Below are 576,716 nucleotides of genomic sequence, written 5' to 3' on the forward strand. Positions count from 1 at the left end.
AATTGTGTTCTTTCTTGTAAAATTTGTATATGTTTTTCTTGTGAACAGTGCTGCTGCAGGTATGTTTTTCATTGCACCTGTGCGTGCATGTACTTGTGCAGATGACAATAAACTTGACTTTGACTTTGCAATTCAATGGATGGAAAATGCAACACAGTCATTTATTTCTCCTCTCTGAATCTAACTCAGCCATATAGAAAGAATCTCTTTTGTGATTCACTGAGGGCTGCTGATGGGGCTCCTGGTGGTTCAGCTAATTCCTATTTGTCAATGTACGGACACTCTGGTTTAGAGCAAATGAGTTATATTGAAAGAAGAATTGAAGACTTTGGCCAAGATCTTTTAAAAGGTTAAATAGAGTCATGGGAGGTCACTACCAGTGCTTGGCCTCATGATGAACTGACTTCTGAATTTCTCATAGCAATTTTCGAAAGCAACATATGGGAATACAGAATGGACAATCTCTGGAGACACAAGCTCAACCCTGCCACCTTCTCTCCAGCTATTTACATGCAAGATGCTCAGAAAGAGAGGCAGATGTTAACCCCCTTGGACAAAGGACTGGGGAACACAGTGAGGTGGAGATAGACAACTTCAGGTTTTCAGTTCTGACAGAGTGGTGAAGGAGAGCCCTGTACTAAAGCTGACATTACCAGGCAATGTTTGTCAAAATTAGCCCTTTTTAAATTGCTTTGCTGCACAGCTTTATTATGAGAGTGAAGAGAGCACAGTTGCTCCCTGGTTCCTTTCTAAATCTCTCTTGATAATTCAGGTTCATTAATTCTATGCTTGTGACGCATCTATTTTTGAACACTGCTTAAAGCAGTCTGTTTACCAGTGTCACATTCCAAATGCTGTTGTTTGGCTGATGCACCTCATTTTGTAAGTTCTTTGTTATACTTGTTGTCTCTGCTGCTCTCTGTTTGAATCTGGTCAGTTTTAATTTGGTTTCAATAATCCTAAAAGGTGTATTATAACTTACAAAGAAAATCCTATTGTCAGCTCACAAGTATGAGCATAAGATTCTGCATTGATTGTACGATAAGCTTTAATGTTGTACACACTCATCAGAGGCAATTTTTAAAATGATTCTCTATACTTGCGTCCCGAGACTGTAGCCCAGAGATCTCTTTGAGAACAACTGTTGGGTGCCTGTGGTGAACATCAGGAAAGGCAATTGGAAGCAGTACTAAGTGCCTCTAAGTGCCATTATTTAGAGAACTGTCCCAAGATCAAAGACACGTTGCTAAGGAATCAGAATGTTTCCAACCGAGTCTGTATTCCAGGAACTGATTTGCATCACCATCGGTCAGAAAGTGATTTGGATGTGACAATCTGTAATTGATGTGAACAGTGGGCAATTCATTTCCTGTTCGGAAATATTGCATCTAGGTGTGAAAGCATATTGTGTAGTTTGGGAAAGGGGAATTGTGAGAAGGGAGAATGTTGGGAAATTATCCAGAATCAAAACAATTATTGGAACTGGTCTTTCCCTTTCTTTTCCAAAAGGTGGTTTTAGAGTCTTAGAGTACTTTAGGGTAACAAACCCAAGTGGTCTACCTCCATCTTAATGCCCATCTAAGCTGGACGCATATACCCGCAAATGGCCCATATCCAAACTTTCCTATCCAGGTACCTGTCCAAATGTCTTCCGTATATCTTTGGTCTGATCATCTACTTTCTTACATGTTTTATATTCAACACACTTCAGTGTCAGTTGGGTCTCATTTGATAGCACTCTCATCTGAATCTTGAGACTCATTTTCAAATCCATGTCCACAAACTTCACAGCAGATACCTAGAATGACACTGCTGTGAGGTACTGCGGGAATATTACACTGACAGAATTGTGGCCCTTTTTATCACACTGACTTAGATTTATCCCTCACTAAAATTCATATTAGTAAATCGAATCAATTTATTATCAATAAGAGAAATCTGCGTGCCGATTGACACAATATTTCTTGCATTATGATAAAAATACTTAATTGACTGCAAAGTGTTTTTGGAATGTCCTGATTGGCCCGTGAGAACAACAATATAAATGCAAATTTTTCTTTGTTTCATTCTTACAGCTGAAATTGGTAAATAAAAATTGCAACTTACAGTAATTTTTATATCTTGCACTGTACTCCTGCCACAAAACAACACATTTCATGACATTGTATATAATAAACTTGATGCTGATCTGGAAGTAATCTAAAATAAACTTACTTTATTTCCTTCAATACTTGAACTCCAACATAAAAACTAAATGAATGATCATAGAAGGATCAGAAGTGGAGAGAGTGAGCAGCTTCAAGTTCCTGGGTGTCAAGATCTCTGAGGATCTAACCTGGTCACAACATATCTATGTAGTTATAAAGAAGGCAAGACAGGAGCTATACTTCATTAGGAGAAAAGAGTAGCCAACGTTGGCTACTCTTTTCTCACGAATGCTGCCTGTCCTGCTGAGTTCTTCCAGCGTTGTGTATGTATTCTTTGATCAACAGCATCTGCAATTGTATTTTTGTGTTTTTATACTTCATTAGGAGTTTGAAGAGATTTGGTATGTCAACAAATGCACACAAAAACTTCTATAGTTATACCGTGGAGAGCATTCTGATAGGCTGCATCACTCTCTGGTACGGAAGGGCTACTACACAGGACCAAAAGAAGCTGCAGAAGGTTATAAATCTAGTCAGCTCCACCTTGGGCACTAGCCTACAAAGTACCTAGGACATCTTCAGGGAGCGGTGTCTCAGAAAGGCAGCGTCCATTATTAAGGACCTCCAGCACCCAGAACATGCCCTTTTCTCACTGTTACCATCAGGTAAAAGGTACAGAAGCCTGAAGGCACACACTCAGTGATTCAGGAACAGCTTCTTCCCCTCTGCCATACAACTTCTAAATGGACATTGAACCTTTGAACACCACCTCACATTTTTTTAAAAATATACAGTATTTTGGTTTTTGCACATTTTTTAAAATCTAGGATGTTGTTCACTCTTTCCATCTTCCAAGTGTGGCTTCTGTCCGTTCTTCTCACAGATTTTCAAGGTGATCAGGTACTCATGAGCTAGTGTTTCCCATGAATGGATGAAGGAACTTTTGAGGAAAATTTGCAAGCAATTTCTGTCCTCCTTTGAAAGTGAAATCTTCAAACTCGTATTTCATGAACAAATGTTTAGCAATAGACACAACTGGAGCTAGGTGACCATTACCAAAGCCTTGACATTGGATATGTTGTTCAGAGAGAGAACACTAATACTGGATTCATTTATCCTGCCAATAGATTTGGAGGATGTAACAAAAATGGCACTGGTGATATACCTACTGAAACATGAGATGAGCTTATTAGATGGCCTGTGAATATGCTAGGAATCGATCCTGTGAATGCAGAAGGGATTAGTTTAATGTGGCATTAGGCCTAGAACAGACATCATGAGCTGAAGAGCCCGTTCCTCTAGCATACCACTCTATGTTCTATGTTCAGCATAGCGGATGGTTGGAATCATTGCTGCCTAGTGGATCGTGAAACTAGAGTCAGCTTGGAAGTGCTGGTTTTTGAAATTTAATTCGCTCAAACTATCAGAACTTGCAATGCTGCACTGGGAGTGATGGTAAATTTTACCACCAATGCCAGTTTTTACTAAGTGGTGGCTTCTCAAGACACAGACCATGGCCCACATTTTACAGGATCTTATAGATTTCAGAGGAAGTTTGTAAGCAGTTCTTTGCCTTCCAGACTTCAGTCTGAGCCCTTTTCTCAATGCTTTCATTGAGGTGTCAAAGATGATTTGAAACTTGACCTCCTAATGTGCACACATGCAGACACTATATTCATTTTGTAAACTGATGCCTGAGGCTGCAGTGGTGATGATCGAGGTTAAGCAGTTGCCCATTCATGCTGCAGTTTAGCTCCTCTCTGGGAGGAAGCTTATTGGAGGTGAGATGCAGGATCAGAGTGAGAAAAATTGAGAAGATAAGTTGCAATAAGACAGAACTGCTTGATGCCAGTCTGAAATGGGATTGAGTATGTGATGGACCATTGATTGGAATCCAGTTTAATTTTAAGATGGACTTCACATCATCTTAGAAGTTTTTCTCCCTCAAGCAGTCAAGTTCGACCCCCCCCCTCCCCATTCCCTCCTATCAATTCCTTCAGTCACTGCACTGTAAGAACTTTAAACCACTCTTTGGAATGTTGTTTACATTGTAAAACATACTAGCATTTATGTACATTTTATGTATATTTTAAAATCCAACTTATCTTTAATCTAAATCTTTATTATTTATAATTTTTGAATATTGTTGAATTTGTTGCTGGTCGTGCCAGGACACCACAGATGTAGATGGGAATAAAGTTGATCCTTGATGCTTGATTAAATGGCAGGTGTAGAATGGAGACATTTTTCAGTACTTGGACAGAGTTATATTGTCATGCGGCATGGAAACTGATCCCTCTGCCACCTATCAAGCAGCTGTTTGCATTATCCCTACACCACTCACCTACGTACTAGATGCAATTAACAGCGATCTATTCAGCTACCAGCACATGTGCCTTTAGGGAGTGAGGAGAAACTGAAGAATTTGAGGGAAATCAATGTGTTCACTGGGAAAGAATGTGGGAACTCTATTTTGACAGCACCAAAAATCAGCATTGAACTTGAAGTAACACACACAAAATGCTGGTGGAACACAGCAGGCCAGGCAGCATCTATAGGAAGAAGCACTGTCGATGTTTCGGGCCGAGACCCTTCATCAGGACTAACTGAAAGAAAATGGTGAAAGTGCCCAGTCATAAGTTAAAAGTATCAGTTTCTTCTGCCTGATTTTATTTTTCTATCAACAGTCGAATTGTATCTACTCTCAGACCTCTGATGTCAATAGCCTTCAGAACATTGTTCAGCGAGAGGCAGTGATTGGATGTTGCTCCTTGACTTCATCCTGAGATCTCCACCATCAGAGAAGTCAGTCTCCAGCTAATATGATGCACTCGGTGTGATATCAAAGAATCTGTGAGAAAACTGGATATAACAAAGGCTTGCAAGATCAGAAAATACTGCAGCGTTAGTATAGAAAACCTCTACTCCAGAAAAAACTGCACCTCTAGCCAAGTTGTCTCAGAATAGTTATAACACTGGCATCTACCCAACAATATGGAAAATTGCTCAGTATGTCCCACTGTCCAATCAAAATAATTATTATCCCATCTGTCTACTCTCAAATCATTAGCAAAGTGATGGAAACAATGATCAAAATTTCTCTCAAGTGGCAAAAAAGCACTGAAAACCCATTAAACAATGCCTCTTTTTGGTTTTGCTGGGACCAATTGGCTCTGGACCTTACCACAGACTTGGTGCCAACATGGGTCAAAGTGATGAATTTCAGAGTTGAGATGAGAATGACCTGACCTTGACACGAAGGCACTATTTGTCTGAATGCTGCATGGGGATGTCCTGGTACAAATGGAGTGAAGTGAATGGCATCAAAGGGGAACAGCTCTAATGGCTGGAATCATGACTCTTACAAAGGCAGATGATAGCATTTGTTGGAAGTCAGTCATCTCAGCCTCAGGACGGTCCTGTAAAAGATTTTTCGGACAGTTCCCGTGGCCTAACTGCCATCTGCTTCACTATGCCCTTCTTTCCATCGTAAAGTCAAAAGTGGAGATATTTGTTGATGATTGCACAATGTTCATTTTAATTCATGAAAGAAATAATCCATGTCTACACACCTAGACTACATTGTGGCATGGGATGATAAGTTGCAGTTAACACTTGCCCTAAAAAAAAAATGTCATTCAGTGTCTGTCCAACAATCCTCAAGATAGCCAAAGCCATCCAGGCCAAAGTAGCTTCATTGACTGACATCCCATTTATTGCCTCTACTGCCAGAACACTGTGACTGTGCTCTGTACCATCTACAAAGTGTATGGCAGTTACCTGCACCCTCTACCACCAAAATGGACCAGGGGAATCGGACACTTGGGAATGCTACCACTTGCAGATTTCCCTCCAAATCACACCCATGATGAGATACATCATTGGTCCAATATAGGTGCCGTGTTTAAATCTTGGAACTCCCTATCCAACTGTACAGCAGAAGCTCACCCTAACTTTGTCAAGGTTATTATATGTGGACAATAAAATCTGTCCCTATTGGTGATAGCCAGATCTTGAAAATGTACATTAAAAGTGCTCAGTTTGAGAGTGTGGCAAGCAACTCAATGATAAAGGGCCCGGTACTCTTTTTTTGTAGAAGTATTTCACTGCCTTAAATACATTTTAGACATTCAAGTTCCTGTATCAGCAAAAACCTTCCATTCCACACTCTGGCTGTTTATCCCTTCCTACTTTTAATGCTTTTGCCTATAACAATCGTTCTTCCCCACTACTACCCCTCTATCTGTAATCAGACTTTGTGAATAGCTTCTCACTTCCTAAGTGTGCCAATCATTGCCATGTTCCTAAACTTTGCTAAAAATCCTCGGTGTAAAAGGATCTGAAGCATTGCTAACAGCCAAGGAGGAGAAATACTGCAACATAATTCTGCACAGTAAGCTTCTTAGCATAGCTCGATGCTCTGTGAAGCAGATTTATATGGCTGCATTGCTTCTGAAATCAATACCAGAAGGATTCCATTGGTGCCAGTTCTATGATGACAACAATTTGTTTTCATGCAGCACATTTTCTGTTCCACTGTTAGTTTCCATTTATTAGAACTTGTCAGGGCAGCATTTTGGACAATTAAACATAAAACAGTCAGAACAAGTTTTCTTACATCCTCAGTGATTTTAATCCTGTGACAGCATTAAGATTCCTAACACGTGTAGCCGAAGACTTCAAGAACAGCACAAAATGATTGAATTACTTGTAAATTGTGTTTCTTCCTAACAGCTGGCATATCATAGAGTCAAACAACACAGAAACTTGCCCCTCTGCCACTGTGTCCAGGCAAAGCAGACAAGCACAAATCCAACACAAATCCTGTTGTATATTTTTCTCCCTGCATTCCTATTTACGCTCTCCAGATTTATCAATCAAGCACAAAATGAGGGTAAATTACAATAGCTAATTAACCTACTCCATGGTTGACTTTATAAAGCAAGTGTGTTCCCAAAAAGTAATCCAGAGACTTTCCCAGCCAGAGTCCCCTACAGTTATAGTTTGGAGCTTAACATCCAAGGATACACATTTTTTATCAAAAGGACAGGCAGGTAGGCAGAAAGGTGGAGTGGCTGCTCTGTTTCTTAAAAGAAAAGTAAAGTAATCAAATGTTTTGTAAGATGTGACATAGAATTAGAAGATGTAGAATCCTTGTGTGTAGGCTTAAGAAACAGCAAGGGTAAAAAGATTGAGACAGGAATTATATATAGGTATCCGAACAGCAGCCAGCATGTGGGGTACTTATTATAACAGGAGATAGAAAAGATATCCTCCAATCCTCCAGCACCTCACCCGTGGATACCGACATTTTAAATATGTCTGCCAGAGCCCCTGCAATTTCAAAACTAGTCTCCTTCAAGGTCCGAGCGAATACTCTATCAGGTCCTCGGGATTTATCTACTCTGATTTGCCTCAAGACAGCAAGCACCTCCTCCTCTTTAATCTGTATAGGTTCCATGACCTCACTACTTGTTTGCCTTATTTCCATCGAGTCCTTGCCAGTTTAATTAGTAAATACAAATGCAAAAAACCCATTTAAGATCTCCCCATTTCTTTTGGTTCCATACATAGCCGACCACTCTGATCATCCAGAGGACCAATTTTATCCCTTACTATCCTGTAGAAGCTCTTAGGATTATCCTTCACCTTGACTGCCAAAGCATCCTCATGTCTTCTTTTAGCCCTCATGATTTCTTTCTTAAATATTTTCTTCAACTTTTTATACTCCTCAAGCACCTTATTTGCTCCTCGTTGCCTATACCTGTCATACATCTCTCTTTTCTTCTTTATCAGATTTCCAATATCCCTCAAAAACCAAGGTTCCTTATTAACCATATAATCATATAACAATCACAGCATGGAAACAGGCCATTCCGGCCCTCCTAGTCCATGCCAAACTCTTAATCTCACCTAGTCCCACCTACCCACACTCAGCCCATAACCCTCCACTCCTTTCCTGTCCATATACCTATCCAATTTTACCTTAAATGACACAACTGAACTGGCCTCTACTACTTCTACAGGAAGCTCATTCTACACAGCTATCACTCTCTGAGTAAAGAAATACTCCCTCGTGTTTCCCTTAAACTTTTGCCCCCTAACTCTCAAATCATGTCCTCTCGTTTGAATCTCCCCTACTCTCGATGGAAACAGCCTATTCACGTCAACTCTATCTATCCCTCTCAAAATTTTAAATACCTCGATCAAATCCCCCCTCAACCTTCTACGCTCCAATGAATAAGACCTAACTTGTTCAACCTTTCTCTGTAACTTAAGTGCTGAAACCCAGGCAACATCCTAGTAAATCGTCTCTGCACTCTCTCTAATTTATTGATATCTTTCCTATAATTTGGTGACCAGAACTGTACACAATATTCCAAATTTGGCCTTACCAATGCCTTGTACAATTTTAACATTACATCCCAACTTCTGTACTCAATGCTCTGATTTATAAAGGCCAGCGTTCCAAAAGCCTTCTTCACCACCCTATCTACATGAGACTCCACCTTCAGGGAACTATGCACTGTTATTCCTAGATCTCTCTGTTCCACTGCATTCCTCAATGCCCTACCATTTACCCTGTATGTTCTATTTGGATTATTCCTGCCAAAATGTAGAACCTCACACTTCTCAGCATTAAACTCCATCTGCCACTGTTCAGCCCATTCTTCTAACCGGCATAAATCTCCCTGCAAGCTTTGAAAACCCACCTCATTATCCACAACACCTCCTACCTTAGTATCATCGGCATACTTACTAATCCAATTTACCACCCCATCATCCAGATCATTTATGTATATTATAAACAACATTGGGCCCAAAACAGATCTCTGAGGCACCCCGCTAGTCACCGGCCTCCATCCCGATAAACAATTATCCACCACTACTCTCTGGCATCTCCCATCTAGCCACTGTTGAATCCATTTTATTACTCCAGCATTAATACCTAATGACTGAACCTTCTTAACTAACCTTCCATGTGGAACTTTGTCAAAGGCCTTGCTGAAGTCCATATAGACTACATCCACTGCCTTACCCTCGTCAACATTCCTCGTAACTTCTTCAAAAAATTCAATAAGGTTTGTCAAACATGACCTTCCACGCACAAATCCATGCTGGCTACTCCTAATCAGATCCTGTCTATCCAGATAATTATAAATACTATCTAATTATAAATACTATCTCTAAACTATCTAGTATTCTTATTCACTTTGCCTTTAATCTTGACAGGAACATACAAACTCTGCACTCTCAAAATTTCTCCTTTGAAGGCCTTTCCACTTGCCAATCACATCCTTGCCAGAGAACAACCTGTCCCAATCCACGCTTTTTAGATCCTTTCTCATTTCTTCAAATTTGGCCTTTTTCCAGTTTAGTACCTTAATCCAAGGACCAGATCTATCTTTATCCATGACCAAGTTGAAACTAATGGCATTATGATCACTAGACCCAAAGTTTTCCCCGACACACACTTCCGTCACTTGTCCTAACTCATTTCCTAATAGGAGATCTAATATTGCATCCTCTCTAGTTGGTACCTAGTTGATTTGGTCTCTAGTTGATTTAGAAAACTTTCCTGAACACATTTTACAAACTCCAACCCATCTAGACCTTTAACAGTATGGGAGTCCCAATCAATATGTAGAAAATTTAAATCCCCTACTATAACAACTTTATGTTTCCTGCAGTTGTCTGCTATCTCTCTGTAGATTTGCTCCTCCAATTCTGGCTGACTATTACGTGGTCTATAATACAGCCCCATTAATGTGGTCATACCTTTCCTGTTTCTCAGCACCACCCATATGCCCCAGTAGACAAGCCCTCTAATCTGTCCTGCCTGAACACTGCTGTAACATTTCCCCTGACTTTCAATGCCAGCCCCCACCCTTCATCCCTCTGCCTCTATCACGTCTGAAACATTGGAACCCTGGAGCATTGAGCTGCCAGTCCTGCCCCTCCTGTAGCCAAGTTTCACTAATGGCCATAATGTCATAATTCCATGTGTCAATCCATGCCCTCAGCTTGTCTGCCTTCCTCACAATACTCCTCATATTGAAATAGACACACCTCAGAAGATTATTATCACCACACACAACCCTTCTATTTCTGACTTTGCATGAACTTTTAACATAATTTATTTTCACCCCCACTCCACTATTTGCTCTGGCACTTTAGTTCCCATCCCCCTGCAAATCTAGTTTAAACCCTCTCCAACAGCACTAGCAAACCTCCCTGCAAGGATATTGGTCCCCTTGTAGTTCAGGTGTAACCCGTCTCTCTTGTACAGGTCCCACCTGCTCCAGAAGAGGTCCCAATGATCCTGAAATCTGAAACCCTGCCCCCTACACCAGTTCCTCAGCCACATGTTCATCCTCCAGAGCATCCTACTCTTACCCTCACTGGCACGTGGCGCAGGTAGCAATCCTGAGATTACTACCCTCAAGGTCCTGCTTTTTAACTTCCTACCAAGCTCTCTATGCTCATTCTTCAGGTCCTCCTCACTCTTTCTTCTTACATCATTGGTACCGATGTGTACAATGACATCTGGCTGCTCACCCTCCCATTTCAGAATGCTGTGCATGCGATCAGAGACATCCCTGACCCTGGCACCCAGGAGGCAACAAACCATCTGGGAGTCTCTGTCACGACCACAGAACCTCCTGTCTGTACCTCTAACTATCGAGTCCCCTATCACTACCGCTCTCCTCTTCTTCCACCCTCCCTACTGCACTGCAGAACCAGACTCAGTGCCAGAGATCCGGCTGCCGCAGCTTGTCCAGGTAAGTCATTCACCCCCACCCAACAGTATCCAAATCTGTATACTTGTTATTAAGGGGAATGGCCACAGGGGAACCCTGCTCTGCCTGCCCTTTCCCCTTCCCTAGCTTGACAGTAACCCAATTACCTGTACACTGCTCCTTTGGCGTAACTACCTCCCTGAAACTACTATCTATAAACTCCTCATTCTTCCAAATGATCCGGAGGTCATCCAGCTCCTGCTCCATTTCCCTAACATGGTTTGTTAGGAGTTTCAGCTGGATGCACTTCTTGCAGGTGTCGTTGTCAGGGATACCGGAGGTCTCCCTGATTTCCCACATCCTGCAAGAGGAGCATTCCAACACCCTGCCTGGCACTCTCTCTTAACTTACTAGTTAAAAAAGAAATCAAATGAGAGAAAACAAAACAACAACAACAACCCTTGCCTACCCTCTTCAACAACCGGAGCCTATCCTCGACTCTGCCTGTTCACGCCGAAGCCTGTTGAGCCAAAGCTCTCCCACTCTGACTCAGTCCCCTCCGACAATGGCCGCTATGATGATAGCTGTTTCACTAGACGAAACTTCTTTTATACTGCGCTAGCTGAATCCTCTTCTCCTCAAGCTCTGATGAAAAAGGCTCTAAAAGTAATCCAGGAAATTATAGGCCGCTAAGTTTGACAGCAGTAGTAGGTAAATTACTGGGAGTACTAAGAGATAGGATCTACAAGTATTTGGATAGACAGGGACTTATTAGGGAGAGTCAACATGGCTTTGTGCGTGGTAGGTCATGTTTAACAAATCTATTAGAGTTTTTCGAGGAGGTTACCAGGAAAGTGGATGAAAGGAAGGCAGTGGATGTTGTCTACATGGACTTCAGTAAGGCCTTTGACAAGGTCCCGCATGGGAGGTTAGTTAGGAAGACTCAGTCGCTAGATATACATGGTGAGATAGTAAAGTGGATTAGACATTGGCTCAGTGGGAAGAGCCAGAGAGTGGTAGTGGAGGATTGCTACTCTGAGTGGAGGCCTGTGACTAGTGGTGTGCCACAGGGATCAGTGCTGGGTCCATTGTTATTTATCATCTATATCAATGATCTGGATGATAATGTGGTAAATTGGATCAGCAAATTTGCTGATGATACAAAGATTGGAGCTGTAGTGGACAGTAAGGATGGTTTTCAAAGCTTGCAGAGAGATTTGGACCAGCTGGAAAAATGGGCTGACAAATGGCAGATGGAGTTTAATGCAGACAAGTGTGAGGTATTTCCACTTTGGAAGGACAAACCAAGGTAGAACATACAAGGTAAATGGTAGGACACTGAGGAGTGTAGTAGAACAGAGGGATCTGGGAATACAGATACATAATTCCCTAAAAGTGGTGTCATAGGTAGTTAGGATCATAAAGAGAGCTTTTGGCACATTGGCCTTTATAAATCAAAGTATTGAGTATAAGAGTTGGAATGTTATGGTGAGGTTGTATAAGACATTGGTGAGGCCGAATTTGGAGTATTGTGTGCAGTTTTGGTCACCAAATTACAGGAAGGATATTAATAAGGTTGAAAGAGTGCAGAGGTTTCCAAGGATGTTGCCGGGACTTGAGAAACTGAGTGGCAGAGAAAGTTTGAATAGGTTAGGACTTTATTCCCCGGAGTGTAGAAGAATGAGGGGAGATTGTATAAAATTATGTATAATAATGTGTAAAATTATGATGGGTATAGATAGAGTGAATGCAAGGAGGCTTTTTCCACTGAGGCTAGGGGAGAAAAAATCCAGAGGACATGAGTTAAGGGTGAAAAGGGAAAAGTTTAAAGGGAACATTGTGGGGGGGGGGTGTTTCTTCACACAGAGAGTAGTGGGAGTGTGGAATGAGCTGCCAGTTGAAGGGATGATTGCAGGCTTACTTTTAACATATAAGAAATCTTGGACAGGTACATGGATGAGAGGTGTATGGAGGGATATGGTTTAGGTACAGGTCCGTGGGACTAGGAAGAAAAATGATTCGGCCCAGCCAAGATGGGCAATAAGGCCTGTTTCTGTGCTGTAATGTTCTATGGTTCTGTATGTAAAAAAGGGCAATGTTTTGATAGTAAGCAGGGAAATACATGTAGATTCAAAATTCAATATGCAGGTAGATTGAGAAAGTTAGGTTGCAAAAGTAGGAATTTGTAGAATTTCTACAAGTAGGCCTTTTAGAGCAGCTTGTGGTTGAGCCCACTAAAGGAAAAGCAGTTCTGGATTAGGTGTGTGTAATGACCCAGATTTGATTAGGGAGTTTAAGGTAAAGAAACTCCTAGGAGATAGTGATCATAGTACATTAGAATTCACCCTGCAGTTTGAGAGGGAGTGTGTAAAGTTACATGTATCAGTATTATAGTGGAGTAAAGGGATTTATAGAGGCATGAGAGAGGTACTGGACAAAGTTTATTGGAGGGGAACAGTAGCAGCAATGACAGTAGAACAGCAGCGGTTGGAGTTTCTGGGAGCAATTAAAAAGGCACACGTCACATTCATTCCAAAGATGACATAGTATTTTAAAGGGAGAATGAGGCAGTTGTGACTGACAAGGGAATTTAAAGACAGCATAAAAGCAAAAGAGCTAAAATTAGTGGGAATTTAGAAGATTGTGAAGCTTTTAAACACCATCAGAAGGCAACAAAAAATAGCCATAAAGAGAGTAAAGTTGAAAAATGAAGTCAAACTAACCAATAATATAAAAGAGAATACCAAATGTTTCCTCAGATATATAAAGGGTAAAAGAGAGGCAAAAGTAGATATAGGACAGCTGGAAAATGATGCTGGAGAGAATAGTGGAGGACAAAGAAATGGCAGGTGAACTTAGTAAGTATTTTGCATCAGTCTTTGCTAATAGAAAACACCAGCAAATAAGTCAGAAATTCAGGAGTGGCAGGGCACAGGAGTGAGTGTAGTTGCTAGTTCTAAGGAGAAGGTTACTTGGGGAAACTGAAAGGTGTGAAGGCAGGTAAGTCACCTGCACTAGATGGACTACACCCTAACAGTCTGAATGGGGTAGCTGAAGAGATTCTGGAGACATTAGTAGATTCTGGAATGGTTCTGGAGGACTGGAAGCAGAAGAGTGGAAATTATATGCCAGTTAGCCTGACTTCTCTGGTAGGTAAGATGTCAGAGTCCATTATTCAAGGTGAGGTTTCGGAATATGTTGAGACACATGATAAAATAGGCCAAAGTCAGCATTTCCATGAGGGGAAAATTTTCCAGACAAATCTGTTGGAATTCTTTGAGGAAGTAACAAACAAGATAGACAAAGGAAAGTCATTAGATGCTGTATATTTGGATTTTCGGAAAGCCTTTGACAAAGTGTCACACATGAGGCTGTTTAGCAAGATAGTATTATAGGAAAGATATCAGCATGTATAAAAGATTTGCTGACTGGCAAGAGGCAAAGAGTGAGAATAAAGGGGGCCTTTTCTGGTTGGTTGCCAGTGACTTGTGGTGTTCCACAGGGATCAGTGTTGGCACTGCTCCTTTTTACATTAAATGTCAATAATTTGGATGACAGAATTGATGGCTTTGTTGACATGTATGCAGATGATACAAAGATAGGAGGAAGGGCAGGTAGGGTTAAGAAAACAAGATGTCTGCAAAAAGACTTGGAAAAGGAGAATGGCAAAAGTAGCAGATGGAATACAACATATGCAATGTATGGTCGTGCACTTTGGTAGAAGGAATGAACACGCAGACTATTTTCTAAATGTAGAGAAAATTCAAAAATTAGTGGTGCAAAGGGACTTGGGAGACCTTGTGCAGGATTCCCTAAAGATTAATTTGCAGGTTGAGTCGATGGCTCATTGGCAATGGATGCAAATAAAATGTTAGCATTCATTTCAGGAAGGCTACAATATAAAAGCAAGGATGTACTGCTGTGGCTTTATATGGCATTGGTCAGACTACTTGTAGTACAATACTACTTGAATACTTGTAGTATTGTGAGCAGTGTTGAAACCCTTATCTAAGAAAAGAGATGCTGGCATTGGAGAAATTCCAGAGCAAATTAACGAGAATGATTCCAAGAATGAAGGGATTAACATATGAGGAGTGTTTGATGGCTCGTTCTTGAAGTAGCTGGAGTTTAGAAGAATGAGCAGGATCACTTTGCAACCTATTGAATATTGAAAGGCCTAGACAAGAGTGTATATGAAGAGCATGTTTCCTATAGTGGGGCATTCTAGGACAAGAGGCCATAGGCCCAAAAGAGAATGATTTCCATTTAGAAAATAGATAAGGAATTTCTTTAGCCAGACAATCTGTGGTATTCATTGGCACAGATGGCTGCGGACGCCAAATCATTGGGTGTATTAAAGACAGAGGTTGATAGATTCTTGATAGTCAGGGCATGAAAGGTTATGTGGAGAAGGCTGGTGAATGGGATTGAGCAGGATAACAAATCAGTCATAATGGAATAGCAGAGCAGACTCAATGGGCTGAATGGCCTAATTCTGCTACTATGTTTTCTGGTTTTACAATCTTAGGGTCAGAATTCCTGGATGAGGCAAGAGGTTTAATAGTTCAATTTACTATCAGAGAAATGTATACAATATATATCCTGAAATTCCTGAAATCCACAAAAACAGAAGGTTCCCCCAAAGATTGAGTGACAGGTAAAGTGTCAGAACCCCAAAGCTCCCCCACTGCTTCCCCTCCCACGCACAAGCAGCAGCAAAGCACAACCCACCCCGAGCCTCCCCCACTTCACAGAAAAAGCTTCAGTACCCTCCACCCAGCAAGCATGCAATAGAAAGCCCCTAATAAAGACCATGATCAGCAGTACAACAAAAACTAATCGTTCACCCGGCAATTTGACATGCCACAAGCTTGCTCTCTCCTCCTAATAAAGGGAAAAAGGGGTGACCCCTTTCACAGCAAGAAGGGAGGCATAACACAACAACTTGCCGATTGATGGTGTTACAAGTCTATCTTGCTGCTTTTCTCTTCCCGAGTTCTGTGATCTGAAAATCGGCAACAATTTCTCACCCACCAACAACAGAGAATACAACTCACTGAGTACACAGTCTTTTACAGCTGATCAGCTGTTCTTGATGTTCTGTTTTCTCCTGCAACGCCAGCTTAGAATGAGCCTGTCCACAGGGCCAGGAAACTTTGAAATCCTGAAGATGCGCTTGTCTTCCGGGCCACGTCCTTGGGGTATCAAAAAGCAGCCAGCCATAAGCCCCTGGGAGCTGTAACTCTGGGTCAGGGTCTTCAACAGATCCCCATCCACCCTGAAAGGGAAAAAGAGAGACATCAGAGGCAGAAGTTAAGCTGTTTTCATAGATGTCACGAAGGAGTTGCAATTTAGTGTTATCATGGCTCTGCCTCCGTCTATGCCTGCCGAGGGCTAGATCAGTGGCATTCAGGACTGGCAATGCAGGGAAGTACAAAAAATCCAGTTATGTCCTCTAGAAGGACATCTCAGAAAGATACAATTCCAGCCTAAACTTGTATCACAGAAGGATGCTCAACAATTGTCCCAGGGCTTAAGTTCCATAACCTCCTACAAAGCAAAGCCAAATAACATAAATGACACACACATGATTGCTGGAGAAACTCAACAGGTCAGACAGCACTCATGCAAAAGAAACAAATCATCAATGTTTCGGGCCAAGACCCTTCTTCAGGACTAGAGAAGAAGGGGGAAGACACCAGAATAAAGAGGTCAGGAGAGAGGAAGGAGGATAGCTAGAAGGGGATAAGTGAAGCCAGATTGCTAGGAAAGGTAAAGGGCTAAAGAAGAAATCTGGTAGGAGAGGAGAGTAGACCACAGGGGAAAGAGAAGGAGGAGGGCAAGGGGCACTGTGGTGATGATAGGCAGGTGAGAAGAGGTAAAAGGCCAGAGTGGCTACAACCTGAGGGTGGCATCATCGAGTCACAAGAGGAGGCCATGGACTGACATTTTGGAATGTGTACCTGGCCAAGTACTGAAGACTTGTGGTAATCAACTGGCTGATGTGTTCACAGACATCTTCATCCCCTTGCTTTGCTGACCTGAGGTCCTAACCTGCTTCAAGCAGGCTTCAATCATACCGGTGATGAAGAAGAGTTCAACCCAGATAAGTGTGGAGTAGTTCACTTCAGTATGCCAAATTTGAAGACAGAATATAATATTAATGGTAAGACTCTTGACAGTGTGGAGGATCAGTACTTGGGGTCCATGTCTATTGGACATTCAAAGGTGCTGCGCAGGTTGACAGTGTTATTAAGAAGGTGTATGGTGTGTTGGCCTTCATCAACAGTGGGATTGAGTTCAAGAGCCTTGAGGTAATGTTACAGCTATATAAGACCTTAGTTAGATCCTACTTGGAGTACTGTGTTCCGTTCTGGTCACCTCCCTACAGGAAGGATGTGGAAACCATAGAAAGGGTGCAGAGGAGATTTACAAGGATGTTGCCTGGATTGGAGAGCATGTCTTGTGAGAATAGGTTGAGTGAACTTGGAGGGTGAGAGGTGACCTGATAAAGGTGTATAAGGTGATGAGAGGCATTGTTCATGAGGATAGCCAGAGGCTTTTTTCCCAGGGCTGAGATGGCTAATACGAGGGGGCATAGTTTTAAGGTGTTTGGAAGCAGGTACCAGGGGGATGTCAGAGGTAATTTTTCACACAGAGAGTGGTGGGTGTGTGGAATACACTGCCAGTGAAGGTGGTGGAGGCAGATACAATAGAGTCTTCTCAGAGACTTAGATGGGTACATGGAGCTTCAAAAAAAAAGAGTGCTATGCGGTCAGTAATTTCTAGGGAGCTTCTAGAGTAGGTGACATGGTCAGCACAATATTGTGGGCCAAAGGGCCTGTAATGTGCTGCAGATTTTCTGTGTTTCTAAGAACTCAGTAATCTGCTGTATGGAACCTAAAACTTTGACAAACTTCTATAGATGAACAGGGAAGTGTATCCTGACTAGTTGTATCACAGCCAGTCAGGATACACCAGTGCCCAGGAATGGAAAGAACTACAGAAACTAGTGGATACAGCCCAGTTCATTATAGGCAAAGCCCTTCCCACTAATGAGCACATTTACATGGAGTGCTGCCACAAGAAAGCAGCATCCATCGTCAAAGGCCTCCACCCTCTAGGTCGTGCTCTCTTCTTGCTACTACTATTGCGTAGGGCATACAGGAATACTGGGTCCCACACCAACAGGTTCAGGAAAAGTTACTACCTTACAGTCATCAGTCTCCTGAACTGGCACAGATAGCCTCTCTCACCACAACTCAAATTGATTCTACAATCTACAGACTCCCTTTCGAGGAGTCTTTACAACTCATGTTCTTGGTTTTATCTTTTTTATTTTGCACGATTTGTCATCTTTTGCACACCGGTTGTTGATATTTTTTTGTTTATGTATAGCTTTTCATAAATTCCATCAAATTTGTTTATTATCCTGTAAATGTCTGCAAGAAAGTGAATCTCAAATAAAATATCATAACATATATGTACTTTGATAATAAATTTTAATTACCTTTTAATCTACCGACCTGCACGTTGTTTGGGATGTAGAAGGAAACAAGTGCACCCAAGGGAAACACAGGCATCATAGGAAGAATGTGCAGACTCCACACAGACAAGATCGAAGGTCAAGATGTGACCTAGATTACTGGAGCTGTGAGGGAGCAGCTCTAATAATACTGCTATTGTGTTACGTGCCCGTTAATGAACAAAAACAGCTGAACTAAATAGACACAGAAAACAAGTGCATTTTTAAAATTGCTTCCCCAAAAATGGGTCGAGGGATAGGAAGATTAAACAGTGCAATACGCAGCACACTGCCCCCTAACATTTCACTTGTATATCGGAATTTAGGTGGTGGAGTTACAGGAAATTTACTTTCTAAAGATTTCTCCTATGGAGTGAGTTCAAAGTCCTTTAAGCTGCATATATTTCCTCTGGTAGGAAATCTAGCATTTCAGTCCTGATGCAAGGTCTCTGCCCAAGATGTTAACAATTTGTTACTGGTGTTGTTTTATTATCATCACATGGACTGAGATACAGTGAAAAGTGCTTGTTTGCACGTAATCTAGACCAATCGTGTCATACAATCCCTTTCCTCCCCATTGATGCTACTCAACCCACTGATTTCCTCCAACAGACTGCTTGTCACTCCAGATTCCAGCATCTCCATCCTTCTGTGACTCAAATGAAATGGAGATAGCAGCTCTTCAACAAGCCCTTAGACCTTCCTCAACTACAATCATTGGCCTCCAGTTCTTCAAATCAACAGACCGACTTGCGATCAGCATGTTTGACCTCCTCCATTTTTTCCTGTTTCTTGGAGTCTATCTTCAACTATCTTTCCCCAAGCTTGATAGTCAGCTCATCTATTTGATTAGATATCAATAGGAGATGGAGTTACACAATGAACTGAGATCCCATCATGATGAGTGTCAAGATCTCTGTATCTCTTACCCAGTTCTTCAGCAGTATTCAGTTTCACATTGCCACGAATATCGGGGACAAATGTTCCTCCCTCCTAGGCACTCAATTCCAGATTCTCAATATCCTTCTCAGCTATGGTTAACCATGAACCAAACAGGACATCCTTTCCCCTGGCCTGACCCTGGTGAACTGTGGCATTGTGTGAACAATACAATTGTATGAACAAGTGCTCTGCAATGTTGACCTCGAGCAAGAGTAAATCCAGGTATCACCCCTTCTCAATCAATGACGTTGCCATCACTGAGTCCACCTACTGTTAACATCCCTTGGGTTACTTTTGACCAGAAACATGGCTGTGAAAGAAAGGTGGAGGTTTGAAATCCTATGGCAATTAACTCACTTCCTGACTTGCCAAAACCTGTCCACCATCTTCACCTGTCAAGTTAGGAGTGTGATGGAATACTCTTCACTTGCCTGGATGAGTGCAACTTCAATAATGCTCCAGAAACTTAACACCAGACAAGGCATAGCCACTTTATGATATGTACCCCATCCACAACTACTCAGTCATTTGAGCAACAACACACCATAGCAGCTGTTTGTAGCATCTGCAGTAACTCACCAGGAATCCATTGACCTTCCAAACTCCATAACCTCTACCAGCTAGAAGGACAAGGGGAGAAAAAACATGGAAACATTACCAGCTGTAAGTTGCCCTACAAGATGCACGTCACCCTAACTTGGAAATATATTGCTGTTGTTTCATTATTGTAGGTTCAAGATCCCTCCCTGACACCCACACCTCGAGAACTGCAATAGTCCTGAGAGACAGTTCACCACCACCTTCTTGAGGACGATTAGGAATTAAATGCTGGCTCAGCCTGTGAAGCCCACATCCACAGAAACTTGAAGCTGTGGAAGAAACAAAGATAGCAGATGTGGATCTGGAGCAACAGGTAGTGGGGGGAGAATGGAACTTGGAGACAAAGACACTGTAGTTATAAGTGGAAGCAGGCAGACAATGAAAGGAAAAAAAAGACATATGGAACCGGGTGAGGCAGGGGAGAGTGAAGGTGGAACCAGATGGAGACATGGGATAGGGAACAAAGCTAAGAGGTCAGGAGATATATTGTGGAGAGATTGGGGGGGCGGGTGTTGTGGCATAAGGCAGTGGTGCATGGGCTACAATGGGAAGGGCTCCTGAAAATGCCGTATTGAATGTTCATACCATTGGGTAGTAGACTGGCAGTGCAGAAGACTCAGGACGAACCAGACAGGTCGATGTGGGAATGGATGCAGAGCTACAATGGCCTGTAACTAGGAGCTCAGGATACATATGGTGGACAGAGCACTGGTGCACTACAAATTTGCAAAAACAAAAGAGCTGATCATGAATTAAGGAAGACACAGACAGGCTCACCATGATCAATGTCAACGGAACTGCAGCTGAGAGGGTGAGTAGTTTCAAGTTCCTCGGAATACACATCTCTGAAGATCTCACCTGGACTATACACACCAGCTGTGTGGCAGAAAAAAGCACAACAGTATCTCTTCCACTTCAGGTGACTGAAGAAGTTCAGCATGAGCCCCCAAATCCTCAATACCTTCTACAAGAGCACCACTGAGAGATCCTGACTGGCTGTATCACCGCCTGGTACGGGAACTGCACCAATCTTGATCGCCGGGCACTGCAGAGAGTGGTACGGACAGCCCAGCACATCTGTGGACATGAATTTCCCTCCATTGAGAACATTTACAGCAGCAGGTGCAGAAAGAAGGCCTGGAAGATCATTGGGGATAGCAGTCACCCCAAACATAAACTGTTTCAGCTGCTTCCAACTGGTGCTGCAGCATTTAAGCCAGGACCAACAGGCGATGGGACAGCTTCTTTCTACAAGCCATTAGAGTTATATGTTCACATGTCTGTACATTGCGATGTGGTCCTAATGCAAAATATTTTTATTCCCTCACTTTGTGCGATGGATGTAAAATTTAAATAAATTCAGTTCAATTCAATCTAATGTATGCTTAGTCTCACTGATGTCCAGAAGGCCACATTGTGAGCACCAGATGCAATAGAGGAGGCTGACAGAGGTGCACATGTACCTTTGACTTTCCTTCAAATGCCACAGGTGAGGGAGGATTTGTAATAACTATTGTTGCTGTGGGCTGGATTCTGGCCCCTATAGGGGTTGGAATGATATTGGAGGTTAGTAGTGAAGCTGGAAAGGAAGAAAATTTACAATCTCCTGTTGGCGTTGGGTTTATTTCACTGCCTTGTTTGTTTCAAGGCCAAACATCAGCTTCTTTGCTGACAGCGTGGAGTTGTTAAATGCCTGAGAAACTGAGATGAGAGGACTTGAGAGCACCTCATCCTTTTTTATTGAGCAGCTTTTCCCTTTCATTCAATTTGTATCAGGTATATACACCAGATCAAATTTCCTTTCTGTTGAACGGAGAAATACATGCCAGCTGTGGAGTCTGCTTTCCTATTCTAACATGATTTATCATCCATTCTGTTTAACAGGTTTTCCATCAATATTACAACTTAAACTATTCTATACACATCTGCTGATGTGTGTGTCTAAGTCTAATGTGCAACAATGAATTTCATGCATCATATGTAGTTGATTTAAACGGTTTGTGTCCTCAGAGATCAAACCATATAGGGAAAGATTCTTTTTGAAGTCTTCATTAATACCCACTAATCCTTGACACAGCTTCATAGTGTTCAAATCTAGTGCTGTAATCTGCCTGTTTGGGATTTTGAGGATTAGTTAATAGCTCCTCCCTTCAAGAGTTTATTATGATTCTGGTACAGCAGCTGACCAATGGACCAGATATAACTGGACAACTTCTTTGGTCTTCTTGTAATTACTCGGGAATCAGGTTTAGCATCTAACTATGTAAGTAATTAATTTCTAAAAGTCTTGCAAAAATACATAATCTTCTGCTCTTTGTCAATCGTTTGCCAGCTATGTATTACACATATTAGATTTACATTGATATGTAGGTAAATTGCTTAATGGAAAATGTTAATAGCAAACTTTAATTTTGATGCATTTTAGTATGTTCTTTGATCTTATTTTAATAAGTAAAAATATATTGATTACTTTGGCCATGATTTCACTCGATGAAGCTTTGTTTTGAAATGTTTTGAATTAAGTGGCATTCATGGCTAAATTATTGATGGCCTTGGGATTGATGAATGGCATCACTATTCAAGACCTGTGAATCTGCAGGACAGGAACAAGCCTTTAGTTCAGCTTATCTTTGCTGGTTCTTCTATTCCACAAAGCCTGCCCCTACTCTGATTACAGTAGAAGAGGATCTGTCATATCTTCCACTATTTTACTCTCCTCAATGTGTTAAGCCCCTCTTCGTGCCACTTAAATTTGCCAATGCCAATTTTCTTCAACTGGCTTAATTTCTTAACTCTCTGGTACACTATTACAAAAATCCTCTTTACTTGACTTGTTAGTTGCTATTTCATATCCACACAAAAAGGGGAATACAGATTGACGGATGGATAAATGTATTGTAAAGTATCCTTTGTAGTTTTAGGAAATCCTAAAATACAATACATGGACAATGTTATTTTAAAGTGACGATATTGTAACTTTGGGCAAGAGTGAGCTAACTGGATGACAGAAAACTTCAACATCATTTTGAATTATTAATGCTTGTAATTTTAAACTATATTTTGTTCACTGTTTAAACATTAGATTACATTTATATATCACATTATGGTATGTAAACAATGAATGGGATTTCCATCATCATGTGATCTGAGTTGTATTCGATGCCTATGAGTTTTTACTGGAATACATTTATAATGTAACAAATACAACAGTCAATTTGGGTATATGATTTACCCACAAACGACCATGTGTTGTTCTAGAAATATCCAATTCATCAGCAGATCCAGAAGCAGAACATTGACCTTCATCAGATCTATCATAAGGCATCCAGAAACATAGAAAGCCTACAGCACAATACAGACCCTTCAGCCCATAAAGCTGTGCTGAACATGTCCTTACCTTAGAAATTACCTAGGGTTACCCATAGCCCTCTATTTTTCTAAGCTCCATGTACCTATCCAGAAGTCTCTTAGACGACCCTATCGTATCTGCCTCCATCACTGTCGCTGGCAGCCCATTCCACACACTCACCACTCTCTGCATAAAAAACTTATCCCTGACATCTCCTCCATACCTGCTTCCAAGCACCTTAAATCTGTGCCCTCTCGTGTTAGCCATTTCAGCCCTGGGAAAAAGCCTCTAACTATCCACATGATCAATGCCTCACATCATCTTTTGTTCCATGCCAATTACAAATACAATGGCTGATTTAGAGAAGTAATTATCCTACCAGCATACCTCTGATATATGAGATGAACAGTGGGCTGCATCCTCCACAGAGATAGTACCCAGAATCAGCATCAGCCCTTAGAGCCTGGATTAAGAGGCAATGCTGCCGCCCCTGATATACCCAGTGCTGTTGGTTCCCACCACCATCCCCCCACCCTTACACTCTGCCTCACTGAAATTTAAAATCCAGACACAAATGTCTAGAAATGTGTTTCTACATTTTTGGAAGTATAAAAATGCTCATTCTCACTTGCGAGAAAAAGAGGAGAATTTAATAATGGGAAATTTGAGAAGAAAATGCACAGTCAGGAAAAAAGGGAGAATTGTGGATGTTCGGGCTCAAAATACAAAACCCCTTTTGGAACAGGGAGAAAATTTACTAACATTCTGAAAGGAGTACACACAACCTGACCTTTTATAAAGGGGGAATGGTACAAGAATAAAGCAAATCAATGGATGAATCAAAGTTAAATTACTGGGCAACAAGTTATCCTGTTATCATTTCATGCTTACTTTCATAGTTATTAGAGGATAACCAGTAACTTAAACTAACACAATTGCTTTATTTAAAAAAAAGAATTTAAATTACGCAAAGCCACATTTTTGGAGCAGCTGCAAATCTCAATACTGAATTATTTGCAGCAAATGTGCAGAGAACAGTTGGTCGCAATTTTTTAAGAAACGCATTGACCATAAGACATCAGAGCAGAATTAGGGTATTCAGTCCATTGAGTCTGCTCCACCATTGCATCATGACTGATTTATTATCCCTTTCAACCCCATTCTGCATACGTCACATGGGTAACAATATTGTTTATTACTGGAAGACAAAAAGGGAAAGCCAGATATCCAAGATATCTAAAATAAAAACAAACATGCCAGAAACACTCAGTGTGTCAGACGGCATCTGTGGAGTAAGAGACGGTGTTAATAACTCTGATTGAAATCCTGGCAAAGTCTTCTCGATACCTGAATTGAAGGACTGTCCTCCTGTATCTGGTCATTACCGGTTGTGGACTGCTACTGGGCTATGGTACTCCCACTCTGCAGGGTAAGTGATACACCTGCTGGAATCCCTGTATCTGCCCATGTCAGGCAGGACTTGTCTGGCTTTCCTGATGTGCACATATGCTTTTCCATTAGAATGTGTGGAACCTGCAGTACAACTTGTCATTGCCTTCTGCTACATCTGGGGCTAATGTGGCCTTCATCATCTAAGTTTCTTCAGCTGAGTGGCAATAGATCTTTGTTTGAAACCACTATAGTTGTGCTCCGGCCATCTTTTTTTTTTGGCTTGTTCCCATTGCCCTCGTACACCTTTATTTTTGTGATTTATTCTGTGCATTTCTGGTCAGCACATTACAGGAAGAATGTGGTGGCTTGAGAGAAGGCTCAAAAATGGTTTAAATGGAGACTGTCTGGATTAGAGGGCATAAGCCATAAACTTGGATTGCTTCCTTTGGAGTGCCAGAGGCCGAGGGGGGACGGAATATAAGTTTGTAACATTATGTGAGATATAGATGGATAGGGTAAGCAGTCAGAATCTTTTTCTCAGGATAGAAATATCAAGCAATAGAGGACATGCATTTAAGTTGAGGAGGGAGATTTAATTGAGGTACGGCACCTCTCCACTAGTTGGCATATCCCATTCCTCTATGCCGTCTTGTCTCCACCTGAGAATCTACCAACAATGGTTGTATCATCAGTAAATTTATAAATGGTATTTGAGCTATGCCGAGCCACACATTTATGTGTATGTAGAGAGTATAGTGGTGGGCTAAGCACACACCCCTGAGGTGCACCAGCGTTGATCGTCAGCAAGGAGGAGATGTTATCACCAATCTGCACAGATTGTGGTCTTCCAGTTAGGAAGTCGAGGATCCAATTGCAGAGGGAGGAACAGAGGCCCAGGTTCTGCAACTTCTCAATCAGGATTGTGGGAAAGATGGTATTAAATACTGAGCTATAGTCAATGAACAGCATCCTGATGTTGGTGTTTGTGTTGTCCAGTTGGTCTAAAGCCATGTGGAGAGCCATTGAGATTGCGTCTGCCATTGAGCTATTGTGGTGATAGGCAAATTGCAATGGGTCCAGGTCCTTGCTGAGGCAGGAGTTCAGTCTAGTCATGACCAACCTCTAAAAACATTTCATCACTGTCGATGTGAATGCTAATGGGCAATAGTCATTAAGGCAACCCACATTATTCTTCTTAGGCACTGGTATAATTGTTGCCTTTTTGAAGCAAGTGGGAACTTCCACCTGTAGCAGTGAGAGGTTGAAATGCCCTTGAATACTCTCGCTAGTTGGTTGGCACAGGTTTTCAGAGCCTTACCAGGTACTCTATTGAGTCCTACCACCTTGCGAGGGTTTACTCTCTTTAAAGGCAGTCTAACATTGGCCTCTGAGATGAAGATCACATGGTCATCATATGCAGCAGGGATCTTCACAGCTGTAGTTGTGTTCTCCCTTTCAAAGTGTGCATAGAAGGTGTTGCGTTCACCTGGTAGTGAAGCATCGCTGCCATTCATACTATGGTTTCGCTTTGTAGGAAAATCCTGCCAGAGTTGCTGTGCATCCAGTGTCACCTCCAACCTCGTTTGAAATTGTCTCTTCACCTTGGAAATAGCCCTCAAATTCAACCTGGTTTTCTGGTACAGGCCTGAGTTGCCAGACTTGAATGCCACAGATCTAGCCTTCAGCAGACGACATACCTCCTGGTTGATCCATGGCTTTTGGTTTGGGAATGTACAGCAAGTCTCTGTAGGCACACACTCATCCACATAGGTTTTAATGAAGTTGGTAACAACTGCAGCATACTCATCCAGATTCAAAGATGAATCACTGAATACAGTCCAGTCCACCGATTCAAAACAGTCCTGTAGGCACTCTTGTGTTCCCTTGTCCATACCTTCTTGGTCCTCACTGCTGGTGCTGCAGTCTTTAGTCTCTGCTTATACCCAGGCAGGAGAAGTACAGCCAGGTGATCAGACTTCCCAAAGTGAGGGTGTGTAATAGCACGGTAGGCATTCTTGATGGTGGTGCAGCAGTGGTCTAGTGTGGCTCAGCAACAGCCTTGCACTCAACGTCAGTAAGATGAAAGAGCTGATTGTGGACTTCAGGAAGGGTAAGATGAAGGAACACATACCCATCCTCATAGAAGGATCAGAAGTGGAGAGAGTGAGCAGCATCAAGTTCCTGGGTGTCAAGATCTCTGAGGATCTAACCTGGTCCCAACATATCGATGTAGTTATAAATACGGCAAGACGATGGCTATACTTTATTAGGAGTTTGAAGGGATTTGGCATGTCAACAAATACACTCATAAACTTCTATAGTTGTACTGTGGAGAGCTTTCTGACAGGTTATATCACTCTCTGGTATGGAGGGGCTATTGTATAGGACCGAAAGAAGCTGCAGAATGTTGTAAATCTAGTCAGCTCCATCTTGGCTACTAGCCTACAAAGTACCCAGGACATCTTTAGGGAGCGGTGTCTCAGAAAGGCAGCATCCATTATTAAGGACCTCCAGCACCCAGGGCATGCCCTTTTCTTACTGTTACCGTCAGGTAGGAGGTACAGAAGTCTGAAGACACACACTCAGCGAGTCAGGAACGGCTTCTTCCCCTCTGCCATCTGATTTCTAAATGGACATTGAAGCTTTGGATACTACCTCACTTGTTTTTTAATATACAGTATTACTGTTTTAGCACGTTTTTAAAAATCTATTCAATATATATAATTGATTTACTTGTTCATTTATTATTATTTTTATTTTATTTATTATTATTATTATTTTCCTCTGCTAGGTTATGTATTGCATTGAACTGGTGCTGCTAAGTTAGCAAATTTCACGTCACATGCCAGCGATAATGAACCTGATTCTGATTCTGATTCTGGGGCACATAGAGCATTGTGCCACAGGGAGTGGTGAAAGCAGATACAATAGTGGTGTCTGAGTGGTGGTTAGATAGACTTGCGCATATGGGAATGGAGGGAAATGGATCTTGTGCAGGCAGGAGAGAGCTACACGTACAACAAGCCGGAGGATCTCAGCAGGTCAAGTTTCGGGCTGAGACCCCTCATTAGGACAAGAGAGCTAGTTTGATGCAGTGTCATGTTCAGTGGGCTGAAGGTCCTAATTCCTGTGCTGTGCTCTTCTTTGTTCTATGTTCATCTGACTCTAGTGGCCTCTGGAAGCAAAGGAAGCTCACAGAACACTATCCTTCATTTCACTTGGGAATAGAATGTGTACCAGGGAAATTAATGCAACAAACACAAAATGTTGGTGGAACACAGCAGGCCAGGCAGCATCTATAAGGAGAAGCACTGTCGACGTTTCAGGCCAAGACCCTTCGTCAGGACTAACAGAAAGGAAAGATAGTAAGAGACTTGAAAGTAGGAGGGAGAGGGGGAAATGTGAAATGATAGGAGAAGACCGGAGGGGGTGGGGTGAAGCTAAGAGCTGGAAAGGTGATTGGTGAAAGTGATACAGAGCTAGAGAAGGGAAAGGATCATGGGACGGGAGGCCTAGGAGAAAGAAAGAGGGAGGGGAGCACCAGAGGGAGATGGAGAACAGGCAGAGTGATGGGCAGAGAGGAAAAAAAGGGAGGGGGAAGAAAAGAAACTAAATATATCAGGGATGGGGTAAGAAGGGGAGGAGGGGCATTAACAGAAGATAAAGAAGTCAATGTTCATGCCATCAGGTTGGAGGCTACCCAGATGGTATATAAGGTGTTGTTCCTCCAACCTGAGTGTGGCTTCATCTTGAAATTCAGGGAAATTAATGTACAACTTTGTAAAATACTGTTCAGGCCACATCTGGAATATTGCGTGCACTTTTTGTTGCTTCATTATAGAAAAGTTGTGATAGTTCCTGAAAGAGTCTGGAAGAGACTCACCAGAATTTTGCTGGTGATGATAAGTGTCAGTTATGAGGAGAGACTGGCCAGGCCATTTAGCTTTCTTTGGAGCATAGAATGCTGAGGAGGGACGTGACAATGGTGTGCAAAATCATTAAGGGCACGGAAAAGGTTGTTAATAGTAAACCTTTCCTTCTAACAAAGGTGTCTGACCAGAGGGATAGGTTTAGAATAATGATTTAGAAGGTTCAAGGGGCTATAAGGGAGACTTTTTGAATGCACTGAGGAGGTGGTTCAGGCATAAATGGTCATATTTAAATATTCAGATGAGCCCTTCGGTCACTGAGGCATGGAGGTCTGGAGATGATGTGCCGGTAAATGGGACTAGCAAAAATCACTACTGCAGATAACAAAACCATAATCACTTTTACCACTTAGTACTACAATGGGCTTTTTAATATTTTGGTCAAATTATGTTCTTTCTTGTGTAATTCTATATTATTTATGTTTGTCCAGTGAATGTTATGCTATATGCCTGTGCTGCTACTGCAAGTTTTTTTAATTGCACCTGTGCATACCTGTGATTTTTCACATGAAAATAAACTGGATTTGAGATTGGGTATTTGATAATTAGCATAGATAGGGTGAGTCAAAGGACGTGTTTCTGTGGAGTGTGACAATGACTCTAAAATTGTGTGTAGAGGTCTAATTTCTTGGTTCATAATGCTGTACAAGACAGTTCAAACTCCATTGGTTTGGGATATCCGGGAGGCTAGGACATTCAGTAAAGATCTGACTGGAAAGAATTGCCCTTCTTTCACAGTTCATTGGTCAGCTTCACCTCATTCTCTGTCTTTCCATCACTATGTTTGACAATTAAGCTTTCACTCCTGGGAGATGTTCTTAAAGTTCCCTATAGTTATGCCATGTTGGCCCCATTGTCCTTTACGCTTGCAAATGGCTATCAGTGAATGAGTGTGTTCTAACTTCTGGAAGTTTTAAAAATAACTGTTACCTGTTTGATAGTGCTGTGGTTAAATTGCAGGCCTAATAATTTAGAGATCAGGACTGGTGGTCCAGAGTTCTGGCTTATGGTAGCTGTGAAATTTCAATCCAGTGAATAATCTGGAATTTTTAAAAAGTATAACTTATCAGTAGTTTCAACAAAGCACTTGGTTCACTAATAGCATCAGGGGAGGAAATGCACTGTCCTTTACCTGTCTGGCATATATACAACTCCAGTTCAATGTAGTTGGTTCTGAGCAGATCTACTGTTTGGTTCCTTATTAATTAGGACTGGGAAATACATTTGTGCTGGCCTTGATGGTTATATCAAGATGAATACATTAAAAAAAATACATTTTCCCATCAAGGTGAAAAAGTTCAAACCTGGTTTTTGTCCGTAGTCCATCTAGCAACATGTCTTTTGTTTGCTTTCTAGACATTTGCAGGTTCTACACATGTCCCTGATTTTTACCTCGCACCTGTCCATTGTGTAGTCTTACTGGCAGGGCAGAAGCAAACCTTCACTCCAGGTGTGAGGAGTGATATTTGATCATGTTATTCATTCATAACTCGGAAACAGATTTTCCTCAGAGGGACTGGTTCATCTTGAATACTGATATGGCCTGAGAATAGGATCAACACCCAAACTATGTCTCCTTACATTCCGTCTAAATCACTCACTTGAGGCACTGCATTGTATCACCCCTCACCCCTCAGAATGAGCAGTTTCAAGTTCCTGAGTGTCAAGATCTCGGAGGATCTAACCTGGTTCCAACATATCGATGTAGTTATAAAGAAGGCAATACAATGGTTATACTTCATTAGAAGAGATTTGGCATGTCAACAAATAGACTCAAAAACTTCTATGGTTTACCGTGGAGAGCATTCTGATGGGCTGCATCACTCTCTGGTATCGGGGCTACTGAACAGGACCAAAAGAAGCTGCAGAAGGTTGTAAATCTAGACAGCTCCATCCTGGGTACTAGCCTACAAAGTACTCAGGACATCTTTAGGAAGCGGTGTCTCAGAAAGGCAGCATTCTTTATTAAAGACCTCCAGTATGCAAGGCATGCCCTTTTCTCATTGCTAACATCAAGTAGGTGATACAGAAGCCTGAAGGCTCACACTCAGCGACTCAGGAACAGCTTCTTCCCCTCTGCCATCTGATTCCTAAATGGACATTGAATCCTTGGACACTACCTCACTTTTTTAATATACAGTATTTCTGGGTTTTTTGCACGTTTGATTTGCTTGTTTATTTATTACTATTATTATTTTTATTTTATTTATTGTTTTTTTTTCTCTTCTAGATTATGTACTGCATTGAACTGGTGCTGCTAAGTTAACAAATTTCACGTCACATGTCGGTGATAATAAACCTGACTCTGATTCTGATTCTTCTGCATCAGTAGCTGAGAGACTAGAATAAGCCTTGCCATGTTGATTGCCTCAGGGTCAGTGTCCTTGGCCTTTGTAAGTCCTTGAGAGAAGCCTGTTCAAGTGCGTCAGCGTGTCATTGCCTGAGGTGTACTGAATGTTTGTGATGTATGTCTGCAGCCTCAAAAGCAATCTGCAGCTTCTTTGGTGTTCTCTGAAGGAACGTAATAGCAATAACATCATGTAAATTGCACATGCAGGTAGTGGCCACTTTATTAGTACAGCTGCTCCTTAAATGCAAATATCTAATTAGTCAATCACGTGGCAGCAACACAATGTATAAAACTTTGCCGACATGGTCAAAAGGTCCGGTGGATGTTCAAACCAAGCATCAAAATGGGGAAGAAATGAGACCTTGATTGTGGAATGATTGTTGGTGCCTGACAGGTTAGTTTGAGTATCTCAGAAACTGCCGATCTTCTGGGATTTCCAAGCACAACAGTCTCTAGTGCTTATAAAAAATGCCAAAAAAGAATACATCAAGTGAGCAGCAGGTTTGTGGGCAAATTTGCCATTTAATGAGAATGGTCAGAGGAGGATAGTTAGACTCATTCAAGCTGACAGGAAGTCAACAGTAACTCAACGAAGCACACATCACAACACTGGTGTGCAGAAGAGCATCTCTGAACACAGACACTTTATTGGATGCTGGAGATAATCAAGTCACTGAGTGTATGTAAATCTTTCCAGACCAATGATCACAGGTCCGAACTTCTCCTCAATTTGTGATTGATAATGTGTATCAGAGCTCTGCTTGTGCACGTTGTTGGTTGACCATCTTGCAAGATCATTGGTCCAACATCCTTTTCTGAGCTCTCTTCCTGTGGTGTCAGCTACTTATCATTTAAATATCACAGCACAAGCTCTGCTGTTCCGACTTCTTAGTGTATCTGCTTTTCTGAGTGTCCAGCTGTCACCATTCCTTATCTCTCTTGTCCAGCTGTCTGACTGGCTACATATCTCACTCAAATGAGCAGGAACTTGTTCACATTGTTGATACTTTATATCCCAGAAAACAATGCACACCTTCAACCTCTGTTTTATTTACTGTAGTATCTCCTTTCGTCTGAACCCTTAGTGCCTAGGTGGTACATGGGACCTCAGTATCTCCTTCACTCTGTTACTACTTGCTAGATTTGATTTCAAACCCACAAAGGAGACTTTGTTTGGTGTCATAGGGGCATAAGTATGGCATGAAAAATAGTCCTTTGGCTTACTGAGTCAGCACTGACCATCAACCACCCATTTTACACTCAACTTATATTAATTCTAATGTCCCAACATTCTATCAAATCCCCAAGATTCTACGACTTACGTATATACTAGGGACAATATGTTGTGGCTACTTAACATCCTGAACTCCACATCCTTGAGATACGAGAGGAAATCAGAGCCCCTGGAAGAAACCTACATGGTCACAGGAAGAATGTGCAAACTCCACGGAGGCAGCACCTCAGCTCAGGATTGAACCCAGGTCTCTGATACTGTCAATAGCAGCTCTGTTACATATGCTGCTATGCTGTCTAACTTGTTCAGATTTCTGTTGCTTCTCCCTGCATTTGCCCATCAGGTCTCTCATCTTGAGGTCATGGTCTAATTCTACTTCTGTCACTATATCCCTTCTCTAAAGATAACACTGTCATTGCCTGTGGTCATTACCTCATGGGACCTTCAAGTACTGGATGTGCTTTTTTGTTGAATCCAATGTGGTGCTGTGTTGAATGCAAACAGTTTTTTTTTACCTAGTGTTATCTGCCAAACAATATGATGCAACCAGTTATATACAAACCTTCCTCCTCAGGATATACATAACAAAGTTCATTTTTTCTAACCAGTATTGTCCTATTCAGGATGGGAAGAAAGTCATTTTCAAATGTCTTCATAGATTCATGGCTCCTCTTTGGGGCTGTGTTAAGATCACTTTGGTCCAGGTGATTTCTCCACCAGTCATTTGATCTTTCCACATACACCAAGCTGGAAAGACTGGGTTGGGCATTTGTATTGGGTTTACTGTGTCTACCTTTGTCTGTGCTGTAAGAAGCTGGTCATGGCACATGTTAACTCCAGTCTCCTAACCATTGAGCACATCTTACACGAAAGACTGTCGCAGGAAAACAGCATCCATCATCAGGGACCCCATCACCCAGGACATGTTCTCTTCTTGCTACTGTTACCAGAAAGAAGAAACAAGAGCCTCAGGACTCACAGCACCAGGTTCAGGAACAGTCATTACCCCTCAACCATCAGGCTCTTGAACCGAAGGGAATAACTTCACTCAACTTCACTTACCCCATCATTGAAATATTCCCACAACCAATGGACTCACTTTCAAGGACTCTTCGTCTCATTTTCTCAATATTTATTGCTTATTTATTTATTATTATTATTTCTTCTTTTTGTATTTGCAGTTTGTTGCCTTCTGCATTCTGGTTGAATGCCCTATTTGGGTGGTCTTTCATTGATTCTGATACAGTTATTATTCTGTAGATTTATTGAGAATATGAATCTCAGGGTTATATGCGTACTTTGATAATAAAATTTATTTTGAAATTTGAAAAACAAAAGTCATCCAGTGAGTGGCAGTTCTATGGGCGAAAAATGCCTCGTTAATGAGAGAGGTCAGAGGAAAATGGACAGACTAATTCAATCTGATAGGAATCTGATAGGAATCAAATAATCATGCATTGCAACAGTGATGTGCAGAAGAGCATCTCTGAATGCACAAAACATCGAGCCTTGAAGAGGACAGGCTACAATAGCAGAAGAACAGGAGCATACACCACGGGCCACTTTATCGGGTTGCAGTGTTGGGCTAAGTACTGTTTTTAATGTACTTAGCTAAAGATGGAATTATTTAAAAAAGCTATGGAGATAATAAATATTTAAGTGGCAAAGTGACAGGTTGAGAAACATTTTTTCAACAAGGCATATAATATTCCATTGCTGAATTCCAAGAATAAAAGCAAATAAATAAAAGAAATACTCAACTTGTCTAACAGCATCTATGGAGAGAGAAATAAAATTAAAGATGAAACTTTTTTTTCTTTCTCTTTTGTTGATGCCTGATTCACTGAATATCGCTAGGATTATCCAAGATGGTGGTGCGACACAGCTTGCAGCGGCCACTCTGGAGCTGATTATCTGTTATTTGTGAAGTGGGGTGCCATGTGCAATCATAATCGATTGAAAATGGACATGGGAGCACGGAGGAACATCTGGAAATCTCCAGGAAGACCTTCTTTGTTGCTGCTGCTGCTGTAAGGTCCAGGTCTCTGCTGGGAAGAACAGGCCCCCAGTCCTCGGGGTCGCGTTGCCGATGGCCGTTTGCAGGACCATCTTAATACGCTGGGCAGAGGATGGTGCTCGGAGAAGCTGTGCCGGAGGGGATGGTCAGAGGCTTGGAGGTTCGACAGACTCTGAGTCGCTGCAGTCGGGTTGCTTTTGGTGTGTGCTGTGTCTGCGAGGCTGGGATTGATGGAGCTTTCGTTGTGTGCTGCGTCTGCGAGGCTGAGTCGGGCGGCGCCGTGGAAGTCCATAGCGGGGGTATTCCCTTCTGCCACTGGCGTGGGATGGCGAGTCTGTCGGGACCCTGGGGACTTGTGGAAACTTAATGGTGATTTCTTTTGAACTTATAGTCCTTTAACATCTTTGGACTATTTTTACTGTGCCCATGGTCTGTTTTTTTTATAAATTATGCTATTGTTTGCACTGTTGTAACTATTCTTGATAACTTTATGTATGATGTGGGGGTAAATCCATTCACTTATTTAATTCTATACAAGTCTGAGCTTCAATGCAAGCAGCAGTACTTCATATTCTACAGCTACTTATCTGAAAAGTAACAACTAATATGTTTTCTTTTTGAACAATGGTTTGGTAAGTTAAGCAGAAATTGCTGAATTTTAAAATTTAGAGAAATTGCTGAAATATTGAGAAATTACTATGATTAATGCAGGTTCAGTGTTCACCTATATGAAAGTGAGATAAAATTCAATTTATGTTTAGTACGGTGTTAATACTTCACAGGGGAACCGGACAGAGAGTGATTTGAATTTCCTAACGCCTGCCCACTGCTAACAGATAGACAGAAACTCTATTTAAATAGTAATTTGGAGACACATTCTTCCTTCACAATTTCCCATCATTCCAACATGCAGAATATTAAATCTAAAACATGAAAGAAAGTTCAGGGTTGCTAGGCAGCTGTAGATTCATAATCTCACAAAATAGACTTTGTGTTATTAAGGTAAGTGTATTTCAGCTATTTCATCCATTTTGCCTTTCTTCTCTCCACTGTATCATGAAAAGAAACACCCATGCCATAAATCACTGGGCAGATAGCTTTGTCTTCATTTCTAAGAAGAAATTTGAGCAACTAGGAATCATGTCAATTTTGTAAAAGGTTGTCTTATGAAGCTGCCAGATAGAATATTTCTTCTGAAAGTTTACCAACCAAAGAAATATGATTCAAAGGGAATATTTTAACCTTTTTGTGTACAGATCTTCATTCTTCTCTGTCATACGTGAATATGTGAGCTTGCAGAATTGTTAAATAATTAAGGGTTCATCTCAGCCAGACCATGATGGCACTTCTGAAATGGTGTCCAGTTAATCCCAATTTTTAGCTCTTTTCCAAAAGCTTTTCAAAAATCCATGCAGAATGGAATATGGAGGACTAATGTATAGCTTTATTCAAGAAGGGAATTGGGGATAGTCCTGGAAACTGTAGAGCCTCATGTCAGTGGTAGAAAGATTACTGGTGAAGGTTCTTATATTAGGATTTATGAGCAATTGGAAAACCATTAGTGACAGTCCACATGGCTTTGTGCAGGACAGATTATAAATAGATAAATATGTATTGATCCTGAACGAAGTTGCAGTGTTACAGTAGCATTACAAGTGCACAGATATACAAATATTAGAAATCTTAATAATTAGAATGAATTTTTTGAGGAGGTGATGAAGGCGATTGGTGAAGGTACAGCTGGTGGATGTTTTCTACATGGATTTTAGTAAAGTGTTTGATAAGGCCACTCATTGGAATTTCATTCGAAAGATTAAAATGCATGGGAATTGGATGCTTAGATTCAGATTTGGTTTTCACATTGAAGCAGAAGCTGATAGTTATTGAGACTTATTCTGTTCCGGAAGAATCAGTAGTGGGTCCTCTCTGTTTGTGATGTATATAAATTACATGGATGACAATATAGATGGGTTTGCCGACAATACAGAGATTGGTGGTACTGTGGATAGCAGAGAAGGCTAGGGAATGATACAGCAGATATGGATCAATTGCAGATAGTGCCTTTCTTGGTCAAGGAGCTGAGTTCAAGAGTTGGGAAATTACATTGCGAGCAGCTTTTAAAATCTCAGGTTACACCACATCCAGAGAATTGCATCCAGCTCGGGTCACCCCAAGATGCTACAGGCTTTGGAGATGGTGCAGAGGATGTGGCCAGGAATAGTGAGCAGGTGCTGTGAGGAGAGGTTGCAATGGAAGCTTAAGAGAGACCTGGTACAGGCTTCTGAGACCATAAATGGCATAGATAGAGTAAGTAGTCGGTACCAATATTCAGGAAATGGAAGGATATGGAATTTTTGTAGATGGAATTAGTTTTGTTCCATGTTTCCCAACCTTTTTTAGCTCTAAGCCCCTCTGAAGTACCTTCATACTTGCCAACACCCTTCTTACACACAGTATACTTTTGGGCACCCCCATATGCTAACATGAGAAAAATTATTAGAAACATAGAAAACCTACAGCACAATACAGGCCCTTCAGCCCACAAAGTTGTGCCAAACATGTCCCTACTTTAGAAATTACTAGGGTTACTCAGGGCCCTCTATTTTTCTAAGCACCATGTACTTATCTCTTAAAAGACCCTATCGTATCCGCCTCCACCACTGTTGCCAGCAGCCCATTCCACACATTCACCATTCTCTGCATAAAAAACCTTACCCCTGACATCTTCTCAGTACCTATTCCCAAGCGCCTTAAACCTGTGCCCTCTTGTGGCAGCCATTTCAACCCTGGGAAAAGGCTTCTGACTATCCACACGATCAATGCCTCTCATCATCTTGTATACCTCTATCAGGTCACCTCTCATCCTCCATTGCTCCAAGGAGAAAAGGCTGAGTTCACTCAACCTGTTTTCATAAGGCATGCTCCCCAAGCCAGGCAACACCCTTGTGAATCTCCTCTGCACCATGTCTATGGCTTCCACATCCTTCCTGTAGTGAGGCGACCAGAACTGAGCACAGTACTCCAAGTGGGGTCTGACCAGGGTCCTATATAGCTGCAACATTTCCTCTCAGCTCCTAAATTCAGTTCCATAATTGATGAAGGCCAATACACCGTATGCCATCTTAACTACAGAGTCAACCTGCGCAGCTGCTTTGAGTGTCCTATGGACTCGGACCCCAAGATCCCTCTGATCCTCCACACTGTCAAGAGTCTTACTATTAATACTATATTCTGCCATCATATTTGACCTACCAAAATGAACCACTTCACACTTATCTGGGTTGAACTCCATCTGCCACTTCTCAACCCAGTTTTGCATCCTATTAATGTCCCGCTGTAACCTCTGACAGCCCTCCACACTATCCACAATGCCCCCAACCTTTGCGTCTTCTGCAAACTTTCTAACCCATCCCTCCTCATCCAGATCATTTATAAAAATCATGAAGAGTAAGGGTCCCAGAACAGATACCTGAGGCACCCCACTGGTCACCTATTCTGCTTTGAATATTTATTTGTCTTTAACCCTAGCTTTCATAGTACCTGTGCACTGTGCAATGTGATCCTTGTAAGAGTTGAAATATCTGGTGCAGGTTGTGACAGTGAGACTCACGTTTGAAAAAAGCCGCTGGCTGAAATTTTTGGCTGTGAGATGTTGATGACGAATTACACAATGGACTTCAAACAGACTTGGAATTTATTTTTTCATAAATGCCACTAAAGCACCATGGCAACCTGTCATACTGTCCATGGTGCTTCACCAGTTGCACAAGAAATCATGTTCCTAATCAGAATAATTTTATCCTCAATATACATTTCAACCTTGTTGTGGATTGATTCTCTCTCTGTTGATATATTTTTTAAACTTTTTACAGAAAGGAATCTCTTCATAAACTGTTCCATTTTTGATAAACTCTACATATGCCATTAGCAATGCCTCATTGTCTTGCACAGTTGACTCATACAGATGTATCCCAAATTCTGTTTTTTGTAGCTCTGTAACTAGTTGATACTCAATGTCTTCACTCATTTCATCAATACAGCAAGCTACAGAGTTATTGCCCTGAAGAACACATGCAAAATGCTGCAGGAACTCAGCAGGCCAGGTAGCATCTATGGAGAAGCATATAATCGATGTTCTGGGTCAAGACCCTTCAGCAGGACTAGAGAGAAAAAAGATGAGGAGTCAGATTAGAAGGTGGGAGGGGGGGGTGGTACAACCTCTCACTGGTGTAGTTGACCATTTGATTACTAATTTTAGTTTAATTTTAGTTTAGCAGAATATTGTGGGCTGAAGGGTTTTTTTTCCTGTACTGTACTGTTCTGTGTTCCAGATACTTAAAATTTAACTCTACTCATATATTGGGCATCAAGTTTTAGGCTGCAGCTTCATGGTTTTTCCTGCTCATTGTGAGTTCTGTTGCAACTACCCCGTCAAATATGTTTCCAATATTTCTGACTGAAGCTTGTTGTATCTGTGCACTATTCCATCAACCTGATTATGGTTTTAGCTTTGCACAACTCTTCAAAAGGCTAACTGTAAAATACACCATTGTTTCGGCTTTCAGATGACACACTAGAAACTAATGGATGTGGTGTCCAGAACCAAGTATGTACAGTGGTGCTAGAAAGTTCATGAATTTTCTCTACTTCTGCATAAATACAACCTAAAATGTGATCAGATCTTCATGCAAGTCCAAAACTAGATAAAAGACAACTCATTTAAATAATTAACACAGAAACATTATACTTGTTTGTTTATTTATTGAGAAAAATGTTCCAATATTACATGTATTTGTTGGAAATAGTATGTGACCCTTTGCTTTCAGCAATTGGAGTGAGCCCCTTGTACAGCAATAACTTCAACCAAACATTTCCGGTAACTGTTGGTCAGTCCACCACATCAGCTTGGAGGTCCCTTAGACCATTCCTCCATACAAACCTGTTTCAGTTCATCAATATTTCTGGGATACCTTGCATGAACAGCCCTCTTCAGGTCATGCCACTGCATCTCAATTGGTTTAAGATCTGGACTCTGACTTGGTCTTTCTGAAACACAGATTTTCTTCTTCTTAAACCATTCTGTTGTTGATTTACTCTTGTGTTTTGGATCATTGTCTTGTTGCATCATCCAACTTCTCTTAAGCTTCAGGTGATGGACCATTACCCTAACATTCTCCTGTAAAATATCTGCATACAATTTTAATTTCATTGTTCCCTGAATAATTGCAAGCTGTCCAAGCCCCGAGGAGGCAAAGCAGCCCCAGACCATGATCCTCCTCTATGAGGTTTTGGTGTTGATGTGCAGGGTCACTTTTCCTCCAAACATAAATAGTGTGTACCTCTGACAAAAAGTTCAACTTCTGTCTCATCTGTTCACAGTGTATTGTCCTAGAATCATTGTGGAACATCCAGGTGGTCCTTGAAACTTGAGACACGAAGCAATGTTTATTTTGGGAGAGCAGTAGTTTCCTGCATTGTGCCCTTCCAGAAACACCATTCTTGCTCCGTGTTTTTCTTATAGTAGACACATAAACAGAGACTTCTGCCAGCTCTAGAGATTCCTGCAGGTTTTTTGTTGTTACCCTTGGGTTCACTTTCACCTCCTTCAGCGTTGCATGCTGTGCTCTTGGTGTTTGCAGGACACCCACTCCTAGGGGCAGTAGCAACAATTTCTCTTACTGTGGACTGATAAACAATCAGGTCTCTAGAAATATTTATGCAACCTTTTCCAACTTCATGTGTCTCTATAACTCGTCTAAGGCCTTCTGAAAGTTGTTTTGATTAAGCACGATGCACATAAAGAGATCTTTCTTGAGAAGCACAGACTGTCAGTAACCTGACTTTGTGTGCCTTATTTAAAGGGAAAGGCATGTCTACAACCCACACCTCCAATCTCAACTCATTCCAAACAGCTTTTGTAGAAGACTTTACCCCAGAGGTTCACAAACCTTTTTGAACCTAGACTGTGATTGCTTGAATGGTGTACTCAGTAATAAAGAGAAGATGTACAATTGTTTGTGTATTAGTTTAGGCAGAATTTGTTTGTCTATTATTGAGATGAAGATCCGACCACATTTCATGAGTAATTAATGCAGAAAACCAGGTAGCAGCAAAGGATTCACAAGCTTTTTCTTGTAACTGTACAGCAGAGCCAAGAGGTCATGACTGATTATATTTCATACTATCCAATTTTATTTAACATGGCTGTCACTACCGAATCTAGCTTGTTGAATGTACCTTTTTCTAATGAGTAAAAACAGTTCAGAATCAGAACCTGATTCAATATCTATGCAATGGTGTGAAATTCATTGTTATGCGGCAGCAGTACATTGCAGTGCATAAATGACTGTAAGAAGTGTATGCATGTGTGTGCCTTCAGGCTCCTGTATCTCCTCCTTGATGGTAGCAATGGAAGAAACTTAGCCTGCAATAAACAATTCTATATTTTTATAATGTGCAAAACAGCTTTGGAGTTTCATATGTTCATTAAAGCCAGATCACGCTTTGATTTTCTATCCTGGGTTATTGGTTATTGGTCAAAATACGATTTTACTCGTTGGCTAATAGTCTACACCAATGTACTTAATTGTTTCTTTTCCATTGCTTTTCAGGAGGTTGCAGTTAGGAATGTTCCCACTAACTGGAAAAACGATCGTCTTTGACACCTTCCCTGATCCCTCTGATACCTGGGAGATTATTGAAACCATTGGCAAAGGGACGTATGGCAAAGTCTTCAAAGTATTAAACAAGAAAAATGATAGCAAAGCTGCAGTTAAGATTCTGGACCCAATCTATGTGAGTAAATGCACTGAAGTTTGCTATGTGCTACTTCCTTTTGCAACTTGAACCAACCCTTTCCATATCCAACCCTTTCTATGTTAGTGTATTGGTTAGCCTGATGCTATTACAGCCCAGTGCATTCTGGAGTTCAGAGTTCAATTCCAGCATTGTTCCGTAAGGAGTCTTTACATGGAATGCTTGGATTTCCTTCAGGTGTTCCAGTTTCCTCTCACAGTCCAAACATGTACTGTGTAGGTTAATTGGTCATTGTAAATTGTCCCGCGGGTAGAATAGGGTTAATCGCGGTTGTGGGGTTGCTGGGTTTGTGTGGCTTGAAGAGCTGTATAGCTAAATAAATAAATAAATGTAATTGGATAAAGCATTATCCACATTATCCAACTATTCTCTCTCCACGTGTAATCACTGATCAAAGATGCTATTCTACAATGGATTGCTGACGGTCTTCTGAATTTACTGCCTAGATCTGAACAAAAGAACAAAAGCTGTCCAGAGCTAGATATCCCATTATTACTATTGATTCCATCTTTCAGAAATCATTTTAGCATTTATTTTCATTCGTTTCAGTCATTCTCTGACACATTGATTTGGCAGTGATTCATAGACAGAACTAGCTGAAAGGCAGCAATAAAACAAGTGTTTGATGCAAAGGTTATTCAGGTTGAAATTGGTGAAAGTTTTTACATAGAACAGTACAGCACAGTACAGGCCCTTTGGCCCACAATGTTGTGCCGACCCTCAAACCCTGCCTCCCATATAACCCCCCACCATAAGTTCCTCCATATACCTGTCTAGTAGTCTCTTAAACTTGACTAGTGTATCTGCCTCCACCACTGACTCAGGCAGTGCATTCCACATACCAACCACTCTCTGAGTGAAAAACCTTCCTCTAAAATCCCCCTTGAACTTCCCTCCCCTTACCTTAAAGCCATGTCCTCTTGTACTGAGCAGTGGTGCCCTGGGGAAGAGGTGCTGGCTGTCCACTCTGTCTATTCCTCTTAATATCTTGTACACCTCTATCTCCTCTCATCCTCCTCCTCTCCAAAGAGTAAAGTCCTAGCTCCCTTAATCTCTGATCATAATCCATACTCTCTAAACCAGGCAGCATCCTGGTAAATCTCCTCTGTACCCTTTCCAATGCTTCCACATCCTTCCTATACTGAGGTGACCAGAACTGGACACAGTACTCCAAATGTGGCCTAACTTGAGTTTTATAAAGCTACATCATTACATTGCGTCTCTTAAACTCTATCCCTCGACTTATGAAAGCTAACACCCCATAAGCTTTCTTAACTACCCTATCTATCTGTGAGGCAACTTTCAGGGATCTGTGGACATGTACCCCCAGATCCCTCTGCTCCTCCACACTACCAAGTATCCTGCCATTTACTTTATACTCTGCCTTGGAGTTTGTCCTTCCAAAGTGTACCACCTTACACTTCTCCAGGTTGAACTCCATCTGCCACTTCTCAGCCCACTTCTGCATCCTATCAATGTCTCTCTGCAATCTTTGACAATCCTCTAAACTATCTACAACACCACCAACCTTTGTGTCGTCTGCAAACTTGCCAACCCACCCTTCTACCCCCACATCCAGGTCGTTAATAAAAATCACAAAAAGTAGAGGTCCCAGAACAGATCCTTTTGGGACACCACTAGTCACAACCCTCCAATCTGAATGTACTCCCTCCACCACGACCCTCTGCCTTCTACAGGCAAGCCAATTCTGAATCCACCTGGCCAAACTTCCCTGGATCCCATGCCTTCTGACTTTCTGAATAAGCCTACCGTGTGGAACCTTGTCAAATGCCTTACTAAAATCCATGTAGATCACATCCACTGCACTACCCTCATCTATATGCCTGGTCACCTCCTCAAAGAACTCTATCAGGCTTGTTAGGCATGATCTGCCCTTCACAAAGCAATACTGACTGTCCCTGATCAGACCATGATTCTCTAAATGCCCATAGATCCTATCTCTAAGAATCTTTTCCAACAGCTTTCCCACCACAAACATAAGGCTCACTGGTCTATAATTACCTGGACTATCCCTACTACCTTTTTTGAACAAGGGGACAACATTCACCTCCCTCCAATCCTCTGGTACCATTCCCGTGGACAACGAGGACATAAAGATCCTAGCCAGAGGCTCAGCAATCTCTTCCCTTGCCTCGTGGAGCAACCTGGGGAATATTCTATCAGGTCCCGGGGACTCATCAGTCCTAATGTATTTTAACAACTCCAACACCTCCTCTCCCTTAATATCAACATGCTCTAGAACATCAACCTCACTCATATTGTCCTCACTGTCATCAAGTTCCCTCTCAGTGGTGAATACCGAAGAGAAGTATTCATTGAGGACCTCGCTCACTTCCACAGCCTCCAGGCACATCTTCCCACTTTTATCTCTAATCGGTCCTACCTTCACTCCTGTCATCCTTTTGTTCTTCACATAATTGAAGAATGCCTTGGGGTTTTCCCTTACCCTACTCACCAAGGCCTTCTCATGCCCCCTTCTTGCTCTTCTCAGTCCCTTCTTAAGCTCCTTTCTTGCTACCCTATATTCCTCAATAGACCCATCTGATCCTTGCTTCCTAAACCTCATGTATGCTCCCTTCTTCCACCTGACTAGATTTTCCACTTCACTTGTCAGCCAGATGCTCACCCACTGACAGATCTGTGACCTGACCCAGTTCGTTACCTAATACTAGAGCTAGTATGGCATTCCCCCAGTCGGTCTGTCAACATACTGTGACAGGAATCCATCCTGGACACACTTAACAAACTCTGCCCCATCTAAACCCTTGGAACTAATCAAGTGCCAATCAATATTAGGGAAGTTAAAGTCACCCATGATAACAACCCTGTTATTTTTGCACCTTTCCAAAATCTGCCTCCCAATCTGCTCCTCGGTATCTCTGTTGCTACCAGGGGGCCTATAGAATACCCCCAGTAGAGTAACTGCTCCCTTCCTGTTCCTGTCTTCCACCCATACTGACTCAAAAGGGGATCCTGCTACATTACCCACCCTTTCTGCAGCTGTAATAGTATCCCTGACCAGTAATGCCACCCCTCCTCCCCTCCCCCCCCCATCCCTTTTAAAGCACTGAAATCCAGGACTATTGAGAATCCATTCCTGCCCTGGTGCCAGCCAAGTCTCGGTAATGGCCACTACATCATAATTCCATGTATGTATCCAAGCTCTCAGTTCATCACCTTTGTTCCTGATGCTTCTTGCATTGAAGTACACACACTTTAGCCTTTCTACCTTACTATCTTTATACCCTTTGTTCTGCTGCTCTTTCCTCAAAACCTCTCTATATGTTAGGTCTGGCTTTACTCCATGCACTTCTTTCACTGCTCTATTGCTCCAGGTCCCATCCCCCTTGCAAATTAGTTTAAACCCTCCCGAACCATGCTAGCAAACCTACCAGCAAGGATATTGCTCCCCCTTGAGTTCAGGTGCAACCCATCCAATCTGTACAGGTCCCACCTTCCCCAGAAGAGATCCCAATGATCCAAAAATCTAAAACCCTGCCCCTTGCACCAACTCCTCAGCCACACATTCAACTGCCATCTCCTCCAATTCTTACCATCACTATCACGTAGTACTGGCAGCAATCCTGAGAATGCCACCCTTGAGGTCTTTGGAAGTCTACTTTGGAAGTTTACTTTGGAAGTCTTTGCAGAACACCTGTGCCAATAGTGTTGAACACCATCTGACAGGATTGTGATAAAGTAAAAGAACAAAATCATGAAAACAATAATGTCACACAAAGCTTAAACATATATAGAATATATCTAAGTTACTGGGCTAGCATCTGGACCCTTAATTCAAAGACCAGAGTTCAAATTTCACTACAGCTGAAGGGAAATTTAAAGGTAAATAATTTAATCTGTAGTAACTCCTGTTTCTCGTAGTAACAGTGACTGTGAAACTGATTAGTGAAGATCCTTTGACTCATTAATGTCCTGCAGAGAAGGAAATCTCCCATGCTTCCTTGTTTTATAGTATCAGAGTCACAGCAGTGTAATTAGCTCTGAATGGTCTGCTGAAATGGCCTGGCAAGTACCAGTGCAACTGGGGATGGACAATGAGTGCAGCCTTCGCAATGCTGTTCCTGTCTAGTGAATGAAAGGACTGAAGGAGAAAGAGTGTTCTTAGAATTAGTGACAGAACGTAGCAAGAACTTACTTTAATACTTTGCAGAAAGTTGGAGAATGGAATGTGCTGAGCACCAAACCAGATACTATATAATAGAAACATAAAAGACATACAGCACAATACAGGCCCTTCAGCCCACAAAGCTGTGCCAAACATGTCCCTACCTTGGAACTACCTAGGCTTTACCCATAGCCCTCTATTGTTCTAAGCTCCATGTAGCCATCCAGGAGTCTCTTAAAAGACGCTATCGTTTCCATCTCCACCACAGCCGCCAGCAGCTCATTCCATGCACTCACCATTCTCTGCGTAAAAAACTTACCCCTGACATATCCTCTGTACCTACTTCCAAACACCTTAAAACTATGCCCTCTCATGCTAGCCATTTCAGCCCTGGGGAAAAGCCTCTGACTATCCACATGATCAATGCCTCTCATTATCTTGTACACCTCTATCAAGTCACCTCTCATCCTCCGTCACTCCAAGGAGAAAAGGCTGAGTTCACTCAACTTATTCTCATTAGGCATGCTCCCCAAAACAAGCAACGTCCTTGTAAATCTCCTCTGTACCCTTTCTATGATTTCCATGTCCTTCTTATAGTGAAGCGACCAGAATTGAGCACAGTACTCCAAGTGGGGTCTGACCAGGGTCCTATATAGCTGCAACATTACCTCTCGGCTCTTAAGCTCAATGCCATTGATGAAGGCCAATGCACCATATGCCTTCTGAACCACAGGGTCAACCTGCGTAGCAACTTTGAGCGTCCGATGGACTCGGAGCCCAAGATTCCTCTGATCCTCCACACTGCCAAGAGTCTTACCATTAATACTATATTCTGCCATCATATTTGACCGACCAAAATGAACCACTTCACACTTACCTGGGTTGAACTCCATCTGCCACTTCTCAGCCCAGTTTTGCATCCTATCAATGTGCCACTATAAACTCTGACAGCTCTCCACACTATCCACGACACCTCCAACTTATGTGTCATTAGCAAATTTACTAACACATCCCTCCACTTCCTCATCCAGGTCATTTATAAAAATCACGAAGAGAAGGGGTCCCAGACAGATCCCTAAGGCACACCACTGGTGACCAGCCTCCGTGCAGAATATAACCCGTCTACAACCACTCTGACCTTATTACATTTTTAAACATTTGAAAATGCCTGAAGAGCTGCAACGTAGGTGCCAAAACAGTGTAGCTGGGTGGTATAGGCAGAGGGTCCACACCACCAGATTATCAGCCATTAAAATTCACCTCCTAAAATTTTAAAACAAGGTTTGAAAATCAGAAGTCATGATGAGTGGAATCAGTTTGTAAAATAGGAAATGACTGAGCATGATAGACGAAGTGAGAGAAGAAATATAATTATTTACTTGGCATTTCTGGTAAGGGTAATCGAACTGAAATGTTAGCTTTGGTATTGCTATTGATTTAGAGTGAAAAGCTTGACTTGCATTTTCAAGTCAAATCAAGTCAAGTCACTTTTATTGTCATTTGACCATAACTGCTATGTACAGTACATAGTAAAAATGAGACAACGTTTTTCAGGACCATGGTGTTACATGACACAGTACAAAAACTAGACTGAATTACATAAAAAAACAAAAAAAAAACTACACTAGACTACAGACCTACCCAGGACCGCATAAAGTGCACAAAACATTGCAGGCAGTACAATAAGTAATAAACAGGACAATAGAACAGTAAGGTGTCAGTCCAGGCTCTGGGTATTGAGGAGTCTGATAGCTTGGGGGAAGAAACCATTACATAGTCAGGTCGTGAGAGCCCGAATGCTTTGGTGCCTTTCCCAGATGGCAGGAGGGAGAAGAGTTTGTCTGAGGGGTGCGTGGTGTCCTTCATAATGCTGTTTCCTTTGCGGATGCGGCGTGTAGTGTAAATGTCCGTGATGGCGTGAAGAGAGATCCCAATGATCTTCTCAGCTGACCTCACTATCCGCTGCAAGGTCTTACAATCCGAGATGGTGCAATTTCCAAACCAGGCAGTGATGCAGCTGTTCAGGATGCTCTCAATATAACCCCTGTAGAATGTGATGAGGATGGGGGGTGGGAGATGGACTTTTGTCTGCCTTCGCAGAAATTAGAGATGCTGCTGGGCTTTCTTTGCAACGGAGCTGGTGTTCCATTTTGTTCATGCAGATGACATTTCACAGTGTATTGAGATAGAACAATAACAATGCAGAATGAAGTGTAAAAGCTGCAAAGAAGTGCAGTGCAGGTAAGCAATAACGTGTAAGGTCATTAAGAGGTAGATTGTGAGGTCAAGAGTCCTAAATAGACACTTGACCTCACAAACTATCTCATTATGATATTTTCTTGGATGAGAGGACACAGCCTCAGAATACAAGGATGTACCTTGAGAACAGAGATGAGGATGAATTCTTTAGCTGGGTGGTGAATCTGTGGAATTCTTTGCCACAGATGGCTATGGAGGCCAAATCAATGAGTATATTTAAAACATATAGGTTCTTAATTAGTAAGGGCGTCAAAGATGGCAAGAGAATTGGGTTGAGAGGGATAATAAATCAGCCATGATAGAATGATGAAACAGACTAATTCTCCTTCTATGTCTTATGGTCTTACCTACCTACCATACAAGAGATGCATTATAGAGTACGATAACAATGGGATAGAAGCTGTCCTTTAGCATGGTGATGCGTGCTTTGAAGCTTTTGCATCTTCTGCACAATTGTCTTGGACTGAAGTTTCATTTTCTGATCCCTAAGAGGTGCTATTGTGGTGAAGTAAAAGAATGTTAAGACTGTCCTTCAATCAAACAGGGAAGAATTTAATTCAGATCTATTACCTTAGGTGGAACTGGGGGATTACGCCCCTGTTGGTAAAGGGCCATAAATATATATTTCTTTGTTTGACCTAAGTGAGAGCAATTCTTTTGTTTCAGAAAGCACTTGCATCCTATGCCCAGAATTCCCCCCTCCCTTTAACCATTGGCTTTCCTATGTCCTGTCCATTATTTTAAAATAAATACAGTATAGTGCTAAAACCTCTGGTGCCTAGCATCATTTAAGGAGCAAAATGCATAGGTATTTGTCTTAGTCATGTGTATGTGTGATGTACTCTTCCAAAATTTAGTGACTTCAATAGAATCAAAGTCTAGATGAGGATTTCAGAAATGTCTATATATCAAATAGCTTAATGTTTCTATCAGATTACAATCATAGCACATCACAGAAACCAATCTCTCCTCTATGGTCTCTGTCCATACTTCTCAATGCCTTGGTTAAAAATATAATCAAAGACCCCACCCACACTGGACATTCTCTCTTCTCCCCTCTCCTTTCAGGCAGAAGATACAAATGCTTAAAAGCACATACCACTAATCACAAAGGCAGCTTCATTCCTGTTGTTATCAGACTCTTTTTACTAAAAGATGGACTTGAACTCATAACCTAATGATTTATGATTATGATCTTGCACTTTATTATTCACCTGCACTACACTTTCTCAGTAACGTTTACAATTTCCTCTGCACTGTTTTACCTCAATGCACTATATAATGATGTGATCTGTATGAACAGTATGCAATACAAACTTCCACTGTATCTTGGTACATAAAAATAATATTCCAATACTTCACATTATTTGGAAAATCCAAGCAGATGTTTCATGTCATCAGGCACCCTTGTGCAGTTCCCACCCCAGGCACACATTAGTTTTTTTTTTGATTATTTGTTTGTGACCTTAGACCATCCCGCCCAGGATGACTGTCAAAGAACATTTCATGTTCTTTACATCACAGTGTTCTCCAACATAGGTAAAGTATTTAACATCTATCCTCTACACTGATACAATTGCCTAACACAGTCTGACCCCAGTCCTCACTCTAAACTGTCCCCACCACCATTTACTGCAGTCCCAAACAACTTCTCTCCTCAAGTGAAATGCTCAACCAAAAGGACCATTGGTGCTTTTTTTCTGTGTTGGTGCTGTGTAAATGTTGCACTGGTATCTGCAAACAATGAGCTCACTTAAATGATTAGTACCCATGGCTGAGGGAAAATTTCTACACAAAGTCCTTAAGAGTAGAATACTTTATATAAAAACATAACAACAACAAAAAAACAGTTGCAGATATAGATCGCTCCATGCTCAAGACTGCTCCGTTGTCCAATAAAGATGATTGATGACCTTTATGTGAACACCACTTTCCTGCACTAAACCCGCCATCCTACTTTCCAACCAACAGCTCTGTACCTTGCCAAGAATGACAGCTACCTTCCACCTTTCTCCAGGTATTCTTCCCTCTTCTCCCTGGGATGTAGCTTAATACCACGAGCACGTTCTATTACGCAGAATCACCAGTTCACACATGTGAGTTTACAAAGGAAGATGTAACTTCATTATTTGAAAGTGTCAATGAACGAAATTCAGTTCTGGGAGCTAATTAAGTTAATAGACTTAAACATTTTGTTGTATACCTATTTTAAACAAACATCAATGCTATTAACTTTTTCATTAGTACAATCACCCTGCAAACCAAATGCCTTGAAAGGCTACACTTTGCACTGTCTGTGTCAATTTACCACTGCTGAGGGGTAATTGACTATGGCTCTATTAAAATCACATTTGAACTATGGTTATATTTTAATATTATTTTGTATCAGGAGGATGAGGGTTTTCTTAAAATCAAATGTGTAAACCAGGAAACAAGTAATCAGTCTAATTTGCAAACCGCTGAACTTGTCTAACTGCTTCCAGCTTGGTCTCTTGGGGATATTCTAAACGCTGCCCTGGTGATTGGTTTGTTTTTGACTTTGGAAATCGTTTGCAAGATCCGTCTGTGAAAAATATGTAGATTATGTAAAGAAAACTGGAAAAGAATATATCTAATGTGAAGTACACCAAATACAGAAAATAAGGTTTATTTAACATTACAAATATATATTACAATATGTATTGAAATTGAGGATGCCAGGGTTTATTGATGTTTAAGTTTATTTTCATTGTAGGAATTAAGCCAGAGTTTGAGATAGGACACTTTTGCATGAACCTAGTGTATTAACAATTTCTGGGATGCAATGTAACCTTAGAAATGAAAATGTATCAAATCTTGTGCCAAATCCCCATGCAATAAAGTTGGAGTTAATTAGGTTTCTCTGTACACAATATCTATTAAAGAATAGAGGGTGCGTCAATATTTGAAGATTAATGGAAGTAAAGGCAGATGATATTGGTGGAAGCAATTTCTCTGGATCTAGGCAATATTTGAAAAATAACACATCAATCATATAAATAGGTCAATGGTGCAGTTTTGAATTGTATATGGGCAGCGGTATAATACAAATAAAGATCAGGTATGAAAGGAAATTCAGTGAGCAGAACTATAGCAGTGAACTATCTAAAAGACATGTCTGAGAAGAACGGATAGGTAAATAAGGTGAAAATTAGTGAAATGGTCAAGGAAGAGGATGAAGGGCAACAATTCATTATTGCTGTACACATGACATAACTCAAGACCATAAGACAATGGGGATAGAACTAGGCTATTTGGCCCAATGAGTTTGCTCTATCATTCCATCATTTATTATCCCTCTTAGCCAAATTCTCCTACCTTCTCCCTGTAACATTTGATTACCTTACTATCAACTTCCACTTAAAATACACTTAATGACTTGGCCTCCACAGCTATATATGGCAATGAATTTCACAGATTTCATCATACTCTAGCTTAAGGAATTCCTCCTCATTTCTATTCTAAAGGGACATCCTTGCATTTTGAGGCTGTACCTTCTGGTCCTAGACTCCTCACTATAGGAAACATTCTCTCCATATCCACTTTAACTAGGCCTTTCAATATTCAATAGGTTTCAGTAAGATCCCCCCCCCCCCCCCAACCTGTTCTTCTAAACTCCAACAAGTACAGACCTAGAGCCATCAAACGCTCCTCATATGTTAACCCTTTCATTCCTGGGATCATTCTTGTGAACCTCATTCACACTCTCTCCAATGCCAGTACATCCCTTCCTAGAGAAGAGGCACAAAACTGGTCACAATACTCCAGATGTGGTTTGACCAATGTCCTAAAAGTTTCAGCATTACATCCTTGTTTTTACCTTCTAGTCTTCTCAAGATGAATGCTGACATTCCATTTGCCTTCCTTACCTGCAAGCTAACTTTTAGGGAATCGTGCATGAGGACTTTTAAAGTCCATTTACACCTCTGATTTCTGAATTTTCTCCCCATTTAGAAAATAGTTTACCACCTTATTCTGCTAAAGTGCAATCTTACTGTGGCCTTAGACTGAGAATAATGAGTTATGAGTCAACGGAATACTCATGTAAAGAGAGAGAAGACTGGGGAAAAAAGAAATATCTTTCTTGTTCTCAAACTTCAAAAGTGGTGACCAAGTTTTTAATGTTTAGGGATTGAAAATATTAAAACCACTGAGCCATTATTGAAACAGAATTCAAAGGCATTTGGAGAGACAAAGTTTATGAGGAGGGTGATAATATTGTTTGGAAAGGGTGTCGGGTAAAGGAGGGAGGTGAGCGAAGAGCAGGAGGCAGAAGAAGGAGCTCAGTCAGCATTTAGGAGGGAAGCACCTTTACTGTTGAGCTCAGTCGTAGACATAAAATGTCAGTTTAATTCAGCATCATATTTAACAAGGCATTGGGGCCAAAACTCATCCCCCTGTGCTGTACTGTTCTATGATCTATAATTGCTTTGTCTAATAGCATGATCCTTTGGCCCATCATGAACATGCTGTCCATTGAGTTACCATCTATTTCAATTGCATTTTCTAGTACATGGCCTTTATGTTCTTGCAACTGAGGAGGTCCATAACAGTCAAGCAACTTACACATGAAGAAAATCTCACCTTAATGAGGTTCAAGAGTCTTGTAATTACTGGCAAAATCATTCCCCAAATAGCTTTTTCCATAGGTTAAAGTAGTAGGAAGAGAGCTTCAAACTGTTAAGAATCCTCTTAATCTTCTAATTGCATTGGATCTTTTATTCATATTTGGAATGCAGTTTTAGAAGATTGTTAACATAATTTTATTAAGAACCAGGTTTTGAAAATTTAGGCTCGAGAAGGTAGTGTAATTGGTGGACTTACTATAGATATTTCAATTGTGTTAATCATTCTTATTTACCTTAGGACATTGATGAAGAAATCGAGGTTGAGTATAATATTCTTCGAGCGCTCTCAGATCATGAAAATGTTGTCAAGTTCTATGGAATGTACTATAAGAGGAATGCAAGGAATAAACATCAGCTTTGGCTTGTACTAGAGGTAGGAATTCCTGGCTTTACAGAAATTACCTGATACTTTTTTCTGACTGGAGTGACAAATCTTAATTTCATGTGATTAGATAACTTTTTTCCCTTAATGGGTACTGGTATAAAAGTTATGAAGGGAATGAGGAACATCGTTGTTTACAGTTTAAAAAAAACCTTACAATACATTTGAATTTGACATTCATGAATAGGGTTTTTCTTAAAGATTCAAATGTTGTTTACCAAATAACTCTATTAGATTACAATGAAAACAATGTAATGTTTTGTTATTCTGAATTTGGATGAGTATTGGGATACTCAAAATGGGATGAGTATTAGAATACCCCCACCCAGCCTTGTTAACAAAGCTACATTTGTGCAATTTTCTCTGAGTTATTGAAGTTTGAAGTTTCTGTCTCACAATGTTTCAATGAAAATATGTTATGTAACCATATAACAATTACAGCACAGTAACAGGCCATCTCGGCCCTCCTAGTCCATGCCGAACGCTTACTCTAACCTAGTCCCACCAACCTGCACTCAGCCCATAACCCTCCATTCCTTTCCTGTCTATATACCAATCCAATTATTTTTTATTAGAGTAATAGTTATTAGAATGATGCAAATATTTCTCATAAGATAAAATGGTGGAATAAATTTCCTTATGTTTCATTTGATACCCAATAATCTTTCCATTTAATACATCCAATAAATGAAATTAATGATATCACTGAATTGTATTAGAACACAGCAATTGACTCTAATGATTATTAATTATAATATTTCTTTATTAAAATGTACATCAGAGTAACTAGCATCATCAACAAACTTTGTCATAGTTAACATAAAAAGGTACAAACAAACATTCAAAAAGAAAGACATTTTAAAAAATACCTCTATATTAGAGATGGCACGTCATTTAGCAGAATGTGCACATGCGGTTCATGGAATAATTAGGCAAATAGCTTTTTAAAAATTCTTATTAATTATTGCTCTAAATTGAATCTGCCTCTGACATTTAATTTTTAATTATTTATTGATATACACTTCCCAGTTATTTCAAATCTTCAATGTAACTCTTGTGTGCCTTCATCCACACTAAAAATTAAAGTGTTTCTTTCTTTCTTTCTTTCTTTCTTTCTTTCTTTCTTTCTTTCTTGTACTTTCTTTATTTTATTTTTATCTTTACCTTATTATCTAAATGTGATGCTAAATGGGTGAGCAAATCGTAGCAATAACTTTTGCTTTGTAGATGTTTAACAGCTTCATTGTTAGCTAAACTGCATCAGCAAAAGACTGCTTTGTACTTGTTAAAAAAATCCCAACTTCTAAATGTTTAATCTCTTTCATTTGTAAGAAAGGAAATGAAAAGCTTCCATAATTATGGTAGCAAGTTGGATGCCATCCTCATATGTCCTATATTCAAGAGCTATGCCTGCTTTATAATTTTGCATCTTCAATCTGATTGAGAATTGATGGGAATGATTTCTGCAGTCATAGTCCATTGTGTGATACTGCAATAGACAACAAAGTAACAGATATAATATTTTTTGATAGAAGCAATGGCTTAAAACCCACAGAACTGTAATTGCCAGAAATCAGAATTTATATTTCCTATTACAACTGTTCTGGAAATAGCCACCAGGTCAGGCAGCAACTATCAAGAAAGAATTGAAGTTAACACTTCATATCAATTATATTTTATCAGAACAAGCAAAGATAAGAAAATCATGTTTTTTTAATGTTTCAGAGGAGGAGGAGGGATGAATGGGACAAGGAGAATATTTGTGATAAGATGGTGATGAGATCTTAACAAAGAAAAATGATGACAATGCCGGTGTAAAGATATTTTTAATTGCATATGATCTACCTGAAAAATAATACAGAAACAGATGAACGGCTAGAGGTGTGAAAGATATTCATCCCATCTCACTACAAATGCCCATTGTTTGCTAACTAACACAGGGCCTCAATTAAGCAAAGTTCGGTTTTAATGTTGCACCATCTTGCCAACCTCCCCCATTGTATGTGAAAACTCCCCTAGCTTAAAAGTATCAACTCTACTAAAATTATTTGTTCCAACAGTGATCAGCATGCCTTCAGTTTCCAAAGCCCTAAGCTCTGGTATTCCCTCCCTGAGGAGATGTCAGGGATAAGTTTTTTACACAGAGAGTGGTAAGGGCGTGGAATAGGCTGCCGGTTCGGGCAGTGGAAGTGGAAACGATAGGGTCTTTTAAGAGACTCCTGGATGGATACTTGGAGTTTCAAAAAATCAAGGGCTATGGGTAACCCTAGGTAATTTCTAAGGTAAGGCCATGTTCAGCACAGCTTTGTGGACCAAAGGGCCTGTATTGTGCTATAAGTTCTTTATCTTTCTATGTTTAAACCACTATTTTTCTATCATATTTTCCCCCTTTAAAATGCTCCAACACAATACTCTATCATACAATATTCTATGATGAACAATATTCTATCATGCTTATGCCTTACGTTTAGTAAAACACAATGGAATGTCTGGAAGTGAGCCTTTTGCTAAACGATTCTTACGTTCTAGTCATTGGTAACACCAGGATATCTCTGCTCGACTGGTGGTGATAATGCCATTAAATGTCATGATTGGATTCCTGTTGGAGATGGTCGCTATCTGGCACTTGTGTAGCACCAGTATGACTTTCCATAGAAGATGGATGTCTGTCTCGCTGCTAGCAGGCATGGACCAATTCATTTACTAAAATTAATCTCCACCGAGATGTAACACTGAGCGTCATAGGAAGTCATTCCTACCTGTGGCCATCAAACTTTACAACTCCTCCCTAGGAGTGTCAGACACCCTGAGCCAATAGGCTGGTTCTGGACTTATTTCCACTGGGCATGATTAACTTATTATTATTTAATTATTTATGGTTTCATATTGCTATATTTCTTCACTATTCTTGGTTGGTGCAGCTGTAACAAAACCCAATTTCCCTCGGGATCAATAAAGTATGTCTGTCTGTCTGAAAGAACAGAATTAAAAATAGTGCAAACACCAGTCAGCTTTCTCATTTCTGACATTATGATGGAAGGAAAGTCAAAATCAGCTGAAGATAATAGACCCTATGAAATTGTCCTGAAAAATGTGGTTTTCTGGCCCGGTCTGCTTGATCTCCAACAACTCCAATTATCTTCCTTTCTACAGAAAATGATGTTCAAAGTTCAAAGCAAATTTATCATCAATGTGCTTTTCACCAGATACTTATGAATCCAGTCTTCACAACATGTTCAGTCAAATGATGCCTTGATGAGAAGGGAAGTCACTACACTCCTACCTTACCTCCAGAATTCAGATCTTTGGTCTATATATGGACCATGGCTGTGATGTGATCTGGAACTGAGTGATATTGGTGAAATTCAAACTGGACATCATCAAGAAGGTGATTAGAGAATAGTTTTTTTCTTAATAACATGAATGATGACACCTTCCTTCACTTCCTAATGATTAAGACCATAGACTGGATTTGTTTTACTTTGCCTGAACAGGGCACAACTCAGCAAGGCAATTGCTGTGTGGAATTGAGTGTTTAACTGGTATTACAGCAGCTGAATATGTGTATGATTCTTCAGCCTTCCTTTTGCTCAAATATACTTTCTGGTCTTCATTCTTTAAGATTATCTGTGTGAGGATTTGTACCATTTACTTTTTATCTCAGATAGGAATGTCAGTCACAAACTGTAAATACCACTAATCTATTAAAACTTCAACACTATTGAAATCCACCCCTATCAAGAGCCAACTGGTCTGTTTCTTGCCAACTGTCTTGCATTTACAGTATTAACACAAAATGTTCTGGAAATCAGAGCAGCACACACAAAATGCTGGAAGAACTCAGCAGATCAGGCTGCATCTATGGAAGGAGGTAAACAGTCGATGGTTCAGGGAGCGTGAAATAATAACTGTTTATACCCCTCCATAGAATCTGCCTGACCTGCTGAGTTACTGCAGCATTTTGAATTGAATTGAATGAATTGACTTTATTACTTACATCCTTTAAATATATAAGGAGTAAAAATCTTCACATTACATCTCCATTCAAATGTGCAATGGGCAATTATAGTAATTAATAATAAATATTAAGTACACAGGACTGTCAATATAACATAGAAATACAGTAGCCTCAGCATGAATTCATCAGTCTGATGGCCTGGTGGAAGAAGTTGTCCCGGAGCTTGCTGGTCCTGGCTTTTATGTTGTGGTACTGTTTCCCGGATGGTAGCAACTGGAATAGATTGTAGTTGGGATGATCCTTCAGGCCCTTTTGACACACCTGTCTTTGTAAATGTTCTGAATAATGGGAAATTCACACCTACAGATGCACTGGGCTGTCCACACCACTCTCTGCATAGTTCCCATACCAGGCAGTGATGCAGCCAGTCAGGATGCTCTCAAATGTGCCTCTACAGAAAGTTCTTAGAATTTGGGGGCCCATACCAAACTTCTTCAACTGTCTGAAGTGAAAGAGATGCTGTTGTGCCTTTTCCCCCACACAACCGGTATGTACAGTCTACGTGAGATCCTCGACGATATGCCAAGGAATTTAAAGCTGTTCACCCTCTCACCCTCAGATCTATTGATGTCTATAGGGCCTGTCTCCATTCCTCCTGTAGTCCACAACCAGCTCCTTTGTTTTTGCGATGTTGAGGGAGAGGTTGTTTTCTTGACACCACTGTGTCAGGTTCATGACTTCCTCTCTGGAGGCTGCCTCATTATTATTTGAGATTAGGCCAATCAGTGTAGCGTCATCAGCAAATTTAATTAGCAGATTGGCGCTGTGGGTGGCGAAACAGTCTGGGTATGCAGAGAGTAAAGGAGGGAGCTTAGAATACAGCCCTGAGGGGCGCCTGTAATGAGGGTCAGAAGGGCAGAGGTGAGGGAACCCACTCTTACCACCTGCCAGCGATCTGACAGGTATGATGCTTGCATACACTTCATTTTCAAGTGCAGTATCTAAAAGCTTTAGGAAGACAGTGGAGATCTAATCACACCTATCACACTGAGGAAATCTTCCACAAAAGACATTGTAGAAGTGTTCTATTTATTTTTTAAAAAGCATTCATTTTACTAGAAGCTGATATTCACTGTCATAAGTGGACACCTCAGCACCTGGTGACCCTGCATTCTCTCTTTCTGACATTAAAACATCTTTCATGAGGGTGAACTCTCGCTCGGCGACAGAACCAGATGGTGTACCTGGTAGGACTCTGACAACATGTGCCAGTCAATTGGCGGGTATGTTCATAGACTTTTTCAATCTCTCATTTCTACAGTTGGAAGTTACACCTGCTTCAAAAGGTTAACAATCATACCAGTGCCCCAGAAGAGCAGGGTGGGCTGCCTTTTTGACTATTGTCCTGTAGCACTCACATCTATGGTGATGAAGTACCTTGAGAAGTGGGTTATGGCTAGAATGAACTCCTGGCTAAGCAAGCACCTGGACCCACTGCAATTTGCCTATCGCCACAATAGGTCTCCAGCGGATGCGATCTCATTGGCTCTTCACTTGGCCTTGGATCACCTGAACAATACTAATACTTGCGTCAAGCTGCTTTTTATTGACTACAGCTCAATGTTTAACACAATTATTCTTACAGTTCTGATCAAAGAGCTCCAGAACCTGGGCCTCTGTACCTTTCTCTACAAATGGATCCTCGACTTCCTCACCGAAAGGCTACAGTCTGCGCAGATTGGAAATAACATCACCACTTCGCTAATAATCAACAATGGCACACCTCAATAATATGTGCTTTGTCCACTGCTCTACTCTCCCTGCACTCATGGCTGTGTGACTAGGCATAGCTGAAATGCCATCTGTAAATTTGCTGAAGACATAGCTATTGTTGGCAGAATTTTAGTTGGTGACGATAATGCGGACAGCAGCGAGATAGATCAGCTGGTTGAGTGGTATCACAGCAACAACTTTGTGGCCAACGTTAGTAAGACTGTAGAATTAATTGTGTATTTCAGAAAGCGTAAGATGAGGGAACACACACCAATCTTTATCAAGTGATTAGAGGCGGAAAGGGTGAGGTGAGCAATTTCGAGTTTCTGGGTGGCAACATTTCTGAGGATCTAGCTTGAGCCCAACATATTGATGCAGTTACAAAGAAGACATGACAGTGGTTATATTTCATAAGGGGTTTGTGGAGATTTGGTAAATCACCAAAGACACTCCTACAAATTTCTATAGATGTACTGCACAGAGCATTCTAATGGACTGCATCAGCTCCATCATGGGCACTAGCCTCACTAGCATCCATTACTTCTTCAAGGCTCACCATCATTAAGGACCACCCAGGACATGTCCTCTTCTCATTGCTACCATCAGGAAGGAGGTACAGGAGCCTGAAGGCACACACACAGTGGTTCAGGAACAGCTACTTCCCCTCTGCCATCAGATTTCTGAATGGACATTGAACCCATGAACACTACCTCACTAATTTTAGCCTCTTTTTGCATCTTCTATATACACATCTTACTGGAAGTTGAAGTTTTTATTATTATGTAATGCAATGTACTACTGCTGCATAGCAACAAACTTCATGACATATGCCAGTGATATTAAACCTGATTCTGATTCTGGTTTAAAATGTGACCATTTCCTTTATCCATGCCCCTCATATTTAATATTCCTCTATAAGTTTACCTACACCTTCAGGCAATGAAGTCCATGTCTATCAAGATCTTCCTTATTGAATTTAATCAGAAAGTTTCTCTTTTTTTCTTGCTTTTACTCTCAGTATGAGCTGCCCAATCCCTTTTTTCTCTCTCTTTTTCATTTTTTTTGTTTCTTTTTTGTTTAGTCGGGTGTTTTTTTATGTATATAGAAATTATAAAAGTTTCTTTATCTTCTTTCTTCTTTTCATGGAATGATAACAGGAGAATTGATTATCTTATTTTTTTATTGTATATTATTAAATTCATACTATGTATAATCTTGATAATGTTTATTTTACCTTTTATATGAATTGTTATCGATATAGATATTTGAGATAACTCTCCTCTTGTTTATATACAAGTACTTTTTTAATTAATAAAAAGATTGATAAAGAAAGAAAGATCTTCCTTATAACTGAAGCAGTCCTATTTCTAGAGCACTTCAGGTCTTAAAGACATTATTAGCACCAAATTAGTGTGAGACATTTACAAGAAAGGGTCTAGGCTGAGGAATTACAGCTCTGAGGAGACTGTATAGGCAGAGGGTTTCTTTAGAACTAAGGAGATTGAGGGAAGATGTAATTGAGGCAAATAATTATGAAAGGCTTTGACAGGGTTAACTGGAAAAACCTATTTCCTTTCACAGAGATGCCTGTAACCTGGAGGCATAGATTGAAGTTAATTGGCAGAAGGATTAGCGGGGAGTTGAGAAGAAATAATTTCTCTCAACGTGTCACAAGGAACTCCGTGTCTGAAAGGGCAGTGAAGGCAAAAATCCCCAGCACATCTGAAGGGTGCTTGTATGACCTAGATAGCTGGTAAATGGAATTGTTCATTGCACAAACATGATCCCATAGATTTCGATTATCCAATGATCCCACTGGCCTTGATTGTAATGACACACCAGCAGTTGCCTAAGTACCGATTGAATTTACAATGTTAGTTTGCAAATTATCACACTGATACACCTTCCACTTCCAGCTGGGACAAAGGATAAAGTTGCCGACCACCCCCTCCTCCACCCAGTAGTACAAAGCAATATGCTTGTGGAAATCTGCAGCAGATTGGTTGCTTGATATATATCAATAAGCTGTCTTCTTATAATGCCTGTATTGAAGTTCAGTTTTTTTTCAGTATTGTACTGTAAAATTTCAACTCTTTGGATCGTGTAAGGCTTAGTGTTCACAGAATATAAACTAGGACAGTGCTCACTGAGGCAAGAGAATGGCAGAGGAACATTTCACGTCATTAATGACCCACGGCTGATGTACTGTGCAACATGCCTCACAGTTGGATTGGATCTACGTCATTACAAGTGGAGGCTATCAAGTAGAATGTCATTACAGCCATGTGCGTCCAAGCTGCCCTTGAATAGCAAGGAAAGTCCTTGAGCACCCCCAGCTGCTTTGTCGTGTTTGAAAATCCTTACCTAAAATTGTTCATCTGTGCTTATCACGATGCAACAGACTCACAGATGTTTTACAGTAGGTGAGATTAGATTTATCACAGAAAACTTTAAAAATCTGCTTAATAATCATTCAGATAACAGGTAACACTGAAGAATATTTCTAATAATAATTTTCACCATTTGTAGAAAGGAATTATTAGAATTAAATGCATTTGTTAAAAAATGAGTACTTTAGTAGTAAATATATTTTCCATGGTTTTCTTTTCCAGGTAATTTGGGTAAAATATTTAATTGGAGAACAAATCACCAGTCTCATTTTTTATTCTAACCAGTAGTTTCATCAGAACCTAGGGAATAGTTTATTTAAAGACTGATATTTTTCAGGAACAATCTTAAAATAATAAAATCTAAAATAGTTAAATCAAGTGCGGCAGTGGTTACCTTAATTGAATATGGCTCTCAACCCCAATAAACATCCAAATGAAAGAAAGTAAGCATCCTGTGAGGTGTTTGCATACTCTATTTGTGTCAGAGTGAATCACTTCAACATATATTCCAAATGCAAGCCTTCTTATGCTTGACGGTAGTAAACAGAGCCGACTATTTAACATTATCGACTAATCCCTGAGGATTTAACTTTATTGAATCAGCCTATTCCAATGCCAGTCACCATTCTGGTGTTTGAAATCCTTGGTCCCTTTGGCACTTACTATCTTTGTGAAGCAAAGTATCTCACATTATGCAAACATCACACATACTGAAACTAAATGCCAACCTGTTCGTATCAAAAGTTTCAGTCTTTATTTTTTGAATTACTGGCAATAAAAGTGGTTTAGACGGGTTCATTCCCTTCAGTCTATGGGTCTCAATTTTTCTTTAGCTTTCCATATGAATCAAGAACACAGATTTCTAGTGACACAGATGACTTGTTAATCTATGTAGAGCTGTAATATTGTACACGTGCAAATGTGAATAGTGGAAGTAGTCACAGCAAGTGCCTATCCGTACACAGCACTGAGCTGACAACCAGCCTTGCCAAGATGGGGCATAGCAATTCAGCCAATGCATTTGTTTGTGGCTATTGGAAGCTTACTGCATCAAGAGCAAGGAGACAAACTTTTCTTTTTGTACAGGGTGCAAGGAGAAGGGTATGTACAGGAATATGGGGGGCCTTGGTAGAGATTCTCCTGGATGACTCACATGACCAGGAGCAGGGGGATTAGAAAGCAGGACAAGTAACTAGAAAAGAAAAGGAGAGTAAAAAGCCTCCAACCAATGGGTATGTCATTTAAAATACGTGATTGAATAGCAGTCGCTCTTCAGGAACCTGTCAAATGGTATGGATAGATATTCAACTCTAGCACTGTCCCATCCCACACTTGTCAGACATGTTAAAGGCCTCAATTTGGCCTACTCATAGGATTACTTAATGTCTGTTGATGTGGATTATATTTATATAATTTGCTATATCGGTTACATTTTGTTCTATACAATGTTTGTTTTTACTTATGATTTCTAATTTTATAAAACACTTTGAGCCTGGATCTTAATGTATTTAGATGAAGGGATTATATACATTAATGATTTAGATGACAATAGACAATAGACAATTGGTGCAGAAGTAGACCATTCGGCCCTTCGAGCCTGCACCGCCATTTTGAGATCATGGCTGATCAATTACTATCAATACCTGGTTCCTGCCTTGTCCCCATATCCCTTGATTCCCCTATCCATAAGATACCTATCTAGCTCCTTCTTGAAAGCATCCAGAGAATTGGCCTCCACTACCTTCCGAGGCAGTGCATTCCAGAACCCCACAACTCTCTGGGAGAAGAAGTTTTTCCATAACTCTGTCCTAAATGACCTACCCCTTATTCTCAAACCATGCCCTCTGGTACTGGACTCTCCCAGCATCTGGAACATATTTCCTGCCTCTATCTTGTCCAATCCCTTAATAATCATATGTTTCAATCAGATCCCCTCTCAATCACCTTAATTCCAGCGTGTACAAGCCCAGTCTCTCTAACCTCTCTGCGTAAGACAGTCCAGACATCCCAGGAATTAACCTCTTGAATCTACGCTGCACTTCCTCTACAGCCAGGATGTCCTTCCTTAACCCTGGAGACCAAAACTGTACACAATACTCCAGGTGTGGTCTCACCAGGGCTCTGTACAAATGCAAGAGGATTTCCTTGCTCTTGTACTCAATTCCCTTTGTAATAAAGGCCAACATTCCATTAGCCTTCTTCACTGCCTGCTGCACTTGCTCATTCACCTTCAGTGACAGTGAAGGGATTAAAAATAACATTAGCAAATTTGCAGATGACACAAAGCTGGGTGGCAGTGTGAAGTATGAGGAGGATGATAGGAGAATGCAAGGTGACTTGGACAGTTTGGGTGAGTGGGCAGATGCATGGCAGATGCAGTTTAATGTGGATAAATGTGAGGTTATCCACTTTGGTGGCAAGAGCAGGAAGGCAGATTACTATCTAAATGGAGTCAAGTTAAGAAAAGGGGAAGTAAAACGATATCTAGGTGTTCTTGTACATCAGTCATTGAAAGTAAGCATGCAGGTACAGCAGGCAGTGAAAAAAGCTAATGGCATGTTGGCCTTCATAACAAGGGGAGTTGAGTATAGGAGCAAAGAGGTCTTTCTGCAGTTGTACAGGACCCTGGTGAGACCAGACCTGGAGTATTGTGTTCAGTTTTGGTCTCCAAATTTGAGGAAGGACATTCTTGCTATTGAGGTAGTGCAGCGTAGGTTCACGAGGTTAATTCCTGGGATGGCGGGACTGTCATATGTTGAAAGATTGGAGCGACTGGGCTTGTATACACTGGAATTTAGAAGGATGAGAGGGGATCTGATTGAAACATATAAGGTTATTAAGGGATTGGACACGCTAGAGGCAGGAAACATGTTCCCGATGTTGGGGGAGTCCAGAACCAGAGGCCACAGTTTAAGAATAAGGGGTAGGCCATTTAGAACGGAGTTGAGGAAAAACTTTTTCACCCAGAGAGTTGTGGATCTATGGAATGCTCTGCATCAGAAGGCAGTGGAGGCCAATTCTCTGGATGCTTTTAAGAAAGAGTTAGACAGAGCTCTTAAAGATAGCGGAGTCAAGGGATATGGGGAAAAGGCAGGAATGGGGTACTGATTGTGGATGATCAGCCATGATCACAGTGAATGGCGGTGCTGGCTCAAAGGGCCGAATGGCCTACTCCTGCACCTATTGTCTATTGTATGAAAGATGCTATATAAATAAAACTTCTTCTCCTCCTCATCCCTCCTCCTCATTCCTCATTCCTCATTCCTCAATGTTAGGAATTTCTGGACCATTCTAATAGTTCTAATTATTGAGGCTTCCTGAAGATTTACATACATATTGCTATGTAGGCCTAATTGTTTAAGGCTATTGTGTAGTGACTTTGGGATGAACCGATTATAGAATTACTATTTGGAAAATGTATACCCTGTTCATGTCTTTCAATTTCCTCTTTTCATTCAGCATATTTCTGGTGTTTTTCACTTAACGATTTCTGTATGTTCTGTGTGTTTGGAATGGCTATATCTATTAAGTAAGTTGTTCTTGTTTATCTCGTCATATCATATCCAGTTGCTTATTATGGATTGTCCTAATAGTGGATCAGTTGTAATATAGTTTGAAGGACTCTGACTCTAAAACTGCATCAGGCTTGTATTTATAGTAAAGTGTGGTGTCTTTTATGAGTTTGTCATTTAATGCAAGATTTTGGTGAATGTTGTTTGACACTTGATTGTGCGTGTGTAACTAATCAGATTGAGTTAAACTGCTGCAGGATCCTGTAATGGGTAGGATTGTTTCCAGTTTCTCTTGGCATTTTCTTGGTATTGGATGGGTTACACTTGAATCCTAGGGGGACCAATATCCTGGCGGGAAGGTTTAATAAAGCTGTTAGGGAGGGTTTAAACTAATTTGGCAGGGGGATGGGAACCAGAATGATGGAGCGGAGGAGAGGGAAAACAGAAATAGATCTAAGGTAGTGAGCAATAAGGATGTCAGGAAGGACAGGCAGGTGATGGAGCAAATTTGCAGCCACTGGCACATCCCAATGTAATAAAGTTGCAGTGCAATCAATGCAACAAGTACCAAATACTGGACTTAAGGTGTTATACTTAAATGCACACAGCATAAGGAATAAGGTGGATGATCTTGTTGTACAGTTACAGATTGGCAGGTATGATATTGTGGCCATCATTGAGACGTGGCTGAAGGATGCATGCCTCTGGGAGCTGAACATCCAAGGATACGTGGTGTATCGGAAGGATAGGCAGGTAGGTAGAGGGGGTGGTGTGGCTTTAATGGTAAGAAATGATATTAAATCATTAGAAAGAGTTGACATAGGATCGGAAGGTACAGAATCTTTATGGGTTGAGCTAAGAAATCGTCGGGGTAAAAGATTCCTGATGGCAGTTATCTACAGGCCTCCAAACAGCTGCAGTGATGTGGCCTACAAATTACAACAGGAAATAGAAAAGACTTGCCAGAAGGGCAGTGTTATGATAATTGTAGGGGATTTTAACATGCGAGTGGATTGGGAAAATCAGGTCGGCACTGGATCTCAAGAGAGAGGATTTGTAGAATGTCTACGAGAAGGCTTTTTAGAACAGCTTGTTGTTGATCCCACTAGGGGATCGGCTGTACTGGATTGGGTATTGTGTAATGAACCAGAGGTGATTAGAAAGATGGAAGTGAAGGAACCCTTAGGAGGCAGTGATCACAACATGATTGAGTCCACTGTGAAATTTGAAAAAGAGAAGCCGAAATCCGATGTGTCGGTATTTCAGTGGAGTAAAGGAAATTACAGTGGCAAGAGAGGAACTGGCCGAGGTTGACAGGAAAGGGACACTAGCGGGAAGGATGGCAGAGCAGCAGTGGCTGGAGTTTATGCAAGAAGTGAGGAAAGTGAGGAAGGTGAGGAAGATATATTCCAAAGAAGAAAAAATTTTCGAATGGAAAAATGATGCAACCGTGGCTGACAAGAGAAGTCAAAGCCAAAGCAGAGGGCATACAAGGAAGTAAAAATTAGTGGGAAGACAGAGGATTGGGAAGTTTTTAAAAGCTTACAAAAGGAAACTAAGAAGGTCACTAAGAGGGAAAAGATGAACTATGAAAGGAAGCTAACAAATAATATCAAAGAGGATACTAAAAGCCTTTTCAAGTATATAAAGAGTAAAAGACAGGTGAGAGTAGATATAGGACTGATAGAAAATGATGCTGAAGAAATTGTAATGGGAGATGAGGAGATGGCGGAGGAACTGAACGAGTATTTTGCATCAGTCTTCACTGAAGAAGACATCAGCAATATACTGGACGTTCAAGGGTGTCAGGGAAGAGAAATATGTGCAGTCACAATTACGACAGAGAAAGTACTCAGGAAGCTGAATAGTCTAAGGGTAGATAAATCTCCTGCACCAGATGGAATGCACCCTCATGCTCTGAAGGAAGTAGCAGTGGAGATTGCGAAGGCATTAGCAATGATCTTTCAAAAGTCGATAGATTCTGGCCTGGTTCCAGAGGACTGGAAGTTTGCAAATGTCACTCCGCTATTTAAGAAGGGGGCAAGGAAGCAAAAAGGAAATTATAGACCTGTTAGCTTGACATCGGTGGTTGGGAAGTTGTTTTACGTCAATTGTCAAGGATGAGGTTATGGAGTACCTGGAGGCATATGACAAGATAGGCAGAACTCAGCATGGTTTCCTTAAAGGAAAATCCTGCCTGACAAACCTAGTGCAATTCTTTGAGGAAATTACAAGTAGTTTAGACAAGGGAGATGCAGTGAATGTTGTGTATTTGAATTTTCAGAAGGCCTTTGACAAGGTGCCACACATGAGGCTGCTAAACAAGATAAGAGCCCATGGAATTACGGGAAAGTTACATAGGTGGATAGAGTGTTGGTTGATTGGCAAGAAGCAGAGGGTGGGAATAAAGGGATCCCATTCTGGTTGGCTGCCGGTTACCAGTGGTGTTTCACAGGGGTCCGTGTTGGGGCTGCTTCTTTTTACATTCCATATCAATGATTTGGATTATGGAATAGATGGCTTTGTGGCTGATACAAAGATAGGTGGAGGGGCCGGTAGTGCTGAGGAAACAGAGAGTCTGCAGAGAGACTTGGATAGATTGGGAGAATGGGCAAAGAAGTGGCAAATGAATTACAATGTTGGAAAGTGTACGGTCATACACTTTGGTAGAAGAAATTTAAATGGGGAGAGAATTCAAAGTTCTGAGATGCAACGGAACTTGGGAGTCCTCATGCAGGATATCCTTAAGGTTAACATCCAGGTTGAGTCGGTGGTGAAGAAGGCGAATGCAATGTTGGCATTCATTTCTAGAGGAATAGAGTATAAGAGCAGGGATGTGATGTTGAGGCTCTATAAGGCACTGGTAAGACCTCACTTGGAGAACTGTTTGCAGTTTTGGGCTCCATCCATCAGTTGTATCCTGCTGCTCTGTTTTATATTCTACTAGCCCTATTGCACCTTTCTTTATGTTTAACGTTCTGCATTTATCTACTCCAAAGTTCATCTTTCGCAAACAGTTCTACTATTTGAATGAATTGCTTTACTCATGAAGGTGCATATAATTTCAAATCGTCCTTATAAAGAAGGTGTATCAAGTTATAATTTGTTTGGTTGTTTCTAATATGATACCCTGTTTTCATCCGATTTAGTAAATGAAAGAATGGGTTTAAAGCTAAACAAAATTATAGTAGGCTTAGAGAGTCGCACTGGAAAATGCCTCAGTTTATTTTCATAATGATGGTTGTTCCTCTTTGGTTGCTAATAGCTAGGGTGATTATAGTACACCAATGCTTCATCAGATGTTGAGAGAATTTCACAAATATTGGGTGTGGTGTATATATATCTTAAGAACATCTATTAACCATGAGCGTGGGATAGAGTCAAATGCTTCTTGGTAGTCAATATAACAACATGAAGGATTTCTGTTTTTCCTCTGGGCTTGCTTTGGAATTACAGAATCTGTTATGTGTTGTTCTTTACATCCTTTCATACCCTTACGACATCCTTTCTTCTCTTCTGTAAGTACATTGTGGTTATCTAAATGAGTGGTGATTAGTTGCAAGATGTTACAATTTTATAACAGCAATAAGACAATATTTTGATGGGTCATTTGATATTTCCCCTTGAACAAAGAGAAGTTTCACCTTCTGTCAAAAATATCAGGCACTTTTTCAGGATTTTTAAGAAAATTGTTGATATGTATCAATAGGTATGGATGAAGACAAGATTATTTTATATCAATAATTATGAGAATTATCACTGGCAGTACTTGTCTAGTTGATATTCTTTATAACCTGATCCAGTAATTTTTCCTCACCTTCTCCTTCATCATTTCCCCATTCCCATTTCCCTCTCTCACCTTTCTCCTTACCTGCCCATCACCATCCTCTGATGTTCCTCCCCCTTTCCTTTCTTCCATGGCCTTCTGTCCTCTCCTATCAGATTCCCCCTCCTCCAGGATTTATCTCATTCATCAATCTACTTCCCAGCTCTTTACTTTACCCCTCCCCCTCCTTTGGTTTCACCTATCTCCTACTACCATGTACTTTTCCTCTACTCCCTCCACCTTTTTACTCTGACTTCTAATCTCTTTTTTCCTAATCCTGATGAAGGATCTTGGCCTCAAGCATTGACTGCTTATTCTTTTCCATAGATGCTGTATGGCCTATTGAATTCCTCCAGCATTTTGTGTGTATTACTTTGATTTTCAGCATCAGTACGTTTTTTCCTGTTTGTAGAATATAGTGTTGCAGTTCCAGAGGAAGTGCATTGCAGCTGCAAATAAAAAAAAGTATGAGGGCAGTGATGAGATTGATTGGGTGATCAAGAGGTCATCAACCTTCAATGATGATTCTGTTCCTCTCTCCATGATTTGCTATGTATTTCCATTATTCACTTCCTTATTTCAGATTCCCAGCATCTAATGTGTTTCGTTTTTTGTTCTCATTTCTCTTCAGTTTCCACTCATCTTCTTTTGTAACATTTCTTCCAGTCAGATGATCTCCAGTTGACAAGCTTCTCCATCCTCACTCCAATTGAACCACCACCATATTCTGATTATTCCCTGCAACCCTTCCCCCCCCCCCATGCAAATTAAATCATGTTTTAATTCTAACAGTTCTCTGCACTGATGAAAAGTCATTGATCTATAATGTCAGCCTTGCTCCTTTCTCTATAGGCATTTCCACCAACAGCAGCTTTTCTTTTGTTTTCTGGTTTTGAAATGAGATGCTTATTAATGGTGACACGAGAGACTGCAGATGCTGGATCAGAAGCACCACACAAGTGCTGGAGGAACTCAGTGGACTGTCTGTGGAGCAGAATGTTTTAAGTCAACAAAGGTTCCATTTCTCTTCAAGGAAGGTGCCTGACACATTGTGTTGCTCCAGCACTCTGTGTGTTGCTTTTCATTGTTCATTCTGGTTTTCACTTTTTACTACCAGCTAATGCCAAATGATGGTAGATGAAACAGAAATTCTCTACTTCAAGAAAAGCCTGTTTGATACATTAAATAGTTTACTAGATGGATATTGTTATTTTAATTCTTTGCCCATGGGAAGACAATAATTAGATCTGACAGAAATGAATAGGTCAATCAGAATTTCATGGCCAGTGCTAACCCCAGCACATCTTAAAATATCACAATTTGTTAATGTCTCATGAAGAATAAGGAATAATGGCAACAGAAATTTAATTTCTTAAAAATATATTAAGAATATACAGAATGATTTTACTCAGTTGAGTTTTGTAAACACAATTGTTTTTAATCTGCTATATTCACATATGATTTCAATCCATCTGAATTTTTTTCTGTATTTTTGGCTTCACAGAAGCATTAATAATGTGGAATGAAGTGTACAATTGTTTACTCCATTTTTGCACTATTACAGGCATAAAACCATGTATAAGTTTAAATGAAGCACTGTTAAAACAGGATCATTCTATCTTTCCATAGCTGAAAATGCTTAAAAGTTGCATTAGAAAGAAGGTTTTTATAACTTTAGCTGCTCTTTTGAGCCTTAGTTTGGAAACAAACCCTTAAACCCACCAAGACCATGCCAATCATCAAGTACCCATTGATAATAATTTGACACAATACATTTCTATTTACATTTTCACCTCATTCTCAACAGTTGCCACCAGATTCCACCACATATTTACAAACTATGGGTGACTTACAGTGGCCTACGGACCAACACAATTTTGTGATATGGAAAGAAACTCAAGCACCCAGAGGAAAGTCATAAGGTCATAGTGAAGTCAGAATTAGGAAGCTAATACAGTTTTACGCATATTAAGAAATTAGTTGCAGGAGGGAGTATTTCAGATTTTTGAATCATTGGGCTCTCTTCCAGGGAAGTTGACACCTATATGAAAGGATGGTTTATGTCTGAACTGGAGGGGGACTAAGTCCTAGCAGGAAAGTTTGCTAATGCTACACAGGTGAGCGGGGTCTTAAACTAGAGTTTCAGGGGGATGGGAAGCAGAGTGTCAGAACAGATAGTGGAGTGGTTGTGGAGAAAGATGTTGTTAATCCTCCATACAGTGTCAGGAATTAAAAGGCCGAGCGTATGTTCTGGCTGCATATATTTCAATGTAAAGAGTATTGCAGGAAAGGCAGATGAGCGTAGAGCATAGATCTGCACATTAAATTATGACATTATAGTCATTGGTAGGATTTGGTTGCAGGAGGTGCAAGACTGGCAGCTCAATGTTCAGGGGTTCCGTTGTTTTAGATGTGACAGAGCAGGAGGGATTAAAGGAGGAGGGGTGGTATCACTAATCAGGGAAAACGTCACGGCAGTGCTCAGTCAGGACAGACTGGAGAGCTCATCTGGCGAGGTGTTTTGGGTAGAAATGAAGAATAAGAAATGTATGACCACTTTAATTGGACTTTTTTTTATAGACCACCCAACTGTTCACAGAACTTAGAGGAGCCAATTTGTAAGGAGAAGACAAACTGTTCCAAGAAACATGAAGTTGTCAGAGTAGGTGATTTTAACTTTCCACACATTGACTGGGACTCCTATACTGTAAAAGGGCTGGATTGGAAAGAGCTCGTCAAATGTATTCAGGAAAGTTTCCTAAATCAGTACGTAGAAGTGTGAACTGGAGAGGGTGTGATAATAGATCTCCTATTAGGGACTGAAGCAGAGCAGATGACAGAAGTTTGTGTAGGGGAACACTTCACATTTAGTGATCATAATGCCATTAGTTTCAAAGCAAATATGGAGAAGAATAGATTTGGTCCTTGGATGAGATTCTAAATTGGAAAAAGGCCAATTTTGATGGTATCAGAAAGCATCTAACAAGTATTGGGACAGGTTGTTTTCTGGACAAAGGTGTACATGGTAAGTGGGAGGCCTTCAAAAGTGAAATTTTGAAAATACAGAACTTATACATTCTTGTCAGAATAAAGAGCAAGGATAACAGGTTTAGGGAACCTTGGTTTTCATTCCATAATATGCCCTGGTTAAGAAAAAGGAGGAGGTGTTTAGCAGGTATAAGCAGCCAAAGGCAGGTAGGAACAAATGAGGTACTTGTGGAGTATAAGAAAAACAAAAGAAGTCTTAAGAAGGAAATCAGGAGGATGAAAAGAAGACTCTCTAGTTTCTCAAAATAAGTTACTCTAGTAAATTGGATTAGACATTGGCTTTGTGGGAGTGGTTGTAGAGGGTTGTCTCTCTGACTGGAGGCCTGTGACTAGTGGTGTGCCACAGGGAAAAGGTGTTGCCTTCATCGATGGTTGTCTCCTATGTCAACGATCTAGATGATAATGTGGTTAACTGGGTCATCAAATTTGTGGATGACACTAAGATTGGGTGTGTAGTGGACATTGAGGAAGGCTTTCAAAACTTGCAGTGAGATCTGGACCAATCGGAAAATAAGGCTGAAAAGTGGCAGATGGAACTTAATGCAGTCAAGTGTCAGGTGTTGCACTTTAGGAGGACCAACTAGGGTGGGTCTTAGATGGTAAATAATAGGGCACTCAGGAGTGTGGTAGAACAGAGGAATCTGGGAATACAGGTAAGAATTCCTTGAAAATGGCACATTGGCCTTCATAGATCAATGCATTGAGTACAGGAGTTGGGATGTTATGTAGAAATTGTATAAGACATTGGTAAGGCCTAATTTGGAGTATCGTGTGCAGTTTTGGTCACCTACCTACATGAAAGATATAAATAAGATTGAAAGAGGGCAGAGAAAATTTACAAGGATGTTACCGGAACTTCAGGATTTGAGAACTTGAGTTACAGGGAAAGGTTGATTAGTTAGTACTTTATTCCATAGAACATAGAAGGTTGAGGGGAGATTGATAGCGGTATACAAAATCATGAGGGGTATAGATAGACTAAATACAAGCAGGCTTTTCCACTGCAGTTGCATGTGACTACAACTACAGTTCATTAGTTAAGTGTGACAGGAGAAATGTTTAAGGGGAACATGAGGTGAAATTCCTTCTCTCAGAGGGTGGAGAGACTGTGGAATGAACTGCCAGAGCAAATGATGGATGCGGGTTTTTATTTCTACATTTAATAGAAATCTGGATAGGTACATGGGTGGGAGGGTATGGAGTGCTATGATCTGGGTGCAGGTCGATGGGACTAGGCAGATTAATGGTTTGGCACAGACTAGGTAGGCTGAAGAGCTTGTTTCTATGACACTATGCAAATCCACTCCAGTGGTTAGGATTGAGCCCTGATCACCGGAACTGTGGGGCAACAGTTCTACATGCCGTCCCTTGTGCCACAGCTAATTGAAATGAATTCACTGTTTGCCTTTTGAAAATATTAAAATATCTTTTAGAATCAGAATCAGGTTTATTATCACTGGCATGTGACGTGAAATTTGTTAAATTAGCAGCAGCAGTTCAATGCAATACATAATCTAGCACAGAGAGAGAGGAAAAATAAAACATAATAATAATAAACAAGTAAATCAATTACGTATATTGAATTTTCCCCGCTCCCCTTTGAACATCGACGGCTCCTCGGTAGAGATCGTTAATAGCACCACATTTCTTGGTGTTCACCTGGCGGAGAATCTCACCTGGTCCCTCAACACCAGCTCCATAGCAAAGAAAGCCCAGCAGCGTCACTACTTTCTGTGAAGGCTGAGGTAAGTCCATCTTCCAGCCCCCATCCTCATCACATTCTACAGGGGTTGTATTGAGAGCATCCTGAGCAGCTGCATCACTGCCTGGTTGGGAAATTGCACCATCTTGGATTACAAGAACCTGCAGCGGATAGTGAGATCAGCTGAGAAGATCATTGGGGTCTCTCTTCCCGACATTACGGAAATTTACACTACACACTGCATCCGCAAAGCAAACAGCATTATGAAGAACCCCACGCACCCTTCATACAAACTCTTCTTCCTCCTGCCGTCTGGGAAAAGGCACAGAAGCATTTGGGCTCTTACGACCAGACTATATAACAGTCTCTTCCCCCAAGCTATCAGACTCCTCAATACTCAGAGCCTGGACTGACACCAATTTACTACCTTCTACTGTGCCTATTGTCTTGCTTATTATTTATTGTAATGCCTACACTGTTTTGTGCACTTTATGCAGTCCTGGGTAGGTCTGTAGTCTAATGTAGTTTTTTTCTGTGTTGTTTTTTACGTAGTTCAATCTAGTTTTTGTACTGAGTCATGTAATACCATGGTCCTGAAAAACATTGTCCCATTTTTACTATGTACTGTACCAGCAGTTGTGGTCAAAATGACAATTAAAAAGTGATGTGACTTGACTTGAAAACGTGCAAAAACAGAAATACCGTATATAAAAAAAGGTGAGGTAGTGTCCAAAGCTTCAATGTCCATTTAGGAATTGGATGGCAGAAGGGAAGAAGCTGTTCCTGAATCACTGAGTGTGTGCCTTCAGACCTCTGTACCTCCTACCTGATGGTAACAGTGAGAAAAGGGAATGCCCTGGGTGCTGGAGGTCCTTAATAATGGACGCTGCCTTTCTAAGATACCGCTCCCTACATTAAGAAAGCTACATCAAGGGAAAACATAGTTTGCATTCATGAATCAATTTTAACATTTGTGAATACTCACGAGGAAATTATTAAAGCTTTTTATACAGTATATTTGTCCTTTTTTATTTAATGCTCTGATATATTGTCAATGTTCTAGCATTTCTGGTAGAGCATTTTCTATACTCTCTCTTCTGGACACCTTATATACTCCTCTTCTGAACACCTGTTGATCATATCTCTTTTCTCCTCCCAATCATTCTTCTGCTCCTGATCTTTGTCTCTCCCCAAGGCCTTACTTTTTCTATAATTAGCACCATTGTTCTTATTCAATTCAACTAGAAATGTCCCGCTGCATCTCGTATTTTGCTTTATTATTTGGTCTCCAAACAGCAAGCCAAAACACATCTGTACTCACAATCTTCCACAGACGTGCTGAGGAGAACATCCTAACAAGCTGCTTCACTGCATGGTACGAAAACTGCACTGTGGCTGACAGGAAGGCTCTACAACCGGTAGTCAAATCTGCCCAAGGCATCACCGGCACCAGTCTAGCTGCTATCAAGGACCTATTGCATATACAGTAGGCTACCAGATAAAGGTCAGCAATATCATGAAGGATCACACCATGGACTGTTTCTCCCATTCCCATCCAGAAGGAGGCTATGTTGAATTCATGTCTTGATCTCCAGGCTCAAAAACAGTTTCTTTCCCCAAGCAATAAAGCTGACCAATACCTCCACCCACTAACCCACCACATCCACTACCACCGCTACTATCATTTCCTCTCAGACTCGCCTTACATACACTCACTTTACGTACATACAGTCAATCTATGTATAAGCTATCTTACGTATTTATATTTATTGTGTTTTTTATTGTTCTATATTTTATCTTATTGTGTTTTTTGTACTGCTTCAGATTGGAATAACCATTATTTTGTTATTCTTTACACTTGTGTACTGGAAATGACATTAAACAATCTTGAATTGTTTATTCTCAAAACATACAGAAAACAATTATCCAAGTGATTTACAAACATTGAAAGAAACCAATAATGTAGTGCAGATTTCTGGGAGAGCTCATCTTGTCACATACTTGCACCTGAAGCAAAATTCTATTATCCTACAGTATCTCTCCATTGTCTTAACCAATTCCCTATCCATGACAAATAAGAGAAAATCTTCAGATGCTGGAAATCCAAGCAACACACACAAAATGCTGGAGGAACTCAGCAGGCCAGGCAGCGTCTATGGAAAAGAATACAGTTGAAGTTTTGGGCCGAGACCCTTCGGCAGGTGTCCTCTTTTCCTAGCAGCTGCCTGGCCTGCTGAGTTCCTCCAGCGTTTTCTGTGTGTTGCTCCCTAACCATGTCAGTAGTTTGGTTCTAGCTCCATGAGTTTACTTATTTTCTGCCTGTGGCATGTCATTTAATGCCTTCTGGAAGTCCATGTAAACAACATTGCTTACCTGCTGCACAGTAATGAAGTGGTTAGCACAGTGCTTTATAGTACAGACGATCCAAATTCAATTCTCCATGCTGCCTGGAAGGAGTTTGTACATTCTCCCCGTGACCGTGTGTGTTTCCTCCAGGTGCTCTGGATACCTCCTAGGTACAAAGTTGTACCGCTTGGTTAGTTAATTGATCATTGTAAATTGTCCTGTAATTAGTCTAGAGTTAAATTGGGGGATTGCTGGACGGTGTGATTGAAAGGGCTTATTTTGTGCTGTATCTCAAAAGGTAAATAAATTAGTAGCCGTTTCAAAAATCAACGAAGTTAGTTAAACAATGGTTATCCAATGGTCCCAACTTCAGCCCTCCATCTTCTCTATCTGACTCAATTCGCTTGTCACCCTTAATCCCTTTTCGGTCTGCCAATCACTTTCAGGCCCTGTCTCACTCCTCCGCTTACCTTTTCAACTGGCTATCTCTCCTCTCCACTTTTAGTCCTTATGTAAGGTTTTGATGCAGGACATCCACTCCACAGATGCTGCTGAACCCACAGCTTTCCTTTAAAAAGATACGTTTGGTTCAATGGTTCAATTTAATATCAGAGAATGTATAAAGTATACAACCTGAAAAATCCTTACTCTTTGCAAATACCCACAAAACCTAGAGAACAAAGAATGAATGACATAAAAATGCTAGAACCCCATGCCCCCTCCCCCTCTCCTCCCCCCACTTGATCCAGAAAAAAGCATCGGCCCCACCACCACCCATGATACAAGCAACAGCAAGCCCCCAAAGAGCATGATCTAGCTACTGTCCATCCCAACACTTCAACATCTCAAACCGGCCCTCTCGCTCACTAAGAGAGAGAGAGAGATACACACACACACATCACTCCTGCCACAGTGAGAGGGGAGGCTAACAGCTCGCTGTTTCGATGTCACAATCTGGAGGAGGGAAGGAGGGAGGGGAGAGGGAGGGAGATATGACAGCAGGGCCCACTGTCTTGATCTCCCATCACGCTTCAGTCGGCAACATTGGCAAGAAATCAGGTCGGCCAAAAGATCTCACCCGGAAGGTGCACATCTTTCAAGTCTCTCCTGGTAATCCAAATAGCTGCATCTGCAGAATTTTGTATCTCCAAAGGTTAACCTTTACCCAGTTATGTTAAACCTCTTCAATTTATTTACATTTTCAAAGTGCCCAATCATTCTCTCCTTAATGATAAATTTTGGACTGTTTTTACAACAGGTGTGAGAATAACGGGTTTTTAATTTCTTCTCATCCTGATTAAAATCTTATTTTGATCGTTTGGGTGACATTTTGCAAAAAGTACTTTTAGTAAAGGGTACTGTGCCGAAGTAAGGTTCCTAAAGTGCAGTCACTACAGAAAGGAGCGAGGCAAATGAAGTATGAAGCAAATAAATAGTCTTTGAAAGGTCTTGGCTCACGCACCTTTGCAAGATTACATGTTAGTGCATCAATCGAGTCTTTGCAAAAACACATTTCCCTTGCCGATTCAGTGGCTGTCCTGTGATTTCTTCCCTCATTCCCTCTGCCTCTGTTCAGAGGAGAATGACAATTCTTCTCTTGTCTGTTTAACAATCCTCTTGCAAGCAATACAGTTGTGAACACATTAAATGGACACTCATTCAAAAACAAAGAAGTGCAGGTGTTGGAAATCTGAAACTTAGAATACAAAGTACTGGAAGTACTTGGCAGGTCTGGAGCATCTGTGGAAAGAGAAACTGAATTATTAGTTTAGCTCAACTATTAGTTTAGGTTACTTTTGTTTTTGACTTGAACCACGCACTCTGTTTCTTTCTTCATAGATGCTGCCTGACCTGCTGATTGTGTTCAGCACTTTCTAGTTTAATTGTCCATTCAGTTTATCATTATGGCTCATTGCTTTCTTGCACTCTTAACCTCATCTAATGGCTGTATTTAGACAACTTTAATTTCACTGCTCGATCTATTATACCTGGAATGACTATAGTGAGCTCCTTTGTGTTTCAGTTTGTTTTTATTGTTTCAAAGGTGCAGCCATTTATTTTCAAGTATCCTTTTGGACTGTATTTCATCAAATTTCTAGAAGAGCTTTTGTATCATAATGATCCATTCTGTAGCCATCTAGATTGAATTGAACCTTCAATGACCTTCCATGTGCTGTCGGTGATAATCTTTTTGGCCAGATATCAACTCACTGACTGTGTAAAATATGCAATTTGACTTATTTTACAAAATAATTCTTGAATCTTAAACATCTGTCAGGTGTCCTCATTCTCAAATAAAGATACTCAGTATACCTGATATTGTCCGTCTACATAGTTAAATCCTTTATCTATGCCATCCTCTTGATTAAACTTCCTTGTCTTTTTTTTTACTATTATTTACGTTCTTCGAACATTCTTTGAATATTGAACACAAACATTCTTTGCAGTAACGAGTGAGAGCACAACATCATTGCAGTGCGGGAGGCATTGGGAAAGAACAAGTCTCGTCAGGAGTGAGTTTTATTACTTGAACCCATAAAAAAGGGACATATAAATGGAGCAGTCATTGTTGGGATGGCCATTGTTGGAGTGGGCCAGTGTTAGAGTGGGAGGGCTTTGGCTCAACAGGCTTCAGCGAGAACATGTAGAGGCTAAAGGTGCTGAGTCATTTGTTAACATTCGTTTTTGATTGTGAAATTTGAGCTTGAGTGTTGGAGCCAACAGTATAACAAGCTTGGAGAGAGCATGTTGAGTAAGTGATCTAGGTGAGTGCAAAACTCAAAAGGCTTTAGAGAAAAAGCACAGGTAATGACGGGAAAACTTTTCTTTATTGTCTGTTAAATCCTCAGTTCTTGGGTGGTTAAGGCAGTAGAGTGCTCCTCCTGTGAGATGTGCGATTCCCAGGTAACTGAAAATCTTGCAGATTACTACATTTGTACCAACTTCAGCTCCTGACTGAAAAAGTCAAGAAACTAGATCTGGTGCTGGAAGTTCTCAGGACCATCTGGGAGGTTTAAACCTCATAGATCTCATAGATGAAAATGTTGTGTTCACAACAAGAATATAGGCTTCAGATATTAGATGGGTGGCTGGGAGGGAGGGCTTAAACTGGTTTGATAGGGGGATAAGAACCAGAGCACTAGGTCAGATAGTGGAGGTGCGCAGAGGAAGGTAGAAATCAGGTCCAGTAAAAGCAAGCAGGAGCAAAGTCATAGATATGATAAGGTGCATAGTTTGAAGTATGTTTATTTTAGTGCTAGGAGTAATATGGGTAAGGGTGATGAACTTGAAGCATGGATCAATACATGGAACTACGACGTTGTAGCCATTACAGAGACTTTGTTGAGTGAGGAACAGGAATGGGTGCTTAATGTTCCACCAGAGCTGCAATGTTTTAGAAAACAAAGAGGGGGAGGAGTTGCACTACCAATCAGGGACAGTTTTACTCAGAGAGTACATAATGAAGGGCTCATCTACAGAGTGCCTATGGGTAGAACTCAAGAATAGAAAGGGTGCAATCATTCAGATAGGATTACACTACAGATCTCCGATAGCCACCAGGTTATTGAGGAACAGATATGCAGGCAGATTAAGAAAAGATCTAAAAGCAATAGGGTTGTTCTCATGAGCTACTTCAACTTCTGTAATATAAACAGAAAACTTTATAGTGCACCTGGATTTTATGGGGCAGAATTTGTGAGGTGCATCCAGAAGGGCTCCTTAAAATAATTTGTAGATAATCCAACAAGAGTACAGAACCTGTACTGAATCTAGTATTGGACAATGAGTCTGGCCAAGTGACCAACAATTCAATAGGTGAACAGTTAGGGAACAGTAACCACAACTCCTTAAGTTTTCAGAAAGCTATGGATGCGGATAAGTATGGATATTGCGTCAAGTATTAATTGGGAGCAGGGCAAATGACAAGAGCATTAGGCAGGAACTAGTGAGAGTTAATGGGGAACAGCTGTTTTTGGGCAAGTCCACATCTGACACACGGAAGGTGTTTAAATACCAACTGCATAAAGTATAGGGCAGGTATGTTCCAGTAAGAAGGAAAGACAAGGATGGCAGGGTAAGAGAACTTTGGATGTCCAGGGAGCTGATGAATTTAGTCAAGTAGAAAAAGGGAGATTTGTAAAGGTTAGGAAGCTAGAATAAAAAAAAAACATTGTGGATAATAAAGAAGCCAGAAAAGAACTCAAGAAGGGAATGAGGAAGGTCAGGATGGGGCATGAAATGTCCATAGGATTAAAGAGAATCCCAAAGCATTCTATACATATATCAAGAGCAAGGGGGTGACTAGGGAGAGGGTAGGACCACTCAAGGATAAAGGAGGGAGCATTTGTTTGGATGCAAAGTATCTCAATGAGATCCTTAATGAGGACATTACACTAGTATTAATACCAGGGAGAAAGACGTGGAGGTTGGGTAGATCAAAGCTCAGATTATTAATATGCTAGGACATTTCCCAATAAAGGAGGAGGAAGTGTTGGGTCTCTTAAAGAGCATTAAGGTGGATGTCCCCAGGGTCTCATGGGTGACTCAAAAGGGTTACTGAGATAGGCAAGTGAAAAGGTTGCTGGGCCTTGACCAATATCTTTGTGTCCTGACTACCTACTGGCAAAGTCCAGGAGGAATGGCCAATACTAATGTTGTTCCATTATTCAAGAAAGGAACTAGGGATAATCCTGGAAGCTATAGACCAGTGAGTCTCACACCAGCAATGGAGAAGATCCTGTACCAGATTCTTCGGGATAATGTTTGTGAGCATTTGGAAACCCATGGCCCAATTATGGAGACCCTGCATGGCTTTGTGCAGGGCAAGTCATGTCTTACTAACTTAACTGAGTTTTTTGACAAGGTGACTAGGGTGATTGATGAAGATAGAGCTGTGGATATTGTCTATGTGGATTTTAGTAAGGAATTTGACAAGGTCCTTTATGGAAAGCTTATCCAACAGATTAAGATGCAAGGGGTCAATGGTGAATTGGCAGTTTGGATTCAGAACTGGTTTACCCAGTGAAGACAGAAGGTGGTAGTCAAAGGAAATTATTCTAGCTGGATGTCTATGATTAGTGATGTTCTCAAGGGATCTGCACTGGGACCTCCCTCAGTTGCTTGTGATGTATATAAATGTCTTAGATTAAACTGTAGATGAGTGGTTTAGTAAGTTTCCAGATGATACAAAGATTGGTGGTGTTGTGGATAGCGTAAAAGAGTGGCAGATAATAGACTGGGATAAAGATCAGTTACAGATATGGGCAGAGAAATGGCAGATGGAGTTTAACATGGCCAAATGTGAAGTATTGCAGCTTGGTAGGTCAAATGTACAGAGACAGTGCAAGACCCTTAACATAGAAACATAGAAACCTATAGCACAACGCAGGCCCTTTGGCCCACAATGCTGTGCTGAACATGTACTTGAACATGTACATGTACGTGTAGAAATTACCTAAGGTTGTCCATAGCCCACTATTTTTCTAAGCTCCATGTACCTAACCAGGAGTCTCTTAAAAGACCCTATCACATCCACATCCACCATTGTTGCTGGCAGCCCATTCCATGCACTCACCATTCTCTATGTAAAAAAAAACTTACCCCTGACATCTCCTCTTTACCTACTTCCAAACACCTTGAAACTGTGCCCTCTCATGTTAGCTATTTCAGCCCTGGGAAAAAGCCTCTGACTATACACAAGATCAATGCCTTTCATTAACTTGTACACCTCTATCAGGTCACCTCTCACCCTCTGTCAATCCATGGAGAAAAGGCTGAGTTCACTCAAACTATTCTCATAAGGTATGCTCCCCAATCCAGGCAACATCCTGGTAAATCTCCAATTTCTATAGTTTCGACATCCTTCCTGTAGTGAGGCAACCAGAACTGAGCATAGTACTCCAAATGGGGCCTGACCAGGGTCCTATATAGCTGCATCATTACCTCTTGGCTCTTAAACTCAATCCCACAGTTGATGAAGGCCAATGCACCAAATGCCTTCTTAATCACAGAGTCAATCTGCTCAGCAGCTTTAAGTGTCCTATGGACTCTGATCCCAAGATCCCACTGATCCTCTACACTGCCAAGAGTCTTACCATTGATACTATATTCTGCCATCATATTTGACCTACCAAAATGAACCACCCCCTCACACTTATCTGGGTGGACTCCATCTGCCACTTCTCAGCACAGCTTTGCATCCTATCAATGTCCTGTTGTAACCTTTGACAGCCATCCACACTATCCACAACACCCCAAACTTTGCATCATCAGCAAATTTACTAACCCATCCATCCATTTCCTCATTTAAGTCATTTATAAAAATCACGAAGAGAAGGGGTCACAGAACAGATCCCTGAGGTCACCGACCTCCATGCAGAATATGACACGCCTACAACCACTCTTTGCCTTCTGTGAGCAAGGCAGTTTTGGATCCACAAAGCAAGGTCCCCTTGGATCTCATGCCTCTTTACTTTCTCTATAAAGCCTTGCATGGGGTACCTTATCAAATCCCTTGCTAGAATCCATATACACTACATCTACTGCTCTACCTTCATCAATGTGTTTATTCACTTCCTCAGAAAATTCAATCAGGCTCATAAGGCACGACTTGCCTTTGACAAAGCCATGCTGACTATTCCTAATCATATTATGTCTCTCCACATGTTCATAAGTCCCGCCTCTCAGGATCTTCTCCATCAACTTACCAACCACTGAAGTAAGACTCACTGGCCTATAATTTCCTTGGCTATCTCTACTCCCTTTCTTGTGTAAGGGAACAACATGTGCAACCTTCCAATCCTCCAGAACCTCTCCCGTCCTCATTGATGATTGCCAGAGGCTCAGCAGTCTCCTCCCTAGCCTCCCACAGTAGCCTGGGGTACATCTTGTTGAGTCCCAGAGACTTATCCAATTTCATGCTTTCCAAAAGCTCCAGCACATCCTCTTTCTTAATGTCTATATGCTCAAGCTTTTCAATCCACTGTAAGTCATCCCTACAATTGCCAAGATCCTTTTCCATAGAGAATACTGAAGCAAAGTATTCATTAAGTATATCTGCTATCTCCTCCAGTTCTATACACGCTTTTCCACTGTCGCACTTGATTGGTCCTATTCTCTCACATCTTACCCTCTCGCTCTTCATGTACTTGTAGAATGCCTTAGGGGTTTCCTTAATCCTGCTCGCCAAAGCCTTCTCATGGCCCCTTCTGGCTCTCCTAATTTCATTCTTAAGTGTTGACGAGCACAGGGATTTTGGAGTCCAAGTTCATAGTTCCCTGCAAGTGGCTACACTGTTTGATAGGATGGTTCAGAAAGCATGCCTGCCTTTATTAGTTGAGGCATTGAGTTCAAAACCCAGGAAATTATGTTGCAGCTTCATAATACTCTAGTTAGGTCACATCTGAAGTAGTGCATGCGGTTCTGGTCACCCCATTGTAGGAAAGATGTTGAGGCTTGGGAGAGTGTGCAGAGGAGGCTCACTAAGATGGCTTGGATTAGTGGGCATGTGCTAAAACAAAAGGTTGTACGGCGGAGGCTGAGGGGAGGTCTGATAGAGGTTTATGAGATTATGTGAGGCATTGATAGAGTTGACAGACAGTATTGTTTTCCCACAGTTGAAATGTCTGTTACCAGAGGTCAAGCATTTCAAGTGGATGGGGGGGAGGAGGGGAAATAAGTTTAAAGGCGATGTGAGAGGCAAGTGGTGGATTCCTGGAATGCACTGCATGGGGTGCTGTTAGAGACAAATACATAAGAGACTTTTAAGAGATTTTATATATATATATAGAATTTGCACATGCCCTTACCTATAGTGTATCTCCCTTAAGGTGAGACAATATACAATCAATATGAGTAATGTAATGGCTGAAGAAATACATTGCTGCTTAGATATGCAGTTTAAGGATAATATTTACTGGTTATGAGATTACAACATAAAGCTGGATACGATTTAGCACATTTATTCCAAACTCTTTATCTGTCCCTAGGCATGAGTGGGAAATGAAATACTTATCAGAAGAGGATAAGAGGATATTTTAAATCATATTTTTGGGCAGAATACCTGTGGCATTTTGGCTGTGTCAATTTGACTTGTATTTGCTTTGGGGTTCATTTGGCATCTTTTATTTTGCTGACTTGCTGTGAACGGTAATGTTTACCAAAGCGATAAGGGAAATGCCCTGTGAAAGACTCAGGCAGCTCGCAACGTAACAGTCCAGCAGGCATTTCACCATGTTTGAGCTTTCCTCAATGATGTTGTTGGAGACAGACAACTGTTTTAAATTACTTCAATGGAGTGCACGTGGCAATCTTTCGCCAGCACAAGTTTTATCATTAATGAATTCTGGCGATATTTGTGTAACAGCAGTAAATGTGACGTCCACAACTGTGTCTTTCCCCTGACAGCCTATCATAATTCCCCTTCCTCCGCTGCTAGATCAAATCAGTAGTTTCCCCAAACTATCTCAGGCAGTTATAGTGCGCCTGTAAGCAATCACCCTCCCCCAGCATTTCCTCCAATATGTAATTGATGCAAATTACAATGGATTGGGATTTCTTTAATGCTTTAAACATATCTGACTGATCTACATGAACTATTGATAAGCTGCTGATGACCAGTAATTCTTTAGGCATAATAGGAAATATTGAAAAGTTTGATTCTGACAAATGGAGCATCATAGGAAGCAGAACTTTACCAAAGGGAAAGATATTTGCCCGAAATTTCACAACTAAAAAGTCAAAATTGAAGTTCAACACTTGGTCCTTGGCTTGAACGCAGAGCAGCTGTTCAGGAATGCAGGAAGATGTATTTTTCTTTATTGGTTGTTATGTAGCTTTAAAAGGTTTTATTTTAAAAAGTCCTTGGAGAAGAGTAAAACTTGTTTCTGCTGCATACGTCAGTCCTGGCCTTCAAGTGGAAAAAATTGCCAAAAACAAAGTGCATCGAACAACGAAATGGACCTATTAAACATCCATCTATTTTTAGATTGTTTTTGCAGTGATGGTTGCTACTGCATGGTGCTGTTTCATAATGAAGTACATTTTCAGCACTTTATGATAATTAAGATAATTATCACAAACAGACCCTAATGAATCCATCAAGCAATATCTTTATGTGTAATCACTCAATTTTGCATAAATGAATGTTGTGACAATTTGGAAGCTACAATTGTATTATTCGATATTCAGAAATATTCTGAGCATTTAGAAGTACTGAATGGACTGAATATTTATAAAAGGGATCATTTCGGATTATTGCAGAGTTGAAGGTTAACTTGCTCCAAACTTGCCAACAGAGGTGGGATAAGATTCAAGCAGCCAAAACCGAGGAAGAAGGGTGAACCAATGAGTGAACCACAACACACAACTGGTAGAGCTGGTGCTGTGTGGAGTTTGCGCATTCTTACGCTACAACGTGAGTTTCTTCCGGTTGCTTCAGTTTCCTTCCAATCCCCAAATGGCGGAAGATCAGGGTCGATCACGGGCTGCTGGAGCTTTGTGGCCACAGTTCTACCAGTTGAGTGCTGCAGTGCTCTCATTGTTTACCCCTTCTTACTCCGTTTTAGCTGCTAGTTTTCTTGACACCTGGGAAACCAGACTGCTGCGGTTAAAAACAGACTATTAAATGAAAACAAGCTTCATTGCATTAGAATATGACTAAACTGTATCCTGCCATCTGATTGGTTGCTTGAATCTGATCCCACCTCTGACGAAATTGGAAGTTGGCAAGCTTAGAGCATCTTATAACAATGTTAACCTTCAACTCTGTAATAACCGCAACTGAATCCTTTTGTAAAATCCATATGACTCCATGTTTCTGTGAGGTTAATCGCCATTAAAGCTTAGCCTAGGAGTTAACTGGCCCTAATGAGTAGGGGAATGGTGGATTCTGGAGGAAGGTGATGAGAATCTGGTTAGAATAAAAACAAGGTTAATGGAGGATTACTTGTATTCTGTATTTCTTGGAGTTAAGAAGAATGAAGTGTGACCTTAATCAAATGTAAGGTTATATAAGGGGGCTTGATAGGGAAGATGTTTAAAAGTTTTTGACAATGGGACAGTCACAATCAAGGGAGCATAGTTGCAAAATAAGGGGACAGTCATTAAAAACCGTGGTGTACGGAAATTTCTTCCTCAGTGGGTGGTGAACCTCTGTAATTCTCTACAATGGAAAGTAATGGAAGCCAGATCATTGCAGATATTGAAGATATTTGAAAGACTGAGGATTTGAGGAACTAGCACAGGAGTTGAGATCAGCCATGAACACATAGAATGTTCTAGACCCTCATCCTGGGAAAAGACAGAGACTGGTCATCTTCTCTGTGGCCTACATGATTTTATATAACTCTGTAAGGTCACCTCTTAGCCTCATTTTTCCCTGGACAAAAACATTTCATCCTATCCACCACACCCTCCAGACCCAAAAACACTTCATAGATCTTTACAGAGTTTTTTCCCAGCCTAATGACATGTTTTCTGCAGCTGGGGTTGGGGTCAGAACTGTAAAGAATACTGCAAGTGTGGTCTCAGTTACAACATGGTGTTCCAAGTCCTGTGCTCAATGCCCTTACTGATGAAAGCAATTTTCACTGACCAGTCTACATTGTGTCTCCACTTTTGGGGAACTATGTACCTGCATCCCCAAACCTCTCTACTCAGCCACATTCTCCGTAGCCCTGACATTTACTTTGTAAGTCCTGGCCTGATTTAGCTTACCAAGGTGCAAATCCCACACTTCAATTCCATCTTCCATTTTGTTGGTCCATTTCCCCAACAGTAACTTACGATGGTCCACTTTGTTGTGCACTGTACTATCAATTTAGGTGTCATCCATAAGCTTACTAACAATGCCAACAATCTTCTTATGGAAATCATTAACATAGATGACAAACAGTGGAACAAGCACCAATTGCTGCAGCACACCACTGGTCCCCGACCTCCACTCCGAAAACAACCCTTGACTGCCTCCCTCTAATCGCTTCCACAAAGTTAACTGTGTATCCAATTGGTTAAGTCACCCTGGATCCCATATTATTTAATCTCCCAGACTCTCCATGCAGGGCCTTGTATGTTTTGCTGTACTTTAAATGGCTGTTGACTGGTGTGAGCTTGGTGGACAAAGGGTTTATAGCTATGCTGTAAATCTCTGTGACACTACGAGCTCAAATTCCATTATAGCAAGGGTTCGCAGCCTGGGCTCCATGGATCCCTTGTTTAATGGTAGCGGTCCATGGGATAAAAATGGCAGAAATCTATGCATTATATCATGGTGTGAGGAGCAAGAGGGGAATGGGTCTTTAATCCTGAAGTGCAACCTCTCAATCAGGCAAACTCTGTCTGATCATCCAGCCACCATCAAACGTCCCTCTCCACCCTTCTCATTAGCCAAGTCCCTTCCCACACAAGCCTCATCTTTAGTCCTGCCATACTTTGTTATGCATAGCAGTAAGTGATTCAGAAAGCAATGCTACATAAAGTGCCTTATGGAGCTTCATGTATACCCTTCATTCGGGAACTAGATAGATATTTGAAAGCAAATGTAATACAGGGATATGAGTGAAGAGCAGTTGAGTAGAGCTATGGATTTCTCTTTGAAAGAGCCACCTTAATGGCTCAAATATGCTGTTGTGATAGGATTGGGTTTGCTGACCTTGGAGGGTCTACATTCAAACAAAGATCTTAAGCACCATCTGATATGCAGTGCCTTGTAAAAGTACTTAACCCACAACCCTTTGTTTACATCAATGAGTATTACAACCAGGAATTTTGATCAATTTAACTAGTCATTTTTATTTGTGAATCATATGCTCTTTTTTTCCACAGTGGAGCACTAAAAGCAGGGAAAGCTGTGAAGTATGAAAAACTAAAAATTCAAAAACTCAGATGTCAGCAATTCAGAAGTATTCATCGCCTTTGCTCAGTACTTAGTTGAACCACCTCTCACAGCTATCACAGCCAGTAGTCTTTCTGGATAAGTCTCTATTAGCTTTGCACAACATGATGCAACAAGATTTGCCCATTCCTCCTTGCACAATTGCTCAAGCTGTGCTGGGGTTAGTTAGAGAGCGGCAGTGGAAGCAATCCTGTGGTCTTGCCTGCAATGCTTGATTGGGGATAAGGTCAAGATTCTGACTGGACCACTCAAGGACATCAACTTTCTTTATCTGAAGCTACTTCATGTTTGCTCTGGCCATGTGCCCGTGGTGTGCCTTGGGTCATTGTCCAGCTGAGAGGCTAACTTCCTCCTCAGTTTAAGCTTTCTGGCAGAGGCTAGCAGGTTTTTATCTATGATCTTTCTGTATTTAACAGCATTCATCTTCCCATCAATCCTGACCAGACTTCCAGTCCCTGCTGCTAAAAGCTTCCCTATAGCATGATGCTACCTCCACCATACTTTACAGCAGAGATGGTGTTACCTGGCTGATGCACGGTATTAGCTTTACGCCACACTTACTACTTTGTGTTGAGGCCAAAAAGTTCCACTTCAGTCTCATCCAACCACAAGACCTTCTTCCACATCTTTACAGTATCTTCTAAGTGACATTTTGCAAAGGTTTTATGGACAAGAACATGATTTTTTTTTAACCAGGGCTTCTTACTTACCACTCCTCCATAAATACCAATTTTGCACAAGACCTGAGAGATTGTGGAGCCATGAACTTCATCTGCAGTTGCAGCCATTGAATTCTGCAGCTCACTCAGAGTGACTGTTAGCATCATAGTAGCCTCTCTTACAGGTGTCATTCTTCTCCAGCGGCTAAGTTTAGAGGGGTGGCCTGTCTTAAGCAGTAGGGCTGTGGTTTCACTATGGACTGTACTGAGCTCCGAGGTATGTTCAGTGCCTTTGAGATGGTCTAATACCCTTCCCCAGATTTGTGCTTCTCTATTATCATTTCATTGACTTGTCCAGAATGCTCTTTTGTCTTCAGTTTGGTTTGGTCTGTAGAAAATCTACCATACTCTTGGACCTAACAGAAAGAGGAGGTATTTTAGCTTCCCCTTGTCAAACTTCAGGCTGAATTTGATCATATGATGAACCCTTTCCCCTAAGGGTTCTTTTAACTTAAGATCTCTAATCAATTCTGGTTCATTGCACATTACCCAATCCAAAATAACTGATCCTCTAGTGGGCTCAACCATGAGCTGCTCTAAAAGGCCATCTCATATGGACTCTAGAAATTTCTCTTCCTAGAATCCACCACCAACCTGATTTTCACAATTTACCTGCATATTGAAGTCCCCCATGACTATTGTAACGTTACCCTTTTAGCAATGTATTTGTTATCTTTAGTTATCATTTGTAGACCACATCCCTACTACACCCATCAGGATCTTTTTCCCTTTGCAGTTCCTCAGCTCTATCCACAATGGTTCAAAACCTTCTGATCCTACGTTACCTCTTTATAATGACTTGGTTTTATATATTTTTTTACCAACAGAACAATACTGCCCCATCTGCCTTCTTGGCTGTCTTTTCAATACATTGTGTATTCTTAGACATTAAGCTCCCAGCTATACTCTTTCAACCATGATTCAGTGATGCCTACAAAATTACACTTGCCAATCTGCAACTACCTTAAGTTCATCTACCTTATTCCATATACAGCACACATTCAGATATAACACCTTCAGTCCTGTATTCACCCTTTCTGATTTTGTCTACCTCTTATGATGCATCTCATCCCATTGACTGCAATTTTGCCCTATCAACAAGCTCTCCTCTCTCCAAGTTGCCTGTTTGTAAACCAGTTACCTCATCTTCAGCACTATAATCTGCCGTTCCTATGATACTTCTTGCATTGAAATATATGTAGCTCAGGACACTAGATGCACCACGCTCAACCTTTTGATTCCTAACTTTGAGGTCTTACCAACATCTACCTCCACAACCTCTCCACTAACTGTTCTGGCACTTTAGTTTCCATTCCCCTGCAACTCTAGTCTAAACCCCTCTGTGTAGCATTAACAAACCTTCCTGCTAGGATAATAGTCCCCCTCCAGTTCAGGTACAAAACATCCCTTCTATACAGGTCCCACCTTCTCTGTAAGAGACCCAGTGATCCAAAAATCTTATGCCCTCCCTCTTACACCCATTCCTGAGCCACATATTAAACTATATAATTTTCCTAGTTTTGGCCTCACTAGCATGTGGCACAGGTAGCAGTCCTGAGATCACAACCCTGGAGGTCCTGCCTTTTAACTTAGCACCTAACTCCCTGAACTCCCTATGCAGAACCTTGTCACTAGTCTTATCCATGTCATCAGTAGCTACATGGACCACAATATCTGGCAGGTCATTGCTTCCTCAGAACAGATTCCAATGATATAGAAATTTGAAATCCTGCCCCCTGCACCACTCCCTCAGCCACTGATTCATCTTTATTATCATCCTATTCCTGCCCTGACTAGCACGTGGTTCTGGAAGCAATTGAAAGGTTACTGTTTTGGATGCCCTGCACTTCAGCCTCCTCCCTAACTTGCTATACTCACTGCGCAGAACCCCTTTCCCTTTTCTACCTATGTCATTGGCTCCAAAATACACTGCAACTTCTGGCAGCTCACCATCCCTCTTCAAAATCCTCTTCAGCCGCTCTGAGACATCCTGCACCCTTGCATCTGGGAGGCAACTCACCATTTCAACTTCTCTTTCTCAGCCGGAGAGTTTGCTGTCTGCCCCCTAACTACTGAGTCTCCTATCGCTATCGCTCTGCCTGACTTTACCCTTCCCTGCTAAGCCTCAGAACCAGGCACAGTGCCACTGGCCTGGCTGCTGCTGCTGTACCCTGTTAGGCTGTCGTCCCCCATAGCAGAATCCTAAGGTGTATACTTGTTGCTGAGGGGAATGGTCAAAATGGAGCCCTGCACTGACAGCTTACTCCCTCTACTTCTCCAGGTTGTCACCCATCTCCAATCTACTGTATGTTCACTCCTAGTAAATTGGACGCTGAGCCCGCTTGACCTCAGCACTGCTAGCATATACCGGAGCATGTGCACCGTCCATTTCAAAAGCCGATAACAGTTCTTTTGTTTTGCTGATTTTGAGGGAAAGGTTGTTGTTGTGACACCATGTCACCAGGATTTCTATCTCCTGCCTCTTCTCTAACATGGCCCACTATGGTAGTATCATCCGTAAACCTGCAGATGGAGTTAAAGTAGAATCGAGACATGAATTCGTGAGTGGAAAGAGTGTAGAGTAGGTAGCTGAGAATGCAGCCTTGTGGTGCATTCACTGTTTTTAGAAAGCACAGAGAAATAAATACAGTACTCCTGCACACAGCTCTCCACACTTCTTTATTTGCCTACTCCTAATAATCTTGATACTCTGGGCATGATTTCGGTTTTTTTATTTTATAATGTATGCTAACAGCATCTTCCTGTAAATGGTTAGAAATGTTAAACTATTGACATCAAACTAATGTTCACCATAAAACTTCTGCAGACTGATCCCAAATGACAGATCCATCCCAAGTACTTGTATTTCCCATGAAGATACTAACCAGCTGGCTTTGAATTTCCATCAACTTCTGTTTTGTTTTCTTGTCCTTATTATCTTTGGTAATTGTAGTGCTTCATGACATTGTGATAGTTTTGCCACACGGGAACACACTTTATATACGTAATTGTGCCTGTAAATATATGTATGCTTATTTACGTGTTCTGCATCTCTTTGTGTGCCTCAGTTGTTCAATCTTCACAAAGGAGGTTAATTTCCTGTAAAGATGAATGGGTGTAATTTTACTAAGTTACAGCCTAGGATTCAAAAGCTAAATGAGTACTTACAGAGTTAGGATAAGGGTAAAAGTGAATGGGTGACTGGATAGATTTGGCGGGAAAACAGTTTTTCTGTGTTGCATCTTTCTATGACTCTTCAATCGCTTCTCCTTAAACATCAGTGCCAATGAGATACACAGCATGCAGGTCCTGATGAAGGGTCTCGGCCTGAAATGTCAGCTGTTTACTCTTTTCCATAGATGCTGTCTGACCTGCTGAGTTCCTCCAGCGTTTTGTGTGTGGTACTTTGATTTCCAGCGTCTGCAGATTGCCTCTTGTTCATCATTGCTAATGAATCTCCTCAAACATAACCATTCATAGTTCTCACTTAATTTGACATAAAAAGAGGATATTTGGTCAATTTGGTTATGGTGGTCCCCAACAAAACAACCTTGTCAGTTTCATTCCTTCCTTCCTTACTTCTCTGTAGGCATGCATCTTACTCTGTATCTCACACAGCCATCAAATCCCCTTTAATTCCTTATCCTCTTGGCATTCCGGAGACGATGCACAAGCTACACACAGATAGCACCGGAAAGTCTCCCTCTTCCCCCACCGCCCCGTCCTTTTGTCCATCCTGCCTCTCAATAGTCCCAATTTATATTGCTCCACTGTTGCATCTACACTCAGTGACCACCTAATTAGATCCCTCCTGCCCCTAATAAACTCATCGCTGAGTGTGTGTTCATGATCTTCTGCTGGTGTAGCCCATCCACTTCGAGGTTCGCAGTGTCGTGCATTCCGAAACATTCTTCTGAACACCACTGTTGTAATGTCTATTTATTTGTCACCTTCCTGTCAGCTTCAACTAGTCTGGTTATTCTTCTCTGATTTCTCATTAACAAGGCATTTTCACTACCGCTCGCTGGATACATTTTGTTTTTCGCACCATCCTCTGTAAAATCTAGAGTCTGCTCTATGTAAAAACCTCAGGAAATCAGTAGTTTCTGAGATACTCTAACCACCCATCAGGCACCAACAATCATTCCACAATAAAAGTCATTCGTATCACATTTTCTCCCCATTCTGATGTTCAGCCTGAACAAATAAACCTCTTGGCCATATCTGCATGTTTTTATGTGTTGAGTTGCTACCATAGAATTGGCTGATGAGATATGTGTTTTAACGAGCAGATGTACTTAGTGAAGTGGCCATTTAGTGTATGTCAACAGCTGCTTGAACATAGGAACTGGCTTCCCAAACCTCAAAATCAGAATCAGGTTTATAATCACCAGCATGTGATGTGAAATTTGTTAACTTAGCATCAGCAGTTCAATGCAATGCATAATATAGAAGAGAAAATAAAATAAAAATAAGAATAATAAATAAGTAAATCAATCACAGTATACTTATATTGAATAGATTTAAAATGTGCAAAAATCAGAAATACTGTATATTTAAAATAAAGTGAGGTAGTGTCCAAGTGTTCAATGTCCATTTAGGAATCGGATTCGAAATTTTACAATTCCACAATTCTCCCTTTAACAAATCTTCTTGACCAAGCTTTGTTCTTTGACCATATCAAATGCCAGCATATTTTAAGGCATGGTGCAAACTTTTATTTGATTATTATTCTTGGGCTATGCCTTGGGATATTTTACTGTATTAAATGCAAGTTTTGTTGCATTTATCTTTTTTATGAGACTAATATTGCTAACAGTTCTTTCAGCTCAGAATCCTGTATTCTTTACATCTCGACAAAGGACCCTGGAAAGTTTGACTCTGTTCAAGGGACTGTATAAATGCAAGTTGATTAGATGGTTGTTGTCACCAATCACTTTCTGTTATTTCAGCTGTGCAATGGAGGTTCTGTGACTGATCTTGCCAAAGGCTTATTAAAGCGAGGAGAAAGAATGAGTGAACCGATCATTGCCTACATTTTGCATGAAGCTCTTATGGTAAGATTTCTTCTAACCTTTTAACAAGCAGCATTCCCTTTTAGCTCATAATGCAGCAATACATAGGTTATAAGCTCCTTTTTACAGAAAACATGCAAATGCCACAAGGTGATGTGCTAGAATTAAAATGGCTCACTCATCATGCTGATTAGTCAAGAAGGCTTTAGTTGCTGCAGGCATAATATAACTGTCATTTTTTATTTTTCTCCAGGGCCTGAAACACTTACACAACAACAGAACAATTCATCGTGACATCAAGGGCAATAACATCCTATTAACAACAGAAGGAGGCATCAAGCTTGTGGATTTTGGTATGTAGTGATACAAAGAATCCAGTCATTCCCCTTTTGTAGAAGTGTAACCACGCAGGCTGATTGGAACAAGTGGGCAAAAGTGCAGTCAGAAATTCAGAGGTTTATGTCCAAAGAACAAAAGTATTGGCCAGAAGTTATTTTAACCCAGTTAATCTGCAATTGTTTGCACTGAGGATGAAGGAGTAGAATAGAGGAATTTGGGATCTAGTACCATCTTCAAATTTTAATAGGGAATAATGAATGAAGAGGAGTATTGGTCCTTTGCATAAAGGGGTCATTTAAAATCTGGACAGTAACCACAGGCTGCATGGATCGCCCCCTCCCTACCATTTTAATAACCAAGCAGTTGAGGACATCTACTGGTAACTAATCAGAGAACCAATGTCATAGAATAGATGTGATATCCAAAGAAGCAGGGATTTGTGAGGACTTTCTTCCAGGTTGGAGTTGTTTCACCATAAGGAAAGAATAGACTTGGGTTGATTGGAAAAGAAGAGGCTGAAGTGGAATTTAGTGAGGTATAGAAAAAATTATGATAGGGCAAGATGTTGTGACTAGGAAACATCCATTTCCTTTAGTAGAGTGATGATTACCTGAAGACATATATTTAAGGTTGTTGTTAGTATTCAAGAGAATTTTTTCTCAATGAAAGAATGGTCAACATTTGGAAGCCTAACAGGGTGAAAGCAGAATTACCCCTGGATGAAAACCTTGTGTGTCCGAACCTGCAAGACCACAAACTAAATGCCAGGAATGGAAGTCTGAAGAACGGAATTCTTTTAGTGGGAAAGTTCAAATAAAAGCACATCAACCTGAATCATTTATTCCATTTTTCTCTGTACAAATGCTGCCTGTTCTAGAGTATTTCCAGCACTTTCTGTTCTTACTTCAGATTTCCAGCATTTACAGTTATTTTCATTTTTATTCACTTCTGCAATTGCTTTTTTATTAGTTTGGGGATGGCTGCGGCCTTCCTACCAGTTCAGCACAGCGAGAAGGTTTGGGAGCAGAAGTCAGTTAAAATGTTTCCATAGGATAATAGAAATCATCAAAGTGAAAATCTTCAAAGTCATTATTATCATTTGTACAAATACATATGCACATATGTAATGAAAAATTCCTTGCAGAAGCATCACTGGCACATAGAATCCTATAAATAGCATTCACAGGAAAAACATATTTGTAAAAAAATCATAATTAGAACAAAAATCAAAGCTCATTTCATTAAGGTTGTGGCGTGTTAGATTGCAATGGCTTCTATGGGGTCAAGTGAAGATGTTATTGGCATATTTAAACATTTTTTATGATCACCAGACCTTGCTGGACATTAAGAACATATAGTAGTGCAGGTATACCTCATCAGTGGGTTGTTTGTTGGTGGAGAAAGTGAAGGAGCTGGACTTGGTATGGATCATGTTGCTGCCGGCGTCTGAGAGGCATCAGAGGAGTTGGTGCGCCAAGATGGCGTGCAGTCAACAGCAAGTGATCATATTTGTCGCTTTTCCTGTGTTTGCAAGACCCTGTTTGACATTGTAAACTGTGGAATGCTGCAAGTCCGATTCACTGATTTATTGGTGGATGACGGGTGGGCTGTGTGGCCTCAGTAGTATTGAAAACCAGGCTTCAGGCCGCAGTGTTGTCTGTTTACAGCCGCCCAGCAGAGAGGTGTCAGAGTTAGTGTGCTGTGGTGTCCAAGCTGGGGTCCCCACCCCCTCCTCCCCCATTGTTCACTCAGTAGAAGACAAGCTGTAGTGTGTTCGAATGCAGACTGCCACATATTTATGGACTCAGGGTTTTGGACTATATATTTTTCAGTGTGACTGTACTCTACAATTTATCTTATATTATACTCTACTAGTATCATATACTAATATCTTATATCTACCATCTGCTATATGTGACTGTTGGTACTGTGCTTTGCACCTTGGTTCCCAGCTGTTTCGTTTGGCTGTATTCATGTATGGTTGAATGACAATTAAACTTGAACTTTGAACATTAGTGGACATTGATCAAAGTTGTCACAATGTTGTTAAACTACAGAGATTAGGGGTTTCTCAGTTGGTCTAAGAACTGAATAGTTGAAGGGAAATAGCTGTTCCTGGACCTGCTGGTGTGGGACATTAGGGTTCCGTACTTCCTGCTCAATAGTGGCTTCATAAAGGTGGCAGGTTCTAGATGGTGGGGATCTTTAACGATGAATGTTGCCTTATTGTGGCTGCACCTCCTGGAGATGCTACTGATGATAGTGAGTGAGTTGACTATGACAGTATCCACTACCCTCTGCACTTTCTTATGTTCCAGCTCATTTGGATTGCCCTGCCAGATCAGGATACTTGAACAGTACTGAGGAAATTTATTAGTGGCCAGTGACAAGCTGAAAACCCTAAATCTCCTAAGATTTTCCTTCTGATTTCATCTCATCCTGGGCCCAAGAAAGGTCATCCAATATGTTAATACCTAGAAATTTAAAGCTGTTGACCCTCTCCACACCTGGACATCCTGAAAAGACTGGGATACGTTTGCCTTCCTTGCCCTTCCTGAAGTCAACAATCAGCTCTTTAGTTTTGTTGATGTTAAGCGAGAAGTTCTCATTACCACACCACTCAACTAGGTGTCCTATCTTGCTCCAGTAAGCTAACTCATCCAACAACAGTAATGTCATTAGCAAATTTGAAGATGGAACTGGAGCTGTGCTTTTTACACAACAATCTGTTGTGTGAGAGAGTGGAGCAGGGGGATAATCACACAGACTTGAGGCATACCTGTGTTGAAGATCAGTAAGGAGGTGAAGTTGTTACAAATTCTCACTGACTGGTTTGACAATGTAGAACTTGAGTATCCAGCTGCACAGGGAGGTACAGAGACCCAGATCTTCAATATTGATGATGAGCTTGCATGGGATGATTGTATTGAACTGAGCTTTAGTCAAAGACAGCAGCTTGATGCATGAGTTTCTGTTGTCCACATTATACAGATCTGAATGAAGAGCTAGGTAAGTTGCATTTCTACTGACCTGTTGTGGTGGTAGATACATTGGAGCAGATCCATGTCATCTTTGAGGCAGGAGATGATTCATGCCTACGTCTCAAAACACTTCTATGCAGGTAATGTAAGCATAACTGCATGATAGTCGTTGAGGCAAGTCACTACACTGTTGGACTGCTGCTGCCTTTTTTAAATTTTTGATCTTGATTCACTTTTATTGTCATTTCAACCATAACTGCTGGTACAGTACACAGTAAAAATGAAACAATGTTCCTCCAGGACAATGGTCAGAACCTCAGACTGCAGAAGTGAGAGGCTATACATATCTGTTAAGTACTCCAGCCAGTTGGTCCACACAGATTTTTAGTGCTTGGCCTAATAAATAAGCCAGGCCAGACATCTTTCGAAGATTCACCTTTTTGAACGATGCCTGGACATCAGCCTCATAGACTAAAATTACAGGAGATGTGGGGCTCATGTGAGTGTGCACAGTTCTCCCTATCACAGTATACATAAAAGTTATTGAACCCATTCATAGAATACTTTGAACATATAAAGGTAGTTGTTTTAGCTGTTTGTCAAAAAAGACTACCAAATCCAAACTTACATTCCAGCAATTATTTGGGTGTGCATTTAAAGAGCAAGTTCTGGCTCTTCAAGTACACGTCTAAATAATTTTAAACTTATGAGGGCTTTTTTCCTCTACCACACATTCAAGTAATGAATTCCAGCATCCCTCATCCTAGGTGAAAATATTTTGTCCTCATCTTCCCTTTAGTCTTTCTACCAATTACAATATTTTAAGTCTTTGAATCCTCTGCTGAGATAAATTGCTCCTTCATATTCAACTTATCCCTGTCTCCTAGAAAGATTGTTTTCTGGAATTCTCCCCCCATGAGCTACCTGAATACTGGACTCCTCCTTGCTTGTCAGCTGTCTCTCTCTTCCACTGAATTCAGGCAGCAAACACACAAAGAGGCATGGCCTTAAAATTCACTGAGATTCAGAGTGCTGGGTTTTAGAGTTTCCCGCCTGCCTCATCAGAGGGGCTGGTGAGAATATTTAGCAAAACTCTCAGTCTTGCTAAATATTCTCTCCAGCCCCTCTGCTGGATTAATAGACAAAGGCAACATGAATTTTGTTCATAAAATCAATATACCATCAAGTCCCAAGTCCATACAAGGATTAGTTAATTCAGGGTATTCAGGCACAGAAAGTTATTAGGAAAACCAATAGAACCATTATTGGATATAACAAGGGGAATTGAATAATAAAATAGGGAGGTTTGTGCATTAATTTTATTGCACGTTGGTGGAAGCACAGAGTACAGTATTGGTCTCCATTATTAAGGTAGAATGTATTGAAAGTTGTTCAGAAGTTTACAAAACTCTTCTAAGGAATAAACAAAATCTTTAATGAGGTAATGAACCGTTAATAAATCTTTAATGAATTAGACAGGCTAGGTTTCTTTCCCTTGGAGTTGAGAAGAATGAGAGGTGTCTTGATCCTGAAAGGTCTTCAGAAGGGTGGATGTGGAGAGGATGTTTCCGCTTATGGGAGAATTTGAAACTATGTGTCCCTATTTAAAATGAAGGATTTGCCCATTTATGGCATATTTTCCCTTTCATAAAAGGTTGCACGTTTATGGACTGCTCTTCTTCAAAGAAGGATGATGGTGGGAGGAACGATTGTGCCAGTAGTCTTCCATTGTTCCTCAACTATCCCACCATATAGCCCACATTCCCAGTCTCCTTTAGCCAACTTCTCCCCCATCCTGTTGTACGTTTACTTGTTTAGACATAAGACTCTGGTTTTAAATCAGACCCTCCATTTGTATGAGTAATTCAAACATACTAAGATGAGTCTCTGTAGGAGGATCCTTAACAATAAGGTTGTTCATTTAACCTGTCTCGTTGCACAGGACCAGATCTAAAATAGCATTTTTCGCTTGTTGGTTCACTAACATGCAAATCAGAATCAGGTTTATTATCACCAGCATGTGACATGAAATTTGTTAACTTCGCAGCAGCCGCAGTTCAATGCAATAAATAATATAGCAGAGAGAGAAAAAATAATAAATACGATAAAACATAATAATAAACAAGTAAATCAATTACGTATATTGAATAGAAAGCTTAAAAATGTGCAAAAACAGAAATACCTTATATTAAAAAAAAGTGAGGTAGTGTCCAAAGCTTCAAACTCCATTCAGGACTCGGATGGCAGAGGGGAAGAAGCTGTTCCTGAATCGCTGAATGCATAAATGCATTCTATGAAGTTTTCTTCAAGGCTGTCTCAACCAATGTACAAGTGGCGGTCCCCTATGACAGCTACCAGTCCATTCTTACATGGATCGGATGATTCTTGCCCAGGTCACAACAATGTTAATATTAACTGTTGTGTAAACAGCACTCAGGTTTTTTTTTCAGTTTACTATTCCTAATTTCTACCCAGATGGACTCAACATTCTGCTCTTTAGATCTTATATCATCCTCATGGTTGCACTAACCTCATCTTTAAGTCAGAGTGAGACCTCACCTCCTTTACCTTCCTATCTATCCATCTGTATTACCTGATACCCTTGAGTATTTAATTCCCATTCATTTCCACCCTTCAGCCACGTTTCTGCAATGGCCAATAAATTATACCCCTCTGTTCTGATTTGTGCCACATCTTCACTGAACTGGTTTCAAACATTACAGGCATTCAGAGTGCCTTTAATTTCATTGTCTGTTTACAAACTAGTAGTCTTTATGTCCTTTGTATTTGACTTTTCTCTTTTCTAATTTTTGCTTTGGTCTATTCATTGCCCTCCCTTTATTTTTCAGCGGCGATTCCCAACCCCTGCCATATTAGTTTAAACCAGGTTTTCCCAACTTGTGGTCCATGGACTCCTTGTTTAATGGTATTGGTCTAAGGCATAAAAAAGATTGGGAACCCTTGGGTTAAACACTCTCAAACAGCAGTGGAAAACAATCCTCCTAGGACATCGATCCCAGTCCTACCTAAATGTAGACTATCTGGTTTGAACTAATCAAACCTGGAACTACTGGTTCCAGCTCTCCAGGAGTCTGAAAATCTTTCTCCTGTATCACCGTTCAAGCCACATATTTATCTTAACTATGTTGCACAGGTCGCAATCCTGAGATTATTATCTTTGAGGTCCTACATTTTAATTTATCTCCTAGCTCTCTAAATTGAGCTTGTAGGACCTTCTCTTACCTTTTTCAATATATTGTATCACAATAACTGGCAATTCGCCCCACTCTTCCAAAATGCCCAACAACCACTCTAAGACATCCTGACCCTTGCACCTGGCAGGCAAAGCACCGACCAAGAGTTCCATTTGCAAACACAGAAGCTCCTGTCTGCTCCTAGCAGAAGCTCCTAGCTCTCTAGCGGTGTCACACGTTTTCCTGCCCTCCTGTGCTGCAGACCCGCCCATGATACCGTGGTCCTGGCTACTGCTGCCTTCCCCAGATGAGCCATCTTCCCCAACAGAATCCAGAATAGTACAGTGTATCTGTTCTGGTGGAGATGACCGCAGGGATCATCTGCACTCTCTTCCTGCGACTGCTTTGCCTACTGTTCACCCATTCCCTATCTTTCTCTAGGCCTTTAAACTGCAGTGTGATCAACTCACTATCACAGATCAACATCACCATTGCTCCAAAGTGAATCCATGTATGGCTCCAGAGCTTTCATCCATCAGGAGGTGCAGGTGGACGCACTTCCTGCACACAGGTGTCAATGACTCGGGCAGCCTCCCTGTGTTCCCACATTGCAAAGAAAGAGCATGACATGTGGCTGAACTCACCTGCCATGACTGAAAAGCTTTGAGGGAAAGAGAGACAAAAAAACTCCTACCCTCACTAAAGCCCACATTTAGACTACCTGCAGCCTCAGCCAAAATGGCCAATCTGCTTCTTCATCTTCTGTCCTTTAATAGCAGTTGGCAGTCCAACTTAAAGGTGCATTACCACCACCAACTGGACTGTGCTTTCCTAATATCATCTTTCAGACATAAAACTGAACGCAGTGTAATTAAATGCTCCAAGCAATTGTCGCACTTCAATGCAGCACTGAACCAAGAGGATGTCCTGTAACTACTTGTCAGCCCGAGAACAGCAGCAACACCCAGAGTACTCTCTCCTCCTCTCCAGCCGATAGAACTCCCAGGTGGTGTTACCATGTGCAGCTTGCAGTTACTTCCAGGATCACAGTGCACACTCGAGCGTTGCTCTCTAAAGCTAGCTCCTGGACTCCAAATCCTTTCTCTGATTAAGAAAGTAGGGGGGGGACAGATTCAGAGGGGCAACAAGATTCCATCATTGACTGATAGGAGCAAAATGACCATCAGTGAAATCGGGAAGACTGAGTTACTGGCCAGTTCATTTGCTGCAATTCATAATCAAGATAATCCGAGTGAATAGGTTGAACAATATAGGGATAAGAGGATACCCTGATGTGTTGGAAGCCAGCTGTAGCCAAAAGCCCATGTCATTCACTCCTTCGCTCCACTCGTTGTAAACAACACCTCACTCCATCCTTGATGCCCATTTCAAACCAGCTGATGGGGTCTCTTTCAGTTACCTCATCTTTTCCTTCCTCTCGAACTTCAATCTCCTTCTCTAGTTATGGGTTGTCTTCTTTTTATTGTCTGCTGATATATGTTATGTTTGTTCTTTTAAAGACATACAGCGTGAGTGAAAATGCTAGGGTATATTTAGTTTCAGTAAATGGCTTCAGCTCGACCTGAGCGTGTGCGATCAGCTCACCAACGGCAATTCCGGTGCCGGGAGAACCGCCCGTGTTTCCCACTGGGAACTGCACTTCTTTATTATGTACACACATAATAACACAATATATAATTAATTAGCCATTAACAATTAGATCACTTACCTCTTTTCAAATCCTTGCAAATGAAACTCTCAAGCAAGCAGCAAGATTCACCCCTTTTCGGTTCTTCCATTCTCACTCCAATTCCCGATTCCTGAGAGTAAAACTCTTAAGGTATAATAAAGAAAGAGAAACATAAACTCACCTTCGCCATGCCAATGCTTGAGAATAGACTGACTGGAGAGTTATTAGTCAGATTGGATTTTTCTTGCTCTTTGTGGCAATAGTCCACATTATTGTCACCATTGTAACCTTGTAGAACATCTTGACAGTAGGCACAGTAAGTTCTGGCATGGTAATTAGTAATTGATTTATTATTGTCATATGTACTAAGATTCAGTGAAAAGCTTACACCTGTATGCCATGCAGGCAGAAGACGAGTACAAAAGAAAATTAGATTGCAGACACACAAAATGCTGGAGGAACTCAGCAGGTCAGGCAGCGTCCATGGAAATGAGCGAACAGTCGACGTTTCAGGCCGAGACCCTTCTTCGGGACTAGGTAGTGTTTCAGCTGCTGAGAAAGTGGAGTGCAGACAGAAAAATAAAGTGCAAGGGCCACAGTGAGGTAGATTCAGAGACAAAGAGTTCACCTTTATTGTATGAGATACATTTAAGAGTCCTTTAACAGTGCAATAGAAGCTACCCTTCAGCCTGGTGTTGCTTTTATGTTTGCTGCCCGATTGAAGGGGAAAGAAGAGACAATGACCAGGGTGAAAGTGATCCTTAGTTGTTCTCTGCTTTCCCAGAGCAGTGCGAAGTATAAACAGGGTGAATGAAGAGGAGTCTGGTTTTCATGATGGACTGCATTCCCAACTCTCTGCAACTTCTTGCGGTCTTGTGCAGGACAGCTGCCATATCAAGCAGTGATGAATATCGATAGGATGCTTTCTATGGTGCCTCTGTAAAAACTGGTGAGGGCTCTTGGGTATGTGCCTAATTTCCTTTGTCTTCTGAGGAATTAGAGACACTGGTGTGCATTATTGACAATAGCATCTACATAGCTCGATTCAGGACCAGGAGAGTACAAATCATCAGTCCTATAATAGTATGGTCCCTCTTGTATCCAGTGGTCTTTGCCATTTCATGATATTGTATTAATGTAATGTTGATGCGTATCTTGCTTCGTTGATGTTGGGGTGTAGATTCGTGGAGATGTTGAATCATACAACGTTGGAAAAGGATTCTCAGCTCTCCAAGTCATGCTGACCATCGCACACCCATTTACATGAGTCCTACAGTATTTTCCACTTTTTCACCTTTGCACACTCGGTGGATGTTAGCTGACACATCTTTGGGATGTGGGCAGAAACTGGAGCACCACAGTCACAAGGAGAACATGTAAACTCCACACAGACAGCACCAGAGGTCAGGCTTAAATCAGGGTCCCTAAAGCAGTGAGAAGCAGCTCTACTGGCTGCACCACTGTGCAGTCAATGTTCGACAATTCTACCCTAGGTGAGTAGTGAAGCTTAATAACTAAATGATTTGTAGTATCAGATCTTTGCCGTCCAGTGAGGTGAGTTTTCAGCCAGGCTTTGGAACTGGCAATTACTTTAAACATGGGTCGTCTGAGGAAAGGAGGGAGGATGCAGTATCAGGAGAGCTGACAATGCTTGCGTAACTTCTCTAAGGCAAAGGCAGTGTGTTCAGCAGGGGGGAGCTTCCTGTGGTTGTTTTCAGACCTCTTGTTTTTTGACTTATAGCTTAATTTAGCTGATGTTTCCTGCTTAGGATTCTGAATCAATATAATAAATACCTGGCCTATTGTTTAGATAAATCCAAATATTTCTTCTCATTGACCTTAAAATAGTTGACTTTCTTACTTACAGTGAGCACTTTTGAATTCCTTCCCCACATCCAGTCACTTCCCTTGATGTGTTCAAAGGTCTCTGCTTGATGTATCCCTAATGAGTTTTATAATTAACATAAAATTGATCAGTGATTTCTTCCCTGTACTAATTAGTGAGATGTTAAAAAGCCACTATACTATTTGCAGTATGTAAATAACACGTTTATCTCTGATACCCTGCTTAAACATAATTGTAATGGAATATACTGTACATAATTTGAATAAATGTTTTGCTCACTTCTGAGAGAATTTGTTTACTGGAAGTAAGTCATTATTTGATCTGACATTTACCCTACCATTTGTATGCAGATTCATCTAGTGGATAAAATCCATTTTTAATGAATCTCTGCATGAATTATTTTTCCTGGAATAATGTAATTGTTTCTTTAAGCATTCAGCAGCTTAGGGAAAGGGAATTAAAAGACAGAATTGTGATGGTAAAGCCTATGTTTATGCTCTCGTTAAAAATTCTGAATGGAAGAACGTTTTCCTTTGACATCATCCAGAAACAGTGCAGTTTACTTCTCTTCATGGGTAGGCTGAAGGAACCGTTCTAGTTGTTAGTTCTTTGATGGCAGTGCATAAGTAAGGGAAATTGCCACGACTTACATATGATAATGGGAACTTCACCCAGGAAGCACAAACTATGATATCCAAGGAGACCATTTGGTTCATTCTGAACTGGTCCTATCCTATGCAATCAAGCCAACTTTATGTCCTTGCCCTCTTTAAAGATTTTACACCTTTGGTGAAATGTTGCAGCCACAACAGGATGCGATGCCTCTCTTATGGCTGAACACAGATTATTAAAGCTCATCATAGCCATCTTGATTTTCCACCCTACATTTCCATTTATAAAGTCTGTTATTCTGTATATTTTGTTAATTTCATTCTTAACCTGTCTTGCTACTTTCAACCAGCAATACACATAATCCCCAAATTTTGCAGTACTTGTATTTAGTTCAGAATTCGTGCCTCCAATTCAAATTGCCCCGCACTCACAGTTTCACCTATCACCTTGTGTTTCTTCCTCCCTTCCCCCCTCCTTCTAACTCTGACTCCTCATCTTCTTTACTCCAGTCATGATGAAGGGTCTCGGCCCAAAACGTCAACCATACTCTTTTCCATAGATGCTGCCTGGCCTGCTGAGTTCCTCCAGTGTTTTGTGTGTGTAGCTTAAATTGCCTCCTCTTATTTTTCCAACTAAAACAGTTCACATTTCTCGACATTTAAATTTAATATACCCATTCACCTAGTCTGCCTACATCTCCTTGAAGACTATTGTTACCCTCTTTACAATTCACTAAAGTGCCAAATTTTGTGTCATCTACAAGCCTGGAAGTTGTGTCCTATGCTCCTGTTTTCTGTTTACTACCAGATACTAAACAAAACAATGATACTGGAGGCAACTCCTTGGAATGGATCTGCCATTCAAGAAGATCCTAGCTGATCTTCACATCATTGGCCTGGCCTACTCATATATCCCTTGATAGAAGATAAAACGGATAGAAGATTGGCTGAGCAGCAGGAGGCAAAGAGTAGGAATAAAGGGAGCCTTTTCTGATTGGCTGCCAGTGACTAGTGGTTTTCCACAGTGGTCAGTGTTGGGACCACTTTGTTTCACGTTATATATCACTGATTTGGAAGATTGAATTGATGGCTTTGTGACCAAGTTTGCAGGGTAGGTGGAGGGGCAGGTGGTGCTGAGGAAGCAGGGAGTCTGCAGAACAGCTTGGACAGAAATGGAGAGTATTCAAACAAGGGGTAGATGGAATACAGTGTCGGGAAGTGTAATGTCATGTATTTTGTAGAAGGAATAAAGGCAAAAATGGGAAGAAAGTTCAAAAATCAGAGCTGCAAAGGGACTCAGGAATCCTCGTTTATAGGTTTGAGAGTGTCATGGGGCAGAAGTGAGTGCAATTGCTATTACTAGGGAAAAGGTTCTTGGGAAACTGAATGTTTTGAAGGTATATAGCTCACCTGGACAAGATGGATTACACCCCAGGTTTCTGAAAGAGCCAGCTGAAGAGATTGTGGATGTATTAGTGATGATCTTTGAAAAATCACCAGATTCTGGAATTGTTCCAGAGGACTGAAAAAAAGCAAACATTACTCCAGTCTTAAGAAAGGGAGAGAGCCAGAAGAAAGGAAATTGTAGGCCAGTTAGCATGAACTAGTGGTTGGAAATATGGTTGGATGTTAAGGATATGGTTTTGGGATTCTTGGAAGCTCATTATAAAATAGCTAAAGTCAGCATGATTTCCATAAGCGAAAATCTTTCCTATCAAGTCTTTGAAGAAATAACAAGCAGGATAAACGAAAGAAAAGTAATAGATGTTGCACACTTTGATTTTCAGAAGGCCTTTGACAAGGGGCCACACATTTGGCTGCTCAACAAGATAGGAGCCCATGTTATTACACAAAAGTTTCTAGCATGGTTAGAGGATTGGCTGATTGGTGGGAGGCAAGAAATGAAAATAAAGGTAACCTATTCTGATTGGCTGCCGGTGACTAGTAGTTTTCCACAGGGGTCTGTGCTGGGACCGATTGTTTTTATGTTTTATGTCAATGATTTGGATGGCAGAAATGATGGCTTGTGGCCAAGTCTGCAGACAGTGTGAAGATAGGTGGAAGGCCAGGTAGTGTTGAGGTATCAGGGAGTCTGCAGCAGACTAAGACAAATAAGGAGAATGAGGAAAGAAGTGGCAGATGGAATATAGTGTAGGGAAAAGCACTGTCATGCACCTTGGTAGAAATAATAAAAAGTAGACAATTTTCTAAATGGGGAGAAAATTTAAAAATCTGAGATGCAAAAGGATGTGTGAGTTCTTGTACAGGATTCCCTAAAGGTTCATCTGCAGGTTGACTAGGCAAATTGCAATGTTAACATTTGTTTCAAGAGGACTGGAATTAAACGCAAGGATGTAATGTTGAGGTTTTATTTGGCACTGGTGAGAACTCACTTGCAGTATTGTGAGCAATTTTCGAAGGTTCATTTATTATCAAAGTATACAACTCTGAAATTCTTCTTCTTCGGGTAGCCCTGAACCCAAGAACAAAAGGCAGCACGATCATCAACCCCCATATCCCCTTCCCCACACAAAACCAAAGAACAAAAATGGAACAGACACATCAACCTCCAAATCCCCTTCCTCTCACAAAAAAATGAACAGAATGGAACAGGCATATCAACTCCAAATCCCCCTCCCTGCACAAAATAAGTGAGAGAGATTGGGGGAAAACACAATATTAAAAAGTATAAGACTGACTAAAAATCTATAGTCCAAGTCCATATTCAAAACACAAATAACTTGGGTAACATTCTCTGGGCACAGCGGCAAGCTCTCCCCTCTCTGATAGCAGAATGATCAAAAGGCAGGCAGCTGCCGCTCACCTTCTGCATTCGTCTCGATGCTTCAATCTCCCTCATTGCTTTAATCGACGAACAGTAGAAGCTTTAATCAGCAAAATGGAGTTGAACATCGGATCATGCCCCATCCCACAGCCTTCTCACCATGATGTTCACTCACGCTGCCTCTGCCTTCCGGAATCCTCTCGAAAACTGCAGAGTACTGGAACACCCAAACTACCTCCAAACAGCAAATCATAGGCTCCAACAGTTCCAGAATCACTACCAAGATGAAAAACAAATATAAAAGACATAAAAGAAGGGAAATATATGGTTTCATAATCTGTCCAGAAGATGTCGACCAAAGGAGCTTTGAACGTATGTGCCATTTTGAACTTACAAACTTGAGCCCGTTATTTAAGCAAGGGTGTGCTGACATTGGAGACGGTTCAGAGGAGGTTCACAAAAATGATTCCGGGAATGAAAGTCTTATTGCTTGAGGATTGATTGATGACTGTAGAGACTCCCAGCCTCCTGGACGGCCACATCAGCACCAGCTGCGTCGAGCTGTAGCTCCTGAGGGACCGGGTTAGGGCACTGGAGATGCAGCTCGATGACCTTTGTCTGGTCAGGGAAAGTGAGGAGGTGATGGAGAGGAGCTGAAGGCAGGTAGTCACACCGGGGCCTCAGGAGACAGATAAGTGGGTAACAGTCAGGAGAGGGATGGGCAGCAGTCAGAGTACCCATGTACCCCTGTGGCTGTACCCCTTGACAATAAGTGCTGTTATGAACTGTAACAATTGAGAAACGAACCAGCAGCAATAGAGTCCACTCTTGGAGTCTGGTTTTGATGTTAAAACCACTATCTTTATTAGTATTTACTTATAATATAGCAACTTAACCAAGATAAACAAAAGATAACAGTGTTATGTGTACATGTGTGTAAATATAACTCCCAAACTATTGAGCTTGGGGGAACAAGGCTGAGAGTCTTGAGATGGGAAAGCATGGAAGTTCAGTTCATCCACGGAATAAATAATGGAAGAGAGATATCTGTAATCCAAGGTAAAATGTAGAGAGAAGGCAATTACATCGAATTCCACAGGTTCCATGATGGTAATTAATAAATATCAGTTGTCGAAGATCCTCCATCGAGCCGTTCCAAATCCGCACACGAATTACCACCAACATGATCTGTCACAGGGATGTTACCACATAACATACCCAGGTAAGGGTTAACTTTGAGTGGCCCCACAGGACATTCCTAAATCCGCTCCTATGGATTACATGAAGTGACAGCCACACATTCGATGCACACTGGATCGATAATCAACCCACCCTTGTGGGTAGAGCAGAATTCCAAATCCCCAGCTTTGACAGGCTGGAACTGCTACCTTTTCAGGTTTGCTCCTCTCTCTCTCTTCCGACTCCTGACCGTGACTGTCTGTGTCCTTGTTTTAAAGGTAAACAAGCTGTGAGTCAGTCAGTGAACAACATCATAGTCCTGCCTCACTGAAGCGCTCTTTTAAAGTGACTGTCCAGAGTGAACAAAACCTGCGGGTTTGTAACAGTACTCCTGTTGGAGGAATGGCCTACCTGTGGTAAGCAACAGTGGCCATGCCTCTGGCACAGAGTCTGGCCCTATGGCTCAGAAGTGTAGGGTAAGGAAGAGGATGGCAGCAGTGATAGGGAACTCTATAGTTAGAGGGTCAGACAGGTGATGCTGTGGATGAAGGAAAGAGACTCGGATGGTAGTTTGCTTCCCGGGTTTCTAATCGCATCGACGCTATTGCTGAAGTGGGAAGGAGAACAGCCAGATGTCGTGGCACATACTGGTGCCAACGACATAGGTAGGAAAAGGGAGGAGGTCCTGAAAGCAGACTACAGGGAGTTAAGAAGGAAATTGAGATGCACAAGATCACAAGACAAAGGAGCAGAAACAGGCCATTCAGCCCATCGAGTCCGCTCCGCCACTCCGCCATGAGCTAAATATCAGGAGGGGCCGGATGGACCCAAACGCAGGACGCAGACACTGAAGTACTAGATGGAGGACAGGATGGGGATGCCATGGCACTAAAGGGTAGAGCTGGGGTTCAGGTAGATAGAGTTCAGGCAGGCAGAGCGGAGCGGGCTCCCGGAGTCCAGGCAGGCAGAGCAGAGCGGGCTCCCGGGGTTCAGGCAGGCAGAGCGGAGTGGGCTTCCGGGGTTCAGGCAGGCAGAGCGGAGCGGGCTCCCGGGGTTCAGGCAGGCAGAGCGGAGCGGGCTCCCGGAGTCCAGGCAGGCAGAGCGGAGTGGGCTCCCGAAGTTCGAGTTCAGGGAGACAGGTCCCCTGGTTCAGGCAGACAGGCAGACAGGTCCCCGGGGTTCAGGGTTCAGGCAGGCAGGTAGACAGGTCCCCGGGTTCAGGCAGACAGGTCCCCGGGGTTCAGGGTTCAGGCAGGCAGGTAGACAGGTCCCCGGGTTCAGGTAGACAGGTCCCCGGGGTTCAGGTAGACAGGTCCCCGGGGTTCAGGCAGACAGGCAGACAGGTCCCCGGGATTCTGGGTTCAGGCAGGCAGGCAGACAGGTCCCCGGGTTCAGGTAGACAGGTCCCCGGGATTCAGGGTTCAGGCAGGTAGGCTAGATAAGCTGGCGGAGAGCCCTCCCTGGGCGGGCCGCATTTATCCCAGGCGGAAACACCAGAGGCCTGGGCATGACGCGGACCCCTAGGCGGGTGCGGGGCACTATCCCAGAGTTCGAGCGGAAGAGGAGGACGGGGCAGAACCATTGCCGGGCAGCGGCAGGTTGGCTGGACCTGCCCGACAGAGGCATGGAGTAGGAACGGGCATAGGTCCAGGGTGACCAACACAACAGTCATGATAATGGGAAATTCGGAAACGGCCGGCAGACAGCACAACCGTGCGAACAAAACAAACGAGCAGAGAAGCAGGACCAGCGCATGGGAAGAAAGGTGGGGGAGCGGACCAACCTGGCAGTACTGGTACGGGCAGAGAAGCATGATGAAGAGTAGATCTGAGCCCAGGCAGGATAACAGAATGCAGAGAAGAGTTCAGAGCCAGTGGAGAAACAGAACAAAACGACCACCCGCCTGGTCCCAGTCCCAAGGCCCCTTATAAACACCTGCAGCTCAATGAGTTACAGGTGTGCCTCCTTGAGCCAGGAGGGTCCTAACTAGATCACGGGTGACAGGAGGGACAAATGCAGGACCCGGAGTCCGGAGCCCCCGGACCGGATCAAAACCCGGAACGCGTTTCCGGACCGGACCCTGACACTAAACTATTCTCCCATCTAGTTCCAATTTCTGGCTTTTTTCCCATATCCCTTGATACCCTGACTAATTAGATACCTGTCAATCTCCTCCTTAAAAATCCTCAATGATTGGGCCTTCACAGCTGTACGTGGCAACGAATTCCATAAATCCACGACCTTCTGGCTAAAAATATTTCTCCTCATCTCTGTTTTAAATGGGTACCCATTCTAAGACTGTGACTTCTTGTCCTGGACTCACCCATCAAGGGAAACAACCTTTCCACAGCTACTCTGTCCAACCCTTTCAACATTCGAAATGTTTCTATGAGATCCCCTCTCATTCTTCTATACTCTAATGAATACAATCCAAGAGCCAATAAACGCTCCTCATATATTAGTCCCTGCATTCCAGGAATCATCCTTGTGAATCTTCTCTGAACTCTCTCCAACATCAGCAAGTCCTTCTCAGACAGGAGGCCCAAAACTGCACACAGTATTCCAAGTGGGGTCTCACCAGTGCCCCATAGAGCCTCATCAACACCTCCTTACTCTTATACACTATTCCTCTTGAAATCTCGGGATTACTGCCTGTGCCATGCGACAGTGAGTATAGGAATAGAATGAGGTGGAGCATTAATGCGTGGCTGAGAGATTGGAGCAGGGGGCAGGGATTCAGATTTCTGGATCATTGGGAACTATTTTGGGGCAGGAGTGACCTGTACAAAAAGGACAGGTTACACTTGAATCGCAGGGGGACCAATATTCTGGTGGGGAGGTTTGCTAAGGCTATTGGGGAGAATTTAAACTAGGAATGCTGGAGGGTGGGAACCTCACAAATAGAGAAAGCTTGGAGAGAGTGTGAGAGGGAGGATAAGCAGGTGATAGAGAAGGACGCTCTCAGGCCAATAGTTTGAGATGTGTCTATTTTAATGCAAGGAGTATTATGAATAAAGCGGTGAGCTTAGAACGTGAATCAGGACTTGGAGCTATGATGTTGTGGTCGTTACAGAGACTTGGATGGCTCAGGGGCCGAAATAGTTATTTTGAGTGCCAGACTTTAGATGTTTCAGAAAGGACAGGGAGGGAGGCAAAAGAGGTGGGGGCGCGACACTGTTGATCAGAGTTAGTGTCATGGCTGCAGAAAAGGAGAAAGACTCGGTGGGATTGTCTACGGAATCTCTGTGGGTGGAAGTTAGGAACAGGAAGGGGTCAATAAATCTACTGGGTGTTTTTTATAGACCACCCAATAGTAACAGGGACATCGAGGAGCTGATAGGGAGACAAATTCTGGAAAATTTTAATGATAGCAGAGTTGTTGTGCTAGGAGATTCTAATTTCTCAAATATTGATTGGCATGTCCCTGGAGCGAGGGGTTTAGATGGGGTGGAGTTTGTTAGCTGTGTTCAGGAAGGTTTCTTGACACAATATGTAGATAAGCCTACAAGAGGAGAGGCTGTACTTGATCTGGTATTGGGAAATGAACCTGGTCAGGTGTCAGATCTCTCAGTGGGAGAGCATTTTGGAGATAGTAATCACAATTCTTATCTCCCTTACCATAGCATCGGAGAGGGATAGCAACAGACAAGTTAACCCAGGCAGCCTGTTCATATTCTATATCCTCACAGCATGGTCTGGGTCAATTTTGACCAGGGCCAAGAATCCCCTCATAATAAGTGTCTATACCAAATTTTGAATGACAGATCTATTCAGAATGTATAAATAGCCTATCTGAAATTAATAAATGGGTGATTAATCCTTAATTACTGTTTTAGAGATGTAAAATCCATTTCAATAGATATGGGTCAAATTTGACCCAGAACAGCCTCAATGTACAAAAATTTGTAGCATCTGTACAAAAGTATAAAATCTTTAAATATTTTAATTTTTGTGCATTTTGGGTCACTTTAGGAAAAGTCGCCAAATTTCAGCTAAAAAATGACACTTTAGGTGTTTTTTTACTGCTGTCAAATGTCAAAACGGGTTAAATTTGACCCAAACAGTATGTAAGGGTTAAGGAAGTGTTTAAATAGAGTAAGGGGAAATATGAGGCTATCAGACAGGAACTTGGAAGCATATATTGGGAACAGATATTCTCAAGGAAATGTACGGCAGAAATGTGGCAAGTGATCAGCGGATATTTGTGTGATGTTCTGCATAGGTTTGTTCCAATGAAACAAGAAAAAGATGGCAGGGAACAGGAACCGTGGTGTACAAAGACTGTTGTAAATCTAGTCAAGAAGAAAAGAAGAGGTTACAAAAGTTACAAAAAACTGAGTAATGATAGAGATCTGGAAGATTATGAGGTTAGCAGAAAGGAGCTTAAGAATGAAATTAGGAGAGCCAGAAGGGGCCAAGAGAAGGCCTGATGGACATCATTAAAGAAAATGCCAATGCATTCTATAAGTATGTGAAGAGCAAAAGGATAAGACATAAGAGAACAGGACCAGTCAAGTGTGACAGTGGAAAAGTGTGTATGGAACTGGAGGAGATAGCAGAGGTACTTAATGAATACTTTGCTTCAGTATTCACTACAGAAAAGGATCTTGGCAATTGTATGGATGACTTACAGCAGACTGAAAAGCTTGAGCGTGTAGATAGAAATTCAGATTCAGATTCAGATGCAGTTTATTGTCATTTAGAAACCACAAATGCAATGCAGTTAAAAAATGAGACTACGTTCCTCCAGAATGATATCACAAAAGCATATGACAAAACAGACTACACCAGAAAATCCACGTAACGCTTGGCAATCCCCAATCCAGTGTCCAGAGAGGCTGCTGCGTATTAATATCGTGCTACTGTCTTAGCATAATACAGGCTGTTTGGCCCAAAAAGCAGCACTGAACATATCCTTACCTTAGAATTACCTAGGCTTTACCCATAGCCCTCTATTTTTCTAAGCTCCATGTAGCAATCCAGGGGTCTCTTAAAAGACCCTATTGTTTACACCTCCCCTGCCACCAGCAGCCCATTCCATGCACTCACCACTCTCTGGGTAAAAAACTTACCCCTGACATCTCCTCTGTACCTACTTCCAAGCACCTTAAAACTATGCCCTCTCGTGCTAGCCATTTCAGCCCTGGGGAAAAGTCTCTGACTATCCACACGATGAATGCCTCTCATTATCTTGTACACCTCTATCAAGTCACCTCTCATCCTCCATCACTCCAAAGAGAAAAGGCCAAGTTCACTCAAACTATTCTCATAAGGCATGCTCCCCAATCCAGGCAACATCCTTGTAAATCCCCTCTGCACCCTTTCTGTGGTTTCCACGTTCTTCCTATAGTGAGGTGAGAGAATTGAGCACAGTACTCCAAATGGGGTCTGAACAGGGTTCACTTTAGCTGCAACATTACCGCACGGCTATTATACTCAATTCCACGATTGATGAAGGCCAATGCCTTCAATGCCTTCTTAACCACAGAGTCAACCTGCACTGCTGCTTTCAGTGTCCTATGGACATAAACCCCAAGATCCCTCTGATCCTCCACACTGCCAAGAGTCTTACCATAAATACTATATTCTGCCATCATATTTGACCTACCAAAATGAACCACCTTATACTTATCTGGGCTGAACTCCATCTGCTACGTCTCAGTCCAGTTTTGCATCCTATCAATGTCCCATTGTAACCTCTTGACAGCCCTTCACGCTATCCACAACACACCCAATCTTTGTGTCATCAGCAAATTTACTAACCCATCCCACCACTTCTTCATCCAGGCCATTTATAAAAATCACAAAGAATAGGGGTCCCAGAATAGATCCCTGAGGCACTCCACTGGTCACAGGCCTCCATGCAGAATATGACCTGTCTACAACCACTCTTTGCCTTCTGTGGGCAAGCCAGTTCTGGATCCAAAAAGCAATGTCCCCTTGGATTTCATGCCTCCTTACTTTCTCAATAAGCCTTGCATGGAGTACATTGCCAAATGCCTTGCTAAAATCCATGTACACTATATCTATGGCTCTACCTTCATCAATGTGCTTAGTCACATCCTGAAAAAATTAAATCCGGCTCATAAGGCACAACCTGCCTTTGACAAAGCCATGCTGACTATTCCTAATCATATTATGCCTCTCCAAATGTTCATAAATCCTGCCTCTCAGAATTTTCTCCATCAACTTACCAACTCACAGGTCTATAATTTCCAGAGCTATCCCTACTCCCTTTCTTGAATAAGGGAACAACATCTGCAACCCTCCAATCCTCCAGAACCTCTCCCATCCTCATTAATGATGCAAAAATCATTGCCAGAGGCTCAGCAATCTCCTCCCTCACTTCCCACAGTAGCCTGTGTTACATCCCGTTGACTTGTCCAACTTGATGCTTTCCAAAAGCTTCAGCACATCCTCTTCCTTAATATCTACATTCTCAAGCTTTTCAGTCCACTGCAAGTCATCTCAACAATCGCAAAGATCCTTTTCTGTATTGAATAAATTAAAGCAAAGTATTCATTAAGTACGTCCGCTATTTCCTCCGGTTCCATACACACTTTCCCACTGTCACACTTGATAGGTCCTATTCTCTCATGTCTTATCCTCTTGCTTTTCACAAACTTGTAGAATGCTTTGGGGTTTTCTTTAATCCTGTCCACCAAGGCCTTCTCATGGCCCCTTCTGGTCCTCCTAATTTCATTCTTAAGCTTCTTCCTACCGCCTTATAATCTTCTAGATTCATATAATTTTCTAGTTTTGTGAACCTTTTGTAAGCTCTTCTTCTTGACGAGATTTACAACAGCCTTTGTACACCATGGATCCTGTACCCTACCATTCTTTCCATGTCTCACTGGAACGTACCTACTCAGAACCCCACACAAATATCCCCCGAACATTTGCCACATTTCTTCGGTACGTTTCCCTGAGAACATCTGTTTCCAATTTATGCTTCCAAGTTCCTGCCTGATAGCCTCCTAGTTCCCTTTACACCAATTAAATGTTTCACTGACTTGTCTGTTCCTATCCCTCTCCAATGCTATAGTAAAGGAGTTAGTTGTGATCACTATCTCCAAGATGCTCTCCCACAGAGAGACCTGACACCTGACCAGGTTCATTTCGCAATACCAGATCAAGTCCAGCCTCTCCTCTTGTAGGCTTATCTACATACTGTGTCAAGAAACCTTCCTGAACACACCTAACAAACTCCACCCCATCTAAACACCTCACTCTAGAGAGAAGCCAATCAATATTTGGGTAATTAAAATCTCCCACCACAACAACTCTGTTATTATTACTCCTTTCCAGAATCTGTCTCCCTATCTGCTCCTCGATGTCCCTGTTACTTTTGGGTGGTCTATAAAAAAAAACCTTGTAGAGTTATTGACCCCTCCCTATTCCTAACTTCCACTTGCCGAGACTGTGTAGACAACCCCTCCATGACTTCTTCCTCTTCTGCAGCCGTGACACTATCTCCGAACAACAGTGCCACGTCCCCACCTCTTTTGCCTCCCTCCCTATCCTTCCCGAAACATCTAAATCCTGGCACTTGAAGTACCCATTTCTGCCCCTGCACTATCCAAGACTCTGTAATGGCCACAACATCATAGCTCCAAGTGCTGATCCACGTTCTGAGCTCATCCACTTTATTCATTATACTCAGATATTAAGAAAAAGGATGTACTAGAGCTTTTGAAAAGTATCAAGTTGGATAAGTCACAGGGACTCGACGAGATGTACCCCAGGCTACTGTGGGAGGTGAGGAAGGAGAATGCTGAGCCTATGGCGATGATCTTTTCATCATCAAAGAAACGGGAGGGGTTCCGGAGGATTGGAGGGTTGCGGATGTTGTTCCATTATTCAAGAAAGGGAGTAGAAATAACCCAGGAAATTATAGACCTGTGAGTCTTACTTCAGTGGTTGGTAAGTTGATGGAGAAGAACCTGAGAGGCAGAATTTATGATCATTTGGAGAGGCATAATATGATTAGGAATAGTCAACATGGCTTAATCAAAGGCAGGATGGCATGATTGAATTTTCTGAGGATATGACTAAACATATTGATGAAGGTAAAGCATTAGATGCGGTGTATATGGATTTCAGCAAGGTATTTGTCAAGGTACCCCATGCAAGGCTTATTGAGAAAGTAAGGAGACATGGGATCCAAGGGGATATTGCTTTGCGGATTCAGAATTGGCTTGCCCACAGAAGGCAAAGTGTGGTTGTAGATGGGTCATATTCTGCATGGAGGCTGGTGACCAGTGGTGTGCCTCAAGGATCTTTTCTGGGATCCCTACTCTTCATAATTTTTATAAATGACCCGGATGAGGAAGTAGAGGGATGGGTTAGTAAGTTTGTTGATGACACAAAGGTTGGGGGTGTTGTGGATAGTGCGGAGGGCTGTCAGAAGTTACAGCAGGCCATTGATTGGATGCAAAACTGGACTGAGAAGTGGCAGGTGGAGTTCAACCCAGATAAGTGTGAGGTGGTTTATTTTGGGAGGTCAAATATGATGACAGAATATACTATTAATGGTAAGACTCTTGGCAGTGTGGAGGATCAGAGGGATCTTGGGATCTGAGTCCATAGGACACTCAAAGCTGCTACGCAGGTTGACACTGTGATTAAGAAGGCATACGGTGCATTGGCCTTCATCAATTGTGGGATTGAGTTTAAGAGCCGAGAGGTAATGTTGCAGCTATATAGGACCCTGGTCAGGCCCCACTTGGAGTACTGTGCTCAGTTCTGGTAGCCTTACTACAGGGAGGATGTGGAAACTATAGAAAGGGTGCAGAGGAGATGTACGTTGCCTGGATTGGGGAGCATGTCTTATGAGGATAGGTTAAGTGAATTCTGCCTTTTTTATTTGTAATGACAGAGAATGAGAGGTGACCTGATAGAGGTGTATAATATGATGTGAGGCATTGATCATGTGGATAATCGGAGGCTTTTCCCGAGGGCTGAAATGGCTAGCATGAGAGGGCACAGTTTTAAGGTGCTTGGAAGTAGCTACATAGGAGATGTCAGGGGTATGCTTTTACACAGAGAATGGTGAGAGTGTAGAATGGGCTGTCGGTGACGGTGGTGGAGGCGAATACAACAGAGTCTTTTAAGAGACTCCTGGACAGGTACATGGAGCTCAGAAAAGTAGAAGGCTATGGGAGCCCTAGTTAATTTCTAAGCTAAGGACGTGTTTGGCACAGCTTTGTTGACTGAAGTGTCCTGTATTGTGCTGTAGGTTTTCTATGCTTCTATGTTTTACTTAATGGAATTTAGATCTCATTGAAACTTCTTCACACAGAAAGTGGTGAATCTGTGGAGTTCTCTGCCACAGGAAACAATTGAGGCTGGTTCATTGGCTATATTTAAGAGGAAGTTAGATATGGCCCTTGTGGCTAAAGGGATCAGGGGGTATGGAGAGAAAGCAGGTACAGGGTTCTGAGTTGGATGATCAGCCATGATCATACTGAATGGCGGTGCAGGCTCGAAAGGCTGAATGGCCTACTCCTGCACCTATTTTCTATGTTTCTATTGAAGGCCTAGAAAGAGGGTGTGGAGCAGATGTGTCCTGTGCTGAAGGAGTCTTGGACAACTGCATAACTGATGTCCATTTAGAATGGATGAGGAGGAATTTATTTAGTGAGAGTGTGGTGAATCTGTGGAATTTGTTGTCACAGGTGGCTGTGGAGGCCAAGTCATTGGGCGTATTTAAGGCAGAGGTTGATAAGTTCTTGATTAGTCAGGGTTTGAAAGGTTGCAGGGAAAAGGCAGTAGAATGAGTTGAGAGGGAAATGGATCAGCCATGATGAAATTGCGGAGCAGACTCAATGGGCCAAATGGATTAATTCTGCTCCTATGTCTGATGGTCATGTTATTAGAAAATAAAAATGCCGCAATAGGCAGCTTGGCTTCTCATCAACTTCATGGCTAATCTTCTGCTTTAAATACCATTTTCCTAGCTTATACAAATAGCTATCATATCTAGTAATACATTGATCTCTCTTTAGAATGTAATCTATGGTTGAATATCCACAGCCTCTTTGGATAGAGATCTGCAGAGAGTACTATTTCGCCTCCTTCAGGGTTGTAACTGTTCTATGAATCGTTATGTGAATTTGCATCTCCCAAGCTCTTATACTGATTATTTTAAATCTAAGAACGCTAATTCCCCACCAATATTTCTAAGAAAGTCATTTTGTTCTACGTTTTCCAATGAAACACCACCTGCCTCAAATTTGTTTCCAGAGAAGGAAGTCTCTGCTTTCCTTCTTTAAAGATAACAACGGCAGCTTCACAATCTCTCCACATACTGTAACTGAACATCATCATTCAACCACTTCATGGTGGTCAGAACTGTTTACTGAAATCCAGCTAGGGTCTTACCAATGCAACACGTAATCTGCTGGAGAAACTCATGGAATTGACTTGGGGGGTGGGGGGTGGTGGTAGGAATCAGCAACATTTCAGCTTGAGACCTGCAGCTGGACCCTGCCTCACTCAGAATCAGGTTTATTATCACCGGCACGTGTCGCAAAATTTGTCAACTTAGCAGCAGCAGTTCAATGCAATACATAATATAGAAGGAAAATATAAAATAATAATAATTAAATAAATTACTGTATGTGTTTATTGAATAGATTAAAAATCATGCAAAAGACAGATATAATATATATAGTGTTCTCGCACAGGTGTAAAAGAACTCTGAACTAAACACCAAGCATAAACCAGTCAATGAGGTGGTCCCAGTAAGATTAATCGTTTACTGTTCACACATTAACGTATGGTGAAAACTGTTGATAAAACAATACAATATATATACAGTATTTGTTTCCTTCTTGACATCACATTTACATCATAAATACTTGCAAAAGTAAAACTACAACAACTATATTACATTAAAGTGCAACATACAGTCAGAATCTACCTACGCCATCGACTGGCTTTAAATACACTTCAACACAAACTATCCGCAACTCTTTAAATAACAAAAAACATAAATTTTATCAACTATCATTACTTTTAACAGAATCAGCATTAACATTTTTAATTCAACATATCGATTATCTCATGAACTTCCGGTGTTGCTTCTCTGATGTTTCTAGTGCGTAGAAAGAAAACTTTTCTCGCGCTGATCCTGCACACACAAGCCCCCTCCTTCCCGTTTCTCCAAACCGGTATTTTCCCACAAGACGCAGTGAAACCGGGTGTGACATCATCGCATGCCGCGATATATCACAGACAACGAATTTACTTTAAACAACCTTAACTTTAACTAGAAAACGATAACAAACAAATTACTAAAGCAAAAATATAATAAACTAAACAAATGCCTTAAAGGCAACACTATATATATTAAACAAGTGAGGTAGTGTCCAAGGGTTCAATATCCATTTTGGGAATCGGATGACAGAGGGGAAGAAGCTGTTCCTGAATTGCTGAATGTTTGCCTTCAGGCTTCTGTACCTCCTACCTGATGGAGCCAACTAAATTTATAATCCTCTGCAGTGTCTTTTGGTCCTGTGCAGTAGCCCCCTGCATGCCAGACAGTGATGCAGCCTGTCAGAATGCTCTCCATGGTACATCTATATTGAGTGTATTTGTTGACATGCCAAATCTCTTCAAACTCCTAAAGAAGTATAGTCACTGTCTTGCCTTCTTTATAACGACATCAGTATGTTGGGATCAGGTTAGATCCTCAGAGACTTTGACACCCAGGAACTTGAATCTGCTCACTTTCTCCACTTCTGATCCCTCTATGAGGATTGGTATATGTTCCTTCATCTTACCCTTCCTGAAGTCCACAATCAGCTCTTTCATCTTACTGACATTGAGTGCAAGGTTGCAAGGTTCTTGCTGCGACACCACTCCACTAGTTGGCTTATCTTGCTCCTGTACACCATCTCATCTCCATCTGAGATTCTACCAACAATGGTTGTACCATTAGCAAATTTATAGATGGTATTTGAACGACACCTAGCCACACAGTCATGGGCATATAGAGAGTAGAGCAGTGGGCTAAGCACACACCCCTGAGGTGCACCAGTGTTGATCGTCAGCAAGAAGGAGATATTATCACCAATCCACACAGATTGTGGTCTTCCGGTTAGGAAGTCAAGGATCCAATTGCAGAGGGAGTACAGAGGTCCAGGTTCTGTAACTTCTCTATCACTACTGCACTTTTATTGCCATTGGCACATCTTCAGCCAAACACCGCCCAGCCTTCCACTTGTCACTCAAATGCTCTCTTTGAATGACTAATGAGCAGGCAGCAAATGGAAGAGAAATTGCTGACGAGCCTCTGCTAAGATTTGTATGACCACTATGAGTTTAGCTTGACTGATATGTGTGTGGCACGTTCCATGTTCATTTGCTCTCACCCTAGGTGCCTGAATACATTACTGCTGAGGTCAGCAGGCAGTGGAGTCACAGCTGAGATTGCTAATACATCCTGCCTGAGACAACACAATCCAGCAAGAACAGTTCTGAAAAACATAGCAATAAAAGTTAGCTCTTCTATATTTCACACGATAACCTACATTTTAAAGTTCATTTCCCATTAAAGTTGTGTTTCCTTAATAAATGTTACAAAATTACATCCTATAGGACTCAATAGTCACACCTTCTGCCCAGGAAGAAAATCATCAAAGACTGTGGTGATGTACTAAGCCAGTCTTTTTCTTTTAGCTTTTAACTCTCTCCAGGTCAGTTCTAATATACGTATTATGAACAATCCTAGCATATGAAATGTTACATTGATCCTAGTACTTACTTCTTAATGATGTGCATTCAGTCTGAAGAAAAAATAATAGATGTCATTTTCTGTTTGCATATAGACAGAATTAATTTTCTTCAGATATAATGTTTACACTTTTTCATCTCTCATGCAGCATTGAACTGGGTATATTAGCAGCAGACAGAGAATGTATCAAGATCAATGATTTGAACACACGCTCCAGTACTGTCTGTTATTGTTACAGCTATAAGCTGTTCAGAGCAGCAAAGCAAATTTCTGAGGTTCCGAGGCTTAGGACAAGGCAATAGTGCAGAAAAATCGATCAGCTTTTGTTTTGGAGTCAAGCCAGCTGCCATATCTACCAAGTGGCAATATTAATGTAGAACTGGAGTGAAATTGTGAACCAGAGAACAGCTTCAGAAAGTGATGCTGTAACTAAAATGTAGCATATTGTAATAGACATATAAGGTAATGGCTCCTTCTGAATATTTTCTGCGTAGTTGGCAAGGGTATGCCCAAGGCTGCGTACTTGCCACCCAAGTGCTGTTCAGTTCAGTGCAGTTCTTGTCAGACTGAAGCCACCAGCTTCCCAGAAATACTAATGATTAGACATTTACTAAAATATTGACTTCAAATCAAGTAAGCGCTTGCAGTTAACACCACCGTAGTGAGCCATAGCTCAAGTAAGTAATAAGCTGGAGTACAGGAAGGAGATGGCAATCTTTGTAATATGGTGTCACAATAATGACTTTCAAAGATTCAAGATTCAAAGTACATTTATTATCTAAGAATGTATGGAGTATACAACCCTGAGATTAGTCTTCCCCACAGACAGCCACAAAACAAAGAAAATACTCAACCCATTCAATGAAAACCATCAACCACACCCACCCACGTGCAAAAAGGAAAAAATAACAAATGAAAACCACAGAATATAAAACAGAAAATCAAATGAGTCCAGGCATATTCAGTACAGCTCAGGTCAGTTCAATGTGGTGTTGTTTCCTGTTTTTTAATCTACAGGCTGCCCCAATTAAAATCAGCCAAATTAGCAACAAAAAAAGTAGCAACCTTTCCTCAATGTCAGTAAAGCAAAAGATCTGGTCATTGATTTCAGGAAGGGGAATGGTGCACTTACTCCTGTCTATGTCAGTGGTGCTGAGGTTGAGGGCTTCAAGTTCCTAGGAGTGAACATCACCAGTGCTCTGTCCTGATCCAGCCAGGTGAAGAATGCCAAAGAAGCTGCTGCACTTTATTCTGCATCTGTATAGTTTTACCTTGTATACCTCAATACACTGCGTAATAATTTGATCTGCGTGAACAGTATGCACTACAAGCCTTTCACTGTATGGTGGTACATGTGACAATAATGGGTCCAGGCAATTCACTTCAGTTCAACGTGGTGATCTTTGCATCATCAACGGGGACGGGAGAGGTTTCGGAGGATTGGAGGGTTGTGGATGTTGTTCCCTTATTCAAGAAAGGGAGTAGAGATAGCCTAGGAAATTATAGACCAGTGAGTCTTACTTCAGTGGCTGGTAAGTTGATGGAGCAGATCCTGAGAAGCAGGATTTGTGTACATTTGGAGAGGCATAATATGATTAGGAAGAGACAGCATGGATTTTCGAAAGGCAGGTCATGCCTTACGAGCCTGATTGGATTTTTTGAGGATGTGACTAAACACATTGATGAAGGTAGAGCAGTAGATGTAGTGTATATGGATTTCAGCAAGGCATTTGATAAGGTTCCCCATGCAAGGCTTATTGAGAAAGTAAGGAGGCATGGGATCCAAGGGGACATAACTTTTTGGATCCAGAACTGGCTTGCCCACAGAAGGCAAAGAGTGGTTGTAGATGGGCCATATTCTGCGTGAAGGTTGGTGACCAGTGGTGTGCCTCAGGGATCTGTTCTGGGATCCCTACTTTTTGTGACTTTTATAAATGACCTGGATGAGGAAGCGGAGGGATGGGTTAGTAAATTTACTGATGACAAAGGTTGGGGGTGTTGTGGATATTGTGGAGGGCTGTCAGAGGTTACAGTGGGACATTGATAGGATGCAAAACTGGGCTGAGAAATGGCAGGTGGAGTTCAACTCAGATAAGTGTGAAGTGGTTCATTTTGGTAAGTCAAATATGATGGCAGAATATAGCATTAATGGTAAGACTCTTGGAAGTCTGCAGGTTCAGAGGGATCTTGGGGTCCTGGTCCATAGGACACTCAAAGCAGCTGCGCAGATTGGCTCTGTGGTTAAGAAGGCATATGATGCATTGGCCTTCATCAATCATGGGATTGAGTTTAAGAGTTGGGAGGTAATGTTGCAGCTCTATAGGACCCTGGTCAGACCCCACTTGGAGTACAGTGCTCACTACAGGAAGGATGTGGAAACGATAGAAAGGGTGCAGAGGAGATTTACAAGGATGTTGCCTGGATTGGGGAGCATGCCTTATGAGAATAGATTGAGTGAGCTTTGCCTTTTCTCCTTGGAGCAATGGAGGATGAGAGTTGACCAGATAGAGGTGTATAAGATGATGAGAGGCATTGATCATGTAGTTAGTCAGAGGCTTTTTCCCAGGGCTGAAATGGTTGCCACAAGAGGACACAGGTTTAAGGTGCTGGGGAGTAGGTACAGAGAAGATGTCACGGATAAGTTTTTTACGCAGAGAGTGGTGAGTGCGTAGAATGGGCAGCTAGCAACAGTGGCGGAGGCGGATACAATGGGGTCTTTTAAGGGACACCTAGATAGGTACATGGAGCTTAGAAAAATAGAGGGCTATGGTTAACCCTAGGTAATTTTTACCTTATTTGTCAGTCTTTTGGATGAAGGAATTGATGGCTTTGCTGAAATTTTTGCAGACAATGTAAAGATAGGTGGAGGGGCAGGTAGTTTTGAGGAAGTAGAGAGGTCACAGTAGAATTTAGATTAGGAGAATGGGCAAAGAATTGGCAGATGGAATACAATATTGGGAAGTGTATGGTCATGCACTTTGTTTGAAAAAATAAAAGGGTTGACTGTTTTCTAAGTGGAGAGAAAATACCATAAGCTGAGGTACAGAGGGACATGTGAGTCCTCGTGCAGGATTCCCTGGAGGTTAATTTGCAGGCTGAGTCTGTGGTGAGGAAGGCAAATATGATATTAGCATTCATTTCAAGAAGACTAGAATATGAAAGCAAAGATGTAATGTTGAGACTTTATAAAGCACTGGCATGGCCCCACTTAGAGTATTGTGAGCAGTTTTGTGCCCCTTATCATAGAAAGGATGTGCTGAAACTGCAGAGGGTTCAAAGGATGTTCACAAAAATGATTCCAGATTCAAACATCTTGCCAATGAAGAGCGTTTGATGTCTCTGGGCCTGTATTCACTGGAATTCAGAAGAATGAGGGCTGGCCTCATTGAAACCTGTTAAGTGGTAAAACCCCTTAATAGAGTGGATGTGGAGAGGATGTTTCCTATGGTGGGCGAGTCTAAGACCAGAGGACATGGTTTCAATATAGAGGGGCGTCCTTTTCAGAATGGAAGTGAGGGGGAATTTCTTTAGCCAAAAAGTGGTGAATCTGTGGAATTCTTTGCCACAGGCAACTGTGGAGGTCAAGTCTGTATGTAAATTTAAGGCAAAAGTTGATAGACTTTTGTTTGGTCAGGGCATGAAGGGATATGGGCAGAAGACAGGAGATTGGGTCTGAGAGGAAAATGGATCAACCAGGATGAAATGCAGAGCAGACACGATGGGCCTCATGATCTAGTTCTGCTCCTACATCTTATGGTCTTTAAGAGACATTTAGATAGTACACGAATGGAAAGGTTTAGAGGGTTATGGGTCAACAATGGGAAATTGAAATAGCACAAACAGACTTGGTCAGCATAGGCAAATAAGGCAGAAGGGCCTGATGCTCTACTGTATGACTTACTTTAACTCTAAAGTGCTCTCCTTTTGGTGACTTTACACTTGTATGATGGGACAGTGAGGAGCAATGCATAGCCCATTTTCCCATTGCTGCTTCAGACACTTGACCATACACAGACAGTTTGCCTGCCTCTCCTTTATACTACAACGTTACATTTCAAGAATAGTTCATTGACTGAAAGCAGAGGGAAGATTATGTTGGCCCAAAGCACTCCCCCTTGTATTCAATGCTGCTACCAAAAAATTTAAAAAGGATGACAGCAGCTTGTAACCTCTTTTATTTTTTATTTTCATCAATTGCAATTGTTTAAAAAATACCAGGTGTGTAAGATGGACGACTGATTATTCATAACAAAGTGAGAAATTGCTGGGAACACCCAACAGGTCAGGCAGCATCTGTAGAAGGAAAAACTCTTTATGTTTTGGTTTCCAGACACTTGGGACAGGACCTCAGGGGTTAACAGTTTCTCATTCCACGGATGCTGCCTGACCGACTGGTGCTTTCTGTTTTCTGTCAGATTTACAGCACCCCAAAGTTCTTTTTCTATTTCCATTAAGTGATATGTATCATCCATTTATACTTTTATACAAAAGGTTTTTGTTCTTGCTAAATCTAGAGAGTCCCATCTATCTCTGCAATATATACTGGCATTCACACTTCTTGGAAGTTTCAGCCATCCACAGAAACATGTTTTCCTGGTATAAAAACCTATTTATTTGATTGCGTGGAATGTGCTGCCAGCGATGGTGGTGGAGGCAGATACAATAGGGCCTTTTAAGAGACTCCTGGATAGGTACAGGGAGCTTAGAAAAATAGAGGGCTATGGGTAACCCTAGGTAATTTCTAAAGTAAAGACATGTTCAGCACAGCTGAAGGGCTTGTATTGTGCTGTAGGTTTTCTATGTTTCTATTTGTTTTTCATTTAGTGATATAACATATCAAGGATCAAGTTGTATTTATTTATTTGCCAATTTATCGTTTGTTTGTTTACTTTTTCTAGAGATACAGCTTGGAACAGGCCCTTCTGGCCCATTGGACTATGCTGCCCATCAACCCACCTTTTTAACACTAGCCTAGTCATGGGACAATTTACAATGCCCAAATTAACCTACTAAATGGTACATCTTTGGACTATAGTAAGAAAGCAGAGCACCCATTGGAAGCTCACATGGTCACAGGGAGACCGTGCAAACTCCTTATCTACATACAAACGTACGACCCACCCTTAGCTGTAATAGTTACACTATCATGGCACCCATGTACATTTACATGGATTTGCTGTGGTGTGCTGGTTAGGGCATGACAAGAAACAAAATTAAAACAACATTCCACAATTATAAAGAATTATACAAAAGTAAAATTCAAAGTTAAAGTATCGATTTGGAATAAAATGTGCATAAATACAGAAATACCAGCATGCATTTACAATATAAACAGCATTATTAAATGTGGTTTAAAGTGTTTATGGTGCAGTGATGAGGGATAATAGATTCAGCAAGGGGCTAACTATAATGGTTGATCAGATACCTGAGAGACTAAACCCTTAAGATGGTATGAATTATAGCCAAGTTTAATAGCTGAATAACACTTTGAGTTCAAAATTCATTTGATTTCCAAATAAGTTTGAAAAATCTTCTTTAAGTGATTTATTAAACCCAGTAATTTATTTACCACTCTGACTTAAATTGTCACGACGATTTTCCTGAATATTGAAGAGTGAAACAGCGACAGAAAATAATCTGAGCTATTTCCTCCCGGGATGTGTGTATATCAGACATTTTATACCTCGACCCCGGACCCCAAAATGCCATTTTTGGCAGCCTTTTAAGCAAATTTCTTAAGAAGCTATAGACGGGTGAATTAGAGCAGTAGATTATAAATAGCGCGTCATCCCTGTTGATGGAAGCAGTAAATGACAGCCTTTCAGAGCACCAGCTTCTGAATCACGAAGACGCCAACACCTAGTGATTTCCCTGCACTGTACAAGAGAGATAACAAAGCCCCTTGCACTGAGTCATCACTAAAAACACATTTCTATCAGAGGCTGCCAATTTCTGGGACAATATTCCATTTAATTAAAACTGTAATGTGTTGTTAAGGGTTATTGAACATGCCCTGAGGAAAACGCTGCAACAAATGAGCACCAGGGCTTTGTCGGCAGTAAGGAAAGGAAGGTGAAGCAGACCGTTTTATACAAATATTAACCTTTGTCTTTAAAGGTCCATTCTTTGAGGTACAAAAGATGTCTAAATGTTTACTTTTCATTTTCAGTGTTTAAACACACTGGATGTGGGTGCGTAAAGCTGCAGTTCAGTGCGGGTGCCTTTTTAAGAATCCAGGTTAGAAATCATTGTCAGTGACGTCTGCCAATAAAATGGTGGTTATTCATTTCTTGGTCCATTAATATCACCGACAGTAAATTGTGGGCTTCGCATCGGTCATTGGGAGTTTTATGCCAGTGTGGCATTGTTTTCTGTCTGTAAGTAAGGACATACGGTATCATCTGCATAAAGGAAATTCTATAAAGACACCAACGTTTCAAATCTGAAGTGATTCTGCAACCGATTGAATCCCTTGCTCTGCCCATTGACTCTTGGCTGAGCTCCTCCTGTGGTATCCAAGGACAATTGTTGGTAGGCAGCACGTTGCTGCAAACGTTTGAGAAATGGAAGTTAGTAATCCGTCACCATACACACCATTGCCTGGAAAGCTCCCCGAGATACAGCGAATGGACTTATTATGTAAATGTCGGTTCTGCTCATAAATCATTGCAAACCTTTTCCTCGAACGTTCAATAAATCTCCAAACAAAAGTCTAATAATTCTGCGTCAAGGCTGGGATTAAAAATCAGATTGTTGCTTTTTATATGTCGTGTGCTCAGAATAGACCTGTCAATCCACACGGAGTGACTTGCCCTTTGATGGTGTGTGCAGGGTTGTATTGTTACAATTAATCCTCGCTGCCTAAGATTACTCTGAAAAAAAATATAGAACATAAAATCCTGCCAAAGTCTTAAAATCTACATTTAAAAGGCAACGTACGGTTTCTTATTCTATGTACTGTCACCCAGAGATAAGATGCCCCTAACTGTTCGTTTCGAGACTCCATTCATTACCAAGGGGCAACAGCGTTGTGACAAGTCATGAAAAGCTAATCAACAAAAGATAATCAACGTAAAGAAATCTCCGAACTTGATAGAAGCTTGTTCGTGCTTGACTGATCAAACGCATTACAAGCCCCAAGGCTCGGAGCGGCTCCGCGTTGTACGTTCAGTGACATTATTTTGCTGTACAATAGGAATTCAGTCAGAGCCCACGGAAATGTCAGTTAATATTCAGAATTTGCGGTATATAATCACAGAGCGGATTTAAGCAGTGCTCACAGACTCACTCCTGCACAAAGTATTTAAAATGTTACTAACGGGGAAAGTAGGTGAATTTTATTCGTTGTTAAAACCGTGAAATGGCAGCAATCACATCTTACGTGATTTTCATATTTGAGTAACAACTGTCTTCAGATTCCGCCGCTTCTGACTTTCCACGCTCTGTCATGTGAGCTTATCTCAGCTACTTGCCTCTGATGACGCACGGAAGACATGAATAGTTGTGCATTAGCATTACATTTCTGAGCTATACAATTATATTTTGCCAAATATGGAATTACAACGTAATCGTATTACCCGAACTCAAGCCATGTATTCAAAATGACTAGAAATATTTCTTAAACCTTATCAGGTGTCAAGAATCCTGGATCCTTCTGCATTTTAGTCTAAATATTAGAGTCGTTTTTTTTATTCATTCTTATACTTTTCTGACACAAAATGGGAGGTCGGTCGATTAAATAGATGTTTTGCGGAGCTGTGGAGCGTGCACTGCTCAATACACGCCGCAGGACATCTGGTTGCAGGGAATATGTTTAAATAGCAATCCTGCATGCATATCTGCAAGAAAGTCCACACACAGTAACTGTTCTGTTAAAAATTACACTTCCATTAATGCCATGAACTATAAAAAACCAACGAAGAAATTATCAATAACAAAGGGGGTAGAAGATTGATAGATACTCTATTGATTGAGAAGGGAATTACAGTGCCAGAGTATATAAATATTGGAAGTAGAAATATACAATATTAGCACAGATATACAAATATTAGAAGTAAGAAAGGATAAAAAAAAGTTACCTCAAACAGTCTAACAGGAGGGGGGGGGGTCATCACTTCTCTGGCTATACGTTAACTCATTATAGAGCCTAATTGCCACGAGTAAAAATGACCTCATATAGCACTCTTTGAAGCAGCATAGTTGCCTTAGTCTATTACTAAAATTGCTCCTCTGTTCAGCCAAGGTGGCATGCAGAGGGTGATAAGCACTGTCCAGATTGCCAGCATTTTCCATAGAGTGGTTTGTTCTACCACAGTCTCCGCTGTGCCCAGTTTGACTCCTATAAGGTTTGCTCGTGCTGCTCCGGGGGGTTTAAACTGGATTTGCAGGGGGAGGGGAACCAGGGTGTTGGAGCAGATAGTGAGGTGGAGGAGGATAAAGGACATGTGAGAGCTGCAAGTATAGTGCATGGAGAAAAGCCAGATCTAGCATATGAAGAGGCTTTGAGGAAAGAGAAACAGAATAAAGGGTGTAAAGGTAGTAAGGTAGAAGGGCTAAAGTGTGTGTACTTCAATGCAAGAAGCATCAGGAACAAAGGTGATGAACTGAGAGCTTGGATACATACTTGGAATTATGATGTAGTGGCCATTACGGAGACTTGGCTGGCACCAGGGCAGGAATGGATTCTCAATATTCCTGGATTTCAGTACTTTAAAAGGAATAGGGGGAGGAGAGTGGCAATACTGATCAGGGATACTATTACAGCTACAGAAAAGGTGGGTAATATAGCAGGATCCTCTTTTGAGTCAGTATGGGTAGAAGTCAGGAACAGGAAGGGGCAGTTACTCTATTGGGAGTATTCTATAGGCCCCCTGGTAGCAGCAGGGATACCAAGGAGCAGATTGGGAGACAGATTTTGGAAAGGTGCAAATATAACAGGGTTGTTATCATGGGTGACTTTAACTTCCCTAATATTGATTGGCACCTGATTAGTTCCAATGGTTTAGATGGGGCAGAGTTTGTTAAGTGTGTCCAGGATGGATTCCTGTCACAGTATGTTGACAGGCTGACTAGGGGGAATGTCATACTAGATCTAGTATTAGGTAACGAATCGGGTCAGGTCACAGATCTCTCAGTGGGTGAGCATCTGGGGGACAGTGACCACCGCTCCCTGGCCTTTAGCTTTATCATGGAAAAGGATAGAATCAGAGGGGACAGGAAAATTTTTAATTGGGGAAGGGCAAATTATGAGGCTATAAGGCTAGAACTTGCGGGTGTGAATTGGGATGATGTTTTTGCAGGGAAATGTACTATGGACATGTGGTCAATGTTTAGGGATCTCTTGCAGGATGTTAGGGATAAATTTGCCCTGGTGAAGAAGATAAAGAATGGTAGGGTGAAGGAACCATGGGTGACAAGTGAGGTGGAAAATCTAGTCAGATGGAAAAAGGCAGCATACATGAGGTTTAGGAAGCAAGGATCAGATGGGTCTATTGAGGAATATAGGGTAGCAAGAAAGGAGCTTAAGGGGCTGAGGAGAGCAAGAAGAGGGCATGAGAAGGCCTTGGTGAGTAGGGTAAAGGAAAACCCCAAGGCATTCTTCAATTATGTGAAGAACAAAAGGTTGACCGGAGTGATGATAGGACCAATTAGAGATAAGGGTGGGAAGATGTGCCTGGAGGCTGTGGAAGTGAGTGAGGTCCTCAATGAATACTTCTCTTCAGTATTTACCAATGAGAGGGAACTTGATGATAGTGAAGACAATAGGAGTGAGGTTGATGTTCTGGAGCATGTTGATATCAAGGGAGAAAAGGTGTTGGAGTTGTTAAAATACATTAGGACGGATAAATCCCCAGGACATGACGGAATATTCCCCAGGCTGTTCCACAAGGCAAGGATAGAGATTGCTTAACCTCTGGCTAGGATCTTTATGTCTTCGTTGTCCGCAGGAATGGTACCGGAGGATTGGAGGGAGGCGAATATTGTCCCCTTGTTCAAAAAAGGTAGTAGGGATAGTCCGGGTGATTATAGATCAGTGAGCCTTATGTCTGTGGTGGGAAAGCTGTTGGAAAAGTTTCTTAGAGATAGAATCTATGGGCATTTAGAGAATCATGGTCTGATCAGGGACAGTCAGCATGGCTTTGTGAAGGGCAGATTGTGCCTAACAAGCCTGATAGAGTTCTTTGAGGAGGTGACCAGGCATATAGATGAAGGTAGTGCTGTGGTTGTGATCTACATGGATTTTAGTAAGGCATTTGACAAGGTATCACACGGTAGGCTTATTCAGAAAGTCCAGGGATCCAGGGAGTTTGCCAGGTGGATTCAGAATTGGCTTGCCTGCAGAAAGCAGAGGGTCATGGTGGAGGGAGTACATTCGGATTGAAGGGTTATGACTAGTGGTGTCCTACAAGGATCGGTTCTGGGACTTCTACTTTTCGTGATTTTTTATTAACAACCTGGATGTGGGGGTAAAAGGTTGGGTTGGCAAGTTTGCAGATGAAACAAAGGTTGGTGGTGTTGTGGATAGTGTTGAGGATTGTCGAATATTGCAGAGAGACATTGATAGGATGCAGAAGTGGGCTGAGAAGTGGCAGATGGAGTTCAACCCGGAGAAGTGTGAGGTGGTACACTTTGGAAGGACAAACTCCAAGACAGAGTACAAACTAAATGGCAGGATACTTGGGAGTGTGGAGGAGCAGAAAGATGTCTACAGATCCCTGAAAGTTGCTCACAGGTAGATAGGGTAGTTAAGAAAGCTTATGGAGCATTAACTTTCATAAGTCGATTGGTAGAGTTTAAGAGTCGCGAGGTAATGATGCAGCTCTATAAAACTCTGGTTAGGCCACACTTGGAGTACTGTGTCCAGTTCTGGTCGCCTCACTATAGGAAGGATGTGGAAGCATTTGAAAGGGTACAGAGGAGATTTTCCAGGATGCTGCCTGGTTTAGAGAGTATGCATTATGATCAGAGATTAAGGGAGCTAGGGCTTTACTCTCTGGAGAGAAGGATGATGAGAGGAGACATGATAGAGGTGTACAAGATATTAAGAGGAATAGATAGAGTGGACAGCCAGTACCTCTTCCCCAGGGCACCACTGCTCAATACAAGAGAACATGGCTTTAAGGTAAGGGGTGGAAAGTTCAAGGGGGATATTAGAGGAAGGTTTTTTACTCAGAGAATGGTTGGTGCGTGGAATGCACTGCCTGAGTCAGTGGTGGAGGCTGATACAATAGTGAAATTTAAGAGACTACTAGACAGGTATATGGAGGAATTTAAGGTGGAGGGTTATATGTGAGGCAGCATTTAAGGGTGGGCACAACATTGTGGGCCAAATGGCCTGTACTGTGCTGTATTGTTCTTTGTTCTTTATAACAGAGCCAGCCTTTCTAATCAGTTTATTGAACTTGTTGGCATCACTCATGTTGATGCCATTGCCCCAGGTCACCACCACATAGAAGATTGTACTGGTGATAACAGACTGATAGAACATGTGAAGGAGAGGCCTGCATACTCCAAAGGACCTCAGTCTCTTCAGGAAGTAAAGGTGACTCTGGCCCTTCCTATACACAGCCTCTATGTTGGTGTGTTACTTAAGTCTGTTATCCAGTTGCCCCCTCAAGTACTTGTAGGTCCTCACCACATCCATGTCCTGAACATCAATAGTAACGGGGAGCGGTGCAGACTTAGTCTTCCTAAAGACCATCTCCATTTCCTTTGTCTTACTGACGTTGAGGGGCAGGTGATTCAGCTTGCACCATTTGACAAAGACCTCCACCAGGGCCCTGTCTTCATTCTTCTGCCCTCCATTTAAACACCCAACTATTGCTGAGTTATCAGAGAATTTCTGGAGATGACATGACTCAGTGTGGTATCCAAGTTATACAGGGTAAACAGGAAGGGAGCCAGTACAGACACCCGTGAGGCCCTGTTTCTGCTGAGAGCCATGTCTGAGACACAGCTCTGAAGCCGCACAAACTGTTGTCTGCCAGTCAGGTAGTCCATTACCCAGGATACAATGGAAATGCTGACCTGCACTGAATGGATCTTCTCCCCCAGCAATGAGAGCTGTATGGGATTGAAGGCACTTGAGAAATCAAAAAAAAAACATGATCCTCACAGTGTGCCCTGCTTATCCAAAGTAATACCACTTTTAAAAGATACAATATTTTTTGTGGGATTTTGAGGCAGACATGTATTACATCAACATTAAGTATTAAGTATTAAGGTAGAAAATGGAAATCTAATGTGGGAACAGAAGAAAAAGCATCTACAAAGGGATGCAAACAGATTCAGTCCAGTGTTCTGGCTTTCTCCCACAGTACAAAAACATCCTGAGAAGCAGGATTTATCCACATTTGGAGAGGCATAATATGATTAGGAATAGTCAGCATGGCTTTGTCAAGGGAAGGTCGTGCCTTATGAGCCTGACTGAATTTTTTGAGGATGTGACTAAACACATTGATGAAGGTAGAGCAGTAGATGTAGAGTATATGGATTTCAGGAAGGCATTTGATAAGGTACCCCATGCAAGGCTTATTGAGAAAGTAAGGAGGCATGGGATCGAAGGGGACATTGCTTTGTGGATCCAGAACTGGCTTGCCCACAGAAGGCAAAGAGTGGTTGTAGACGGGTCATATTCTGCATGGAGGTCAGTCACCAGTGGAGTGCCTCAGGAATCTGTTCTGGGACCCTTACTCTTTGTGATTTTTATAAATGACCTGGATGAGGAAGTGGAGGGATGGGTTAGTAAGTTTACTGATGACACTAAGGTTGGAGGTGTTATGGATAGTGTGGAGGGCTGTCAGAGGTTACAGCAGGACATTGATAGGATGCAAAACTGGGCTGAGAAGTGGTAGATGGAGTTCAACCCAGATAAGTGTATAGTGGTTCATTTTCATAGGTCAAATATGACGGCAGAATTTAGTATTAATGGTAAGATTCTTGGCAGTGTGGAGGATCAGAGGGAGCCTGAGGTCCGAGTCCATAGGACATTCAAAGCAGCTGCGCAGGTTGACTCTGTGGTTAAGAAGGCGTACGGTGTATTGGCCTTCATCAATTGTGGAACTGAATTTAGGAGCCGAGTAGTAATGTTGCAGCTATATAGGACCCTGGTCAGACCCCACTTGGAGTACTGTGCTCAGTTTTCGTTGCCTCACTGCAGGAAGAATGTGGAAGCCATTGAAAGTGTGCAGAGGAGATTTACAATGATGTTGCCCGGATTGGGGAACATGTCTTATGAGGACAGGTTGAGTGAACTCGGCCTTTTCTCCCTGGAATGATGGAGGATGAGAGGTGAACTGATAGAGGTGTATAAGATGTTGAAAGGCATTGATTGTGCGGATGGTCAGAGGCTTTTTCCCAGGGCTGAAATGGTTGCCACAAGAGGACACAGGTTTAAGGTTTTCTGACCCTTTGTGTCATCAGCAAATTTACTAACCCATCACTCTACTTCCTCATCCATGTCATTTATAAAAATCATAAAGAGTAGAGGTCCCAGAACAGATCCCTGAGGCACACCACTGGTCACCGGCCTCCATGCAGAATATGACCCATTACAACCACTCTTTGCCTTCTGTGGGCAAGCCAGTTCTGGATCCACGAAGCAATGTCCCCTTGGATCCCATGCCTCCTTACTTTCTCAATTTGCCTTGCATGGAGTAACTTATCAAATGCCTTGCTAAAATCCATGTACACTACATCTATGGCTCTACCTTCATCAGTGTGTTTAGGCACATTCTCAAAAAATTCGATCAGGCTCTCAAGGCATGACCTGCCCTTGACAAAGTCATGCTGACTATTCCTAACCATCATATGCCTCTCCAAATGTTCATAAATCCTGCCTCTCAGGATCTTCTCCATCAACTTTCCAACCACTGAAGTAAGACTCATTGGCTTATAATTTCCTGAGCTATCTCTACTCCCTTTCTTGAATAAGGGAACAACATCCACAACCCTCCAATCCTCCGGAACCTCTTCTGTCCCCATTGATGATGCAAAGATCATTGTCTTTGAGACTGAGCAATCTCCTCCCTTGCCTCCCACAGTAGGCTGGGGTACATCCCGTCCGGTCCCAGTGACTTACCCAATTTGATGTTTTCCAAAAGCTCCAACACATCCTCTTCCTTAATATCTACACGCTCCAGCTTTTCAGTCCGCTGCAAGTCATCCCTACAATCGCCAAGATCCTTTTCCGTAGTGAATACTGAAGCAAAGTATTCGTTAAGTACCTTCGCTATTTCCTCCAGTTCCATATACACTTTTCCACTGTCACACTTGATTGGTCCTATTGTCTCATATCTTATCCTCTTGCTCTTCACAAACTTGTAAAATGCTTTGGGGTTTTCCTTAATCCTGTCTGCCAAGGCCTTCTTATGGCCCCTTCTGGCTCTCCTAATTTCACTCTTAAGCTCCTCACTGCTAGCCTAATAATCTTCTAGATTCCTATCATTACCTGGTTTTTTGAACCTTTCGTAAGCTCTTCTTTTCTTCTTGACGAGATTTACAACAGCCTTTGTACACCATAGATCTTGTTCCCTACCATCCTTTCCATGTCTCATAGAAATATAGAAAATAGGTGCAGGAGTAGGCCATTTGGCCCTTCGAGCCTGCACCGCCATTCAGTATGATCATGGCTGATCATCCAACTCAGAAACCTGTACCTGCCTTCTCTCCATACCCCCGATCCCTTTAGCCACAAGGGCCATATCTAATTCCCTCTTAAATACAGCTAATGAACTGGCCTCAACTGTTTCCTGTGGCAGAGAATTCCACAGATTCACCACTCTCTGTGTGAAGAAGTTTCTCCTCATCTCAGTCCTAAAAGGCTTCCCCTTTATCCTTAAACTGTGACCCCTTGTTATGGACTTCCCCAACATTGGGAACAATCTTCCTGCATCTAGCCTGTCCAATCCCTTTAGAATGTTATACGTTTCAATAAGATCCCCCCTCAATCTTCTAAATTCCAGTGAGTACAAGCCCAGTTGATCTAGTCTTTCTTCATACGAAAGTCCTGCCATCCCAGGAATCAATCTGGTGAAACTTCTTTGTACTCCCTCTATGGCAAGAATGTCTTTCCTCAGATTAGGGGACCAAAACTGTTCACAATACTCCAGGTCTGGTCTCACCAAGGCCTTGTACAACTGCAGTAGAACCACCCTGCTCCTATACTTGAATCCTCTTGCTATGAATGCCAACATACCATTTGCCTTTTTCACCACCTGCTGTACCTGCATGCCCACTTTCAATGACTGGTGTACAATGACACCCAGGTCTCGTTGCACCTCCCCTTTTCCTAATCGGCCACCATTCAGATAATAATCTGTTTTCCTATTCTTGCTACCAAAGTGGATAACCTTACATTTATCCACATTAAATTGCATCTGCCATGAATTTGCCCACTCACCTAACCTATCCAAGTCACCCTGCATCCTCTTAGCATCCTCCTCACAGCTAACATTGCCGCCCAGCTTCACGTCATAGGCAAAATTGGAGATGCTGCATTTAATTCCCTTGTCTAAATCATTAATATATATTATAAACAACTGAGGTCCCAGCACTGAGCCTTGCGGTACCCCACTAGTCACTGCCTGCCATTCTGAAAAGGTCCCGTTTATTCCCACTCTTTGCTTCCTGTCTGCCAACCAATTCTCTATCCACATCAATACCATACCCCCAATACCGTGTGCTTTAAGTTTGCACACTGATCTCCTGTGTGGGACCTTGTCAAAAGCCTTTTGAAGACCCAAATATACCACATCCACTGATTCTCCCCTATCCACTCTACTAGTTACATCCTCAAAAGATTCTATAAGATTCGTCAGACACGATTTTCCTTTCACAAATCCATGCTGACTTTGTCCAATGATTTCACCGCTTTCCAAATGTGCTGTTATCACATCTTTGATAACTGACTCTAGCATTTTCCCCACCACCGATGTCAGGCTAACCGGTCTATAATTCCCTGGTTTCTCTCTCCCTCCTTTTTTAAAAAGTGGGGTTACATTAGCCACCCTCCAATCCTCAGGAACAAATCCAGAATCTAAAGAGTTTTGAAAAATTATCACTAATGCATCCACTATCTCTTGGGATACCTCCTTAGGCACTCTGGGATGCAGACCATCTGGCCCTGCGGATTTATCTGCCTTTAATCCCTTCTATTTACCTAACACCACTTTCCTACTAACATGCATTTCCCTCAGTTCCTCCATCTCACTAGACCCTTGGTCCCCTACTATTTCTGGAAGTTTATTTATGTCCTCCTTAGTGAAGACAGATGTGCTTGTTCCCCATGATCAATTCACCTGTTTCTGACTGTAAGGGAACTACATTTGTCTTAACCAATCTTTTTCTTTTCACATATCTGTAAAAGCTTTTATAGTCAGTTTTTATGTTCCCTGCCAGCTTTCTCTCATAATCTTTTTTCCTTTTCCTAATTAAGCCCTTTGTCCTCCTCTGCTGGACTCTGAATTTCTCCCAGTCCTCAGGTGTGCCACTTTTTCTGGCTAAATTGTATGTTTCTTCTTTGGACTTGATGCTATCCCTAGTTTCCCTTGTCAGCCACGGGTGCACTACCTTTCCTGGTTTATTCTTTTGCCAAACTGGGATGAACAATTTTTGTAGTTCATCCATGTGATCTTTAAATGCTTGCCATTGCATATCTACCATCAACCCTTTAAGTATAATTTGCCAGTCTATCTTAGCTAATTCACATCTCATACCTTCAAAGTTACCCTTCTTTAAGTTCAGAACCTTTGTTTCTGAATTAACTATGTCACTCTCCATCTTAATGAAGAATTCCACCATATTATGGTCACTCTTACCCAAGGGGCCTCGCACGACAAGATTGCTAACTAACCCTTCCTCATTGCTCAATACCCAGTCTAGAATGGCCTGCTCTCTAGTTGGTTCCTCGACATGTTGGTTCAGAAAACCATCCTGCATACATTCCAAGAAATCATCTTCCTCAGCACCCTTACCAATTTGGTTCACCCAATCTATATGTAGATTGAAGTCACCCATTATAACTGCTGTTCCTTTATTGCATGCATTTCCAATTTCCTGTTTAATGCCATCCCCAACCTCACTACTACTGTTAGGTGGCCTGTACACAACCTCCACCAGCGTTTTCTGCCCCTTAGTGTTATGCAGCTCTACCCATATCTATTCCACATTCTCCAGGGTAATGTCCTTCCTTTCTATTGTGTTAATCTCCTCTCTAACCAGCAACGCTACCCCACCTCCTTTTCTTTCCTGTCTATCCCTCCTGAATATTGAATATCCCTGGATGTTGAGGTCCCATCCTTGGTCAACCTGGAGCCATGTCTCTGTGATCCCAACTATATCATATTCATTAATAACTATCTGCACATTCAATTCATCCACCTTGTTACGAATGCTCCTTGCACTGACACACAAAGCCTTCAGGCTTGTTTTTACAACACTTATCCCTTATACAATTATGTTGAAAAGTGGCCCTTTTTGATTTTTTCCCTGGATTTGCCTGTCTGCCACTTTTACTTTTCAACTTACTACTTTTTGCTTCTACCCTCATTTTATCCCCGCTGTCTCTTTGCACTTGTTCCCATCCCCCTGCCACATTAGTTTAAATCCTCCTAAACAGCAGGACTTCCTTGACTTATTTCTACTTTCCTCTTCCTCGACCCTGACACCCTGGTTTCCTTCCCCTTGCCAACTCAGTTTAAACCCTCCCTAACAGCTATATTAAACAATCCCGCCATTGCAATTGCAGAATACCCACTGTAATTCCTGTACACATCTTCACCCTTTTCCTGTTGATTTATTCATTAATAGAATTCTAAAACATCAATAAGACAAAATGTATTTGTTATTTATTTTCATCTAGTGTTTGGATTTATGTTCCATAACTGATCTAAAGTACTTTTCTTGATTACAAAGAATGGTGGATTTGTTGATTTAATGTACATGGATTACATAAGTCTTTGAACAAATGTTTTCCAACTAAATTATAGTGAAATTTATTTGGAAGTTTTTGATGCTTCCAAGTCTTGTGAGGAGAATTATGGAGGTCTAAGTTAATTGATACTTACATTAAAGTAAGATAAAGTTATGTGAAATCTTTATGTATCAGATCTAACAATTAAAGAAAATTTTGGCGAATACTGAGATAGCCATGTCTCCTTTTCCCAGCTCTGAAGAAATTTGCTGTATTATTCTATAGAGCAGGATTTTGTTTTCTAATGCAATCATTTACCTGAAAAAAAGTCAGGGTAATAGTGATTGGACCAATAGTTCCAAAATTTGATGCTACAAATGTTGTTCCTTTATTTCAAGCCCAAGTTTATTGTAAGCTAATTGTTAGAGATTGATAGGGGTAATTAGTCAGCAACTCTATCATTATTGTACCATGCAACTAACAGTATAATAGAAGATGAACAAGAAGGTCTTGGCTTTCTTCTTGTCCAATAATTAATTTGATGTAATATTCCTGCACTTCCCATCTAAGAATTAGTTAATGTCATCAGTTACAATAATTATCCCTAATAGTTAGCAATACGAAGGTAAACTTTTCTTCATACTTAAGAAAAGGGTCTGCATGTGTCAACAATATGATCTCCAATCAAAGAGAAACATTATCTATTTTACCAGACTAAATAAGATTTCAACATCCATAAAAGGGTTCCTACAAATCAAGTTTAAATTAATGATGCATTAAAAAATGGAAATGTGGTTCCTGGAGTTCATTTTGGCTTCAATTTCATCTTAAAATAGATTCATGGAAGCCTTTCTTTTAGCAAAGCTATGAATAAATTTAGAGGAGGAACTCATCAGGCCAAGCAGCATCTATGGAAAAGAGTAAACAGTTGATGTTTTGGGCCAAAACCCTTCATCAGGATTTAGTGAGCCTCCCAATATTTTGCTCTGTTTTGTTGATTACTCTACAATAAATTTCAGCAGTAAGAATTTGTCACATGAGAAACTCTTTCATTCCTTTAACTATTTTTTCCTTCATTCATCTTTCTGGATGAAGATGTTGCACACAATGTTCCCTCTAATTTTTTTCACTGCAGACCAACCATTGCTCTGAACAGAAAATCTTTAACATGACCTTACAAAATTCAAGATTCTAAAACTTTATTGTCATTCTAACCGTACATCAGCTCTGCAGGGCAGGATGAGACAGCATTTCCCAGGAGCAGTGCAATCATAACATAACAAATGTAACACTAAATAATAAACATAACAATAAATAGTAAACACAATAGCCACATATCAGTTAAAAACAAGTTATAAGTGTTCAGTGCAAGTTAAAAGTGTCCAAAGCAGAGTCAGGTAGAGCAGCTATTTAGCAGTCTGACTGCCTGTGGGAGGAAGCTGTTTAGTAGCCTTGTGGTTTTAGTTTTGATGCTCCTGTAACGTTTACCTGATGGCAGAAGAACAAACAGTTCATGGAGAGGGTGTGAGGGGTCTTTAATGATGTACTGTGTCTTCTGGAGGCATCGACTCTGAAAGAGGTCTTGGACAGAAGGTAGGGAGACCCCAATAACCTTCTCTGCTCCCCTAACCACCCTCTGCAAGGTTTTTTTGTCAGCAGCACTGCAGCTGGAGTACCAGGTTGTGATGCAAAAGGTCAGCACACTCTCAACCACACCTCTGTAGAATGTATTTAGGATGTTATTGGGGAGTGATGCTTATTTAAGCTTCCTCAGAAAGTGCAATCTCTGCTGGGCTCATTTCACAATCCCAGTGGTGTTCCTGGACCAGGTGAGATTGTCCGAGATCTGCACCCCAAGGAACTTGATGTTTTCCACTCTCTCCACTGTGGAGCCGCTAATGCTGAGGGGTGTGTGCTCAGGCTGAGACCATCTGAAATTGACAATCATCTCCTTGGTTTTGGTGACATTAAGCATCAAGTTGTTGTCACTGCACCAGCTCTCTAGGTGTTTAACCTCCTCCCTGTACATTGTTTCATCATTTTTGCTGATGAACCCCACCACTGTGGTACCATCAGCAAATTTAATGATCAGGTTCTCCTTGAATTTGGCTGCACAGTCATGTGTTAGCAGTGTAAACAGCAATGGGCTAAGCACACAGTCTTGTGGGGATCCAGTGCTCAGTGTGATGGAGTCAGAGATGTTCCTGCCAACACGGACTGACTGTGGTCTCTCTGTCAAAAAATCCAGAATCCAGCGACAGTTTATATGTGCGGCAGTTTAAATGTATTCTTTGGTAATACACATACTGTGAATATTTTTGAATGAAAACTGAAAAATCATATACTTTTCATTTTATTTATTAGTTGATGGGTAAAATGAAATACAATACAATAAAGAAAATCTTCCATGCTTCATAACTTTTTCTTGTCAGTCTTTATTATAATTCCATTGCCCATGAACATTGTCCAGATTAATTTCACATCCAGATGACAGATATGTCTTAATCCTCATTAGATCATCCAAATGTTCGGCTTCTCATCTGGTTTTTTCTGAATATACATTTAATTGAATTCATAAGACTGAATCCCAGTCAGCACTAGAAGCTTGAAATGTTCCAACATCAACTTCAAATTATTCTTTTCTAAGCATATAGTTCAACATATCAGTGAACATCTTAATTGAAACACTCTTAACTTTCTCAGAAATGACAAATTTGAAATCACCGTTTTACTGCGATATTTTCCAGGTCATGCTTCGGTCTCTATTTGTAATGATAGCTGAGTATTTCTTTTGTCAGTTGCACAACATTCTCTTTTCAAAATGCAAAATTGGTTGCATTTACAACAGCAACAGGGTCAAAAGCTTACCATTCTCTTAACTCATCATCAGGACATGTGTAATCCAAGTGATTACACATACACGTTGAATGAATCGAATGATGGGTGTGGTATTGATGCCAGAACTTATAGATGCAAAAAGATCTTTCACTTCATCACGTCAATAAATGGTAACACCAAAGTACTGTGACTGTAACTTGTTAATTTTTGCTTTTGCATACTACAGTTCTTCAATTGTATTCAGACAGCTTTTCCAAAGGAATTTATGAAGAGATGCCAAATCTTCTGAAACATCATCAAGGATAGTTAATGGTAGTTGATTTGGTAATTAATTACAGGGTATTTCACAATTAGGTCTTAAAATTATATTAGCTTAATTTCAAAATTATATTAACGTTATATAAAGTAAAGTTCCAACTGCGCAGCAACAAAGGCTATGTGCACAAGAGCATTTCAGCTACTGTGCTGTTCTCTTCGAGAGAACAGTGGTTGCTCATAAAGACAATATACTGTATATTGACCATTGCTAATTTATCTTGAGAAGCAACTACCTTCTTGAATCGCAACGGTCCTTTTGGTGAAGACAATTACACAAAAGTTCCAGGATTTAGATCCTATGATGATGAAGGAACATCAGGAGTTTGTGTTGTTTTATCCTTCTTAGGTCTGGAAGTGGTCTGGATAAGTAATTGTAGAGATAGCACTCACTGCAACCGCTAAACGCTGCTGTTGTAGGGAATGAATGTTTAAGGTGGGTTGCTTTGTACTCAATACTAATGAGATTTTGAGATTTGCTGGAGCGACTTTCTTCCAGGCAAATGGACAGAATGCCATCAAGCTCCTGTTTTGTACCTTGTTTATGGTGGAAGGGAAGAAACAACTCAGAAATAGCCAAGTACTCTATTCTAACCTGTTCTTGTAGCTACTCTATTAATATAGCTCATATACTGTAGTTGAGATCCCAGTCAATGTTGACCATGGGCAGGTTGATGGTGAGGCACTTGGCCTTGCTGATCCCTTTGGATCTCACGGGTATGTTTTTAGCCACCCTCTTTCTGGGGTTGTCCATTTTCTGGCACTTCTACGATCCTAATAGTTGTCTCCCTTTTATTCACCCTACCTGAATATTGACTGGGTCTTGTTACATACAGCCACTGGCTGCTTCATTTGCTGAAAAATACACCAGGGTCTTTTTACCCTTGCAGTTTCTTAGCTCTACCCACAATGATTCTGCACCTTCCAATCCTATGTCACCTCTTTCTAATGATTTGATTTCTTTTTTTTTTACTAACAGAGTTGCCCCACTGCCTACCTGCCTGTCCTTTAGATACAATGTGTATCCTTGGATGTTAAGTTCCCAACTTAACGTCCATGATTCAGTGATGCCCACAACTTCATACATAACAGTCTGTAACTGTGCTACAAGTTACAGACCTTATTCTGTACCTTATTCTGTATAATGCATGCATTTAAATATAATACCTTCAGTCCTACACTCATCACCCTTTTCAATTTTGTCCCCATTTTATATTGTAAATCATCCCATTCACTGCCATCTTGTCCTATTGTCAGCCTCTCATTGTCAACAGTCTGAAGAAAGGTGATTGATGGAACAGTTAAGACTGGATTGGCCTAGGATACTGCCTGGGACCTGATGAGCTCTGCTGTCTTGGAGGAAATAATAGACCAGCTGGTTCAGACTGAACATCGTTAAAATGGTAATCTTGCTGGTGAGCCACCAACATTATTGGTAACACCAATGATCAACGGCTTTTTCAAAAAAGGTTTCATTTATTCACTTTTTAGGAATATTTCTAGAAAGCCAGTACATGAACCATAAACTCTGAGAAATTTAATGAAAAGGTTGCTGAACCTTGCATTTTCATTTATTACAATGATTTTTTTCCTCTGGATATTTTGCCTATTATAATAGGAAATAGATTTTGCAAAGTTTGTCTTTAATTTTAATCTGCTTCCACACATTACATAATGAAGACAGCTCTTGCAGGAATGAATCCTCCACCCGGTACCCCAGGGGAACTACCATCTCCTTCCTGCTCCCTGTTTTGGAAAATCATTATAGCTGCACCTTTACAGCTGTCAGCTGATCATCGGGTATAAGAAACAAATTGTGGCGCAATCTAAGTCATTGCTTATTGAAGACGCTCACTGCTGCTGGTTCCAAGGTGTACACATGCTCAGCACATCATGGCACGCATCTAATCTGGAGCTGGAAGCCATTTTGTGTTATGTAGCTTTAGATGTTACTGAAGAAAATGGAAACTGTTGAAACCAATCAACGTTTTATGCTGCTATTGAAATCAGAAGCATGAAACGGGTGGCCAGTGAAGAACTATTTGCAGGTAGGATGGAAAAATCGAAAAGGGAAGCATTCCCTGTGGAAAAATAATATAGACTGTGGAATGGATCTCTTGTTTGTTGTTTCATAATTCTAATGAACTCCATTTTATAACTTGGAGCCAAGTGTTTGCATTTCTGGGCTGTAGAAATCAAAGACGAGAAAAGAACAATGATGTCCAACAGTATTTCACCAGATTCAGTAGACTCAAAAGGTTTTCCTCACTTGAATCCTTTCATATGACTTTTGTAGAAATCTGTCTCTTAATGTGGATTTGGGGGAATAGGTGTGGCATGAAAGCCTTGTCTTGTTTAAAACTTACTGACAGATGTTCCCTCTAAGCTACGTGGGTTCATGGCTGCTTGTGCCTTGATGAAGGGTCTCAATTTGACACGTCGACTAATTACTCTTTTCCATAGATGCTGCTTTCCCTGCTGATATCCCCCAGCATTGTGTCTGTGTTGCTTTGGATTTCCAGCATCTGCGCATTGTCTCATGTTTGTTATTTAAAGAGCCTCGCAGTTTTCAGGCTGTGTGTTAAAAAAAAATTTAAAAATTCCTTCTCAGAGCAATGGTTGGTCCATGCTTCTGTGTAGGAAATTCAATGGAATGTTGATGTGATAGTCAGTTTCTATAGGATATGTCTAATTTCATTTTGCATTTTGAAATCTTTTCCCACTTGTTAAATACTTTGTTTGGTGGGTGCAGACTGGGAGGAGGAAGTTTAAAGAAGATATGTTTTTGCACAGAGAGTTCTAGGCATCTGGAATGGGCTTTCGTGTTAGTAGTGAAGATGGATACAATAGTAGTATTTGGATAGATACATGAATATGCAGTTAAATAAGACCATGGACAATATGAATTTAATCTCATAAATTCCAATCACAAAGGAGGTTTAGCCTGCAATTAAGGTCTCTCTATCCCACTGAACCTCAGCTCACAACATCTTATCCAGCAATGTAATTGCTGTTGGGCATAAAACAATTGGGGAATGTTGTCCTTCTGTTCTAGTCAAAACTAATTGATGATGCCCAAATGGAAAATTACTGATAAACAAATCCTTAAATAAACATACAATAAACCTGTTATGACGTTTATGAGCAAGTACAAATTCCCAGATGAATGAGAAAAGCATTTTTTTTCTTTTTTCAGAGTATTTTTCTAATTCATGTATGGGATGAAGTCATCATTGGCATGGCTGCAACATCTGCTTATCGCTACTTGGCCAGAATTAAATGAAGGGCTTACTTTCATGAACCAAACACATTGATGTGGAGGCTATACTGAGTATTAATGGCAGGTTACCTTCTTTAAAGGACACAGTGAGCCACTATGGATTTTACATTATGCCAATAGATTCATCATGAATTTTATTCCTAAATTAATTCATATTTCAAATATTGAATTTGAAATCTGAACTTACTCTTTACAAGTTCATTCATGCAGCAACCATACTTGTGTGCGACATTATCATTTGACATATTCATCAACTGTTCCAGTGTTCTTCTGTTATAATGTGTAACATAATATTTTGCATTTTCTCATCAAAAGAGACAGGTTGCACTCTGCAAAGCAAGCACAAGCCATATAAAAGCCTCAGTTTTCTATTTGCACAGACGCTGTGGATATAAAATGTGCTTTATCATAGATCTTTTCAAAACATGCTTCAATCTCTCGAATGCATTGCATTTCAAATCTAATTCCTGATGCTGTAGGACAAACCGTTTAGATTCACAGATTTCAGCTTTATAGATTTCCACCTAAGTATGTTAAATTTCTTGTGGAAGCTGGATTCATTCTGATAAACATCAAGATGTAAGCATTATATTTCAACTTTTAGCTGCATCCCTGACACTGTGGATATTTTTGTTTGTCAGAATATGATTGGTATTTTCAGACTCCTGGCTGTACATCTTATTTCTGAGTACACGGATGTACACTGAGCACAGTTCTATTTCTATATTTCGGCCTTCAGTAAATAAAGCATTACCCAGCAATGGAAACTTTGTCTTCCATTGATGTGTTTGATATGAATAAATGTGGTGAATATACATAAAATACAACAATGCATTTGATACAAACCATTTGCTGTCTTGAGAAAAATAAGCCCTATTTCATGATAATTAGGTACCCTTGTGCTGTAAACAATATGGCATAGGATGTCTATATTGCTGGGGAGTATACTGTAGATCTGTGAATTCAAAATTGCTAATTCTTACTTGCAAGTTTACTGAATAATTGGTTTGGTATTGTTTTATTATTGTCAAAAGAACTGAGATACAGTGAACATTTTAGTTTTGCAAGCCATCCATTTAGATCATTTCAAGCACAAGTATTTGAGGTTGTACAAGAGAAAAGCAAGTTAGAGTTACCAAAAAATTGAAGTTTAGGTAGACAATAAGGTGCAAGGGACATGACCAGTAACATTATGAAATCAAAATATCACCTTAAGTGCAAAGGAGGTCCATTTAATAGTCCTATAACAGTGGGATAGAAGTTGTCCGTAGCCTGGGGTGGGGGGGGGGGGGTGCAAGTTTACAAGGTTTTATATTTTCTTTCCAGTGCAAGTGGGAGAAGTGAGAATGGGGTGTGGGGGGAGTTTTTGATTATGCTGCCTACTTTTCTGAGGCAGCAAGAAATGTGGACAGAATCCATGGAGGGGCGGCTAGTTTTTGTGACAGACTGTGCTGTGTCCACAACTCTCTGAGATTTCTTGCTGTCTTGAATAGAGCAGATATTATATACTATGCTGTGATACAACTGGATATGATTCTTTCAATGCAGCACCTGTAAACATTTGTGAGAGTCAATGTGAACATGTGGTTGGACCAGAACAGGCTATTGGTGATGTTTATGCCTAGAAACTTGATACTCTCAACCATCTTCAATTCAGCCCTATTAATAGACACAGATTTGTGTGCTCCCCTCCATTTCCTGAAGCCAATCAACAGCTCTTCAGGTTAAGTGCAAAGCAGAATGGATGTTCCAATACCTCCTCTTTATTTTAGTATTTCCGTTTTCCTTTCAGTATTTGCTTAAATGTTCTTTAAAACAGTGACTACAGAGAAACATAAAGCTAAAGCACTGCAGATGCTGGAAATCCAAAAGAAAGCTAAAAGTGGTGTGAATACTCAGTATGCCAGGCAGCATCCAAGAAGGGGGAAGCAGATCTTCTGAGTATTCATGGCACACCATGTTTTTGCTATAAGTGCAGATAGTCAGGGGAGTGTGTGTAATGCTGTTGGGCAACATGTCAGCTTCATTTCATGATGTTATTGGTCTAATTCCTGCATTAGGTGTTTCAGCTCAATTAACTAGCACATGCCTTCGTCGCAACACATCTGTTGGAACCCCTTTCTGGATGGCCCCAGAGGTAAGTAAGAAAATTCAGAGGACAGCCCCCCACCAGCATTGTTACCTAAACTTCGAGTGGTACCTCCCCCACAATTATATTCTTTCCTTATTTCTCCACTGTTGTGATTTGCTTCTTGACTATGTTAATTTTATGTATCTATATGATGGTAAAACTGCAGTAACAATACAAAATGGTAAAAAAAAGACATTCCCTCGTAGGCATCAGTTAGTTTAGTGACTATAAGTACTATCCAACTGAGCCCTCAGGGCTAGAATTTGGATTTACACAGTCAAACTCTGTGTTGGTCTTAATACGTTCAGCTTTTGTAACATTGGTGGAGTTTTAAGGAATTGTGTAACAAACAACCAAATGTGGAATAAAAAGATTAGATTATTTGTGATTACAATAGAAGCTAGGATCCAGCAATGCCATTTGTTACACTTCTCTCAACAGATCACATTTTTCATGAAAAAGTGGAGGGTGATTAAATCTTACTCATTTCTATGGGATTTACCTTGTAATTATGATCTGTAACGTTCCAAATGTCATTGCATCGGTTTTCCTTTTAAAAGAGTGTATTTATGAAAAGTGTTGCCAATTCCCCGCACCTCCTGCGTGCATCACTTTGACTTCCTGACACACCTCCAATCATCAATTTTGCTAATTTGTTTAAAATAGCACATCAAGATCATAGAGCACAGAACATATTAAAACATGTTTTCTATGTCAACATGATGTTAATTTAAATTGCTTCCAACTGCTTGTACAAAGTCTGTATCCCACTATTCCCTGCCTGTTCATGCATCATTTTAAGTGCCTCCTAAATGCTGCCGTTGTATATTTTTCTACCACCTTTCCCAGTAGTGAGTTCCAGGCATCCACCACTCTTTGTGTAAAAATCTTACATACCTCTCATGTTAATGGCATTCCCTTTAGTATTCTGGCATTTCTGACTATTTCCTGTCTATGACTCTCATAATTTTATAAATTTTTGTCAGGTCACCCCTCAGAAAACAGTTTATGTTTGCCCAGACTTTCCTTATAGGTTATTCTCTCCAATCCAAGGGCATCATTGTGGTGAACTGTTTCTGCACTCTCTTCAAAGTTTTCTATATCCTTCAAAAAATGTGGCAATCAGAAGTGTGCACATGCTCCAAACGTGGCGAAGCCAAGGTCTTATTCAGCTGCAATACAACTTCCCAATTTTTATATTTAATGGCCCACTGATTACTGGAAGCATATGCCATGTCATCCTATCCATTTGTGTTGTCACTTCAGGGATCTATGGATGTGCACCCAAGATCCTTCTATATATCAAGCTTCCAACAAGCACTTCCATTTACTGGATACAGTAAAGGTCTCAGCTCTGATCTTTGTTGATCAGCTCTGATCATTGAGCACAGACCTCCAGCTAGAAGAGCACTCCTCCATCACTGCCCTCTGTCTTTTGTAACCAATTGTGTGCAGTTCTGCTCACCTAACTATAGGAAGGATATCAGTAAATTGAAGTAGTGCAGAGACGATTTACTAAGATGTTGCCAGGTCTTCAGGAGTTGAGTTACAGGGAAAGATTGAACAGGTTAGGACTTTATTCCTTGGAGTGTAGAAGAATGAGGGGAGATTTGATAAAGGTTTACAAGATTATGAGAGGTATAGATAGAGTAAATGCGAGTAGGCTCTTTCCACTTAGATTAGGAGAGATAAATACGAGAGGACATGGCTTTAGGGTGAAAGGGGAAAGGTTTAGGGGGAACATTAGGGGGAACTTCTACACTTAGAGGGTAGTGGGAGTGTGGAACAAGCTGCCATCTGACGTGATAAATGTGGGCTCTCTCTTAAGTTTTAAGAATAAATTGGATAGATACATGGATGGAAGAGGTCTGGAGGGTTATGGACTGGGTGCAGGTCAATGGGACTAGCGGAATAAAGTTTTGGCACCGACTAGTAGGGCCAAACGGTCTGTTTTCTGTGCTGTAGTGTTCTATGGTTCTAACTTACCATGGATCTCATGTAACTTAATATTATGCACTAGCCTACCAAGAGGAAAATATGTCAAGTGCTTTACTGAAGTCCATGTAGACAACATCCACTACCCTCGTCAATCATTACCATCACTTCTTCAAATAAGTCAGACAAAGATATGAGACGCTGCCACCATTATATGAAACCATGTTTTTATTCCAATGTGAGTAAATCATGTTCCTAAGAATCTTAGGGTCATAGAGTCAAAGAGAAGTACAATGAACAGGCCCTCTGGTCCATCTAGTCCATGCCATGCCAAAACCATTTAGACTGCCTACTCCCATTGACCTGTACTGGAACCATAACCCAGTAAATCGAGCTTACATGCACCACTTGTTCTGGCAGCTCATTCCACACTCTCATAACTCTCTGGGTAAAAAAGTTTTTTCTCATGTTCCCCTTAAACTTCTCACTTTTTACCCTCAACTCATGACCTGTGATTGTAGTCCTACCCAACCTCAGTGGAAAAGGCCTGCTTGCATTTATTCTATCTATACCCGTTAAATTTTGTATACATCTATTAAATCCACTCTCAACCCTTTACATTCTAAAGACTACAGTACTAACCTATTCAATCTTTCCTTATGACTCTGGTCTTCCAGACCTGGCAACATTCTTATAAATTTTCTCTGCACTCTTTCAACTTTGTTTACATTTTTCCTGTAGGTAGGTGACCAAAACTGCACACAATACTCCAAGTTAGGCTCACCAATGTCTTGTACAACTTCAACATAACATCCCACCTTCCATACTCAATGTATTGATTTATTAAAGCCAATGGGTCAAAAGCTTTCTTTATGACCCTGTCTACCGGTGATGCCACTTTCAATGAATTGTGTATCTGTGTTCCCAAATCCCTTTGTCCCACCACACTTCTCAGTACCCTAACATTCACTGTGTAAGATCTACCCTGGCTGGTCTTACCAAAGTGGCAAACCTTGCACTTGTCTGCATTAAATTCCATCTGCCATTTTTCTGCCCATTTTTCCAGCTGATGCAGATCCCTCTGCAAGCCATGATAGCCTTCTTCACTGTCCACTACACCCCCAATCTTGGTGTCATCTGCAAATTTGTTGATCCAGTTAACCACATTATCATCCAAATCATTGATGTAGATGACAAACAACAAAGGACCCAGCACCAATCCCTGGGGTACTCCACTAGTCACAGGCCTCCAGTCAGAGAGGCAACCAGTTACTACCACTCTTTTACCTTAAGCCATGAGCTCTGTTTGTAGTCCCACCCAACTTCAGTGGAAAAAGCCTGATTGCATTTACCCTATCCATACCCCTCACAATTTTGAATGTCTATCAAATCTCCTCTCAATCTTCTATATTCTAAGGAATATAGTCCTAACCTATTCAATCTTTCCTTATAACTCTGTTCCTCCAGACCTGGCAACATGCTTGTAAATTTCCTTTGTACTCTTTCAACCTTCTCTACATCCTTCCTGTAGATAGATGGCCAAAACTGCACACAATGCTCCAAATCAGGCCTCAACAACATCTTATACAACTTCAACATAACATTCCGTCTCCTGTATCCAATACGTTGATTTATGAAGGCCAATATGCCAAACAGGCTTGGCCTGTGGCAAAGAATTCCACAGATTCACCACTGTTTGCCTAAAGAAATTCGTCGTCATCTCCATTCTAAAAGGACACCCCTCTATTCGGAACTAGACAGGAGCTACAGGGATGTAGACACCCCTAAGTTGCAGGAGAGAAGTAACTAGGTGACTGTCAGGAGAAGTATGAGAAATGCACAGCCAGTACAGAGTACATCTGTGGCCATTCCCCTCAATAATAAGTATACTACTTTAGATACTATTGAAGGGGGCAACCTACCAGTGAGCCACAGTGACCGGGTCTCTGGCACTGATTCTAGTGCTGTAGCTCAGAAGAGCAGAAAGGTGAAGAGGACTGCAGTCGTGATAGGAAATTCCATAGTCAGAGGAACAGAGACAATGTTCTGTGGGTACGATAGAAACATCCAGATGATATGTTGTCTCCTTGGTGCCAGGATCAGGGATGTCTCGGATTGTATCCATGGCATTCTCAAGGGGGAGGATGAGCAGACGGAAGTCTTGGTCATATTGGCACCAATGACCTAGGTAGACTACTGAAGAGAGTTTTGAGGGAGCTAGATAGAAAGCTGAGAAACAGGACCTCCAGAATAGTAGTCTCTAGATTGCTGCCTGTGCTACGTGCCAGTGGAGGTAAGAATAGAATGATTTGGTAGCAGAATGCGTGGCTGAGGAACTGGAGGAGGGGTGGGGCTTCAGATTTATGGTTCATTGGGATTTCTTCTGAAAAAGGTATGGTCTAAGGGACGGATTACACCTGAATCCAAGGGATCCAATATGCTTGTGGGTAGTTTGGCTAGCGGTGTTCAGATGGGTTTAAACTAATTTAGCAGCGGATGGGAACTGGAATGATAGTGCTGAATATGAGATAGTTGGTTTACAAACAGAGGAAATGTGTTGTGTGACACCTAGCATGGAGAGGCTGATGATAGGGCAAAATTGCAGTCAACAAGATGAGTTGAAATGTAAAAAGGTGGACAAAGTTGAAAAGGGTGAGTACAGGGCTGAAGGTATTATATTTGAATGCACATAATGTCTTTTGAATTGCTTCCAGAAATTCCAGCCATTGCTGCTCTGCTGTCATCCTGCCGATGTTCTTTTCCAATCAAATCTGGTGAACTCCTCTCTCATGCCCCTGTAATTCCCTTTACTCTACTGTAATACTGATACATTTAGCTTTAGCTTCTCCTTCTCAAATTTCAGGATAAACCGATCATATTATGATCACTTGCACCTAAGGGTTCTTTTACCTTAAACTTTCCAATCAATTCTGGTTCATTGCACAACACCCAGTCCAGAATAGTTGATTCCTTAGTGGGCTCAACCATGAGCTGCTCTAAAAAGCCATCTCGTAGGCACTCTAGAAAATTCCCCCTCCTGGAATCCAGCACCAACTTGATTTTCCCAATCTACCTGCATATTGAAATCCCCCACGATTATTGTAACATCACCCTTTCGGCATGCATTTTCTATCTCCGGTTGTAATTTGTAGATCACATCCTTATTACTAACAGGAGAAAATCTGCAGACGCTGGAAATCCAAGCAACACATACAAAGTGCTGGAGGAACTCAGCAGACCAGGCAGTATCTAGACAGCATCTAGGATGTCCTGCCAAAGGGTCATGGCCTTGACTGCACTCTTTTCCCAGACGGTGCCTGGCCTGCTGAGTTCCTCCAACATTTTGTGTGTGTTAAAACCTTATTACTGTTTGGGTTTTTTTAAATACATCTCCCATCAGGGTCTTTTTACCCATGCAGTTTCTTACCTCTATCCACAATGATTCAACACCTTCCAACCCTACGTCACCTCTTTCTAATTTGATTTCATTTTTACCGACAGAGCAATGCCACCCCCTCTGCCTTCCTTCCTGTCCTTTTGGTATAATGTGTATCCTTGGACATAAAGCTCCCAGCTATTATCTTCTTTTAGCCATGATTCAGTGATGCCTACAACATTGTACCTGCCAATCTTTAACTGTTTATGTTTATCTATCTTATTTCATATTGTGTGCACATCCAAATATAATACCTTCAGTCCTGTATTTATCTTTTTGATTTTGTTCACCTTTTACATTGCAACTCGTCCTGTTCAATCCAATTTTTCTCTATCAACAGCCTCTCCTCACTATACATTGTCTCTATGGTAAACCAGTTACCTCATCTTCAGCACTAATATTGAGTTTCCTGTGATACTTCTTGCATTGAAATATACACAGCATGGGACATTAGTTTCACCATGCTCAACCTTTTGATTCCTAACATTGTCTGAGGTCTTACCAACATTTGCCTCCACAGTTTCTCCACTAAGTGTTCTGGCACTCTGGTTCCCATCCCTCTGCAGCTCTAGTTTAAACCTCACTGTGGAGCATTAACAAACCTTTCTGCTCAGATGTTGCTCGTCTTCCAGTTCAGGTGCAAACCATCTCTTCTGTACAGGTCCTACCTTGTCTGTGATCCAAAAATTATATGCCCTCCCTCCTACACCAACTTTTTAGCCATGTATGAAACTCTATAACTTTCCTAGTTTTGGCCTCACAGGTAGCAGTCCTGAGATCACAACCATGGAGGTCCTGCCCTTTAACTTAGCACCTAACTCCCTGATCTCCCTAGGCAGAACCTCATCACTCATCCTACCCATGTCATTGGTAGCTACAAGGACCATGACTTCTGGCTGTTCACCTCCCATTTAGGAATGCTGAGGACTCGATCTGAGATATATCGGACCCTGATACCCAGAAGGAAACAATCCAGCTTGGAATCTCGTTCTTGCCAACAGAACCTCCTGTCCATTCCTCTAACTAACTAACTAATCTCCTGTCACCACTGCATGCCTCATCTGCCCCCTTCCCTTCTGAGTCACAGTGGCAGTCTCTGTGCCCCCCAACCCCCCAAGAGTATCCAAAGTGATATACCTGTTGTTGAGAAGGTCGGCCACAGGGATACTCTGCACTGGCTCCTTAACCCCATTCCCCTTCCTATCTGTCAGCAAGCTTCCTGTGTCCTGCACCTTGGGTGTAGCTACCTCTCTATATGTCCTCACTATCCCAAATGATCTGGAGTTCATCCATTTCCAGCTCCAACACCTACCAGTGATTGCAACTGGACGCACTTCTCACAGTTGTAGCGGTCAGGGCCACTGGAGGTCTTCCTGCCTTCCCACAACCCACAAGAGAGCATTCCACTAAGCTGATTCTCATCTCTGTTGCCCTAGCTGAGCAGATATGAAGAAGGGAAGGAAAAAAAATACTTCACCTTGAGCTTTTCTTTCCTTTGCTTTCTCTGACTGAAGACTCACTTCGCTGAAGCCTCGTGATCACCACACTGATTCTGTCCACTCCGACGTCAGCCACTGTGATGATGGCAGAGGTTGATAGATTCTTGATTATTTAGGGCATGAAAGGGTATGGGCAGAAGGTGGGAGATTCAGGCTGAGAGGGAAATGAATCAGCCATGATGAAATGCTGGAGCAGACTTGTGGGCAAAATGGCCTACTTCAGCTCCCCTATCTTATGGATATCCTTCCTATAACAGAGTAACCATTACTCCAGATGCATCCTAAGTATAGTTTTATAAAGCTGCAGCATAACTTCTTCACTTTTGAACTCAATGCTTTAACCAGGAAAGGCAACCATGCCATCTGTAATCTTAACCCGTGTAACCACTTTCGGGGAGCTATGAACTTGGCCCTCAAGATCCCTCTGCTCATCAATACTATTAAGGATCTTGTCCAACAGTGTACTGTCTCTTTACATTTGACCTTCCAAGGTGCAACACTTCACATTTGTCCAGGTTAACTCCATTTGCCATTTCTCCACCCATATCTGTAACTGATCTATATCCTATTGTATTCCTTGCTAGTGTTCTATGCTATCTACCTTACTGCCAATCTTTGTATCATCTGCACACTTACTAACCCACTCTTCTACAGTTCTATCCAGGTCATTTATATACATCACTAAGAGCAGAGGTCTCAGTACAGATCCCTGTGGAACACCACTAATCACAGACCTCCAGCTAGAATAAGACCCTTTGACCACAGCCTTTTGACTTCAATGGGCAAGCCACTTCTGAATCCAAATGGCCAATTCACCATTGATCGCATGCACCTTAATCTTCTGTATCATCTTCCCCTGAGGGACCTTGTTACTCACCTTACTATAACCCGTGTAGACAACATTCACTGCTCAACCTTCATCAATCACTCTCATCACCCCGTCAAAAAACGCAGTCAAATTAATGGGACATGACATACCCCACACAAAGCCATACTGGCTCTCCCTAAATAGGCCACAGTTTTCCAAATGCTCATAAATCCTATCACTAAGAATTATCTTCCATAAACTTCCCTACCACTTACGTGAAACTCACCAGTCTATAGTTTCCAGGATTACTCCTGGTTTTCATCTTGTATAATGGAACAACACTGCTCCTTGGTAAGTATACATGTCAAGTACGCATTAAGGACATCACCCACATCCTCTACATCCAAGCAAATATTTCCCCCTTTATTCTTAAATGTTTCTACCCTCTTCCTTGTTATCCTCTTGCTGGATTATGTATAGAATTACCTGGGATTCCCTTTAATCTTACTGGTCAAGCACTTTTCATCTCCCTCCTGGCATTCCTAATTCCCTTCTTGAGTTCTTTTCTGGCTTCTTCATAATCCTCAAGAGCCTCTATTTGATTCTAGCTTCTTAAGGTTTACATAGGAAACATAGCTTTTCCTTTTTCTTCTTGACTAAGTTCATCACCTCTCTGGGCATCCAAGGTTCTCTTACCTTGCCGTCCTTGTACTTCCTTCTTACTAGAACATAACTGTTCTATACTCCTTGCATTTGGCCTTAAAATGCTCTCCACATGTCAGGTATAGACTTGCCCCAAAAAAGCTGTTCCCAATGAACATTCCCTAGTTCCTACCTAATGCCCTTAAAATTCACTCTACTGCAATTTAATCCTCTCCTGCAATGTCCATACTTATCCTTACCTCTAGCTATCTTAAAACTAAGAGAGTTATGGCCACTGTTCCCTAACTGCTCATTGACTGAATGGTCAGTCATCTGGCCAGGCTCATTACCTAACATCAGGTCCAATAGAATCCGTCCTCTTGTTGGACTATCTACTTGTTGATTTAAGAAACCCTCCCTGATGCATCTAACAAATTCTGCCCCATCTAAGCCTCTTGCACTAAGAGGGTCCCAGTTTTTATTAGGGAATTTGAAGTCCTCTGACAACAACGCTATTGCTTTTACACTTACCCTTACTCTATCAGCATATCTGTTCCTCAGTGTCCTGGTGGCTATTGGGGAAGGGGGGGGGGTGGTCCATAGTACAGTCCCATCAGAGTAAATGCACCCTTCCTATTATCCCTATCGACTCAATGGACAAGCCCTCCATTATGCCCATTCTGAGTTCTCACCACTGCCACAGGTACTTTACCCTCAGTCCACAGGAACAGCCAATGCTTGCATTGATACTTGCCAGTATGCCAGGTTCTCTCAAAGTTTTGGCATTCAGAGGGTGCACTTATTTCCTTACAGAGATATCCTTGGCAAACTCTTTTAGAGAACCTCTGGATGTGCCCTCCAGAGAGGTTAAGTGGCCCCTCTACACAAAGAACATGTTTCCTAAAGCCATGTCTTTAGTCTGTCCTGGTTCCTTTTATCCCCAACAATTACAGTATGTTCTTTTCCTATTTATTCTTTGGCAACACTACCCTGTAGCTAGAATAGCGTTGCTGATATGGTGCTCTCTGCAGAGGCTGCACCACATTGAACAATTGTGAAGACTCACAACACATCATAGGAGAACACCAGACAGAAATGGACAATGTCAGTTTCACAGCAGTTTACACCAGGAAACCTGACAAACCTTCTTAATGCAGCTCAAACTTAATATTTTTACAATACAGCTGTCACAAACAGCACCAAGATTACCTATAATAATGTTTTAATGTTTACAAAAGTATAGAAGAATTCTATACAGAGTACTGATGAAGGGTCTTGGCTGAAAGTTCAACTGTTTATTCCTCTATGTAGATGCTGTCTGACCTGCTGAGTTCCTATAGCATTTTGTGTGTGTTGCTGTAGAAGAATTTCTAAGCCATTGAACAGCTAACTAATCAACAGCTAACTTGTTAATGCCTATTATATATGTTGTAAAGCTAAGATTTTCAGAATGTGAATTGTGATTTTATAAATAACTCTTTCTTACTTAATGGTAACACTTGACCAGTACCGTCAGTATTTACTGGTAACACAGAATACGTGTTTGATTTCCTAATTATCAGGTCATAGCTTGTGAACAGCAGCTGGATTCCAGTTATGACGTACGATGTGATGTCTGGTCCTTGGGTATCACAGCCATTGAGCTGGGGGATGGTAACCCACCACTAACAGATTTACATCCAATGAGGGCTTTGTTCAAAATTCCAAGGTATGTAATGGTGCTTGCCAAGTCTGAGAAAAATTGCTGTTTCATTTCCCAACATTGCAGTAGCCTGGAAGTCCTGACAACAGTACAGAAAGATTGTTTTTCGCTCTGATTTTCCTTCACTGTCATTGAAAGTTTCTTCCGTTTACTTAAATGCCAACCTTAAAATCAATAGTATTTAACATGACGTGTAGTTTTTCTTGAGATATGCTATGGTGCGGAACTCAGCAGAAAAAGTATATGGTCTGTCTCCTGTTCCTTTGTTTAATTTCTATTCTGCAGCCTAACACATAATAAAATATCTGGGAGATTTGAAACTGTAAAAGAAGAAAACTCCTACTAGTATCCTAAACTGTAGTCAAGATTTGATTTTTTTTTTCTTTTCAGTGAGGCTGTAGCAGTCTTGTTCATTTTAATGTAACTGTATGTAATGACTTCTTCTATTCCTGCCAAAATTCATTTATCTTCCACTATGTTCAGTTTCCTCGGGTATCTCCAGCATCATGACAAATTCAGAAATGTCACTTGTGTAGCTGAACATACTTGACACGGAGTAGTATATTTTCCATGACATAAAAGTGGAAGAAAGCTTTGGAAAGAATATTGTTATTAAAATACATAAAATGCATTGAATAAACTAGTTTCTAGTAAAATAAATTAAAAGTGCTACTAATTACATCGGCAAACTTTTCAGATTTTGCCTTCATGATAGCACAATCTGAATAATTTTACAATAAAATTGTCATAAATGATGAACTTTAACATCTTTATTACTACTGCTGACAATATTTGTGATTTTCCAGATGACTAAATATTAAATTTTAACATTATCGCCATATGATTTTACAAGGACAAGGAGAACTGCTTTACTGAAACAATGCAGGTCTTATTTTTCTTATAGTGTTGCATTCACATATATAATTCAGTTTCTACTTCAAACTAAAGGATAAGGAAATAAATTGTTAAATTGCTGGTTATGAAGAAATTCTGCAGTGGAATTATGAATGAATACACTTTAACAAAGCTTAGCATTCAACACAATCATAGCCTTCGTTCTAATGAAGAAACTCCAAAACCTGGGACACTATACTTTCCTGTGCAACTGGATTCTTGACTTCCTCACCAGGTGACTACAATCTGTGTGGATCCAAAGTAACATCTCAGCATCACTGACAGACGGAACCGGTGCAGCTCAAGGATGCGTGCTTAACTTTCTCTACACCCATGATTGTGTAGTTAGGTGCAGCTTAAATGCCATCTATAAATTTAGTGATGACACAATTATTGTTGGCAGAATTTGGTGATGAGGGGGCACACAGGAGCAAAATAGATCAGCTGGTTAAGTGGTGTTGCGACAACAATCTTGCTTTCAATGTCAGAAAGACCAAGGAATTGATTATGGACTTCAGGAAGGGGAAATCAAGGTAACCACACACCAGTCCTCATCAAGGGATCAGAAGATGAAAGGGTGAGCAGCTTCAAGTTGCCAGCTTTCAGCATTGCTGTGGATCTATCCTGGCCCTAACATATTGATGCAATTACAACAAAGGCAGGACAGTGGCAGTATTTCATTAGGAGTTTGAGGAGAATTGGTAATTCAAGAGTCACCAAAGACTCTTGAAAATTTCTATAGGTGTACTGTGGAGAGCATTCTAACTGGTTGCATCACCATCTGGTATGGAGGGAATCAGAAAAAACAGCAGTACTTTGTAAATTCTGACAGCTCCATCGTGAGCACCAGCACCCCAGCATCCAGGACAATCTTCAACAGGCAATGCCTCAGAAATGTGGCATCCATCACTCAGGACCCCAATCATCAAGGACTTCTCATTACTACCATCGGGGAGGAAATACAGGAGCCTGAAGACACACACTCAGTGTTTCAGGAAAAGCTACTTCCTCTCTGCCATCAGATTTCTGAATGGCCAGTGAATCAATGAACACTATCTTAGTACTTTGTCCACTCTTTTTGCACTACTTCTTAATTTTATTTTTTATATTTACTTAGCGTAACTTATAGTTTTTCATTATTATGTATTGCAATGTAATGCTGCTGCAAAACAACAAATTTCGTACATACTCTTAAACCTGGTTCTGATACCGAGTAACAGAGTATGAGTCATGTGACCATCAATTATGTAATCAAGACAAAGAAGTCTTTAGTAACCACTGTGCTGCACAGACTCAATAAAACAATAATCAGCTAATTAAACGGATGTTGCCCTGTATGGACAAAGTAACAGAACAAATTTACTGTTTTATAGTTTTGCTAAGTATGGCAGCAGAAACATGTGGTGACATGTTTATTCTCTAGTAATATATTTTATTTTGAACTTTGAACAAAAATCACAATTGAGGCAGCTCATCGAGAGTTCAGTATTAATTCATTCAAGGGCAATGTCAGAAAGGACGCCACAAGTCTGAATTGCTAGCTCAATTGAAGATTCCAAAACTGAGATAGATTTTTGTTTAAGTAAAGACTTAAGGACAATGGCTTAAGGCTGGTAGATCAGAGTTAATTAAATTGTAGAAAAAGCTGGAGAATTCAATTCTGTTTCCCTGTTCGTCTGTTTCAATGGTCAAAGCACACCTTGTGTACTGCATCCTGCTCAAAAACAACAGTGACAGTAAAGATCTTCTAGCTGAAAGGAATGAGCTACCAGTGAAGATAGAAAAATAATGAAAGGTGATATGAAAGAGATAATCAAATGAAAGGATTATAAAGAGTATTGAAAAATAAATCTGAAAAAAATATATAATGACAATTGACTATAAAGTTAGTGCAGACATCAGGAAACTTTCCTTTGGATAAAAGATAGCTGGTGGACTTAAATTAGAATGATAATTCTGAAAAGGCTAGGTTCATTGAGAAAAAAATTTGAATGATGAAAAAATCTTTTGGATTGGAAAAAAAATGGACAGCACAGCCTCCCATTTTAATCTACTATTTTCCCCTTTGTCTCAAAATACCATCCTGGCTATAATTTAAAATTAGCATTATGCAGATGCTAGAACCTTAATTCTAAAAACACAATGTAAAACCCATTCCCTTACCTCATCCTTTCCAACCATCAATGGACCCAAAGAGTCCTTCAGGGTGAAGCAGTAATTGACTTGCACATCTTCCAATCTTGTGTTCACAGTATAGTCTCCTCTACACTTGAGAAACCAAACACAGATTTGGAGACCACTTTTCAGAGCACCTGCTCTCAGTGCACAAGGCTAACCGTGAGCTTCCTGTTTGCCACTATTTTAATTCTGCATCCCACACCCATTCTGACTTTTGACCTATGACTTTTCGATGAATCCCAATGCTAGTTTGAGAAATAGGACTTCATTTTCCATATGGGCAATTTGCTGCTATCTGGACCCAATATCAAATTGTACAATTTATTGACATCTCACTTTTTTGTGTTTGTACCAAAACTGATCAGTTCTTCCATGTGATAATCTATGTAACATTAATTCAGTTTGTGTCTCTTGTCAGACACCACTTGCTCTGCTGGACATTTCCACTGGGCTCCTTTTTGTTTTAAGTTTTAGCAACAATTCTGATTGTATTTCAGAGCTTTAAAATTTCTCTTCCTTTGTTTTTTAACCCTCTGTGTCTGTTCTCCGGCTGTTTTCTTTCCAAATGTATGTGCCATCACTTGGATAACTCTAACCTCTCCCTATCAGAGATAATCTTTATCCTGTCCACCATCTGACCCCCACCACATACCTCCCTGCACCTTTTAACTGACCTGTTTTTCTCTCTTTGATCTCCATTCATTTAGATGGAGATGTGATAAAATTTTTACTCCTCATTTATGTGAAGGATGTAAGAAATAAAGTCAGTTCGATTAAACATTATAACTCTGCTTTTCTTCCCATTGATGTTGTCTGAATTGCTGAATATTTCCTGTATTTCCATTTAATTTTGTTAATCTTAGTTTTCTCTTGTAGTCTGAATGGTCTCTCTCTTTTTGCCTGACTATCCTTTCACTGTAGTACAAATGACTGCCCTCGCTAAACTGAATAGTGTCCCTCTTTAGGTAAATTGACTTCCCGCTTTAATCTGAATGGCCTCCCCCGCTTTGGACTGAATGACTGAAATCTGTCTTTACACCTGAATAGCTGTCCTCTTTTTATGATCAATGACTTACTCTTTAGTCTAAAGGCCTGCCTCTTCCATAATCATGATGTGTTCACAGCACAGTGCTTCCGAAACCAAGTACCCTGTTGATCTGCTTTGTGCCTTCCTTTCATCTACAATGCCTTCAATTTCTTGCTTAACTTCATCCTCATTTCAATCTCTGTAAGATTTTAAGATTAGCAGCCCGCAACTGTCACAGCTGAACTGGGGTCCGGAGTGACACTTGCCCAGCACAATCCTCGCTGATTTGATTTGACACAAAACAATGCATTTTACTCTATGTTTTAATGTACATATGACTAATAAAGCTAATCTAATCTTAAACTGCTGTAAAACTGTACCGGGACATCTACTAAGAATTCTCAGAAGTGATTTGATGGCCTCCGTTGGTCAAGGCGGACCATGGATGTTGTGTACTTGCAGTGGAAGTCGATACATCCCAGGGCAGTACGATATGGAGGGCAAGCTGCTGTCCACGCAGCAGGTTCCCCCTCCCATGCAGCTGCTGAATCTAAAGGAACAGCAAAGACCGATACAGTTTAGAACCAACGGTGTCGCAGGAGTTGCCAATCAGCATGGAACTCGCTGTGGGACAACCTTAGGGGCTCTGGCTCTGTACGTCTCCTTGCAGTTTACTCCAGAAGTCTTCCCCATGAGTGGGTATAGGTACAAAGCAGTGGAGGTTTGAGATTAGAGCTTTCTTAGACATTAGCTATCCTCCAATCCTTTGGTACCTCACCTGTTGCTCAGGATGATTAAATACCTCTGCTAGGGCCCTGCAATTTCTGCACATGCCTCCCACAGGGTCCGCAGGCTCAGTGGAAATTTTGACATGATTAGACTGCTTGGGAATTATGGGAGCATCGGCCAATCCGTGATCAGGAGTGTGAGAAGACGAGGCTCGCTCAGGTTCACTGATTGGGTACATAAGGCATCGATTCGCAGCAGATTGCCATTTGAACAATGGCCAAACAAAGCTTGTATGTGCCTGTCAGAATAAAAGGTAAAGATAACAGGTGCAGGGAAGCTTGGTTTTCAAAAGATAGTGAGGCCCAGGGTGAGAAAAAGAAGGTGCGTAGCAGGTCTAGGCAGATAGGAACAAGTGAGGAGCTTATGAAATATAAGGAGAACACTTAGAAAGAAATCAGGTGGGCTCAAAAACAAGCGCGAAGTTTCCTTAGCAGACAAGGTGAAGGAGAATTCTAAGGGATTCTACAGATATCTGAATTGCAAAAGGACAGCAGGGACAAAATTGTTTCCTTGGAAGATCAGAATTGTAATCTATACATGGAGCCAAAAGCAATGGGGGAGATCTCAAGAGGATTTTTTGCATCTGTATTTACTCGGGAGATGGACACAGAGTCTATAGAACTGAGGCAAAGTAGCGGCGAGGTCATGAACCCTATACAGATTACACAGGAGCAGATGCTGCTGTCCTGAGGCAAATTAGAGTGGTTAATTCCCCGGGGCCTCAGATCCTGTGGGAGGCAAGTGCAGGGACCCTAGCAGAGATAGTTAATTGTTAACAACAGGTGAGGCAGCAAAGGATTGGAGGATAGCTAATGTTGTTTTTGCTGTTTAAGAAAGGTTCTAAAAATACACCAGGAAATTATATTTTGGTCACCCTGACATCAGTAGTGGGAAGTTTATTGGAAGGTATTCAAAGGACCAGATTCTGGAGTATGAGAATAGACAGGGATTAGCAGTATTCAACATGGTTTTGTATGTGGTAGGTCATGTCTAACCAATCTTATAAAGTTTTTCAAGGAAGTTACCAGGAAAGTTCATGAAGGCAAAGCAGTGGATGTTGTCTACATGGACCTTAGCAAGTCCCTCATGGGAGGTTGGTCAGGAAGATTCAATTGCTCAGCATTCAAGATGAAGTAATAAATTGGATTAGACACTGGTTTTTTGGGGGAGCCAGAGAGTAATAGTAGATGGTTGCCTCTCTGACAAGACTCCCATGTTTAGTGGAGTGCCACAGGGATTGCTGCTGGATCCATTGTTGTTTCTCATCTACATCAATGGCCTGAATGATAATGTGGTGAACTGGATCAGAAAATTTGTGGATGCCATCTCCATTGTGGGGTGCAGTGGATAGTGAGGAAGACTATCAGAGCTTGTAGTGGGAAATGGACCAGCTAACAAAATGGGCTGATAAATGGCAGATGCAATTTAATGCAGTAAGTGTTAAGGGTTGCACTTCAGTACGGCCAACCATGGTAAGTCTTACACAGTGTTCGCACACTGAGGAATGCGGCAGAACAAAGGTATTTGAGAGTACAGGACCTGAGCTATCAGGAAAGATTGAATAGGTTATGACTTTATTCCTTGGAACGTAGAAGATTGAGGGGAGATTTGATAGAGGAATACAAAATTATAAGGGGTATAGAAAGGGTAAATGCAAGCAGACTTTTTCCACTGAGGTTGAGTGGGACTACAACTTGAGATCATGGGTTAAGGGTGAAAGCTGAAATGTTTAAGGGGAACATGAGGGGTATCTTCTTCACTCAAAGAGTTGTGAAAGTGTAGAATGAGCTGCCAACTCAACTGGAGCATGCATGCTCAACTTAAACATTTAAGAGAAGTTTGAGAGGGTTATGGAGGGCTGTGGTCTGGGTGCAGGTCAGTGGGAGTAGGCAGCTGATATGGTTTAGCTTGGACAAGATTGGTTGAAAAGCAGGTTTCTGTGCTGTACTTTTCTATGACTCTAACTCTATAGCTACTTGCAGACAATGACTTCATGATTAACAATCCTCTTCTGTCTTCTTCCTCTCCTCAAAATAAAGGCCACAAACACCGTGTTTGTTTAACGTCAGTTAAAGGTATTGTGAAAATTATATGAAAGCTATGTCCTAGGCTACAACTAAACTTAACCATGGAAGTGTGCAGGCATCATTGAACCTGAGTTGTCCTCAATAGGCAATAGCAAACAGGCCATTTGAAGTATTTCACACTGTAGTAATAAATCAAAGATTAACACTTATTCACCATCTAAAATATGTGCTAAATGGAATAGTTAACGTTGCAATGTCAGAAGTCTATGGATAGCAGGGGTTCACAACCTGAAGCCCATGGACCTCTCAGTTAATGGTTGAGGTCCATGGCATAAAAACATTGGAAGCCCCTAATGTTTCATTAAGATCATATCAGAGCTGTTTAAAATAAAGCAATTCTACGATAAGAACATATCATTCATTGGTGCTGGCAGCAAACTATTTAAACTGCAGATAAATCTGATTGGAGATTCATAGACTGTCACCTGCAGTCACATTCTAAGGACACACATGAGCAATAGTATCTTTGGCACTATGTAAATGTATATCGAAAGGCTTTTATGTCTGTATGTTTGGCACGTAGAAGATGACAGAAAGTGAAGTATAATTTCACTAGGAACTAGGTCGTTCATGCTTTGTGGTTGATTAGTTTTCAATGATGATTTGAAAGATGTTATTTATAATTGCATTGTTCTTGATTTACCTACTTTCAAAGCACTAAAATATATTTATGCTTCTTTCCTCAGAAGTCCACCTCCAAAACTGCACCAACCAGAACTATGGACAGAAACCTTCAATGATTTCATTGCTAAGTGAGTACAATCATTAGTTCTGAATAATCTGCATAGATGTAAAATGACATATTGTAGGAAAGGAAATACATTGTTATAATCCATGCAGGATGCTGGACAACGTGATGCCCTGTGACATAAGAGGGTGATGTGCTCTCAAACTAGTGACAAAACATCCTTTGCTCCAAGTATGACCTAAACATGCAAATCAGTGTTCAGAAAACATTTGTAGACATTTTGTAGGTCTCACCACCTTAGGAAGATTGCTGAATACTGAGATTAAAATTTTGTTTTGTCTGTAAGATACTGGAACTTCTTTCCTCATGATTTATGCCACAAATTGTACTCCGGTACTTATGGTATTTGCTCACCTGAGGCTGAATAATTAATCTAACTTATTACACAAAATAGTAAATAGCACTTCAGCTTCAACTGTGTCAAAAATTATGACAGCCTGGAGTTAGTCTGTTCTCACTGCTTCAAAGTTCATTTATTTTTAATGCTTTGTTCATGTTAAGAACAACACAGTTATACTATGTCTTCGGGCAATGAAACTTTAAGTGTATGCATCTATAATCTATCATCAATCTATATTTGCACAATACTCTTTTACCAAGATCTCCATAGATACGTCAGCTCCTAATGTTCACAGTAAGCAATCAATAACTGAAAGCTGTTGTGATGAGTAAGACATAATTATAGATGAACTCTGCTGTTTAACAGCACTGACAGAATGCCTAACTGGAGGAGTGAATGATCATTGCACCATGGTTCTGAGTGCTTTGCTCTGATATTTTTAAAAATGTAAAATTATCTATTTTTGGTCATCTGTTGAAATAGGATAAATTTAAGAGGATTACTTCCATCTTTTATATCCCTATCACAAATGTTTAAACATTGAGATCAAACAAGACCGTAAGATATAGAAGCAGAGTTAGGCCATTTGGCCCATTGAGTCTTCTCCACCATTTCATCATGACTGATCCATTTTTTTCTCAGCCTCTGCCTTAAATATACATAAAAAATTGGCCTCCAGAGCTGTCTGTGCCAATAAATTCCACAGATTCACAAGTTACTGGTGAAAGAAATTCCTCCTCACCTCCATTCTAAAAGGATGCCCCCCTATTCTGAGGCTGTGTCCTCTGGTCTTAGACTCTCCCACCATAAGAAACATCCTCTCCACATCCACTCCAAGGCCTTTCACCATTCAACAGGTTTCGATTAGGTCACCTCTCATTCTTCTGAATTCTAGTGAATTCAGACCCAGAGCAATCAAATGCTCTTCATATGACAAGCCGTTCAATCCTGGAAGGAACCATTTTTGTGAACCTTCTTTGAAACCTCTCCAGTGTCAGTATATAGTTTTTAAATAGTGACAACATTTGAGATTCCTTAATTGACAGTCAAGCATTCTGAACATAGAGGATGTTAACGATCTATGTAAATACAAGTCAATTCGTTTTTCTATCTGCCCAACTTCCAATCCATATCACTAGTAAATACTATGAATCTGAGAATAACATTGTCTTGTCTTTATGCCAGCCTTGCTTTGAAAGCTGTGAAGTTGTGTGGTAAATGAAAATCTGAGTGACTAATGAGACTGGATCCTTCCTGTTACTTGTGAAATTTTGTGTTTTAAATCAGATACAATTCTTAGTTTTTGTTTTACTTTTTTTTATTTGTAATTATCCAGCAACTGGTTACTCCACAATATTAAATAATTTCTTTTGTGTCTATGAATTTAGGATAGTTGCATATTATATTTGTGTGTTTATATATCACTCATTGTAAATTGGTGTTAATGTCCAAAGCCAGTTCTTATTCTTCTTTCCTTCTGGAAGAAGCTTCAGGAAGAGCTTGGGCTATTAGTATCATCAGTAGCAGACTGTTTCCTAGCATGACAGGAGTGATCAAGTCAAGTTTATTTTCATTTAACTATATACATGTATATAACATTTATAACCATATAATGTATATAGAAATGAGATGTTTCTCTGAACCAGGGTGTAAAGCACAGTAGTACACATAACACACGATAACTTATGAAGGCAAGGATAAAATCTACAGATGAATCACAACAAACTAAAGTACATTAACATTAAATTTTGCACGGTATGAAGCAGATTAACAGTGACACTTCAAATACAATGCAGCAGGGAGTTCAGAAGCCTAATGGCCTGGGGTAAGAAACTGTTCCTCATCCTGACTGTTCTTGTTTTTATGCATCGTAGTCTCCTGTTTGATGGTAGTAAGTCAAAGAGGATGCTGGATGGATGGGCGGGATTCTTAACAATGCTGAGGGCCCTACATATGCAGCGATATATAAAAAGGGATATTTGCTAGAGTTTAGAAGTTGAAAGGGACTTAACGAATCCTATAAAACTCAGTCTTAAAGAGATTACATAGAAGAAAGAACAAATAAGAAAAAATTTGCAGATGCTGGAAATTCGAGCAACACACACAAAATGCTGGAGGAACTCAGCAAGCCAGGCAGCATCTATGGATAAAAATACAGTCGATGTTTCAGGCCGAAATCCTTCAGCAGGGCTCATGGAAGAAAGATACTCCTGGTAGTGGGGAAGGCGAAAATAAGGGGCCACAATTTCATTGCTTGAGATACTGGTAGGCCACTTAGAACTGAGATGATGAGGAATTTCTTCACCTAAAGTGTGATATACCTGTGGAATTCCTGACTACAGAAGTTTGAGGTTAAATTATCATATATATTCAATAAAGACCTACTGTAGATATAGTAATAAAGGTTTAAAAAAATCAAGGGATTTAGGGTGAAAAGAGGATTAGAGTAAAATAAATTGAATGATTAGTCACAATCATGTTAAATAGCAAAGCAGATTCAAAGGCTCCTACTCCGAATTACTTTATTTTTAATGTTTCTATATTTTGCTTCACTTCCCACTAAATAGGTTCACTTGAGTAAAATGCAAAGAAAGATCAGAAGGCAATTCAAAATGTTTGAGCATTAATGAAGTTCACTGACCTTCTCAACCTCCTGACTGGGATTGAACAGCTGTGGCAGTGTCTCCTGGTGCTCGCGGGTGGAGGGGACTCAGCTTGGCATTCTTTAGCAATCCCACGTTCACTGCAGGCTGATGTCTATGGGAAAATTCCATTCTGGTTGCTGAACATACTTAGTGGCTTCAATGCAAAGCTAGTTTTGTCCAACTCCTTTGCCTCAAATCTTGTAATCTCTTTTATACCTCTCCCGTGAAATATTGAGCCAGGGCTTTTTTAGCTGCCAATGTGATGGTAATTATGATCAAATATCCATATTGGTTTCTTTACAGGAGATGGCAAAATTCCTTCAGTAATGGCAGTAATCATTTAAATATTGATTAATAGGGTCACTGCACATCAAAAAGCATCTTACTTCTTCTCCTCTAGTTTCTCTTGTTATCTCCATTAAATAGGTTGATGGGGTAATTCTGCAGCCAAATCTAACCCAATGCCCATGAGCCTTAAATGTCCTGCTGCAAAGTTTTGACCCAAAACAACAATTCCTTTATTCCCATATCATCTTCTCAACCCATTTAAGATTATTTGTGGCTCCAGTTCTATCATCTACAATCATAGTGGTGGAGTCAGAGTGTAACAGAGTGCAGAAGGCAGCCCTTCAGCTCAACTGGACCAGCCAGTACTTATTACTTAGGACTGCACCAGTAGCTGTTTACTGTTGTACATTTAACTATATGTTGTATATGCACTTATGTAAACTTGTTCATCTACAGAATAATTTATCTGTTAATATTATTGTGTTTAATATTATTTTGTGTTCTGTAAGTTGTACATGTACAGTGTTTTATACCTTGGTGCATGGGGAATGAAGTTTCATTTAGCTGTGTACATGTATACAGTCGAATGACAATAAACTTGGACTGGTCCATGCCAACCACAGCATCCTCCCTGCTAGACGTAGTTACCTGCATTGAGCCCGTAACCCTTCAAGCCCTTCCACTCAATACACCCAAGCAAATGCCTCTTCAGTGTTGCAATTGCGCCTGCCTTGACCACTTCCTCAGGTAGCTCATTCCAGATATTTACTACCCTCTTTGCAAAGTTGTCACCTCACAGGGCTCCTAAGTCTCCCCGCTCTTAGCTTGTGTTCTTTAGCTTTGAATCTCCAACCCTGGAAAAAAGATGATGACCATCTGCCTTCTCTGTCCCCCTCATAATTTTATGTACTCATTCTGCTGCATTCCAGGAAATTAAGATTTTGTTGTGCCAAGCTAATTAAATTAGTAGTCACCCTCTCAGCTTGATGATCAGTCCTATAAAGGGGTAACCAAAACTGTATATAATACTCCAAGTGCAGCCTCACTGATGATATATATAACTGCAACATAATGTCCTTACGCCTAAACTCGATGTCCTGACTATGAAGGCTAGAATATTAAACACCTTCTTTATTGTCTATTTCCATGGTCACGTTCAACAAACTTGTGCACTTGTATTACTAGGTCCCTCTGTACCACAATACTAAACAGTGTCCTGCCATTCACAGTGTTGGTTCTACCTTGGTTTGACTGTCCAAAGTGCATCACCGCACACTTAGATAAGTTGAAGTCCATTTGCCATTCCTCCGCCCATCACCCTAAATGATCACGATCTCTTTCCAATTCATTGCAATCTGCTTCACCATCAACAAGCCTTCCTAATTTAGTATCATCATCACATTTGCTTATCATGCCATGTAGATTAATATCCATATCATTTAGATAAATAATGAATAACAGAGGTTCCACCATGGACCCCTGGAGGACCCCACTAATCATAGGCCTGTGGTCAGAGGATTGACCATCAACCGTCAACCTCAGCTTCCTTTCATCAAGCTAATTCTGAATCCACATTACTAATCCCATGTCAACTAACCTTTCAGATCAAACTGCTGTGTGGGACTCTATCAAAGGGCTCACTGAAGTCCATATAGATTACATCCACTGCCCTACCTTCATTATCACTGTGTTACCACTTTGAAAGGCTCCAAAAATTTGTCAGGCATGATCTCTCATGCACAAAATTGTGCAAACTAGTCCATATAGGGCTTTGACTATCCAAGCAATAGTAGGTCTTGTCCCTCAGAATTCCCTCTAGTAACTTCTCTAGAACTAAAGGCAGGCTCAGCAGCTTGTAGTTCCCTAGCCTGTCCTTCTACACTTTTTGAATAAGTGAACAACTTTCTCCACTTTCTAGTTCTCTGGAACTTCACCAGTGGTGAGCAACAAACCAAATATCTCTACAAGAGCCTTTGCGTTTGCTTCTCTGACCTCCTATAAGATCTGGGGTGCATTTGCTCAGGCCCTGGGGATTTGCCCACCTTAATGCACTTCATGCTGCAAATACCTCCTTCCTTGTAATATGCAAATGATCCAAAACCTCATTACTTATTACTGTTAATTCTTTAACATCCATGATATTTTCCTTAGCAAATACTGAGTAAAAATAGATGTTAAAACCTCCTACAAATCCATAAATAGGCAAACCGGATGGTTAGTCCTTAAGAGAGCATATTCTCTCCTTAGTCACCCTTTTACTGTTAGTATAATTTAAGAACCTCCTGGGATTATCTTTAACCATGTCTGCCAAATCTATCTCATACTTTCTTTTTGACCTCTTATTTCTCCCTTAAGCCTGGTCATAAACATTCTATATTAATTCAGGTATTCATTTACATCTGCTACCTAAACACAATGTATACTTCCTGCTTTTTCCCCTACCAGGGTCCAGATATCTAATTTTAGCCAGGGTTCTCTGAGCTAGGTGTGTTTACCCTTCACCCCTACAGGAATGTGTTGCCCCTGGACTTATAAGAACCTTTTAGAAGTCTCCCACTTGCCACCTGTTACCCAGATACTGTCTAATGCCCTCAACATTAACCCTACTCTTATACTTGGTCTTGTTCTAAAATTCAACCATTTTGGATTAATTTAAGACTTTTATTGGAACAAATTATTGGAGTACAACTCCCACATAGTCCATTATTATTTTTATTAGGAGACATTGAAGGGACAATAACGAAATTTAAATTGAATAAGTATCAGAAAATATTTATAAAAATTGCTTTGGCAGTAGCCAAAAAAGTTATCGCAGTTACTTGGAAATCTGATTTAAATTTAACTATGGATCATTGGAATAATGAAATACATAGTTGTATTCCACTTGAAAAAATTACGTATAATTTAAGAAATGAATATGATATATTTTTGAAAATTTGGTCACCATACTTACAAAAGATAGGATTAGATACATAGGTCCTTTGAAGATAAAATTATAGTAATTGGGGAAAGTGAAAATAAATATCAAAATTATTTTGACCTCCATGGAGCATGTGGGGATCCTTTGATATCCAGGCAATCTTTTTTCTCTTTTCTTTTTTTTTCTCTTTCTTTAGATAAGGGTTAAGGGGGGAGGGTTAAGGGGAGGGGGGAGGGTTGATATAATTTTTCTTACTATTTTATTATCACATTTATTCTTTGTAATCTCTAAAATTCAATAAATAAATAATATTTTTTTAAAAACATTAACCCTACTCCAGCTCAGGACCTGTTCAATCTTTTTCCAAAAGCAATAGAATTGTGGTCACCCTACTCAAAGTACACCTCAAAGCCACCTCAGTTACTCAGCCACCATGTTTCTTAAGAGGAGGTCCAATATTGCTCCTTCCCTTATAGCCTCCACTACATGTTACACAAGGAAACTGTCTTGGACGCACCATGCATATTCCAACCCATCGAGGCCCTTTATACTCTGTGAGGCACAGTCAATGCTGGGAAAATTGAAATCTCCCAGTAGACCCACCGTACTATTCTCACAACTGCATGCAATTTCTCAATACTTCTGCTCCTTAAGCTCCCACTGGTTACTGTCACAAGGGGTATTTACAAGTTCTACCAAGGTGACCACTTCTTTCTTATTTCTATTTTCTACACAAGCAGAATGATCCCTCAAGAATATCCACTCTAAGCATTGCTGTTACATCCTCCCTTATCCAAATGGCAACACATCTTCCATTCTTACCTATCCCTCTGTCATGCCCAAAGCATTGGTATACTGGAATAGTCTCGAGTCTTCAGCCTGAAACATCCAATACCCATTTTTACAGAGTTTCAGTCATTGCACGGGCATCACAATGAGAATATAACATTAATGTGATCTATTTAATATAGATGTACATTGTTAATATCATTGCATCATAAATGCACCAAGCAGGCATACTGCCACTCAGTAGGAGTTAAGAATCACAATTCCAGATATGGTTGGTTAAGACCACATATTGACCACTTCATTTTTGAATCAAAATTTAAGTTTTCTGAAAATGTTTACTTTATCTTCAAATGAAATGAAGTATATTAAGTCATCACACTCAGCCTATGCAAACACAATTCTTTTCCTCCATGTATGCACTTCAGTCAATATTGCTCTCGTATTCATTTCATATCTGGGGTCTTGCAGCTAAAACAGATGCAGTTGAGTAAATAACTAATTTAGAAAGAAAATCTGTGAAACAGTAGTGGAGCTTGTTCCCTTCCAGGAACATTGTTCAGTTTAAATTAGGACAAGGGAAGAGTAAGTCAGTATGAGCCTTTAACCTAGATGGTCTAAATTTAATAGGATATTTCTTTGCTTTTGGAAGTGAATCTCAGCTCAGGCTGAACTGTTGAGACTCTCTTCAAATGGTATGTGACTATATTAAGGTCGGCACATTCTTCTCTGTGCAAGTTTCCTGCAGCATTTTATAGACTTTTTACTGCCCGTGCACAGTTCTAATGCAAAGTGTCACCTGACAGGATGGGAAATGCAACCAAGCAACATGCTTTGGATCACCAAGTAACTGTAACAGGCTAAAGTTCAGTTAGTTAGCCAAGACATTATTCTGCCAATTTATATGTTGCCTGGATTGGGAAGCATGCCTTATGAGAATAGGTTGAGTGAACTCGGCCTTTTCTCCTTGGAGCGATGGAGGATGAGAGGTGACCTGATAGAGGTATACAAGATGATGAGAGGCATTGATCATATGGATAGTCAGAGGCTTTTTCCCAGGGCTGAAATGGTGGCCACAAGAGGACACAAGAGGTGCTGGGGAGTAGGTATAGAGGAGATGTCAGAGGTAAGTTTTTTACTCAGAGAGTGGTGAGTGCATGGAATGGTCTGCCGGCAACAGTGGTGGAGGCGAATATGATAGGGTCTTTTAAGAGACTTGTGGATAGGTGCATGGAGCTTAGAAAAATAGAGGGCTGTAGGTAAGCCTAGTAATTTCTAAGGTATGGACATGTTCAGCACAACTTTGTGGGCCGAAGGTCCTGTATTGTGCTGCAGGTTTTCTATGTTTCTATATAATTTAAATATTTATACATTGTGGGCTTTCTATAATAACCCAAGTATAAAAATTCTGATAATAACAATTTTCCCAGGTCCAAGTTAATGCTTCATTACAACCAGCGCTGAACATAAAAAAAATGTAGGTACCTGAATAAGATAGGCTAACATAGACGAGTTGGGCTGACTCCTGTCCTAATATGACCCTATGAGTCTATAAAGCACTAAAGAGAATCAGGGAAAACTTTGTACAAAAAAGAAGCTGAACAACCCCTACACATAAATTTGGATAAGTGATCAATTTTGCTTCTGTACAAAATAAATGATGGGGATACTCAGTAGGTCAGGCAGCATCCGAGGAGAGAAACATAGCGGAGTTGCACTGGGATTTCTGCTGTTTGTGATGTTTACAAATTACTTGGATGTAAATGTAGATGGGTGGGTTAGTAAGTTTTCAGACAAAAAGAACATTTGTGGTGTTCTGAATAGTGTAAAAGATTGGCAAAAAATGCAATGGAATATAGATCAGTTGCCGATATGGGCAGAGAAATAGCAGATGGAGCTTAACTCAGCTAAGTGTTGCACCTTGGTAGGTCAAACATAAAGAGACGGTGCACTGCTAAGAACTACACCATTAACAGTGTTGATGAGCAGAGGGATCTTGAGGTCCAGTTTCATAGCTTTCTGAAAGTGGCTACACAGGATGATAGGATGGTTAAGAAGGCATATGACATGGTTGCCTTTATTAGTTGAAGCACTGAGTTCAGAAGTTAGGAAGTTATGTTGCAGCTTTATAAAACTCTAGTTACGCTGCATCTGGAGTATTGCATGCAGTTCTGGTTGCCCCGTTATAGAAAGGATGTTGAGGAGAAGTTGAAGAAGAGGTTTACTGGGACGTTGCCTGGACTAGAGGGAATGTGTTATAATGAGAGCTTGGGCAAACTAGGGTTGTTTTCTCAGGAGTGGTGGAGGCTGAGGGAAGATCTGTTAAAAGTTTAAGATTATGAGGGACATAGATAAAATAGACAGATTGAAATATCTCATGCCAGGGGAATTGTATTTAAGGAGAGAGGAGTAATTTTGAAGTGGGTATAAGGGGCAAGTTTCTTTATACAGAGAGGTTTGGGTGTCCGGAATGCATGGCTTGGTGGGGTGGTAGAGGTAGCTACATTACAGACAATTAAGAGATGAATATGAGGGAATTAGAAGAATATGCAAATTGTGAGGGCAGAAGGGATTGGTTTAGTTGCCCATTTGGTTACTAATTTAATTGGTTCGACACAACATTGTGGGCAGAAGAGCCTTTTCTTCTGCTGTGCTGGCCTATTTTCTATGTCATTAAAGTTTCAGATCAATGTCCTTTCATCATTTACAGTTTTTTAATGCTTCTTATTTGCTGTTTACGTCTCACTTATTTGTCTATTACTTGCATGGACCATTTGATGGGTTTATCATTTCAATTGTATCTTGCAGAATTGGAATATTTGATATCCGTCTACTTTGAGCTGCTTAATTTTATTCAGGGGAGCAAAAGGGACTTTCCAGTTAGTCTGTGCATGGCCAGCAGAAACAACACAGTTAATATTGCAGCCCTCTCACTATTCAACAATCCCTCAATGATGCAATCCAAGTAGTTGAGCAGCTTAACTGCTCAAATTTCAGAAAACACGTCGGCGATAATAAACCTGATTGTGACTTGCAGGCAGTTTTTGAGTATTTGATTAAAAACTCAAAGCATGATTGAAACACATGGAACCATCTACCTTCAGAGGCAGCACTTTGAAGGAAAGAACTAAGCTAAAGAAAATTGAAAGGTACACAGAAACAGTGTGTGTTTGATTCCCTCAGACTAACTTCAAGAGAGGGAATGGGATAAGCATAACAAGGTTTAAATTTTGCCCTAGCCTAGAGGATGGTGATGGTTTGGAGAGCTGATAGTATTGTGGAAAATGCATTTCATGCACCACCATGTTTTCATGTCCATTAATTCTATTGAAAGGAAACAGAGACTCTGCCTTGGATTTATCTGAATGTTGCAACAAAATGAAAAGAGCCAAGCTGTCATCAGAAAACTACTAACTATACCTAAAATTTCCATATGGAAAACAAGTCAGTGGATCTTATGTGCTGATATACAGTACCTATAGCAAGTATTCCCTCCCCCTAATCCCCTCCACCCCCGGAAGCTTTCATGTTTTATTGTTTTACAACTTTGAATCACAGTGGATTTAATTTGGCTTTTTTGACACTGTTCAACAGAAAAGAACCTTTCATCTCAAAGGGAAAACAAATTTCTGCAAATTGGTCTAAATTTATTATGAATTATTAAAACAAAATAATTGATAACATAAATACTGACGTAGGGGTGAGTAATTATCAGATGCACCTTTGACAGCAATTACAGCCTTGAGTCTGTGTGGATAGGTCTCTATCAGCTTTGCACATCAGGACACTGTAAGTTTTCCCCATTCTTTATAACAAAACTGCTCAAGCTCTGTCGGATTGCATGGGGATCATGAGTGAACAGTCCTTTTCAAGTCCAGCCACAAATTCTCAGTTGGATTGAGGTCTGGACTCTGACTTGGCCATTCCAGGGCATTAACTTTTTTTTTAAGCCATTTGGCTGTAGCTTTAATTTTGTGCTTGGGACCATTGTCCTGCTGGAAAACAAATCTTTTCCCAAGTCACAGTTCTTTTGCAGAACGCACCAGGTTTTCCTCCAGAATTTCCCTGTACTTTGCTGTATTCATTTTATCCTCTAATTCCACAAGCTTTCCAGGGCCTGCTGCAGTGAAGCATCTCCTCAGTATGATGTAGCCACCATCATGCTTCATGGTAGGGATGGTGTGTTTTTGATGATGTGCAGTGTCTGGCTTACGTCAAACAAAGCATTTAGTCTGATGGCCAAAGAGCTCAACTTTGGTTTAATCAGACCATATAACCTTCTTCCAGCTGACTTCAGGCAAATTCTAGCTGAGATTTCATGTGAGTCCCTCCCCCCCCCCCCCCCACCACCACCAACAATGGCTTTCTCTTTGCCTCTCTCCCATAAAGCTGTGACTGCTGAAGCACCCAGGCAACAGTTGTTGTATGTGCAGTCTCTCTCATCTCAGCCACTGAAGCTTGTAACTCCTCCAGAGTTGTCACAGATCTCTTGGTGACCTCCCTCACTAGTCCCCTTCTTGCACGGTCACTCAGTTTTTGAGGGTGACCTGCTCTAGGCAGATTTACAGCTGTGCCATATTCTTTCCATTTCATGATGATTGACTTAACTGTACTCCAAGGGATCTTCAGTGACTTGGGAATTTTCTTGTATCCATTTCCTGATTTGTGCTTTTCAACAACTTTTTTGAAAAGTTGCTTGGAGTGTTCTTTTGTCTTCATGGTGTGGTTTTTGCCGGGACACTGATGCACCAGCTGTTGGACCACCTTCTTCTGACTTTTAATGATGATTGGCAGTCCAACTTAAAGGTGCATTACCACCACCAACTGGACTGGAGTGTGGTGCAGAGAGTTGGGAAATAATTCTTGCTCTTTATCTTATGAAAACCAAATTACTCTAGAAAGCCCTATAGACTGTAAATAATGAAAGACAATATTGTGAATTAAATTAAAGTCGCCTCCGTAACTTGAAGTTTTTAAATAAAAACTATCAACCCACAAAGATAGTACAAAAAAGCTGGATGAACTCAGCAGGTCGGGCAGCATCCATTGAAAGGAGCAGTCAATGTTTCGGGTCGAGACCCTTCGGCAGGACTCCTGATAAAGGGTCTCGACCCAAAATGTTGATTGCTCCTTTCAACGAATGCTGACCGACCTGCTGAGTTCATCCAGCTTTTTTGTACGTCTTGATTTGACCACGGCATCTGCAGTGCACTTTGTGTTAACCCACAAAGATAATAGTGCAGCCTGCATTTGCTTTCTTTCAACATTATATTGTAAAAGAATTGTTCAACTGTTTCATAATGATGACAACTACACACCTCGGTGTGATGTTTTCCAACAAGTTACAAGGTATAAGTATAGTATGCCCAATTCTAAGTTGAGCCAATATAATTCCTTCCCTTCTTGTCTTACCCCCTTCTCCCATCAATCCAACAGTTTTGTGTATTCTGTACAGGTTTCTCCCCTTATGTCCATTATCCCACGAGTCTTGCCTCAATTCAGTTATTCTTGGTCCCACCAACCTCTTAGCTTCTGATTTACTAATTGGAAGGTCTATATCCACAGTTGAAGTTTTAACAGCTTTTTTGGCCAAGCAATCAACCTGCTCATTTCCCTCAACACCTCTATGTGTAGGGACCCACAAGAAGCAGAAATGTAAACCAACAGTTGGATTATGAAATAACGTTTAAAGAGCTTCCAGCAGTAAATCTGACTTATTGCTCGATGACCTGTTTTAAGACTAGTCAAAACTGAAAAACAATCTGAACTAATTACAACTTTACAAGGATCAGTTTCCTACACCCACTGTAAGCCCAGAAGGATGGCAACCAATTCTGCATTACATACTGATAAATGGTTCCAAGAAGTTTCTTTATTGTTATCAGGCACAAAACCAGTCACTCCAACATTCCCAGTTAAATTATCTTTTGATCCATCAGTAAAAAGTGTTAACACATCACAATAATTTTCCTTAACATATTGATGAACCAACAGTCTCTCAGGCATATCTGCAAATCATGCAACCTAAAATCAACTAAAGTCATTGGAGAAAAACACAGTGGGGCAACTGAAAAAGCTACAGCATAATCCAGCAAACCCATATTTCTAGCCTGATTAGAGCCCAGCCACCCAAAACTAAAAACACCCTTCTTGTGATGTTCCCAATAGTCTTCCAACACACTTTTAACAGGGTGATCATTTCTCTGCCCCCTCAAATTAATCCAGTATGTCAACATCAACCTCAACCTCTGCAACTGTAAGGATAATTGTCCCATTTCAACCAGTAAAACTGAAACAGGAGACGACCTTACTGCACCACAACACATCTTAAAGCCTGTGCTTGTATCACATCTGTGTCACAATCTACAGACCACAATCTGTGCGAATTGGTGATAACATATCCTCCTCGCTGACAATCAACACTGGTGCACCTCAGGGGTGTGTGCTTAGCCCACTGCCCTACTCTCTATATACCCATGACTGTGTGGCTAGGCATAGCTCAAATACCATCTATAAATTTGTCGATGATACAGCCATTGTTGGTAGAATCTCAGGTTGTGATGAGAGGGTGTAGTTATGCCAACTAGTGGAATGGTGCCGCAGCAACAACCTGGCACTCAATATCAGTAAGATGAAAGAGCTGATTTTAGACTTCAGGAAGGGTAAAATGATGGAGAACATACCAATCCACAAAGGGATCAGAAGTGGAGAGAGTGAGCAGCTTCAAGTTCCTGAGTGTCAAGATCTCTGAGGATCTAACCTGGTCTCATCATATCAATATAGTTATAAAGAAGACAATACAGTGGCTATAGTTTATTAGGAGTTTGAAGAATTCGGCATGTCAACAAATACACTCAAAAACTTCTATAGTTGTACCATGGAGAGCATTCTGACAGGCTGCATCACTGTCTGGTATGGGGGTGGGGGGGCTACTACACAGGACCGAAAGAAGCTGCAGAAGGTTGTAGATCTAGTCAGCTCCATCATGGGTACTAGCCTACAAAGCACCCAGGACATCTTCAGGGAGCAGTGTCTCAGAAAGGCAGCGTCCATAACTAAAGACCTCTAGCACCCAGAGCATGCCCTTTTCTCACTGTCACCATCAGGCACGAGGTACAAAAGCCTGAAGGCACACACTCAGCGAGTCAGGAACAGCTTCTTCCCCTCTGCCATCCGATTCCTAAATGGACATTGAAGCTTTGGATACTACCTTACCTTTTTAAAAAAATATACAGTATTTCTGTTTTTGCACATCTTTTTCATCTATTCAATATATGTAATTGACTTAATTGTTGATTTATTATTTATTATTTTATTTTATTTTTTCTTTCTGCTAGATTATGTATTACATTGAACTGCTGCTGCTAAGTTAACAAATTTTACGTCACATGCAGGTGATAATAAACCTGATTCTGATTCTGATCAAAGCATTTTTAATTTGAAGAAGAAGCTGATCCACAAACCACACAGCTATAATTAAGTACAGGTCTAATTAAGCAAATATAAGTGGTCAGAGATTTTCGTGTAGCACCCCTAGGAATACCCACATTAACACCCAAGATATTTTATTCCCCTTTACATTTGTCAATTGTTTTACTGGTATGGTGCTTCCATGTCAGCTTATTATCCAGCCACATGCCGAGAAATCTTATCACTGACATTTCAAGAGTTTGACTATACAATTTCAGATCAAGTGCCAGTCTATTGATCCTTCGTAAAACACACAACTTGTGTTTTAGCTACTAAAAGCATAAAACACATCTAGTTGCCCACTGTTTAACCTTATTAATTGCTAATTGCATCCTATATACAGTTAAATAGAACTTTCTACATCTGATCCTAAAGCTCCATCATCTGCAAAAAGTGATTTACCCACCCCAGTACCTATCTCAGAGAAAATATCATTAACCATAATATTATATAATAAAGGACTACAAATACTGCCTTTTGTGGTCCCATTCTCTATCTTATAGAAGCATGAATATACCTTATGTGCATCAACCATCCAAAATAAAAACTCAAAAAATTATGTAGCCTTCCTCACTCTTAATTTCCATAATTTAATCAAAAGACCCTTCCTCCATAACATATCACATGCTTTTTCAATATTAAAAAACTGCTATTACAACTTCTTTATTTACTGTGCCTTCCTAATATCTTTCAAACATAAAACTGAATCCAATATCATTCTACCCTTCTGAAATTTGCTCTGATAAAACACTATATGCTTTTTCCAAAATACAATTGAACTCTTCTATTACCATATGTTCCAGAAGTTTACACAAATATGTTATTAATGATACTGGTCGATAAGTTGAAGGACCTGATGGGGTATTATTACTGTCATTTTCCATGAGGGGGGAATCTGACCTAAACTCCAAATATGATTTAAAAAATTTAATATTCTCGAGAGTTTTCAGCCCACATATTTAAACATACAATAGCATACATCATCCTTTCCTGGAGGCTTCTGACCTGCACCATTAATAGCTTTTTTAAATTTACACATAGAAACTCTACATCACTAATACTGTCATTGCTACAGCTGGCTTCCAACACATCAGGGTATTCACTTAGAGCCTTAACCCTACATTGTTTAGCCTCTTTGCTTGAATTATCTTATGAATTGCAGCAAATGACTGAGCCAGTAACTCGACCTTCTCTGTTTCAGTAACAATCATATAACCTTCTTTAATTAACACTGGAATGTTATCTGCCCCGTGAGTCAACCCTGCTTTCTCTCTCTCTCTCTTTTAATCTTTTTATTAGTATTAAAAATATTATGAACAAAATACAATTAAAATATTAATAAGGGATTACAAACGTATAAACTCCCATTACACATGAAGGAATACATAAGCAATGAATACAGTATAAGTAAGCTTTCCCAAACATAAACCATATAGTATATATATGAACAAGGTAAGTCTAGATATTCCATAATATATAATATAAAAAAGAGAAAAAAAACAAATCTATATATGAAAGTTAACTAATCTACTAATCTAATATCTAAAGAAAAAAAACAAAAAAGGAAGAAAAAACTAAAAAAAAACTTTTAAAAAAAGAGAAAAAAAAGGGCTGTTCATAGTATCTCACAAGAATACATAAACATCAATGTCGTCATCTCCGATCTTCTCAACATACATATGATTAAAGCTGAAAAAACCAATAAGCCTGGCACAGGGCCATTACATCATATGAAAATATTGAATAAATGGTCTCCATATCTTTTCAAATTTAATAGAAGTATCAAATACAGCACTTCTAATTTTTTCTAAATTTAGACATAACATAGTTTGAGAAAGCCAATGAAATACCGTGGGGGGATTAATTTCCTTTCACCTGCTTTCTCAATCATTCCCCAAACATCTCCAAGTTTAGTATCTCTTCCAACATTGTCACAATATGACCTCCAGTAAACTTTTTTCCCACAGTCTTCACCATCTTTCTCACCACAGTCTGTGCCCCTTTAAGCTTAAAAAGGCCACTTGGAGAGTGATACTTCCTAATTTTCCTAAAGCCTTATTTCTCTCCCCAGTTGTTCTGCTTGTTCCTCAGTCCGCCATTGTACAGCCTTTCACCTATTAATGCCCTTTTTCATATGAATCACTTTCACCGTAGTTTGAGGAATAACATGACATAACCTCTCATTCAGAAGTCTGCATCATCCTCAACGTTCATCCATGACAGATGTTCATCACACAAAACCTTAAACCTCTTCCAATTTGCTTTACCAGAATTCCACCTCCTAAAAGTGGCCTTCTGTCCCCTATACAAATCCAAACACAAGCTTATAAATGATCACTCTCCAACATCTCCGATGACATCCCACTCGTTCACTCCAGCCAGAATGTTCCAAACTAAAGTTAAATCTATAGCAGTTTCAGAATGTTATGAACATTAAACCTCGTATCCCTCCCATCATTAAGCCATACAAGATGGGAAATATCTAAGAATTCTTTTACAATCAAATCATTACCATCATTCCATGAACAACCCCATAGTGAACTATGAGTTAAATCCTCCACATGATACAACCTTTAGTGAACTAGAGCCACATACAGTATACTCTCCAATAAATCACTTGAAAGCTTTCCACAATGGTTGTAAAAATTTTCCACTCCAATACCCCTAAATGTTGAATCAAATACTTCAACTACAAGAGCCTCATACACTCATTCACATCCACAACTCAATATCCCACCCCTTTCTTTATAAAACTTGCAACACCACCACGTCTAGCAACTGCCTTATCATGTCTAATTACAATATAATCCTCCAAAGAAAAAAAATGTGGGAACAACCAGGTTTCCTGGATACATATATTGGGTGGATTTGAGAAATAGGAAATGAACTTCTTCACGTCCTGGCCATTAGAAATCAGGCTTCTCAGATTCCACTGCAATATTCTTAATCCCATGATGTACCTTCACAAAGAGACTGAACTACAGTTTCCCCACCCATCAGAGCTTCATTTACAGCTTTCCACATGACACCAGACACTTTTCAGCAGCTTCCACAGTAATTTTAATTTCCTCAGTACAGCTAGATCTCTGAGTAGCACAAGTCACCACATCTGTTATAAACACCACATACTTCATTTTATCAACTAGTAAGGTATCTTCTGTAAGAATTATGATGCCAACATATAGTCTCTGACTACACATTCTGTACTCTGACTGGTAATATTTTATCAACATTCGGTTTAACTTTTTGCAAGGCCTCTGCATATGACACACCTAACTGAACTTTAACCTGATGAACTTCAGCTGCCTTCTTTAGCACTTCACATCCTCTATAAACTACACTATGTTATCTTCCAATAGGTTTCAATAGTTACATATAATGTCAGAGAAATGTATACAATGTACATCCTGAAATTCTTTTTCACAATTACAATTAAACTTTACACCTTCACAATCTTCATACTTATGTTTCCACCCCCCCCCCCCACACACACTTACTACATACTAGTTTCCCACCACCTACTACCCCAGCATGCCCAAACCTGTGACATTTATAACATCTAAGTGGGGGGTAGAATACAAGCTCATACATTATAATTAACATACCCCAAACTAACTTTATCAGGGAGCTTCACCTCATTAAATACATCAGTACAAATAAACTGTCCATCCTTTCCCATTTCTGACTACTTGTAATCTCTTTACCTCCTTAGCTTTGCCCCCCAATAACTGAGATTTAACCTCTTCTATTTAAATCTCCATCAGAACACCTGTTATAACTCTCCTAATACTTCTATTTTCATTGGGCTCCATAGATACTAACTTTTTGCCAAGTAAAGTCTTCAGACATAATTCCTTCTCATACTGCTTCTTACCCTTACAAACAATTAACCCATTACCTTCTCCTAAAGTACAAGCACAATCTATATTCCCTATAGCCTATTTTAACTCTCCAGTTAATTTAATGGGATTGATAAATTGATAAATTTAAACAATACCTTGAATTCTTCTTTACTTTTTTTTCAAAATATCCCACCTTTCCTCTCCATCACTTGAAATCATTCCAATCTTATGTTTCTTTTTCCATTTTTCAAATCCAGATTCATTCCAACTTTCTCCTGCCAATCCACACACACACCCATACCTTCCATTTGCAGTTCCTTTTCCAGATCCTCCCCCCCACCTGAACGTACACTATCTCCCAACATCCCCACACCATTCACAGCCAGCACCACCAACCAACAACCACCACTCCTCCAAGCCCACAAGCCTTCCCGAGCTCTCTCAACCAGCTAGCCCACAGTGTTCTCTTGAAATGCAACTGGACCTTCCAGATATAGGTGTATCTTTACTACGATCAATTGATACACCTTAACTGCACACAAATCATCTCCAGTTAACTAATTATGTGACTTCTAAAACCATTTGGCTACACCAGTGATGATTTGATGTGTCATACTAAATTATTTTGTGTTTTATATTTGTAATTAATTTAGATCACTTGTAGAGATTTGTTTTCACTTTTTTGGTTGACCAGTGTCAAAAAAAGCCAAATTAAATGCACTGTGATTCAATTTTGTAAAACAATAAAACACGATAACTTCCACCGGGGGTGAAGACTTTTTGTAGGCACTGTATAGCAAAATCTTTCTGATGTGTAGGTGTATTTTTCTGATCAATAATTTCAATAAAATAAGTAGATTATTTCATAAGAAGTAAACGCTAATGTGTATGTTGAATTAAATAACAGATGATGTATGAAAGTGTGAGGGTAATACAGTTATAAATAGATCTCAGTTCACACTTGAGCTATTGGTTCCCGATTCTAGGTGACCTTGCTTAATGGGTTATCACTTATAAGTACTGGTATCATGAAATACTGTTAGTTTGCCTAGGTAGCAGAGATGATACAGGGAGAATGGATCAGGATTTCAGGTGAGCGCTAATCAAGTGTTCAAAAGTAAATTAAAGGCTAAATAATCCAAAATGTGGATGGGGAGAGAATCAGGAGGTAGGTAGAGAGAATGTTTGGAGCGATGATTTTTTTGAATCTGAATTCCTGACTTGTACTCTAGAACATAACATAACTGTTCAGCCTTTTTTTATCCGTCTCCCCCAACATGCATTCATTAGCCTATCATCCTTTCCTCCACCCTCCCCACTCATTTTGTTCCACCTATCATCTTCCAACCTTCCTTCGACCTCCCCTACCCTTTCCTACCCATTCCATGTTTATTGGTAATTTTCCTCTTCCCTCTCTGTCCTGATGAAAAGCCTTAATCCAAAACACTGCCTCCAGAGATGCCACTTCATCCATTGAATTCTTCCAAGTTTCTGTTTCTTGTCCCAGATTCAAGAATCTGCTCTCCCTTTTCTCATTCAGCATATAATAGTAGATGTGTAAGAATTTCCTAATGGTAAATTCCACCTGCTACACTTTGCCATCATCTGCTTTTATGCATTAGCAAACACTGAAACTCCTTCATTTGCTCTTTGCAAGGACTGAGAAAGTCCACTGTATAAATTAACATCAGAAGGGTGCTCAGAAATAACATTGTCACAGCTGCATTATGAAATATGCCAAACAGCAGCTTTTTTTTAATCTAGTCAGCATGTCTATTTTAACAGCTGATCAAGCATGGAAGCAAACATCTAACCCTTTCATTTTAATCCCATGTTTCTGTGGGAGATCCATGTACTAATTCATACTAGTTTTCAATAAAATGTAAGGTTTTGTAACCAGATAAGGTGGGTGGGCACAGTCTTTTTCTCAGAGTAGGGAACTCTTAAACTGGAGGATATAGTTTGAAGGAGGAAGAAGTTCTTAAATGGCAGGGCTAGGTAACCATGGCTGACAAGGGAAATTAAGGACTGCATAAAAGCCAAGCAAAGGGTATATAAGGAGGCAAAAGTGAGTGGGAAGTTGGATGATTGGGAAGCTTTTAAAATCCAACAAAAGGCAACTAAAAAAGCTATAAGAAGGGAAAAGATTAAATATAAGGCCGACTAGCCAATAATATAAAGCAGGATACCAAAAGTTTTTCAGTTATATGTAAAGAATAAAAGGGAGGTGAGAGTTGACATTGGACTACTGAAAAATGATGCTGGTGAGGTAGTAATGGGAGACAAAGAAATGGCAGATGAACTTAATGGGTACTTTGCATCTGTCTTCACTGTGAAGACACTAGCTGTGTGCTTGAGGTGCATGAGTGTCAGGGATCAGGATTGAATGACATTGCTATAACAAAGTAAAAAGTGCTAGACAAACTCAAAGTTCTTAATGTGGATAAATCACTTAGGCCAGGTGGACTACATCCCGGGGTCCTGGGAGAGGTTGCTGTGGAGATAACGGATGCATTGGTCATGAGCTTTCAAGAATCATTTGATTCTGGTAATCCTGGAGGACTGGATGATTGCAAATGTCACTCCAACCTTTGCAAAGGGAGGAAGGTAAAAGAAGGGAAATTATAGGCCAGTTAGCCTAACTTCAGTGGCTGGGAAAGTGTTGGAGTCTACTATTAAGGATGAGGTTTCGAGGTAAATAGTGACTAATGATAAAATAAGTTGAAGTCAGCATAGCTTCTGTAAAAGGAAGTCTTGCCTGAAAAACCTGTCAGAGTTCTTCATGAAGTAACAAGCAGGGTGGACTAAGGAGTGGTAGTGGATGTTATTTACTTGGGTTTTCAGAAGATATATGATAATATGCCACATATGAGGCTGCTTTGCAAGATTAAATCCTATGGTGTTACAGAAAAGATACTGGCATGGCTGACAGGCAGGAGGCAGTGAGTGGGAATAAAGGGGGCCCTTTCTGGTTGGCTGCCAGTGACTAGTGGTGTTCCTCAGGGGTCAGTATTGGGACTGCTACTTTTCACATTGTTTGTCACTGATTTAGATAGTAGAATCGAATGCTTTGTGGCAAAGTTTGCAGATGATGTGAAGACAGGTGGAGGGGTAGTTAGTACTGAGGAAGCAATGCAATTGCCGCAGGACTTTGACAAATTGGAAGAATGGGCAAAAAAGTGGCAGATGGAATACAGTGTTGGGAAATGTACAATAATACATTTTGGTAAAAGGGACAATAATGCAGACTATTATATAAATGGAGAGAAGATTCAAACATCAGAGGTGCAGAGGGACTTAGGAGTCCTTGTGCAAGACTTCCAGAAGGTTAATTTACAGGTTGAGTCTGTGGTAAAGAAGGCAAGTGCAATGTTGGCATTTATTTCAAGTGCAATAGAATATAAAAACAAGGAGATAATCCTGAGCCTTTAAACGACACTAGTCAGGCCACACTTGGAGCACCACACAACTCCCGTTTCTACCTCCTACCCAAAGTCCACAAGCCTGCTTGTCCAGGTAGACCCATTGTTTCAACTTGTTCCTGCCCCACTGAACTCATATCTGAATACCTTGACTCTGCTTCTTCCGCCCTAGTTCAGTCCCTTCCCAGCTACATCCATGACATCTCACATGCTCTTGATCTTTTCAAGGATTTCAGGTTCACTGGCCCCCATCATCTTATTTTTACTATGGATGTCCAGTCCCTATACACCTCCATCCGCCACCAGGAAGGCCACAAAGCTCTTAGTTTCTTTCTGGATACCAGACCCAACCAGTTCCCCTCCACCACCACTCTCCTCCGACTAGCAGAACTTTCCCTCACTCTAAATAATTTCTTCTTTGGGTCCTCCCACTTCCTTCAAGCAAAAGGGGTAGCCATGGGCTCTCACATGGGTCCCAGCTATGCCTGCGTGTTGGTTACGTGGAACAATCTATGTTGCAAGCCTACACTGGTGACCATCCCACTCTTTTCCTATGCTACATTGACAACTGCATTGGTGCTGCTTCCTGCACCCATGCTGAACTTGTCGATTTCATCCACTTTGCCTCCAACTTCCACCTGGCCCTCAAATTCACCTGGTCCATTTCCAACATTTCCCTTCCCTTTCTCAATCTCACTGTCTCTATCTCCGAAGACAGCTTATCCACCAATGTCGATTATAAACATTGACTGTCACAGCTACCTGGACTATACCTAGTCCCACCCCGCTACTTGTAAAAACGCCATCCTCTTCTTTCAACTCCTCCGTCTTTGCTGCATCTGCTCTCAGGATGAGCTGTCCTCCTTTTTCAAAGAAAGGGGCTTCCCTTCCTCCACCATCAATGCTGCCCTCAACTGCATCTCCTTCATTTCACGCACATAAGCTCTTACTCCATCCTCCCACCACGCTACCAAGGATAGGGTTCCTCTTGTCCCCACGTACCTCCGTGTCCAGCACATAATTCTCCAAAACTTCCACCACCTCCAACTGGATCTCACCATCAAACACATTTTTCCCTCCCACCCATATTCTGCTTTCCGCAGAGATCACTTGCTATGCGACTCCCTTGCCCATTCGTCCCTCCCCACTGATTTCCCTCCTAGCACTTATCCTTGCAAGAGGAACAAGTGCTACACCTGCCCTTACATCTCCTCCCTCACTACCATTCAGGGACGCAAACAGTCCTTCCAGGTGAGGCTACACTTCACCTGTGAATCTGTTGGGGGTCATATACTGTGTTCGGTGATTCCAGTGTGCCCTGTTGTATGTTAGTGAGACCTGACGTAGATTGGGGGACCTCTTCGCCGAGATCTATGCTCCGTCTGCCAGAAAAAGCAGGATCTCCCAGTGGCCACCCATTTTAATTCCACTTCCCATTCCTATTCCGATATGTCCATCTGTGGCCTCCTGCATCGTCGGGATAAGGTCACACTTAGACTGGAGGAACAACACCTTATATTCTATTTAGGTAGGCTCCAACCTGATGGCATGAACATCGATTTCTCAAACTTTCAGTAATGCCTCCACCACCCCCCTCCCCTCACCGTTTCCCATCGTCTTGTCGCTCTCTTGTGTTATCTCCTTGCCCACCCATTGCCTCCCTCTGGTGCTGCTCCCCCTCCCCCCTTTCTTCTTACTTGCATGGCCTTCTGTCTCTTTCATTAATCAACTTCCTCACTCTTTGCTTCATCGCTCCCCCTCCAAGTTTCACCTATCACCTGGCATTTTTCTCTCCCCTCCCCCCACCTTTCAAATCTACTTCTGAGCATTTTTTCTCCAGTCCTGCTGAAGGGTTTCGGCCTGAAACGTCGACTGTTCTTCTTCCCATAGATGCTAACCAGCCCGCCGAGTTCCTCCAGCATTTTGTGTGCGTTGCTCGGATTTCCAGCATCTGCAGACTTTCTCTTGCTTGGAGTATTGTCAACAGTTTTGGGTCCCAGAACTCAGAAAGGACATGTTATCAATGGAGAGAGTCCAGAGGAGGTTCACAAGGATGATTCTGGGAATGAATGGGGTTAACATATGAGGGGCATTTGGCAGCTTTGGGCCTGTACTCACTGGAATTTAGAAGAAAGCGGGGTTATCTCATTGAAACCTACTGAATGTTAAAAGGACTAGTTAGGATGGATGTGGAGAGGATGTTTCCTTTGGTGGGGGTATCCAGAACTAGAGGGCACAGCCTCAAATTTGAAGGGTGACCCTTTAGAACAGAGGCAAGGATGAGTTTTTTTTTAGCTAGAGAGTAGTAAATCTGTAGAATTCTCTGCCACAGACTGCAGTGGAGCCAAGTCCATGCGTATATTTAAGGCAAAAGTCGATTGTTTCCTGATCAGTCAGTGCATCAAAGGATATGGTGAGAAGGCAGGTGTATGGGCTTGAGTGGGATCCGGCATCAGCCATGATGGAATGGCGGAGCAGACTCAATGAGTTGAATGGCCTATTTCTGCTCCCTTGTCTTATGGTCTTACAGGTTTAAGATGAGAGAAGAATTATTTATAGTAAGGGCAAATTTTTTATACAGAGACTGGTGGGTATGTGGAATAACCTTGTAGAAGAGGTGCTCAGGTCTCTTCCAAACAATTACATTGTTTAAACAACATTTCAGTTGGGATTTTAGTTATAAATGGATAGGAAAATCTTAAAGGAATAAGAGCCAAATGCTGGCAAATGGGACCAGCCCAGCAGGCACCTTGTTCAGCATGGATCAGTTAAGCTGAAAGACCTGTTTCTATGCCATATATACAGTATCTATGATACCATGAACCTAATTTGATGAACCAAATGATGAAAGGTATTAATTTAGAATTACTATTAAGACTGGCTAACATCTAGTACTTCATTAATGAAAGCAATAAATACTAACAGTGAATACCTATGTTGCGCAAAGGAAGGTTAATTTGGATAAAGGGGATCTTTTTCATTAACACTAATCTCACTGTCTGTATGATTATAGATGCCTCATTAAAGACTTCGAGCTTCGTCCAACTGTATCCGAGCTCCTGGAGCACCCATTCATTAAACAGATTCAAGGGAAGGAGAAAGCCCTACAGAAACAATTGATGGAGCTGATAGACCTTCACCAGCAAATGGGCACCATTGAAAGGACAAGGTACTTAACATGTTTAATGCTCTGGGAGAAAATGGTTTTGCTGGTTTCAATTTTAAATGTCATGTAATTTAGTGCATTTGAAATGGTTGATATTGCTTTTGGAGAAATAAAAAATGACCATGTCAATGAGAAAAGTAACAACTTTTCCAATTCAACAAATTTATTCTTACACTTTGGAGATGTGAGCTTTGGTAGGAATACCGGCTTTTATTGTCCATCCCTAACTGCCTTGTTGGACAAGACCAGCTTTTTGAATTGTTACAATTCAATTGTTGCAATTATGAGAGCAATCTCTGCATTTGAGCAGAAAGTCAGATAAAGAATATGAAGTGCTGCAGTGCTGATCAACTCCAGCAGGACATTGTAGAACCATTCATAAATGGTTGGCATTCTCCTGTGCTGGTTTTCTACCATTTACACCAGTTCTAACATGTAAGAAGAGAAACCACAGTCATCTCACTGGAAGAAAATGGGAACATTGAAATGAATGCCATTAACCCACAGTCTCTTTGTTCATTCTGAATTAAATTTGCCTAGTGACTTGAGGTGCACCATCCAATGATGTGTAGTACCTGCTCACAGAAGAAACCTGATATGACTTTTAAAGAATTCTGAAATTATTATTTTACACAAGTTCTGAAGGATACTGGGGTTAGCACAAAGCTCCCACTCATGCTAGATGGATGTATTTTATTGGCCCCAGGGACAGGTAGATGATGGAGAGAGGGACCCATTATTGGCATCCATTTTCACCCTACTTGATAAAAATTACAAACAACTTGACAGCATCTTAGCATAACTTTTGAAATCACAATCCAAGAAATTTTAGCATAGTCCCACTAAACAAAGTGTGGTTATTTTTTGTGGTAACTTCTACTTTGGAAAAGGACCACTCGACAACTTCATGTCCAAAAGAACAACTTTATCTGGGATGGCAAAACCGATAGTTACCTACAGAGGCTTTCACTGAACCGTATGGCACGGCAGCGAGCTATGTACATGTGCACCGGAATGTAAAAGAACAGAAGTAAAACCCCCGCAACCCCGGAAACAGCCTCTCTTCACAAACAGCTTCCCCCAGCGAGAGTATTGCTTTATTATCATTAACCTAATTAGTATTAACTTATCTTTATAATGCTCACATTACAGCAATTTTTATGTTATATCATTCTTATTCCTCAGGGCTTCCCCGCTGGTACTAAGCACAATATCTAATCACATCCACTGTGCCATGCCTGAACTGATTCAGTGCTTTTTCTATTCTATCATCCAGATATTGTCTTGTGATGTGGATGAGAAATGATGATTTATAGACCACTTGGGTGCACTCTCGAGAGGAACTTTAGCAGTGTTCCAACTATTTATATGTTATTGATAAGTGAATTCATTACCAAGCCCTCTAGAGCTGAGTTTAATGAAATCAAAAAGACTTAGCCAAGAAGTCATTGGAATAAAAATGTGTGAGATGAGTAAACAATATGTTAAATAATTCTAAATTCTGGGTGGATTCGATGGGGATCAGAATCAGAAGTAGGTTTATTGTCACTGAAGTATGTCATGACATGTATTGTTGTGAGTCAGCAGTACAGTACAGGACATAAAATTTTACTAAAAGTTACAATAAGAAATGAAATAAATAAAAAAGTGCAAAAGAGGAATAATGAGGCAGTGTTCATAGTGGCATAGTAGGGTAGCAGTTCGCACAAAGCTTTACAGTGCAGCGATCACCGATCAGGATTTAATTCCTGGCACTGTCTGTACAGCATAGGTTTCCTTCAGGTGCTCTGGTTTCCTCCCACTTTCCAGTGGACTGGGGCTTAGGGTTAGTAAGCTGCAGGCATGCTATGTTGGCACCGCCAGCATGGTGACAGTTGTGGGCTTCCCTCTACACATCCTTAGACTATGTTGGTTGTTGATGCAAACGACGCATTTTCTTGCATGTTTCGGTGTACGTGTGAGACAAATAAAGAGAACCTTGGTCTTAAATCTTGTGAAATCTGATGCCGCAGGGGACAAAGAATTTTCTAAAACATTCAGACTGTGTCTTCATGCTCTTGTACCTCCTCCCTGCTGGTAATAATAAAAAGAGATTATTGGCTACATGGGATTATTATACAGATTATATAGGAGATTATACAGGTGATTGTTGACTACTGGCGGAGGAGACCAAAGGTTTGTTTTGTGTGTGACTATGCCTTTTTTTGCTTGCTATTTTGAATGTGCCGTGTCTGTTTTGCACCTTGGCCCCAAAGGATCGCTGTTTCATTTGGCTGTATTCCCGTCAGGTTGAATGATAATTAAACTTGATTTGATCTGAAAAGACTACAAGGAGTAGTGAATACAGTCCATCATGGGTAAAGCCCCCCTTACCACTGAGCACATCTACTCTCAGAGGAAAGCAATATCCATCATCAAGGTTCCTCACCATCCAGGCCATGCTCTCTTCTTGTTGCTGCCACAGAGAGGAGGTACAGGAGCCTCAGGACCCACACCACCTGGTTCAGGAACAGTTATTACCCCTCAACAATCAGGCTTATTTATTTATTTATCTATCTGTCTGTCTATTTATTTATTTAGCTAGCAATACGGTGCAGACTGGGTCCCTCTGGCCCTCCAAGCAACATTGCCTTTGCACTTCCAACAAAACAGATTAACCCTAGCATAATCACAAGACAATTTACAATGACCAATTAGCCTACCCAGTACATCTTCAAACTGTGGAAGGAAACCGAAGGACCCAGAGAAAACCCCTGTATTGCACAGGAAGGATGTGCAGATACTCCTTACAGGGAACCCTGAATTAAACCCCAAACTCCAAAATTCCCTAAGCTGTAATAGTGTCATGCTAACTATTATACTACCATGGTTCTTAGCTTCACTCACCCCATCACTGAACTGTTGGTACAACCTATGGACTCACTTTCAAGGACACTTCATCTCATGTTCTCGATAGTTATTGCTTACTTTATTGGCCACGGCATCAGAGGTTATGTGGAGAAGGCCAGGGAGTGGGGTTGAGGAGGGGAAAAAAGGATCAGCCATGTTTGAATGGCGGAGCAGACTCGATGGGCCAAATGGCCTAATTCTGCTCCTTATGGTCCTCATTTATTTATTATGATTTTGTGTTTTCTTTTTCTTTTTGACTTGCACAGTTTGTTGTCTTTTGCACTTTAGTTGTTTGTCCTTGTGTGTTTTCATTTATTGTTCTGTTGTGTTTCTTTGTATTTACTCTCAATGCCCACAAGAAAATGAATCTCAGTATTGTATATGGTAATAAATAAGTACATTTGATAATAAATTTACTTTTCACTTTGAGAGAGCATGTCCTGGATAGTGAGGGTAGTGAGTTTTTGCCCTCTTGAGACACTGCCTTTTGAAGTTGTAAGGGTGGGGGTTGGTGAGTGGGAATGGAACTGTGGAGCAGGACTTCAAATTAGGTTCTTCAATGAATGACAACACAAAATCAATGCACCACTCTCCACTACACTCTACCCTCCAAAGAATACCAGCCAGGTTTCTAATGAGGCTGTGAAAGGAGAAAGGGTGCCTTGGTCTCTCAAGGGGGCAGCTCGTTTGAAAATGACAGCAGCTGCAGTGATAATGTGATCTGGATAAACAAATTACATTTGCCCAGTGCTTTCAGCATCTCAAGGAGATTGTCGAATACATGATTCATGACAAACTGACGCAGAATGTAAAGAAGTGGCTATTCCAACCAGTGGTGAAATGCGTGGGCAAAGCAATGGATGCTTTTAAGCTATTTTGTAGAAGAAATGTGTGGTGAAAATGTGAAGTTGTTTGGGAGGGAATTCAGGGGCTTGAGTGGCAGGAGTTGGACAATCCACGTCGGGGTGTGCTAAAGTGCTAGTTTTACATCAGGACAGCGATCAAGATTCTAAAGGCTTTATGGCAGTTTCTCTGAGTTGAGGAGCAACCAATCAGCAGGAAGCATTCATTAGAAAGAGCCAATAAAAATAGTACAGGTGCAAGCAGAGTGGTCATTCTTTCAGCAGCCATCTTTTAGTGTGCCAGTGTTTAGAGTGTCTTTTGCTCAACAGGCTTAGGCAAGATCAGGCTAGGGCAAGGTTAAATATTTGGTAGGATTCGCTTTTCTGTTCATCCTTATCTGTTCGGGCATAGTAGTGTCATGAGAATGGGTCCAGGGGCAGGGTTTTGTACTGTGTGTGGGATGTGCGAAGTTTGGGAGACCTCCAGTTTCTCAGACAAACACATCTGCAGCAGGTGCACTGAGCTGCAGCTCCTGAGAGGGCTTATTAAGGAAATGAAGCTGCAGCTCATATAGGAGAATGAGAAGGTGATAGTCAGGAGCTAAGGGAGGTAGTCACCCTTAGATTGCAGAAGACAGGTAAATAGATGACCGTCAGGAGAAAGAGGGTAAATGCACAGCCAGTCCAGAGTACTGTTCCCTCAGTGATAAGTAAGCAACTTTAGATACTATTGAGGGGGGTTGACCTACCTGGGGGAACCACAGTGATCAGGTCTCTGGCACTGGGTCTAGTGCTGTGGCTCAGAAGAGTAGAGAGTATGGCAGTGTCGATAGGAGATTCCATAGTCCTATAGGAACAGAGACGAGATTCTGTGGCCCCGATAGAATCACCCGGATGCTATGTTGCCTGACTGGTGACAAGGTCAGGGATGTCTCAGATCAGGTCCATGGCATTCTCTAGGGCAAGAGTAAGACTTGGTATATTTTGGCACTAATGACATAGGTGAACAAAGTGAGGAGGTCCTGAAGAGAGATTTTAGGATGCTAGATAGAAAGCTGAAAAACAGGACCTCCAGAGTGGTAATCTCTGGATTGCTGCCTGTGTCATGTGCCAGTGAGGGTAAGAATAAGATGATTTGGCAAGTATGTGTATGGCTGTGAAACTGGTGCAAGGAGCAGTTGTTCAGATTTATGGATCCCTGGAACCCCTCCTGGGGAAGGTATGACCTCTACAAAAGGGAAAGATTACACTCGAATCCAAGGAGGTCCAACATCCTTGTGGGCATTGTGGGCAGGGTGGTAAGAGTTCGTCGGGGGGAGGGGGTTAAACTAATTTGGCAAAGGGGTGGGAACCAGAGTGATAGTGCTGAAGATGAGATAGTTGATTTACAAACAGAGGCAATGTGTAGTAATGAGAAGCTGTTAAATGGGCAAAATTGCAGTCAACAGGATGAGTTATAACTATATATAACAATTGCAGCACGGAAACAGGCCATTTTGGCCCTTCTAGTTCATGCCGAACACTTACTCTCACCTAGTCCCACCTACCTGCACTCAGCCCATAAACCTCCATTCCTTTCCTGTCCATATATCTATCCAATTTTTTTTTTTTTTAATGACAAAATCGAACCTGCCTTTGCCACTTCTACTAGAGGCTCATTCCACACAGCTACCACTCTCTGAGTAAAGAAGTTCTCCCTCATGTTACCCCTAAGCTTTTGCCCTTTAACTCTCAACTCATGTCCTCTTGTTTGAATCTCCCTTACTCTCAATGGAAAAAGCCTATCCACATCAACTCTATCTATCCCCCTCATAATTTTAAATACCTCTATCAAGACCCCCCTTAACCTTCTACGCTCCAAGGAATAAAGACCTAACTTGTTCAACCTTTCTCTGTAACTTAGGTGCTGAAACCCAGGCAACATTCTAGTAAATCTCCTCTGTACTCTCTCTACTTTGTTAAGATATAAGTTAAATTAAGATATAAAAAGTTGTTAAGATTGAAAACAGTGAATATAGGACTGAAGGTGTTAGATTTGAATGTTCACTGTATACAGAGTAAGGTAGATGAACTTGTAGCTCAGTTACAGATTGGCATGTATGATGTTGTAGGCATCACAGAAACATGACTGAAAGAAGATTATAACTGGGAGCTTAATGTCCAGGGATGCAGATTGAATCAAAAGAACAAGCAGGAAGGCAGAAGGGGTGGTGTTTCTCTGTTGGTAAATCATGAAATCAAATCATTAGAAAGAGGTGACAAAGGATCAGAAGGTGTTCAATTGAATATAGCTAAGGAACTGCAAGGGTAAAAAAGACCCTGATAGGAGCTGTATACAGACCCCCAAACATTATTAAGGATGTGGTCTACAAATTACATTGGAAGATAGAAAATGCCTGCCAAAAGGGCAATGTCATGGGGGATTTCAATATGCAGATAGATTTGGAAAATCAAGTTGGTGCTGGATTCCAAGAGAGAGGATTTCCAGAATGCCTATGAGATATCTTTTTAGAGCAGCTCATGTTTGAGCCCACTAGAGGATCAGCTATTTAGGATTGGGTGTCATGTAATTAACTGGAATTGATTATTAGAGAGATTAAGGTAAAAGAACCCTTAGGTGCAAGTGATCATAGTGTACTGCGTATGTTAATCAAAATGGCTTCTTTGTGGGTAAAAGTAAACCTGCTTCTTTGTTATGGTGAGAGAGTGTTTTTTTGCAGAGCATTCCTGAAGCTTCTAGCAGTTTGTTTAGCTTTAGAATTGCTGATAATGGCAATTGTATTCCTTTGTTAATCAATGGGGGAATGTTATTTTGTCTCGTGGCCCTGGGAGCTGGGTTTTCGCGGTCTTTTTGTGGAGTCGGGAAGAAGACGCCGAAGAAGGTGGACGTACGCTGCACTGCTCGGTTGACTACTAGGGTGGTCCCAGGTGCAAGGACGTGGAGGTCGGAGGAAAACGACGAGGGGTCGAATGGTTTGATGGTTGAGCTCCAACGATGTGCACTAAACTGACTGAACTCTGATAAGTTTGGCGCCTTTTACTTTATTTTCTTTTCCTTCATAGATACTGTATTGTTAGTACTGATTTAGTTTTAGTAAAATCTTTAAAGTATATTTTATAATGGTATCTGGTGTGAGTTTCATATTGTGTGTGCGACGCTGCATTAACTTGATTCCCACAGTACCTGCATATGTGGGAGGCGGGGTTAGAGAGTGGCTGGACTTTTTCCCCCTAGACATATACTAGCCTGTTGGGCAAGTGTTACAATAGTATGATTAAATTCACCTCGAAATTTGAGAAGGAGAAACTAAAGTCAGATGTATCAGTATTTCAGTGGAATAAAAGGAATTACAGAGCTTTGAGATGGGAGTTTGCTAGAATTGACTGGAAAAGAACACTGGCAGGGAAGACGGCATAGTAGCAATGGCTGGAATTTCTGAAAGCAATTCTGAAGCACAGGACACGTACGTACATCCCAAAGAGGAAGAAGTATTGTAAAGGCAAGTTGACATAACCGTGGCTAACAAGAGAAGTCAAAGCCAACATAAAAGCCCAAGACAGGACATAATTTAGTGGGAAGTTAGAGGATTGGGAAGCTTTTAAAAACTAACAGAAGACAATTAGAAATGTCATTAATAAGGTAAAGGTGGAGTACGAAAGTAAGCTAGCCAATAATATTAAAGAGGATACCAAACGTTTCTTCAGATACACGAAGTGTAAAAGAGTGTTGAGAGGAGATATCAGACCAGTCAAGCATAATGCTGGTGAGGTAGTAATGGGGTCAAGGAAGTGGCAGAAGAACTGAGTAAGTATTTTGCATCAGTCTTCACTGTGGAAGACACTAGCAGTACGGTGGAAGTTCCAGGGTTCAGGGGTCATGAAGTATGAGAAGTTACCATAACTAGAGAGAAGGTTCTTGGGAAACTAAATGTCTGAATGTAGATAAGACACCTGGACCAGATTGACTACACCCCAGGGTTATAAAGAGATAGTGCAGGCATTAGTAATAATTTTTCAAGAATCACTAGATTCTGGAATGGTTCTGGAAGACTGGAAAATTGCAAATTTTACCCCACTCTTCAAGAAGGGAAAGAGGCAGAAGAAAGGAAATTTTTGGCCGGTTAGTCTGATGTCAGTGGTTGGGAAGATTTTGGAGTTGTTAAGGTTGAGGCGTTGGGGTACTTGGCAGTATCCTCAAGGGAAAATCTTGCCTACAGATCTGTTGGAATTCTTCAAAGAAATAATAAGCAGGATAATGAAGGAGAATCAGTTGATGCTGTGTGCTTGGATTTTCAGAAGGCCTTTGACAAGGTGTCACACGAGACTGCTATACAACTAATGAACACATGGTATTGTAAGAAAGATTCTAGCATGGATTAAACAGTGACTGATTGACAGGAGGCAAAGAGTAGGAATAAACGAATCAGTTTCTGGTTGGTTGTCAGTGACTAGTGGTGTTCCATAGGAGTTCATGTTGGGATGATTTCTTCTCACATTATATGTCAATGATTTGGATGTTGGAATTGATGGCTTTGTTACAAAGTTTTCAGACAATTTGAAGATAAGTGAAAAGGCAGGTAGTTCTAAGGAAGTATAGAAAGACTTAGACAGATTAGGAGAATAGACAAAGAAGTGGCAGATGGAATATAGTGTCAGGAAGTGTATAGTCATGCACTTTGTTAGAAGAAATGAAAATGTTGACTATTTGCTAAATAGAGAGAAAATACAAAAAAACCGAGTTGCAAAGGGACTTGGGAGCCCTTGTGCAGAACTCCCTCAAGGTTAATTTGCATGTTGTGTCTGTGGTGAGGAAGGCAAATGCAATGTTGGCATTCATTTCAAGACGTCTAGAATATAAAACCCAGGATGTAACATTGAGGCTTTATAAAGCACTGGTAAGTCTTCACTTGGAGTATTGTGCATAGTTTTGCACCCTTATCTTAGAAAGGATGTACTGACATTAGAGAGGGTTCAAAAGAAGTTCACAAAAATGACTCCGGGATTGAATGGCTTGTCATACATAGAGCATTTGGGCCTGTATTCACTAGAATTCAAAAGAATGAGAAGTGGCCTCATTGAAACCTATTGAATGGTGAAAGGCCTTGATAGAGTGGATGTGGAAAGGATGTTTCCTATAGTGACAGAATCTAGGACTAGAGGGCTCAGCCTCAGAATAGAGGGGCATCCTTTTAGAATGGTGATGAGGAGGAATTTCTTTAGCTAGACAGTGGTGAATCGGTGGAATTCTTTGTCACAGGCAGCTGTGGAGGTCAAGTCTTTATGTATATTTAAGGCAGCATTTGATAGATACTTGATTGATCAGGGCATGAAGGAATATAGGAAGGCAGGAGACTGGGGCTAAGAAGAAAATTGGATCAGCCGTGATGAAATGTTGGAGCAAACACAGTTTGTCTAATGAGTTAATTCTGCTCCTGTATCTTATGGTCTTGTATGTGACTGGCAATGAAACAGGAGAAGCCAGAGTAAAGTTGAGTGCCTTTGAAGAGCTGTAGGACTAATGTAGGGTGCAGAGATCACGCTAACCAACTTGACCACAGTTCTCCAGGATTTCAATCAATACAAGAGGATTGCCCACAACTATGGCAAAAGTTTACAAAAGTAAACATAATAGCCAGGGCTTTATTTCTTTGTGGAGTGAAAAAGGATGAGATGTAACTTTATAGAGGTGTACAATGGAGAACAAGCAATGGGATACAAAATAAATAGCCAGTGCCTTTTTTCCCAGGGCAGAAAAATAATACCAGAGGGCTTAATTTTAAGGTGATAGGAGGAAAGTGTAGGGGAGTGGGTTGACAGAGGTAAGTTCTTTATACAGACTGTGGGACGTGCATAGAACACTGTGCCAGGTTGATGGGAGAGGCAGATATACTAGGGGCATTTAAGAGACTCTTATATAGTAACAAGGATGTTAAAAATATGGAAGGATGATAAAAATATGGAAGGCTATGTTGGAGGAAACAGTGAGATTGACCTTAGAATAGGTTAAAAGCTTGCATAACATTGTGGGCTGAAGGGCCTGTGCTGTGCCGTAGTGTTCTATGTTCTGTTTAAGCAATACAATAACATACAGTAAATACAACAAATAGTTTAATAGCCTTAGGAAGCTTAACGTGCCCATGGTTTGGGTGCTAGTCCATTGCTCACTGAAAGTGGTGGTACAGGTGGCTAGGATGTTGAAAAGGGATTTTGGTATGATGGCCTTCATATGCTGCCTCATTGAGAAAAAGAATTAGGATTCAAGACATTCTGCAGATGGTGGAAATCTTGAGCAACATACCCAAAATTCTGGAAGAATTCATAGGTCAGGCAGAATCTGGGGGGAGAATAAACGAACAAGGAACATTTTGGGTTGAAACCCTTTGTCAGGATATTTGCATTAACGAATAGGTCTGCCTAATAAAGTGGCCACTGAATGCAACTTGTAAGTGAATCAGCTCCAAGGACCATACGACACTCTATTCAGGTTATTTTTGGACTGGTCAGATGAACGCTTCCCTGCCTGATCACTGCTCCATTACATGTCTTCCTGTCAATCTCTGACCCGCTTTCCGAAAATGCAGTGGAGAGAAGGAATGGTTGTTCAGCAGATCAGAGGTAGAAGAATGAAGATAAAATCATTAATTACTCTGACAAGCTGCTGGGCACATCGGAAGAGGAATCTGACAGGAGAGGACTGTAGACCATGGGAGAAAGGGAAGAGGATGGGCACTAGAGGGAGGTGATGGGCAGGTGAAGAGGAGAGAATGGGTAAGAGGGGTACCAGAATGGGGAATGGAAAAAGAGAGAAAGGAGAGGAGGGAGAAATTACCAAAAATTCAAGAGATCAGTGCTTACGCCCTCAAGTTGCAGGATGCCCAGAGCTCCCCCAACCTGAGTGTTGCCTCATTGTGGCAGTAGTTTTAGTTTTCACCAAAACGGGGTTAAACAACAACATGCTGACTCAGTGTTTCAACTCGACGGGATGGCTCTCTTCCATGCAGACAGGAACTCCCTGTCGGGGAAATCTGAGGGTGGCGGTAACCGAGTGTACACTCACAAAGGCTGGTGCACAAACTCACAGTTTTGGGGGCATTGAGCAACATACAATTAAATGCCGGCCACATTACCAGATCAGGAAGTTACTGGTATATTCATCACCGCTGTCTACATTCCCCGGAGTGCAAATACCAAGGCCGCACTGGGAGAGCTTTACAGTACCGTCCGCTCTCTATAAAACAAACATCTAGATGATCCCTTCATAATTACAGGAGATTTCAATCGTGTTATCCTGAATTCCACCGACACATCACCATGGCCACTAGGGAAACAAACGGATAGGTCCATGTTTATACAAAGGGATAAAAAGAGGTACTTATAAAGCCATCCCATATGCTGAGATTGGCATCTTTGACCACCTCTCCATAATGTTAATCCCAGCAAACATGATGAATTGGGAAAACCAGTCAAGAGGTCCAGTATTGTATGGCTTAATGAGGCAACTTCTATCTTCAGAACTGTTTTGAACGGACCGCCTGGCAAACATTGAAGGAGGTCACCACAAATGGAGAAGACACAGACCTCAATGAATATGCCTCATCTATCTTAGGCTACATCAGTGAGTGTGCAGATGAAGATGATACATCGAGAACGATCGTATCATGGCCCAACCAGAAGCTCTGGCTGAATGCAAAGATGGGTTCCCTACTAAAAGCCCGGGATGCTGCCTTCCAGTCTGTTGGCACAACATCTCTCAGAGCAGCCACTGGAAACCTCATATTAGGCATCAAGAAGACCAAGGATGCCTATACACAAAACTTTCAGGACCACCTGTCTGATCATGATCCCCAGCGTATGTGGCTGGGCATCAAGGGCATTACCGATTATACAAGGAAAAGCAGCGTTGACTATACCAGTGATGCCTGCCATGAAAGCCACCCCTCTCCCAGGTGAGCGACCACTGTCTGTAACAGCAGCAGACATAAGAAGGACTATGCAGAGAGTCAACTCCTGGTCAGCAGCTGAGCCAGACTACATCCCAGGCCAAGAACTCAGGAAGCTCACTGACATCTTCACTGTCATCTTCAATGCTTCACTCATCCAGGCTGCTGTCCTCACATGCTTCAAATCAACCACCGTCGTCCTGTACCAAAGAACCCACATCTTCAGAAGTAAATAACTACTGTCAGGTGGTACTGACAGGAAGTGCCAAAAGCTCCATTCCTGCCACATTGGACAGTCACCAATATACTTACTGACAGAACTGCTTGACAACAGATGCCATAGCATCTGTCATGCACCTGGCCCTGATGTACCTAGAAAACAAGTATTCTTATGTCAGAATTCTGTTTCTGAATTTCAGTTTGGCACTCAGCACCACTGTCACACAGACTTAGTGGACAAACTCCTAATCCTCATTCTAAATACACCACGGTGCGACTGGGTGTTGGACATCTTAATGAACAGATCTGAGATAGCCAGGATGCACAACTGCTGCTCCCTCCCCATCATCCTCGATACAAGTGCTCCCCAGGGCTGGGTGCTGAGCCCAGTCTGCTCAAACTTGACTGCCTGGCCAAATGCCCGAGTGATCACATTGCCAGGATCACTGATGACACGACAGTAGTGGGTCTCGTTACTAGTAGTGGGTCCATTTTGTAGCTCAAAAACTAATCAAAAGAAAAATATGTAGCCTGGGATAACTCACGTGCTCTTAGTTTTTACTTTTAGTGAGGTATACACTTATAATGTGATGGTACAATGATGTATTCCATTCACATACTTTTACATATAACCCATAATGAACTATGTAGACAACAAAGAATGCTTAATCAAACAATATGTTTACAATATTACTCAAATATTACTGAAATATTAAATACACAACATTCCTCTGCTCAGCAATAAATGCCAACTCAGCATAGAATGGATCTCAACTTAGATACAGATATATATTTCTATATATACAGTATACTCTATAGACATGCACCACACAGTAAATTTTAAATTGTCCCATTAAGGCTTAAAGATTTAATCACTGTGGAGGCTTTCTTACTCTTGTGCGATCACAACTTACCTGACAAAGGTATCATTGTGTTTGGTAGGTGAGACTTGTGGCTGTGAAATAATCTCAAGTTCTTGGACCTTCTCCATGGTGGTTGTAAAAGCTGACTCTGGGTCTGCAGGATATGGTTCTAACATCTCTGGACACCTTTCTTTTGGATGTGTTGGCATCCCAAACAGCACGTGGCAAGCTGCTCGATCTGCTGATCTATCCCAAGCCACCAGACAAAGCATCAAGCCAAGGCTTTCATACTGACCATGCCCAGATGACCTGTGTGTAGCTCTTTATCTCTCAGCTTAAATGGTACAACAACTTTCAATCCTCACATAAGGCAACGTCCATCAAGGGCAAGTTCATCCCAGCACTAATAAAAATGTGTGAACTGAGACTTCTGCTCTACATTCCAGACATTTTGAGTGGCCATTTAGACTTGAGACTGTGTGTGGACCTCTCTGGTTTCCCTTTTGATCAGCTGTGCTGTAATAGAAGTCTTTCAATTTGCATTAGGGTGAATACGTCAAGAGGTGTGTCCTCTTTTTTAAATGTTTAAGTTATTTCCTTTTCCAAAGTAAAAGGGGCAATCCATCTGCATTTCCATGCTTAGTTGTCCTCTTGAATTTTTGTAATTGTGTCCTCCGAGAAACAGAGCCCATCTGTTTCTTGGAGGCTGCTGCTGTTAGTGGAACACCCTTCTGTGAATTGAAAATGGACGCTAGTGATTGATGATCAGTAACAAAGGTAAATTGACTTCTGTACAAGTACTGGTGGAAACATTTTACACCTCAACCCAGACTCAAGGCCTCTCTGTCAATCTGTGTGTAATATTTCTCTGCAGTGGCAAGGGAATGTGAATGAAAGGCTATGGAGTGTTCATTTCCGTCACTCATCATATGACATGACTGCACATTTGCCATGAGGTGAGGCATCATTGGTAAACTTCACTGGAAGGTGTGGATCATTATCTGTGAGCACAGAGTCTGACATCATCGTTTCCTTTATCTTTTTGAAAGCCACCTCCCGCTGTTATGTTCATTGCCATTTTGTCCTGGTCTGTAGTAATGAGTTCAAGGGGTGCAGCACAGTAGTCAGGTTCGGCAGCAACCTGTTATAGAAATTGACAAATCCTAAAAAGGACTGTAACTGTGACACATCCTTTGGCCTTGAGGCTTCCACCACTGCTTGAATTTCAACAGCACTCTTGTGTAATCCTTGTATGTCCATGGTGTGACCACAATAAGAGATTCTTGGTTTAAAGAATTCACACTTGTTGTGTTGTGCTCTGAACCCAAAATCTTCTAATCTTTTCAACACTGTCTTGAGCTCTTAGAACTGTTTCTTGTCATCCTTAGCAGTAACAATACTGAGTGTTTGGCAGCCTTGCAGTGCATGATCCATAGCTTTCTTGCAGATGCTAACTCTAAAAAAATTTAGTTCAATGCTTCAAAGGTTCAATGGTCCCATTTAATATCAGAGAGTGTATACAGTATAAAAACTGACGTTCTTACTCTTCAGGGACTGAAGAAAAACCCCAAAGAATGAATGGCAGGAAAATGTTAGAACCCCAAAGCCCCCCCTCCCATGCACAAGCAGCAGCAAAGCATCAAGCTTTGCCCCAGCAAAAGCATCAGTCCCCCACCACCTGCCACCTATTCAAACAATAGGAAAGACCCTAAAGAAGCCATCAAAAAAAACCCATCAAATTCCCACAGGCTCTCTCCCTCACTAACAAGGGAGAGAGAGAGAGGTATCACTTCTGCCACAGTGAGAGGGGAGGCCTTATAAGGCTTAAAATCATAAGCTTATAAATAATAACCGTTTTATACTGAGAAAGCCCTTTGTGAATGTTTATGGTGAGAAACACTTTGGACTTTTCTTCCACCTCCATCTGTAGGTAGGCCACTGTGCTGAAGTGTTTTTCTTCAGAAATATTTGCAAAGGTGTCCTCTCTCCTGGGCGGAGGGCCTTGATCTTCTGTATTTTCAGTACTGGATTGATGGTGTTCCTAAAATCACCACAGATCTTGACAGAACCATCCTTCTTGGATTCTGAGACCACTCGCATTGACCATGGGCTCCACTCAAACTTGAAAATCTGCTGCCATGCGACTTAGCTCACAGGCTACTTTATCACAAACGGTATAAGGAACCGTATAGACTTTATAAAACATGGGCATTTTCATTTAACTCTATTCTACCCTTAGTATATTTGAGTTTTCCAATTCCATCCTTGAGTACTGCTGTGGCATCATCCAGTATCTTTCTTAATTCACTTTCAGGTGACTCTATTCAAGGATTGTGTTATTCAAATGATAGACTGATCTCCAACCAAGTTGTAGTTGCCTCAGCCAATCATGTCCCCACAATGATGGCCCTCCTGTTTTTTTTTAAATCACATACAAGCCCAATGTAGTTTGTTAGTTATTGTAGTTCACTACAACAAATGTCCTTCCCACAGGAGTTATATTTCTCCAGTACAAGTTCTTAGTTGGATATCTGCAGGCTTCATTTCAGTATCTTTTAAATGCCACTCAAACTCATTTTGTGAAATTACTTAAACAGTTGAACCAGTTTCCAATTCTTTTGTAGTTAATTTGCCTATCACTTCTGGTGTAAATTATATTGTTTGTCTATTGTCAGTTTTCATATGTAAATCTTAAGGCTGCTTAGTCAGGTGTCACTCTTATTGTTATCAGATTTTTTATCAACAGGATGAAGATTAGTGCTCTTTTTGAAAGTGCAACTTTACTTTTTATCACTTTCTCTTCCCTGTGCAGTCCATTTATTTTTGTTTGATATACTCTTTGTACCTGTTCTACTTTGTTGAATTTTCTGCAAGTTTTGCCTTTAAACCAGCAATGGTCTTGTGTATGTGACCCCTTGCCACAAAGGTAATACAGATTTGTTCAGCCAGGCAGGTTTCTGTTTAGACATTGCAATTTTGTTCATGCTCATTTTCATTCCTGATTGCAACTCAATTGTGTCTCTGTTTACTGTTTCTATTGATACAGTGATTTCAACTGCTCTTTTAAATGTGAGTTGTGCTTCAGTTAAGAGCTATGTTGAATGCTTTCTTGTAAAGTTCCACAAACTAAATTATCTCATTGCAATATTAAGCACATTACTGAACTGATAATGCTCAGACTACTTCTTCATTTCAGCGACACACACCAAAATGGGCACTTCTTCTTGATTCCACTTATGAAACCTAAAATGTTCTGCAATTAACAATGGTTTCGGATCCCACATTAACAATAGTTCCTGCATTAATTTCATGATATCAGCAAAGCTCATTTTGGTTGGTTTGTTTGGAGCAGTCAAACTTCTAAGCATACCATAGGTCCTTTCACCCACCACCCAATACATTCAGCAATACTAGCACTTGCTTTTCATTGTTTCATTTGCGTCAAATTATTGCTCAATTCACTCAGTAAACAGTATCCAGTTATCTCCTGTACAATCGAACGTGTCTATCTTTCAGACGTAGCCAGCTATTTCTACTTCTTTTGATTTATGAATGAAGCCATAAATTTTATCTGTCTTCTGTCTTTTTTTTAACTCCAATGTCTTGCTGTGCTTCAACAGGTAGGTAGTTGTCTCAGGTTCATTTTAATACTTACTCATTGTTACTGTTATGTTTTGTAACTCCAAAATTAATTGAAAGAAAAACATGGTGCCAGGGATAATTTGTTAACTGTTGTCTCAGATGCCCTAGAATAGAAAGACTCACCCTGAGAACAGATGCTGAGGAGATGGAGGAACTGAAAAGAGGGAATAGCAGCGTGGGAAGCGATAAGGAAAAGTGAGGAGTGATTAGAGGAAATCAAAGAAATTGATGTTCATGCAATCAGGTTTGAGGAATATGAGGTGTTGCTCCTCTAACCTGAATTTGACCACCATCTTTTCCAGTCCTGATAAAGAGTCTTGGCCCAAAACATTGTCTGTTTGCTCCCCTCCATAGATGCTGCCTGCCCTGCTGAGTTCATCCAGCATTTTATAAGAGTTGGGATGTCATGCTGCTATTGTACAAAACATTGTTTTGACCACAGTCATGGTTACCACACTATAGGAATGATTTGGTAGCACTAGAGACAGTTCAAAATAGACTCACCTAGAAATGACCTGGATTAGAGCGTTGTAATTCTACAGAGAATTGGATTGGCTCTGTTGATTCCTATTGGAAGGACTGAGTGTAACCAAAATGAAGTACAAGAGAGGATAGACTCTTTTTCCCAAAGTGCAGGAGTCTTAAACTAAAGGATGTATGTTTAAAGTAAGAAAGGAGAAATTTAAATGAGATCTGAGTGGTATATTTTGCACACAAATGATGGCAGTTATCTGGGAAGAGTTGCTGGAGGCAGATACACTTACAACATTTAAAAGGCAGTTGGACAGATACTTGGAGAGGAAAAGACAAGAGGGATATGGGCCTAATGTGACATCACAGCTGTCAATTTTCTGTGGTGAGCAATCCTATGAATCAGTGATCTTATAATTTTCAGAATCAGAATCAGGTTTAATATCACCAGCATATGTCATGAATCTTGTTAACTTTCTGGCAGCAGTACAATGCAATACATGTTAAATATAGAAAAAATGAAATACAGTAAGTATATATATATATATATGTATAAATTAAGATAAGTAGTGCAAAAACAGAAATTTTAAAAAAGTAGTGAGGTAGTGTTTATGGGTTCAATGTCCATTTTGAAATTGGATGACAGAGGGGAAGAAGCTGTTCCTGAATTGCTGAGTGTGTGCCTTCAGGCTTCTGTACCTCCTACCTGATGGTAACAGTGAGAAGAGGACATGTTTCTGAGGCACCGCTCCTTGAAGATGGCTTGAATACTGAATAGGCTAGCAACCATGATGGAGCTGACTAATTTTATAACTCCCTGCAGCTTACTTCAATTCTGTGCAGTAGCCCTCCCCGCATACCAGATGATGACGCGGCCAGTCAGAATGCTCTTCACTGTACATCTGTAGAAGTTTTTGAGTGGTTTAGGTGACAAACCAACTCCTCAAACTCCTAATGAAACATAGCCCCTGTCTTGCCTTCTTTATAGCTGCATCAATATGTTGTGGCCAGGTTAGATCCTCAGATGTTGGTACCCAGGAACTTGAAATTGCTCCCTCTCTCCAGTTCTGATCCCTCTATGAGTGTTTGTTTGTATTCCCTCGTCCTGCTCTTTCTGAAGTCCACAATCTGCTCTTCAGTCTTACTGATGTGGGTGCAAGGTTGTTGCTATGACACCAAATCAAAAAGCAAATCAAATCAAATCAAGCTTAATTTTCATTCAGACCATATGTGGACACAATTGAACAGGTCAGCATTCCTCTGGGACCAAGTTGCATAACATACATTCAAAATAGTGAGAGAGGGGAAAAAGCCCACACACATCGTTACACGAGAAAACACACGTATAGTCCAAGTCCCGAAGTGACAAGGACATGGTCCAGGTCCCAGTAATCCAGTCTGTCCTATCGCCAGTCGAACACTGGAGGGCAGCACTGATGGTAGAAGCCAGTTCCTAACCGAGCACAGACTCCACACCACACCTCCTCCAGTGTCGTCTCACCTGGACTGCAGCAGCCTGAGGCCTTGTCCTTGCTACAATTGAGGCCATGCTGCTGCCTCATTGCCTGTCTCACCACCAAACAAGGGAAACTGGCCTGCGGCATCTCGCATTATCAATTTGAACTGAGTCTTGCAATTGCAAGAGAAGCACCCAAGACTCATTCTCAGTTATGCTGCACGCTGCTTTTGCACACCAGTTCCGATGTCTCTGAGTAGCAGGCAGCAACATGGTCCGCACCCAGGTCAGCTCCTCTGAGCCTTCTCCCAGCCAACATTTATGAGAAAATATTAATACTCAAAGTACTTCCAATGTTTAAATGTCATCTATTTCTATTTCTGTTTTGAGAGATACTTTTTTAAACTTGGGCACCAATGACATTGAAGTTACGATGATGTGGTGGTCTTGTTTGAGTAAGCTGCTAGAATTGTGCCTAGGCTGACACGTCCACTGCTACCAGGTAAATGGACATTGAAAAAGATCAGCTGGCATTTTTCAATTTATTTTTAATTAACAGTACTGACAGATTAGCTTCATTCAAATTAAAATTCACAAAATAAAATAACTGTTGACATATTGCACAATACAAAATATCAGTTCTTAAATCTTCTGATTTGTTTCTCTATGAAATAGTTTATCATCTTAACATTTGTATTTAGATACTTCATTGAATGGATCTAAGAGTATTGAATATGCAATTGCCATTGTCTCTAAGTAAATTAAACCCATTAAACAAAAACAGGCAAAAATTCCTGCTGAAAAGTGAAAAGATTTTTAACATGCTTGAAAAAGCTTCCTTTACCAGGATTAATAGATGAAAGATAAGAAAGGAAATGGGAAAGAAAAAATAAATAAAAGGACGTAGCTCAGGAGAACACAGGTATGGCAAGGATTGACTGCAAAATTATGGACTTGTTGACAAGTAAAGTGCTTAAGAAACCTGAAAAATTATACAAAAGAACATGGCAGTAATGTGATGAAAATACATTACAAAGTGAACAAGTATTAGCTATTAAAAACACAAAATGCTGGCAGAACTCAGCAGGCCAGACAGCATCTATGGGAGGAGGAAATGGTGACGATTCGGGCCGAAACCCTTCATCAGGAGTGGCTATTTGTATTTATATTGCTCATTTTACAAAGTAAAATGTTTCAAGGCAATTTATAGAAGGATTACCAGAGAAAATTATACACCAAACCTTGTAAGAAAATACTCTGAAGACAATTAGTTGGTTCAAGGATTCAAATAGTCAGGTTTTAAGAAGTTTCTTAAAAGAAGATTGAGAGGAAGAGATGTGAAGAGCTTTAAGAAACAGATTCTAGGACCTTAGGACCTCCAACTCCATGAGTGAGGTGACAGAGTTGGGGATTTTCCAGAGTTGAAGGACCACAAATATCACAGAGGGACCAGACCATGAAGAGCTTCTAATATAAATTTGGGAACTCACTTGAACCAATACTCAGTAGGTTGGCAGCATGGAACAGCAAAATATGGGTGAACAGAGCAAGTTTGGAAATAGGCACAAAAAAGATCTGGATGAATTGGAGGACGACGATCCACAAGGAGTTTATTGAATACTGAAGTTAAGAGTTTCTAAAGGATTTAATCAACACAGAAGCTGAGGCAGGAGCATCTGTGCAGTGTTACGGTGGAAGAAATGTTGTCCTAGTGACAATCTGGATATGGAGTGAGAATCTCACATCAGGATCAAATATAACTCTGCAGCTGTGAACCGTTAGTTCAAAGGGCTGCCATGGTGAGTGATGGCACAGGCTTCTAGGGAGTGAACTTTGTGGTAGAACTTAAATATAATTCTTCCAATATTTAGAGTAATTGAGTCATAGAGTAATCAACATTGAAACAGGCCCTTATGCCCAAAAAGTTCATGCTGACCACAGTGCCCATCCAGCTAGTCCCAATTTTCCGTGTTCGGCCTATATCCTTCCGAGGGAAATAACTTAGAGGAAATACATACTCATGTACCACCAGTTGTTGGATAAGTAGTTTCACAACTTAAAAAAGGGTGGCATGGTAGCATAGTGGTTGGCACAACGCTTTCCAGTACAGACGACCCAGGTTCAATTCCCGCCGCTGCCTGTAAGCAGTTTGTGCATTCTCCCTGTGACCGCGTGGGTTTCCTCCGGGTGCTCCAGTTTCCTCCCACAGTCTAAAGATGTACAATTTGGCAGATTAATTAGTCATTGTAAATTGCCCCATGCTTAGGCTAGGATTAAATCAGAGCAATTTAGTTTGAATGACCAGAAGGTTCTATTCTGCAATGAAATAAATAAACAAACAAAACAAACAAATAAATAAATAGATAATAGATAAATAAATAAATAAGGGAGGTAGTGCTGAAGGGCAGTGTGCTGTGGGCATACCTGGGGAACATGACATTATTCTTAAGGATGATGTCACTATAAAGCACTCTGAGCACTGATACCCACTGAAGAGTGCTGCTCTTCAGGATGCCAATTCATTACAGCACTCCTCAAGCTCCAATCTATACATATATAGGTAGATTCAACAGCCTCCCTTGCCCTGGTAACTTTTAAAATATGTTGGTGAAGCTAAGTGCTGCTATTAAAAACAAAACACTGGAAGAACTTGGCAGGTCAAGCAGTACCTGTGGAGACAAAAGTTGTGTGGTGCCATTTTTGGACTGAGACCATTCATCAGGACTAAGGGAACAGGAAAATCGCCAGTATATAGCAAAACAATAGGGTGCGGGGAGGATCAACGCCAGACAGTTCATGAAAGGTGGAACCAGGTGGGAGGAGAGGTTGGGAATGATGAACTAATGGAGAAGGAAATTAGGTGGACAGTATGTGCAGGAGGAAACATTGGAGGGGATGGGTACGCAGTTTCTTCTCCCTTTGCTCTTTATCCTAAGGTGAACAAAGGTGTTCTACAAAAGCTTTGTTAGTTGAAAAATCCCAGAAATCCTACTATATAATGGATGTCATTGAACCGTCATCCCAGTAATAGGAATTATACAGAAGAATTGCCTTCTCCCCTCTTGAATCCTCTGGCATCTTCGGGACCATAGTCCTTAACGTTGGCAAACACGCTCTCTGTCCTTCAATTATAAGCCTTCCAAAAACAAGCTGAGATGCAAACTTTTTTTTTTCACAGCCAGCCTGGTGTGACATGCATGATTGTCAGTCCCTTGAGCAAATTGTCACTAAGCATATTTTGTAATCAAGGTGGCATAGCTCTCATGTGATTTATATCATAAAATCTAAGTCTTATTATAGGTACATGAACTCTAAAGTAGATAAAAAGTCAGTAGAATTTGATCGCATTTTCTGATTTACGGTATTTTGCACGTATCAGTTCTAAAACAATGTTTCCCATAGAGGAGCTTTGATTTTCTTGCCTTCAGATTTGAACAAGTTACACATCATTTTCTTGAGCAGCAGACCTTAAATTTAGGTTTTATTCAAAACCTGCAGGTGAATGCCAAGGTACTATGATATGCCATAATCCCAAAAATGTTGAATATGCTTATAGTCACAAATGGTACATCTCCAAGTCCAGTTTCCATCTGTAATCTTCCGGGAAAAATAATACCAAAATCTTGCAAATGCTGCAAACTCCAACTGGGGCAGGCAGAACCTGGCAATTTACCCCATGTGCCAGCAACTAAGTGCATACAAGCATGCAGACGTGGTCAAGAGATTCAGTTGTTCATATCAATCATCAGAATGAGGAAGAAATGTGATCAAAGTGACTTTGACCATGGAATGATTTTTGGAGCCAGATGGGGTAGTTTGAATATCTCAGAAACTGCTGATCTCCATAGAACCATAGAACATTATGCACAGAAATAGGCCATTTGGCCCTTCTTGGCTGTGCTGAACCATTTTTCTGCCTAATCCTACTGACCTGCACCTAGACCATATCCCTCCATACACCTCTCATCCATGTACCTGTCCAAGTTTTTCTTAAATGTTAAAAGTGAGCCTGCATTCATCACTTCAACTGGCAGCTCATTCTACACTCCCACTACTCTCTGTGTGAAGAAGCCCCCTCCTAATATTCCCTTTAAACTTTTCCCTTTTCACCCTTCACCCATGTCCTCTGGTTTTTTTGTCCCCTAGCCTCAGTGGAAAAAGCCTGTTTGCATTCACTCTATCTATACCCATCATAATTTTATACACCTCTATCAAATCTCCCCTCATTCTTCTACGCTCCAGGGAATAAAGTCCTAACCTATTCAACCTTTCCTTTTAACTCAGTTTCTCAAGTCCTGGCAACATCCTTGTAAACCTTCTCTGCAATCTTTCAACCTTATTAATATCCTTCCTCTAATTTGGTGACCAAAACTGCACACAATACTCCAAATTCGGCCTCACCAATGTCTTGTACAACCTTACCATAACATTCCAACTCTTATACTCAATACTTTAATTTATAAAGGCCAGTGTGCCAAAAGCTATTTTTATGATCCTATCTACCTATGACACCACTTTCAGGGAACTTTGTATCTGCATTCCCAGATCCCTCTGTTCTACTGGACTCCTCAGTGTCCTACTGTTTACGTTGTATGTTCTACCTTGGTTTGTCCTTCCAAAGTGCAATACCTCACACTTGTCTGCATTAAACTCCATTCGCCATTTGTCAGCCCATTTTTCCAGCTGGTCCAAATCCCTCTACAAGCTTTGAAAACCTTTTTCACTGTCCACTACACCTCCAGTCTTCATATCATCAGCAAATTTGCTGATCCAATTTACCACATTATCATCCAGATCATTGATATAGATGACAAATAACAATGGACCCAACACTGATCCCTGTGGCACATCACTAGTCACAGGAATTCTCTTTGGATGTTCATGCAGAACAGTCTCTAGAGTTTAGAGGGAATGGTGCAAAAAATAAAAAGAAAACATCCAGTGAGAGGTAGTTCTTTAGGCAAAAATGCCTTGTTAATGAGAGGTCAGAAGGGAATGGTCAGACTGATTCAAGCTGACAGGAAGGTGACAGTAACCCAAATAACCAACTGTGGTGTGCAGATGTGTATTTCTGAATGCGAAACATGTTGAACCTTGAAGTAGATGGGCTGCAGCAGCAGAAGACCACACCGGGTTCCACTGGGCATATGTGCATTTTTGTAAGGGGAAAAGAGGGGTAGTCAAATCTAAAGGTTCTCAGTATGACAAAGTTTTTAAGGGAAAACTCCTCTCCCACTGATGAATTATTACTTCTTCATATCAAAAGACTCTAAATAAGGATTGAAAGTACAGCCTGCGCTCTGGGTGGAGGCATTTCAATTTGAGTGGCACCGCCACAGACCCAGCTGGTCTATATTAAAGGTTATTTCCCCCATCTGACTGAGAGAACCAATGTGTGCAAGAACTCAACTGGATTCATCCTTGCCAATTTATCTGTTGCAATTGCAGCTGTTGTTTACCATAACCATCTTATCCATGTGAAGAAGTGTCATCTCCACATTGAGACCAACTATCTTCCATATGTGTGCCACTACCAGCATTTAGCATACCATAAGTTAATCCACTGAAAAGTGGACTATCCATGTGTATCTGTGGACGATAAAGAGCAATAAGACTTTATCCCTACACTATCTGAATTTTATGGGCAGACATATCCCTCACCATGGAGTCACAAGAGACTGCAGCTGTTTTAATATGGAACAACAAATAACTCTGATGCAGGGTTTTAACCTAAAACTTCAGTGTTTTCTTTCTCCACACAGATACTGTGCAACCCACAAAGTTTCTCCTGCAGATTGCTTGTCACCCCTCAATTTTACCATCGAGCCAACAGACCTTAGTTCAATAAAGAATGCAGACATATATGCTCAGAGCTGCTTCATGCTTCCTAAAAACTTGGTGCCAACCTTATAAAGCTACAACCCAGGACTACATACATATGGAACAGAAAACTGATAAGAACTGAATATCCTATGGTTAGCACTCAAATCAAATCTCTGAAAAGCTTCTTATATCATTCCTGCCTCCGTCTGAAATGGATATCTATTTATCAAAAAGCTATTCATATTCTAACTTGGAGAAAGGCCAATTTTGATTGCATCAGAAAGGATCTGACAGGTATGGATTGGGATAAGTTGTTTTCTGGCAAAGGGATGTTTGGTAAGTAGGAAGCCTTCAAAAGTTGAACCTTGAGAGTACAGAGTTTGTATACACCTGCTAGAAGAAGCAAGGTTAATAGGTTAAGGGAATTTTGGTTTTTGAGTGGTATTGAGGCACTGCTTAAGAAGAAGAAGAAAGTATAGACAACAAAGAAACACTTAACAAATATGAGAAATGCAACAGAACACGTAAAGAGAGAAATCAGAATGCTAAACTATGACACGAGGTTGCTTTGGAATACAAGATGTAGGGGAATTCCAAGGGCTTCTACAGATATACTAAAACAAAAGGAAAGCAGAGGACAAAATTGATCCACTTGAAGATGAGAGTGGTCATCTATATATGGAGCCAAAAGAGACGGGGAAGATCTCAATTTGGATTTTGGCAATTGTATTTACTCAGGGGATTGTCACAGAGTCTAAAGAACCGTGGTAAAACAAAAGTGAGGTCCTGGACCTTACCCATTTACAAAAGCAGATGTGTTTGGTGTCCTGAAGAAAATTAGGGAGAATGTCCCCAGGACCTTGTGGGAAGATGATGCAGAAATTGCAGGGGCCGTGGCATAAATATTTAAATTATCCTTAACCATGGGAGAGGAGCTGAACGACAGGAGGGCGACTAATGTTCCACTGTTCAAAAAAAGGCCCTAAGAAAAAAACTTGAAAATTAACAGGTGAATTATTGGAAGGTATTCTAAGGAACTGGATATATAAGTACTTGGAAAGATTGGGCCTGATTCTGGATAGTCAACATGGCTTTGTGGTAGTATGTAATGTCTAACCAATCTTTTAGAGTTTTTCAAGGAGGTTGCCAGGAAAATTTGATGAAGGATAGAGAGTGGACATTGTTTACATGGACTTTAACAAGGTTTTTGTAAAAGTTGCACATGGGAGGCTGGTCCAGAGGGTTCTGTTGCCAGTCATTCAAGATAAACAAATAACAGTAGCTTAGAGGGAGAAGCCAGAGAATGGTAGAAGATGGTTACATTTCTGACTGGAAATGAGTGACTAATGGTGTGCTGCAGGAATGTTTGGCATCTATATTAATGATTTTGATGATAATGTGGTAAATTGAAGCAGTTTGACACCAATTCTGGTGACGCAGTGAACAGCAACAAAGTCTATTAAAGTTGCAGTGGGATTGGGAGCAGCTGAAAAACTGGCAGATGGAATTTAATACAGACAAGTGTGAGATGTTGCACCTTGGGAGGCTGCACAGTGAACAGTGGGGCACTAAGGAGTGTGGTATAATAAATAGATCTTTGAATACCAATCCATATTTCCTTGAATGAGATGACACAGGTAGATAGGGTCACAAAAAGAGCTTTTGTCACATTGGTCCTATATATATGAGTATAAATACGAGAGTTGGGGTATTATGTTGTCAGTTCGGAAATACCCGGATTGTCCTTTTTAGTATACAGTCCACATCACACTTCCTGATAAATTCCATGATGGTAGTGACACACTTATCCAGGCTGCCAGATGAGTCTTTGAATATGGACCAGCCTACCAACACAAAATAAACTCATTTATTTCCTCAGAACAACACTGTAATGCTTTCTATACTAGATCCTTTCAGTCCAGTTCGTTTGTGTATAGCGAGAAAAATCACAGCCTGGTGATTTGATTTACCAAATTGTTGATGGGGTTGGTAGGCATCTTTGATGTTTGTATTGAAATGGACAAAGGGTATATGGGCCCCTGGTGAGTCAGGAGCCCACTGGAATTTGGCCTAGTTGGAGTCACTTGCAATTCTGATTTAAGGTAACGCTGGTGATGCCCACTGATTACTTAGCAGTGGCAAAATCAAAACAGAGAAAACTACTAAATACCTTATTAGTAACACTTTATTAACAGCAATCAATGCTAACAGTGGAGAGGTGAGCGGTGGAAGATGCAGAGGCACACGGAAGGTATGGTTGAGGCAAACAAAGGTGGAGACTAGGTCTAATGCATGGTCAAGGCAGAGTCATGGTGACTCCAAGAGTGAGGAAAGTGCTGATGTCTGATTGATTTCAGTACCGAGCTGAATTGGAAAGTTCAAGTACGGGCCAAATTGTGATGGTGGATTCAGGCCCCAGAGCAGTCCAGGAGTGAGGATCAACCTGATGTTTGGACAATTTAAGCACCGGGCAAGATTGAAAAGATCAAGAATGTCAGGACTGGAAGCAGGGTGAGGGCCAGTTTCTCACGGTTCTACTCACTCCTCCGCAATATTTACTCTGTTCTGCACTGAGCTGAGGCTGTGGCCTGCTCCAGCTGCAGTGATACTGGCTTTGAGACTGTGGTCCTGTGCAATGAACTGCAGCTTTGCACTGAACTGAGGCTGTGGCCTGCTCCAGCTGCAGTGATACTGGATTCGTGCCTTTTGTTAAACTTCATTTCTGAAGCTATTTGCTTACTTTTATTGTTTGCCCATTTTTTTTTGTTCTCTCTGTTCATTGGGTGTTTTGATGATCTTTTTTTAATGGATTCTTTTGACGTTTATTTGCTTAGTGGCTGCCTGTAAGGAGATGGATCTCTAGTTGTATGGTGCATACATTCTTTGATAAAATACGTACTTTGAACTTCGATGAAGAGTGGCTCAGGAAAAACTGTTTCAATGGTGGAAGGAAGTTCATCAAACAGTGGGGGGAGGGTAGGCATGGCAGTGGTGACTTGGGAAAGAGGAGCATCTCTTCAGGTGGAAGCATTCTTGATGCTTGGAGCAAGACACAATGGGCAGCACAGCAGCAACAGCACGGTTACGGATTCAGGCATGTGGGTCCTGCAGTTCTCAATGCACAGCTGTTTCAATCTGTATTCAAAGCTGCAGCGATGACATCTTTAATACTTTAAAACAACCGTGGTGGTATTTATAATTATTTCAGCATTGCTCCTCCTTGTTTTATTGAGGATTGAAAATGAAGAATGTGACTGATCCAATCTCTGTTAGAAAGTAAAGAGTACCACACATATTTATGGGACACAATGGCCAATCTCAAGTTAGTAAATCAAAATGATAATCCTCCCCATTTCTCCTCAATACTCAATGCCCCTCTTCTCACCCCCTCAAATTCTTGGACTGCTGTATGAAGAAAAATAGGTTAATCTAGTTCACCTTCAAGCTTCCAAAATTGTCACATGATACAATGGCAATACCGATCAGTCAAAGTGACCTCTATCACTTAAGCAACAGCGAGCTGAGTTAAATGTGAATTCATGGGCTTTGGTTACTCTTTTCTTCCAAACGTGTAACCTACCATGAATCATGTCTCCAATTACTCTTTTATTGTATTGCAAATTGTTGACAGCACTGTTCATTTATCTGTGAAATTCTTTCAAAGAAAACCTTTTGGACTGGAGGCTGATCTCTGATATTAAGCACAGATTTGACAAGAGTCTTGTTTTTCACAGGCATGAACGTATTCACACAAAGAAGGATCAATACATGAAGGGCATGTCAAATCTGGATAGCACAGATGATCTGGCCGCACTTGAAGTACTGGATGAAGTAAGAAAATTAAAATACGTTTATTTCTGTTTAATCGAATGTGTTTCATCTTCACTCAAAGATAATTGGCCTTATTAATTCAAAGATTATTTGGAAAAATTGTAATATGATAAATTGAAATGGGCTGAGATTAATGACATTTGAGGTTAATAATATCTATTTGTGGTTGACTGACTTCTGAGGGGGCAATTTAACCTCCTAAAATATGTATATGTGCTTGTTCAAGCATGTTATTAAATTGCAAAAACATCTGAACCCCAGTCCGAGCACAATCCTTCCCCCGTTTCCAGCTGATATCCACATATGTAGAGCCATCCCCACTACCTGCAGACGGGTTTAGATTGTCATGGAACTGTGCAAGTTAGATTTTTACTTCACTTTCAGCTGGCTATTCTAGGTCTTCCAGGATCTGAGAAGCTTGACATGTAAAGTCAAAGGTCAAAGTTGAATTTATTGTCACAGGCCTAAGTACACGCTGGGTGCTGGCTGGTGGTGTGGTGGCATCCACACCGGAGTTCGAAGTGAGTGGTCGCGGGTTCGACTCCAGCCGGCTCCTTGCACGCTTTCCATCCGTGCTGGGTTGAGCATCGAGCTAGCAACTCGGCCTCGTAGAAAGCAGACACATGCTAAAGAAATGGCAAGACTACCACCCGATACATCACAAAGTGTTGAGAGGAACAACAAGGACAGTATGTGTACACGAAGCTGCAATGAAAATCTTATTTGCAGCAGTATCTTAGGCACATATCATCATACGATGAGCATTCATTTAAAAAAATGAGAGATTTAAAACATTGCCAGTACTGCTTGTGGGGCAAAAGAGCCACTTTTGGCTCAAAGTATACCAGTTTTCTTATCCACTGAACTGGCCGCTCCTGCACAATCACCAGAAACTTGCATGAACAAGCTCTCCATCCCACACCTTACCTATATCCAATCTATTTCCAACTCCCCTTGTGTAACTGTCCCATATTGCTTATGCTGCCAACCATTCACTCACACCTACTCTCTTGCAAAACCCAGCTAACATCAGGAAAGTCAGATACTCCTGGATCGCAGGTTCCCTTGGAATAGCCTTTGACGAGCTGGTTAATTAGGTTCCCTTGGAATGGCCTTTGACGAGCTGGTTAATTAGGTTCCCTTGGAATGGCCTTTGACGAGCTGGTTAATTAGCTTGTTTCCTGAAGAGGGAACCAGACATGTTCTTCATCCATCCAACAGTTTATAAATTCAGCCACAGTAAATATCAATGCTTTAACATTATTCATATACTTTATGTAATTATGCACTATTTTACTTGTTGTCTCTTGCCAGAGTACAGTCACCGAACAATTACAAACGCGGTACAGCAAGGAGCAGATATATACTTACGTCGGAGACATCCTTATCGCTGTAAATCCCTTCCAAACACTGGATATCTATTCCTCAGAGGTTAGCTACTAATCATAGTAACTACTCAGCCTATCAATTCTCTGTGACTGTAATGCAGAACTAAACCAAATATTTTACTTTTCACAATAATATAATATGATAATATTTTCCAGAAAGCTATCTATTTAATGGCAAAACTGTTTTTGTTAGACTCTTAAATGAAATTGAACTATTTATATACTTTGGAGATTACTTTTTTTTTTACATTTTGGTTCTGTTGAGAAGCTGTGAACCTCTTGATAAAAGCAGATGGTATCTTCCCCCTCGATAAGTATAGCAGAAAAAGAACATTATATCTACATTCCATTTCAAAGGCTTCAAACATTCAATTGAAGGTAATGATTCACGGAGTATGACATCAGCACAATTGATTGGTTTGCCTTACGTCAATAGAAAATCATTATCATACCCTAGATGGAAGAAGTATATATGCACTTTTCTTCAAATTTTCATTATTCATAACTTACACATTCCCCTCATTAGCATTGCAAATGGCAGGCAAATAATGTTTTTAAAATTGCTTTCAAATTGACTTCACTGGGTTTTTATTTAAAACATATTTCGTTTGAAGCTAATACAGACACAGGTTCCCTCAGATGTTGAGGTACCAAGTCAGCTTGGCCTGTATCCTCTAGAGATCTTCAGGAGGATTCAAAATGAAGCTTTGACAGGGTGGGCTCAGGGAGATTGTACCCTCCAGTCAACATTGAGAGATCCATTATTCTCAAATTAAAGATTAGTCTATTTCAGAACTAAATAGGGTGTTTTTTTTATTCAGAGAGTGGAACTATTTTGGAATTCTCTTCAATTTTCCTTTTTCTTACTGGAATATTTGACTTGATTCCTAAAATCAAGTGGAATAGCAAGGGCATATAGTTGTGGGTTTGGGGTGAAATCATAATTAAACATAAGGTACGGGTTTGAAGAAAACAAGGATAACTCATCTCCTTCTACCTTAGGCCACAAACTTATCAATCACCCCTGATGAGTTATTAACTTCAAACTTTCTGCATAATCACTCAAAGAGTTGACCTGCATGTGCATGTCGCGAGAGCTGTATAACTCATTTCCTTCTACTTTAGGCCACAAACTTATCAATCAGCCCTGCTGTGGACACTTTCTGGAGGTCCAAGATCCGTATGCTCCACGACCGCTGGACTAAGTGTATAAATGTAGGAGGAGACTATGTTGAAAAATAAATGTGCTAGGTTTTCTAAAATTGACTCCTTCTACCATAGGCCATGAACTTATCAATCACTCCTCGTACACCAGGGAAACAGGCTCTTCTGGCCCAACAAACTCGTGCCGCTCAATTACACCCAGGTGACGAATTAGCTTTAGGTCTTTAGGATGTGGAAGGAAACTGGAAACTGGAGGAAACCAATACTACAATGTACAGAGAGAATGTACAAACTCCTTACCGACATCAGTAGAATTGAACATGGGCTACAAGAGCTTTACACTAACTGCTACACTACCATGCTGCCTCTTCTAGCTATAAAAGGTCCATCTTCTCTGACACTAGTTCAGGCATGCAGGTCTGTGAATCATTAAGTGATGGCAGTCAGTAATTAACAGTTTGCCCAATGATCCCATCCTCGGCATGAGAGTCTACTGTCTTCAGCAACTGCAAACTGCATCCATCAAGGGCAGGCTAAGTTAATAACTAACCTATTACAAGAGCAAATTGAACACAATGAAGCATAGACAAAACTGATTATTCTTATTACCCAGTTCCATCATTGCCACAGACAGCTGTGGAGACCAAGTCATTGGATATACTTAAAATGGTGTTTGATAGGTTCTTGATTAGTCAGGGTGTCAAAGGTTACATGGAGAAGGCAGGAAAATGGGACTTAGAGGGATAATAACTCCAACCATGATGGAATGGTGCAGGATTGGATGGGCTGAATATCATAATTCTGCTTTTATGTATTATGATTATTAAAGCATGCATGGAATGGGTAAAAGATTAAGCAGTAACACTGGGTTCAAGAGCATACTTAAGAACATAAGGCATGGATGTCAAGTCAGTAAAATTTTAATAGAAAACTAGAGATAATTTCTAAAGTAAGTACATGTTCGGCACAGCATTGTGGGCTGAAGGGCCTGTATTGTGCTGTAGATTTTCTATGTTTCTAACTGCACATGAAATTTATTTCAGTGTTCAACAAACTTTTTACTGAATACCATTTTCAGGAACTATTCATATATCACTTGTTTCCTTTCATGGCCTGAGTTCTATCAATCTCTGTACTGAATTAACACACAAACTGATCCTCCGTAACCTGCCAAGGTAGATAATCCCTCACTTCAGTCCTAAATGGCCCTTTATTCTGAAACTGTACCCATTCCTAGATTCCTCTTTCAAGAGAAACATCTAGCATGTCTAGCTCTTTATGTAGGAGTCAAAGAAATCTTTTCTCACTCTTTTCAGACAATCAGGTCTTAATCTACTCACTCTCTTCTCATACAACAAAATGCTGTCTCTAGAAGCAATACAAGTAAGTATTTGATGTACTGCCTCTGTAGCAAATACATCTTAGTTATGTAAAGAGACCAAATTGCACTCAATAGTCCAATTGCAGCCTTTTCAGGCCCTAAATAATTCAAATAAGGTTCCTTTATTGGTGTTACCATATCCTCTGATAATAAAGGTTAACATACTATTTTTCCTTCCAACAGCTACACCTGCATATTAGCCTTCATTGACTTGAGCACAAGCACAGCTAAGTGTCTTTGAACATTGTCCTCTCTCACACCATTTAATATTCTTTTTTGTCATCTACAGTGAAGTGGATGACCCAACATTTTTCCACATTTATTCCATCTGACATGCTCTTGCCAGTTCACTCTGCTTGTCTATATCTTTTTGAAGTTACTTTTCACTTTCCTCCATGCTCACAATCCCATTTTGTATTAACCCCATATGCCACCATTTAGCCCATAGCTTTCGATGCTGAGACATTCCAAGTGCTTGTCTAGACCGTTCTCAAATTCTGTTATCATCTCTCCTCCCATCACTCTTTCCAGTGGGCATTCCAGATATCCACCAAAAAATGTGCCCCTCAGAACCCCACTAAATAACTTCCTCTTAACCTGATTTGGTGTCCTCTGGTTTTGTTCACTTCTGATATGGGGAAGTGTTTCCTACACTCAATCTTACCTGTAATCCGCATAATTTTATATTCCTTAAAATCACATCTCCTCTTAATCTCCTCCACTCACTGAAAACAGACCTAGCCTCTCTGGTGTCTTCTCAAAACTTAAAAGTTCATTCCAGACAATGTTAAGTTGAATCCTCCCTGTGCCCCTCCAGCACTATCACATCTTTCCTATAGTGTGGTGATCAGAAATGCATGCAGTACTCCAGATGGGGTATGACAAAAGGTTTATAAAGTTGAACCTCCTTCCATTTAATGCCTTGACTATTGAAGTCCTACAGATTTTCTTAACCACACTGCCACCTTCAAAGATCCATGGACTTGCATACCAAGGTCCCTTTTTTCGTCAGTATTCCCTAGGACATTGTCATTCGTGATGTATGTTCTAACCTCTACTACTTTCAAATTCCATCACCTCTCAATCTCTGCCATTTCTCATCCCTTTTCATCAATATCACTCTGTAACAAACACTGTCAACAACTCCACCAATCTCCGTGTCATCTTCAAACTTATTGATCATTCCTTCTATATTCACATCCAAATCATATGTTAAAAACTGTAAGAATCACAGCACCAGACCCCATGGAACACCGCTAGTCATGGGCATCTAATCACAAAAATGACCCACACGGGGTTTCCCAACCTGGGGTCTACTGACCCCTCGGTTAACGGCAGGGATCCATGGCATGAAAAAGGTTGGGAACCCCTGCTCTAACATCACTTCCTGTGTCCTATTGCCGTGCCAATTCTGGATCTAGTTTGCCAACTTGACTTGAATCCCATGAGCCCTAACCTTTTGAACCAATCTCCTATGTGGGATCTTGTTGAAAACCTTACTAAAATCCATGTGCACCACATCTACTGCACTGCCCTCTTCAAAGCACTTTCTTACCCCCTCAAAAAATTCAGTCAAGTTTGTCCCTGCCTTTCTAAGTGGTTCCTGTCCCTCAGAACCTTTTTTCTCTATAAATGATCTGCACACAGGTGTGTAATTGCTAAGGTTTTGTTTGTTGCCCTTTTTGAAAAGGAGGTCACACTTGGTGTCCTCTGGTGATTTACCTCACTTATCATCAGCCAAAATTTAAACATCTCACCTAGAGCTACAGCAATCTCTTCCCTTGCCTCTCATAAATCTTATCCAGTCTTGTGGATTTATCAACCTTTAGGCTGACTAAGACATTGAGTACTTCTTCATTATTTGTGAATACTTGTAATAGAATTTCATCTTTCACCTGACTGAGTTCTCCAATGACAAACTTTAATTCCTTTGTGAATACTGTATTATATATTAATTTAGGATGTCACTTTTACCTTTAAGCTCCCCACATAGATTGTGTGCATAAAATGTTGGTGCCAGAATGTGTGGACACTGTGGGCCAGCCCCTGCAAGTGACACATTTCACTGTACGCTTCAAGCTCAAGTTCAGTTCATCGTCATTCAATTGTATACCAACAAATGAAGCAACGTTCCTCCAGACCAAAGTACACAGCATAATTCATGTAACTCACACATATAACCCAGAAAGTAACATTACCACCAGTAGGTTCACTAAAAATAAGGTGCATTTATAACACAAGTTAAAATGCCTGATAAGACCTGGGCAGAGGCAGGGGCTTCAGTAGTACACATGATAAATTAACTTAATCTTGAAAGTTCAATCTTGAGATAGTCCTTGTTGTCCATAATGATCCTTCCACATACCCCAGTTATACTTTTGCCTTTAGTATAGTTACAAAATGCCACTAGGTAAATTTTAACCACGTCTGCCTGGGATATTTCGTGATCCCCTTCTCTTTCTTCTTAATTTTTAATATTACATTACATTCATACATGAAAACTGATGCAATGAAGATTCAAACCTTCTTACAATTTATCCAGCTAAGCAAGCATCACCGGCAATGTGGAGAGATGCTGAATGGTCCATTGTGAAGGATTCCCAAGGAAAATAATCTGTGAAGAATCAGAATCTTTTCAAAAAGACAGCTTAGGGCACAGTCTCTCTTATCTAAACTTCCAGTCTGAGGCTTTCTCATCTGCAAAGCTCACCTGCGGGGTTATACTGACTACAACGTGATGAGAAAACTGGAACTTTCTTGCTTGTTTTTCTGCATCAAGTTAGTGGAGCTATCCTGTTTGCCTTTATGGAAATTCCACATCACGTCCAACTGTGTAAATGCTTGCAAAGATGCCACTGCCTCCTTGCTGTAAGGTCATCTGTACCTGAGTGGGAAATTCATGAACCTGTTCCTGTTGCAGTCTGTATTTCCCAATGGCTGAGTGAAGTTGGAAGTGGAGAGTTGATCAATATCACAGTTATGCTCTTTTTGGTACCTGAAAAGATGTGGCAAAGGAACTATGATTATAGTAATTACCAGATCAAGGGACATGAACATTAACATCTCTGTAACAAACTCAACCCTTCTACAGCATGGAACCAGCATTTGGGGAAGCACCTAGATTATCAGAAACATCAAATGTTTATTCCACTTTGTAGAACCTGCCTGACTTGATGAGTTCCTCCAGAATTGTGTGTGTGTTGCTCAAGATTTCCAGCATCTACAGAAAATTATGTGTTTATATGACCTGGATTATCTGAATAGTCAAGTTTCAGCTCAGTAGTAATTTTCCCTATATCTGCCAAAACTTGTGATAGGAATGAGTCATCATCCGCTGTGTTTACACCTCTCATGTCTCTTTTATAAAAGCAAAATTGTGCAGATTCTGAAAATGCAAAATTAAAATAGCAAGGATGGAAACGTGAAACAGGTTTGCCGGCAGTGTGGAACATCCCCTAGCTCAGACAGAAGTACAATTTCTCCATAGAAACAAAAATAATTTTTGAAATAGTTCTCAACTCTTGAATTCTTTGACAAACAGTCATGATTCAAAAAAGTAGTATCCTGTTGCCCAAAACATCCACTTCAGTTTCTGGATGCAGAAACACCACGGTGCATCCAAACTTGAAGGTTAGGCTCACTTCCATCATGTTTGTAATACTAATATAAAGGATGGCCAAAACCTGAGTTGCACCAAATACATTTTTTTCCTGTTGAAAATGGAAAGAAAGGGAGCCTCTGTTGAGTGTCACAGTGATTCAATGGTTAGCATTGTTTTCTTACAGGTTTCATCCTGATCTTGTGTGCAGTTTGCATTTCTTCAAATAAGACAATAAGAGATTAGTCCGCTCTGTTATTCCATCATGGCTGATTTATTAACCCTCTCAACCCTATTCTCCTGTCTTCATCCCAAAGTCTCTGAGCCTTTACTAATCAAGAGCCTATCAACTTCCTCTTTAAATATAAAACCATAAGACATGGGAGCAGAATTCGGCCTTTTGACACATCAAAAGAGCAAACTTCATGACAAATGTGAGTGATGGGTTTGCTTTACATAGTTTCCTCCCTCATCCCAAAGACATGCTGGTTCATGGGTTGACTGACCATATAACTTTCTCCTTGTGTTGGTCAGTGACAGGAGAATAATGTGGTTGAAATTGAGGTGGTGAAGTTAATGGTGAGGTGAGATGTGAATTGTAGAATGTAGATGTGTGCTTGATGGTCAATGTAGATATGTAGAGCCTGTTTCTGGGCTGTAAAACCATGACCAAAAACATTCCTAGATCACAAGACCAAGATCCCAAACTCCATCAATCTCCAGTTGGTCAGTAATCTTACAAAGTCTTACAGGTAGAGAACATGACAACAAAGATTATTTTTGGAAATTTTACAGGGCATATATTGCTGCTTTCATAAAGTGTGATCATTTTAGGGATTAACTTCCAGCATCCTATAGCATTAAATAGAATATGTTGGTATTAATTTAGTTGTGGATGATCTTATTCAAAATGTTTGGGGCTTGATAAGAGCCATCCTGCAAGGTTGTTTCCTTTGGTTGGAGAGGCTAGAACAAGAAGGTATAATTTGAAGAAAGGGGGTTCGATGCTTGAAGCAGAGGTCAGATAGAGTATATATTCAAACCATGGAGAATTCATTGAAATTCTCCACACCAAATGAGTAGGTCTGTTATTGAATACATTCAAAACTGAAATTGATGGAGTTTTGTGTTCACCGAGAATATGGGGTTTGGCAGCACAGTAACATAGCAGATAGTGCAAACTATTACAGTTCAATTCTAGCACTGTTCTATAAGATACTTTACATCCTCTCCGTGGAATGCATGGGTTTTCTCCAAGCATTTTGGTTTCCTCACACATTCCAATGATATACCAGTGAATTGGTCATTATAAATTTCCCTGTAATTAAATTCAGGTTAATTGAGGTTGTGGGGGTTGCTGGGGAGGCATGGCTCAGAGAGCTGGAGGGACCTTCTCTGCACTGTATCACTAAATAAAAGTAAAATAATATAAGAAGTATGAAGGGCATTTCATTCTAATGCTTCTTTCAGTATAGTGTTGCATTCAGAATAATATGCTTTAGAACGTCAGCGGAAAGTAATGCTCGTATTATCAGAAGCACTGATAGTCTACATTGGGCCTGGCAGTAATGGAACTACGAGACATGTGTGCAATAGTGAATCCCCTTCTAAGTGAGACCTCGACAATGTTGGATTTCCTTAATCCATCAGTCTCTTTCATCTACTTTGTTTACTTGTTGATTTTCATCACACCAAGCACCTGCCCTGTCCCAGAAGGGTGTATTAGAAGCAGCGTCAGGAGTATCTCAAATGAGGGGCCGCCCCACAAAGGCTGCGGCAAAAGCACACTTGCACAAAATAATGGAAGCAGAATGCATTAGAACACATTCCATCTCTGGTGCTGAATACTTTCAGGATGGAAATAACCATGACTCCACCTAAGCTGTTCCAGTTTGTTATAATGCTGGCATATTCTCAAGTTGTAGAAAATTGCCTAGGACTGCCCTATTTAGAAAACAACAGGATAGGAATGAATATTAATTTCTCTACCTTCTGGTATTTTCTCCTCCCCACCCCTTCTATTTTACTTTTTTCATTCCCTATTCTGGCTCCCTTCTTACCCCTTCCCTTCTCCTCACCTCCCTCTAGTACCTGTCCTTCTTTTCTTTCCCCCATGGTCTTCTCTCTGCTCCAATCAGTTTTCTTATTCTATAGCCCTTCACCTTTTTCACCTATCAGCTCCAAGCTTCCCCATTCATTCATCGGTCCCCCACCCACCTACCTTCCATCTCGAAGCTTCCCCACCCACCTACCTTCCACCTCACCTGGCTTCACCTTCCTCTCCTTCTTCTGGCTTCTTCCCCCTTCCTTTCCAGTCCAGATGAAGGGTCTTGGCCAGAAACATTGACTGTTAACCCCTCTCCTTAGATCTGCTGAGTTCCTCCTGCATTTTGAGTGTGATACTCAGGACAAGTATAATCCAGATGACTTATCATCCATTTTACTCCCAATTATGATCTAAGTGGTAGAAAATGTCATCATGGGGTAGCATTAACTCACCAGCACCCTGCTGATTTTGGCCATTGAACAATCATTTTATTGATGCAAAAATTAACAAAAGAATTGCAGAGGGTGCCATCTTTTTGAGGCACCGCCTTTTGAAGATGTCCTTGATGCTGGAGTAGATATCACCCATTATGGAGCTGGCTGAATTTGTAACATACTGCAGCTTTTTCTGATCCTGGGCAGTGGCCCCTCCATACCAGACAGTGAGTGGTCTCTACATAGCATGTTTCCTAATGAAATGTAGCTGCTGTTGTGCCTTCTTTATAATTGCACCATTATGTTGGGCTCAGGATAGATCCTCAGAGAGGTTGACACTCAGGATCTTGAAATTGCTCACCCTTTCCACTACTGATCCCGAGGTGAGGACTGGTGCTTGTTCCCTCAAATTCCCCTTCCTGGAGTCCATAATCAGTTCCTTGGTCTTACTGACAATGAGTGTAAGGTTGTTGTTGCAACACCACTCAACCAGCTGATCTACCTCACTCCTGTACGCCTCCTCATCGCCATCTGAAATTCTGCCAACAATAGTCCTGTTATTGGCAACTTTATAGATGGGGCCTGAGCTGTGCCCAGCCACACAGCAGTGGGCTGAGCACAGATCCTTGAGCAACACCAGAGTTTATTGCCAGTGAGGAGATGTCATTTCCAATCCGCACAGAATGTGGTCAAGGATCCGTTTGCAGAGGGAGCTACAGTGGCTCAGGCTTGAGAGCTTGTTGATTAGAACTGAGGGTGCTGAGCACTGAGCTGTAAGCAATAAACAGCACCTGACTTACTTTTGACCAGGTGATCCAAGGTCGGTTGGAGAGCCAGTGAGAGCGCATCCGCTGTAGACCGATTGTGGTGATAGGCAAATTGCAGCGGGTCCAGGTCCTTGCTGAGGCAGGAGTTCATTCTAGCCATAATCACCTCTCAAAGTACTTCATCACAGTAGATACGAGTGCAGACATTTTGTAGTGGTGTTGGAATATATGTGTGTGTTTTGTTTTAGTGGAAATGAAAATATTGCAATAATTTCATTAATTGAGAACAAACACTTAGTTGCATTTGGAATTTGTATTCAAGAGGAAGCCAAATAAATTCATGAAAGAGAAAAACAAGGGTATTTCAATGTGAATAACCGAAGTGGGATAATGTTGTGATAGACCGATGGGGAAGAGTGGCCTGCACCTGTACTGTTTATTTTAATGAATAAAGAGACTTGTGTTTGCATCAAATCCTTAATTAGTAACTAATAATAATCATCTATTCACTTGATTCCATTTCCAGTATCATCCAGGAAAACTGGTTGACAGTGTCACTCTTTTCTATTTTGTTGTTAACAGCATTCCAAGCTGTATGTTGGAGCAAAGCTGATAGCCAATCCACCCCACATCTTTGCCGTGGCAGACATTGCCTACCAGGCTATGATCACTTACAACTCAGATCAGGTATCTGTAATTCCACAACAAATACACCTTATGCAATTTTATGTTTTCTGTTCTCTTCATGCCATTTGTGATGTCGGTATCTCTCTACAGCAACTAATGTGTCTTCCTTATCTGTCGCAGTGCATTGTGATCAGTGGAGAGAGTGGTGCAGGCAAGACCGAAAGTACCCACTTTTTAGTAGAGCAACTCACTGTCCTTGGAAAGGTATCGTATTCTTCAGATAAATCACAGCTTGCATGAGGGGTGAGAGGGTGAGATTTTAACCTAACCTATCAGCAAAGCTATCAGATTCAGCGCATCAGTGGAGAGCAATAAAGGGCATTTGCAAATCTGGCAAAGCACCCTATGGTATTCCTGCCCAATTAGTTTACAAAGAGTCAAACCCTCTTCTACATTGAAATCCATTCACTATATTGTATAAATTAATACTGGTATAAAGGAAAAGCAATGTATTTGACATAGGCAATGTAAACACACAGCAAATAAGCAGTTGTGCATTAGATTTCAGCTGAAATTTCATTCCATTTCAAATATTGAGTAACACATGATTACAGAACTGGAGTATAATAGGCAGCTTCTGTGATGCAAACAAATACATTCATGTTCATTCCTGTTACACAGGACACTGGATTCTAATTTGCAGAACTGGAATATATTTTTCATTCTAATCATGCAGAATTGCTGATCTAAGGATATTGATGAATCAACATGTCACATTCAGTCCTGGTAAACAAAGTATTGATCTTAGAACTAATTATGGTTTTAGATGCATCTCTAACCTTAAATGTCAACCTGCAACATTTCTATCAGGATTTTCTGATGGTTACATCAAAGCTATGATCACAGCACCAATCTTAGAAACAGTATTAATGACTGAATACAAGATACAACTTCTAGTCCAACTTTGCAATACTCCTTCGTTTTTGTAACTGCTTTATTGCTTTCTTATCTTTAAACCATTGGCTGGGAAACCACTGGGAATGAATTTCTGGGCAATGAGGTGAGGTGGCTAGCTGATTGTCTATGGTACTGGAAAACCCTTAATGTGGAAGGTTAAAGTTCACTGCATTCTACCACAAGGTTTTCCATGCATGTTAACAATTTAAACCCAATGTATATAAAGCAGCTATTAACTCTTAATGTCCCATTTAATAATTTTTTTGAAATATATCAACATTCTGCAAGAAACTAATGAATGAAAAGTTCTTTCTCCTTGGTCTTTTTCCTATTTATATTTTCCCTTCCGAAGCCAACTGATTCTTCTTAAAGTGTGTTTCCACAGGTGCTTATAAATATTCCACACTTTGCATAACTGACCAAGTCATTTTCATAAGCATAGATGATCGAAGACACAGATATATATATATATAAAATCACATGGGACAAAACTCAAACCGACTCATACTGATGTTTCATATAGAGTCATGAAATGAAAATCAAGTTACGTAGAAATTCTAACATAATAATCCTTTTACTCTATCTGAGATTTCTTAACTTGATAAGTTCAATAGCAAAACCTTTCCTTACCTCAGCTGCGTATTAAGAAATGCAATTAAGGATTAGTAAATCTTATATGATATGCTTTCATTATTATTACAGCTTTATGAAGCTCCTACCATTTCTTTCCCTGTTCCGGAGACCAATGCTACTTCAGTGTTGTGTTGCTGCTATTGAGACAAAGCAACTTTAGTGACAGCTGTAGGGACATCCATTTCTACTCTCTGTTATTTGAAGGGGAATAATTCAAGTTGGGTTATCAACACATGGGAAAAATTAAATAAGGAAAGGTTCAAAAATAAGCTGAGGAAAATACTTTTATTGAATCTGTTGCTAAGAGTTTTTGCAGTAATTAATTTACAGAATATCTTACAGACCAATAACAGGATGCTACAGGAGAAGATTCTTCAGGTGAATAACCTGCTTGAAGCGTTTGGAAATGCCTGCACAGTAATCAACAACAACTCCAGTAGGTTTGGCAAGTATTTGGAAATGAGGTTCACCAGTGGAGGGACAGTCATGGGAGCTCAGATCTCAGAGTACCTGCTTGAAAAATCAAGAGTCATCCACCAAGCCCCGTGAGTATTGAAATAAACCTTTGCTAATGTTTTTCATAAGCTTTCAGCATCTCAATTAAATGTGCTTCAAACAAAATCATTCTCCAAGTGATTAAGGTCTGTACACAGTTAATAGGAAAAGTTGTGATTGTTCTCCTCGGGGCAAAGGAGGCTGAACAGAGTTGTGATAAGCATGTTCACAATTATAAGATCTCTAGGCAGAGTACATAGAAGGGAACAGCTTGCTGTAGAGAACAAAATGACATAGTCTTCAGGCAATTAGCAAAAGTAAAAACGTCATACCTGGTGGGCAGATTGCTCCTGGAGTGCAATGGCAAAGTATGGTAGAGGAGCATTCAATTGTGCCCTCAACAGATTTGAACCATTACTCATGAGAAAAAAAATACTGGGCCACGGAGAAAGGATACCCATTGGGACAACTTGGGGTGCTCAAAAGGCTGAATAGCCTCCTGTGCTTTTTACCATTCTATGATTCTATAGCAACACGCCAGATTGGAGCAACTCAGAGGGTTAAGCAGCATCTATGGAGTGAACTGGACAGTGATTGCTTTCTGTTAAGAGCTTTTGCCTGAGTTGAGAAAAGGGGGAGAGAAGGGGCGGAACATAAGCTGGCAGATGATAGGTGGATCCAGGTGAGGGGATGATAGGACATTGAGGGAGTGGAAAGAGTGGGAATGGTGTCAGAAACTGACAGGTAATTGTGGAAGTGAAAAATGACTGAAGATGATGGGATTTTATAGAAGAAAAAGGTAGAGCATGCAGTAAAGGAATGGTGAGGACAGCCAGTGGAAAAAGAGAAAATGGGATTTTATAATGTTATCTCATGTTTTAATTGTCTTACAGGGGTGAGAAGAATTTCCATATTTTCTACTATATCTATGCTGGTCTGGCACAGAAAGACAAACTTGCTCATTATAAATTATCCAAGGGACAACCTCCAAGGTAATTTTGTAAATTGAGACTCTAACACTAAGCTTTAAATGAAAAGATATTCTCATAACAGTGGTGTGATTTATTGTGATTTGATTACCTGACGAGTGGAGAATGCTCTGTGTGAAAACATTCCAGCAGCAAAGATAATGAGGCTTACTTTATTTGTGCTTGTTAGGTGACCTTATCTCTGGGTCACAGGTATGGACCATGCCTCTCTAAATCTTCCAGTGTTTCTGTTTAATGTACCGCTGGACTGTATATGATTCTCCAAACAAGAAATAATCTATATTTGGAACATAAATTGAGATATCAGAACCATTTTTGTAGTGTTTTTACACCAATATATGTTTGTAACACTCGCTTCACCTAGCAGCTTAATATAGGGGGTGATAACTTAAGAAATCTTGTTTGGGTGGATGCTGCACAGTGTCCCCTGTTACAAATCAGTACCCTGAAATAACAAACAGTACACAATATACAATTAAACAGTTAAACTTTATAACTCTTACTTTGACTATATGGTTAGTAAAAAAACGAAATATAAAGAAAAGGGCCCAAATCTTATTAAACAGTCTGTGCACAAAGTTGGAGCTCACTCATAGATTGATCGGTCCCCATTGACCTCCTGCGATTATTGCTGGCCTTCAGACTCTCGCTCCGAGTCCACTCTGTCTGGCAGTCTACCAAATCTCTCTATTCATGTCTTCTCTCTTCATCTCTCTCTCTCTCCCTCTCTCTAGCAAAAGCCTGTGAAAACAACTGCTACCAGGTTCACAAGACAGGGCAACAAAATCCTGATTGGCTGTCATGCATCCACAGTCCTGTTATCTCCAGCCATAACCCAAACATTGCTGCTACAGAGAAACCATTACATTAGCAGTGAAACCTTAAAGTGCATTACATGTTCAAAATGTTTACTCTTCGTTCTTTTTCTGAACTTGTATCAGTTTTGAACACTATGCCTTTTTGACATCTTTTAGATATCTGCAAGATGAGAAGATAACGATGAAAGAAATAGTAAACAACTTTTTCTACAAAAGCCAGTTTGAAGCTCTTGAACAGTGCTTCAAAGTTATTGGCTTCACCGTCGAGGTGAGAACGTATAATCCATCTTATACACATTCTGCTACTGCTACTGCATCCTCCAAAGTAGAATGAGAGATGATAACCCATAAAACTGTTAGGGAACTTCACGCAGCAGATGTGGAGCTGATAGAACCAAGGGTCAAGAACAGATTCAAAGTAAAGGGCCAGGCATTCAAGACAGAGATAAAGAGAACTTCTTTCCATAGGTCATTGTTAACAGATGCTCCCAACCACAGAAGCTTCCGAGATTTAAACGTTCTAACTCTCCGGAGTACAGATAACTTGTGTGGCCTCCTTAAGAGCTTAGGATGTTCCTGTTAATTGATAATCATGTTTTAGGCACCAAGAATTGCATACTCAAGGAACACCTGAACATAAGCCTACCAGCATTTGTTTTGTGCTCAGTTTCTCGATCCCAGTTGAGACTGCGTCTCGGTCCCAGCCTTGGATACTCTAATATTTGGGTCCAAGCCATCTTTGTCAAGGATTCTTGTCATAGTACGATTGAGCCAATGTGGACCCAGGAGGGAATCAGTCTATCAGTCTGTGACCAGCCACAATGAAGATATTTTCAGACAGAGCCTGGAGAATGATAACCTTCAGGTAGCCATTGATCAACTTTTGCAAGGAAGAAGTCAGAGTCACCTGGGAGAACTAGTTCGTCCTGCTCCAGAGTCATACATCTTCTAACCCCGGAGAAGTTAGATGGTAAACTGGGCTCTTGCCGCAGCTTCCTGATCCAATGCTCATTAGTATTTGAACTTCAGCCATCCCAGTTCCTGTTGGAGTGAGGAAAAGTGGCCTTCATTATTTCTCCCCCAACTGGAAGACCCCTGGCTTGGGCCACATGCACAGGTCAGAATTCTGCCCAGATTCAGAGGTATTCATGGCCTCCATGACCAAGGTGTTCCATCACCCCACTGGAGCCAGCTGAACCTCAGTCCGCCTGATGAAGATTCGACGGGGACAGTCAGCGGCCAACTATGCGATCAAATTCCAGACCTTGGCACTGAAGAGTGGTTGGAACGGGGAGACTTTGGCCAGTCTATACCACCACAGACTCTGAGGCAAACTGAAGAGTACCCTCGCCTCGGAAGAGCCAACAGAGAGCTTATCGACCAGTCCATCTGTCTCGATAATTGTCTAGCTGAGCAATAGTGGGACAACTTCAGAAGGTCAAAGAGAGTTGGTCTGAGCCCTGTTCCTACACACCATGGTTCCAGTCCCAACCTGATCAGCCCATCGCCTGATCAAGATCCAGTCGAACCCATGCAAGTCAGTTGCACTAGACTCTACCAATGAGAGGTCCCAGTGTCAAAGTCAAGGTTGCTGCTTTTACTGTGAGGAAGCATGTCACCTGTGGGCCAAATGTCCCAAGCTGCAGCCACCTGGGAAACTGCTAAGCAGTGTTGGGAGGACAGTGACAGTAACGGTCATGATGCCAATCCCAAGGATTCTGGTTTCATGGTTTCAAGGGGGAGTCCAGCTTGGGTAAGAACTTGAGGCAGGTGAAGGCTTTTATGGACTCAGGGGCAGAGGGTAATTTTCTGGATTTAGGTACCGCCTGTCGATTTGACATACCACTGCGAGAGTTGAGCCTGTCTTTGCCCACAACTGTCTTGGACAGCCAACATCTAGCTTCCGGGCAGATCCAGCAACAGACCGTAGTGTTGCAGATGAGGATAGCGGATCATGCAGATGACATTAATTTCTACATTATCGACTTTCCACTTACACTCCTGATCATCGGGTATCCTTAGCTGCCCCAAGGGTAGCCAAGGATACTGGAGAGAGGGAAGAATTATTGCTTGGTTCAGTCATTGTAAGAAGCTTTATTTACAGTGTAGTTTTCCAACACCCAGACTCTCTCATGATCAATGACCAATAAAGGGACAGGCTTCAGTGCCAGGGAACCTGAGACCTTCTGGAGACATAGTCCAGTCTTCAAGACAAGCAGGTTTTGGCCAGTGGGCTTTATACAGTCTAATCAGAACCCCCAGGAGCTAGAGAGAGGGAATTTCTAGGTCAGGAGAAGACCAAGGATATGTTTGAGCAGTCTGGAAGACTTGCTGCTAATCAGAAGGGAACAAGCCACAATGTCACAAGGAAGGGAAAGACTCCTTTACGCTGATCCTCAAAGCCTATTCCTGGGGGTGCAAGAACCCTCTGAAACCCCTCGCTGCCATTGTCTGTGGATACAGATAGGGAGTCGGACTCTGATTTGACCACTGTTTCCATGGATGAACTTTTTCAGCTCAGAGAGAGGACTCTGAATCCTGTTGAGTCACCCCTGTCAGCAAAGAAGTCTCAGGACTCATTCTTGAAGGAAGGTCCAGAGGAGATAGCAAATCCAAATGCATCAAAATCTCCCCTGCTTACAAGGACTTAGAGAAGGCATTCAACAAGGGAAAGTCCTCGACTCTTCCACCGGACCAACCCTACAACTGTGCTACAGACCTGTTGCCTGTACTTCTCCCCCACGGGGGCAATTGTACACACTCTCAGGCACAGAGAGAAGCACCATGGTGGAAGATACACAGGAGGCTCTTGCCACAGGCTTCATTCGGCCCTCCACCTCACCCACTGGCACAGGGTTCTTCATACAAAAGAAAGATGGGAGCCTGTGGCCATGCATTGATTACAGGGGTTTCAACTGCACTATGACCAAGAATAACTACCCTTTCCTCTTATGAACATGGCTTTCGAGATGCTCCAAGGGGCGAGGGTATTCATAAAATTGAACTTCTGGAGTGCCTGCAATCTGGTCCATATCAGGGAGGGTGATGAGTGGAAGACAGCATTCAATACACTGACAGGGCACTATGAGTACCATTTATGGCCTTCAACTTTGCGAACACCACAGCTGTTTTCCAAGCATTTATAAACGACGTGTTCCAGGACACTCTCCATAAGTATACCTTCGTCGACTCGAATAATATCCTAATCATCTAAAGTCCATGGAGGAGCACATTGCTCACATCAGGGACATTTTAAAGAGGCCTCTAGACTATGGACTTCATGTTAAGTTAGAGAAGTCTGAGCTTCATGTGACGACTGTTTCACTTCTGGATTTCATCATCATCTGTAGTGGTAATCTTGAGATGGACCATACCAAGATCAGGTAGTCAGAGAGTGGCCACCACCATCCAGTATCAAACAGGTCCAACAATTCCTGGGGTATGCTAACTTAGAACATAGAATAGTACAGCACATTACAGGCCCTTTGGCCCACAATGTTGTGCTGACCCTCAAACCCTGCCTCCCATATAACCCCCCACCTTAAATTCCTCCATATACCTGTCTGGTAGTCTCTTAAACTTCACTAGTGTATCTGCCTCCACCACTGACTCAGGCAGTGCATTCCACACACCAACCGCTCTCTGAGTGAATAACCTTCCTCTAATATCCCCCTTGAACTTCCCTCCCCTTACCTTAAAGCCATGTCCTCTTGTACTGAGCAGTGGTGCCCTGGGGAAGAGGCGCTGGCTGTCCACTCTGTCTATTCCTCTTAATATCTTGTACACCTCTATCATGTCTCCTCTCATCCTCCTTCTCTCCAAAGAGTAAAGCCCTAGCTCCCTTAATCTCTGATCATAATCCATACTCTCTAAGCCAGGCAGCATCCTGGTAAATCTCCTCTGTACCCTTTCCAATGCTTCCACATCCTTCCTCTACTGAGGCGACCAGATCTAGACACAGTACTCCAAGTGTGGCCTAACTATAGTTTTATACAGCTGCATCATTACATTGTGTATCTTAAACTCTATCCCTCGACTTATAAAAGCTAACACCCCATAAGCTTTCTTAACTACCCTATCTACCTGTGAGGCAACTTTCAGGGATCTGTGGACATGTACCCCCAGATTCCTCTGCTCCTCCACAATGCCAAGTATCCTGCCATTTACTTTGTACTCTGCCTTGGAGTTTGTCCTTCCAAGATGTAGCACCTCACACTTCTCCGGGTTGAACTCCATCTGCCACTTCTCAGCCCACTTCTGCATCCTAGCAATGTCTCTCTGCAATCTTCAACAATCTTCTACAGTCCAGGGGTGTCAAACTCATTTTAGGTCACGGGCCGGATTGAGCAAAATGCAGCTTCATGCGGGCCGGATCAGTCGGATGCGTGCGAACGCAGCTTTCGTTGCCTCCGTTTTTTCAACCTGCTCTCATGTGTCTCAGTCTCTGCTATAACTACAAAGTGTTTCACTTTACAAATTCTGTTTCTTATGAAGAAGACTGCCGAGCAAGACTGCCGAATAAACACTAAAAACCCTGAAAACCTGGTACCTGAATAAACTCAGCATTAGCCATATCATACGCCATAGGCGCTTCGATTACTGGGGCCAGCTTTAATAGTAATTAGATATTATCTCGCGGGCCAAAGATAATTCCACCGCGGGCCGGATTTGGTCTGCGGGCCTTGAGTTTGACATATATGCTCTACACTATCTACAACACCACCAACCTTTGTGTCGTCTGCAAACTTGCCAACCCACCCTTCTAGCCCCACATCCAGGTCGTTAATAAAAATCACAAAAAGTAGAGGTCCCAGAACAGATCCTTGTGGGACACCACTAGTCACAACCCTCCAATCTGAATGTACTCCCTCCACCATGACCCTCTGCCTTCTGCAAACAAGCCAATTCTGAATCCACCTGGCCAAACTTCCCTGGATCCCATGCCTTCTGACTTTCTGAATAAGCCTACCATGTGGAACCTTGTCAAATGCCTTACTAAAATCCATGTAGATCACATCCACTGTACTACCCTCATCTATATGCCTGGTCACCTCCTCAAAGAACTCTATCAGGCTTGTTAGGCACGATCTGCCCTTCACAAAGCCATGCTGACTGTCCCTGATCAGATCATGATTCTCTAAATGCCCATAGATCATATCTCTAAGAATCTTTTCCAACAGCTTTCCCACCACAGACGTGAGGCTCACAGGTCTATAATTACCCGAACTATCCCTACTACCTTTTTTGAACAAGGGGACAACATTCGCCTCCCTCCAATCCTCCGGTACCATTCCCGTGGACAATGAGGACATAAAGATCCTAGCCAGAGGTTAAGCAATCTCTTCCCTTGCCTCATGGAGCAGCCTGGGGAATATACCGTCAGGCCCTGGAGACTTATCCATCCTAATGTATTTTAACAACTCCAACACCTCCTCTCCATTAATATCAACATGCTCCAGAACATCAACCTCACTCATATTGTCCTCACTGTCATCAAGTTCCCTCTCAGTGGTGAATACCGAAGAGAAGTATTCATTGAGGACCTCGCTCACTTCCACAGCCTCCAGGCACATCTTCCCACTTTTATCTCTCATCGGTCCTACCTTCACTCCTGTCATCCTTTTGTTCTTCACATAATTGAAGAATGCCTTGAGGTTTTCCTTTACCCTACTCACCAAGGCCTTCTCATGCCCCCTTCTTTCTCTTCTCAGCCCCTTCTTAAGCTCCTTTCTTGCTACCCTATATTCCTCAATAGACCCATCTAATACTTGCAAGATCAGATCTTCATTAGGAACTTCAGCTCTGAGGCAGTTCCACTGATGGTCCTAACTAAGAAATGCATGGGTACTTCTATCTGGACTACTGAAGCAGAGGCTGCTTTTGCAGAGCTTAAAGAGTGATTCACAACAGCTCCCATGTTGGTTTCTTCTAACCAGGATCTTCCTTTTATTGGAGAAGTAGATACCTCACACACCAGAGTAGGTGCCATTTTCAGATTCAGATTCAGTTTATTGTCATTTAGAAACCACAAATGCAATGCAGTTAAAAAATGATGCAACGTTCCTCCAGAATGTTATCACAAAAATGCATGACAAAACAGACTACACCAGAAAATCCACATAACATTTGACAATCCCCAATCCAGAGTCCAGAGAGGCTGCTGCATATTAATATTGTGCTACCGTCTTAGCGTGTTCCTCAGAAAGGAGCTCCCATCCCACCAGACAAACAAAACCAAAACCTAAAGCTACATGACCTGCACAAAACCACATAGTTACAACAGTGCAAACAATAGCATAATTGATTAAAAAAAACAGACCATGGACACAGTAAAAATAGTCCAAAGATGTTAAAAGACTATAAGTTCTAAAGAAACCATCACACAGTTTCCAGAAGTCCTCAGGGTCCCAATAGACTCATCATCTCATGCCGGCGGCAGAAGGGAATACCCCCGCTATGGACTTCCACAGCGCCGCCCGACTCAGCCTCGCAGACACAGCACACAATGAAAGCTCCGTCGAACCCAGCCTCGCAGACACAGCACACAGTGAAAGCGACCTGATCGCAGCGGACTCCGAGTCCGTCGAACCTCCGAGCCGACGACCATCCCCTCCGGCACAGCTTCTCCGAGCACTATCCTCTACCGAGCGTATTAAGACGGCCCCGCCAACAGCCACTGGCAATGCGACCCCGAGGACTGGGGGCCTGTTCTTCCCAGCAGAGACCCAAACCTCACAGCAGCAGCAGCAACGAAGAAGGTCTTCCTGGAGATTTTCAGATGTTCCTCTGTGCTCCCACGTCCGTTTTTCATTCGATTATGATTGCGCACGGCACCCCACTTCACAAATAACAAATAACAGATAATCAACTCTGGAGTGGCCGCTGCAAGCTGCGTCGCGCCGCCATCTTGGTAGAGGTGTATTTTGTCACCTACTCTCTGATAGTGGTGTCTGAAAAGAGGATGCTGTCCAAGTTGCATGCCATCTTGGACAATGTCTCCCATCCACTCCATAACGTACTGGTTAGGCACAGGAGTACATTCAGCCAGAGACTCATTCCACCGAGATGCAACACTGAGCCTCATAGGAAGTCATTCCTGCCTGTGACCATCAAACTTTAAAACTCCTCCCTCAGAGTGTCAGACACCCTGAGCCAATAGGCTGGTCCTGAACTTATTTCTACTTGGCATAATTTACTTATTATTATTTAATTATTTATGGTTTTGTATTGCTATATTTCTACACTATTCTTGGTTGGTGTGACTGTAACGAAACCCAATTTCCCTCGGGATCAATAAAGTATGTCTGTCTGTCTCAGCGATCACCTTTGAACAGTAAATTGCACTCATGCGTTCTTTGCCAGGTAGAGAGGTCGAGCTTCTTGTGGTTAAGTTGGCTTTGGAGGAATAGTGTCACTAGCTGGAGAGGGCCAAGAACCCTTTCATCATTTGGATTGACCATAAGAATTTGGCCTATATTCAGGAGGCCAAGAGGCTGAATTCCAGGCAGGCCAGGTAGTCTTTATTTTTTAACTGGTTTAATTTAATCCTGACCTATCGATCGGGGTCTAAGGACCAGAAGCCTGATGCCCTGTCCCATCCGTCTGACAAACCGGAATAAGAGGAACAGCCCACCACCATTTTGTCCCAGGCCAGGATGGTAACACCAATTCATTGGGGAATTGACACTCGGCCAGTTCTGAAAAGACTTTGGACACATCTCTCCATGAACTTTGTCACGGGTCCTCTGCCACCGAAAGGGAAGTCAGTCATCATGGTGGTTGTTGATCGGTTTTCAAAAGCCTGCAAGTTCATTGCCTTGGAGCAGCCACCTTCCACAGTGGAGATGGCCGAGATTGTCTGGACCACGTCTTTAGGGTTCATGGATTTCCAGTTGACATTGTTTCAGATCGTGGTCCACCGTTTTCATCACATTTCAGGAAGGCTTTCTGAAAACTGATAGGGACGACAGCAAGCCCTTCCTTTGGATTTCACCCGCAGTCCAATGGTCAGGAGGAGTGGACCAACCAAAATTTAGAACGTACCCTAAGATGCCTGGCCTCTGAAAGACTTGATGAGTGGTGTGACCATTTGATGGGGCAGAGATTGTCCACAACACCTTACAGCACTTGGCATACAGGAGGCCATTGTTCAAGTGCCAGTTTGGTTATCCTCCGCCTCTCTTTCCAGAACAAGAGCCGAAATTGGGGTCTTGGCCAATGCTACAAGAAGAAATGGATGAGGGCAAGAGAGATTTTGCTGGCCTCTACCCAAAGAGTGGAGACCAAGGCAAACTGAAGGACAATACAGACAGACAGACATACTTTATTGATCCCGAGGGGAAATTGGGTTTCGTCACAGCCACACCAACCAAGAATCGTGAAGAAATACAGCAATATAAAACCATAAATAATTAAATAATAATAAGTTAATCATGCCAAGTGGAAATAAGTCCAGGACCAGCCTATTGGCTCAGGGTGTCTGACACTCCGAGGGAGGAGTTGTAAAGTTTAATGGCCACAGGTAGGAATGACTTCCTATGACGCTCAGTGTTACATCTTGGTGGAATGAGTCTCTGGCTGACAGGGACCTGCATTAAAGCCTGAGCAACAGGTCTGGCTGTCCACTCATGATTTGCTACTCCGAGTGGAACCTAGAAAGCTGGTGCCAAGTTCATTAGTCTGTTTCAGATCCTGAGGAAAGTAAACCTGGTGGCTTACACCTTGCAGCTCCCCAAGACCCTAAAGATCATCCCCACCTTCCACATCCCTAAATTGAAACCTGTCTGCACCAGCCCCTTAACCCCACCACCATTGGCCCCGTCACTCAGGTTTATCGAGGGGGTTGTCTTCCTGGTGAAAAGACTTCTGGACTCATGTACTGTTCAAGGTATTCAGCAATACCTCATGGACTGGGAGGGATTCGGACCGGAGGAATGGTGCTGGATGCTGGAAAGAGACTTCCTGGATCCGATTGTCATCCATGATTACCAACACCACCTCTCCAAGCAACCAGGGCTGTCAGGAGTCAGCCATAGGAGTGGAGGTCCCAACATGCCAGCTTCCGAGATATAAACGTTGTAACACTCTGGAGTACAGATAGCTGGTACGGCCTCCTTAAGGGCTGAGGATGTACCTGCTAATTGATAATCATGTTTTGGGTACCAAGATTTGAGTATTTAAGGAACACATAGGTTCAGTGCTCAATTGTAAGCCTACCAGTGATTTCATCCAGCGTCTGTTTCGTGCTCAGTTTTTCGATCTTGTTTGAGACCGTATCTTGATCCCAGCCTTAGATATTCCAGCATTTGGGTCCAAGCCATCCTTGTCAAGGACTCTCATCACAGTAGAGAATCTTTGGAATTCTCCAGCTGAAAAGGCTGTATAGGTTTGGTCACTGATAATATTCATGGTGGAGATGAATAGATTCTGTCTGCAAGTTTGCAGCTGACTCAACTGTAATGGACAGAATCTCAAATGTTGCTGAGTTAGAGTACAGGAAGGAGAGCCTAGTGCCGTGGTGTCGTGATCAATGTCAGCTAAACAAAAGAGCACTCACTTATTTCAGGATGAGGAGTGATTCTTGTGCTCTCTTTTAGACCGATGCTGCCAAGATCAAAAGGGTTCAGAGCTTTAAGTTCCGAAAAGTGAACATGACAAATAGCCAGTCCTGTCTAACTATACAGATACCATGACCAAAGAAACTCACCATCACTACTTCATGTATATCTCCTTTATCTATGCACCTTTGACCTGGATTTACACTGTTTGATATGGCAACTGCTTTGTCCATGACCACAACTAACTGTTGAAAATTGTGGATGCACACTGCACATCATAGAAACCTGCTTCCCCTCCATGGACTCTGTTTACACTTGTCACTGCCTTAGTAAAGCAACCAATATGATGATGACCATGCCACACCAGATATTTTCTCCTCTCCCCCTCCCATTAAGCAGAAGATACAAAACACATACATCCAGGCTCAAGCACAGCTTCTATCCTGCTGCTATAAGACTATTGAAAACTCCTCTAATATAATAGTATAGTCTCTTCAGCTCACAATCCACCTCACTATAGTCTTGCACTTTATATCTACCTGCACTAGACTGTCTCTGTAACTATAACAATTTATTCTGCGTTCTGTAAGTGTTTTTCTTTGTACTACCTCAATGAGCCACTGTCGTGAAATGATCTGTATAGATGGCATGCAAACAACGATTTTCACCACACCTTAGCGAAGTGACAGTAATAAACCAATTCACCAGTTTTCTTTTTAGGAACTAAATAGAACAACAGATAATGATTCAGCATACCCTTCAGTTTGCTCATTTCTTATTTATTTATGTTTGAACAATTTAAAAAAAAATCAAATGTGTTCACTTGTGGAAAGATATCACCTGAAGGCACTAAAATTCTATAATCATTTCCCTTCAGGAACTGGGGAACATATACAGTATTTTGGCAGCTATCTTGAATGTTGGTAACATCGAGTTTACCTCTGTCGTAACAGAGCACCAGACTGACAAAAGCAATATTATCAATTTTGCAATTCTGGAAAATGGTAAGTGATTAGTAACAACTCGCTTTTCTACAGTTGTTTGTTCATGGATTTTGCTCTAACAGAGTAAATTCTACAAGGCTATATTCATAAAGTGGAACATCAACCTGAGAGAGCAGGGGATGGGGGCAAACTCAATGAGGGCAGCGATCGGAGTATGAGCAGTAATTATGCCTTTTATTGTGACTTAACTGTTTTCAGGAAACTAAAATCAGCAGATAATTCAAAGTTGAGTCCTTTATAGACTTCTTCCTGCAGGTTTACCGTATCTACTTCAACAAGAATCTCCATCAACATGACTTCACTATTCTTCTTTTGTACTTTTTGTTGATTTACTTTTTTATTGTTACTTGTTACTTCTTTGCTGCTTTCATGCCATACAGTATGTCAATGACAATAAACAGATTCTGACTCTGATTCTGATTATGATGCTATTTTTAAACATATCGCTAATTTTGAATATTTCTGGAGTGGTTTAAGGGTCTTGGATCTTGGAGGGTTTTCTTTAACTTCTCTGCAGCCCAGTTAGTATAGATCATGTCTCAACCACGTGCACCCTAAAGCCTTCACTGCATTCGTTATGTAGAGAGTTCAGATCTCCACAGGCTCTCGGTTAGCGCAATGCTTTACAGCTGTTAGATCGGAATTTGACTCCTACCGGTTTCTGCAAAAGAGTTTGCACATTCTCCCCATGATCACCAGACGGGTTTTCCTTCAGGTGTTTCAGTTCCCTTTCACCTTCCAAAGACCTATGGGTTAGGGTCAGTGAGTTGTGGGCATGGCTGCCCAGAAAAATCTTTGCTGATTTGATTTGATGCAAACGATGCATTTCACTGTTTGTTTCAATATGCACATGACAAATAAAGCCAATCTTTATTATTATCTTTATATTTATCTTTATCTCACAGCTCTCCCATCTTCTGAGATATAATTTTGAATCACTGACCCCTTTCACTGTACCTTTAATTTCTGGAATCTGTCTGGTTCTATTTAACATTGTCCTATCCACATTACCCCATTCTTCAGAATTTTCTTTATTGTGTTCATAAGTCCAACCAGTAATCCAGCATTGCATTTAATTACCTGTGCACCTTTAGTCTCAGATCCATCTATTTTTCCAGATCACTGAATCAGAATGCATAACCTTGTTCAATGACAAGGGACACGAGGGAAACAGTTTTATCCCAGTATAAAGGGATCATAAATTTATAAATGCTTGGTGATTGATTTGTACTGGATCAGAGGTTAAGGTCAGAAGATCCAATATTGACACACTCTGCTAAGAATTAGGATTGCATATTTCATCTGAAAGAATTCTGTTCCCAAAATATTTTATCTCATACCTCAAAAAATCTCTTCCTAAATCATGTTTGACATTATTTAATTTGTAATTCTTCCAGCATAAAATCATTAACAGTGTTAGCTGAATCTCCATACTTGATCCTTCAGTGCTCAAGTTGAATAGAACTCCATTAGGAGCATTGCTTCACTACATTTGCCGTTGAATGCTCTGATGGACTAGACCTACTAAAAGGATGAGTTTGTACAGTTGTCGGGGTTTTCTACATCCCTGATACTTGTTCTGTCCTCATGTTCCAAGACTATTCAGAAAAATAAATTCAGAAATTTATCAGATTGTCAAAATTCAGAACTGTAATCACAGTAGGATGTGGCCACTAGGCTCTTATTCCCTTGCTCTCTTCTTTCCTATTATTATTGAAATTTCTTTACTAAAAACAGTTATCGAACTACTATTGAATTCACCTACTCGTCAGTTAAAACATTCTGAATCCTGATCACTTTTTCTGAAAAAGTTGTTCTTTGACATCACCTTTGATTATTTTGCCAGCACCATAAGACTAATCCCTCTGGTTATCAGTTTTTCAACTATTAGAAAAAAAAATTCACTCGAATTAAAAGTAAAGCAATGCAAATGCTGAAATAATATCTATGTTTCTGTCTTCACACTGCTTATTTCCTAAAGTAAAATATGCTAAGTTTCAGTACCAGTCTGGTCTGAATATAATACTTCAGCTCGAGCTCATCCAGAACTTACTTTGATTTATCGTGTCATATTTCTTTTTACAAGCCATGGCTCTTTTTATGAATAATAATTGTCCATATTAATCTCTTTGATCCAACCATCTATCTCTCTTTGGTCCAGAATCAGGCATTCCTGAGAAAACTTTTCATTTTTGGCACTCTACAGAAGCGTGACATATTGTGCTCTGCTTCTCAATTTCAGTTCCATTAAAGTTAATGGAAGCAAATTTCACATATGCATATATTGCTATCAGATGGGAATAACTTTTGTAGTCAACGCTTTTCAAAACCTTTGCCAATTTTATGTCCATACTACTCCTGCTTCTCTTATCTCATTGGGTTCATTTCTGGTAACAAATGTAATACGTTGCACTTCATCAAATACTACTTAAGTCCATTAACACAACACAAATTGCATGGCCCCTACCAACCCTCTTAACTACAATGTTAATATCACATTTATCAAATCACACTGGCTGTCCTTAATTAGTTAATGAGTGTGAATGTTGTGACTGTGAACTGTGTCACTAGAGAGACACTGAAACAAGTTGATATCAATTCATCATGTCTATATTCATCACAACAAGCAGGTAGTCTCCTGGAGACCCTCTCAGTAGAGTCTCCCAAACACAGTGTACATCAATTTTTTTATATTCTTGAGCACAGTAACTGCAGGTAATTCAATACAATTTCAATAGCTACATTTCAACATTGAGTCTGATAAAGCTACAATGGGAGTAACTTCCGAAAGTTCATACACCTTTCCTGGGACAAACTAGTTCACAAAGATGATCTGAAAGTTTCTGAGGACAGAAATTCGATGTCCCCAAAACTAGAGTAGTGAGGAGTGACTTTTAGTACACAAATATCTTAGCTGCTGATAGATCAAATAAACCTGTGACTGCGTTTGGTGTGCTATGTTTCAGTATCAGTCTGGTCTGCAAGCTTCCTTGCAAAATGGTGCCATGGTTGACTGGTTTGATGTAGACCAATTAAAGCGCCTCTATTCTCTTATGTTCGCCTGATGCACACAAGAAAGTTTCAGGGTCACTGCACTTTGCAAACCATTTCAGCAGGCCCCTGCCTGTGCTCTGTGGATAGTACTGATTGTTTACAAAACTTTAGCAAGGTCTATGAATGGACTTCAAAAAAGCTTCTTTCAAGGTTCCTCGTGGCAGATTAGTCAGGAAGGTTAGACCACAGTGGAGCCAGGAGAAGATAGGAGATTGTATTCATAATTGGCTCAGTGATAGGATGCAGAGAGTGAAGGTCAAGGAGCATTTCCCAGACTGTTATCTTGTAACCTGTGTATGGCCACAGGAGTTGGTGATGGGACCTTTCTTGTCTGTAACTTCTATAAACAATTTAAATGTGAAAGGTCAATAAGTTTGCAGATGGTACTAAAATAGGCAGTGCTGTATATAGTAGACTATAAGATATAGGAGCAGAATCTGGCCATTCAGCCCATCGAGTCTGCTCTGCTATTCAGCCATGGCAACCCAATTCTCCTGCCTTCTCCCCATAACCTTTGACACCCTTACTAATCAAGATCCTATCAACCCCTGATTTAAATATACACACTGACTTGGCCTCCTCAGCCATCTAAGGCAATGAATTCCACAGATTCACACCCTCAGGCTAAAGAAATTCCTCCTCATTTCCTTTCTAAGGGGACATCCTTGTACTCTGTGGTTGAGCCCTCGGTCAGACTCCTCCACTATTGGAAACATTCCCTCCATGTCCAGTCTATATAGACATTTAAATATTCTATAGAGATAGTGTAGAATGGTTTAAAAATTACAAGGGCTTATTGATTAACTGAGTATATGGGCTGAGGATTTGCAAAGGGCTTGCAATCCAAATAAATGCTAGGTATTGCATTTTGGGAGATGTAACTATGTAGAACTTGTGCAGTGAATGCTAGGGCCCAGCATGTGCTATGGAGTAGAGAAACTTAAGAGGGAGAGTGTATATTTCATTAAAAGTGTTGTCCCAGGTGTATAGGGTAGTGAAGAAGGTATTTAATACACTGCCTTTATTAGTTAGGGCACTGAGTTATGTTACAATTACATAGGACATTGTGAAGCCACACTTGGAGTATTTGCATAGGTTTGATCACTCTGTTATAGGAAAGATGTTATTAAACTAGAAAGAGTGCAAGAAAGATATACCAATGTGTTTTTTTGCAATTGTGGACCGAAGTTACAAGGAGAGGTTACATTGACTAGGACTTTATTCCCTGGAATATAGGGTATATAAGATCATAAGGGAGCATCAACAGGATCAAAGTTTGCAGTCTTTTTCCCAGAGAGTGAGTGGGTTTCAGATCACAGGCAAGAGATTTAAAAGGGACATCAGGGGCAGCTTCTTCAAACAGAGAGTGCTACTTATTTGGAATGAACTACCAGAAATAGTAGTTGAGGTGGGCACTCTAACAACATTTAAAAGCCATCTATATAATTACATAGATAGGAGAGGTTTAGAGGGATATATGCCAAACACCAACAGCTGGGGCTACATGCTAGGCCATACAGTTGGCATGGAGTAAGTGGGCTAAGGGACTTGTTTCCATGCCATATGGATGTATGAGGTTGTCCTTTTAACTCCAGAATAGTTGTGGCTTGCAATTTACATTAGGAACTGTAGACTGGTTCTCACATGGTATATTCATATGATTCTGTAACTCCTGAACATCTAACAATGAAATGACTGCTTTATTTGGTGTATATCTTAAAGATTTTCCACCAAAAGATGAGAAACATGATCAGTAACTGATGAGTTTATACTTCTCCATTCATTTTGAAAAGGGTTGTGGTGTTTGGAATCAGCCAATAGCTTGACATTGCATCAATTTCTAAGAGTAGCATATTTTACATAATTTTCACTTTGTCAAATTTGCACCAGGTGGTATCAGTCCTTAAATATTTCCATTCTTCCTAGGACTTGTTCATTGTTCCTCATTCCTTATGACTCTATGACTACCTTTATTCCATTAATCTCTTTACTTATCATGGTTGTGTCAAATGTCCCCTTTCTTGGTAACACCACCACAAAGTACACACTTAGAAGCTCAGACTCGTGGTCTACCTCCAGAAAGGAAATCATTGACATCTCTGACAAGTTTCTTAATGTGCCTATTGAAGACCTTTGGTTTCCTTTTACATTAGCTACTTACAAATGTCTAACTTTTGAGTGAAAACTTCTCGATTAAAAATATGTTTACATAAGCACACGGTGGAGTTTGTTGCCAGCAATTAACTTACACAGAGATTTCCATCTCAACTATTAACTTCTGAATGTGAAATAAATGGACTGTATCTTCCATAATATCCGCCACTAACTGGAGAAAGCCAAATGGAAGAAAGTATTCATCACAGATTCTGTAGTGTTTGTTACAGAAAGAAATACTTCAGGAATAAATGCAACAGCAACAGCAACATGCATTTGTAATTGAAGTCATGGGAAAATATAATATTTCACTGTAGCAATATCTACCTGTCAAGCTGCTTGAGCAATGATGTGAAATGAAAGTCAGAACAAATGGACTATTTGACTGCATTGCTGTTTCTTTTATCCAATTTGACATGAAACTTATTGATCACCAGTGGAAATAAGGGCAATGAGGAGATTATTTCAGATCCAGAAACTTTGATTTTATTGCATTATCAGAAGTTCTATTTCCTTTCATTTTCAGCTGCTTCATTGTTGAGTATCCAAACAGATGAGCTACAGGAGGCTCTCACCTGTCACTGTGTAGTGACTCGAGGAGAAACAATTGTGCGTCCCAATACAGTCGAGAAGGCCACTGATGTCAGGGATGCTACAGCCAAGGCTTTGTATGGCCGTCTCTTCAGCTGGATAGTCAACCGCATCAATGCCTTACTAAAGCCAGAGACATTTCTGAGGTAATAACATCATCAATCATTTTTGCTCTATTTAACTGACGTGCCATAAGTGGGGAATCGATGAGTAATAATATCACTTTCTAGGAAGCAACCTAGACGTGCATTTCTGCAGCTTGACCGTCATGCTTGCATGTTCAGGTTAATTTGTCTTTCAATCAAAGAAAGACAATATATTTAGTAAGACTTGCCCGCTGTTTACAAGTTTTTCCTGAGGGACACACACATTATATAAACCATATTAGGCAGAACCACAATTTTATACATCCAATATAAAACTATGAACATTTAAATGTGTTTATTCCAAAAAATGTAGATAACACAATCCAATAGATTTTGGCTGCAAACAAAATTTTACACCAGCTTAAATTATGATTCAAAATAATTGTAGAAACTGAAAATATTTAAATTAGAGTCTATGGTTTAGTATCAAGAGATCTGTAACATACATATTTGGGAATGTTAATTTAAAGAATGGTGAAGGCTGAAAATCCAGGAAAGTATCATATTTTAAGTTTATATTTGTATGAATTAAATGGCAACTTTTGTTTTAAGTACTTGATTAGGGAACTTAAGGTAAAGGAACCATTAGGAGAGAATGGTTAAAATATGATAGAAGTCACGCTGCAGTTTGAGAGGGTGAAGCTAAGTCAGATGTGTTAATATTACAGGGGAGTAAAGGGAACTACAGAGGTATGAGAGAGGAATTGGCCACGTTGATTGGAAGGGGACACTAGCATGGATGATGGCAGAAATGCAATGGCTGGAATTTTTGGGAGCAACTCAGAAGTAGCAGGATAAAAACATCTCAAAGAGGAAGTATTCTAACTGGAGGATGAGGCAACCGTGGCTGATAGCATAAGTCAAAAACAGCATAAAAGCAAAAGAAAGGGCACATAATAGAGCAAAAATTAATGGGAAGTTAGAGGATTTGGAAGCTTTTAAAAGTCAACAAAAGACAACTAACAAAGCAATAAGGAGAGAAAAGATGAATTATGAAGGTAAGTAAGTCAATAATATAAAAGATAATACAAAAGGTTTTTTCAGATATACAAAGAGTGAAGGAGAGGTGAGAATGGGTATCAGAGCACTGGAAAATAATGCTGGAAAAATATTAATGAAGGAACAAAGTAGTTGCAGATGAACATAATAAGTATTTTGCCTCAGTCTTCACTGTGGAAAACACTAGCAGTATGCCAGAAATCTGAGTGTCAAATGGCAGAAGTAATTGCTATAACTAAGAACAAAATGCTTGGCAAGCTGAAAGATCTGAAGGTAGTTAAGTTACTGAACCAGATGGACTACATTCCTTGGTAGCTGAAGAGATTGTGGAGGCATTAGCAGTGATCTTTTATGAATCCTTAGATTCTGAAATGGTTTTGGAGGACTTGCATTTGTACGGAACTTCTGCAAAGACTGTACCGCAAATTAACAGATCGTGATTAGATTAGACCTTACTCACAACGATGGCCAGCTTAACAAAGGCAAAGATAACCAATACTCTTTTACAATTAGGACTCACGGAGGCTGTACTCTTGTTCCAACCTAATATAACAAAGAACATAGACCATTATAGCATAGGAACTGGTCATTCAGCCCACAATGTTATGCTGATCTACAAACGTTTGTAATTGAACTTGTATGTAGTTTCCTAACTAAAAATCAAACAAAATGATTTGGGATAAGACCATTGCCAGAAATGTTCCAAGTGACTATGATAAATAATGCTGCATGACAGCACCACCTCGAAGCAGAATGCTATTCTAACGCAACTATCACAGAGCAAGCAAGCCTACACGTATAGATACTTGACAATGCATTCAGTAAACTTATAACCATATAACAATTACAGCACGGAAACAGGCCATCTCGGCCCTTCTAGTCCATGCTGAATGCTTACTCTCACCTAATCCCACTGACCTGCACTCAGCTCATAACCCTCCATTCCTTTCCTGTCCATATACCTATCCAATATTACTTTAAATGACTATATTGAACCTGCCTCTACCACTTCTACTGGAAGCTCGTTCCACACAGCTACCACTCTCTGAGTAAAGAAATTCCCCCTCGTGTTACCCTTAAACTTTTGCCCCCTAACTCTCAACTCATGTCCTCTTGTTTGAATCTCCCCTACTCTCAATGGAAAAAGCCTATCCATGTCAACTCTATCTATCCCCCTCATAATTCTAAATACCTCTATCAAGTCCCCCCTCAACCTTCTACGCTCCAGAGAATGAAGACCTAACTTGTTCAACCTTTCCCTGTAACTTAGGTGCTGAAACCCAGGTAACATTCTAGTAAATCTTCTCTGTACTCTCTCTTTTTGTTGACATCTTTCCTATAATTCAGTGACCAGAACTGTACACAATACTCCAAATTCAGCCTTACCAATACCTTGTACAATTTTAACATTACATCTCAACTCCTATACTCAATGCTCTGATTTATAAAGGCCAACATATCAAAAGCTTTCTTCACCACCCTATCCACATGAGATTCCACCTTCAGGGAACTATGCTCCATTATTCCTAGATCACTCTGTTCTATTGCATTCTTCAGTGCCCTACAATTTACCATGTACGTCCTATTTGGATTATTCCTACCAAACTGTAACACCTCACACTTATCAGCATTAAACTCCATCTGCCATCGTTCAGCCCACTCTTCTAACTGGCCTAAATCTCTCTGCAAGCTTTGAAAACCTACTTCATTATCCACAACGCCACCTACCTTAGTATCATCTGCATACTTACTAATCCAATTTACCACCCCATCATCCAGATCATTAATGTGTATGACAAACAACATTGGATCCAGTACAGATCCCTGAGGCACACCACTAGTCAACATAACTTCATCAATATAATATCAAATTTTAAAAAAAGCTTTGGGCATCTTGCAAACAGAAGTGATCGCCTTGGCTCTGCAGGTAGATAAAAACATTCTGCAGCTTGTTTAAGTGAGAGTTGAATCCATCAGAGATGGCAAATTTGAAAATGTAACTGAGTTCCATGTACCAAGATATGACCCAATTCTATGCTTTTCTTCTTCCCAACCCTGTCATAATATAGACATCACCTCCAGCACCTTTCATGTTTTCCTTGCCATTTACCTTATTCAGTGAGCCTCATGTTGCCAGCATTTCTGTTGCTGCTTCTTTCTGGTATGCAGTTGACTGGTGTCACGAGGATAGCTAACTTACGACAGTGGGTGTAAAACCCTATCCCACTCTCACCACCCACGTGTAACTCACAAAAAAAAGCCCTGTCACCTGTTCACTTTACTGACTTATATGCCCATTCAAGACAACTAATTTATCGCTAATTAATTTATATTACAGTGATGCTGATAATAATGTTGACAAAGGAACAGACATTGGAATTCTTGATATATTTGGCTTTGAGAACTTTAAGAGAAATTCCTTTGAACAATTATGCATTAATATTGCCAATGAACAGATTCAGTTCTACTTCAATCAACACATCTTTGCCTGGGAACAGGTATCGTCAATTTATTCCTTACTGTAAGGGAATCTTGTATTAATGTGTCTCCGTGGAAAATCTCCATAGTTTCTGCAGTAGTAGTGGGAAAAGCTCATTAGCACCAACATATCCAATGGGATAATCCACTGGTGGGATATTGTGTCTTTTGGCTATATCTCAACAGCAGCAATGTATCTAGCATGTTAATCACATTTGCATCAATGTGACTCCATTAGCATCAGCATGCCTTCTGTGCAAATACCATTAATGTTGATGAAGCTGTTGGGCAAATACAATTTGAATCAACATGCCTTTTAGGCAAATCCAATTAGTAACAATGTACCTAAGGGCAAAATTACATCAGCATCAATTCATACAACAGGAAAATTCCATTAGCATCAATATGCCAGTTGGTCATATCCCATTAACATCAGCCTACCTAACAGGAAAATTTCTTTTGATTAAGATGTTGAGCAGGAAAGCTCCATTATGTACATTTTACACAATGTAATTTGAATCAAAGGGGAATGAAAACACAAGTATGAGAACCATTTTCTATCAGGACTAGTTCAAATTGTCATCAGTGGGAAGACGACCATGAAGTGAACTGTTTAAATGACGTGCACACCTAATGCACAGAAATGCGCTCAACTCTGATTCAGACAGGCTGACTTAATATGCACTGTCATTACAGAGCCTTGCCTCAGCCAGCAAAAAATCAAATGTGAAGGATGTAGTTTAGAAAATAATAAAGGGGCTAATGGAAAGTGGAGCAGTAATCGTGCTCTCTGTCTGATGCTCACCTTCACAGATAGGATTTGAAACATTAACTGGCTGTTTTGGGAGCCACAGTTGTCTGTTTATTACAGATAGAATACGGATGATATAAAGGCCATTTTTTTGTGGTGTTAATGCATTTGATTGTGTTACAAGGTCTAGATGTCTCTGGAAGTGTGAAAAAGCCCACTGATGTTGCAAAGTTTACTCCATCAGCCTGATGCTGTGAACTACTGAAAGCATTTGCTTGGTCGTATTTATTGGTCTACAGTTACACTAAACAATTAGGGAACCTTGTTAATAGGCAATGTTGCCACATTTGCTAGCTACAATAAAGTCACACATTGCTGAGAAGTTTAGGTGCACTGTTTCTGTATTAAAAAGCTTCAACCCAGCTGCAACCTGCCTTAAACCTGACAAGGGCAGTTTTAAAAGAGCTGGAATAAGAGGGCAGGCACCTAATGCACTTTTGAGAACAGACTTCCTTATGTAATGAAGCTGCTTGCCTCAGATTTTAATTTACATTCATAGGTGAGGCTAGCTGACTTAAAGGCTGGCAACTGAAAGAAGTCAGGGATAATGGCATGGAAAAGGAAGGAGACTACCCAGCATCGTAAGAGGAGGATTGCTTCTCCTTAAACAACAATTGCATCTTTACCCATCAGCAACCTCTCCCTATAATCAGACCCCATCCACCGCAATCACTGACTTCCCCTTTGATATGATCACCTTCCCCTACCAGAACCACCAGTACCTTGCTCTGTCACTATCCGCAATAGATAGAGGCCTGCACCAATCATCTAACAATTCTACTATTCACCTGTACACCAGAGGAAATTTACATTAGCCAGTAAACCCATCAACTAAAATCAAAATCATTTGTGAAGAATCAGTGGGAAGAAATTAATTGTTGACATTTTGGGTCTGAGTCCTGATGCAGGTTTTAACCTGAAGCGTTGCCAGTTCCTTTTCTCCTATTGTGCTGACTTCCTCCAGCAGATTACTTGTTGCTCCACATTGCAACATCTGTGGTCTCTTGCATCTCTAAAATAATCCATCCTTAATCAATTCACAACTTCTACAATTTACAAGACAAATTCGCTTAGCAATATTATATATGGAATATGAGTTAATGAAGAAGACAATAGAACTGAAGTAAAGTATGGCAGATGCTGGAAATCCGAGAGATGTAGCAAAAGGATGCAGGTCAATGACGATGAATTGCTGACTCCTCTTCTCTCCTCAGATACTGCCTCAGTGTTTCCAAGAACACAATGGAATCAGATTAATGTATCACTTTCTCTTCAATTCTCTCCTAGAATGAATATCTGAATGAAGGGGTGGATGCTCGGTTAGTTGAATATGAAGACAACCAGCCGCTACTGGACATGTTTCTGCAGAAGCCCATGGGCCTTCTTGCATTGCTAGATGAAGAAAGTCGATTTCCCCAAGCCACTGACCAAACACTTGTTGGCAAGTTCATGAAATAATGATTTAATGATCAATGATTTTTTTTGAAAAAGATATACCATTACGTTAGGCTATGCCTTTTTGCCAAGGTTTACAGTTATTTTGACAATACTATCTCAATCATACCCTATAGATCGTAAACATATTTTCATTCCTAAATTGACTTGGAATGCCAGCATCAGTAATAAATTGCATTTTGCCTACAGGGAAATTTGAAGACAATCTCAAATCAAGTTACTTCTGGAGACCAAAGAGGGTTGACTTAAGCTTTGGAATTAATCATTATGCAGGAAAGGTGAGCACTCATCAGTAATCATATATCTTACAACAGTACTAACTTGCAGAAAATATAAAGCTCAATCTTGTACATTCAATTCAAATGAACATGCTAAAAAAGTTCAATATCCATGAATGGGTGTTCATAACTTTGTTTTCACCAATGTAATTTAACCTTTCATCTCAGTAATTGTTATCACTAGGAACCTTAGTTCAGAGTTTTGGGACTATAGATTTAGCTGCCCTATTTTTGGCCATCTGGTGCATTAACATAAGGAGCTATAATTAATCTTGTCTTTTGTGTGCAACTATTCTCACTGTAAACAGCACCCCTTTGAGACAAGGGTTAGAAGAAAATCTCTTGGACCTCCTGGCTCAACAGTTAATGATGCTTTAATAAGCCAGTTTCTTTGTTGCCTGTTAGCATCTGAGAAACTGGATATCTTTGAGGTCCCCAGACAAAATAGTTTCGTCATTGCCCCCAAACAAGCATTAAGCCAACTGGTGAAACACTAGGAACAAAGCTTCAGAGAGACTTATGAACCTGTGTGTATAACAACTAAGTCTTGTAACCAACTTTGATAGAGAATTCCAAATTTCTTTTCATTCTGGTATTGAATGACCAGTGTCTTAGTTTGAGTCTATGAACCTTGGTGCTGGACACTCCAGGTGAAAGAAGCATCATCCCTGCATCTATCTTGTCAAGCCACATCAGAACTTCGAATGCTTCAATTAGAAACATAGAAACATAGAAAACCTACAACATAATACAGGCCCTTCGGCCCACAAAGCTGTGCCAAACATGTCCCTACCTTAGAACTACTTTGGCTTCTATTTTTCTAAGCTCCACGTACCTATCCAGGAGTCTCTTAAAAGACCCTATTGTTTCCACCTCCACCACCGTCGCCAGCAGCCCATTCCACATAATTACATTAACTCTCACTTAAAGCTGATGAGTAAGTATTCACTGACGTCAGACCTGCACATGAATGCTCCTCCCATCCTCCACTCAGCTCACAGGAGTTGCCTGCTATTCGTTTCCAACTCATCACCTGCAGCCTATTTAAATCCAGCTCTCAGCCATAGTATTGTTCAGTCAGCGAACCAGCCAGCTGCTCCGAACCTTCAGTTAACTTGTTACCTGTGGTTTAGTATCTGTTTTCTCTTGTTTTGTGGCTCCTTATGGAAGATGATTTTGAGAATCAGAATCAGGTATAATATGTGCAAAAGAGAGGGAAAAATGCTGAGGTAGTATTCATTGGTTCATTGTCCATTTGGAAACCTGATGGCAGAGGGGAAGAAGCTTTTCCTTAAATGCTGAGTATGTGAGATCATAGGTTGTGGTCCTTTACATTTCCTGACACCTGCCTGCTTAATCTTTTCTCATAGATCAAACTACTCAAAGATTTGTCGAACATGATTGCCTTTCCATTAGCTTCATGTAATTCTACCCAGTTCTATTATTTTATTGTAACTACCCTGTTATCTCTTCCCTAAGGATACTCTCATATAGAAGTCAGATTAAATGGACATAATTCCCTGTTTTGCCTCTTTTGCTCCTTTCGTAAGTACTAGGTTTGCATTTTCTGCCTTTAAGTCTTTGGAATCTGTTCTAGAATCGATAGAATTTTTGGAAGATGACAGCAGTGCATGCCACATCTCCAGACAATGTAGGTCATCAGACCCTATGGCTGTGATGGTGAACCTATAGCATGTGCCCAAGATGGCACAAACAAAAATTTAGTTGCCTTTTGGCATGCTATGCCACACCTCAATTCGTTAAAATTGACCAATAATAAAAGATATACATAATGAATATGTTTACTGGCAAATGAAATCATGAATGATCTTTTAGAACCTGAGACCAGAGATACGTTTTCACACGAAACCACTTATGCCAGCTTGACGCTTGCGAGAACATGTAATTTTGAGGAATATGTTTTGAAATAGAAATATAGAAACATAGAAAACCTACAGCACAATACAGGTCCTTCAGCCCACAAAGCTGTGCCGAACATGTCCTTATCTTAGACATTACCTAGGATAGCCCTCTAATTTTCTGAGCTCCATGTACCTGTCCAGGAGTCTCTTAAAAGATCCTATCGTATCTGCCTCCACCGCCTCCGAAATCCTTGCAGACCTGGTGCACATATCAGTATTTGGATTGTAAATGGTTACGATAACAATACTACAAAGACATTATGTTATATTTCAATATTTTTAAAAAGATTAACATTAATAATTTTTGCACTGGCATTCTAAAATGTGTAATTCATTTCAATTTCTCTGTTATACTTTTAACAGTAAAACAATGAATACACAAAAATAAGCAAACAGACTCAACCCTTTTCAATTAAGAACTCACTAATTATGTTACCAATTCATTAATCAATGATAATCTCCGCTCAAAATTGTCATGGCATGTGAGAGAATTTTTTAGATTACTACCAGTTTGGGTACAAGCACTCAAAAAGGTTTGTCACCCTGTCCTAGAAGTTTATTGCCCTTCAGCTTCAATAATTTTTCCATATCATGTCCTCACAAATGCTAATTTATTTCAACTTGTCATTCATCTAGAACTATTGTTCTCCAGTATTTCTTTTTGTGTATCTCACATGGCAACAGACTCAAGTATTCCTTTAATTTCAGTAGTTTCAAGGGCAAACATCAGTATTGTTAATCAATGATCGCCAGAGTTTTGAGTGTGAAAGTGATAATAAGACAACTGCCTTTCACTTTCATTTCTCTGTCAAAAACAGTACACAGCTAGGGTAAATAGGATGGAGAGCCAGAATTAGTTTCCCAGGGTGGAAATGTTGAATAATAGAGAGCACAGCTTTCAAGTGAGTGAGCAACATTTAGAGGGAATTATAGGGCAGGTTTTTCTTGCACAGAAATTGAAAGGCGCCTGGAATGCATGGCCAGAAAGGTAGTGGAAGCGGTTATGACAGTGTTTTTTACAAGGCAATTAGATAAACACATGATCATGCAGGAAATGAAAGTATATGGATGATGTTCATGAAGAAGGGATAAGTTTAATTTGGCATCATGCTCAATTGTAGGGCCTGTTTTCATGCTCTGCTCTTCAATGTCCTATGTTGTACATTCTATGACAAAAATACTCGGATTTCTGGGCATATACAGTGGAAATATGAATGATGCTATTGTTGTTTCAGCACACACCACAGGAGCACATAAACCAAGGAAATCACTTCAAGCAAATTTTAAGCGATTGATATTTTGAAAGAAAGTGCAGATATTTCCATGATCCACTGCAAAAATTTCTCAAGTGTCCGCAGACACCTTCAGAGCTCTTGTGTTAGCCAGTGAAAATGAATTGTTTCTCAGAGAGTGTAGTAGTGTTGGGCACCTTATGGAAACTGATGGTAGAGTGCAAATTTACACCAGTTCCAATCACTTACACTAGGGAAGTCTGTCAGGTTTTGCAGGGCATAGGAACAGCTTCTTCTTCCTGAGAATGAAGCAGAATGGCTGTGAGGAACCAAGTTCTAGCAAATATCACTGCAAGCAACATAAACCTGACTGAGTGGTGCCACAATAACCACCTCTTACTCAACATCAGCAAGACCAAGGAGGAGGAAACCAAAGGTCCATGAATCAGTCCACAAGATAAGATATACGATAAAGGAGCAGAAGTAGGCCATTCAGTCCATCGAGTCTGCTCCATCATTCAATCATGGGTTGATCCAATTCTTCCAGTCATCCCCACTCCTCTGCTTTCACCCCATATCATTTGATGCTCTAGCTAATCAAAAGCCTATCTATCTTTGCCTTAAATACACCCAGTGACTTGGCCTCCACAGCCACTCATGGCAACAAATTCCACAGATTTACCACACTCTGACTAAAGTAATTTCTTTGCATCTCAGCTCTTCAATCCTGTCCTTCAATCCTGAAGTTGTGCCCTCTTGTCCAAGAATCCTCTACCTTGGGAAATAACTTTGCTATATCTATCTGTTCGGGCCTTTTAACATTCGGAATGTTTCTATGAGATGACCCCTCATTCTCCTGAACACCAGGGAATACAGCACAAGAGCTACCAGATGTTCCTCATACAATAACCCTTTCATTCCTGGAATGATTTTCATGAATTTTCTCTGAACCTTCTCCAATGTCAGCATATCCTTCCTAAAATAAGGAGCCCAAAACTGCACACAATATTCCAAGTCTGGTCTCACGAGTGCCTTATAGAACCTCAACATCACATCCCTGTTCTTATATTCTATAACTCTAGAAATGAATGCCAACATTGCATTCTCCTTCTTCACAACCGACTCAACCTGGAGGTTAACCTTTAGGGTATCTTGCACAAGGACTCCCAAGTCCTTTTGCATCTCTGCATTTTGAATTCTCTCCCCATCTAAATAATAGTCTGCCCATTTATTTCTTCCACCAAAATGCATGACCATACACTTTCCAACATTGTATTTCATTTGCCACTTCTTTGCCCATTCCCCTAAACTATCTAAGTCTCTCTGCAGGCTTGCTGGTTCCACAACACTACCCGCTACTCCAACTATCTTTGTATCATTGGCAAATTTAGCCACAAATCCTCAAATCATTGACATACATCACAAAAAGCAGCGGTCCTAACACCGACCCCTGTGGAACTCCACTGGTAACCGGCAGCCAGCCAGAATAGGATCCTTTTATTCCCACTCTCTGCTGACCAGCTAATGCTCTACCCATGCTAGTAACTTCCCTGTAATTCCATAGGTTCTTATCTTGCTACCCTGCCTGTAATTTCCTCAAAGAATTGCAGGAGGTTAGTCAGGCAGAATTTCCCTTTCCCGAAACCATGCTGGCTTTGGTCTATCTTGCCATATGCCTCCAGATGCTCTGTAATCTCATCACTAACAATCGATTCCAGCAACTTCCCAACCACTGATGTCAGACAATGTCACAACACTGAAGTCACAAGTCTATAGTTTCCTTTCTGCTGCCTCCCACTCTTCTTAAATAGTGGAGTAACATTTGCAATTTTCCAGTCATCCGGTACAATGCCAGAATCTATCGATTCTTGAAGATCATTGTTTATGCCTCCACAATCTCTCCAGCTACTTCTTTCAGAACCCCAGGGTGAATTCCATCAGGTCTAGGAGATTTATCCACCCTCAGACCATTAAGCTTCCTGAGCACCTTCTCTGTCGTAATTTTCACTGCACATACTTCACTTCCCTGATGCTCTTGAATGTCTGGTATACTGCAGATGTCTTCCACTGTGAAGACTGATGCAAAAAACGCATTCAGTTCCTCTGCCACCTCTGCATCTCTCATTACAGTATCTCCAGTGTCATTTTGTATTGGTCCTATTATCAACCCTCAACTCTCTTTTACCCTTTATATACTTAAAAAAGCTTTTAGTACCTTCTTTGATATTAGTCGCCAGCTTCCTCTCATAATTCATCTTTTCCTTCCAAATGACCATCTTAGTTTCCTTCTGCAAGTTTTTAAAAGCTTCCCAATCTATCTTCCCACTAGCTCTGGCTTCCTTGTATGCCCTCTCTTTGGCTTTTACTTTGGCTCTGACTTCACTTGTCAGCCACGGTAGTGTCCTTCTTCCATATGAAATTTCTTCTTCTTTGGAATATATCCCTCTTGCGCTTCCCTCATTTTTCGCAGAAACTCCAGCCATTGCTGCTCTGCTGTCCTTCCTGCAAAGTTCCACTCTCATGCCATTGTAGTTTTTCTTTATTCCACTGAAATACCGACACATTGGATTTTACTTTCTCCCTCTCAAATTTGAATGTGAACCTGATCATAGTGATCACTGTTCCCTCAGGGATCCTTAGCCTTAAGCTCTCTGATCACTTCTGGATCGTTGCACAACACCCAATCCAGCATAGTCAGTCCCCTAGTGGGCTCAACAACAAGCTGTTCTAAAGAGCCATCCCTTAGACATTCTACAAATTCTATCTCTTGAGGCCTAGTACTGACCTGGTTTTCCCAATCCTCTTGCATGTTAAAACCCCCAACGATTATCATGACATTGCCTTTCTGACATGCCCTCTCTATCTTCTGCTGTAATTTGTACTCCACATCCTGGCTGCTGTTTGGAGGCCTGTATACAACTGCCATTACGGTCCTTTTACCCTTGCCATTTCTTAACTCAACCCATTCAGACTCTACACCTTTCAGTCCTATGTCATCTCTTTCCAATGATTTAATATTTTATCTTATACACAGAGCTACACCACTCCCTCTGCCTACTAAACTATCTTTCCAATACTCTGTATATAATTGGCAGCCATCCTTTAGCCAAGTTTCAGAGATGGCCACAATGTCATATTTGTGAATCTGTAGCTGAATTTCAAGATCATCCATTTTATTCCTTATGCTGAGTGTGTTCAAATACGATACTCTCAGTCCAGTATTTGTTGCTTTCTGTTTTAATTGCACCATGCCTCTATTGCCCTGTAACTCATGCTACTGGCTTTGATTAAGCCTCATCTCCTGCTTGTTCCTTCTATAATCGCTGTTGCACACTATCTTTGATTTATTTCTGTTTTCCCCTTCCTCGTTACCATCCCCCCTGCCAAATTAGTTCAAATCCTCCCTAACTGCTCTGTTAAACCTGCCTGCTAGGATATTGGACCCCTTTTTGTTCAGATGTAACCCGTCCTTTTTGTACAGGTAGCACATCCCCCAATGATCCAGGACTCTGAATCCCTGCCCCCTACACCAGTCTCTCAACCACACATTAATATACCTGATCATGCTATTCTTGCACTTGGTAGCACATGGCACAGGCAACATTCCTGATATTACTACCCTGAAGGTCCTGCCTTTCACGTTCCTACCTAACTCCCTGAATTCTCTCTTCAGGACCTCCTCCATTTTCCTATCTATGTCGTTGGTACCAATGTGTTGCAAGACTTCTGGCTGTTCACCCTCTCCCTTCAGAATACTCTGCACCCGATCCGAGACATCCCATAGCCTGGCACCTGGGAGGCAACACACCATGCGGGTGTCTCTATCAGGCTGACAGAACCTCCTGTCTGTTCCCCTCACTATGGAATTCCTCATTGCAGGATCAGACGTGGAGAGGTCAATAACTTTAAATTGCTCAGTGTTATTATTCCTAAGGACCTGTCCTGGGCCAAGCACGTTCAGTGCCTTGATAAAATATTCAGCCCCACAAATATTTTCACATTTTACTGTCTCATTTTCTGAATTTAAAATATATTGAAGTAGGAATTGTTTGAGCTAATATACAAAACATTGTGCATCATGACATCTTCTCCAGCCCTTTACATTTCCCACCCACCTGACTTTACCTTCTAGCTGGTCCTCCCTCTCCTCCCCCCACCTTTTTATTCTGGCAGCTTCCCCCTTCAGTTCCAGTCCCAAAGAAGAGTTTCAGCCCAAAACGCCGACTGTTTATTCATTTCCATGGACGCCGCCTGATCTGCTGAGTTCCTCCAGCATTTTGTGTGTGCGTTGATCTGGATTTCCAGCATCTACAGAATCTCGTCAAACTTCAGTTTTTGTTCCTTTATTTTAATTTTTTTACTTTACACGTGTACCAAATTTTTGTTTAAAAGATTTAATAATATCGATTTGTTTCTAAATGTCAAGTTTGTGGTTTAACTCCCTGTAAATGTTTCTTGTATATTTCATGGGTAAGATTTCCTCCAGATTTATGCTGAACTGGTCTTGCCATTTCATAAGATCTCATCAATGATGATAGAACTGGCTTCATGAAATAAAGGGGTTTCAAGAGCTGTACTGAGTAACCATGGAGGCAATTATGGGCAGTTCATTTTTAACAATAAATCTGAGCCATTAACAATCCAGTCCAATTAGAAAATAAATGGAAATCAGAATATTACTCATGCTGAAAATCTGAAATAAAATCAGAAAATGCTGAAGAAGACCCAACAGGTCAGGCTGCATCTGTGGAAAAAGAAACAAAACTAAGTACTCCATTTGCTCAGTTATTTCTGTTTCTCTTGGAGTGTGGGAGAACAAGAGGTGAAGTTACTGAGGTGTATAAAATCATGAGAGGTGTAGAAAGGGTAAATGCACACAGTCTTTTTCCCTGGGTTAAGGAACCAAAAGCTAGACAGCATGTCCTTACGGTGAGAGAAAAGAGTTTTAACCGGAACCTGAGGAAAAAACTCTTTACTCAGAGAGTAGGCAGTGTATGGAATGAGTTTCCAGAGGAAGTGGTTGAGCTAGGAACATTAACAGCATTGACTGTATGAGATATTTAGGCAGGTTCATGGATAAAAAGTTTTTAGAAGGATATTGGCCAAATGTTGTGAAATGGGACTAGCTCAGATGTGAAGCCTTGTTGGCATAAACCAGTTGGGCCAAAGGGCCTGTTTCCATGCTGTATGACTCGATGACTCCTTTCATAGATCCACCTAACCTACTGAGAGTACCCATCATTCTCTATTCCCCAATATAACATATCCTAACAATCTATTACTTTACTAGATAAGGGCAAAGTAAGTTTCAATGCCCCATTGAAACATAATAATGATTAATAATCTATCTGCTTCTAAATCACAGGAATGTGCCGTTCACTTTCTGAAATATTATGCCCATTCCTTAAACCAGCCAATGCTACTTCATCTATAATTTGGTGATAAATCTTCCTTTTATTTCCAACATGGAAGAACTTCATTATCCCATTGAGTCTACAGAACACAAAACAGCACAGCACAGAAACGGCCCATGATGTCTGAGCTGAACTAAATCTCTTCTGTCTCTATGTGATCAAATTCCCTCAATTTCCTGAACACTCATGTGCTGTTCCAAAAGCCTCTTAAATCCCATCTTTGTATCTGCTTCTAACACTATCCTTGGTAGAGTTATATCCTATATCATCTCTCAGATGGACTCAGGACAATTTGTAGTAACAAATTAACCTCTATATATTTTTGGGATATGGTAAGAAATGGATGTAACCAGGGAAAGGCATGCTTGCATGGGGAGAATGTACAAACTCCACACTTGAAATAATTATCAAACTTGGGTCACTGGTGATACAGTATGAGGCAGCAGCCCCAATGTCTGAGATACTATTAGCTATAATCGGTTAGATATCTTTATATATAAATGTCATCATTTATATAAGGAATAGAGTCCAAGTAGTTCATTGCTACTAACTTCTTCAATCACCTTCTTAAAATACCCCTTGGACCTTTCCCATCAAACTTCAGTGCTTACTTGTGATAGTGACCTAATTGTTTCCTTGTCCTTCATACTACAGGTTCTTTATAATGCCAGTGGCTTTCTCGCAAAGAATCGAGACACTTTGCCAGCAGATATTGTCCTACTTTTGAAGTCATCTGATAATAAAATTACTCGGCAGGTTGTAGCACACCCACTTACAGAATCAGGTATGACTTTGTGATTAAGGATTGCCAAAAACACTGTTTTTCTATTAAACATGAAGGACTTAGTCATTAGTTTATTACAGGGAATATTTTAGATTTTTCACATTCCTATGTTTTTTCAGTTCCATGAAACCAAATCAAAGGTGTCAAAGCAAACTGGAATTTTGTTTCATACAATTTGTCTGAAATTGGTTTGAATTCTGTTTAGCTGTTTGTAGCAGCTGCTTACTGCATTGGAAGAAGGACTCAGGCCAAGATGTTGCATTTCTTCACCATAGGTTCTGTTGTTCATTTCCAGTATCCTTTTGCTTGTGTTTCAGATCTCATTCATTTCTTATCTATAAGGTTATGTGCTTCAAGAGTAATTTGGTCAGTTGCGTTATTTGCTGTGCTGATAGCTAATTTGTTTCTGTGCCTTAATCAGAATCAGGTTTAACATCACCTGAAATGTCAGCAGCAGCAGAACAATGCAATACATGATAATATAGAAAAAACTGAATTGCAGTAAGTATATATGTATATTAAATAGTTAAATTAAGATACAATAACAACTTTAAAAAAAGTAGTGAGGTAGTGATCATGGATTCAATGTCGGATGGCACAGGGAAGGAAGCTGCTCCAGATCTCTGAGAGTGTGCTTCAAGCTTCTGTACCTCCTTCCTGACAGTAACAATGAGACGCGGGAATGCCCTGGGTGGTGAGGGTCCTTAATGATGGACGCCGCTCCTTGAAGTTGTCTTGGATGCTAAATAGGCTGGTATCTATGATGGAGCTGACTAATTTTATAACTCTCCGTAGCTTACTTCGATCCTGTGCAGTAACCCCTCCCACCTCCCCCTATCCCCCCATACCAGATGGTGACGCAGCCAGTCAGAATGCTGTCAGAATTCACAGTACATCTATAGATGTTTTCAAGTGTTTTAGGTGACAAGCCAAATCTCATCAAACTCCTAATGAAATATAGCCACTGTCCTGCCTTGTTTGTAGCTGAAATAATACAATTTCTGTAAGAAGTGGCTCTTAAATATGATATCACAATTTCACCTGAGCTTTGCTTTAAAACAGGTCGTTCTCTGGTAAATAATTTAAGCAAAAGACTTAGCTAAGATGACTTAGTTTATAGACTGTAAAAGGAGGGCATTCATAACAAAACAGACATTGTATATGTATATTAAGATCAAGAAGGTAGCAGGGAAAGGATAGATCCACTCAAGGCCAAAGGAGGCTATTAATGCCTGGAATCAGAAAGAGTGGGCGAGGTGCTAAATGAGAACTTTGCATCAGTATTCATCAAGGAAAAGGACATAGATGAAGGTCAGGTCAGGAAGGAGTATGTTGATATTCCAGGACATGTTGATATTAAGAAGGAAGAAGAGTTTGAAGTCTTATGAAAAACATTAAGATGGATATGCCCCCAGGGAATCTGTCCCTGAATAATGAGGGAAATGAGGGAGACATGCGGGGAGATTGCTGAGGTCTTGATACTTTGTGCCCTTTGTCTCCTCTGTAGCTGCAAACCAGGTCCCAGATGACTGGAGAATAGCCAGTGTTGTTCCTTTGTTTGAAAAGTGTGATAGCAGCAGTCCAAGAAATTATTGACCAGTGAGCCTTCAATTAGTTGTAGGGAAATTATTGAAGAAGGTTCTTAGGGACCAGAGTTTCTCACTTTTGGAAAAGCCTAGACTTAATAGGGGTAATCAGTACAGATTTGTGCTTTGAGGAGATAGGGAAGGATAGGAATTTTGGATAGGAAAGGTTTAGAGGACTTTGAGAAGTATGACTAAATATGGGCAAATTGACTAACTTAAAAGGGATTCTTGGTTGACAGGAAGCACTCGGGATGAATGGCCTGTTTCACTTCTATGTGACTCTTTGACAAGGAGGATTGATAAGGGTAGGTAGTGGGTATTGTATTCATGGACAGTATGGGATTTCTAGTCAAGATGATGCCAAGCTGTAGTTTCCATCGAAGTTGTGGCTCAGTTTATTTGTTTTCTTTAGATTTGTAGGAATGGTTTTGGGGAGAGAGAGGGGAGTAAGGGATCAGGTTAGGGTTTTTAGAGACTGTATGAAGGGCCTAGTCCTCAGAGTCTAGGCCTCTATTCCGTACTCCATGTTTGAAAATCAGCAACAATGTGCACTAAGGATGTACATGGATAGATTTCAGGGTGACAAGCACTGTGAATGAAGACCAGTGAGATGAAGGCCTGTGCCCCACTACTCCAGGTCAACAAGTATTCCATGGGATCAGTGTGTGCACAGAAGAAACACAAAGATCAGTGACACTGCAGATATACAAGTTGGCAAGACCAGAGCTTGAGGACTTTAGTTTGGGTCCCGTCATCATAGAGTCCAGAGTTTGAGGCCCGGAGTTCAGATTCCTGTTGTCAGCAAATCCAGAGGTTGAGTCCTGGAGCTTGGAGTCCCATCACTGGCAATCAAAGCCAACCAAAGGTCAATCAGAAGTCCAAAGGTTGAGGCCCAAAGGCCGAAGTCCCGGATCTGTGAGTCCACTGGAGAAGTCGGATGCTCGATGTCTGTGAGTCACTGGAGGCTGGAGGCCCTGGAACGGCCTGTTCTTGACTTCAGCAGTTGGGACATTGAGTAGAAAAGTTGGGATGTTGCAGCAGTATAAAACTTCAGTGAGATCACATTTGGTGTATTGTGTTCAGTTCTGGTCACTGCATTACGGAAAGCATGTGAAGGATTTGGAAAAGGTGCTGAAAAGGTTCACTAGGATGTTGCCTGGATTGGAGAATATTAGTAATAAGGAGAGGTTGGACAAGCCTGGATTGTTTTCTCTGGACCATTGGAGACTGAGGGATGACCTGATAGAAGTATGTAAACTTATGAGAGACAGAGGTAAGCTTGATAGTCAGAGATTTTATTTCCCCCCACCCCCACCCCAAGGATGAAAACGTCAAATACTAGAAGGGCTAAGCTTAAAGTGAATGGGGAAAAAAGTGAAAGGGATAAAGCTTCTTGCACTGAGATTGGTAGATCCCTGAAACACACCACCAGAAGCCATTACAATCATTATGTTTAAGAGAAAATTAGATCAACACATGGACAGCAAATGGAGGGATGTAGATGACTTATCCCCTTGTTCAGTGGCCAGCACAGACATGATGGGTTGAAAGGCCTGCTCCTGTACAATAGTGTTCCTTCTTCAAGAAAATGGTAGAATGCCCATCTTCAAATTAAAATTGCTGTTCTTCCTCTCCATGCCTTGTGGTGCATCAGGCAGCAACCTTGCTGTTTGCTTTTTACACGGTCAAGCTGCTAGCTTGATGCTCAACCCAGCACAGATGGAAAGTGTACAAATTAAAATGGAAAGGATAATTTTGCAGTTTGTTTGTAAATTCATTATTAAAACAACCACGTACAGTCAGTGACGCAGTGGTGCTTCCTCACAAGTTATGAGCAACTGATCAGATATACTGAAAATCAAAATAAAGTGCAGGCGCTTGAAATCTGAAATGAAAACAGAAAAATATTGCTGGTATTTCTCAGCAGGTCAGGCCAGATCTATAGGAAGAGACACAGCGTTAATACTCCTGGCTGAAGATCGTCCATCAGATAATGAGGGAAAAGCAGCTTGCTAGGCTGCAGGAAGAGTAGGGAAGGGAAGTTCAAGCTGATCTGACCATGGGGATAGACTGTAGACCAGGTTATCTTGTAGATGCGACTGTGGAAGCAAGTATTATCAAAGACAAGAAAGGAAGCAGAAAGCACCAAAAGAGAATGATAGGAATGGCATTTGAATGGGAAGGGCCCCTATCAATCCTTACCATCTTTTCTGGATGTATCATTGTTTGGAATGGCAACTGCACTGCCATGACCACAGGAAACAGTGTAAGTATGGAAAAGCAATGATGCAGATTCAAACTCCAACCCCAACATTCCCTTCCCATCCAGCCACTTCAAGGAGTACCCACTCCTTCCCTTAATCTCCTGTCCTATGACCTGTTATTTCACAGAAAAATTGGAGAAGAGTAGGGCTCCACTATACTTCATACTGCCTAAGTAAAGGAGCCTGCGTAATCAAAGACGCCCACCTACCCCTGATATTCTCTCTCCTCTCCTCTCCCATCATGCAAAAGAATACTCAAGCCTAAAAGCTTTTATCACCAGGCTGCAGGACAGCTTCTACCTCGCTGTTGTAAGACATTGAATAGTTCCCTAGTCTGTTTTTCACTGTACATCCATACATGTGACAATAATAAATCAATTCTAACATACCACTATCTGGTCTTTGGCCAACATCCTGGAAAGGCAGTGGAAACAAATGCACTTTCCATTTGATGACATACACGATGTCCCCAGAGCTGGTAGACACCTGCAATTAGAAATCAGAGTCACGAACACAATTGTCAAACATAACAACAGACAATGGTTCATGTTTCAGATAAAGGGGGAAAAAAGTACTTACCTTTCAGAGCAATAAGCAAAGATCACTAATGTGGAGTGTGAACTGATTAACTCTGCACAGATGCTACCTGACCCGGTGACTGGTTTCAGTGCTCCCTGTTTTTACTTAAGATTTTCAGCACCTGCAAGGTTTTGCGCTCGTTATTACCAAATCATTACACATGCAAATGTTTGCAGTTGTGCAGCTGTCTTTGGCTAACTAGTGGACCACACTGTTTACAGGACATCAACAATCTCTACATGTTGAAGAACCATCCTGGGGATTCTTGGCTTCACAACAAACCGTCCGTATGAGAGGAAACAGTGATTGCATCAACATTTATAGCATAGATTATGTCACTGACTATGAATGATTTTATACTAGGATTGGACACAATCTGGTTTACTTAGCTTAAATAAATTCCTTTCAGTCTCTAGATATTTTGGACCTATCCACAACTGTTTTAAAACTGTGGACTGTCCGACTATGGATTACCTGCTTAATATCCTAAACTCACACCTCATTGCTTGCCCGGTCACTGAGGAAATTAATACTTATCTCCAGAAACTAATAGGATAATCAATATCTTTTCACAGAGTGTATATTTAAAAGTCTCAAGATTATCTTAGAGTGCACTCCTGCCTTCTTTTTCCTCTAAAACATTTTACAATCTTGTTCTGGTGATACATTTTTAATTTTTATATTCCTTCTGGGTTTTTTCACAAAGGTCAAGTGTTTATTTGCCAAGTCAAAGAATGAGAATCATTTTCACTTACTTATTCATTACATGTCTGTTAAACCCAGGAAACTTCAATCTCCCGGATTAGCCATTTTCCAAATGATGTTTTCAATTTATATTACTCCCATAACGCTACTAAAAAGGGGAATAATTTTATAAAGTAGTTCAAGCTTGTAAGGTAAAAATAAATACCATGTATTAAAAATATTTTTAAAAGTAACTTTTACCTTCTATTCTCTTTACATAAGGTTCTCCTTTCTGTTACTTCCAGACATACTTGAATGGGTTGGTTACCTAACAATGGATTCTTTTCTTCTACATATTAATTGTGGTCAATGATGAGACCTAAAATCTAGACTTCGCTTTCTTAAATGTTTTCATGTCACTTTTAATTCTGTTACTCTTCTGCTATGGTGTATTGCTTGTGTATCTGACATATCTCAGTAAATGAAAGTCAATAATTTCATTACTTACAAAGCAGAGTCATCTGACAGGCGGGAAGTCACCTAGTGGCATTTACAGGAGGTTTGGTGGCTAAAATATCTCAAATCCTATGGATGAAGTTTTCCCTTGTGTAAAAAAAATGTAATCATAGTCTAGTTATTCATGCGATCAGATCCAATTGCTTTAAGATTAAGCTGATGCAATCAACAGTGAAGTCTGCAGTAAGTGAGTGAATTCTGAGGGGAAGTTGAAAGGAGAATAAAATAGATTATGGTATGATTAGTGTAAAAATTGGCATTTAATGATCAGCTTGGACTCAGTCGCCAAAGTACTTATTTCCATACTACCTCTTTCTATAACTCTATGCCTCCATGTGCCTCTGGACTAGGAACTAAGAGCTGGGGAATGAGATAGATTAATTTTATTTTAGGCTTACTGCACAGCTACAGGCCCATCTGGCCCAATGAGACCCTGGCACCCAATTACACCAATGTGACTAGTTAATCTTCTAATCTGTACGTGTTTGGAATGTCAGGAAAAAACCAAAGCACCTGGAGGAAACCCCGTGCGATTGTGACAAGAATACACAAACTTCTTAAAGGCAGTGATGGGAATCGAACTCAGATCACTGGTGTTGTAATAGTGCTATACTATCCTTAGCAAGTACTTGATCTTGGAAATGACACAAACGGACAAACTGCGCCTCCCGTGCCATAAATGTCAATGGTCTGGATTTTGTCATTGCCTTCAAACAGGATTAGAGCAATCTATAACTGGAGCACCAATAAGCATGAAGTGTGATGCTCATGCTTCATGCAAGGTATACCTTCTCCTTCCGAGATTAAGGATTCTGCAGGGCCAAGAACACAAAGGAAACCAATAAGATCTGGGCTTGGGCTGGGTCCATGTGGCTGGAGGGGAGAGAGTCCTGAGCTGGGATGGACAGCCAACACTTGGATAGGGTTTGTTTGGAGCCTCAGGATGGAGATTGCCAATGATTGCTGGGCTGAGAGGAGACAATCACTCACCAATAGGAGGTATTTAGTTTAGAGGGGATTGGGTGTTGGTGGTAGCCTGGCCCACCTATAGAAGAGTTCCTTGTTCACACGTTACACTTACTTGTCTTCTCGGAACCAATAAAATTAGAGTAGAAGCAAGTCATCCCCAGTCCTAAGCAACTGAATAAAAAGAAGAATTTTTGAGCATGATGCCAAAGTAGTTTTCTTTCCTTGACATTTGGCTTCCAGTATCATGGTTCTATTTGTCACTGATCTCAGCTTCATTCCTTCTCAAATCTCCCCTATCTCTACCTTTGTGAGAGCACTTTATTATTACAACATTTATCCATGTTTTGTCAGCTCAGACAAACTTTCTCTTGCCAAAGACATCCTTCATTTCCCAGTGAGTTCAACTTCATAACTGATAGGGTAGCACAGTGCTGAGGTGGTTAGTTTCTGTTGCCTTACCCCACAGGAAGCCAGATTCAATTCTGACCTTTGGTACTGTGTGTGTGCAGTTTGTACACACTGTGTGTCAGGCCTGCACAGGCAGGCACCTTCCAGGCTCCATACAGCTAACAGGAGTCAGCTGCCACTCATTTCCAAATTGTCACCTGCAACCTATTTAAACCCAGTTCTCATTCACAGTCCTTATTCACACATTATACCAGCCAGCCTCAACCAGTTGCTCCTAGCTTTCAGTTACCTTGTTGTCTGTGGTGTTTCTTTCTCATTTTGTGGCCCTTCTTGTCTTGTTATTTTTCAGTCTACTATTGAAGTTATCACTCTTCATCAAATTGTCTCCACTGCTCTGCTTTTAGATCAAGCCACCTCTACATGTCCTGACACTGTAACTGCATGGGCTTCTACTGGATGGTCTAGCCTTCTTCCAAATCCCAATGATCTGTTGGGGGATTAACTGGCTCCTGTGCAATACAAATAGTGTATGTATGTGATGGGATGAAGGACCTATTTCTGTTCTGTACAAAACTTTCACTCAGAAAGAATCAAGTGAAGTTGAAATAAATGTGAGAAAGAATAGGGTACCTAGGGACAAGGAAATAACAAGAGTGGGAAATAGACCAATGGAGTTGCCAGGAACTGGCATGGACCTGATAGGCCAAATGGCCTAACTCCTTGTCCTAATATATAAGTACAATTTGCTGCTCTTGTGACCTAAATGGCATCATGCTCTGATCGCACTGCATTCTCTGCATGTTAATATATAGTGACCATTGTCCCAACAGTAATGCAAATTTAATACAACACATTCTCCAAACAAACTCCTTCCTTCATAAACTCATCCCTGGCCATCTCTGAGGCCTCCCTTAGCTCTAAAACAAGCTGAGTACTATTTTGTAGGAACAATTCAATGATGGTGGAAGTGAAGTTGAGTAAAGATATCCCCTTTGGATCAAGAGCCTGACGACCTGAGGGGGGATAACTGTTCCTGAACTTGGTGGTGAGAGTCCTGAGACTCCTGTACCTTCTTCCTAAAGGCAGCAGTGGAGAAGAGGGCATATGTTGGGTGGTGGGGGCCCCTGATGATAGATTCTGCTTTCCTGCAATTTCACTACTCAACTTTATTTGCCCCATCATTGAAATGTTCCCATAACCTATGGACTCACTTTCAAGGACTCTTCATCTCATGCTCTTGATATGTATTGCTTCTTTATTTATTATTATTTCTTTTCTTTGTATTTGCACAGTTTTGTCCTTTGCACACTGTTGGTATGTAAGGTGGAGTGGTCTTCCATTGATTTTCTTATGGTTATTATTCTATTATGGATTTATTAGGCATGCCCACAAGAGAATGAATCACAGGATGTATATGGTGAGTGAGGCCTCCATCAGTCAGGGTCAACCATGGATGTTGCATCCTAGGTGTATGAATGCGTAAGCCTGGACAGAACAATAGGAGAGCAAGCTGTTACGCACGTCGTAAGTTCCCCCTCTCCACACAGCTGATGAACGCAAAGGAGTGGCAGAGACTGATACAGTTCGGTACCAGCAGTGTTGCAAGAGTTGCCAGTCAGCGTTGAACTCAATGTAGGACTGCCTTAGGGACTCCAGCTTCAGATTTTTCCCTCAGGGTTTACTCCAGAATCCTTCCCTATGAGTGGATATAGCCACAAGGCAGCAGAGGTTTAAAGTCAGAGTTTTCCTTCTTCTAGATGAACTGCCAGACACAGCTGATGAGCACCATCTTGTCCATGTAGATGTGCTCAGTGGTGGGAAGGGCTTTACCTGTGATGAACTGGACCATATCTACAACTTTGTGAAGGCTTTTCCATTCATGGGCATTGGTGTTTCCATACCAGGCTGTGATATATCCAGTCAATATACTCCCCACTATACATTATAGAAGTTTGTCAGTGTTTCAGATGTCATGCTGAATCTTCACAAACTCCTAAGGAAGTAGAGGTGCTGCCGTGCTTTCTTTGTAAATGCACTTACGGTATGTGCTGGGCCCAGTATATTCCTTCAATCTTGTGAGATTACCTGTCTCCAGCTTCACGGTTGCAGTGTGATCTAGACGCAACATTTCTCTAGGTTAAAAAAAAAATCCTCAGATTCCTCACATCATCTCATACCTGTTATGTAAACCTTTTCCCTCTCAGAGAAGTTCCTTTAACTTACTTATGTCCTTCACCTCTAACAATTCCCAAATCAGCCTCCTGCACTTGAAGCAACAAACCCAATCTATCGAATCTCTGTTTATAACAGAAATGTCCTAAAACAGGTAGCATCCTGCTCCTTCTCCAGTGCAATATAATCTTCCTATAGTACAGTGAACAGAATGGCAGAGGTAATTGCTTTGTCATAGTCACCCCTTCATCTCCTCACTGCAACTTAAAACTAACTTATTTTTCTGTTTCCCAGTTCTGATGAAGGGTCTTCAACCAAAACATTAATTCTGTGTCTCCTTCCACAGACGCTAACTTACTTGCTGAGTAGTTCTGGTGGTCTGCCTTGTATTAGAATTTCAGTATTTCCGCAGTTTTAGTTTCATTTTACTTTCAATATGGATATAATATAGACAAATATTTGTACAGTATAAACACCTTAACTGATTTCAGGAAAGTTACAAAGTGCTTTACAGTGCATGAAGTACCTTAGATGTGCCTCCACACTTGTCAAATAAGAATTGCAGGAACCAACTTGCATACACAAAGTTCAGATATTGAACAAAGTGATGCTGAAATGAAAAGCTACCTTAGTTTAGCTGCTTGAGCAATAGACAGGATACAATGTGACTAATCCATTGCTTTCCATTTTCACTCTGATCCCCTCTGTAACAAGTGACAAAATCCGTCACAATAGAGTTATAGAATAATACAGCACAGAAACGTATGCTTTAACTCACTGACTCTACACTGATCATCTGACATCTATTTTCACTCATCCCACTCTAATCCTGTTTTGGTTTCCCTATATTCCTATCCATTCTTCCTCTATTCTACCCTGCACCTGCACCTAGAGGCAATTTATGGTGGCCATTTAATCTACCACCGGCTACGGCAGTCAGCATGCAAACTCCAAGCTCAGAAGTACCAATCAGGATTGAACGCATGTTACTGGAAATATGACTCAGCTACATCACTGTGCTTGGAGAAACATGGATCAATAAATCAATAAATCAATCCAGTAGGTATTTCTAAAGGATGACTGATGGTAGATTATTCTTATATTGTCCATTGAAAAAATAACAGATGTTCAAATGCAACAGTTGATACTTAAAAAGTCTAACTGGACTTAGATCCATTCCAATTTGCCTACTGTCATAAACAGGTCAACAGCAGATTGCGTTTCCTTGGCTCTTCACTCAGCCCTGGAACATCTGGACGGTGAAGATTCACGCATCAGGATGTTCTTCATTGACTACAGCTCTGCAATCAACGCTATCATCCCCTCAAAGATACAAGACCTAAGCCTCGATTCCTCCTTGTGCAGCTGGATCCTGGATTTCCTCACTTGCAGACCCCAGTCAGATTGGATTGGCAACATCTCCTTCACAATTTCCATCAGCACAAGGCTCTGTGCTTAGTCGCCTGCTCTACTTGCTTTACAGTTATAACTGTGCGGCTAAGCACAGCTCTAATGCCATATTTAAGTTTGTTGATGACACCACTGTCGTGGCCAAATCAAAGTTGCTGAAGAATCAGTAAATAGGAGGGAGATTGAAAATCTGGCTGAGTGGTGTCACAACAGTAACCTCTCACTCAATGTCAGCAAAACCTTAAAGCTGATTATTAACCACAGGAGGAGAAAATCAGAGGTGTATGAGCCAGTTCTGATCAGGAGACCAGAGGTGGAGAGGGTCAATGACTTTAAATTCCTCAGAGTTATTATTTCAAAGGGTCCACCGGGGTCCAGCATGTAAGTGCCTTTCCAAGGAAGGCACAGCAGCACCTCTACTTTCTTAGGAGTTTGCGAAGATTCAGCATGTCATCTATAACTTTGACAAATTTCTATAGATGCATGGTGGAGAGTATACTGACTGGTTGCATCACAAAAGTACGGAAACACCAACATCCTTGAATGGCAACACCTGCAAAAGGTAGTAGATACAGCCCAGTCCATCACAGGTGAAGTCCTTCCCTCCATTGAGCATATCTACAAGGAATGTTGTTGCAGAAGAACAGCATCCACCATCAAGGACCCCCGCCATCTAGGCCTCTCTCTTTTCGCGCTACTGCCATCAGGGAGGGAGGTACAGGAGCATTAGGTCCCACATCACCAAGTTCAGGAACAGTTATTATTCCTTCAACCATTAGGCTCCTGAACAAGCATGGATAACTTCACTCACCTTGACAGGCCACAACCTATGGACTCTTCAAGAACTCTATAACTCATGTTTTCAATTGCTTATTCATCTATAATTATTATTTTGGTTTTCTTCTTATGTTTGCACAGCTTGTTTTCTTTTGCATGTTGCACATTTTGTTTGTCCGTTTTTCTTTGTATGTAGATTTTCATTGATTCAACTGTGCATTTCCTGTAAATGACCACAAGAAGATGTCAGGATAGTATATGGTGAACAACACAGACTTCAATAATAAATTTATTTTGAACTTTGGAGTTCCAAATTAATAAAACATTGATAATAAATCCATGACAAGTATACGTGGAGTTTCGGAGAGTTTGGTAACTTCGGGAAGGAACTCAAAGTCCACTCTCCATCATTGTGAAGCACCTCAGGGTTACAGATTGTAGTGAATGGTATACTGTACATAATTAATTCAGAGGGAACAATAATGTTTTGTAAGACAGAAGAATAAAATATAACATGTTTTAAAAGCAGGTCCATGTTGTGCAAAAGTCTTTAAAGATGTGTTCGTCATTGATTAACTGGACTCTGAAAACTCACTCATTCCACAGGCCACTGCTATTGTACTGGAACACAAAAACATAATAGGAGTAGGACACCAGGTCCCTCAAACCTGCCCGATCGTTCCATATAATCAACCTCAGAGCTCAACTCCTCCTTTCTGCTAGATCCCTGTAGCCCTCAATTCCAAATCTTTCAACACATTTACTTCCCATTTCAAATATTCTCAGCAAACATTTTGAGGCAGAAAATAACAGAAAGTTGCTACTCTTTCTCTGAGCAAATAACCATATAACCATATAACAATCACAGCACGGAAACAGGCCATTCTGGCCCTCCTAGTCCGTGCCGAACTCTTAATCTCACCTAGTCCCACCTACCCGCACTCAGCCCATAACCCTCCACTCCTTTCCTGTCCATATACCTATCCAATTTTACCTTAAATGACACAACTGAACTGGCCTCTACTACTTCTACAGGAAGCTCATTCCACACAGCTATCACTCTCTGAGTAAAGAAATACCCCCTTGTGTTTCCCTTAAACTTTTGCCCCCTAACTCTCAAATCATGTCCTCTCGTTTGAATCTCCCCTACTCTCAATGGAAACAGCCTATTCACGTCAACTCTATCTATCCCTCTCAAAATTTTAAATACCTCGATCAAATCCCCCCTCAACCTTCTACGCTCCAATGAATAGAGACCTAACTTGTTCAACCTTTCTCTGTAACTTAAGTGCTGAAACCCAGGCAACATCCTAGTAAATCGTCTCTGCACTCTCTCTAATTTATTGATATCTTTCCTATAATTCGGTGACCAGAACTGTACACAATATTCCAAATTTGGCCTTACCAATGCCTTGTACAATTTTAACATTACATCCCAACTTCTGTACTCAATGCTCTGATTTATAAAGGCCAGCGTTCCAAAAGCCTTCTTCACGACCCTATCTACATGAGACTCCACCTTCAGGAACTATGCACTGTTATTCCTAGATCTCTCTGTTCCACTGCATTCCTCAATGCCCTACCATTTACCCTGTATGTTCTATTTGGATTATTCCTGCCAAAATGTAGAACCTCACACTTCTCAGCATTAAACTCCATCTGCCAACGTTCAGCCCATTCTTCTAACTGGCATAAATCTCCCTGCAAGCTTTGAAAACCCACCTCATTATCCACAACACCTCCTACCTTAGTATCATCGGCATACTTACTAATCCAATTTACCACTCCATCATCCAGATCATTTATGTATATTACAAACAACATTGGGCCCAAAACAGATCCCTGAGGCACCCCGCTAGTCACCGGCCTCCATCCCGATAAACAATTATCCACCACTACTCTCTGGCATCTCCCATCTAGCCACTGTTGAATCCATTTTATTACTCCAGCATTAATACCTAACGACTGAACCTTCTTAACTAACCTTCCATGTGGAACTTTGTCAAAGGCCTTGCTGAAGTCCATATAGACTACATCCACTGCCTTACCCTCGTCAACATTCCTCGTAACTTCTTCAAATAATTCAATAAGGTTTGTCAAACAATTCAGTAAGGTCAATCTCGAACTAATATGACCATCTCCTTATCTTGAGACTATGCTCCCTCATTTAAAATGCTCCGACCAATAAAATCATCTCAACATGAACCTGTTATATCCTCTTAGAACCTTCTTTGTTTAACCCCTCAGTTTTCTTAACCTGTAAAGAATAGAGACACAACCATTGTAGCATCTCGTTTGGATAACCCTCTTATCCCATGAACTGGTTTGGTGAATCTCCTTCGGACTACCTCTGATATTTAACAGGGAGGGAGGTTAAATCCATCAGCTGATTCAACAGGAGGATTTTGCTGTTGGTTTCCAATGGAATGATATTTGTTTACACTACTCAGTGAGGTGTTGAAAATGGTGATCAACTCTATGATAATGACATATTCAGGGGAGGATAGAAGTTTTCTTACACAAATATATTTAATCTACATAATTGTTTTCTGAAAAATATTGTTAGTTGAGGATCCATCATTTTTGAACATAATTCCCATATTTTATCAGCGATGTTGGGGTTGATGTTGTTAAATAATTTGATTGGAAAATGGGAAACAGAACAGATGTACACCGAAGGAGCAATATGGACAAATACTGAAGGGAAACCAAGTTGATCCAGCAAATGCGAACATGATAAGAGGTATGGGTAAAATTCAAGGCTAAGTTGCATCTATTTAATTCAAAAGGTCCTACTAAAAAGCAGATAAGTATTGTTAAGCACTGGGGTTATGTTATTGTCGAAATTACAGATGTGTTTGATGGACTTGACTGTTCAGTTTCAGGGTGAAGCTGCACCCAATGCTCTGTTTGTGAACCATTCACTCCTCATGTCATCTCGGATCCTCCTGTTTCAATTGACCACCTACCCATGGGATATCTTTCCTTTATTTATTCTATCTAAGCCTCTCATAATTTTAAACACCTCTATCAAATCTCTTTTTTTGCTATATTTGGAAGAACCTCAGTTTCATCAGTTTGATGCGAGATGGCAACCCCAGTGCAAGTTAAATTTAGTTTGATTAACTAAACCAGATTCTTTTGTTTTATCCTAGGAAATCTGACTCGCTCTAAGAGCAAAGGTGCAACAGTCCCCCGAGTTCGAACTCCTCAGCGCTCAGTGAATCATTCAAAGGTAGATGTCTGGAGCATAGGATATTGAATTACATTTTCCTTTATAAATGCTGACTAGCATTGCCCACTGCTACTTAGACCACTTATTTATCTGCCAAATTTTGAGATACCTGCGAGAGAGAAGTCAACTTGGCAGAAGGCAAAAGATATGATGCGTCAGAAATATACTCACTGACTGATTCTGGTGAATGAAGTTGGATTATACAAGTTCTTGGGTGCCAAATGGAATTTGCACTTAAAATTCATGTCCTTTACTCAAAAAGATTGGAGTTTCCAGATTTCTATTGTACCTCGATTACTCTGCTATTGAAGATCTTGAAGATGGCATTTGAATTATGTTTTTGTGTTGATTTAATTATATCATAATCTGGTTTAGCATTTGCTCCATCTCCCTCAGTGAGGGTATGACAAGCGATATTATTTTACAGGTTATAAGTAGTATTAATGATCAGCAATACAACACCTGAAAATAGATTGACCTTAAATATTAAGCTGTGCAGATTCGCTATAATTTCAAATGATCAGAATATTGATTACAGTATTTAGAATAAGATAAATATTTAGAAAAACATTTACATGTTACTTGTCTTGTAGTAGAGGACTTTCCAATGATGATTTTGCATTGGATGTGATGGAACTTTTGATTTGTAGCGTCCCTGAAAAAAAATTACTTCTGTCATGTGATTATGATCCTTATGAACTAAAACCAAATTATATAAATGTACAATTATGATAATTTAAAGAAAATTATTAATCACACACATTTTCAGTGTCTCAAGTTCAATTTCCTTGTAATACAGGTTACATTGAGGCATTTAGTTGTATGCATCTCACTGTTCCATTGTCCTTTGGCTCCAGATGGCTTCATAATAATAAAAAAAATGCAAAAGCTTAATACTGTGTCTTATACATTGAGGGTCTTTAAACGTTCACTCTGTATTAATTATAATTTGGCTCTCAGGGAAGTTATCATACATCATGAAGCATTCCAGTGCAGCATCATGCCCTCATGTAAAAACTGATAAACGTCAGGTTTAATTTGGGATGCAAATAAGACAACATGCTAGAACTCAACAATGTCACGGTAAACAATAGCGAGATACGTATCTTCATCTCTTCTGCTGATTGAGCTTCTGATCTTGGTACATAATCAAGGAAGGTACCATTCAGTCATTGGTTCTTCCCCAAAGTGAAGTAAGAGAGTTGTCATCTAGATAATGATTCCTTTTTTTCACTCCCTTCACCCACGTGGCATCCATGGAACGATTGTAGAAAACTAAGGCAACTATAGAAGAACTAATTCTTTAAGGACAAGTTATCCATGTGCAATAATAAGAATAATATCTTTAATCACCAATATTACCTAAGGTAATCTGCATACATAGTACATAAATAGCTTAGAAATTGGCCGGTCAGTATTAACCTAGGATTGGTAATATACATAATACTTACTTGAGATCAGCATGATTTTTTTAATCTACTGTTTTAGCATGTTAGTGCTTTCAGACCTTAAGATATAGCTGAGAAAACTCAGTCAAGTCACTTAGTCCAGGCTTCTGTGGAAACTATGTTATGCCAGTCCTTTTCTTTTGCTGGGTAACCTTGTTAATTAAAACAGAAGGCAAAAAATAAAGGATATAAATAAAATGATAAATGAGGTTTTCTGTTTGCATTGTGGACAACTTACCTTTCTCATAACCAAACAACATTTGCTTCCATTTGTAACTGTACTGAGATCAGAAAAGATCATTATATCTGCAGTGCATCTGAGAGTTTGGAGACACCAAGAGATTGCAGATGCTGAAATCTGCAGCAAATGCTCTAACAGTTTGTTTTCTTTACACTTGAGAATTTACTTGAGGAAAATACTATGAAAAATATGTCATGGAATTATAGTCAGATTTTGTTAAAGATTCACAAAGGACTTTTAGGTTTCTAAATGAGATATAATATGACATTTATAATTTCTATGCCTTGGCTCAGAACTTTCATTTTTAATTTTACTGGAAATTTATCATAAATTCCAAGGAGTTGTTTATGATGTGAATGATAAAACTTTGTTAACTAAAGTCCGAGATTGAAAAAAGCTTTTGTTTCACAAAGCTTGCATGCATATTGAACTGTACGGAAGACTTTAAGTAAGATGATGCAGAGAATTGGAATGGGTGGATAGTTGGCAGATGAAATTTTATGCACAGAGATATGAAGGGTTACATTTTGTTAGGAAGAATGAGAAAGGAGCAAGATATACTAGCAGGCACAATTCTGAAAGAAACAGAAGAACAGATAAATTAGAGATGTGGGCACAGTTCATTGAAAGTAACAGAGAAGGTTGGAAAAAATAGTTAAAAAAACAGCAAAATTGCAAGAGCAATGAAATTGTGATGAAGCTCTTTAAAAACTGCTTTGGGTATAGTTGAAGTACAGTGTTAGTTCTAGGCACACACATTAAGAAAGTTGTAAAGGCTTTAGGGACATGCTAAGAGAGACTTCAGAAAATTATTGTGGGGATGAATGACATATATAGACACAGGAGAAGCTTGTGGTATTTTCACAAGAACAAGGGGCATTACAAGAAGATAATATGATAGTATTAGAAATCATTCTGGGAAAAGAAAACTCTGGAATGTTTTATTTAGGAAGTGATAGAAAGGCAATTAAAGCATTGTAATTGGGTGTGATATTTCAATATGGATTTATGAAAGGAAAATATATTTGATAACTGATTATTGTTGTAGATAGAGTAAACAGGAGTTGATGAACTTTCTAGAAGGACTTCAATAAGATGCCACATAAGAGATCATTAGCAAAATTCAGGATCTGATATTGGGGAAATATAGTGATGTGGATTCACGATTTCGTAACAAATACAGGATAAGATTAGAGATACATGCTGGAACGTGGATCAAGAAACAAAATGCTGGAAGAACTGAGCGGGTCATTTTGTGGAGTGAAATGGACAGTTGACATTTCTGGTTGAGGCTTTTGGTCTGCACAGAGTAAGATTATTCATTTTTTGGGTAGGCAGGCTCTTGATAGGGGTCCGCTGCCAGCAATGGTGTCATGGACCCCCATATTCACAATGAGTATCAGTGAGTTGGATGAGGAGAGGTATATGTATCCAGAACTGCTGATGGTATAAAGTTGGGTGGTATTGTGCACCGTAAGGAGGATGCAGAGAAGCTTTAAGATTAAGTGAATAAGCAGAGACACAGCAAACCGTATATAATGTGGAAAAGTGTGATATCATCCACTTCGGTAAAACAAATGTAAAAAGGCAGAATATTTTTAAATGATGAGGGATTGAACAGAGCTTTTAAAAAGATGTGGGTGTCCTTGTACATGAATGACTGAAAATTAACATGGAGTAATTGTGAAAAATTATGAATTTAAATAGTATATTGACCTTAGTTGCAAAGGAATATTGAGGACAAAGTTTTTGAGACAAATTTATAGGGCCATAAGAACTGTCTCTACCTGACTTAATATGTTCCATAATTTGTCCTGGTGTCCCGGCATACCCTGAAGCAGTCATCAGGATTTACTTTTTCTCTTTTAATGTCATAAATACCTCTATATAAAGTCCTCACTCAACCATCTCCTTGTATGTCCTTTGCTCTTCTGCAAGTTCATCTAGGTTTATCCTGAAGGGATCAGCCTCGTGATTCTCCTCTGCACTACCTTTAGGGACTAATTATTTACTTAAATATTCATAAAACGTTCCATCTAATTGAAATGAATCAGAATGACAAAATGCCATTCTGTGTCCTACATGAGCATTTACAGCTGGGTATGAAAAAGAAATGTTTGAGGAGACTGGATTGCCAGTTAGTGTAGGTGGGTTAGTAATTACTGGATGATCAGTAGCTGGGGGTGGGGGCACCTAAAGTCAGAAAACTGAGGATGGACCTCATAAAGTTTCCCTTAGGGTTATGCAGAAACATGCCTCACTGATACACTGAAAGTGACTCCTGTAGGATGGGTCACTGGAATATTAATGAAAATTCTAGAAATGGTTTGCTATATCATTGGATGCAACCATGTGTGTCCAGGACCTTCTGAGTGTAATACATCAGAAGAATCTGGAATGGGGATTATGCATTTTGAAAATTATGCTCTGTGTCCCTGATTTTCCTTTACATTTATTTTTCTTAGGAATGGTTTGCTTTCCTCACAATAGTCCAATGCATTTCTATATAAGAGTTTGCAATTTCACTTCCAATTTTATAACAATTTCCCTTGTTTCAGATTCCCTCATGGAGTAAAATCCATTGAATGCTTGATCCTATATGATCAAACCCTTGTACTATTTAAACCATGACACAGTCTCCTAGTCTCAAAGGAAATGAGCTGAGTTCACAGATCCTGCCTTCATAATCTAATCTCCCAAACCCTGGGGCTGTTTGGGTGAAGCTGCCTGAGACCTTTGCCAGAAACAGTTCCAGACAGTCAATGCACAACTTTCTGGTATACATTTCTCCTAAGTATACCAGTATCTCTGTGATAAAACACCTCTTTCCAAGAAACTAAATTGCTTTTAGTACCTTTGCCCAACCTTTAGGAACGTATGAATCAGGAGCAGCAACAGAAAAACATTCAACCATCAGGCCTGCTGCATATTTAAGAAGTTCAGGGCCAAGCTGACTGTCACCCCAACTCTGCAAAGGATAATCATTTTCCTCTCTCTGTCTTGAAATATTGAAAGACTCAAATTCCATAGATATTTTTCAAAGACTCGTTATGAGGAAAGGAAATTACATCATCATCTGAAGTTAACTTTTTGTTCCAAATTGTTCCACAAGAGTAAACACCCACTTCACATCCACCCTGTCCAGACCCTTCGGAAACTTACATGTTTCAATCAAATTTCTTCTCACTCTGCTAACTTCAGCAAACACAGTCTAGCCTGTTCATCTTTTTCTCATAAGATAACACATCCTTACCCAGAGGACATTTCACTTTCAGTGATTTATGTGGACAGCTGAAATTAACTACCGGTAGTAGCTGAATGTTTGAACATGATGTTCAATGGTCAGAGATTAGCGGTGAGGAATATGCCATAATGCATGTAAAACAAAATCAGTATGCTCAGAGTAGAAAAGCCCACAGTTTTGTACTACTATACTGTACATTCTGACTGCGAATCTCCACAGAACTCACCTGATTTACAATGTTAGTTTTTAACTTAACTTCTTCTGGAGCTTTGTCGGTCTTCTATTGAAGCCCTAGCAATACATCAGAATGACATGGAAATTTCCCATACCCATCTTTATTCTATATTTTCTTTTCTTGTAGGTGGATGACTCTGTATTTCACAGCTATTATTGCCTTTGTGAGGTAAACTCCTTTCTCAATCTTTCTCTTTCATTTCATTTTTAAAAAATTTCATATAGATATATTGTAGCATCGTTTATGTATCTTCTCTTACCCTGACCAGTCATTCTCCCATGAATTGAAGTTTGCAAATAGATTAATCTAGAGCCAGTTTTAATATGTGGAAAGCAGAGAACCCTGAAAATGCAGAAAAACAGAACATTGAAGCTGGCAGGAAAGATGCCAAAGCCCTTGAGAAGGTACAGAGATGTCCTGGAATGCTTCAGGGATGTGGCATCTCATTTACTTTGGAGCACTGAATTCGAGTTGTTCTTGAAAACACAAGAGATCATGCAGATTCTGGAAATGTAGAGCAGAGCAGTCAAAACGCTGGAGGAATTCAGCAGGCCATTGAATCAACAGTCGATTTCTCAGGCCAAGACCTGATGAAGGGTCTCAGCCTGAAACATCAACTGTTCAGTCCTCTCCATAGATGCTGCCTGGCCTGCAGTTTTCCTCCAGCATTATGTGGGTATTGCCTGGGCTATTCTCTTTAGAGCAGGGAAGACTGAGTGGAGTTTTGTTACAGGGTTTTGCAGGTTTTTTATATATATAAAGTAAGAGAGGAAGCTATTGGCAGTGTAGAAACATTGGTTAACCACAGACTGAGGTTTGTTACTTAAGATGATAAGTGGAAGAACTAGATATGAGAAGAATTTTTGTTTTGTTTCTGATAAACTGGCTGCTGAAGTTAATGTAGTATATGAAGCTTACATGAAACAGAAATAAATAAATTTCCAGACCAACCTTCAATCAACTTATTGCTGGCAAGTTCCTAAAAGCTGACATATGCAATTGATAGTTCTTAAATTTCTTCCTCCTGTTTTGGACTCAATGATCCACAATCTCTAGGGAGTAAAACTTATAGCTGGGTATGTCGATGAAGAGGGCATTACAATTTGGAACATATAAATTGCTACTCAAATTCCAAATCAATGTACTGTGTATCACATCCTGAACTACTCTGATCCCTAATTTCCAGTTCCAGTCTTAGGAGTGTAATTAATTCAATCAATCCTTTCACAGTAGATCTGAGAAGGCAAAGGAAAAACAAAGGCAGAAAAAATAAAGAATTATTGGCATTGCTGAACCATACTACTTATAACCAAAATTTGTCTACACTTGTTGGAAAGCTACACAGGAAAATCCTAATTTTCTGCTGGAAGTGGAACATGTTAAACACATCTACTAAATGAATTGTGCATATTCAATCCTCCTCTGAGTTTTGATCCGACTATAAGTTATACCTTGCCTGCCGAAGATATTGTTAGGGTTTGCAATGGGATGTTGAACCCTCTTATAATGGAGTGAAGCTAGGAAGGAGAACATTATCCACTTTCAAGCAAGCATGGTTGGAATTTGGCGAGCAACATGAATGACTGAGATACAATTGCACAACTAAGAAAATAGATCAGTAACAATGGTGCTGCTCAGTGTTTACATGAAATGAAACATTGCTTCATTCCGAGTGAAGAGAAATCTTCGTAGAAGCGGCTGATACAGGAATAAAATAATGTACCAGTATCTGCAGAATGTGGGATCCGTGAGAAGGGACGTATAGGACATTGTGGATGATGGAATTCTGCAATATAACCGAAGATGCTGAAACACTCAACAGGTCAAGCAGCTTCTGTGGAGAGAGAGCACTTTACACTTCAGGTTGACGACCTTTCATCAAATCATAAATGTGCATGTTACAAATGGTTTCTTCTCAAACTGTTATTTCTCTGCTGTTTTACTGAATAAAGCATTCACTCAAGCTAACAGCTGGACATGCATGGAAATCCAAGTGTATAGCTCAAACTGAAAACTGCCTCTCTAGCTGATATCACATTTACCTTTTCAGAGGTTCTTTCCCAAAAATACCTTTTAGGATACAGAGAAGAAGATTGCTCTCCTAGATTCAAACATGCAACTCTTTTCCCTTTACAGGATTGTAACAGCTCATAAAAGGCTGAGCATCAAAGGAGGACCAACTGAGCCTTAATGAAGTGAATGCATAAAGCATAGAATAATGAATGCACCCACAGGACCAGTTCTGTGTTTCTCTTATATTATTCTTACTCTTTCCACTTGCTTCAGTCAAGCATATTACCATACACAACACCAGACCAAAATAAAGAGGAGTACTGCATGCCCAGTGTGTTAACATTGCTTTCTCTTCCTCTTCTGTTTCTCCAGACATGCCACCAGGAAAAGCGGCAGCTCCTAGATCCTTTCAAGAAGTCAGCACCTCACAACAACTTGCGTAACTCATTCCGCTTGTCACAAACACAGGTACAACCACCCACGGGGTTCATATAATCAAAATAGCTAGAGCAATAGATCGAAAAGGAGCAGCAGGAGCCTTTTGCTTGGAGTTCACCTCATGTCCTGCCTTAGCTGCATATCAAGAGGAGGATGACAAAAAAAAATATTGCTGACCAAGCACTGGGGTATGCTGGAATCATTTTCATCTATTGAAATGGGAATTTTATTTCCATGCTATTTCCTGAAGTGCTCACCTTTCTCACTGGCCATTCCGGTCACACCATCAAAACTTATACCTCTGTAGCACCAATGTCTTCACTAGGCTTAAGTATTCTGTGTGGCTTACGAAATGATGTTTCAAGGAACTCCACTAGCACAGAACAAGTAACTTTATTAAAAACATTAATATTAACATACATCATATGTTCACTTGTAAAACAAAACACAATGTTATGTAGTATTTTTGAGTCATGATGCTCCCGGAATTACTGATAAAATATCAATGTTTCTTTGCTGTTTATTCAATAGAACATGATATTACCTTCCTCAAGACAATAGCAAGCAGGTCAAGTAAAGGGAAGAGGGCTGCTGGGAAAGTAATGGTCACTGGGAAATGTCACTGAGATGTTTCTTATTTGGAGATGGCAATGGTAACAAAGTGACCAGAACACCAGAGATTGAGCATATACAAAGGGGTAGATGCTGATAGTAGGAAACATTGAGACTTCTGAACAAGAGGCCTCCTTTGACTGTTCAGTTGTCCAATGAGATCATGGCTGATCTTTGACTTTATTCCTCAAACTTGCCCTTTGCCCATATTCCCTAATATCTTTTGTTAAGAGAACTCTCACTAATCTCAAATCAAAAAACAGCAATTAATTATAGTTCAACTGTTTATCAGTGTGAAGAGAGTTTCAAACTTTTTTTTTACAGAGAAGCATTTTCTTCCCGAAAGGTCTAATTGTTTCTCCTCCGCTTATACTAATCTTCCTGGCCAGCAGAAGTTGTTTCTCGTGAAAGGGACAGGGAAAAGAAAGCAGAGAGAAAAGAAAGTACACGGAAAATAAAGAACAAGGCCTCTGAGAGGAGAGAGAGGAACAGCGCTGGAAAAAAATTACTGAGCAAGAAACATAAAAATTTGAAATCTATTTTCACTTTCATTTTGATCATCAAAGATAGTTTAATAAAATGAAAAACCTTTAAGAGATCAACTTCCATCTTTTATTCGTGAGATTCTAAGAGTTTGTACAGGCCTTCCTTAGGTAACGAATGGATTCCATTTTTCAGATGCCCAAACCTCATTTTTGCATGTAAGTTGTAAAATGGATAAAAATAATTCAATATGCCTCCATTGTACAGTAATAAAAGACAACAGAAGTACATAAGATTGAAAAGAAGGAACAAATTCCAAAAGTGGAGAGAGTTCTGCCATTTGTAGGGACTAATGTAAGTATAATAATATTATGGGAGCTTGTTCACATGTAAGAGTGTTCATAAGTCTGGCATTCATAACCCAGAATGGCCTGTGTTTAGTTGCATGACATATGTCAGTGATAACAAACTTGATTCTGATTCTGATCATGAAATTAACTGAAGGAAGGGTATCGGCAGCTCTTTATTCTTTATCTGATTTTGTTTGGTAATTTTATATAATTCCATGGACTGAAGATTGAAGATCACCTGCTTCGTGCCCAAGTTATATTATCTTGCATCAAATAGATCTTTGCTAAACTCACAGCCTTGGCATTTAGCAGGATTATCCTGTAAGCAAATTACTATAAATAACTTGTATAGGCTTTTTGAGAGACATTGATTAGCAGTAATAGAACTGTAGTTTTGGAAGTGTTCATATGTTCCACAAGATTTTGTACATTTTATAGGTGAACTATTGTCCATGATTCAACCTAACATCCATTACCTTCAAAGGTCATCCACATCACTTTGTCTCAAGTGTTCTATTCAGATTGAATTGAAATATAGCAAAAATTATTTGTCAAACACTGGAAAACGCAACTATATCTGTATGCTTGATAGCATCACTTGCTCTTTGAAAGCCATCTGTTACATGGAACCGCCATCATTCTGCTTCTGGAGAGTGTCTGTGTTTAGATGCACCTTACAGTAGAAATTAATAGACTGACAGATCTTAGTTTGACTACAGCCTACAAAACATAACAGTAATGTTGAAGTTTATGACAGTTCAGCTGCACAGCAGTTAAAACAATTGCATGAAAATGGGCTATTTCAATTCTAACCTTAGTCTTTGCTTATCCAAATTTGCCTTGGTCACTGCAGTTCTGACAAACCAAATATTTATAATTAAACTTTTGTACCTGACCCCTGATGAAATAAAATGGAGGATGTCTGATGCTGAAGATTAGTTTAAACAGTCAAACTGAGTTCCAGCTCCAGAATTAGTTTCTTCAGTTCTGAGTCATGCCCATTGACGCTATTTTTAAGTTATTAATAAAGGTTTGACAAGGATTTACCAAAGTCCTAATAGCTAATGGATGACCAACAAATTATCTGCATAAGAGCAAAGTAAACACTTTATTTTCCTTTTTCAGGTTGACACTGGAGAGTCTGGAAATGCTCCCAGAGAAGCCACGAACATGAAAACACAAACTGTTGCTTCTTATTTCAGGGTAGGCAAAATAATCTTTGCATTTGTCATTACTTTTGAGCCCATATGTAAGACCCAACACTTTCCCTTACTCTTCCACTGAATGTGCAAGTAGATGCATACACCTTTACTGATGCTGCTCTTAAACCAGGCGCATCTTTCTCTAGAAGTTGCTACCATTGCTTCTAGTGAGTGAAGTGTGGGAAACGTATGGGGAAGCATGGGTATGAATCTGCAGTCCAGCACAACATCTCCTTTCCATTTTCCACTTCAGTTATCTCCATTTCATTAGGCATATGTGGTTTTGCTTGCCCAGCTCTTTCAGTTCTTCCGATCACCACTGAATTAGATCCAAGTTACTGACTGACCTCAACAGTATCACAATGATTCTGTACACTTGATAGGTGGAATATTGTCCATGGTCCTGTTTCATACAACCTCTAAGCTGATATTAATGTTGCTGTTTGAGTTGTTGCTTTTTTAACAGGTATGAAAGATGATTTAGCATCCTGATTTAGGACACAAGTGTGTGTTTGAGTTTTCTTTTCCTTTGAACCATTTTATGGATATTTTCTCTACTCCTTGGATCCACCCTTGGAATTAATAACCTGCATGATAAAAGGCAGATAACCCATTCCATTAGATTACATTACATCTCCTCTTAAAGCTGCAGGAGGTAGGCTTTGTTATAAGCTTTCAAAGGCTTCCTGTAAAAGCATACAGGAGTTACCTTCAAGAAATTATAAAATAAAACCATTGTGAGAGCATAAATCTAAAATAAAACAGATATTAGTCTGCAGGTTAAGCAGTTGTGAAGAATCCCACATGATGCCTGAGTATGCCAGAAAATTAAGGCTGAGCTGTTGTAACCAAAATCCATAGGTGGAGAATGGAGATAAAAGTGTCACAAAGTACCAATTAGCAATGATGGCAGCTGTGGTTCCACGTGACATTTATATGCATACATCTCTCATCGATGCCTGGCATCTGACTGGCAGGAACTGAAAACTCTGTTGAGAAATGTTCTGTCTCATGACCCTCACCACTACCTGAAAACAGTGACTATATACAGCAAAATATTCCGCTGTAGTGATGTGCTACACACAGCGCTGAAATAACGACATGCAGTCGGTAAGTCGTTTCGAGACTAGTTTATTCAAACTTCGCGGCGCTGGCATTAATCCCTAGCGCCCGCCCTCTCCGGGCGGAAATTACATCAGAAGTGCATTACCAAAGTCTCCCCCCGCACGCTGGCTATTTGTGAGCCGGTTCGCCTGCGCAGAAAGTGGGTCACCACATAATCCTTCCCCAGAACCGGCGATACACCCCCCAATGTCCACAGTCTGGATCAGCCTCTGTTTGGGAGGTCTGCCTCTGTGCCGCAGTGCCTGAACCTCGACCGGCTGCGCCAAGTCCACATGGGCTGGTTTGAGTCGGTCCACCGTGAAAACCTCCTCTTTCCCACCAATGTCCAGAACGTACGTGGACCCGTTGTTTTTGATCACCTTGAACGGCCCCTCGTACGGCCGCTGTAGCGGTGCCCGGTGTCCGCCCCTTCATACAAACTCAAACTTACAGTTCTGCAGGTCTTTGGGTACATGGGTCGGGGTCCGTCCGTGCTGTGAAGTCAGTACGGGGGCCAGGCCGCCGAGCCTCTCATGTAGTCTGTCCAGGACTGCTGCGGGTTCTTCCTCTTGCCCCCTTGGGGCTGGTAATGAACTCTCCTGGGACGGCCGTACACCAACTCGGCCGACGAGGTGTGCAGATCCTCTTTGGGCGCTGTGCAAATTCCAAGCAGGACCCAGGGAAGCTCGTCCACCCAGTTGGGTCCTCTCAGGCGGGCCATGAGAGCCGACTTCAAGTGACGGTGGAAGCATTCCACTAGTCCGTTCGACTGTGGGTGGTAGGCAGTAGTGTGGTGTAGCTGCGTTCCCAACAGGCTGGAGGTGAACTAGGCGCCTCTGTCGGAGGTAATGTGGGCCAATACCCCGAAGCGTGCTACCCAGGTTGCAATCAGTGCTCGGGCGCAGGAATCGACAGATGTGTCGGTGAGCGGGACCGCCTCTGGCCACCTCGTGAACCGGTCTACCATAGTTAGGAGGTACCGCGCTCCTTGGGACACTGGTAGGGGACCCACGATATCCACATGAATGTGGTCGAGCCTCCGGTGGGTGGGTTCGAACTGCTGCGGCGGGGCTTTAGTGTGCCGCTGCACCTTGGCTGTTTGGCACTGCGCGCACGTACTGGCCCATTCACTGACCTGTTTGCGAAGTCCGTGCCACGCAAACTTGCTGGAGACCAGCCGGACAGTTGTCCTGATAGATGGGTGCACCAAACCATGTATGGAGTCGAAAACTTGCCGCCTCCAGGCTGCTGGGACGATGGGGCGAGGTTGGCCAGTAGCCATGTCGCACAGGAGGGTCCTCTCACCTGGGCCTACGAGAAAGTCCTGCAGCTGCAAACCCGAGACTGCGGTCCTGTAGCTGGGCATCTCGTCGTCTGCCTGCTGCGCCTCCGCTAGTGCTGCATAGTCCACCCCCAGGGACAGGGCCTGGACAGCTGGTCCGGAGTGTGCGTCCGCCACGACGTTGTCCTTTCCCGAGACATGCTGGATGTCCGTCGTGTACTCGGAGATGTAGGGCAGATGTCGCTGCTGGTGAGCCGACCAGGGATCGGACACCTTCGTGAACGTGAAGGTCAACGGTTTGTGGTCCGTGAACGCGGTGAACAGCCTGCCTTCTAAGAAGTACCTGAAATGCCGAATTGCCAGATACAGTGCCAACAGCTCCCGGTCGAAGGCACTGTACTTGAGTTCGGGTGGTCGTAGGTGCTTGCTGAAAAACGCCAAGGGTTGCCAGCACCCCTCGATGAGCTGCTCCAACACCCCATCAACTGCTGTGTCGGATGCGTCCACCGTGAGGGTGGTCAGAACGTCCGTTCTGGGGTGCACCAGCATCACTGCATCTGCCAAGGCCTCCTTGGCTTTAACGAAAGTGGCCGCGGCCTCCTCGTTCCAAGTAATGTCCTTGCCTTTACTCGACATCAGGGTGTACAAAGGGCGCATGATACTGGCTGCTGAGGGGAGGAATCGGTGGTAGAAGTTCACCATACCAACGAACTCCTGTAGGCCTTTGACCGTGTTGGGCCGGGCAAAGTGGCGGATCGCATCTAGCTTGGCGGGCAGAGGTATTGCCACGTCTTTGGTAATCCTGTGGCCCAGGAAGTCAATGGTATCGAGACTGAACTGGCATTTGGCTGGGTTGATCGTGAGGCCGAAATCACTCAGGCGGGAGTAGAGCTGGCAGAGGTGGGACAGATGCTCCTGGCGACTACTGCTGGCTATAAGGATGTCCTCCAAATAGATGAACGCAAAGTCCAGGTCGCGTCCCACCGCATCCATTAGCCGCTGGAATGTCTGTGTGGCATTCTTCAGGCTGAACGGGGTGATAAGTGCTGTTTTGGGGATGTCTTCAGGGTGCACCGGGATTTGATGGTATCCCCGGACGAGGTCTACTTTGGAAAAGATTCTTGCCCCGTGCAGGTTTGCAAAGTCCTGTATGTGCGGCACGGCGTAGCAGTCTGGAGTTGTAGCCTCGTTCAGTCTGCGCTTGTCGCCGCATAGTCTCCAACCCCCAGCTGCTTTGGGCACCATGTGCAGGGGGGAGGCCCATGGGCTGTCGGACCTCCGTACGATCCCCAATTCCTCCATCCTCTTGAACTCCTCCTTCGCCGGGCGGAGCTTTTCCGGGGGGAGCCTTCGTGCACGGGCGTGGAGGGGTGGTCCCTTGGTCGGGATGTGGTGCTGAATCCCGTGTCTGGGCATGGCTGCCATGAACTGCGATGCCAGAATCGATGGGAAGCCCACCGGGATTCTGATGAATTTGTTGTCCAACAGCATGATGGAGTCCAGGTGTGGGGCCGGCAACTTAGCTTCACCCAGGGAGAACATCTGCAAAGTCTCGGCATGCACCAGTCTTTTCCCTTGCAAGTCGACCAGCAGGCTGTGAGCTCGCTAGAAGTCCGCCCCCAGGAGTGGTTGGGCCACGGTGGCCAGTGTGAAGTCCCACGTGAACCGGCTGGCACCGAACTGCAGCTGCACTGTGCGGGTGCCGTAGGTCCATATCGTGCTGCCATTTGCAGCCCTCAGGGTGGGTCCTGGCTTCCTGTTGCGGGTGTCATACCCCGTCGGGGGCAAGACGCTAATTTCCGCTCCAATGTCGACTAAGAAGCGGCGTCCCGACTTTTTATCCCAGACGTACAAGAGGCTGTCCTGGTGGCCAGCCGCCATAGTCATTAGCGGCTGCTGGCCCTGGCCCTTGCAGGGCGGGCGACAATGGCGGGCTTTTGTACCCCACCGCTGGTGGTAGAAACACCACTGTTCACTGGCCTCCTCACTCCTGCCTCTGTGTTGTGTGCGCCCCCCTGCCGGGCCTGGTCTGGTCCGCTGTTGGGCGCGTGGCCTGGTAATCTGACCGACAGACGCCACACTCTCCCTCTTGGCTTTCCACAGCACGTCTGCCCGGACCGCCACCTTCCAGGGGTCGCTGAAATCTGCGTTGGCCAGCAGCAGATGTATGTCCTCGGGCAGCTGCTCTAGGAACGCCTGCTCAAACATGAGGCGGGGCTTGTGTCCATCAGCCAGGGCCAGCATCTTGTTCATCAATGCTGACGGCAGTCTGTCTCCCAAACTGTCCAGGTGAAGCAGACGGGCACCCCGCTCACGCCGTGAGAGGCCAAAGATCCCAATGTGCAGCGCCTTGAATGCTTCATATTTGCCTTCTTCCGGGGGCGACTGTATGAAATCTGCAACCTGGGCGGCCGCCTCCTGGTCAAGGGCGCTCACCACGTGGTAGTAACGCGTGGAATCAGAGGATATCTGCCGAATCTAGAACTGGGCTTCTGCTTGGCTAAACCACACGCGTGGTCGCAGCGTCCAGAAAGTCGGCAGTTTTAGCGAAACTGCGTGAACTGCGTCATCTTTGGTCCAAATCCTGTTCGGACCGTCGGGGTCACCAATGTAGCGATGTGCTACACACAGAGCTGAAATAACGACACGCAGTCGGTAAGTCGTTTCGAGACTAGTTTATTCAAACTTTGCGGTGCTGGCATTTAATCCCTAGTGCCCGCCCTCTCCGGGCAGAAATGACATCAGAGGTGCATTACCAAAGTCTCCCTCCACGCGCTGGCTATTTGTGAGCTGGTTCACCTGCGCAGAAAGTGGGTTACCACACCGCCTGGCAAAAACATGGATTTGCACTAATGACTCAAGAATATTAGGTAATTGAAATGCATTTGTACAGTTATTCCTACCTTTTAAAGTGAACTAATCAGATGTTGTTTCTCAAGTCTGAGATTTAATATGGGGAGACAATACTGCCTTAATCCAGTGACTACTGACACACAGACTGTAACAGTGTTGCACCAAAGTCACTAGTCTTTGATCGTTTATGTATAACATTATAAAACATGGATTCCGCTGGTCTGAGTTTCGGATCATCTCTAACTACTCATTCTTGATTCACCATCTCCGTGTCTAATTGATGTTAATTGCTATAATCAGGCAGATGCACTGAGAACTCTCAAGCTATCTTCATATGGCAGAGCATCTGGTGTAGAGAGCTTACTGTTCTGCCAGCATAAAATTTCACTCTACCCAGAAAATCACACTTTTGTTCTACCACTTAACTGTGGCTATTTAAAGATGTGGAATATTCATCATTAAAAATCAGCTTCCAATAACAAAATCATGAATGGCAAGACAGGAGGCGTCAGCCTAAGGGGGTGTTTCATGCACCTTGTACTTGTAGATAGCAAGATTAAAAGGGTGTCCACCACCCAAAACATCCACACCCACCACCTCTTCTTCTTTCAACATTTCAAGTGACCATTTCTTGATCTAATCTTCCATCCCCACCAATTCACCCCACTTTCCTGTCAACATCAAATACAGAGTTCTCATTGTCCCTGCCTTCTATCTCATTAGACTCATCATTCAATGGATTATGCTCTGTAATTTCTGTCATCTTAGTAAGTTTCCACAACCAGAAGATATCCACCCATGCCTCCCCACTTGCCTCTTTCAGCATTCCAAAGGGACCATTCCCTTCACATCTTCTTGTTCCAATCTTACATCCCCATCAATTACTTCCTTTAAGCTTCTCCTGTTATCGTCAGAGCTGGACAGTTTTGAGATAAGGATGTCCAGTGAACTTTCCACTGTTGCTGCTGGTTCTACAGGGCTTTTGCCACGTTCACATTTGCTTCAGATTTGTCACACCTGTTGTCTTACAGACCTCAAATTTCCAGTGTCTCTTTAAATGTCTTCATTTATTTATTAATCAGAGTGCAATAGCATAGCGTTACCTGGACAACCTTGGCTTTCACTCTTTCACAGGCATTCCCTTTCTTCTCTGTGCCCTTACTCCTCCGGGAATTCCAACCAGAGCCAAGGTCACAGCACAAGAGAACAGGAGCAAGGGTCCAAGAACAATAGCGGTATGAGCTTCAATAATGAGAGGAAGAGACAAGTGTTTCTTCAGCATTGATGGGAATTCAGTATGATGTATGGTTAAGGTCAAGGATGTCAAGGTCAGGGATATCTTTGAATAGTTGTAAGTCATTCTGAAGGGACAGATCACAGATAAAAGGAGATATGAGGCCCTATAACTTGAATTTAAGGATCGGATTAGCAGATAACTCTCCTTGTCACTGACAATCAATGCTGGTGCACCCCAAGGATGCATGCTTGGCCCACTGTTCTACTATCTCTCCACTCACGACTGTGTAGTTAGGCACCACTTAGAAATCTGCCTACAACGCAACTATTGTTAGCAGAATTTCAGATGGTGACAAAGGCATACAGGAGTGAGATAGATCAGCTGGCTAAGAGGTGTCACAACAACAGCTTTGCACTCAGTCTTAGTAAGACCAAGGAATTGATTGTGGACTTCAGGAAGGAGAAGTCAAGGGAACATACACCAGTCCTCATCAAGGAATCAAAATGGAAAGAGTGAGCAGTTTCGTTCTTGGGTGTCAACATCTCTAAAGATCTATCCTGGGTCCGACATATTGATGCAATTACAAAGGAGGCAGGACATTTCATTAAGAGTTTGTGGAGACTTGGTATGATATCAAAGACACTTGCAAATTTCACCAGATGTAACTGTGGAGAGTATTCTGACTGGTTGCATCACCATCTGGTATGAAGGGACCACTGCACAGAACAGGAAAAAGCTACAGAAAGTAGCAAATTAGTCAGCTCCACTATGGGCACTGGCACCCTCAGAACTGAGGAAATCTTCAAAAGGCAATACTTCAAAACAGCAGCATTCATCATTAAGGCCCCCCATCACCCATGACATGCCCTCTTCTCATTGCTACCATCGAGTAGAAGGTACAGGAGCCTGACCGCACTAATTCACACACATACACACACACACAGTTGTTTTTTAAATTTATGTACTGCTGCTGCAAAACAGGAAACTTCATGATGTATGCCAGTGATATTTAACCTGATTCGATTCTGATTAAAAAGGATTTAATCTCTAATTTACTTCCAGTGCAATGTGTGAGTAGATGAAAGGTAGCTGAAGAGATGATACAGGAGGGTATGCTTTGGATTTCAGGATTACTAGGACAGGAACATAGAGTCTGTGCAGACTGAACAGTTGAACGTGTGTGTGTGTGTCTCTATCTACATGTCTATGTGTAAGGTGTGGGGGAAGGGGGGTGGTACAGGTACATAGTTTTGCTGGTGCTGTTAAGGAAAGCTTAAACAATTCTTGCACAGAGAACGTACTGTATGTGATGCGAAGCAGTATAGCAAGAGGGGAGCAACATCCGAATATATAAGGAAAAGTTCAACAGTTCAGTAGGCAGAGCAAGCATATAGGAAGAATGCAAGAGGGTGCTGCATCTGGTAAGACACATTCACTGAGAGCAGTGCCTAGCACATGGGCATTCAGCATTACTGAAAGATGTTCCGGATCAGCAATTCAACATTTTAAAAAGATATAAAAGAAGAGATGACATTGCAATATTAATCAAGAACTCTATTTCTCCAATAAGAAGAGTGAACATCCAAGATGCTGCTCCAAATGACATCATTAGAAACAAGAAAATAGGAACATCGACTTTACTCAAGGTGCACTACAGCCTCCAAACAATCAATGAGAGACAGTGGGGCAGATAAGTTTGTAAATCACAGCAAACGGTGAAAGTAATAATGTAATAGTGTTAGATGAATCTCACACGAGGGCAATTCAAGGAAAAGAATCTGTAGTACAGGTCTAATCTGGATTTGGAAGTACAAGTACTATTCATGGATGGTCAGCATGGTTTTGCTTTTAAAATCCTGTCCAACTAAATTCATTAAACTTTTCAAAGAGGAGGTGAAGTTTTGATGAAGGTAGGGCAGTTGATGTAGCCAATATGGACCTCAGTAAGGCCTGGAGCAAAATTCAATACTTGTTTTCTCATTTTTATGGTTTTGGAGAGGGGTAGAAGGGCTACTGACTTGAAACATTACCTTGCTAAATACATATCTATTCATATTACGTCTCTTATTAGTTTGTCATATGGCCTAGACTTGTAAACAAAGTATTGAGTGAAGGTTTGGGACAATAGTCAAAATTAAGTTCAGAGATGTACTTATAAAATTGCAAAAAGACTCATAAATCCCAATAGATTTGCCAGATCAAATTACTGTAGGGCAGTTTTATGAAGGAAAGAATTCTCGTGCTTTGTACACCTAAAGTAAATCATCGTTGCTGCTAACTGCACTTTAGTGTACAGTAGTCAAAGTGATGAAACATTGCAGTGTTGGTTATGCCAAATCAGTGTTCCACTGAGGTCTCAAACTAACCTTTTGTTTTCACCCATCAAAGGATTAGGATTAGGGCTCCTTTGGGCATTTCAGAAATTGTCAGTTTTTGCTGGTGTCCTGACTCATGGATTATAGAACTACAGAAAAGTACTATCTATCTGAAGATCATTAAATCTTTCAAATTTTGCAAGCTCATTTGAAAAGCATTGAATATTTTCCCTATTAACCCATTTTTCTACATAGCACTATAGATGTCATTTCGGACAAAGTTGCACATGAAAAGAAAGTCAGAGAACTAGTGAGTGTCAGTTAAAATATTGGAGGTTGTTTCAGATGAGACTAGCTTGGTCAGCATGATAGATTGGACCAAAGGACCTGTTTCTGTGATGTTTGACTCTGTTACTCTGTGACCATAAATGTCCAACTAATTTGTTTAGCATTATCTTCCTTTCGTTACCTTCTGCTGACTTGGTCAGATCCAGTAACTGCATTCCAGATGTTCTCTTATTGCATCCTTCATAATGTATTTTGGCTAACCGGTCTGTAGTTCCTTCCTCCTCTTTTTCAAAAAGTAAGATCACATTTGCCAGGAACTGCCCTGGAGACTAAAAAAATGTTGGAAGCTGACCACCAATGTATTCAGCATTTATATTCCTCTCCCTTTAGTACTCAAGGATGTAAATTATCAAGCTTTGGCATTTTTTTCAGCATTTAGTGCTGTTAACCTCTCACAGTATTTCCCTCAAAAACCCTAACCCAGTCCCTAGACTCTAAATTCCCTGCTATATCTGTGAGGTTATTTGAGTAGTCCTTTGTGAAAAGGAACCAAAGTAACTGGTTAAATATTCTGCTATTTCTTTCTTCACAATAATAATCTCTTCCTTGATAATAGGAGACCTATAATTGTCTACACCAGTCTTTTTCTCGCTTCACTAATTTAAAGATGTTTTTACCATTAGTATCACTTGTACACTTTCCCAATCTTATTTGTTTTTTTTAATCCTTTGCAGAATTGTAAACTACTTCTATCCTCAGATATGCTGCCTTCTGTTAGCAATTTATATGTCTTCTTTTTGGATCCAATAATATCATAAATTCCCTTCATAGCCAATGGTTCAGCACATTTTCCTGACATTTTTGCTGTGGATAAGATTGATCCCCGTTGCAATGTATGATTACATTCTTTAAGTATTATGCATTACCTGGCTGCTGTTTGCTGACAGTGAGCTTCACCAAACTATCAATTTGGGTATCATATTTTATAAAGTGCTTTATTCAGATTAAAGATCTAATTTCTATCTATCTATTTATTAATTTATCAATATATTTATCTATCAATCGATCAGATTAAAGACCTAGTTTCTTTCTATCTATCTGGCACAATGGACTACGCCACCCAGTAACTTGCCTATTTAACCCAAACCATAGGAGAATTTATAATGACCAATTAACCTACTCACTATTACATCAGTGGGCTGCAGTCATCACGGGCAGTCATTTCCTGTGAGGCAGCTCGAGATTTAAAGAAAGCTCGAGGCCTTTCAGAACTTTTCAGCAGGCTGCAATCATCAAGAGCAGTTATTTGTTCATGGAGCAGAATGAGGTTTAAAAAGAGCTTGGGACCTTTCGGAACTTTTTGGCAGGCTGCAATCATAACGATCTCTTAGCCACTCGGCAGGTGCCGATGAAAAGAAGTGAGGTGTAAGCGGAGTGACAATTGTCGGAGTGGTTCGCTGTTAGAGTGGTCAGGTGGTAGCTCAACAGACTTGGCACTGAACAGGTTTATCTGAGAAAAAGACACAGGCTAGAACTTAAGCTTGAGAAGTTATAGGTATAAAAATGTAGGCAGGATGGTAGTTAAAGTAATGGAATGCTCCTCCTGGAAGATGTGGGATTGCAAGGTACCTAGCACTCTCCCTAAAGACTATATCTGCAGCAAGTGCACCCAAATTCAGCTCTGGAATGACAAGATCAAGGATCTGGAGCTGGAGCTGCATGTACCCAAGATCATCTGGGAGGCTGGAAACTTCATAGATGAGAATTTTACTGAGGTGGACACATCCCAAATGCAGGTTTCTGATAGTAGATAGATGACACCAGAAGAAGGAAAGGGAGTAAGCTGTCAGCAGAGGGCTCCCCTCTGGCCAACCGCTGCAGCATTGAGTGTACACTTTTGGATACTGCTGGGGGAAATGACATATCAGGGCACAGCAGCCACAGCCAGGCCAGTGGCACTGTGGCCAGCTCTGAGGCTCAGCAGGGAAGGATAAAGTCAGGCAAGGCTACAGTGATAGGAGACTAGATAGTTAGGGGGATGGACTGGAGATTCTGTGGCTGTGAAAGAGATATCAGGATGGTGTGTTGCCTCCCAGGTGCAATGCTCTAGGATGTCTCAGAGTGGCTGTAGAAGATTCTCACAAGTGAAAGTGAGCAGCCAGAGGTCATGGTGCACATTGGCACTAATGACTTAGGTAGAAAGGGGGGAGAAGTCCTGCATAGTGGGCATAGGGAGTTGAACAACAGAACCTCCAAATAATCTTTTGGTTACTCCCAGTACCATGTGCTAGTCAGGGCAGGAATAGGATGATAGTACGGATGAATAAGCGGCTGAGGAAGTGGTGCAGTTAGAGTAGGACATTGTGGGCATTACTGAATCGTGGCCAAAAGAAAATCATAGTTGGAAGCTGAACATCCAAGGATACACATTATATTCAAAGGACAGCTAGGTAAGCAGAAGGATGCAATAGGTCTGTTGGTAAAAAATCAAATCAAATCCTTAGAAAGAGGTTACACTGGATCAGAGGATGTAGAATACTTGGGGGTAGTTAAGAAACAGCAAGGGTAAAAGCATCCTGATGGTAGTTATATACAGGCCTCTGAATAGCATCCAGGAGCTGGGATATAAATTACAATGGAAGATAGAAAAGACATGCAGAAAGGGCAATGTTATAATAGTCCTGGGGGATTTTAATATGCAGATAAATTGGGACAATCAGATTGGTGCTGAATCCCAAAGAGGGCATCTGTAGAGTGCCTATAAGAAGGCTTTTAAGAGCAGCTTGTGGTTGAACTCATTAGGGGAAAGGCAATTCTGGAATGTGTGTTGTGTAATGAACATGATTTGATTAGGAAGCGTAAGGTTGAGCAGTCAGTGAACATAAAATGACAGAATTCATCTTGCAGTTTGGAAGGAAGAAGATAAAGTCAGATGTATCAATGTTACAATGTTACAGTGGAGTAAAGAGAGTTATGGAGGCATGAGGGGGAAGCTGACCATAGTTGATGAAAAGGGAACTCTAGCAGGGATGATGGCAATATCACAATAGCTGGTGTTTCTGGAGGCAATTTGGAAAGCACAGGATAGATCCCAAAGGTGAAGATGTATTTTGAAGGGAGGATAAGGAAACCATGGCTGAAAAAGGAAGTCAAAGATAGCATAAAACCAAAGAGAGGGCATATAATAGTGAGAAAAATTAGTTGGAAGTTAGAGGATTTGAAGGATTTTAAAAACCAACATAAGGCACTAAAAAGATATAGGGAGAGATCATAAAATATGAAGTTATGTTAGCCAATAATATAATGAGAGATACCAAAAGCTTTTTTTCTGATATATAAAGAGAAAAAGAGAGGTGAGAGTAGATATTGGACCACTGGAAAATGACACTGGAGAAGTAGTAATGGAGTCAAAGAAATGGCAGATGAACTTAATAAGTTTTTTTGCATCCATCTTCCTTGTATGTCAGTGTGCCAGAAAAGTGAGAGTCAAGGGGCAGATGTGAGTGTAGCTACTAATAATACCAAGAAGATACTTAGAAAGATGAAAGGTCTGAAAGTAGCTAAGTCGACTGGAACAGATGGACTACACCTGTTCTAAAGAAGGTAGCTGAAGAAATTGTGGAGGCTTTAGCAATGATCTTGCAAAGATCTGTATATTCTAGAATGGTTCCAGAGGACTGGAAAATTGCATATGGCATATGTCATTCCACTTTTCAAGAAGTGAGGGAGGCAGAAGAAAGGAAATTGTAGGTCTGACTTCAGTGGTTGGGAAGATATTGGAGTCCATTATTAAGGATGAGGTTCCGGGGTACTTGGAGGCATATAATGAAATATGCCAAAGTCAGCATGGTTTCCTTAAGGGGAAATATCACTTGACAAATCTGTTGGAGTTCTTTAAGGAAATAACAGGCAAGATACACAAAGGGGAGTCAGTGGAAGGTTTTACTTGGATTTTCAGAAGGCCTTTGACAAGGTGCAGCACATGAGACTGCTTAACAAGATAAGAGCCCATGGAATTACAGGAAATATACTAATAGGACTAGAAGATCCACCTAACAACGCACACAAAATGCTGGTGGAACGCAGCAGGCCAGGCAGCATCTATAGAGAGAAGCGCTGTCGACGTTTCGGGCCAAGACCCTTCGTCAGGATCCACCTACCTGCTTCAAGCAGGCTTCAGTTATAATGATACCTAAGAAACACACGTTAACCTGCCTCATTGCCTATTGTCCAGTAGGACTCACATCCACTGCGATGAATTACTTTGTAAGGTTGGTGCTGAACATATTAACTCCTACCTGAGAAGTGACTTGCACCTGCTCCAATTTGCTAACCATCACAACAGGTCAACAGCAGATGCTATTTCATTGGCTCTTCTTTCAACTCTGGAACATCTGGACAATGAAGATGCATACATCAGGATGCTCCTCATTGACTACAGCTTGGCATTCAGTACTATCATCTCCTCAAAACTAATCAGCAAACTTCAAACCTTAGGCCTCAATATTTTCTTGTGCAACTGGATCCTTGATTTCCTCACTTACAGACCTTGTCAGTTCAGATTGGCAACATCTCCTCCACAAGCCCCATCAGCACTGGTGCACCACAAGGTTGTGTGCTTACCTGCCTGCTCTACACACTTCATACGTATGACTGCGAGGCCAAATACAGCTCCAATGCCATACTTAAATTTGCTGATAACACCACTGTTGTTGGTCAAATCAAAGGTGGTGACAAATCAGCATATAGGAGCAAGCTTGAAAATCTCTCTGGGTGGTGCCGCAAGGAGCTGATTATTGACATCAGGAGGACAAAACTGGAGGTCCAAGAGCCTATTCTTATCAGAAGATCTGAGGTGGAGAGGGTCAGCAACTTTAAATTCCTCAGTGTTATCATTTCGGAGGATCTGTCCTGGGCCGAGCATATACGTGCAATTACAAAGAAAGCATGGCAGCACCTCTACTTAGAAGTTTGTGAAAATTTGGCAAGTCATCTAAAACTTTGATAAACCTCTATATCTGTGTGGTGGGGAGTGTATTGACTGTTGTATTACAGCCTGGTATGAAAACATCAATGTCCTTGTATGGAAAAGTCTACAAAAATCAGTCAATGTGACCCAGTCCATTCCAAGTAAAGCTTTCCCCACCATTGTGCACTTCTACATGGAGTGCTGTTACAGGAAAACAGCATCCATCATCAAGGAGCCTTACCATCCAGGCCATGCTCTCTTCTCCACTGCTGCCTTCAGGAAGAAGCCTCAGGATCCATCCTACCACATATGGGAACAATTATTACCCCTCAACCATCAGGCTCTTGAACCAGAGGGGATCATTTCACTCAACCTCACTTGCCCCATCCCTGAACTGTTGCCACATCCTTTGGACTCATTTTGAAGGACTCTTCAGCTCATGTTCTTGATATCTATTGCTTATTTATTTATCATTACTATTGGGTTTTTTTTCTCTCTTTTTTGTATTTGCACAGTTTGGAGGGTTTTTTTGCTCCTTGGTTGTTGTCTGTACTCCGTCCTGTTGGGTGTGGTTTTTTCATTGATACTGCCATGTTTCTTGTATTTACTGTGATTGCCCACAAGAAAGTGAATCTCAGTCTTGTATATGGTGCCATATATGTAATTTGATAATAAATTACATTGAACTTTGAAAATTGGCTAACTGGCAGAACACAAAGAATGGGAATAAAGGGAATTCCATGGGCTCTTATCTTGTTAAGCAGCCTCATGTGCTGCACCTTGTCAAAGGCTTTCTGAAAATCCAGGTAAAACCATCTGCTGACTCCCCTTTGTGTATCTTGCCTGTTATTTCCTTAAAGAACTCCAACAGTGTATTCTAGTTTGCTACCAATAACTAATGGTGTTCCACATGGGTCAGTATTGGAACCGCTCCTTTTCAAGTTATAGATCACCGACTTCAAAGATGGATTTGATGTTTTTGTGGTCAGGTTTGCAGACAATACAAAAATAAGTGGAGAAACATGCAGTGTTGAGGAACAGGGAGTCTGCAGAAGGATTTAGACAGAATGGGCAAATAAGTGGCAGATGGAGTACAGCGTAGGGAAGTTCGGGGACATACACTTTGGTAAAAGGAATAAAGGCAAAGAATATTTTTTACATGGGGAGAGAATTAAAAAAGCAGTGGTACCGAAGTAGCTGGGAGTCCTTGTGCTGGATTTTCGAAAGGCTAACTTGCAGGTTAAATTGGTGGTAAGGAAGGCAAATTCAATGTTAGCATTCATTTCGAGGGGACTAGAATACAAGAGTAAGGATGTAATGCTGTGGCTTTATAAGACATTGGTCAGACCACACATGGAGTATTGAGGAGTTTTTGGGTCCCTTATCTAAGAAAAATGTGCTAGCATTAGAGAGCGTCCAGAGGAGGTTCTTGTGAATGATTCTGGGAGCAAAGCGGTTAACATAGGAGGTGAGTTTGATGGACTTAGGACTATACTATCTGGAGTTTAGAAGAATGAAGGGAGATCTCATTGAAACCTATTGATGATTCAAAGGCCTAGATAAAGTGGATGCAGAGAGAATGTTTTCTTAGTGGAGAAGTCTGGGACTAGAAGGAACAGCCTCAGACAGAGGAGTGCCCATTTAGAACAGAGTTGAGGTGGAAGTTCTTTAGCAAAAGGCTGGTGTATCTGTGGAAATCATTGTCACTTATGGGTGTAGAGGCCAAGTCATTGAGTATATTTAAAGTAGAGGTTGATAGATTCTTGATTAGTCAGGGTGTCAAAGTTACTGGAGAAGGGAGGAGAATGAGGTTGAGAGGAATAATAAATCAGTCATGATGGAATGGTGGAGCAGACTGAATGAGCAAAATGGCCTGATTCTCCTGTGTCTAATGGCTTTATGGTCTTTGTACTGTGGAAGGAAACCGGACTACCTGGAGGAATCCCACGCGTTGACAGGGAGAACGTACAAAATCCTTACAGGCAAAATCCTTGAATTCCGAACTCCGACGTCCCAAGCTGTATTAGCATCGCACTAACCCCTACTCTACAATGACACCCCTTTATTCTCTCTTTATCACATTATGGTCACAGTTATTCTCCATCCTATGGAGAATCTTCTTCTCACTCTTCTCTGAAGGGCTACTCACAGCAGAAATGTTATTTTTTAACTTCCTCATTGCACAAAACCAAGTCACTGATAGTCTGTTATATTCTGAATGACTACCGGTATGGCTTGTCTGATCTAGAACATAGAACAATACAGCACAGGAACAACCCTTCAGCCCAGAGAGTCTGAACTGACCATGACGACAATCTAAACTAAGCTCCTCTGCCCACACATGGTACATAGTCCCTCTCTCCCAGTTCATGTGTCTGTAAAGAGAAAGTTTAATTTTATTTGTCACATGTGCATAGAAACATCAAAATATACAGTGAAGTACATCTGCATTGGTATCTCTTAAGCATTGCCATCATAGCTAATCTGCCATCTCCCTTGGCAGCACGTATCCCTGTGTCACCAGCTTTATAAAAGTACAGCATAAGTTTGCAATTCATGTTTCTTTTTTACTCTCAAAGCATCCTAAGCAAACCTAATGATCTAACTAATAACCACAGACTAAAAATGGAACTGCTATTTCTGGTTAATGGTTTCTAAAGCCCATCTTCTTAGTATTTCAACCTACAAAACAATACCTACTGTATTATTATTACGTTTAATGAAATTATATGTTCATCTAACTTTAGATAAAAACAAAGTTAGAATATATTGAGCAAAATTTGCAATCTGAAAGTGTATTTTATGATGGTTGGCAGTCTTACCCTTAAATTAGTGAGATCTGGGTGCATTTTCTAACCCAGGGCTCCAGTACACAATCAGAGGTGATACCTTGATGCTGATATTAGTAAATGCTGGATTATCAGAGGAGGATTTTTTGAAATGGCATTTAGTCCCTCTGCCTGTCTATTGGGTTGATTGTAAAGGACCCTGCGATGCCAATGTTAAGTAATCAAAATTCTTAGTAAAAGTGATTGTGAACCAAAAGGTTTATGTATATTGCACTGGTTCTGTGGCTGATGTCTGTTTGAATTTCAGTATTCGCTCATGGATCTCCTCTCCAAGATGGTGAGTGGGTTGCCTCATTTTGTGCGTTGCATCAAACCAAACAATGATCGCCAGGCCAAGAAGTTTGATCAAGAAAAGGTGTTGGTGCAGCTCCGATACACGGGTGTTCTGGAAACTGCCCGAATCCGTAGACAAGGATTTTCACACCGCATTCTCTTTGCAAATTTCATTGAGAGGTAAGCAATGCAACTCTGTGACCTAAGTGTCAGCAGAACCAGGTGGCAGCTGAAACATTGGCATGAGGAAGCTAATCTGGATGTGATTGACATGTCTGACACATTTCTGTGTTTTATTTTGGTTAAAGCTTCATTTATTGATTGAAACCTAGTTTTCATAAGCAATTTGATACATCAAATCTTTTTCTGAAAACATCCCATGATAATGGAGGTGGGATTTCTTCCTGTGGCTTATTTAGGATTTTAGAACAATTCCATACACCAAGCAAGAGCCCACCTATGTCATCAAGAAAAGAAAATGCAACCCACTGCTTTACTTGGCTGTGCAAGTCTAGGGAAAACACTTTCCTGTCCCGCCAAACCCGTGAGATTAAGATGACTCTCCCACCCCAAACCCTGGTTTGTGCGGGGGCTGTGTAATTTGTTACCCTGTTATAAATTAGTGCCACAAAATAACAGACAGTAGACTGCAAACGATTAAAGGAATTATATTTATGAATCTGAACTTGACCAAAAGGTTAGTAAAGAAAACCAAAAAGAAAAGGGCCCATTTTAATTAAACAGTCAAATGTGCACAAGTTGGAGCTCATCTTGAACTTCTCTGTCACTCACGTACTGGGCCCTCGGCCCTCACGCACCACCTTCCGAACGTTGCTTGCTATCCGTCTCGAAGAAACGGGTCTCCCAAAAAGATGGTGCCAATGGAGATAGAGGATATTGTGGATTCAGAAATCTGAAACCATTGTCAAAGTGAAAGTCGAGTTTATTGTCATACACACAAATACATTTATGCAATGAAAAACTTACAGCAGCATCACAGACACATAGATCAAAGTCACAGCATGCACAAAACAAGCATAAACTAAACATATATTACACATAAGTTTTACAACAATGAGTCACAATCAGAACAAAAATAACCCATTCTGGTGTGAAGTGGTCAAAGTGGACATTCCTTGGACCTCTCCTGACTAGAGAGTGTCGGGACTCACACAGTCATGTTGACTGGAACTGGTTTGTCCGTGCCTGAGAGCAGGATTAGATCTCCAGAAGGTCTCAGGTTACCCCGGACTTAAGGCTGTCTCCTTATTGGTCGTTAGTCACAAAAGAGTCTGGGTGTCAGAACACAATGTCGCAAACAAACCCTCTTACAATGACTGGACCAAGCAAGTCCACAGCTGGGTTATGTAGAGATAGCCAAGGGTACTTGAGGTTCAGAAGTATGAGTGGAGAGTCAATGATGTAGAAACTAGTGTGTTCCACATGATCCCCTATCCTCATCTGCAAAACCAGTCTATTGCTGGCTCTGCCCACAATATAGCAGCGACCATCCAAGACAGTTGTGGGCAAGGACTGGCTCAACTCTCGCTGCTATATTTAGAACCTCTAAATTCTCTGCAGGCTCTCCCAAAGTGGGAGCATCCTTCAGTTCATCTTGGAGTCTGTGGCAGTATAGCTTGGCCAACGCCTTCCCGTTCTAACCACTCTCCTGGGCCAAGGTTCAAAATTGAATCACATAATTGGTCGCTGACCTTATCAACACCTCTCCCCCCCCCCCCCCCCCCACTGGCAAATCTTCATCAGGCGCTGAGGCTCGGCTGGCTCTGGCGGGGTGATGAAACACCTTCCTCATGGTGGCCATGTATTCTTTCAAATCCGCGCAAATCATTGATCTATATTCCCGACGCATGGCAGGCCGAGCCCAGGTTCTTCCAGTCAGGAAAGAGATAATGAAGACCACTTTTCCATGCTCTGAAAGGAACCAGGACAGCTGGAGTTCAATCACTAATGAACATGGGTAGGGAAGCCGGGGTTGGAAGATGTACCAGCTCTGCAGAGCAACCTACTGGCTCTCCCAAGCGACCCTGGCTTCCTCCCTGTGAAAGCTGAGGAATGGCTCCCTGGAGGTTGTGAATCTCCAGGTCTTGTCTGGAAATCCTTTCATTATGGCTGGCCACGGCAGACGAAAGATTCCTGATATCCCTCTGGGTCCACGTTGGCTCAATCGTACTGTGACAAAAGTCCTTGATGAGAATGATTTGCAGTCTATTATTAAGGATGAGTTTTTGAGGTACTTAGAGATTAATGATAAAATATGTCAAAGTCAACATGGTTTCTGTGAAGGGAAATCTTGCCTGACAAATCTGTTTGAGCTCTTCAAGGATGTAACAAGCAGGGTGGACAAAGGAGAGGTAGTGGATGTCCTTTACTTGGATTTTCAGAGGCATTTGATATAGTGCCACACATGAGGCTGCTTAACAAGACAAGATCCTATGGCGTTACAGGAAAGATACTGGCATGGATGGCGGAATGGCTGACAGGCAGGAGGCAGTGAGTAGGAATAAAAGGGGCCTTTTCTGATTGGCTGCCAGTAACTAGTTCCTCAGGGGTCAGTATTGGGACCGCTGTTTTTCACATTGTTTATCAATGATTTAGATAATGGAATTGATCGCTTTGTGGATGATACAAAGATAGGTGGAGGGGTAGGTAGTGCTGAGGAAGAAATGTGATTGCAGCAGGACAAATTGGAAGAATAGGCAAAACAGAGGCAGATGGAATACAGTGTTGGGAATGTATGATAATACATTTTGCTATAAGGAACAATAGTGTGGACTATTATCTAAATGGGGAGAAGGTTCAAACATCAGAAGTGCAGAGGGACTTGGGAGTCCTCGTGCAAGACTCCCAGAAGGTTAATTTACAGACTGAGTCTGTGGTAAAAATGGCAAATGCAATGTTTCAAAGGCACATTTAATGTCAGAGCAGTGTATACAATATATATCCTGAAATTGTTTTTCTTCACAACCATCCACGAAAACAGAGGGATGCCCCAAAGAATGAATGACAGTTAGCTGTTAGAGCCCCAAAGCCCCCCCTCCAGCTTCCCCCTCCCGCACGTAAGCACCAGCACAAAGACATTGGCACCCCCCATCGAGCACTCAAGCATGTAGCAAAGTATCAATAAAGACACAGACTTGCAGTACCCTGAAAACTACTCGTTCACCCGGTAATTCAACATAGCACAGGCTCTCTCTCTCCCTAATAAGGGAAAAAGAGATGTTCCCATTTCACAGCAAGAGAGGAGATATAGCAAACAACTCACTGATTTACAACGTTAAAAGTCCATTGCGTCGCTTTTTCCAAACTCTGTGTCCAAAGGGCTCAAGTCTCTGGGCACACAGCCAGCAGCCAGCTCGCTGCTATCGATCTTCTGTCTCCCATGACACACCGATTTCCTGCAGAGGCACCGACCTCAAGCCTGCCCACCTCCAGAGCCACAAAATCCCAAAACTCCAAAGACGAGCTAATCATCTAGGCCGCGTCCTTAATATATCAAATAACGACCCGAGAGCGGGTCCCACTCCCACAAAGAACCAAAGTCAGGTCAGGGTCTTCAAAAGAACCTTGAAAGGGAAAAATAGAGATATTAAAGATAGAAGTAGAGCTGTTTCCTAAGATACAAACAAAGGAATCGCCGTTAGGCGCCATTGTCTCTTAAGCTCCACCCCCTTTAGCTGGCATTCATTTCAAAGGGAGTAGAATATAAACGTAAGGAGATAATGCTGAGCCTTTAAAAGACACTAGTCAGTTCACACTTGGAGTATTGTCAACAGTTTTGGGCCCCATATCTCAGAAAGGATGTGTTGGCATTGGAGAGTCCAGAGGAGGTTCACGAGTATGATTCCGGGAATGATAGGGTTAACATATGAGGAGCGTTTGGCAGCTTTGGGCCTATACTCACTGGAATTTAGAAGAATGCAGAGGAATCTCATTGAAACCTACCGAATGTTGAAAGGACTGGATGGGTGGATGTGGAGAGGATATTTCCTATGGTGGGGGTATCCAGAATTGGAGGGCACAGCCTCAAAACTGAGGAGTGACTCTTTAGAACAGAGGTAAGGAGAAATTTTTTTAGCCAGGGAGTGGTGAATCTGTGAAATGCTCTGCCACAGACTGCTGTGGAGGTCAAATCCGTGCATATATTTAAGGCGGAAGTTGATCGTTTCCTGATCAATCAGGATATCAAAGGATATAGTGAGAAGGAAAATGTATGGAGTTGAGTTGGATCAGGGATCAGAATGATGGAATGGCAAACCAGACTCAATGGGCTGAATGGCCTAATTCTGCTCCTTTGTCAAAGGTCTTATTACACAGATGCTAGTGTATCTGAAGCAAGGATCAAGACACGGTATCAAAATGGATCTGAGCAAAAGACAAGCACTAGACAAAGTCATAGTACACTTCCAATTGAACACCAAACCTCAGTTCAGCAGCTCCTTAACTACTCAATTCTTGCCCCCCAAAACATGATCACCAATTAGCAGGACCATCCTGAACCATTAAAGGGTCAGCTATCCATACTCTGGAGAGTTAGAGAGTCTAAATCCCGGAAGCTGTTGCGGTTGGGAGCATCTTGTAACACTAAGTTCAGGATATCGTCAAGGAGCTCATACTTTTTCCTCTGTGTAGCTTGTCTTGCTTTTGAATGGTATGGAAGCAGTAGATGAGAATTAAGTGGAATACACTCTCATGCCAGGCATAATTCTGAATGGAAGAGGAAAGCCACATCTGTAACCTAGCCCAGTATATGGCAGACAGAATACATGAGCGGGCAACTGTACGCACGATGTCATGGCTTCAGGGCAACGCACTGACCCAGCTTCTTTCCTGCAATATTCCTTCCCTTATATTCATGGATGGGAAATTTCTGAGATCAATTGTGATTTGGTAGAATTTAGTTCTTAACTCTGATCTAAAATTTGCAGATGTACGGTATTTCTGTTTTGCTGTTCATTCTGCTTGTTTATAGATACTACCTTCTTGCATTCAAGTCAACTGAAGAACCTCCAGTAAATCCTGAGATGTGCATTGTCATTTTGAAAAAGGTTAAACTTACCAACTGGGTCATAGGGAAGACCAAAGTAGGTGATTCATTCATATTATTTTCTGCCTATTCATTCTGATGCATGCATAATTTTTGACTCAAAAGTCTTCAATTATAAGAACATAGAAACAGAATCAGAAATAGACCATTTGGTACAGGTATTTGTATATTTTGTCACAAATATACAGATAAGCTTGTAATGCATACTGTTTATACAGATCAAATTATTACATTGAGGTAAAACAATAATAACCCAGAATAAAGTGTAACAGGTACCAAGAAAGAGCACTGCAGGTAAACACTGAAGTGCGAGATCATAACAGGATAGATTATCAGGTGATGATGTGCCTGTTCCACCGATCAATATGATTATGGATGATCATTGACCTCAGTGCCGCTTTACAGTATTAACCCTATAGTCCCTTAATTTACTTAATATAAAAAATCCTTCAATCTCTGCCTCAACCACTGAGCGTTCACATCTGTAGAAGAAAGAAATTCAATGTTTCCCCAGCCTGTCAACGTCCAAATTTCCTCTCATCCCCATCGGGGGTGGACAAATTCTTATTTAAAGACCATATTTCCTATTTCAAGACAACCCATTCAAGGTTTAGAGTTCAAAGTAAATTTATTATCAAGGTGAGCCTTGAAAAACATTTGTGCCACCAGTTACAACCCAGAGGTCACCCCTCATTCTTTTGAATTCTAATGAATACAAGCCCAAAGCTATCAAACACTCTTCACATGACAAACCATTCAATCCTGGAATCATTTTCATGAACCTCCTTTGAACCCTCTCCAGTTTCAGCACATCCTTTCTAAGATAAGCAGCCCAAAACTGCTCACAATACTCCAAGTGAGGCTTCGCCAGGGCTTTATAAAGTCCCGACATTACATCCTTGCTTCTATATTCTAGTTCTCTTGAAATGAATACTAACATTGCATTTGCCTTCCTCACCATAGATGCAACCTAAAAATTAACATTTAGGGAATCCTGCGCAAGGAGTCCCAAGTCCCTTTGCACCCCAGATTTTTGTATTTTCTCTCCATTTAATAAATAGTCAACCCTTTTGCTTCTTCTACCAAAGTGCATCACCATGCACTTCCCAACACTGTATTCCATCTGCCATTTATTTCCCATTTTCTGTCTAAGTCCTTCTGTACCTTCTCTACTTCCTCAAAACTAACTGTCCCTCCACCTATCTCTAATTCATTCATATATAATGTAAAAAGAATCGGTCCCAACACAGACCACTGTGGAACACCACTAGTCACTGGCAGCCAACCATGAAAAGCTCCCTTTATTCCCACTCTTTGCCTCCTGCCAATCAGCCACTACTTTATCCATACTACAATCTTTCCTGTAACACCATGGGCTTGTAGCTTGTTAAGCAGACTCATGAGTGGCACCAGAAGTCGAAGGCCTTCTGAAAATCCCAGTACATAACATCAACTAATTTTCTTGTGTCTATTCTGCTTGTTATTTCTTCAAAGAATTCCAACAGGTTTCCCTTGAGGAAACCATGCTGACAATGGCCTGTTTTACCATGTGCCTCCAAGTACCCTGACAGCTCATCCTTAATAATCGACTCCAACATCTTCCTAACCACTGAGATCAAACTATCTGACCTAAAATTCCCTTTGTTCTGCCTTTCTCCCTTCTTGAAGAGTGGAATGACATTTGCAATTTTCCAGTCTTCCAGAACCATTCCAGAATCTAGTAATTCCTGATAGATCATTACTAATGTCTCCATGATCTCTTCAGTCACCTATTTCTGAACCTTGGAGTGTAAACCATCTGGTCCAGGTGACTTATCTACCTTCAGATTTTTCAGTTTCCCAAGAACCTTCAATAATGGTGGCTTCACACACCTCATGACCCTTGACACCTGGAACTTTCACCATACTGCTAGTGTCTTCCACAGTTCATCTGTTTTTTCCTTGTCCCCCATTACTATCTCTCCAGCATTGTTTTCCAGCGGTCCAATATCCACTCTCACCTCTATTTTACACTTTATGTATCTATTTATTGGCTAGCTTACTTTAATATTCCAACTTTACCTTCTTAACTTTTTAGTTGCCTTCTGTTGATTTTTAAAAGCTTCTGGATTTTCTAATTTCCCAGTAATTTTTGCTTTGTTAAATGGCCTCTCTTTGTCTTTTATGTTGACTTTGACTTCTCTTGTTAGCCATGGTTGTGTCTTCTTTCTTTTAGAATACTTCCTCTTTGGGATGTATATATCCAGATATTCCAGTCATGGCTGCTCTGCCACCATCCCTGGCTGTGTTCTTTTCCAATCAATTCTGGCCAACTCCTTTCTCAAGTGTCTGTAATCTACTTTACTCCACTGTAATACTGATGCATCTGACTTTAGCTACTCCTCAAATTTCAGGGTGAATTCGATCATATTATGATCACTTGTGCCTAAGGGTTCTTTTACTTTAAGCTCTCTAATCAATTTTTGCTCTAACATGGCATTTTCTTTTCTGATTGTTTGTGGCTCATGAATGTTGGCTTTCAGTGACACCATTGATTTCCAGTTTCGTACTTTATCCAAATTCACAACTGACATTTGGGGGCCTGTATATAATTCCTTCAAATGTTTTTTGCACTTTGCTGTTTCTTAGTTTGACCCAAATAGATTCAAATTCTACATCATATTTTGTCAAGCTAAAGATCACACATTATCACCATACTACTCTGCCACCTCCTATTCCTTTCTGTCTATTCTTCCTCAGGATCAAATGTACTTGCACATTAATCTCCCAGTTTCAGTGTTCCTATAATTTCTTCATGCCAGTTTGATCATACCTAATAAGTTCTATTCATGCCATTGAGTTATCTACATTTTTGCAAGAGTTGCAAACATTTAGATATATCACCATCAATGTTGACATTGGAATTTTTTTTCTATTTTGGACCCTTTTTATTGTCTCTCTTTGATTCTGTTACCCATTTATAATGCTCACTATTTTCGACCAATTCCCGCTCCCAACTTTGTTCCTTCTTGAAATTCTTTAGTGGTGGCCATCATCCTGCCAAACGAGGTTAAAGCCAGGTGAGTTGTGTGACTATAGGATTTTACATATTTCAACATCACCCATCACTGACTGGACCTGATATCGTATGCACACCCCGCACCCCCTCCAAAGCCAGGTCCTCATCAGACTTCCAAATATCTCTCATTTCTGCCCCCTCAACCTCACTGCCAATTTCCCAGAATCAGTTTCAGTCCCAAATGGCTTATCGTTCTAAAAAAATGATACATGTAGTCCTCCTTAAGTAGCAAAAGTTATTTTTGAGTTGCATTGTAAAGTAGGGATAGGAGCAGAGCAAATCTCCTTCCAATGTAAAATTAAAAGCCTAGACTTCAGCCTTAAGTTTCAGAAAAAGACAATCTGGAAACCAAAAAGAGAGTTTGTTAACACAAGGCTGTCCTGTGTATTGTAATCGTTTATGGGGGGTGACAAACCAGAGTGGTTCCAAATCAGGATGTACCACATCACCATCTGTTTGCCTTTCTCTAAGAGGAGACTTTAGTGATCATCAAGGTACTATAGACAATGTGATTGTAGACAGAGTAGGATAATACAAGAGTTTTCACATTGGGTAATAATCCCAATCCCAAAGCAATGTGGATTGAACATAGAACAGTACAGGACAGAAACAGCCCCTTTGGCCCAGAATATTTTCCCGAATCAATTAAATTAATAATAGCCAACTAATAAATAGCCAACTAAACTAATCTCTTCTACCTACACAATGTCCATATCCTTCCATTTTCTCACATTCATGTGCCTATCTAAACAGCTGTTAAAAGTCCCTTATGCTCAAATGCCATCTATAAATTTCTGACAACACAACTGTTGTTGGCAGAATTTCAGATGATAACAAGAGGGCATACAGGAGCAAGACAGATCAGCTAGTTGAGTGGTGTTGCAGTAAAACATTGCATTCAGTGTCAGTAAGACCACAGAACTAATTGTGGACTTCAGAAAGGATAAGATGAAGGAACACACATAGAGGGATCAGAAATGGAAAGAGTGAGTAATTTCACGTTCCTGGGTGTCAACATCTCTGAGGATCTATTCTGGGCCCAACATATCAATGCAGGTACAAAGCAGGCACAGCCGTGGCTATATTTCATTAGGAGTTTGAGGAGATTTGGTCTGTCACCAAAGACACATGCAAATTTCTACAGATGTACAGTGGAGAGCAATCTAACAGGCTGGTATGAGGTTGGGGGCTACTGCACAGGATTGAAATAAGCTGCAGAGAGTTGTAATCTCAGTTAGCTCCAAAATGGGCACTAGCCCCACCAGCATCCAGGACATCTTCAAGGAGCAGTGCCTCAAAAGGGTGGCATCCATCATTAAGTACCCACATCACCCAGGCCATGTCTTGTTCTCATTGCTACCATCAAGAAGGAAGTACAAAAGTCTGAAGGTGCGCACACAACGATCTAGGAACAGCTTCTTCTCCTCTGCCATCTGATTTCTGAATGGACATTGAACCCATGAACACTACCTCTCTACTTTTTTATTTTGATTTTTTGCACTACTTATTTAATTTAACTATTTTATATATATATATATTCTTACTGTAATTCACATTTTTTCTACAATTAAAAAATGCACTGTACTGCTGGCACAAAGACGACAAATTTCATGATATATGCCGGTGATATTAAACCTAGATCAGATGCTGTTTCTGATTCTGCAATAGCCACACCACTGGCAGTGCATTCTAGGCACTCATCATTCTCTGTGTAAAAAACTTGCACCTTACATCTCCTTTGAAACTACCCCCATCTCACCTTAAATGCATGTCCTCTGGTAATAGACCTTTCAGCCCAGGAAAAAAAGATGCGTTTATCTCTCTATGCCTTGCGTATTCTTTAAAACCTCAGATCTCCCCTCAGCCTCCACTGCTCCAAGGAAAACAACCCAACTTTGTTCAATCTTCCATTAAAACACGTCTTCTAATCCAGAATGACTTCAGACCTGTTGCCTTGATGTCGCACGTGATGAAGACCATGGAACGGCTGATAATACAGAATCTGAGGCTACAAACCAGGCACGCCCGGGATCCTCTTCAGTTTGCATATCAGGAGAAGGTGGGAGTGGAGGATGTTATCACGTATTTGCTGCACAAATCCCTCTCTCACCTGGATGGGGTCAGTGGTGCTGTGAGGATTACATTCCTGGACTTCTCTAGTGCCTTTAACACCATCCAGCCCAGGATCTTAAGGCACAAACTAACGGAGATGGGAGTAGACTCTCACATGGTGGCTTGGATAGTGGACTACTTGACAGATAGACCTCAGTATGTGCGGTTGGGAGACTGTAGGTCTGACACGGTGGTCAGCAGCACAGGAGCGCCGCAGGGGACCGTGCTCTCTCCGGTCCTGTTCACCCTGTACACATCAGACTTCCAATATAACTCGGAGTCCTGCCATGCGCAGAAGTTCGCTGATGACACGGCCATAGTGGGGTGTGTCAGGAATGGACAGGAGGAAGAGTATAGGAAACTGATACAGGACTTTGTGATATGGTGCAACTCAAATTACCTGCGTCTCAATATCACCAAGACCAAGGAGATGGTGGTGGACTTTAGGAGATCTAGGCCTCATATGGAGCCAGTGATCATTAATGGAGAATGTGTGGAGCAGGTTAATACCTACAAGTATCTGGGAGTACAGTTAGACGAGAAGCTAGACTGGACTGCCAACACAGATGCCTTGTGCAGGAAGGCACAGAGTCGACTGTACTTCCTTAGAAGGTTGGCGTCATTCAATGTTTGTAGTGAGATGCTGAAGATGTTCTATAGGTCAGTTGTGGAGAGCGCCCTCTTCTTTGTGGTGGCGTGTTGGGGAGGCAGCATTAAGAAGAGGGACGCCTCACTTCTTAATAAGCTGGTAAGGAAGGCGGGCTCTGTCGTGGGCACAGAACTGGAGAGTATAACATCGGTAGCAGAGCGAAGGGCGCTGAGTAGGCTACGGTCAATTATGGAAAACCCTGAACATCCTCTGCATAGCACCATCCAGAGGCAGAGAAGCAGCTTCAGCGGCAGGTTGCTATCGATGCAATGCTCCTCAGACAGGATGAAGAGATCATTACTCCCCAATGCCATTCGGCTTTGCAATTCAAATGCCAGGGGTAGGATATGTTAAAGTGCTGGGGTCAGGACTGAGCTTAAGTTACCATTCAATGTATTTTAGTAAACTATTTAAGAACTTTTTAAAAGCTATTTATTAATGCTTTTTGAGAGGGTGATTTTAGATGCATATCATATTATACTGAGTTAAGTATTGTATGTAATTAGTTTTGCTACAATAAGTGTATGGGACATTGGAAAAATGTTGAATTTCCCCATGGGGATGAATAAAGTATCTATCTATCTATCTATCTATCTATCTCAGACAACATCCTGGTAAACCTCTACTGCACCCTCTCCAAAGCCTCAACATTCTTCTTATAATGAGGCGACCAGAACTGTATGCACTACTCCAGATAGGGCCTAACTAGAGTTTTATAAAGCTGCAACGTAACTTCCTGGTTTTTGAACTCAGTGCCTAAACTAATAAAAGCAAGCGTGCCATAACTACCCTTCCAACCTGTGTTGCCACTTTCAGGGAGCTATGAACTTGGACTCCAAGATCCCTCTGCTCATCAACACTGTTAATGGTCTTGCCCTTAACAGCGTCCTGATTCTTTACATTTGACTTATCAAGGTGCAGCACTTCACATTTGGCCTGGTTAAACTCCTTTTGCTTTCTCTTCGCTTATATCTACAACTGATCTTTATCCCACTGTATTCTTTGCCAGTCTTCTATGCTATCCACAACACCACAAATCTTCATACTATCTATACACTTATGAACCCACCCACCCACCCACCTATATTTTCATCCAGGTCATTTATAAACGTCATAAACAGCAGAGGTGCCGGTATTGATCCCTGTGGAACACCACTGGTCACAGACTTCCAGTTAGAATATGTCTCTTTGACCACTACCCTCTGACTTCAATTTGCAAGCCAGTTCTGAATCCATCTGGACAACTCATCCATGTGGGCAACATCCACAGCCCTACCTTCATCAGTCATCCTGTCACCTCATCCAAAAATTTAAGCAAGCTGGTAAGGCACGACGTGCCCTGCTCGAAGCTATGCTGGCTCTCCTTAATTAGGACATGATTTCCCCTGAAGGAGCTGACAAATGTAGTAAAACTGTATTTCAGAAACATGCACTGGATAAATTTCCCATGGTCAAATCTAGTTTTTATAACTCACAGGCCAGCATCAATTTGAAGGCTTCTTGCCTTTACAAAATATATTTGATTACCTCCACAATTAGAAAGGTTCATGAGAAACCATTTCAATTGTTTTTTAATTGCGGCAGCAAGTAACAAACATATTGGGAGTAATTTTTAACTTCACTAGGCAGTGGCCAAGTGGAACAGATTCACCATTTCTATAAAGTCCCCTTGATTTTCATTCCAGTCATTTAGTTTTAACAAAGAAATATCTTTGATTTTATAATGAGCTGACAATCTGCTCCACTGAGCTATTATGCAGATGGTGATGTTCAGTCTTGTCCACATTACTGCTTCTGCTGCTGGCAGCTTAAGGGAATTCAGGTAAACCCATTTTGGGCAGAGTCTATCATAATTGCTCAAGTGCTTATTCAACACCAATGCCACTAGTTAGTCTGTGATGTAGGAGAACATAAAGAGGCAAGAACTAAATAAAACTGGAATTAAGAGCTCAGTTTAATTAGTTAAAAGTTTTCCGAGACTGAAAGCATACTTTTGTTGCATTTCTTTGGATCGCCTACTGTATTTCAATGTAATTCGTAATTAGTTTATTTTGGCACATCTACCAAGTCACAGAGATAATTTCAAAACATAAGTACATTGATGTGGTACAAGGGAAAACCAATAACAGAATGCAGAACTTTAATTTGCAGTTGACAAGTATCTTTCCATTAAATAAGCATCTTTAAATTTTTTTCTCAATCCCGGTAATTTTTCAAACTTAGTCACCATCTTGTTCTTTGCTCTCAGGTGTTTCTTAAATACTACCATGTGGAACAGCTAAACCTCATGGTAAAGGAGCTGCTGGATCGTGTAGTTCTCATGCAGGCCTACGTGAAAGGCTGGCTTGGAGCTAAAAGGTACAGAAGGTTGCAAGAGAAGAGGCAGCAGAGTGCAGTTGCCATTCAGTCAGGTAAATTCTCCTCTTTTCCCATTTTACTGGTATTCAAAATACTGAGTCATACAGTGCAGAAACAAACCCTATGGCCCATCTGGTCCATGCCCAACCAAGATTCCCAATTAAACAAGTCTCATTTGCCCACACTTGGCCAATGTCCCTAATCCTTCCTATTCATGTATCTTTTAAAAGATGTTAATGTACCTGTCTCTCTTCTTTTCGGGTCAAATCAGGAAAGGCTCAGTCTGAGGAATTGAGAGTTTTGGGAAACTGGCAAAGAAATGGGTTGAACCCAGCATAGATAAGAATCAGAATCAAAATTAGATTTATTGTAATTGACATGGGTTGTGAAATCTGTTTTGTGGCAGCAGTGCAATGTAAGACATAAAAGCTGTGGTCATATTGAATGATGGGACAAGCTTGAGGCACCAAGTTTCTCGTGTGATGCTGCTGGGCTATTTGGAACCAGGTTTACCATGCCTATATCAACTTCCACCTCAGTGACTGGTGTAGATTTAAGAACATACAATAGTATAGAGTTGGACAACTAGAGTTGTAGTTGGCTTCTACAACAGGATAATGATCCTAAACACACCTCAAAATCCACAATGGACTACCTCAAGAGGCACAAGCTGAAGGTTTTGCCATGGCCCTCACAGTCCCCTGACCTAAACATCATTGAAAATCTGTGGATAGACCTCAAAAGAGCAGTGCATGCAAGACGGCTGAAGAATCTCACAGAACTAGAAGCCTTTTGCAAGGAAGAATGGGCAAAAATCACCCAAACAAGAATTGAAAGACTCTTAGCTGGCTACAGAAAGCATTTACAAGCTGTGATACTTGACAAAGGGTGTGTTACTAAGTACTGACCATGCTGGGTGCCCTAAGTTTTGCTTCGGGTTCTTTTCCTTTTTTGTTATTTTGAAACTGTAGGAGATGGAAAAAAAGTAATCTTGCTTAAAATATTAAAGAAATGTGTCATCTTTAACTTTATTCCTTTTGGAAATCAGATCATCTTTTACTTGCTTAGCTATTCACAGTAACAGAAATTTTGACTGGGGTGCCCAAACTTTTGCATACCACTGTAAATACCAAAATGTATTGATAGACATTCTGTTTCTATTTATTAAGCATATAGAGAGCTTATATTGTTCTTGCTGAAGTGCATATTATCTTTTTCATTCCATCTTCAGGTTTAATAACATATGATTTCATTAGTTTGTCCCCTGAAATATCACGTTCAAATTTAATCCAATCTTTTCAGTTCACTACATGGTTTTTGCACCTTTTCAGCACTCTGTTCTGAACATATTTTATTTAAGATAAACAGAGCAGTGTTCAAAAACTACTCATTTTTTTTATGTAACTGCCATAAGAATCTGATGCTTGGCTCCTGTTGACATGATAAGACTATAAGATATAGGAGCAGCATTAAGCCATTCAGCCCATCAAGTCTGCTCTGCCATTCCATCAGGGCTGATTTATTATCCCTCACAACCACATCCTCCTGCCCTCTCCTCATAACCTTTGATGCCCTTACTAACCAAGAACCCATCAACCTCTGCTTTAAATATACTCAATGTCTTGGCCTCCACAGCCATTCATGGCAATGAATTCCATAAATTAACCACCCTCTGGCTAAAGAAATTACTTCTCATCTCTGTTCTAAGAGGACTTTCTTAGTCCCCTTAGCACATCCCCGCACATCCATTCTATCTAAGACTTGCAATGGTCGATAGGTTTCCATGAGATCCCCCCTCAAACTTCTAAACTCTAGTGCGTACAGACGCAGAGCCATCAAACACTCCTCATACTTACACTCTTTCATTCCCAAAATCATTTTTGTGAACTTCCTCTGGACCCCCTCTAATGCCAGTGCATCTTTTCTTAGTTGAGGGGCCCAAGACTGCTCACCATACTCCAGGGGCAGTCTGACCAACGCCTTGTAAAGCCTCAGAATCACACCGTCGCTCTTATATTCTCGTCCTCTCAAACTGAAAGCCAACATTGCCTTCCTTGCCACCAACTCAGCCTGCAAGTCAACCTTTAGGGAATCCTACACGAGAACTCCCAATCCATTTGCAACTCTGATTTTTGAATTTTCTCTTTTTAGGAAAATAATCTACACCTTTTTCCTCTTCTACCAAAATGCAGATCATACACTGTCCTACACTATATTCAGCAGGGAAACGACCCTTTGACCCTTTGCATGACAAGGTTACCCCTGTTGCCTGTTTGAAATCTCACTCCTCTGGTATTTATCTTACATTTAGCACCTCCTCCTATGGATCTTTACCTTGTCTATGACACTCATGATCTTATTTACCTCTGTCAGGTTATCCTGAATTAAACAAATTAAGCTAGTCATTTGAAATCTGAAAATCGGAGGATGGTGAGAGAAGGATCATCCTTTGCAATTTCAATCAACTCCAACAACTTTCCAGCACCAGGCTCACAGTTCGCTTCCTTTTCTGTATTTTGAAGGGATTTCTCTTTGGACCACTCTTCTGTCACCACAAATCATTCACCATCTCATAGGAGATACAGCTCCTGTCCTGTCACCTCTTTCTTCTCACCTTTCCAGGTGAAGCAATGGTTCACACACATTTCATCCAATCTAATGTACTATATTCAGTGTTTACCTTGTAGCCTCTGCTCCAATGGAGAAACCAAATGCAAATTAAGCCTTATACTGCACGTGTAATCCCAAACCTCCAATTGCCTGCCACTTTAATTCACCATCCAGCTTACTATCTGTGGCATTCTGACAGTTACAATGAGGTTGAACATAAGCTAGGGCAACAAGAGTTCATCTTCCATTTAGGCATGTTATAACATTCCAGACCCAATACTGAACCCTTCACTTTAGATAACTCACTCTTTCTTTCCATCTGTGTCATAACTGACCATTTTGGCTCTCATTAGTTTTGATCAGTGTTTCATTTTCTTCTTAGATATACTAGCCTACTAGGCATGTTCCACAACATTATTATTAACAACACATAACATATACAAGGAAACATAACATGAATCTAACAACTACTTTGACCTTAACATTTATGCATTTGGTCTTGCCTTATCAAAGATACTCCCTTTGTTCTACCCACCCCTTGCCAACCTTCATTTTGTTACAAATACTAACTTATTTTCTTTTTTTCAAGGTTATGACATGTGGTCTCTGACCTAACATGTGAACTGCTTCTCTTAGCACAGATGCTGCCTATCTCAACATCTACTGATCGCACATTTGCAGGACCTCTATTAAAAAAGTGGCTGTACTTCATTGGCTGTAGAGGCTGTAGGCTGCCTGAGAAACCACATAAGTTGAGGTTTCCCTCTGTACAAAACGTGAAGTTGACAAATGTATGAAGCTATTCTGATGCTTGGAGTCACTCTTACAGAAGTTATGGAATGACTAGCATGGTGTAAAAATAAAATGAAGTTTCAGAAAATCACAGGATTTCTTTTTTAAGATTGGAAGCAAAGGGTTTCTGCCAGTTCCAGAAAAGGGGAAATTTACTCAGTAAAGCTAGCAGCACTCTATCTGATGTGAGAGTGCTCAAAACAAACAGGCAACAAAATATACAGCAGGTCAGTCAGCACCTGTGGAAGTAACAGGCAAATGAATATTTCAAGTATATACATTGCAAGGATGCAAACAAAAGTCAATTTCTAAAATATTTGGTCCATCATTTTACAACCTAAGTTTACAGCCACATTTTAAAATAATCAAATGCATTATCAATTACTTGAGAGCAAAATTCAAGGAACTTTAATGTGTATGTGAACAGCTAACGAATTCATCACTTTAACAATAACATTTTTCAGAAGGAAGACTAAATTGTTGCTTTCTCTCAGCATATAGAGGGCACAAGGTGAGGAAGGACATTGCAGCTGAGAAACAGGAACTAGAGGAATCAATAATAAAACTTCAAGCCGGTAAGTAATTTTACATAAAATTTAATATTTCTGAGGCAGGTATAATCAGTTTTTGGGGCAGAAACTGCTCTTGAGTAAGAGAAAAATGAGTTGTTGGACAAACATAATGGGACTTTGATAGAATACAGATCTGGGCTGAGAAGTGGCAGATGGAGTTTAATCCAGAAAATTGTGAAGTGATACACTTTGGAAGGTCGAACTTGAAGACAGAGTACAAGATTAATAACAGGATTCTTAGCAGTGTAAAGGAACAGAAGGATCCTGGAGTCCACATCCATAGATCCTTCGAAGTTGCTATACCAGTTAATAAGATGGGTAAAAATAAAACAGAAGAAAGTCTGCAGATGCTAGAATCCAAAGCAGCACACACAAAATGTTGGTGAGACTCAGCAGGTCAGGAATAATCTATGGAAATGAAGAGATAGTCAACATTTCAGGCTGAGACCCTTCTTCAGGATGGTTAAGAAGACATAAGAAATGTTGATCTCCATTATTCAGAGGATTGAGTTCAAGCACTATGAGGTAATGTTGCAGCTCTGTAAAACTCTGGTTAGACTACACTTGGAGTATTGTGTTCAATTCTGGTTGCCTCATTATTGGAAGCATATGGAAAATTTAGAGAGAATGTAGAGGAGATTTACCAGGATATTGTCTGGATTAGAATACATGTTTTATGAGGAAAGTTGAATGAGTCAGGACTTTTCTCGTTTGGGCAAAGGTGGATGAGAGGGTGATTCAATAAAGGGGTCCACAATGATAAGAGACATAGATTGAGTAGACAGTCAAAAACGTTTACCCAGGGCAGAAGAGTGAATACAATGAAGCATAATTTTAAGGTGATTGGAGGAAAGTATAGGAGTAATGTTAGAGTAATTTTTTTTGCACAAAAAAAGATAAGTGTGTGGAGCTCACTGTGAGGGCTAGTGGTAGAGGCAGATATGTTAGGAACTGTTAAGAAGCTCTAAGATAGGCACATAGATTAAAGTGAAACAGAGAGCTATAAAAGAGGAAAGAGTTAGACTGATTTTAGAGAAGGCACTGTACTGTGCTATGTTCTATATTCTATGGACTCAGCAGGGTAATGGACAGTTGCTATTTCAGGTAGGTCCAGCCTCTTCACCTGGATTCTCAGGCCTGGATGAAGGATCTTGCCCTAAAATTCTACTGTCATTTTCCCTTCAGAGATGCTTCCTGACCTGCTGAGTTCCTCCAGCAACTCATTTCTTTCCTTTGCTCCAGATTCCAACATCTACAGTCTCTCTTTATCTGCTCCAAAAGACCACTCAACCTTTTTTCCACACATCTCTATCTTACCGTTACTACATCAGGCTGCATGGGAGTCCTGTGCTTTCTACTGCTGGGTGAGAGTAAATGTCAGCAGTCCTTCATGGAACAGTTAGGGTATCATAGCAAGGTCCCATCAAGTATCTTTCAAAATGCATATAAATATCAGAGAAGCAAAACAAGAAGATAGACTTTGATTTTACATTATGAATATTTATCATTTATTTATTTCAACAGCTGCAAGAGGATACTTGAGCCGAAAAGTAATCAGAGAGATGCTGGAAGAACAGAACAAAGCTGCAGTTAAAATCCAGGCCCACTACAGAGGCCACATGGATAGAAAAGCTCTGAAAGAGCCAATGTGAGTTGCTTAATTAAATAGAAAACAAGAGAAACTTGAATTCTTAGGAGTAAATTTTGAATTTGTACAGCAGTATGCAATTAATTTACATTTACTTGCATTTCTCTACATTTCAATTTATTGTGTGTTGAAATGGAAAACACTCTAATGTCTTGCTGAACCTTATTGCAGAAAATTAGTGTGCTCTCCTGGAATGCTTTAGAATCCTGAGTTTACCGTGGAGGGACATCAAAGGATGAATCTTAGAACACAGATCTTTCTGGAAGCCTTCCATTAGAATCACATTCAAGTCAGCCAAACCATAACTGAGGATAGATTCCCCAAAAGGAAGGGACACATCTTCTAAAACTAGAGCAAAATAAAACAGCATCTTTTATGTTGATTGGCTCTTCCCTTTCAGCTAATTTTGATTTTAAAGCTCTTTTGATTTTGTATTATTTTAAACTTATTCTTTAGTCATAGCTGGAGTCATGGGGTCAAACAGCATGGAAAACAGGTCCTTTGGCCCAACTCATCCATGCCAACCGAGTTGCCTAGTGAGATAGATCTATTTGTCTTTAAGATCTAGCTCACTTGATGATAAAACAATGCAGGTTCTGTTTCAGTATGTGACTTGATATGCAAAATGTGCCCACACCATTCTTGGCCAGTTCTATACATTTTTTGAGTGATTAAATTAGACATAAATGATATATGTAGCATGATTCATGCAAGATAGAGAGAAAAAATCTATTTCTCAACATGCATATCAACAACTTACTTGTTATAACAAATTAAAGAGCCATTCAGCCTGGCTGCCACCAACCTATCTCCTACCTATCCCCATGTACCCCTTCTCCCTCCACACGCCCATTGACTCCTCTTTAATACTTCTTCCCCTAGCATACACTAGAAGGAACTTTACAGGAGGCAATTAACTCACCGACACTGGGACGAAACCCATGTGGTCTTAGAGAGAACATGCAGATTCCACACAGACGCATCGGAAGTTGGGATTGAACCCACATCATTAACTGCTATAGCCACTGTGTCACAACTAATGGAAGCCATTCACTCCAACGTCAAAAATAAATGTAAAGACAATTCCACGCAGTCCTTCCCATCCCCTTCGTGTCTCAAATTAACTCCGGTAATGTTGGAAATTAATGTTTGTTACAAATGCTAAAAAAAATCTATCAATTTAATAAGTGTTAATGTCATCAGTGTAATTCAATGCTGTTGTCTGAAAGGAAATGCAGAAAGTACTAATATTCTCTATACACACAACTCAAAAAGACCCATCTAACTATCTCAAAGAAATTCTTTATCTGGTATTTGTATATGACAATTGTTTTAATAATTGTTGTTCAAAAAATCGCAGAGTAAGATTTTCTTTTTGTTATTATGATTAGAATACATGATGCAAAAAATCTACATGAGAAACAATACAGTAGATCTGATGTGAATGGCAAAGAGATGCATGGAGATTCAGCAAAAAGATCCCCTCAGAATGACGGCAGTCAAAAATCCGCAGGGAGCCAGAAAAGGGAATTAAAGGTGCCATCAGGCCAGGCCACAAGTGCAACCAATGCAGAGGGTGATGAGGACAATGCTGCAAAAGTCATTCAGAGCAACTTCCGTGGGCACCAAGAGAGGAAACACCTGGAGAATGAGGGAAAGCTTCCTGAACAAAGAAAAAATATTGGAAAATCTCCACAGGAATATCACGAGAAAGTACACCCTAAGAACAGAGCAAGGAACGAGATGCCGGGTAAAACTGTGGAAAGAGGAAAAACTATCAATGAATCACTTCAACCACGAAAGGAAACTCTTTCAGACAAAGGGTCCGGTATACAGCCTGGCACGGCCAAAGGGGATGAAGACCAAGCAGCAGTGAAAATTCAAAGCAATTACAGAGGCTTTAAAGAAAGGAAACAAATTCAAGAATGTACTATAAAGGAAGGAGAAATGGTTGCAAATTTTTCAAAACAGGTAAGGAATATTAAGCATTTTGTTCCTTTTCCTATATGGGACATTAATTTTTAAATTTTATCACAGACAATGGAAATGATGGCTGGATAACTCTCTAAGGTACAAAGAAAATTTCTTGTTACCTCTAAAAATCAGAAAGTGTAGCGCTTTAACTAAGGAAGTAAGTGACAGAATAACTACAGGTCAAATTAATTGAAAATATGAATGAAAACAATTCTGGGATGTCACAATCATTTGGCTTGATTATAAATCAATGGCTGGGATTAATGTCAATTTAATGAGATGTGCTTAGGATTGGCTTCTACAAATATTTATAAAGTAATGTGATTAGTTTGTCCATCCACTCTAAGCTAACATCCTGAATTTATTAACTTTTATGAGTTCATCCTTATGAGCTGGTTCCAGTGAATGTGTTGCCTCAGTTGTCTCTGGAACATTAATGTTTACCTATTGAGACATTCAGGGTGATGGAATTCCATGTGTAAAGATTATACCGAGTTTCCTCTTGATTTCCCTTAAAAGAAAAAAAGATAACCAAATGTAGGAGTATCTGTCTGAACTCACTCGTATGTTACTACATGCCATATACCCAGGAGGCTGTGAAATATAACTTTGCATAAACCCAATTACCATTATTATTTTTCTAAATTTCATTCACATTTTCAACCAGAAAATTATTTTGATACAGTTTTATATAGTTGGGAAATATATTTTAGTGGAAAGTATTATGTCAGAAAAAAAATGATTTTCTTCTCTGAATCATGTCCAATCATCATTTAAAAGCATGAACAAAAAATGCTAGAAGCAGTCAGCAGCTCAGGCAATGTCTGTAAAAAGATAAATATTAAATCTTGCAGGTCAAAGACTTTTCACCAGAACCTGCTGATTTTTTTTTCAGCATTTTCTATTTTTTTAAATTTCAGATTTCCAGCATCTTTATTTTTTGATTTTCATTTTAAAAGCTGTTTATTAATTGTTTTTATTATCAGATAGCAAAACGCTCCAGTGAATTCTTGATTGCCCAGAAGAAGCTGAATGATGTCATCGCCTCACACTATCTGACGTCTATGAGCCAAGATCGACAATCTGTGAATAAGCAATCAAATGGGAGCTCGTTGTCACAGCAGTCACAGCCAGGTTTGTCCATGTTCCCTTATAAATGTTTAGAATGAAATTGGAACCTGTTGAAACAGGCATTTACTCTTCTATGTGGTCTTTGCAGTATCAAAATGCAGGATGCAGAGCCGCTAAGAACATTGGATTAGAAAAGCTTTCAGAGGTGATGAGAGACTGAGCAAAGTGGAAATAATCTGACAAGAAAATTTCAGGGTGCATTGAGTGGTGCAGCAGGTAGTGCTGGGGTATTACAGGTCCAGCAATCCATGTTTTATTTTTCCCATTACTGTCTGTGTGGAGCTTACGTGCTCTCCCTCTGACCATATGAGTTTTAGTGGGATGTTCCAGATTCCTCCCATATCACCAGAACATTCTGGTTCTTAGGTTAATTATCACCATAAATTTGCCCGAGGCAGAGGTATAACTGAGAGAATCAATATGATATTGTTTGTCATGTGAGATCCATAAAGAACATAAGACATAGGAGCAGAATTAGACAATTCAGCCCATCGAGTCTGCTCAACTATTCAATTATTTCTGATTTATCTTTTGCTCCCAACCTTATACTCCTCTGTTCTTCCAGTAACCTTTTCTAGTCAAGAACAAACTCCCCTTCAAATATATCCAATGACAGCTCTCAGTGGCAATGGATTTCACAGATTCACCATGCTCTGGCTAAAGAGATGTCCTTGTATTCTGAGGCTGTACTATTTAGACCTAGGCGCTATTGAAAACATCTTGTTTAACTGTGAGTTAACAACTAAAGTATTAGATTATGATTTTTTAATCCAAAGTAATTCAGATTTACCCATTGCCCAAGTTGGTAACAGTATCATGTCCTGGAGCTGTGATGGGGAAAAGAGATCCACTTTGGTGTGAATCACATTGAACTGACTAATCCAACTTCCTAATAGCAAGTCTTCAGAGCATATGGGCCCAAATATTCAAAGCACACCCAAAACAATTCTTTTTGCATGCTCTACACTAGAGAAAAAGGTTCAAGTGTTTAATTTTATTCTAATTTTGAGGCAAGTGTTTTATTTTTCATTATATCATTTAAAACTCTTTAGTATGTTTTGTTTCTCTCTCTCATCTTTATTAACAACAAAAATCTAAAGATAGCAAAAAGCAGGTGCTGACTACAGTTAAGTGACACCCTAAAGATCTGTTAAATCGCGCATTTCTGGTATAATCTACATAATGTGCAAGGACCGAGACATCCTGAAATAGGTGGTGATAGAGTTGCTAATTTAAGCAGCAAGAAAGAGAGTAAACTGAAACTTTAGATGGAAAATGTAAAGATAGACAAATATGCAGATCCCTCTCTCAATCTTTTCATTTCTAACTGCTGAGGAGACATTAATCATCTTGACTTTTCCCATCCAACCTCACCCCCTCTGACTCTCACACAGATTTTCAGACAACCCAGTTAGGTGAGCTGTAATCATTTCTGAGCGCGTGTTTGTGAAATGAAGGCATATGTGCTAAGTGAGTGAAGATAATCTAAATAGAGGACTGTAGAACCATAGAACACTACAGCACAGTACAGGCCCTTCAGCCCTCCATGTTGTACTGATCCATATAATCCTTTAAAAAAGTACTAAACACACACTACCCCATAACCCTCCATTTTTCTTTCATATATGTGCCTGTCCAAGAGGCTCTTAAATACCCCTAATGTTTTTGCCTCCACCACCATCCCTGGCAAGTCATTCCAGGCACTCACAACCCTCTGTGTAAAAAACTTATCCCTGATGTCTCCCCTAAACTTCCCTCCCTTAATTTTGTACATATGCCCTCTGGTGTTTGCTATTGGTGCCCTGGGAAACAGGTACTGACTATCCACCCTATCTATGTCTCTCATAATCTTGTAGACCTCTATCAAGTCCCCTCTCATTCTTCTACGCTCCAAAGAGAAAAGTCCCAGCTCTGCTAACCTTGCTTAATATGACTTGTTCTCCAAACCAGGCAACATCCTGGTAAATCTTCTCTGCATCCTCTCCATAGCTTCCACATCCTTCCTATAGTGAGGTGACCAGAACTGAACACAGTTGACCAGAATTGAACACAATAAAGGGCTTGTGAACAAATTGGTTCTGATAGCAAAGAAGCATGGACTAATCAGCTATCCAAATAAATCCTTAAACCTCACTGTGCAGTGGACCAAAGGTATTATAGCTTGTTTAAGAGATAATTTCCTATTTAGGATAGCAATATGATCAGATGGATGAATAATACAATACTGAAATAATCAGGAAAGGCTACAAGATTGTCCATTACAATTTCACCTGGGCTTTCCCATTGGCAAGTGCTCCTTACAGCTAAAGTATTAATCAGAAGTTTAATCAATCTTACACCAGCAATATAGGCCACATCCTTATGTTTATAATTAACATGGCACAATGAATAATAGTTGGCAAAGAGCTGTATATCTTAACTGTCCTCTGTTCAGTGAATACAGTTTGTTGTCTCATTATTTCATAGATGCCTATGTTCTCCACGTGAACATTTCCCTGATACGACTCTTAAGGAATAAAATGCAAGAAATAGAAGCAGTAACGGGGCAAAATGGTACCTTGTTCTTGCTCCATTGTTCAATAACAACATGAGGATTTTTACCTCAGCAAAACTTTCTTATACAAACCCCACATCCCTAGATTTCCTTAATATTCAAAAATCTATTGACCTCTATCTAAAATATGTTCAGCTTCCAAATCCAACATGGGCAAAGAATTCCAAAGATTCGCTATGCTCTAGGTGAGGTAATACATTCTCATTTCAATTCTGTTTGTCTGACCATGCAGAAATCCCAGTTTCTTTTTGAACGGGCAGTTCAGGTCATACCTGATCATTCAAATCCGGTACCCTGAAGTTGACTGTGATCTAACTGAGCAATGTAACTCACATAGAAGTGCTATGAGAATGAGATAGACCACTCCCCTGAGATGTACTGGCTGCAGGAGCTATAGAGGAAGTTGACCTTGTATGCATGTTAGAGATATCCAAAATTAAAAGTCACACTGTTTTAAAAATTAAAATATATAAAGAAATGAAACTAAGTACTATTAAGATGGATAACATTTGAAAACAAGTAGATTTAAATGAACTCAAATGAAGATAATGCAAATTATCAGACGCCCTCTCACCTAGAACTGTTTCACTCCCTTGAAGTGGATAGAGTTGCTGAACCTGGCTTGGTCTAACTGGCAAAGGTTTAGTGTGTAGATTTGCCCATGTAATTATTGTTTCACTGCAGGCTTTTGGAGCCATCATACGTCTTTATGATGTTTCCAATGTTAGATTGAAGTCAGAGTGACAAAAGAGATTGGTGTTTCTGTTCATGAAGAGAAGAGTGGGAATCCAGTGCCTTCTGCCAGCTGTAGGGATACGTGTTTGCAGTTTCACCCAGAACTGACTACTTTCTTCACAGAAAATTTCAAACCTTTATATTTTGGAGCACAATTTCACTGTCAGAGATATTATAGGCAACTCCAGTTCTGAGCTCCCACTAACAGTCTTATACTTGAGTCAGTCACTATGGTGACTGGACAGTGATTGGCACAAAAAAGCCCTTGCTGCATTTTTTTTAAATCCAGTTTGTACCTTAAGGGCAGTATATCAAATTGAAACATCAATTCACTGCTGGACCATCTAAGAGCAAATCATCCAGCATGGATCAGTGATTATAGTACTGACCTGAAAATGTCTCAGGGCTTTCACTCAGAAATCTGAATTTACCAGCTTATAGCTTTGGAAGAGTTCTGGGAAGTTACGCTACTGATTATTTCTATTTGTAAAGGTGTTGCAGAATGAGTTTATATCTTAGACATTGAAATCTCTGAAGAGCATGGATCCACTCTTCTGAGGAAACATGGCTTTCATCACTGGTACTGTTACTTTAGCTTTTACACACCAGGTTTTGAAATTTCTTCCATTAAGTTTTACACCCTCTTGCCTCTTTCCCCCCTTCAGATGCTCCTGAATATAGCTTTTCATAAACTTTTGAGTAACCTGTTTGAATACTATCACATGTACCTTGGTGTTGAATTTTGTTTGGTAACACCTAACAACTTCAAGTTCAATTTATAAAAGAATATAAAGGAGGATAGCAAAAGCTTTTTTAGGTATGTGAAGAGAAAGAAGATAGTTAAGAACAATGTTGGGCCCTTGAAGAATGAATTGGGTGAAATTGTTATGGGAAACAGAGAAATGGCAGAAAAATTTAATAAGTACTTTAGATCTGTCTTCACTAAGGAAGACACAAGTAATCTCCCAAATGTATGGATGGGTCAAGGACATAGGGTTACAGAGGAAATGGAACAGATTGACATTAGGAAGGAAACGGTGATGAGTAGACTGATGGGACTGAAGGCTGACAAATCCCCAGGTCCAGATGGTCTGCATCCTAGGGTACTAAAGGAGGTGGCCCTGAAAGTTGCAGATGCATTGGTAATCATTTTCCAATGTTCCTTAGATTCAGGATCAGTTCCTGAGGATTGGAGAATGGCTAATGTTATCCCACTTTTTAAGAAAGGAGGGAGGGAGAAAACAGAGAACTATCGACCTGTCAACCTAACATCAGTAGTGGGGAAGATGCTAGAGTCCATTATTAAAGATGAAATAGTGGCATATGTAGATAGCAGTGATAGGATTGGGCCGAGCTAGCATGGATTTACCAAGGGTAAATCATGCTTGACTAATCTATTGGAGTTTTTCGAGGATGTAACCAGGAAGTTAGACAAGGGAGATCCAGTGGATGTAGTGTACCTCGATTTTCAGAAGGCATTTGATAAGGTCCCACGTAGGAGATTGGTGGGTAAAATCAAAGCTCATGGCATTGGGGGAAGACATTGACATGGATAGAAAACTGGTTGGCAGATAGAAAGCAAAGGGTAGCGGTGAATGGGTGTTTCTCGGAATGGCAGGTGGTGACTAGTGGGGTGCCACAGGGCTCTGTATTGGGACCACAGCTGTTTACAATTTACATCAACGATTTAGATGAAGGCATTGAGAATAACATCAGCAAGTTTGCTGATGATACTAAGCTGGGTGACAGTGTGACATGTGATGAGGATGTTAGGAGAATTCAGAGTGACTTGGATAGGCTGGGTGAGTGGGCAGATACTTGGCAGATGACGTTCAATGTGAATATGTGTGAGGTTATCCACTTTGGGAGTAAGAACAGGAAGGCAGATTATTATCTGAATGGTGTAAAGTTAGGTAAGGGAGAAATACAAAGAGATCTAGGAGTCCTTGTTCATCAGTCACTGAAGGTGAATGAGCAAGTGCAGCAGGCAGTGAAGAAGGCTAATGGAATGTTGGCCTTTATTACAAAGGGAATTGAGTACAAGAGCAAGGAAATCCTCTTGCATTTGTACAGGGCCCTGGTGAGACCACACCTGGAGTATTGTGTACAGTTTTGGTCTCCAGGGTTAAGGAAGGACATCCTGGCTTTAGAGGAACTGCAGCGTAGATTCACAAGGTTAATTCCTGGGATGTCTGGACTGTCTTACGCAGAGAGGTTAGAGAGGCTGGGCTTGTATATGCTGGAATTAAGGAGATTGAGAGGGGATCTGATTGAAACATATAAGATTATTAAGGGATTGGACAAGATAGAGGCAGGAAATATGTTCCAGATGCTGGGAGAGCCCAGTACCAGAGGGCATGGTTTGAGAATAAGGGGTAGGTGATTTAGGACAGAGTTAAGGAAAAACTTCTTCTCCCAGAGAGTTGTGGGGGTCTGGAATGCACTGCCTCGGAAGGCAGTGGAGGCCAATTCTCTGGATGCTTTCAAGAAGGAGCTAGATAGGTATCTTATGGATAGGGGAATCAAGGGATATGGGGACAAGGCAGGAACCGGGTATTGATAGTAAATGATCAGCCATGATCTCAAAATGGCGGTGCAGGCTCGAAGGGCCGAATGGTCTACTTCTGCACCTATTATCTATTGTCTATTGTCATTCAACCAAACGCTGGTATACTGTACATCTAAACGGAACAATGTTCCTCAGCGACCAAAGTGCAAACCACAGTATCATATACAGCACAAACATAATATTAACACGATAATATTAACAGATATTAAATAATTCTGTAGATGTACAAGTTGACATAAAGTGACAAAATATAGTTAAATATACAACAGTATAACACTACTGGCACTGTCAAACATAATGTGTACTGGGTGGTCACAGGGTTTTCAGAAGTCCTACAGCCTAGGAGAAGAAGCTGTAAATCAGCCTAACAGTGTATCCTTGCTTCTATATTCTAGTTCTCTTGAAATGAATGCTAACATTCCATTTGCATTCCTCACCACTGACCAAGATATACTGGGCCCTGGCACCTGGGAGGCAACATACCATCTGGGAATCTTATGCTCGCCCGTAGAACCTGCTGTCCATTCCCCCCACTAACAAATCCCCTATCACGCAGTGTGCTCTTCTTCTTCCTTCCTGCCTGAGTCACAGAGGCAGACTCAGTCCTAGAGACCCAGCCACTGTGACTTTCCTCTGTTAGGTCATCTCCCGACAGTATCCAAAGTGATACACCGGTTGTTGAGGGGGATGGCAATAGAGGTACTCTGCACTGGCTCCTTAACCCCTTTCCCCTTCCTGACTGTCACCCCGTTTCCTGTGTCCTACACCTTGGGTGTAACTACCTCTCTATATGTCCTAACTCCTTCAGCCTCCCGAGTCCATCTAGTTCCAGCTCCAACTCCTTAACGCAGATTGTTCGAACCTGCTGTTGGATGCACTTCTCGCAGTTGGAGTTGTCAGGGATACTGGCGGTCTCCCTTCCTTCCCACATTCTGCAAGAGGAGCATTGCACTATCCTGCCTGGCATCTCTACCTAGCTGAGTAGATATAAAAAAAGAGAAGGAAATAACTTGAGCTTTTCTTTCCCTGAGTGAAGCCTCTCTTTGCAGAAGTCTCGAAGAGCTAAAGCCTAGTGATCACCATTCTGACTATATCCACTCAGGCGATGGGAGGGTTTCGTCACAACGCGGAGGGCTCTGTGAATGCAGTGCTTCTGGTATCTGTCCTGGAATGAGGAAGTGGAGGAGGGTGAGAAGAAATTCACTCAGCAAACTTCACAATCCATTGCAGCTTGTAGTTGTTGTGCTTCACAGTCTTAAGGGTGCTATAATAATAAATGCAAGAAGCTGTTGTTGGAAAGGATTCTAGTGCAAGTGCATCATGTGGAGAAATCCATCAACAAGCTCTTGGCAGTGGAAAGGCTCTGAGCCTCTGTCATACACAAAATATCACAGATCCCTCGGGCTGTAGGGAGGGAATCAAAGATTAACTTCCTTCTGAGCCATCTGTTTTCTTTACCAACTTGTACTTTCAATGACATGAATCAAGCCATTTATTTCAAACAATGACAGTTTGGAGGGACATTATGAAATAACAGCTAATGGAATAAGATTCCTCTGTCCAACACAAGTCGCACGTTGATACTGAGTTTGCAGTTCTTGTGATTTTTTTTTTCTTTGTGTAAGTAATCACAAGAAGTACTTAAATTTATTCTGTTTTCTGAAAGAATGCACTAATATATCTATATGGCAAATTAAGGAGCATCAGCAGGACGGATTCCTGTTGAGTAAATCAGCCTTTTAACCAGTACAGTTGGTGCACAGTGGGAGATAATGTCACTAAGCAGTATATGTAAGAAAACGCAAGAAAAACATTGAAAACATCAGAATTTAAATTGGAACCTTTTCAATGTGTTAGAAAGAATAATGGTCTAAAAAAGTGTTCAACATAGTGTGAATCCTCAATATTATGAAATGGCTAAAGACCAAATATGTGGTCTTTTTATGAGGTAATTACTTCATAAAACATGAGGTAATTTGAAGGTCCTCAAAATTATATTATGGCTAAAGACCAAAGACTTTTGTGTTTCATTTCACAACTGTTTAATAAAATCAAAGTTAATGACTTGGCGAATGGGTGTTAATCTAGTTTAAAGCACAGCAAATCTTGTCAATTTGTACTTCATTAATACTAATGTCAAATATTACTTTGCTGCACAGAAAAGTTGTACTGATTTAGAGCACATAGATAACACTTATGTGCAGATGTGATATGAAAACAGTCAAGGTTTATTTTTTCATCTATTGTTTTAAATAGAGTGGAAAACCATTTTTTTCCAATTATATTTAAGATGACTTGTTTTACAATTAAGTTCAAAACAAAGGGCCCTGAAGCAACTCTGGTCAGAATGAGGGTCAGTTCTAGGATCGTCTTCTGAAATGGCTATATATTTACATTCTCATGAGGCCACTGTTGTTTGTTTATTTATTGAGATACAGTGAGGTATTGGCTCTTCAGACCCTTTGAGCTACGCCACCCAGCAAACCCTGATTTAACACTACCCTAATCATGGAATTATTTACATTGACCAACTCACCTATTATCCGATACAATTATGGACTGTGGGAAGAAACCAGAGCACTCAGAGAAAACGCACACAGTCGCAGGGAGGATGTATGGACTCCTTACTGATGACATCAGAACTGAACTCCATCTCCGACGCCCTGTGCTGTAATAACGTCCTACTATGGCACAAGCCAATGTTCTCCTATTCTGGCACGAGGCAGTGAACTTCCAGCTACCAAGCTTTTTAATGACAATTCAGGTGATAAGTTATTCAAACTGATAAATGCTTGATAAAGATTATTTCATTGTTAGCAGTTTACCCACTGGCATAAATTGCACCAGTTGATGCAGATCTTAAAAAAGACAGAGCCACTTTGCTGTTCCCTCGAAAGATTTAGTTTTATGAATTCACTGTCACAATGGTTTGGCTGGATTTTTCAACATTAAATTTAAATTAGTTGGACTTTCTTGTCTGCGAAATGAGTTATGCTAGCTGTTTACATAAATTAACAATTATAATTTCCCTTTCTTGCAAAATTTTGCAATGTAATAGTTATATGTTCTTCAGTGCTCAGCAGAGCATTGATTCACACCAAACTAAGCCAAGGAATAAGTTTGCATCTATTAGTGTTAAGTAAAACTATTTACACCAGGCTTAGTACTGTTCCAGATAATTAAAAATATTCACAGAAGTGCTCATCCCTCAGTTGACACTGGCTCAAAAATCTCATGGAATAACTTCTGTTTTGAGTGTAAGTTGATGAGAATATTTCCAGAACATGAGATCAGTTCATCTATCCGTTAAATAATTTTTAAAACGATCAGTGACAATCTAGAGAAATGCTTATTTCAGGTGATTTAAAAATAAAATGACATGATGCTGATGGTAAAAGTCAAATCAGTGGGAGAGATGATTGTAAGTATTAATGTGTAATTGGCACCAGTAGAGAAAGCTCTCAAAAAACATGATAGGAAAACTAAAAGGCCTAAATTATGCTTCCACCTGACAGCTGCAGAGGAGACAAATTTGGTTTTGAAGAACAACAATGTCTTGCATTGATTAATTCTTAAACAGAAAAAAATACGTTCAAAATGCTTGACAGTTGTGATATAAATCCATTTTTATTCATAGTTCAAAGTACATTTATTATTAAAGTATGTATGCTATATATATATATATATACAGCCTTGAGATTCAACTTCTTGCAGGCAAGCACAGAACAAAGAGACCCAATAGAACCCATTTAAAAGAAGACAGTCAAACACCCAGTGTGCAGAAAAATACCCGAAATCATGCAAACAATGAAAGTGTACAAATAACATTGAGAATTGAGTCCACAGCCACAAAGCCAATCATTACTGCAGCCATTTCTGGAGCCCCATTAGTTTCAGACCACAGCCTCTGTTCAGCACAGAGATGAGTGAACCTTGCAGAGCAGCAAGCTGAACTGGCCTGTCCCTCACCTCCATCGCCAACACCCTGACCTTTTCAATCTGGCCCAGTGCTTTATTATTACTTTATTACCTTATTGTCACCAAACAATTGATACTAGAGCGTACAATCATCACAGCGATATTTGATTCTGCATTTTGTGCTCCCTGGAGTACAAATCGATAGTAAATATAATAAAAATTTAAATTATAAATCATAAATAAAAAAAAATAGAAAAGGGAGAGTAAGGTAGTGCAAAAAAAAACGAGCGACAGGTCCGGGTATTTGGAAGGTACGGCCCATATCCGGGTCAGGATCCGTTCAGCAGTCTTATCACAGTTGGAAAGAAGCTGTTCCCAAATCTGGCCGTCGAATCTTCAAGCTCCTGATCCTTCTCCCGGAGGGAAGGGGGACAAAAAGTGTGTTGGCTGGGTGGGTCATGTCCTTGATTATCCTGGCAACACTGCTCCGACAGCGTGTGGTATAAAGTGAGTCCAAGGACGGAAGATTGGTTTGTGTGATGTGCTGGGCTATGTTCACGATCTTCTGCAGGTTCTTCTGGTCTTGGACAGGACAACTTCCATACCAGGTTGTGATGCACCCTAGAAGAATGCTTTCTATGGTGCATCTATAAAAATTAGTGAGGGTTTTAGGGGACAGGCCAAATTTCTTAAGCTTTCTCAGAAAGTAAAGGCGCTGGTGGGCCTTCTTGGCAGTGGACTCTGCTTGGTTAGTCCAAGTCAGGTCATTTGTGATATTCACCCTGAGGAACTTAAAGCTTTTGACATGTTCCACCCGCGCACCACCGATGTAGATGGGGTCGTGCAGTCCGCTACTCCTTCTGAAGTCAACAACCAATTCCTTCGTCTTGCTGATGTTGAGGGATAGGTTATTGTCTTCGCACCATGCCACCAGATTCTTAATTTCCTCTCTGTACTCAAACTCATCATTACCCGAGATACAGACTACAATTGTGGTGTCATCAGCAAACTTATATATTGAGTTTAATCACCCAGACCTTGGGCTGTTCCCCATTGTCAGACCTGGGCCCTGCCATTTCAATATGCTCACGAACCCGGGCCCCTCTGCCTCAAATTGGCCTGTACTCAACCTTTCCATTTCAGCCCGGCAATTAAATCACTCAAAACCTCGAGTCTTTCCTCACTCTCGGGCCACTCTGCTTGTCCCATACCGGACTCATGAGGTACTGGTGAGACATCATTTGGAGTACTGTGAGCAGTTCTAGGACCTCAGCAGGTGAGGCAGCATCTGGAAATAATAAGCAGTCGACGTTTCGGGCTGAGACCTTTTTTCAGGGATCTCGGCCTGAGACTTTGACTGTTTATTTATTTCCATAGATGAGGGATGAATGGGATATTTGAATTCCTATGGCACTTTATGCATGAAGTGAAGGGCTTTACGTGAAGTGGTGCTAATCGCCCCACCATACACGATGCTTCCCTCAGCTTCCTCTCCTTAACCTTCTGCATTTTTTTTACATTTTCTGCTCTAAGAAATTCCTATTTCACCAAGATTTTGGCACCTATTCTAATATTTCTTTACAATCTCATTGTTATATAATGCTCCTTCTATAAAACTCCTTGGTCTATTGAGACTCATAGAGCCACACAGTATGGATGCAGGCTTTTCAACCCATCCAGTCCCTTCTAACCACAAGGACCACCCAGGCAATCCCAATTTCCTGCATTTGGCCCATATCCTTCTGGGCCCTAACTCTCCCTGCACCTATCCAAATGCAACTTAAGTGTTACATTTGTACCTGCCTCAACCACTTCCTCTGGCAACTCATTCAAAATGCTCTCCCTATCTGGAGAAGTTGCCCCTCAGGTCCCTGTTAAATCTTTCCCCTCTCACTCTAGCTTTGAACTTTCCTACCTCTGAGAAAATATTGTTACCATTCACCTTTTCTATGCCCCTCATAATTTTAAATATTCTGTATGGTTGTTCCTTATTCTCCGACATTCCAAGGAATAAAGACCTAGTCTTGCCAACCTATCCTTCCTATAATTCATATAATAGCAGCTCACAGAAACACAGTGACTTCTCCAGCTCTCAAAAGTGCCGCTAGTTTTAAATTCCTAATCTTTCAAAGTTTCTAGACAGGGGATTTCAGTCAACCAAAGCTCCGCAAATACAGCACTACTGAACTCTTAGACAAAGTTACATTTAATCTGTCGACAGCAGTGTTAATAGCAGTGCTCAATAGACTCGGGATTCTACAGACAGCAGACCCAGCGACAGTGACCTGGCCTAGGCGACTCAGCCCAGCGAGCAGTGCGAGAGGAAACAGGAACATGGCAAATGAGCCAGGGCACTGGCTAGGCTGAGATCTAACCCAACGAGGCACTAGATAACAAAATGGGCGCACTGAGACTGAGAGTGAACATGCAGAAAGAGACGAGAAACTGCTGCATTCTGGTTTTCACCAAAACGTGGCTGAACAACAACATGCTGTACTTCCTAACCAACAGACTTCAGACGGTGAGGATGCACCAGCACTCCTCCCTCCTCATCGTCCTAAACTCGGGTGCACCCAAGCCCATTGCTGTACTCTCTGCTCACACGTGACTGCACGGCCAAGCACCCAAGCGATCGGATTGTCAGGTCTGCCTCTGACACAACAGTCATGGGACTCATCACCAACGACTATGAGACAGCCTACTGAGAGCAGGTGGAAGAGCTCAAGGCCCTGTGTTAGGCAAATAAAGTCAAAAAGACAAAGGAGATGGTTATCCACTTCAGGAGAACTTGCACCACTCACCCCTCTGTATATTGGAGACACAGTTGTGAGCAGTTACAAACTCCAGGGAGAGCTCATCTCACACAACCCTTCATGGTTCTGGAACACATTCACACAATTAGGAAAGCACAGAATCAGAATCTGGCATACATTGTGAAATTTGTTGCTTTGCAGCAACAGTACATTGCAATACATAATAATAAACAACTATAAATTGCAATAAAAATATATACAGCGGATTCTGGTTAATTTGGACCATCAGTTGATCAGGGCACCGCTTATCTAGGACAAAAATAAATCAAGAAAATAGCTGGGATTCCCTCTGTTTATTTGGGACATCATGCCATTTAATTCAGGCAGGAGACCATTGTCAAACGTTTTCTAACTAGCGTCAGTCATATGCATGTCGTGTGGCCGTTAGACCCTGCACCATGCTTAGAGCAAGCAGTTTTTAAATAGAGTAGTTTGTTTCCAAAAAGCAGTAAATGTTGTCATTGATAATTGGTGAGAATAAATGATAAGACAATTCAGAACTGTTTTGCTTAATGTGGTGTCAAGTATTCATATTTGGAAATGCCAAAACACAGCCAGGAGTGAAAATGAAATGATTTCACTACTTCAACTATTTAGGCACTGCAAAGAATTTGAAGGTGTCAATAATCATCTCGAATATAATTTTTGGTCCCCACTGGACACTCAGCTCTTACCTGAGGCTCCGAGTAGCTGTTTGCAAGCGACAGCAGCTACAACTCAGTACACCACTTCGACAGGTGGGCTAAACCAGGTGAAAGCAGCCATCATGTCCCATATCCCGGTGAGGTACGGACATGCCTGTCCTCACATGCACTGTCAGTTCCAGCTACAGAGAGATCTAACGGCCAGGAAGGTGATTTTGCAACATTACATGGAGATGCATGGAAGGAGACGTGGTCATCCACTGCAGCCAGGGAAGATCCCAGTTGTGACGTCTCTTCATACCAGAACCCGAATTTCCGAGTTCAAAGGATGTGGAACTGCCTCAGTACAGCAGTTTTTCCACTTTAAAAACTCACCCGCAGAGATTTCCTGTCATCATTGGATACAACAAGCAACCATCGGTAGTATTGGTAGTGTTCTAATTTGTTCTGTATTTCATTTTAAAACATAATTAGTTACTCAGTTACTCAGGTTGGAGGAACAACACCTTATATACCGGCTGGGTAGCCTCCAACCTGATGGCATGAACATTGACTTCTCTAACTTCCGTTAATGCCCCTCCTCCCCTTCTTACCCCATCCCTGATATATTTAGTTGTTTGCCTGTTCTCCATCTCCCTCTGGTGCTTCCCCCCCCCCCTTTCTTTCTCCTGAGGCCTCCCGTCCCATGATCCTTTCCCTTCTCCAGCTCTGTATCACTTTCGCCAATCACCTTTCCAGCTCTTAGCTTCATCCCACCCCCTCCGGTCTTCTCCTATCATTTCGCATTTCCCCCTCCCCCCACTAATTTCAAATCTCTTACTATCTTTCCTTTCGGTTAGTCCTGATGAAGTGTCTCGGCCCGAAACGTCGACAGCGCTTCTCCCTGTAGATGCTGCCTGGCCTGCTGTGTTCTACCAGCATTTTGTGTGTGTTGTTGTTTAAACAGTAGTTTGTTTCTTTTATACTTTTTAACTATTTCCATGAAACTGCCACGACATTTGAGTAGGTTACATGGTTGGCACAACATTGTGGGGTGAAGGGCCTGTAACGTGCTGTAGATTTCTATGTTCTATGTATATTGGACAGCCATTTAATTGGGCCAAAATATGCTGGTCTAATGTGTGCTAATTAACTGGACTGCACTGTTTATGAAAAATAAGTTAAATTAAATAAGTAGTGCTAAACAAGAAGAAAGAATAGCAAGATAGTGTTTGTGGATTCATTGTCCATTCAGAAATCTGATGGCAGAGGGGAAGAAGCTGTTCCTGAATCATTGAGTGTGTGTCTTCAGGCTCCTGTACCTCCTCCTTGAATGTGGCAATGAGAAGTGGGCATGTGTTGGGTGATGGGGGTCCTTAATGACAGATGGCGCCTTTTTGTGGCATCACCTTTCAAAGGTGTCCTCGATGCTCGGGAGTTTAGTGCCTATGATGGAGCTGGCTGATCTTACAAACTTCTGCAGCTTTTTCCGATCCTGTGCAGTGGCCCTTCCATACCAGACGGTGACACAACCTGTTAAAATTCCTCATCGTACAGCTATAGAAATTTACAAGAGTTTTTGGTGACATACCAATTCTCCTCAAACTCCTAACAGAACAGGACCCAGCAGGGAGGAGGCTATGTAGCATCTGAGCCAGGACCACCAGACTCAAAAATTAGTTACTCTCCCCAAGAAGTCAGATTGATCAACACCTCCACCCACTAACCCATCCCTCCACAACCCCCACCACCACTACTTTGTCATTTCCTATCAGCAATGTTATGTACAGACACTCCTGTGCCTAGCATCATTTTATGGACATACACTCAATCTATGTATATGAGCAGCATATATATTTATGTTTATTGTTTATGCATTCACCACACTGTCTACACATGACACTGCTTTCAGTGATAACATTCTTTATTGCTAACAGCTCTTCCTGATTTTGTGTCATTTACAAACTTACTGATCAAGCCTTGTGCATTCACATCCAAAATCATTTATATAAATAGCAAATAACAAGGTCCCAGTACAAACCCCTTGCAGCACACCACTAGCCATCAGCCTCCATTTTGAAAAACAACCTTTTACCATCACCCTGCATTTAACTACATGCTGCATGGATGTATTTCATTGCTTCCTGAGACTTGACTATTTGTGTTTAGCTCGTTACTGTCACCCAAGGTGATATATTGTCCCTTACAGCCACCATTTTCCTGTGAGGTATGGAAATGGAAGCTGAATTTAGGATTTTCCTTTAGTCAGTCCATGAATAATTTTCTTCCTTTCCCAGACTGGGATTTCATGAAAGGAAAGCTCTGGAAGTTACAATTCCTTGTGGGAACTGTAGAGTCTGATTAAAAACAAATACTTTTGTATAATTTCCAATCTCCACATAATGTATTAATATTAAATCATTTTATTCATTCTAATTGTATTTTAACTGTTTCACTCAATTAGAAATAACATGGAAAGGCAATATGTTTTCCCCAACAGAAAACTTGCTTAATTGGATTAGTGTATTATTGCATTTCCTTTCATCCCTTCTGAAAGTCCAGGATTGCAGACACAGAACTTGATAAAGGAATGTAATAATTTAACACGAATGTAAGCTTAAATTACCGTCATCTGTCAAAGCATCATTGTGTCTGTTATGAATCTAATTATTAAAGAAAGCAATGATATTAAACACAGCGAATAAATTTAATGCAGACAATGAGTTGGTAAATAGGGAGCAGAGACAAATCAGTACTGAATGAACAATGACAAACCCAAGAATGGTGTGGTTGAGATGTAAACTGAAGATAGCTATCCACTTTCTCAGGATTGAGGATAACTTGTTTCCCTTCCAGTCCGCTGAGCTTTGGTACAACTCATAAAGCTAATAATTTTGTGACAAGTGGTACAGTAAGTGCTTTAAATGAGTGGGTAGTTTGGGAGATGGTACACTCCTTTTACCCTTTGCACTGTGCTTCTGTGTGCTCCCAATACACGGGATTGAGGTTGTCAGTAATCTCGACAGGTTCCCAGACATCAGTGCAGATGTTCCATTCTTTTCAAGGAAACTTTGAGTTTTTGGCTGTCCTTGAATCATTTGATCTGCTCTCCCAGTAACTTGTTCCTGTGAGAGATTTTGGAATCAGTCAGCCATGATCGAGTGACCAAACCGATTTGATGGACCAATTGGTTTAATTCTGCTCCTATGTCTTATGGCCTCTTTAAATAGAGTGACAGTTTCAGAAGTACATTATTGACTCCATGACAACATGGCCTGACTGGATGTATTTAGAGCATCAACACTGGGGATCTTGGCCTGGGACAGAATTCTGATCATAGTTTATTTATTTTACCAGTTGTTTTGGAAAGTCTTAAAGAGGATATCTGCCCACTGCTTTGTGCTACTTGCTGTAGGTTACCCAGGATTCAAAAGCATACTGGAGAAGAGCAATCACAACTTCCAATAGAATGTATTTGTGATTTGAATCTTTAAAACCCTTGGTGCACTGAAAGCCATAACTGGCATCACTCCAATCTTTGTTGTCAATGTGCAGATGATTCAAATCTACATTTACATTCAGAAGCCAATATTAAGCTATTGTTGCAAGGGAGGGCCTGGGGACGAACCCAAGTGCAGAACATAGGCGCGGAGATAGGGTCGAGAGATGCGAGCTCAATGGTGAGCGTAGAACAGATAACCAGATCTTGACTCGAAGACGAGGTTTTCGTAGAATCTCTAGAGAATGGAGCGGGGCTTAGAACTAACAGTCATAAGGGATCAGGAAACAAGGTTAATGCTCACTGGAATTGACCAACGAACTGGTGACCCATGGCTGTGACACTAGAGTTCTTATCCTTTATTCTCTGATGGGAACTAGGCGTGCTGTAATTAATGGAACTAGCAGCAATTGGGGATCAGACGACAGGAATTAAGGCATAATCAAGGAGATAGGAGCGAGATGGGGGACAGCCAGATGGGACTATGACAGTAACCCTCCCCCCCACCCCAACAGAAGCCTCCAGGCAATCCCCCAGGCTTATCTGGATGGTCCTGTAGGAAGTCACGGATGAGAGAAGGATCCAGGATGAAGGAGCGGGGAACCCAGGAACGTTCCTCTGGACCATATCCTTCCCAGTCGACCAGGTATTGGAGGCCCCTGCCCTGACAACGCACATCCAGTAGCCGCTGAATGGTGTACGCTGGGTAGTTGTCGATGATTTGGGTGGGTGGAGGAGTTTCAGTCGGAGGGCACAAGGGGCTGACAGAAACTGTTTTTAATTGGGAAATGTGAAATGTAGGGTGGATGTGCATAGATTTAGGTAGTTTAAGTTGCACTGCTGTGGGGTTGATGATACTTTTGACCTCGAAAGGTCCCAGGAAGCAAGCAGCGAGCTTCTTCAGCTCATTCTTGAGAGGAATGTCTTTAGAAAAGAGCCACACCTTCTGCCCAGGTCGCTACTCAGGTGCAGGAGTCCGATTGCGGTCTGCTGAGCGGAGCAGGGCTATGCATGTGTCTTCCCAGACCTTGCGGCACCAGCCGATATGGGCCTGAACAGACGGCACCACAATCTCTTCTTGAACGGGAAACAGCGGGGGTTGGTACCCAAGGGAGCATTCAAAAGGAGATCTTCTGGTGGCAGTACTAACCAGAGAGTTGTGGGCGTGCTCTACCCACGCGAGGTGGTCACTCCAGGTAGATGGGTTGTCGATTGTTATGCAACGTAGCACCGCCTCCATATCCTGGTTGACCCGTTCCGTTTGTCCGTTTGTCTGAGGATGGAAGCCAGATCATAGGCTAACTGAGGCACCCAGGGCTTGACAAAAGGACTTCTGCACCTGTGAGATGAATTGGGGACCCCGATCGGAGATGATATCCGCAGGAATTCCATGGAGGTGGATGTCATGGTGGACGAGAAGGTCTGTGGTCTCCTGAGCAGAAGGGAGATTAGGGAGGGCTACAAAGTGCACAGTCTTGGAAAACCGGTCTACCACGGTCAGTACGGTGGTGTTTCCCTGTGAAGGGGGTAGTCCCGTGACAAAATCTAGGGCTTTGTGTGACCAAGGACAAGTAGGAACAGGTGGGGGATGAAGTAATCCAGCAGGTGGGAGGCTTTTCTGTGGGCAGAGACAGAACATGCAGAGACATAGGAGTGGGTATCCACCTCCATGGAAGGCCACCAACAGTGTCTTTTCAGGAGGGACAGTGTCTGATCACTCCCGGGATAGCAGGCGAACCAAGATGTGTGCCTGAGATCGACCAGAATTGAGCACATAAAGGTGGTTAGCGGGTCCATTTGCTGGGGTTGGGGTCATCCCGTTGGGCCTCTTTTACTATGGACTCGATTTCCCGTGTGAGGGCTGCCGCCTCACAGGATGGTGGGAGGGTTGACCCCGGGCTGGAAAGGTCCTCCTTGGAATTGTATTGCCAGGACAGCGCATCAGGCTTCCCGTTCTTGTACCCAGACAGTAAGTGAGAGTAAACTTGAATTGGTGAAAAAATTGGCGCCTGTTAGCCATGGGCACCTGCATGGGTCCCAGTTATGCCTGCCTTTTTGTTGGCTTTGTGGAACAGTCCATGTTCCAAGTCTATACAGGTATCCATCCCCCTCTTTTCCTTCGCTACATCGACGACCGCATTGGCGCTGCCTCCTGCACGCATGCTGAGCTCGTCGACTTCATTAACTTTGCCTCCAACTTTCACCCTGCCCTCAAATTTACCTGGTCCATTTCCGACACCTCCCTCCCCTTTCTTGATCTTTCTGTCTCCATCTCTGGAGACGGCCTATCTACTGATATCTACTATAAGCCTACAGACTCTCACAGCTACCTGGACTATTCCTCTTCCCACCCTGTCTCTTGCAAAAATGCTATCCCCTTCTCACAATTCCTCCGTCTCCACCGCATTTGCTTTCAGGATGAGGCTTTTCATTCCAGGACGAAGGAGATGTCTTCCTTTATTAAACAAAGGGGCTTCCCTTCGTCCACCATCAACTCTGCTCTCAAACGCATCTCTCCCATTTCCCGCACATCTGCCCTCACCCCATCCACCTGCCACCCCACTCGGGATAGGTTTCCCCTTGTCCTTACCTACCACCCCACCAGCCTCCGGGTCCAATGTATAATTCTCCGTAACTTCTGCCACCTCCAATGGGATCCCACTACCAAACACATCTTTCCCTCCCCCCCCTCTTTCTGCTTTTCGCAGGGATCGCTCCCTACGTGACTCCCTTGTCCACCCGTTCCCCCCCCCCCCCATCCCTTCCCACCGATCTCCCTCCTGGCACTTGTCCTTGTAAGTGGAACAAGTGCTACACCTGCCCTTACACTTCCTCCCTCACCACCATTCAGGGCCCCAGACAGTCCTTCCAGGTGAGGCGACACTTCACCTGTGAGTTGGCTGGTGTGGTATACTGCGTCCGGTGCTCCCGGTGTGGCCTTTTATATATTGGTGAGACCCAACGCAGACTGGGAGACTGTTTCGCTGAACACCTACGCTCGGTCCGCCAGAAAAAGCAGGATCTCCCAGTGGCCACACATTTTAATTCCACATCCCATTCCCCTTCTGATATGTCTATCCATGGCCTCCTCTACTGTCAAAATGAATCCAAACTCAGGTTGGAGGAACAACACCTTATATACCAGCTGGGTAGCCTCCAACCTGATGGCATGAACATTGACTTCTCTAACTTCCGTTAATGCCCCTCCTCCCCTTCTTACCCCATCCCTGATATATTTAGTTGTTTGCCTGTTCTCCATCTCCCTCTGGTGCTTCCCCCCCCCCCCCCACTTTCTTTCTCCCGAGGCCTCCCGTCCCATGATCCTTTCCCTTCTCCAGCTCTGTATCACTTTCACCAATCACCTTTCCAGCTCTTAGCCTCATCCCACCCCCTCCGGTCTTCTCCTATCATTTCGCATTTCCCCCTCCCCCCACTACTTTCAAATCTCTTACTATCTTTCCTTTCGGTTAGTCCTGACGAAGGGTCTCGGCCTGAAACGTCGACAGTGCTTCTCCTATAGATGCTGCCTGGCCTGCTGTGTTCCACCAGCATTTTGTGTGTGTTGTGGGCTTGGCAAGAGTTCAAGCGTTTGGCAGTTTGGATATATGCGAGGTTCTTATGATCGGTCCAGACGATAAACGGGTGTTCCGCACCCTCCAGCCAGTGCCTCCATCCCTCCAACGCCAGTTTGACCGCCAGTAGCTCCTGGTTCCCCATGTCGTAATTTCATTCAGCGGGAGACAGCTGGCAAGAAAAGAAGGCACAGGGATGAACCTTCTTGTCAGAACTTGAACGTTGGGACAGAACTGCTCCCACCCTGGAATCGGAGGTGTCAAACCCCACAACAAATTGACAGAAGGGATCCGGTTGGACCAGGATGGGAGCAGCCATGAAACGCCTCTTCAGTTCAGCGAATGCTGAGTCGGCCTCGGAGTCCCTAAGAAATGGTGTTGAAGGTGAGGTAAGTCGGGTAAGGGACACCACCACCCGACTGTAATCCCTGATAAACCGGCAATAGAAGTTCGCAAACCCCAGAATTTGCTGAAGTTGCTTGCAGGTCGTGGGTCTGGTCCACTCCACCACTGCCATGATCTTCTCGGGATCTGCCCTCACTTGCCCGCTCTCAATGATGTAGCCCAAGAGGTTGACCGAAGGGACGTGGAATTCACACTTCTCCACCTTCACGAATAACTTGTTCTCCCACAGTCTCTGTAGGACTTGACGGACATGATGAATGTGTTTCTGGAGGCTGCTGGAGAATATTAAGATGCTATTTAGATAGACGAACACAAAGGGGTTAATAAAGTTTCTCAGCACATCATTAACCAGGGCTTGAAAAACGGCGGGACACTGGTGAGGCCAAACGGCATGACTAGGTATTCAAAGTGACCTTGTGGTGTACTAAATGCTGTCTTCCACTTGTCTTATCCTGACTAGATGGTAGGCGCTTCAAAGGTCCAACTTCGAGAAGATGGTGGCTTCGTGAAGTGGTTCTAATACTGAGTTAATGAGGGGCAGTGGGTACTTGTTTTAACGGTGATGTTGTTAAGGCCTCGGTAATCGATACAGGGACATAGCGACAAATCCTTCTTATCTACAAGGAAGAAACCTGAGCCCACTGGGGAGGATGAAGGTCAAATAATGCCCGTCACGAGGGACTCACTATTGTATTTCTCCATGGCTTCTCACTCAGGCAAGGACGAGTTATATAAGTGACCTGTGGGTAACAAGGCCCCGATGAGAAGGTGGATAGCGCAATCATACAGGCGGTGTGGAGGCAGGGAAAGAGCCCGTTGTTTGCTGTCCCAGGTCGTGGTATTCTACGGGAACTCTGGACGTTGGGGGGTTGGGGAGGGGTTCCAAAACAGGTGAGGTGGTGGTAGCCTCCCTAGGGGATCGGGCCAGCTGCAGACAGGTGGCATGGCAAAATGGGCTCCAGCTGGCTATCCTCCCAGTAGACTTGGTGGTTCAACCAGGGGTATCCCAGAACAAAAGGGGCTCCAGGAGACTGGATTAAATTAAATTATACCTGCTCTCGATAGTTTCCAGACAAAATCAAGGTCAGGGGTGGCATACAGTGGGTGACCCGAGCTCCCGTCCAGTGCCCGGGCCTCCAGAGGGGTACTCCCGAGGAATTCCAGCCCGGGAGGCTATGTCCTCATCCAACAGATTTCCCTCGGCACCGGAGTCCACCAAGGCCGATAGAGACATGGATTGTTGGAGGTAGTTCATGGTAGCCTGGATCTGCATCCGGATTTGGGGGACTGAAGGGAGCGTGATCTGGCTCACCGTAGTGGGAACAGTCGGAGCAGGAGTTATGCTAGGATCAGAAGGGGGAGAGAGGTTAGGGCTGGTTGAAGATCGTAAAACAAGCCGTGGGGTGACCCGAGGAGTGGGGCGACCGGTTTTCTCTCTCTGACACTCTCGAAGTCAGTTATCTAACCCGGTGGCTAGTGGGACCAAAGAGTCCAGGCTGTTAGCGTCATCCCTCACCGCTAATTCATCTTTTCACAGAGACCCTGTCGAAATACTTCCCGTAGAGCCTCGTCATTCCACCCCGAGTCAGCCGCTAATGTTCGGAACTCTATGGAGTATTCTGCTACACTCCGTTAGCCCTGACGGAGAGTCAGTAGGTGTTTAGCGGCGTCCTTACCACGAATGAGATGTTCAAAAACCTTCCTCATTTCGGAGACGAAGGTGGAGAAGGAGGAGCAGATCTCTGCCTGGTTGTCCCAGATCACGGTGGCCCATCCTAAGGCATCCCCTTGCAACAACCCCATGATGTTTGCTATCTTCGATCTGTCAGTGGTGTACATACATGGCTGTTGCTCAAAAACCAAGGAGCATTGCAGTAAGAAATCCCAGCATTTCCCTTGGTCCCCAGCGTAGGGTTCCGTTTTGGGTACGTGCGGCTCTCCTGGTGATTGTGTTGTCATCCCAGGCAGAGCGGGTTGGTCAGACTTGGATCTTGGAAGGGACGGAGTAAGGGGAGCAGACACCCAGTTGAGCACGAAGGTTTTCCATGACCTCTCTGAGCAGTTGATCGTGGACGCCCAGTAGGGAGCCCCGGCTGGCGAGGGCCTGTTTAGGAGGTTCGTGTCCGCTGGGTTCATTCTTGGCCAGTTCGTTCTGTTGCAAGGGAGGGCCTGGGGACGAACCCAAGTGCAGGACACAGGCATGGAGGCAGGGTAGAAAGGCACTAGCACAGTCGCAAACGTGGAACAGATAACCAGGGGAGTCTGGACTTGAAGACAAGGTTTTTGTAGAATCTCTAGAGAATGGAGCAGGGCTTGGAACTAACAGTCATAAGGGATCAAGAAACAAGGTTAACACTCACTAGAATCGACCAACGAACTGGCAACCCATGACTGTGATGCCAGAGTTCTTATCCTCTATTCTCTGATGGAAACCAGGTGTGCTGTAATTAATGGAGCTAGCAGCAAACGTGAATCAGATGATGGGAATTGAGGCACAATCAAGGAGATAGAAGCGAGATGGGGGATAGCCAGACAGGACCATGACAGCTATGGTTGACTCCCTCAGTGAAACATATGATAGAGACCCATGTTCAAAACCAACTTTATGTGTTTTATGTGTGGAATTTGCACATTTTCCTGTGCCTATATGGGTGCTCCAGTTTCATCCCTCAATCCTCATGCAGGGGAGAGGAGTTTGCCAGAATTGATTGGAAAAGAACACTGGCCAGGATGATGGCAGAGCAACATTAGCTGGAATTTCTGGAAACAATTCAGAAGGCACAGGCTAATATACATCCCAAAGAGGAGGAAGTATTCTAAAGGCAGGACTAACAAGAAAAGTCAAAGCCAACAAAAAAGTCGAAGAGAGGACATATAATTGAGCAAAAATTAGTGCAAAGTTAGAGGACTGGGAAGCTTTTGAATACCAATAGTAGGCAACTAAAAAGTTATTAAGAAGGTAAAGATGGAATATGAATGTAAGCTAGCCAATAATATTAAAAAGGATACCAGAAGTTTCTTCAGATATATAAAACGTAAAAGAGAGGCAAGAGTGGATATCGGACAACTGGAAAACAATGCTGGAGAGGTAGTAATGGGGGACAAGGAAATTGCAGGTGAACTGAGTAAATATTTTGCAGCAACCTTCATTGAGGAAGAAACCAGCAGAATGGTGGAAGTTCAAGGTGTCAGATGTCATGACACGTGTGAAGTTACCATTACTAGGGAGCAGCATCTTGGGAAACAGATGGTCTAAACAGTTTTGGTCCCCTAATCTGAGGAAAGACATTCTTGTCATAGAGGGAATACAGAGAAGGTTCACCAGATTGATTCCTGGGATGGCAGGACTTTGATATGAAGAAAGACCGGATCGACTAGGCTTATACTCACTGGAATTTAGAAGATTGAGGGGGGATCTTATTGAAACATATAAAATTCTAAAGGGATTGGACAGGCTAGATGCAGGAAGATTGTTTCCGATGTTGGGGAAGTCCAGAACGAGGGGTCACAGTTTAAGGATAAAGGGGAAGCCTTTTAGGACCGAGATGAGGAAAACCTTCTTCACACAGAGAGTGGTGAATCTGTGGAATTTTCTGCCACAGGAAACAGTTGAGGCCAGTTCATTGGCTATATTTAAGAGGAAGTTAGATATGGCCCTTGTGGCTAAAGGGATCAGGGGGTATGGAGAGAAAGCAGGTACAGGGTTCTGAGTTGGATGATCAGCCATGATCATACTGAATGGCAGTGCAGGCTCGAAGGGCCGAATGGCCTACTCCTGCACCTATTTTCTATGTTTCTATGTTTCTAAAAGTAGATAAGTCACCTGGACCGGATGGTGTACACCTCAGAGTTCTGAAAGAGGTGGCTGAAGAGTCATTAGTAATGATCTTTCAAGAATCACTAGATTCTGGAGTGGTTCTAGAAGACCGGAAAATTGCAAATATCACTCACTCTTCAAGAAGGGAGAGAGGCAGAAGAAAGGAAACTATAGAGCAGTTAGTCTGACCTCAGTGACTGAGAAGATGTTGGAGTCGATTGTTAAAGATATGGTTTTGTGGTACTTGACACATAAGAAAATTGGCCGTAGTCAGCACAGGAAAATCTTGCCTGAAAAATAGTCCGGAATTCTTTGAAGAAATAGCAAGCAGGATAGATGAAAAAAATCAATTGATGTTGTGTACTTGGATTTTCAGAAGGCCTTTGACAAGGTGCCATATATGAGGCTGCTAAGGAAGCTACGAGTCCATGGTGTTGCAGGGAAGATTATAGCATGGATGAAGTATTGGCTGATTGGCAGGAGACAAAGAGTGGGAATAAAGGGAGCCTTTTCAGGTTGGCTGGTGGTGACTAGAAATGTTCCACATGGGTCAGTGTTGGGACCAATTCTTTTTACTTTATATGTCAATGATTTAGACAATGGAATTGATGGCTTTGTTGTAAAGTTTGCAGACCTTATGAAGATAGGTGGAGGAACAGGTAGTTTTGAGGAAGTAGAGAGACTACAGAAGGGCCTAGACAGATTAGGAGAATTGGCAAAGAAATGGCAGATGGAATACAGTTTCGGGAAGTGTATGGTCATGCACTTTGGTAGAAGAAATGAAGGGGTTGACTATTTTCTAAATGGAAAGAAAATACAATAATTGAAGCAGAAAGGGATTTTGGAGTCTTTGTACTGGTTTCCCTAAAGGTTAATTTTCAGGTTGAGTCTGTGGTGAACAAGGCAAATGCGATGTTAGCATGCATTTCAAGAGAACTAGAATATATAAGCAAGGATTTAATGTTGAGACTTTAGGAAGCCCTGGTAAGGCCTCATTTGGAGTATTGTGAACAGTTCTGGGCCCCTTATCTTGGAGAGGATTTGCTGAAACTGGAGAGGGTTCATAGGGTGTTCAGAAAAAAATGATTCCAGAATTGAATGGCTTGTCACATGAAAAGTGATTGATGGTTCTGGGCCTATATTCACTAGAACTCAGAAGAATGAGGAGTGACCTCATTAGATCCTATTGAAAGGTCAATAGTAGAGTGGATGTGGAGAGGATGTTTCCAATGTTGGGAGAGCCTAAGACCAAAAGACACAGCCTCAGAATAGAGGGGCATCCTTTCAGAATGACAATGGGGAAGAATTTCTTCAGCCAGCGAGTGGTGAATCTGTGGAATTCTTTGCCACAGACAGCTGTGAAAGCCAAATCCTTTTGAATATTTAAGGCAGAAGTTGGAAGATTCTTGATTGGTCAGGGCACGAAGCAATATGGGAGAAGGCAGGAGTTTTAGGCTGAGAGGATGGCCCAAAGGGTGTAATGCTGTTCCTATAGCTTATGGTCTTATACCATAGCTGTACTAGCTATAAATTGCTCCTAATGTAGGTGGAAGGCACAGAAGAATTGGATATAGGTATTGTAGTAAAAATAATGTTAATGAAACAGCCAAATATTGCAGGATTATCCATGTATCTCTTGACACATGGTCACAAGGTGGTATTGACAAAGACCTGGAGCAGTAGGTGAATATTTTATAATAAATTACTTCACCTGTTCATAATACTTACAGAATATTTTATAGTGAATTACTTTATTTATTCACAATGCATCACAAGACTGATGAGTTGCATCATACATGACCATAAATAACAACTTTAGTAGCTTTCTTTTGTGTGACACAGTGGCATGACAGTTCGCATTATGCTGTTACAGTACCAGCGATCACTGAATGGGGTTCAATTCCTGCGCTGCCTGTAGGGAATTTGTTCATTCTCACATGACCATACAGGTTTCCTCCTGCATTGCAAGGACATACTGTTAGGATTAGTGAGTTAAATGCCGTGTTGACACCTACAGCCTGCTCAGCACAATTGATGCAAATGATGCATTTCACTCTACGTTTCAATGCACAGTACATGTGACATATAAAGTTAATTTTCTCTTTACATCAATTAGCAAAGGGCATATTTAATATGGTCAATATATAACAAGGGAAATCAAAACCAGAAATAGAGTATTTTAAATTAATAACTTGTTCACAAACAATTCTTGTTTATCAAGCTCACTCAAAAAATATTTTATTTCCAGTATGTACAGTACTTTTGTTATACCAGACTCAAACAATAATAGAGCATTTAGCCAAGGCAGAGCTAAAGTTTAGATATAGAACAAAATGTCTGAAAGGGCCAGGTGGAAGATGAGGCTCAAAGAGGAATAGGACCAAGTAGGTCAGGATCAGGTCCAATTTCTAACAAGGTACTAGACTAATCTGGAGAGGTATGAATTGCAAAATGTGATCCTCAATTCCAGTTTCTTTGTGAGGAACTTTTACAATCGCATGCTTTAAATTTATTAGGGAAACAATGTTTTCATCACTTCGAAAATATATGTGTTCAAGAAAATTTTGTTAGAAAGTTAACTTTTTTTTTCCATTTCTTCAGGTCCCAATAAAGTAAGTGAGCAGAAACAGCAAAGAACGCCTAGGAGGACTCAGCCACCAAAGACTGTAAATACACCTGAAGACAACACATACTACAACATCATTCATGTAAGTCAATGACCCGCTGATCTATGTGTTCAGATCTAGTTAGGGCTTCCATTAAAGTTGCAAGCCATCATGGTCACAATACAATCAGGTGATAGAATTCTGAATTTTCCACTCTGAAAGGTATTATGTTATATATTTGCAATATTTAAAATTAAACTAAATTCTTGATGGAAAAATCCGCTTTTACTGGACTTCCTTTGGGCCATGAGGAAAAGCAGCAATTCTTTCAGGCCATTAAACCACCCAGGAGACAATCTCTATCCAGCAGAACATCCTTGCAATTTAAACACCCCTGTATTTTCAAACTCAAATTCTACTGTTGACTCCACAAGTATCCCAGCCAATAGTGAAACCACTCTTGGAATAAACTTATCCCTTCAGCTTGAACCAAACCATGGATTTGGGTGTAGTTGTAAATTATATAAAGTGGGTTGAAGGAAGAATTCTTTTCTTGCTCAGAGTGTGTCAGAGGTCTTGAAATTTACAACCTGAAATGCAAAACCATAGTCCCTGGATATGAATTTGACCTACTGGGCAATGAATCATGTGTTGGAAAGCTTCTTTTTTATTGGCATGAATGCAGTGGGCAGAATGACTCCTTATGATTCCATCAACCATCCAGTGAGCATTCCTAGTTAGCAAACAGCCCCATGCAAACTCGTTCTCCCTCCATGATAACCATCACCCACCTAATCCTGAAATCCTATGACCCAACCATGCCCTCATTTGCTCTTTTCTCAACCAATCTGCCTACTTTTTCTTCTTGGCTTTGGCTTTAAAAAGCAGGTTGCCTATGTGAATGATCTTAGGAATGTCATTCAAGTCAACTAAGGGTAGGAACTCCATTTATAAAGTCCTGAAGTTAATTTCTGCAGGATATTTGGAAAAGTAAACATTCATCTGCATGTCCCAACCTTGCACAACCATTATCTTATGCATAGAAGTTGCCTCTCAGGTATACACCAGGGAATGATGCTAAATTTGGCCTCTTGTGCCACACAACACATACGAAAGAGGTTGAGATTTATGCCCAAGTCCTTCATCACCCTACTTATCATTGTCAGCTAATCGAGTGTCCAGAGAATATGCTACAAAATAAAACATTTTCACCGTGAAAAGATCCATTTACCACCTAAATGTATGTACAAACCCCATACTGACTATCTAAGCTATTTGCAAGAACCAAGATTTAATATTAGCCTAAGGACTTTACACAGTGTAATGTTCATTGAACAAAATATATGCTCGAAGGATTTAAAGTCACTTTGGCTTAAAGCAAAGTGTATATTTAGATATTTTTGATTTAAGTGATTGCAAGAAAACTTAACAAAAGCAGCTGTGTGCTAAAGGGAACAAAATCCCTTATATGGTTACCTCTCATAACCTTAAAGAAATGTAGTGTTAACTGTCTTTTTGTAACAATACAACAGTATTAGACAACTGACATCTTATTCAGTAATCATTATAATGACCTTTATTATCTCACAATACCAAAATCCTTGTCTTGTGTCAGCACATGAATGTCATGACGATACATAATGGAACATCAGATAAGGAGAAACAGGTGTATGGACACTGCAAGCAATCCTTGGGTTATTAGACTCGTCCCACCAGCTGCCTTTGTCTGCATGGTTAAAGCCAAAATTTGAAAGTTTTTTAAAATCTCTTGGTAAATTGAACCTTGTATCCCAGCATCACTACTTCTCAGTTTGATATGATATAATAAATCACAAGCCAAGACGTGAAATAGTGATGTAGGATGCTGGAAATAGGGGTGATATAAGAGGAAACAGCATCTATAAGGAGAAGCACTGTCGCCGTTGCGGGCCGAGACCCTTCATCAGGACTAACTGAAAGGAGAGATACTAAGAGATTTGAAAGTAGTGGGGGGAGGGGGAAATGTGAAATGATAGGAGAAGACCGGAGGGGGTGGGATGAAGCTAAGAGTCTTCTCTAACTTCCGTTAATGCCCCTCCTCCCCTTCTTACCCCATCCCTGATATATTTAGTTGTTTGTTTTTTTTCTCTCTCTCTGCCCATCACCCTGCCTGTTCTCCACCTCCCTCTGGTGCTTCCCCCTCCCCCTTTCTTTCTCCAGAGGCCTCCCGGCCCATGATCCTTTCCCTTCTCCAGCTCTGTATCACTTCCGCCAATCACCTTTCCAGCTCTTAACTTCATCCCACCCCCTCCGGTCTTCTCCTATCATTTCGCATTTCCCCCTTCCCCCCACTACTTTCAAATCTCTTAGTGTCTCTCCATTCAGTTAGTCCTGACGAAGGATCTCGGCCCGAAACATTGACAGTGCTTCTCCTATAGATGTTGCCTGGCCTGCTGTGTTCCACCAGCATTTTGTGTGTGTTGTTTGAATTTCCAGCATCTGCAGATTTCCTCGTGTTTGATATAAGAGGAAATGCTTTTAAAATGCTCATGACTTTTACAGATTTCTCTATGTATATTATTCAGAAGCTTAACTAGTTTTCTCCAATTTTCAGACTTTCAAAAGGTAGAACTTAATCAGAACTTCAATATTGATTTTCTGGATTGATGACTGTGGGTGCAAGCACTGAACCATTAATAAATAACTCAACAATTTGACCATTGATGTCAATACTAATGTTCATATTCACAAGGATACTTAAGATGCTAGATGGAATTTTCTCATAAGTAAGCACACCAAATCAGATTTACCAATCAGAATATTTTTCCTCAAAGGACCTCAGGACGAAACCTGTGACACAAAAGATCACTCAGTGCAGCTACATTCCTATTGCAGGCTTTTTTCAGTTCTTGCCATTACTAGAGCAATTTGATCTATCCGTACTGTCCAGTGAATCTTGAACACTTTTGTAGGTAGACTGCTAAGGACCAGTCTACTTTACAACTGCAATCTATAATCAACACTCCAGCAAAAAGTTCTACTGTACATCACTTAGTCCAAAACTCCAAGAAAATAAGACATTGGAGCAGAATGAGGCATTCAGCCTATTGAGTCCACTCTGCCATTCCATCATTACTGATTTATTATCCCTCTCAACCCCTCTCTCATGCCCTCTCCCTGTAACCTTTCATGTCCTTACTAATCAAGAACCTATCAACTTTTGCTTTCAATGTACCCGGTGGGTTGGGCTCCACAGCCATCTGTGTCAATAAATTTCACAGATTCATCACCCTCTGGCTAAAAAAGTTCCTCCTTATCTCTAGTCTAAAGGGATGTCACTCCATTCTGAGTCTGTGCCCTCTGGTCCCATTATAGAGACCATCCTCTCCATGTCCACTCTTTAGGCCTTTCAATACTAAATAGGTTTCAATGAGATCCCACTTCATTCTTCTAAACTCCAGTGAATATAGACCCAGATCCATCAAATGCTCCTCAAACATTAACCCTCTCTTTCTGAAGATTAGTCTTGTGACCCTCCTCTGGACCCTCTCTCCAAAGCCAGCACATACCTTCTCAGAAAAGTGGCCCAAAACTATTCACAATACTCCAAGTACAGTCTGACCAATGCTTTATAAAGGCCTTGTGTTACATCCTTGTTTTTTATATTCTACTACTCTCGAAATGAATGCTATCATTGCATTTGCCTTCCTTACAACCAACACAAACTGCAAGTTATCCTCTAGGGAATCTTGTAAGGATACTCGAGTCCTTTTGCACCTCTGATTTTTCAATTTTCTCCCCATTTAGAAAATAGTCTTCACTTGTATTCCTTCTACCGAAGTGCATGACCATACAATTCCCTATGCTATATTCCAACTGCCACTTCTTTGTTCAATCTCCCAGTCTGTCTAAATTCTTCGGCAGACACCCTGCTTCTCAACACTACCTGCCCCTCCGCCTTTTGTCATAGAAATGAACAATGTTTAATCACCTTCCTGAGCTGCTGTAAAATTGATGGGGGCTTTAGAACATTGCATGGAAAGATCCCACTCAAGTTTGGTAAGGTTCCCACAATGAATTGTAAAAGTAACAAATAACTTCATTCTAACTCAGATGCAAACCAAGATAGAGACAAACTTAAAAATAGCTCTGACCTTTTCTTTTAATATTTTACTAGTAATTACACCGCTTGTGTAGGGCAGAAACTATGTTATGAGAATTTGATATCTGAAAAGATTAGCTTTATTGGACTCTGATTAGCAGTGCTGCCATATAGTGGTTTGCATAATTAGATCACTGAAGACAGATTTTTGATCTCTGCTGCTTAAGCATTATGAAGTATTGATCAGCAGGTGAAAATTAGAGAAGAAAATCTGCAGAGGAGGACTCCATGAACGTGCTGGCACCACTCCACCAATATTGACTCCCAGTGCCCCACCTCATCATTACCTGATAACCTTTAGTAGCAGGGAAAATAGAAGAGTACGGGTTCCTAAACTGTAGCAGCTATTGCAAGATCTGGATTTACGAAACAAAAATAGAAAATGATGCAGATAGTCAACACAAACCCTCTTCAAACTGGGAAAGTTCTGTATGGACCCATGAGACTCCCTACAGCTTGCTTCTGATTTCACTTAACTGAGGCAATGAGTAATAAGCAGATCTAAAGCCATTTCTATCCTTCTATACATCAGCAGAGATGCAACACTATTACAAATGATTTTTAATGTTTCTTTTTAAACAGAGGTCAGTGCAGGATGGAAAGAGAAGACCCCGGAGAGACAGGTAATTGCTCACTTTCTTCCAGACTAACTTAACTCAAAGCAAAAAAAAAACAAGTAAGAATTTTGCTTTTGCTCCAGATTATATTAACTGGAGCCTTAGTTCACATCCTGTTATCTGAGGGACAATGACTCCTTTTGCCTTTGACGGTGGAACTGTAAATATGTTGGTTTATATAGTAGTCTTCATTGTGAGGTATATGTTAAATGTGCAATGGTGGCAGACCAAATCCTAGTGCACACGAGGCCCAAGGCATTGTGAGGGCAGAGTAGAGTAACGGTGCGTCAATTGGAGTGCAGGGAATAAGTCCAATGGTTAGCACAGGACGTGAGACACGAGCACCGAATCTGGATACCCAATACAAGATGCAATAATAAATTGTTTTTTAACTCAAAAGCCAATTTTTTTTAACCTGCAAGCTAAGCTCAAAACTGAACTCCAGAAGAAAGGAATTGCTTACGTTAGTTTTCATGAAAAATTGCTGAGGAAGTTCTCACTCTCACAGTTAAGTGATGCTCCTGAATGCCCATACTGACTTAGGGCCATTCATGCGAAACTGACGTTTGTGGAAGCATCTCTCAGATGTGCATTGGTACACACATATCCTGTCACTTTAGAGCATTAGTGGGTACAAAACCAAATTTATAGACTTTGGAATAGATGCAGTTAGTGCTGGACCTTGCTGAATCTCCAACTTTCCTACAAATACTATTATGTAGCACCCACGAGTGTTCTATGGTGTTTACATTTACAACATAGACGTTTCTATTTTGCAACTCTTATCAAACGTCATCATCAGTTCTTTTTCCCTTTGCTACATGCTGTGCCATTTCCTCTCGAATTTACACAAATAATAGGAATGCACACTGCTAATTGTTCGGTGACCCAGGGTTCATGTCACATTCCTGCCGTTCTCCCCATGTGCGAGTTCATACAAAGGCATAAAAGCAAGCAAGCTTCCATCAGGAACACACAGCGGATGAACACCAGCACATTTCTCCCACACAGCTAAACACAAGGCTCACAAAGGCCAGATATCAGCATGGGGGAACTGACACAGTTAATCGGAGTTGTATTTTTAGAAATTGCAGTTCTATTTAATGAGTTTAGTGAGCTCATGGAACATGATGTTCCCTAAATACTTAGCATTTTTTTCCTAAAATCTAAGTATGGATTCTAAATTCCATTCAGAATAAATATAAGGTTTTCATCAATTAAACATATTCATATAGTATTTTGAAATTTGCAATAGTTTCCAATATTAAAATAGTCCAGTGACAATCCCTCTGCCGAAGTAAGAGAATAAGGTTGATTCTGTTTGTTCAATTTGTTGCCCTCTGTGAATAAAGTGAAATGTAATGTTTGCCATCTGCAGTGAAGCTGCGAAACTATTGGCAAATAAATTGTCCATATTCGGAGGTCTGTGTTAACCGTGGCCCAAGGCATCATGTGCAATAGAACAAATCTTGCACATTTAATTAACATGGAGACCTTTAGAGTGAGTAGGTTCAGGGAAATAACCCAAGAAAGGGAGTCACGGACATCAAAAAGAGATGAAGTACATCAATTTCAGTTTACAGTTCCATATTTACTCCTTCCTCATTCTAGGACCAGAGGGCACGGCTGCAGAATAGAAGGACATCCCTTTAGAACAGAGATGAGGAGGAATTTCTTTAGCCAGAGGGTGGTGAATCGGTGGATCCATTGCCATAGACGGCTGTGAAGTCCAAGTCATTGGGTATATTTAAAGTGCAGGTTGATAGGTTCTTGATCAGTAAGGGTGTCCAAGGTCACTGGAAGAAGACAGGGGAATACAGTTGAGAGGAATAATATATCAGCCATGATGGAATGGTGGAGAAAACCTGATGGGCCAAATAGTCTAATTCTGCTCCAATGTCTTATGATCTATGACATCTCCCATTGTCATTCTGACTGACACTGGAAGAAGAGCCAATCAGAAGAAATATCTGAGGTCAGTCAAAACAAATCAAAACTCTCAAGATATGAAATGGAGAAAAATGAGACAAAATAAGCAAAATATAAGCTTACTTTTTAATTAATGGATTTCTAATTATCTATCTTAGAATTATCATTATTCTTCAAAAGAACATCAGAACTGTAACATTTAATGAACAATCAACAATATGCTGGGCAGTTATAGAAACACAAAATCAATAAAGGGATTGTGTGTGTCTGGTAATTGTTGAATACAAAGTGTTTTAAATGTAAATGTATTCTGCTTAACTCTATTTCATTGAAAATGAGTGCTTGTAGGATGATAAATTTACTTTGATTTTAATTTTTTTCGTGATTGCTAGCTGATAACATAAAAGTTGATAACATTTGCTAGCTCACCACCATCAGCATTTGCTAGCCTCCAAACAGGCAATGATGCAAGGGTACTGTGTTAAATTTCCTCTCGTTTTACCCAATGATGCATCTTGCCTCTACCCACACAGAAAAAAATTTATGGTACTAGCATGCAGTGTTTTCCATTCCAATCATTAATTATCTGGTGTTTACTTGAGTGAGGATGGTAAATTGCTATTTGCATTATGGTGGTGGATCTCAACCACTCCATTCTGCTCCAGGAAACAAAATATGCATAACTACTGTACATTAGCCATGCTATATGAACCATTCTCTTATTTCCATTCCATAGTTTTCAGTCTGTCAGAACAGATAACAAACAACTGACTCACATTTTGCATCATTGTCAAATTCAATTTGATCCCCATTTGCTCATTCCATATTGTGTGATTAACCCTGGTTAAAATTCTAAACAGTTAGATCATTTTACAATCCTACTTCTAATTGTTTGCTTCACTTATTCAAGTGTGTGCATTAGCTCTGCCCTGGGGAAGCAGTGAAATCCAATGTGATGAATGAAGCAAATTAAATAAGGTGTTTTAATTACAGTTAATATGCTCATTATTTTCTTTATAGCCAAGTGAAGTTGCTGGACGAAGATGATCGCTACTACGGAGAAATTGCTCCTGGTGATTCCACGACCAAGGATAACACTAAAACAACAGGGAAAATTTCTTCATCACAGCCCAGATCCACAAACCCCACCCACTCCAACAGGTAGACCTACATACGTAGTGAAAACAATTGTCACAACTGTGAAAATATAAAATTCCTTTAACATGGCCAATAGTGAGAAACCAAGTCTAATGTCAGATTTGTCCCCGCTAAAATTCTTATCCAGGTCCCAAGTCTACACTTCCTTCAATTTCACTATTCTGTACAATTTACTGGCAATCCAAATCAGAAGACTTATTTTGACTCGGTAACCTCAATTTCCCCAACCGCAACAGGGCCAAGAAGGTATTAAAATCTTTTCGCCATTTCCTTATTTAGTCAGGACTTCTATTCATAGTTCACCAGAAATTAAGCTACACTTCCATTAGCTACAGGCGAAGGAAAGTGTTTGTTCGACATAAATTTGGCTACAGTATAGATTAGAAGATAAACTCGGGTGTAGATGAAGAGATCCCAAAGCCATAGCAAATAGTTATCTTTCTGGAACAAGACTTGCTCCTTGGTGTTTACATGACTAACATTGGCCAGTCTATCTGTGAGCTCCTCCTTCCCTACAATCAGTTGCTTCAACCTACCCTATTGGGCTAACTTACCTGTTATCTGGATTAGGTTCCAGGAAACAGATATTGCCACTGTTCAAAGCCATCAACATACATGCAGGAGGATGCCCAGTCAGGGTGTGAGCTTACTGTCAGCAACACAGTGAGATGTGGGATTCAAGCTGAACACAGTAGTAGGAATTCTATTCACTGCTTGTCTAGTTATTGCCTGGAATTGATACCTACTTCTGTTAATGTTACATATTTTCCAATTAATGTGATATCCACTCAAATTAATTCACAATTTGGAGAAATGGAATTACCTCCAAAGAGCAGAATTCCACTTGTTGAGAAATGATGATCATGAATTATATTAACTCATTCATAAAAGCCATCTTTATAATATTATCAGTTTTGAAATTTTTGTCAAATGGATATATTTTGTGAAATTTTATTTCTACTCAATAGACTTCAAAACAATTAATAACCTTGATTTTAGATACAGTATATTCATTTCAGTGGCAAGAATATTTACATGTTTTAGTATCAAACTTTGCCTAATATATTTCATTAGTTCATAGATTAATTCATAATACTTTTGTTGTAACATTATCAGTAGTGTAATTTAAGCCAATAGTTTTAAATGTTGGAGAAATATTAAGGCCAGTTTCATGAAAAACTTGCAGACTCAGATCATGCATAATTTAACTTTAGTTTATTGTAAGGAGCATTGCAATGTCAAAAGTGCAATAGAGATGAAAACCTGCTCATTAATCTGTCAAGAGGCACTCTCCATCTTCCCAGAATGAGTGATTAGCAGAAACTTGCAGTATCCTACATTATGGAAAGTTGTGGTAGGGTGTGAGAGGAGTCTTATATTCCTTTTTCTTCAGAGCTTTTCTGTTATTATCTTATTGTATGTTAATAAAGCACACCAAATTTATTGAAGGTAGTTAAAAATTTTATTTTCCTCCCACTTGAGGACAAGGCTTATAGTCATTCAAAATTGTACTTACTTTCCTTTTAACTGCTATTGATTCAGTTATATTAGAAAATCCACAGACGTATCTTAGCAGGCAGACATAGGAAAGGTTGCAACCCCTTCCATGATCTGCTACTTCATCACAGTCATTGAACCATTTATTTATCATCAAATGCTTAAGGCCCAAGCTGAAATGGGAGATCACGAAGAATCTAAAAGTATAGTAATTGTTTGCTCATAAATGCCATCAGCTGTTATGCGTGGGCCCTGATATCTCCACTGTAGTAGTCAGATAAGCTGGAGCTTTCTATTTGTTTTCTGAGTGTATGTATTGTATATTTTGTTTCATGAAAATAATAAATAATTTAATTCCTCTCACAGAGAAAGGAAAATATACTCTGCAGTAATCTCCTTAGTTATCTGTAAATGTTGCCCTGTCAAAGTGCACATTTCCTATCCTAGACTCCCCTCCGTGTGGACAAGTTGTGAGTCATTGATAATGAAGTCTATTTTGCTGTCAGAAGTAATAAGTTATTCTGTCAATCAGACTTGCTGTTTCAAGTGAATATTTGGGCTTTCTATAGATTACATATATATACTAATTATAAAAAGATATAACCATATCTCTTTAGCTGTACATAACAATATCTATTACAACATGGTATCTGTTTGCAAACATCAATTTTAATCCTAATCAAACACATGCTTAAATGTGTATTGTGCTCAGAATCATATTGTTCTCAAGATATACTTTAATGTATTTATTAACATGATATGGCTGCTGCTGTGTCAAAATGGTTGTTGTGACGCATCTAGTGTGGTAATGTAGTGGGTAGTGCTTATCGCTCTTGCTTTCAGATTCCACCTCTGGCGAGCAGTCTTGTGAAAAGGAGAGCTGAATGTGTAATTGTCTGCCTGCCAGTACATAGCCTCTCCAACAGCAAGCCTCATGTAGTGCCTCCTCGCTGGTGACATGTGAAAACTGAACTCCTTTTGCATTCAGGATGAGGAGGAGGTCTGGCCCCTTCACACGCAGCACGCAAGCCCACTGGTGTGTGGATGTGCCCTGGTGCTCCTGAACAGATCCCCAGCTATGGGTAAATATCTCCACTGTCTTGGGGGCAGCCTCGGCAGAGGTAAAGGCTCCCCGAGGAGTAAACCCAGATAGCAAATCTGGAGTGGAACCCCTAAGACAGCTGGACGTCATTCAACATCCTTCCTGCAGTTCCTGCAACCGAGCTGGTGCTAAACATATTGCTTCATAAGCTTTCCTTTTCAATACACTGGTGAGGCCGAGAGGGGGATCTTGACAAATGGGCATCTCAGGATCTCCACACCTTCTGCCCAGGCTTCTAATGATGATCATCATCACCCATTGTCCTTTGAGACAAACAGATGCCAACCAACCATGGCTGCTGCTGCTGCTGGCTATATCTACATTAACTGCCCATACTGAATGGCTTGTGCCACCATTTCAGGAGGGTAATTAAGAATCAATAATAATGCAGTGTGTCTGAAGTTACACAAGGGCCACACAGGCAAAGATGGAAGATTTCCATTCCTGAAGAATATTAGTGAACCAGATGGGTTTTAATGACAATCCAGGAGTATTACGGTCACTCTAAATGTTATTATCATTTTTATTTAATTACATAATTTAAATTCCCCAGCAGTGATGCTGGGATTTGAACCCATGCCTCAAGATTAGTAGTCCAAACCCCTGGATGAAAATTGGGGAACAAATTGCTATTGTCATAATTCATTCTTTCTTGATCCTCGGAGGGTTGTCGTTAATCGTTGATAAACTTGTCTATAGGAAGTTAGATCATTCTTTGCAGCTGTCTCTACATGAAACTGGATTATTACCTAACAAATGTTTTGCAGTTTCCTAAATGCACACGTCTGATGGTGCTATACAGGAAATTCTGCCAGGTCAGCAAGATGAAAGCTTACAGGTCTATAGAGATACACAGGTGGGGGAGCTCTGCAATCTGCCGCATCTGATGTGCCACTTTTGCCAGATTTGTTTCTTGCCAGAGCCTCATTAAATCAAAAATTTGATGCAAAAATGTTTAAATAATGGGATTAGCCCCAATTTTGATCTGATTTCTTCCGTTCCTTGAGAATGAGAGCACATGAATCCCCTTTGATACTGCAGCTCTACAATGGAATCCACTTCTGTTTCATAAGCGATTCTGTCCCCAATTTCTTCCTTTTCTTTTTTACAAAAAGACACCCTTTGGTACCTTTTGATTGGCTCCAAAAGGTAATTTTGTTTCCAGCATTTTTAAATGCAGTAGTTGATGGTTAAAACAATCCAACGTGAAATATAACCAAGAAGTTGTGTAATTCCACCCCCACCATCAGCAAGCCCCAGACGCCATTTGCTGGTTTTGACATCAGTAAAGATCAAGGACATTTGTCTCAACCTGCTGTGAGTCATCAGGGAGCTATTTGCAGCTCTTTGCCATCTGTAGCCAAAACAGCTTTCAGTTAAACTGCAACATACGGATCACACAGTTACACCTGCAGCTAGTTTCACTGCAGTATCAGCTAACGTGCTGTTCATTAATGAATGAAAACAGTGACTGATTCTTTGGCTGGTGTGGACAGTATTTTCATCCACTTCAAGTGCTGACTTGGCATTCCTCTGAGCGATCTAACATGGAAATACCTCTACATTGCACTATATTGAGAGAGTTACTGGTGGCTATCGTACAATAAAACTATAGTAATGTTGCATTGCTTCATACTAAAACTCTTAGATCTAGAGACTGAATAGATTTGCAGTCATAAGTCCACTTGTGCTCCACTGGGAAGTGCCTGTGCATGAGAGAGTGTGGAGTGAGGTAAACTGTATCCATAAGAAATTGTGGATGTCAGTTAACTAAAGGGTTTACAAAATGTTCAAAAATCCAGGTAAGCTTATGAAAGGTTCATAAAACTAGGTAATGATAGAGATCTAGAAGATTATAAGGCTAGCAGGAAGGAGCTTAAGAAGGAAATTAGGAGAGCCAGAAGGGGCCATGAGAAGGCCTTGGCGAGCAAGGTTAAAGAAAACCCCAAGGCGTTCTACAAGTATGTGAAGAGCAAGTGGATAAGACATGAGAGAATAGGACCAATCAAGTTGACAGTGGGAAATTGTGTATGGAACCAGAGGACATAGCAGAGGTACTTAATAAGTACCTTGCTTCAGTATTCACTACAGAAAAGATCTTGGTGATTGTAGGAATGACTTACAGCAGAATGAAAAGCTTGAGCATGTAGGTATTAAGAAAGAGGATATGCTGGACCTTTTAGAAAGCAAGTTGGATAAGTCACCAGGACCGGACGATATATACTGTGGGAGGTGAGGGAAGAGATTGCTGAACCTCTGGCAATGATTTTTGCATCATCAATGGGGACGGGAAAGGTTCCAGAGGTTCCATACACTTGGAGTACTGTGCTCAGTTCTGGTCACCTCACTACAGGAAGGATGTACAAACTATAGAAAGGATGCAGAGGAGATTTACAAGGATGTTGTCTGGCCTGGATTGGTGAGCATGCCTTATGAGAATAGGCTGAATGAACTTGGCCTTTTCTCCTTGGAGCAGCAGAGGATGAGAGGTGACCTGATAGAGGTGTATAAGATGATGAGAGGCATTGATCGTGTGGATCATCAGAGGCTTTTTCCCGGGGTTGAAATGACTAGCACGAGAGGGCACAGTTTTAAGGTGCTTGGAAGTAGGTACAGAGGAGATATCGGGTTAAGTTTTTTTACCCAGAGAGTGGTGAGTGCTTGGAATGGGCTGCCAGCGCTGGTGGTGGAGGCGGATACGATAGGGTCTTTTAAGAAACTCCTGGATAGGTACATGGAGCTTAGAAAAAGAGGGCTAGGGGTAACCCTAAGTAATTTCTAAAGTAAGTAAGTATTGTGGGTCGTAGGGCCTGTATTGTGCTGTAGGTTTTTTATGTTTCTAAAATAAAACTCCAAAATGCTGTAAGAATTCATCAGCCAGGCAGTATCTGTGGAAAAGGAAACAGGAAAAATTTCATGTTAATGACCTGATAAAATTAGCTTCATTTCTGTCTTCATGGATGCTACTTGACTTATTATTTCCAGCATTTTCTTTTGTATTTGAGACAGAAGAACACGCTATTTATGTCATGCAGACATGGTCCATTAGAAAAGTGCTGTCTTTCCCTGCATCAGCTGGATCATCGAGTCTGACTGACACTGCCAGTCATAGCTGGTGTACAGGAGTCTTCAGGAGACAACTTCACAAGTGAGAAACAGGAAACATTACCTTATACACAGTTTATGCAGAAGCATATTTGCTTCTCAAACATCCAGGTGCTTTGTTCTCTGCTTCAGCTCTGGTTTGCATTGTTCAATCACATCATTTGGCTGTACAGTTGTTGAAAAGTCTGTCTACGTTCTAAATCAGCATCATTTTTTTTCCTGAAGAATGCTTTGATCTCCTACATCACTAATTTTCCGCAAGTAGATGCCAGGGATCTATCCCTTCCCAATAAGCATTATCTACATCAGGACAATCTGTGTACAAGTAATGTTGAATGTAACTGTGTTCCATATACAACAGCCAGCATTTCTTGCTTATAAAGACCAAACTGTTAGAAGTTTCTAATCAAATAGGGCAGCAAAAAATGTCCTATACATCAGAACCCCTTCCACAATTACCTATCATCCTTATGTGCATCTGCATCTATGCTGCCATTATTAATGGCAGAGATTGTTTCAGAAGTTTGACAAACAGTCTTTAAAATGCAGCTTCATTTTCTTTTCCTTCTTGATCTGCCATGCCACCAGTTGTGGAAGCTGATGTCTCTGCTGTAACCTGGATCCCTTCCCATCTATTTTCCCCAAATTTTTCCATATAACTAATCATCCACATTCAGCAACCAACCTTCAATACAGAGTACAGTTACCATTATACTTCAACATACTGTCACGCCTTCTGCATTTGTGTTTGTTGTGGGTCTGCTTCCATCAGGTGATGCAGCCGGTTGCTGTTCATTGCTAAGGTTTTTCTGCAAAGACGCTGTTATGGGGCACACTTGATCTCTCACTCTGTCTGTGGGGGTGACAAGAAGGTGAGTAATGTAGCTTTACCTGAGTTCAGTGTTTCCACTGGCTGCCCTACTGGGACTGTACACCAGCACAGGTGACATTCGTCTAGAGCACCACCGGTGGTTCTACCCACCTGAGAGCGAAACCTGTCTTATCAGCCAGCTCCCTTACCACCACTTGGTCACCAGGCTGTGGGAGGACTCTCTTCTCTCCCTCTGGCTCTCTCTGACCTGTAATATGTTGCTCCTGATTTGCTCGATCACTCAATGTGTTACCCTGGTTACAGTGGTCCTTCATATCCCCAGTTAATCTTACTAATTTAGCATTTGTAGTTTCTTCCCATACATTTATAATCTCTGTTGTTTCTTGTTGTCCTTTGTCCTGTCCCCTCATTCCCTTTCTGCTCCTGACTGCCCCCTTTCAGGTGAGCCTTTATTTTAATCACCGCTACCTTCTTAGGTAGCTGCGCTACTTGTAACAGTTCCTGACTCTGCTTGGCCCCAAACCCTGGGACCTCCTGACATGATTCCCAGTCATGGGCAAGGATTGATCAGTTACCGATACTGACAATCCTGAGTCCACTAATGTTTCACATTGCTGGCCCACTAATAAACCTCTTGTGTACATCCATGGATTAGCACCACTGGCTATAGATAGATAGATAGATACTTTATTCATCCCCATGGGGAAATTCAACATTTTTTCCAATGTCCCATACACTTATTGTAGCAAAACTAATTACATACAATACTTAACTCAGTAAAAATATGATATGCATCTAAAATCACCCTCTCAAAAAGCATTAATAATAGCTTTTAAAAAGTTCTTAAGTAGTTTGCTTAAATACATTGAGTCCTAACCCCGGCACTTTAACATATCTTACTCCTGGCGGTTGAGCAGAATTAGGCCAATGATGCATCGAGTCTACTCTGCTATTCAATCAAGGTTGATCCTTTTTTCCTCTACTCAAACCCACTCCCAAGCCTTCTCCCTGTAACCTTAAATGTCATATCCAATCAAGAGTCTACCAATCTCTTCCTTAAATTCACCCAATGACCTGGACTTCACAGCTGCACGTGGTAACACATTCCACAAATTCACTAACCTTTGGCAAAAGACATTTCTCCACATTTCTATTTTAAAATGGGCAGCCTCTGTCCTGAGGCTGTGCCCTCTAGTCCTGGATTCTCCCACCATGGGAAACATCCTTACCACATCTACTCTGTCCAGACCTTTGAACATTCGAAAGTTTTCAATGAGATCCTCCTGCATCTTTCCAAATTCCAGCAACTACAGGTCCAGAATCATCAAACATTCCTTGTATGATAATCCTTTCATTCCAGGAATCATCCTTGTGATCCTCCTCTGAACCCTCTCCAATGCCAGCACATCTTTTCTTAGATAAAGAGTCCAAAACTGCTTACAGTACTCAAGATGTGGCTTCACCACTGCCTTATAAAGCCTCAGCATCACATCCCTGCTCTTGTATTCTAGACCTCTTGAAATGAATGCTAACATTGCATTTAACTTCCTCACAACCAACTCAACCTGCAAGTTAACCTTTAGGGTTTCTGCGACTCCCAAATCCCTTTGCATCTCAAATTTTTGGGTTTTCTCCCTGTTTAGAAAATAGTATGCACATTTATTTCTTCTACCAAAAAGCATGACCATGGACTTTTCAACATTGTATTTCATTTGCCACATTTTTGCCCATTCTCCTAATCTGTCTAAATCCTTCTGCAACCTATTTGCTTCCTTAACACAACCTGGCCATCCACCAATCTTTGTATCATCTGCAAGCTCAGCAACAAAGCCATCTATTCCATCATCTAACTTATTGATATACAGCAGAAAAAGTGGTCCCAACACTAAGCCTTGCGGAACACCTCTAGTCATTGGCTGCCAAACAGACAATGATCCTTTTATTCCCACTCACTGCCTACTACCAATCAGCCAATGCTTTAACCACATTAATAACTTTCCTGTAAAACCATTTACTCAGGGCCACCTTCGTAAGCAGCCTCATGTGTGGCACCTTGTCAAAGACCTGCTGAAAGCCCAAATATACAACATCCACTGCATCCCCTTTATTTGTCCTACTGGTCATCTCCTCAAAGGATTCCAACAGGTTCATCAGTCAAGATTTTCCCTGAAGGAAACCATGCTAACATTGGCCTATCTTGTCCTGTGTCACCAAGTACTCCAGAACCTCCATAAGCTGACAGAAAGGGACATTTGCAGAACAGCAAAGGCTGGAGTTTTTGCAAAAAATGAGGGAGGTGCAACACAGATATATTCTAAATAAGAAGAAATTTTCAAAGGGAAGAAGGACACTACCGTGGCTGACAAGTGAAATCAGAGCCAAAGTAAAAGCAAAAGAGATGGCATACAAGGAGGGCAGAGCTAGTGGGAAGACAGAGGATTGGGGAGCTTTTAAAAACTTGCAGAAGGAAACTAAAAGGTCATCAGGAAGGAGAAGATGAATTATGAAAGGAAACTGGCGACTAATATCAAAGAAGATAGTAAAAGCTTTTTCAAGTATATAAAGGGTAAAAGAAGTTCAAGGGTAGATATACGATCAGTACAAAATGACGCTGGAGATATTGTAATGAGAGATGCAGAAATGGCAGAGGAACTGAATGCGTTTTTTGCATCAGTCTTTACAGTGCAAGATGTCTGCAGTATACCGGACATTCAAGATTGTCAGGGAAGTAAAATATGTGCAGTGAAAATTACGACTGAGAAGGTGCTCAGGAAGCTTAATGGTCTGAGGGTGGATAAATCACCTGGACCTGATGGAATGCACCCTCGGATTCTGAAGGAATTAGTAGGCGAGATTGTGGAGGTATTAACGATGATCTTTGAAGAATTGATAGGTCCTGGCATTGTACCGGATGACTGGAAAATTTCAAATGTTACTCCGCTATTTAAGAAGGGTGGGAGGCAGAAGAAAGGAATCTACAGACCTGTTAGCCTGACATCAGTGGTTGGGAAGTTGTTGGAATCGATTGTTAGGGATGAGATTACAGAGTACCTGGAGGCACATGACAAGATAGGCCAAAGCCAGCATGGTTTCCTGAAAGGAAAATCCTGCCTGACAAACTTACTGCAATTTTTTGAGGAAATTACAAGCAGGTTAGACAAAGGAGATGCAGTAGATGTGGTGTACTTGAATTTTCAGAAGGCCTTTGACAAGCTGCTGCACATGAGGCTATTTAGCAAGATAAGAGTTGGGAATTACAGGGAAGTTATTGGCATGGGTGGAGCATTGGCTGGTTGGCAGCAAACAGAGAGTGGGAATAAAGGGATCGTACTCTGGCTGGCTGCCATTTACCAGTGGAGTTCCACAGTGGTCGGTGCTGGGACCGTTGCTTTTTGCGATGTATGCCAATGATTTGGATGATGGTATTAGTGGATTTGGGGCTAAGTTTGCTGATGATACAAATATAGGTGGAGAAGCCGGTAGTGTTGAGGAAACAGAGAGACTTAGATAGTTTAGGGGAATGGGCAAAGAAATGGGAAAAGAAACACAATGTTGGAAAGTGTATGGTCATGCACTTTGGTGGAAGAAATAAACGGGCAGACCATTATTTAGATAGGGAAAAAATCCAAAATGCAGAGATGTAAAGGGACTTTGGAGTCCTTGTGCAAGATAACCTAAAGATTAACCTTCAGGTTGAGTCAGTGGTGAAGAAGCCGAATGCAATGTTGGCATTCATTTCTAGAGGTATAGAATATAAGAGCAGGGATGTGATGTTGAGGTTCTATAAGACACTCGTGTGACAAGACTTGGAGTATTGTGTGCAGTTTTGGGCTCCTTATTTTAGAAAGCATATACTGATATTGGAAAGGGTTCAGAGAAGATTCACGAGAATGATTCCAAGAATGAAAGGGTTATGGTAGCTCTTGGGCTGTATTCCTTGGAGTTCAGGAGAATGAGGGGGGATCTCTTAGAAACATTCTGAATGTTAAAAGGCCTAAACAGATTAGGTATGACAAAGTTATTTCCCATGTTAGGGGATTCTAGGACAAGAGGGCATGACTTCAGGATTGAAGGACATCCTCTTAGAACTAAAATGTGGAGAAATTACTTCAGTCAGAGGGTGGAAAATCTGTGGAATTTGTTGCTACGAGAGCTGTGGAGGCCAAGTCATAAGGCAGAGATAGATAGGTTCTTGATTAGCCAAGGCATCAAAGGGAATGGGGTGAAGGCAAGGGAACAGGGATGACTGGAAGAATTGGATCAGTCCATGATTGAATGGCCTAGCAGAATCGATGGGCCGACTGGCCTACTTCTGCTCCTATATTTTGTGCTCTTATAGTCTTATGGTCTTATAACCTCATCCCTAACAATTGACTCCAACATCTTCCCAACCACTGAGATCAGGCCAACTGGTCTATAATTTCTTTTCTATTGCCTTCCTCCTTTCTTAAAGAGTGGAGTAACATTTGCAATTTTCCGGTCCTCTGGCACCATGCCAGAGTCAGATACTTTTTAAAATATCAATTCTAATGCCTCCATAATCTCTAATGCTTCCTCTTTCATAACTCTCGCTTTAAATTCATCTGGCCCAGATAACTTATGTACCCCTAGGTCTTTCAGCTTTTTGAGTACCTGCTGTCTTGTAATAGTTACTGCACCCACTTCTCTTCCTTGACACACTACAACATCTGGCACACTGCTCGTGTCTTCCACAGTGAAGACTGATGCAAAATACTCATTTAGTTCATCTGCCATCTCCTTGTCCCCTGTTATTATTTCTCTGGTTTCATTTTCCAGTGGTCCTATATCCACTCTCATCTCTCTTTTATTTTTTTACATACTTGAAAAAGCTTTTACTATCATATTTCATCTATTCTCTTCTAATGATTCTTTTAGTTGCTCTCTGTAGGTTTTTTAAAGTTTCCCAGTCCTCTTTCTTCCCGCAAAATTCGCTTTGTTGCGTGCCCTCTCTTCTGTTTTTACATAGCTTTGCCTTCCCTTGTCTGTCACAATTGTACTATTTCATCATTTGGGTATTTCTTTGTTTTTGGAATACATCTGTCCTGCACTTTCCTCATTTTTCCCAGAAACCCACGCCATTGCTGCTCTGCTGTCATCTCTGCCAGCATCTCCTTCCAATTTACTATGGCCAACTCCTCTCTCATACCACTGTAATTTCCTTTACTCCACTGAAATACTGCTACATCAGACTTTACTTTCTCCCTATCACATTTCAAGTTTGATTATATTATGATCACTGGCTCCTAATGAGTCTTTTACCTTAAGCTCCGTAATCACCTCCACTTCATTATATAACACCCAATAGCTGATACCCAAGTAGGCTCAACAACAAACTCCCCAAACAAGCCAGCTTGTAGGTGTTCAACAGATTCATGCTCTTGAGATCCATTACCAACCTAATTTCCCCAATCGACTTACAGGTCAAAATCTCGCATGACTATCATAACATTGCCCTTTTGACACACCATTTCTATTTCCTGTTGTAATCAGTGGTCCACCTCCCAGCCACTGTTGGCAGGCCTGTATATCACTGCCATCAATGTCCTTTTACCCTTTCAGTTTCTTAACTTAATCTACAAGAATTCAACATCTTCTGATCTTATGTCACATCTTTCTACTGATTTGATGCCATTCTTTACCAGCAGAGAGCAATGCCACCTCCTCTGCCTACCTTTTTATTTCTCCAATATAATGTGTAACCGTGGACATTCGGCTCCGAGCTACAACCATCCATCAGCCATGATTCAATGATGGCCACAACATCATACCCGGCAATCTGTTGTAGCGCAACAAGATCATCCACCTTATTTCTTATACTCCGTGCATTGAGATATAACACTTTTGATTGATGTATTGGCCACACTTATTGATCTTGCATCCCTAATGCACTGATACTCACCCTGCTGGCTGCAATTTTCCCCTATCATCTGCCTGCCCTTCCTGACAGTCTGACTGCACGCTATCTTTGCTTTTTGCTATCCTGAGTCCCTTCATTCTGGTTCCCACCCCCTGTCAAATTAGGTTCAACCCTCACCAACAGCTCTAATGAACCTGCCCACAAGAATATTGGTCCCGTTGGGTTCAGGTGCAACCCATCACTTTTGAAAAGGTCATACCTCCCCCAGAAGAGATCCCAATGATCCAAGATTCTGAAGCCCTGTCCCCTGCACCAACTTCTCAGCCATGCATTTATCTGCCAACTCAACCTGTTTCTACCCTCACTGGCATGTGCACAGGCAGCAATCCAGAAATTTCTATCCTGGAGATCCTGCTCCTCAGCTTTCTGCCTAGCTCTCTAAGTTCTCTCTTCAGGACCTCATTGCTTTTCCTTCCTATGTCATTGATACCATTACGTACCAAGATATCTGGCTGCTCCCCCTCCCTCTCTAAAATGCTGCAGACGCGATCCAAGACATCCCTAACCTGGCACCTGGGAGGCAACATACCATCCGGGTGTCCCATTTACGTACAGAGAACCTCCTGTCAGTTCCCCTGATAATTGAGTCCCCTATCACTACCGCTCCCCTCTTATCCCTGTTTACCTTCTGCACCACAGACCCATTCTTGGTGCCAGTAACCTGGTCTCCATGGCATTTCCCCAGGAGGTCATCCCCCACAACAGTTTCCAGACCTGTATACTTATTTTTGAAGGGAATGGCTACAGGGGTGCTCTGTGCTAACTCCCTATTCACAGTTCCATTTCTCCTGACGGTCACCCAGCTACTCGCCTCCTGCAACTACTTCCCTGTAACTCTGATCGATTACCTCCTCACTCTCCCGTACAAGCCAAAGATTTCAAGCTGCTGCTCCAGATCCCTAACATAGTCTTCAAGGAGCTGCAGCCGGATGCACTTCATGCAGATGTACTTCCCTGGTAGATTCTGCGTCTCCCAGGACTCCAACATCCAACATGAAGAACACACAATGGCTATTTACTACATTAAGTACAGCAAGAGAGAGAAAAAGGGAACTTTAACAGAAGCTTACCCAGAGCTAACGCCTCTTTCGAGCCGTAGCCTGATACTCGCCATTAGCCTACTCCCAACGATGACGGCACCACTTGCCCATTCTGTGTTTTTTGAATTCTGCTTCCACCGCTGATTGGGCCTCCAGAATATTCAAACACCCACGAAGCTCTCCTCATAAACAAGCACCGCCAACATGCGAGAAACCTCATCACTGTGCTCTGCTCCTGCCGCTGACTGGGCCTCCAGAGGCTGCTATCAAGCAGTGTCCGACCTCACCAGCTCTATAATCAGGTCAGAAGCCAAATCAAAAAGAGATGACAGTGCTGTGGTTCCTGCTGTGTGATTCTCATACTTCAGTCTCTTTTCAGGACACTGCCTCCAACCATGGCCCGGGAAGCTGCAGCTGTAACAAACCATTTCCTTTACCTTCCCGTGACCATTCAAAGGTTCATTTAATGTCAGAGAAATGTATACAATATACATCCTGAAATGCTTTTTCTTCGCAACCATCCACGAAAACAGAGGAGTGCCCCAAAGAATGAATGACATTTAAATGTTAGAACCCCAAAGTCCGCCCCAGCTCCCCCCTCCCATGCATAAGCATCAGCAAGCAACAATCCCCTATCATTCACTAACAATTCCACTATCATTCTGAACAGTCAGTAACCATCCTTCACAAACGGTGGCCCTATCTCACCAAATTAGCACACAAAAGTTTAGTTCCTTCCATTAACACACAAGTATACACAAACACACCACACTTCTTTTATATCTACTAGTTCAGCTCTCCGTCATGTTCCTGATCCTCGTGATCCCGTAGCCACTGACCTGAACAGTGTGCACGCCAGTTTTAAAAATACTCACCCACTTAGACAGCTGAAATTGTTGGCCACATGATGTGTCATGAAATAATCCCAGACAAGCCCCCAAATGTTGCAACATGAACAAAGTCACCAAAGAGACACTGAAGCTAGTGGATATATTTTTTTTTGAGCGAAAATGACCAACAGGCATCGTATTGAGACACTCTTGGAGGAAGAGGCCTCCCTAACCCAATATTACATGACATTTTTATACACTAAAGATCAAATGTAACAGCAGGGCAATTCAATAGGTTTCAGTTGGTACATTTAATGTCAGAGAAATGTCTACAATATACATCCTGAAATTCTTCCTCTTCACAAACATCCACAAAAACAGAGGAGTGCCCCAAAGAATGAATGACAGTTATAACTTAGAACCCCAAAGATTCCTCCCAACAACTCCCCTTCCCATGCACAAGAAACAGCGAGGCAATGCCCCCTCCCCTGTCCACCAGCATAAAAGCATTGGCACTCCCTACCAAGCACTCATGTGTGCAGCAAGGCATCAATAAAGACACAGACTTGCAGTACCCCAAAGACTACTCATTCACCTGGTAATTCGACATACCACAGGCTCTCTCTCTCTCTCCCTAATAAGGGAAAAAGAGGTGTCCCCATTTCACAGTGATAAGAGAGACATAACAAAACAACTCGCTGATTTATGGTGTTAAGAGTCTGTTGCATCACTTTTTCCGAGTTCTGTGCTGCTAGGCAGACAGCCAGCAGCAAGCCCACTGCTTCCAGTCTTCCTTGTTCTCCCACAATGCATCAGTCAGTGGCGGCAGCACCAGCCTTGAATCCGCCCATCTGCAGAGCCACCAAAGTCCAGCACCCTGAAGGCGCGCTAGTCTTCCAGGTCACGTCCTTGGCATATCGAAAAGCGGCCAGTCGTGAGGCCTTGAGAGCAGGTCCATTCCCGCAAAGAACTGAAGTCAGAGTGTAACTCCAGGTCAGGGTCTTCAAAATAACCCTGGAAGGGTAAAAGAGAGATATTAAAGATGCAAACTAAGGAATCGCCATTTAGCACCATCGTCACTCATCTCCAATCTTTTATTTAAATTCTATAGTCACAATGTATCTGCAAACCTTGCTTTGAATTCATAAAGTTTTCACAAACTTCCTTTTTCGCACCCACACTCCAGACACCCAAAATGAATGTTAATCAGCATTTTCTGGTTTGAAATCAACTCCAGTCTACAGCTCCAGGAAAACTATTGTTCAGGGCTGCATTTTTAATTCAATCTAAAATCCATGTTCATGTCTTAAAATTGGTTCCTGTTGAAGTTTGTATTTGCTATATATCCTAACTCCAGAATATGCCCTAACAGTTCCATATATAACAGCAAACATTTCTTGCTATAAATGCCCATAATATTCCAACACTGACATGTGAATGTGCAAGTACTAATTTACTGGGAAAGATTTAAAAGGGGCCTTTCATGCAGAGGGTGGTGAATATAGGGAATGAGCTGCTCGAGGAAGTGTAGAGGCAGGTAAAATAACAACATTTAAAAGGTTCTTGGACAAGTACATAGATAGGAAAAGTTAAGAGTGAAATAGGCCAAACACTGCAAATGGGACTAGTTTAGACAGGTATTTAGGTTAGTGAGGACAAGTTATGCCAAAGGGCCTCTTTTCATCAATCTACTGGCCAAGATCCCCTGTGCTGTCTGGCACTCCTTTACGTGAGTCCACTAGCATCCCAGCTGAGAGGTTTCCTCTCAGATCCACAAGCCAGCTCTTGGAATAAGCAGAGTAAGGCTGTGGGGCAGACAGGGAAGAATAAGGTAAGTTACGATCTTTCCATTATTTGGATTTGGATTAATGCTTCGAATTATTTTTAAATCACTTTGTGTTGCCAGAGACCGGACTCTGAGTGCTCTCTGTGGGGAGCTTGCACATCTTCCTTGATAACGTGGGATTCTTCAAGGTGTTCCTGTTTTTTCCCAAATCCCAAAGATCAGCCATTGTTAATTGCCCCTAGTATAGGTGAGTGCCAGAATCTGGGGGGAATAAAAGATTAAGATTAATGTAGGATTAGTTTAAATGAGTGGTTGATGATCAGCACAGGGATTGTTTCCACGCTGCATGACTCTGTGGCTTAATATTTAACATTCACAAACATTGATAAACCATGACAACCAAAAAACCTGCTGATGCAGGAAACCTGAAGTAAAAAACAAACATAAAACAAAGGCTTTCTAACCTGAAATTTTATCGGTGTTTAACACTTCGGCTCAAGCATGCCTGTAAATTCACCTGTAACCTCACTGGTATTGGCCAAGTCTCAAAGTCAAGGACTGGCTGGTGAAATCATGTCACAACAACAGCATTGCACTCATTGTCAGCAAGACTAAGCTAATTGTGGTCTTCAGGAAGGGAAAGCTGGGAGAACACACATCAATCCTTATTAAGGGATCAGCAGGGGAAAAGGTGAGCAGTTTCAAGTTCCTGTACGTCAACACCTCAGGGGATCTACCCCGGGCCTAACATATTGATGAAGGCATGGCAGTGGCTATACTTCATTAGATGTTTCAGGAGTCACCAATGACTCAATGTTCTGTGGAGAGCTTTCTGGCTGGTTACATCACGGTCTGTTATGAAGGTACTAATGCACAAGATTGTAAGACGCTTCAAAGTGGCGCATAGTCAGCCAGGTCCATCATGGACGCAGCCCTCCCTACCATTGAGGATATCTCCAAAAGATAGTGCCTCGAGAAGGTGGATTCCATCATTAAAGGCTCTCATCACCCAGGACATGCCCTCTTCTCATGACTAGCATCAGGCAGAGGTACAGGAACCTGAAGAGCCACACTCAGTGTTTCAGGAGCAGCTTTCTCCACTCTGCCATCAGATTTCTGAATAGCCCTTAACCTATGAACACTACCTCACTATTTTTCCTCTCTTTTTGCAATATTTATTTCATGTATGATACCTCACTATTCCCCTTTGCACTATTTGTTTTTATTGTACCTTATAGTAAATCGCTTGCCTGCACTGTACTGCTGCCACTACACAAATCATGACTTTTGTCAGCGACAATAATCCTAATTCTGATTATGTTCCCTTTCCACAGATGCTACCTGCCCTGCTGAGTGTTTGCAGAATGTTCTGTTTACACTTTAGATAAGCACTGGCAGCTTTAGCAAATGGTAATATTGAGAGCAAGGGCTTTGCTGCCTGTCAGTGGTTTTAGTGTTGGGCAACTTTCACTAGCCCATCCATATCACCCAAATATGGTTTAGGAGGCCTTTACTCCAGATCTAATCACTCATCTGCAAGACTGTCTCAGCCATTGAGACAGTCTCAAGCTCAGCAATTTTTTGGAAACATAGAAAGTGAGGTTAGAAGGTTTGGGGAAATTGATGGCAAGTGTAGACTGTAGCTGCCATCAGGAATTTTTTAATGATCAGACCTATAACCTCATTAGTTATGGTGAGACACAATTAGAGCAGAACTCTGAGGTTGTATCTGAGTAGCCTGGAAAACAGGGGCTCTGTCAAATTTGGTGCTAAAACCTCTTTAGCAATTTTCCCCATTTTCTGCCCAGTGGCCAGGAAATTTTCTTTCCCAGACGTTGGCCTACTGCTACCTGGGAAAACTTTGCTGGCAGATCCTGGCACTTAGAGAAGACTATTTGTGGTAGAGGGTGGCAGTCAGGTAATTTCTGACAGTATCACCAAATAGGGTGCAGAAAGATCATGGGTGATGTGCTGGGTTGGAAGTGCATCACAGAATGCAGAAAGTGGAGCTGCAGATTCAATGGGCTGAATGGCCTAATTCTGCTCCTATGTCATATGTTCTTATGATCTATGGATTTATTCCAAAGCCAGTGAGGAACATACCTGTTCTTTCTGTCTACAAAGGTTGCTAGAACAGTATTTAGTACAGTTATAATCCATCGTACTTTTGCCATTGTTCTGTTTTTCTTAGGAAATCCATCCAACAGGCACTACATTCAAAAAGTTCCCAAAACTTGAAGAAGATGGATTCAATAACACTTTACAAGCACACTCCCCTCTTTTAGGTTAGGTTGTTTAGTCCTCCTCAAAGCAGCTACTTAAACCAGTTGTAAGGAGGTTTAGAGGAGTTTGGTATTGATCTCCTTATTTTAACCATATTTGGTTCCCCAATTCCATTGCATTAATAAAGGATTGCAACACTACCCAGAGTTTGAGTGTTATCACATGCCAAGGTTAGACCATTACATTACATGTGTGAGAAGTGCAGGAGTGAAATGAAACAACATAATTAGTCGCATAGTACTAGAATCATCAGATAATTAAGGGTAGGAATTTTCCCCACTCACTCACATAGCAACTTCTGATATTCAGTTCCGTTGACATCACTGCAGCAAAACTTCAAAGATAGAACATCTGGTGCAACATCTGGCTGTAACCAAATATCAAACAGAGCATGTGATAACACACAAAGTTTGGGTAGCATCTATGGAAAAACAAATAGATTCAGTGATTCAGGTCAAAGAAATTTTGTCAACTACCTGCTGGCAAAATGTATGCATATTTCATGCAACACTCAGTTATACTGAGCTGATGTCATGAGTGTCTTCACTAGAAGGCTAAATCTCCAACCTCCTTTCTGCTGAATTTCGCCTTCCGATTGCCTGTTGGTCTATCTTTGGATTATTTCCATAAGAAGCCTGTGATGGGTTCTTTTTCTTTGTGGAGGACTTCAGACAAGGAATAGTGAATGAATGTGTCAGAAAATGTCACTGATCTCCATGAATCCAGCTGCAATTGCAGGAAGATTTATTTTTGTTTACTTATTTGGAGATACAGCATGGTAGCAGGCCCTTCTGGCCAAAATAAAAACCATACACAGTTACACCCACATGACCAACTAACCTACTAAACTGTACATCTTTGGAATGTGGGAGGGAACCGGAGCATCCGGGGGAAAATCACGCAGGGGGACATACAAACTCCTTACAGACAGAGCAGGAATTAACCTGGGTCCCTGGCATTGTAATAGTGCTACGCTAGTGGCTATGCTACTATTCTGTTCTATTGCTGTCTGCAACGGCACACTTACACTAACTGCGCTTTGAAGGAATAAAAACTCTTGGGGATTACATTTCTTCCTGGATGATCTGGAGCTGCCTTTCACATGGAATGCCAAACTATGAATGAATGGGGACCCAGCTGGTGGCGTGAACACAGAGAGTTGTAGTCATAGATAAATACCACAGAGAGCCAGGACCTTGACCCACCAAGTTCACGTGGACCATCAACCATCCATTTACACTAATGCTATATTTCTCTGATTTTTTTTTATTGCCTCCTCATTTTCTAAACGTATTCTCACCAACACACTCAGTCAACAGCGGAAACCCATGTGGCCACAGGGAGAACATACAAACTCCACACAGGCAGGCCATGGTTCGGTCTGGTTCTGTGACTGTGGAAGGCAGATGCTCTACTGGCTCTGCTCATGGGTGCTCATTCATTCTCTCTGACATCAGCCCAGCAGCTTATATGATTGCTGATCCATTAATCAGCTGGACAGCCATGAATGTAATTTAATTCTTTTACTGGCATGGTCTAATTTCCAACGTAACCTATTTGTTCTGACTCATACCAGCTTACTTTTGCCTTTGTACAGTATGCCTCTTCTCTCATATTTCTGGTTTATTGATTTGTTGGTCATATCTTTAGCAGACTTACAAAAAAGATATTGAGGAAAAATTGGTGCCATTTGGCTGTCTTCAAGAACACAGGTACAGGTAATTTTATACACCTATATAAGATGACCCCTTGGCCTCCTTCACTCCAGGGAACACAGTCCCAATCTAACCAATTTCTTCTTGTAACTCAATCCCTCCACTCCAGGCAACAGTTCTGTGTGCTTTTTCAGCACCCTTTGTAAGTTATCACTTTACTTCTTTTATTTCTAGAACTGCATACAATACTCCAAGCAGGATAGTCAACAATTTAGACAACTGTAATGTGATGTCCCAACTCTTATATTCAATGCCTTGCCTTTAAAGACAGGCATACTTTATACTTGTTCATCACCTTGTCTATTTGTCTCTCCACTTTAAGGAAACTGCTTACTGTATCCCAAAGTACTGATATTTAGTACCACTCCCCAGGGGCCCAGACATTCACTGTCTTCGCTTGGTCAACTTGCCATGATCCTTTATGTATTTGACAAGGAGACAAGCAAACATGCACATAATGTCCAGCAGAGTGTATGGCATGCCAATACACACTTCAGAGATTTAGGTCCATGCCTGTAGACAGTATTCATGAATGAAGACTTAGTCCATCACCCTGAAGGTTATGTCTCTCTAAGTATCAGGGAGTAAGAATACCCTAAATATATCTTTTTGAATAAGTGTGTACACTATAGGACAAATGGCCTCCACTTGTAAAATAGAGGGCTATAGGTAAGCCTAGTAATTTCTAAGGTACGGACGTGTTCGGCACAACTTTGTGGGCTGAAGGGCTTGTATTATGCTGTAGGTTTTCTATGTTTCTATGTAACCTGCAGTTACGTTGCTCCCCACCACTGACCAGTGATCTTCAGCCCCACCGCATCACTGATCTTAAGCCTGCCCTTTGCTCTAGTAGACAACGATGTTCCCTTGTCATTGATCTCAAGCACCACCACTCTACCACTAACCAACTATGCTGCTCCCTGTTCTAATCTCCAGCTTGAACCATGCTACCAATCTCCCATTCAACAACTCTCACCCCACCCATGTGATGATCACCAGGCCTATTCTCCTATCAATCTACAGACAGATTTCTCCTCCACTACCTAGTTGAGCTTCAACCCAATCTTACCACTGATTTCTAGCTCAACTTATCTTATGTCTGATACCCTGCAACAACTGAGACTCAGAATCCCTGTTGACTCTTGCACACTCTTCCTGCCCCCATTGCAATAATCCACCTAAACTTCTTTAAGTTTCTGATCTTCACCAGCTCTCTGTCATTCTCACTCTCTTTAGCTTAGTGCACTGCAGAATTAGAATATTGAAAAAATATTCATTGGGCTGATGCCCTTTCTCCAACTGCTGCACCTGTCCAATTATCTAATTCTTTCTAGATAATCTCTAATCTTTGAAAAGAAGAATTTACAGGCTTATTGTGAGGAACTAAGAATTATAAAAGAAAGTAATAATTCTCCCAAGGGGTTAAAATTATACTTCACAATGTTAACACAAAAAAATCTAGTTTCCACAGTAAATTTCTTTGTCTACAAGTACAAGAAAGACTCTACTGCATTTATTTTGTTCACCTTGTACAGATCACTGACGGACACTTCAGTCACAGAAAAATTGACCACTGAAAACTAATATGTTGCTAAGGATGATATGCATCCTAGAAAAAATAGTGCTTAAAACGGGGCAATGTCAGAAAGTGAGTTAAATATTAAATACTGATAAAAATCCAGATCAGTATATCAATGTAAGCCAAGAGATAAAAGGTAATATAAAAGAAATGTCACAGAGAATTTCTAAACTCATGGATGATAAATGTTTGAAATAATCGGCTAGATAAGCAACTAATGCAAAAGAATGTAGCTATGCTGCAATTCTTCTTTCAAGTACAGAATACTGAGGTTGCCAAGAAGCTCTCCCTACTCATTTTGATAGGTTTGTAGTGAGCTAGCTTCTGAATCTGCAACAGTGTGCTTTTTAAGGACATTATTAGCCAGTGACATCTGAAATTTAACTTAGTGTTGACAATGGAATGATGATGTGTGTCCTGGCTAGGATGGTGTGTGAGTTTGTGTGGCATGTAGTTTCCATGCACCTGCTATCTTTCCTTTTATTCTCGTCACACTTTCCATTTCCAGTACAGCCACAAACTTGTATTCATGGTGTTGTAGAGTTGTAAGGCACAGAAACCGACCTTCAGCTCGCCAGTATCCATGGCACCCAATTTACATATCTACCTACACTAGTCCCATTTGTCCACATTAGGCCCAAAGCCTTCTAGGCCTTGTCTAACTGTTGAGAGAGCACCTGCCACCACTCTGCAACCACTCCCTTCATGAAAAAATCCACCTGAGATCACCTCTACTACACCTTCTACCGTGCACTCACGACACGGTATAAAGTTCTTCACTGTCTATTCTACCTACCCCTTCCTTATTTTATGTAGCTGTATCAGGTCAGTCCTCAGCCTCATTCACCTAAAAAAAAGCCTACCCAATCTCTCCTTATAATTATAATCCAGGCACCATTCCACGGAATCTCCTTTAACTCACTTCAGCATAATCATACTTAAAGCATTTTATTACTAACTTTTGATTTTTGATGAAAGACCATCAATTTGAAACACTAACTTTGTTTCATTTTTCTAACTAGCTGAGTTAATCCAATATATTTAGTTTTTTGTTACAGGTGGTAAAATTTGGTGGGGTGGAGAAGTGGAACTGATTCATCCTTGTGCCTACTGTACTTATGTTGCTCTCTCATGACTTTTTTCTGCTCAGTTGTATTTCCCCTGATTATATTTTAGTGGGGGGAGTTGCTAATGGTTGTACATTTGAATGTTGTAGGAAGTTGTTCAGAAAACTCCTTTCTACATGGGAATTTCCTGGCACTTCTCTGGCATAAATTTCACTTCACACTTATCAGCTGAAGCCTGAGTATTTTATGTCTAGCTGCATATAAGCATGGACATTATCCGTATATGACAAGTGGCACATTGAACTTTATCATATCTGATTCTCATTATGTTGGGAAGGTCATTGATAAAATACCAAAAGTTGAGTGGATACAGAAAATTGCCCTAAAGGAAGAAACATAGTTTTATTTTGGATTAGGCTGGTTTCCTTTTTGCTAGAAATTACTCTAACTCCTTGATTCCCCTTAAATTCAGTTTTATTGGAGCTCTTGGTCAAGAGTTCCCTTGGTGTCAAGGACAGTTGCCAAGAAGATGTAGCAGGAGAGAGATTTCAAAAGCAACGAGCGGGGCAGTCGGGACATTCTGCATGCCACAGTAGCTGAGGAGATGTTGGAGTGTGCTTACATAAGCACTTAGCAAGATCCAATAAAAAGAAGTTAGGCTTAAGTGGAGTGGCCATTGTGTAAGTGAGCCAGTGTTAGAGTGGGGATTTCAGGCTTTGGCTCATAGATGCTTCTGCAAAGAGAGGTGAAGGCTGTGGGTAGATTTGTTTGCTTATTTTTTCTTTCTTCCTATTGCACAGTTCGAGCAGTGGGGATGCTTAGTAGGATAGTGGAATGCTCCTCGTGTGGGATGTGGGAAGACACTAGGGAGACCTCCAGTGATCCCTGATGACTACACCTGCAGGGTGCATCCAGTTGCAGCTTCTTTCAGACCATGTTGAGGAATTGGAGCTGGAACTGGATGAACTATGGATCATTAAGGAGGCTTAAAGGTTGATCAACAGGACATACAGGGAGATAGTTACAGCCAAGGTGCATGATACAGGTAACTGGATGATCGTCAAGAGGGGAAAGGCTATAGGCATCTAGTGCAGAGTATCCCTGTGGTCATGCCCCTCAACAACAGGTATAATATTTTGGAGACTTTTGGAGGGGATGACCTATCAGAGGAAAGTCACAGTGGTCAGGTCGCTGACACTGAGGCTGGCTCTGTTGCTCAGAAGGGAAGGGGGAAGTAGAGGCAAGCTGTAATGACAGGGGATTCATTAGTTAGGGGACCAGACAGGAGGTTTTGTGGATAAGAACGTGATTCCCGGATGATATGGTACCAAAATCAGGGACATCTCAGATCAAGTCCACAGCATTCTTAAGCATGAGAGAGAGAGCTGCAGGAGGTTATGGGCCACATCAGTGTCAATGATATGGATACAAAGAGTGACAAGATCCTAATAAGTGAGTTCAGGGAGTTAGTGGACAGGACCTGCAGGGTTGTGACCTCTGTACTGCTACCCATGCCACATGCTAGCAAGGTCAGAAATAGGACCATCATACAGTTTAATATGTGGCAAAGAAGATGGCGCAGAAGAGAGGACTTGAGAGTTTTGGATCGTTGGGCTCTCTTGCATGGAAGGTAGGACCTGTACAGAAGGGGTGATTATCACCTAAGTTGGACTGGGACTAATACCCTTGTGGGAAAGTTTGCTAGTGCTATATGGCATGGGGAGGGGTTTAAACTAGAGTTGCAGCAAGATTGGAACGAGTACCAAAGCAGATAATGGATTGGTTGTGGAGAAATACAAAAGTCAGGAATTGAAAGATTGAGCATGGTGGGACTGATGTTCTGAGTTGTGTATATTTCAATGCAAGAAGTATTGTAGGAAATGCAGATGAGCTTTGGGGATGGATCTACTCTAGGAATTATGTCTTGTAGCCATTAATGAGGGGTTGCAGGAGGGGAAGGACTGGCAGCTCAAGGCTCCAAGGATCCATTGATTTAGATGGGACAGATTAAAGAGGGAGGGGTAGCATTACTGGTCACCGAAAATGCCACAGCAGTGCTCAGACAGACAGGCTGGAGAGCTTGTCTACTGAGGTCTATAGGTGGAACTGAGGAATAAGAAAGGGATGACCACATTAATCAGATTTTATTATGGACCATCCAAAGGTCCACTGGATTTAGAGGAACAAATTTGTAGAGAGATTGTGGTTGTAATAATAGGTGATTTTACTCTCTGCGTATAGTATTGACTGGGTCAACCATACTGTAAAAGATCTGGAAGGGAAAGAGTTCGTCAACTGTGTCCAAGAAAGTTTCTTTAATCAGAACGTAGAAGTCCCAACTCGTGAGACAGCAATAATAGATCTCCTATTAGGGAACAAGGTAATTATGCAGAAAAATAGGCCTAGACCTCAGGTTGAGATTCTACACCGGAGAAAGGCCAATTTGAAGGTATCAGGAAGGATTTAGCAAGTGAAGATTGGGACAGGTTACTTTCTGGCAAAAGTGTACTTGGTAAGTAGAAGGCCTTCAACAGTGAAATGTTGAGAGTGCAGCATTTGTATGTTCCTGCCGGAATAAAAGGCAAGGTTTAGGGAACCTTGGTTTTCAAGAGATGTTGAGGTTCTGGTTAAGAAAATGAAGGAAGTACATTTCAGGTAAAAGCAGGAAAGAACAAATCAGGTACCTGAGGAGTATAAGAAATGCAAGAAAACACTTAAGAATCTCATCAGGAGGACTAAAGGAAAGCATGAGATTGCTCTTGTAAATGAGGTGAAGGAGAATCAAGGGCTTCTACACATATATTAAGAGCAAAAAGATAGCAAGGGACAAAATTGGTCCACTGGAAGCTCAAAGTGGTCCTCGCTACATGGGGCTGAAAGAGATGGGGGAAATCTTAACTGGAAATTTTGCATCTGTATTTTACTCAGGAGATACAGTCAAAGCAGCAATGAGGTCATGGACTGTATACACCTTAGAGAGGAGGAGGTGTTTGCAATCTTAAGGCAAATTAGGGTCTGTATATCCCCGGGTCTGATGAGGTGTTCCTTAAACCCCATGGGAGTCTAGTGCAGAAATTGCAGGTGCCCCAGTAGAGATATTTAAAACACCCTTAGCTGGTGGTGAGGTGCTTATGGATTGGAGGAAAACTGATGTTGTTCCATAGTTTAAAATTGCTCTAAGAATAAGCCAATAGCTGGCTAGGGGTTTAGTGACATCAGCACTGGACTTCGAGGAAAATGGTCCCAAGTTCAAATCTAGCCAGTTGCTTGCATGTTTTCCATTCGTGCTGGGATGAGAGTTGAGCTAGCAACTCAACCTCATAAAAAACAGTCAAATGCTACGAAAACAGGAAAAATGCCACCCAATGTGCCACAAGACGCAAAAAAGAGTAGCAAGAATAAGCCAGGAAATTATAGGCTGGTGATCCTGACATTAGTCGTGGGTAAGTTATTGGAAGGTATTCTACGGCACTAGATTGATGGACTGGGATTGATTCGGGATAGCCAACATGGCCTTGTGCTTGGTGTGTTGAGTCTAACCCATCTTATAGAGTTTTTCAAGATAGTTACCGGGAAAGGTGATGAAGGCAGGGTAGTGGATGTTGTCTCCAAGGACTTTAGCAAGGTCCCCGCATGGGAGGCTGAGAAGTTTCAGATGTTTGGTATTCAAGATGAGGTAATAAATTGGATTAGACATTGACTTTGCGGGAGAAGTCAGAGAGTGGCCGTAAGTGGATGATTACCTCTCTGACTGGAGGGCAGTGGCTAATGGTGTGCCAAAGGGTTTGCTGCTAGGTCCATTGCTCTTTGTCATCTATATCAATAGTCTGGATAATAATGTGGTAAACTGGATCCATAAATTAGCAGATGACACCGTGTGGGTGTGTAGTGGACAGTGAAGAAGACTATCAAATGTTACAGTAGGGGATCTGGACCAGCTGAAAAAAATAGGCTGAAGAAAGGCAAATGGAATTTAATGCAGATAACTGTGAGGTGTTGCAGTTTGGGAGGGTAACCAGAGTAGGGCTTACATGGTAAGGTCAGGCAGAATGATAGTGATAGAAGTCAAAATAGTTTGGGGGACAGTCAGGAGATTGTGTGGCTGAAATAAAGAATCCAGGATGGTTTGTGCTACCCAGATGCTAGCATCTAGGATGTCTCAGAGTGGCTGCAAAATAAACTCAAGAGAAGGGTGAGCAGCCAGAGGTTATGGTGCACATTGGCACCAATGACATAGTTAGGAAGGGGGTGTGGTCCAGCACAGTCAGAATAGGGCGTTAGGAAAGATACTGAAGAGCGAGATAGTAATCTCTGGGTTATTCCCAGTACCATGTGCTGGTCAGGGCAGAACTAGCATAATAGATTGCATAGATGAATGGTGGCTGAGGAAGTGGTACAGGGGGCGGGTTTCAGATTTCTGGATCATAAGGATTTCTTCTGTGGAAGGTATGACCAGTACAAAAAGGACGGATTACACCTGAACCAGAGGAGAATTATCATTGCGGGCAGTGCTGCTGGGGAGGATTGACACTAATTTGGCAGGGGAATGGAAACTGGAGTAATAGGGGTGAGGATGGGGCAGTTGATATGCAAATAGATGCATTGTGTAGTGAGGGTGTAAGGAAGGACAGGCAAATCTTAGGGTATTATTGCAGTCAGTGGGATGAATTGAAGAGTATCATGGGGATAAAATCAAAAAGAGTGATGAATGCAGGACTGAAGGTGTTATATTTGAATGTGTGCAGTATACAGAATAGGATAAATAATCTTGTAAAGCAATTAGAGGTTGGCAGGTATGATGTTGTGGGCATCACTGAGACGTGGCTGAAAGAAGATCATAGTTGGGAGATTAACCTCCGAGGGTACACACTGTATTGAACAGACAGGCAGAGGGGGTGGGGATGCTCTGCTGGTAAAAAAATTAAATTGAATCCTTAGGAAGAGGTAACATCAGATTGAAAGAAGTAGAATCTTATTGAATAGAATTAAGAAACTGTAAGGGTAAGAAAAACCCTGATGGGAGTTCATAAACACAAGAAAGTCTGCAGATGCTGGAAATCCAAAGCAGCACACACAACATGCCGGAGGGGCTCAGCAGGTCAGGCAGGAAAGGAATAGAAAGTCGACAATTCAGGCAGAGACTTTCTTCAGGACTGAAAAGGAAAGGGGAAGATGCCAGAATAAAAGGTAAGGGAGGGGAAGGAGGCTAGATGGATGGTGATTTTGTGAAGCCAGATGAGTGGAGAAGGTCAAGGGCTGAAGATGAAGGAATCTGATAGGAGAGGAGAGTGGACCGTGGGAGAAAGGGAAGGAGGAGGAACACCAGGGAGAGGTGATGGGTGGAAAGGTAAAGGGCTGGAGAGGAAGGAATCTGATAGGAGAGGAGAGTGGACTGTGGGAGAAAGGGAAGGAGGAGGAACACCAGGGGGAGGTGATGGGTGGAAAGGTAAAGGGCTGGAGAGGAAGGAATCTGATAGGAGAGGAGAGTGGACCATAGAAGGAAAGGAAGGAGGGGGGACCTGCCAAAGGGTTTCAGCCCGAAATGTCGACTGTAATTTTTCCATAGATGCTGCCTGGCCTGCTGAGTTCCTTCAGCATTTTGTGTGTGTTGCAGGGAAGGAGGGGGATCCCAGGGGGAAGTAAGGCAAGTGAGAAGAAGTAAAAGGTCAGAGTGGGGAATAAAGTAAGTTGGGCGGGTGGGGACTTTGTTCACCAGAAGTAGAAATTGATATTCATGCCATCAAGTTGGAGGCTACCCAGATGGAATATAAGATGTTGCTCCTCTACCCTGACGGTGGCCTCATCTTAGCACAAGAAGAGGCCATGGACTGACATGTTGGAAAGGGACTGTTTGACCACCGAGAAGTCCCACTTATGACAGATGGTGCAGAGGTGCCTGTTGAAGAGGTCCCCCAATTTATGACAGGTCTCACCAATGTAGAGTACTCCACATCAGGAGCTCCAGACACAATAGAAGACCGCAGAAAATATGCAGGTGAAGTATTTCCTCACCTAGAAGGACTGTTTGGGGCTGTGAATGAAGGTGAGGAAGGAAGTATACGGGCAGGTATAGCACTTTAGCCATTTGCAGGGATAAGTTCCAGAAGGGAGATTAGCAGGGAGGGTTGAATGGGAGTTATATAAGACCTGTGAACAGTAGCTACGGTGTGGGATATGAATTATAACGGGAGATAGAAAAGGCATGTAATAAGGGCAATGATACGATAATCATGGGGGATTTCAACATGCAGGTAAATTGGGGAAATCTGGTTGGTGCTGCATCCCAAGTAAGGAAATTTGTAGAATGCCTAAGAGATGACTTTTTAGAGTAGCTGTAGTTGAGTCCTCTACCGGAAGGTATTTCTGGATTGGATGTTGTGTAATGAACCATATTTATTTTGGGATCTTAATGTAAAGGAAGCTCTAGGGGCCAGTGATCATAATATGATAGAATTTACCCTGTAGTTAGAGAGAGAGAGAGTAGATAAAGTCAGATATATCAGTATTTCAGTAGAGAGAATGAAATTACAGAGGCATGAGTACAAAGTCACCAAGAGCAGTGGAAAACTGGACGACTGGGAAAACTTTAAAAGCAACAAAGAACCACTAAGTGAGCAATAAAGAACATGAAGATAAATTATGAAAATAGCACAAAATATAAAAATGGGTAGTAGAAGTTTTATAATTATATAAGCAGAAAAGAGTGGCCAAAGTGAATGTAGGTACCTTGGAGGATGAGAAGGGGGAATTGATATTGGGTAATGAGGAAAAGGATGAGACTTTGAATGACTACATTGTGTCGGTTTTCACAGTGGAGGACATGTCTATCACACTGAAGGGAGATGATATGGATGTGGTGGGAGGTGTGGACCTTGATACAATAGCCATCACTAAAAAGATAGTGCAGAGCAAACATGTGTGCCTAAAGACAGACAGGTCCCCTGGTCCTGATGGAATGCATCCCAGGGTACTGAAAGAAATGGCAGAGGTTATAGTTGAGGCTTTGGTGATAATTTACCAATATTCCCTGGCCCTGGTGGATTGGAAGAAGGTGAATGTCACATCACTGTTTAAAAAAAAGATGTGGGCATAAAAGCAGATAGCTATAGGCCAGTTAGTTGTGGTTGGGAAAATGCTTGAAGCTATCATTAAAGAAGAAATAGCAAGGCATCAGGAAAGTTATGGATCCATCAGCCAGACACAACATAGATTCAGCAAAGGCAGGTCCTGTCTGACAAACTTACTGGAGTTCTTTGAGGATATAACAAGCAAAGTGGATAGAGGGGAACAGATGGATGTTATTTACTTGGATTTACAAAAGGCGTTCGATAAGATGCCACATAAAAGACTTATCCATAAGATAAGGATGCAGAGAGTTGGGTGTGATGTATTAGCATGGATTGAGGATTGGTTAACTAATAGAAAGCAGAGAGTTGGGATACATGGGTGTTACTCTGGTTGGCAATCAGTGGTGAGTGGTGTGCCGCAGGGGTTGGTGCTGGGCCCGCAGCTGTTCACAATATGCATTAACAGTCTGGAAGAAGGGACCGAGTGTATCTAAGTTTGCTGATGACACTAAATTGGGTGGAAAAGCAAATTGTACAGATGAACTGCTTTTCCCAAATTTGTGAATCTGTGGAATTCTCTGCCCAATGAAGCAGTGAAGGCTACTTCAGTATATATATTTAAGACAAGGTTGGATAGCTTACTGCAGAGTAGAGGAATTAAGGGTTATGGGGAAAAGACAGGTAGGTGGAAATGAGTCCATAGTCAGTCAGCCATGAACTTATTGAATGGTGTAGCAGGCTTGAAGGGCCAGATGGCCTACTCCTGCTCCTACTTTTGTTCTTATGAAACAGGAGCTGGCCAATATTGATTAGAAGCAAACACCAACAGGGATGAAGGCAGAACAGCTCTGGCTGGAGTTCCTGTGCAGCTTGGAAGGTGCAGGATAGATACATCCCAAGGATTAAGTATTCTAAATGGAGGATGAGGCAATTGTTGCTGACAAGGGAGGTAAAAGACAATATAAAAGTGAGAGAGAGGGCATTTAATATTGCAAAAAATCATGGAAAATTAGAGGCTATGAAGGCCAAGTCATTGAATATATTTATAGGGGAGGTTGACAGGTTCTTGATTAACCAGGTCATCAAATGATACAAAGAGAAGGTGGGAGAATGGGGTTGAGAGGGATAATAAACCAGCTAAGATGGAATGCTGGAGTGGACGCAATAGGCTGAATGGCCTAACGCTTTTCCTATGACTTATGGTCTAATGGTTTTGATTAGGAAGCTCAGACATTAAAGCTATAGACCGAGTGCAGTTAAATGATGTCCATATAGATAGGTGATGGTTGGCATAGACATGGTGGGCAGGCGTTCCTGTGCCTCTGTTAAATGACTATGACTGTATGGCAGAATACACCTCATCTATGTCAAAAGTTTCCTCTGACTCCAAACTGATATTTACATCAATCATGCAAGTTTATGGGAATGTTACTGAACCTTTTTTTTCTTATTTCCTGATTTAATTAATGATGCCGTGATGAGATTTGAGTTCATGTCTGCCAGTAATGTAACATTGGCCAAGCTGCCATATCCTGCCTTCATACACCTATTACCAGAAAACTACAAATATTGTTGCTATGGCTCACAAGCAAAGAAATTTCTTACCACAATAATCTTTAAAATCACTCTTAAGCGTAAGACATAAGACCACTTAACATGTAACAGAGAATGGACTTAATCTTGCAGGAGCCAATTTAAACATGCTGATACAGGAATGGACCAACGTTCCGACCAGAAGAAAATATTGAATGGGATTTGGGGTGAAACTCAAATGATTGGATTCCTGGAATTTCAGGCCCCTGCTGTCTGCAGTTAGATATATTGTAGGCTAGTTTATACACTTGAGATGACTGCAGCAACTATTGTGCCTATTATATGATCTTAATCTAAATTTAAAAGTCCTTTTTCTTCGATTGTATCAGATTTGTCTCAGCATAATATAATTAGCTCATTTATTATATCTGGAGTCTGGGATGGCAGCACATTTGATTTAGGATCATTACACATGTCATAAAGCCCAGGAGAGGCAGAGTTTGGGGGAGAAGTAGATATATAGATCTATTATCTTGGGCAGCATATGCAGAACCTGTTTCTCAGATACCTATGTCATTTCTATTCGATCAAGTCTATAGATTAAAATCTTTTATAACTACAGTACTTACTGCTAAAGTCCAGTTTAAACTTCCATTTATAACTACAAAGATATGATTCAAATCAATAGTCCAGTCACAGTTGAAATAGATGCAAGAGGAAACAAAATATAAACAAGAATGTAATAATTAGATGACCAACAACTTGCATTTTTGAAAGCACGAATACAGTTGGAAAGAGAACTTATAGAGGTAATGAGGCCTTCGGAAAATAAAGAACTTGAGTAGGAGTTAATACACCATCTCTTGGTTTTAACAGATTGCAAGTGCAGAGCTGTGAAGTGTGGAAGAAAGAAAGTTTTCACTTCACTTTGCCATTGTTCCATCCTGGAATATAAGTGAAGTTCAAGAGTCTTCAGTCAATGGGATAATTCCATTGGCTCAATCACTAAGGATCAGTTATAAACTCAGTGGCCACTTCATTAGATATCTCCCGTATCAAATATTGTAGCCACTGTGTGTATGTTAATGGTTTCTGCTGCTGTAGTCCATCCACTTCAAGGTTCAACATGGTGTGCATTCCTAGAGTCCCTTCTGCACACCCCTGTTATAACACATGATTATACGAGTTATTGTTACCTTCCTGTCAGCTTGAACTAGTCTGGCCATTTTCCTCTGACCTCTGTCATTAACAAGGCGCTTTTGCCCACAGAATTGCCGTTCACTGAATGTCTTATTATCTTTTGCCCCATTCTCCGTAAACTCTAGACACTGTTGTGCACGATAATCCCGGGAGGTCAGCAGTTCCTGACATGTGCAAATTGCCCTGTTTGGCACCAACAATCATTCCTCAATCAAAGTCACATGGATCACATTTCTTCCCCTTTCTGATGTTTGGTCTGAGCAAATGAACCTCTTCACCATGCCTGCATGCTTTTATGCATTAAGGTATTGCCACATGATTGGCTAATTACATATTTGCATTGGCGAGGTGTGTATACATGGGTACTTAATAAAGTATCCAATGAGTGTTAGTATAAAAGGGTTTTTTTTCTAAATCTATTCTTATTGGATGACTATTAATTTTCTTGTTACTTGCAAAAGATGTAAAATCTATCAGGAGACAAGTCAATTCTTATTAGATGACCAATAATCATTGTTTCTACCAGCAACAGATGTAAAAGCTATCAAGAGACGTAAAAGATGTAATTCCACAAGGCACACCATCCCCTTCCTTTCCAATAACTCCCACCTGACTCTGGAGAAAGGGCAGTAGTATCAATGTTATAGCTGAAATCAGCCTTCTTGGGATTGAATCATTGGACTCATTAGCCTGTAATGGTTCAGTTATTCTCTGTTCAATCTTGCTGTTTCGGGAAAATGGTATTCAGATAGAACTCAAATAGTACCAAGAGTTAAACATTGGTTCACTTTTTGCTCCAAATGGAAAAATGGCTATCAAAACAGAAAATGCTGGAAGTTCTCAGTTGAGTCAGGAAGACTGAACATTTCAGGTCAAAGATTCATCTGATGAGCTCTGATTTTCTTTCAATAGCTGCTGCTTGACTGCCTGAGTTTCTCCAGGTTTTCTGTCTCTTTGCAGTGGATGGAAATGGAAAATGTGAACAATGACAACTGATGGAGAAACTACCAAAAGAAGGAATTAGCAAATGTTGTTTTGAGTTTAACAAGATACAAAATGTTTGGCCTGATTTTTATTTAGAGTGCTTGGCATAAAATAATGGCCACAGTCAAGGAATTGCAGGTCTGCAGATTATTTTTCCATCTTAATTTATTTAAACTGCAAGATAATCAGGGTTTAATTGCTCTTAATTCCCTAACCATCAAGTCTTTCTTGCACACACCACATTTCCTCCAGGAGCACCTGATCAGAGAATCAACGTTTCTATATTTTAAAGTGATCAGCCCATTAAAGTGAATAGCATTGAAATACAATCAGAAAATTCTGGAAGACCTCAACCAATTGAGCAACGTCCGTGGAGAGGGAAAATGGTTACTGTTTGGGTCAGGGACCATCCCTCAGAATGCTTACTTCCAAAGAGATCTAAGTCCTGGTTTACTGATTGTAACCAGTGTTGCCCAGGAGAGTCTGAGCTGGTGGCATACTTGCAGAGGGAACCAAAAGTCCATTGAGTTAACCTCTATTACAGAACTGCAGTCCCGTGTTCAAGGGGAAATTGTGTTGGTAACAGGAATTTGTCACAGCTGTGTCATAGAGGAATATAGGCCGTTTCTTCTGCTATCTAACTGCAGGACTTGCAGCAAAGGAGATTGACTCTAACTAGGTGTAAAGTCCATTCAGATGGAAAAGCAGAAATGAAAACCTCATCAAGGGAAACTGCATGAAGAAATGAATATACTAATTTGGGACATTTGTATCCATTTGTAAAATATGAAGCTGTGTGTTGGCTTCAGGACAAAGGGGAAAACAATTGCATTCCTTGGTTTTCTATTCATCCTCATTGGTGCCAACAATCTTTGTGTACTATTATCTCAGTAATTGTGGGAGCTTCTTGGGAGTGATCATGAATAGTTGTGCAGAATCATATTCCTCCTTATGGCAGACATTGTTTGAACAAGATGGAGCAGCATACACTTAGTGATCTAGAATCGGTTACTCATCTGCTTTTTCAAAGGAATCAGAAGTCTTGAATACAGATCAAGGTTTTGGTTTCTGACCATGTCTTGCCACAAGTTTTTCCTTCAATTAGTTTGGGTAGTAAGGATGGTTGCATTGTGCTACTCCTGAGTGATGCCCAGTGACATGCAAGATGATGCCTAACAACACCAGAAGTACATGCTCTTTCTGGTTATTAAGGCTATTGGGTCAGTAGCCTTACCTAATTGGATAAATGTCTTGTGCACTGCACTGTGGTTTTTGTAAAATGTCACTGAGATAAAACTTTACCTTCTTTACATTGATGCCTCCACTCCACAGGAAAAGTGATTAGTTCTTACTTCTCCTGGAAGGATATGGATGAATAACATAGAAAAGATTATTTCTATTCCTAATTGGAGTATTCAGTTGCATGGATACTTCATCCCATGCTTGCTTACACTTCTGAGAAAAAGGCAATCACTGATCCAGTTATTCATGGAGCAGATAGTCAAGCTATGTGGCAGTTTCTGTAATGAAATGCTCACTGATCATCATATGGCTCCTATATAGCAAGGCCTCTCAGAAGATAACAGGAGATCTGACCAGAGTGCACAACTAATGCATGCATGCATAGCAGCCCAACATCTGGTGGAAATGCCTACCAGCATGCTGTAAGGAAGATTCCATTATCGGGGTTGATCTGGAGGAGCTCTGTGATACTGAGCAGACCCAATCTCAAGATTAATGCAGGGGATGATAAAGGTTCACCCCTTATCTCCAGCCTTAAAGTGAGCAACTAGAAAGAAGAAGGAATAGACTTATTCACAAATATCTCAAAAAATTGCAATGCCAATAACTACACACAAATTCACTCCTTATCAGAAGTTTCACATCTAATCTTGACCTTGATCTTTGCCATATCAGTATAAAGGCCAAGTTATTCCTCTGTTTTCAAGAGTTTTTAAGTTAAGTCAGATGTAGATTAAAACTTTGATTTTTGGAGCTCCCATGCAGCACAATGTAAAGATAAAACCAACACAAAATAAACAATCTAAGCTGAGGTTATAAGCAAAGCTACCCATATCCCAAGTAATGAACTTTGTCTAATCCTATACTATTTCCAGTTCACATGAAGAGCAAGTGGCTGGGCTAGCAGGCAAAAATAATCAGCCTTAGCTAAGACAAAAGTCTTAGCAGAATAGTAGTGGTGATATCATGAAGGTGTATACCAAAGGAATGCAGATACATATTTAACCTCCATACAGAGTCACCTCAGTTATCCTAATGATCCCTTTGAGTACGTGATGCTGAAGTATTATCACACACAGACTGTTGTTTCAGTTATCTCATGCCTATCCATCAAGTTATTACCATAATATGAGGGGTGATTGATAACTTCGTGGCCTAAGGTAGAAGGAGTCAATTTTAGAAAACCTAGCACATTTATTTTTCCTACATTTACACACTTGGTCCAGTAGAGGTGGAGCGTACGGATCCCTTCTTTGCAGAAGTCAGTGTCTTGGACCTCCAGAAGTGGTCCACAGCATGGGGTGATTGATAAGTTTATGGCCTAAGGTAGAAGGAGATGAGTTATTAACTTCAAACTTTTTGCATAATCACTCAAAGAGTTGAACTGCATGTGCATGTAACAAGAGCTGTATAACTCATCTCCTTCCACCTTAGGCCACAAACTTATCAATCACCCTGCTGTGGACCACTTCTACAAAGAAGGGATCCATATGCTCCACGACCACTGGACTAAGTGTGTAAATGTAGGAGGGGAATATGTTGAAGAATAAATGTGCTAGGTTTTCTAAAATTGACTCCTTCTACTTTAGGCCACGAACTTATCAATCACCCGTCGTAAGATACTGAAAGCTTTTTTAAGTATATTAAGGGTAAAAGAGAGTTGAGGGTAGATATAGGGCCAATAGAAAATGACGCTGGAGATATTATAATGAAAAACACAGAGATGACAGAGGAACTGAATGCATATTTTGCATTAGTCTTCACCATGGAAGATGTCTGCAGTATACCAGACATTCAAGAGTGTCAGGGAAGTGAAATATGTGCAGTAAAAATTAAGAATGAGAAGGTGCCCAGGAAGCTGAATGGTCTGAGGGTGGATAAATCTCCTGAACCTGATGGAATGCACCCTTGGGTTCAGAAGGAAGTGGCTGGAAAGATTGTGGAGGCATTAACAATGATCTTTCAAGAATCGATAGATTCTGGCATTGTACCAGATGACTGGAAAATTGCAAATGTTACTCTGCAATTTAAGAAGGGTAGGAGGCAGCAGAAAGGAATCTATAGACCTGTTAGCCTGACATCAGTAGTTGGGAAGTTGTTGGAATCGATTGTTAGGGATGAGATTACAGAGAACCTGGAGGCACATGACAAGATAGGCCAAAGCCAGCATGGTTTCCTGAAAGGAAAATCCTGCCTGACTAACCTACTTCAATTTTTAGAGGAAATTACAAGCAGGATAGTCAAAGGAAATGTGGTAGATATGGTGTACTTGGATTTTCAGAAGGCCTTTGACAAGGTGCCACACATGAAGCTGCTTAGCAAGAATAGAGCCCATGGAATTACAGGGGAGTTACTAGCATGGGTGGAGCATTGGCTGATTGGCAGAAAACAGAGAGTGGGAATAAAGGGTCCACAGGGGTCAGTGTTGGGACCACTGCATTTTACAATGTTTGTCAATGATTGGGACTATGGGATTAATAGATTTGTGGCTAAATTTGCCGATGATACAAAGATAGGTGGAGGAGCGGGTAGTGTTGAGGAAACAGACAGACTTAGATAGTTTAGGGAAATGATCAAAGAAGTGGGAAATGAACTACAGTGTTGGAAAGTGTATGGTCATGCACTTTGGTGGAAGAAATAAATGGTCAGACTATTATTTAGATAGGGAGAGAATTCAAAATGCACAGATGCAAAGGAACTTGGGAGTCTTTCTACAGGATACCCCAAAGGTTAACCTCCAGGCTGAGTCAGTTGTGAAGAAGACAAATGCAATGTTGGTATTCATTTCTAGAGGTATAGAATATAAAAGCAGGGATGTGATGTTGAGGCTCTATAAGGCACTTGTGAGACCACAATTGGAGTATTGTGTTGCAGCTTTTGGCTCCTTATTTTAGAAAGGATATACTGACATTGGAGAGTGGTCAAAGAAGATTCATGAGAATGATTTCAGGAATGAAAGGGTTACTGTATGAGGAACGTCTTGGGCTGTATTCCCTGGAGTTCAGAAGAATGAAGGGAGATCTCATAGAAACATTTTGAATGTTAAAGGGCCTGAACAGATATGTCAAAGTTATTTCCCATGGTAAGGGAGTCTAAGACAAGAGGGCACAACTTCAGAGTTGAAGGACATCCATTTAGAACAGAGATGCGGAGAAATTACTTTAGTCAGAGGGTGGTACATCTATGGAATTTGTTGCCATGAGGAGCTGTGGAGGCCAAGTCATTGGGTGCATTTAAGGCAGACAGATAGGTTCTTGATTAGCCAGGGCATCAAAGTGTATGGGGTGAAAGCAGGAGAGTGGGGATGACTGAAAGAATTGGATCCGCCTATGATTGAATGGCAGAGTACACTTGATGGGCTGAATGGCCTACATCTGCTCCTATAGCTTATGGTCTTATGGACTGTGCTCTTAACTATAGACAAGAAGGAAACAATGCTGCATGCATCTTCACTATAATCCCTGAGAACTCCTATTATTCTGTCAACCTATCCTAAGATCTTACTTGTTTCCTCAAAACACTATATTGAAGCTTTCAATGAGTTACACCCTGGCATTGCCAGGAGTCCCTTGTACACCTTTTAGACTTGTGTGACATTTTCATTCTACCTACCTCCACCCCTAATCTTGGCCTTTTCTCTCTACAATTATCATAGAGTAAAGGTCAGATTTTATGGGAACAGTAAGATATTTATTGTGGCCTGGTAGCATAGCAGTTAAAGTAACACTATTACAGTGCCGATGCCGGGTTCAAATCCTGCTACTCTGTAAGGAGATTGTACATTCTCCCCTAACCGCAAGGGTTTCCAATGGGCACTCCAGTTTCTTTCACATTCAAATAATATACGGGTAATAGGTTAATTGTTTGCATGGGTGTGATTAGGCGGCATGGACTTGTTGGGCTGGAAATGCCTGTTACCATGCTGCATTTCTAAAAACTATATATATTTTGAACAATGTCCTTTGGGACAACTGAGTAACTTTTCATTCCAAGGTGGTGTCAAATATAACTATCCATTTCTTGTTCTAATTGATTCAATTTATAATCTAGGCCACAATTTGTTTGAATTCAGCATCAACATTAGATTAGCCAAACATTTATTTTCCTCTCTCCTCTCATTTACATTTAGTCTAAAATACAATTGAAGTAATATTTGACCGACCAGGGTGGATCTCTACTGACTCTAACTGTCAGAGCTAGAGCACCTGTTTGAAAAGTGAATGCAATAGTTATTTTTGTGTACAATAACTCGACTTACCAGCTGAAAAACAGGAGCTCGGTACAAAACTTTTCAAAAGAAGAGACAGCTTTAAATTTTAAATTTTATTTCACCTCTTTGGTAATACTAACCAGAATTCCTATTTAGCAATGGAATGGAGTCTATGGAAACAAGGCAAACAAGTAGGGACGTCATGGAACTTATACAGATTAAAGAGGAGGAGGTGCTTGCTGTCTTGAGTCAAATCAGAGCAGATAAATCCCCAGGACCTGACAGGGTATTCTCTCAGACCTTGAAGAAGATTAATGTTGAAATTGCAAGGACCCTGGCAGAAATATTTAAAATGTCGATATCCACGGGTAGTGGTGCCGGAGGATTGGAGGATAACTCATGTAGTTCCGTTGTTTAAAAAAGGCTCAAAACAAAGCTGGGAAATTATAGGCCGGTAAGTTTGACATTGGTAGTAGGTAAATTGTTGGAAGGAATACTAAGAGATAGGATCTACAAGTATTTGGATAGACAGGGACTTACTAGAAAAAGTCAGCATGGCTTTGTGCATGGTAGGTCATGCTTAACCAATCTATTAGAGTTTTTCAAGGAAGTTACCAGGAAAGTGGATGAAGGGAAGACAGTGGATGTTGTATACATGGACTTCAGTAAGGCCTTTGACAAGGTCCCGCATGAGAGGTTAGTTAGGAAGATTCAGTCGCTAGGTATACATGGAGAGGTAGTAAATTGGATTAGACATTGGCTCAATGGAAGAAGCCAGAGAGTGGTAGTGAAGGATTGCTACTCTGAGTGGAGGCCTGTGACTAGTGGTGTGCCACAGGGATCAGTGCTGGGTCCATTGTTATTTGTCATCTATATCAATGATCTGGATGATAATGTGGCAAATTGGATCAGCAAATTTGCCGATGATACAAAGATTGGAGGTGTAGTGAAGAGAGAGGAAGGTTTACAAAGCTTGCAGAGGGATTTGGACCAGTTGGAGGAATGAGCTGAAAGATGGTGATGGAGTTTAATGCGGACAAGTGTGAGGTATTGCACTTCGGAAGGTCAAACCAAGGTAGAACATACAAGGTAAATGGTAGGACACTGAGGAGTGCAGTAGAACAGAGGGATCTGGGAGTACAGATACATAATTCCCTAAAAGTGGCATCACAGGTAGACAGGGTTGTATAGAGATCTTTTGGTACATTGGCCTTTATAAATCAAAGTATTGAGTATAAGAGTTGGAATGTAATGGTGAGGTTGTATAAGACATTGGTGAGACCAAATTTGGAGTATTGTGTGCAGTTTTGGTCACCTAATTACAGGAAGGATATTAGTAAGGTTGAAAGAGTGCAGAGAAGGTTTACAAGGATGTTGCTGGGACTTGAGAAACTGAGTTACAGAGAAAGGTTAAATAGGTTAGGACTTTATTCCCTGGAGCGTAGGAGAATGAGGGGTGATTTGATAGAGGTGTATAAAATTATGATGGGTATAAAATTATGATGATTGGCATTAGAGTGAATGCAAGCAGGCTTTTTCCACTGAGGCCAGGGGATAAAAAAAAAACAGAGGTCATGCGTTAAGGGTGAAGGGGGAAAAGTTTAAAGGGAACTGGGGGGGGTCTTCTTCACGCAGAGAGTGGTGGGAGTGTGGAATGAGCTGCCAGATGAAGTGGTGAATGCGGGCTCACTTTTGACATTTAAGAAATACTTGGACAGGTATATGGATGAGAGGGGTTTGGAGGGATATAGCCCAGGTGCAGGTCAGTGGGCCTAGGCAGAAAAATGGTTCGGCACAGCCAAGAAGGGCCAAAAGGCCTGTTTCTGTGCTGTAATGTTCTATGGTTCTATTGTTCTAAGCAGCTAATGTGTCAATAACATCACCGTTATTTACATTTCAATATACCCTTCCAAATGTTTTCAGTTCTCTCAGATTATCGTGGAAATCGAAAGCACTGTGCCAGATTGTATTTCATTTTGTTTCTTAAATTCAAATTCCCGAACAAATGAGAAACAACTAATCCTTTGGCATGCTTTCTTGTCCAGTGTTACTGGTTATGATGTGTTTAATAGCAAATTATTACTCTTCTGTTTTCCTTCCTTTAAACACATACTTTGTAACTTGCTGGTGTTGTTGTTTGAGGTGTTCTGTATTTATTTTCTACCCCTGCATATCAGTACCAAACATACCATTGCACCTAAAAGCAGATTCTGAAAGCAGTCTTCATTTTCTATCATGCTGTACTACAAAATTCAGCCTTAATTTGCTCTGTTTATCCGTACCACTGAGTGAGACAGCCATGAAACATGACCAATAATGACATGGGCAAAAATTACACAATACTGTGACAGGTCAGCACTGCTTCTTTTTCAAGTGGGCATAATTATTGAATTAGACTGAGCACAGAGAAAGTAAGTTACTTAGTTCATTTCTATCCTAATTACATTTATACTGTTGCCTCTTATGCTCTGTTTATATTTCCCATTGCAATTCAAGTTAATGGAAGTGCTTACCGGACAGAATTCCCTTTTGTAAATCATTTTCATCATGTTTGCAAACAACACCTGTTTACCTATTGTGGCATTAATGTTCAATGCGTAATCTTCCCAAGAAATCGGAAATGTGAAGGAATATAATTTTGCAAAGTAGTTTATTAAGGTCAACTCATGCAGAGTTGCAGGAAGATAAAGCATTTTAAATATATTGGTATATTTTCCAGCAAAAAAAGTATTGCTAATTATTACATTTGACTTTAATCCTCAGCACATCCATTCTACAAGAAGAAATTCAAGATGAAGATAATCCATATGACTATAGAAAACTGCTTCGTAAAACCTCCCAAAGGAATCGTCTCATTGAGCCTTGCTAGTTTATGATCATGGAACCCATTGCCTTGAGTACTATTAAAACAAATTTCTAGTACCACTAAAAGTCAACTGCGGTACATAGGTCAACTTGAACAGTATTAAAAATTTGCATTTGTAGTTTTCTTAAAAGTGTTCCAGACACAGGTGGTAAAATATTTTGTGTTTAAAATGTATGTTGGATCTTTTGAAGATCATAATTAATGCTCTTTGTTAAAATATAAAGCCAAATATTGATATATGTTGATATTTCAAAAATAGATAGGAAATGAAGCCAGCTGACTCATATTACAGCAATATAAGTATGAAACATTAATGGAAAGAAGAAATAAATTTTAACTTTTTAGTTAATAATGTGTCCCATGCTATACCATACTTAAGATGATCCTCTCTGATGTGTCAGAAAACAAAGAATCTCTAAATGTCTTTCTTTAACTAAAACACACAGACACACACACATATAAATATGTTAATGCAATACAAAAGTATTCAGTAAACTATAGAAAATGTTTGAAGCATTTTGGTATTAGGGATCAATTATTTACATAAGGCATTTATTTTCAAGTCCATAACTTAGTAACCACTAAAGATGTGAGTGAGCAGTGATTTAACTCCCCATTATAACCCCAACACATGATACAGAACACAATCTTCTACATTTTAAATATTCAGATGCAATACAATGTCTGAGAATGACAAAATCTAAACTTGCTTTATTTTACAGTGACATCAGACAGAACTGGTGATATTTTATTCAATAATTAGTTGTTTTGATATCCTCCAATAATTCAAAGTTATTTTAAAATCATACTCTGGATAAGATAAGTATTGGCATGTTCACAGGTCATCAAACCCAACTCATAGTTTTACAATGAAGGCACTCTTGTAATGGAAGAAACGCGAACACTAAATTATGTGTAGCAGGCTTACACGAACAGAAGATCAGGTGAGATAACTGCATGTTGACATTATTTCTGCAATTTCATTGCACACATTGGGAAGACTGGTGTGGAGGTCTTCTTGTTTTTGGAGAAGCAATCAGAGGAGTAGTTGTGCACTGTTCTGAGAATCTCTGGAGAATCACAATCCCTGCTGTCTAACTTCTTCCCAAGTAGTCTTCTTGTGAACTCTACAAGGCTAAATATTCTGAGCATGCCTTTATTCTAATAACCCTTCCTCTATCAAGTAACTTTGGAGAAAATCTGATACTAGACGCACAATGGAGAGTAGATAATAAATAGTCATTAGTCACACACAAATCTTTATTCTTGTTCCAGATTTTAATAATGAACACTTTTCATCACCCAGACGTGAGAACAGATATACTGAATGTGTAGATCCCTTTCAGTTCAGTGAAGTACCAGGATAATAGATGCCAGAGAGCTATATGGGAGGGAAGGGTTAGATTGATTGTAGAGTAGGCTAAAATCGTGGCTTGTGTTGTGCTGTAATGTTCTATATTCTATAAAACCTTTTGTAGCACAGTAAGTTACTGAACTTGTCCTCAAAGGTGTGGATTATTTCTCCAGATCCGTAATTTTAAATGTTTTAATTGCAGCCAAAGAACTTAAATTCAAATGAATAAATCTGCAACAAAATGTTAGCGTCAGTAATGGAGCACTATTAAGCCTCAGGATTGCCATTAAAACTCATTTGTTTCACTCATGACAATCAAAAAAGGAAACCTAACATTCTTATGTGTCCTGATCCATAAGTGACTGCAATCTATCAATGTGGTTTACTAAACTGCCCTTGGAAATTGTCAGGGGAGCTTTTAGGAATGGTAAGTAATTGCTCTCATTTCCATTGATGCAATATACCATGAAGAAATGTTTTTAAAAAAGGATGAGATTGTGGCTGAATTGGCTCAGACAGCAGACCTCAGGCTTTACCATAGACACATTTACTTTTTAAGGATCTGCAGTCAGTCATCTTCAGCTCAGCTTCCACTGAGAAGGATGTAGATAGCAATTAAGTGTCTGCTTGTTCAAACAGGTTTAAATAAATAATTCAAAGTATCAAAATTATTTTAATAAACTTATTATGTTAATTTAAAATCACCTTGGAGTATTATAAATTAATTAGAATCATCAAGATGAAGTAAGATATAGCAAAACAAAACAAGCCAGACATCTACATCAACACACACTAAAAGATGGAAGAACTCAGGTGAACAGGCAGCAGTTATGGAGGAAAATGAACTGTTAATGTTTCAGGACAAGACTCTTCAGCAGGATTCTTTTGGACTGAGGCCCTTCATCAAGATCTGTGTTTATTTCCCAATCAAGCTTGGTTACCAAATAACATACCAAACATCTTGGCATAAAGTTGAAAGTCCAAACATGAAGTGCATCCACCCCCTCTGGCCTCAGGTCAGTAGGCTGGTGCTCTACCATGGGTGAGATGAGCAGTGAAATGGTAGATCGGACCTCCGACCTTCTGAGCACCGCTGACCTTCTGGTTTGCCAAGTACAGCAGTCAGAAACTGCATCAAATGTGCAAGACAGTTACCCAACATTCCTCTAGAGAAGCTCCCACTGAAGATGAGTACAATCCAGCCCAATCTAAAGTACAAAGCTCTTACAGAGTTTACAGACTTATTGAGAGATACAGACAGACACACACCCTTCAAACCAATGGACCATTCCAACTATCAATCCAACATTTTTCAAGGTTTAAAGAAAATTTATTATCAAAGCAGATACATATATGTCACTATACACAGTGCTGAGCTTCATTTTCTTCTGCATTATCAATAAATCCATATTAGAAGAATAACCATAATAGAATCAATGACAGCCTGCACAAACTGGGTATTCAACCAGTGTGCAAAAGACAACATGCTGTGCAAAAACAAAACCAAAGAAATAATAATAATAATAAATAAGCCATAAATGTTGAGACCATGAGATGAAGGGTCCTTGAAAGTGAGATTGACTAGGTTGTGAGAACATTTCAGTGATGGGGCAAGCGAAGCTGAGTGAAGTTATCCCTTTGGTTCAAGAGCCTGAAGCTTGTGGAGTAATAACTGTTCCTGAATGGTGGAACGTGAGTCCTGAAGCTCCTGTGCTCTGTTTCTAATGGCAGCAGTGAGAAGAGAGCATGACCTAGGCAGTGTGGGTCCCTGATGATGGATGCTGCTTTCCTGTGACAATGCTCCCTGTAGATGTGCTCAGTGCTGGGGAGGGCTTTACCTATGATAGACTGGGCCGTATCCATTTGTTTTTGTAGGATGTTCTGTTTAAGGGCATTGGTGTTTCCATACCAGGCTGTGATGCAGCCAATCAATACTCTTCATCAGATATCTATAGAAGTTTGTCAAAGTTATAGATATCATGCTGAATCTTCTCAAACTCTTAAGGAAGTAGAGGCATTGCCATGCTTTCCGTGTAATTGCACTTATGTACTGGGCCCAAGACATAACCTCTGAAAAGCTAACACCGAGGATTTAGAAATTGCTGACACTCTCCACCTCTGTTTCTCCAGTGGGGACCAGCTCATGGACCTCTGGTTTCCTCCTCCTGAAGACAATAACCAGCTCCTTGGTCTTGCTGTCCTTGAGCAACAGGTTGGTGTTGTTGTTTATCCTCCCCATATTCTTACCAACTCATCCCTCCATGCCCCCTTACCAACATGCACCGAATCTCATCTACACAGGAGGAGCAATTTATAGTGGTCAACCTGCTCACCTTTGGGTGTGGGAGGAAAATGGAGTACCAAGAGGAAACCCAAGCCATCATGGAGTGTACATGCAAACTCCACATAGATAGTACCTGAATTTAGGATTGGACCCTAGTCTCTGGCCATGTGAGGAAGCAATTTTACTGGCCGTTCCACTGTGCTACCCCTTTCAGGCTCCAGATCTCCTTAAACAGGATGATTCCACCCTCAACAAGCTGTAAATCTGACCAAATGGTTGTTCTTCTTAATACCCTTATGTGAAACATGCAGTGTAATGCAGTGTTACAGCCATCAACCTTTACATCAATTGGAGGCTGTAAATCTCTCATCTCCATTATATACACTAGACTTTCATACTTTTAAAAAATCAAAGTTTTAATGAATAGTTTTGATTGCTTAAAGAAGTTGCTTATCTTAATTTATGGAAGCACATTTTATACATTGTGAATTTATACATTAAGGATTGTGCTTGCATTTTGAACATAGCAAACTGTTTTACTGTATAATTATGCAGTAAATGAGTCAATTTCATTGTCAGCTTAGAAGGCAGTGAGATGATTGTAGTACAATCAGAGGCTATGTCTGAAAAAAAACGAGTGAGCTGATTATGTGGTCAGTATGTAATTGTATGTTGGCTGCAGCAGCTCCCCACTGGGCTGATTTCACTCAATACCACAAGATTGGGTCTTCAGTCATTGTGATATTCTTGGCACTTAGCACTTAGCGCACTGAGAGTATCATGAGAATTAACTAACCCCAGTCATTAAAGAAACGCAAAGACATTGCTTTCACAAAACCTCTTACAAAAGAGTTAATTGGAATTAAAATATGCTCTGAGAATATGAGTTGTTTGAAAAGCCAAGCAATGATGTCAAAGCTCAACTATAAGGTCAAAATCTATTAGTGATTATTTTCAGGTGAAATATTGACCATCATGAAAATCAACAAAGCTATGTGCTTTTCATATCAGTGAGACTGACATTTTATCACAAAATCATACACCCACCTGATCACAGCATTATTATATAGCACCTATTTTGATTCTTGCTTGTGTAAATTGCATGATAAGATGTAATTTATAACCACCATTGAACCAATGGAGTTGGGTAAGATGTTCTTCTAAAGGGTTGTCAATTGCTGATTCCTCAAGTTGTTGTAGAGGCCGATCTGGGATCCACATATTCTGGTGCAGTGTGGGTAAAAGTAAGTGGTGGCTGTGGTCCTTTGGCTCTCCAGACTCTCCTTTTGCAGCTGCTGCTTGTTCTCTCTAGCACGGTGGAGTAACACAGCTCCCTCTTGAACAGATTTCCTCCAGGGGCATCTATTGAGTACAATGTCTTCCCAGTTTTCAGATGTAATGTTGAATTTCATCAGGCTGATTTTGATGTTATCTTTGAAATGTTTTCTTTATCCACAAGGGGCTTACTAGCCTTCCTTTAACTGGGAGTTAAGGATCTGTTTGGGGAGATGTGAGTTGGCTGTACAGAAGACATGACTTTTCCATTAGAGTTGGTAATGCTTAGCATGCTGGAGATGCTACTCATGTTGGCCTTCTCCAGGATGCTGATGTTAGTGCATCTGGAACCTGTAGGTCACAGTCTTCAAAGACTTTTTTCCTTAATCCTGCACAGGCTCCACTAGCACTCCTAAGGTGATGGTTGAGGCGTCAGTATCTGATTTTGAGGAGAGAATGTTGCCAAGGTGGGGAAAGTAGTCTACATTTTCAAGTATGGTATCGTCAACCTTTAAGAGGGCTCTAGTTAATGAGTGGTCCTGTGTCATTTTCATAAGGAAAGTAAGGCCCAGGGCGCTATATGCCTTGGCCAAAGGCATTTAGGATATATTGGACATCTTCTTTGGATCATGCTGCAATGGTGTTGGCATTCTCGTACTGAAGCTCCTTGATAGTGGTGATGTTGACCTTATTCCAGGCCTTGAACCAGTTGAGGATGAAAAGCCAGTTGTCTGTTCCATTCACAACTGGGATTCCCTGTGGCTGGTCTTGACCAATGGGGTGAAGGAAGGCTGCAATATAGATGGCGTATAGGATGGGCACAGTGATGTTGCCCTGTTTGACTCCCATCTTGACAGTGAAGGGTTCTGATTCAGCGCCACCGTTGCTGAAGATTGTGTCTGGCAGTAGCCTTGGTATTCATAAGTACTTGTGAGGGTAGCCATGTCTTGATAGGATATGCCAGAAAGCTTGGCGATCTACTGCATCAAACGATTTTGTCAAATCTATGAAAGCCAAGTAGAAGGATTGCCTTTGTTCATTGAGCACAGTGTAACTGTGTTACTCTTCCTATTATTTAAAGGGATGTTCTGCTGATATAGTGCAGCTGCAGAAATGACTGTGAAAAGACTTTCTAAAGTCCACAACATAACTGGGAATGTTTAATACAGCACTCAGCTGCTAACCTGCTTATTCATGGGTGCCTCAGCAGTGACATTCCCGGCAGCAATCGCTTAATGGAAACCTGTGGAAAGAAGCCAAACTTTGCCCCTCCAGACTTCCCTAATGAATAAAGTACCCAAAGGTTGAGGTGTATCAAAGCTGTCACAACTGAAGTGTATGAGATCTTGCCCGAAGACCTTAGGCTGTAGTTTTGTGCCTGGACTCCATTTCCCATGATGTCAAGATCAGAATCAGGTTAACTATCCCTGACAGATCCCATGAAAATTGTTGTTTTGTGTCAGACATAAAAATTACTATGTGACAAAAATAACTAAATAAGGCAAAAGCAGAATAACAAGGTTGCATTCAAGGGCTCATGGACCAATAAGAAACTTGATGGAGGAGGAGAAAAAGCTGTTCCTAAAATATTGACCATACCTCCTCCGTCATACTAGTAACAGGAAGAGGGTATGTTCCAGATGGTGAGGGTCCTTAATATGGATGCCATCTACTCGTGGCACTACTTCTTGAAGGTGTCCTCAATAGTGGAAATGTTTGTGCCCATTATGGAGCTAGCTGAGTCTTAAACCCTCCACGGCCTCTTTTTACCTTGTGCCTCCATAATAGGCAGTGATACAACCAGTCAAAATGCGTCTCACTGTACATATATAGAAATCTGCATGCCATTGGTAATATATCAAACTTCCTCAAGCTCCTAACAAAGCAGAGCTGCTGATGTGCCTTCTTCATGCTTGAATCATTGTGTTGGGCCCAAGATAGATCCTCTGTGATGTAAACACCCAGGAACTTAAGCTGCTCACCCTTTCCATCACTGACTATTCAGTGATGTTTGTTGTTCTCACACCTTCCCTTCCTGAAGAGACTCACCTCCTCTTGTTCCTTGCTCAAGGAATTTTCCAAATAGCCCAAGTAGCTCTTTTCTATATCTCATCAAGTCATAGAATCAAATTTAACATACAGCTAAAAAAGAATCCCTTCAGCCCATCACACCCATGTAGATCTCTTTACTTGGGTATATTAATCACATTTGCCTGCATAAGGACTCTATCTTTCTATGTTTGAATAAATTCCTCTTAAATATAGTGATTGTATCAGATTCCACCACCTACTTTGGTCACAAGATATTAACTTCTCTGTGTTAAAAAACCTCTCCAATTCCCTTTAAAAGTTCTTCCTCTCACCTTCAACCTGTTCCATTTATTTTGATAATGCTATCATAGAGAAATATTTTGACTATCAACATTATCAGATGCTCATAACATAATGTGCCTGTATCTGGTCACCTCTCAGCATCCTTTGCTCCAGGGAAGAGAAATCTAGCTTATCCAATATCTGCCAAAACTAAAGTCTGGGCAACGTCATGGAGAATCTCCTCTATACTCTCAGTAGCACGATCACATCCCTCCTATAGTGTGGTGACTAGAACAACACATGATACTCTAAGCACAGCTTAATCAGCATTTTGCAGACTTGTAACGTAGCATTCCAACTCTTATATTCTATGTCCACACCTATAATGGCAAGATAGTGTTTTTTAAGGTAAGTGGAGGAGATGGGCAGAGTAGATTTTTCACACAGAGTGTGGAGTGTGTTTTGAATGCACTACCAAGCGTTATGGTGGAAACAGATACAGACCAATTGCCCTCATATTTCATGTGATAAAGGTGCTGGTGATGCTGGTCCTGATTTACCTTAGACGGCAAATAAGACCATAAGATATAGGAGCAAGAGTAGACCATTCAGCCCATCGAGTCTGTTCCACCATTCAATCATAGGCTGATCCAATTTTTCCAGTCATCCCCACTCCCCGGCCTTCTTCCATACCTTTGATGCCCTGCCTAAACAAGAACCTATCTATCTTGCCTTAAATGCACGCAATGCCTTGGCCTCCACAGCTGCTCATGGCAACAAATTCCACAGACTGAACACCCTCTGACTAAAGTAATTTCTCCGCATCTCTGTTCTAAATAGACCTCCTTCAATCCTGAAGTCATGGCCTCTTGTCCTAGACTCTATTATCATGGGAAATAACTTTGACATATCTAATCTGTTCAGGCCTTTTAACATTCAGAATGTTTCTGTGAGATCCATCCCTCATTCTCCTGAACTCCAGGGAATACAGCCCAAGAGCTGCCGGACATTCCTCATACGGTAACCCTTTCATTCCTGGAATCACTCTTGTGAATCTTTTCTGAACTCTCTCCAAGGTCAGTATATCCTTTCTAAAATAGGGAGCCCAACACTACACACAATACTCCAAGTGTGGTATCATGAGTGCCTTACAGAGCCTCAACATCACATCCCTACTCTTATATTCTATACCTCCAGAAATGATTGCCATCATTGCATTCACCTTCTTCACCACTGACTCAACCTGGAGGTTAACCTTTTGGGTATCCTGCACAAGGACTCCCAAGTCCCTTTGCATCTCTGCATTTTGAATTCCCTACCTATTTAAATACTAGTCTGCCCATTTATTTCTTCCACCAAAGTGCATGACCATACACTTTCCAACATTGTATTTCATTTGCCACTTCTTCACCCATTCCCCTAAACTGTCTAAGTCTCTCTCCAGGCTCTCTGTTTCCTCAACACTACCCGCTCCTCCACCTATCTTTGTATCATCAGCAAATTTAGCCGCAAATCCATTAATCCCTTAGTCCAAATCATTAACATACATTGTAAAAATCAGCGGTTGTGCTCGCTTCGGCAGCACATATACTAAAATTGTAAAAATCTGCGGTCCCAACACCGACCCCTGTGGAACTCCACTGTTAACTGGCAGCAATCTAGAATAGGATCCCTTTATTCCCACTCTCTGTTTTCTGCCAATCGGCCAATTCTCCACCTAAGCTAGTAACTCCCCTGTAATTCCGCAGGCTCTTAACTTGCTAAGCAGCCTCGTGTGTGGCACCTTGTCTACGGTCTTCTGAAAATCCAAGTACATCACATCTACTACATCTCCTTTGTCTACACTACTTGTAATTTCCTCAAAACCTTGCAGTAGGTTTGTCAAGCAGGATTTTCCTTTCAGGAAACCATGCTGGCTTTGGTCTAACTTGTCATGTGCCTCCAGGTACTCCATAATCTCATCCCTGACAGGTCTATAGTTTCCTTTCTGCTGCCTCCCACCCTTCCTGAATAGTATGGAACATTTGCAGTTTTCCAGACATCTGGTACAATGTCAGAATCTGTCAATTCTTGAAAGATCATTGTTAATGCCTTCCATCAAGTTCAGGAGATGTATCCGCCCTTAGATCATTAACCTTCCTGAGCACCTTCTCAGTTGTAATTTTTACTGCACATACTTCACTTGCCTTACATTCTTGAATGTCCAGTATACTGCGAATGTCTTTGACTGTGAAGACTGATGCAAAATATGCATTCAATAGACAGTAGGTGCAGGAGTAGGCCATTTGGCCCTTCGAGCCAGCACCGCCATTCACTGTGATCATGGCTGATCATACACAATCAGTACCCCGTTCCTGCCCTCTCCCCATATCCCTTGACCCCGCTATCTATAAGAGCTCTATCTAACTCTCTCTTGAAAGCATCCAGAGACTTGGCCTCCACTGCCTTCTGGGGCAGAGCATTCCACATATCCACCACTCTCTGGGTGAAAAGGTTTTTCCGCATCTCTGTTCTAAATGGCCTACCCCTTATTCTTAAACTGTGGCCTCTAGTTCTGGACTCACCCATCAGCGGGAACATGCTTCCTGCCTCCAGCACGTCCAATCCCTTAATAATCTTATATGTTTCAATCAGATCCCCTCTCATCCTTCTAAATTCCAGTGTATACAAGAGTATACATATATTCACAGTGTATACTCAGAATTGAATGTTCTGAGGAACATTCAGTTTCTCTGCCATCTCTGCATCTTTCATCACAATATCTCCAATGTCATTTTCTATTGATCCTATATGTACCCTCACTCTCTTTTACACTTCATGCTTTTAGTATCTTCTTTGATATTATTCGCCAGTTTCCTTTCATAATTCATCACATCATTTCCTACCTAATGACCTTCTTAGTTTCTTCTGCAAGTTTTTTTAAATTTCCCAATGTGTTATCTTCCCTTTAGTTTTGGCTTCCTTGTATGCCCTGTCTTTTACTTTTACTTTGGCTCTGACTTCGCTTGTCAGCCATGGTAGTGTACTTCCATTCAAAAATTTCATCTTATTTGAATATATCTGTCTTGCACTTCTCTCATTTTTTCACAGAAACTCCATCCTTTGCTGCTCTGCTGTCTTGCTGCTTGTGTCCCTTCCAGTCAACCTTGGCCAGCTCTCCTCTCGTGTCATTGTAATTTCCTTTATTCCACTGGAATACCAACATATTAGAATTTAGTTTCTCCTTCTCAAATTTCAAAGTGAACTCAATCATATTGTGATCACTGTTCCCCAAGGGTTCCTTAATCTTAAACTCTCATATCACCTCTGGATCATTGCACAACATTTAATCCAGCACAGCTGATCCCCTAGTGGGCTCAACAAGTTTTTCTAAAAAGCTATCCTTTAGACATTCTACAAATTCTCTCTCCTGAGGTCCAGCACTGGCCTGGTTTTCACAATCCACTTTCATGTTAAAATCCCCAACAATTGCCATGACATTGCCCTGTGACACACCTGTTCTATCTCCTGCTGTGATTTGTAATCTACATCCCAGCTGCTGTTTGGAGGCCTGTATACAATTGCCGTTAGGGTCCTTTTACTCTTGCTATTTCTTAACTCAACCCATAGAGACGCTACACCTTTCAATCACATGTCATCCCTTTCTAATGATGTAATATTACTTCTTACACACAGGGCCACACCAACTCCTCTCCCTACTAATCTGTCTTTCCAATATACCCTATATCCTTGGATGTTCAGCTCCCAATGGCAGTCATCTTTTAGCCAAGTTTTAGAAATGGCCACAACATCATATTTGCCAATCTGTAGCTGAATTTCAAGATCATCTATTTTATTTCTTATGCTATATGCATTCAAATACAACACTTTCAGATCAGTATTTGTTGCTTTCTGTTTTAACTGCACCATGCCTCTATTGCCCTGTAACTTATCCCACTGGCTGTGATTATGCCTCATCTCCTGCCTATTCTTTCTAGCACGTCTGTTGTACACGGTCTTTGATTTGTTTCTGTATTCCCCCTCCTCAATCCTATCGCTCTGCTTCCCACCCCCCTGCCAAATTAGTTTAAACCCTCCCTAACAGCTCTATTAAACCTGTCTGCTAGGATATTGGACCCTTTTTGGGTTCAGGGGTAACCCATCATTTTTGTACAGGGTTGTACATTCCCCCAGAAGATGCCTGAATGATCCAGGAATACAAAATCCTGCCCCCTACACCAGTCTCTCAACCACGCATTAATATGCTCGACCATGCTATTCTTGTGTTCATTGGAATGTGGCACAGGCAGCAATCCTGATATTACTACACTGAACGTCCTGCTTTTCAGCTTCCTCTCCAACTCCCTGAATTCTCTCATCAGGACCTCCTCCCTTTTTCTACCTATGTCATTGGTACCATTGTGTTGTAAGACTTCTGGCTGTTCACCCTCTCCCTTCAGAAAACTCCACACCCTATCTGAGGCATCCCATACCCTAGTACCTGGGAGGCAACACACCTGGCTATCTTTATCAGGCTGAGAAAACCTCCTGTCTGTTGAGATCTTCATTGGACCCTCTTCCATTTGTCTACCAACCTCTTGGGGGAATGGATGATGCCATCGTCTACCTGTTGCAGAGAGCTCACTCCCACCTGGATGATGCTGGTGGCAATATGAGAATCACATTTTTTTTTGATTTCTCTAGAGCCTTCAGTACAATTCAGCCACTTTTTCTGAGTGAGAAGCTGCAAAGACCGGGTGTAGACAAATTCACTATCTCCTGGATAGACCCCAGTTTGTACAGCTGGGTAGTTCTCTGTCTGAGGTGGTGGTGAGTGGCATTGGAGCGCACAAGGGATTGTCCTTTCTCTGTTTCTGTTCACACTGTACACCTCAGACTTTCGGTAAAAATCTGAGTCTTGTCACTTGCAGTTCTCTGATGAATCTGCGATGGTTGGGTGTATCGAAGATGGGCTGGATTCAGAGTACAGAGGACTGGGGGACAAGTTTGTGGAGTGGTGTCAGAAGAATAACTTGCTCCTGAATGTGGCCAAAACCAGGGAGATGGTGATTCATTTCAGGAGGAAGAGGACTGTGATGAGTCCTGTATACATTTTGGGAGAAGAAGTTGCAGTGGTGGAGGAATACAAATACTTGGGTGTTCACCTCAAGTGGAAAGCCAACACCAAGGCTGTTTACAAGAAGGGGACGAGCAGACTCTGTTTTCTAAGGAAGTTGAGATCCTTCAATGTGTGCAGTAGGATGTAGATCTTTTACCAGTCTGTTGTTGCAAATGCAATCTTCTTTGTGGCTTTATGTTGGGGGAGTAGCTTTGGTGCTTGTGATACAAAAAGACTAAATAAACTCATCAAAAAGGCTGGATCCGTCGTTGGCTACAACGCAGACTCTTTTGAGTTAGTGGTGGAGAGACTATTACTAAATAAACTATTATCCATTATGGACAATCTGGCACATCCTCTCAATGACCTACTGAATAAGCAGCAGAGAACTCTTTCGAATAGACTCATTCAGCTCCGCTGTCATCAGGATCATTACAGAAATTCTTTCCTACCAAATGCAATAAGCATGTAGAGTAGTTGAACTCTGTGCAACAGGAGAACCCACACCATAGTACAATAGTCTCTGTTTTATTATTTTGTACATTACTATTGCGCATTGGTACATTATTACTGTGTATATTATTATTCTGTACTTTATTATTAGTTAAGTCTGCACACAGTTAAGTGTGTTTTTAAATGTTTTAAATGATCCCATTTGAGTTATTATTATTACTATATGATAGTGGTATATGGACGGGGAACAAGGCTTTTGACAAGGAACATAGACAGACAGGGTATTGTGGAATATATACTGTTCCAGGAACAGAGAAAAGTGCAGGTAGACAAATAAAGTGGAAGGGCCATGACAATAGATAGGAAGTTCAGGAATCCAAGCATTTTGTATACAAAAAGTCCATTCAATGAGTCAGGGATCAAACCTGCCCTGAAGTCCAGTGGCTCATGCTTGAAAGCTTTTGTATCTTCTGTCTGATGGGAGGAGGGAGAAGGCAGAATGGTCAGGGTGGAAAGGCTCTGTGATTATATTCACTGCATTCCTTAAGCAGCAGGACGTATGGATTGTATCAGTAAAGGGGTGAATGGCTTTCATGATGAACTGGGCTGTATTCACAACTCTGCAATTTCTTGCAGTCTTGGGCAGAGCAGTTGACATACCAAACTGTGATGCATCCGGATAGGAAGCTTCCTATGGTTTATCTTTAAAATATTGGTAAGTGTCTAAGTGGCAATTCTCACACATGATGGAGGAAGACAGAGCCATTTGCCTTTTCCCATACGATTCTTAGTTAGTATCCAGCTTCTTCAAACCCTCCCCCACCCCCACTCCCATTATGTCACTCCCTCCTACTAATTATCTCCTCAATGAAGATGTTCTGATCTACATCCATCATGAAATCTAGAGTCCCTCTCCCTCTTTACTGAAACTCCTGTCCCTCCCACAGTAGTCACAGTGCATTTTGTTGATGTCTGACTGCCACACAGAGTATGCCTTTACAAATGGAAAATTTCCCTGATGAGTATGCAGCAGGATGCTAAAAACATGGCAAGTAAGTGGGACTCTGTCAGGAACTGTGCAGGTCCTGATCTTGTAGTGCATACACTGAGTGTAAAGCATTCTAGCAAAATGTTTGGCCATTTTCACAATCCGAATAAGTGTTAAAGCTACACACAATGTTGGTTTAGCAGATGACAAAGCATGAAATCTACTTTCTGATCTTGCATTTTCATAGAAGGTGTCGACAAATGATCATGTATTATGAATTGAATGGAACAATAATGCTTTAATAGAAGCATGGGGAATGTTTGCCTTCATTGGATAGGATTTTAAGTTCAAGAGTTAGGATATCATGGATGTTGGTGAGAGACCGCATCTGGAATATGATGTGTAGTTATGGTTGCCATTTTACAGGAAGGATGTGATTAGGCTAGAGAAGATGCGGAAAAGATCACTAGGATCTTGCCATGACTTGTGAGCTTGAGTTATGGGGAAAGACTGGATAGGTTAGGACTGTTTCCCTGGAGCAAAGGAAGCTGAGTGGTGACCTGCTAGAGGTTTATGAAATCATGGAGGGCATAGAAAATGTGGATGATCACAGTCTTTTTCCAAGGGTAGGGGAGTCTAAAACTTGAGTACAGAGGCTTACAATGAGAGAGGAATAGTTTAAGGTTTTTCACACCGAGTGTGTTGGGTATATAGTATGAACTGCCAAAGGAAGTGGTAAAGATGGGTACTCATGACATTATTTAAGAGGCATTTATACAAGTTCGTAGATAGGAAAGGTTTAGAGGGATATGGGTCAAATGCAGGCAAATGGAATGAGATCAGGTTGGTACCCTGGTCAGCATGGACCAGCTGGTCAAATGGGCTTGTGTCCATGCTATACAACTCTGTGACTCTAAGGAGGAATCTTGAGTTTAACTGAGCTTAGGCTCTGAGTTGTACTCTACAGGACAGAAAAGTAATATACCAAGTACTACCAAAATGGTATAGAACTGATAATGAGAGAGTTTAAACTAATAAGCTTGAAACTTGTGGTGAGATGCAAAGGGAGATGCCAAACTTTCTCTGAAAATTCTCTGAAAACTTTCTCTAAAAATTTAGTAAAGGTAATGTTGAGAAAATACAGGAATGAAGGTAATGACAGAAAATAATGGTATGGAGTTAGGAGTATTAATTCAATCGGGGTAAACTGCAAGAACAATGAATAGAATGCGAGTGATGCTGGTGTGGCTAAACTGCTGCTTTCTGTGTTGTGCCATCGAGGTGAGGTGACGCTGGAGTGTCCTCTCCAGGGTGCAGGCCTGGGCAAGGTTGTATGGAAGACCGGCAGTTGCCTAAGCAACAAGTCTCCCCTCTCCATGCCACCAATGTTGTCCAAGGGAAGGACAAGGGCCGATACAGTTTGGGACCAATGACGTCGCAGGATTTGCCAGAGCAAGGTTGAAGGCAACGTCGGACTGGCTTAGGGACTCCAGCTCCAGATTTGGCCTCAGGGTTTACTTACGAATCCTTTCCCATGAGTGGGTATGGCCGCAAGGCAGCGGAGGTTTGAAATCAGAGTTTTCCCTCTCTTAGATGGACTGCCTTCCCAGGCTGACGAGCTCCATCTACCCGAAGAACAGTATGCAACACAAGCTTTTCACTGTTCCTCAATACATGTGACAATAATAAGCCAATCCCAGTTCAGTTCCAAAGATATCATAGTTTGTATAGAAGTCTTTTATAGTGAAAACAGTGAACAGTGAATGGCACTACTAAAGTAAAAGACTGCAGAATGAAATGAAATGATATCACAGAGGATGATTTCCAGACAGAAACACTCAGGACTGAACTGTAAAGCAATAAAAGTTTTACAAATATCTAATGATCAGAAGATGCTGGAAATCTAAAACAAAAACTAAAAGGAACACATTTTTTCTTACCATAGGCCCATTCAGTGCTTCCAGCATTTTCTGCTTTTGCATGAGTGTCTCACAGTAATATTCAGCATTTTATTGTAGACCACAAAATTATGAGACTAAAGTTCAGACTGAGAGAAATGGGTATAAATCAGAGATCTGTGTGTAACACAGAAATTGACTGGATTGAAAACAAGAATGCACTCAAGATGCAAGGACATATCCGTAGAATAAGCTTCAAAATTATTTTCTGAGTCAGCATGTTATAAAATCCGTGAAAGGAGATAGAGTGCTTAGCTTGGCTGTGTGTAATGAACCAAGGCAAGCAAATGACCTCAATGTTAAGGGTCATTGATCAGTATTTAATTAAGTTTACAGTCACAATATGTAAGGAGAAAATGAAATTGAAAGACAAGATATGGACTTTAAAAGAAAATGAAAAATATTAATTAAATAGGGAAAATAATGAATAAACAATCATAGGTATATGATATGATTCTATATGGTGGGCAGTTAAGGAACAGTGGAAGATTTCAAAGAGATATTTCATGGTACTTAACAAAAGTATTTTGCAGTTAAAAGCAAGGACAGTAAAGGTGGAGAAAGCCAGCCTTGGATAACTCAGGAAGTAAAACAAGTTATTGAAATAAAAGCTCATGCACAAAGTTGCCAAGATTAGTGGGAAACTGGAAGACTGGGCAAACCTCAGAAAGCAATAAAGAAACATGAAGCAAGCAATAAGGAAAGGGAAGATAGATATGAAAGTAAACTAGCACAAAATATAAAAACAGTTTATAAAAGATTTTTAAAATTATGTAAAGCAGAAAAGGGTGGTTTAAGTGAATGTAGGTCCATTGGAAGATGAGAAGGGGGAATTATTATTGGGCAATATGGAAATAACTGAGACTGAAAGATTATTTTGTTTCATTCTTCATAACGGAGGATACATCTAACATGCCAAAGAAATGTTATAGATGAAGTGAAAGATGAGGGCCTCGACACAATTGTTGTCACTAAAGGGACAGTGAGGAGCAAACTAGTGTACCTAAAAGTAGACAAGTTGTCTGGTTGATAGGATGCCTCCCAAGGTACTAAAAGAAATGGTGAAGTTATGGTAGACATGCTTGCAATAATTTACCACAGTTGGATGCATCAACAAGGGAGATGAGGCTGAGTACAGGGCTACGGTGGGAAACTTTGTCACATGGTGTGAGCAGAATCATCTGCAGCTTAATGTGAAAAAGACTAAGGAGCTGGTGGTGGACCTGAGGAGGGCTAAGGCACCAGTGACCCCTGTTTCCATCCAAGGGGTCAGTGTGGACATGGTGGAGGATTACAAATACCTGTGGATATGAATTGACAATAAACTGGACATGTCAAAGAACACTGAGGCTGTCTACAATAAGGGTCAGAGCCGTCTCTACTTCTTGAGGAGACTGAGGTCCTTTAACATATGCCGGACGATGCTGAGGATGTTCTATGAGTCTGTGGTGGCCAGTGCTATCATGTTTGCTGTTGTGTGCTGGGGCAGCAGGCTGAGGGTAGCAGACACCAACAGAATCAACAAACTCATTCGTAAGGCTAGTGATGTTGTGGGGGTGGAACTGGACTCTCTGACGGTGGTATCTGAAAAGAGGATGCTGTCCAAGTTGCATGCCATCTTGGACAATGTCTCCCATCCACTTCATAATGTACTGGTTAGGCACAGGAGTACGTTCAGCTAGAGACTCATTCCCAAGATGCAACACTGAGCGTCATAGGAAGTCATTCTTGCCTGTGGCCATCAAACTTTACAACTCCTCCCTCGGAATGTCAGATACCCTGAGCCAATAGGCTGGTCCTGGACTTATTTCCACTTGGAATATTTTACTTATTATTATTTAATTATTTGTGGTTTTATATTGCTATATTTCTACACTATTCTTGGTTGGTGCGACTGTAACAAAACCCATTTTCCCTCGGGATCAATAAAGTATGTCTGTCTGTCTGTCAAAATTCTCTGGAATCCCAGGTCAGGTCTCTGCAGATTGGAGGACAGTGAATGTCATACACTGTTTATAAAAGATGAAGGCAAGAGACAGGTAACCAAACACCAGTTAATTTAATGTCTGTAATCAGGAAAATGCTTGAAGGCATCATTAAGAAAGAAATACATGGAAGTGGTTCCATTGGGAGATACAGCGTGGATACATGAAGGGCAGGTCTTGTTTGATGAATTTACATTCTTTGTAGATATAATGAGTGCAATGGATAGAAAGTATGATAGATTTTCAAAAGGTATTCAATAATGTGTTGCATAAAAGACTTATCCATAAGGATGCATGGAGATAGGGGTAATATATTACCCATTGATGAAGTAGGAGCAGTAGAAGTAGTGTATATGGATTTCAGCAAGGCATTTGTCAAGGTACCCCATGCAAGGCTTATTGAGAAAGTAAGGAGGCATGGGATCCAAGGGAACATAGCTTTGTGGATCCAGAACTGGTTTGCCCACAGAAGGCAAAAAGTGGTTGTAGACGGGTCATATTGTGCATGGAGGTTGCTGAACAGTGGTGTGTCTCAGGGATATGTTATTGAACCCGTTCTCTTCTCTTGATTTTTATAAATGACCTGCATGAAGAAGTGGAGGGATGGGTTAGTAAATTTGCTGATAACACAAAGGTTGGGGGTGTTATGGCTAGTGTGGAGAGCTGTCAGAGATTACAGCGGGACATTGATAACATGCAAAACTAGGCTGAGAAGTGGCAGATGGAGTTCAACCCAGATAAGCGTGAGGTGGTTCATTTTGGTAGGTCAAATATGATGGCAGAATATAGTATTAATGGTAAGACTCTTGGCAGTGTGGAGGATCAGAGGGATCTTGGGGTCCAAGTCCATAGGACACTCAAAGCTGTTACGCAGGTTAACTCTGTGGTTAAGATGGCATACGGTACATTGGCCTCCATCAATTGTGTGATTGAGTTTAGGAGCCGAGAGGTAATATTGCAGCTATATAGGACCCTGGTAAGACCCTACTTGGAGTACTGGGCCCGACTACAGGAAATATGTGAAAACCATAGAAAGGGTGCAGAGGAAATTTACAAGGATGTTGCCTGGATTGGGGAACATCGCTTATGAGAATAGGTTGAGTGAACTTTGTCTTTTTTCCTTGGAGTGATGGAGGATGAGAGTTGACCAGATAGAGATGTACAAGATGAGGAGAGGCATTGATCATGTGGATAGTCAGAAGCTTTCTCCCAAGGCTGAAATGGCTAGCATGAGAGGGCACAGTTTTAAGTTTCTTGGAAGTAGGTTCAGGGAAGATGTCGCGGTAAGTTTTTTATGCAGAGAGCGGTGAGTGCATGGAATCGACTGCCGGCAATAGTGGTGAAGGTGGATACGATAGGGTATTTTAAGAGACTCCTGGATAGACACATGGAACTTTGAAAAATAGAGGGCTATGGGTAACCCGAGGTAATTTCTATGGTAAGTACATGTTCGGCACAGCTTTCTAGGATGAAGGGTCTGTGTTGTGCTGTAGGCTTTCTATGTCTCTATATTAGTATGGATAGAGGATTGGTTAACCAACAGAAGACAGAGAGATGAGATAAATGGGTTCTTCTCTGGTTTGAAGTCATGGTGAGTGGAGTGCTGTGGGGCTGGTGCTGGACTTGCAACTGTTCATGACATACTTTAATGATTTTGAAGAGGAGATCAAGCATAGCTTATCTAAGTATAATGCCCTGATTAAGATTTCTAGTGCTATGCTGTGAGGCATTTTTAGCAGCTTTCTGCAAAAGCAGTGTGTCCTGTTAGCAATAGTGTTTTGGCTTAGACTAAAGATAAGGCGCCACATTGTCCAATTTAGGAATGTTGTGTCAGCCAGCTGTAACTCTCTGCACAGTAGAAGACTTGGGAGAGGTGGGTGGGAATCAGATTTCTGAAGGACAGTAGTCTGCTTTGGGGTTGTCTGGGGGGGAGATGCTGAGTGCTAGGGACGAAGCCGCAGAAAGTCATTCGACGGAGAGACACCGTTGTAAGAACTGCTTTGTGCAGATGGAGGGCTCCAAGGAGAAAGTACCAATACTCTTGAGAGAGCTAGTTCGTTTGAGATAGTCTTTGAGGGAAATTCGAACTGTGGTTGGTATCCTTCATGCAGAATGGGAGTTCAGCACGTGAGAAAAGTGATTTACCCAGCTACTACAGAAATGAGCTCCAATGTTTATGTACATATTAGACTGGTTTAATCATAATGGGCCTTTTATCTTTTTTTCCCATTCTTTGTTAATTGTTTGATAAAGTTGAAAATTGTTCAATATTATTATTTTATGCTGATGTACAATTTGTCATTTCTGGGCTACTGATAACTTTGTGTATGGGCTGTATTTATTCAGCATTCATTTAAATCAAGGTTCCTTTAATTGGAACATCCCAATGTTCCTGTTGGGTTGAACCCCAAATCATACGGACCCTAGACGTATATTGCATCCAAAAGGCGGCAAAGTCACGTGGCTGTTAGCTAATGAGCCAAGTTGGTGTGTGAACCCTGGTGAGAGGGTTACATAAGTTTATTAATGACAGTACATTGAGTGAAAAAGAAAATTGTGCAGAGGATTTGAAGAGTTTCTCAGAGAGATGTAATTAGGTTAAATGAGCGAGCAGGGGTCTGCAAATGGGATACAATGTTGGTAAATGTAAGGTCACCCACTTTGGAAGGAAAAGTAGATCAGATTATTATTTAGATGGTGAAAGGCTGCAGTATGTCGTTGTGCAGAGGGATGTGGGAGTGTTTGTACATGAACCACAAAAGGATAGGTTAGCAGGTGCAACAGGTTATCAAGCAGGCAAATGTTGACTTTCTTTGCTAGAGGGATTGAATTTATGAGTAGGGAGATTATGCTGCAAAGGCACAGGGTAACGGTGAGGCTGCACCTGCATTACTGTATCTAGCTTTGGTCTTCTCACTTGAGGAAACATATATTGGCTTCGGAGGTAGTGTAGAGGAAGTTCACCAGGTTAGCTCTAGAGATGAAGAGGTTAGACTCGGGAAAGTTTGAGTCACCTGTGACTATACTCAGTTGATTCAAAAGAATGAGAGGAGATTTTATCGAAGCATTTAAAATTATGAAAGAAGTGAGTAAGATAATGGCACAAAAGTTGTTTCCACTGTTAAGTGAGCTTAACTAGGAGATATAGCCTCAAGATTTGGGGAACTAGATTTAGGCTGAAGGTGAGGAAAAACTGCTTTTCCCAGAGAGTAGTGAATCTGTGGAATTCCCTGCCCAGGGAAGCAATAGAGTACCTCATTAAACATATCTGTGACTGGATTAGGTAGATTTTTTGCATGGCAAAAAAATGAAGCATTATGAAGAAGAGGTAGGAAGGTGGAGCTGAGACAACAGCCAGATCAGCCATGAACATATTAAATGAGAGAGCAGACTCAACAGACTAGATGACCTACTCCTGCTCTTATTTCTTATGTTCTTTTGGTGTGGTGCTCCAAAGTCCAAATTTTCATGCATAAACGTATATACAATATTTTATACAAGATTATTGCATATGATAAAATATGCAAATAATGGAAAAGAGATAACACAAGTAATGCCAGAGGTCTGAAAGTGAAAATTAGATTAGCATGGCTAGGCAGCTGTATGAAAATAAATGGCAATTTACATAAATGATAATGAAAAAAGATTTTATAAATTATGCAAAATAAGATGACAGTCCACAAAGTAATGAGTTAGTGAGAATCTGAGATTTTAATGGTATTTTTGCCCATTTTGTAAAAGGAAAATGAAATGAATACAAGATCTGAACCAATCAATTATTTCTCCAAGTATTAAAAATAATGAGGTATTGTAATGATACATATTTGGGGTTGCTACAGCTGTCTTCTTTGCATTATACAACATCAATTGTTCACATATACACTTATACTTTAGAAAATACTTTCATTGCCAATTATATACTTATATGGCAGAGAAACTAAGGGCATCACTGCTGTACCTTATTTGTTCATTTCAGGATATAAGGCATAGAAGCAGAATTAGGCCATTTGGCCCATCGAATCTGCTCTGCCATTCCATCATATCTGACCTATCATCCTTCTCAACTCCATTCTCCTGCCTTCTTCCTGCAACCTTTGAAGCCTTTACTAATTAAGAAACTATCAACTTCCACTTTAAATATACCCAATGACTTGGGCTTCACAGCCACCAGTGGGAATGAATTCCACAGATGCACCACCCTCTCGCTGAAGAAGTTCCTCCTCATCACTGTTCTAACGAGATGTTCTTCTATTTTGAGTCTGTGCTCCCCAAAAGCAGGGAACATTCTTTCCACATCCATTCTATCCAGGCCTTTCAATATTTGATAGAGTTCAGTGATAGACTTCTATTCTCCTTTGCACTGATTAATGAAGTTCTAGCCTGCTTGACCTCTCTCTATAGCACAATCCCTCCGATTTTGGCAACGTCTTTGTCAATCTGTTCTCCACTCTTTCCAGCTTAATGGCAACTTATTTATAGCAGGGTGAGTAAACCTAAGTACAATTCTCCAAACTGCAGTGTTACTCAATGCCCTGACTGAGCTAAGCCAGCATGACAAAGCCTTCACCACCCTGTCCACCTTTGACGTCAATTTGCTGAAACTCCCTTCTGAAAGTGGTATGGGAGTGCCTTCACCAGAAGGATGATTGGCTCAAAGTGTGAATGGTATATGTGATGGCCAGCACAGACAGAATGGGTTGAAGGGTCATTTCAGTATCATGTGACTCTGTGACATTCTCAAGGACAATAAGGGATATGCAAGTAATAGTGGCCATGCAAACAATATAAATGTTCTGAAAAATGAGAATAAAATATCTGCCACAATTTGAAATAATCACTCAGTTTTCTCCCCACCACTCCACAGCACAACCGCATTCAGCAGAACGGCAAGGAGTCAGGTCCATTGGGATTCTCCGTGAAGGAAATAAAGTCTAATGCATGTGGCTTATTAAGTCATTACATCAGAAAGGAGAGATATAAAGAGTTATCACTCCAGGATCTCCCTACTTGCTAACATGTAATCCTATCTGCCTATCATTAAATAGCTGGAACAGGGGTGTTTATGCAGATGCTGGAGGAACTCAGCAGGTTAAGCAGCATTTATGGAGAGGAATAAACAGTCGACATTTTGGGCTAAGATCCTTCATCGGGAACATAATGGTGCTAAAAAATTTGTGAACACTGTAGAATTTTCTCTATTTCTGCATAAATATGAACTAAAATGTTATCAGATCTTCACATAAGTCCTAAAACTAGATAGAGAACTCAATTAAATAAATAACACAAAAAAACATTACACTTGTTCATTTATTTAGAAACATAGAAAACCTACAGCACAATAGAGGCCCTTCAACCCACAAAGCTGTGCCGAACATTTCCCTACCTTAGAACTACCTAGGCTTTACCCATAGCCCTCTATTTTTCTAAGCTCCATGTATTTATCCAGGAGTCCCTTAAAAGACTCTATTGTTTCTGCCTCCACCACCACTGCCGGCAGCCCATTCCATGCACTCACCACTCTGCATAAAAAACTTATCCCTGACATCTCCTCTGTACCTACCTCCAAGCACCTTAAAACTATGCCCTCTCATGCTAACTATTTCAGCCTTGGGGAAAAGCCTCTGACTATCCACACAATTAATGCCTCTCATTATCTTGTACACCTCTATCAGGTCACCTCTCTTCCTCCGTCGCTCCAAGGAAAAAAGGCTGAGTTCACTCAACCTGGTCTCATAAGGAATGCTCCCTAATCCAGGAACATCCTTGTAAATCTCCTCTGCATCCTTCCTATGGTTTCCACATCCTTCCTGTAGTGAAGTGACCAGAATTGAGCACAGTACTCCAAGTGGGGTCTGACCAGGTCCCTATATAGCTGCAGCATTGCCTCTTGGCTCTTAAACTCAATTCCACGATTGATGAAGGCCAATACACCATATGCTTTCTGAACCCCAGAGTCAACCTGCATAGCGGCTTTGAGTGTCCTATGGATTTGGACCCTAAGATCCCTCTGATCCTCCACACTGCCAAGAGTCTTACCATTAATGCTATATTTTGCCATCATTTTTGAGCTACCAAAATGAACCACCTCACACTTATCTGGGTTGAATTCCATCTGCCACTTCTCTGCCCAGTCTTGCATCCTATCAATGTCCCATTGTAACCTCTGACAGCCCTCCACACTATCTATTTATTGAGAAAAATTATTCATTATTATATGTGTCTGTTGGAAAAATTATGTGAACCTTTACTTTCAGTAACTGGTGTAACCCCTTGTACAGCAATAACTTCAACCAAATGTTTCTGGTAACTGTTGCTCAATCCTGCACATCGACATTGAGGAATGTGAGGCCATTCCTCCTTACAAAACTGCTTCAACTCTGGGATTTTGGTGGGCCTCCTTGCATGAACTGCTTGCTTCTTGTCCTTCCACAATATTTCTATAGGATTGAGGTCAGGACTTTGACTTGGTCATTCCAAACCACAAATTTTCTTCTTTTTAAACCATTCTGTTGTTGATTTACTCTTGGCTTTGGATCAACGTCTTGTTACATTATTCAACTTCTATTAAGCTTCAGGTGATGGACTGCCACCCTGACATTCTCCTGTAAAATGTCTTGATACAATTTTGAATTTGTTTTTCTCTCAACGACTGCAAGCTGTCCAGGCCCTGAGGAAACAAAGCAGCCCCAAACCACGATGCTCCTTCCACCATGCTTCCCAGTTGGGATAAAGTTTTGGTGTTGGTGTGCAGTGCCCATTTTCTACCACACAGCAATGTGCATTTCTGCCAAATAGTTCAATTTTTGTCTCATTTGTCCACAGAACATTGTCGCAGAAGTATTGTAGGACGTTCAGGTGGTCTTTTGCAAACTTGAGACATGCAGCAATGTTAGTTTTGGAGAGCAGTGGTTTCCTCCATGGTGTCCTTCCATGAACACCCATTCTTGTTCAGTGTTTTTCTTACAGTAGACCCATGAACAGAGACTTTTGCAAGTTCCAGAGATTTCTGCAAGTATTTTACTATTACCCTTGGGTTGTCTTTCAGCTCTTTCAGCTTTGCATGTTGTGCTCTTGGAGTGATCCTTGCAGTAAGCCCACTCATAGGGAGAGTAGTAACAATACTGAATTTCCTCCATTGGTAGACAATTTCTCTTGCTGTGGACTGATGAACATTCAGCTCTTCAGAAATGCTTTTGTAGCATTTTCCAGCTTCACGTATCTCTACAGTTCTTCTTCTAAGGTCCTCTGAAAGTTGCTTTCATTGAGGCATGGTGCACATAAACAGATCTTTCTAGAGAAGAGTCAGTTCTGTCAGTAACCTGACTTTGTCTGTATTTTTATAGGGCAGGGCAGCTCTACAACCCACACCTCCAATCTCATCTTATTGATTAGAATATCTGACTCCAAATAGCTTTTGTGTAAGGCATTATTCCAGAGGTTCACATACTTTTTCCAACAAATACATGTAATATTGGATCATTTTTCTCAATAAATAATGAATAAGTATAATGTTTTGTGTTATTTATTTAATTGGGTTCTATTATCTAGTTTTAGAACTGATGTGAAAATCTGATCCCATTTTAGTTCATATTTATGCAGAAACAGAGAAAATTCTACAGTGTTCACAAACTTTCTAGCACCACTCCAAACATCAGGTCTGCTTACATATCATCCGTACATAGAAGTACAGAGGCAATAAAACATCTTTACCCCTGTAGAAGGCAGTTAAAAAGCTGAAATTGTATCTGAACCACATCACCCAATAACATTGTCGACACCAAGGGACTTCACAGTAAGGATCACTAAGGTTAGACTAACTCTCTGGATCTCTGTGACCACGTGATCTGTCGTGCACTTCTCCCAGAGTTCTGTACTGTAGATCCTATAACATTTCCCTGCAGACATCCTGCCAGCTCTACCAGTCCACTGCACAGCCTCACTCTTTGAAATGGGAACAATATAATATTATGTACATGCCAATAACCAGTACCTTGCCATTGGAAATACTAGTCTTGGCAATATTTTTTTTTTACAATGAGCCACATCTAGAAGGATGTATTTGCATTTGTATAAAGTCTTTCAAGTTTCCAACTGATTTTTCTCTGTAGCTTGAGCAGTTGTTTAGTGCTAATCCAAGGAATGTAAATGATGACATTTAACCTTCTGTTTAACTAATTTAATGTCAATTCAATTAATCTATATACTTCATTGAAAGGGAAACAAGATGACAGTCCAAGAAGCCCCTGACAACAAGAGAATCTTAATGGCATTTACACTCATTGCACTGAGGAGACATTTGTACACAATGACATGAGCAAAGGGTGTTATATTAAGTGAGGTGGAAAGGATGAGTGAGGGGTTAGAGCAGTTCTCACAATTTCAGTCCCTTACAACTGCTCACAAATCCCAAAATATCTCCTCATTTTAATGACTTACAAATGTTCTCCCAGGTTTGATCTATGACCTTGTGGCCATTACAGAGAGGACCATGATATTGTGGCCATTACAACGTCTTGGATGTCTCGGGGGGCGGTGGGGGGGGGGTTCAATGGCTGCAAAGTGTGCCAGGCTTTATATGTTTCAATAATGACAGAGAAGGACGCAAAAAAAGTGGGGGAGTGGCATTGCACATCAGGGATAGTACCACGACTGCAGAGAAGGAGGAAGTCATGGAGTGATTGCTGACTCATTGTGGGTGGAAGTCAGAAACAGGAAGGGGGCAATAACCCCACTGGGTGCTTTCTGTAGACCCCCCCCCCCAATATTAACAGAGACAGCAAGAAGCAGATAGGGATGCAGATTCTGAAAATGTGCATTAATAGGGTTGTTGTGATGGGTGATTTTAACTTTCCTAATATTGACTGGCATCTCCTCAGAGCAAGGGGTTAAATGGGATGAGTTTGTTAGATGTGTTCAGAAAGGTTTCCTGACACAATATGTAGGTATACCAACAAGAGGAGAGGCTGTACTTGATCTCATATTGGGAAATGAACCTTGTCAGGAATCAGATCTCTTTGTGGGAGGGCATTTTGGAGGTAGCGATCACAACTCTATCTCCTTTACCACAGAGCTGGAGAAGGATAGGAACAGTCAATTGGAGTTTGTTAGGTCTGTTCAGGAAGTTTTCCTGTCACAATACGTAGATAAGCCTACAAGAGGAGAGGCTGTACTTGATCTGGTATTAGGAAATGAACCTGGTCAGGTGTCAGGTCTCTCAATGGGAGAGCATTTTGGAATGGTGATCATAATTTTATCTCCTTTACCATAGCATTGGAGAGGGATAGGAACAGACAAGTTAAGAAAGTGTTTAACTGGAGTAAGAAGAAATATGAGGCTATCAAGCAGGAACTTGGAAGCATAAATTGGGAACAGATGTTCTCAGGGAAATGTACAGCAGAAATGTGGCAAATGTTCAGGGGACACTTGCGTGGGGTTCTGCAGAGGTACTTTACAATGAGACAGGGAAAAGATGGTAGGGTACAGGAACCATTGTAGGACCATAAGACCATAAGACAAAGGAGCAGAAGTCAGCCATTCCGCCCATCAAGTCTGCTCCGCCATTTTATCATCTGATCCATTCTCCCATTTAGTCCCACTTCCCCGCCTTCTCACATAACCTTTGATGCCCTGGCTACTCAGATACCTATCAATCTCTGCCTTAAATACACCCAATGACTTGGCCTCCACTGCCGCCTGTGGCAACAAATTCCACAGATTCACCACCCTCTGGCTAAAAAAATTTCTTTGCATCTCTGTTCTGAATGGGCACCCCTCAATCCTCAAGTCATGCCCTCTCGTACTGGACTCCCCCACCCTGGGAAACAACTTTGCCACATCCACTCTGTCCATGCCTTTCAACATTCGAGATGTTTCTATGAGGTCCCCCCTCATTCTTCTAAACTCCAAGGAGTACAGTCCAAGAGTGGTCAAACGTTCCTCATATGTTAACCCTCTCTTTCCGGAATCATTCTAATGAATCTTCTCTGAACCCTCGCCAACATCAGCACATTCTTTCTTAAATAAGGAGCCTAAAACTGCACACAGTACTCCAAGTGAGGTCTTACCAATACCTTATAGAGCCTCAACATCAAATCCCTGCTCCTATACTCTATTCCTCTAGAAATGAATGCCAACATTGCATTCACCTTCTTCACCACCGACTCAACTTGAAGGTTAACATTAAGGGTATCCTGCACGAGGACTCCCGTCCTGTTGCATCTCAGAACTTTGTATTCTCTCCCCATTTAAATAATAGTCTGCCAGTTTATTTCTTCTACCAAAGTGCATGACCATACACTTTCCAACATTGTAATTCATTTGCCACTTCTTTGCCCATTCTCCCAATCTATCCAAGTCTCTCTGCAGACTCTCTGCTTTCTCAGCACTACTGGCCCCTCCACCTATCTTTGTATCATCAACTAACTCAGCCACAAAGCCATCTATTCCATAATCCAAATCATTGATATGGAATGTAAAAAGAAGCAGCCCCAACACGGACCCCTGTGGAACACCACTGGTAACCGGCAGCCAACCAGAATGGGATCCCTTTATACCCCCTCTCTGTTTCCTGCCAATCAGCCAACACTCTATCCATGTATGTAACTTTCCCATAATTCCATGGGCTCTTATCTTGTTTAGCAGCCTCATGTGTGGCACCTTGTCAAAGGCCTTCTGAAAATCCAAATACACAACATCCACTGCATCTCCCTTGTCTAAACTACTTGTAATTTCCTCAAAAAATTGCAATAGGTTTGTCAGGCAGGATTTTCCATTAAGGAAATCATGCTGAGTTCTGCCTATCTTGTCATATGCCTCCAGGTACTCCGTAACCTCATCCTTGACAATCAAATCCACCAACTTCCCAACCACTGATGTCAAGCTAACAGGTCTATAATTTCCTTTTTGCTTCCTTGCCCCCTTCTTAAATAGCGGAGGGACATTTGTAATTTTCCAGTCCTCTGGAACCAGGCCAGAATCTATTGACTTTTGAAAGATCATTGCTAATGCCTTCACAATCTCCACTGCTACTTCCTTCAGAACATGAGAGTGCATTCCATCTGTTCCAGGAGATTTATCTACCCTTCGACTATTCAGCTTCCTGAGTACTTTCTCTGTCGTAATTGTGACTGCGCAAACTTCTCTTCCCTGACACCCTTGAGTGTCCAGTATACTGCTGATGTCTTCCTCAGTGAAGACTGATGCAAAATACACGTTCAGTTCCTCCGTCATCTCCTTATCTCCCATTACAATTTCTCCAGCATCATTTTCTATTGGTCCTATATCTACTCTCACCTGTCTTTTACTCTTTATATACTTGAAAAACCTTTTAGTATCCTCTTTGATATCATTTGCTAGCTTCCTTTCATAGTTCATCTTTTCCCTCTTAATGACCTTCTTAGTTTCCTTTTGTAAGCTTTTAAAAACTTCCCAATCCTCTGTCTTCTCACTAATTTTTGCTTCCTTCCTTGTATGCTCTCTCCTTTTACTTTGGCTTTGACTTCTCTTGTCAGCCATGGTTGCATCCCTTTTCCATTCAAAAATTTCTTTTTTGGAATATATCTGTCTTGCACCTTCCTCACTTCTCGCATAACCTCAGCTGCTCTGTATATAAAGGCTATTGAAAATCTAGTCAAGAAGTAAAGAAAAGCTTATGAAAAGTTCAAAAAACTAGGTAATAATAGCAAGTTATCAGGCTAGCAGGAAGGAGCTTAAGAATTAAATTAGGAGATCCAGAAGGGGCAATGAGAAAGCCTTGGTGAGCAGGATTAAGGAAACACCCAAGGAGTTATACAAGTATATGAAGAGCAAGAGGGTAAGATGTGAGAGAATAGGATCAATCAAGAGTGACACTGGAAATGTGTGTATAGAACCAGAGGAGATAGTGGAGATACGTAATGAATACTTTGCTTCAGTATTCACTACAGAAAAGACTTTGGTCATTGTAGGACTGAAAAGCTTGAGCATACAGACATTAAGAAAGAGGATGTGCTGGAGCTTTTGGAAGGCATCAAGTTGAATAAGTCACTGGGACTGGATGAGATATACCCCAGACTACTGTGGGAGGTGAGGGAGGAGATTGCTGATCCTATGGCAATGATCTTTGCATCATCAAAGGGGACGGGAGAGGTTCCGGGGGATTGGAGGGCTGATGATGTTGTTCCCTTATTCAAGAGAGCGAGTAGAGATAGCTCAGGAAATTATAGACCAGTGAGTCTTACTTCAGTGGTTGGTAAATTGATGGAGAAGATCCTGAGAGGCATGATGTATCAATATTTGAAGAAGCATAATATGATTAGGAATAGTTAACATGGCTTTGTCTAAGGCAGGTCATGCCTTATGAGCCTGATTGAATTTTTTGAGGATGTGACTAAACACATTGATGAAGGTAGAGCAGTAGATATACTGTATATGGATTTCAGCAAGGGATTTGATAAAGAATCCCATGCAAGGTTTATTGAGGAAGAAAGGAGGCATAGGATCCAAGGGGACATCTGCACGGAGGTTTGTGACCAGTGGAGTGCCTCAAGGAACTGTTCTGGGACCTCTTCTCTTCATAATTTTTATAAATGACCTGGATGAGGAAGTGAAGGGATGAGTTAGTAAATTTGCTGATGACACAAGGTTGAGGGTGTTGTGGATAGTGTGGAAGGCTGTCAGAGATTACAGTGAGTCATCGATAAAATGAAAATCTGGGCTGAGAAGTGGCAGTTGGAGTTCAACCCAGATAAGTGTGAGGTGGTTTATTTTGGTAGGTCAAATATGATGACAGAATATAGTATTAATGGTAAGACTCATGGCAGTGTGGAGCATCAAAGGGATCTTAGGGTCTGAGTCCATAGGACACTCAAAGATGCTGCGCAGGTTGACCCCGTGGTTTAGAAGGCATATGCTGCATTGGCCTTCATCAACCGTGGGATTGAGTTTAAGAGCGGAGAGGTAATGCTGCAGCTATATAGGACCCTGGTCAGACCCCACTTGGAGTATTGTGCTCAGTTCTGGTTGCCTCACTACAGGATGGATGTGGAAACTATAGAAAGGATGCAGAGGAGATTTACAGGATGTTGCCTGGAGTGGGGAGCATGCCTTATGAGAATAGGCTGAGTGTACTCGGCTTTTTTTCCTTTGGAGCGACGGAGGATGAGAGATGACCTGATAGAGGTGTATAAGATGATGAGAGGCATTGATCATGTGGATAGTCAGAGGCTTTTTCCCAGAGCTGAAATAGCTAACACGAGAGGGCACAGTTTTAAGCTGCTTGGAAGTAGGTACAGAGGGGATGTCAGGGGTACATTTTTTATGCAAGGGGTGGTGTATGCATGGAGTGGGCTGCCAGCGAGACCTGTGGTGGAGGTGGATGCAGTAGGATCTTTTAAGGGACTCCTGTATTGGCACATGGAACTTAGAAAAATAAAGGGCTATGGTAACCCTAGGTAATTTCTAAAGCAAGTATATGTTCAGCACGACATTGTGGGCCAAAGGACCTGTATTGTGCTGTAGGTTTTTCTATGTTCCTATGTAATTTGGGAACATAAATTAGGAGTGGATAATCTCAGGAAGATGCATGGCAGAAATGTGGCAAATGTTCAGGGAACACTTGCATGACGTTCTGCATAGGTATGTTCCATTGAGGCACAGAAAGGATGGTAGGGTAAAAGAACTATGGTGTACAAAGGATGTAGAAAAAATCCAGTTAAGAAAACAAGAAATGCTAAGAAAAAGGTTCAAGAAGTAGGCACTGTTAGAGCTCTAAACAATTACAAGGGTACCAGGAAGGAGCTCAAGAATGAAATTAGAAGGGATCATGAGAAGGCCTTGGTGAGCAGGATTAATGAAAACCCCAAGGCATTCGACAAGTATGTGAAAAGAAAGAGGATGAGCAGTGCGAGAATAGAACCAATCAGGAGTGATACGGAAAAGGACATTAGTAATTTTGTGGGGGGGGGGGTGACTTACAGCAGACTGAAATGCTTGAGCATACAGATGTTAAGAAAGAGGATATGCTGGAGCTTTTGAAAGGTACTAAGTTAGATAAGTTGCCAAGGTCAGATGAGATGTACCCCAGGCTATTGTGGGAAGCAAGGGAGGAGATTGCTGTGCATCTGGTGATGATCTTTGCATCATCAACAAGGATGGGAGAAGTACCAGAGAATTGAAAGATTGCAAATGTTTTCCCTTGTTCAAGAAAGGCATTTAATAAGGTATCCCATGCAAGGCTTCTTCAGAAAGTAATGAGGCATGGAATCAAAGGAGACCTTTCTTTGTGCATCCAGAATTGGCTTGCCCACAGAAGGCAAAAGGTGGCTGTAGATGGTTCATATCTGCATGGAGGTCAGTGACCAGTGTTGTTCTGCAGGGATCTGTCCTGGGACCCCTCCTTTCTGTGACTTTTTTAATAAATGACCTGGGTGACGAAGATAAGGGTGAGTTAGAAAGATTGTTGATGACACAAAAGTTGGAATTGTTGTAGATAGTCTGGAGGGTTGTCAGAGGTTACAGTGGGACATCAATAGGATGCAGAACTGGGCTGAGAAATGGCAGCTGAAGTTCACTCCAGCTAAGTATGAAGTGGTCTATTTCGGTAGGTCAAATTTGAAGACAGAAAATAACATTAATGGTAAGACTCTTGGCAGTGTGGAGGATCAGTGAGATCTCGGGGTCCATGTCCAAAGCACACTCAAGACTGTTGTGGCAGGTTGGTAGTTCTGTTAAGAAGGCGTTGGGTGTGATGGCCTTTATCAACCATAGGATTGAGTTTAAGAGCCATGGGGTAATGTTAACGTTATATCAGACCTTAATTAGACCCCCACTTGGAGTTCTGTGTTCAGTTATGTTCACCTCACTACAGGAAATATGTGGATGCTATAGAGAGAGTGCAGAGGAGATTTACAAGGATGTTGCCTGGATTGGAGAGCATATCTTGTGAGAACAGCTTGAGTGAATGGCCTTTTCCTCCTTGGAATGACGGAGGATACACGGTGACCTAATGGAGGTGTATATGATTTTGAGAGGCATTGATTGTGTGGATATTCAGAGGCTTTTCCCCAAGGCTGATATGTCTGACTGGAGGGGGGGGGGGCATAGTTTTAAGGTGCTTGGACGTAGGTACACGGGGGGATGTCAGAGGTATGTTTTTTTCCCACAGAGAGTGGTGGGTGTGTGGAATGCACTGCCAGCAACGGTAGTAGAGGTAGATACAATAGGGTATTTTAAGAGACTCTTGGATGGGTACATGGAACCTAGAAAAATAGAGGGCTATTCTAGGCAGTTTCTAGAAGGTTACATGGTCGGCCACAATATTGTGGCCAAAGGGCCTGTAATGTGCTGTAATTTCTATGCTTTTTTTGCCTTGCTTTGCAGTGGAAATGCAATTACGTCAGCTTTCTTTTGTTTACATCAAGTTTCTGGTACCTGAATGCCATGTTATTCTGTAATCTATTCCATACAAATCAGATGACTAAAAACATAGAAATAGTGTAGTTTCCGGATTTGTCATTCGTCTGGATTACAACGGGTTAAAAAGATTACTTCTGAATTTATCAATACTCTGGAAAAATTCTCTAGTACCCGTATAACCTTGTTGATTTAAAGCTATTTTCAAAGGCCAGCTGACAATTACCTCTCTCCAGTTCATTGCCACCTGTAACGCTTGGATAGCTTGCTTCAATAGTCCATGCAGTCTGAGTCGTGGCGCGCTGGGAAAGGATTTACCAAATGTAATACAACAAAAAAGACAAGTCATGAGCCAGTAAAATAAAACAAACACTTGTATCAAGCTGCAATTCGTGAGGTTGGCCGTTTGTAAAGTCCTGAATAAATTTTGTGAAAATTCTCAATAATTTACTTAAACCTTTAGCATCGCGGTACGACTGCACTTTCTTCCCAAAGCAGATCCAAATGCACCCTCTCTGAATTACCCACTTATACATAGCTGTCAGTGACTGCTCGAAATCCATATAGAATTCAATTTATAGTACAAGCTCGACAAAGAAAGGCAATAATTCCCATTCAGGCATGCTCTTTCTAAACCTTTATAGAAATGTGAATGGCAACTTTAACAAAGGAAGATCGCGCCCCGTGGCGGGTTTCCTCCTTTCAAGAGTAGATGAATAGCAAAGAATCAACCAGATGCAATCCTGTTGTTTCGTTTAATTTTGATTCCGTGGCGCAACATCTGAATGCGATCGATGAAGGTGTTGAAGTTTGGACTTCTATCCAGTCGGAAATGAACAGTGATTGAGCAAAGCGCGCGCCGGAATCGGGGAAAAGATGGAAAGAGGAGACAGATGCGGTCGGCTGCCCTTTGATTCCCCTCCTTTGGACAGGGAGTTGGGGGAGAGAGGAGTGAGAGAGTGTGTGTAGAGAGAGAGAGACAGACAGAAAGAGAGAGGGAGGGGGGGTGGGGGGGGGGGAGAGAGAGAGAGAGAGAGAGAGAGAGAGAGAGAGAGAGAGAGAGGAGAGAGAGAGAGAGAGAGAGAGAGAGAGAGAGAGAAAGAGAGAGAGAAAGAAAGAAAGACAGCCGGAAAAGCAGGGAGGAGTGAAGCCTCACCAGGATGCCGGGGGACCTCCACATCTGTGGCGGACTTTGTACTCCGCTAGCCTGTCTTTTCACATTTACTATAACATTGACAGGGTGACTCATTCAGACTCATCACCAACTGTAATCCTTCGCACCCCCTTCCTGGATTACGTCAGAGCTCCCCCCCCCCCCAACATTCCACCCTCTCCAAATCTTTTCAGTAAAAGAAAGTTTGTGTTGCAGACCAGGAAACATTCCTGCAACGGTGTCCATCCCGATCCCATCTCCTCTCTCTGTCAGTTTTTGTGGCAAAGTAACTGGGATCCTGATTGACCTATGCTTCAGAGAGAAGGTAATTTAACCAGGAGTCCTCTTCTCACGCTCAATCCGAGTATCATTTGATGGAGCAGCTCGCAGCAGCGCGATCAGGGCTCTGGAAGAGATAACAAGATCATCTCCGTCTCTTCAACTCTAGACAGCTCCTCCCACACTCCTCCCCGTCTGGGAGCCGTGTGGTTGTACATTCAGCACCCGGATCCCGGACAGCTCCCTCCCGCCTGGGAACTGCGTGACCAGTGTTCTGTATTTGGACTCCGGACAGCTCGCGTTAGACTGTCCGCCTCAGCGTTCAACACCCGAGCATCGGACAGCTTCCTTTTGCTCGGATGAGGCTTTGAGCTCTGGTTGTGAATTGGCCTCCGCGATTCTAGCCAGTTTCGTCCTCCCTGCAAGGAACGTCCAGTGAGCAAATGGCATCTCTCGGCTTCTTCTCCAATGATTCGGGACAGCGATCCGGCGCCGGAGACAATTCAGCGGCAGGTAAATATAAGAAAGCACGTGCAACCGCTGAAGGAGGCGGGGAGGGAGAGACCGGGCGGGGTGGGTAGTTGGGGGAGTTCACGGAACTGGAAGGCACGGAATGCTATGACTTTGAAGGTTCTGGTCCCCGGAGTCACGGGATTGGGGGGGGGGGGGGGGCGGCAGTTAGGAATAGACAACATCTTGGGCTTCCTGATCACCAAATAATTTAAGATATCTACCCCCTGGACTTGATTTGGATATTGAATGCTTTCAAATTGACAAGCTCCGACTTTGTAATGTGGTAACCGAAAACAACATGTAGTAGATTTGGTTCCAACCTTGAATGAAACAGGTTGTTCGGATTCGGGAATGAATAATCCAAAAGATAAACAGGAAACCCAATGCAATGAAATGGAGGAAGAAAAACAATATTAACTGTGCGAAATAAGAAGCTCAAATTCTTTATCGTGGTTGCAATTTGCACGTTTTTATTTGCTTTCAATTCTGTCTGCACGGATTATTCACACTCTGCGTTAACACATTTTATGGCGGCTTTTGGTTAATGTTTATATTTAAAATTCATAACCTTTATCGGAACTTGATTAGCTACTAATCGCTTATTTTTAACGTAAAGCACTATGTTCCAATTATACGCATACGACTGTATACAGGATGGAAGACTGATTGTAAATAATCTAATTGGGCTCGCAATCTGAAGAAAATCATCTGTCGATAATAGTTGTTCTTTCGGTTTATTGTTTTTTCACATGATTGTTTTCCAAAGAGGCCAGACTCACGGTCATAAATCCTGCACGAGTGCCTCAATCCAGCCCGGAGAACGGCTGGAACACTAACAACCCGCTGACCTCTTACTGCCGTTCACCGAGGGGTTTCAATGTGCAGATTTTAGTGAGAACGCATAGGATGAGCAGGACAGCTTTCATTCAGCTTTTTCCTCAGCCCAGTCACACCAAACTGACTCGGTCAAAATCAGTGAGAAGACTCCATTCATTGTTAACATTTTACATGTCTTACAGCCCCAGCTTGGTGTCAGATGGCCCAAAAGTTCACTGGCGGCATTGGAACAAAGCTTTGCGGTGAGTTGACACAAAGCTCCAATTGAAAAGAAAATTGCAAGATCAATGTTTTCTCCCCCCAGCGGGAGAGTGCGGGTAGGCGGACAAACAGCAAGATTATTTAAAATTACAGCAATCTTCCCTACCCCTACGGGGTTGTTCGAACTGTGCTGTGTAATTTCAAGCCGAGTGGAATCTTCGCAGTTTCTGAAGCGAATGGGCTAGGTTTATGTTACCTGCATGACTAGGACTTTAAATTTGGCCGCTTTTTATGGGGGTCGGGTCAAGGAGGGGTAATATTCAACACATGTTTACAAATGCGCACCTACTGTATATCCGCTTTTGGGATAGGAGATCCTAACGAGATGGAGTGGCCGGAGGGATCCCCTTTCATTCTCCATTTGCGCACTCCTCTGTACCAATAGTGAACACCAAAAAATCTTCATCCGCCTCGGGGAGAGCGTGAAGGGACCTGATGTCGAAGCAGTTGGGTTTCAGGCAAACTCGTAAAGGATCAGCAGGCCCACATGTACTTGTTATGGGCTCATGAAGACAAAGCAGATGTTTCAACGAAACTGATAACATTTCCTTGATCTTTCATCAGCCCAGACCAATGGTTTGAGATGTTGTAATGGGTTCATTATTCTGAACACGCCTGCCATTGATTGGTGCTGCTATTGTCCAATGCATCTCCAAACCTTTGCCTAGGAACAGAACATGAAACAAAGAGCTTGAAATTGCCAGGCTCTGCTTCCTTTTATAATGTAATGTTTGGGTGCATCATATAATGCTACTGATAATAAAGTTGTTGGGCACTGTTCCCTTTTTAATATTTTAATGCATCCAAACATTAAAAAACGTTTTTTTTTTGTGCAAAGGGTATGTGTTAAAAAGCATTTCTTTTCAAATTTACTGTATATCATTTATTCATGAAAATGAAAAAAAAATCTGTTCCTTGTCATTGATATATCAGGCTGTTTTATTTAAGATGGTAAGCAATAATTTGAGTTAATCTGTCTAACTGATTCTACTTTTCTGTAAGATGCTTTAAGTAGAGTGTAGCAAAAGAGAATCTTTTCTATTTGTAAATTGTCAAGTACAGGACATCTTGGGTTTCACAAACCAGTCATGCAAATATCAGAATATATTAGCAGTCTAGCTGCCAACTGAGATGTAATTTACCCCAATGCTAAAATTGTCCATCATATTTTTTACAAGCTTTCAAGCCTCATGGTTCAATTACCACTGTTCTGTTCATACTTACACATAACCATTATCCTAACATGACACAATAATGTACTTCCATTACAGAGAGGAGAAAATCATTTTGATCATCCAAAGAATCTGTGGTATGATGGCTAGACCAATAAGCACACGCTAGAAATACTGAACATGACAGTTCAGGAGTTTAAAATCAAATGATTAAATCATCTGGTATTTAACAAAATATTGGCTTGTCATTTGAAAGTAATACTCTGTTCACTGATCTCCATCAACAAAATTTATTGGTCTTACCAGTTTGGGCTCTACGTGATTTCAGATCCCCAGTATTTTTAATTATGAATATTCTCTGAAATGGCCTAACTAGAAAAAGTTCTAGAAGTATTTTGAGATGAACAATAAGTGGCCTCTTCATCAGTGCTAATCATATCCTGTGTATAAAATAAAACATTAATTCAAGAAACCATTATTCTTATCTAATTTCTTCATACCCTTTCTGATATATCCATGTTATTCTTATATCAAAATTTTTTCCCCAACATAATCAATTTTATATTACAACCTAATGCACACACAGAGCATAATGAGAGTCTATATAGACACATTTTATGTCTGCACATTCACAAAAATATCGTTATACTAAAACTGACTTTAATGCCATACCTGTAAATTATTGTATCATTACAAATAATCCAGAAAAAGTTATGTTGCAAAACTATACACTAAATAGAAAAAGACATTCTATCCATTTAGAATCAGAATCAGATTTAGGTTTATTATCACCGGCATGTGACGTGAAACTTGTTAACTTAGCAGCAGCAGTTCAATGCAATACATAATATAGCAGAGAGAGAAAAATAAATAAATAAAATAAGACATAATAAATAAACAAGTAAATCAATTACATACATTGAATAGATGATTTTAAAATGTGCAAAAACAGAAATACTGTATATTAAAAAAGAGAGGTAGTGTTCAAAGCTTCAAAGTCCATTTAGAAATCAGATGGCAGAGGGGAAGTTATTCCTGAATCACTGAGTGTGTGCCTTCAGGCTTCTGTATCTTCTACCTGATGGTAACAGTGAGAAAAGGGCATGCCCTGGGTGCTGGAGATCCTTAATAATGGATGCTGTCTTTCTGAGACACTGCTCCCTAAAGATGTCCTGGGTACTCTGTAGGCTAGTACCCAAGATGGAGCTGACTAGATTTACAACATTCTGCAGCTTCTTTCGGTCCTGTGCAGTCACACCCCCATACCAGACAGTGATGCAGACTGTCAGAAAGCTCTCCACGGTACAACTATAGAGGTCTTTGAGTGTATTTGTCGACATGCCAAATCTCTTCAAACTCCTAATAAAGTATAGCCACTGTCTTGCCTTCTTTATAACTATATTAAATTGTTGGGACAAGGTTCGATCCTCAGAGATCTTAAGACCCAGGAATTTGAAGCTGCTCACTCTCTCTACTTCACTACTTTATGCTGGAAATATGAAGAAATATAATTCTTCATATTTCCTAGACAAGAATTATTTATATTTCCTATATCTCTATGAAGAAAACAGAACAATGAATGTTTCCCTTTTCTATATGTAAACAACAGAAGCAATATGAACCAGGATAATAGATCCATCCAATAACAATGCTCAGATCTACACTAAACAGTTGAAAGAACATCAACAGTGTGGTTCACTGTGCATGCTTTCATACAGCATCATTGCTATGTGAAAACATCCTAAGGCACTTTACGTGAGAATTAACAAATAAAAAATTATGCCAGTTTACATAAGGAGATGTGAGAGCTGATGATGGCTGTTGCTGAGATGTTAAATTGGGAACAGCAATGGGAGATGGAATTTGTGGTAATGCACGTAGGGGTGAAAAATAAAGCCAGGGTATACATAATGAATGGTAAGGGCCTAGGAAGTATTGTGGTACAAATAGACTTTAATATATGCCCAAGAATCCTCAAAGGCAGTGTGTAAGAATGCATATGAGATATTTGTCATTATTAACCAACATAAGTCCATGGAGATGATAGTACAGATTTATAAATCATCAGGTCACTGCTGGAATGCTCTTTGCAGGTCTGGGCATCACTCTATAGGAAGAAGGTGATTACTCAAGACAGGAGATTCACCAGTATGTGGTTTAGGATAAAACATTTCAGTTTTGAAGGGAGAATTATATAAACAACCTCCTGAGAAATATAAATAGGATGGATTGTAAAAAATACTTCTCCCATGAAGAAGATGTCTAAAGCCAGAGGATGTAGCTTTAAGGCAAAAGATAGGATGTTCAAAGGAGATGTGAGGAAGCTGTTCTTCACTCACTGGCTCATTAAATCTGGAACACTTTCCCTGAGAGCAGGGTGGATACAAGTACTGTCCTAATATTTAAAATGTACTGTATTTAGACCAGCACTTTAATAGTTAAGGCATAACAAGTTACAAGCTAAGAGCTGATACCTGGGATTAATGTTAATGAGTATTTGATATTTGGCTAAGACGTAGTTAATCAAAGGATCTGTGTCTATGCTGTATGACTACATGACAGATTTTATTTCAGCTTTTAAGGGGAATCAAGGAAGGAAAAGTGTAGGTAGGAAAGGTTTAGTGGGATATGGGCCAAGTGTAGGCAAATGGAATTAGATCTGGAAGACATCTTGGCCAACATGGACAACTTGGGCCATAGGACCTGTTGAGCAAAAGGATCAATGAGAAAAGGGGGAGTTGTAGAGAACTGGAAAAAGTGCAGAGGAGATTTTCATGGGTATTTCTGGGATTTGAGGGTTTGAATTATGAAGAGAGTTTGACCAGTTTGGGAATTTCACATTGGAGCATAGGAGAAGGAGCATATACAAAAACATATAAAATTATAAGGGGCATAGATAGGATGAATGCAGCCTTTTGCCCAGAGGCATAGGTTAAGATGAGAGGGAAAAGTCTTAATAAGAAGCTGAGGGGCAAATTTTCACCTTTTAAGAGTGGTCACTATATGGAATGAACAGCCAAAGGAAGTGATTAAGGCAGGTACATCAACAATATTTAAAAAATGCATGGACAGGTACAGGAATAGGAAATGTTTAGAGGCATGTAGACCAAACATGGGGAAAAGAGTCTAACTTAAATGTGAATCTTGGTTGAGTTGTCATGGACCAGTTGGGCTGATGGGCTTAATTCCAAGTTGTATGGCTTTATGATTGTGATTCTAAAGGTTTAGTTAAGGAATTCTAGAATTTGTTGTTGACCACCTGATTTTGCCACCCACCATGGAGCAAATCAAATTATGCATGATCAAGAGGCAAGGACTTGAAAATCATAAATTTCTCAAAGGTTCGCAGGACTTGTAGAATTACAGAGAAAATATAGAGGGAAGTCATGTTGGAAACTGAGAGCAAGGAAGTTTTTTTTGCTAACCCTGGAAATAATGTATACCAGTGTGCATAAAAATGATGGATTAGAGATAGTCTGCAAGTGATGGCCTGTAGAACTTTTGATGGTCTTTTATGGAGAAAAGAACAAGACATTTCAGCAAGCGGAATTATCAAGTCTGGGGTGACAGCACAATGGATGAGATTTTCATGAGCTGAGAATTGAAATGTGGATGAAGCTGGGTAACGTTATGGTAACTAGGAGTTCTTAACTTCACTTTGTATTAGTGATCTAAAGTTCATCCTTCAGATGTTACAACTACAACTTGTAAATTACAAATGGAATAGTTCATTACTGACAGGAATCGGTCCAGTAGCTATGGAATGGATGCAAAAAGCAATGGCCTGGCCTTTCCAATGAGAACTTGGAGGAAATTTTTGCTCATTTATTGTTTGATGTCTAACAATTTGGAAATGGTGAAGATGTCATAAGAAGAGACGGTTAGATAGAGCTAGGACTCAACATCATACATATGAAAATTGAAACAATGTTTTAGCTGCTATCCTTGGGAGATTACATTTAGATGAGAAATTATACAGGGCCAAGGTTAGAATGTATAAGGACTCCAGTGGTTAAAAGAAAAAAATATTGCAGATGGTCTATTGCTTATGACTGTATAAATACAAATAGAAGCACCCGAATATAGTCCCAATTGGCTATTTTGTGTAAGTCTGGGATGGATGAGCACAATTTAGGGGACCTTGGGGTGGAAAACTGGTTGTAGATGTGGTTACAGTTTGCAAGACAGAGGGGCTTATACTACTGCCAGATTTCTTTTGAGAAATAGTGTAACTTGGAAGGGTTTCGCCTACATTTCTAGAATAATAAATGAGTAACATAACTATGATTAGCAATTGTATTTCTTGCTAAAATGCTAAATATTGATCTGCTGGGTTCAGGGTTGAAGAAGTGGGGAGTACGAAAACTAGAAATGAAAAAGAACATAAATAATACTGCAATTTTTGTTGATAATGACAGCATTCCTGTATGGTGATGGCCAGAGACCCAAGGATGCAGTTGTTAAGGAAGAAGCACCACCCCTGGAAACCATCCTGACCTGTACCTGCAGCAAAACTCCATGTACTTGTCAGAAAGTTCAAATCAACTTTTCTGTCTTGCATTCAACAGGTAAGATAAATTATCTTAATTTATAAAACTTAATCTTTGAACTGAATTATTCAGCCTTGATTAAATTGCAATGTATATGAATACAGTAATTTCAGTATTGTGATAGACTGATTGCAATTGCAAATCTAATTTAGTGCAATGCAAAACATTGCAGATTTTGAACTCTGTTGAGTGCCTCAGACCAGTCTTTTTAAAGAGATGAGTATGAAGCCATTTCTGAAAACTATTAGTTTTTCAGCTTCAATATAAGACTAGCTAAATCAACATGATTTTGTTGTCAGACATTATCAAGATATTTATCATACTTGTGTTTATTCCATTGTAACAAAGGTGCCAGAGACACACTTACAGAACTAAGTCTCAGGTCATAAATTCAATAGGTTTAATAGGGAGTTGAATATATTCATGGACTCATTTTCCTCTGTTGCCATTTGAAACTATTTGGAAATATCTTGTAAGATTTGTATCACAGGCTTCCCAAAAAGTAGAAACCTATTGGTCTTTGTACTACAATATAAATGCTGAATTACATGTAAAACCAACTTGGAAAACTATAATTGTTTTAATAATGATTTTGTTGACCAATACTCATTAACAAGTAACTTTTTATTTGGAACTGTCACATAAAGTGTCTTAGGATGCTTTTACATGTCAATATTGGAGAAATAAAAGAATGTAATGAAACTGTGGTGGGAATGCAGAAGTATATGAAAAGAGCCTAAGGAAATTTATTTACTTATTTATTAAGATACTGTGTGGAGCAGGCCCTTCCAGACCATCAAGCCGCACTACCCAGCAACCCCCGATTTAATGCTAGCATAATTATGGGATAAAGTGCAATGACCAATTAACCTACTAACCAGTATGCCTTTGGACTGTGGGAGGAAACGTATGCGGACGTGGGGAGAACATACAAACTCCTTACAGGCAATGGTGGGAATTGAACCCAGGTTGGCTGAACTGTACAGATATAAGAGGGTGCAAAAATTAGAGTGATCAACAGAATTGCTAGCTGTTGAAAGAACTGTATGAGAATCAATAAGAGAGAGTGAAGTACTTTGCGAATCACTGAACATTTAATTTATGTACTTATTTTTAATATCAATAAGAATTAATGAGTTTGCAATGCTGGTAAATAGACTTAAGGAGTTTGTTTTTGTAAAAAAAAATCAATACAGATCCTTATTACAATACGTATATTGATTTGTGTCAGAAAACCAAACTCTAAAAATCTAATCCTGCACTTCCTTCCTTAAAGTGAAGGGATGCTAACCTTAAACAGATATAATCTTAGTTGATACTTAAAATAATTAGCAAAAGAGCAATCAGGATATTTTTTTCAATAAATCTATAGCAGAAAAAAGGCAAAACACAACATAATTTCTGAGAAAATTAGAGGAGAACATATTACAGGGTAATGAACGGGGATTTAAATAATGAAATTTTCATTTCAGCCTTCATAAAGAAAATCTATAGCCATATTATTTCAACACATTATGCAGGCATCAGCAAAATATTTAATGTGGATAAGCTCAATAAATGGAAAGTAAACAAATGCCCAACTAGTTAGTTGAACTTTATAAATCACAGGAAACTGAGAGCAGAACTAGTCAGGGCTACAAATTCTGACTACATGTAGCTGCTTTTTGTTCCAAAATATCAGCCATTGCACATACAGTATCACATGAGTCACATCTTCCATCACGCTGCAAAGGGCATTAGAAATGGTACACTATTGTGAATCAGAACTATGCTGTGTAAGCAAGTCAGTCAGCTGCTTTGACACCAAGAATGTCAAATTGGTGATCAGAGCTCCATTTTATCCCATTGTTAATCTTGCACAGCTGAACACAACTTCAGCAATAGGATCTCAATCAGTACCATGTCATCAGCTTCTTACAGATTGGTTGATGAATGATTTCTATTGGTTGTTCTTACCATTCTACAAGTCTTTATATTTCTTTGACCTTGATAACGGCTATAGGGATTGATGTCTTGCAAATGGCTTTGTGCATCTAAATAGATAGGACGGTAGGCATTTTCTCTTTCAGTTCTGCACAGTAGAATCAGACAGGCCACGAAACAGAGAAGTACTAGTACACTGAACACTGTTCAATCAGCATACCACCATATTCTAGGAAAAAAATGTGCTTGCACTGGAGAAGCTGCAAAGTGGATTTATAAGGAAGCTAGAACATAAATAAGAAGAACTGCTGGAAGAACTCAATGAGTTAGACAGCATCTGTGTAACGAATTGTACAGATGATGTTCAATAGACTGAAAGGGTGAGGGTGAGGGTAAGGGTTGGAGCAAGAGATGGAGATAGATCATAAAGGGAGAAGGTGCCAGAAGTACTCCGAGTGAAGTTGAAGGCAGAGTGGAAGTTAGTGGATGAGATTGATGAGTTGCTTATGGGTGCAGGAGGCAGCACAAATGCAGTTGTCAATATTGGAGGGAAAGAGTTGGGGTGGATTCAGAGTAGGTCTGAAACAAAGACAGATTTCACATCATATGTCTGTGATAATACATTTGATCAAAAGACAGGTGTAGTTTGAGTGAATGTGAGTGCTTTATCTATGATTTACAAAGAATACCTCACAAAACTAACAAAAGGCGGGTTTAGCTAGAGCCCCTGTGATTGCCCAAGGCTGCAACTTTGAATTCAGCGTCAGCAGTCTTTTATTTCTTCATTTCACAAGGATGTTGCCAAGACTAGAAGATGGTAGCTGGAAGAAGGATTCAATAAGCTGAGTTTGCTTTCTAAGGAACAGAGACAGCTAGGGGCAGACCTAATTGAGGTATATAAAAGTATGCGAGACCTGAACTGAGCAAATAGGAAGGGTATTGCTCAAATGACTCATGTCTTGCTTACAAAGGAGTCAAAAGTAGGGACATTGATTTAAGGTAATTGGAAGAAAGATTAGAGCATATGAGACAACCAGAAAGTGGATGTTTGGAACTCACTGTTGGAATGGCTAGCATGGGTTAAACCCCAGTCACATTTAAACAGTATTTGGTGGTGAGTTCTTGATGAGCCATAACTTGAAAACTATAGACATGCTGGAAAGTAGGTTTAGGCTGGACAATGGGGTCAGTGGTATCCTTCTGTGCTGTAAATCTTCTGTGAGTAGGAGCATGTGTCCATCCAGGAGCATCAATCAGCAATTCCCCATTCCAGCCTCTTCTTTCTCCTATTAGGTCCCTACTTGCCCACTGCCATTACAGTAGGATTTCAGAAATTGGATCTGATTTGTTTGCTGGAGGACTATAGAGTTTTGTCTGTTGCGTGCAGTCTTAGTGAAGACAGGCTGAGGCATGGATGGTTAGGACCCAAGTGCTGGAGTATCCCAGACTAGAATTGAGGGACTGTACATGACTGAAATGAACACAGGGTTCTAAACGAGATGCTGGACAAGAATACAAAACTGAGCTGATGATTGAGCACTGGACAGTTCAGGTGCTCTTTAAATATTAAATCCTGCTGCCAAAACATGGCCATAAATGAGTGAGGCACTGTGAATCTTTAAAGGGGCCACACCAGCTATCCACATTCCAGAGAGTTAGAGCATCTAAACCCCGGAAACTGGCATGGTCGGGTGTGTGTCATAACAGGACACCCTCCCCTACGGCCAACTCCTGACAGCCCTGGCTGCTCGGAGAGATGATGGTAGCTGTGGATGAGAGCTGGATCCAAGATGTCCCTTTCAGGAATCCAGCACCATTCCTCGGGTCTGAATCTTTCCCAGTTGTATGCTGCTGGACACCCAGAAAAGTACGTGAATCCAAAATTCTTCTTACGGTGAAGACCTGCTCCCCATTGAAATATCTGGGCAGCCACGGGATTAATGGTGGTGGGGCTAAAGGGCTGGTGATCCCAGGTTTTAATTTGGAAACATGGGAAGTGGGATTAATCTTGAGATTCTAAGGCAGCTGCAAGGTATAAGTTCTCTTGAGAATGTTGAAGGGTCCAATGAACTTGAGTGTCACGTTCGTGTTCATGTAAGTATGTGTTCAGCACGGCATTGTGGGCCGAAGGGCCTGTATTGTGCTGTAGCATTTCTATGTTTCTATGTTTCTACGTCAGTTTCCAAGATTCCACCTGGAGAAGCAAATCCTGAGTTGACAGCTAAACCTGTTCCCCAGGCTGCAAAACGGTTCCCTGCCTTGTCTTGTGGTTAGCCTTTATTTCAGCCTTCCGGGTAGAAGCTAACAAAATTTCCTTTGCCCTAATCCATTTCTCCTTGCAGCACCAGCCGAGATCTTCAGGCCCCAACTTCGGCCTGTTGCTCGGGAAAGAATGACAGAGAATACCCAAATTGGTATTCGAAAGGGGACATCCTGTGCGCTGAATGCCATAAATTGTTGTGGCGACCTCTGCCCACATCAAATGGTTGCACCACTCATCCAGTCTTTCAGAGGCCAGACATCTTAGGCTTTGTTCCAAAACTTGGTTACCCTCTTCCACTCATGAACACTGCCTTTGAGATTCCTCAAAGGGCAAGGGTATTCTGGCAAGGTTCCATCTGGCTGTTGGACCGTGGGTGAAACCCAGAGGAAAGACTTGCTATTGCCCCGATCAGCTTACAGAATGCCCTTGAAATATGTGATTAAGTTGCAGACCGTGAACCGACACAGTGTGCATCAGGAAACTATGGATCCTGAAGAACTGGTGCAGGATAATTTCAGCCATCTCTGCCACAGTTTGTCCGAGGCGATGAATTTGCAGGCCTTCAGAAAAAGATACACAATTACCATGATAATGAACGACCCCTTGGAAGCAGGAAGACCAGCGACAAAGTCCATTGAGATGTGTGCCCAATTCTGCGTGGAACAGGCAGAGAGTGAAGGAGCCCTCGAGGCTGAGTGTGGAACTCCTTGTTCCAGGCACATGCCTCGTATGCCTACATGTATTGACGGACTTCCCTTACCATTCCAGGCTGTGAGACCCTCGCCATTGAGACCGGATGGAACTAGGAACGGACAGGCATAAGCGATGTGCTTCTCTGTGCACTTTGAGGAAAATTAGGATGTCATCCAAGTAGACAAAGTGTACTTATGGAGAGAATCCCAGAGCACATTGTTTATGAGCCCTGGAGAACCGCTGGTGCATTGACAAGGCTGAAGGGCATGACCAGGTACTCGTAGTGCCCTGTTGATGTGTTGAATACCATCTTCCACTCATCACCCTTCTTCAGGCAAGCCAGATTGTACGCACTCCACAAGTCTAGCTCTTAGAATACCCTTGTCCTTTGAAGAATCTCGAAGGCAGTGTTTGTGAGTGGAAGAGGGTAACAATTCTTGACTGTTACATGATTCAGTACTCCATAATCAAAAGACGGCTGCAGGTTCCCGTCTTTTCTCTGTACGAAGAAGAAGTCCGCGCTAGCTGGAGAGATGGAGGGCCAAATGAATCCCAGAGCAAGATCCTCCTTTATATAGTCCTCTGTGGTGACTGGTTCTGGGCCTGAGATCATGCATCATCAACACCATGGAGGACAGTACTGGGCAGTAGGTCTATAGCACAGTCATGGGGTCAGTGCAGCTGAAGAGTCAAGGCCTTTCCATTGCTGAAGACTTCTTCCAAATCCTTGTAGACAGAAGGGATGCCTGCTGGCTTGGATGCTGCAATCACCCCCAAACCTTCCTCTGAGGATGACTCCTGAGGGTCCTTAGGTAATGGGGATGATTTGGCAGACCCCAGAGTCTCCTCTACAGGCTCACAAGACTCTAGTAAAAACAGAGGCCAAACCAAAGTCAAAATCTTCACCCATATCCTTAGACATTGGCAGTGAGGCACGACAAGTGGTCCTTGAGCTCCTGAGACTAGGCTCTGAGGGTCTCCGTTTTGGAGCCTTCTCCCTAGATGGGACCTGGCAACTGGAGCCCCTTGTCTTAGCTGGTAGAGTTTCAGTCTGCTTGGACACCTCCTTGGCTTGCTCCTGAACTGGAGAACCTCTCTCCCTAATTCCAGCACACCCCTGACTGGATAGAGTCAGGACCCGCACAGGCCTGTTGGCTGCAGCTGGCATGTCAGCCATTGAAGGCAGAGCTGGGTTTCCTGAAGGCCTCAGGTTAGCCCAAACAGAAGTCTGTCCCCTCATCAGCCGCTGGTCTTGGGAGAGTCCGGGGTTTAGAACACCAAGCTGAAAACATACCTTCTTGCAGCAACTAGACCACGCATTGATCATCCCTTCCTTCCAGTTCATGGATGGGTTTTGCCAGGACAGCCAAACATGCCCGAGAGTCAGGGGTATGTGAGGAGACTCAATGTTAGAGAAGCTAATGTCCGCCGCGTGATCCTCTATCCACAAACACTAAACCAAAGTCTGCTGCTGGATCTGGTCGGAACCAAGCAGGCAGCTGCCCAGAACAGTTGCGGGCACAGGCTGGCTCAACACCTGCAGCAGTATGTTGAGCTGACGGGCAGTCCCCAAGTCCAGGAAATTACCAGCTGCCCCAGAGCCCAAAAAAGCAATCACCTCTCGTCGGTTCATACCCCAGGAGATCTCCACCCTCTGCGTGACACCAAAATCCCTGAGATCAGGAATAGTTACTTTCACAGTCCTCCCAACACCAGACGGTCTAACAGTTCCCCTGACGGCAAAAGCTTCGGACACTTGGACTGCAGGTGACCTGCTCCCACAGTAATAGCAGCAACCTCGACTCCAACAACAGAAACTTTCATCAGCGGAATTTCTTATGCAGCCAATTTGCATAGGCTCAACAGGATCCTGAGCAGCAGACGGGCTAGTCTTTGACCGAGGATGGGGCATGGAACTGTGATGCATTGAGGCTGGGCTGGGGCTAGCCCTCTTCATCCTCATGAGTTAGCACCATTCTCACTCCGGCAGGCATTATCAAGGCAGACGGACTGATCAATCAGAGACTCTACCAGCTTCCCCAAGGTAAGGACATCCTTGGCGGTGCAGAGCGACCAAGGCCCCGTTCGAGCCACTCTCTTGGGCCAAAGTCCGAAACTCAGGGGCATGGTCAGCTGCTGGCGCACCTTCATCAGAAGGTCTGGTGCTCAGTTAGCTCCAGCGGGATGATGGAACACTCTCTTCATGGCGACCAACCAGGAGAGAAATCATGAAGGCCACCTTTCTGTGCTCCGTAGGGAACTGGGCTGGCTGGAAACTTTAAAGGGGCCAGGCCAGCTATCCATACTCCAGAGAGTTAGAGCGTCTATCTAAGCCTCAGAAGCTGGTGTGGCTGGGTGTGTGTCGTAACAGTTTTTGATGCTTAGCACACATGTACTACAGTATTGCAGCTTCACAAGGGTGGTATCTTAGCATTAAGTGGTCTTGATTCCAGCATGCTCTTCGGCATTCCTCTTTGAATCAGAGTTAACAACTTGGCTTGATAGTAAATGTAGAAGGAAGGATATATTAGTCCAGACTGTTTTTCGTGCTAATCATAGTCCTCAGTCCCTCATGAATGTCCATTTGTGAGCTGCTAGATCTGTTTTACATCAACCCGTAGTGTGATGTGAATGTGACTATGAAATATGGTATGAGACCACAGCTATTACATGCTTGTGCATGTTGGCATGTGCATATGCACATGTGTGTGAGTGTGTAGGCTTGTCTCTGTCTGCTTGTGTGCATGCAGTGAAATATTTGAATCTCTGGTATCAATCATTGATATGTGAGAAGAGAAGATCAGTGTATCAAGCAGACCCTGAGGTTGTTTATACATGACTACCTAGTATGCAGAGCTGGTAAAGTGAACCCTTTGCTATCTTCCAGAATTGGAAAGTTACCCTTCAACTACTTTATGAATTTCAGAACCAAAGTGAGAAAGAATTTGGGAATTATAGAGGGTATAAACAGTTGTCTTCTTCAAGCTGATGTACTATAAAAAAGATAAAGAATCACCTCATTAATCTAACATTTCAGAAGGTAAATAATTTGATGGACAAATTTAACCAAAAGGATGTTGTGTACTTACGATTTTCAAAAGGTATTTGATGAAGTTACACATGGGAATATTTCACAGTTGACAGTGACAAGAAATTAATGGTACATTTGATGATTCTTAGAAAAAGTGATTGAAAACATTGTGTAGGCTGCATAATTATGAAGGTTCCTATTCTTGGTCTCCTGCAGTTAATGCTGTTCAGGAAATATTCTGGAGGTTATTGTTACTGAGGACATATTTAAAATTCCTGAAAGGAAATGGGTTTATCAAGCCATTTAATCTTGTGATGATTACACAGGACATGGTTTGCAATGCAATGGACCAATAGCAGTTAAGGAAGTGGACCGGTATGATGGATGAAAAGTAATGTAACTAAAGGAGAATACATTACAATTAATGATTTTCAAGGCAACAGGATAAATATCTGGTTAGAAATGAATCTGGTGATCATAAAGTTAGACATATTGGTGGAGAATATACATTTTATAGATACTAATTGTAGAGCCAATCTCTCAGATGTTTCAGTAGCCAAATCAGCAATGATTTGGTGCTTACCTTCTGAATATCTGCTTTTCATTCATTGCTTCTGTACTCCAGTGGCGATTAGGGTGGTTCTGGAGAGAGTGACATAGGGTAAACTGCTTCCCATTTCTACAGTAAATTATCTCCACTTGGGAAGCTGGTTTGTGTTGAGAAAAATGTTTGGGTGAAGGTGAAGCCTTGCCTGGCACAAGTCTGCCCTGAGATTTGCTCTCTTGCAAACTCAGTGGTTGAAATCTGGCCCTACATGGCATTACACCACAGTCATAGGATGAGGAGGAAATTTTCAGGGTGCCAAATTTCAGATAGATATAAAGCTTCTCAGATGATATAGTCAAAAAGGGTCAAAATGTATAAAGGGTGGTGCTGTTTTCTTGGAGATGTGCAGAGAAGATCATGTGCATTGTGCATTCAGATGGACAGGATTGAAGCAACACTCCATACTCTGAGAGAAAGTGTTCGAGGGGAATCCTTGTAATGACTATATCTGTTGGAGTTACCACAGTCAAATCTGTCTTTTTTCTAGTTTCTTAGGTTCTCTTCTCAGTAGTGGTAATTGAGGTTGAAAAGTCTCCATCAAGTTTTGGAATTTCAGCAGCAATATCCCTTGGTCAAGTAATCTTATTTGGCAGTTGTTCTATGACCTTTATAACTTCTAGTTATTCTGGGGTGGTGATCAAGCTCAGTCAGATAGTTTGCTGCGAGACAGAGTCAAGGACAACAGTGTCTGGATCAAAGTCATGTTTGAGGATTTATTTGTAATTTTCCTTTCAGTAGCTACTAACTTTATTCTTGTCCTTGATAAGCTGAACTACAGCAGGATAGGACATGAGACATTTAGAAAAATCTGGACTTGCCATGGTTATTAGTCAGCTGCTGGAACTCCTGCACCCTTTCCATCCACCATCTGTTCTTTCAGTCACAGGAATTCTGATGGACCTCTGCCTTAAGTTGTTTCTCTTTTCCCTTGAGGCATGGTTGAGTTTCCAATCCAAGAAGCCTGAGCCTGCAATTAATTAGCTTCTGGATTTCCTTAAGCTAGGGGCATCTGAAAGGTCATATCAGTCAAAGTAATAATCTTGATGAAAGGCTAGAAAAACATTCTTATATTGCGGTGACTTGGGGAAAATTCCTTAAATGTCTTGAGTTCAATTGTAAAGTAAGCTTTATAATAGGAAGTGTAAATCTTGTTTTAAATCTTCATTTTTCCTTCTGCCAAAAAGAATTTCAGAGAATACTCTTTTTTTCATTACTAATGGAAGAAAATGCAATGAGCAGTTAAGTGCAATGTACCACTTGTACCATTTGGAATAAACTTCTGGCTAAGTCTTCATCATAGTGATGAAGGTAAGACATTTATTATTATGACACAAATGGTTGGAACTTATATCAACCTACTGTTTATTTTTCAGATATATCTACATTGAGATATTATAGATTGAGAGGATTGACAAACAAGTTAATACGTGGTGTCTGATTTACTCGGATGTGACCCCTCACCAATCATAGGAAGCTGTCATATACACTAACAACCCCAAGTTTGCCGATTTCACGTATACACTGCAGTCATAAAAGATGGTAATAAGAAAGATCAAAGGCAGCGTATCAACTTTACCATCAGATCAAGCCAAGTGCGGAATGCTTGTGAAGAGACACTCAATAGATTACATCCTGTGGAGTAGGCAGAGGACCTGCACAGATGCAGCTCACTTTCTGCTCTATGCTAGAACCATGTCGTTTTCCACATTGAGCACCCTTCCTCCTATTTTGTCTCATCCGACATTTTCCCTCATTGACACAGCTAGTTTCCGATACACTACACATACAAAATCAGTGCAGCATCCCATATCTTCCTTACTCTTCACCCAGTCTTGAGTTTTTTAAAATATATTTACTGTCCTTGGTGACAGAGAGTACTCAGTAAGCAGACTCCGTACACACTCACCTTCTCTCACACGCAACCACTCCTTTGTCATTCTGCTGTTGTTGCCGTGAGTACACACACTTCAATATCATCCCAGTTTGTTCTCATGTTTGACCCAATGGTTTCCCTCTGCATTGCTACCTGCGTTCAGAGTCAGACACCAAAGTTTAGTTTAATTTTATTCTCTATTTGTGCTTACCTGTAGTGTACAATTGTGTTGAGCTCTCTGCTGCTTTACTGCTGGGTCCTAAACTAAGCTGATGCGCTTCGTTGGGCTTGATGGTGCCTTTCCCACCGTACACGGCTGAATATTCCATTTCATTGGTAATGGGGATATGTAAATGTTGTTTGTACACTGTATTTAAGGTAGATACTTCTGTTTATTAGGTAAAATGATTGTAACTCCATTGTGGGATGCATCATATTCTAACTCATCTGTGGTTGTAAGTTAACTTTGTGGGTAATTAAAGATGGTATGTCCTAGCCCCAAATAAAATGGAGCTCATCACAGACAGACAGACAGACAGACATACTTTATTGATCCCGAGGGGAAATTGGGAAATTGGGAAATCACCCTCAGTATGACAACGAGAGAGAGATAAATAGACAGACAGCGAGATGGAGATAGGGATAGGGATAAGGATTGGGATAGGGTTATGGACTGCCAGCAGTTCACATTGGACAAGGATAAGTACAGAGCTGCCACTGCATTTTCATGGATATATATATAATTTTGTAAATATTGGCATTTTTCTTTTCACTAACTTTCACTATTTTTTGTAAGTCTGATTTTTGATGCACCTAATAAACACCCTTGCACTAAAGTGCAAGGTGACTCCAGCCATTTCTTCTTTGGCCATAACCCATGTATCTGACATACGATGGCCAATTGCAAAGGGGTGCATTCAACCCGGGCAAGAGTGGGATTGCAGTCCCATGTCCGGAAACCCCCGAGGCTGAAAATGAAACAGCGGAGACCTCAGAGGAAGAAGAACTTCAGCCCAGGGCCAAACTCAGGCCAGAAGCAAAAGGGCTTTCATGTGGCACCACCTCTGAAGCTTCCCTGGAAAGCCTGCTCAGAGACTCTTTGTCTGCCGAGCAGAGGAGAGGTGATGCTTTTAGAAAGGAACTTCAAAGCTTGCAGAAGTGTCCCAAGATGCCTTCTTATCTACAAGGTGACAATGTTGGGAATTATCTCCTCAGGTTTGAGAGGATGGCCTGGATATGGCAATACCCAGCGACGGAGTGGGCCTGTCAGCTAGTGCCAATGTCAACAGGTAAAGCTCTGAAAGCTGACACTGCAACGAGTGAAAAGAGGTCAAACAACTATCCTAACCTGAAGCAACCTCTGCTGGCTAAATTTGATATCTCAGCAGGAACCTATTGCATTTCAGTACTCTGCCACCAGGAGAGTCACCCACTGAGATGTATCATCAACTGAGGGGTCTCTACACCAATGGATTCAATGAGAGCAAAAGTCCAAGGAGGAGATTGGTGAGGCCATTGTTCTTGAGCAGCTGCTGCAGCTTCTTCCTACAGACACCAGAACATTGGTCCAAGAGCATAAGCCTGCAGATGGACTCATGGTAGCCTGACTTGCCCTGCATTACCTCAATGCCTGCAAAGAGGCGCAATCACAGCTGTCATTCTGAAGCAACGGAGACTCTAACCCTCCTAGAGACTCTCAGGGTAACTGCGGAATTGAGGAGTGGAAGAAACGAGGGCAATGAACCTTTTGTGGTTTTGTCTAAGACTTTTATTTGCTACCATTGTTAGCAGTCAGGTCATGAGTCCTCTGTGTGTCCTCATAAGAGGCTCGAACTATCAGGTATGTGCTATGTACGAAGAGAGGGAGAATGTGATGATGATGATAGTGACTGTAATGATGGTGATTATGGTAATGGAAAATAAGCAGAATGTGTGGAGAAAAAGCCCATGTTTATAATAGTCAAGGTTAATGGAAAGCCTGGGAAAGCTCTTTTAGATCCTGGTAGCTCACTCATTTATTAAGAAAAGTCCTGCCCATGTCTTTGGTTTTGACTTCAGTCACCAAACATCTATCAGCTGTCCCCATGTTGATTTGTCTGTGCTACATGGGTTACTGCAAAATGAGAATAGCCAGTCTGTTAATCCAAAAGTAGATAGCATTGTTTCTTATTTTGTCATAATTGATGCTAAAACCAAAGCAGTGGCCAGTGGCTTGATTTGGAGTCTGTGCGAGGGAGGAACCAAAAAGTCTAGAAAGTCACGCCAGCAACGGTGCCTTGACAAATATGCCCGTTCTCATGCCTCTGTTGATATTAGTACAGATGATGCACCCTTTGATGATGACACGGAAGGGGTCATTGAGGCCTGGGAAGGTTGACCTCTCCCACTTCAATGGCCACCAACCTGTGGAGCTGCTGAGAGTGTTTGCTGACTTTCCACAGGTTTTCAGGGCTGATAACAGCCTTATAACTTTCCATCAGGATCAGGTCTGACCAGTTTAAGTACATCAACACTGTTACAGAGTGTCAGAGTGACTTGTGAGGGTACGGAAGGATGAGATTTGGACCATACAGGAGACGGGAGTCATTGAGCCTTCAAACACTGAGTGGGCAGTCTTATCATTAGTGTCCTCAAGAAGGATGGCACTCTGATGGCATGCGTTGATTTCTGGAAGTCGAATCCCATTTCTTTTTTTGATGCTTACCCTACGCCTATGTTGATGACCTACTAGAAAAGATTGGACAGCGAACTACTTTACCTTTGCAAAAGCTACTGGCAAGTTCCCCTAGATGACCAATCCAAATCCCTCACTGCTTCCCCCCCCCCCCCCCAGTTCCACTCTGTTTCAGTTCACCGTGAGGCCTTTAGATCTTGATGGTGTACCACCAACCTTCATGCAGCTGATGGACCAGGTGCTCCAAGGTTGTGAGGGCTGCAGTGTGGCCCACCTAGATGATGTGGTCAGAGCACCTAGACCATCTTTGTAGGGTTCTGGGGAGTATTCATGCTGCCTGTCTCATTCTCAATCTACAAGAATGTGAGTGGACAAATGGGGAAACCAGACACCTTGGCTACCAGCTGGGACATGGAGAGCTTCGAGCACAGGTGGACAACATGGAAGCAATCCTCAAAGCTCCTCAACCACACACCAAGAAAGAAGTGAAGTCCTTCCTGGGTTAGCTATGGGGGTTTCACAGGGTTATTCCCCAATTCACCACTCTGGCATTACCTCTGACTAATCTTACCGGGAGGTTTGTAAGTAACACAGTGACATCAACTAGTGAATGTGAAAACATTTTCCAAGCCCGTAAAGCCAAAATGTATTCTTCACCTCTCCTTTAGTCCCCAGACTTTGACAAACAGTTCAGGTAGAAGTTGATGCCTCAGGAGTAGGCTTTAGAGCAGGGCTGGCTCAAGGAGAAGAGTCCTTTACCTGAGCCAAAAACTGTTGCCGAGGGAAAGTAGGTATGCCGCCATTGAAAAGAAGTGTCTGTCCATTATGTGGGCTCTTGACAGCCTCAGGTACTACATCCTTGGCAGGAAGTTTGGTCTTTACACAGACCACGGAATGTTAGCATGGATTCAGACAACGAAGGACTGCAATGCCAGAGTGAAACGGTGGGAACTGGAGCTCCAGCCTTTCAAGTTCTATAAAGCAAGAAGAGGAAGTGTTACTGCTGACTCCCTGTCTCAGCTGCCGAGCATCGTCGTCGCAGGAGAGGAGGGTGGTAAGGTGACAGAGAGCACTCTGCAAACACACACTGTACACTCAAACGCAACCACTCCTTTGTCATTCTGCTGTTGTTGCCGTGAGTACACACACTTCAATATCATCCCAGTTTGTTCTCATGTTTGACCCAATGGTTTCCCTCTGCATTGCTACCTGCGTTCAGAGTCAGACACCAAAGTTTAGTTTAATTTTGTTCTCTATTTGTGCTTACCTGTAGTGTACAATTGTGTTGAGCTCTCTGCTGCTTCACTGCTGGGTCCTAAAATAAGCTGATGTGCTTCGTTGGGCTTGATGGTGCCTTTCCCACCGTACACGGCTGAATATTCCATTTCATTGGTAATGGGGATATATAAATGTTGTTTGTATTCTGTATTCAAGGTAGATGCTTATGCTTATTGTAACTCCATTGTGGGATGCGTCATATTCTAATTCATCTGTGGTCGTAAGTTAACTTTGTGGGTAATTAAAGATGGCATATCCTAGCCCCAAATAAAAAGGAGCTCATCACCCTCAGTATAAGGGAGAGATAGAGATAGAGATTTAGAGAGAGAGACTGAGAGAGGGACAGATAGAGATAGATAGATAGATAGATAGATAGATAGATAGATAGATAGATAGATAGATAGATAGATAGATAGATAGATAGATAGATAGATAGATAGATAGAGATGCATTGGGGCTGCCAGAAGTTCACATTGGACAAGAATCAGTACTGAAATATTACTATGTTTTCTTGGTGATATTGGCAATTTTCTTTTCACCAATTTTTGAAAGTTTGATGATTGATGTACCTGATAAATATCATTGCACTAAAGTGCTAAACAACTCCAGCCATTTTTTTCTTTGATCATACCTAACAAATATGAACATTTACCCTCTTCCTTCATTTCCACTTCCATCCACTTCATTTCCATTCCATCTGTACTGAAGTATCTTCTCTACATTTCAACATATACTTTTACAATTTTAGACCACAAGATACAGGAGCAGAATTAGGCCATTTGGCCATTGAGTGTGCTGTGCCATTTCATCATGGCTGATCCAATTCCCCTCTCAGCCCCAATCTCCTGCCTTCTCCCTGTATCTCTTCATGCCCTGACCTATCAAGAATCTATCAATCTCTGCCTTAAATATACATAAAGACTTGGCCTCCACAGCTGCCAGTGGCAGAAAAAATTCCACAGACTCACCACTCTCTGCTAAAGAAATTCCTCCTCATCTCAGTTCTAAAAGGACACCCTGAAGCTGTGTCCTCTGGTCTTAGACTCTCCCACTATTGGAAACATCCTCTCCACATCAAGGCCTTCCCCATTCAATAGGTTTCCATGAGGTCAACCCTTGCTCTTCTGAATTCTAGTGATAGAGGTCCAGAGCCATTGGGCACTCTTCATATGACAAGCCTTTCAATCCTGGAAACACTTTTGTAAACCTCCTTTGAATCCTCTCCTATTTCAGCACATCTTTTCCAAGATAAGGGGCCCAAAACTGCTCACAATATTCCAAGTGTGGCCTGACCAGTGCTTTACAATGTCTCAACATTACATCCTTTCTCTTATAGTCTAGTCCTCTAGAAATGAATGCTAACATTGCATTTGCCTTCCTCACCACAGACACAATCTGCAAATTAACCTTTAGGGAATCCTGCACAAGGACTCCCTTTACACCTCATTTTAAACTGCTTTAATGGGTCATTTCAGTGTCTGAATGGTAAACAAAGTATAATTATCAATTTTCATGTTTATAAATCAGCCAGAAAGTGCCAGGTTGATTTATCATAGAAATTATGGTTTAAATAATGTTTTAATGTTTGGAGACAAGAAGAATAAAATTAAACAAATTAGAGAATACTGGAAATACTTGGCAAGCAGCACCAATTATCAGTTCACATTAACAGCCCTTTAGTGGTTTTTGAAGGCAGAAGAGAAAAAAAACTGAAGCAAATGAAAAATTGTCATTAGAAGGAAGCAGGAAAATAGGAAAGGGCGGATGTGACCCACATATCCTAATTGCAGAAGAAATAGTATGATAGCATAGCGGTTAATTATCTTGACTAACTTCTGAAGGCAATCAAGAGAAAATCTGCAGATGCTGGAAATCCAAGCAACACACACAAAATGCGGGAGGAACTCAGCAGGCCAGGCAACATTTACAGAAAAGAGTACTATCAACGTTTTGGGCATCTCAGCCCAAAATGTCAACTGCTTACTCTTTTCCATAGATGCTCCCTGATCTGCTGAGTTCCTCCAGATTTTGTGTGTGTGTAAGTTCTGAAGGTCTGGGTTATCAATCTAGAATAAAACATGTTTAACTCACATAATGGCAATTGGGAATTTAAATTCAAGAAATTAAATAAATAGTGAGTTATTTTTAAAGTAGTATTGTTAATAGTAACTATGAAAGTGATGCTGTGTCATGAAATAATCTTTTTCTAATGAGTTTCTTAATAGAATGAAAACTTCTGTGCTTATCTGTTTTGGCCTCTCCACATAATGATTTGCATTTGTCTTTGTTCCTAATTTCATGTACAATTAATGTGTCATTGCAGTGTCTTGTGAAAGTAAAATAAATTTTGAAATTTAGTGTAAACTCTGACCCAGTTCAAATCACTTGAAGTTCTGCATCATAAGATAAAAGCTTCAAGTGATAGTCCAGAGAAGGAATTCATAAATCTGGGCTAATGCTTTTGTGGAGGCCTGAGAAATCATTGCATCATCGCACGTGATGTACCTTGAATGAAGAGATAAGCTAATGCCCCATCTGTTGCATTGACTTATATCAAAGAAAAGTAAGCAGATACCCCTAAGGTCTCAGTGAATATTTATCCACCTATCAGCATCTCTCAAACTATTTATATTTCATCATCTTGCTGATTATAGGAGCCCTTGCCGCTTTCGTGGACGGTAGTGATGAAGCCATGTTATTAAATTGACTACACCGGATGCTGTGAAATTCTTTGCAAACCAGGTTCAAATGTTTAGATTACTGGCTTTGTTTTGTTCTGAAAGTTGTCTGAAAACACAATTATCCAGGGTCATCCAGTGTAAGAGGCTTTTTCCTGCAAATATTGAAAGATGAAAATACACTGGGATGTCAACTATCTCAATGCTGGAGATACTGGGTACCTGTGTGTTTTTTTCTAACTCTCTCTCTCTCTCTCTCTCTCTCTCTCTCTCCTCTCTCTCTCTCTCTCTCTCTCTCTCTCTCACTCATCTATCTCTATTTCTATCTCTCTATCTCTATCTCTCTCTGTTCTCTCTATCTCTCTGTCTCTCCCTCTCTTTCTGTCTCTTTTTTCTCTCTGTCTCCTTCCCTTTGTCTCTCTGTCCCCCGTTCTCTCAACCCTCTCTCCCTGTAACCTGCTCCCTGTCCTCCCTTCTCTATCTCCTCCATAATCTCCCTCCATCTCTCAGTGCACACTTATCCCTCTGATCTCCATACACCTCTCTCTCCTGCACACCTCCTCGCTCCCTCTCTTTCCCCACTATTCCCTCCCCTCTTCCCTCTCACCCGATCACTCCCCATCCCCCCTCTCCAATAACCCTTCTCCCCCTCCTCCTGTCTCTCACCCTCCCTCTTGCACCCTTTCCCCAACTCCAATTCCCTCTCCCCCCTGTACTCCCTGTCCTCATCTCTCCTTTCTGCCTACTTCTCATCTCTCTCTTCACTGTATCTCCCCTCTCCACCTCCCTTCCCCCTTCTCTCTCCCCTCTCCCCCTCAACCCCCCTTACCCCTCAGCCCTCTCTCCCCCTCTCTCTCTACTTCTCCTTCTTTTACTTCCCCGATCACTTCACCTTTGCCCCTGTTTCCCCCTCTTCCACCAGCCCTCTCCCCATCTCTCCTGCCCTCTGTACCCCTCTCCCTCCTCTCTCCTCCCTCTAATCCCTTTTCCCTCTCTCTCTCCCCCTCCCTCCCTTCATTCAGATTCACTGAAAAGCTGAGCAGTTTTCCCCTGTATAAGACAAGAATTTCATTTAAAGTATGTTTAGCCCTTGATAGGAATGACTGAATGTAATTACCAACCTTTCTTGCTGGTGTGTTCATCGGAAGGTAATAAAATGAGACTTGATACAGTAGCACAATTCTCCTTATGTTTCCAACTAATTTGGTGCTCAGTGAAACATTTTACAAAGATGAAAATTTTATTACATTGTTACAGTATATCAGGATATCAGGTCCAGTAAGCAACTATTGAATACAGCAGACATATATATATATATATATATGTATATATATATATATATAGAGAGAGAGAGAGAGAGACTCCTAAAACATTGTCAGTGTTTCATTGCTCTCTTGGTTCCATGATTATAATTAAAATTATCCAACCAAGTGCAACAATGAATGATGAGCTCGTTTGGCAGCTTTAAATTTAGCCCAAGGGCAAGTGGATTGTCAATACTTGATCTGCTACTTTTGTCATGGCTGATGGTGCCATTACAAATATAAGCACAAAATTAAAATTGATTCATTCAAAATGGTATGACTTTCTGAGAAAATAGTAGAGTGCTATCTTTATGTTGAAAATAAGATCCTATTGATCTACTGTATAACCAGTTAAATAGCATTTATGTAACATCTTTAAACCAAAATGCTCAAACATAGAACGTAGATCAGAGTACGGTACAGCAGAGGACGTCCTTCAGCCCATGATGCCTGTGCTTGGTACGCTGCCAAACTAAACCAATCCCTTCAGCCTACACATGATCCAAAACCTTCCAAATATTTCCGTAAACCACTTAAGGAAAGATTGGGAGCGATAATCAAAGGCCAGCCAAAGACTTAGCTTTTGAAATGATGCCGAAGGAAAGAACTGGTTGGAGAGAACCGAAGTGGTTTTGGGACACTATTTTGGGTGGGGCATAGCTGCGGGGGTTGAAGCACAACTGGCAAGGGGTCAGAACAGACTCTTGAATGAAACAAGTGCAGTCCATCAAATGCAGAGTTCAGAGAAGCTGGAAGAAGTTTTTCTTGGAGTAAAGGCTATGAAGTATATTTATAATTAAAATATTAAATCTGTAACATTGAGAAATATGAGTATTGTAAGCCAAGGAAGGTAGTTCAATATTGAGAAATAGGTTGCGATACCTGAGAAGAATTTAGAATGCATGAGATAAGAGTTGAAAAGTTTTGGCTGAGCTGTGCTTTATAAAGGCAGTAGATGAGAGGCTAGTCAGAGCAACATTAGGAAAATCACTGCATAGATGGGCAGGGTAGTCAGAATCAGGTTTAAAAGCACTGGTATGTGTCAGGCAATTTGTTGTTTTGTGGCAGGAATGCATTGCAATACATAATAATAAACCTATAAATTACAATAGGAAAATATATATTTTTAAATAATTTAAGTAAGTCATGCAAAAAGATGAGCAAAGAAAAGAAAAAATATATATATTGAGGTAGTGTACATGGTTTCATTGTCCATGCATAAATCTGATGATAGAGGGGAAGAAGCTGTTCTAACCACTGAGTGTGTCTTCAGACTCCTGTACCACCTCCTTGATAGTAGCAATGAGAAGAGGGCATGTCCTGGGTGGGGGTTGTCCTTAATGATGGATGCTGCCTTTTGGAGGCATCCACTTTTGAAGGGCTAGTGGCTGAGTTTACAACTTCCTGCAGATTTTTCCGATCCTGTGCTGTGGTCCCTCCATACCAGACTGTGATGCAATCAGCTAAAATGCTCTCCAGAGTAATTTGTTGGAGTTTTTGGTGTCATGCCAAGTTTACTCAAACTCCTCCATTGCCGTGCCTTCATTGTAATTGCATCAGAGTAATCAATGATCCACCATTAGATCTTCCTCCCCATCAAAGATAAGTTTTATCCCTTTGTCTGTTTGATTCACTTCCAACCTAAGACATTTTAAGAAGAATGTGGTAACCTGCCTCAGTGCCTATCAGCCAGTATCACTTATATTGACTATGATGAAGTATATTAAGAGGTTGGTGAAGAAACTCCTGCTTGAGCAGTGACTTGTATCGGCTCCAATTTCCTGCTGTTACAACAGATCCACAGCAGACACTTTTTCATTGGCTTTTCACTCAACCCTGGAACCTCTGGATAACGAAGATGCATATATCAGGATCATCGCCTGCAGCTTGGCATGCAATACTAACATCCCCTCAAAACTAATCTGTAAGTTTCAAATACCTCCTTGTGCAACATTATCCTCGATCTCCTCACTTGCAGACTCCAGCAAAAACATCTCCACAATATCCGTTAGCACAGGTGTACCACAACACTGTGTGCTTAGCCCCCTGGTTCCACTTGCTTTACACTTCTGGCTGTGAGGTTAAGCACAGCACCAATGTCATATTCAAGTTTGCTGTTGTAGGCCGAATCAAAGGTGGTGATGAACAGCATATAGGAAGGAAATTGAAAATCTAATTGAGTGGTGCCACAACACTCTCAATGTCAGCAAGACCAAGGACATGATTATTGACTTCAGGAGGAGCAAAGCATAGGTTAATGAGCCAGTCCTCACTGGGGGAATCAGAGGTGGAGAGGGTCAGCAACTTTAAATTTCCCCGTGTTATCATTTCAGAGGATCTGTCCTGGGCCCAGCACATAAGACCATAAGATATAGGAGCAGAATTAGGGCATTTGGCCCATTGAGCCTGCTCTGCCATTTCATCATGGCTGATCCAATTTTCCTCTCAGCCCCAGTCTCCTGCCTTCTCCCCGTATCCCTTCATGCCCTGACCAATCAAGAATCTATCAACTGTCGCCTTAAATAAACATACAGACTTGGCCTCACAGCTGTCTGTGACAAAGAATTCCACAGAATGACCAGTCTCTGGCTAAAGAAATTCCTCCTCATCTCTGTTTTAAAAGTATGCCCTTCTATTCTGAGGCTGTGTCCTCTGGACTTAGACTCTCCCACCATAGGAAACAACCTCTCCATATCCACTTTATCAAGGTCTTTCACCATTTGATAGGTTTCAATGAGGTCACCCCTCATTCTTCTGAATTCCACTGAATACAAACCCAGAGCCATCAGACGCTCTTCATATAACAAGCCATTCAATCGGGTGGAGCTTCTTAAAGTCAAGCCCTCAGTCAAGTGCCTGTTATTACACGGAAATAATTTGGGTGACAAAGGTATTTGCATTTTGATGAATGGACTCATTGACCTCTTTCTGGGGGAGAACACTGAAGAAAACAGGAACGACATTCAAGGTGGTGAGCAGGCTGTGATCCAGCAAAAGAAGCTGCAGCTAACAGAACTTGACATTGGTTCAAATCAATTAACTAATGAAGGCTTGAAGTGCGCGGCCTCGTTTCTCAGCTTGAACCCACCTCTCAAATATTTGGGATTGTCCCAGAACAATGCTGTAGACTTGACTGGGTGGAAAGAGCTATTTGATATTTTAAAGAACTGTAGGCACATCTCCCACGTCCTCCTCGATGAAAATGTTCTTTGCAATGAAGGGGCAAAATACTTGGCAGAAAGGCTCTGTGTTAATGGAAGCTTATGTAAAATAGACCTGGACTCCAATGAAATTGAAGATGAAGGAGGTCTAGCTCTGTGCGAGGCCTTGTGTTCCAATCCTCACCGTTCATTCATGTATTTGAGTCTTCATGGAAATAAACTCAGCAGTGGAGTGAAGAACAAACTGAATATATTACTCACAGAAAATAACCAGGGGTATGTCAAGCCATATTGATATTGATGAGTTTATGGTCAAAATAAAGGTATATAGGACATTAAAAAAAACAAGCCATTCAATCCTGGAATCATTTTCTTGAACCTCCTTTGAACCCACTCCAGTTTCAGCACATCCTTTCTAAGGTAAGAGGCCCAATAGTCCAAGTGAGGACCCACCAATGTTATATGAAGTTTCAACATTACATTATAATAAAGTATGTCCGTGCCTCGACTTCCTTAGAAATTTGCAAAGATTCAGCATGACATCTAAAACTTTGACAATCTTCTATGTCTGGTGGAGAGTATATTGACTGATTGCATCATGGCTTGGTATGGAAACACCAATGCCCTTGAACATAAAATCCTACAAAAAGTATTGGATACAGCCCAGTCCATCATGGGTAAACCTCTCCCCATCACTGAATGCATCTACAGCAAGTGCTGTTGCCTGAAAGAAGCATCCATCGTCAGGGACCCCCACCATCCAGGCTATGCTCTCTTCTTGCTGCTGCCTTCAGGAGCCTCAGGACCTGCACCACAAGGTTCAGGAACAGTTATTACCCCTCCACTATCGGGATCTTGAACCAGAAGAGGTAACTTCCCTCACTCCATTGCTGAACTGTTCTCACAATCTATGGACTTACTTTAAAGGACACTCCCTCCCACGTTCTCAATATTTGCTGCTTATTTATTATCATTTCTCTTTATTTTTTCTCAGCTTGAGCTGGTAAAACCTGATGTACTGGCATAACCAAGAATGCTCATTTGTCAATTGTTAGGAACTTCTGGACTATTCTCAAGGTGTTTAGTATTGTGGCTTTCTGTAGATTTGCATAGATATTATTGTGTGGCCCTAATTGTTTAATGTTTTTGTGTAGTGTCTTTGGGATGATACCAGTTGTAGATATTACTATCGGGACAGTTACATAGAAGAAGACAGATTTTCTTCCTTAAATGTTAACAAACTAAAAAGGTTCAGTGGCTTTCCTTTGAAAGGATTTTGAAATGAATTTCCTGTCTTCAATTCAAGATAAAATGATTAATTGAATTTAAACTCCCCCACTGCAATTGTGAAATTGGTTTATCAAGGTGTCTCATCATTAACCCAGACCATAATGTTCAATTAACAAGTTCTGATATATAATTGGCCCAGGAAAGGCTGAAGTAGCTGATTTACATCAATTAAATCTGCCTCAGAATTACAGCAGTTCAATTAACCCTTTCCATTCTGACCTGTTAAAACCTCCATATCTTCTTTCCACCAACTGTTCCTCAGCATTTCTGTTCTTCAGCATTGTTGTACATCAGAGAAACAGGCCTTTCTGCCCTCTACATCCTTGCCAATCATGCTCATCTGTACTAATTCCACTTCCTGCATTAATTCCATATCCCTCTATGCCTTGATCATTAAGTACCTGTCCAGAAGCTGTTATGTTTTGGAACTCCAAAATGTTAAACTCACATTAAATATTAAATATTAAAACCTTGCATTTTACTTTAAGCTAGGCACACATATCAAGTCAAGTTTATTGTGGTTTAACTATACAAATGTATGTAACATATTATGTATATAACCATATAATGTATATAGAAATGAGACAATGTTTCTTTGAACCAGGGTATAAACCTTATCACATGGTGGTTGATGATATACCCATTTACGTACTTTTACAGATAATCAGCAATGCATTATGTAAACAACAAAGCATACTTAATCAAGCAAATTATTTTACAATGTTATCCAAATATTAAATACATGATACTCCTCCCTGTTTAGCTATAAACTCCAACTCATTATAGAATGCATCCTAACTTGTATACATATAACTGTTATTACAGTATAATGTACAGTACAACTGCTAAATAGACATTCACAGCACAGTAAATTTTAAATTGTTCCATTCAGTCCTAAAGATTTAATCGCTGTGGAGGACTTCCTACTCTTTCCTACTTTTCTGACAAGGGATATCACTCTGTCTTCAGGTGAGACTTGTGGTTGCGAAACAATCACAGGTTCTGGGACCTCCTTTGTGGTGGTTGTAGGAGTTGACTCTGGGACTGCAGGAAATGGCTCTGACAGCTCTGGCCACCTTTCTTCTATAACAACTGACTCTGCTCTCCTCAACTGATCAATGTGTTATACCTAGATGATATCAGACACAATCTTCATTGTGTAGGAGTGTGGTCCAGTTCTGTCCTTAATCTTTCCAAGTACCCACTTTTCATCAGCTCTGTAGTCCCTCACCAGGACTGCTTGGCCAGGAGTGAAACATCAAACCTCCTTGTTTGAGGAGCAAGGAATTTGCTATGAACAAATTTTTAACTCAGAAATTACCAAAAGAGTCAATCTGACTATAATCTGTTCATTCTGGGATAATTCGATGAAGTCTAAAAGTAATTGTTATCTTTTTACTTAAATGTGTGTTAATCAGTATGACAAAGTGCTTAAGCATCTACTTTTCTACGGATTGTTTTTCATATTTTAATGGAAGGATCACACACTTCTCTTCCTGTTTGAAGATGCCATCTGGAGCTAGTCAGAAAACACTTTTCATGCAGTTTTTCTGCTGAGTTCTGTGTCTGTGAACACGCAAGAACAATGATATTGTTTGCAAATGTTTCACATTACTGATCATTATATTTCTGAAATATGCAAAATTCATCACAGAGTCTGTATTCCATGAAAATATATAGCTCAGATCATGAGTTGTCAGGAAATAAGTAAGTTACCCCACTTCTTCTCTAAGGCATAATCATTATTAAGAAGTTATTAAGATATAATCATTGTTAAAATGCCAAGATAGCTAGAATAATGTTTGGTTCACCACAAAAGACATTAAAAATGTCACTAGACAAAAATAAATCTATCACACTCAAGTTGAGCCCTGTCATTAGATATCATCATGTGTTGCTCGGCTATCATCCTCAGCTTCCAGATACTTTCTGTAAAGCAGTCTCAGTTACTCTGTTGGAAATTTCTTGGACCAGCTCTGACCAGTTGTGTAAGGTAATCAACATGTACATACCCACCGTGAGAAGAATTTAAGTGGCAACTAGAACCCCAAGATAGATAAGTGGCAGAAAATTTTCATAAGCGCCCAGAGTAATAGGCAGAGCAAACTAGAAATACCACTAGACGTTACATTTATCCAGCTGGTAATGCAGTGATTTGTTACATTACTACTGTGAAATACTGTTTGTAGAATCGAGGAATCTCTATGCACTTAGTAACTGGATAACATTTCAATGATTTCACTGGATCAGGTGTTTTACTGAAAGATTGAAACTGACAATATATGTCATACCAAAGTCGCAGGATTAAATGTTTTCTGGGCAATCGTAAGTGTGTATCAGCTAATGAGGCATCAAGCTAGAAGGAGGTTATTCCCTGTTAAAGAACCAGTTGGAAGATTGCCATCTGAGTGCACAAAGTATCAGTCAACTGCAATCAGCAATGATCATTTTAATCTGCAATATTAATATATAGTTACACTAATTGTAAGAGCCATTTAATGCACAACTTGATCTTGATCACAAAACAACACACTGATAATAGTCATGGGAATCATGAATAAAAATTAAATCTGTCTTACTTCATTCACATTCAGGGTTTTCCTGGTGTACATACAAGTATTACACTCCAGTTGCACTAGTTTACCCTCAATAGCAGTAAGACCATAGCATTTACTATAAGAGCAGAATTAGGCTATTCAGCCCTTCAAACTGCTCTACCATTCAATCATGGCTGGACGGAAAAGGATAGATAAAGTAAAGAGAAGAAAAGTGCAGGAGATTGTGGAATTCTCCAGAACAATGAATAAGACAAATATTTAGAAAAGGATAAGGAATTACTTCTGCAAACTGGAGACAAAATTGAAAAGAAGAGGAGTGAATACAGACTGAAGGTGTTATATTTGAATGCAAGCAATATACAAAGTAAGGTAGATAGTTTTGTAACACAATTAGAAATTAGTATTATGTTATGGGCATCACTAAATCATGGTTAAAAGAACATCATAGCTGGGAGCTTAATATTCAAGGATACTGTACATTATATAGAAAGTAGAGACAGGACTGCAATTTGCCTATCACCACAATAGGTCAATGGCAGACACAAACTCAATGGCTCTTCACATGGCCTTAGACCACCTGGACAACACAAACACCTATGTCAGGATGCTGATCATCGACTATAGCTCAGCATTTAATACCATCATTCTCACAATCCTGATTGAGAAGTTATAGAACCTGGGTCTCTGTACCTCCCTCTGCAATTGGATCCTCAACTTCCTAACTGTAGATTGGTGATAATATCTCCACCTCGCTGATAATCAACACTGGTGCACCTCAGGGTGTGTGCTTAGCCTACTGCTCTGTTCTACTCTATACCCATGATTGTGTGGCTCGACATAGCTCAAATACCATCTATGAATTTGCTGATGATACAACCATTGTTAGCAGAATCTCAGATGGAGACAAGAGGGCGTACAGGAGTGAGATCTGATAACTAGTGGAGTGGTGTCATAGCAACAACCTGGCACTTAACATCAGTAAGACAAAAGAGCTGATTGTGAACTTCAGGAAGGGTAAGATGAAGGAACACATACCAATCCTCATAGAGGGATCAGAAGTGGAGAGAGTGAGTAGCTTCAAGTTCCTGGGTGTCAAGATCTCTGAAGGTCTAACCTAGTCCCAACATATCAATGCAGTTATAAAAAAGGCAAGACAGCAACTATGTTTCATTAGGAGTTTGAAGAGATTTGGTATGTCAACAAAAGTTTTTATAGTTGTACCGTGGAGAGCATTCTGACAGGCTGCATCACAGTCTGGTGAGGGGGGCGGTGGTGGGCTACTGCACAGGACCGAAAGAAGCTGCAGAGGGTCATAAATTTAGTCGGCTTCATCTTGGGTACTAGTCTACAAAGTACTCAGGACGTCTTCAAGGAGCGGTGTCTCAGAAAGACAGTTTCCATCATTAAGAACCCTCAGCACCCAGGGCATGCCCTTTTCTCACTGTTACCATCAGGCTGGAGATACAGAAGCCTGAAGACACACACTCAGTGATTCAGGAACAGCTTCTTCCCCTCTGCCATCCAATTGTAAAGTGAACATTGAACCCGTGAACACTACCTCTCTTTTTTAATGTATATTATTTCTGTTTTGCATGATTTTTAATCTATTCAATATGCATATACTGTAAGTTATTTATTTATTTATTTATTTATTTATTTATTTATTTATTTATTTATTTATTTATTTATTTGTGTTTTATGTACTGTATTGAACTGCTGCTGCTAAGTTAACAAATTTCATGACACATGCCTGTGATAATAAACCTGATTCTGATTCTGACAGGTAGTTCAAAGAGGTGGGGTGGTTGGTTGGTTTAAAAAATGAAACTCAGTGACATAGAAAGAAATGACATGGGGACGTCAAAGTTGGAGTTCAATTCCAGCGTCCTCTGTAAGTAAGTTTGTACGTTCCTTCCTGTGTGCGTCTGGGTTTCCCTGGGTGCTTTGGTTTCCTCCCACAGTCCAAAGATGTACCAGTTAGTAGGTAAATTGTCCTGTGATTAGACTAGAGTTAAAGTTTTGTTGGGCAAAAGGGTTGCTGGGCAGCTCAGCTCCATGGGCTGGAAGGGCCTGTTCCATGTTATATCTCTATATAAGTATATAATAAATTGTCCTTTGATCCTAAAGAACCCAATATTTCCCTGATTACATCCAGCTCTACCAGCAAGTGCACTGGGAACTTAAGATAAGCAAAAATGGGTCATTTACAATAGTTAATATTTATGCACTTATCTGTTATTACCGCCAAAAGGTATTTTAATGGATGATTTATGTCTTTATTTTGATATTACTTATAATAATAGTTAAATAGATTTTTAGAAGCAGAAGCTTTATTCTGTTAATGTTGGATAAATTATTGGTTAAAACAGCTAAATGGACATTTGATTCCTAATGGGATAAATGTGAGGTGAAATATGAGAGTCGTGGCTCATTCAACATCATTCTGAGTCCTTTGTCAGATCTCAGCCAGAAGCATTCCTTCCGAGTTGGGGAAACCAATTGACATAATTAAATTCACTCCATGTGGCTGTCATCTCCAGCTGGCAGATAATGCGCAGACGTTGATATCATTTGTACATTTTCCTATCGTGGGAACTGACCTGCACTCATCTTGTTAAAACAACATGAACATAGAATAAAAAGAAACATTAACTATTTTTTTCTTCCTGTTTTATCTCTGCAGATCTTCTGCCAGCATGCAATGGGGAAGGAGTCACTTTCACATTCTTGGAGCAAGTGTTGGACATTCTACTTGAGTACATTTTGAAAACATTTGATAGATCTACAAAAGTAATAGATTTCCACTATCCTGATGATCTCCTTGAGGGATTTAACTGGATGCTAGATGAAAAGCCAAACTCTTTAGAAGACATTTTGTTGACCTGCAGGACAACACTAAAATATGCTGTAAAAACAGGTATGAAGGAACATGACCTCTTCTTTGGATATTGTGAGCCAGAGTGCACTGTAACTTCTGAAATGGAGTTTTGGCCTAGGCATTGCTTGTATAGTTTAATTCACAGAAGAAGTGCTTGAAATGATCATCACAATCATTTCACACTTCCTTTTAAAGCTAACCTCAGATATCTACTTTTGAGTTGAATCAGACATGGTAGCAACAGATAAGAGCAATATGATTATGGAGAAGTGTTTCAACTCATCACACAGATGTTTTGATTGGGGTAGCACTTATTGTGTGAACTGGTGATTTGAATTCACAGTTGTGTGAAGATGATATAACCTACAGTGCATCAGTGATATATTATCTATCAAGGGATTTATTCTGTTGAATGTCATTAGTGACTGTGGAAATGGCCAATGTTTTTCAGAGGAGGGGCACGGTAGGAAGAATGTAGAACCACAAAAAAGGACATCCTCTCTACCTGTTGGCTTCTAGATAATTTATTATCACCTTCAGAAACAATAAGATGTTCCTGGTTCAGAGATACATGTCTCTTGTTAACCAGTTACTGAGTAATTGATAATTTAATCTCTCTGCATAGTAGAAACTAGCCAAATGGAAGTTTTCCATGGAAAAACATATATAATAATATGCACAATGGATTTAACAATATGACCATTTTTAAATGATACTGCGTTTTGTTTACTAAATTTTTAATCATTCCTCTCCCATCTGGAGATAGGATAATGATGTTATGTTATTTTCTTAATGAAGTAGAAGTCTAGCTATCTATTTCTATGCAATGCTCAGGTAAGTATGATTGTTTAGCTACTCATATCGCTGCCATTCATGCTCTTCAACTTACGTGGTGATTTTTCCAACTCAAATCAGAATCAGGTTTAGTATCACTTGCATATGTTGTGAAATTTATTGTCTCTGTGACAGCAGTACAATGCAATAGATAATAATGGAAAAACGTGATTTACAGTAAGAATATATATATATATAGTTGTTAAATCAAATAAGTAGTGCAAATTAGAAATTTTAAAAAAGTAGTCTTGAGTTCAATGCCCATTCAGAAATTGGATGGCAGAGGGGAAGAAACTGTTCCTGAATCATTAAGCATGTGCCTTCCTTCTTCTGTACCGGCATCCTGATGGGTGGCATTGAGAGCAAGGCATGACCTGGGTGATGGAGCTCCTTGATGATGGACACCACCTTTTTGAAGCATTGTTCCTTGACTATGTCCTGGATACTATGGAAGCCACTGTCATGATGGAGCTGACTAAGTTTACAACACTCTGCAGCTCATTTCGATCCTGTGCAGTAGCCAACCCACTGCCCCCCCCCATACCAGATGGTGATGCAGTCAGTTAAAATGCTTTCAATGGTACATCTTTAGAAATTTGTGATTGCCTTTGATGATGTACCAAAATTTCCTCAAACTCCTAATGAAGTTTAGCTGCTGGTCTGCCTTCTTTGTAGCTGCATTGATATGTAGGGTCCAGGATAGATCATTGGTGGTATCAACACTCAGGAATTTGAAATTGCTCACTCTTTCCACTTGTTGTAGATTTCTTCTCTATATGATATATTTTTTCTCTCCAATCAAAACTCTTGTGTCTCGTCAATGAAAAGCAGGTGTACAGTAAATGCTTCTTAATTCCATTGTCCCAAAGAATGGTGAATCAGAAGATTTACATTTCCAACTTTCTTTGTGATTTTCACTTGAATGGTGGTATAGCTTTGAGGGATTGAATAGTCTATCCTGCAATGAACATGTGTACTCCCTTTGATTCCTCTGTTTTAGAAAAATAACCTCACGCTTGTGCTTGGCTCATTCATCAATGAACAAAAGAACTCTCAAATGTTTAAAGAGGGAAATGAACTTTCGCATTGATATTGATTTCAAACTAAGTGTTGCATATGTGATTTAGTTGTAGAATTGAATAAGTACTGTAGTGCTGGGGGTTAACAATGTATCAGTAAATCTGGCAGAACGACATTTCCAATATGTTCACATTCTTTCCTAATAATGCTTTCTTCTAGGATTGGTTCTCATTGGTACACCAGACAGCAAACGGATTTTGTTTAAATGATCTAGTCCTGTTTTACCATAATCCAACAATAACTCATGTCAATTACATTGCTGCTTTTTCACACGTTGGATGCCCTAATTTCATTATTCTAAGTCATTTTACCATAGCAATTATTTATCACACATTCAGATTAAAAGGAACTAAAGGGCTAAATGTTCACCATGAATGTTAATTAATTTCATCACCAAGGCTACAAAAGCTGATAAATTATAAGCATTGATATACTTGCAATTGTTCTATAACATAATGGGTTTTCTTATGCAATCTTCAAATACTAAAGAGTATAATAAAATTTTCCATTATATTCTAATAAAATGAGATCTTACTTAATTTATTCCAAGGTTCTAATCTCATTGTTGCACTCCAATCTCTACTTTAAATACTGCTGGTCATATTTTACAAGATTCTCTCCTAGAAGATTGTTCAATTGATGGTACCATGTCAATCACAGCATTACACATTGTGCTTAAAAACATCAAGCCATTAACAAGGATCTCAAAAATTTTCATTAAGTTCCATAAGATCTTGGAAAATGTGGCAGCATTTCCTTTAAATAGATGTGTGCTATGACACTTTGAGATCTGGGCTGCAAAATCCAGAGCTGACAGTTATTCCATTTATTATCAGCAGCACACAAGGTCTTTTTTAGTACAGCAAAGAAATACAACCCTTTGACTCATGATGTCTGTGCCTACCATAATTCCGGTTTAAAATATCCTATCTAGTTGCACTCGGTGGAGGGCCATCCATCCATCGCTTGTTAATGCACCTGTCTGAGTGCCTCTTAAATGTTGCTTTTTGAATCTGCTTCCACCTCCTCCTGCGGCAGCACTTTCCAGGCACAGACCACTTTCTGTTTAAAAAAAAGGAGCTTCTAAAATCTCCTTGAAACCTTTCCTCCTTCTTTTAAATCTAAGTCTTCTAGTAATTGATATTTGATAGATAGATAGATAGATAGATACTTTATTCATCCCCATGGGGAAATTCAACTTTTTTTTTTCCAATGTCCCATACACTTGTTGTAGCAAAACTAATTACATACAATACTTAACTCAGTAAAAAATATGATATGCATCTAAATCACTATCTCAAAAAGCATTAATAATAGCTTTTAAAAAGTTCTTAAGTCCTGGCGGTAGAATTGTAAAGCCTAATGGCATTGGGGAGTATTGACCTCTTCATCCTGTCTGAAGAGCATTGCATCGATAGTAACCTGTCGCTGAAACTGCTTCTCTGTCTCTGGATGGTGCTATGTAGAGGATGTTCAGAGTTATCCATAATTGACCGTAGCCTACTCAGCGCCCTTCGCTCAGCTACCGATGTTAAACTCTCCAGTACTTTGCCCACGACAGAGCCCGCCTTCCTTACCAGCTTATTAAGACGTGAGGCGTCCCTCTTCTTAATGCTTCCTCCCCAACACGCCACCACAAAGAAGAGGGCGCTCTCCACAACTGACCTATAGAACATCTTCAGCATCTCACTACAGACATTGAATGACGCCAACCTTCTAAGGAAGTACTTTCTACTTTGGGGAAAAGAATCTGATTATTTATCCTGTTTATACTTCTCCCAATTTTGTATATTTTCTCAACAAACCTTCTGTGGATCTAAAAGATTCAATATATGGATCTAATCCTTGTAAAGCATAAGATAATGAATCAAATTGTTCAGAACTCTACCATGTTAATTGATACTTTTCAAGACCTAAACTTTCTCTGGGGAAAAGAATCAAACAATTTCCTCCATTTTCTCCTCCTACACAAGGCCCTCACCTCATTGTTCTGTTGGAAAAATGTTCAGCCACTCTCTAAGCGAAGATTTTCACTTCAATGCAAAATCGAAAATGTACTTTCTTACCTAATAAATTTTTCATTTTTAAATAGAACTTAACAATCTTAACAGTGATGCACCATTAATAACTCCCTGAGACGTGAGGCAAGATATAGGCTTTTATTGACTGGAAGAAAGAACAAGCAGCAATTGACCACCATGCTACATCCTGGAGACTGAGGGCAGGGCTCAGGCCCCAATCGCCTTTATACCGGGGTCAGTGGGAGGAGCCACAGGAGCAGTCAGCAGGGGGGGCGTGTCCAGACAGGTATATGTAGTTCACCACAAACAGCTTAGTACACAATGAGCCTACACTATCCACATTGGCTATTTTGCAGTTTTCACATACAACTGTCAGTCCAATAATCATAAATAACCTCTTACTTGCTATTACTCAAAGACAAATGTATATGAAGCACGCTTGAAGAGTTTATTGAAACATTGGTCAAAAGGGAGGTATGTGTTATGTCAGAATCACCTTGGAACAGCTATTTAATAAAAACATAGAACATAGAAATCTACAACACATTACAGGCCCTTTGGTGCACAATGACGTGCCAACCATATAACCTACTCTACCTACCTCCAAACACCTCATGTTAGCCATTTCATCCCTGGGGAAAAAGTCTCTAGCTATCCACACGATAACAGTCTTGTTAAAAGTGTATAAAGAACATTTGAAACTGATAAGCAAAAATATGCTCAAGAAGAGATTATGTATTCTGAGGCCCTGTATGTTCCAGTATTCCAGTGGCAGTCTGAATTTATTGGGAGTTATACAAATTCAGTGGCAAATTTCTGCCATTACAGCTTGGGAGTTAGTAATTGACACTAGTTTGTGTATTATTGGTCTTATTTTCTCAAAGCACAAACCTGGACATGTAACTTTCTTTTGGTGGTATAGCTGTAAAAATGTAGATTCCATAGAACCGAATTCTAATATATTATAGGTAAGTTTTTGATTTTAGAAATACAGTAGTTTTATAATAAGGAGGAAGTATCATATAAAAACACTTTATATTGCAATTATGTTTTGGATTCATAAACGTCAAAATCACAATGTGTTTTCCTCACTTCCTGACACCGAACTTAATCTTAGTACTTCTCCAATAGCTACTGTGGCCCAGCAATAACCCTTAAATTGTAAGTACTTTACAATATTGCTCCAGGCTTAATTCAACAGAAGTAAAACAGCTACAAATCATTACCTTCAAATAAAAGTGCACATTCAAGATTGTAAGGATTGGGTGTTAATGTACATACAATGCAATATAAATAGCACAAGTTGAAAAGCTAAGGTTTTATAGAATGGATTTTAAATTGACTCTATGGGCTACATACCCTCCTGTTTTATTTTAATTCAGCATGCTTTAGGAATACAAGCAGAATGCAGAAATTAACATCAGTTGTTGTTTGCTCACAGGTCATCCTAGATATTTCAACCAGCTGTCTACAGGATTAGATATGGTTGGCCTTGCTGCTGATTGGCTTACCTCCACAGCTAACACCAACATGTAAGTTTGGCTTTGTTGTCATGTTCTATATTGTGTAAAATTACTTTCTCTTGGACCAAGCCTCGCTGATTAATATTCAATCCTCTTCAGTCTGTGCACCAGCTATTGTTCTGGTCATGAAGTTGTAGAGCACAAAAAGAGGTCCTTTGCTCACCATATTTATATCACTCATTGTACCCACCTATACTAATCCCATTTATCCATAGTCTTCTATGCCTTGATATCCAAGTCATTTTTCTAATGCAGTGTTTCAAAATCTAAATGTTGACAATTCCTTTCTTCCCAGAGATGCTGCCAACTTGCTGAGTTCATCCACCAGATTGTTTGTGGCCTGAAAGTTCATGTGGCCTGTACCATGTTGTCCCAGCTCTTAGATTCTACACCACAGCCAATGATAGCAAGCTTTCCATATGCATTCTTCATCACCTTCTCCACCTCTGCTGCCATTTTCATGGATCTACTCTAGGTCCCTCTGTTACTCAACATGTAGGGGCCAACCATTACTGTGTATATCATACCACTTTCCCCAAGTGCATCACTTTACATGAGCCAGGACTAAATTTCACTTGCCATCACCCTGCCCGACTTTCCAGCTGAACAATATCATGGTGAAGTTTAAAACAACTTCCACACCATCTACTACATAATACCATCAATTTTCATATCATCCACAAACTTGCTTTTCTGCATTCACACCCAAGTTGTCAATGTATACCACAATTGTTAAGGTAAAATTTTTATTCACTTCAACAGTCTAACGTACTCACCTGCTTCAAGCAGACTTCACTTATACCAGTGCCTAAGAAGAACATGGTAATCTGCCTCAATGACTACCATCTAGTAGCACTTACCTCCGCAGTGATGAAGTGTTTTGAGAGTTGGTGATGAAATATATCAACTCCCACCTCAGAACCAACATGGATCTGCTCCAATTTGCCTGCAGGTCGATAGCAGATGCCATCTCATTAACTCATCACTCAACCCTGGAACATCTGGACAGCAGAGGTGCATAAATCAGGATGCTTTTTATCAACTACAGCTCAGCATTCAATACCATCATACCCTGAAAACTAACCAATAAGCTTCAAGATCTTGTCTGTAATACCTCCTTGTGCAATTGGATCCTTGATTTCCTCACTTACAGACCCAAATCAGTTTGGATTGGCAACAACATCTTCTCCATAATCTCCATGAGCACAGGTGCACCACATGGCTGTGTGCTTTGCCCCCTGCTCTGCTCGCTTTACAGATATGACTGTGTGACGAAGCATAGCTCCAGTGCCGTATTCAAGTTTGCTGATGACAGAACTGTCATAGGCCGAATCAAAGGTGATGACAACTAAAACTCTGACAAATTTCTATAGATATATAATGGAGAGTATATTGACTGACTACGTCATAGCCTAGTATAAAGATACCAATGTTCTTGAACAAAAAATCCTACAATCCTTCTGGGTGAAAACTCTCTTTTTCACCCAGAGAGTTGTAGATCTGTGGAATGCAGTGCCTCAGAAGGCAGTGGAGGCCAATTCTCTGGATCCTTTCAACAAAGAGTTAGGTAGAGCTCTTAAAGATAGCAGAGTCAAGGGACGTGGGGAGAAGGCAGGAACGGGTTACTGATTGTGGATGATCAGCCATGATCACATTGGATGGTGGTGCTGGCTCAAAGGGCCGAATGGCCTACTCCTGCACCTATTGTCTATTGTCTATAAAAACTAATGGATACAGCCCAGCCCATCATAGGTTAAGCAAACCCCACCATTGAGCACATCTGCACGAAGCCATCCATCATTAGTGAGCTCCACCACTCAGGTCATGCTCTCTTCTCACTGCTGCCATCAGGAAGAAGGTACAGGAGCCTCAAGACCACAGCACCAGTTCAGGAACAGTTATTCCCCCTCAGCCATCAGAATCTTGAACCAAAGGGAATAACTTCACTCAACTTCACTTGCCCCATCATTGAAGTGTTCCCACAACCTATGCATTCACTTTAAATGACTCTTCATCTCATGTTCTTGATATTATGTTGTCTATTTATTTATTATTATTATTTCTTTCTTTCTGTAATTGCACATTTTGTTGTCCTTTGCACGCTGGTTGAACAACAAGTTCATATGGTTTTTCATCGATTCTATTTTGGTTATTATTCTAATATGGATGCCCACAAGAAAGCTAAATTCAGGGTTCTATGCGGAGACACATAGGTACTTTGGTAATAAATTTACTTTGAGCTTCTTCTCACTGCACTGAGGATGTGCTGGGTACAGCCTGCACGTGTCACCACACATTCTGACACCAACAAAGCATGCCCACAGTGTTCAGCAGAACAACACACAATACAACAAAACAGACCACTACAAGCAACTAAACAACAACAGCAAAACAGGCCGCTTTCCTCCTTTCTCACCACCCACACATGACGCACCCATACACAACTCCAGGACAGGCACTTGGGGCTCCGGTCTCTCAGCTTCAGCCTTCAGGCTTCGACCTCCAGACTTCTGAATCAATCTCCAGGCTTGGATCTCCAGTATCAAGTCCTGGACTAGCTGATGACAGTATCCCAAACTCCTCGTTCAAATCTGGAGGTGAAGCACACTTCCTCTGAAAACATCAGTGGTCTCACCCCCTGCTTCTGGGCTTATGATGGCGGAGGGATCAATAACAAAGCAGCTGAAGCATGTTAAGCTGAGGATGTTGGTCTGAGAAACTCATGTAGTAATAGTTTGTGGCCAACAATTGATCACTATTCAACACAAACAGCTCCCTTAGTGCTAGGATAAGAACACACACTCAGCAGGTCAAACAACATCTCAAAGAGAGAGGCAGAGTAAAACCTCCTGTTAATGATCTTAAGGCTGTACCATTGTTACATTCTGCATCCTGCTCTCCTACAAAATGCAAGTAATGTTTTTTCAGCCATTTTGTACCCGCCTCTCACTTTCACCTTTCCCTTTCTCTACTTCTGTAACATCTATCTCAGGGGAAAGGTTAGCAACCAGTATCTATTAAAAACTCATGGACTCCCATAGGTGTTCTGACACAGCCACTCCCAACTTGCTTCCTGTGAGGACTACGTTCCATTCTCCCAAAGCACCTGTTCAGATGGCATCACCACCCACTCCAGCAATTCAAAATGTCTATATATATATATCTACAATAAAGGTCACTGTAAGTTTACAGTTACCCATTGCTTTAATTCTACTTCCCACGCCTAGTTTTAGTGACTCTATTTTTATCTCCAGAGACGATGCCTGACTTCTTAAATACTGCCAGTCTCTCTTTATTTTAAACTTTGAGCATCTGTAGGATTTCTTTGTTTTTATTCCATTGTTCTATGAATGACCCCAGTCGACACAGGGTTTTCTACTGATTTAACTTAACTTCAGTTTTGCTGGGGTTCCTGGTCCACACTATCAAATGCTGCCTCAATATCAATAACAGTCTTTGCCACTGTATCTCTGCAAGTCAGTTTCTTTGTACGTGCTGCACACAGGAAGAGGATGTCTGGCCTGCCTAATCTCTGTCAGCACTCAGCAGAGCCAACCCCTCATCTCATTCCCAGATGGTTCTGCAGGTTCTTCTCAGCCATGTGGTCTACTTGCCCTCGTGGGCCTTATGCTGACTAGGGGGTAACTTACAGAAGTTAACTAACTTACAACACACCTTTGGGATTTGGGACAAAAATGGAGTATTCAGAGGAAACTCAGGTACTCACAGGGAAGCATACAAATTCAATACAAAGAGCACCAGAGGTCTGGATCCCTCCAATCACCTTAAAATGATGTCCTCTCATATTAGCCAATTCCACCCTTGGAAGAGGTCTGTGGGTATCCACTCTATAAATGCCTCTTAACATTTTGTAAAGCTCTGTCAAGTCACCTCTCATTCTCCTTCACTCCAAAGAGAAAAGCCCTAGCTTACTCGGTCTATCTTTATAAGACATGCCTTTTAGTTCCGAGAGCATCCTGGTAAATCCCCTCTGCACCCTCTCTGATATCTTCCACATCATTCATGTAATGAGGTGACCAGAACTGAACACAATATTCCAAACACGAGGAAATCTGCAGATGCTGGAAGTTCAAGCAACACACACAAAATGCCAGTGGAACGCAGCAGGCCAGGCAGCATCTATAGGGAGAAGCACTGTCGACGTTTCGGGCCAAAATGGCGACAGTGTTTCTCCCTATAGATGCTGCCTGGCCTGCTGCGTTCCACCAGCATTTTGTGACAATATTCCAAGAGTGGTCTAACCAGGGTTTTATAGAGCTGCAACATTAACTCATGACTCTTGAAATACCCAAACTAATGAGGGCCAACACATACGCCAGTTCTCAGCTCAGCTCTACATTCTGTCAATGTCGTGTTGCAACCTACAACAACCCTCTGCACTATCCACAATTCCACTAACCTTCATGTCGTCTACAACTTACTTATCATGAATCTGTTCAGTCATGACGTGAGCATTTTCTGACACTGTGGTAGAATTCCAGTGACTTCACCATTGAATCTGCTCTTGAAATTCACTTCCATTAAAATGAGTGGAATTAACTTTCGGAGGCAATGTACAAATCGTGTCCATCATCTCCGTGTGCACCTATCCTATGTGACTGAGGTCAAGTTTCTAGGAAGTGGGTCAGAAGTGAAGTCAGAACTGAGATATCTCAGTTAGAAATTCATTCAGTGTCAGTGCAGGCCTATTTTTTTTATATCATAATCCATTTTAAATAAGGAAATACATCACATAACTGGTTTTCTCATGCTTAGGATTTTGTCTTTTCTTATAAGCAATATGATCCAAAGTGAACGCATGCAATTTTCTTAAAGTTGAATTTTAGCATAAAGCACCTAACATGGTTCTGGGCATGTACTCTCTCGAGTTTAGAAGAATGAGGGGGGATCTCATTGAAATCTATCTAATATTGAAGGGCCTAGATAGGGTGGATGTGGAGAGAATGTTTCTTGTAGCGAGGGAGTCTAGGACCAGAGGACATAGCCTCAGAATAAATACATTTAGAACAGAGATGAGGAGGAATTTATTTAGCCATAGGGTGGTGAATCCATGGAATTCATTGCCAAGGATGGCTGTGGAGATGAAATCATTAGATATATTTAAAGTGGAGTTTGATAGATTCTTATGAGTCCTAATGAAGGGTCTTGGTCCAAAACATCGACTGTTTATTCTTTTCCATAGATGCTGCCTGGCCTGCTGAGTTCCTTTAGCATTTTGTGTGTGTTGCCTAGGATTTCCAGCATCTGCAGACTTTCTCGTGTTTGTTATCGGTTCTTAATTAGTTAGAGCATCAAAGGTTATGGGATGAAGTCAGGAAAATGGTATTGAGAGGGATAATAAATCAACCGGACTCAATGGGTCGAATAGTCCAATTCTGCTCCAGTGTCTTGTAGTCTTATGAGATTGGTATGCTGTCTCCCTTAAAAGCATTAGAGAGAGACTGAGACCATATTGCAATGCTATGTTCAGGGATGACCTTATTTTCAAGCTATTCTCTTTGCTCATTTGATTCTCCTCTTCCACACCACTATTTTTTGTAGAGGGTTAGCTGTAAACTTCCAATCACCATTGTGTAACTACAAATTTAACTGCCCAGAAAATCATCCAAGTTCAGAGTACTAGCCATCTGTAAGGGAGCAGTCTTATGTTCAAAACAGACTGTGAAATTGAGTTCCATTGATTTCAGTGAAATCTAATTTCAGAAGTGGAATAGGGCATTTTATAGCACTTTGCACTTTACTGTGCATTTATTCCTTCCCATGGGATAAATTTGAAGGAAAATATGTGTCCTTGCTATGGGCAAGAGCATTATAGCAATGAACTCACGTAATTTTTTGAATGGTACTCTTCACTTTCACTGCCTGTAGAGAATTTTGACACCAATGTTTAGCTGCTGCGGGCTGAAACAAGCAGTTCCCAGTGCTTAATGACCAACACAGGAATATCATACTGTGGAGGGTCAAAACAAGACTCTTCGGCCTCTGGGGATTTTACATTGGCAATAGACGTTCAGAGTCAGTCAATCATCTGGGGTTGTTTTGATGTTTAAATGCACCAATAGAACAACTCGGCTCTTGTCAATGACACTATTAATGACTAGCTTTCAATCTTAGCTTATTTTTACATTTAGAGATCTCTTTCTGGAACTGAATGATTCCTACTCATGTCAGATCACCCTGTAAATAATATCTAACCCGGACAAGCAGGAGTGTCTAGCTACAAAGCTACATTATTTTTACTCCACTTTGTCATTAACTGGTTAAAACCTTCAGTCACTCTGTTTGCCAAGACCTCTATACTAATATCAATATACTTTTAAGACATCTTACATGTATGTTATACCTTTAAAGCAGAACCATATGAAGGTATCTTAAGGTTTGGTTCTGCTTATGGTCTTCAGGCATGGGTAGGCAATAAAATTAGATTTTGCCCCTATTGGATGGTTTCTCTAAAGTTAAAGTTTATTTGTCACATGTACATCAAAACATAGAGTGAAATTCGTCTTTTGTGTCAGTGACCAACACAGCCCTAAGATTTGCTGGGGACAGCCCACAAGTACCACCATGCTTCTGGTGCCAACATAGCATGCCCACAGCTTCCTTGTCCCAAAGGGTACATCTTTGAAATGTGGGAGGAAACTGGAGCACTCGGAGGAAGCTCTACAAACTTCTTATAGGCAGTGACAGAAAATGAACCTGCTGTTCTGCTTGCTGGCGCTGCAGAATGCTGCACTAACTGCCAGGTGGTGTGCTAGGTCAGGCAAACAAGATTCCTTTATAGATTTTGTTTGGAGTTAGCTTTGTAACTAGAAGAGTCACTAAGCCAGTCAATCTAACTGAGCCAAATACAATGATGAATGCATTATATTATTGCCAGGTGCATGATAGAATTCCCATGCTTCTGAAACCATCCAGAGTTTGTTCACTCACAATGTACAGCTGTGTACAGGAGCCAGTATCAAACCAAAAGACAGCATGTTCTTTGGCTTCTCTTTCCAGATGTATACAGATTAAATATCAGTATCTCCAAAATGTCTTCTAATAGATTTTGGTTCCAATTTCTCTGCAATGACCTTGGAAGAAGACATTGATTCCCTTGGAGGTGAAATAGCTCCTTAAACCAGATTTACAGTAACTTTCCAGTGTATTTCCAATAATGGGATGCCTGGGATTAGTTCCTTCTAATTTTGAGTAGCATATGTCTAAAAGTTGCACATAATAAATCATGTGATGATGACCTACAAGCATCGAGACAGCTACATGCATGAAATCTGTATTTCCTTATCGGAATGGCATTGTCTGAGTAGTTACCTGTCTGGCTCCCCAGGTGTTCAAGTGTATATTTACAGTCCAATGACATATGGCTCACAACTATAAATCTCAGGTCAATGCAGTGTTGCTGCAGGTAGTTATGCTGTCCCATCTAACCAGCGCTCTGATTCTGTTCTGACCTCCAATGCTGTCAATGTGGAGTTTCCTCTTTAGCCATCTGACAATGTGGTTGTTCTGCAGATGCACGTGTTTCCTCCCACATCCCAAAGACTTGTGGGTGGGTAACAGCAGAGTTGGAAGGGGTGAGCAGTGTTGATGGTTATAGGAGAGGGAATTAGCTTCAGGGAAATCAGTGGGAAAATGGGATTGATGGGATTGTCTTGAGAGCTGACACAGACTTACTACTCTCCTTCGACTGGCAGGGGCCTGGAATTCACTGCCCGGGAGGTGATAGAAGTAGATGTGCACACGAAAGTCCTGCTGCCCTTCAGTACTCCCGAGACCTTACCTTACATTGTCTATGCTCAATCTTTATTAGTATTCTGAAATGCATTACCGCACAGTTATTTGGATTAACTTCCATCTGCTATTTCTTAGCCAACACAGCAATATGATCCTGTAACCAAAGGATAACTCTCACTCTGTCAACAATTCCAGCAGTGTTCATGTCATCTGTGAACTGATCATACCCCCGAATCATGTAATGTGTTTTACAAGCAGCAAGGGTCCTAGCACCGATCCTAAAGAATACCACTAATCACAGGCATCCAAACACAAAGCAATCCACTACCATCTCCTTCTATCTCCTGTGGCAAGTTACTTTAGGTCCAATTTGTCAACAGGTTCTGAATGCCATGGGTCAGTCTCCCATGTGGCAACTTGTCAAAGACATTAATGAAATCCACGTGAACTGCATTTACTGCTCTCCTCTCATCAATACACACTGTTAGCTCCTTAAATAATTCAGTCAAATTCATCAGTCAAGATGAAGTCATGCTAGCTCTCTCTAATTAATCCCTAACTCTCCAGGTAATTGTTAACAGTATCCCTCAGAATTTTTCCCAATAGCTTTCTTATTATTAACATTAGGCTCACAGGTCTGGAACTGGCAGGGTTTTCTCTGCAACCCCTCTAGAAAAGAGGAAGCACATTTGCTCACCAGCCCAAGAAGCTGAATGCAGATACTGCAATGCTTTGATTAATGCCAAATCAAAACCAATAGCCACCAAAAGCAAACACCAGCTCCTCTCAGATCAATTCAGCTTTATTTTTAGATGTTATGCAGTAGAATGATAAATTACAAGCAAAAGAAAATCTACAAATCTAAAGCAACACTCATAAAATGCTGGAGTAACTCAGCAGGCCAGGAAGCATCTATGGAAAAGAGTAGACAGACAATATTTCGGACTGAGACCCTTCATCAGTCCTGATGAAGAATTATAAATTCTCCGTGAAATGCTATGTTCAGAGAGAGCTTGGAAAACACAGTTCCAATAGATTTCATGAGACTGTGGGGAGCAAAACCAGGTAAGTTTACAGGGAGCCGGGGAACGAGGAACCCAATGCAACCAAGTTCTTAGTGAGTTAGGAATTAGCACCCGGTGAGGCAGATGTTGAACCAAAAGGAGCTCTATATAGTCAGTAACAGATCATCAGAGTGTTTGGTTTACTTGGAGATACCATTTGGCTAAGGATCAGTGATTTCTGGGAAGATGCTGGATGTTGTACATCTGCCCTCATCGTGTTCTACATCCTTCCATGGAGTTAACAAAAAGTTGAAAGTAAAGATTAGGAAATCAAGGGGCACTAGCTTAGGTTCTCCTCACTTTCTCAACAGTAAACAAATATTAAATTCTCTCATTGCATTGTAAGAAGTTGTGCTGATCCTTACAAAAATGTGATTTGGATGTGGCACAAACTACACAAAAGGGAGATTTGGTAATTGCTTTCAAAGTGTAGTTAGATATATCACAGTTCAGTGGAGAAAAACAGAGAGTTAGACTAATTGTGCAGCCCTGACAATGAGTCATCATCGATATGATTGACCACGTGACCTCCCTCATGCTCTATCGCTCCAAGCTTTAGTGCCAAGTTTTTCAATATGTGCTGTACACATTTACCCCATGGACTTACTCTTCATCTTTGAGAGGAAAAGAGGCAGTAGCTTTTCTATGATAGGTTGAGAGTGCACTTTATCATTCTTATTGCAGGTGCACCTTTCAACCCCTTTCAAACTCTTCAGGGAAAATCCACATTACTTCATTATAGAGCCATCATCTCATCTCAATCACTTCATTTCAGAGATGAATCACTGAAACACTTGATATTCTGGAATTGAGCTCATTGCTGAATCTCCTTCTCTATTCACCTTGAAAACCATCATTAGCATCTACCACTTCAATCGCTTTTCTTAGCCATTTTCTCCGTCCTCGTCAGAGTATAGTAGGCACTTGACTACTCACCCTCTGTATGGTTCCATGAGTCTACACTAACTTTGTTTGCTGTTCCACAGTAGTTTTCATTTATCCACAAGGAAGTAATATGAATCATACTAATGCAATATTATTTATTGTGAATTATCTTCAGGTTCACATATGAGATTGCACCAGTGTTTGTCCTGTTGGAATACATCACGCTGAAGAAAATGAGGGAAATGATTGGCTGGCCTGGAGGATGTGGAGATGGAATATTCTCACCTGGTACATGAATTTTAGGCTTCCTTTGTGACTTACTTTTCTGGTAAAGTTAAATTGAGAAGAATAGCAGCCGTGGAATAATATGTCATTATTCACCAGATCAAAAAGAAAAGGTGCTAGATAATTATGTAATCTCTTCCAAGCTATACCACAGACTAAGACAGAGAAGACTCCAGTTATGACTTCATTAGAAACTTTTTCACCCTTTTGGAATAGTTGAGATTTACACTTGGTGGCCACTTTGTTAGATAGAAGTGTGGAACCCAGTGTCATCTTCTGCTGCTGTAGCCCATCCACTTAAGGGTTCAAAATATAGTGCGTTCAAAGATGCACCTACACACACCACTGTTGTAACACGTGATTATTCTCCTCTGACCCCGCTCATTCACAAGGCGTTTTCATTCACTGGATTTTTTTTTCTTTGTTGCACCATTGTCTGTAATCTCCAGAGATTGCTGTGCATAAAAATTGCAGGAGATACTCAAACTACTCCATCTGGCACCAACGATCATTCCATCATCAAAGTCACTTAGATCACATTTCTCCTCCATTCTGATATTTGGTCTGAACAACAGCAGATCCTCTTGACAATGTCTACATGCTTTTATGCATTAAGTTGCTGCTACATGATTAGTTGATTAGATATTTACTTTAGGTATATCAGTGTACCTAATAAAGTGGCCACTAAGATTATACTTCGCTTAGACTTTAAGGCTTAAATGCCAATTGCTTTGTCAATACATAACAAGATTAGCTGAAACATGCCACAACACTTGCTAAAATAGTGAAATATTTAGTCTTGGAATTTACTGTAAATTTCTGATGTAACATAGGTCTAAAAGTCGCAATGCAGAAGTTCTTTTTTTCCTCAGAGACATAACGTGAAAGTTGTTTTAGCAGGTTTTACACCAAATCCAGTAAGTTCAAATGCCTCCAAAAATTTTCCGTTCCTCTGAAGTTACATGTGCTTAAAAGTATTACTTTTAACTCAGCAACGTGGTGTCAACTGGAGGCCAAAGATTAGCAAAAGTGAGCTTCCTTCATTTATACTTATTCTGAGGACGTCAAATTTGCATTACCCAAATCAACACACATACAAAATGCCGGAACTCAGCAGGTCAGGTAGCATCCATAGAAATAAACAAACAGTCAACATTTTGGACTGAGACTCTTCTTCAGGACTGAGAAGGAAAGGGTAAGATGCCAGAATAAAAAAGTGGGAAGAGGGTAACAGGGATAGCTAGAAGGTGATAGATGAATCCAGGTGGATGGGAAAGGTCAAGGGCTGGAGAAGAAGGAATCTGATAGGAAAGGAGAGTGGAGCTTTGGAGAATGGGAAGGAGGAGGGTGCCTAGGGGGAAGTAATAGGCAGGTGAGTAGAAGGTCAGAGTAGGGAATAGAGGAAGAGGGTGGGGTAGATTTTTTCACCAGAAAGAGAAATCCATATTCATACCATCAAGTTGGAGGCTAACCCAACAGAATATAAAGTGTTGCTCTTCCACCTAAGGGTGGCTTAACCTTGGCACATAAGGAGGTCATGGATTGACACATCAGAATGGGAATCGGAATTCAAATGTTTGGCCAGCAGGAATTCCTGTTTGTGGCGGATGGTGCAAAGGTGTTCCATGGAGCAGTCTCTCCAATGTAGATGAGGCCGCATCAGCAGCATTGAACACAATAGACAACCCCAGCAAAAATAAGTGTTGCCTCACCTGGAAGGACCGTTTGGGGCCCTGAATGGAGGTGAGGGATGAGGAGTATGGGCAGGTGTAGTATTTAGGCCAGTTGCAAGGATAAGTACCAGGAGAGAGATTAGTTGGGATTGACAAATGGACAAGGGAATCAAAGAATGAGTGATCCCTGTAGAAAATGGGGTGGGGTAGGGATGTAAATATATGTTTAGTGGTAGGATCCCTTTGGAGATGGTGGGAGTTGCGCAGGATAATTTGTTGGATGCGGTGGGCAGTAGGGTGTTAGGTGAGGCCATGAGGAACTCTACAACTATTAAGGCGGTGAGAAGATGGGGTGAGCATGGATGGACAGGAAATGTAGGAGATGTGGGTAAGAGCAGCATTAATAGTGGAGGGAAGGAAACCCCATTCTTTAAAGAAGAAGGATATCTCTGATTTCCCGGAATGAAAAACCACTTCCTGGGAACAGATTCAGCTGAGATGAAGAAACTGAGAAAAGGGAATAGCATTTTTACTGGAGGTAGGGTGGGAAGAGGTATATTTGAGTTAATTGTGAGAATCAGTAGATTTATGAAAGTTGGTTAACAGTTTATCTTCAGAGATGGAGACAGAGAGATCGGGAAAGGGGGAGCAGGTGTCAGAGATGAACCGAGTGAAATTAAGGGCAGGGTGGAAGTTAGAGGCGAAGTTGATAAAATTGATGAGCTCAGCATGTGTGCATGAAGCAGGGCCAATGTAGCCATCAATATAGTGAAGGAAGAATTGGGGACTATATCTGGAAAAGGCTTCGAACATGGACTGTTCCACATAGCCAATGAAGAGGCAGGCTTAGCTAGGGATCATGCAAGTGCCCATGAATACCCCTCAAGTTTGGAGAAAGTGGAGGAACCCAAGAAAAACTGGTTGAGGGTGGTGACCAATTATGCCAGATGGAGGAGGATGGTGGCAGAGGGGGTTGATTGGTTCTTTTGTCAAAAGAGGGGCGGAGAGCTTTAAGCTTTCTTGATGGGCATAGAAGATGAGGCAGTCATGGGCAGGGAATTGAAAGTTACTGAGGTGATCAAGGGCATGGGAAGGGTCTGAACCAAAGGGAACAGAACCCAATATGTCTTCTCAGGTTTCTAAAAAGTTCTCTTTACAAGCAAGTTGTTCAAATGTTGCATAAGTATTTGTATCTCAATAGAAAATTCAACCTCTGACTTCAGAGGAATGACTCAAGTCATATGTATAATGACATAACAATATCATGCATTGATTGCTGCCAATTCAAGCTCAGTTGAATTGAGCATTAGTGATTGTGTAATGAATTCTAAATCAGATTTATTATTACTGACCGATAATTTGGGACATGTTGTTTTGTAGCACTAGTATAGTCCAAAGGCACTAAATTGCTGCAAATTACAGAATAAATAGTTAAAAAGAAAGGAATAACAATGTATTGTCCATGGGTTAATGGGCTGTTCAAAAATCTGATAGCAGAAGGAGAGAAACTGTTTCTGAATCACTGAGTGTGGATCTTCCGACTCCTATACCTACTCCTCGATGGCAGTAATGAGAAGAGAGCAGGTCCTGGATAGTTAAGATCCTTAGTGTTGGAATCTGCCCTCTTTAGGCACTGCCTCTTGAAGGTGTCCTTTATGGTATGGAATGTTGCGCCCATGATGAACCTGGCTGAGTCTAAAACCCTGAGTGTTTGCTAATATACATCTACAGAAATCTGTAAGCCTTTGGCAAAAGACCAAATCTCCTCAAACTCTTAACAAAGTAGAACCCTGCCCCTAAACTCTCTATATCCCGCTTTCAAAATCCTCCCACTTACCAGATATCTCTTCACCTGCTATCAGTCTGACACAATCAACCCTAGCTAGTTCCTGTCTAATGCCATCAAAATTAGCCTTGCCCCAATTTAGGGCTTTAACTTGTGGAGCAGCCCTAAAATGTCCCATAATAATTTTACAACTAATAGAATAATAGTCACTGGTCACAAAGCAATAAATTACTTCTCAAAATAGCTAGTAATCTGCAGACCTGGTGTTTAACATTTTATGAAGAAATTCCCACACATGACCCAATTTCTATTAATGTTCATCTTCACTTTATTGAGAGTAATTTGAAGCCATACTGGAACACGTCTCCGAATTCATCTTTTTTCCAGATTTCAATCTTGCTATCAGATTCAACATCGGATCAAAACACCCTGCAACATCACTGACAGGAGTCTGTGCAATACCTGTATCGTTATTTAGAACGTTTTTTGCATCTGTCAGTCACGTAGTGATGCTGTCTGCAGATCGAGCAACCATTCACTTCATCCAGTTGATGAGGGACCAGCAGCATTGTAGATAAATGGAAGGACTGACAAAGTGATTAATTAATTTTTATAAGGCAGTTAAAAATAATATTCCCTGTCTCAATACAGCTGTCCTACTGTTCAATGGTGAGATTTTTCTTACATAATTCCAAATTACACCCTAAAGGTATTGGCACCATTATTGACACTTATAAATATCACTGTGTACTTTTTTTAGACAATTCCATGTCGAAATCAGGTCAAGGAAAGTGAAATGGTTTGTGGTGATGCAAATGATGTAGTCCTGTCAGTAAAAGGAGAGCAAAATTCAACTCTTGGGCTGGAGTTGTAGAAAATGAGCAATAATAGGTGTGCTTTTTGAATAAGGTAGTGGGTATATTGCCTTCTGAGGGGTAAAGTGGAAGAAGAAGTGATGTAACCATTATGAATTGGCTTACCTGGCATCTCAATGACTAAACCCACAGTATTAGTGAATGTTGTGTGATTCTTTAGCTTATCCCACCACTGAATCTACACACCATGGTCATCAGTGTGTATACCACATCCTTTAGCTTTGGATGAAGCCAAGGAGAAGTTTAACTGCAATCTTGATAAAACCTTAGTCCACATCTCAAATGGAGACTAACTGATCCTTGAGGAAAGGGGATACAAGCCTAAGGCAAAGGGTAAGTAGTAATGACTCACTTAACCGGTGTCTTTCTGTTGACCAAATTCTTGGAGCATGGCCTCATTACAAGAAGCACCTGCTACATCAGAGAGACAAGTCCAAGATGGCACTACAAGTATTATGACATGCTAGAATATATCATTAATTGTGCAAGGGATAAAGAAGATTACTGCATGTCACTCATGCCAGGACATAATCTTGGACTTCTTGATGGAAAGACTCCAGTCAGTTTGATTTGGCAGCAGCATCTAAAGCTCCATCGCGCTGAGCACTGGTGCCCCCCAGGACTGTGTGCTTAGCCCACTGCACTTCTAGATCCAGCTCAAACTGCATCATCAATTTTGCTGACAGTGTTTGGCCTCATCAACAACAATTATGAGCCAGCATACAGAGAGGAGGTAGAGAGGCTTGTAAAATGGCAAGAAAACAACACTCTGAGTGTCAATGTGGACAAAACAAAACAGATAATTGTGGACTACATGAAGGTGCAGGTTCACCACTTTGCATTGTACATCAGTGGCTCTGCCGTGGAGAGAGTGAAGAGCACAAAGTTCCTTGGTGTGCACATAACAGCTGAAATAACCTCGACCCATAGCACCTCCTCATTAGTAAAGAAGGCACAGCAGCATCTATATTTTTCTTAGGAGATTGAAGTGTGCAAGTCTCCCTGCCCCCATTCTAACAACTTTCTACAGGACAGAGTGTTCTGTCTAGCTGCGTCATTGTGTGGGTCAGAAGCTGCAAGGCATCAGACTGAAAAACCTACCAGAGAACAGTACAAACTGCTGACAGGATCTCCCTTGCTCCTGTTTGCAAAATTTACTGGGAGTATTTCAGACGAAAGGCCTGAAGCATTTCTGAAGATCCATACCAGCCATTCCCCAATCTGTTTGACCCACAAGCATCAGGAAGGAGGTACAGGAGCATCAGGCCTAGGGCTGCCAGACCTAGTAACAGCTGCTTCCCTTGGCTGTGAGACTAATGAATACCTTGCTATCACCAATGTCTCGTCACAAGGACAGTGAACTGTCCACTGTTGACTGCTTATTGTTTGCCCGTGCTGCGCATTACATGCACTTTGAATTATATTTTAATAACGCATTTGTGGTCCTACTTTGTTTTATGTGCTGTGTGTGATGTATTTGGTATTGGGAAATGAACCTGCTCAGGTGTCAGATCTCTCAATGGGAGAGCATTTTGAAGATAGTGATCATAATTCTATCTCCTTTACCATAGCGTTGGAGAGGGATAGGAACAGACAAGTTAGGAAAATGTTTAATTGGAGTAAGGGGAATTATGAGGCTATCAGGCAGGAAATTGGAAGCTTAAGTTGGAAAAAGATGGTCTCAGGGAAAAGTACAGAAGAAATATGGCAAATGTTCAGGGGATATTTGTGTAGAGTTCTGCATAGGTACTTTCCAATGAGACAGGTAGGTTATGGTAGGGTACAGGAACCATGGTGTACAAAGGCTGTAATAAACCTAGTCAAGAAGAAAAGAAAAGCTTACAAAAGGTTCAGAGAGCTAGGTAATGTTAGAGATCTAGAAGATTACAAGGCTAATAGGAAAGAGTTTAAGAAGGAAATTAGGAGAGCCAGAAGGGGCCATAAGAAGGCCTTGGCGGGCAGGATTAAGGAAAACCCCAAGGCATTCTACAAGTATGTGAAGAGCAAGAGGATAAGATGTGAAAGAATTGGACCTATCAGGTGTGACAGTGGGAAAGTCTGTATGGAACCGGAGGAAGTAGCAAAGGTATTTAATGCATACTTTACTTCAGTATTCACCATGGAAAAGGATCTTGATGATTGTAGTGATGAGTTGCAGCAGATTGAAAAGCTTCAGCATGTATATATTAAGGAAGAGGATGTGCTGGAGCTTTTGGAAAGCTTCAAGTTGGATAAGTTTCCGGGACCAGATGAAATGTACCCCAGGCTACTGTGGGAGGTGAGGGAGGAAATTACTGAGCCTCTGGCAATGATCTTTGCATCATCAATGGGTCAGAAGCAGTTCCAGAGGATTGGAGGGTTGCGGATGTTGTTCGTTTATTCAGGAAAGGGAGTAGAGATAGCCCAGGAAACTATAGACCAGTAAGTCTTACCTCTGTAATTGGTAAGTTGATGGAGAAGATCCTGAGAGGCAGGATTCATGAACATTTGGAGAAGTATAATATGATTAGGAATAGTCATCATGGCTTTATCAAGGGCAGATCATGCCTTACGAGCCTGATTGAATTTTCTGAAGATGTGACTAAACACATTGATGAAGGTAGAGCAGTAGATGTGGTGTATATAGATTTCAGCAAGGCATTTGATAAGGTACCCCATGCAAGGCTTATTGAGAAAGTAAGGAGACATGGGATCCAAGGGGACATTGTTTTGTGGATCCAAAACTGACTTGCCCATAGAAGGCAAAGAGTAGTTGTAGACAGGTCATATTCTGCATGGAGGTCGGTTATCAGTGGAGTGCCTCAGGGATCTGTTCTGGGACCCTTACTCTTCATGATTTATATAAATGACCTGAATGAGGAAGTGAAGGGATGGGTTGTATGTTTGCTGATGACACAAAGGTTGGAGGTGTTGTGGATAGTATGGAGGGCTGTCAGAGATTACAATGGGACATCGATAGGATGCAAAATTGGGCTGAGAAGTGGCAAATAGAGTTCAACCCAGATAAGTGTGAAGTGGTTCATTTTGGAAGGTCAAATATGATGGCAGAATATAGTATTAATGGTAAGACTCTTGGCAGTGTGGAGGATCAGACGGATCTTGGGGTCCAAGTCCATAGGACGCTCAAAGCAGCTGTGCAGGTTGACTCTGTGGTTAAGAAGGTGTACGGTGTATTGGCTTTCATCAATCGTGGAATTGAATTTAGGAGCCGAGAGGTAATGTTGCAGCTATATAGGACCCTGGTCAGACCCCACTTGGAGTACTGTGCTCATTTCTGGTCGCCTCACTACAGGAAGGATGTGGAAGCCATAGAAAGGGTGCAGAGGAGATTTACAATGATGTTGCCTGGATTGGGGAGCATGCCTTATGAGAATAGGCTGAGCGAACTCGGCCTTTTCTCCTTGGAACGACGGAGGATGAGAGATGACCTGATAGAGGTGTGTAAGAGGCATTGACCATGTGGAATAGTTGCCACAAGAGGACACAGGTTTATGGTGCTGGGGAGTAGGTACAGAGGAGATGTCAGGGGTACATTTTTTACTCAGAGAGTGGTGTGTGCGTGGAATGGGCTGCTGGCAATGGTGGTGGAGGCGGATAGAATAGGGTCTTTTAAGAGACTTTTGGATAGGTACATGGAGCTTAGCAAAATAGAGGGCTATATGTAAGCCTAGTAATTTCTAAGGTAGGGACATGTTCGGCACAACCTTGTGGGCTGAAGGGCCTGTACTGTACTGTGTGTTTTCTTTGTTTCTATGTATGTTTTCTGGGTGCAGCGTGGTCTGAAGATTGTTCTTTCATTTGCTGTATATACAGTACGTACAGTCAGATTACCATAAACTCGAACTTTGAACTTGAACTTTATGTACTGCATAATGGTAGCTGCTGGACCAGCCACAGAATGATTCGTTCTATTATCTCCATCAACTTCATCAGCATCAACGGAGCACTTCTGTAACGAGCTCTTCAGGCCTTCGCTGGACGCTGGAGAATGTTGGACTCTGAGGTTTTAGAGCATCTGAATTAGTTAATTGTTGTTTAATGAGAGTCATTAATCATTCAGAGTTCCTTGTGTTTTTCTTGAGCTCCTTGTAATGGGGTTTCCTGGTACTTTCTGTATGAGCTTTTATGTTTATTTTGATAGGCTCAGGGATTCTGTGTTACTTGTATTATTTAAGCAGATGCCCAGTTTGTGTTAATCACAGGGTCCTCGTTTTGAGAATATTACTTCTCATGGTGTTGCTCAGCTGAGTCACTGATGTTCTTTTGGAACTATTATGAATAAACTCTCATCACCATCGGAGTTTGTCTTTTCTCCGTACTTGGGTTCCGATATTGCCAGCACACATCACAACAATTGCTATAACATCAACGTCACCAAGGCCACCACAAAACCTAGTCTTCGTGGACAATGCTTCTAGTTAACCACCATTCCATCGGAACTCGAGAATCTACAGTGTATGGGCTGTTTGGAAGTCTGAAGTAATTGGCCCCTGTAAAAGACTTCTCACTTCAGCGAGTAAAACTAGGACTGGATTGATGAGACTGACCAGGAGATCAAGAGCTAATTAACTCCCAAACATGACCTGTTTCTGAATTGGGTGCTCCACTTTATCTCAAAGGAGAAACAGCTCAGCAGTTATCTGAAAGTGGAGCAGATGCTAATACAGCTGGGGGCATCAAAGATCAGAGTTCAGTTCCGGTGCTCTCTGTAAGGAGTTTGTACAATCTTCCAGTGACTACATGGGTTTCCTCCGGGTGCTCCACCTTCCTCCCACAATCCAAGCAGGTTCCACTTAGTAGGGTAATTGGCCTTTGTAATTTCTCCTGTGGTTAGGCTAGGGTTAAATAGTGTGTTGCTGGGTGGTGTGGCTCATTGGGCCACAAGGAACTGTTCTGCACTGTATCTCTAAATAAAAAAAAACACCTAAGATTGGTGGAGATGTTGATAATTGCCTAAGAGTACAGATAGACATAAATCAGCTGGAAATTTGGAAAAGGTACAAGCGGTGGAATTTAACCCAGACAAGTGTGAGGAAATGCAACTTGACTTGTCTAATGCTGGCTGGAAATATATGGTAAAAAGCAGGGCACTCTTGAAGCATTGATATAGAGAGGGACCTTGGATACCAGTTCATAGCTCCTTGAAACTGGTGATGCAAGTGGACAGAGTGAAGAAGAATGTGTTAACTTACTTGCCTTCAGAGGCTAGATTATTGAATATAAGAGGAGGGACATTATGTTTGATCTGTTCAATTGGGCCACACTGGAATATTTTGCACAGTTCTGGTCTTCCCACTCATGGAAAGGATTATAACACTAGTAAAAGTACAGAGGAGATTCACCAGAGTGTTGCCTGGAGTGGCCACAAGGAGAATTTGAATAGGCTGGCATTGTTCTCACTGGAATACAAGAGGCCGAGAACCAAATAAATATTTATAACATTATGAGAGGCATAAATAGGTCATAGTCTTGTTCCAAGAGTAGGGGAGTCTGAAACATAAAGGACATAGTGAGGATGAACATATTTAAAACCAATCTGAGGGACAACTTTCTCTCACAGACAGCGATGGGTATATGGAACAAGAAGCTGGACGAAGTGGTAGAGGCAAATCCAATGGCAGTGTTTAAAAAGCTTTTGGAAAGGTACATGGTTAGGAAAGTACTGAAGGTGTATGGGCCACATGCAGGAAAGAATGATTAGTGTAGGCAGGCATCACGGTCAACATGATGATTGCTTTACAATTCTATACTACAGAGACTGTATCCCAGCTTTACTCATCCACTCACTCAGTTGGACACCACTTGCTCCAGCTTTGGATTAGCCTGCTGCTCCCACTCAGTATCCACCTCAAGACCCAGAAAAACAGATTAGATGTGAGTCATCCTCAATCCTAAGGCACCATTTAAGGATGAGGAGGAAGGCATATCCCTTTCATTTCTCTTACCCATTGACTGGGATAAGTGTACAACATATCCATCACATCCTTCCAGAGTTGAATTTCACCAAGTTTTCAACCATTCCTTGCTAGTTGAAACATTCAGAACAAATGGAGTATCTACAGTATGTTTCAGACTCCCCTACTCTTGGAACAAGACTAAGACCTATCTAGGCCTCCCGTAGTGTTATAATATGGAATATGGAATAAACTATCAAACCAAATATATAACATGAATGTGATTGAACATGAATCTATGATCAATGAAGTTATAGCTGAAATCAGAATGCAAAAATATGTTGGTTATTTGATCTGAAATCCCAGTTGTCTTACTTTACGTAGGTTAGATGGGGCAGGGGCTAAGGGGAGGTTTAAGTATTGAAGAATAGTATAGAGAAAAGCTGCAAAAGTTTTCTTGCAATTTTCCAGTATTATGTTCTTGAACACGGAGCTCATTTCTCTGCCTGGAAATTATAATCCACTAAGACATATAGATCTCAGGCTCACAAATACAATTTTATCGTCTCCTGCACGTCCATTACTTGAACAAGCAGTTCACGCTGATTTGCTCAACAATTAAAATCAAAGTAATTTGTTTCTAAGTTGCTCTCTCTTTATACTTGAGCTCCTTACTGAATTAATACTGGTTAAATGCTCATTAAATAGATCTATGGTTGTAACATATTTCATGACAGGCAAAAAATCTCATCCATTATTTTCTGCATTATTTTGGTTCAGTGGCTATCGAGAATTGTGCTTGACTATTTGTTTAATAACTGCAGGTTTCAAGATGAATTTAATTTGCAGAACAAAATGATGCAAATTCTTCACTAATGGTTCAGATTAAGGCTTCTCAGTCCAAACTATTAACTTGTTTTCTCTTTCCATAGATGCTGCTTGAATAGCTGAGTTTTTCCAGCATTTCTGTTTTTGTTAGTATAATTTAAGAGTTAACTTGTTGCTTTGTAGTGTTATTGAGCTTATTCATTGTTGTATACTAATTTTCAAACCAGGATATATTTGCACAAGATTTTTTCAAGAGGTTCACATTTATTTCTGAAAAACTGCATCGGAATGCTGCCAATATTCAGGAGGTTGCTGTAAACTGTTACTTCTTGACTGAAGCTGGATAGCTCTTCATAAATTGGAAGAGATTATTAGTGGATGGATTGCAATAGTTTGCTGACCACAGATTTTCTTGGGCTTTTCGGTGCACCGTCTGGTTTCTCCTATCACCTTGGAATGTCAGTAACTATTTTGAAAGCAGACAGCTGACCCAATTGAACGTGACATGTTTTGAGTGAAAATTCAGCAGCTGAACCTTTGTTGGATCATGGTACACTTGTAGACTTAGACAGGGAAACTTTTAACTTGTTACAACTGGTAGTAATGAGGCTGTGGACTTAAAATGGGCCTGATAGTATTATACCACCACCGTAGGTACCTACCAGTGAGCTCTCCTTTGGTCCTACTCCAGAAAGGTTACACAGTCCCTGGATGTGCTCAGAGCGCCCACAAGTGTCAGCATTCCTCTATGCCAACATTGCATGCCCACAACTTACTAACCCTAACCCATACATCTTTGAGATGTGGTAAGAAACTGGAGCACCCCGAAGAAACCCATATTGTTATGGCTTAAAACTCCTTACAGGCAGACAGAATTGAATCTGGGTCGCTGGTATTGTAACAGTGTTACACTAACCACAATGCTACTGTGCCAACCAGTAGTCCATCTTAATATGCAATTTAGGGTTCTAGGAACCTGAGTACCAGTTTAGGTCAGACCATTTTACATTTGTACCTTACACCTACTCACCAATCAGTCAGAGGCAATAATGACAAAACTCATCTGAAGTGAGTTTAATTTTTTGTACTGGGAAGTAAGGAACATACGTTTTCTAATTCTCACTAAAATAATTCAAGTCTCAGGTGTCTTGGTAAACTGTCACATCCCTTCTTCTCAGTCAAGACCACCTTCCACATAGCCCCTCACCCAACCCGCACAAACTTACTTTGCTACCAAGTGAAAACCAAAGAACTACGGATGCTGGGATTCTGAAATAAAGGCAGAAAAAGTTAAACAGCTGTAAAATTAACTCTTTTTTTTCTTTCCGCTGATGCTGTGTGAGTTACTAAGGACTTCTAGCAACGTCTGTTGATCTTATTTTTCTTCTAAGCTAGGGTGCCCAATATTGATCAACTTTAATCAGGTGAGCTGCATCATGAGGCACATTTTTGTCCCCTGTGACTTTCAGGACAATGTAAATGTAGTGGCCTCAAAATCATAGCAGTTTCTCCTGTAAGAGTGTTGATGGCAGGCAGGCAGACTTCAGAGGAGCAGCTAGAGTTATCAGCTGATATCAGGAATCATACCTGCCTCATTTGTTCCCTTGGAAATTTGCACGATTGCTTTTAATTGATGGTTAATTTCATAGTACATAGAAATCTACAGCACATTACAGGCCCATTGACCTACAATGTTTTGCCGACCATATAATCTACTCTAGAAACTGCCTAGAATTTCCCTACTGCATAGCCCTCTATTTTTCTAAGCTCCACGTACCTATCTAAGAGTCTCTTAAAATACCCTATTGTATCCGCCTCTACCACCATCACTGGCAGTGGATTCCATGCACCCACCACTCTCTGTGTGAAAAACTTACCCTGAATTCCCCCTTGTACCTACTTCCAAGCACCTTAAAACTATGCCCCTTAGTGTTAGCCATTTCAGCCCTGTGAAAAAGCTTCTGACTATCGACATGATCAATGCCTCTCATCATCTTATAGAGCTCTATCAGGTCACCTTCCATCCTCCATCTCTCCAAGGAAAAAAGGCCAAGTTCACTCAACCTATTCTCATAAGGCATGCTTTCCAATCCAGGCAGCATCCTTGTAAATCTCCTCTGCACTCTCTCTATAGTATCCACATCCTTCCTGTAGTGAGGTGACTAGAACGAAACACAATACTCCAAGTGGACGTACAAACAGTCCTGACGAAGGGTCTTGACCCGAAACGTTGACTGCTTCTTTCAACGGATGCTGCCCGACCTGCTGAGTTCATCCAGCTTGTTCGTACATCTTGATTTGACCACAGCATCTGCAGTGTACTTTGTGTTTAATACTCCAAGTGGGTTCTAACTAAGGTCTAATATATCTTTAGCATTACCTCATGGCTCTTGACATACACCTTCTTAACAGCACTGTCAACCTGTGCAGTATCCTATGGGCACAGACCTCAAGATCCCGCTGATCCTCCACATTAATGTTATATTCTATCTTCAAATTGACCTACCGAAATAAACCATTTCATACTTATCTAGGTTGAACTCCATCTGCCACTTCTCAGCCCAGTTCTGCATCCTATTGCTGTCCCGCTGCAACCTCTGACAGCCTCCCAGACTATCCACAACATCCCCAACTTTATTTCTCACAGTTTTTTTTCTTACTATCAATGTCAAGTAGGACGTTGAGTGGAAAATAAAACATAGAGAATAAACTTGCTACAGAGCAAGAGCTGAAATCTATCAGCTGATTACACTGGATAACAAAGATTTTCCTTCCTGAATATTTTTGGGTGTATCTTATGGCTTTTGGGCTGGTGATCATGAAAATCACCATGTAATTTCTCTATCTTGCACCATTTTTTCAAATTGCCTGTGTTTGTTATTTCAATTCATAATTCCAGTCAAAATAACTGATGACAAGATTAAAGAAGGCATTTTTGTTGATCCACAAATCAAACAGGTCATCAATGATAGGAAATTCAAAGAACTTCTAGTGGAACTGGAGAAAATTGCATGGAGGGATTCAAGGATGTTGTTGAAAAGTTTTTTGGTAACTACAGAGCACCAAACTACGTTCAGTTGGTTGACAACATACTTCAAGCATGCAAGACCATGAAATGCAACATGTCACTAAAGATTCATTTTCTGCATTCCTATTTAAACTTCATCCCTGAAAATCTCGATGCTGTCAGTGACAAGCGTGGTCAAAGGTTTCTCTGGAACATTGCAATCTTGGGGAAATGGTATCATGGCAACTGAAATCCATCAATGCTGGCTGATTATTGTTGGATGCTTAAGTAAGAAGCCTCAGTCACTGAGTGCAAATGAAAATCATCAACAAAACATCTTAAGTTTAGTTGAACTATTGCAAAACGTCAGCACCATTATGCAATTAAATGCATTATATTCAATAGGTTAATTTCTTGTTTCTACAAGTTCTTTCATGATACAAGAAGTCTCCAGTTATATTTGTGTTCAGATTCAAGTGGTCTATCATAAACAGAAAAAAAAATTCTGAGGAAGCAACACTTTCGAAAAAGATTTTTAGTCCAGTATTCTATATATTTAAAGCAAAAAATCCTGGAAACTCTTTGCATTTCAGGCAGTATCTGTGGAAAGAGAAGCAGTTAAACAAGTCTCACCCTTTTGTTTCTTTTATTTAAATCATCCATTTTTGCTACGGAAAATTAACTTTGATTTCTCCCTTTCCCAATTCTAATGAAGTATCTTGGGCCTGAAATATTGACTGTATTATCCTTTCGATAGATGCTGCCCGAACCTGCCGAGTGTTTCCAACATGTTTTTGTTTTCATTTCAGAATTCCAGCGTGAGCAGTTTGATTTTCAGGAGAATATAAACCTTAAAAATGTCAATTCAAGACTTTGGGGGCATAGAATCATTAATCTGTCATCTATATATTTTATGAATATCAGCAATACTCTTGTGACAATATTATCTGAAATTGATATGTCCAGAAAACCGTGCCTTTTTGTCGAGGCATTTAAGGTAAGGATTATAATAGAACAAAGTAGCAGAAACAGAATTCAAGCAAAGTCCAATTAACTGCAGCTGATATTTTCTGTTAAAGGGAGTTACTTATTGGATCAGTATGTCAGTTAGGAATTAGCATTCTTCCACATCATAGTAAAAGCTGAATGTGTCTCATTTTCTGATTTAGGTGGAGCAATATCAAACATGTATGCCTTGCTAATTGCACGATACAAGCTGTTTCCTGAAGTTAAAGAAAAAGGAATGGCTGCCCTTCCGAAACTAATTGCCTTCACATCAGAACACGTATGAATTTTATTTTTCTTCTTCTTGTTGAAACATTGTATAGATAGTGATTGTGCATATATAGTCAAGACCTCTTAAGGAAGAATTGTATCCCATGTTAGAGCAACATACAATCTGATGAATCATTTCAGACCAAAACATCGACTATTTATTCCTCTATATAGATAATGCCTGATCTGCTGAGTTACAATATTTTGGGTGTTGCTCTGGATTTTCAACATTTGCAGAAACCCTTGTGTTTATCCCAGTTTATCAATTTTAATGTTTCATGCTAATTTAACATTTATAAACATTTGGACAATAATCTAATATCCATCTAAATATCTTTCTGGTGTCCATCCATTAGTAGATTGTCTTTTAATTTCTACAGTAAAGCTGCTGTACTGATCCTGGATGTTGTTGTAGCACTAAAACAGTATCATATCAAAGCACACAATCATCAAGTCAGAATTATACAACACAGAAGAAAGGCATTTTGCCCCATTCTTGTCCATCCCAACCAAGATGTATAGTATATTCAAGTGAATCCCATTTCCCAGCACTTGGTCCATATCCCTTTAAATTGTTGCCATCCATCTATCTGTCTCCATATTTCTTAAATATATCTAGTGTACCAGCCTCAGCCATTTCCTCTGGTAGCTGGTTCCTTATATCTACGGTCATCTATTTAAAAAATTGCTGCTCAAGTTCTTATGGAACCTTTTACCACTAATCTTAAAACTACGTCTTCTGCTTTTTGATTCCCTAACTCCAGGGGAGAAAAAATGCTTACCTTACCTATAACATACCTGTATGAAATCACCTCTCAGTCTTGCATACCCAAAGAGTAAAGACCTAGCCTATCTAACACCCTGCCCATTACTCAATCCCTGGCAATATCCTTGTAAATCACCTATGCACTCTTTCCATTTTAATCACGTCCTTCATATAACAGGATGACCAAAATCGAACACAATACTGCAATTGTAGCTTTCCCAATGTCTGGGACAATCACAATATAACCTTCCAACTTCTGCAATCAATGCCCTGATTGATTAAGGCAAGCATGCCAAACACTTCTTCACCTCTCTATCTACCTATGCCTCCACTTTAAGGGAGCTATGCAGCTGTATCCAAGGTCCCTCTGTTCCATTTCATGTAAAAAATCTTACTTTGATTTGTCCTTCCAAAATGTGGCACTTCCCAATTATCTGAATTAAATTCCATTTGCCAGTCCACAGTCCATCCAACCAGCTGATCATGATCCCACTGCAATTCTTGATACCCCTCTTCACTATCTATTGCACTACCTATTTTAGTGTATTCTGTAAAGTTATTAATTATTCCTCATAGATGCTCATCCAGTTTATTAATACAGATGACAAATAACAATGGGCACAGCACCAAACCCTGGTGTGCAGCACTAGTCACAAATCTCCAGTCTGAGAAACATCCTTCTTTGTTCACCTTCTGTTTCCCACCATCCGGCTAATTTTATAGCCAGTTTCCTCACTCTCCTTGGATACCATGCATTCTAACTTAACAGAGCAGCCTACCATGTGAGATCTTATCGAAGGCCTTACTGTTGTCCATATAAACTACGTCTAACACCCTGCCCTCATCAACTTTCTTGGCTAGCTCATCAAAAATCTCAATAAAATTCATAAGACAAGATCCCATGCACAAAACTATGCAGGCTATCCCTAATCAACACGTCTTTCCAAATGTAGGTATATCTTATCTCTCAGAATAACTCCCAGCATCTTAGCCACCATGGACATTAAGCTAATGGGTCTGTAATAACCGGGACTATCCTTACAGCTCTTTTTAAATAAAGGCATAATATTTTGCTCTATTTTTGTCTTCCTGCATTTGCCGAAAGATGGCAATATTGCAATATCTCAATGAGTGCTCTTGCAGTTTCTTCTCTAGCTACCTTTAGTGTTCTTTGATACCCCTCATCCAGACGTGGAGATTTGTCTACCTTCATACCATATAACCATATTACAATTACAGCACGGAAACAGGCTATCTTGGCCCTTCTAGTGTGTGCCGAACACTTACTCTCACCTAGTCCCATCAACCTGCACTCAGCCCATAACCCTCCATTCCTTTCCTGTCCATATACCTATCCAACTTTTTTTTTAATGACAATATCGAACCTGCCTCTACCACTTCTACAGGAAGCTCGTTCCACACAGCTACCACTCTCTGAGTAAAGAAGTTCCCCCTCGTGTTACCCCTAAACTTTTGCCCCTTAACTCTCAACTCATGTCCTCTTGTTTGAATCTCCCCTACTCTCAATGGAAAAAGCCTATCTACTTCAACTCTATCTATCCCCCTCAAAATTTTAAATACCTCTATCAAGTCCCCCCTCTCTACCCTCCAAAGAATAAAGACCTAACTTGTTCAACCTTTCTCTGTAACTTAGGTGCTGAAACTTAGGTAACATTCTAGTAAATCTCCTCTGTACTCTCTTTATTTTGTAAACATCTTTCCTATAATTCAGTCTCTAATTTGGTATATATTAACACATACAACACCTCTTCTCCTAAGTATCTCCATTAACATTGCCAAGTTCCCAACACTTCAGTTCTTTCTTCATGGTGAAAAAATACAGAGCAGAAATAATCATTTAGAATTCTGCCCCTCTCTGGTGACTTCTCACATAGATTTCCATCTTGGTCCTTGAAGGGCCGTGACTTCTTCCTATTCAATATTTTCTCCTTAATATGTTTCCAATATCTCTTGATGTTCTCCTTAATTTTCTCTTCCAAATACACCTCTCATGCCTCCTCTTTGTCTCCTAATTTTCTTCTTGAATGTCCTCCAACATTTTCCACATATCGCCAGTGATTCACTTAATCCAAACTGTCTGTGCCTGATCCAAAATTTCATTTTCTTGACTAGAGTTATAATATTCCCTGACATTCAGGGTTTCGAACTCCCAGCAGCTTTGCCTTTTACTTTAACAGGAACATGCAGTCCTTGAACTCTTGCTATCTCAAAGCCTTGCACTTACCAGAGACCCCTTTGGTTACAAGCAAACCAGTCCAATTAGACTTTGCCAGCCTCTGTCTAATACTGTCAAAATTTCCCTTTCCCCAATTCAGAACTCAAACCTGTTCCTTTCTATAACAACTTCAAAACTAACAGAACAATGGTCACTGGTCCCAAGGTGCTCCCGACCCATGATCTCAGTCACTAGCCCTTCCTTATTTCCCAGGAGTAGATCAAGCTATGCTCTGTTCGAACACATGGAACTTATGCAATGTGGGACCCCCATATACAGTTTGAGGAACTTTTCCTGAACATGTTGAATAAATTCCACCCGATCAAGACACCTAACACTATGACATTCCCAGTCAATGTTAGGAAAGTTAAAATCTCCTATGGTGATAACCCTATTATTCCTACAACTCTCCTGAACCTCCTGCACATGCTCTGCTAATTTCTGAGGATTACTTGGGGGCCCAATGTGCAATCCCAACATGGTAATCATTCCCTTCTTTTTTCTTGTTCCCCCATAACCCTCATCAGATGATCTTCCATTTAAATCATCACCAATTACTGCTACAATTTCACTTTAACCAGAAAAGCAATTCCTCATCTCTTCCCTTCACCCCTATCTCAGCTGAATCATTGGTAGTCCAGAACATTATGATACCATTCCTGCCTTTCTTTTCACATTTTTGCAATGCATGTAGTAACCCATCCCACATATTAACCTATGCCCTCAATTTATCTGCATTACCTCTCGCATTAAGTAAATGCAATTTAATCCAAGCAACATTCCCCACTCCTTGCCATTTTTGCTGTCTTTTCCAATACTGCTCTGCCTCACTTCTACTTAGAATCTCACCCAAATGGCAAGTCAGTTAGCCCTCCCTGACAGCACTGGCAACTCTGTCCACAAAGATATCTGCCCTCTAGTTGAGTTGTAACTCGTCCTTCTTGTATTAATAAACATTAATATTTTGCCATATGACTGGATAAATGGCAACTACTTCTGGAGTTATTATATTTGTTTACTTTAATAGCAAAATCATATATTATTGAATAAGTGATCAAGTTCCCAGTAAACAATAATACTGCTAATTGATCGCTTTTCACCATCAGAAATAACATTCATACTGCTTATCAAGGCAGGAATTAATTTTAAGTTGCTTCTTTTTTCATACAACGGGTCAGAAGTGAGTCTTAACTGAGGTTTTTTTTGTTGGTGAAACTTTTTTACTTTGATGTCAGATCTATGTAGTAGAGCTAATAGGACGATGTTTCAATCCCTATGATAAGTCGGCACTCTCGATGTTGGCAGTGGGCTTGGAGTGGTGGCAAGGAGGGTAGGTACCTCATCGGGGTCATCAGGTGGGCACCCCACTTCTTTGACGTTTTGTTGACAAGCCCACGTCGTCTCCAGAGGGCTCAATGGTGCTACCTGGCGTCTCAGATACACCACCCTCAGTTCCATACCCTCCTGTCTTCATCTTGCAGCCCAGTTGTTGTCTTTCCTTTTAATCCAAATCCAATTGCTGCTTTCTTGTGCTACATTTGACAAGGACTTGATTGCTTGTTGGAGTGAATAACCCCCCACCCCCATCTTCTTCAATAGACTGGTCATAGATGTAGCCACAAATCCCCTGCATCCCACTTTTACAGGGAAAATCTTGGTCTTCCAGCCATTCTGGGCAGCTTCAGATGCCAGTTGAGAGTACTTGGTCTTTTTCCCCTCATAAGCTTCTTCTATACCATCTTCCCATGGTACTGTCAATTCCACAACATATGCCAGCTTGGCTGTTGTGAACCACAGGACCATGTCTGGCCGGAGTGTTGTAGCTGCAATGCCTGGGGGAAACACAAGCTTTTTTTCCAAGTCCACGTCCATTTTCCAATCCCGAGCAACCTGCAGAATGCTTACCTCTTTTGGTGTTATATGGTGCTCTGGAGGTTGGCCTGCTGATACAAATCATGTGATGTGAACATGTTTTGCCGATGTTTGCCGGAGAACATTCATGGTGATTCACCTTTGTTCCAAGACTGATGCCAGCTGTCTGAGAACTTGGTTATGCCCCTGGCTGAGGCTCATGGTGCATCCTGTTAAAATGTGCCTTAGTGCCAGGTGCTTGACAAAGAGACCAAGTGGGGTCTTCTCCCCACCACTGGGGTGTGGGTAGAAGGTCATAAGTGGCTCTGATGACAAAACTTAACCGAGATCCCTCCAGCTCCCAGATGTCACACCAGCTGAGTTTCCTCTTTTCCAGGCTCTCCCAATTAGTCCATTGGCCCTGCTTGGCCATTGAGACGGCCCTGGCGTATCGCTCTGCCTCCTCCTGTCTTCTCACCTTCTTCACCACAAGCTGTCTTTTCTGCACTGATGTTGCCTTGTGCCATTGAGGAGCCTTTGGGACAAGCCCAAGCCCAGCTCTCCCAAGTAGGACTTGGCCAAGCACATCCTTGAAGCGAAGCACAGACTTAGCATCTGAACAGCTTCAGATGGGGTCCACTTCCTCCCCATTGCCACACGGGGAGCCGCTGTTCAAATAACAGTATCTTCAGATTCAGTGAGGGTCATGATCAACCTTGCTTTGGTGCATTTGAATTCTTCCACAGGACTTGCAATTGGTAATTCTAATTTGCCATTCCCGTACAGTCCAAGAGGACTTAAGCATCGTGGAAGTCCGAGCCACTGTTTCACCTGTGTGCTGATCACTCTTTTGAGCTTTTCCACCTTGTTGATGAGGATTTCATTCACTGTTAAAGGCCACATGAGTCTTGGGAGTATACCGAACTGGAAGCACCACAGCCTGAGTTTTCCTGGCAGCAAGGTCTTGTTGATACGAGCTATGTACGTGATGGTATCCTTTTTGAGTTGTTTAAACTGCTCGGTGTCCTTGAATTGAGCATCATACCATCGGCCCAAGTTCTTCACTGGCATTTCTGACACAGTTGGGCCAGGTGTTCTGTCAATATGAAATCTTTGATCCGTGACTTGACCTTTGACAATGAAGATGCTTCTGCACTTGCTGGGCTTGACCTTCATCCTCACCCGTGTGATGTTTTGATGAAGTTTTCCCAGAAGTCTCTTTGTTCAGGGGACAGTTGTCGTCAGTATTGTTACATTATCCATATAGGCTCATATCGGTAGTACCATTGACCAAACTGTAGCCGTTTTCCTCGCGCAACCCATTTTGAGGCTCGGATAATGAGATAAGTCAATCACCTATCTTCTCCAACTTCTTTTCTGCTGATCCTTTGATGCCACTTAAGATCAGGCTCACATCTGCATTGATGGTTTCCCATTCCTTGCTGTTAGACTTTGGCCATTTCACCAACGGCTTACGTCCTTGCATGTTCTCCACTTTACAATGTGCCTGGCTGTGTCTTGGACTACTGCTTATGTCTGAAACTTCTTCCACATCCCATAGGGTGCTGATACTCTGCGGACTGTGTGTTTCTTCCTGCTGCTGAGTTTCATCTGACTGATTTGACCTTCCTCTTAACAGAATCTGGTCAATGCGGGGCCCTGGGTTGGAGATTTTCAAGCATTTCTTCAGTCCTTGATGAATTTTAAGGCCACAAGTTGACGTTACTTTAGTCCAGCCACAACTACAGGTCTGAAGAGCATGTCCAGCTGCTGGTTTCTCAAGAGTATTGCCACTTTCTTGATTCATTGCCGTGTCCATGCCGAGGTTCATAACCAGGAGGTCAGTCAGAGAGTCTTTTTGTGCTCCCGCTCTCACAGACTCTGGGGGTACACTTCTCTTTAAACTTTCCGTAGCCAAGTAAGGGTGGCTCTTGTGCCCTGACAAGGTGATAGAGCCTGCTGTTATGGGTATCTATTTCCTCCTGACAGCTGTCTCTCCAGCTGTCACATGGTCTTTCCCTTGTCGTTAGTTGCACTTATATATCTGCTGCTAAGTTATTACAGATCACGCTATACAAGGAAGACATTCTAGATGATGATAAAGAATTTGGTACATATTTGAATTCTACTGATTGCAGGTACAAACGCTGTGCTGAAACAATTCAGTTTCTACATATCATCTGTTAACACTGAAGTCTCTGGATAAGAAAGTTGAGAGTTCTTGACCAAATCCAGAATGGCAGTGTAAATTTGAAGCTAACAATCCAGTGTGCAATCAATAACGTGCTGTGCTTCCTTCTTAATAGCATAAAGGTCCTATTACTCCAAGCCAAGCGTTCCCAACCTTTCTTATGCCATGGACCAATACCATTAAGCAAAGGGTCCCAGTTTGGGAAACTCTGTTCTAACTCACACCAAATGCTGGAGGAACTTAACAGGTGAGGCAGTATCTATGGAGAGGAATAAACGGTCAACGTTCAGGCCAAGACCTTCATCAGGACATGATGAATGGCCTCGTCCCAAAATATTGACAGTTTATTCCTCTCCATGGATGCTGAATTGCCTTCTGAGTTCCGCGAGCTTTTTGTGTGTGCTGCTCTGGATTTTCAGCATCTGCAGGATCTCGTGTCTGTTATTTTAAGGAAAGGCAGAAAATCCTTGAGGTACATATCAGGTTAGACAAGTCTGGAAAGAAAAAAAAACCTGTAACTTTTCAGTAGTAACACCGTTTGTCAGAGCTGGTGAAAGGAGAAAACAACAGATTTAAATTATACAGAGTGAGATAATGGAAAGAACACAGGGAATGCCTTTGACAGGATAGAAGCCAAGTCTGTCGAAGTGACACAAGTGCTGCTGATACCATCTAACAGGAATCAGAACCGGTTGGCTAAAGGAACACTAAGCCTGCACTTCTCCATTCCACTCCCGCCCTGACCTTTTCTCGAATATTATTACAATGTAACTCAGCGTAAGCACCTCACCATCTGTCTTGATTTGCTGCAGACCTCTATATAATGTAAGTTCAACAATTTCAAATCAGCAGCTTTTCCTGTTTGTTCCAGAATTGACCAGATCTACCTATAACATCAGCACAGTCTTTCTCAATCCAGAGATGGTGCATATTCTGTTGGCAAATTCCAACATACTCTTTATTTTCTGATTTTCTGAAGCTGCTGGGTTCTGCATTTCACAATTCTGGCATTGTGTTTGGTTTCTATTATTCTTATTCATCTCCCTGTTTTAATATTCTTCCAAACACAACAGCATCTCATAAACTTATAAACATATTTATCTCTCTCATCTTGCATCAATGTGGACAAGCTCCATCGTATCACAGACGTTCTCTCAGTTCTCCACACTCTTGTCCCTCTCTTTAACTTAAAATAGCCTGCTTCTATTTTCACTTTTTTTGTTCCATTATAATTTCTTTGACCCAAAGCATTAACTGTAGTTTCTTTTCACAGCATTATCCGACATGATCAGCACTTCCAGAATTTTCTATTTCTGTTCTATGAGTTTAAGTAACACTGGACAAATTTAAATTGAGATTATTTGAATAGATTTGGATAAATTGGCCTTACTCTATCATTACAAAGCCTGGGAAACAGATTTGCTTCTTACAAAACTGAGCATGGATCCGATGGGTCATTTGGTCAGTTTCCATATTTAAATTATCCCATCTCCTCTGTCAAGATTCCTTTGTATTCTGTTGAAGTGGTGTGGGGAAGTTGCCCCGGTGCTAAATCCAATATTTATCAAGTAATCACAAAGAAACAAAGGAGCTGATCATTATGGGAGTCTGCTGTGCATAAATTAGCTGTCATGTTTCCTTTTCTACAGTGAGTGCTTTAAAATGATTCCATTGGATCTAAATATTTTGCATATTCTGGCGTCATGAAGGGCACCACCTCAATTCAAGTTTTGCTTTCATCTTTTCTCTTCATAATATTGTGGGATTCAATAAAACGAGTTACACATAAGAATTGCCACTTGAAAAAGCACCAAATGGTTTGCCGTGTTCCCAAATCGAGTACCAAGTCAGTATCTTCTGAGAAATGAAAGGCAAAGAATAAAAGAACAAAAATACCTCAGGTTACATAGGTTTTTTTTTCTGTTTTGTAGTTATTAGGATCCCATTGATGTGTTTTTCTCTTTGCATGCTGATACTTACAGAGCCATTTTTCGATCAAGAAGGCAGCAGCAGCTCTGGGAATTGGGACTGATGGAGTGGTTCTGATCAGGTGTGATGCAAGGTAGGTTATTTTACATACTGCCGTCCACTCCTCAAGCAGCGAAGCCCTGCTTCTGCATTCAACCAAATTAAAGATCTCTGCTGATACACAATCTGCATGTGCAATTGCTCAGAGCTCCGACTGTGGAGAGTGCTTGCAGGCAGCACAGCAGTGAAGCAGGCAGAAGGTGCCAGTGTGAATCAGGCACAGCAGGTTACAGAGATGCTAAATTCTGGTCCAGTCTGCCCTCTGTAGTGGATGTGGAATATTCCACGACACTATTTTGTAGAAGAGCAGAATTATCCCCACCGTCCTGGCTAATATTTATCACATAATAAACATCATTAAAATTATATTAAAAACAGAACCTGTTGGAAACTACAATATTTTCTCTTTTTATTTAAGATTTCCAGCATCAGCATCTTTTTTTTTAGATTTTCATCAATAGAGCATGACTTGGTCACTGTTGCAATTGTGTTTGGTAGTCCTCGCAAACATTGGCTTTTCATAAGAGTGCAGATGCCTACTTTCCATAGTATTTTGTTGGCTTTAAATGCATTTGGAATAGCTTCATCGCACTAAGGGATTCATATTAATGAAATTCAGCTTCTCCTTATAGCACATGCCCTCTAATCTGGGCAGCATCCTGCTAAAACTCAACTGTACCCTCTGCGTAGCCTACGCATCCTTCCTTTAATGGGGTGGCCAGATGTGAATGCAAAACTCTCGATACAGCCTAGCCAGTGTTTTACAAAGCTGCAAAGTAACTTGCCAACCCTTCAACTCAATGCCTCAACTGATACAGGCAAGCACTCCATACACATTTTTTACCATTAGGTTAATGCTGGCTCCCAGGGAGCAAACTCATTAGTTCCATTCCCTTCCCCTTATTTCCCTATACCCCTGAAAACTTATTCTGTCTCTCAGGCTCATCAGTTCCCCTTTTCACCAATAACTTGGCCAGGATCATTTTAGGCTTATGATCCTTGGTTTTTACTAGAATAAGGAGGAACCTTACTCAAACGTGTAAGATCATAGGAGGATTTGACAAGGCATATGTTGAGATTATTATTTATCTATTTTATTTATAAATACAGCATGGAATAGGCCTTTCCAAACCTTCGAGCCACGCCGACCAACAACCCCCAATTAAACCCTACCCTAATTACGGGACATTTTACAATGACCAATTAACCTACTAACCGATACATCTTTGAACTGTGGGAGGAAACTAGAGGACCCGGAGAAAACCCACGCATTCCATGTCAAGGGCATAAGGACTCGACTCCTTACAGATGACGTTGGAAATTATCTCCAAACTCCAATAGCTGTAATAGCATTGTGCTAAGCGCAAAATTACCATTCATTACTGGAGGGCTCACAGAGAAAGAGATATAGCTGAAAAATAGGGAGGGGTCAATCATTTATAATTAAGGTGTACACAAAGGTCTTCTGTCAAAGTCATGAGTCAATCTAACTCCATAAATATAAGATGATCTCTCTAGTTGTGATGCTTGAATGTTTGCATCAGAGTTCTGGTTTTAAAAAACGCTTGCATTTTCTGTTGCTAGGTGCTGAGAGACCTATCAATCTCTGTTTGAAAGACAGATGATCCTTTGTCCTTTATGATGTATTTGGCTCATCAAGCTATCAATCACATACTTCTATGTGTGAGCACCAGCTTCTTTAGCCTTTACAAAACCTAAGATGAGCATAATGCAAATGAAATACTATAACATGAAAAAATGCCGGCAGAATGTAGGGTTTAATAAATAGGAATGAAGACTAAAAACACACGGGGCTTGTGATAAATTCTGTGCTACAATCTGTAGTTCTGTATGAACCTACTGGTCACAGGGGAGTCATTATCTCAAAATGGATGAAAATTGTAGATAATGACTCTTATTTCATTAATTGTCATTGCAAATCACCATGGCAACCAACTTGAGTCAGATGCTGGCTTGTTGGTTAGGGATACAAGATTGTGAATATAGTCTTGCAAGAAAGCTAATTTTAAAAGCTGGAAAAGGCCAACTTGCACAAGGCAAAAACAGATGTTGGGTGGGCTCCAAAGGCACCACGCACAGTGAAACAAGCTTAACTGGTAGAAATACCTTCACTGGAACAGCCATTTTACTCTACAAATATAATAAACATTGGACCCAGAAAGCCTGGCGAGAGTGAAGATGATGAATAATTTCTAAACCAAACAGATACTCAGGGCAATGTTTCAATTGGCAGGGTCATATCTTGATTTTGACATTTTGGCTGTTCATATAAATGTTTTTGGAATGATAATATAGCTTTCAGTTCATTGTAAACACTGTGTTTTTAGACAAAAATTGAGTATTGATAAAACTGAAGTATATGTTAAAAGTGTTGTAAATACTCAGTACTCAGGAGCACCATAAACTAGCAACAGGAATAGGCTATTTGACCCCTCTAACCAGTCGCACCATTCAATAAAATCATGGCTTATCAGCCCTGGCATCATCTCCTCATCTCCACTAATTCCCAATAAGCCTCAATTTCCTGATCTAACTCCTATTTAGAAACTTAAAATGATCTGGTCTCCAATACTCTGATAAAGAATTCTAAAGGTTCACTGCCCTCTGGGAGAAGAAACTTCTATGTGTACCTCAGTTTAAAATGACTAACCTCTCAACACTATTGCTTCATTCAAGACTTCTACACTAATAAAAAGATCTGGATGTAAAACCTGACATGCCATCTTGAAATTGTTCATGTTTCAATAGGATCATCTAAACTCCAAAGAATAGAGACAAACCTGTTTATCCTCTCATCCCAGCAATTAATATACTGTTAGAAGAACTCAGCAGGTCAAGCAGCATCTGTAGAGGCAAAAGGATGGCTGACATTTTGGACAGAGACCTTGCACCGGGACTGAGTGTAGAACGATGATAGCCAGTATATTGTGAGAGGGAGGAGCAAGTCAGAAGCTGGCAGATAATAGGTGGACACATGAAAAATGAAGAAGAAGGAATGGAAGATGGAGCTAAATGTGAGAGGAGAGGGAGGGACAGACTTAGAGGCTAGTAGGTGACAGGCAGAAACAGATAAGGAAAGAATGATGGGCAGGTTGAGCTAGCTGGGAGACGGGATAGGAAAGGTAAACCTAGGGAGAAGAAACCTGGGAAGCTGGATGATGGACAGATGGAACCAGCTGGGAAGGGTGATGTGTTGGTAACAAGAGGTGATGGAAAAGATGAGCAAATAAAGAGAGATCATGGGTGGAATAACAGAAATGAGAAAAGAACAGAGTTAACTGAAACAAGAAATTTCAGCATTTGTACCATATGGCTGTAGTCCATGCAGAAAGAGGATGGCATCCTTACAGGACACAGTATAGGAGGAAGTGTTGCAGTGAGAGTTCATAGGTTTATAGTCAATATTAGTGGACACTTTGTGTCCTGAAATGGAGTCAGAGAGATCAAGAAAAGGAAGAGAAGTGTCCATTCTATAATCCAGTGACAAAGATGATAGAATTAATGAGTTCTGCACAAATGCAGGAAGTATCACCAATTCAGTTAACAATGTAGCAGGGAAAGAGAGGAGTGACCAAATAGGTTTTGAACATTAACTATTCCACATACACAGCAAAAAAATAGATGTTTGTTTTCTGAGGCCCATGAGATTGCTCATAACTACTGTACACCTTTGATTTGTTAAAAGGCAAAGAATGGACAGAGAAGTTGCTCAGAGTAAAAAAAAAACAAGTTCTGCTCTGTCGATGAGAGCGATTGTAGAGGTGAACTTGTTGGGTCTTTGTTCCAGACAGAACAGAGGGTATGAGGACATTCCAGGGGATGAAAGTATATTGAGATTGGATGTCCATGATAAAGATGAGCTATTCAGGATAAGGAAATTGGAAGTTGTCAAAAAAGAGTCAACCCATCAGGTCTTGATGGTGTGCCTGTAGGGCATTGAAAACCTGTGCCAATCAACTGGGGGGAGTAATCAAGAACATCTTCAATCTCTCACTGCTGCAGTTGGAGTTTCCTCCCTGCTTCAAAATGGCAACAGTTCTACCAGTGCCCAAGAGTCTCCAGGACATAGACTTCAATACCACTTTGTGCAACTAGATCTTTGATTTCCTCACTTGCAGACCCCAGTCAGTTCGAATTGGCAACAACATCTCCTCCACAATCTCCATTAGCACAGGTGTACCATAAGACTGTGTGCTTCGCCCCCTACTCTGCTCACTTTATACTTATGACTGTGAGACTAAGCACAGCTCCAATGCCATTTTTAAGTTCACTGAAGTCACCATTGTCATTGGTCGATTCAAAGGTGGTGACAAATGAGCATTTAGAGGGTGGCTGAGTGGTACCATAACAATAATCTCTCACTCAATGTCAGCAAGACCAAGGAGCTGATTAATGACTTCAGGAGGAGTGAAGCTGAGGTCCATGAGCCAGTCCTCATCAGGGAATCAGAGGTGGTTCCTCAATGTCAAATTCTGACAAACTTCTATAGATGTGTAGTGGAGAGCAAAGTGACTGGTTGCTTCAAGGCCTTATGTAGAAGCACCAATGCCCTTGAATGGAAAAGTCTACAAAAAGTAGTGGATATGGCCTGGTCCATCACAGGTAAAGCCCTCCCCATCATTGAGTACATCTAAAAGGAACACTGACACAGGAAAGCAGCATCCATCATCAAGGATCCCCATCACCAGCCAATGCTTTCTTCTCTCTGCTCTCTCATCAGGAAGAATGTATGGGAGCCTCAGGACCAACACCACCAGGTTAAGGAACAGTTATTACCCCTCTACTATCAGGTTCCTGAACCAGATGAGATAACTTCATTCAACTTCACTCACCCTAAACTGTTCACACAACCTATGGACTCATTTTTAAGGACTCTTCATCTCATGTTCTTGATATTTTTCTTTTTTTTTTCTTTTTGTATTTGCACAAATGTTTTTCTTCTGCACTTGGGTTGTCTGCACATCTTGTGCACAGTTTTTCATTGTTTCTAAGGTGTTTCTTTGTATATACTTTGAAAGCCTGCAAGAAAATGAATCTTAGGGTTGTATATGGTGACATATGCACTTTAATAATAAATTTACTTTTGTTACGTAGCCCCGTAACCAGGTAACTTACCAGCAAAGATAGCGGGATCAGCTGAGTCAGATGCTACTATTTTCAAACGTTTTATTCAAAAAAAGGGCACAAGCGTATGGTTAATACAAAACATTCAGATCATGTACATCGTCATAACTCAATCTAAAACACCGGTGTAATAATAATCAATCAGAAATAAGCTCTACAGTTGTCTAGGGGTAATACTGAGTCCAATTGAAATATAAAGAGTCACTCAGAAGTTTGCAGGCTTTTCCCTTTTGGGAACCGCTGGGGTTTTCATGTTGTAGAGAGAGAGAGATGATTTAGAAAAGATAAACACTTGCCCGTTGTCTTTACAGAGCAAATCCTTGGAATCAGGGGAGTAGGCTTCCCCGTTGTTATTTAAAAGCAGTCTTCCGTTGGTTCTAGCCACAGATTCAACATTTGGAATCTAACGCACGTGGCTTCCTTCAAAATGGCTTCCTGCTCCCACGGGAATCGGTATCGTGCTTCCTTGGTGCGTCTGAGGGTTTCCCCCCCCTCAGACCCTCCTTTATACTTCTTCACGGGATCGCAGGTGTCAATCAGGTTGCAGGTAATGCGATCTTTCTCTCAACCAGCCCACTTTGCCCGAGGGCTTTTCACGTGGTCTCCATGAGACAATAGTCAATGTCGCCTTTATTCTGCTCCTTGGGAGAACGTGGTCTTCCGCACGTCTCTCTCTCTCTCTCCCATTTTCCTGTGTCTATTCAGCACGTCTCTTTCTCTCTTGGGTCAGTTGACCCCCCCTCGACTAAGGCTCTTGCGATTCTCACAAAGGAGGGGGCCGAGGGCATAACACTTTGAACTTTGAACTTTGAAGAGCAGGGAGAGTTGCCTCAATGACTATTGCCCAGTTGCACTCACACCTACTGTGATGAAGTGCTTATAGCCAGAATCAACTCCTGCCTAAGCAAGGACCTAGACCCACTGCAATTTGCCTATTTCCATAATAGGTCTTCTGTGGATGCAATCTCACTGGCTCTCCATTTGGCCTTCAATCACTTGGGAAATAGCAATATCTATGTCAGGCTGCTGTTTATTGATTAGAGCTCAAAATTCAACACTATCGTACTAATCATTAAGCTCCTGAACATGGGCCTCTGTACCTCCCTTTGACTTCCTCACCAGGAGTCCACAGTCAGTGTGTATTGGAAATAACCTCTCCTCCTTGCTGGCGCACCTCAAGGATGTATACTTAACCCTCTGATCTGCTCTCGACAGCCACAACTGTGTGGCTAGACACAGTTCAAATTCCACCTATAAATCTGCTGACACAACTATTGTTGGCAGAATTTCAGGTGGTGATGAGGAGGCATACAGGCGTGAGATAGATCAGCTGGTTGAGTGGTATAGCAACAACAACATAGCACTCAGTGTCAGTAAGACCAAAGAATTTATTGTGGACTTCAGGAAGGGGAAGCTAAGGGAACACACACCAGTCTTCAAGGAATTGTCAATATAAAGGGTGAGCAGTTTCAATTACCCGTGTGTCAACATCTCTGAAGATCTATCTTGGGACTAGCATACTGATACAAACACAAAGAAGGCACAACTGTGGTTATATTTTATTAGGAGTCTGAGGAGACTTGATATGTCACCAAAGACACTCTCAATTTTCTACAGATGTACTGTAGAGAGCATTCTAACTAGTTCCATCTCCACCTGGTATAGATGGGCTACTGCATAGGATCGGAAAAACCTTAGAAAGTTGTAAACTAGCCAGCTCCATCATGGGCACTAGCCCACCCAGCATCAAGAACACCTTCAAAAGATGATGCATCAAAAATGCAGCATCTATCATTAAGAACCCCCCACCACCCAGGACATGCTCTCTACATTTTGCTACCATCAAGGAGGAGGTACAGGAGTCTAAAGACAGACACTCAATGTTTCACAAACTGCTTCTTCCTCTCTACCATCAGATTTCTGAATGGACAATGAATTCATGAACCTTACCTCAATATTTTCTTTTTTTGCCTATATATATTTCTTATTTTAATTTATAGTAATTTTATTGTTATGTATTACAATGTACTACTTCTGCAAAACAACAAAATTCACAAGATATGCCAGTAATATTAACCCTGATTCTGATAGTTGAGGGCATGAGAAATGACCTGGATGTGGGGGTGAAGGATGCAGACAAGAGGAGAAAGGTTAATGTACAGGTAGGAAAGGATAAATGTTGTGGGGTAAGACCAGGCAGGAACATTTGGTGTACCAGAGAAGTTTTCTAGGTGGATCTTAGGTAAGAGATAAAGCAGGGTAGAGCAGGTTTCGTACACTATCATGTTGAAGACTGTGGTATGGAGATTTGCTGATGCAATGACATCAATAGTAGAGTGGGAGATAATGTCCTGGTGTTTGTTAGTGGAGTCATGTGCAGGGAAGGTATAAGTCTGAATGCTGTAGTCTTGCCTCTGCAAGGTCCAGATTCCACTATCTGTTATCACTTGTGTCTCTATCCCAGTAATTAACTTCGTGCATTTCCTTTGCACTGTCTCCAATTCAATTGTGTCCTTTTTTTAAGTAAAGTGACCAAAACTCACTAGCAACCTGTACAATTAGAAAAGCTTTCCTGTTCAAAACTCCAATGCCTTTGCACAAAGGACAAGATATATAATTTGTCTTAACTACTTGCTGCAGCTGCCTGTAAATCTATCGCAATTCACAAGGTTGGATTGCATCTCTTCAGAGAGAAAGGGCATTTCAAATCCCACAACAGGTCATAGACAAGGGTCCTTTATTTTCAAATTCTTTATACAAAAAGCCAGTTAGCTCCAGATATTGGAGGTGTGTATTTGAGAAGTGTAATAATCGCAGTGTATTTTAGATGGAGTTAGTGAGTGTGAATTGACTCAACCTGTACTTAAAATGTTAAGGTCCTATTGTTTTTAAGAACTAGGATGTACTGTGCAATGAGCACAATGGCACACTCCAGGAGAGATAATTGAGACTTTGTCAAATTGACTAGCAAATTTCCAAAAGGGAAATGCTACTGGGAAGGACAAGCACCTAATGAAGTCATGGGAGATATGAAAAACAAATATGAAGACAAGCAGCTAGATCAGCAGAGAAAGCCTGTATCAGCAAGGAGAATGTCACTGAAATCCAAACTGGAAATGATAAACAAGGCTGATAAGAATGAAGAATTTTTGTTCATAAAGAACATGTGATTCTTCCTTGAACTGAGGCAAAATTGTATTATAGAATTAGTTCAGCTGCATGTAAATTAAAATAGCTTAATAGATTTATCAGGTCCTATCCCATTAAAGTGCTTCAGACTACATTTGTTAAGATTGGAGGAATTTATAAATAGTTTAATATAAAATAAATGAAATCCATTTAAGATCTTATAAAAATGTTATGCCTCAATACTGTATAATTCCCTGTCAGTATTTTAGACACACTTATTCCAAAAATAATGAAGCCTTCAGGTTTGGACTAGTATCTCCATATGACAAATCTGAAACAATGGATGTCTGTTGAAGGATCTATCCTAAATATATTCCTTGTGTCCAAAGCCTCCCCCCCCCCCCCCAGAAAGTGGTGAATCTGTGGAATTCTCTGCCCAGGGAAGCAGTTGAGGCTTCTTCACTAAATATATTTAAGATACAGTTAGATAGATTTTTACATAGTAGGGGAATTAAGGGTTATTGTCACACGTACATTGTTCCAACTCTGCGCAATGGCTAAGAATGTGGATGGAAACATGGCCAATGGAATAATTATCAATTTCCTAGCCACTCACAGTTGGGATAAATTATTTTCCATCATGCAATCTCTGTTGGAAAAACAAATGAGCTCCTCAATAGATAAATAATCCCCAATCCTTGAAAACAGTGTCCTATGGTTGTTCAGAAATGAGGACATCAGTTACCTGCCTACTAGATATAATATACTACAATATATATATTATATTTGTAGACTATATATAGTATATAGCACAATCTATATTATCCATCAGAAACCAGGCACTAACTCTGAAGCGTGACCTTGATCCTGACAGCATGCTCTCTAACCTTCTATCCCTGTGAATGTTTTGAATCACTGCTAATTTGTTTTCAGTATTTTCAGGCATAATTAACTGACACTCTGAATAATTTCCTTCACCTCATTCACCCTTTCTAAAGTGAAGTAGTAATTTTTTTGCCTGCGTGGTACAGTCAAGATGTATGTGGTATAACGCCCACAGCAAGTCCATTAATTTTGCAATGGGTTAAAAAGCCGCTTTCTCTGCTGCACACTGTTAGCACTTGGCTTGTTTTCACATCAAATGCAAAAATGCTAAACACCATTTACAGAATTGCAGCAACATTTCAAGTTGTGACTGTGCTTTTCTAAATTTTCAGAGGGAAAATAATACCATCAGACCTTGAGAGAAGAATACTTGAAGCTAAGCAAAAGGTCAGTTCATGTTTTGAATTAAATAAAATCCCAATTAAAACTATTGCGTGTTTCCTAAGCACATTTATAAATTAGGCATGAGCTTCCTGTGGATGTTAAGACAGTACAGGGCACTCAGCTGTCAGCTGTCAGCTATATTTACAGAGGACATAACATATAGTCAAGGATTAAGGAGTGAATATTGAGATTGGGATAAAAATTCAACAACCCAGATAGCTTTAATGAGTAGATATTAGCATTCACTTTCTGGGACTGGTTTATACTGCTGTGTTATCTGTCCAATAGGCAGCACCTTGAGATCAAGGATGAATTGCTTCCCCTACAATGAAAAGTGGAAAGTACATACCTGTAACTTCTTCAAACATGGGGTAATTGTTGCACGCTAGCTGCCACATGGATACAGCAGGGCAAGGCCCTATTCAAATTATGGCAGGTATAAGGATATAGAAGACCAGTTTCTGTAGTTTGAACTTAAGCATAGCCTCATCATCTATCCACACACATTCAGAAGAGTACAAATATGCCTCAAGCCCCCTCTCTCTCAACCTTCAATCCCTTCAGTACCCCCTTGCTGCTCCGCACCTACAAAAATTTGATTCACTCTCTTTTCCTTCTCCCACTCCCTGCTCCACCTCACCCCTCACTCTCCATTGATTGCTCCCTTGCCACTGGTCATCCTCTCCTTGATCCCAGTAGATTTACAACCCAAATCTTATGATCCAGGTCTACAAACTTCCCCTACCCTTTGGAAAACTCCAGCCTTCCACCCAGTGAGACTGACAGACCATGGCTATCCAGTTCAGCGTGAGCAGGTAATAGGATGGGCAGTGGTTTTATTGACCGACGAGACATATTCTTCCTGAGGAAAATCATCAACACCCACCTCTGACAGTCACAACCATCTTTATAAATCTTAACTGGAATGCCTTGGATACGTTTTTACGTTTTCCTGCATGGGGCTTTCAGACATTGTGGGAAGTCAGAGCAGCTTCCACTTTTGGGAAAAGGGAAACCAGAGCGAATGAATGAATGTACGTAAATCCTGACATTTTTCTCGAGAATGGTAAAAGCGCTGGGGCAGATTATTAATATAAGCTTTCAATAAAAATTTCATAAAGAGAAAGGATCAAAATAAAGACCCCTTCTAAGTCCTATATGTTATTTACATTACCATTAACTTCAAACTATATGTTGTATATAGTTAGCTCAAAACTATACAATTTAAATTATCAACATCACTGAAGCATATCAGTTACTTTATTTCCAAATGGCACACATGCATTTCCCTGAGAGAAATTTTGCATGATTTCCCCAATCCAGAAGTAAGCAAATAAAAATGTTTTTTTTTTCATTTGGGATCAGAAGTGTGAGGCTTAACCAGAAATACCATAATGGGTTGTGGGGGGGGGGGGGGAGGGAAATGGGTGGGAACTCAGGCACACAATCAAATGTCAGAAGCTCTGAATATAGAACATAACTGAGGGTTGTGAAAGTCAGACGCACAATCAGTTGAGGGGCAGAAGATTTCATAAACACAGTTAGGTGTTGTGGGTGATGGAAAAGTTTAAACATTTGATCAGGTTCTAACAGTCAATTGCATTTTGGATTTACTGGACACATGTTCTGATGTCAGTGAGAGTTTAGTGCTTCCAAGAACATTGACATGAGGGCAAGGAAAGTGGGCATACATTAAGAAAGATTGCTTGAGAATATGCCTGCAAGATACCGGCTATGTCCGCCTCCATGGCAATGAACTAGATAACAATAGATCCTCTTAATTTATGACAAGGCAGATCTTAGTCTTGGAATGTGCTTTAGTGTGATGATATTGAATTATGTTTTAATAAATCTTATTAGAAGGTGCTTTAAATGCTCTTTGATGTATTCCACATGTGAATGGAAGAAATGAATCACAGAGAGTACCCAATCTATTACTGTGCATGGAAGATATAAATCAGAGTGTACACAATCTATTTCTGTCCAGAGTATACTGGATAAGAGAATTTCTAGACCATTGTTTGACCAAAGGAGCAATTGATTATTTAAGACTCTCTACTCTAAATGTTAATACGTAGTCACCACATTTCTGAAGTGTCAATTGATGTAAATATAAACTCTTTTTGCTGGGAATTTGTTCAATTGATATAGGTTTATGTCTGGCATAACAAACAGAAAGCCAAATGACCTGTTTCTGTGCTTACAATCCTTGGTCACATCCCAGCAGTTGATTGAATCCAATAGATCTGAGCCACGATTTAGATTCAACAGAGAATGAGATATAATAGATCATAGAATGATACAGCACAGTACAAGCCTTTTAATCTACTCTAGGATAGTGCTCCATTTATCTATCATCCATGTGCCTAACTAAGAGTTTCTTAATGCCTCTTTATTTTTCTGCCTCTATCACCATCCCTGGCAAGACATTCCAAGAGTTGACCAATCTCTGTATGAAAAACTTACTTCTGACATCCCCCCACCAAACTTTCCCCCAATTACCTTAAAATTATGCCCCCTTATATTAGCCATTTCCACTCTGGGAAAAAGTCTCTGGCTATCAACTTAATCTATGCCTCTTAACATCTTGTATACCTCAAAGTAAAGCAAACAAGGAATAACATAAAGAAACTTAAGAGTTTTACACCCATAACAAATGCAATATTAAAATTTGTTCTCTGTCAGCCAGCAGCTTTAATTCCAAGATGACCATTACTCTTGGAGAGAGGCCGGTCAGAAACAATCCCAAGTGGGAGAAGGAAAAGCTGACTGCTCCAGTGCAAAAAGCTTCAGTCTAATCCATTGGTTTAGGGATCATTTAGTTCTAATGTATGTAGTCCTGCGTTACTTCTCTCAGTAGGCCCTTCTACACCCGTTGATCCTGGTTTAATCCCCTGGTTTGATAGTAATGGTAGAGTGAAAGATAATACTAGCATGAGGATACAGATTGTGGTGGAATTCATCCCTGCTGCTGCTGGTCTACAATGCCAATGAATGCCCAGCTTTGAGCTGTCATATCTATTGTGAGCATATCCCAATTGGCACAGATTGTAGTGTGACACAACGTGATGGAAGGTGTCCACAGTATGAAGCTGGGATCTTGTCTTAACAAGGATTTTGCACCAATTATGTAAATGGTGAGGAGATGGTTCAGTAGGCTTATCCCTTTTGTTGATTCACTCACTATCCATTGCAGACCCAATCTTCAGGTATCAGCCTGTGCTGATGTTGCAAAGCTACTTTTGGTGATGGCATTTTAGTCACCTAGCTAGAATACGTTCTGTGTTTCTTCCAAGTGTTGCTCAACATGGAAAAACACTAGCTCATCAACTGAGTGAGTGATGAGAAAGAAGACAATTCGCTGCCTAAGTATGACCCAATGTCATTAGACATTATTGGGTGGGTTCCATATCAAGGTCCTATTAAATGTGTAATTGTGATAGAGGATTCTGGCACATCAGCTGCTGATGTCACTGTCAGGTTGTCCATTTTGGGCATAGATCCAAAGATATTTGTGAGCAAGACTTTACGCTCTCCACATTCAATGCTGAAGACGTTGATAAGAGCTCTATCCAGTTTTATTCTTTTTCAATTTCAACATAGTGGTTACAGTATGAGTTGCTAGCTAGATCATTTAAAAATGAAACACGGGGGGAAGGAGGGGGAAGCAAGAGTGGAAATTACACAGGTCTGGAGTCACATATGGCTACAGGCCTCATCACTATGACAGGTTTTTTTAAATCAAAACTAACTGAATTTAAACTAATTGAAATTTCACAAATGACATGATGGGATTTGAGCTAGTTTTATCTTTTAAATATTGTACCAACATAACATATGCATATTTCCTGCACAAAATGCTGGTGGAACACAGCAGGCCAGGCAGCATCTATAAGGAGAAGCACTGTCAACGTTTCAGGCCAAGACCCTTCGTCAGGACTAACTGAAAGGAAAGATAGTAAGAGATTTGAAAGTAGGAGGGGGAGGGGAAAATGCGAAATGATAGGAGAAGACCGGAGGGGGTGGAGTGAAGCTGAGAGCCAGAAAGGTGATTGGCAAAAGGGATACAGAGTTGGAGAAGGAAAAGGATCATGGGATGGGAGGCCTAGAGAGAAAGAAAGGGGGAGGGGAGCACCAGAGGGAGATGGAGAACAGGCAGAGTGATGGGCAGAAAGAAAGGGAAAAAAAGGAGTAGGGAAAAAAACTAAATATATCAGGGAGGGGGTAAGAAGGGGAGGAGGGGCATTAACAGAAGTTAGCGAAGTCAATATTCATGCCATCAGGTTGAAGGCTACCCAGCCGGTATATAAGGTGTTGTTCCTCCAACCTCAGTATAGCTTCATCTTGACGGTAGAGGAGGCCATGGATAGACATATCAGAATGATATCCTTTCCCTTCTCCAGCTCTGTATCCCTTTTGCCAATCACCTTTCTGGCTCTCAGCTTCACTCCACCCCCTCCGGTCTTCTCCTATCATTTCGCATTTTCCCCTCCCCCTCCTACTTTCAAATCTCTTACTATCTTTCCTTTCAGTTAGTCCTGACGAGGGGTCTCGGCCCGAAACGTCGACAGTGCTTCTCCTTATAGATTCTGCCTGGCCTGCAGTGTTCCACCAGCATTTTGTGTGTGTTGCTTGAATTTCCAGCATCTGCAGATGTCGTCATGTTTGCATATTTCCTGAATACGTTTGCACCAACATAACATATTCATATTTCCTTCTCATGTGAGTTTCTGATCAGGTTTTTCTGTTCTGTCCAGGGCTTTGTTCCGTTCTTTGTGAATGCTACGGCTGGCACCACAGTGTACGGTGCCTTTGACCCTCTAGCTGCCATTGCCGACTTATGTCAGAAATACAAGATCTGGATGCATGTGGATGTAAGTGTGTCTGATCACGTTTGCCATTTCCTCTCACATCCTAATCCTGCCCATTTATTCCAGTAGGAAGACAGCTCTTCCCAAAGCTTTCATCAACTTTCATATTTTAAACTGCAACCTTACCATCTTCACATTGTAGATGCAAAGGTTGTGTCACACCCAGCCTCCACCTATCTCCATAAAATTCTGATTAAGATTCAAAATATAGTATCTCATTTGAAGATATTCTTATTTATTTAACTCAATGGCAAAAGTTAACAAAATAATGAAATAAAGCAGGAAGAATTGGAAGTACCAAGGTCAAACAGAATCAGTGAAGAAAGAAGCCGAGTTAACATTCAATCAACAGTCACAAATATTAATTATATTTCTTCTACCATAGATGCCATGTAATCTGCTGAGAATTTATAGTGTTTTATTTTCAGATTTTCAGCATCTGCATGATTTGACTTTTATTGGTTAGTTAGCTAAGTAGTGATCTCACTGCCCATTATCCACGTCATCCCTTTGGCACATTAACCAACAACTGGCTGAAGGACCTCAGCAGACTCAGCAGAATCTGTGGGAGGAAGCAAATTGCCAATGGTTCTGATCACAACTCTGCATCCAAACTCCATCGGCAGTTGATTTTGTTTGAATTAAACTATTGTGAAATGTTGGCATTACTTTGCTTAACTCTCTGTTTTATTTTAATTCAGGCAGCCTGGGGTGGTGGTTTGCTGATGTCTAGAAAACATCGCTGGAAGTTAAGTGGAACTGAGAGGTAATGAATGCTATTGCCACTTTCTCAGACCTGGTGACACAACTTGTCAACAGTCTGCTGCTGATTTATGCTCAATCTCTCATTTTGGTGGCAGTTTAAAGGAACCCCTGGCGAAGCTGTTGAATATAAAAAAAAGTTGGGTCAGGTCTATAGAAATTCAAGGCCTGTTTAGATTTTATTTTGGATATCCCAGATAGAAAAAGGCTTTGGTACAACTTCCCTATTCTAATTGCTGGAGGTACAACAAAATGCTGTTCTCAAAATGTTGCTGGGAGCCAGATGTCTGCTTTTAAGACCTCTAGTCGAAATGTCCATTGCTGGCCATACTCATACAGGGGCCATACTCATACTCATATGCTACTCATACAGGGGTAGAAAAAAAAAACACAGATGTTTTGCAAACATGAGGAAATCTGCAGATGCTGGAAATTCAAGCAACACACATAAAATGCTGGTGGAACACAGCAGGCCAGGCAGCATCTATAGGAAGAAGGACAGTCAACGTTTTGGGCCGAGACCCTTCGCCCGAAACGACAGATGTTTTGTCAAGCCACAATCAAATTATTAGCTCCTCTCTGGGCCCTTCTTGAAGATTGAATACTACAGATCCTTGGTGGGTATCAACGACAGTGAGGTGGGAAAGAAGTGGTTAAGTCCTCCTCCACTGCTTTTTAACTGCATAATTTCCAGTAGATTACAAGAGTTAAAATCCACTTTTGGCTTCACAATAGATTTTCAACCAGATTTAAAATTATAATTATGTATTATTGTTCACTCCTGTCATAAGTTTCATGGTGGCCTAATACAGTACTGGTAGGTCTTGAGTGTTCAGAGCTTCAAAGGGGAGATACCACCAATCTGCTCCTCCTGCTTTAATTTCTAACAGCTAATTATGTACTTTTCAAATTCAGAATGGCAGCAGTAAGGTGATTGAATGGTACTTATTGTCCCTTTTCATAAATACAGTTGATATCTTTATTTCTAGGGCGAACTCTGTTACTTGGAATCCACACAAGATGATGGGAGTCCCCTTGCAGTGTTCAGCTCTACTGGTCAGAGAAGAGGTAGGGACCATTTTTTCATGCAGGTTCATTGGTAGTGAATTAATAGTGCCACTATCTCTTTAAATCCCATTTACAGATACTGACTATGATGTTTCCTGATGTAATTTTTGCTTCGTGTTGTCATTAAGTGTCTTCCCAAAGTGGCAGTAGAAGCACTAACATTAACCAGCAAATACCCAAGTTAGCTGTTAATCTTAAAATGAACCTGGGCTCTCTGTCCTTGTTCTGCAGTCAGTGACACAGGAAGAAATACAGTCAATGGTCACTTTATTGGGAACACCTGCTCTTTAATGCAAATATCTAATCAGCCAATGTTCTGATGATTTTGTCATGTAAAACATCAGGATATTTTTGGTTGGTAATAAGTGAGAGTTAGGATTGTTTTTAATACACAGATTTGTTTCTTATAAATCTTAAATTGTAAAAATCAAGATATTCTGTAGCAGGCTGGGTTCTTAGTTCACTTGGTTCAATTACTCCCAAAAAATTTCAATCTGTTCAAATTTTAAAATTCATTATCCTTTTTATGATATGCAACTCAATTTTCTTCATGTGGTTATCTGGTATTTTTTCTTGCTTTCCAATTGTTATCACACATTTCTTTACCTCCTGATTTCTTAAGCACTCTTTCTCTTTCACCGTAATTCCATCTTCTTCCTTTCTTGCCATTTTACATTCCATTTTGCTGCTGCAGTTCATCCGTGACCCAAATCCCAATCCATCCAGTTATCCTCAGTCATGATTCAGATCACTGTTAAACTTTGCTCCTTTTGCATTATTTCACACACATGCACTGAGTTGGATTTTCAGAATTACCATACACTTCTTTTGCGTAGATTCTCCACGAAGATAAAGGTCCCATATGGCTAGCACATTAACAAGCTTAGTCGATTCCTGTTGGGGATCAGATGTGTTATTTTTAGGTACTCTGACTTTAAAGATTACCCTAAGAATTTTCACTCGTACTTCAATGGAGAAGACTTATGTGCCACAGATTTGTGAAGATAAGACATTGGAACAGGAGTAGACCATATGCATGATGTTTAACAGGCATTTGGACAGTTACTTGAATAGGAAGAGAATAGAGGGATGCAGGCCAAGTGTGAGTAAATCAGAGAAGCATCAGTTGGGATCCTTGTCAGCACAGACATGCTGGGGAAGGGCCCGTTCCCAAGCTGTACAACTCTGTGATCCTACACTTCCACTCAGAAACAGAATCAGGTTTAATATCAGTGGCACATGTCGTGAAATATTTTGTTTTGCTGCAGTAGTACATTGCAATGCATAGTAATAAAAACTATACATTACAGTAAGCATATATTTTTTTTAAATGCGAAAAAAGGGAAAGAGTTCATGGGTTCACTGTCCATTCAGAAATCTGATGGCGGAGGGGAAGAAGCTGTCTCTGACACACTCAGTGTGTGTCTTCAGGCTCCTATACCTCCTCCTTGAAAGTGGCACTGAGAAGAGGGCATATCCTGGGTGATGGGGGACATTAATGATTGATGCCACCTTTTTAAGGTACCACTATTTGAATGTATCCTGAATGCTGGGGAGGTTGGTGCCCACAATGGAGCTGGCTGAGTTTGCAACTTCCTGCAGCTTTTTCCAGTCCTATGCAGTGGCCCCTCCATGCCAGACGGTGATGCAACCAGTTAGAGTGCTCTTCACTGTACATATATATAAATCTGTGAGTGCATTGGTGACATACCAATTTTCCTCAAACTCCTAATGTAAATAACCACTGTTGTACCCTCCTTGTAATTGCATCAATTGTATAGATCCTCAGAGATGTTGAAATGCAGGAATTTGAAACTTCCCACCCTTTCCACCATTGATCCCTTAATGTGGACTAGTGTGTATTCTCTCAACTTCCCCTTTCTGAAGTCCACAATCAAATCCTTGGTGTTACTTACGTTGAGTGCAAGCTTGTTGCTGCAACACCACTCAACCAAGTGGTTGTCTCACTGCTGTATGCTTCCTTGACACTATCTGATTCTGCCAACAATAGCGTCATCAGCAACTTTATAGATGGTGTTTGAGTTGTGCCGAGCCACACAGTCATGGGCGCAGAGAGAGTAGATCAGTGGGCTAAGCACACATCCTTGAGATGCACCAGTGTTGATTGTCAGTGAGGAGGAGGTGTTATTTCTGATCCATACAGATTGTAGTCTCCCGGGGAGGAAGTCAAGGATCCAGTGGCAGAGGGAGGTACAGAGGCCGAGGTTTTGGAATTTTTTGATTAGAACTGAGAGTTTGATTGTGTTGAACACTGAGATGTGGTTAATAAATAGCAGTCTGACATAAGTGTTACTGTTATCCAGATGATCTAAGGCCAAGTGGAGAGCCAATGAGACTGCATCTGCTGTAGACCTATTCTGGTGATAGACAAATTGCAGTGGGTCCAGGTTCTTGCCTGGGCAGGAGTTGATTCTAGCCATGACCAATCTCTCACAGCACTTCATCATCGTAGATGTGAGTGCCACTGGATGATAGTTGTTGATACTCTTCCTGCTGGACATTGAGCACAGGTATGATTGTTCCATTGAAGCAGATGGCAACTCCGAAAGCAGTTTTGAGAGATTGATGATGTGCTTGAACACTCCCACCAGTTGTTTTGTATAGGTTGTTTGTGCCTTACCAGGTACACCATTAGGTCCTGACGCCTTGCAAGTGTTTACCCTCTTGAAGGATGTTCTAACAGTGACCACTGAGATAAAGATCACAATATCACCAGATGCTGCAGGAATTCACAGAGGTGCAGTGTTACTCCCCCTATCAAAGTTTACCTAAAATGGGTTGAGCTCATCTGGGAGTGGAGCATCACTGCCATTCATGATCTTAGGTCTTGCTTTGTATGAAAACCCTGTGAGGACTTACATACATCTGATTCCAGCTCTAACCTCAATCATAATTGTTGCTTCACCCTTCATATCTGTGCTCCTTGTATACTTCTGGATCACTGGTCTTGAATCCCACAGACCAAGCCCTGAATGCCACACAGAAAGACTATGAATCTCCTAATTCTCCTTTTGATTTGGGTATATCTGATATGTTCTTGAAGACACACACTCATCCACACAGGTTTTGATGAAGTCCATGACAACTGTGGCATATTCATTCAGACTCGATGATGATCCAGTCCACCGTCTCCAAGCAGTCCTGTAAGCCATTCTCTGCCCCTCTTGACCGTACCTTCTTGGTCTTCTCCACTGGCGCTGATTGAGAAATTGCTTTCAAACTTCAAATGAAAGAAATTGCTGCCAGACTCAACAAGTTGAGCAGCACCCGTGGAGGGAAAGGAACAGTTAATGATTTACGTAGAGACCCTGCGTCAGGACTGAGAGTGGAGAGTGAAATTAACTGGTACAAACGGAAGGGGTCCAGTAGGATGTAGATGAATGGAAGTGAGGTGAAGAACGATGGGCAGATGGAGCCAGGTGGAAGAAGAAGGGCAGAGTTAGGAGCAAAATGCAGGTCACGGATAATTGGAAGCAGACAAGAAGAATAAAAAAGGTGGGAGGATGAAGTTGGAGAGGAAAGGATGAAGGTGGAGACAGAAGCCAGAGGGTGGTAGGTGGGGACACAAAGACCAAAAGTTCTGAAATCTGATCAGTAATGGAGGTGATAATGGGAACCATTAAGGGAGAGATGAAGAGTAGATGAAGTCAGATAGAGGAGGAAATATAGGGAGTGGTTCAAACCATGAGGAGAAGAGGGTAAAAGTGAATAATTAGATTAGATTAGATTAGAGTAGATTAGATTCAATTTTATTGTCATTGTGCCGAGTACAGATACAAAGCCAAATGAAATGCAGTTAGCGTCTAACCAGAAGTGCAAAAGGATAGTGTTATTTACAAAATAACGGCAAATAAAAAGTAAGTGCTACAGCACACCAATATAAAAGTACTGAGGCAGTACAATATGGGTGCAATACTGCTTAGCACTGTGATGTGAGGTTCAGCAGGGTCACAGCCTCAGAGAAGAAGCTCTTCCTGAGCCTGCTGATGTGGGAGCAGAGGCTCCTGTAGCGCCTACCAGATGGGAGGGGAGTAAAAAGTCCATGGTTAGGGTGAGGTGCATCCTTGATAATGCATTTCGCCCTGCCCAGGCAGCGTTTATGGTAGATGTTCTCAACGGTGGGCAATTGGGTGCCGATAATCCGCTGGGCATTTTTCACCACCCGCTGGAGTGCTTTGCAGTCCGATATGGGACAATTGCCATACCTCACTGAGATGCAGTTAGTGAGTATGCTGTCAATGGTACGGCGGTTAAAGTCCGTTAGTATCCCAGGACAGAGGTGAGATTTCTTGATGCACTGCAGGAAATAAAGGCACTGTTTCACCTTTTTGATCAGGATGGAGGAGTTCAGGGACCAGGTGAGATCCTCGAAAATGAGGACACCAAGGAATTTGAAGCTTGATACACGCTCCACTACAGCTCCATTGATGTAGATGGGGATGTGAGTGTGGCTCCTAGCATGCCTGAAGTCCACAATGATTTCCTTGGTCTTCTAGGTGTTAAGGGCCAGGTTGTTGTTGGCACACCATGGGGCCAGGTGCTGGACCTTATCCCTATAGGCCATCTCATCATCCCCTCTGATCAGGCCAACCACCATGATGTCGTCTGAGAACTTGATTATGGAGTTAGAACCATGTACAGGAACACAGTCACAGGTGAAAAGGGAGTACAGAAGAGGGCTCAGCACACAGCCTTGAGGCACGCCGGTTTTCAGGGTGAGAGTGGAGGAGGAGAGGTTGTCTAACTTAACAGATTGGTATCTGTTAGTCAGAAAGTCCAAGATCCAATTGCAGAGGGATGACCTGATACCAAGCTGGCGAAGTTTGTCGATCAGCTTGGAGGGGGTCACAGCATTGAATGCCAAACTAGAGCCAATTATCAGCATTCTGACATAAGAGTTGGGGCTGTCCAGGTGGGTCAGGGCAGAGTGAGGTGCCGGGGAGATGGCGTCCTCTGTTGACCTGTTGGTGTGAAAGGCAAATTGATGGGGGTCCAGGGTAGTGGGCAGACAGGATTTCAGATGTGATAGAACCAGGGAACTGATGGGAAATTATAGAAAGGGGATAAAACTGGAAGGATCAAATGTGAAATGGAAGGAGAGAGAGAAGGGACCACAGGAGATATCACATATCTACCTCTGTGTCCCAACTCCAGCTCTCCATCTCCCCATTGTGATATATGTAAATGACTTCAATGAAAATGTGGTTGGGCTAGTTATCAATTTTGTAGTTGACACAAAAACTGCAGAGTCTTGGATAAGGAGTAAAGTTGTTGAAAGTTACAACAGGACATAGATGAGTAGGAAATAAGGCCCAAAATTGGTAGGTGGAGTAAGTGTAAGGTGTTGCATTTTTGGAGATCAAATGTAACAGGAAAGTATTTATCAAGGCCTTTGGCAAGTTCTCACATGGGAGTTTGGTCAAGAAGGTTCTGTCGCTTGGCATTCAAGACAAGGTAGTAAATTGGATTACACATTGGCTTCATGGGAGAAACCAAAGAGTGGAAGTAGAGGGTTGCTTCTTTGAGTGGGGACGTGTGACTAGTGATGTGTCGCAGGGATTGGTGCTTGGTCCACTGTTGTTTGTCATCTAAATCAATGGCCTAGATGATAATGTAGTGAAGTTGATCAGCAAATTTGCAGATGACACCAAGACTGGTGGCTTAGTGGACAGCAAGAAAAACTGCAGGAGCTGGACTGGCTGGAAAACTGAGCGATAAAATCTCAGGTGTAATTTAATGTAGGTAAGTGTGAGGTGCTGCACTTCGGTAGGATCAAGCAGGGTAGGTCTTACATGGTGCGTGGTAGGGCACTGACAAGTGCAGTAGAACAGAGGGATCTGGGAATACAGGTCCATAATTCTTTGAAAGTGCCGTCACAGGTAGATATGGTCTTAAGGAAAGCTTTTGGTACATTGGTTTTTGGCCTTCATAAATCAAATTACTAAATGTAGGAGTTAAGATGTTATGTTGAAGATGTATAAGATGTTGGTAAGGCCAAATTTGGAGTACTTTGGGCAGCTGTGGTCACCTACTTACAGGAAAGAGTGCACGAAAGTTTATTTAGATGTTGCCAGGACTTGAGGACGTGAATTATAAGGAAAAGTTGAATAGGTTAGGGCATTATTCTCTAGAGTATAGAAGAATGAGGGTATTGTATGCAATTTTCTTAACCTATCTACAGGAAAGATGTAAATAAGATTGAAAGAGTACAGAGAAAATTTACAAAGATGTTGCCGGGACTGAGGACCTGAGTTATAAGGAAAGATTAAATAGTTTAGAACTTCATTCCCTAGAACATAGAAGATTGAGGGGAGATTTGATAGAGGTATACAAACGTATGAAGACTATAGGTAGGGTAAATGCAAGAAGGCTTTTTCTGATGAGGTTAGGTGAGACTACAAATAGATGTCATGGTTTAAGGCTAAAAGATGAAACGTTTAAGGGGAACATGAAGGGTAACTTCTTCAGTCGGAGTGTGGTGAGAGTGTGCAATGCGCTGACAGTATAAGTGGTGGATGCAATTTTGATTTCAACGTTTAAGAGCAGTTTGGATAGGTACGTGGATGGTAGGGGTATGGCGGGCTATGATCCGGGTGCAGGTTAATGGGAGCAGGCAGTTGAAATGGTTTGGCATTAACTAGATGGGCCAAAGGGCCTGTTTCTGTGCTATACTTTTATATGACTCTATGCAGTAAATGGCAGGACACTTAAGAGCATTGATGTACAGAGATATCTTGGGCTGGAAATCCATGCTCCCTACAGTGGCAACACAAGGATATAGGATGATTAAAAAAAGCATATGGCATATTTTCATTTTATTGTTTGGGGCTTTGGATATAAAATTTGACAGGTTAAGTCAATTTATAAAACTTAGGTGAAGTCACTTTTGAAAGTTTTGTCTGCCTTTCTGATCATCGGATCACAGGAAGGTTGTAAAGGTTTTGGAGATGGTGCAGAAGAGTTTCACCAGGATGTTGCCTGCATTAGAGAGCATCAGCTTTGAGAAGAGCTACAAGCATTCTGCTCAATCAGACAGCTTCTGTAAAGGGAAAGGAATTGTTGACATTTTGCATCAAAACTCTGCATCGGGTCTCAGACTGAAGAGGAGTGATAATCAGTATAAAGAGTAGTGAGGGAGTGGTATGACAGGAGACTGAGGTGATTAGGGGACTGTGGAAGGGTGAAATATAATAAGCAGGTCAAGCTGATAGGGGAAGGATGTAGGGGGACTTGGAAGATAGTGAATGAAAGTTGAAGCCAGACAAAATAAAGAGGCAGATGGAGCAAGGTGGAGTGAAAGGATGGTATAAGTGGAGACAGCTATTTCCATCTTCACCTTCCCCTCCCACAACTCACTCCATCTGCTTTTCCTTTTCTTATTTTTTTAATTTCCTCTTGATACTATCACAGTCTTGAAAAGATTCAATGTCTGAGTTTTGTTTAAATTCAGTTTTCAGCGTGCATGCATTGTAGCAAAGCCACTATAGAGTTGAACATTGTGCAATCAATGAACTTCCACATTTCTGACCTTAAAATGCAATCAACAGCCTCTGAATTAATTAGTTAGTGAATTCCAAACACAATTACACCTTGTCATTTAAAATCCTTTATTGTTTAGACCTGTATTTATGAACAACTTTTGGATTTTATTTTACTTTCCAAGCTTTAACCTGTTAGACCTATCTTCACACTTGATTGAACTTTATGCAGGGACTGTTGCAAAGCTGTAATCAGATGAATGCCTGCTACCTCTTCCAACCTGACAAACACTATGATCTGTCCTACGACACTGGAGATAAGGCATTGCAGTGTGGGCGACATGTGGATATTTTTAAATTGTGGCTGATGTGGAGAGCTAAGGTAAGCATTTCAATGTGTGATCTGCATCTTTTATTGGTTTCTTTATGAGCAGCTTAGAGAGTTTTCATTGAGGAAACATTAGAGACATTTTAGAGAGCATGTCTTATAAGAAAAGCTTGAGTGACCTAGGGCATTTCTCTTTGGAGCAAAGAGAGATGAAAGGTGACTTAATAGAGGTGGATAAGATGATAAGAGGCATAGATCGACCGGATAACCAGAGACTTTTTCCCAAGATGGAAGTGGCTAATACCAAGGGTTATAATTTTCAGGTGGAGAAAAGTATAGGCAGGACATCAGAGGTATATTTTATATAGTAAGTATGGCAGGTGTGTGGAATGCCCTGCCAGAGGTAGTGGTAGAGCAGATACATTAGGGGCATTTAAGATCTCTGGGTAGGCACATGGCTAATAAAAAAATAACTTGAGGACTATGTAGGAAGGAAGGGTCATAGGCTAGGTTAACTGGTCAGGACAACATCAGGGGCCAAAGAGCCTGAACTGTACTGTTCTATGTTCTAAGCATAGAACACACCATGGTGACGGAGCAGTTAGCACGATGCGATTACAGACCAGGGTGTTTCACAGTTTGGAGCTCAGTTCCAGCACCATCGGTAAAGTGTTTGTACACTCTCCCTGTGACCTCAGGGTGCTCTGGTTTCCTCCCTCAGTCCAAAGATGTAGTGGTTAGTGGGTTATATGGACATTGTAAATTATCCCGTGATTAGGTTATATAGGTGGGTTGCTGGGCAGTGCAACTCGTTGTGTCAGAAGGGCCTGTTCTTTAATTATGTAAAATGACCATCTCTGCCAATCCTGTGGTTTTTGATTCTGTTTTTTTAATGCAATCAGTAAAGTCTGACCTGCTGAGCATGTCACACATCGTGGGTATTATCAACATATAACACTGACAAAGAAGCATCATCTGATTCTAAAACCACATTACCTTGTTTAATCTCACCTCTTCATCCCTCTCTAGCTGTGTCACAGCGTGATACAGTGCTAATAGTCACTACAGTTTACAATATCAATTTACAAAGAGAGTAACTCTCTTGAGGAATGTGTGAAAGAAACCATAGCAACTTCTACCAATCCAAGCAGGAATTTTTGTCCAGAAATACAGGAAGTGAAGGACAGTCAGGCTACATCCACACTAGACCAGATAAATCCATAACAAAAGCTTTTTCTCTTGGTTTTGACCCTCCGTCCACACTAAAACGACATTTTCCTCCCCCAAAAACAGAACTTTTCTAAAACGCCCTCCAGAGTGTTTAAATTTGAAAACACCAATTGGCTGGAGCAGTGTGGACAGGGTAACTGGAGATTTCTAGAAACACTGTCATGACATGCCAGAACAAATGGTGACGGCAGCACGCCATTTCATTGTTTTTGGTAGATGTGTCCTGCGCATGCCCAGTAGGAGGAGATTCGCCGAAATATCCATTTTAATATGGACAAAAGTATTTTCAAAAACGCTTAGTGTGGACGCCTATCGTTTTTATGCAAAACCGGCATTTTCAAAATTATATGGTCTAGTGTGGACATAGCCTCAGAAACAAGTAATATGCTTTAATTCCATCTCGGTCACTTAAGGTCACCAATTTTGGTCACCCACAGTGGATTTACCCATCAATTCCACTCCTTCGAGTACCTGCTTTATCGTTATATCCAGCACTCTCACATAATAATCACTTTCAGTGAGCAAACCTGAACTCTTAATCTTTACCTTACACACCAAATGTCTGTAAAAGCAGACTGTGTGTCAAATGACAGGGCATTTGTTGGCAATGATATGGGTTATCATTCCATTCTTCTGATGTCTCAGAGCGAGAAGGGTAACTTACTAAGAGAGTAGGTAATTCAGGCTAAATTTACCAGTATATTCTTACCAAATGTTGAAGAAAAAAGATAAATAATGAGAAGAAAACGGTACTCAGTTGCTTTTTGAGATTAATACTAATACAATTCAGAATGAAGTTCTGTTTTTCTTTCAGAGTTTGCAACTACATTTTATGTACTGAACATGAGTATAAAGGGCATTGGAGTCCTGATTCATCACTGATAAACGGATTAACTATGTTAATTTGCATAAATGTAACAGCTGTCTAAATTACCCCTGCCTACACTATGTCAAAGGCCTAATGGCTGCACTTGAACACTTAATTTCAAATAGCTTCTAGCACCTTCAGATCAAAGCATGCATAATAGGTGAGAGGTTTATGATTCATCAAGGTGCTTTAATAGATTTAGACAGAACGGATGTGATGTTGTGACAAAATCAATGTGATTTTCTGGGCTGAAGTAATTCTGTTGAATTGATTTCAGCTCTGGAGAGTATCCATTGTTTATTCTGGGATTACTATAGCAAAGGGCTGTATAAGAATTGGTTAGAATAGGTGAGATGTCTGTAAAACTTCTGGACCTGCCTTCTGTGTTACTTTTTCAGGGTGAGATTAGCAGATAACTTCCAAAAATATGAAGATATGTTCACATCATAGCTAACTGATGGAAAAGTTTATTTCAATTTTTGTTGCAGCAGCAAAAAAATGATGGAGGAACTCAACATGTCAGACAACAACTATGGAGGGAAATTAATAGTTGATGATTCGGGTTGAGACCCTTCCCTAATCCTGATAAGGAGCCTCAGCCCAAAACATCAATAATTCTTTTCCCCCTATAGGTGCTGACTGACCTGCTGAGTTCCTTCAGCATTTTTTTTATGTTGCTTCAGATTTGCAGTGTCTTCAGTCTCCCTTGAATCTTCATTTTTTGTTTTCCAGGGTACCTTGGGTTTTGAGGCACAGATTGACAAGTGCTTGGACCTATCTGACTACTTGTACAACAAAATAAAAAACAGAGAAGGATTTGAAATGGTGCTTGATGGGAAAGTACGTTCGATTTGAATGGCTAAGGTGGAAAAAGAAGGGTATCTGATGTTTCACAAATTTGAAAACAAATGGAGAGTACAAAAGATAAATGTATTGCAAAGTTTTGTTAGCACATGGAGCCCAAGCAACAGTAAAACAGACCAGATGTTTTTTTCTTGTTATGACTGCTGAGCCAGCATCAACCTTGGGAACAGCATTCACCACTTCACCTGCTTCTCATTCTTCGAAGTTGATCTTACTGGGCTACCCCTAAACTAAAAAATCTGCCTTCCAACGACCTCTAACTCCACAGAGCTGTTTCATAGTCTTCTGATTCCAACCCTCGCATTGGTCTCGTCAGCCACAGATACTGCTGCACGAACAACGCAGACAGCGTTGCCTGGGACACAACATCTGTGGTCGACCTTGACCAAAAGGGAGTTACCAGAGATCTTACTGATTGGCCTTTGAGAGGCAGGCAGATGAGATAACTGCATTGGCCATTTTGATTTGACACAATGCCAACCAATCCAAAAGTGAGTGGTTAGAGGTGACTATTTTCCATACATGACGATATGTATGAAAAATACTTTCAGTAGCTCTAAGCACTCTTATTTTGATTGCATACCAAGCCATACTGTTCCTCCTTTAATAAAAACATTTGCAATTCTAATATGAGGCTTTAATGTTTAAACCTGTAAACCTTCAGCTAAACAAAATACAGATTTAACAAGTCAGGAAATGGTTATCCGTATACAAGGGGTAGAATTTGAGGCTCCACTGTGGCATCACTTCTGTGTTCCTGAAGATTTTCTACTTTTTATAACATTTGTGGAGACAAAAAAAAACCTACATTCGATCATTTTCAGTCTCTTGTGTTACTAACTGGTGGTCTTTGACAGTTCACTATCACCAAAGGAAATTTAATTGCATTTAAATGTGTCTGATCTTCAATCATATATAAAAGCAGTTTAAGTGGAATTAAGCAGACTTATAAAAGTATAAAAGGAATAGATTGAACAATATTTTATAATATATATCTGGAGACGAACGATACTGTTCTTGGACTAAAGTTCAGTATTCAACACCATACTTCCATCCAGGCTTGATAGGAAGCTCAGTGACCTTGGCCTTGACCCTGCCTCGTGCAGCTGGATCCTGAACTTCCTGTCAGATCACCAGCAGGTTGTAAGAGTGGGCTCCCTCACCTCCAACCCTCAGACTCTCAATACAGAAGCCCCTCAGGGCTGTGTACTGACTCCTCCTTTACTGTATCGCCACCCACAGCTCCAATCTGCTAATTAAATTGATCGACAGCACTATATTGATTGGCCACATCTCAAACAATAACAAAGTGGCCTACAGGGAAGAGGTCATCTCTCTGACACAGTGATGTCAAGAAAACAACCTCTCCCTCAATGTCGCAAAAACAAAGGAACTGGTTGTGGATTACAGGAGGAATGGAGACGGGCTAACCCCTATTGACATCAGTGGATCTGGGGTTGAGATCCAAGTTCCTTGGCTTCCACATCACCGAGGACCTCACGTGGTCTGTACGCACAAGCTGTGTGTTGAAAAAGGCACAACAGTGCCTCTTTCACCTCAGATGGTTGAGGAAGTCTGGTATGGGCCCCCAAATCCAAAGAACTTTCTACAGGGGCACAATTGAGAGCATCCTGACTGGCTGCATTACTGCCTGGTATGGGAACTGTACTTCCCTCAATCGCAGGACTCTGCAGAGAGTGGTGCGGACAGCCAAGCGTATCTGTAGTTGTGAACTTCCCATGATTCAGGACATTTGCAAGGACAGGTGTGTAAAAAGGGCCTGTAGGATCTTTGGGGACTCGAGTCACCCCTAACCACACTCTATTCCAGCTGCTACCATCCAGGAAACAGTACCACAGCATAAATGCCAGGACCAACAGGCTCTGGCACAGTTTCTTCCACCAGGCCATCAGACTGATGAACTCAGGCTGATTTGAGTGTACTCTACATTACATCAACTGTTCTATTTATTATAAATTACTATGATTGCCCACTGCACGTTTAGATGGAGATGTAACGTAAAGATTTTTACTCCTCGTGTATGTGAAGGATGTAAGAAATAAAGTCAATTCAATTCAATATATTAAGCCATTGTAAAATAATTAATGATATAAATATAAAGTAAAACAGTGTATTTAAACTAAACTGTGATTTGAACTGAAGGTTGGCTACCCATCTAAATTAATGTGTAACTCACCAGTGTGAAGCTAAGGGACCTGTCATGAAAAGCACCCTGCTAATACAGGATTGCCACCAATGAGTTTGGTGGTGGGAAGGGCAGGGCAGTGGAGCCCGTGTGATAATCAACACACCTCTGATTTTTATGTTGTAGTGTGAGAAGCAGAAGTCAAAGACCCTTTGAACATCACAAGTTGGAAGCACTATAATACCTAAGGAACTGCCACCAACATTGTAGCAGAATCCAGTCCATTATCTGTAAAGGACTCAGATACACATTGTGCAATCATTTGATCAGCGCATTGGAAACTGAATATAACCTATTAAAGGCAAATTATTTAAATATTATGTAATGTGGAGAGAATGTATTCTGCAACGCTGAAATCATTTATAATTGGGGCAAATGACCTTTCTTGTTCTCTCTCTGTTGTTCAGCCACAGCACACCAATGTCTGCTTCTGGTATTTGCCTCATAGTATTCGACATTTACCAGATAATGAAGAGAGAAGGAGCTTGCTGATGAAAGTAAGCCAATTTTTGTGTATCTTGTATTAAGACAAACAAAATGCCAGGTTTCTAGTCCACTTTGAATGATGCCTCTTTCCATAGTTCTTAAGTTAAATACAGTATTGCATTTAGCGATCCTATAAACAACTGATTTTACACATATACTTACATTTATTTGCTTTATGACAAATGATCCTTATGTAACTCATTAGAAATGAGGAATTCCAGTGTTTTACAGCAATTTATAGTGGATAGATCCATCTACATTTGCATACAATTTTGGAACATCAGGTAATAGTGTTGCATTCCATTAAACCACATTTTCTAATTCTATTAAACCACATACTCTGTTCTAATATATTTGTTTGTTTTGTGCCATGTCATATCATGTGGGCGATCATGGTCTCTCCATGACCATGATTGTTTCTTGGCAATTTTTTCTACAGAAGAGGTTTGGAATTGCCTTCTTCTGGGCAGTGTCTTTACAAGACAGGAAACCCCAGCCATTATCAATACTGTTCAGTCATTATCAATATGCACCAGCTGTTCATATGACCATCCACCTCCTGCTCCTGTGACTTTACGTCAGTCATGATCTATACATAAGCAGCTGAAGTCTTCAGAGTCACCACCTACAGTGAAAAAGGCTGGTCAAGATAAACGCTAAGAGTGTAGTTCCTCCAGTGGGAGATTGTAGTCTTCCAATAAGGGTCAGCGTCACCCATTAAGACTAAAAGGAGGATGCATTTCACCTCATTTGGATTCTGTCACTGAGGAATACTCTACCTTTAGAGCTGAGGAACTTATCATTAATTATATTCAAGGCTGAGGTAGATAGATTTTATGGGGTGAGGATGGTTGTGGTTTAAGAAATCAAGTAGAAAAATGAAGTTGAATCCAAGATCTGATTGAAAGGTGGAGTAGGCTCAATAAAGTGCTGTAGGAACTCAACAGGTCAGGCAACATCTATGGAAAAGAATAAAGTGTCTTGGCCTGAAATGTTGGCTCTTTATAGATACTGCTGACCTGCTGAATTCCTCCAGCATTTTGTGTGTGTTACTCTGGATTTCCTGTATCTGCTGAATCGCTTGTGTCAATAAGCCGAGTGACTTGCTCCTCCTCCTCCTGTTCATTATTTGCTTAAATGTGTTTGGACTCCTCAGAAGGAAGAAGCTCTAACTTCTCGTTTGCTGTTTTAGGTGGCTCCACAGATTAAAACTAGAATGATGACATTTGGGACCACAATGGTAAGTTACCAGCCCCAAGGTGACAAAGTTAATTTCTTCCGTATGGTCATCTCAAACCCAGCAGCCACACAAGAAGACATTGATTTCCTCATTGAGGAATTAGAGCGACTTGGGCACGACCTGTAACTGCAAGTCATCGGGCCCATTTCAATGGAGATGTTGCTATTGTGTGAATGTACTTCATTGTTTACCTCCTCCAAACTAGTCTTCTTTGATATTAGCCCTTGCTGCAGGTACTGGAGCTGAAGACTCCAATCTGGAATTATGGACGTTACAAGTTATTTAATGCAATTAGACATTCACTAATATTGTTGAAAGTTTTGACTCATCAACAATATGTCATTCTTCAGACAAATTGTACTAAAGCATTAAGTACTGTAACAATCTTCTAACAGTAAATAGAGCACCTTGAAATCTATTTAGATATTTTGTTACGATGCTTTAAAAGCATTTTTGCAGCCACACATTAAACACCAATAGCCTCCACCACTGTGGTTGTCACTAATGAAGGTCTCTATTTACAAAGCTTTGAGTATTGTAAAAGTCCAGGTGTCTGCAAATTTCATCGATGTACAAAAGAAAAAATAATTAAGGCTTATTCTCTTTAGCTGATGTGAAAAACAAATATCTGAAAGATCTGTGCTTCAAGCTCTGTGAAAACTTTATTCTATAATTTAAGATCTGCATTGAAGTGTCAAATTTCAAATATTATATTTATTTTGATAGAGAAAAAAGTGCTTTAGTACATTTGATTGCCATACTTGAATTTGTGAGTTCAGTGTTTGAAATTTTTCCTCCAGGAATTTATGTCATGTATATCTGTGATGTTGCTCTTCCTGATGTAAAGAAATGGCAATTAACAACTCTTGCCAACTGGATAGTGGTCAGTGTCTGTGAATGTATTTCCTTTGTAGACCTTTGAGTAATGTCTAGTTTACCTCAGATTGAGGCTGTGCACTTTAGAAGCAAACTGTATGGTGTTGAATGAAAATGTTTTAATGTTGTAGAATATTGTTATCAAACTCAGAAACTTTAGATATGGTTACAGGAAGCTTTGAGTTAAAACTCTGACTTGGTCGTCCACTTCCAATGTGGCAAAATTAGCATTAAATCCTACAAGCCAGTTAGATTGTAAAATTTAATTAGATTCCAGGTTAAATATGAAAAAATGTCATGTAAAATATCAGTCCAAGCAGGGTGGAGCAAAAAAGTATCAGATCACTGCCAAGGGTGGTCTCAAAGCACAAGTAAATACACCATTAATCATTTCACAGTTGATGAAAATTTATCACTTTATTTTTTAATAATTCTAGTGTTAGCTTGGATTAAGTAATAACTGGCCCCCTCCCTCTACTGAAATCCAACTGATCATCAGATTACCAGCTTCAGAATAGCAAAAGACTAAACTTTAATTCTGATGTCAAGAATTCTTTTATATGCAGAGTGGTCAACAAGCAGAATTGACCACTGCATAAAGTGAAGGAAATAGAAAGTCCGAGCCAATTGGATCTTCTGTGAGGGAACTGATTAGGACGAAATAGTCTTTGCCTCCAGCCTGCATAGTTGCTTTAATTCAACTATCAGTTGAACTTGACTTTGCAATCTCTAGCGCCCAAGACTGAGGTCAACACCTGGATCTTGATAAGCTCCTGAGTACAACTTGAGACCCTCAGTTAGTCGGAGTTGAACATGGATGTTGCGTCCTAGCTGTCTAAGCTGTTGGTGCAATACCACAAGCCAGGGCAGTACAGTATGGAGAGCAAGCTGCGCCAATGCTGCAGGCGCACCTTCTCCATGCAACTGATGAATCCAAAGGAATATCATAGACAAATTCGGTTTAGTACCAGCAGCGTTGCAGGAGTTGCCAATCAGCATTGAACTCAACGTAGGACTGCCTGAGGGACTTCAGCTCTGGATTTTTCATTGGGGTTTACTCCCAAAGCCTTCCCCGTGAGTGGCTATAGCCGCAAGGCAGTGGAGGTTTGAAATCAGAGTTTTACTTTTCCTTGATAAGTTGCCAGCTACTGCTAATGAGGCTCATCTGCCTGGAGTGGCTGTTTCTAAGCCGCCAGTAACCCACCTTTTCCCCTTCTCCTGTCAGTAGAAACAATTCTGCTGGGCCTAGTAGCTAAGCCACACATGAAGGCCAGGAGTTAGACTTCATTGTCAGAGGCTACTTGAGATGCAAGCCATTAGGAGCCTGTAATAGGTTGTGGGAACTTACCCCACTACCCACTCCCCTGGCTATGACAAGCAGAAGGAACCTGAGTATAGCTACTAACAAATAAAAATGCCCAACCTTGAAACTTTGGGATCAAGAATTATGTTCATCTTCCTGCTGATTCATCTCAACTAGTGACTTCCCAGCTTGGGTTCCAGCTCAGAGGCTTCCTGATGTATTAATTTGCTTTGCATCCTTTTTGGTAGTTGAATTTCTCTCTTGATCAGATTATTTGAGTGGCATAACCATGTCGTTACTGTTATTTAAAAATGGATAGGTCCTTATTCTTTCATTTAAATACATGAGGTTTTCAGGATTGGAATTAAGAAAAACCTAATTTCTGACCCCATACTTGTAAAATAGCTCTGTTCAGATGTGAAGCAGAACCATACCGATTTTGATTGTCTTGTGGTGTCTACAGATGAATTAGTTGTGTACAGTGCCAACCATGTTAAAATGAATATAATGATCCAACCTACTTACCATTTGTATAGAGGTGTACACCATTTGTATAGTAAAGGTGTGCTATGAATATACTATTTTCTTGAAAGCACAAGTTAAATGAATACTGCCTCCTCCCGCACCAGCAAAGAAATTTTGTTTGCCGCACAGTTGCAAAATAGGTGGTATTGAGAAACTTATGACCCAGGAAGGGAAATTTGTAACATATTAACTTATGTAGATGTACCTTTTAGACAATGATTGGCTACACAAAACGCACTCTGATAATCAATTTTCCAAAATATGCTTAATGATCTTGCTCTAACCCTAATGATCCCTTCTAGTAAAGAGCTTAATAATATTACTTAATTAAAAAGCAACACTCTCTCAAAAGAGCATTGAAAGACATACTAAAAGATCAGAATCCAATCCCCACATTACAAAGGGAACTTTAGAGGAACTGAATCTACTGTTTCCAGGTTTTCTTAACACAGAGATCAAGGAAACTCCACAGCATCTGATGCTGATCAATTAAAAACGGTGCAGCTTTAAAGCTTCTATCATACAAGGTTATGGATGCTTAGACACTAAGTTTATTCAAGATAGGAATTAAAGGGCTTTTGGATAACAAGAGAATCACCAAAAATAATATTAGTGCAAGAGAGCCACAGTGAGATAAAGTATCACTTATGATCTTTTTGAATGGTGCAGCAGGCATAAGGAGCTGAATGGTCCAAATCTGGTTTATACTTTTTATGTTACGTTCCTAAAATATAAAAAAGGCACAAAACTGAGGAGGAACCTAACAGAGTACTTATTCTAAATTCTCCAAGGAATTATAGCAAGAGTAAGCACAAGAGATCCTGCAGATTCTGGCAATCCAGAACAACACACACACAAAATGCAGGAGGAACTCAGCAAGTCAGGCAGCATCTAAAGAAATGAATAAACAGTCAACATTTCAGGCCAAGACCCTTCTTCAGGACTGGAAATGAAGGGGGAAGAAGCCAGAATAAGAAGATGGTGGGGGGGGAGGGGGATGAAGTAAGAAGCAGGGAGGAGATAAGTGGAAAAGGCAAAGGGCTACAGAAAGAATCTGATAGGGGAGATGACTGGACCATGGGAGAAAGGGAAGAAAGAGAAGGAGTAAAATGACATTCCCAAAGAATGACTTCAATAGAAATGGAATGGTCTTAAAAAGGTTAAAGATAATATAATAAATAAATCTCCAACAATATTTAGAATATAGAACACTACAGCGCAGTACTGACCTTTGGCCCAAAATGGTGTGATGACCTTTTTACCTGCACTAAGGTCATTCTAGCCCTTTCCTCCTACATAGCCCTCAATTTTTCTATCATCCTGATGCACCATCAATAACTCTCGGAGACGGGAGGCAAACAATAGGCTTTTATTAGCAGAAAAACGGAGCACGGCATCTCGGAGACTTAGGGGGGAGCAGTGCCTCCAATCGCCTTTGTACAGGGGTCTGTGGGAGGAGCCACAGGAGCAGTCAGTAGAGGGGCGTGTCCAGACAGGTATACATAGTTTACCACACATCCATGTACCTATATGAGAGATTCTTAATTGCCGCTAATGTATCTACCTCTACCACCACCCCTTCCAGGGCATTCCATGCACTCACCTCTCTGTGTGCAAAGAACTTACCTCTGACATTCCACCTATACTTTCTTCCAATCACCTTAAAATTAAGCCCCCTGGTTTTTGCCATTTCCGCCCTGGGAAAAAAATCTGACTATCCATTCAATCTATGCCTCTTATCACCTTGTATTTGACTATCAAATCACCTCTCATCCTCCTTCACTCCAAAAACTAAAATGTTAGCTTGCTCAAGCTATCCTCATAAGATATGCTCTCTAATCCAGACAACATCCTGGTCAATCTCCTCTGCACCCACTCTAGAGCTTCTACATCCTTCCTATAATGATGCAACCAGAACTGAGCACAATATCCCAAACATGGTATAACTGGGGTTATATAGAGCTTTTTTCACTCTGTACTTTACTCTAAGCACAGACAGAGAGAAACTGAGAGGAATTTAATAATTTATTGATCAGCGTCTCAAGTAGAGAAGGGAGGGATGGGGACTTTGAATGCCTTGGCCCTATTCAGAAAGGGAAACACATCAATGGCAAGGTCTATCCAATTAGCTTTCTATTCTATAAAATACTAGAATAAATTTTCAGACTCGATTTAAATATCACCTGTAAAATAACAGGGTAAGTAAGCATAAATAAGTGAGCATAAATTTAGAAGACCAAGGTCCTATCTGGCTACAATCTTCAAACCTCAGTTTTCAACTGTTTTGAGAACGTGAGTATGCAGATGAGCACTCTGCCCACTAACTACAACTAACCATTTTATTTCGGAGTCACAAATGAATGCAAATGCTGGAATCAGAGGGCCAGGCAGCATCTATGGAGGGAAAAATAGAGTCAGGTCAAGATCCTTCATATGAAAGGGTGTCGATCACTTTCCAATCATTTTATTTTACCCATCGTCTCATTTTTGGTCTGCCACATGAGGGGTTTACCTGACTCCCAGCAACTCTGGGTTTCATTAAAATACTCTTCAAAGTCAAGCCAGCTCATAGAGCCTGGTGAAGGTCTCAGCCAGAACTATTGACTGTTTATTCTTTTCCATAGATGCTGCACCACCTGCTGGGTTCCTCCAACATTTTTATCCATTAATATGGATTTCCGGCATCTGCGGAATCTCTTGTGTTTAAAGATTGGATAAGTTTGGTTTGTTTTCTTCAGAACAAAAGGTGGCAAGGGGTAAATTTAATTTGATTTACATAAAAGTATAATCCTTGGCAGAGAAAAAAATGGGGGACATAGATGATAAATATTTGGTAAAAAGATTAGTCTAGAGACAAGGAAATATTTTTCACCTAGATGATAGCAGGGGACTGGGATTTGCTTCTTGAAAGGATGAGAGAGGCAGAAATCCTCAACATGTTTTATCTGTACTCAGGTGTTGTGAGGAGCTGTTATCTGCAGGGCTACAGATCTATAGCTGGAAGGGAAAAATAGGTTGGAGAGCTATTTCACTATTGCAATGGAAATAATTGATAGAATTGATCCTTTCTGTACAGTAAATCTTTCATGATTTGCCTGTGTTGCAATAAACTAAATAAGAGGTGAAAGAGACCTGGAATTCTGACTAACCCTGATATTAAATATGTCTATCCAATGCGATCAATAAAGCCTGTGAAATTCATTACCAGTTCAGTACAATCAGTAGGAGTAGTGATCATACACTGAATATCACATCCAGTGCTGATGGCCTTGGAAAGAGAGTGATGTTCAAATAGAAAGAGCCACATGTTTGATGTGGAGATGTTCAAGTTATCACAAATGACAGAAGAAATTCAATCTTGTGAATTTGCGAGGTAGAACTTAGCACATAAAACAGTACATCAGAGAAACAGGCCCTTCGGCCCACAATGTTGTGCCGAACCAATTAAACTAGTAGTCAAATGGTCAACTAAACCCCTTCTGCCTACAAAATGTCCATGTCCTTCCATTCATCTGCCTATCTAAATATCTCTTATAAGTCTTTAATGTATTTGCCTCTACCATCACCCCAGACAGCACATTCCAGACACCCATCTCTCTCTTTGTAAAAAACTTGCCCTTCACATCTCCTTTGATGTTACCCGCTCTTACCTTACATGTGTGCCTTCTGGTATTAGACATTTCAAACCTGGTGAAAAGATATTGTCTCTTTACGCTATCTATGTCTCTCATAATCTTATAAACCTCTATAAAATCTCCCTTCAGCCTCCACAACTCCAGAGAAAACAACCCAGGTTTGTCCAACCTCTCTAATCCAGGCAACATCCTGGCAAACCTCTTCTGCACCATCTCCAAAGCCTTGAAACCCTTCCTGTAGTGGGGTGACCGGAACTGTATGCAATACTCCAGATGTGGTCTAACTGCAACATAACCTCCTGACTTTTAAATTCAATGCCTTGACTAATAAAGGCAAGCATACCATATTGTTTCTTAACCACTTATCAACCTGCAATATCTAGCAATATGGTAGTCTAGTGGAAGCAGATAAACTGTATCTTTCAATGTAAAATCACTTTGTATTTAATTGTAGGAAAAGACACAAGCAGGTTCAAATGGGTAAATATCAATTTTAGACCAGCGATCAGAAAATATATCTTTACAGAAGAGCCACCAGCAAGTTATGGAGTCACAGTGTCACAGATTTGTAAAGCACAGAAATGGGCCCCTTTGCCCTCAATGTCCTTGCTGACCTTTTTGCCTATTCACACTAATCCTACTGCCCACAGTAGATTCATATCCTTTATGCCATTCCTATTTAAGTGTTTCTCTGTCTCTCAAATGTAGTGATTTTATCTGATAACACCACCTCCTCTGATAGTGTATCAGCTATGCTGTGTGTGTATATAAAACCATTCCCCCTCATCCATGTAAACATTCCTTCCTTTCACCTTTAACGCATGCCCTTTTGTGCTTGATTTTGTTTTCATTACCATGGGGAAACGATTCTGACTAACAATCCCATCTATGTCTCTTGTAAGTTTATATAACAATAAATCTCAAAACAGAATGGGAGTCTGGATTCAATTAAGAAATTAAGATACTTGAATCTTTCAAAGTGGATAAATTAAAGTAAGCTAGTTGGCATTTCTTATGCTCCAATATATTTAAGCATTTCACAAGTGTATGCAATAAATGACTTGAGTTGAGATGTATGGTGTAAAATGGCAAAGCAAAGGGAGTGGAGGAAGATGCATTTACAACATGCTGCTGTCTAATTTAATTCAAAGCTGACTCAATCATTCACTAGAAGGTACGTGTCGTTGAATCTGATTATACCCACTGATGCACTGATAATTATGAAATTTCTAGATGGGTCACACTGACCTCAGAAGTTGCACTGTGATGAAGCATTACCACTATTGACCCTATTTCAGCTTCCATCCTGAGTTTATTAAAACTTAGTGTGAATTGGTATTTGTTGGGTTGGAGAAGTCCTTGAATGAACAAATTGTGTCTTACTCATGTCCATTTCATTGCCTAGAGTGTGTGTTACATGTATTTCACAGGATCTACAGAGTCTCTCAAAGAAAGTGAAGTATAAATATATTATTGCGTAGTGACCTTCTTGTATATGATGCATATTTTGCAATGTTCCCTCCACTATGGAACTGTGTATTGGAATCCGAATAGTAAACTCTGTCCTGTGTCTTTGCTGTAAAGATGCCTGTTGTAATTCCAGCCAACTACAGGTACAGTGTTACCTGTAATAAAGAAATTGAGTGTTTGATGCTTTAGTCTGTGCATATGTATCAGGAAATGCATACAGAGATTGGAAAGTGGATATTGTACCTTAAAGCAGAAACATATTTTCTCTAAGCTGTCATCACATGGAAACCGCATTAAGATTTAACTTTATCACTTTGGATCAATTTGTACCCAAAGGCGCAATCAAGATTGTCATGTTTAAACCATAGAAAATGACATTGTAAACTTGCTACTTCAATCTATTTTTTTAACAATTAAGAACTGAGCCCAGAAGGCTGGGAGAAAGCTGAGGATGGTGTGGCACAGTTGGTGCTGGATGGCTGGTGGTGAAATGGGATGTAGTGCCTAGAGTGGAGCTGGCGATCAGAAGTTTCATCACTGTTCTTATTGGAGGTTTATTCAGCTGACTGTTCTCACAACCCCTACTCTACCCCCACCCCATGCCTGCTCTGTCATTCAATAGATAATGACAGAGATATCTTATCACTGATTGGCACTAATTGGCACTAATTGGCACTAATTGCCACTTTCCTGCACTAAGTCCCAATTCCCATGATTCACTGAACATCTAAACATATATCAATTTATCTATCATACCTGAAAATATTCAGCACCTGGGGCTCCCTGCTCACTTGTAGGTGACAAAATTTATTTTCATCTTTGTCTTGAGTGGCCAACCTCTTATTTTGAGATTGCATCTAGACACCCAGCCAGTGGAGGCATCATCTCCGTGTTTAACCTAATCTGTCAACTTTTATTCTCTGTTTTAATTCTTCAAAGCCTGAGAATGTATTGGTTTATTATTGCCACATGTAACAAAATACCGTGAGAATCTTTTGTTTTGCATGCCATCCAGACAGATCTAGCCATTCGTAAATATAACAGGATAGGAAAAAGGAAAATGGGGTGATGCAGTTACAGAGAAAGTGTAATGCAGATAGTCAAATAAAATGCAAGGACCACAGTGTGGTATATTGGTATATTGGTCAAGAGTTTAGGAGTACATCTTTTAGCATCTGAGCGGTCTACTCAAGAGCCCAACAAGCAAGGGATAGAAGTTGTCCTTGAGCCGTGTAGTACGTGCTTTCAGAGTCTTGTAGTTTTTGTCTGATGGGAGAGGGAAGAAGAGCAAATGTCCATGTAGATGGGATCTTTGAATATGTTGGCTGCTTTCCCAAAGCAGCAGGAAGTTCAGGCAGACTAAGCGGGAGGAAGTCTGGCTTAAGTGAACATTCACAACTTCCTGCAACTTCTTGCTATTTCGGAGAGAGCAGCTCCATTCCAAGCTGTGTTGCATCTGAAAAGGATACTTTCCATGGTGTATATATAAAAATTTGTAAAGGCAGTGGGCCCAATCTTCTTAACCGCTCCTCATATGACAAGCAAGACACTCCAGGAATCAATCTGATGAATCATGCATTCTGCCTTATGCCAGTATAGCCTTTCTTAGAAGGGGAGATCAGACGATTACACAATGTTCCAAACATATTCTCACTAGGCTACGATATACTATGCATAACAGATAAAACAGTACAGCACAGGGATAGGCCCTTTAGTTCACCCTGTTTATATCAATCATAATGCCAATCTAATCAGTTTAATCTCCCTGCACGTGGGGTGTATCTTCTATTCCCTTGCTATTTCATTATTTTACATCATTCTCGGTGTAAAAACTTGCCTCACAAATATCCTTTAAATTTTGCTACTCTCACCTTAAACCAATGCCCTCTGGTATTTGACACATGCACCTTGGAAAATAGACTCTGACTATTTGCCCTGCCTATGCCTTTCATCAGTCTATATACTTCTATCAGGTCACTCCTCAGCCTCTGATGCTCCACAGAAAGCAAACCAAGTTAGCCAAACCACTCCGTATAATTTTACACTGCAGTCCAGGTAACACCCTAATGAACCTTCTTCCTATAGTGTGGCAATCCTAACTGCTCACAATACTCCAATCACGTCCTAACCAAAGTTTAATGGAGCTGCAACATTGCTTGACAACCTTTATAATCAGTGCCTTATAATCAGATTGATAAACATATTCCTTCTTTACTGCCTTGTTCAATTGTGTAGCTGTGGACTTGCAGCCCACCTTCCTTTGCTTCAGTATACCAATGGTTCTGAGGGTCCTGCCACATACTGTACGCTTTCCTCCTGCATTTGACCAATCGAACTGCATCATCTCACACCTGTCCAGATTAGATTCCATCTGCCATTTCTCCGCACAACGTTACAATTGATCCATTTTTTCACAACCTTCCTCACTATCAACATTTCATTCTATCAACAAAATTATAAATCAAAATTATAACTAGAACATGTCATCTCCATCCTTTCATTGAAATCTTCTTGGAATAAGGGTCATCAGAGTATTTCTTGCAGATGTACACTTTAACATACAAGGACTCTCATGATCCTCTGAACACAAGATCTTTCAAATTATTACCATTATCCACTTTACTAATTTTTCTGTTGCAAGTAGTCACTCATAAATTGCAACATTGCATTTCATCACACGTGATCTTTCCCCTTCATTTAATCCATCAATATATCCACAATGTTTCCCTACAACCTTTCTACGGCCCATTGTATCAAGCAACGTTGTGCTGTCTTCATGGTTAGAAGTATCACAATTAATTACCTTATCCAAATCATTCTTTTAGGTGGCCTAAAGCTAAGGCCATGGCACTGATTGCTGCAGTCCATCACTGATCACAACCTCCCAACCCAAAATGGCCTCTTAATTCTTACTCCAAATTCTGCCTATTATCTAGTCATCACTTCAGTCCAAAAATTTATGCCCAATGAAATGCACTTCATTTATAGAGTCATAGAATACTAAGAACAGAAACAGACCCTTCAGCCCATCTAGTCTGTGCTGCCTAGTCCCATCAACCTGCACCTTGACCATAGCCCACCTTATCCCTCCCAAACACCTACCAATCCAAATTTCTCTTAAATGTCAAAATCGAACATGAATCCACCACTTCCAATGGCACCTCATTCCACATTCTCACCACCCTCTGAGTGAAGATGTTCCCCCTCATGACCGCTACTTTTTGTCTTATCCAATCTCAATGGAAAAAGTGTAATTGCATTTACCCTATCCAAACACCTCATAATTTGGTATACCTCTCTCAAATTTCCCCTCAATCTTCCACATTCTAGGGAATAAAGTCCTAACCTATTCACCCTTACCCTATAACTCATGTCCTCCAGTCCTGGAAATGCCATTGTAAATTTTCTCTGCACTCTTTCAATATTATTGATAATTTTCCTGTAGGTAGGTGACCAGCACTCAATTTTACACAATACTTCTTGTTATGTCTCTCCAATACCTCATACAACTTCAACATAATATCCCAACTCAATACTTAATACTTCAATTTATGAAGTTTAACATGCCAAAAGCTTTCATTACAACCCTCTCTGCCTGTGGTGCAACTTTCAAGGAATTACAGATCTGTATTCACATATCCCTCTGTTCTACTGCACACCTCAGTGCCCTGTGGTTCACCACTCTGGTCTGTCCTCCCAAAGTGTATCACCTGGCCCTTGACTGCATTAAATTCCATCTGCGGTTTTTCAGCCAATATTTCCAGATTCCACTGCAGCCTTTTATGGCGTTCCGCATTGTCCATTGTGGTCCCAACCTAGGTATCATCCAGATCATTTATGTAGCTGATAAACAACAACAGACACAGCACCCATCCCTGCATCACAGGCCTTCACCTTCTGCTGCTCTCTGGCTATTCTGATAAACCCAATGTTTGATCCAGTTAGCTATCTCATCCTGAATCCCAAGCAACTGAACCTTCTTGAGCAATCTCCCATGTAGGACCTGGTCAAGTGCCTTGCTAAAACCCATGTAGACAATATCCACTGCTTTGCCCTGACAATTTTCTTGGTAAACTCCTCAACAGCTCTACAAGATTGGTCAGGCATGACCTTTTGCACACAAAGCCACGTTGACTATCCATAATGAGGCCCTGTCTATCCAAATAATTATATCTCTCATCTTTTAGAACATCTTCCAATAACTTACCCACTACTGATGTCAGGCTCACCGGCCTATAATTTCCTGGCTTATTCTTAGAGCCTTTCTTAAACACCGGAACAACGTTAGCTATCCTCCAATACTCTGGCACCATGCCACAGGAGGGGGAAAGAGGAGAGGTAGCCAGTGCACAGTACCCCTGTGACCTTACCTCCCAACAACAGGTATACTGCTTTGGATACTGTTGGGAAGGATAACATGGAGGAGGAAAGCTACTGTAGTCAGGTGTCTGCCACTAAGCCTTCGTTAAAAAGTGAAGGGAGGAGAATAGGCAAGTTGTAGTGATAGGGGATTCATTAGTTAGGGACACAGAAAGCAGGTTATGTGGATGAAAACAAGATCCCCAGATGATATGCTGCCTCCAGGGATATCTCTGATTGAGTCCACAGCATTATAAATAGGAGGGTGAACAGACAGAGGTCATGGTCCACATTGGTATGAATGTCATGAGTAGAAGGGGAGACAAGGTCCTGCAAAATGAGTACAGGGAGTTTAGAGCTAAGTTACAAACTCCAGAAGTTACTAAGCTCTGGAACCTGGGTCTTAGCACTCAGATCTGCAGCTGGATCTTCAACTTCCTCACAGACAGGACCCAGGCTGTAAAAATAGGGGATAAGCTCTCCTCTACAATCACTCTGAGCACCGGTGCCCCACAAGGCTGTGTACTCAGCCCCCTGCTGTACTCACTGTACACCCATGATTGTGTAGCCAAGTTTCCATCGAACTCAATATACAAGTTTGCTGGTGACACTACAATTGTAGGCCGTATCTTGGGTAATGATGAGTCTGAGTACAGAGAGGAAATTAAGAACCTGGTGGCATGGTGCGAAGACAATAACCTATCCCTCAACGTCAGCAAGACAAAGGAATTGGTTGTTGACTTCAGAAGGAGTAGCGGACCAACGACCCCATCTACATCGGTGGTGCGCAGGTGGAACAGGTCAAAAGCTTTAAGTTCCTCGGGGTCAATATCACAAGTGACCTGACTTGGTCTAACCAAGCAGAGTCCAATGCCAAGAAGGCCCACCAGTGTCTTTACTTTCTGAGAAAGCTGAAGAAATTTGGCCTGTCCCCTAAAACCTCCACTAATTTTTATAGATGCACCATAGAAAGCATTCTTCTAGGGTGCATCACAACCTGGTACGGAAGTTGTCCTGTCCAAGACCAGAAGAAGCTGCAGAAGATCGTGAACATGGCCCAGCACATCACACAAAACAATCTTCCATCCTTGGACTCACTTTACACCGCACGCTGTCGAAGTAGTGCTGCCGGGATAATCAAGGACACGACCCACCCAGCCAACATACTTTTTGTCCCTCTTCCCTCTGGGAGAAGGTTCAGGAGCTTGAAGATTCGTACGGCCAGATTTGGGAACAGCTTCTTTCCAACTGTGATAAGACTGCTGAACAGATCCTGACCCGGATCTGGGCCATACCTTCCAAATATCCAGACCTGACTTGCACTACCTTACTTTCCCTTTTCTATTTTCTAATTATGATTTGTAATTTAAATTTTTATTATATTTACTTCGATTTGTACTTCAGGGAGAACGAAGCGCAGAATCAAATATCACCGTGATGATTGTATGCTCTAGTATCAATTGTTTGGTGACAATAAAAGTAAAGTAAAGTTACAAAACAGGACCTCAAGGGTTGTGATCTCAGGACTGCTACCCATGCCACGTACTACTAAGGACAGAAATAGGAGGATCATACAGTTTAACACATGGCTAAGGAGATGGTACAGGAGGAAAACCTTCAGGTTTTTGAATCTTTGGGTTCTTTTCCAGGAAGGTGGGCCCTGTACAGAAGGGATGGTTTGCAGCTAAACTGTAAGGGGACTAATATCCTAGCAGGAAAGGGGTGTTGGGAACCAGAGCACAAAAACAGATGGTGGACTGGTTATGGAGAAAAATGTTGTTAAGCCTACATACAAATAGTGGAATCAGAAGGTTGAGCATGGTGGCATTAATGTTCTGAGCTGCGTATACTTCAATGCAAGGAGTATTGTAGGAAAAGCAGATGAGCTTAGAGCATGGATCAGCATGTGGTTACCGGAAAGACAGGACTGGCAGCTCATTGTTCCAGGGTCCTGTTGTTTTAGATGTGATAGAGTGGGAGCAATTAAAGGGGGAGGCGTGGCTTTATTAGTTAGGAAAAATGTCACGCCATTGCTCAGACAGGACAGACTGGAGAGATCATCTAGTGAGGCTTTATGGGTAGAAATGTGGAATAAGAAAGGTATGACCATGTTAATGGAATTATATGATAGACCACCCAACAGTTCATAGGGATTAGAGGAACAAATTATGGAGATCACAGACTGTTGCAAGAAACATAAGGTTGTGATAGTAGGTGTGATAGTAGAGTCTATAGATGTGAGGCAATGTAGCAGCGAAGTCATGAACCCTATATAGATTACGGAGGAAGAAGTTTTGACTGTTTAGAGACAAATTAGGGTGGATGAATCTCCAGGGCCTGACAAGGTGTTCCCTCAGACCCTGCGAGAACCTGGTGCAGAAATCACAGAGACCCTATTAATCACGGGAAGGTAATTATTTCTTTACAGCAGCAACATTTAAAAATGCCCTTAACAATAATAATAAATAAAATAATAATATTAACTAATATCATTAGTGATCATTAGTGATATTATTGATCTCATCATTATTAGTGATATTATTGATATCACCAATATCAAAGTACAGAATAATAATACAGACAGTAATAATTTACCAATGTGCAATAATGTGCAATACTGTGCAATGATAATGTACGAAATAGTAAAACAGAGACTTTTGTACTATGATGTATGTTCTCCCATCACACAGAGATGAATTCTTGTATATGCTTATTGCATTTGGTAGGAAAGATTTTCTGTAACGATACTTGTGACAGCAGAGCTGAATGAACCTATTCAAAAGGGTGCTCCACTGCTTATTCAGTTGGTCTTGGAGAGGATGTGCCAGATTGTCCCTAATGGATAACAGTTTGGTTAATAACTTCTTCTCCATCACTAATTCAAAAGAGTCCAGGTTGTAGCCAAGGATGGATCTAGCCTTCTTGATGAATTTATTTAGTCTTTTTGCATTATAAGACCGATGATGCTCCCCCAACATAAAGCCGCAAAGAAGACTGCACTCGCTACAACAGACTGGTAAAAGATTAGGGATAGTCCAATGGCTATGTGCATGGTAAGTCATATCTAACCAATCTTATAGAGTTTTTCGAGGAAGTAACCAGGAAAGTGGATGAAGGCAAGGCAACGGATATTGTCTATGTTGACCTCAACAAGGCTTTGGAAAAGGTCTCACATGGGAGGTTGGTCAAGGAGGTTCAGCACTTGGTGTTCAAGATGAGGTAGTGAATTGGCTTCATAGAGGAAGTCAGAGAGTGATTGTAGATGATTGCCTCTGTGAGAAAAGTCCTGTGATTAATGGTGCGCTGCAGGGACCAGTGCTTGGTCCATTGCTATTTGTCATCTATATCAATGATCTAGATGATAAGTTGGTAAACTGGACCTGCAGATTTGCAGATGACTTGAAGATTGAGGGTGTAATGGACAGTGAGGAAGACTATCAAAGCTTGCAGCGGGATCTGGACCATCTGAAAAAAAAAGGGATGAAAACTGGCAGATGGAATTTAATGCAGAAAAGTGTGAGGTGTTGCATTTTAGAGGACCAACCAGGGTAGATCTTACTTGGTGAGAGGTAGGGCACTAAGGAGTGCAGTAGAACAGAGAGATCTGGGAATACAGGTCCATAATTGTTTGGAAGTGGTGTCACTGGTAGATAGGTTCATAAAGAAAGTTCATAAAACAGAATATTGAGTACAGTAATTGGAATGTTATGTTAAGATTGTATAAGATGCTGGTGAGGCCTAATTTGGAATATTGTGATAATTTTCTCGGTCATCTACCTACAGGAAAGATGTAAGTAAGTTTGAAAGGGTGCACAGAAAATTTACAAGGATGTTGCTGGGACGTGAGGACCTGAGTTATAGGGACAGGTTGAATAGGTTCGTACTTTATTCCCTGGAACCGAGAAGAACAAAAGGAGATTTGAAAAAGGTATACAACTTATGAGAGGTATAGATAGGATAAATGGAAACAGGCTTTTTCCACTTACTGTGGGTGAAACTACAACTAGAAGTCATGGGAAAAGTGTGAAAGGTGAAATGTTTTAGGGGAACATGAGGGGGAACTTCTTCACTAGTGAGAGTGTGGAATGAGCTGCCAGCACAAGTGGCAGATGTGGGGTCAATTTCAGTATTTAAGGGAAATTTGGATAGGTACATGGTTGGGGGTTGTATGGAGAGCTACACTCTGGTGCAGGTCAATGCGGCTATGTAGATTAATGAATTTGCACAGACTAGAAGGGCTAAGGAGCCTATTTCTGTGCTGTAGAATGACTCCAGCAGAATCAGACCATTTGGTCGATTTTAGTCTGCTCTGTCATTCAATCATGGCTATTTTTTCAACCCCTTCTCCTTCCTTATCCTGCAATACTTACACCTCTTATCAATCCCTGCCTCAATAACTCGGCCTCCCACTGGCTGAACAATTTCCTCCTCATCCGTGTTCTAAAGAAAATTACTGTTGTTTTGAGGATGTGCCCTCACATTCTAGACTTTCTGCAAATAGAAACATCCACTCCTCAACTCTATCCCTAATTGAATTCTCCATAATTTCCATGAAGCTTTCAGTGCTCTTCATAAATACCAGACATCAAAATGTATTTAACTTCCTTGCCACTTCTTTATTTCCCAGTGCAATTTCTCTTGTCTCAACTAGACAGGAACCCAGATTAAATTAAAAGCTAACCTTTTCCTTTTTCCTATCTAATATATCTAGAGATATACAGAGAGTTTTTATCCTTTTCACTAAACTATTGTGTATTTCCTGTGGTGGGAGAGTCTAAAGACCAAAGGACACAGCCTCAGAATAAGACCATAAGATATAGGAGGAGAATTAGGCCATTCAGCCCATCAAGTCCGCTCCACCATTCCATCATGGCTGATCCCGGACCGCACTCAACCCCATTCTCACCATATCCTTTGATGCCCTGACTGATCAGGAAATGAACAACTTCCGCCTTTAATAGACCCATAGACTTGGCTTCCACCACAGCCTGTGGCAGAATGTTCTACTACTCTCTGGTTAAAAAAATTCCTCTTTACATCTGTTCTAAAAGGTCACCCCTTAATTTTGAGGCTGGAGTTCTGGATACCCTCACCATAGGAAACATCCTCTCCACATCTGCCCTATCTAGTCCTTTCATCATTTGGTAGGTTTCAATGAGATCCTCCTGGATTCTTCTAAATTCCATTGAGTGCAGACACAAAGCTGTCAAACACTCCTCATATGTTAACACCTTCATTCCCAGAATCATCCTTGTGAACCTCCTCTGGACTCTTTCCAATGACGACACATCCTTTCTGAGATTTGGGGCCCAAAACTGTTGATGATACTTCAAGTGTGGTCTGACTAATGTTTTATAAAGCCTCAGCATTATCTCCTTGCTTCTATATTCTATTGCCCTTGAAATAAATGTCAACATTGCATTTGTCTTCTTTACCAGAGACTCAAGCAGTAAATTAACCATCTGGGAGTCTTGCACGAGGACTCCTAAGTCCCTCTGCACCTCTGATGTTTGAACCTTCTCCCCATTTAGGTAACAGTCCACAGTATTAGAGGGGCATCCTTTTAGAATAGAGAAGAGAAGAAATTTCTTCAGCCAGAGAGTGGTGAGTCTGTGGAATTCTTTGCCACAGGCAGCTGCAGAGGCCAAGTCTTTATGTATGTTTAAGGCAGAGGTTGATTGATGCTTGATTAGTCAGGGCATGAAGGCAGGAGATTGGATCAGTCATTATTAAATAGCGGAGCAGTACTGATGTGCCAAATTGCCTAATTCTGCTCCTACATCTTTTGGTCTTATAGTGTTCTACTTTCCCCTTCCCTAACAATGATTTGCCCCCCACTTGGCTGAATTCCACAGGGACACCATTTTGTCTGGTAAAATTATAAAATTTCCCCTTTTATCATATATTTTTGTTAACTGCTTTAACTGCAACATTTTTCTTAAAGCAACCCATGACTTCAAATTATGTATTAATTCATTAAGCATTAGACATTGATTGAAAAACAGGAACATGTTCAACTCTCAACTTTGATTATGTTGGCAGCTTTAATGAAGTAATGAGAGAAGTAGAATCGATGGAAGGGAGCTGATTTCCATGATGTGTCCACAACTTCTTGTAGGAAAACCAGCTGTCACGCCAAGCTGTGATGCATCTGAATAAGGTGTTTGATAGTGCATTGATAAATATTAGCGAGGGTCAGATCATTTTAGCCTCATACGGAAGTAGAGGCACTAGTGTGCTTTCTTAGTTGTGGCATCTACAAAGTTGTACCAGGACAGGTAATTGCTGATATTCACCTCAGGGGACTTGAAGCTTTCAACCGTCTCATCATCAGCACCATTGATGTAAACAGGAGGATGTGCTCCACCCTCTTCCCAAAGTCAATGACCAGCTCTTCTGTTTTGCTGACACTGAGAGAGAATCTGCCGTAATGACACAATATCTGTGGACTCTCAATCTCTTCCTGTACTCTGACTCATCATTATTTGAGATTCAGCCCACTACAGTGCTGCCATCTGAAAACTTGTAAATGGATCTGGCCACACAGTCATGAATATATAGGGAATAGAGTCGAGAGATAAGGATGCAGGCTTGAGGGGCATAAATGTTGAGTATAGTTTTCCTGGTTGTTTTGCTTCCTATCTTTATTGAGTGTGGTCTGTTGGTTCAGAAGGTGCATAGGGAGGTGTTGAGTCCCAGGTCTAGGTGTTTGGAGATGTCTTTGATCTGAATTATGATATTGATCTGAATTATGGTATGGTGGTTAATAAAATATAGTAGGTCTCTTTACTGTCTAGATGCTCCAGAGATCAGTGTAGACCCAGGGAGATGGCTTCCATGAGCCTATTTTGGTGGTAGGGGAATTGTAGTGGGTCAAGTTTGTTTGGGAGGCTGGAGTTAATGACCAGCCTCTCAAGGCTCTGGCATCATGACATTGGATGCCAGAGCCATCTGGTGGTAATCATTGAGGCACGGTACCTTTTCTCCCTTCAGTACCAGGATGATTGTGGGCTTCTGAAAGCGGGTGGGAATTTCAGAAAAAAAGTAGGGAGAAGTTAAAGGCATCAGCAAGTCCACCCTTTAACCAATCTGCACAGGGTATGAGGGCACAGCCAGGAACAGCACCCAGGTCGCATGTGGGTTCACTCTCCGGCAATCTGAAATGGTGACTGTGAGATCCAGTGCATTGAAGACTATCAGGGTGGGTGGTGACATTCCGTTCTCCTCCTGTTCAAACCGTGCATACAGTCCATTCAGCTCATCAGAAAGCAAAGTGCTGGTGCGGTAATACTGCAAGATTTTGTTTTGTAACCCATCACAGCATGTAAGCAACTAATAGCTGGTCTAGAATTTGATTTTGGAGGAGTGCTATCTTTTGACATAATAGAGTGTTTTACGAAGGTTGTACCTTGATTTCTTGTATTGGCCAGGGTTACCCGATTCAATGCCACAGAAGATACAAAAGCCATGTACAACATGTGCAGCTTTCATTCCCACTGTTAAAAAGACTATTGAAAGGTCCCCTAGTATAATAAATAGATTCTTCACCTCATTATAGCATTGGACTTTATTGTCTGTCTGCACTGCACTTCCTCTGCAACTGTAACACTTCATTCTGCTTTCTTCATTGTTTCTGCTCAACACACTGTTGTAATGAAGTGATCTGTATGGATGGAACACAAAAGAAAGTTTTTCACTGTATCTCAGTACATGTGACAATAATAAGCTAATTACCAATGACCACTTGTAATGGGAAGGTTTGACAGTCAGCAAAAGATACATTGTGTCAAACCTTCCTTTTTTGTTTCCCATACTGATTTCAATATCCCTGCAAATCTCTGGGGAAATATTTATCTTCACATCCCAAGAAACAGTGAGTATTTTTTGACAATGGCACTCTTTGATAAATATTTTGTTCCCAGAACCTGAAGTTGCCATCAGCTATTATGCCTATAGATGGTGCTGTAACTGCACATCACAGACATTGTTCCATTTTGAGACTTTTTTTTCTCAAATTTATTTAAACTTATAGAAAAATGAAAACTAAAGCTTCCACAAGAAATGCAAAATCAAATGAGAGGTTTGAGACTCCTATTTCCTCACTGCAATCTTCCTTAATCTGTTTATTTATAGAATTATAAAGAGTCCACACATAGTCTGCAAAATAGATTACGTTGTGGCCAAGTGGAACTCTTGCTCTACTATGCTTCTGTCCATAATCAACCATGCGACAGTCTGGAGATTCATATGAGAAATCAGGAGGTTCCATTTCTACATGATTAATTTAAAGAAAGAAATTTAGTTCCTACAACAGAGTGTTAAAATTTGCACTCCTGGACTGAATTCCAGTAACAGGAAGGATGTCCACTTCCTGCTCAACTCAGCTATAAATGTCTTTAGATCTGGGTGTATTATTGGGCAACACAGTAGTGGAGTTGGTAGCACTATGCTTTACAGTACCAGCAACCCGGGGTTCAATTCTCACCGCTGTCTATAAGGAGTTTTTACATTCTCCCCATGACCTCGTGGGTTTCCTCTGGGTGCTCCGGTTTCCTCGCAGAGTCCAAAGACATATCAGTTGGTTGGTTGATTGGTCATTGTAAATTTTCCTGTGATTAAGCTAGTGTTACATCGAATGTTGCTGGCTGGTGTAGCTCGAAGGGCTGTAAGGGTCTGTTCTGCACTGTATCTCAATAAATAAATAAGATTAAATCTTGATTTTCAGTGAGAACCTGATTGATACCCATTTAGACTCAATCAAGTGTTTATATACCTTCAGCGCAAGCTGAGGTAAGTACGTCACTGAGAAGAAATGGTTTACACTGAGAACATCACTCACACTGTGAAGGTCCTTTCCATGGCTATCATGCTATGAAAATAGTGGACTAAATTTATCAATTCTTATTACCCAGGGAATAAGAAGGGGTATTTGTAACATAAATGCACACTCTTGGTAAATTGAAATGAGAAATATGTTTACTCTTGATTAGATACAAATAGAAAACAGAAAACAAGATTTTAAAGATAAAGATGAAGACCAAGATTAGCTTTATTGTCACATGTACATCAAAACATCGAAATATACAGTGAAATTTGTCATTTGCATCAAATCAAATTGAATTGACTTTATGTCTTACATCCGTCACATACATGAGGAGTAAAAATCTTTACATTATGCCTCCATCTGAATGTGCAATGTACAAATTATACTAATATGTAATAAATAGTATGTACAGTAAGATACACAACAGAACAGCCAATATAGCTTAGAAGTACAATTGTGTCAGTGTGAATTAATCAGTCTGATGGCCTGGTGGAAGTAGCTGTCCCAGAGCCTGTTGGTCCTGTCTTTAATGCTGCAGTACGGCTTCCCGGATGGTAACAGCTGCAACATTCTGTGGTTGGCGTGGCTCTGTCACAGTCCCGACCGTTAATTCCCCATTTTCTCCTAATTTCCTTTAATGGCGGCACACCTGGTTTTCATCAAGACCTGCAGCATAAGAACCCGGCTTTACACCCACTAGTTGCCAGATCATTGGTTTTGCCTGTGTGGTAATTAGCATTTCCTGGCTGCTTAGGATTGGGTGTTCTAAGTTTTAGACAATAGACAGTAGGTGCAGTAGTAGGCCATTTGGCCCTTCTAGCCAGCACCACCATTCACTGTGAACATGGCTGATCATACACAATCAGTACCCCGTTCCTGCCCTCTCCCCATATCCCTTGACCCCGCTATCTATAAGAGCTCTATCTAACTCTCTCTTGAATGCATCCAGAGATTTGACCTCCACTGCCTTCTGGGGCAGAGCATTCCACATACCCACCACTCTCTGGGTGAAAAAGTTTTTCCGCATCTCTGTTCTAAATGGCCTACCCCTTAGTCTTAAACTGTGGCCTTTAGTTCTGGACTCACCCATCAGCGGGAACATGCTTCCTGCCTCCAGCGTGTCCAATCCCTTAATAATCTTATATGTTTCAATCAGATCCCCTCTCGTCCTTCTAAATTCCAGTGTATACAAGCCCAGTCGCTCCAATCTTTCAACATATGACAGTCCCGCCATTTCGGGAATTAACCTTGTGAACCTATGCTACACTCCCTCAATAGCAAGAATGTCCTTCCTTAACTTTGGAGACCAAAACTGCACACAATACTCCAGGTGGGGTCTCACCAGGGCCCTGTACAGCTGCAGAAGGACCTCTTTACTCCTGTACTCAATTCCTCTTGTTATAAAGGCCAGCACGCCATTAGCTTTCTTCACTGCACTGTTTTGCTTCAGTCCCGAGGTTTACCTGAGCAACTCAGTCTTTCCGTGTCAAGATAAGGATTCCAAGTTTACTTCAGCACCAAGGTTTAACTGGGAGACTCCATCTCTCTGTGCTAAGAGAAGTTTTGTCTGCTGCTTCCCTTTCTATGCACCGTGTCAAGATAAGTTCTGTCTGCCTCCTACCTTCCTGTATTCCCTCCTGTTCAACACTCATGCCCACGTCTGCATCCTAACTCAATCTCCATGCCAGTGTCCTGCGCTTGGGTTTGCCTCATTCGCTGCAGCAGAACGATCTGGCCACCATGGACCCAGCGGACATGAATACCCTTCAACAAGCCCTCGCCAGCCAGGGAGCCCTCAACGTGCTACCCTCAACAGCACGATCAACTCCTCAGGGAGGTCATGGAGAACCTCCGTTCCCTGTCTGCTAACGTAACACAGATCGGTGACCAGGTGGACCGGGTATCCACTCAGTTTACTCAACCCACTCCTGGAACCCTGTCTAACCAGCCCAGGCAGCCTGTAGCTGCAACACCCTACGTGTCAGCAACAGCCCCGCCAAGGAAGCCTCACGTACCTGAACCGGAGCACTACGCTGGGGATTTGGGGAAGTGCCGGGCCTTCCTTCTTCAGTACTCCTTGGTGTTCAAACAGCAGTCGTCCACATGCTCAACGGATAAGTCAAAGATTGCTTATATCATGGGGTTGTTGCGGGGAAGTGCCTTGGCGTGGGCCACAGCTGTTTGGGATAATCAACTGGATATCAGCTCTTCTTTCACCACCTTTATCACAGAAATGAAAAAGATCTTTGACCACCTTGTTCATGGTAAAGACGCCACCAAGCGTCTACTCACTCTCCATCAGTGCTCATATTCCATGGAGTTCTGAATGTTAGCGGCCGACTCAGGGTGAAACGATGAGGCACTCCAAGGGGTATTTCAGAATGGTCTCAGCGACATAGTGAAAGACGAGTTGGTGGCAAGAGACGACACTGACAGCCTGGATTCCTTGATCTCCCTAGGCACCAGGTTGGACAATCGTCTCTGAGAACGCCATAGCGAGAGAACTGGTCGTCCACCACCTTTGGCCATTCCATGGCACTCATTACTGCCATCCACCAGAACAAGCCTCTCTCTTCCTCCTGCTCTTAGAGTAGCTCCCAGCCTGGCTGTTTCCACCACCCCAGGAGAGGAACCCATGCAGCTGGGATGGAACCGCCTTTCCCCCACAGAATGGCTCCGGAGATTGAGAGCGGGTGTCTATATTGCGACCAGTCCGGCCACGTCCATGCTACCTGTCCTCTTCGACCAAAAGGGAAGGCTCACCAGTAGAAAGAGGGACCCTGGTGAGCCAGACAACATTCCCTTCCGTCCCCCGACCCTGGATGCAGCTTCAAGCCACTTCGTGTTACAACCAACAGTCCCTGCCTCTGCTAGCACTAGTGGACTCCGGCGCTGTGGAAACTTTTTGGACGAAAACCTAGCTTTCCAAGCCGGAATTCCTCATGTGCCATTGAGAATCCCCCGGGAAGCCCGGGCACTGGACGGTAGACTACTGGCCTGAGTCACACACTGCACACCACCCCTGTCTCTCCTTCTCTCCAGAAACCATTGGGAACAGGTACGATTCAATTTAATTTCCTCTCCTCAAGCTCCTATAGTTTTTGTTTACCCCTGGTTAAGCTGCCATAATCCCCACATTGACTGGTCCACCGGGAGGATAGTCAGCTGGAGTTTGTTCTGTCACTCCTCTTGTCTACAATCGGCCCTTCCCCCAGTGGAGGTCACCACAACCTCGTCTACCTCTGACCCCCGTGACTTATCCAAGGTTCCAGCAGAGTATCACGATCTGGGAGAAGTGTTTAGCAAACAACGGGCTCTTTCCCGGCTTCCACATCGCCCTTACGATTGCGCAATTGATGTTCTCCCTGGAGCTTCTCTACCCACCAGTCGGCTGTATAACCTGTCCCGGCCAGAAAGGGAAGCAGTGGAGGCTGACCTAAATGACTTTCTCGCGGCGAGCATTATCCGACCCTCATCTTCCCCTGTAGGCGAGGGTTTCTTCTTTGTGGGGAAGAAAGATGGCTCACTGCACCTCTGCATTGACTACCGTGGCCTCGATAGTGTAACCATAAAGAATAAGTATCCACTGCCCCCTATCACCTTGGCTTTCGAGCCCCTTCACGGAGCCATGATTTTCCCTAAATTGGACTTGCGGAATGCCTATCACCTGATCAGGATAAGGCAGGGAGGTGAATGGAAAACAGCTTTTAACACCCCCCTCGATCATTTCGAATATCTAATCCTGCTATTCAGTCTCACCAATGCCCCTGCCGTCTTCCAAGCCCTGGTAAACAATATCCTTAGGGACTTTATTAACCATTTAGTTTTTGTTTATTTGGACGACATCTTTATCTTCTCCCACCTCGCGGACTCAGCCTTCTCGGAGCTGAGGAGGCGTTTCACCTCCGCTCCCACCCTGGCCCAACCAGACCCCGCTCATCAATTCATTGTGGAAATCAATGCCTCCGACTCTGGGGTGGAAGTGGTCCTCTCCCAACGATCCGACCCAGACCAAAAGCTCCATCCTTGCGCCTTCTTCTCTCACCGTCTATTCCCCGCCTAACGGAACTATGACGTTGGGAACCGGGAATTACTGTCTGTCAAACTTGCTTTGGAGGAGTGGAGGAACTGACTGGAGGGAGCTGAACATCTATTTATTGTCTGGACGGACCATAAGAACCTCGCATACATCCAAACCGCCAAACGCCTTAATTCCTGCCAAGCCCATTGGGCATTATTTTATGGTCGTTTCAAATTCACCCTCATCTATCTTCCTGGTTCCAAGAATGGGAGGCCGGATGCTCTCTCTCATCAATACATCTCCAAGCAGGGCCTTCCCAACCCCGATACCATCCTGTGTGGTGGCTGCTCTCACTTGGGAGATCAAATCCATAGTCAAAAGTCCAACGGACTTAACCTGACCCTGGCAATGGACCTCCTCCAATCGCCTCTTTGTGCCTGATACTGTTCGATCTCAGGTTCTCCAATAGGGGCATATTTCTCGTTTCACCTGCCATCCCGGAATTGATCGAAGAGACTTTGATTTTGAAGAGACTTTTCTGGTGGTCCTCCATGGATGCTGACTCTCGGTCCGTCATCTCTGCCTGTTCTGTGTGTGCCCGTGGAAAAGCCTCCCACCAACCACCTGCTGGGTTGCTTTGTCCCCTACCTGTCGTAGCCACTCTTGGTCCCACATTGCTCTGGATTTTGTTACTGGACTACCCCCTTCACATGGAAACACTGCTGTACTCACTGTGGTGGACCATTGCTCCGAAGCTGTGCACTTCGTAGACCTTTCTGAACTCCTTACAGCCTGTGAAACAGCCAACCTCCTTGACCATCACGTCTTTCGCCTTCATGGAATTCCCTCTGACATTGTTTCTGATCGGGGTCCCCAATTCATCTCTCAAGTCTGGAGATCCTTCTGTCAAGCCCTTGGAGCCTTAGTAAGTCTGTCTTCCAGTTTCCATCCACAGACTAACGGTCAAACAGAACAAGCAAACCAGGATTTGGAAGCAGCACTGCGCTGCATAACCGCCAACAACCCATCATCCTGGAGCACACATCGCACTTGGGTGGAGAACGCCCACAACTCCCTGGTCAGCACCGCCACTGGAATGTCTCCCTTCGAATGTTCCCTCAGTTACCAACACCTTCGGTTTCCTGCTCATGAAGACGACATCGCTGTGCCTTCAGTTCAGGCCCATCTCTGCCAGTGCCACAAGGTCTGGAAGGATGCACACGCGGTCCTGTTCCGCTCAACTGACCGCAGGATTCCCGATTGCCATCGAGTTCCTGCACCCAACTATCAGCCTGGTCAGATGGTTTGGCTCTCTTCAAAAGACATTCCCCTCAAGAATGAACCCCAGAAACTCACCCCTCGTTACCTCAGACCATTCGAAATTGAGAGCATCATCAACCCCTCGATGGTCAGACTCAAACTGCCCGGATCCGTGCACATTCATCCCACGTTCCACGTCTCCCAACTGAAACCTGTAACTGTCAGCCCTTTGTGCCCTCCTGCTGAACCCCCTCCACTCACCTGGATCATTGACGACCACCCAACATACACCGTCTGCCAAATACTGGATGTGCACTGCCGAGGCAGGGGTCTCCAGTACCTGGTCGATTGGGAGGGATACAGTCCTGAGGAGCATACCTGGATTCCCCCCTTCATTTTGGACCCTTCCCTCATCCGAGATTTCCATCCAGTCAATCCAAACAATCCTGGTGGTTCGCCTGGAACTCCCATTGGTGGGGGGGGGGGGGGTGAACTATCACAGTTCCAACCATAAATTCCCTATTTTCTCCTAATTCCCTTTGATTCTGCCACAGTTCCGACCGTTAATTCCCCATTTTCCCCTAATTTCTTTTGATGGTGGCACACCTGGTTTTCATCAAGACCTGCAGCAAAAGAACCCTGGCTTTGCACCCACTAGTTGCCAGATCATTGGTTTTGCCTGTGTGGTAATTAACTTTTCCCGGCCGCTTAGGATTGTGTGTTCTAAGTTTTGCTTCGGTACTGAGATTTACCTGTGCAACTCAGTCTCTCCAAGTCAAGTTTTCTAATTTCAACTCCAGTTCCGAGGTTTACCTGTGAAACTGTCTCTCCATGTCAAGAAAAGTTTTGTCTACCGCTTCCTCTTCCACGCTTCGTGTCAAGATCAGTTCTGCCTGCCTCCTGCTTTCCTGCACTCTCTCCTGTTTACCGTTCAACGCTCACGCCCACGTCTGCATCCTAACTCAATCTCCATGCCAGTGTCCTGCATTTGGGTTTTCCTCATTCGTTGCAACAGGCTCAGGTCCCCAAAGATCCTTCAGGACCTTTTTATGTGCCTGTCGCTGTAAATGTCCTGAATAGTGGGAAGTTCACATCCACAGATGCGCTGGGCTGTCCACACCACTCTCTGAAGAGCCCTGCAATTTGAGGAAAGTGCGGTTCTCATACCAGGCAGTGATAAAGCCAGTCAGGATGCTCGCAATTGTGCCCCTGTAGAAAGTCCTCAGGAATTGGGAACTTATGCTAAACTTGTTCAAACGTCTGAGGTGAAAGAGGTGCTATTGTGCTTCTTTCACCACACAGCCGGTATGTACAGTCCAAGTGAGGTCCTCGGTAATGTGTATGCCGAGGAACTTCAAGCTGTTCATCCTCTCAACCCCAGATCCATTGATAGGGTTGAGCCTGTCTCCATTCCTCCTGTTGTCCACAACCAGCTCCTTTGTTTTTGCAACTTTGAGGGAGAGGTTGTTTCCTTGACACCACTGTGTCAGGGTGATGACTTCTTCTCTGTAGGCTGTCTTGTTATTATTTGAGATAAGGCCCAACAATATAGTATCATCTGTAAATTTAATTAGCAGATTGGAACTGTGTGTGGTGATATAGTCATGGGTATACAGAGAGTAAAGGAGGGGGCTTGGGGCATAGCCCTGGGGGGCTCCTATGCTGAGAGTCAGAGGAACAAATGTGAGGGAGCCCACTCTTACCACATACCGGCGATCTGACAGGAAGTCCAGGATCCAGCTACACAAGGCAGGGTGAAGGCCGAGATCGCTGAGCTTCTTGTCAAGCCTGGAGGGAATTATGGTGTTTTGAATGCTGAACAGTAGTCCAACAACAGCATCATCACATAAGCATCAAATTAGCAAGGATTGTGCTGGGGACAGCTCACAAGCGTCACCATGTTTCTGGTGCCAACATAGCATGCCCACAACTTTCTAACCCTACACTAACTGATATTTGGTGGACTGCAAAGCCACAAATATTTACTCAAGAACCTGTAGTTTCATGTTGTATTTAAAGAAATACACCATCATCCATAACTTAGATATTTATAAAGAATGATCAAATAATTATGCTTCATTTTGCTTTTGGAAGTGAAATTTAAAAATAAGATTTGTGTTTTCAGAAATTCCAAGGTAAAACAAAAATAACCATTCTAGAGTTGACAATTTTGCACCCCTCAACTGGATACCAGGAACAGGAAGGAACCATTTCCTGCTCAACTCAGCAGTGTATGGCCACGAATCTGGGACACCATGTATACAGTCTATCCAGAGAGATAGTCATGCTTATGCAGGCAAAGTAACAGGATGCCAGAGATTCCCATGCAATGCATTAGTTTGAATTACACTGTATAAAGTATTTAAATTTAACATTGTGTTCTTGAACATTCGAAAGCACTTCTATCGATTGGTAAGCAGGTGCAGCTTCCAGTCCGAAGGGAAATGATCAACTATGATCCAGGTGCTTTGCAGATTCCCTGAACAAAGGAAAACAGTGAGAAGTGAAAGTGCTTATAAAATGAAGCACTGCAACATGTGCAGACACAGCTTTTCTGTTAACGAACGGGTAGAGTGAATGACTAAATCTGACCGTTAACAAAGTGGGACTTCTCCTTTGTCAGTGTCTTTGACAAGTCTACTGGAAAATGTATTGTCAGAGGAGTTTCGGATAGAAAAGATCCTTAATGTACTGTACATTATTGTAACAATCTTGTCACCAAGAGAATTAGCCACTGGAAAGTTTGAAATGGGAGTTTCTTTATCCCCAAACCAATCTAAAACTACTCATTCTTGTACAAGTGATCTCAGAGAAAACATTAAAATGCTCCATTATAGATTACAGCATTTCCTGAGATATCTTAATTAAGCTTCACTGGTTCACATTTCTGACATGATGACATCAAGCTGCTCTCCAATTTGGAGTCAAAATCATTAAATAGTTATTAATAAATCTTACAGAGCTCCACAAATAACATACAGGTATATGGCTAACTATCTATGTGAACAGATTCTAATGGGCAGTCTCAATTCATTGCATCGTTAATGCACTTATTTTTGATCATTTATTGTTTCTAAGTAATCTGATCTAAAGAAGGATAAAGAAAGCTGACATTTATTTGTATTTAATAATGGCTAACTGAGCTCCCACGGGTTAGGCAAACCTTGCATTAAGAAAAGGTGAGCATGTACATTTTAAAGGAAGACTTGCTCACATCAAGCAGAAATGCTCCAATCAACGTCCCCCCCCCCCCCCCCACATCTGTTCCACACTGAAGCAACAATCACCTAAGCCTCCAGAACCCGGATTGTTGGTTCTTTGCTATTTCCATAATTAGCCCAACCACCTTAGCAATCCACCTCTGAGTTCCACTCCCCACCAGTCCTTTGCCCACCAACCCTGCTTTTATGCATTGGTTGTGCTTTTATACTCACAGTCTTTCCTGCCCTGATTTAAAGGTGGACCAGCTTTTCCTGAGAGATTGTCTGAACACTGTCAAATCATTTTAAATAAGCCTCGCTAGTTTGCCAAGCGTCATTTTCCTAATATTTTGCGGGTGAAGTACCCCCACAGAAATTCTTCCACACTTCTTTCTTGCTTTCATGTTGTAGTATATGTAAAGGACCATAATATTAAGACACATTTGATTTTGTAAGTATCAATGAGCAGGTATAAGTGGTCTGAAAAGAACCTCAATTAAGCCACTTTGTAAAGCCCTCCGTGATTCCTGAAAATTATCCTGCATGTTATGCTACTAAAGTCATAGATTCATACAGCGTAGAAAGAGACCCTCTGTCCTACTGGTCCATGCAAGTCACATTTCCTATCTAAGCTAATCCCATTTGCTTGTATTTGGACCATATCCTTCTAAACATTTCCTGTTGATATACTTGCTCAGGTACCGGAGACAGGGAACCAGTCTTGAGTTATTAAGGGGAGTGTGATTACTACAGTTACTCACAGTACAGTGACTTCAATGTGCAGACTTGAATAACAGGTCTCAATCTCAGACTCAAGCACAGGAACCACTAAATATAAACCCTGTAAACAGTAAAGTGGGAGTAATGCAACACATAATTTCAACCAATTCAGTTGCCTTAGTTTTTTTCTGTGATTCTTGGCTATCTGGAGAAGACGAGGATCAGCATTGTATTGTAAATGCATACCTTGACAATAAAATGAACCTCATGACCTTATCTATGACAAAGTGTCAGCTTCTCTACTCTTATTTGGAATGGATGGAGATGTCCTTCAGAATAAACAACCTTATTGAAATTGTGGTTGAGGATGAAAAGTTCCTGCTTAAAATTAATCTATATGAGACTGTGAAGAAGACTTTTTGAAGGAGAAAGTCTGGGATGTATATGTTTTCAATCTCTATGCAAGATGAAAGAGATTTCATTTAATTAGCTGCTGTGGCAATTAACTTCGCTTTA

At 41.2% G+C, this 576,716-nt stretch overlaps 2 protein-coding genes across 2 annotated transcripts; both read left to right on the forward strand.

Annotated features, from left to right (window-relative positions):
- Nucleotides 1-865: 865 nt before the first annotated feature.
- myo3a (myosin IIIA) lies at nucleotides 866-405,114 on the forward strand. The gene is made up of 35 exons (XM_073055309.1): nucleotides 866-882; nucleotides 40,838-41,021; nucleotides 52,333-52,467; nucleotides 92,596-92,700; nucleotides 92,912-93,011; nucleotides 146,427-146,503; nucleotides 156,380-156,525; nucleotides 164,181-164,246; nucleotides 188,969-189,124; nucleotides 217,001-217,097; nucleotides 218,412-218,528; nucleotides 228,459-228,563; nucleotides 228,684-228,767; nucleotides 230,436-230,638; nucleotides 231,482-231,580; nucleotides 232,552-232,663; nucleotides 242,830-242,956; nucleotides 248,691-248,901; nucleotides 252,239-252,398; nucleotides 254,477-254,630; nucleotides 254,834-254,922; nucleotides 264,145-264,274; nucleotides 278,795-278,874; nucleotides 289,064-289,141; nucleotides 306,285-306,490; nucleotides 311,301-311,412; nucleotides 319,443-319,605; nucleotides 323,449-323,529; nucleotides 325,051-325,174; nucleotides 326,566-327,145; nucleotides 328,135-328,282; nucleotides 355,386-355,492; nucleotides 360,114-360,154; nucleotides 363,098-363,238; nucleotides 405,009-405,114. Exons 1-35 carry the CDS (start codon nucleotides 869-871, stop codon nucleotides 405,112-405,114), a joined length of 4,638 nt encoding a protein of 1,545 aa, XP_072911410.1. The 5' UTR covers nucleotides 866-868.
- A 34,440-nt stretch (nucleotides 405,115-439,554) lies between these two features.
- Nucleotides 439,555-554,004, forward strand: gad2 (glutamate decarboxylase 2). Its single transcript, XM_073054684.1, has 16 exons — nucleotides 439,555-440,154; nucleotides 441,174-441,233; nucleotides 446,843-446,992; nucleotides 474,991-475,224; nucleotides 480,562-480,652; nucleotides 490,523-490,635; nucleotides 505,865-505,980; nucleotides 514,997-515,076; nucleotides 524,534-524,588; nucleotides 529,343-529,459; nucleotides 530,158-530,222; nucleotides 531,208-531,286; nucleotides 539,018-539,167; nucleotides 541,944-542,051; nucleotides 544,689-544,778; nucleotides 545,960-554,004. The coding sequence occupies exons 1-16, from the start codon at nucleotides 440,085-440,087 to the stop codon at nucleotides 546,131-546,133; spliced, it is 1,752 nt and encodes a 583-aa protein (XP_072910785.1). The 5' UTR covers nucleotides 439,555-440,084; the 3' UTR covers nucleotides 546,134-554,004.
- Nucleotides 554,005-576,716: the final 22,712 nt, after the last annotated feature.

Source organism: Hemitrygon akajei, chromosome 8 (assembly GCF_048418815.1).
Source record: "Hemitrygon akajei chromosome 8, sHemAka1.3, whole genome shotgun sequence".
Taxonomy (NCBI): domain Eukaryota; kingdom Metazoa; phylum Chordata; class Chondrichthyes; order Myliobatiformes; family Dasyatidae; genus Hemitrygon; species Hemitrygon akajei.

Coding starts and splice junctions, on each gene's coding strand:
- myo3a (XM_073055309.1), top strand. Junction 189,125..217,000: donor GGCACCATTGAAAGGACAAG/GTACTTAACATG, acceptor TGTTTTTCACAG/GCATGAACGTATTCACACAA. Junction 252,399..254,476: donor ACATCTTTGCCTGGGAACAG/GTATCGTCAATT, acceptor ATTCTCTCCTAG/AATGAATATCTGAATGAAGG.
- gad2 (XM_073054684.1), top strand. CDS start 440,085: ATGGCATCTCTCGGCTTCTTCTCCAATGATTCGGGACAGCGATCCGGC. Junction 441,234..446,842: donor CATTGGAACAAAGCTTTGCG/GTGAGTTGACAC, acceptor TGATAATGACAG/CATTCCTGTATGGTGATGGC. Junction 531,287..539,017: donor CTCTACTGGTCAGAGAAGAG/GTAGGGACCATT, acceptor AACTTTATGCAG/GGACTGTTGCAAAGCTGTAA.